General features: G+C 44.8%; 2 protein-coding genes across 2 annotated transcripts; one reads left to right on the top strand and one right to left on the bottom strand.

Annotated features, from left to right (window-relative positions):
• Positions 1 to 137,690: 137,690 nt before the first annotated feature.
• On the bottom strand, positions 137,691 to 389,081 carry ATP6V0A1 (ATPase H+ transporting V0 subunit a1). The gene is given in 24 exon segments (XM_030220840.1): positions 137,691 to 139,917; positions 194,063 to 194,234; positions 207,290 to 207,407; positions 255,907 to 256,014; positions 264,502 to 264,609; positions 267,696 to 267,912; positions 268,432 to 268,550; positions 269,599 to 269,689; positions 270,212 to 270,375; positions 271,255 to 271,394; positions 271,632 to 271,782; positions 273,531 to 273,743; positions 295,660 to 295,753; positions 305,887 to 305,969; positions 322,491 to 322,617; positions 333,709 to 333,791; positions 356,701 to 356,771; positions 356,774 to 356,816; positions 356,818 to 356,829; positions 359,514 to 359,599; positions 359,602 to 359,610; positions 360,707 to 360,785; positions 362,414 to 362,581; positions 388,990 to 389,081. Coding segments are annotated over 23 exon segments (2,499 nt in total). The 5' UTR covers positions 362,531 to 362,581; positions 388,990 to 389,081; the 3' UTR covers positions 137,691 to 139,823.
• Positions 389,082 to 471,116: 82,035 nt separating this feature from the next.
• On the top strand, positions 471,117 to 575,383 carry CAVIN1 (caveolae associated protein 1). Its single transcript, XM_030220392.1, has 2 exons — positions 471,117 to 471,784; positions 570,865 to 575,383. The coding sequence occupies exons 1-2, from the start codon at positions 471,353 to 471,355 to the stop codon at positions 571,519 to 571,521; spliced, it is 1,089 nt and encodes a 362-aa protein (XP_030076252.1). The 5' UTR covers positions 471,117 to 471,352; the 3' UTR covers positions 571,522 to 575,383.
• The last annotated feature ends 1,333 nt before the right edge of the window (positions 575,384 to 576,716 follow it).

Raw genomic sequence — 576,716 nt, 5'->3', positions numbered from 1 at the left:
TCCTCTGTCTGTTTTCCCATGTGGAAACAGCAGGCCCAGCAGAGGCTGGCAACTCCTGTGCTTGCTTCTACAAGAGCCTAAAGACTTACAGTGAAATTCTTTCTAAATCAGGCCTATATTTTCTGTCTAGGAATTAAATCCTCACCTTTACAATAAAGTCACCTTTGAACCTTACTGGACTATATGTTTAATAGGGAGTTAAAATACCAGTAGACTAGAAGGGATGAGATTTAGCTTACACATTTCAGTTGTAGCTCAAGGTGAGTTACATTCAGGTACACTATGTATTTCCCTGTCCCTGTAGAGGTTACAGACGCAGGGGCCCTTCTACTAAGCCACCTAGGCGCCTACGCATGCCCAACACGTGTTAATTTTGAGTTAACACTCGGCTACCGCGTGGCCCTTGTGGTAATTTCATTTTTGACGTGCGCCCGATATGCGCGCCGGAAAATATTTTTATTTTCTGGCGCATGGGCGGTAATATTACACGCATAGACCATTATCGCCCGGTACCGCGTGAGACCTTACTGCTAGGCTGGTGGTAAGGTCTCAGACCTAAAATGGACGTGCGGCAATTTTCATTTTGCTGCACATCCATTTTTGGCAAAACTAAACAAAGGAAACTTTTTACAGGTGCGCTGAAAAACAATTCTGCGAAAGCCCAAAACACGTGTCTACACGACCGCAGGCCCCTAAGGTTGTAGCTGAGGCAATGGAAGGTTATGCAATATGCCCAACAGAAGCATAGCCAAACCTGTCATTTCGGGTGGGCCCTGACTTAACCTGGGTGGGCCCTTCCAAACCACACCCCCTCCCCTTACACACATAGTTTTTTTTAAACCTTTCCCTCCACCCCTGCTTATCATCATCTCTCCTCCTCCCTCCCCAGTCTACCTCTAAGCCGTCATCAGCAGCAATTCAGGCTGCTTACAGTAGAGGAGTGTGGTAGCCGTGTTAGTCCACTTAAGGTTATCAATAGAAATCAAACAAAATAAAACATGGAAAAGAAAATAAGATGATACCTTTTTTATTGGACATAACTTAATACATTTCTTGATTAGCTTTCGAAGGTTGCCCTTCTTCGTCAGATCGGAAATAAGCAAATGTGCTAGCTGACAGTGTATATAAGTGAAAAACATTCAAGCATTGCTATGACAGTCTGACAGGGTGGGAGGATGGGGGTGGGTAGGAAGTATGCATGGGGACATCAAAGTATATCATTGGTATTCTAACAGGGTGGGTGTGGACAGGTGAGGGGAGGGTGATCAACAGAGACATACAGCTTTATGGTTTATAATGGGCTAGGAACCCCAGGTCCTTGTTAAGTCCTTTCTGTTGGGTGTTAAAATATTCAATCATTCTGACCTCAAAGGTCTTACGTTCTTGTATGGTTTTAAAGTTACCTTTGAGGATTCTCACTGTGAAGTCACTGGTGCAGTGTCCTGGTCCTGTGAAATGTTGCCCAACAGGCGTGGGAACCCTGCTGGCACCAGCATTGTTTATATGATGTCTATGTAAATTGAATCTTGTCTTAAGCATCTGGCCTGTTTCTCCAATATAGCAATATACCCTCCCCTCACCTGTCCACACCCACCCTGTTAGAATACCAATGATATACTTTGATGTCCCCATGCATACTTCCTACCCACCCCCATCCTCCCACCTTGTCAGACTGTCATAGCAATGCTTGAATGTTTTTCACTTATATACACTGTCAGCTAGCACATTTGCTTATTTCCGATCTGACGAAGAAGGGCAACCTTCGAAAGCTAATCAAGAAATGTATTAAGTTATGTCCAATAAAAAAGGTATCATCTTATTTTCTTTTCCATGTTTTATTTTGTTTGATTTCTATTGATAAGGCTGCTTACAGAAATCCCTCAGTAGCATCTCCACCAGTGAAGAAACAGGAAGTGATGTCATCGAGGGCGGGATGCAGTACAGAGAAGCCAACAGGGCTGCCGCAGGTCGCTTAAAGGAATTGCTGCAGACGACGGCTCAAAGATAGGCCAGGGGCGGGGGACAGAAAGAGACGAGCAGCTGCTGTGTGTGTGTGTGTGAGAGAGAGAGAGAGAGAGAGAGAGGGGGAGGAGTGAGGCACTGCAAATGAGGTGCTTTGGGGGCCAGTGTTCTGGGTAGGCCTGAGCCAAGAATAGATGGGCCTGTGTAGAGTTACCATATGGCTCCAGAAAAAGGAGGACAGATTGAGACACTCTGGGTTTTACTACCATTGGTTTCAATGGAAGCAAAACCCAGACTGGATCAATGTGTCCTCCTTTTTCTGGAGCTATATGGTAACCCTAGGCCTGTGCCCACCCAGGCCCACCCGTAGCTATGTCACTGGTGGTGCCCAAGACCTCAAGGAACCACTCCTGGATTTGAACCTGGCTTCCTAGCCCACAGCTCTAATGAGATAACAAGGATTTTGTCCTTTTGGGGGGACTTGGTACAATCAATAATTATTTTCAGACTTCTGGTGGCTGATGTATTACATTGTTACATCCCTTCTCGTCTCCACATGGGAGGCCATGTGTTCAAAGCAAACTCTCAGAAAGGAGGAGATGCAAGAGTGATAAGTGAACCTGCGCTTCTCTCCCTAAAAAGTTAACCCATCAAATTTTGTGTAAAAAAAATCTCTTCGACCCCCTACCTCCACCTCATCAAAATCTAAAGTGAATCTGCACATCTGCTTTAGATCTTAAAAAAAAAAAAACATTTCAAGTATATTTATATGACAATTTGTGGCACAACAGACAATTTCTTTTGAATTTCACCCCGATTTGCTGCTTCTGTAAGGGTAGGGGTGGGGTCAGAGGGCAGGGATGTGGACTAAAATTCAACTCATTTTGCTAACAGGTCTGGGTCAAATTGAATGTTTCTGCAAAAATGCAAACCAGGCTGAATTGGGTCCATCTGCACAAACCATTAATGGTTCTATTTCTCTCATTACGGTTTCCATATGCAAGAATGGGTGTGAAGTGAAGGGCCGGCATAAGGAGAACCATCAGCCGTTTGCTCCTAAATCCACCCCTCACCAACCTATCCTACCCATAGTCCAGCATCTCTCTTACTCCCTTCCCCTACCCTAGAAGTATCCAACATTTCTCCTTCCCTCCATCCAAGTGTCCAGAATTTATCTCCTTTCTTCTCCCACCCTACCCAAAGTGTCCACCACCTCCCCCTTTCTTCTCCTCTACCTGGCTGCACCACAGTTGCTGCTGCCTCTGCCAACACAGCTGATCCGGGAGCATAGCCTGCAGTACTGAACCTGGTGAAGTAGGCCTCAAAGCCTGGACATTTGGAGCAAGAGGCAGGCGGGGACGCTCACAGCTGGGCTGGGGAGGCTCAGCCTCCCCAAGCCTCTTATACGGGGCGCCTATGTTGACAAACTATTCAAAGTTGTCATAACACATGCGGATTGTGAAAAATTGCAGGAAGACCTTAGGAAACTATAGGGCTGGACATTCAAGTGGCAGATGAAATTTAATGTGAACAAATGCAAAGTGATGCACATTGGGAAGAATAATCCAATTCACAGTTACCTGATGCTGGGGTCCATTTTAGGAGTCAGCACTCAAGAAAAAGATCTAGGTGACATTGAAGACAATATGCCAAAATCTTCTGCCCAGTGTGTGGCAGCAGCCAAAAAAGCAAACAGGATGCTAGGAATTAATAGGAAAGGGATGCAAAATAAGACCAATAATATTATAATGCCTCTGTATCACTCCATGGGGCAACCTCACCTTGAGAATTGCGTTAAATTCTGGTCATCATATCTCAAAGAAGATAGAGTGGAATTAGAAAAGGTAGGCATACACAAAAAGTAGCACATATGAGTTTATCTTGTTGGGCAGATTGGATGGACCATGCAGGTCTTTTGCTGCCGTCATCTACTATGTTACTATATGTTACCATCAAGCTGTATGTCCTTCAGCTTTAAGCACGCTTAGAGGCCCCCTGTATCATAGGAGCCCAGTAGCCCTGTTTGTACCCCCTCAACTCCAGCCCTGGCCTCAGGGATCTGTGCTGGGACCAGTGTTGTTTAACGTATCCATTAACAATCAGAAAAAGGAGGCAATCAGTGAAATATTCAAATCAGTTAAACACAACATAAATATGTAACATGATATGAGTTTAATTGTCAGAATTATTGAAATATGTAGTAGAATTATTGATTTTGCTGGATCAGATACCAATATAAAAATACAGCTTTAAAAACTTATTGAGACAGAAGCAGATCAACTAGCCTGGCTTTCATCTCCCCCCCCCCCCCCCCCCCCCCCACCTTCCTCCCTCTGGAACAAAAGGCTATTCAAAAACAAATACAGGGACTGCTTCAAAAGGTTTTAAACTTCCTCCCTTCCTCTGATCAAAAGCCTGCCTGAGGGTGAATACCCTCCACTACAAAAGGATCAGAAACAACTGCAGACAGAAAAGCTGGAAAGGTGTGAAACTCCACACATCACAAAGACTGCAGTAACAAAAGACACTGATCACCGATAGAAATACAGCTGGCTACCTCAGACAAATCTTATCAGCTGTGTGTCTGCCACAGAGGTCCAAACAGGAAGCCTTTTGCTTCAATAGACCATTTGTCAGCAGAAGTCCAGACAGGAAATCTTATGATGTCATAAAACATGAGACCAGGTACCATGATTCTTTGCAACTACCCAGGGTCCAGTGCAAACCAGGAAGCAAATGATCCAGGACATGCGATCATGTTTCCCTGCAGACTAACATTATAAAAAGGCAGGAGCTGTTCCATACAGACAGACTCTGTCCTCTGCTGCAGCTCTACCCTTCTCTCCTGTGAGGACCTCTCCTCCTGCCACCATGTGCTCATCGCTCAGCTAAACAGGCAGGCATCTCCAGACAGACTTCTCTGCTCTTCTGCTGCACTTCTCTTCATCACTGACTGCAGAATCCCTGGGCTCCTCTTACCTCATGCTGCTCATCAATCAGCTGGACAACAACAAGGACTTTTTGTAAGTTAACCTTTGATTTAGACCTGTTACCTTGTGTTAAAGCACAAATTCTCTGTTCCAAGATCCTTTTTAAAAGACTACCTCTTGCTTGCAACCTTATTACATTAAAATAAATCTTTCTAAAGCTAAATGTATGGACTTTATGTTCTGGGCACATGCTTTTAAAACTTGCACTGCAGGATAATGTAAGGTCGTTTTTAAAACTTAGTGCCATGCTTTGAGCACAAGTTCCTAAATCTTATGCATTGCAGGTTAATGTGATTCAACAAAATATAATACCTAATCCCCTTTATTCTTGCAATTGTAAGTTTTATTACCTTAATAGGTAATTGATGGAGAAATAACATATCTTAAAACTTATAGATACAGCGAATGCTCTGAGCAATTTCCCCAAGTTAAATATTTTGTGTAACAAGTACATAAGCACATAAGTATTACCATACTGGGAAAGACCAAAGGTCCATCAAGCCCAGCATCCTGTTTCCAATAGTGGCCAATCCAGATCACATATACAACAACAACAACAACAACAACAACAAACAAACATTTCTAAAGCGCTACTAGGGTTACGCAGCGCTGTACAATTCAAACATAGAAGGACAGTCCCTGTTCAAAGAGCTTACAATCTAAAAGACAAGAGAACAATCTAAAGACAAGTGAACAATCTAGAGGACGAGTGAACAGTTAATCTGATAGGGTGGATGGATTGGGGCATTTTATATTTCTCGAGCGGTTAGGCGCCGAAGTCAGCATTGAAGAGGTGAGTTTTAAGCAGAGATTTGAAGATGGGTAGGGAGGGGGCATGGCGTATGGGTAAAGGAAGATTGTTCCAGGCATAGGGTGAGGAATGCGCGGAGCCTGGAGTTGGCAGTGGTGGAGAAGAGTACTGAGAGAAGGGCTTTGTCCTGTGAGCGGAGGTTGCGGGCGGGAACATAGGGGGAGATGAGGGTGGAGAGGTAGTGAGGAGCCGCAGACTGAGTGCATTTGTAGGTAAGTAGGAGGAGCTTGAATTGTATGCGATATCTGATCGGAAGCCAATGAAGTGATTTAAGGAGGGGGTGATATGAGTATATCGGTTTTGGCGGAATATAAGACGTGCAGCAGCGTTCTGAACAGATTGAAGGGGGGATAGATGGCCGAGTGGGAGGCCGATGAGGAGTAAGTTGCAGTAATCAAGGCGAGAGGTAATGAAAGCATGGACGAGAGTTCTGGTGGTATGCTCAGAGAGGAAAGGGCGAATTTTGCTGATGTTGAAGAGGAAGAAGCAACAGGTCTTGGCAGTCTGTTGGATATGCGCAGAGGAGAGGGAGGAGTCGAAGATGACTCCGAGGTTGCGGGCAGATGGGACGGGGAGGATGAGGGTGTTATCAACAGAGATAGAGAGTGGAGGAAGAGGAGAAGTGGGTTTAGGAGGAAAGACAAGGAGCTCGGTCTTGGACATGTTCAGCTTCAGGTGGCGGTTGGACATCCATGCCGCAATGTCAGATAAACAGGCCGATACCTTGGCCTGAGTCTCCGCGGTGATGTCAGGTGTGGAGAAGTATAGCTGGGTGTCATCAGCATAAAGATGATACTGAAAACCATGAGACGAGATCAGCGAGCCCAGGGAAGAGGTGTAGATTGAGAAGAGAAGGGGTCCAAGGACAGATCCCTGGGGAACTCCAACAGATAGTGGGATGGGAGTGGAGGAAGATCCATGGGAGTGTACCCTGAAGGTGCGGTGGGAGAGATAAGAGGAGAACCAGGAGAGGACAGGGCCTTGGAACCCAAAAGAGGACAGCGTGGCAAGAAGTAAATCATGATTGACAGTGTCAAATGCGGCGGAAAGATCGAGGAGGATGAGGATGGAGTAGTGACCTCTGGATTTGGCCAGGAGCAGGTCATTGCAAACTTTAGAGAGTGCCGTTTCAGTCGAGTGCAGAGGGCGAGAACCAGATTGAAGTGGATCGAGGATGGCATGAGAGGAGAGAAAATCAAGGCAGCGGCTATGAACAGCGCGCTCAAGTATTTTGGAAAGGAAGGGTAAAAGAGAGATGGGGCGGTAGTTGGAGGGGCAGGTAGGGTCAAGTGAAGGTTTTTTGAGGAGAGGTGTGACAACGGCGTGCTTGAAGGTGTCAGGGACAGTCGCGGAAATAGTCGGCCAGTGATTGAGGAGAGAGAGAAGGGGGAGTAGGAGTGGGGGGCACTTTTAGGAGGGAGTTAAGGGTGGTGAAGAGACGACGAGGGTTGGAGCTGAGAGAATTGGTCAATTGGGTGTAATAGTCCTGTTTTGCACGGAATAGGGAGGAGTGGAGGGAGGATACCATGAATTTGTAGTGGAGGAAGTCTGAAAGGGTACGAGATTTCCTCCAGAGGCGCTCAGCGGATTGGGTGCAGGAGCGAAGGTAACGGATGCAAGGAGTCAGCCAGGGCTGGGGATTGGTGCGTTTTGTGGGACGGGAGATCGATGGTGCGAGGGTATCCAAAGCAGAGGAGAGAGCGGTATTGTAAGCGGAGACCGCTTTGTCGACAGTTGCGGAGGACGTGATGGAGGGGAGGAGATTAGAGATAGTAGATGATAAGGTGGAGGGGTCAGTAGCCTGGAGGTTCCTGGAGGTGGTGGTTAAAGTTGGACGGGGTGGAGGGGGGGGGTGAAGAAGTGTGAATGTGATCAGGTGATGGTCAGAGAGAGGAAGAGCTGAGACGTGGAAATTGGAGGGTGAGCCGGAGGAGGAGAGGACGAGGTCAAGACAATGGCCGTCACAGTGAGTAGGGGTGGTGGAGCACAGCTGGAGGTTGAAGGAGGATGTTAGGGTGAGGAACTTAGAAGCATGGGGGGTCGGACAGGTCATCAGCATGTACGTTAAAGTCTCCGAGAATGAGGGACGGAGATGAGGGGTCAAGAAAGACAGAGAGCCAAGCATCAAAGTCGGTAAGGAAGGAAGGGAAGGATTTATCAGGGGGGCAGTAAATGACTGCCACTCTGAGTGGTAGTGGGTAGAATAGCCGGATGGAATGGGCTTCAAAGGATGAGAAGCAGTGAGACTGCGGAAGGTGGAGGGGTTGGAAACTACAGGAGGGTGAGAGTAGTAGCCCAACGCCTCCGCCGCAGCCAACTGGGCGGGGCGTGTGGGAGAAGAGATAGCCTCCATGGCAGAGGGCTGCAACTGAGGCAGAGTCTTCCGGGGAGATCCAGGTTTCGGTTAGGGCGAGCAGTTGAAGGGAGCGAGAGATAAAGAGATCGTGGGTGAGAGACAGTTTGTTGCAGACTGAGTGGGCATTCCACAAAGCGCATGAGAAGGGGAGGGAGGAGGGGGGAAGGAGGGGAATAGAGACGAGATTGGAGACGTCCCGGGATCGTTCGCAGGGATAGGACGGGGACAGGTGAGGGGGACCTGGATTAGGGTTAATGTCTCCCGCGGATAGCAGGAGGAGGAGCAAGAGAGTGCGGAGGAGGGTGGGGGAGGTCGGGCGACGAAGACGGGGTGTACTTAGGAGGAAAGGGGATGGGTTAATGGCAGGAAGGAAGTGCCGAAGGTTGAGAGCTAGGAAGGAGGAGGGGGACAAGAGGGATGGTGAGGTGAGGGATGGAGGTGAATAGGGTATTGCGGTGGCGGGCAGGGTGGGAGGGCAGCGGGTAGTTCTAATGGTAGACAGTGGGAGTGGGGGGGGGAAGAAGATTAGGAAGGGACAGGGCAAGGAAGAGAACATGGACAGGGGCCATAGGTGGTGACTGAGGTGTAACAGGTGACTGTATAGTGAATGAGGTGTTAAGCAGTTAACAAGTGTTAATGGGTGCCTATGTAATGATTGAGGTGTTAAGCAGATAGATAGGGCTTGACGATAGGTTTTGGGTTGGCGATTAGGTAAGTCAATGGCTGATAAGCTAGCAGGCAGGTATGTAAGTCAATGGCTGAGAGGCTCGCAAGCAGGCAGGCAGGTTACTCGATTTGTTAACAGGCAGATGGATTGGAGCAAGCCGGAACAAGCTGAAGCAAGCAGGAACAAGCCGGAACAGGCAGGAACAGATGGACAGGCTGGAACAAGCAGGAACAGATGAACTGTGTCAGGATTAGCAGACGGACGAGCTGGGATCAGGAAGACTGGAACGAGCTGGAACACGCTGGAGCAGAAGAATCGGAGTAAGCAAGGAGAGGCTGGGTCAGGCAGGCTGGAACACACTGGAGCCGATGGACAGCAGGGGGAAGGCTGGATCGGTGGCTGGAACTAGCTGGACACGCTGGATCCGGTGGACTGGGGCAAGACGGAAGAAGCTGAATCAGGCGGACTGGAACACACTGGAGCCGATAGACTGGAAGGATCAGGCGGGCTGGAACAAGCTGGGCTCAGGAGAACTGGAACGAGCTGGAACACGCTGGCTGGATCAGGCGGGCTGGAACACGCTGGAGCCGATGGACTGGAACAGGTGGGCTGGAACACGCTGGAGCCGATGGAGTGGAACAAGCGGGGGGAAGCTGGGTCAGGCGAACTGGAACAAACTGGGATCAGGAGGATTGGAACAAGCTTGAACACGCTGGAGCGGATTGACTGGAGCAAGCAGTGAGAAGCTGGATCAGGCGGACCGGGACACACTGGAGCCGATGGACTGGAACAGGCAGGGGGAAGGCTGGAACGGCGGACTGGAACAAGGTGGATCAGAAGCACTGGAATGAGCTGGATCCTGCTGGAGCCAGTGGACTGGAGCAAACACGGAGAAGCTGGAGCAGGCGGACTGGAACGAGCTGGAACATGCTGGAGCCAGTGGATTGCACCTTCCAAGGCCCAGGCTCCACCATGGAGGTATATAATGCCACGCTTCAGTGTCTTGTCACCTTTCTCCACAGGGTCAAAGATTCAGATTTCTACGCCATCAAAAACTGTATCCATTACCTTAACAGTTTTTTCACAGGATTCAGCATCCAGCTTATCTAAATACTGACAAATAAAATTCCAAACTCTCAGGTAATGGCTAAATCCAAAGTAGTGCAGAAGATTGCCTTGTGTTAGCTCCTGGAAGTTGCTCTGTTTGTAGGTTCTCTTCGATGCCTCTGTCGCCTCATCAAGCATGGGGAAACGGAGGGGAAAAGTGAAGGAACATCCCTCAGCTCCTGTGACTTCTTCAGCGATGAGGCAGACAACTTTGCAATTTTTCAGACAGCAACCAGGTCCTCAGGGCTTTTTGACCCCCTCTGCAACTCTCGGCGCTTCGGCGTCGATTGAGAATGGAAACGGGGCTTCCCTGAGCCCCGTGGAACGAGTTGTTCCACCCCAGCCTGGAGGGGAGTTGCTGGCAGCTGGCAAGATCCCAAAAAAGTACAAAACATTTTATACTATTTATCCCAGAAATAGTGGATTTTCCCCAAGTCCATTTAATAATGGTCTATGGACTTTTCCTTTAGGAAGACATCCAAACCTTTTTTGAACTCCGCTAAGCTAACCGCCTTTACCACATTCTCTGGCAACGAATTCCAGAGTTTAATTACATGTTGAGTGAAGAAAAATTTTCTCCGATTCGTTTTAAATTTACTACATTGTAGCTTCATTGCATGCCCCCAAGTCCTAGTATTTTTGGAAAGCGTGAACAGACACTTCACATCAACCCGTTCAACTCCACTCATTATTTTATAGACCTCTATCATATCTCCCCTCAGCTGCCTTTTCTCCAAGCTGAAGAGCCCTAGCCGCTTTAGCCTTTCCTCATAGGAAAGTTGTCCCATCCCCTTTATCATTTTCGTCGCCCTTCTCTGCACCTTTTCTAATTCCACTATATCATTTTTGAGATACGGCAACCAGAATTGAACACAATATTCGAGTTGCGGTCGCACCATGGAGCAACAGAAAGGCATTATAACATCCTCATTTTTGTTTTCCATTCCTTTCCTAATAATACCTAACATTCTATTTGCTTTCTTAGCCGCAGCATCACACTGAGCAGAAGGTTTCAATGTATCATCAATGACGACACCTAGATCCCTTTCTTGGTCCGTGACACCTAACGTGGAACCTTGAATGACGTAGCTATAATTTGGGTTCCTCTTTCCCACATGCATCACTTTGCACTTGCTGAAATTAAACGTCATCTGCCATTTAGCCGCCCAGTCTCCCAGTCTCGTAAGGTCCTCTTGTAATTTTTCACAATCCTCCCGCGATTTAACAACTTTGAATAACTTTGTTTCATCAGCAAATTTAAGTACCTCACTAGTTACTCCCATCTCTAGGTCATTTATAAATATGTTAAAAAGCAGCGGTCCAAGCACAGACCCCTGGGGAACCCCACTAACTACCCTTCTCCATTGAGAATACTGACCATTTAACCCTACTCTATTTTTAATCCACAATAGAACACTATCTCCTATCCCATCACTCTCCAATTTCCTCTGGAGTCTTTCATGAGGTACTTTGTCAAAAGCCTTCTGAAAATCCAGATACACAATTTCAACTGGCTCACCTTTATCCACATGTTTGTTCACTCCTTCAAAGAAATGTAGTAGATTGGTGAGGCAAGATTTCCCTTCACTAAATCCATGTTGACTTTGGCTCATTAATCCATGCTTTTGAATATGCACTGTAATTTTGTTCTTAATTATAGTCTCTACCATTTTGCCCGGCACCGACGTCAGACTCACCGGTCTATAATTTCCCGGATCTCCTCTGGAACCTTTTTTAAAAATCGGCGGTACATTGGCCACCCTCCAGTCTTCCTGTACCACACTCAATTTTAAGGATAAATTACATATTTCTAACAATAGCTCCGCAAGCTCATTTTTCAGTTCTATCAGTACTCTGGGATGAATACCATCCGGTCCAGGAGATTTGCTACTCTTCAGTTTGTAGAACTCCCCATTACATCCTCCAGGTTTACAGAGAATTCATTAAGTTTCTCCAACTCGAGAAACTCGTCAGCTTCAAATACCATTTCCAGCACCGGTATCACTGCCAAATCTTCCTTGGTGAAGACTGAAGCAAAGAATTAATTTAATCTCTCTGCTACGGCTTTGTCTTCCCTGATTGCCCCTTTTACTCCTCGGGCATCTAGCGGTCCAACCGATTCTTTTGCCGGCTTCCTGCTTTTAATATACCTAAAAAAGTTTTTACTATGTGTTTTTGCCTCCAACGCAATCTTTTTTTCGAAGTCCCTCTTAGCCTTCCTTATCAGTGCTTTGCATTTGATTTGACATTCCTTATGCCGTTTATTATTTTCAGTCGTTTCCTTCTTCCATTTTCTGAAGGATTTTCTTTTAGCTCTAATAGTTTCCTTCACCTCACTTCTTAACCACGCTGGCTGTCGTTTGGTCTTCCATCCTCCTTTTTTTAATACACGGAATATATTTGGCCTGGGCTTCCAGGATGGTGTTTTTGAACAGCATCCACACCTGATGTAAATTTTTGACCCTCGCAGTCGCTCCTCTAAGTTTTCTTTTCACCGTTCTTCTCATTTTATCAGTCTCCTTTTCTAAAGTTAAACGCTAACATATTTGATTTCCTATGTATACTTACTGCAAAGCTAATATCAAATCCAATCATATTATGATCACTTACCAAGCAGCCCCAGCACCAAGTAGACCGAGGAACTGCAGGAGGAACTACCAGACTGAAGAAGCAGAGGGGTCTAAATAGCAGAAGAATTGTAGGCTCCCCTTTTACCAGGCCGTGCTAAAAAGTATCAGCTTTAGGTGCAACATTTTTCTTTCCATGTAACTGCTATGCTACAGTTCAGGGAACACAATATATTTTCTCTGATTCTATAGAAATCAAACAAAATAAAACATGGAAAAGAAAATAAGATGATACCTTTTTTATTGGACATAACTTAATACATTTCTTGATTAGCTTTCGAAGGTTGCCAATCTTCCTCAGATCGGAAATAAGCAAATGTGCTAGCTGACAGTGTATATAAGTGAAAACATTCAAGCATTACTATGACAGTCTGACAGGGTGGGAGGAGGGGGGTGGGTAGGAAGTATGCATGGGGACATCAAAGCATATCATTGATATTCTAACAGGATGGGTGTGGATAGGTGAGGGGTGGGGTGATCAACAGAGAAATACAGCTTTATGGTTTATAATGGGCTAGGAACCCCAGGTCCTTGTTAAGTCCTTTCTGTTGGGTGTTAAAATATTCAATCATTCTGACTTCAAAGGTCTTATGTTCTTGTATGGTTTTAAAGTTACCTTTCAGGATTCTCACTGTGAAGTCACTGGTACAGTGTCCTGGTCCTGTAAAATGTTGACCAACAGGTGTGGGAACCCTACTGGCACCAGCATTGTTCATATGATGTCTCTGATTCTATGCAACTGAAGGAGCAGAGTAAATAATTGATGTCTTAGGTTGATTGGATCCAGTCTCAGTATGTTTAAGACTTGCTCTTAGAATTTCTTGTTTGGCTTTTATTTTCTTTGAATTTAAATTTGTCTCTTTCTCTCCCATAATGTGGCCTGTTTTATAAGATATGTTACTGATTATGATAATGTTTTTTTTGGGTACCTCTATATTGAGGTTAGTGTTTGGTTTCCATGTTTTCTTCATATTTATGAGAGAAATATAAAACTACTAAAACCAAGACTGAATATACTGAAATATAAATAAGGCTACCAGCATTTAAATATATCAGTTTTTTCTTTTTCTTACTTATATTAAAGAGCAACAAAACCTCTGTTTACAGCAATATATTTTTAATGTCAAGTGGACTAGCACTTCTTTCATCGGGTCACTCTTGTTTTTTTGTGTGCTATCCTATATAATAATTCTCACCTCCAACGTTCTAATGTGCCTGGTACCGTGGCTCCCTCGGAGGTGGTCTGCTAAGCAGTTTAGAATGCACTGACGTCAGTGATGTCACTGACAGCTGATTCCAAGGCAAGGGGTTCCCTACTCCTCCCCCTGCCTACCAATCAGCTCTCAGTGCCCCCCCCCCCCCAGCACAACACCCAAGTCCCTGCCCTGCAAAACAGCGAGCCAGGCAGGGGGAGGAGTAGGGAAACACATGGAGCGTGTTTCCCTACTCCTCCCCCTGCCTACCAATCAGCTCTCAGTGCCCCCCCCCCTCGGAGCAACACTCAAGCCCCTCCACCCCGGCGCAGCACCCAAGCCCTTACCCCCCCCCCCCCCCCGTCGATGCATCACCCAAGACCCTCCCCCCCGGCGCATCACCAAAGCCCCTACACCCCCCTGGGGCACATCAACTCCCTCGCCACCCGCAGCCGCCAATACTAACGCTGTCCGGCCGCTGCTGCTTTTCCTGTGGAGCAGCAGCAGCCGGTACAAAAAGAAAAAAGCCAAAAAAAGATTTTTAACCTGAAACGCGGCTCCGTAGACAGCCATCTGGCATTGGCTGTCGTCACTGCAGCCGCTCCTCCTCTCCCCTCCACGTCACTGCCCCTGCAGGAAGACCCCGGAGGAGCGCAGCGACGTCAGAGGGAAGAGGAGGAGCGGCTGCAGAGATGACAGCCAATGCCAGATGGCTGTCTACGGAGCTGTGTTTCAGGTTTAAAATCTTTTTTTGTTTTTTTTCTTTTTGTACCGGCCGCTGCTGCTCAACAGGAGACGCAGCAGTGGCCGGACAGCGTTAGTATTGGTGGCTGCGGGTGGCGAGGGGGTTGATGTGCCCGAGGGGGGGGGTAGGGGCTTGGGTGATGCACTGGGGGGGTAGGGGTTTGGGTGATGCGCCGAGGGGGAAGGGGAGAGTCGCTGGACTTGGGTGGCTGGAGGGGGGCAGGGGGAGAGGAGGGTCGCTGGACATGGATGGCTGCAGGGGGGGCAGGGAAGAGGGAGGTGGGGAGGGGGTCCTGAGACCAGATGGGTGGCTGCAGGGGAGAAAGGGAGACAGAAGGGACGCTGAAGGGGGGGCAGGGGAGAGGGTCACTGGACATGGGTGGCTGCAGGGGGGCAGGTGAGAGAGGTGGGTCGCTGGACATGGGTGGCTACAGGGGGGGCAAGGGGAAAGGAGAGGAGGGTCGTTGGACAGGGTGGCTGCAGGGGGGCAGGGGAGAGGAGGGTCGCTGGACATGGGTAGCTGCAGGGGGAGAGGGGAGAGGAGGGTCGCTGGACATGGGTAGCTGCAGGGGGAGAGGAGGGTTGCTGGACATGGGTGGCTGCAGGGGGGGCAGGGGGAGAGGAGAGTCACTGGACGGGTGGCTGCAGGGGGAGCAGGAGAGAGAGGAGGGCCACTGCACATGCGTGGCTGCAGGGGCAGAGGAGGGTTGGTGGGGAGGGGGTCCTGAGACCAGATGGGTGGCTGCAGGGGGGGGGGGCAGGGGAGACAGGAGGGACACTGCAGGGAGGGGATTACCTTGCTAGCGCCCGTTTCATTGCCTACCGAAACGGGCCTTTTATACTAGTAGCCTATAATATAGTGCTTGATCAAAATAACTCAAAACGTGACCTTATCTTTTAACGTTCTCTCCAAAATGCATTGTGATACTTAACTTGCTGCTTCACTCTTAGCCACCTCTATCTGTAACTGAATTTGGCTTCCCCTGGAAACGCCCGACTCCACGGGTTTCAACGAGTCTTTCATCAGGGACTTGGGTTAAAGCCGAACCAATGCTTAACGTGATGCCTTCTAGTTTCTCAAATTGAATGCGGACAGAGAAATATCCAGTGTACCTTGAGCTACTACTGAAAAAGGTGTGAGCAAAATCTAAATAAATTAATTAAATAAAATAAAGCTAAGAAGACAACTTCCAGGGGAGCCGGGAGGGATGTCAGAATGCATGTCTGCTGCCCTCAGAGAACACCTGCTACAGGTAAGTAACTTTGCTTTCTCTGAGGACAAACAGGCAACATATTCTCACACGTGGGACTCACTAGCTACCAGGCTCACAAATAGAATAATGAACCTGGTAACAAAGTGGAAAGTGAGTCTGGTGGGAAAACAAAAGGGCCAGAGGGGGGAGGAGATGACACCTAAGTAGTAGAAAGATTTTTGAGGACCTGCTTGTCCAAAACCAACTATCCCACCTAGAATATTGCTGCAGACAGTAGTGAGCAGTGAAGATATGGATAGAAGACCATGTTGCCACCTTACAATTTTTTCAATGGAGGCAGAACAGAAATGAGCTGCTGAAGCCACCATGGCTCTTACATTATGGGGCCCTTTTACTAAGCTGCAATAACTTTCTTTATGAGAGAAATAGGTCATATTTCAAAACACTAATAAAAAAAATGGCCTGCGCTATTTTTAGCGTGTTGATTTCCCACACACTGAGGCCACTTCTAGCGTGGAGGCAAATGGCCGCAATTTCTTTCTTTTTTTTTCTTTAAAGGCCTCATGCAAATTTCCCAATTAGCACGAAGCCATTAGTGCAGCAGCTCTTACCGCCATCTATTTATTAGGCAGTAAGGGTTCCTGCGCTACAACCGCGCTAAGCAATTTTCCGATTAGCACAGGGCACACCTACTCTCCGCCCCCAAACATGTCCTCCACACTGAAAAAATGTGTTATTTTTTTTAGTGTGGGATTGGTGCTCGCTGATCACAGAACTATCGCAGGATGCCTGAGCACGTCATGTGGTAGCGTACGTTAGTGTTTACCGCAGCTTAGTAAAATGCCCCGTAAGATGGACAACGGCACAGCAAGGCACATAAAGAAAAACAATCCTATCATAGGTGCATCATGTTGGGTTCCAGATTAGAAATGATTTGATTTGGGTTTAAGATCTTGGGTTTGATTCTCTTTTATTTTTGTTGGTAAATAATATATTTGAGAAAACGGGGGAATGGCGTCTTCAGCCACTCCCAGTACATCTTTTATATATTTCCTTAGCATATCTCTTGCAGTACTCACAAATTGTTTGGGGAAATTCAAAAAATGAAGATTGTTATTTCTTACAGAGTTTTCCAAGGATTCAGTTTTTCTTCTAAGGAATATTAAATCTTTACTCATAAATTCTTGATATGATTGTATCTTTTTAACCTCATTTTCATATTCTTTATTTTTATTCATTAAAGTTTCCATTTTAGTTTCAATATCTTTTGTCTTATGTTCCAAAATGGATAAATCTTGAGAAACTTTTTTTATCTGCGGACAAATTGTTTTCCCCAGCTCTACTATTAATGTCCATAGACTATCCAGCGTAATTTCACTTGGTTTGTCTGTCGATATAGGAAAAAAAGTCGCTGTTACCTCTATGTTAATGGAGGAGTGGCCTAGTGGTTAGGGTGGTGGACTTTGGTCCTGAGGAACTGAGTTCGATTCCCACTTCAGGCACAGGCAGCTCCTTGTGACTCTGGGCAAGTCACTTAACCCTCCATTGCCCCATGTAAGCCGCATTGAGCCTGCCATGAGTGGGAAAGCGCGGGGTACAAATGTTAAAAAAAAAAAAAACATGTTCCTCACTCACGGCTAGAGTCTCCTTTGCTGTTCCGGCAATAGCTGATATTACCCTTCCAATCTGGTTGTCCAATTCTCCCTCAGTCCGAATTTCTCCGGTTGTTCTTATCGCGTCCCCTCTCTCCTCTCCCGTACCATCGATGGGCAACGAGGAATAGCACGCCATCCGAGGAGTGCTGCAGCCAGAGGGCTGAGGGGGAGGAGTTCTTACGTCGAGGCTGAGCAAAAGCTCCAGCCCTGGGAACGCTGCAGGGTCTCCATCCACCCCAGAACGTGCTTCTTTGAAAAAAAGTTTGTATTGTTGCCAAACCAGAGGAAAGGTTTTGCCGCTGAGGAGCGGTGGAGGAGGGCCTACCCCTTCTTTTCAGCATCACCAAAAACTGAAAGAGAAGCCTCAGGTACGTCAGACTCATGCAGTGGCCATCTTGAACCCAAAATCTTAATGTTTCCGAAATTCTGGAAGCTTCTGATACTGAAACGGTAATACCGTCAACTTTGATTGCAACTGTGGCATTGTCTCCAGATAAAAAAGGTTAATTAGCCTATTCTTTCAAAATAGAGAAAAAGTTTTCTTGGATTAAAAATTTGTGTATTTCCTGATGTGACCAAAGATACTCAGAAGCGTAGACAACAATTTCTAATGATGAAGCCAGGGGTACTTCAGTTGGGGGCGACATTTTTTCTTAGATACCCTTGTAAGTATGCGTTCTTTGATCCACCTCAAATCGCTGCATTTCTAACTGCTAAAGGGTCCACAGTGAGAGGAGAAAGTTCTGTGAAATAATTGACTGACACCTTTTGGGAATCAGACTCAGCAAATTCCTGTTTTGTTTCTTTATATAAATGATTTAAATATCCATATATGAAACATCTTGAATCTCAGTTGTAGACTTGAGTATAATCTGCTGTAATAATATTCTTTATATTTTTTTCTAATATAGAATCTTTGATTTGATTTTATATAATTATATAATGGAACCAGATAACTTTCTGTACAAGTGATATGCTTGATTATAATTTAAAATTCAATACATAAAAAATTAAAAATAAAGAAATGATTTGATTTTATGTTTAAAAAATGTATTATGTTATCTTGGAATCACTGTTGATAATATGTTGAAATCCCCAGCTTGGGGTGCAGTGGAAATCAAAAGAGCAAATAGAATTATTCAGAAAAGAATAGAGAACACAGCGATGAACTTCATAAAGCCGCTGTGTAGAGCGATGGTCACACCCTGAGTATTGGATGAGGTGAACTGGGAAAGGTTATTTTCTTCTTCAGTGTTACCGGAAATAATTTAAATGTTCTTAATATCCATTAAAAATGTTACAAAATTGTCACAGTCCTAATATGATATTTAAGAACAAAGAGCAGGGGAATATTTTAAGAGCACTTGCTAAAATGTCTCCACCACTTACTACTACTACTACTACTTAACATTTCTAGAGCGCTACTAGGGTTACGCAGCGCTGTACAATTTAACAAAGAGAGACAGTCCCTGCTCAAAGAGCTTACAATCTAATAGACAAGTGAACGGTCGGTCCGATAGGGGCAGTCAAATTGGGGCAGTCTGGATTCACTGAACGGTAAGGGTTAGGTGCCGAACGCAGCATTGAAGAGGTGGGCTTTAAGCAAAGACTTGAAGACGGGCAGGGAGGGGGCTTGGCGTAAGGGTTCAGGAAGGTTGTTCCAAGCATAGGGTGAGGCGAGGCAGAATGAGCGGAGCCTGGAGTTGGCGGTGGTGGAGAAGGGTACTGAGAGGAGGGATTTATCCTGTGAACGGAGGTTACGGGCGGGAACGTAAGGGGAGATGAGGGTAGAGAGGTAGTGAGGGGCAGCAGACTGAATGCATTTGTAGGTAAGAAGGAGAAGCTTGAATTGAATGCGGTATCTGATTGGAAGCCAGTGAAGTGACCTGAGGAGAGGGGTGATATGAGTATATCGGTTCTGGCGGAATATGAGACGTGCAGCAGAGTTCTGAACAGACTGAAGGGGGGATAGATGGCTAAGTGGGAGGCCGGTGAGGAGTAAGTTGCAGTAGTCCAGGCGAGAGGTAATGAGAGCGTGGACGAGAGTTCGGGTGGTGTGTTCAGAGAGGAAAGGGCGAATTTTGCTGATGTTAAAGAGGAAGAAGCGACAGGTCTTGGCTATCTGCTGGATATGCGCAGAGAAGGAGAGAGAGGAGTCAAAGATGACTCCGAGGTTGCGGGCAGATGAGACGGGGAGGATGAGGGTGTTATCAACTGAGATAGAAAGTGGAGGAAGAGGAGAAGTGGGTTTTGGTGGAAAGACGATAAGCTCGGTCTTGGACATGTTCAGTTTCAGGTGGCGGTTGGACATCCAGGCAGCAATGTCGGATAAGCAGGCCGATACCTTTGCCTGGGTCTCCGCGGTGATGTCTGGTGTGGAGAGATACAGTTGGGTGTCATCAGCATAGGTAAGAATGATTTACAATTGCAAGAATACAAGGAATTAAATGCTATACGTTTGTAATTTCACTAGCAGGTACTGCAAGATTTAAAAGTATGTACTCAGAGTATAGCACTAAATTTTAAAAGTGACCATGTGCTATCAGTATAACTTTAAAAGATACCATATGCTCAGAACACAAAGAGACTATATTTTTAGCTTTAAAAGGGTTTATTTAATATAAATAATATTGCAAGCGAGAGATAGCTTTTTTAAAAGATCTTAGAACAGAGAATTTGTGCATAAAATAGAACAAAGTAACAGGCTTAACTCTTAAGGTTATAGGTTAACTTACAGGAGAGTCTTTGTCACAAGAATGCTGTGATGAGCCGCATGGTCAGGGATGTCTTCCCAGCAGGGAGACAAGAGGCAGGTCCCAAGAGGAAGAGCTGAGTCCTGGATATTGAAGCTTGCAGAGGATCTTTGCAAGAGGTCACATGCCATCAGCCCTTTGTCTTTACATGTGCTGAAGTCTTATCTGAAGGGGGGGAGCACTGAGTTCTCTGTGGCAAGTGGTTTATGGCTTCCTGTTTATTCTTTCATTCTGAGACTCTCTGTCTGCTGGTGGGGATATCTTGATGAGCCTTCAGGTACCCACCATAGTCAAGCTTTTGTTAAACAGTCCTTCAAGTGGGAGGGGGAGAGGAAGTTTGAAAACTTCTGAAGTAGTGCCTTTTGTCTCTGTTAAGTGTTTGTAATTGACTAGCCCTGCTATCAAAGCCAGTTTCTGCTGCAGTTTCAAATATATTTTTAAAGCTGTATTTTTGTATCTGATTCAGCATAATCAATATTATTCTACACATTTCAATAATTCTGCTGCATATTTAATTCTGACAATTGAACTGACATCATGTTACACTAGGACAAGGGGACACACTGTCACGAATACATGTGCCTCCAACAGGGACTTCATCCTCCTGCCAGATCTCCTCCTCCAGCGTTGTTCTCCCTGGTAGGACCCTTACAAGAAAGTCATTTCTTTCAACAACACAAGTCAGTTATTAAGGGGAATAGGAGGTCCCTTCTGGAGAATTTTATAATCCACTCCCAAGGAGTCCCGGATAGAGTTCCCAATAAAAGTAAAGTCCTAAGATCAAGTACAGCAGCAAACACAGCTTGGTCCCAAGGAGGTTTATTCCCCCCGCAGTACTCTCTTTAAAGTCTTCAAGTTCCATTCGGCAGGGCAGTGCCTGGAGTTTTGCCTTTCCTCACAGCCACTGCCCCCTTCCATAACCTTTCAAGAGTCCGTGTACTTTTGGGGAGTGGACTCCCCCCCCTCTCCCCTTTCAAGAGGCCTTCAGTCTCTGCTTCCTCTCTCCTTGATTCAAGGTTCCTCTTGAATACTCTCTCAACCAAAATATCATTATAGTTCCCTTGCAGTTGCTCAAATAAAAGTATAGCCAAAAAGAAAAATCCAGCCCTGGTTCATCTCTGCATCCACCAAGGCTAGTCAACCACCCAGTGGCGTTCCTAGCTTGGCTGACACCCGGGGCGGATCGCCGATGCACCCCCCCCCCCCCCCCACCGGGTGCAGGCCCCCCCCCCCGGCAAAACTACACCCCCCCCCCGGTGCATTTTTACCTGGGCTGGGGGGGTGCCGCGCGTCTGTTAGCTCCAAGTCCGCTCGTTCCCTCCCTGCAGCTCTCTCTGCCCCGGAACAGGAAGTAACCTGTTCCGCGCAGAGGGAACAGCAGGGAGGGAACGAGCAGACTCGGAGCCAACAGGCGCGCAGCACCCCCCCCCCCCCCCCAGCGGCATGCACCTGGGGCGGACCGCCCCCCCCCCCCCCTTGGTACGCCACTGCAACCACTTCCCTTGCAGTGTTTTACTTTCTCACACTAGCCCACCTGGTCCGCTGCTGCACATACCTTGGCTGGTGGGGCTTCCTAAACCTCGCTGCTGCACATACCTTGGCTGGCAACCCCCACTAGCTGAAGCCAGGGGCATAGCCAGACACCCAAGTTTGGGTGGGCCTGGACCCAAGGTGGGTGGGCAGAACTCTGCCTTGTCCTACAAGTGATTTGGTTTCTCCCTCTCTTGCCTGCATGCCATATGGTCTTTCAAACATCCCCTCTCCCCCATATACCTTTTAAATAGCAGATTTTCACCGGCAGCAAACAGTTGTTGGGAGTTTTGGGCTGGTGGAGCTAGGGGTCCCTGCCAGCCACATTATAGGTGTGCTGCTACTTGGTGGGCCTGAACCTAAAGTGGGTGGGCCTGGGCCCACCCCAGCCCACCCTTGGCTACGCCACTGGCTGAAGCATCGCCACCACACACACCTTGGCTGGTGGGGTGGTCCACAACCCCCGCCAGCTGAAACGTTTGTCCAGCACTGGTCTCCATCGCATTGCCTGCTCTGCTCTCTCTGTCCTGCACACTCATTTTAATGAAATTGAGCATGTGCGTTTCACCAAAACGAGCATGCAGTGACATGAGGGGTTAAAGCAGGGCAGGCAATGCAGTGGAGACCAGTGCTGGACAAACGCCTCAACTGGTGGGGGTTGGGGACCCCCACCAGCCAAACCAGGGGCCCACAGCCCAGGGGCGTAGCCAGACAGCAGATTTTGGGTGGGCCTAGGCAAGAAGTGGGTGGGCACCAAATGTTTTCTCCCCCACCCCCACATCAAAAAAATCTCTCAGCTGGTGGGAAAATGCTTCTCTGCAGTCTCCACCTTGGTAGTCTGCAGCAGGCATGCACTAAAAACTGAGCATGCGAAGGTGCCAGTATTGTGGAGAGCAGCATTTTCATTACCATGTGCTACTGTTGGATGGGCCTGAGCCCTAAGTGGGTGGGCCCCAGCCCACCTGTGGCTACGCCACTGCCACAGCCAATTGGGGGGCCAGGCCCCCGTGGCCCCCCTGTAGCTACGCCACTGCTCCAGGGACAGGGAAATACCCAGTGTACCTGAATGTAACTCACCTTGAGCTACTACTGAAAAAGGTGTAACCAAAGACAAATAATAAAACCTCAGAAGAGGATGCAATTACAAATCACCAAAGGTATTTTGAAACATTGAAATTTTCAAGGCTTTTCAAACAATGAGGTGGCCTCTGTTAACCATATCAGACAGAGAATTCCATAAGACACTCACCTATGAATATAAGATGTTATGTGTTCCAAACACAGAAAACTACAAAACCACCCTCACCAGGAAGTCAGTAGTTTGAGGCCAACACAGAAATTTCAGACATTGTTCTGTCTGTGCTGCCATCTAATGGGCCATGCAGGAAACACATTCAACCAGGAAAGAGCCTTGTAAACATTTAGCAGAATCTCAAATGTACACAACTCAAGACATGTAATGAAAACAAACACTGCAACCAGAGTACAAGTATGAAAAAAATGTGTTTTGCACACAGCTTACACCAAGTGTTACACAGCTGGCGCAGAAAAAATATGGCCACAGATAAAGCAAAATTACCTGTAGCAGCTGTTCTCAGAGGACAGCAGACATATGTGGGTGATGTTTTCCACAGAGCCTGTTTCGGACACTGCCATAGTGCACTGTCACTTTAAAACTTTGAGGGTCCAAGAAAGCACAAAGGCAGACGGTCTGCAAGCTCCAAGATGGAAAATAAACAAAGCAGATCGTTAAAAGGAAAACCGTGATACATTTTGCTATAACATCCTATATATCAGCTACTGAACTGTTGAAGAAATATTTCTCTGATATTTTGCAAATATCTTCTGATAGCCACCCTCTGGTGTATAAACAGGCTCATTTTCAAAGCACTTAGCCTCCCAAAGTTCCATAGAAACCTATGGAACTTAGCCTCCCAAAGTGCTTTGAAAATATGCCTCAAAGTGATTTATATTTCCCTTAAAATCTTCTTTATCAGAGAAAAGAGATGTGAACTTAACTGACATTTTGGAAAATTCAGAAATTACAGATAGAGCTATATTATTAGTGACTTTCGCCTTTGATTTAGATGTTTTTGAAATTGTATTTCCGACACATGGCTGATAGTTTTTTGGGTTCAAAGATGAATATATTTCCTGACATATCAAGGGAATCGCAGACTAGGAGGTGTGAACTCTTGGCTTTTAAGCCAGGAATCATTGCCCTAGGTGGGACCTTCCTAGTGCGATTCCCTGGTAAGTGTTTTATTTCCTTATTACTTATTTGTTGAACCTAAGAAATTACAAGAGTTTGTGGAGTTGAAAGAACAGATGAAGAACCCTCTGCAGCAACTTCCTTTAGTTACCACTGTACCGGCTGCAATTACCGATTAACCTTCCTCCCTCAGAAAATGTGAATTGTAAGATTAACCATTTTGAGTTTTTCTTAGAGATTGTTTTCCTGATCTTGGATCTCCCAATTGTGGACAATTATATAATATATATTGATTAGAGAAAATGTTTTCTTTTTCCTTTATATTAAATTTCTGTTTTTTCTTACATTTATGTGATAAATGTGAATGTAATAAGTAAAATGATAAAGAAAAAAAAAAAGAAAAAAAAGGAAAACCGTAGTTTATTGGTAAAAACTAATTAAAATATATGTACACAAACAGCCCGACACAGGCCGTGTTTCGCCCAACAGGGCTGCTTCAGGGGCTCCATAATAACTCTACTGTCACAGTATTATGGATATATGTTTTCCTGATACAAATGTATAGAAGATCACCATGAATATATGTTGAAAAAACAGCTTGATCAGAAATGCCAAAAAATAGAATACTGACATGAAGTCAATCTTCAGAAATACGAGAGTGTCGGATTGACTTCATGTCAGTATTCTATTTTTTGGCATTTCTGATCAAGCTGTTTTTTCAACATATATTTTTTAATTTTTTGTTACATTTGTACCCCACACTTTCCCACTCGTGGCAGGCTCAATGCAGCTTACATATTGTATACAGGTACTTATTTGTACCTGGGGCAATGGAGGGTTAAGTGACTTGCCCAGAGTCACAAGGAGCTGCCTGTGCCTGAAGTGGGAATTGAACTCAGTTCCTCAGGACCAAAGTCCACCACCCTAACCACTAGGCCACTCCTCCACGATGATCTTCTATACATTTGTATCAGGAAAACATATATCCATAATACTGTGACAGTAAAGAGTTATTGTGGAGCTTCCTGTGTACGTTACAGCGTTTTTTCAGCGACTTCAGAAATACGAGAGTGTCGGATTGACTTCATTTGTATCAGGAAAACATATATCCGTACTGTGACAGTAAAGAGTTATTGTGGAGCCCCTGAAGCAGCCCTGTTGGGTGAAACATGGCCTGTGTCGGGATGTTTGTGTACATATATTTTAATTAGTTTTTACCAATAAACTACGGTTTTCCTTTTAACGATGTACTTTAAAACTTTGAGACAGTGCCCCCCCCCCCCCCCCCCCGCCACTACACATACATGGGTGTCTTTCTGTCCAACGCTCGAGCATGGGACCAGCAGTATAACCCTGCTCCTTGTGATCTTGGGCAAGTCACTTAACCAGTGTTTTTTTTGTAGAAAAAAAGGTGCCGGTACTCATTATGGGCGGGGGTCACCACATATGGCTCCACCCCGTTTATAACAAATGAAATTTATCTAAATAGGAATCTAACTAATCTCAACTTCCTCCTACTATTAATTGTAAACAAATCAGGAAAGTATATATATGAATACAATATATCAAATAATCTTTATTGACAAAATCACATATATATATAATGTAATAATAATAATTCCTTACATATCAAAACACAACACATTAAAAATCATGCAGCCACCATTCATACTTCATTCATTCTCATATACTCTTCTCAAAATTCAAAGATTAAAATACAACATTTGAAATCGAAATGACCATCTGTAAATAAACCACATATATCTTTAAGTCCTTCTGTGAGGTTCTTCAGTCCGTTTGTGATATTGCACACCCTTCAGCCACCAATCTTTAATTGTTTTAATCCTTTACGCCAAGTTCAAAACCTAACAAACTTAACAGGCATAACAGACTCAACCCTATGGTCTTTCTTTCCCATTTTTCATCTCATCAAATCCACATCAAATAGCACATCCGAATTATGCCAAAGTTTTACATAGTTTAATACTTTTTGCTTTTTATTTTAGCTCTTCTCGGCTCGACACAACCACTTGTCCCGCACAATTGGCGTCCCAATCATGTGTTTCGCCACTCACTCGGCGTCATCAGGAGCTGTTAAACTGTGTAAAAGATATGCACCAAACACCACTACTATGAATATTATCCTCATAAACCCCTCAAAAAATATTCTCTATTATGCAAGCAACTTACCACAAGCAAATATCAATATTTATCAAGCCATTACTGGGGATCACAGAGTCAGACCAAATGCCTCATTATGTCCTCTCAGTCAGATATCGCTACAAAAGCAATGGGCCCCAATATATATAGGGCACCCATTAACCAATCAAGAGGGCTGAAGGAAGTGACGCATACGATCACACAATTATCTTACTAAATCCCATTCAATCTCACGATTGAGACCTATAGGTTCTAATGTATTGTATAATGTGAAAATGATCCTCCCCTCCGCCTGAGGGTCCTCGGGATCTCCCCTTCACCCTTGCTGCCCAACCTCCTGGTTCACTGCAGTCCACAGGGCAGGTCTCAAAGAAATCCACTTCAAAGCAAACTTAACAAGTTCTTTATTTTGCTTGGGATCCAACAGTCCAGCAGTGCAAAAAGACACAATACCTGAATCAACAAAAAAACCTCACAATTCTCCCTGTTGCTCCTCTCAGGGGTACAAACACAGCAAGAAAAAAAAACTTTTAACTCCCAGGCTTCCAGCACCCAGCTGGGCTCCTTTTAGACAGTTTTATCGCCCTGGGTCTTCTTTCTCCCCCCCTCTCCCTTGGGAGGGGCCAAAACACTGCAAGCAGTTTCAAAAAAAAGCAAACAAACACAGTTCTTGAGGCTTCAGCACACAGCTCAAACCCCTTCAGCTTCTTTTAGGCTTTTTAGCCACAGTTCACACTCCACCTTCTTCCTGCTGGGCTCAGCCCACTCCGGGAAAAATCTCTCGTCCCTCTTCAACCAGAACTCTTTAAACTCAAAGTTCATTCACAGCCTGAGCTCTGGAAAATGAAAAGGCCCCACCCATCTGGGTCACTCTCTCTAAGCACTGACCCATCATCCCACATGGCCTTTCCTCTTTCCTCTCTTAGCCCAGTTACCATACCATGAAGTTACCTGGTCCCTTAGTTTGTTACCTAAGGAGTGAGCCCAGGCTAAGAGGTCCATAGGCTCTTCCTCGCTCTCCTCTCTTTCTCTCTGCCCAGCTTCTTGATACTCCATGGGCTCCCCGTCCCACCCACTTTGCAGCTGTTCCTCTTTCCCTTGATTACCCTGCAGGGGCACCACCCTTTCCTTGTTAGAGTTCTCCCCCTGTTCCTGCTGGGGAAGGTAATCTCTGTACCAGGCTTTGCCCCGAGGTTGCTGGGAAATGTAGTCTCTTCCTCTCCTCCATTTTACAGGGGTCACGAACCTTTCTCTGCTCTCTCTCGGGGGATGCTGGGTAATGTAGTCTTTTTCCCTCCACCCTTTTCTAGGGGGCATTACTACTTCTCTCGCTCTCTGGGGATGGAATGGAGGCCAGGCTCTGTTCTGCCTATGTCTGCTCGTGAGCCGCCTCCCTTCTTCCTCTTCCACTTCCATCTTATCTACCCCCAGGTCCTCTCCTTCACATACCCCACCCCTTAAGAGACTGCCCCTCTCCTGACCCCTAGGTGCTGTATCCTCCTCTCCCATTCGGGATAAAGCATCGACATTGCTCAGGGCACTGCCCGGTCGATGCTCTACCGAATAGCGGAACGGCTGCAGAGCCAGGTACCACCGCATGAGGCGAGAGTTATTGTTCTTCATTTGATTAAGCCATTTTAAAGGCGCATGATCGGTGACCAACTTAAAGTCTCTTCCCTCCAAGTATACCTGACAGGTCTGGACTGCCCACCTAATGGCCAAACACTCTTTTTCAATTGTGGAGTAGTGAATTTCATGTGGGAAGAGCTTTCTACTCAGGTACAACACTGGATGCTCTTCCCCCCCATGATCCTGGGACAATACCGCTCCCAGCCCTACCCCGGAAGCATCAGTCTGCAGGATAAAGTTTTTCTTAAAATCTACTGCTGTTAACACAGGTTCCTGACACAGGGCCCTCCGGAGGGTTTCTATCGCCTGTACCCCATCCTCTTCCCACACTAACTGATTGGGCTTATTCCCCTTCAGCATGTCAGTAAGGGGTGCTGACAGGGTAGAAAAATGGGGGATAAACCGTCTATAATACCCTATGAGCCCTAGGAACCCCCTTAACTGTTTCTTAGTGCTAGGCCAGGGAAACTCCTGGACACTCTGGACCTTGTCAATCAGGGGCCTGACTTCGCCTTGCCCTACCATATACCCCAGGTATTTCACTCTCCTTTGGGCAAAGTGGCATTTTTCGGGATTCAGGGTTAGCCCGGCCTCTCGGAAGGCACTAAGCACCGCTCAGACTCGGGCCATATGAGTAGGCCAGTCCCTGCTGTGAATGACCACATCATCCATGTAGGCGGCAGCATAGTTTTGATGTGGTCGCAGCACCCTATCCAGCAGGCGTTGGCAGCTAGCCGATGCCGAATTCAACCCAAAAGGCAATCTCTTAAACTGGTACAGACCCTGGGGCGTCCGGAAGGCCGTCTTAAGACGGGCTTCTTCTGACAGGGGGATTTGCCAATACCCTTTGGTCAAGTCCAGCGTGGTGAGAAACTGGGCCGTTCCCAGCCTATCTAGCAATTCATCAATATGGGGCATGGGGTAGGCATCAGTCTGCGCAATGGTGTTCAGCTGACGAAAATCAATGCAGAACCGCCATGACCCATCTGGTTTAGGCACCAGCACCACCGGACTTGACCAGGGGCTATTGGACTCTTCGATCACCCCAAAGCCTAGCATCTCCTGAACCTGCCGCATGACCTCCTGCCTTTTTTGGGGGGACAGCCTGTAAGGCCTCTGTCTAACCACCTTCCCCTCCTCTGTTACAATCTCATGTTGCAACAGGTGCGTTTGCCCAGGACAGGGTGTAAGGTCATCTTTAAACTCCTTCAGGAGCTTTTGCATGTCCTTCTTCTGGGCCCAACTCAACTGGGCGTTAATGTCTAGTGGCCCGGGCCTGAAAATCTCATCTATCTGGGGCCCCAGGTCCTCCTCTGCCTCCTCTTTAGCCAGAGCCTGAAACCCTTGCCTCTCGATCCAGGGCTTCATCAAATTAACATGAAAGGTCTGCCTCTTCCCAGACCCTCGGGCTACTTCATATGTCAGGGGGCCCAGTCTCCTGCGCACCACCCAGGGACCTCTCCACCTGCTTTCAAATTTATGTGGAGCTTCGGACACTAATATGAGGACCTTATCCCCCTCCTGAAACTCCCTCTCCTTAGTGCCCTGATCATAATACTCCTTTTGTTTCCCTTGACTCTGTCTAAGCTGTTCTTGCGAGTATTCCTTTAGCCGTCCGAGCCTTCCTCTCAAGTCCTGTAGGAAGGTGTCCACTGATTCTTCCCCTGTCTCCGGGGCCACCCACTGTTCTCTCAGGATATCCAGGATCCCCCTTGGTGGTCTCCCGAACAGGAGTTCAAAGGGCGCTACCCCCAAGGAGGACGGAATAGATTCCCGGCATGCATACAGTACAAAGGGGAGCAGCTGATCCCAGTTCTCTAACTCGGTCCCCAGCCCTCTCTTCAGCATCCCCTTAAGGGTTCGGTTAAACCTCTCCACCAGCCCATTTGTTTGGGGGTGATATGCTGAAGTCCTCACATGGTGTATCTGAAAGGCCTCCCACACCCGCTGTAAGGTTCGGGACATGAAGTTAGATCCCCGGTCAGTCAGTACTTCCCTGGGAAACCCTACTTCGCAAAAGAGTTTAATTATCTCTGCCGCTATAACCTTAGCTGAGATATTCCTTAGAGGAATGGCCCAAGAGAATCGCGTAGCGACATCCATCACTACCAGTACATACTTATGGCCCCTTTTTGACTTAGTAACCGGGCCGATTATGTCCATAGCTATACAGGTTATGGGCTGACTCACCCGGGGCAAAGGACATAAGGGAGCCCGGGGGGGTAGGCGATCGGCCACCTTCTGGCAATTCGGACAGGATTTACTGTACCCTTCCACCTCCTTGTACACCCCAGGGCCAATAGAATCTCTCCAGTACCTGCTCCAATGTGGCTTGTGTCCCTTTATGCCCTCCCAGGGGATGATCGTGGGCCAGGCGAATTACCAGGGGCCTGAATGCTCGGGGCACCACCAACTGCTTCCCTCCTTCGGGATTCTCCCAGGTGGGCCTCACCCTATACAGCACCCCTTCTTCTACTATAAATCTTGGGACCTGGCTACCCTCCTCCCTACGGGCACTTTCCCAAGCATACTGTAGAGTAGGGTCCGACTCCTGCTCCCTAGGGAAATGGGGAAACTGCTCTTTGAGGCGGCCTACTTCTTGGGGTATATAAGCTTCCGTCTCGTCCTGGTCAAAGGCCTCTCTCCGTTCCCTTTTCTCCGCCCTTCTGTCTGCCCTCGCCTTGCGAGTCTTCCCGGGTTCACCCACCACCTCCCCCCTGAAAAGGGAAAATTTGGTCTAGATTGGGCTCTGATGCCTGGCGCTCTCGGGCCTGCGCACGAGTGGTCACCATAACCCTCTTATTCTCTATACAATCTGCGAACGGGGGCCAATCCCTGCCCAAAATCAACTCTTGGGGCAACCTGGGCAAAATCGCTATGGCTAGCTTAATCTTCCCCGTGGGACCCATAATGCTCACCTGGTGCAACCTATACGGGGTGCTGGCTCCATGGATACATTGGATCACAACCTGCCCGTCATAAGCCCCCCTATCAGGCCCTCTGGTCCCCCTTATCTTCTCCCACAGGGCTCTTGACATCATAGACTGATCTGCCCCGGAGTCCAACAGGGCCTTGACCGTGATGCCCTCCACCCCTACCTCCTGGGTATAACTAGACTGGGCACTGGGGGAGACTCGTGAGATCCAGCCCGCTCGACCCGGACACTGGCTTTGAAAATGCCCCGTCCCTCCACACTGATAGCAGCGGCGCTCTTTGGACAGCCCTGCCCCCTTAATGTCCCTTCCCTGAGGAAGAGGGCCTTTAGCCCGGGACAGCACAGGGCCTTCCCCTGGACCTCCCTTTTTGGTCAGGCAAGGAAGAACCCGGCCCTCGGGAGAGCTAACACTGGCTTTCCCTCCCCCCGGGTCTTTCCCTACCTTACCCCAGTGTTGGGCTTCTAAACAGCATTCTAGGCTCCCCACAGCTTCCTCCAGGGTACGACACCCCCTCCGTACCACCAATACCCTTACTTCCTCTGGTAAGGCTTGCAGAAATTGTTCTAACACTATTTCCTGTAGGATATCTCCCACCGTACGTCCCTCCGGCTCTAGCCACTTCTTCGCTAGGTCCATCAATTTTGTGGCTAGGCCCTTGGGAGACTCCCCTTTCCCCCAAGCTAGGGCCCTAAATTGCCTACGATAGGCCTGGGCACTAAGCCCATACCTATCCCGGATGGCCTCTTTCACCCTGTGGTAATTCCCCGCATCTATAGGCGATAGTCCACGGAAAGCCGCTAATGCCTCCCCTGATAGAGAGGGGGCTAGACGAATGGCCCATTGTTCTTGAGGCCATTTAGTGGCCACCGCCACCCTCTCGAAAGCACACAAAAAGTCATCTACATTGTCCTGCTCTGACAGTTTACCCCAGGTGAGCCAGTTCATGTGATAAGGGCCTACCATGCTTGTCCCGTCAACAGTCAAGTCCCGGTCTCTTGCCCCACTCACGGCTCCCGGGGCGTGTGCTCCCCTCTGCAGGAACTCCTGGAACATGTCCAGCACCGGCTGTTGCTGGGCTCAATTAGCCGCCAAGGAGTCCCCCATCATCTTTTCCGCCAATTCCTGCTGCTTTTGGAATTGCAGGGTCATCCAGGTGAAAACCTCCTTAGGATCCATCGTGGGTGCTGCTGCCGTCACCTACAAAGAGGGCACAAAAAAAAAACTCTCCAAGTGCAATAGCTTAACACCTGTGCCCCGCGGCCACTTCCCGCTCACCTCCACTCCACCCCTGCTCCCGTATGCGCTTACCGGAAGCAGAGATGAGTCTGCGCTGCTCTCAGTGTTGACCCCCTCGACGGGCTTCGGCTCCCCTTGGGTCCGTCTGCCTTCTGCGTGGACGTCCGCTGTGGATCCCACCACTGCCACCACTTGTGAAAATGATCCTCCCCTCCGCCTGAGGGTCCTCGGGATCTCCCCTTCACCCTTGCTGCCCAACCTCCTGGTTCACTGCAGTCCACAGGGCAGGTCTCAAAGAAATCCACTTCAAAGCAAACTTAATAAGTTCTTTATTTTGCTTGGGATCCAACAGTCAAGCAGTGCAAAAAGACACAATACCTGAATCAACAAAAAAACCTCACAATTCTCCCTGTTGCTCCTCTCAGGGGTACAAACACAGCAAGAAAAAAAAACTTTTAACTCCCAGGCTTCCAGCACCCAGCTGGGCTCCTTTTAGACAGTTTTATCGCCCTGGGTCTTCTTTCTCCCCCCCTCTCCCTTGGGAGGGGCCAAAACACTGCAAGCAGTTTCAAAAAAAAGCAAACAAACACAGTTCTTGAGGCTTCAGCACACAGCTCAAACCCCTTCAGCTTCTTTTAGGCTTTTTAGCCACAGTTCACACTCCACCTTCTTCCTGCTGGGCTCAGCCCACTCCGGGAAAAATCTCTCGTCCCTCTTCAACCAGAACTCTTTAAACTCAAAGTTCATTCACAGCCTGAGCTCTGGAAAATGAAAAGGCCCCACCCATCTGGGTCACTCTCTCTAAGCACTGACCCATCATCCCACATGGCCTTTCCTCTCTTAGCCCAGTTACCATACCATGAAGTTACCTGGTCCCTTAGTTTGTTACCTAAGGAGTGAGCCCAGGCTAAGAGGTCCATAGGCTCTTCCTCGCTCTCCTCTCTTTCTCTCTGCCCAGCTTCTTGATACTCCATGGGCTCCCCGTCCCACCCACTTTGCAGCTGTTCCTCTTTCCCTTGATTACCCTGCAGGGGCACCACCCTTTCCTTGTTAGAGTTCTCCCCCTGTTCCTGCTGGGGAAGGTAATCTCTGTACCAGGCTTTGCCCCGAGGTTGCTGGGAAATGTAGTCTCTTCCTCTCCTCCATTTTACAGGGGTCACGAACCTTTCTCTGCTCTCTCTCGGGGGATGCTGGGTAATGTAGTCTTTTTCCCTCCACCCTTTTCTAGGGGGCATTACTACTTCTCTCGCTCTCTGGGGATGGAATGGAGGCCAGGCTCTGTTCTGCCTATGTCTGCTCGTGAGCCGCCTCCCTTCTTCCTCTTCCACTTCCATCTTATCTACCCCCAGGTCCTCTCCTTCACATACCCCACCCCTTAAGAGACTGCCCCTCTCCTGACCCCTAGGTGCTGTATCCTCCTCTCCCATTCGGGATAAAGCATCGACATTGCTCAGGGCACTGCCCGGTCGATGCTCTACCGAATAGCGGAACGGCTGCAGAGCCAGGTACCACCGCATGAGGCGAGAGTTATTGTTCTTCATTTGATTAAGCCATTTTAAAGGCGCATGATCGGTGACCAACTTAAAGTCTCTTCCCTCCAAGTATACCTGACAGGTCTGGACTGCCCACCTAATGGCCAAACACTCTTTTTCAATTGTGGAGTAGTGAATTTCATGTGGGAAGAGCTTTCTACTCAGGTACAACACTGGATGCTCTTCCCCCCCCATGATCATGGGACAATACCGCTCCCAGCCCTACCCCGGAAGCATCAGTCTGCAGGATAAAGTTTTTCTTAAAATCTACTGCTGTTAACACAGGTTCCTGACACAGGGCCCTCCGGAGGGTTTCTATCGCCTGTACCCCATCCTCTTCCCACACTAACTGATTGGGCTTATTCCCCTTCAGCATGTCAGTAAGGGGTGCTGACAGGGTAGAAAAATGGGGGATAAACCGTCTATAATACCCTATGAGCCCTAGGAACCCCCTTAACTGTTTCTTAGTGCTAGGCCAGGGAAACTCCTGGACACTCTGGACCTTGTCAATCAGGGGCCTGACTTCGCCTTGCCCTACCATATACCCCAGGTATTTCACTCTCCTTTGGGCAAAGTGGCATTTTTCGGGATTCAGGGTTAGCCCGGCCTCTCGGAAGGCACTAAGCACCGCTCAGACTCGGGCCATATGAGTAGGCCAGTCCCTGCTGTGAATGACCACATCATCCATGTAGGCGGCAGCATAGTTTTGATGTGGTCGCAGCACCCTATCCAGCAGGCGTTGGCAGCTAGCCGATGCCGAATTCAACCCAAAAGGCAATCTCTTAAACTGGTACAGACCCTGGGGCGTCCGGAAGGCCGTCTTAAGACGGGCTTCTTCTGACAGGGGGATTTGCCAATACCCTTTGGTCAAGTCCAGCGTGGTGAGAAACTGGGCCGTTCCCAGCCTATCTAGCAATTCATCAATATGGGGCATGGGGTAGGCATCAGTCTGCGCAATGGTGTTCAGCTGACGAAAATCAATGCAGAACCGCCATGACCCATCTGGTTTAGGCACCAGCACCACCGGACTTGACCAGGGGCTATTGGACTCTTCGATCACCCCAAAGCCTAGCATCTCCTGAACCTGCCGCATGACCTCCTGCCTTTTTTGGGGGGACAGCCTGTAAGGCCTCTGTCTAACCACCTTCCCCTCCTCTGTTACAATCTCATGTTGCAACAGGTGCGTTTGCCCAGGACAGGGTGTAAGGTCATCTTTAAACTCCTTCAGGAGCTTTTGCATGTCCTTCTTCTGGGCCCAACTCAACTGGGCGTTAATGTCTAGTGGCCCGGGCCTGAAAATCTCATCTATCTGGGGCCCCAGGTCCTCCTCTGCCTCCTCTTTAGCCAGAGCCTGAAACCCTTGCCTCTCGATCCAGGGCTTCATCAAATTAACATGAAAGGTCTGCCTCTTCCCAGACCCTCGGGCTACTTCATATGTCAGGGGGCCCAGTCTCCTGCGCACCACCCAGGGACCTCTCCACCTGCTTTCAAATTTATGTGGAGCTTCGGACACTAATATGAGGACCTTATCCCCCTCCTGAAACTCCCTCTCCTTAGTGCCCTGATCATAATACTCCTTTTGTTTCCCTTGACTCTGTCTAAGCTGTTCTTGCGAGTATTCCTTTAGCCGTCCGAGCCTTCCTCTCAAGTCCTGTAGGAAGGTGTCCACTGATTCTTCCCCTGTCTCCGGGGCCACCCACTGTTCTCTCAGGATATCCAGGATCCCCCTTGGTGGTCTCCCGAACAGGAGTTCAAAGGGCGCTACCCCCAAGGAGGACGGAATAGATTCCCGGCATGCATACAGTACAAAGGGGAGCAGCTGATCCCAGTTCTCTAACTCGGTCCCCAGCCCTCTCTTCAGCATCCCCTTAAGGGTTCGGTTAAACCTCTCCACCAGCCCATTTGTTTGGGGGTGATATGCTGAAGTCCTCACATGGTGTATCTGAAAGGCCTCCCACACCCGCTGTAAGGTTCGGGACATGAAGTTAGATCCCCGGTCAGTCAGTACTTCCCTGGGAAACCCTACTTCGCAAAAGAGTTTAATTATCTCTGCCGCTATAACCTTAGCTGAGATATTCCTTAGAGGAATGGCCCAAGAGAATCGCGTAGCGACATCCATCACTACCAGTACATACTTATGGCCCCTTTTTGACTTAGTAACCGGGCCGATTATGTCCATAGCTATACAGGTTATGGGCTGACTCACCCGGGGCAAAGGACATAAGGGAGCCCGGGGGGGTAGGCGATCGGCCACCTTCTGGCAATTCGGACAGGATTTACTGTACCCTTCCACCTCCTTGTACACCCCGGGCCAATAGAATCTCTCCAGTACCTGCTCCAATGTGGCTTGTGTCCCTTTATGCCCTCCCAGGGGATGATCGTGGGCCAGGCGAATTACCAGGGGCCTGAATGCTCGGGGCACCACCAACTGCTTCCCTCCTTCGGGATTCTCCCAGGTGGGCCTCACCCTATACAGCACCCCTTCTTCTACTATAAATCTTGGGACCTGGCTACCCTCCTCCCTACGGGCACTTTCCCAAGCATACTGTAGAGTAGGGTCCGACTCCTGCTCCCTAGGGAAATGGGGAAACTGCTCTTTGAGGCGGCCTACTTCTTGGGGTATATAAGCTTCCGTCTCGTCCTGGTCAAAGGCCTCTCTCCGTTCCCTTTTCTCCGCCCTTCTGTCTGCCCTCGCCTTGCGAGTCTTCCCGGGTTCACCCACCACCTCCCCCCTGAAAAGGGAAAATTTGGTCTAGATTGGGCTCTGATGCCTGGCGCTCTCGGGCCTGCGCACGAGTGGTCACCATAACCCTCTTATTCTCTATACAATCTGCGAACGGGGGCCAATCCCTGCCCAAAATCAACTCTTGGGGCAACCTGGGCAAAATCGCTATGGCTAGCTTAATCTTCCCCGTGGGACCCATAATGCTCACCTGGTGCAACCTATACGGGGTGCTGGCTCCATGGATACATTGGATCACAACCTGCCCGTCATAAGCCCCCCTATCAGGCCCTCTGGTCCCCCTTATCTTCTCCCACAGGGCTCTTGACATCATAGACTGATCTGCCCCGGAGTCCAACAGGGCCTTGACCGTGATGCCCTCCACCCCTACCTCCTGGGTATAACTAGACTGGGCACTGGGGGAGACTCGTGAGATCCAGCCCGCTCGACCCGGACACTGGCTTTGAAAATGCCCCGTCCCTCCACACTGATAGCAGCGGCGCTCTTTGGACAGCCCTGCCCCCTTAATGTCCCTTCCCTGAGGAAGAGGGCCTTTAGCCCGGGACAGCACAGGGCCTTCCCCTGGACCTCCCTTTTTGGTCAGGCAAGGAAGAACCCGGCCCTCGGGAGAGCTAACACTGGCTTTCCCTCCCCCCGGGTCTTTCCCTACCTTACCCCAGTGTTGGGCTTCTAAACAGCATTCTAGGCTCCCCACAGCTTCCTCCAGGGTACGACACCCCCTCCGTACCACCAATACCCTTACTTCCTCTGGTAAGGCTTGCAGAAATTGTTCTAACACTATTTCCTGTAGGATATCTCCCACCGTACGTCCCTCCGGCTCTAGCCACTTCTTCGCTAGGTCCATCAATTTTGTGGCTAGGCCCTTGGGAGACTCCCCTTTCCCCCAAGCTAGGGCCCTAAATTGCCTACGATAGGCCTGGGCACTAAGCCCATACCTATCCCGGATGGCCTCTTTCACCCTGTGGTAATTCCCCGCATCTATAGGCGATAGTCCACGGAAAGCCGCTAATGCCTCCCCTGATAGAGAGGGGGCTAGACGAATGGCCCATTGTTCTTGAGGCCATTTAGTGGCCACCGCCACCCTCTCGAAAGCACACAAAAAGTCATCTACATTGTCCTGCTCTGACAGTTTACCCCAGGTGAGCCAGTTCATGTGATAAGGGCCTACCATGCTTGTCCCGTCAACAGTCAAGTCCCGGTCTCTTGCCCCACTCACGGCTCCCAGGGCGTGTGCTCCCCTCTGCAGGAACTCCTGGAACATGTCCAGCACCGGCTGTTGCTGGGCTCAATTAGCCGCCAAGGAGTCCCCCATCATCTTTTCCGCCAATTCCTGCTGCTTTTGGAATTGCAGGGTCATCCAGGTGAAAACCTCCTTAGGATCCATCGTGGGTGCTGCTGCCGTCACCTACAAAGAGGGCACAAAAAAAAAACTCTCCAAGTGCAATAGCTTAACACCTGTGCCCCGCGGCCACTTCCCGCTCACCTCCACTCCACCCCTGCTCCCGTATGCGCTTACCGGAAGCAGAGATGAATCTGCGCTGCTCTCAGTGTTGACCCCCTCGACGGGCTTCGGCTCCCCTTGGGTCCGTCTGCCTTCTGCGTGGACGTCCGCTGTGGATCCCACCACTGCCACCACTTGTGAAAATGATCCTCCCCTCCGCCTGAGGGTCCTCGGGATCTCCCCTTCACCCTTGCTGCCCAACCTCCTGGTTCACTGCAGTCCACAGGGCAGGTCTCAAAGAAATCCACTTCAAAGCAAACTTAATAAGTTCTTTATTTTGCTTGGGATCCAACAGTCAAGCAGTGCAAAAAGACACAATACCTGAATCAACAAAAAAAACCTCACAATTCTCCCTGTTGCTCCTCTCAGGGGTACAAACACAGCAAGAAAAAAAAACTTTTAACTCCCAGGCTTCCAGCACCCAGCTGGGCTCCTTTTAGACAGTTTTATCGCCCTGGGTCTTCTTTCTCCCCCCCTCTCCCTTGGGAGGGGCCAAAACACTGCAAGCAGTTTCAAAAAAAAGCAAACAAACACAGTTCTTGAGGCTTCAGCACACAGCTCAAACCCCTTCAGCTTCTTTTAGGCTTTTTAGCCACAGTTCACACTCCACCTTCTTCCTGCTGGGCTCAGCCCACTCCGGGAAAAATCTCTCGTCCCTCTTCAACCAGAACTCTTTAAACTCAAAGTTCATTCACAGCCTGAGCTCTGGAAAATGAAAAGGCCCCACCCATCTGGGTCACTCTCTCTAAGCACTGACCCATCATCCCACATGGCCTTTCCTCTTTCCTCTCTTAGCCCAGTTACCATACCATGAAGTTACCTGGTCCCTTAGTTTGTTACCTAAGGAGTGAGCCCAGGCTAAGAGGTCCATAGGCTCTTCCTCGCTCTCCTCTCTTTCTCTCTGCCCAGCTTCTTGATACTCCATGGGCTCCCCGTCCCACCCACTTTGCAGCTGTTCCTCTTTCCCTTGATTACCCTGCAGGGGCACCACCCTTTCCTTGTTAGAGTTCTCCCCCTGTTCCTGCTGGGGAAGGTAATCTCTGTACCAGGCTTTGCCCCGAGGTTGCTGGGAAATGTAGTCTCTTCCTCTCCTCCATTTTACAGGGGTCACGAACCTTTCTCTGCTCTCTCTCGGGGGATGCTGGGTAATGTAGTCTTTTTCCCTCCACCCTTTTCTAGGGGGCATTACTACTTCTCTCGCTCTCTGGGGATGGAATGGAGGCCAGGCTCTGTTCTGCCTATGTCTGCTCGTGAGCTGCCTCCCTTCTTCCTCTTCCACTTCCATCTTATCTACCCCCAGGTCCTCTCCTTCACAATAAGAAAATATATTTTTGTTCTAATCTGTGTAATTTCTGAGGTATATTACCCCCACAATTATTATGAAATTGATACAGAATAATGAATCTAAATTCTTCCAAATCATGTGCGGCTTCTATCCAGTGGGTTACAAGAGGAGCCTCCAATTTTCACAGTCTAATATTGCTTAAGTGTTCACCCACTCGCACCTTGATCTTTCTAATGGTGTACCCTATGTACCACCTGCCACAAGGGCAATTAATACCATATATTACTTTACTCGAACTGCAATCTGTACGACATCTCAGGAAGTGATGCCTACCATTTCCAAAAATGACACAATGAGTACACATGCTATATTTACAATAAGTACACTTTTCACATCCCGCGGGAAGTGGTGGAAACGAAAACGGTAACGGAATTCAAACATGCGTGGGATAAACATAAAGGAATTCTGCTCAGAAGGAATGGATCCTAAGGAGCTTAGACAAGATTGGGTGGCAAAGCCGGTGGCGGGAGATGGAGATGGTGCTGGGCAGACTTATACGGTCTGTGCCAGAGCCGATGGTGGGAGGCGGGACTGGTGGTTTGGAGGCGGGGATAGTGCTGGGCAGACTTATACGGTCTGTGCCAGAACCGGTGGTGGGAGGCGGGGCTGGTGGTTGGGAGGTGGGGATAGTGCTGGGCAGACATACACGGTCTGTGCCCTGAAAAGGACAGGTACAAATCAAGGTAAGTTATACACAAAAAGCAGCACATATGAGTTTATCTTGTTGGGCAGACTGGATGGACCGCGCAGGTCTTTTTCTGCCGTCATCTACTATGTTACTATGTTTCACATCTCGAATGCCCACCAATGCAAGGTCCCCCAGACGTACCATTCTTATTCCCAGATAGGAGCTCTCCAAGATTTCTGGCTCTTCTATATGATATTTGAGGGGGCTCCTTAAAAATGGAATGGGTACCCAAAATACCCCAATGTTTAACAAGTATATTACGTAACTGCATAGTTTGTTTCGAATATGGCAAAATACAAGAGATGCGATCATTCGCTTCTTTAACCTGCTCTGTGAGCAACCACTCTCTATGAACGTTCTTAGCTCGTTTGATAGCTTTTTTCATTACTGGCTTAGGATATTGTCTACACCTAAACCGATCAGAGACAATTGCTGCCTGCACTGTATAGTCATCATCATCAGAGCGTAGCCACACCCACACTAGCCACACCCCTTATACCAGCCATGGTGCATATAAACAGACATCCTTGAAAATATTATACTAGTATAGGAGAAAAAAATAATGTGTTTTTTTTTCATGATAAATAATCTCTGTAAGCTGTTACAGCTCCAGTATATCCAGTGCAAAATAAGGCAGCAGATGTAAATTCTCAAATTGGACATATTCCAAACACTAAAATGAAAATAAAATGATTTTTTCTACCTTTGTTGCAGTGGTGGAGCCAGAAGTCAATTTTTCGGTGGGCCAACAGGTTGGATGGGTGGGCACTAGACAGTGGTGTGCTGGTAAATGTTTAACAACAGGCTCTCTCCCCGGTTCACCTCTGCGCCCCCCCCCCCCCCCCATCCACCTGTACATCTCCCCTCAAAATTGCAGAGCTGGCTATAGCCGGGGAGAGAGCCTGGGGGTTGGGGGAGGCAATGCATTACTCTCTCCAGGAAAAAAAACATTAAATGATTCCAGGTTCCAATCTAATTCATGTTTAATGTGGGATAAAATGCCATAAATAAGTAAATAAATATAAACTTTTAATGTTGAGTACCTGATTCTCAAAGTGGACATGTTCCAATCATTATAATGAAAATAAAATTATTTTTTTCTACCTTTGCTGTCTGGTGACTTTGTTTTTCTGATCATACTGGCCCAGTATCTGATTCTACTGCTATCTGTCCTCTTTACTCCGTTTCCAGGGCTTCCTTTCCATTTATTTCTTTACTTTCCGCCTTTCTTCTTCATTTCTTGCTCTGGGTCCTCCGCAGACTTGACTGTCCAGTGGATCCAGCTTCTGCCTATTTTCTTCATCCATGTGCAATTTTCTCCTCTCTTCCTTTTCTCTCATCTCATCTCTTTCCTCACTCTTCCCTCCCCTCCATCCATGTCCAGCATTTCTTCTCTCTCCCTTCCTTCTCCTCCATCCATATCCAGCAGCCTCCTCTCTCCTGCCCTTCCCTCCATCCATCCATGTCCAGCAACCCTCCTCTGCCCCCTGCCCTCCCCTCCATCCACCCATGTCCAGCAACCTTCCTCTCCTCTTCCCTCCCCTCCATCCACCCATGTCCAGCAACTCTCCTCTCCCCTCCATCCATCCATACCCAGCAATTCTCTTCTCTCCCCTGCCCCTATCCATCCATCCCCAGCAATTCTGTTCTTGCCCCTGTCCCCTCCATCCATCCATTCCCAGCAATTCTTCTCTCTCCCCTGCCCCCCACCTCTATCCATCCATCCATCCCCAGAAATTCTCCTCTCTCCCCTGCCCCCCACCTCCATCCACCCCCAGCAATTCTCCTCTCTCCCCTACCCCCACCTCCATACATCCATCCATCATCCCTAGCAATTCTCCTCTCTCCCCTGCCCCCCACCTCCATCCATCATCCCCAGCAATTCTCCTCTCTCTCCCCTGCCCCCACCTCCATCCATCATCCCCAGCAATTCTCCTCTCTCCCCTGCCCCCCACCTCCATCCATCCATCCATCCCCAGAAATTCTCCTCTCTCCCTTGCCCCCACCTCCATCCATCCATCCATCATCCCCAGCAATTCTCCTCTCTCCCCTGACCCCCACCGCCATCCATCCATCTCCAGCAATTCTCCTCTCTCCCCTGACCCCCACCTCCATCCATCCATCCATCCCATGACTCTCCTCTCTCCCCTCCCACTCCCATCCATGTCCAGCAATTCTCCTTCACCCCCATGCATCCTTCCCTCCCATTCCACCTGCCCGACCTCTCTCTGACGGCAGCGCCTACCGCCACCACGATCTACCTCCTCCCTCTGTCTCACTCTCAACAGCAGCGGTAGTGTCGCGATTCAAACACGCTACCTCCTGCTTCTAACCCGGAAGTGTCTCCTCTGCCGTCAGAGAGAGGGCGGGCAGGTGGAATGGGAGGGAAGGATGCATGGGAAGCGCTGCCATCAGAGAGAAGGAGGCAGATGCAGGATCAGCGCTGCCTGCTCCCTCCGCTCCGCTGCTGGGTGGGCCTGAACCCAAACTGGGTGGGCCTAGGCCCATCCAGGCCCACCCGTGGCTACGCCCCTGCTTTGTTGTCTGGTCACTTTGTTTTTCTATCCATATTGGTCCGAGTCTCTGATTCTGCTGCTCTCTATCTGTTCTCTTAACTCCGTTTCCAGGGCTTCCTTTCCATTTATTTCTAACAGGATGGGTGTGGATAGGTGAGGGGTGGAGAGAAATACAGCTTTATGGTTTATAATGGGCTAGGAACCCCAGATCCTTGTTAGAACACCCATCCTGTTAGAATATCAACGATATGCTTTGATGTCCCCATGCATACTTCCTACCCACCCCCATTCTCCCACCCTGCCAGACTGTCATAGTAATGCTTGAATGTTTTCACTTATATACACTGTCAGCTAGCACATTTGCTTATTTCCGATCTGACGAAGAAGGGCAACCTTCGAAAGCTAATCAAGAAATGTATTAAGTTATGTTCAATAAAAAAGGTATCATCTTTTTTTCTTTTCCATGTTTTATTTTGTTTGATTTCTATTGATAACCTTAAGAGTGGACTAACACGGCTACCACACTCCTCTACTTATGGTAAGTAGAAAGGCCAGAGAAAGAATTACCACATTTTATAGGCTGAGACTGGGTGGTCAGCAGAGGGGACCACATAACGCCTGACTCCACTATAAACACACGTTAGCATTTTTAGCGCACCTACAATTAGCATGTGCGCTAAACATGTAGGTGCCTATAGAGATATTGGAGGCACGTACACGTTTAATGCACGTTAAAAACGCTAACACACTTATAATTGGCTTAGTAAACAGGGCCCTTAATTTTAATTTAATTTAGCATTTATAACTCAAAGCGGTGTACATTTAAATGTATGATATCTATAAAATTAATACTAATTAGTAGTAACTCATTAGTATTAACTTACAGTATAACTGTTGAGTATACAATAAACAATATTACACTACACCTTATTAACTAGCTAACATGGTTGAGCTATCCGCTAAGATTAAGTGAGAATGTTATGCTAACGTCTTAACTGTTTATACAAGATTAAATTGAGGGCCCTGTTTGCTAAGTCACGCTATAGGCGCACTAACGCGAACAACACCCGTGTCTTTCGCATTTAGCATGTGCTAGAAATGCTAGCGCACCTTAGTAAATGGGGCCCTAAGCATGAAGCATGCGCGTCTTTGGAACTCATAGGGGCCCTTTTACTAAGCCGTGGTAAAAAGCGGCCTGCGGTAGTGTAGGCGAGTGTATTGAGCACACGCCGGGCCAGTTTTTACCACATCTACAAAAAATGGCTTTTTTTAAATGGATAAACTATGCTGGCTTGTGTTCATCTATGCAATCTTCAAAATGTGCATCAAAGTAGACATATCTATACACCATTTCTACTTAAACTCTTGTATACAAATGTCTTTATCCTAACAGGAGGATAGGTGGTTTTCAGCAATCGTTGTCTAGGGATGGTCTCGGGTCCAGTTCACAGAGGCAGTAGGTTTGTAGAGGCAGTTGGGTCCAGTTCACAGAGGCAGTGAGTTCCTAAAGAATACACAATCCACACGGATTTGGATATATATATATATATATAAAGTATATTGTATTTGCATATAGGATCACAGCACTTAGTACAGGTAAATATTCTAATGCTGTATCTGTATGTGGGCTTAGAGAATCAAGGAGAGACAGGTAAGAATGGTGGGGGGGGGGGGCAGCGAAAGAGGGAAGCCTTGAGGTAGGGCTGGAGATGTGTGTGTGGAGAAAGAAGGAAAGAGCCTAAGAAAGCAGAGCCATGTGGTCTGGGACAGAAAACTTTGGGGGTAGAGCTGGGGAAGAAAGGGGGGCCAGAGCTGGGGCTCTGGTGGCTGGAGATGGGTGTGTGCAGACAGAAAGACAGAGAGAGAAGTGACCTGAGCAGAGCCGTGTGCTTCTGCTTTATACCTCAGGAACAGAAAGAGATTTAAAAAAAACTTATTTTCTTCCCAACCTTTGATTTCAGCTCTTTCCTTTACCAACTCCAGTTTACTTTCTGAAGTTAGGAAAGTGACCATTTTCACAGGTTCTCCTCTTTGAAGTCCCTAGTTCTGGAGCCTGTCTGGATTTCTTTTGTTCTCACCTGAGAGCACTGTTCTCAGATGCCCAGAGAGGACATAGGTATGCTAATCAGGAGTAATTAAGAAAACACAGGGCTAGCAGGCAGCTGAGCACCATTTGGTCCATTTGCTATCCTTAGTGATTCCTGAGGGAGGGGGGGTTCTCAGAAGTCAGAAGCTGGTTTAATATTAATCTAAGTATGTCAAGCTGGTTTCATATTAATCTAAGTATGTACAGCAATCCTGACAGTGGTCTCATAAATCACTGGGATCTGATGCTGAAGAGCATATCTCAAGTATTATTTATTTATTTATTTATTTATTGCATTTGTATCCCACATTTTCCCACCTCTTTGCAGGCTCAATGTGGCTTACAATACGTCATGAATGGTGGTCGTATATTAGAAAATAGACATTAAGTATTACAGAAGGATCTTGGGTAACATGATAGTAGTATTACAACAACTATTATAAGACAGTTCTGAATATATGTGAAGGAGTTGTGTATATTCACATTGGTTAATCTTTGTGGTATGCTTTGTTAAAGAGATGGGTCTTCAGTAGTTTGCGGAAGTCCATTAGTTCGTGAATCGTTTTTATGTTGCGCGGCAACGCATTCCATAACTGTGTGCTCAAGTAGGTAAAGTTTGATGCGTGCATTATTTTTTATTTTAGACCTTTGCAGTTAGGGAAGTGTAGATTCAGGAATGTGCGGGATGATCTTTTGACATTTCTGGGTGGTAGGTCTATCAGGTCTGACATGTAGGCTGGTGCAACTCCGTGAATGATTTTGTGAACTAGGGAGCATATTTTGAACGTAATGCGTTCTTTAAGTGGGAGCCAGTGTAGTTTCTCTCGTAGGGGTTGAGCACTTTCATATTTTGTCTTTCCGAATATTAGTCAATCCCTTTTTCTGTGATTGTGGATAATCATTGACCTCTACAGCCTCCCTCCTGCCTCGAATGTAGATTTAAATACCCTTCTTACTTTTTTGTTTTCATTTTGTACTTTTTATACATTTCTTTCAGTTTTACTTGTCATTTGACGTTTACAAAGCAACTAACAGTTTAGTTACCTCTCATCTATTATTGTTCCACCTATCTTTACAAGCTCAGCTGGTCCCAGGGTGTTGTGGCTTGGCTGTAGTATCTAAGGGGAGTTCCAGGGAAGAGCAGTGGCCCTAGCTGAGACCTTTACATCCTGTGTGATAAGAAGTCTCAAGCCTATGTCTCCAGGGATTCCAGGGTTGTGTGACTACAAGAGAGGTAACTGAAGACGGCCAAGGTAGGCTAATTATCCCTTGGCTACTGGAACTGTGTTTATGATAAAGAAAGTTATTGCAGATTGAAGAGTGTAGCCAGCCAGGGACAGGTTACTGAAATTGGGACTGTGTTTTGACGAGACTTTATTGGAAGTACCAATCCTATGAGGAAACAGGGTTGATTATTTCCCTTGTGTAAAGCCAGAAAAGATATTCCCCTACAATTAACCACCCCATTAAATTGTATCCAGGATCTTGATTTATCCAATAATTGCATCCATACAGATAGAGTTTGGAACAGCGCTTCTATTCCTGCTGGTATTCCAGTCCAACAACGCTTGCGTAAATACTCATAGTAACATAGTAAATGATGGCAGATAAACACCTGTACGGTCCAGTCAGTCTGCTCAACAACATAAAGTCATTTTATATGGTATGTGATACTTTATACCCGAGTTTGATTTGTCCTTGCCATTCTCAGAGCACAGACTGTAGAAGTCTGCCCAGCACTCTTCTTGTACTAAGGTCTGGAGCTAACGTCGAAGTCCCTTAAAATTTACACTCCAGCCCATCCCTATCTATTCAGTCACGATCAGGGCATAGACCGTAGAAGTCTGCCTAGTTCCCATTTTGTTTCCCATTTACCAGGGTCGCCACCCAATCTCCGCTAAGATTCCACAGAACCATTCCTACTAAACAGGATTCCTTTGTGTTTATCCCACACATGTTTTAATTACATTACCATTTTCATCTCCACCACCTCCCGTGGGAGGGCATTCCACATATCTACCACCCTCTCCGTGAAAAAATACTTCTTGTTCGGCAGATGTTGGCCCAGCAAATCTGATGTCTACGGCTCCTCCTCAGTTTATGCTGTTTTTGTATCAAGGACTTATGAAGAGGCTTGATAGAGGTCAATTTCCAAAGAAGAAGGGATTAATTATACTCACCCCGTCCCTAAAAATTCTTCATTGCAATCTAGTGTAGTTTCAAATTACAGAGCAGTGGCTCCAAAACTGAGTTGCAAAACCTACTTTGGGGGTTGTGACCTGGGCAGGCCTTCCATATGGTGTCATTGTCCCACACATCCAACGGGTCACATGCTTGCTGTCACCATGCACATGAAGCCACAGCCACAGAAACGTCAATAAGGCTATTAGAATAAGAAGGAATCCACGAAGGTGAAATTCACAATCTCCCAGCAGAGGGCAGCACCGCACTGTACGTTATTCCCTTAAGGCTTGTGGCATTTACAGTTTAAAACCTTTTTATTCAGCCAATTGTAGAGAACAGGGTCAAAATCATGCTGGTCAGTGGCCTACACATTAGGAAAGTGCATGCCAGAATTCAGATTCTTCCAGGAAAAATGTTAAGCCAAACCCCGAAAAGAAAGGAGTTAATCCTTTCTTTTGGGATAAACATAAAGGAATCCTCCTCAGAAGGAAGGGATCCCCAGAAGCTTAGCCGGTGGTGGGAGGCAGGGCTGGTGGTTGGGAGGTGGGGATAGTACTGGGCAGACTTATACGGTCTGTGCCAGAGCCGGTCGTGGGAGGCGGGGCTGGTGGTTGGGAGGCGGGGATAGTGCTGGGCAGACTTATACGGTCTGTGCTAGAGCAGGTGGTGGGTGGCGGGGTGGGTGGTTAGGAGGTGGGGATAGTGCTGGGCAGACTTATACGGTCTGTGCCCTGAAAAAGACAGCTACAAATCAAGGTAAGGTATACACAAAAAATGGCACATGTGAGTTTATCTTGTTGGGCAGACTGGGTGGACCGTGCAGGTCTTTTTCTGCCGTCATCTACTATGTTACTATGTTAATCCTTTTACACTATACCACTTGTTGTTGACCAAAGCGTAATGGGTTGTTTTGAAATGACCCTGCAAAACAATCACTAAAACATTAAGGGGTCCTTTTACTAAGGTGTGCCGAAAAATTGCCTGCACTGGTGTAAGACATGTGTATTGGACGCGTGCAGGTCCATTGTTCAGCGCATCAGCAAAAAAAGGCCTTTTTTTTTGCCGAAAATGGACATGCGGCAAAATGAAAATTGGCGCATGTCAATTTTGGGCCTGCGACCTTACCGCCACCCATTCACTTAGCGGTAAGGTCTCATGCGGCGCGAATCGTCAGCACATGTACTATGCCGATTACTGTCTGGTTAGCGCCGCACTCCAGAAACATTTTCCAGCACGTGTAGCGGATGTGCGTAAAAAATGAAATTACCACTCGGGCCACGCAGTAGCCAGGCGGTAGTTCAAAATTGATGCGTGTACGCACCTACGCAGTTTAGTAAAAGGGTCCCCGAGGGCCCAATATTCAAAGCCATTTATGTAGTTAATGGTGACATTGACGGCTTTAAAAAATAAATTATCTGCAGTTATACAAATAACTTTGACCCACAGAAACTGCAGGGTTAGGGCACACAGGGGGCCGGTGAAAAAGTTACACAAAGAATACCGAGATTCAGTTACTCATTGCATAAACAGGCGGTGACAGCTGTTAGGGGGAGGATTTCTTTGGAAGAAACTTGCTATACCCACCTTAACTAACAGATAGATCTAGTTGGCGGTGGACAGCAAAAACAGGACCATTAGAAAGAAAAGAAAGGCTAAGATGGGCAGGACCTACGTCAGAAATAAAGGGACAGTGGGGACCAGGGCCGCCCAGGGGGGGCAAAATTCCTCGGGCCAGGACCTCCAAGGGGGGCACGGCGCCGGGGTCAGGCCGCCAGCACTGCGGTCCCCTGTTTCACCTGCCTGCCTCCACGGCTCCGGGCCCCCTTCATTCAAAGCGGCAGTCGCAGATCGCGTCTCTTCTGGCCTTCCCTCCCTGTGTCCCGTCCTCGCGGAAACCGGAAGTTACATCAGATGAGGGCGGGACACAGGGAGGGAACGCCAGAAGAGACACGATCTGCGACTGCCGCTTTGAATGAAGGGGGCCTGGAGCCATGGAGGCAGGCTGGTGAGACCGTGGACTGTAGCAGTGGGAGGAGCGATGGGGGGGGGGGGGGCGGCCTTGCCCCGGGCCCGGCCTAGTCTCTCGACGGCCCTGGTGGGGACACTTGAACACAGCAGGGAAGGACCCCTTCACAGTGCTGCAGCTGCCTCCCACCCTCCCCCTCCCCCAGATACTTCTGTCACAGATGGCATTATATACACTGAATACACTCCAGATAACTATGTACCAACATAATTTAAAGAATGCAGCCCACATAATACAACATGTTAAACAGAATAGTATTTGCACTATTCTGGAAAGTACTTGGGGCTCCCTGAGGACAGGGTTAGACCAATGAACTGAGAATCAGGGAAGTCAGGGTTCAAATTTCATTGCTGCTCCTTGAAATCTTGGACAAGGGATTTAACCCACCATTGCCTCAGCCTCAGCTTCAGATTTAGACTGTAAGCCTTCCAGGGACAGGAAATTACCTACCGTACCTAAATGTAACTCACTTTAAGCTATTACTGAAAAGGTATGAGCTAAAGCCAAATCCAAAATCCAGTACCAGGCATACTGGGAAGTAATACAATCACCTCACAAATGTCATTTGGGGCCTATAGAGCAATTCATTATACCATAACAGCACTAACTTCCAGGAGTCACATAACAAGGGCCTACCTAGAAAAAGATAGCACTGTAAACACTGCAGTTGGCAAATCTCAACACACCTATGGAGAAAACTCAACAAGCCAGATTAGAACAGATTGAATCTACACAGACATTTAATGCTAACAGAATATCTAGCGTCTGCGTCTGTCACACATGGAAAGCAGACAGACTATCACCAAATATAGAATCAGTAACCATAAACTAAAAATAGAAATATGTTCAATCTGCACTTTGACTCCAAAGACCAGTGGAAAGTAGAAACATATATATTTTTAGTGTTCAACTTGCATTTGAAAGCGATGAACAACAGAGAACAACAGATGAAACTTTTACAAGCAAAAAGTTATATAAATCCAAATGTGTCTATTGATCATAAAAAGAACCTACAAAACTATAACCCACACATGTAGTGCCTAGCTCCTGTTGTATTGTTATCTTAAATTTTCTTATCAGCTTTTTTTTTTTTAATTTTCCTTTATTGAAAATTTTAAAAACATTACAAAACTATCAATATCACCAAGAAACTCAATTATACAACGGTATATCTGTCATCGAACAGCATCATCCTTCCCACCCACCCTCCCTACACCCCCCCCTAAACTCAGCTCTCCTTGAAAAGTACTGTAAATGGGGTACACTTCTACCGTGTGGGGGAAGGGAGCCTGCAGGCTCGCTGCTCCTGGATTTCTGGAACAAAACACTGCTGACACAGGAACTCAGGATCAAGAAAAATGTATTAGCAGGGGATTTCTAAAACCCCTAAACCATGTTATAGTGTTCACCAGGATAAGGCCCCCAGGCCTTATCCCATTGTTCAGAAAAATACAACAACAAAAAAAGAATAGGACAAAACAATCTTCAGGATATAGCTCCCATGAAAGAAAAACACAGTCCTTGGAATGCAGTCTTCCCCAAACACTCAGTATTAACCAGGCCCAAAATCCCTCAGCAAACATTCAGCTCCACCAGAGTCCAGGCCCCTTATGGGGTTTTAACTTTTCCTCTTTCAGAAGAGCAGTTCACCATCCCACAGTCCAGCCAGTCTCCCTTACCGCTCCATGGCTCAGAAAGCAGTACCTCATCATTAATAGTCTCTGCCCCAGGGGCATAGCCAGACACCCAATTTTGGGTGGGCCTGGGCCCAAGATGGGTGGGCAGAAGTACTCCGCAAGTGATTTGGTCTCTCCCTCTCTCACCTGCATGCCATATGGTCCTTCAAACATCAGCCCCTCCCCTGCATACCTTTTAAATAGCAGATTTTCACCGACAGCGAGCAGCAACTAATACACACTGCTCATGTTGGCCTCACAGCCTTCCCTCTGATGTAACTTCCTGTTTCCGCATAGGCAGGAATACATCAGCGGGAAGGCTGTGGGGCTGGTGCGAGCAGTATGTATCAGTCGCTGCTCACTGCAGGCATCTGGTATTTACAAGGTATGCAGGAGGGACAGTTGTTGGGAGTTTTCGGCTGGTGGGGCTTGGGGAATCCCTGCCAGCCACATCATAGATATGCTGCTACTGGGTGGGCCTGAGCCCAAAATGGGTGGGCCTGGGCCCACCCAAGCCCACCCTTGGCTACGCCACTGCTCTGCCCTTGTCAGCAATAGCCAGTCACCTGCCTTTCACCCAGTCTGGGATAACCCTAGGAGGAGTAGGGCTGGCAGTTTCTCCCCTACCTCTCTGGGCCTCTTCCCCAGGGCCTTCTCCGGTACCTTTAGGGACTGAGTAGGGCAACCTTTGCAGTCTCCCATTCCATGGAAGCTGGCTCTTCCTCCTTAGGCTGCTCTAGGGCCAGACTCCTGCCTTCCTCCACATACGCCATGGCATCTCTCCCTTCATCTGTCTCCTTTTTCTCCTGATGACCCAAAGCCTCCAGGAAATCTGTCTCTCCCTTCTCACAACTGGGGGGAATTATATATTGACGGTGAAGCCAGGGAAACTGAGCTTCATCCTTCCATCTCTCTCTAGTGGGGAAAGGAGTACCTAGCTCACCCGACCTCGAGCCCGGGCTCCCCCTGCTGGGAAGGGAGATCTTCTCCCTATTTTCCGGACCCCTCTCCTCTCTTCCTCTTGCAAGGACTTCTGGGACCCATAGTTCAGGGCTCAACTGCTTCTTTAGGGAATACAGAATGTCAGCCCTGTCATAGTACATAATTTCATACTTTGAAAGTCAAGGTAGAGTTTAACATAAAGCTTACAATTTTGTTAACAGCATAGCAATAGTAAAATAACCAAATATAAACATAAATACAATAAATGAGGAAAACCTGAAAATTGCAAATTGAAACCTAATAATAGGACTACCATGAAACTGGATAAAAAATATACACATTTAACAGCACTGAAATTCAAATAACAGCGATATAATATGATGTCAGCATAATACTAACGAAATATCTAATTCCAAATAACATTATAATGATGATACTAATGCTTTTCTACAATACTACTACTACTTATCATTTCTATAGCGCTACAAGACGTATGCAGCGCTGTACATTTGAACATGAAGAGAGTCCCTGCTCGAAAGAGCTTACAATCTAATTAGGACAGACAAACAGGCCAAACAAGAGAGAAGGGAATATTAAAGTGAGGATGATAAAATAAGGGTTCTGAACAAGTGAACAAGGGTTAGGAGTTAAAAGCAGCATCAAAAAGGTGGGCTGTTAGCTTAGATTTGAAGACGGTCAGAGATGGAGCTTGACATACCGGCTCAGGAAGTCTATTCCAGGCATATGGTGCAGCAAGATAAAAGGAACGGAGTCTGGAGTTAGCAGTGGAGGAGAAGGGTGCAAATAAGAGAGATTTACCCAGTGAACGGAGTTCCCAGGGAGGAATGTAGGGAGAGATGAGAGTGGAGAGGTACTGAGGAGCTGCAGAGTGAATGCACTTATAGGTCAATAAGAGGAGTTTGAACTGTTTGCAGAAACGGATAGGAAGCCAGTGAAGTGACTTGAGGAGAGGGCTAATATGAGTGTAACGACCCTGGCGGAATATTAGTCATGTAGCAGAATTTTGAACAGATTGAAGAGGAGAGAGATGGCTAAGTGGGAGATCTGTGAGAAGCAAGTTGCAATAGTCTAAGCGAGAGGTGATAAGAGCATGGATGAGGGTTCTGGTAGTGTGCTCAGAAAGGAAAGGGCAAATTTTGCTGATGGTTTTAGCAGTCAGTTGAATATGTGCAGAGAAGGAGAGGGAGGAGTCGAAGATGACCCCAAGGTTACGAGCTGATGAGACAGGAAAGATGAGAGTGTTATCCACAGAAATAGAGAATGGGGGAGGAGGAGAGGTTGGTTTAGGGGGAAAGATAAGAAGCTCAGTCTTGGTCATGTTTAGTTTCAGATGGAGCTCAGACATCCAGGCAGCAATGTCAGACAGGCAGGCTGATACTTTGGCCTGGATTACCATATGGCTGAGGGGCCAAGTGCAGATATATAGATGGAGCTAAGATGCATGATTGAAATGTTCACCTCCCCCACCTTCACCATTTTTGCAGACTTATCTCAGTCTTATTGATCTATCTGTGCTGGGCAAATATGGGAGCTGTTATGTCTCTTTATGAGTCTGCTGGTGAATCTGGGCTGGTTCATAAATAATGTTTCTGCTGAGAAACCTGGCGTGAAGCAGCTCAGGACCCCGATGTATACTTTTTGACTTGACTACAACAGACCAAGTGGATGAACTTGCAGCTTCACCAGAGTGCAGATATCATCACAAAAGGCCAATGTTCAAGCTGTTCTCAAGGGCAACCCCAGAGATATGATAGAGGTCTATAAGATAATGAGTAGAGTGGAGTAGAATGGGTAGACGTCAATTGATGTTTACTCTTTCCAAAAATAGTAGTAGTACAAAGTAGTAAATTTAAAACGAATCGGAGAAAATATTTTCTTCACTCAATGTGTAATTAAACTCTGGAATTCCTTGCCAGAGAATGTAGTAAAAGCAGTTACCTTAACGGGGTTTAAAACAGGTTTGGCTAGCTTCCTAAGGGAAAAGTCCATAGACCATTATTAAAATGGACTTGGAGAAAATCCACTGCTTATTTCTAGAATAAGCAGCATAAAATATATTGTACTGTTTTTGGGATCTTGTCAGGTACTTGTGACCTGGTTTGCCACTGTTGGAAATAGGATACTGAGCTTGATAGACCTTCGGTCTGTCTCAGTAAAGCAATACTTATGTACTTATTGGTCCAATCAGAAACCAATATACAAGCTTTCTGGACTGGAGGCTAAGTTTTACAAACCTCCCCCTTCCCCCAGAAACGTTCAGAGTTTTCATTCAGGGCCTACCCTACCACTGAGTGTGTTTTTTGCATATTGCCCCATATTTCAGCCTCCTGTGACTTATGCAAATTGAGGCCCCCATGAGTCTCTGCACACACCACCACATTCCTCTTCACCTCCCTTAAACTATCCCTGCTTTCAATACATATCCTTGTCAATCCTCAATTAGTCGTATTTTCAGGCAGGGCCGCCGAGACACTGGACCGGGCCCAGGACGCACCCGCCACTCCCCCCCCCTCCACCGGGCCAGGCCCCCTGCATTAAAATCGCGGCGTGTGTCTCTCACCTTCGTGTGAAAGCGCTGTAGGCAGCAGGGCAGCAGATCGCCTCCCTTCGGCCCTCCTTCCCTCTTTGTGTCCCGCCCTCGCAGAAGTTATGTCAGATGAGGGCGGGACACAGGGAGGGAAGGAGGCCCAAAGGGAGGCGATCTGCTGCCCTGCTGCCTGCAGCACTTTCACACGGAGGTGAGAGGCGCTGTGATTTCAATGCAGGGGGCTAGGCCCGGTGACAGACGGTCGACGACGGAGGGCGAGTGGGACTGCAGCGCCGGGCCCCCCTTGGAGGCACGGGGAATTTTGTCCCCCCTGCCCCCCCCCCCCCCATGGCGGCTATGGCCTCAGGATACTCCCAGAATTGGAAAATAGTCCTTCACAGCTTCTGAGAACTGGGCAGTCACAGGCCTAAACAGCAAACCCCTTTTCTCTTCAGGCTTATGTGGTGCCACCTCCCAGCTTAGCACCTAGAGTGGTCACCCACCCTCCTTGCCCAACCTTTACAGTGGCTGTGGTTGGCATCCTCCATCTTCTGACCAGTACATCTCTTATAGCCAGTGTGTTTTTTCTAGCAAAAAAGGTTCTGGTACTCAAATGCTAGGCCACACTTCAGGGTTGGGGTGATCACTGAGTGACCCACCCCACAATAGCCAGGCCCCTTGCAACCAGTCACAGAATCTATGACAAGGCAAAATTGGTGTGTAGAGCCTCAGCTCTTTCATTGGGGTCCATGGTTCAATTTTAGCAGACAATGGAAAAGGTGCCAGTACTCAGTACCCCCAAGTACCCCCTCAAAAACACCCTGCTTATAGTGTTCTCACCATTACTACTCCCCAGATAAACACACAATAGAGGCCCCCAAAGCTCTGGAGTTCTTGTGAACAATTTTAAGAAATATATCCTGGTGTCCAGATTAGAAGGCATTTGGCTCTGCGGATGCCATTTTAGCTAATAACAAAGCAGTTTTTTTCCACAAAACCTGGGGTTACAGCCTTTGCTTTTTCACCCTCTGTTATGTAAGGAAAATAAAAGTCAGAAAGAATGAGAATCCTTCTCTCCAACTCAGTTTTAAGGAGGAACCAGGAATTGATGGAGCTGCAATCTTTCCAGCATCCCTGAAAGAGCTGGGGGTGGGGGGGGGGGGGTGGCAGGGTGGCAGGGTGTTCCACCAGGCCTATCTCACACATTCCACCGTTTCAAATGTTCCAGAGAGAATGCCAAGGGAAGCCAGAGACTGGACAGAGCGCCAGGCTTCTCCTGGCCTCAATTACAGCACCAGCTGCTTTCCAAGGGGAGGGCTGGAGCAGGGAGAGCTGCAGACTGATGGGCCGATAGCTGGATACAGGATTTCACAGAGGGCTTTCCTTCCACACCCTGTTACTGAACCAACAAGCTTCTCAGGGGCCTAGTTTAAAGAGAGGGGTGAGGACATTTTCTTTATTCTCTGTATTATCGACCTGCACAGAACAGATTAGTCTAACTTTGGACTAGAGGGGGAACATAATACTAAACAGAGCAGGAAAAACAATATAAAACTACTCATATGTCCTAAGGAGACTGTACAGAATTTGATTTGGCCAGAATTGGCATTAAGGTGATTCAATTGGCCAGTGCCCTACATCAGTGGTCTCCAGCACGTGACCCTCACAGTCCATTTTTGAAGCCCTCATATCCAGCGACACCCTCCCCCCCCCCCCCCCACACTGCTACTGTACATAAGTACATAAGTAGTGCCACACTGGGACAGACCAAAGGTCCATCAAGCCCAGCATCCTGTTTCCAACTGTGGCCAATATAGGTTACAAGTACCTAGCAAGATCCCAACAAAGAAGAAAACATTTTATGCTGCTTATCCCAGAAATAAGCAGTGGATTTTCCCAAAGTCAATTTAACAATGGTCTATGGACTTTTTCTTTAGGAAGCCAACCAAACCTTTTTTCAAAACCCTGCTAAGCTAACTGCTTTTACTACATTCTCTGGCAACGAATTCCAGAGTTCAATTACATGTTGAGTGAAGAAAAACTTTCTCCAATTCGTATTAAATTTACTGCTTTGTAGCTTCATCGCATGCCCCCTAGTCCTAGTGTTTTTGGAAAGAGTAAACAAACGAGTCACGTCTACCTGTTCCACTCCACTCATTATTTTATAGACCTCTATCATATCTCCCCTCAGTCTCTTCTCCAAGCTGAAGCGCCCTAGATGCTTCAGCCTTTCCTCATAGGGAAGTCGTCTCATCCCCTTTATCATTATCATCGCCCTTCTCTGTACCTTTTCTAATGCCACTATATCTTTTTTGAGATGCGGTGACCAGACTTGAACATAATATTCGAGCTGCGGTGGCACCATGGACTGATACAAAGGCATTATAACGTCCTCACTTTTGCGCGGATAGAGAAAAGGCTTCGTGAAGCTCCACTGGGTCGTCTGTGCCTGTGGGGTCACATTGATGTGCATGCACACGCACACATGCTAATACTGGTCGCCTCGCCTCTCTCCATGAGTGTGTGTGTGTGCGCATGTCAATGTGACCCCACAGGCACATGCGACCCAACAGAGCTTCAGGAGGCCTTTTCTCTTTTTTTCTACCCACAGTAGTGGAAAAACCTTCCCAACGCTGCACCTGAGCTCCAGTAAACAAAGTATTAAGCATGAAGATTTGAAAATGCCATTGTGAACAAACATAATTGTGCCCCTGGGAGCACCTCTTATCAACTTGACTACAATCTTCAGACAACATTTTACCCATATAATTCACTTTGAAAACAGTGGCCTCCTGAAGGACTGATTGACTCTCACCCCAGTCTGCTCTGCTGCATTAACCTCTAGTATTAAGTCTGTATTTCATTCTTATTTAACAATTTCCACTTGTCCTTGACTTTTATATTGGATTTCTCCACCCAAACTGCAAGATACTACATTTGTACGACTCCCCTCCCCCCAGTACATTCTTTTCCTTTTATATCCAGAGGACTATTAAGGATAAAAATAATTTCTTTCCTTTGGGCTCATGTGGGATGAGGAGGATTAATAGTAACACAAAAACAGAGTCTCATTTATGGTTTTTGTAACTGTTACCAAACCAAAATAAAGTGATTTTTTTTTTTAACTTATATCCTTGCGGAATCAAAATTAGTATTTAACATTACATTTGTAAGCCTAAAATCTTTTGGTGGCCCCCGGAGTTTTCTCGTGTCCACTTTGCGGCCCTTTACATGGAAAAACTTGGAGACCACTGCCCTAGGTGAATCTTCAGCTACTCTAATCCACGGGATACCGTAATTTCCTGGATCTCTCAGCTTGACAATCCTCTTACAAGGAGAAACCAGGTTAGTCACTTATGCCTTCTCCCTCTTCTGGCCCAGGTGTCCGGTTTCCACTCCAATGGGCACACCTAGGCAACCGCCTAGGGCAGCAGCGAAGACACTAGATTTTCACTGGGGCTCCTCTAACCACCCCTTACCAGTTTCTGTCCACTGTGACTGCAGCTCCTCTAGCTGTCCGAGTCTCTCCGTGCTCTACAAAATTCACCCTAAATTCCATGGCAATAGCCCCCTTCAGCCATCTTTCTTTCCCCTTTCCCTTATGAGGAGTAGGGCACTTGTATCTCTGCCCCCCCCCCCCCCCCCCCACTCCTCAGGTCCTTTTTACCTTTTAGTATCATCAAAGTCCACCCTTGTCACAAACTCAGGTTAAACAGTTCATTTTCTTTCCCTTCTATTCCACAAGCACAGTCCTTGGGATACACAATGCAACTGGTTCAGTTTCAATCCTTTCTTCACTTCCCCCTCTTACAGCCTGGGAAATCAATAGAAATCAAACAAAATAAAACATGGAAAAGAAAATAAGATGATACTTTTTTTATTGGACATAACTTAATACATTTCTTGATTAGCTTTCGAAGGTTGCCCTTCTTCATCAGATCGGAAATAAGCAAATGTTGGTAGATGACAATATATATATATAAGTGAAACATCAAAGCATTTGATTTCTATTGATAACCTTAAGAGTGGACTAACACGGCTACCACACTCCTCTACTTAAGCCTGGGAAATGAAAGGGTCCCACCCATTCTTTGTCAGCTCCAACACCTGACAACCTCCCACTTGACCCAAGTTGAAACCTTTATTTACTGTTAAGAGTGCTACCGTAGCCACTTCCTCCCTCCTTTCATCAAGTCAGAGAACCAAGCCGCCATGAGCCCTTTCAACTGCTCCCCTTTGACTGGAGCCAGTGCAGAAATGTCCATGGGCTCTCTCTCTCTCTAACCATTCTCCACTCTCTCCTGCCTGCCAGTCCATGGGCTCCTCTCCCAGCTGTTTTGCATCCTCCTGATCAATCCCTCCCGGATCCTCTTCCTTTCCTTTAGAATTCTGGGACTGGTCGTGTGGGTAACACTTCCTGGCCCTACCTTGTGTCTCCCACCAGGGCTGCTAGGACTTGTAGTCTTTTGATTCTAATGACCTCTGTTTTTAGGCTGCTTGTATCCCCTTCCAAATTACCATAAACCAGCCATTCTCTACTGGAAGGAGTAAAAGAAACCAAAACTACAAGAATATGAGAAAGGCAATTCTTGTATTATTATTTACCAAGCGTAATTAACAATTACCAATGCTAGTTTCTCATGGGGAAGTGCAGGGGACCCAAACATGTGGTCTAACTCTGCATCTCCCCGACGTAATGGTCTGATACAGCGGTTTATATACCCTTTGTGTTAACCAAGACCTTAGAACTCATTCTGTTTTCCTATTCTCACCATGTATCCCCACGTCACTAAATCACACATACTTCTGTTCATCCATAATTGCACCTTTCCCAGGCCCGTTTGCACATAGGAATGTCTTATCAGATCATAAGTCCCTGGGCCTCACAATTTATAGCCTTTGCCGTTTTTGACTCTGCTCTAAAGTGGACAACAAAGTTTATAGTGTTTACTTAGGTGCTAGCAGACCATTCAGTAAAGGGGTCAACTAAAAGAGACACTCAAGGCCTGCTTTTACAGGTCTTAACCATGGTTCATATTTCATAGTTCATAACTAGCACTACAGAAATAAAAGTAGTGGTAATAGTAGTACCCATAATATACACCTCACTGGAAAAGGAGACCAGCTGCTCTCTCAGACCGGCCTGGATCTTTTGGTCCTGGACCTTCTGGCTCTGTACTCCCCTTCCTGCTCCCCCGGGATCCCAATCCAAGCTCCCTGACTGATCACACTATACACCTTTGTCAATCAACGTCAAGGCCTCTAGGTACCCCTGCTATTTTGATAAACACAACAATCACAGACCTGCCAAGTCTCCCACTTTCAGTGGACTCCCACTTTTGTGGACCATCTCCCATACTCCCACTGGGCAGCCAGGATCTTCCACTGAACAGCCTCCCTTTCCAGCGACAGCAGGAAATGCTTTCATAAAACGTCTTCTCCTGCCGCTGTTGCTCTTATGGGAGCAGGAAATGATGTTTTATGAAGGCGTCTCCTGCTGCCGCTGGACAGGGAGGCTACTTCTGGTGCTGCTGGCCGCGAATCGGCGTATGCCGGGGCGGAGCTATGGGCGGGGCTGTACAGAGCTATGGCTAGAGTGGGTGGAGCTATGGGCAGGCCCTAAATCTCCCACTCGGAAGGTTGGCCCCTTTGGCAGCTCTGCAATCACGATCACTACAATGCCACACCTCCCAGACCATTCCTCTAAAAATGCACAACTGGATATCATGTGTGTAAATATTAAATTTTCTTTAGCATATAACTGAGGGCAATTTTTTAAAGCCATTTACCTTCTTCCCCCCTCCCACACATGGTCCAGCATTTTACCTTTTCCCCATCACCACCCGCACCTCCATACATGGTCCAGCATTTAACCTTCTTCCCCTTCCATTCAAAGTCCAGTATTTTACCTTCTCCCCCTCACAAAGTGCAGCATTTACCTTCTCTTCCCCTCACAACCACAGAAATAGTCCAGCATATCTCCCTCCTGTCCCCGCTCCAGCTGGCGACCAGGCATCTCCCCTTGTCTCTATTAATTTCCCCTCCCCCCGTGTACCTTTTAAAAGTTTTCTTGTCTCTAGCAATTGCTGAATGAATCGCTGCTTCCTGCCACCAATTGCTAAAGACAAAATAACTTAGTCCATTCTGGCACAAATTAAGCTGGCCCAACTCCCACTGCACACCTGGGGAGCAGGAGGGCTGCCGAGAGACTGAAGCGGCCCCGGGGCAGGGCTGCTGTGGCCTCCCCCCTCAATCGTCGTCCGCTGATACCCCTCCCCCCCCAGATCGCTGTTGTAATTGAAATACCTTGGCTGGCAGGGATCCCGAGGCCCCGCCGGCAGAAGACGACTTCCTCCAAAGATGACTCTTCACTCTGCCGACTGCCTGACCCTGCGGCTGCTTTTTCACTCAGGGCATGCTCAGTTTCAAAACCGAGCATGTGCACCTGAGAGGAAAAGCAGCCACTCGGCAACGGGCAGAAGAGCAGTGCTGGAGGAAGACCTGCAGAGTCTTCCTAGGGTCCTCCCAAGCCTCAAAGAGGGGCCCCGGCATCGGAGTTTTTTCTCTCCCGCTCCTGTCGGGACGTGATCACTTGGGTCCCATCAGGAGCAGGAGAGCGAGACCCCAGCACAAGGCCCCCTTTGGAGGCCTGGGGAATTTTACCCCCCCCCCCCCCCCCCCCCCCCCGCTTGGCAGCCCAGGGGAGCAGCAGCAGCACACCAATGTGTCATGGCACACTGGTTGAAAAACGCTGTGTTAGAGTGTTGGAAGAGAGGATTTCTTATGATTCTTTCTGTAAAATCTGCCAGAAGGAAGCCCGTGCAAGCCCTCAAGCGCTGGTCGTGAGAAACAGCGGACCCAAGAGAAAGCACACATTGGCATCTGTTTCCTGCATCTAAATTTAAAGTGTCCATGCTATAAAAATTAAAAACGCTCAAAGTGAAAACACACATTGCAGTCTGTTTCCTGCATCAAAGCTAAAAAAAAAAAAATTGAAATGCTTATACTGCAGAAAATGGACGCCAATGTGCGCTTCATGTTCAGGTTTTTCCAGGCACGCACACACAGAAGCTGAGCTTACCGCAGAACTCTTCTGCGCATGCGCCAAAGCACAATCCTCCCGCCAAACTCCCTAATGCTGAAAGCTATGAGCGCACCTATGTTTGCATGTCATTAGCATTGAGCATTAGGGCATTGGTCTTCTGCACTGTTCTGACGGTATTTTTATGGCGCTATTTGGAACAGCACCAGAATTTTGAGCATCGGGGCCCCAATGAAGTGTCTAGGAAAAGGTTCATGGAATGGGACCAGCAACAGTTCGGAGGCCTTAGGGATTTACTCACTCACAAATAATCCACTGACCACGTTATGTGCTCCAAATCAGAGAGCTTCGCTGATAAAATCAATACCAAACAGTGACATAGCAGGAAAAAGATGAGAGCAATATAAAAAAACAAATCTTTATAATTAACACTTTCACGTCCTCAATGACTCTCCGCTACTGAAACAGAAGATTCACCAGACAATGCAGATTCATGCTTCTTGAGCTCTCACTGAAATGAAACTTGGGCCTCACTGTTCCCTTTGAGGTTCTGTCCTCTATCCTTTACCGCAGGGAAACTAAAGTTAGTGTAATCATTCAGTGACAATCCTTAAGACAGAGGCCTCCTTCTGGACCCATGTAATCACAATGGGCTCTAAATGCAACCACTAGTGTCGTCACTGAGCAATGAGCACGATTCCCTTCCATCGAGCACTGTGTGCAGCAGTGGTGTAGCCACAGGTGGGCCTGGGTGGGCCCTTAGGGCTCAGGCCCACCTAACAGTAGCACACGTTTAGCGTTAGCTAGTAGGGATCCCAAGCTCGGCCAGCTGAAGACTTCCCCCTGATGGTAACGGAAACGCTACTCTTGACGATACTAGCACGTGTGCATGCTCAGTTTTCAGCTCATGTTTGCTGCAGACTGCCAAGGTCGAAAGAAGCATGTTCCCACCAGCTGAGATTTTTTTTGGTGGTGGTTGGGGGGGGGGGGGGAGGGGAGGGGTGAAACACACTTGGTGCCCACCCACTTCTTGCCTAGGCCCACCCAAAATTTGTTGTCTGTCTACGCCCTGGTGTGCAGTGCTTCCACAGCATCCCAGATCTCAAGTGGCCAGGGGAACAGAGCACCAGACTAAAGAATTAGACCTAGATCATCTGCATAGAAGTGTATAACACACTTGGTGCCCACCCACTTCTTGCCTAGGCCCACCCAAAATTTGTTGTCTGTCTACGCCCTGGTGTGCAGTGCTTCCACAACATCCCAGATCTCAAGTGGCCAGGGGAACAGAGCACCAGACTAAAGAATTAGACCTAGATCATCTGCATAGAAGTGTATAACAGTGGCATTGAGCCACCTGGGTAGCCTTGCAATGCCTCGTCTTTGTGGCTCGTTTTGATTAAATCCGACCCTTAAAATGCAATTTCTTACAGCAATCCCAGGCCTAGTCCTCCGGAGGAGCAGGAAATTAAGCCCTGGTCTTGAACTGAGTAAAACAAAGTGCAAACCCTCTGGTTCGTCCACAATGATAATGTTCTTGGGTGAGATCTTGAAAAACAGCAGCTTTTCCCCTCCCATCACTCAGAGTACAAGAAGAGGTGCTTGTGAATGGGTCCCTTAGTGCTCTAACGGAACCGACCTCAATCAGTTCTACGGGTTAGGAGAACAATGGCAGCTTATGTTAGGGAAGTGAGTCATCTCTCACGGGAAAGGCCTCTAGGGCACATCATGTAAAAATTTTCACAGTAAGAGCAAGAGAATACCTTATAAGCCTTAAAAGCAAGACTCAGAAGTGTCACATGTATCCTGAATCCTGTTTCTGCCAAGCTTGTTTGGAAATCCTGAATCCTGCTTGTGAATCCTGAATCCTGTTCCAGTCAAGCCAAGCTTGTTCCAGTATCCGGTTCCAGTCCAGCCAAGCCCTTTCCAGCATTTGGTTCCAGTCCAGCCAAGCTTGTTCCAGTATCTGATTCTAGCCAAGACAAGTGCATCCCAATCCTGTCCAGTCTTGCTTGGGGGGTTTTGCCTCCTGCTGCCGCTCGACGACAGTAGGCCAAGGGCTCACGTTGTTCCAGAGATTGTGCCTGGTTGTTCAAAGCCTGGGATCGTGACAGCTTGGCTGTTCACCGAGTATTTACATTAACGTGTTAACCCATGTGATCAGAAACAAAACAAATGAAGCGTTGATGGATTCTGTTAGAGCAAAAAATTTGTAATACAATAGTCCAAACCTCATTCTTTCATGTGAAAATAAATAAAGTTACAGAAGTTCAAACCTGTAACTTTCGCAGACTGCTTATGGACCCAAGACATGACGAATCAGCCATTCTCAGTATTTCGGATCTGCTACTTTAATCACCTTTTCCCAGAGTCGGTCACATAATGTTAATGTTTAACTATCTATTTTATTATTGAGTGTAGTAAATTTAAAACAAATCGGAGAAAATGTTTCTTCACCCAACGCATAATTAAACTCTGGAATTCGTTGCCAGAGAACGTGGTGAAGGCGGTTAGCTTGGCAGAGTTTAAAAAGGGGTTAGACAAGTCCATAAACCACTACTAAATGGACTTGGGAAAAATCCACAATTCCAGGAATAACATGTATAGAATGTTTGGACATTTGGGAAGCTTGCCAGGTGCCCTTGGCCTGGATTGTCCGCTGTCGTGGACAGGATGCTGGGCTCGATGGACCCTTGGTCTTTTCCCAGTGTGGCATTACTTATGTACTTATGAGGTTGTGTTTTTTTCAGTTATTCAGTACTGCCTGGTTTTGACTACACTTAGATTTTTCTTTCTACTATCTGCTACAGTACAAAGAAAAAAAGCCACAGACAGAATCCCCCTTAGAGTGACATACAACCCAGAGCTGGAAAAATTAAAAAAAAAATCATAAAAGATCTACAGCCTCTACTCCAGGAGGATGAATTACTGAAAGAGATATTCCCATCCCCACCAGTGCTTGCTTTCCAACAGCCACCCAACTTAAAACACAAGCTAATTAGAAGTAAACTCCCAACACAGACTCAAAAAGAAGAGAATGGCACACATCCTTGCAATATATCCAGCTGCAAGCTATGCCAAAACATTTCACAGGACCCCACAGTCATTCACAAAGGAAAAATATTCAGCATAAAGGAATCTTTCACATGCTCATCTTCCAATGTGGTAAATATCATTCAGTGTAAAAAATGTAACGAAGGATGCTATATTGGAAAAACAGGCCAGATGCTTAAGACAAGTTTTAATTTACATAGACATAACATGAAGAAAGCTGGTGCCAGTCAGGTTCCCACCCCTCTGGGCCAGCACTTTACAAGACCAGAACACTGCACCAGTGATTTCACAGTAAGAATCCTGAAAGGTAACTATAAAACAATACAGGAACGTAATACCTTTGACGTCAGAATAATTGAATATTTTGACACCCAACAGACAGGACTTAACAAAGATCTGGGTTTTCTAGCTCATTATAAACCATAATGTTGTATTGCTCTGTTTGTCACCCTCTTCTCACCTATCCACCCCCATCCTGTTAGACTATCACTGAAATGCTTTGATGTTTCACTTATATATACTGTCATCTACCACATTTGCTTATTTCCGATCTGACGAAGGACAACCTTCGAAAGCTAATCAAGAAATGTATTGTTATGTCCAATAAAAAAAGGTATCATCTTATTTTCTTTTTCATGTTTTATTTTGTTTTATTTCTATTGTTTACCTTTAAAAGTGGACTAACACGGCTACCACACCTCTCTACTATCTGTATAAAATTAATATTTGTGATTGTAAACCGTTCTTGAGCTAATAGGTAGAGGTGTTATATAAATGCCCTGTTTATTACTATTATGATTAGAAGCAGCAAGAAGTCACTGGAGGAGGAAATGTCCTTTGCTCGAAAGCAGTGGCCCACAGTCTGATCCTAGAACCCTTAGCTAGTCTGAGTTTCAGGCAGATTTGCAAACAGTCAAGGCAATCATATATCATGTACTGTATGCTCATTGCAACCAACCTGAAAACCCAACTGGCAGAGTGGTGTCTGAGGTTAGGATTGAGATAAGGATTAATTTTCTCAGCAAAAGCAGAGGCTAGACAGTCACAGACAAGGGATTAACTGCTATAGAAATGATTAGTATTAGTTGTGATACAAAATTAAAAATTCCTCAGCGAAAGGGTGAACCAGGGCAGGGATCTAGTTGATCCTGGAGCAATCGGTCAGCTCTCTGCAGGTTCTGTCATCGTTTGCTGGACCAGTCAATGCCAGAATTATCTAAAGATGCAGGACTTTCAGAGACTGCATGGGCCTTTTCTTCAAATATACTTAAAGGTAATCAATAGAAATAAAATAAAACATAGAAAAGAAAATAAGATACATTTTTTCATTAGCTTTCAAAGGTAGCCCTTCTTCATCATATATACTCAAATATACTTGTTTTAAGTTCAACAGCTATTGGCATGCATTCATGTAGAGGTTATGTAACCAGAATCGACTCATGAAACTCAAAAGCCATGCCTCACTAATTTTCCATCACGTCACCACCCTCAAGTTCTAGATCTCCTCCTAACAAACCTCTTTCTCCCTTTTGCTTTCAACTAAACTGGGTGCAATCATAATCAAATTAGCTTAAGACTTTCATTGCTAAAGGGGCCCCAGTGGGTTTCTGCAATCTGTTTAATGCTTGAACTTTTCTCGACTTTGATTGCCTCACAAGAAGAAAAAGTGGATTTCTTTATAAGCATCATTTATTACAGCCTCATCCTAGACAGAACTGTTATCCCTAGAGAGAGCATCTCACCCTCTCCTCTTTCCCCTCCTTGGAAGATACTCACCATTGCAAAAACCTTATTTAAAAGACAGCTGAGGATCTTTCTCCAGGTACTGAACTAATGTATTTCCATGCAAAACAGCTGAAACCCTACAGCACATTTTCCGGAATGTTGTAAAATGTGCTTAAGTTCATTTCTGGAAGCTTAAAACCTGTGGCCTTGCCAACTAATTTCTCCCAACAGCCTTTAGGCCCTACGCTAAGGGCATGCATGGGGAAACCATACAGCTTTTTGGTTTTTATTTCACTTCTGCATTTTAGCATACATGCAACCATTTTAGTGCAGGCTAAAACACAACAATGAAATGACATTTTGTCTTTTTCTACGGTTTTAAATAAGCTCCAAAGTCTCTCTCAGGCATTGAGGTGGTGGTAAGGGCTCCAGCACTAACCCAGCAGTAACCGGGCAGCGCAGGACACTGCCGGCACTATAAAAAGAAATATATTTTAGTAGCGCTCGATACGACGGCCTGCTGGGGGTGGGAACTACCGCCGTGCTGCTGCAGTAGCCTGGTGGCAGCTCCTTTTTAGTAGGGTTACCATATTTTATCACCCCAAAAGGAGGACACATGCCCCGCCCACTTTCACACCCTCGCTCCACCCCCTGTCACATTGTCCCCTCCCCCCTCCCTTTACCTTACTACTGCCCTGGTGGTCTAGTGACCTCTTCAGGGCAGGAAAGAGCCCCCTCTTTCCTGCCCAGAGTGCTGCCCTGCATGCATCCTTCCTGTTGCTGATCTCAGCGCCAATTCAAAATGGCCACCGAGAGTTGAAATCTAGCGAGGTCACTTCAACTCTTGGCGGCCATGTTGAATCAGCACCAAGATCAGCAACAGGAAGGATGCATGCAGAGCAATACTCCGAGCAGGAAAGAGGGGGCTCTTTCCTGCCCCAAAGGCGGAAGAGGTCACTAGACCACCAGGGCACTAGTAAGTAAGGGGAGGGGAGGCTAGCAATCTGCCCGTTTGTCCGGATTTCTGGACAAACAGGCAGGCTGGTGGGCAGGCCGTCCTATAGGATAGCCCGCCCACCAGCCTGCCCGTTTGTTCAGAAATCTGGGCAAACGGGCAGATTAGCAAAACCCGCCCAGTTGCTCGGACATGTCCTCAAAAAGAGGACATGTCCGGGTAAATCCGGACATATGGTAACCCTACTTTTAGTGAGCAGTAAGTCTGCATTGGGCTTACTGCCGCTTTGTAAAAGGGGACCTAAGAGACCTTTTATATAATATCTACTGATATTTGCACGGTGTAATTTTCTTGCCACTTTATTCTAGGGGCATAGCCAGACAACAGATTTTGGGTGGGTCTAGACAAGAAGTAGGTGGGCACCAAGTGTTCTCCCCCCTGCACCACAAAAATATCCCAGCTGGTGGGAAAATGCTTCTTTCCACCTTGGCAGTCTGCAGCAGGCATACGCTGAAAACTGAGCATGCGCAGGTGCCGGTATCATGGAAAGTAGCGTTTTTGTTACTATCAGGGGGAAGTCTTCAGCTGGCAGAGCTTGGGATCCCCACCAGCTACCACTAAATGTGTGCTACTGTTGGGTGGACCTGAGCCCTAAGTGGGTAGACCCTGGCCCACCCAGGCCCGCCTGTGGCTAAGCCACTGCTTTATTCTTTGGCATTTGATACATATTTTATATCTACATTTGTTTTAAGGCATTACTTGCAACTACTTTGCTGATCCTTTTTTCTGCATGTTGTCAGAGAATTACAAACTAAGGCCTGGCCCTGACCCTGACCCAGCCCGCCTATGGAGGGTCTGTCTGTATTTTGGGTGAGACCCAGAGGCAGAATCCTGTTTGCATGTATATTCTGTATAAAACTCTATAGCGGTCCCACTTGGGACATTAGTAAAAGCCAGATTCCTCTTTGCAGTTTACCCAACCCCCAGTGGCTTTTGCAGTGGAAACCATAAGAACTGGCTTCTTTTTCTTCTCTGTGGTCCCTTATAGGAGCCAGATCTTCCATTTTCCCTGCTCCCAATACTGGATTAACTATTAAACAAAATTAGCATGTGCTTAGGGCACCAAGGGAAGGGGGCTTCATGGAGTTTTTTTCCCCCTAGCTATCGCCTTTTGATCCACACATACTGAAATGCTATGTATCTTCATGATTAGAAAGCAATGGAATAAAAGAAGTTTTATTTTATACAAAGAATGATATTGTTTTAATTTGTGGTCACTTATACTTGAAGAGGGAGTGCCTTTGTGACTGAAGCTAAAATGTCCAAGTAGGGATCTGTAGTCAGCGATGTACCGAAGGCAGGGCAGTGGGGGTTGTCCACCCCAGGTGCACGCTGCAGGAGGGGTGCAGGGAGCAGCCGCGAGGCTGTCAGCTCCGCAGGTTCCCTGCTCCTTCTGATGTCACGTCCTGTTCCAGGGCAGAGGGAGCAGGGAACCAGCAGAGCCGACAGCCGCACGGCTGCTCCCAGCACCCCAGGAGGTAACAACAATGCACCCGGGAAGGGGGCATTTGGAGGTGATGCGCTGGGGGGATGATGCTGCACCCAGGGGAGGTGCACAGCAGCGACCTGCCCTGGGTGGCAGCTGACCAGGCAACACCATTGTCTGTAGTAATCCAGCATGTTCAATTTTCCCACTTGGTATATGTTCTAATGCTCTCTGCAATATTCTTTGTGGTTTTTTCCTAGGTATGATCCTGTGTATGTTTTTGAAGTTGATGGTAGATTTGTTCTATAACATTGTTCGATCCTGATCATGATTAGATTGTATAAAAGATACAACTCCTAGCAGAGCGGTTTCCGTAGAGAAAGATGAGTGCATTTTACTAATATATTAACATTGTTTGTGTCTGCGATGCACTTGTAGTTCCAGAGAAGCAGAGTTAAAGGAAGCCTTTTCAATCATCTCGGACTGGAGTGAGGAACGATGACATTCCTATTAAAGCTGCAACCTCTGTTAGTTGAATTGTACATGAAAGTATTATAATCCTCAACCCGACTTTCTAAATAACGTTTTTGTTTTTTCAACAGTTATGTTGATTTTTTTCCCTCCCACAACCTACATAATCGCATCTGGCAGGACTCATTGTAGCCAAGTGCACAGTCAAACAAATGCGTCATTAAACTATGGCCAACACCTCGGAGCTGTTATTGTTGGCCCTGGAAGGCTGTTGCCCCTGAAAGAAAAGGTAAAACCCAGGATTGAGCAGTTCAGACACATTCTGACTCCTGCTCGAAAACTAAAAGGGTCAGGCTTTTTCCTGTGGAACACAAAGAGCTTGTACAGTAATGTTTCCCTTGGACAACGCTAGATATGGGCCAAAACTGATCCTAGCTTAGAAAGAAAAAAAGAGGAAGACTTGGTTTGTTTAGTATAATGTTGTTACTGGCCCCGTTCAGCATATGTGGGACCAGTGCAAGACGATCTGGGTAAACCTTCAACCTTCCATCTCTCTGTTAACTTTCAGGCCCTTACTGAAATCCCCCCCCCCCCCTAACAATTGATAATTAAACACAACATAGGGTTACCATATGTCCGGTTTTACCCGGATATGTCCTTTTTTTTTTTTTTTGAGGACACAGCCAGGCATCCGGACGGGTTTTGCCAGCCTGCCTGTTTGTCCGGATTTGCGGATGGGCAGGTGGGCCTCAGGGTGTCCTATCCTCTCTTCCCCTCCTTTACCTTAGTGTGGTCCCGTGGTGGTCCAGTGACCTCTTCAGGGCAGGAAAGAACCCCCCTCTTTCCTGCCAGCACATCTGCAGACTGTCTTGCTCCTAGTGCTGCTTCAAAATGGCTGCTGAGAGTTCAAGCAGCAGCCTTGCGAGACTTCTGCAGAAGACTTGCAAGGTTACTGCTTGAACTCTTGGCAGCCATTTTGAATCTGCACCAGGAGCAAGAGAGGTCTACAGCCGCGTTGGGCAGGAAAGAGGGGACTGTTTCCTGCCCCGAAAAAGCCACTACAATAAGGTACAGGAGGGGAGGGGTAGTGAATGGAGTCATGTGGGTGGAAGGAGGCTGGGAAACAAATAGTTAAGCTCTGGAACAGCAGTTAGCATACCTGAGTTTAAAAACGGTTTGGGCAAGTTCCTGGAGGAATAGTCTGCTATTGAGACAGACATGGGGAAGCAACTGCTTGCCCCAGGATTGGTAGCATGGAATGTTGATGTTAATTGGGTTTCTGCCCGATACTTGTGACCTGGCTTGGTTTGGAAACAGGATACTGGGCTAGATGGATCTTTGGTCTGACCTGGTATGGCTATTCTTATGTTCAACAGTGGCTGAACCATGTCATAGGGACTTGGCAGGATTGCAAAAAGCAGCCAGATTCCATGCTACTTAACCCCAGGTTTACCTTTACAATGGTTTATGGACTTTTCCTCCAGGAACTTGTCCACACCCCTGTATCTTTTCTTATTCTGCTATTTCTTCTTTGAGATGCTGTAGTTGTAGGCCCAGCTGTTAAAATGTATTGACCTGGAATTAGTCGTCTTTCGTTGGTTTGAGCCTTTTGTTAAATGGGGCAATTCCTGCTCAGCTCTTAGTTCTATCTTATGCAGAGTTTCCCATAGTTCAATATTACCCCAAACCCTTTTCAATATATACGAGCCCTTCATTTGAGATTTCCCACATGTAAACACTTGTTCCACTTTCCACTAAAACATAAAGGCACTGTGGAGAGCATTGGGGGGGGGGGGGGGGGGAGAGGAAGGGCATCAAACATCCCATGGAGCATCAGACCCAGAGGCTGTAATGTCCCTTCAGAACTGCTGTAGAGAAAAAAAAACACATAAGAAAAAGTGCCCTGAAGTTTTTAAGGGGAAATAGAAACATAAAAATAATAACAGTTGATAACAGCCATATGGCCCATCAAGTCTGCCCAACCATGTCATTTACTATCCCTTTCTCTACCTTAGAGATCCTATATGCTTGTCTCATAATTTCTTTAATTCGGGAGTGGCCTAGTGGTTAGGGTGGTGGACTTTGGTACTGAGGAACTGAGTTTGATTCCCCACACAGGCAGCTCCTTGTGACTCTGGGCAAGTCACTTAACCCTCCATTGCCTGCCGCATTGAGCCTGCCATGAGTGGGAAAGCGCGGGGTACAAATGTAACAAAAATAAAAAAAATATAGAGTTTTCGTCTTCACCACCTCCACTGAGAGGTCATTCCAGGAATTCACCACCTTTTAAATAAAGTAGTATTTCCTTAGATTACTCCTGAGTCCATCCCCTTTCACCTTCATCCTCTGCCCCCTCATTCCACAGCTTCCTTTCAATTGAAAAAGACTTTCCTACTGTGCATTTATGTCACAGAAGTATTTAAAACAACTCTATCATCTGCCCTCTCCTGCCTTTCTTCCAAAGTAAACATACTGAGATCTTTAAGTCTGTCCCTATACGCTTTATGGTGAGGATCACTGACCATTTTAATATCCACCCTCTGGACTGACTCCATCTTGTTTATCTTTTTGAAGGTGTGGTGTTCAGACTGCAAACTGTACTCCAAATCAGGTCTCACCACAGAAGGTTCTAGGTCAGTTCTCACCCACCAATCCTCATCTAGGACAATTCCCACCCATAACCCCCAAAATACAAAACACACTAAGATAAGTAATCTCTCTCCCTTTTCTCTTCCAGATCATTTGGGGGGAGGGGGCAGTACTCCCTCACCCCCCCCCCCCACACACACATCATTATGTTTTACACATCCCTTTCACCTTCCAGACATGTAGTTTGTATATGGGGGAGCAATGCCCCCCACACCCCACAAACTAGATGTCAACCTAATTCATGTTTAATCCAGGATCTAAATGTCATAAATAAGTAAATAAATAGATAAATACAAACTGCAGTTCATGTGGGGAGGCTATGCCCCCCCCCCCCCCCCCCCCACACACACCTCCCAAACTAGGTTTCAAACAAATTCAGCCCCTCAAAATGACACACTAATTACAATTTACAGTAAAACCTCGTTTTTTGTTGACTTTGGATTTTGCCAGTTTTGGTTATTGTCGATTTTTTTCGCAAAAATTTTGTCTCGGTTTTCGTCGATCGCCTCGGATTTAGTTGGTGTGACCACGCAGCTAATCTTGCATTCTCACGTGTCATTCTTCTGGGGCGTTGTTTCCAGTTGTGGGATCACACTGCTGCTGTTTTCGGACCCAAATTTTGTCGTTTTGCCACACTACTGCTGCTGCTGGTTGAGTGCCTGTATCAAAGTCCCTGCAGGTAATAGGACCCAAATTTCGTCATTTTGCCACACTACTGCTGCTGCTGGTTGAGTGCCTGTATCAAAGTCCCTGCAGGTATTAGGACCCAAATTTCGTCGTTTTGCCACACTACTGCTGCTGCTGGTTGAGTGCCTGTATCAAAGTCCCCGCAGGTATTAGGACCCAAATTTCGTCATTTTGCCACACTACTGCTGCTGCTGGTTGAGTGCCTGTATCAAAGTCCCTGCAGGTATTAGGACCCAAATTTCGTCATTTTGCCACACTACTGCTGCTGCTGGTTGAGTGCCTGTATCAAAGTCCCCGCAGGTATTAGGACCCAAATTTCATCATTTTGCCACACTACTGCTGCTGCTGGTTGAGTGCCTGTATCAAAGTCCCCGCAGATATTAGGACCCAAATTTTGTCATTTTGCCACACTACTGCTACTGCTGGTTGAGTGCCTGTATCAAAGTCCCCGCAGATATTAGGACCCAAATTTCGTCATTTTGTCACACTACTGCTGCTGCTGGTTGAGTGCCTGTATCAAAGTCCCTGCAGGTATTAGGACCCAAATTTCGTCGTTTTGCTAAACAATATAATCTCTGCTCCTCTCTCCATCTTCCATACACTAAGGAGAGTCTTCAGAAAGGTAAATGCCATGTTAAATGTTCATTTATTGTATACACTAGTCTTTTTTATTCATTTAAAAGAAAAATTGCTTGCTGCCTCGGTTTTCGCCGATAGTTTTCGGACAAATTATCGACGAAAACCAAGGTTTCACTGTATAACAAATTACTACTCTACCTATGAAAAGTTATTCCGTTATTATACGTTTTCTGTGTAAATCTATATGCTGCTCCAACCTCTGTGTTCCAGACGCCGTTCAAAAAAAAAAAAAACACCCGCCAGGACTTATGGGACCTGATACTAGAAAGAAGCTACGGTCGGTAAAAAGAAAGGCTAGGAAGGGTGGGAAATGACCGTGGAGGGGGGGGGGGAGTCCTTGGTGGGAATTGTCCTGGGGGGAATTGGTACTATCATCTACTTTTTCCTGCTGGCCATTCCTCTCCCTATACACCCAAGCATCCTCTCTGCCTCCCTTATGGGGACTATTTTCAGACTAAGAGTCAAAGTTTTATTGGCATGTCAAAATGGGTACTTCTTGCCAAAATAGTACACAAGGCAAGGAGAACGAAATATACAACAATAATTACACGGGCTGGGGAATAGGGTGTGCCACTGAGGCCAGGACCCAATTCAGAACCAACTCATTCAAAAGAGTCCAGGAGGAAGTTAGCATCCAACACAGCAGCAGAAACTTGAGAGCTGGTGGTTAGGACCAAAGATTGATTTGTTTGGCATAGTAACCAAAAAAGTGTTCCGTTGCCCATACCTTATTTATTTATTAGGATTTATTTACCGCCTTTTTGAAGGAATTCACTCAAGGCGATATACAGAAAGAATAAGTCAAGCATAAGCAATAGACAATTACAGCAGTAAAAATATTCAAATAACAATAGTATACTACTTCCAATGGGAGGCAGGGATAGTGCTGGGCAGACTTATACGGTCTGTGCCCTGAAGAACACAGGTACAGATCAAAGTAGGGTATATACAAAAATTAGCACATATGAGTTATCTTGTTGGGCAGACTGGATGGACCGGGCAGGTCTTTTTCTGCCGTCATCTACTATGTTACTATGTTACAATAAGTACATAAGTACATAAGTAGTGCCATACTGGGAAAGACCAAAGGTCCATCTAGCCCAGCATCCTGTCACCGACAGTGGCCAATCCAGGTCAAGGGCACCTGGCACGCTCCCCAAACGTAAAAACATTCCAGACAAGTTGTACCTAAAAATGAGGAATTTTTCCAGTCCATTTAATAGCGGTCTATGGACTTGTCCTTTAGGAATCTATCTAACCCCTTTTTAAACTCCGTCAAGCTAACCGCCCGTACCACGTTCTCCGGCAATGAATTCCAGAGTCTAATTACACGTTGGGTGAAGAAAAATTTTCTCCGATTCGTTTTAAATTTACCACACTGTAGCTTCAACTCATGCCCTCTAGTCCTAGTATTTTTGGATAGCGTGAACAGTCGCTTCACATCCACCCGATCCATTCCACTCATTATTTTATACACTTCTATCATATCTCCCCTCAGCCGTCTCTTCTCCAAGCTGAAAAGCCCTAGCCTTCTCAGCCTCTCTTCATAGGAAAGTCGTCCCATCCCCACTATCATTTTCGTCGCCCTTCGCTGTACCTTTTCCAATTCTACTATATCTTTTTTGAGATACGGAGACCAGTACTGAACACAATACTCCAGGTGCGGTCGCACCATGGAGCGATACAACGGCATTATAACATCCGCACACCTGGACTCCATACCCTTCTTAATAACACCCAACATTCTATTCGCTTTCCTAGCCGCAGCAGCACACTGAGCAGAAGGTTTCAGCGTATCATCGACGACGACACCCAGATCCCTTTCTTGATCCGTAACTCCTAACGCGGAACCTTGCAAGACGTAGCTATAATTCGGGTTCCTCTTACCCACATGCATCACTTTGCACTTGTCAACATTGAACTTCATCTGCCACTTGCACGCCCATTCTCCCAGTCTCGCAAGGTCCTCCTGTAATCGTTCACATTCCTCCTGCGACTTGACGACCCTGAATAATTTTGTGTCATCGGCGAATTTAATTACCTCACTAGTTATTCCCATCTCTAGGTCATTTATAAATACATTAAAAAGCAACGGACAATGCACAATAAAACATTTTATTAGAAAGCGTAGGGTATAAGCAAAGATGGAAGATATTTTTCCCATTAATAGCAGAGTTTTCATTTTTAATAGAATTAAAATAATAATTAATGATGATGCTTCTTGATGCACTAGTTATAAACAATTTCATAAGGTCTATCAATTTACACAGTGCAGTACAAGGAGCTTCAGTCAGGAGACTCATTTCAAATCTTTTGTGTAATGCTGAACATTACCAGGATCTGATGCTGTTCTTTACTAGCACTGGTCGTGGCATGCAGGGCTAGTGCCCCAGGACTATTAGCCGGTTCCTTACCGGAACAGCTGCCTTTCCTGTTCCGTTCTATCCCTCTTGTCCCAGGCAGCAGCCTATAGAAATATCAGGAGAGGAGAGGTAAGACTGCAGCAGACAGAATAGAGCACATAACTATTTTTCACTCATTGCTTCATTCTCCTGATCTTTAGTCAAATTCCTCCTTTGAGACTTCAGATTCTTTCTACCAATAACCTAGGTTAAATCTTGCTGCCACTCTTTAATGCAGAATATTGCTTGTTGTGGGATCAACACTTCCACATGGAATGCAAAGCCACCTCTGTATCACAGTTTAATTTAAACAGTCTAATTAAACAGTCTAATTAGAACAAGGAGCACATTCTCTCGTTCCAAAAATCTTCATCTCTCCTTCCCATAACCCCCCCCCCCCCCCCCCCCGATTCCTTATTTTGAATGAGCTAGAAAGCACTCCATGCTACCACTGCAGCTACAGCAGCAGGAGGAGTGGTTTTGAGCATTTTACCAGGCTGCTAGGAAGCAGCTGTGCCAGCAGATGGGGACTTTGATGATGTCACAGGCTCTCCAGACGGGGTCCTACAACTTGCTGCCCCCTCCAAAACAAGTATCCCTATTGTGATCCGAAAGTAAGATCATGTATGGAGGCATTTATACAACTGGTAACAGATGGGGACATTTTAGGCATCCCCTCCCCCCTCCCACACATTTATTCATGGCTATAGCCAGTGTTGTTTTTCTAGCAAAAAAGGTGCCGGTACTCAAATGCTAGGCCACCCTTCAGGAGTGGGGTAATCATTGAGGGACCCACCCCATAATAACCAGGCCACCTGCAACCAGTCATAGAATCTATGACAAGACAGAATTGGTGTGTAGAGCCTCAGTTCTTTCATTAAAACTTGGGTTCCATGGGTCAATTTTAGCAGACAATGGAAAAGGTGCCGGTACTCAGTACCCCCAAATACCCCCTCAAAAAAAGCCCTGGCTATAACACTGATTGCCATCTGGTTACAAATAACACTGCGCTGTTTAAATTGATGACAGGTATTCAGCCTAGTCACAGCTGCATTCTGTCTTCTAGGTGTTGTCAACTGCCTTAAGCCTTGTATGCTGAAGTTAAATCCTATCAAGTCATCAATAATCCCAGGCAGGCAGAAGAAAGAGAAAGTTCTCATATTTTCCGCACCGTGCTTAAACCTAAATAAATTGTTTGCAGCTTGAGAAAGTCCAGGTGGATTTCAAACTTTCTATGTAGCCAACGTCTCTTATGGTATCAGATCAATCTCTCTGTGTTACAATAGCTTAGGCAGCTCTGTCATTACTTGGCCACAAAAGGCTTAGCTCTTGTTCACACATTGATAGTGAGTAAAGCCGACTACTGCAATTCTTTACATCAAGGTAATCCACTCAGGTTTTCTACAATGCTTCCAGCTTCTCTACAACACAACAGTAAGATTGTTGACTGGAGCCAAAGCAAGAAACACAGAAAGTGACAGAAAAGCGTTTGCTTTGCAATTTCCCAATCCTAGGGGTTTAAGATCGAAAGTTATCTTTTCATTAAGACTTGATTACCAAACATCTCAGATATGGAACACGCTACCTAAACAAATTCAAATTATTACAGTATATTCTACATTTCATAAAATGCTGAAAGCTAATCTCTTTAAAATTCATCTATTAGATTAGTCCACTTTTCCCCTCTTAGCTTTCCAGGAACCTTCTTGCTTCTTGCTTTGTAATCTACTTGAAACTCTAGAGGATATAGCGGAACATAAGAAAATAGATATAGGGCACAAAGTCAATACAGCCTATCCAGTCTGCCCATCCATATTCACCAATAAGCTCTATAATCCTTTCTTCTCCCTTAAAGATCCTCAGCCCTTGACCCATGCTTTCTTCAATTCATATACAATCCTTGTCTCCACCACTTCTGCTGGGAGGCCATTCCATACATCCACCACCCTTTCCATAAAGAAATATTTCCTTGGGTTACTCCTGAGTCTATCCCCTTTCACCTTGATTATATGTCCCCTCATTCCTGAGCCTCTGTTCTTTGCATGTATGCCTACAGGTATTTAAATGCCTCTATTGTAGCTCCATCTTTCTTTCAAAGTGTATGTACTGACATCTTTCAGTCAGTCCCCATATGCTTTACATAAGAACGTAAGAGTAGCCATACTGGGTCAGACCAATGGTCTAGCTAGTTCAGTATCGTGTTTTCCAAACAGTGGCAAAGCCAGGTCACAAGTACCTGGCAGAAATGAAACCCAAATCGTGGCAACATTCCATGTAGAACCCCAAATAGCAGCAAGATTTTGGAATCCTAAAGAGTGACAAGATTCCATTCAGAATCTCAAAGAGTAGTAGCAACATTCCACGTAGAACCCCAAAGAATAGCAAGATTCTGGAATCCTAAAGAGGGACAAGATTCCATGCAGAATCTCAAAGAGTAGCAACATTCCATACTACAGATCCCAGGGCAAGCAATTGCTTCCCATGTCTGTCTCAATAGCAGACTATGGACTTTTCCTCCAGGAATTTGTCCAAACCTTTTTTAAACCCAGATATGCTAACCGCTGTTACCACCTCCTCCGGCAAAGAGTTCCAGTGCTTAACTATTCGTTGAGTGAAAAAAATATTTCCTCCTATTTGTTTTATAAGTATTTCCTTGTAACTTCCTCGAGTGTCCTTTAGTCTTTGTACTTTTGGAACGAGTAAAAAATCAATTTACTTCTACTCATTCACCACCACTCTCACCATTTCGATAACTGCTCAGAATGAGTTAAATTCAGATTTATTTGGTTAGTCCCTGTCTCCAGACAGATTGCAATATAATTTTATATCTGAGGTAATGGAAGTTAACTGACGTGCACAAGATCACAAGAAGCAGCAATAGGAACTCAATCTGACTTCCTTGGTTGTCAGCCTAGTGCTCTATCCACTAAGCTACTCCCTCACTCCACAGATCACTGACCATTTTAATAGCTGCCTTATGGACCAACTCCAACTTATTTGATACCTTTTTGAAGGTGCAGTCTTCAGAATTGTACATGGTACTCCAAATGAGATCTCACAAGATGCATTATTCTCTCCCTTTTCCTGCCAGCTATTCTTTTCCCTCTGCCATAGGAACTAATTTTTCAAAATGATTGGGGTGCTCAACTCAACACACATTACTATGTCATAAGTACATAAGTATTACCATACTGGGACAGACAGAAGGTCCATCAAGCCCAGCATCCTGTTTCCAACAGTGGTCAATGCAGGTCACAAGTACCTAGCAAGATCCTAAAAAAGTACAATACATTTTATGCTGCTTATCCTAGAAATAAGCAGTTGATTTTCCCCAAGTCCATTTTAATAATGTTCTATGGATGTTTCCTTTAGGAAGCCATCCAAACTTTTTTTTAAACCCAGCTAAGCTAACCACCTTTACCACATTCTCTGGCAATGAATTCCAGAGTCTATAAAAAGGAAAGCAAAGTACTGGCCAGGCCACCCATCTCTCTTCCTCTCCAACCTCAACTCATCCCTACCAATTTATTCCACCTCGTTTTTCTTCTCCTCCTTCCCCCCTCCAATCCACAGTCATATCCCTTCCAGTTGAGCCTGGCCTATCCATACCACCCACACTCAGGCAGGATTGTTGTATTTTTGTGAAAAAGGAACATGATGTTCCTCTCTATATCTCTTTCAATTTGACACTTTATTACAAAACATTTTCACATCATGCCATCACATACTGCCAAAACTCCCTTCACTGCCCCTTGTTCCTTCAGTAAAATAACTTGTATATCCTGGTGAGCAAAGAGGTGGAGGAGAATTGCTGGACATAGATGGATAGAAGGGAGGGAAGGAGACAGGAGAATTGCTAGACATGGATAAAGAGGAGACCAGGGGAGAGAGGACAATTGCTGGACATTGATGGAGGAGAGGGCAGGGGAGAGAGGACAATTGCTGGACAGAGGGGACATGGATGAATGGAGGGGAGGGGAGGGGAGAGAGGAGAATTAATGGACATGGATGGAGAGGGAGAGCAGAGGAGAAAGGAGAATTGCTGGACATAGATGGAGAGGGCGAGCAGAGGAGAAAGAAGAATTAATGGACATGGATCGAGAGGGAGAGCAGAGGAGAAAGAAGAATTGCTGGACATGGATGGAGAGGGAGAGCAGAGGAGAGAGGAGAATTGCTGGACATAGATAGATGGAAGGGATGGCAGGGGAGAGAGAAGAAATGCTGGACATGGATAGAGTAGAGGGAAGAGAGAAAGGAGAAATGCTGGACATGGACAGAGGGAGAGAGAGGAGAAATGATGGCTGTGGATGGAAGGGTGGAAAGAAAGAGGAAGTAGATGCACATGGATGGAGGGGAGGGGAAATGCTGGACATGGATGCAAAGGATGGGAGAAAGGAGAAATGCTGGACATGGATGGAGGGGAGGGAAAAGAACAGAAGTAGATGTACATGGATGGAGACAAGAGTAAGGGAAGAGAGAAGAAAAACTGCACATGGATGGAAAAAAACAGGCAAAAGCTGGATTCACTCTATACCTCCTCCAGTCAAGTATACGGAGGACCCAGCTTTTACTTATGGATGTAGGGCAAGAACTTGAAGAAGAAAGGAGGAAAGTAAAGAAATAAATGGACAGGAATCCCTGGAAACAGAGTTAAGAGAACAACTGAAAGACCTCATCAAAACACTTCCCAAACAAGTACAGCCACATCTGAAGAAACTCATACCAAACCATCCTTCTGTGGGCACATTTTACATGCTACCCAAAATCCACAAACCTGGAAACCCTGGCAGACCAATCATATCTGGTACTGGCACACTCATGGAGGAAATATCTGGACTTATAGAGGGGATTTTGAAACCTTTTGTGCACAAGACAAACAGCTTCATACAAGACACTGTACAGATCTTTATCTGCCGTCGTCATTTACTATATATATATATTCCCACAGACTTTCTGAATAAATTAAAAAATATCAAGCAGTTACCACCAGGTACCCTTTTGGTCACAATGGATGTAGAATCACTATTCAGCAGCATTCCCCATGCAGATGGCATAGCTGCATGTGGGAGGCTCCTAAAAACATCCACACTAGACCATCAATACTCACTGGAAACTATTACAAAATTAATCAAATTTATTCTAACTCACAACTATTTCCGCTTTAACAATATCTATCTACAAATAATGGGCACTGCGCCAGAAGGTGGTGGTTAATGGAATTCACTCAGAGGAGGGAAAGGTGAGTAGTAGAGTGCCTCAAGGATCGGTGCTGGGGCCAATTCTGTTCAATATATTTGTGAGTGACATTACCGAAGGGTTGGAAGGTAAAATTTGCCTATTTGCGGATGATACTAAGATTTGTAACAGAGTGGACACCCCGGAGGGAGTGGAAAACATGAAAAAGGATCTGCGGAAGCTAGAAGAATGGTCTAAGGTTTGGCAATTAAAATTCAATGCGAAAAAATGCAAAGTGATGCACTTAGGGAAGAGAAATCCACGGGAGACGTATGTGTTAAGCGGTGAGAGTCTGATAGGTACGGATGGGGAGAGGGATCTTGGGGTGATAGTATCTAAGGATCTGAAGGCAACGAAACAGTGTGACAAGGCGGTGGCCATAGCCAGAAGGTTGCTAGGCTGTATAGAGAGAGGTGTGACCAGCAGAAGAAAGGAGGTGTTGATGCCCCTGTACAAGTCGTTGGTGAGGCCCCACCTGGAGTATTGTGTTCAGTTTTGGAAGCCGTATATTGCAAAGGATGTAAAAAGAATTGAAGCGGTGCAAAGGAAAGCTACGAGAATGGTATGGGATTTGCGTTACAAGACGTATGAGGGGAGACTTGCGGACCTGAACATGTATACTCTGGAGGAAAGGAGAAACAGGGGTGATATGATACAGACATTCAAATATTTGAAAGGTATTAATCCGCAAACGAATCTTTTCCGGAGATGCGAAGGCGGTAGAACGAGAGGACATGAAATGAGATTGAAGGGGGGCAGACTCAGGAAAAATGTCAGGAAGTACTTTTTCACGGAGAGAGTGGTGCATACTTGGAATGCCCTCCCGCGGGAGGTGGTGGAGATGAAAACGGTAACAGAATTCAAACATGCGTGGGATAAACATAAAGGAATCCTGTTCAGAAGGAATGTATCCTTGGGAGCTTAGCCGAGTTTAGGTGGCAGAGCTGGTGGTGGGAGGTGGGGCTAGTGGTTGGGAGGCGGGGATAGTGCTGGGCAGACTTATACAGTCTGTGCCAGAGCCGGTGGTGGGAGGCGGGGCTGGTGGTTGGGAGGTGGAGATAGTGCTGGCCAGACTTATACGGTCTGTGCCCTGAAGAGGACATGTACAAATAAAAAGTAGCACATATGAATTTATCTTGTTGGGCAGACTGGATGGACCGTGCAGGTCTTTTTCTGCCATCATCTATTATGTTACTATGCGATGGGCACCAGGACAGCACCCCAATATGCCAACCTCTTTATGGCTGAGCTGGAAGAGACATTTCTGAATACATACCAGACCAAACCCCTAAAATACTACCAGTACATCGATGACATTTTTATGATTTGGACTGAGGGGGAAGAAACTCTGAAACAATTTTACAATTCCTTCAGTACATACCATCCTACAATCAGATTCAAAAGTGACTACTCCCCAGAAAAAGGTCAATTTTTTAGACACTACAGTCTCAATCAGCAATGGCTATATACAAACATCCATATACAAGAAACCCACAGACAAATGCAGCTACCTCCACAACTCCAGTATTCACAGCCAAGCCACAAGACACCACCGTATCTGCTCTGACCCAGGGGAGAGAGATAGACACCTCAAAATCCTGACTACATCCTTCAAACAAAAAGGCTACAACCCCAAAGTAATCTCCAAGAATATTGTCTCCTCCCTCAAAACATCCAGGGAAAATCTACTACAGTACAAGAAAAGAAAGCCACAGACAGAATCCCCCTTGTAAGTGACATACAACCCAGAGCTGGAAAGAAAAATTATAAAAGATCTACTGACACTACTCCAGCAGGATGAATTACTGAAAGAGATATTCCCAGCCCCACCAGTGCTGGCCTTCCGACAGCCACCCAACTTAACACACAAGTTAATTAGAAGTAAGCTCCCAACACAGACTCAAAAAGAAGAGAATGGCACACATCCTTGCAATATATCCAGCTGCAAACTACGCCAAAACATTTTACAGGACCCCACAGTTATTCACAAAGGAAAAATATTAAACATTAAGGAATCTTTCACGTGCTCATCTTCCAATGTGGTATATATTATTCAGTGTAAAAAATGCAACAAAGGCTGCGACAGTGGAGAAACAAGTCAGATGCTAAAGAAGAGATTTAATTTACATAGACACCATATGAAAAATGCTAGTACCAATCAGGATGTCACCTCTGTGGGGCAGCACTTTACAAAACCAGAACACTGTACCAGTGATTTCATGGTAAGAATCCTGAAAGGTAACTTTAAAACAATACAGGAACGTAAGACCTTTGAAGTCAGAATGATTAAATATTTTGACACCCACCAGACAGGACTTAACAAAGATCTGGGTTTTTAGCCCATTATAAACCATAAAATTGTACTGCTTTGTCACCCTCTTATCATCATGCATATCTCCCTTTCCCTCACCTAACCCACCCTCATCCTGTTAGACTGTCACTGAAATGCTTTGATGTTTCACTTATATATACTGTCATCTATCAACATTTGCTTATTTCTGATCTGATGAATAAGGGCTACCTTCGAAAGCTAATAAAAAATGTATTAAGTTAATCCAATAAAAAAAGGTATCATTTTATTTTCTTTCCCATGTTTTATTTTATTCTATTTCTATACAGAACAGATTGAAAGCAGCAGAATCAGAGACTTGAACTTACATGATCAGAAAAACAAAGTCACCAGACAACAAAGGTAGAAAAAAATCTTTTTATTTAAATTTTAGTGTTTAGAATATGTCCATTTTGAGAATTTACAGCTTATTTTGCACTGTATAGTAGTAGTATAGGAGGAAACATGTTTTTTTCCCGTTTGCTGGTAATGTGCTAGATGCAGAGTTTAGTTTCTTAGGATTTCAGGTTAATTTTTGAAGAATTTGAAGAGGGGCTATCTCTGTTCTGCATGTGTGACTGCAAAGCCAAGTGTCTGAATAGGGATCTGTTTCTTAGGTTCTGAGATTTTGATAACATATTGTGTTTCAGATTTGACAAGACTCTTCTCCTGATTCCTGGTCTGTGTGCTAATTTGGTTGGTGTAATTTTGGGTATACTGGAGCTGTAACAGCTTACAGAAATTATTTATAATGAAAAAAAACCCACAAATTATTTTATTTCTCCTGTACTGGTGTAATATTTTCATTGATGCCTGTTTATATGTGGCATGGCTGGTAAAAGGAGTGTGCTCACTGTGAATGTGTCTACCACAGGGGTGGAGCCATACAGTGGCGTTCCTAGGGTGGCTGACACCCGGGGCAGATCGCCGATGTGCCCACCCCCGGCGAAAGGCCACCTCCCCCCAGTGAAAGGACACACCTCCCTCCCCCTGGCGAGGACACCCTCCCCCGGGTGCATTTGTACCTGCTGGGGGGGTGCCGCGCGCCTGTCTGCTCCGCTCGTTCCATGCTCCCTCTGCCCCGGAACAGGAAGTAACCTATTCCGGGACAGAGGGAGCACGGAACGAGCGGAGCAGACAGGTGTGTGGCACCCCCCCAGTGGCGTGCACCAGGGGCAGACTGCCCCCACCTTGGTACGCCACTGGAGCCATAATGACCCCTCTCCTAAAGTTACCCATAATGAGTACCAGTACCTTTGTTCCCACAAAAAAAGCACTGATTGCTAAACATTATTGTTGCAACACATGTGGTGGAGGAGCAGCTTTTGGAGTGCAGTGGGCTTTGATCCTGGTGACCTTAGTTTGATTCCCACTGCAGCTTCTTGCCACTCTGGGCAAGTCAATTAACACTCCATTCCCCAGGTGCAAAATAAGTATATGAGAACTGCTTTGATTATAACTACAGAAAGGAGGCATATCAAGTCCCATCCTCTTTTCCATGTAAAGCTGTCATGAGTTATGTGACTCATCCTCATTTTTCAGGATCTATCTGTTGCCCCCCCCCCCCCCCCCCAGTCCATTGGCAGCTATAGACAGGAAGTGCCCTTATCCTTCTTATAGCAGCTCCCTCTTCCCCAATAGGCTATAAAACAGTTCTCTCTCTTCCTCCTGTAGCCTATTGGTCAGATATTACAGGCAATAGGCTACAGTGGGTGGCAGGAGCAGTATCTGGGATATAGTAACATAGTAGATGACGGCAGAAAAAAGACCTGCACGGTCCATCCAGTCTGCCCAACAAGACAACTCATGTGTGCTACTTTTTGTGTATACCCTACTTTGATTTGTACCTGTGCTGTTCAGGGCACAGACCGTATAAGTCTGCCCAGCACTATCCCCGCCTCCCAACCACCAGCCCCGCCTCCCAACCACCGGCTCTGGCACAGACCGTATAAGTCTGCCCAGCACTATCCCTACCTCCCAACCTCCAGTCCCGCCTCCCACCACCGGCTCTGGCACAGACAGTATGAGTCTGCCCAGCACTATCCCTGCCTCCCACCACAGGCTCTGGCACAGACCGTATAAGTCTGCCCAGCGCTATCCCTGCCTCCCAACCTCCAGTCCCGCCTCCCACCACTGGCTCTGGCACAGACCGTATAAGTCTGCCCAGCGCTATCCCCGCCTCCCAACCTCCAGCCCCACCTCCCACTACCGGCTCTGCTATCCAATCTCGGTTAAGCTCCTGAGGATCCTTTCCTTCTGAACAGGATTCCTTTATGTTTATCCCACGCATGTTTGAATTCCGTTACCGTTTTCATCTCCACCACCTCCCCGGGGAGGGCATTCCAAGCATCCACCACTCTCTCCGTGAAGAAATACTGCCTTTCTTTCCTGCACTGCAGCATGGTTTATGGATTATATCTCTTGCCTTTTGCAAACAATATGTCAAAGCAGTTTACAATACACATAAAATTAATATTAAAAGAAGGAAAGGAATGTCAGCAGTTAAAATAAAGAAAAGGAAATAGACTGAAGATAAAATAAACTGCTAGTACTCATATGGATGCAGCCACTCACCTCAGAGTCCAAAACATATACAACTATAGAAAAGCCTGCTCAAAAAGATAAAGTGTCCCTTTATCCCTTTGTATTTATTTATTCATACTTGTATCCCACAATTATCTAAAAACGAGTTTTGGTTCAATGTGGCTTACACTTAACATTTGTTAGAGATGACATTGATTCAGTTACATTTACAAGGTTGTATGATGCTGTGTTTTACAGTGGTTGGCAAAATAACTATTAGTGCTTATGGAATAGTAATTGGGTTTCTTGAGAAGATACGTCTTAGTTCATTTTTTAAATGAAAAGATGCTTTGCATTTAGAGGTTGTGTTATATATTGTTGTGCCAGAATGATTAGTGTATATTTTACTCATAGAATTTCCTGAAGAGGTAGGTCTTTAGGTCTTTTCTGACCTGGAGGCAGTTTGTGATGCTTCTTATGACTGGGGGAATTTAGTTCCACCATTTTGAGCCCAGGTAGCTAAATCCCACCTGGTAGGTGGACTTGTACAGCACGTTTTTCCCAGTTGGGAAGGTGAAGTAGTAGGTAACTACTGGTTCCTGGGTTTGCATTTCTTGGTGATAGTTTGATCATGTCTAGCATGTAATCCAGTGACATACCAAACAGTATTTTGAAGATGATTGTGCTGGTTTTGAAAAATAGTCTGACCTTGATGGGGAGCCAATGTAGCATTACAAGTACTGGGGTTGCTGTATCATATTTTGACTTTCTGAATATCAATCTCACTGCTTTGTTTTGGATGGTCTGCAGCAATCGTAGTAGGTATTCTCTGTAGCCTACATATGCTGCATTACAGTAGTCTAGTTGGGACAATATCAGCGTCTGTACTGTCTGGGGAAATAGTCTCCGATTCTTCTCAGTTTCTATAGTGTTTTGAAGCTTTTTGACGTGATTGCTGCAACTTGGTCTTCAAGAGTCAGATGTTTGTTGAGAATGATTCCTAGTATTTTTATTTGTGTTTCAATTATGTAAGACTGTTGATCTGTTATGAGATTTTGGTAAGTAGTGGGATGCCTGGATAAAACCAGGAGTTTGGTTTTGTCTCGGTTCACTTTAAGTTTGACAATTGTGGCCCAATTTTCCATGAGGTCGAGTCCTTTTATGGCCTTATCTAGTATCGCTGTGATGCTGTTGTTGAAAGGTATGTAGATGGCGACATCGTCTGCATATATGAATGGGTTTAAACCCATTTTTTCCAGCTTCTTGCCAAGTGAAGCCATCAGGACATTGAATAATAACCCTGAGGGACCCCCACATTCAGCGAGCCAGGAGGCTGAAAATTCATTGGACATCTTAACAAGGTAGGATCTAGTTCTTAGAAACCATTGAACCAGGCTGCTACTGCTCCAGTTATTCCTATGTTGTTGAGCAGCGTCAATTTGTATTGTGTGATCTACTAGGCTGAAGGAGCTTGACATATCAAATTGTAGTAGTAGTAGTAGTAGTATTGACTGGCCTTGGCTTATTATTATTCTGAATTTTGTGATCAGGGTGGTTATGACTGTTTCAGTGCTATAGCATGGTCTGAAGCCTGACTGAGAGCTGTGAAAGACTTAGTGTTAGGTATCCCATTAATTGTTGTGCTACTAGTCCTTCCATTGTTTTTGTCAGCAGTGGTATAGATGCCACTGGTCTGTAATTAGTGAGTTCCCTGATCTTTCTGGTGGCGTCGTTAGGGAAATGGCCTTTCCAGAACATGTATTCTATGTGTTCAGTTAAGTGTTACCAATCTAGTGGGTTTTCCATCATGTAGTTTGGGCAGCTGTCTAGTAGGCAATTGGCGTGTGCATATTTTGTGAATAGTGCTTTAATGGAGCTGGTTGTTGGTTTCTTAAGGGAGAACCAGATTCTGTCTGCCTTGATGTGGTCCTCATTGATTTCACATTCGTGTAGGAAATCTATGAGTGTTGTTTTTGTTGCAGCTAGGTTTGATCTTATTTTTATTATTTTTTTCTTTGAAATATTGTGTGAGGTTGTCTGCTGTTGGTGGTTTTTGTGTTTATCTCTTCTGGGCACACGTATGTGCTATAATATTCTGTTTTGGCTGTTTTTATAGTGTATTCGCTTGGGGCATTCCTCCATATGGTTTTGCTCATGTCTGATTTGTTTTTGGACCATTTTCTTTACAGGTTCCTGCACAGTTTTTTCATCTCTAATAGTTCCTCGTTGAACCAGGGGTGTGGTTCTCGTTTCCTCTTAGTTTTCATTTTGAGTGGTGCTATTTCGTTTAGTGTGTTTCCACTTAGTTTGTCCCAGTTTCTCATTAAGTGAATGTTAGTGGGTATTATGTTTGTTTGGTCATTCATCGCTATTGACCAGAAGCTATAGTTGTCCACTTTTCCTCTGGTTAGGGCAGTGAGTGGTGTCCTCAATTCTCTGTTTGTGCCATTCTCTCTCAGACAGCCTGAAAATTCTCGGAGTAACAATCGACCGAAACCTCTCACTAGAGACCCAAGTGAAATCCACCATTAAAAAAATGTTTTTCTCAATGTGGAAACTCAAACGCGTGAAACCATTCTTCCCGAGGGAAATATTTTGCAACCTAATCCAGTCAATGATACTAAGCCACGCAGACTACTGCAATGGAATCTATGCGGGATGCAAAGAACAAATCATAGAAACTTCAGACCACCCAAAACACACCAGCTAGGCTTATATTTGGAAAAAACACGTTTTGACAGCGCCAAACCGAGAAAAACTGCACTGGCTTCCAATTAAAGAACGTATCACTTTCAAAATCTGCACGATAGTTCATAAAATGATTTACGGCGAGGAACCGGGATACATGACAGACCTCATCGACCTGCCAACCAGAAACACCATATAATCAGCACGATCATACATAAACCTCCACTACCCAAGCAGCAAAGGACTCAAATACAAATCCATTTATGCATCCGCACTACCAAAAGCAGTAAAAACTACGCTCGACCACCCAAATTTCCGGAAAGCACTAAAAACAGATCTGTTCAGAAAAGCATACCCACCAACCCAACATAGAAAACATGGATACCAGCGACATAACGTAACCAAAGACCGTAACTGGACATATCTTAATCCTTCCTCTCTCTCTCTAAGTTCCCCCTAATGGTCTTTACCATACATGTACCTCAATATCACCTTATAACTGTTCATACCTTGTATTTGTTCATACCGAAATCGGCTAACGCCATTTACGGTACTATGTAAGCCACATTGAGCCTGCAAAAAGGTGGGAAAATGTGGGATACAAATGTAACAAATAAATAAATAAATAAAATAAATTCTCTTTCCATTGAAGTGTGAAGGTGAGCGTGTTATGGTCTGACCATGGCACCTCTGCCCAGTTATAATTCTCTATTATATGGTTATTTGCTAAGAGTCTGTAAGCTAGTACGTTTAATTGGTGACCTTTTACATGAGATGAGATGGCTGATGCCGTTTTGAAGTTCCATTAGTTCAGGAAGTTTGTTAGCAACCTGGTGTTGCCATCATATTGTTGGTCTAGGTATAGATTGATTCACCTAGTAGAAGGACAATTGAGAAATTTGTGTGTGTGTTTGATATGAAGTCCATGAAGTCGTCTTGGGCTTTGGACCATCTTCCAGGCAGGCGGTAGAAAAGTATACTGCATAATTGATCAGTTAATGTTGAGTCTGTGGTTTTTGCATGCCATGATTTCAGTCGCATGGGATATATGTTCAGCTATGGTTTCTACTGTAAAGAAGGATTTGTATATTAAGGCGACCCCGCCTCCTTTCTTTTTAGTTCTGTTGATGTGTGTTATTTTATATCTCGGTGGGCATAAGTCAAGCACTGCTGGGTCATCCCGCATTTGCAGCTACGTTTCTGTTATGAATAGTATACCTAATTGCTCGATTTCGATCCAGTCTCTAATTATGGTTGACTTGTTAACTGCTGATCTTGCACTTATGTAACCTATAGGAATTGGTGCATATGTATCATTGTTGATGTTGGTGTACTTAACAGTCTGTAAATGTCTGTGCATTGTATCTTTTTTGATGTTGTGGCCATTGTGACTATTATTTGTGGTATTGATCTATGGTGTTTTGGTTTTTATAGTTTGGTCTTTCCAGTTGGTGAGGGGGGTGTCTTTCTTGCTATAATAAGTACAGGAATTTTGCTCCATTCATTGATTGAGGTGGCTTGTAACCTTGTTATCTATACTATTATCATGCAGTAGAAAAAACATGATCTAATATGGGCCATAATGGGCCATAATGAGATGTTGTAGGACTTGTGTAGAGTGGTGGTAACTAGGGGTTAATTGCCAGAGCCAGCAGCAAAGTATTCCAAAGTAGAGGAGATGCACAAAAAAAAAAAAAAGACTGAATGCCAATTTGATTCGAGATGTGCTGCCCGAGGGATAGGAATTTGTAAGCGGCCATCATGTAATGATCTTAGTGCCCTTGATGAGGTGTGAAATGAAATAAAGGAGGCAAGATAGTCCGGAGTTTGAATATTTATTCAAACTGTGATATACCACTGTAGCTGACAGATCACAGCAGTTTACAAATAAAAACCAATTGCATAAAGAAAGGAAATATCAATCCAAATACAGGTTTGAACCTATTTAACGCATGCCCCAGACGACCTAGTCCCCATGGATTTTCTCATTGAACTTATCAAGATTGCTCTGTGTAACAACCATTTTTTGTACCTTCAAATATCAGGTATCACAATAGGGGCGTCATTTGCTCCCTCTATAGCAAACATATTCATGGGATACTTTGAGGACCGTTTTGTCTACTTGGCCTCCAGCTTTTCTCACGTCCAATTTTGGGGTAGTTACATCGATGATGTCTTTGTATTATGGCAAGGCACTCTTGATGATCTGTATGTATTTGTAGATTAATTAAATTCTTGTCATCCCACAATTAAGTTTGACTGCAATTATCATTTCAAATATATTAATTTTCTGGATGTTTTAGTAAGAATTGAACAGGGTGCATTTAGAACAGATGTATATGTTAAACCAACTGACAGAAATTCCTAGCTGTCTTACAATAGCATGCATCCCAAACATCTGAAAAATAATCTTCTGTTCTCCCAGTTTCTCCGGTACAGGAGAATTTGTGATACCACACAACAATACATTAAGTTCTGCAGGAAGGCTTAAAAGGAAACTTCAAGATAGGGGGTACCCTAAAAGTATCATTAACAAATCTTTTAAACGGGCATTATTTAATCATCGGGAAGGACTAATGGAGTCTAAACATGAAGAAGAAGTACAGTCCCAGGTGGTTCCCTGTATTTTGAAATTCTCTAATAGTTCATCAAAGATTGCGTCCACAATTAGAAAACACTAGAATATAATGCAGATTAACGAAATATATCAAGAGCAGCACCTTATGATTTCATTTGCCCGTGGCAGCAATCTACAGGACAGATTGAGCTCTCCTGAAGTGTGGTCAGATAGACAGTCCATTCAGGGGCAGCATGTTAAATGCGGTCACTGTTCGATATGTTCCATAACAATAGAGGGCTCTGTGTTAGCTCTAAAAAACGGGACCCACATCACATCATGCGAGTCAACTAATGTTATATACATTTTCCGATGTCCTTATGATTTGCTATATATATGGCATACTACACGCAGATTTAAGACGCGTGTAATAGAGCATCGTCATTGTATATCCCAAATGAAATTGGAAGCTCCGATGGCTAAACACTGTCAATATTTTAAGAACCAGTTTGACCAATTACGGTGCATGGTCATTGATCAGTTTATTTTGAGCAAAAGAGGGGAAGATACTAAAATGTTATTGTGGCGTAAAGAACAGCAATGGATTTATAGACTTGACAAGGTACATCCAAATGGACTGAACAGAACTATTGAGTGGAATGCTTATTTTTAACATCTTGGGGGCGGTGTGCACAGAAAACGCCCCTTTGTATTACATTGGTTTTGGCTGCTGTCCGGGGATTGGCCAGTGGGATGTTTGAGCTTTGTTTAAATTCTGGGCATCTCTTTTCCTTTCCACGCCATTTCGGGCATGACGTGACCATGTAGCAGTCTTGGTATATATACATTAATACATAAAGGAATCCTGTGGAGAAGGAATGGATCCTCAGAAGCTTAGCCGAAATTGGGTGGCGGAGCAGGTGGGGAGAAGAGGGGTTGGTGGTTGGGAGGCGAGGATAGTGGAGGGCAGACTTATACGGTCTGTGCCAGAGCCGGTGATGGGAGGCGGGACTGGTGGTTGGGAGGTGGGGAATCCTGCTGGGCAGACTTATACGGTCTGCACCCTGAAAAAGACAGGTACAAATCAAGGTAAGGTATACACATATGAATTTATCTTGTTGGGCAGATTGGATGGACCATGCAGGTCTTTTTCTGCCGTCATCTACTATGTTACTATGTTTACATTGATTTTTCCTTCCTGAAGCAGCATTACTGTGAGTGAAACGAGGCACTCTTGTTGAAGGACTTTATGGAATTAAACACGAGAAGCTTTCCTGATCTGCTCAACTTTGAAGGACATTAGGAAATAGACTGAGTACAAGAAGCTCCCTTGGAGTGGCGAGTGGTATAGGCACACAATAGAAGCACGAGGTGGAGATAAGCTCTGAGCTAAAGTTGGCAGCTAAGTTTCCTGCACGGATGGGACAAGCATGGAATTTAAGACAGATGACGGCAGAAAAAGACCTGCACGGTCCATCCAGTCTGCCCAACAAGATAAACTCATATGTGCTACTTTTTGTGTATACCCTACCTTGATTTGTACCTGTCCTCTTCAGGGCACAGACCGTACTGAAAATATCTACAGCTAAGTTTGGGTGTCCAGTTTGGGGAATTTGTCAACAGTATGGCTGTGGTTATTGGTGTGAAGTGGGACTTCGCGCGAAGTCGATTTTGTTTTTTCATCATTAGAGGGTGCAGCGCTGTCTGATATTCTTAGAGTCCTTGCAAATAGAGATTTTCAGCTGATCAGATGTTTAAGCAGTGTTCTCTTTGATTTAATGCATTTTGGCTAGGGTGTACCTTTAGATTTTGTTACTGTGACTGTGAGGAGAACTTCCTACCTGTCCCTTTTATTAAGTGGAATTGGGGGTTTTTTTGAACCACCCGGGTTTTCTCCCTGAAGTAGAGTTTTTGCGGGTGTTTATATTTTCCCCCTTCTCAATCAATTATCAGAACCTATGATATTGCCCTGTTCCTCTTGAAGAGTAGTGGATTTCTTGTTGCCTTTTGTTAGTTTCCCTACTGGGAAGTTTGAGGTTCTATTTGCTAAGTAATTTTGTACTAATTTCAGTTTGAAATTTGTGGGACTTAGTGGGAAATTCTACTCAGTGTTAAATAGGTTCAAACCTGTGCTTGGATTGATATTGATTATAATTGGTTTAAATCCCCTTCTTCTTTTTGATAATAAGAAAAGAAATACAATATACGATAGGAAAGAAAACATGCACACAACAGAATTACAGTGCTCTGTGTGCCAGAACAAGAAGCTTAAATTTTATATGGGATGATACTGGTAACCAATTAAATTTCATCAAAAGAGGAGTCGCATGATCATATCTTTTCGCCCAAGGTATCATTCTCACTGTGGTATTTTGCAAAGATTGAAGATGTTTAAGTAAATAACATGGGAGTCCTAAATAAACAATGGTGCAATAGTCCAATCCTGATGCAACCGATGCATTAAGCAAGATTTTCTGTGATGATTCAACTAAGTAGTCTTGTACCGATCGAAACTAAGTGTCCAAAAATATATATTTTTTAACTAAGGCTGAAATTTGTGGTCCAAAAGACAGGTTGTGATTGATGATCACTGCTAAATATTTTAATTCATCTACTATAGGAGATGAACCTAACATGGGAGTGGAAATGAGGAAAAGAGGCCTGTCCAAGAGACAAGATGCTAATGATTTGGATGGATTAAAAAAAAAAAAGAGAATTTTCAGAGACAGTCAATAATAGCGTCAACAGGTAGATCAGACGGAATAACACCACAAAATGTCATCAGGTACAAAGAGTATATCCAGCCACAGATGAAACCATAAGTCGGAGTCAAAGTAAGAGGAAGCAATGTTTATTCAAAAACCCGATATGGCCTGTGTTTCGACTATCACCTGTTATCAGGGGTCAGTCAGTACTATAGTATGAGACGTTGATAAAAAGTTTTACCCAACAAGAACAATATAAGATAACACTCAGAAGCTTCCACATGTAGCTACAGAAAGCAATGGCAGTTGCCTGTAACGTAAACCAAAGATACCTGAATCTACCACAGACAGCTGTTGCTCCGTCCATGAATGCACTAGTCCTTTATTGTTGCGCTCCTCACCTGCTACGCGTCTTGCCCGCTCCTCGCCCCTGCCTCTGTGAAGGAGAGCGTCGGCCTTGCTGGCTGAGCCGACGCTCTAACTCTGCACTCCTCGCCCTGCTAGTCAGCGCCGGCCGTCGTGGCAGCGTCAGCGGCGCGCTCTTGCCTACCGCTGTTCCCACAATTTGGCACGCGGGCGCTCCAAGGATAGTTCTTCTCTTCCGGGCACGGGGCCTGGGACCGTGGGAACTGTTGCCACGCCTCCGACAACCAGATTGGCCACTCACATCCAGGCTCCGCCTCCTCCTGCTGGCTGGCCAATCATTGTCTCCCTTGCCAACTGATTCCTTTGTAGTCCTGATGGTGGGGGCTATTTTAGGAGTGTCTGTCCTCCACTTCATTGCTTCGGCTTCTACTTCGGTGGACTATTGTTGGTGCTGCGGACCTATTTTCTAAAGCTGTTACCTCTTCGTTGCTGACCACTGCCTGAATCCTGACTACTCTCTGCATGCTACCTTGGATGCCCTGATCACCCTCTGCGTACGCATTGACATCCGCTTTCAGGAAAGATCACAGGAGCCTACCGCTCAACGCCTCCCTCCGAGGCCGGTCCCTCAGCCGGTACGGCCTAATTCACCAAGGGGCGCAATAAGTTCCCTAGCGGGAACCTCCGAGGAGGCAATGGTGATTGGGCGACAGCGTCTTTCCGAAGCAGCAAGACTCATCTTCGGAAAAACACAATTTCAAAGCGCAAAACCCCTCTGTGAAAACTACACTGGCTCCCAATCAAAGAATGCATTACCTTCAAAAACTGCACTATGGTTCACAAAATTATCAACGGTGAAGCACCAGAATACATGACAGACGATCGACCTACCAACTAGAAACACATCCAAATCGACACGAACGTACATAAAGCTCCACTACCCAAGCTGCAAAGGACTCAAATACAAATCAACTTACGCATCCAGTTTTTCCTACATCCAGGAGAATCTCCAGAAGGGGTTCATTTGACCCTGATCTTCTCCCGCGGGAGCCGGGTTTTTCTTTGCTATGGTATTAAGGATATTAGCCTAATATAAAAATGTCTTTTAGTTTATACTAGTAAAAAAGGCCCGGTTCTGTCAGAAATGAAACTGGCGCTAGCAAGGTTTTCCTCGGAGTGTATGTTTCAGAAAGAGTGTGTGTGAGAGATGGAGTGTGTGTGTCAGAGAGAGAGAGAGAGACAAAGAGATAGAGACTGTGTGTGTGTGACAGAGAGAGTGTGATAGAGTGTGTCAGAGAGAGTATGTGAGAAACAGAGAGTGAGTGACTGGTCTGAGGACCCCCCTCACCCCTCCCGCCCCCCTGCACCCACCCATGTGCAGTAACCCTCCTCTCCCCCTGTCCCCCCTGCAGTCACCCATGTCCAGCGACCCTCTTCTCCCCCTGCAGTCACGCATGTACAGCATCCCTCCTCGCTCCCCTGCCCCCCCTGCAGCCACCCATGTCCAGCGACCCTCCTCTTCTCCTGCAGCCACCCATGTCCACCAACCCTCCTCTCCCCCTGCAGCCACCCATGTCCAGCGACCCTCCACTCGCCTGCCCCCCCTGCAGCCACCCATGTCCAGCAACCCTCCTCTCCCTCTGCAGCGTCCCTCCTGTCTCCCCTGCCCCCCCTGCAGCCACCCATCTGGTCTCAGGACCCCCTCCCCACCAACCCTCCTCTCCCCCTGCAGCCATGCATGTGCAGCGGCCCTCCTCTCTCCCCTGCCCCCCCCCCGCAGCCACCCATGTCCAGCGACCCACCTCTCCTTTCCCCTTGCCCCCCCGTAGCCACCCATGTCCAGCGACCCTCCTCTCCCCCTGTCCCCCTGCAGCCACCCATGTCCAACAACCCTCCTCTCCTTTCCCCTTGCCCCCCCTGTAGCCACCCATGTCCACCGACCCACCTCTCTCCCCTGCCTCCCCCTGCAGCCACCCATGTCCAGCGACCCTCCTCTCCCCCTGCCCCCCCTGCAGCGTCCCTTCTGTCTCCCCTGCCCCCCCTGCAGCCACCCATCTGGTCTCAGGACCCCCTCCCCACCTCCCTCTTTCCTGCCCCCCCTGCAGCCATCCATGTCCAGCGACCCTCCCCTCCCGCCCCCCTGGGCGCATCACCCAAGCCCCTCCGCCCTGTCGCATCACCCAAGCCCCTCCCCCCTCGGGCACATCAACCCCCTTGCCACCCGCAGTTGCCAATACTAACACTGTCCAGCCAATGCTGCTTCTCCTGTTGAGCAGCAGCGGCTGGTACAAAAAGAAAAAAAAGCAAAAAAAAGATATTAAACCTGAAACACGGCTCCGTAGACAGCCATCTGGCATTGGCTGTCGTCTCTGCAGCCGCTCCTCTCCCCTCTGATGTTGCTGTGCTCCTCTGGGGTCTTCCTCCAGGGGCAGTGACGTGCATGAGAGAGGAGGAGCGGCTGCAGAGATGACAGCCAATGCCAGATGGCTGTCTACGGAGGCGCGTTTCAGGTTTAAAATCTTTTTTTTGCTTTTTTCTTTTTGTACCGGCCGCTACTGCTCAACAGGAGAAGCAGCAGCAGCCGGACAGCGTTAGTATTGGCGGCTGCGGGTGGCGAGCGGGTTGATGTGCCCGGGGGTGGGGGGGTAGGGGCTTGGGTGATGCGCCAGGGCAGAGGGGCTTGGGCGATCCGATTCAGTGAGTGTCAGTGCTCTGCCCTCGACGTCATCACGTTGTGACGCGAGGGCAGGGCAGACACTCATGGGGGAAAAAGCGATCTACACAACTACGTCTTCCGGTTTCAGGCTGCCTTCCAGCTTCATTAGAATGTTGGAGGTGCGTTTTATATAGAGAGATAGTACATTGTATGATTTATTTAGTGTTTCCTTCTTAGATGGTAATGAAATGTATTTAAAACTCTGTAAGAGCACTCCTTGCTTGTTACCCTAATTACAATAACTGACTATAAATGAAGAGTTGTCCTAGGGGTGAGCGGGAAGACTAAACTAGATCCTGTAGTGCCTGCTAGATTCTGTTAATGCTGTGGTACAAAGTTTTTAAAACTAAGTGGAAAAGACTATGGAGATTAGTTGATAAAATTTGCTTTTTATACTTTTATTTTGCCTATCAGTAACCTACAATTCCTCCTTTAAACCCCAATCTTTAAGTTCCCAAAGCACAAAGCAAAATAGTGTTCACTTACCAGAGAAATGTCCTCTTCTCTCGGAACTTCTCAGAAAGAAAGTTCAGTGGGACTTTTCCTCTTTACAAGATAAGAGTAACAGAAGTAAGAAAATAATGGACTAGTTAAAGAGAGTTGCAAATGAGGTCAGAAAGGCACTTGAACATTATCTTGGCTAGGGTAGGAGTGGATAAACATGTCCTGCTATAATATGTGCAGCCGGTGTCATTTACCTCCGTTAAAGGCCTGGTTGAAGAGCCAAGCTTTCACCTGCTTCCTGAAGTAGAGATAGTCTTACGTTAAGCGAAGCCTTTCAGGGAGTGCATTCCAAAACGCGGGGGCTACTCCAGAGAAGGCTCACTTAGGAGTATCACATCGTGTGATGACCTTTGGAGAGGGTGTGGTTAGGGAAACTCCTTGGAAGGACCTTAGTGACCTTGAAGGTGTGTCGAGGCAGATCATGTTCTTCAAGTACTCAGGGCCATTTCCTTTAAGGGCCTTGAAGGTCAGAGTTTTGAATTTGATTCTATGTTGTACTGGTAGCCAGTGAAGTTTATGCAAAAATTATGTGATGTGGTCACGTCGCTTACAACCTTCTATTAGTCTTACTGCAGCATTCTGAATCAATTGGAGCTGGTGCAAACCCTTTATAGTTAGACCAGTGTAGAGTGCATAATCCAGTCTTGACGTTATCACAGCATGCACAACTGTGACAAGGTTTGTCTTCTCAATGTAAGGAGACAGGCAGCATAGTTGTCGTAAGTGACAGAAGCTGCTCTTGAAGGTTGCTTGGATTTGGAGGATCAGAGTAAGTGTTGAATCAGGCTGTGTTCCAAGGTTCCTGACTTGTGATTTGAGGGGGGAGTTCATATTTCCCAAAAGAGAATTTGATGTCAGGTATGTCCCTACTTGTGTTAAGGACCCATAGAAGCTCAGTTTTATGGTCCTTATGGTATCCACAGGTCAGTGCTCATGGTGGTGATGAGTTGCTGCCGAACACTATGGACTGTTGCTTGTCTGATAGATAGGATCTGAACCAGGCAAGTACTGTTCCACTGATACCTGATTCTGCCAGTCATGTTAGCATAATATTGTGGTCTAGTGTCAAAAGCTGCTGAGAAATCCAGCAGTACTAACACCGAGGCAAGTCCCCTGTTTCGGTTTCTATGAAGATCATCTAGTAGAGATACAAGGACTGTTTCTGTTCCATAACCGGGTCTGAATCCAATCATTGATTTAATCACAGATTGTTTGTTCTATAAGTTTCCCTAAAAATGGGATGTTGGATACTGGCTGGTCATTTTCAAGTTTATCCTGGTCAAGGTTGTTGTTCTTTAGCAAAGGATGCACCACTGCCCTTTTTAATGCTGTTGGTAGTTGCCCATTAGAAACAGAGGAGTTCACGATTTTTGTGGCACCTTCTATGTGGCCCCTGTTTGCCTGCTGCACTTTTGATGGGCAGGGGTCGAGGGAGCAGGTAGTTGGTCAAAGTCGAGGGAGCAGGTAATTGTGAATAAACTAATAGATACTACACCAGTTACCACAGCTAGCATAGACACCCCATCAGCAGATCAACTTGCCAAATACTTCAATGAGAAAATTATAAAACTACGATCCACACTACCACTCAATACCACTGATCATGAAAAATTTCTGGAATGCCTGGACCCTATTCCCGGTGAATACCCAGCAGATCGAACTTGGAATGACTTCAAACTACTAACCAAAGAAACCATCACTCAAGCACTCAACAAATTCTCAAAAACCCACTCCAAACTGAATATTTGTCCCAGTAACCTAATTAGGTATGCCCCCAAATGCTTCATTACAGACCTTACATCACACTTGAACTACATGCTACAACACGGACTATTCCCCAAGGACAAAGGAAATATATTACTTACACCCATACCCAAAGACTTAAAGAATAAACTAAATGACATAACCAACTACCGACCAGTCGCATCCATCCCCCTGATAGTAAAACTAATGGAAAGTATGGTAACCAATCAACTCAACAATTACCTAAACAAATTCATAATACTACATGAATCACAGTCAGGAATTCGAACCAACCATAGCACTGAAACAGTGCTAACCAAATTTAAACAACTAATCGCAACTGGAAATAATGTGCTACTCTTACAATTTGATATGTCCAGTGCTTTCGACAAGGTCAGCCATCAAATACTCTTGAACATCCTAGACTACTTCGGGATCGGAGGAAACGTACTAAGATGGTTTAAAGGCTTCTTAACAGCAAGAACTTATCAAGTGATTTCAAACCAAAAAACGTCAACACCATGGAAACCTGAATGCGGAGTACCACAAGGATCACCGCTTTCACCAACCCTTTTTAACTTAATGATGACACCATTAGCCAAAACATTATCCAACCAAGGACTCAACCCGTACATCTATGCAGATGATGTCATGATATACATCCCGTTCAAACAGGACATAACCGAAATCACAAATGAAATCACACACAGCCTCCAAACAATGAGCTCATGGGCGGATACATTCCAATTAAAACTAAACGCAGAAAAGACACAATGTCTCATCCTGTCATCACAATACAACACAAACAAACAAAATACTATAAACACACCAGATTACACTCTTCCGGTCTCAGACAGCCTGAAAATTCTGGGAGTCACAATTGATCGGAACCTCACACTTGAAGACCATGCGAAAAATACAGCAAAGAAAATGTTCTACTCAATGTGGAAATTTAAAAGAATCAAACCTTTCTTCCCAAGGGAAGTATTCCGTAGCCTAGTACAATCAACGGTACTAAGTCATCTAGGCTATTGCAATGCCATTTATGCCGGATGCAAAGAACAAATCATCAAGAAGCTTCAAACTGCTCAAAACACAGCAGCCAGACTCATATTTGGGAAAACAAAATACGAAAGCGCCAAACCCCTAAGAGAAAAACTACACTGGTTACCATTAAAAGAATGAATTGCATTCAAAGTTTGTGCCCTGGTCCACAAAATCATCTACGGGGAAGCCCCGACCTACATGTCAGACCTCATAGACTTACCTACTAGAAATGCAAAGATATCGTCACGAACATACCTCAATCTCCACTATCCTAATTGCAAAGGGCTAAAATATAAATCCACATATGCAACCAGTTTCTCCTACATATCTGCACGCAGCTATGGAACGCACTACCGAAGGCCATAAAAACAATGCAAGACCTAACTATCTTCAGAAGGCTACTGAAAACAGATCTTTTTAAGAAGGCATACAATAAACATTCATCTTAAATACTAAATAATAACACTATACACGTTCTACATAAAACCGAAACCTTTTTCACATAACCAAAGATCAAGCACTACCTCATGTCAAATAGGCTCTTTTATAGTAGATGATCTAATGTATGTTACAATCCAATTCATAACTCAGAAAACTTCATGTAATACCTTATTGTATTCCTACCATGATCTACTCCATTTATGTTATGTTCCATTGTAAATTTCTTAACATGTATGTCCGCACACTAATGCAATACCATCTGTAATTCTATTACCTGGAAATGGCATCCGCCATTACGGCAAATGTAAGCCACATTGAGCCTGCAAATTGGTGGGAAAATGTGGGATACAAATGCTACAAATAAATCAAAGGTCTCTTAGGATTTTGTCAAGGCTGTCCTCTGTCATTGGGTTAAAAGTGTCCCATCTGTCTGTGTCAGGAGGGGGCAAGTTTGTTCACGCCCGGTTAACTGATTGGAGGCTGGGTGGGATTGCCTGTAAATCCTGGCGGAGACTTTTAATTTTGTTAGCAAAGTATGCAGCAAAGTCACTGCAGTTCAGTTGTGATTGGGCAGGCTGGTTCTGTTGTGGTGGTTGGAGTAGGCTGTTTACTATACTGAACAGGTGCTTGGTTGAAATCTGCATTTCTTGCACCTTTGAAGCATTTAAATAGGATTATAAATGAGTTCAATGCTAGGGTAAAACTGGAGCACTATTTGGTATCTTTGAGAAACTGCCTCAATGGTTTATAAAATGTTTGAGCCCCTTAAGTTTGCATTACCTTGGAATCACTGGTCAGAGCATTTGCTGAACACTTGAAAATTTATACCTAATACTTAAGCCTTCTCATAAGATGAAAAGAAAGAACAGTATCAAAGCCAGGAAAATCTTGACCTTGAAGTGCAACCTAATAAAACTGAAGAAACAAAGCAAAGCCAGCTACATTATCAAGTGGAAAATTCAAGTTTAGGAAAGGCATATCGGAGGAGCAAGATAAAAAAAAACTGGGCAGAGAAAGGGCGAATAAACAAGAGATCACACCTCATTTGTTCTGGTTGCCAAAGAACTATAAAGAGTTTCTGACATTAACCCTGAAGCTATATGAAAACTTTCAATCAAGAAAACACAATTTATTAGACTACTTGAGAAGTTTTTTTAAAGCACACCTTTATTGGACTAATTTTGATACATTTTGACAAACTTTCGGAGAACAAAACCTCCTTCCTCAGGTCAATACAGTATAGTGCTGTTACAGTATCCTATCCTGACCTGAGGAAGGGGGTTTTGTTCTCCGAAAGTTTGTCAAAATGTATCAAAATTAGTCCAATAAAAAGATTACCTTATTGACATGTTCTGTTTATAAACATTTATTAACACATCTACAATACTACTTTATCCTAAAGCAAAAACATAAAAATATATATTTTATTTACAGTTTGTCTCTGGTGTCTGCTTTCCTCATCTTCTTTTCACTGTTTTCCTTCCATCCAGTGTCTGCCCTCTCTCCCTGCCCCTTCCATCCACTGTCTGCCCTCTCTCTCCCTTCCATCCAAATCTGCCCTCTATCTCTGCCCCTTCTATCCACCATCTGCCCGTCTGCCCTCTCTCTCCCCCTTCCATCCACTGTCTGCCCTTTCTATCCCTTCCATCCACTGTCTGCCCTCCCTCTCACTCCCCCCTTCCATCCAGGGTCTGCCCTCCCTCTCGCGCCCCCTTCCATCCAGGGTCTGCCCTCCTTCTCGCTCCCCCTTCCATCCAGGGTCTGCCCTCCCTCTCGCTCCCCCTTCCATCCAGGGTCTGCCCTCCCTCTCGCTCCCCCTTCCATCCAGGATCTGTCCCCTCTCTCTTTCTGCCCCTTCTTTTCAGCCCCCAGTTCCAGCCCCACTATCCCACCAGTCCCCAGTTTCAGCCCCAGCCCTTTTCTCCCACCAGTCCCGAGCTTCTGCCCCCAGTTTCAAACCCAGCCCTTTTCTCCGACTAGTCCTGAGCTTCAGCCCCAGCCATGTCTCCCTGTCCCCTTTTTCAGCCTCCAGTCCCCACATTCAGCCCCTGCCCCTTTTCAGCCTCCAGTTCCAGTCCCCTTCATTCACATGCCTTGCATTAGGGCCCCCCTTTTCAGCCCCAGGCATGGCCCCATTCTCCCTCCTGCCCCCTTCTCAGACCCCAGTTCCAGGCCCCATCTCCCGTCTGAGCCCCCCTTCCAGTCCCCTTCTCCCATCTGAGCCCCTCCAGACCCAGTCCCCTTCTCCCATCTGACCCTCCCTCCTCCCCGACCCAATCCCTACCTGCCTACCAGCTCCGTCGACAGACAACCCTCTTCTCCTGCCACCCAGCCAGCACCCAGCCTTTAAAAAAAATCTGTGAAGCGCCTCGCGCCTCCTTTGCTGTAAAAGAAGCAAATCGGCTTGTCGCGTCGGCCCTACCCTGTGTCCCGCCCTCTGATGTAACTTCCTATTTCCGCAAGGGCGGGACACAGTGAGGGAAGGGCCGACGAGGCGATTTGCTTCTTTTACAGCAGAGCAGACGCGAGGCGCTTCACAGAATTTTTTTTAAAGGCTGGGTGCCGTCCAGGTGGTAGGAGGAGGGTCGTCTGTCGACGGAGCTGGTGGTAGGCAGGTAGGGACTGCGGCACCAGCGGAGCACCCCCCACCTGCTGACACCTGGGGTGGGCCGCCCCCAACCACCCCGCCCTTGGTACGCCACTGCTGCAACCGATGCAAACCTTACACCAGCTTGGAGGTGGCATTAGGGTTTGCTAGTGAGGAATGAACAAGGGAGACCCACTGAAGAGGTTTCACAGGTCTGGGATTTTCTCCCAGACCTGTCAAACCTAAGCTCACCCCCCCCCCCCCCCCAAAAAAAAAAAAACACAATACCTGGAGGTCAGGTGGACCTCCAGGCCCACTACCCCCAAAGCACAAAAACCTTGGTGGCCCAGTGGATTGCTATCTGCTCCCCTCTACCCCCAGCGGCCTACCTCTCTGTAGTGATGGTAGTGGTTGGAGGAGAGAGGGACCAGCACTCCCTCCCTCCTGTTCGGGTGCCTTCCCAAAGTGGCAGCGTCTCGCCCTACCTGGTGCATTCTGTGATGCGCTGGGTGGGGCTTAACCCATATATAGAAGTTAAGCCCCTCCCTGCGCATCCCAGAATACACCGGGCAGGGTGGGATGCCACCATTTTGGGAAGGCCCCTGAAGAGGAGAGAGGGAGTGCTAGTCCCTCCCTCCTCCAACTACTACCACTACTATGGAGAGGTAAGCAACTGGGGATGGAGAGGGGCAGATAGACAGCAGTCCCACTGGACCACCAGGGTGTTTTTGTGCGATGTGGTGGAGGGGTCTTGTGTTTGGGGGGGGGGGGGGGGGCGGGCTTAGGTTTGACAGCTCTGGGAGAAAATCCCGGACCCTCTTCTGCTGTTTAACAGATCCAGGTTTTTGACAGCCCAGACCTGTCAAACAACTTCTGCAGAAGGATTGTGCCTTGGGCACATGCCCAGGAACAGTCCACTTGCAGAAGTACCCTATGATTAGAGCTAATAGCACACATAAATTTGCATGCTATTAGCTTTGATTATGGGGCGTTATAGCCCTGCGCTGTTCCAGCGCTCTTTTTAGAGCTCTGCTTGGAACAGCATGGGGCTTCTGATCATCGGCCCAATATGTCTATATGTAAATGCCAGAAACCTAAGAAATAAAATGGGAGAGTTAGAATATATTGTATTAAATGAAAAAATAGATATAATAGGCATTTCTGAGACCAGGTAGAAAGAGGTTAACCAGTGGAACACTGTCATACCAGGATACAAATTATAGCACAATAATAGAGTTGATCGAATTGGTGGAGGGGTAGCATTGTATGTTAAGGAGGGCCTTGAATCAAATAAACTAAATATTCTGCAGGACATGAAACACATCTTGGAATCCCTATGGATTGAAATTCCATGTGTAAAGGGGAAAAGGATAGTGATAGGAGTGTACTACCGTCCACCAGGCCATGATGAACAGATGTAGAAATGTAATCAGAAATTAGGAAGGCTAACAAACTGGGGAACACGATAATAATGGGCGATTTCAACTACCCCAATATTGGCTGGATAAATGTAACATCAGTGCATGCTAGAGAGGTGAAATTCCTTGATGGAATCAAGGACTGCTTTATGGAGCAGCTGGTTCAGAAGCCAACAAGAGGAGGAACAATTCTAGACCTAGTCCTTAGTGGAGCAAATGATCTGGTGCAGGAGGTAATTGTGCTGGGGCCATTTGATAACAAGAATGTCAAGTCAGATGCAAATCGCTGATAAGAAAGGAAATGAGGGATTTTGAAAGAAAGATAGCATTAGAGGCAAAAATTTTTAGATACATTAAAAGCAGGAAACCGGCAAAAGAATCCCTGGATGACCAGGGTGTAAAAGGGGCGATCAAGGAAGACAAAGAAATAGCAGAAAAACTAAATGAGTTCTTTGCTTCGGTCTTCACCAAGGAAGATTTGGGTGGGATACCGGTGCCGGACAGGGTATTCGTAGCTGAAGAGTCGGAAAAACGAATTGAAATATCTGTAAATGGAGGGAGGTTGTGGATTCATATATGAGAAAGCTTTGTGACAAATGTGTTTAGCTATATGGGATGTATGTAAAGAAAAAAGTTAATAAAAAGAATTATAAAAAAAAAAAAGAAATATCTGTAAATCTGGAAGACATAATGGAGCAGTTCAGCAAACTGAAGAGTAGCAAATCTCCTTGACCAGATGGTATTCACTCTAGGGTACTGATAGAACTAAAAAATGAGCTGGCGGAGCTACTGTTATTGATTTGTAATTTATCCTTAAAATCGAGCGTGGCACCAGAAGATTGGAGGGTGGCCAATGTAACGCCAATATTTTAAAAAGGTTCCAGAGGAGACCCGGGAAATTATAGACCGGTGAGTCTGACGTTGGTGCCAGGCAAAATGGTAGAGACTTTAATCAAGAACAAAATTACAGAGCACATTCAAAAGCATGGACTAATGGGACAAAGTCAACATGGATTTAGTGAAGGGAAGTCTTGCCTCACAAATCTGCTGCATTTCTTTGAAGGGGTAAACAAACATGTGTACAAAGGTGAGCTGGTTGATATTGTGTATCTAGATTTTCAGAAGGCATTTGATAAGGTCCCTCATGAAAGACTACAGAGGAAATTAGAGGGACATGGGATCGGAGGTAGTGTCTTACTGTGGATTAAAAACTGGTTGAAAGATAGGAAACGGAGAGTAGGACTAAAAGGTCAATATTCGCAATGGAGAAGGGTTGTTAGCGGGGTCCCTCAGGGATCGGTGCTGGGACCTCTGCTTTTTAACATATTCATAAATGACCTAGAGATGGGGGTAACTAGTGAGGTAATCAAATTTGCAGATGACACAAAGTTATTCAAAGTATTCAAATCGCTGGAAGATTGTGAAAAACTACAAGAGGACCTTATGAGACTGGGAGACTGGACGTCTAAATGGCAGATGACGTTTAATGTGAACAAGTGCAAAGTGATGCATGTGGGGAAAAGGAACCCGAATTATAACTACGTCATGCAAGGTTCAACGTTGGGAGTCACTGACCGAGAAAGGGATCTAGGTGTCGTCGTTGATGATACGTTTAAAATTTCTGCTCAATGTGCTGCTGCGGCTAGGAAAGCAAATAGAATATTGGGTATCATTAGGAAAGGGATGGAAAAGAAAAATAAGGATATTATTCTGCTGTAGTATCACTCCATGGTGCGACCACACCTCGAGTATTGTGTTCAATTCTGGTCACCGCACCTGAAAAAAGACATAGTGGAATTGGAAAAGGTGCAGAGAAGGGCGACAAAGATGATGCAGGGGATGAGACGGCTTCCCTATCAGGATAGGCTGAAGAGGCTGGGGCTCTTCAGCTTGGAGAAAAGGCGGCTGAGGGGAGATATGATAGAGGTCTATAAGATAATGAGTGGAATGGAACGGGTCGTTGTGGAGCATCTGTTTACGCTTTCCAAAAATACTAGGACAAGGGGGCATGCGATGAAGCTGCAGTGTGGTAAATTTAAAACGAATCGGAGGATATTTTTCTTCACTCAACGCGTAGTTAAACTCTGGAATTTGCTGCTGGAAAAGGTGGTTACGGCTGTTAACTTAGCGGACTTCAAAAAAGGGTTGTACGGCTTCCTGGAGGAAAAAGTCATAGAATGTTATTGAATGGACGAGGAAATACAGTATTTCTAGGATGGGCGGGGCAAATTGCTTGTTCTTTTGACCGCTGTCGGTGACAGGGTGCAGGGCTCGATGGACCCTTGGTCTGTCCCAGCATAGCGATGCTTATGTACTTATAACATGATCAGATTTGATATAAACTCTGAAGTAAGTACACACAGGAAATCCAATGCTGTGGTAAAATTGGAAGAACGGTGAAAAAAAAAAAACTTAGGAGGAGCAGCTGCGAAGGTCAAAAATTTACATCAGGCTTGGATGCTGTTCAAAAATACTATCCTGGAAGCCCAGGCAAATATATTCCATGCATTAAAAAAGGAGGAAGGAAGACCAAATGACAGCCAGCTTGGTTAAAAAGTGAGGTGAAGGAAGCTATTAGAGCTAAAAGAAAATCCTTCAGAACATAGAAGGATCCAACTAAAAATAATAGAAAACTGCTTAAATAATGGCAGTCTAATACAAAGTGAGAATTTGAAAAGAAGATTGCATTAGAGGCAAAAACATATAGTAAAACCTTTTTTAGGTATATTAAAAGCAAGAAGCTGGCAAAAGAATTCATTGGACCCCTAGATGACCGAGGGGTAAAAGGGGTATTCAGGGAAGACAAGACCATAGCAGAGAGATTAAATGAATTCTTTGCTTCGGTCTTTACCGAGGAAGATGTGGGAGAGATACCAGTGCTAGAAATGGTATTCAATGCTGACGAGTCAGAGAAACTGAATTGAATCTCTGTAAACCTAGAAGAAGTTAAAAGGGCAATTTCACACATTGAAATCACCAGGACCAGATGGTATACATCCCAGAGTATTGATAGAATTGAAAAATGAACTTGCAGAACTATTGTTAATAATATGTAATTTATCTTTAAAATCAAGCATGGTACTAGAAGATTGGAGGGCAGTCAATGTAACGCCAATTTTTAAAAAAAGGTTCCAGAGGTGATCCAGGAAATTACAGACCAGTGAGCCTGACGTCGGTGCCGGGCAAAATGGTAGAGACTATTATAAAGAACAAAATTACAATGCATATTCAAAAGCATGGATTAATAAGACAAAGCCAACATGGATATAGTGAAGGGAAATCTTACCTCACCAATCTACTACATTTCTTTGAAGGGGTGAACAAACATGTGGATAAAGGTGAGCCAGTCGAACTTGTGTATCTGAATTTTCAAAAGGCATTTGACAACATACCTCATGAAAGACTCCAGAGGAAATTGGAAAGTCATGGGATAGGAGGTAGTGTTCTATTGTGGATTAAAAACTGGTTAAAGGATAGAAAACAGAGAGTAGGGATAAATGGCAAATGACAGCAGATAAAGACCTGTACGGTCCATCCAGTCTGCCCAACAAGATAAACTCATTTTGTGATACTCTATACCCGAGTTTGATTTCTCCTTGCCATTCTTAGGGCACAGACAATAGAAGTCTGCCCAGCACTGTTCTTGTACTAAGGTCTGATGCTAACATCAAAACCCCTTAAAATTTACACCCCAGCCCATCCATATCTATTCAGTCACGATCAGGGCGTAGACCATAGAAGTCTGCTCAGCACCGGTTTCACTTCCCAATTACTGGTGTTGCCACCTAATCTCCGCTAAGATTCCGTGGATCCATTCCTTCTAAACAGGATTCCTTTGTCTTTATCCCATGCATGTTTGAATTCCATTACCGTTTTCATCTCCACCACCTCCCGCGGGAGGGCATTCCACATATCCACCACCCTCTCCATGAAAAAATACTTCCTGACATTAGTCCTGAGTCTGTCCCACTTCAATGTCAATTCATGTCCTCTAGTTCTACTGCCTTCCCGTCTCCGAAAAAGGTTTGTTTGTGGATTAACACCTTTCAAATATTTGAACGTCTAATATCATGTCACCCCTGTTTCTCCTGTCCTCCAAGGTATACATGTTCAGGTCAGCAAGTCTCTCATACGATTTGCAACGCAAATCCCAAACCATATTTGTAGCTTTTCTTTGCACCACTTCCAATCTTTTTACATCTTTAGCAAGATACGGCCTCCAAAACTGAACACAATATTCCAAGTGGGGCCTCACCAATGACTTGTAGAGGGGCATCAACACCTCCTTTTTTTCTGTGCAGTCTAGCATCCTTCTGGCCATGGCCATCACCTTGTTTCTTCACCTTTATATCTTCAGACACCAACACCCCAAGGTCTCTCTCCTGAGTTGAGTTTACTAATCTCTCCCCTCCTATCCGGTATCTCTCTTTTGGGTTTCTGCACCCCAACTGTATCGCTCTACATTTCTGTTATGACTGGGGATGTGTGAGCCCTTGTGCCCCGACTGAGCACGGCAAAGATGGAGTGACACCGCACTCGGTCAGGCAGCCAGACAACCCCTAGCTTCACCTGCACTTAGCCACTGCCCCCAGGAGTTGAGCCCCTGGGTTTGAGTGGCCGGCAGGACTTCTGGAACCAGCAGGGTTGCACGACCACTGACCAGACAGGTGGGCAAACAAACACAGTCCAGAACCTATAAATGGCAGAACAAAGAATAGTCAGTAAACAGTCCAAGGTCAAGGCAGGCAGCAATACAATGCGTGGTCAGTAAGCAATCCAAGGTCAGGAACACAGGAACAGATGAAGACCACAACCTCTACGCGACTAGAAGCTGCTCAACTCCAAGATGGCTGCCACAAGCTGAGATGCCAACTCCAAGATGGCTGTCCTATCCTGGAGATACTACCTCCAAGATGGCCGCCGCATCCTTGAATGCCCATACCCTGCGCGAGCAGGCTGCACCTCTGGAGGAGTGTAACAACTTCTTGGCATTAAATTTTAACTCAATAATAAACTTAGGGTTCTAAAGTATTGCGAACTGGTATTTGATGTCTTGAACTATGATTCACAATTAATACCAGCATTCAAAATTATCAAAAAATTTATACCAAAATATTTTTTTTGTTTTTTTTTTAATATGCAGTGCTCAGTGTGTGTTGCTGTGCTGTTCACCATTAGTCACAGTAACTGTTGGTAACACGCCAACTTCAAACCATCATAGCACTGGACATGCCTTCCTTACCTCTTTCATTCGGTGCTGTTAAACAAGCTGTTTTTTTGATGACGTTAAGGTGAAATATGGCACTATGTTGGGAACGATATCAGTATTTACAGAATTGTTTTTAAAGCATTAATGCGCACAGACACAAAAGGATGAGAGTCACAGTAACAGAGCACACAACTACACAGGACTTGCCTCAATAAGCTACTCCGGATTTGTTTAAGTCAAGTGTTTTCATTATCTCAACATTGAATGTTCACATAAAAAAAACAGCTTAACAGCACCGAATGAAAGAGGTAGGGAAGGTATGTCCAGTGCTATGATGGTTTGAAGTTGGCGTGTTACCAACAGTTACTGTGACTAATGGTGAACAGCACAGCAACACAAACTGAACTGCATATTAAAAAAATGTTTTGGGTATAAATTTTGATAATTTACATGTCTGACCTCATAGACCTACCAACTCAATCAGATCATCACGCTCTTATTTAAGTCTCCGCCACCCTAGTTGTAAAGGACTCAAATACAAATCAGTTCATGGATCCAGCTTCTCATATATAAGTACACAACTTTGGAATGCACTCCCAAAGGCCATGAAAACTACGTGCGATCACCCCAACTTCTGGAAATCGCTAAAGACTTACCTGTTCGAAAAGGCATATCCTAATGACCCTGAATCCAGCAACTCAAAGAAACCCAAACTTGTTATGAACTTAATGAACTTTATATAACCTCCCTCTCTATGTTTCCCTAATGTGTCTGTACATATCTATTTCATTTAAAATAACATCACTCTATATTTGTTTCTTCACCGGAGGAGGCTTTCGCCCCAAGGCGCTCTGTAAGCCACATTGAGCCCGCAAATAGGTGGGAAAATGTGGGATACAAATGTAACAAATAAATAAATAAATAATTTTGAATTCTGGTATTAATTGTGAATCATAGTTCAAGTCATTAAATTTTAACTGCCAGACCCTCGACCATTCTTCTAACATTCAGAGATCCCTTCTCATCGTTTCTATTCACTCCAGGGTATCCACTCTATTGGCTATTTTAGTGTCATCCGCAAAAAGGTACACCTTTCCTTCCAACCCTTCAGCAATATCTCCCACAAATATATTAAACAGAATAGGCCCCAGCACCGACCCCTGAGGAACTCCACTGCTCACCTTCCTTTCCTCTGAACGGATTCCATTTATCACCACTATCAACCAGTTTCCTATCCAGTTCACCACTTTCAGTCCTAAGTTCAGCTTATTCATGAGTCTTCTATGGGGGACCGTATGAAAGACTTTGCTGAAATCCAAGTAGATTACATCTAGCGCACGTCCCTCATCCAGTTCTTTAGTCACCCAGTCAAAGAAGTCAATAAGATTCGTTTGACAGGATTTTCCTTTGGTAAAGCCATGTTGCCTTGGGTCCTGTAACCCATTGGCTTCACTATCCTTTCTTCCAGCAGCGACTCCATTATTTTTCCTACTACCAACTTGAGACTTACCGGTCTGTAGTTTCCCACTTCATCCCTGTCCACTTTTGTGGAGAGGGACCACATCTGCTTGTCTCCAATCTCACAGTACCTCCCCTGTCTCTAAAGATCTATTAAATACATTTAAAGAGGTCCCGCAAGGACCTTTCTGAGCTCCCTCAGTATCCAGCCCCATAGCTTTGTTCACCTTCAGATTCTCAAGCTGTTTATAAACTCTTTCTTCCATAAACAGTACAGTATTCACTCCATTCCCAGACTTTCCCTCGGCAGCCAACCGCGGTCCTTCTCCAGGATTTTCCTCCGTGAACACCGAAGAGAAATAATTGTTTAGCACGTTCGCTCTATCTTCATCACTCTCCACATAGCCATTCTCATTATCTTTCAGACTCGCAATTCCATTCCTATCTTTTCTCCTTTCTCCAACATATCTGAAAAAGGTCTTGTCACCTCTCTTTACATCTTTAGCAATTTTATCTTCCGCTTATGCTTTCACTGGCCGTATTTCCTCTTCGCTTCTTTGAGTTTAATCCTATAATCTTTTCCATGATCCTCTCGTTGCGTTCTTTTGTATTCCTTGAACAAAGCCTCTTTTGCTCTTATTTTTTCAGCTACTTGTTTGGAGAACCATATAGGCTTCCTGCTTCTCATGTTTTTATTTTCCTCACATAACGATCAGTCGCCATATTTATAGCAGCCTTTAGCTTGGACCACTGTTTTTCCACATCTCCTACGCCTTCCCACGCAAACAGCTCCTTCTTCAGGTATTTCCCCATTTTATCAAAATCAGTATGTCTGAAATCCAGTACTTTAGGTTTTGTGCGTACGCACTCTGCCTTTGCCCTTATATCAATGGTGTGATGATCACTATTACATACAAATGGTCAGTATTTTCAATGGAGAACGTTAGATAGTGGGGTTCCACAGGGGTCTATGTTGGGACCACTGCTTTTAAACATATTTCTAAACAATCTAGATATGGGAATAACTAGTGAGGTAATTAAATTTGTTAACGACACAAAGTTATTCAAAGTTGTTAAATCGCAACAGGATTTTGAAAAATTGCAAGACGACCTTACGAGACTAGGAGACAGATCATCTAAATGGCAGATGATGCTTAATGTGAGCAAGTGCAAAGTGATGCATGTGGGGAAAGAGGAACCCAAATTATTGCTACATGATGCAAGGTTCCGTGTTAGGAGTCACTGACCAGGAAAAGGATCTAGGAGTCATCGTTGATGATAGTTTGAAACCCTCTGCTCAGTGTGCTGCAGCGGCAAAGAAAGCAAATAGAATGTTAGGTATCATTAGGAAAGGAATGGAAAATAAAAACGAGAATATTATAATGCCTTTGTATCGCTCCATGGTGCAACCGCACCTTGAATAGTGCATGCTATTCTGGTCACCGCATCTCAAAAAAGATATAGTGGTATTAGAAAAGGTACAGAAAAGGGCAACGAAAATGATAAGGGGATGGGATGACTTCCCTATGAGGAAAGGTTAAAAGGCTAGGGCTCTTCAGCTTGGAGAAAAGACTTTTGAGGGGAGATATGATAGAGGTATATAAAATAATGAGTGGAATGGGTAGAAGTGAATTGCTTGTTTACTCTTTCCAAAAATACTAGGACTAGGAGGCACACAATGAAGCTAGAAAGTAATAAATTTAAAGCGAATCAGAGAAAATATTTCTTCTCTCAATGTGTAATTAAACTCTGGAATTTGTTGCCAGAGAATATGGCAAAAGCAGTTAGCTTAGTGTGGTTTAAAAAAAGGTTTGGATAGCTTCCTAAAAGAAAAGTCCATAAGCCATTATTAAAATGGACTTGGGAAAATTCGCTGCTTATCCTATATAATAAAAAGCACCGCCAACATTCTGAAGCTGACTCTGTGGCACTGTGGCAGTGTAGGGTTCGTAAGTCTGTAGTTCAGCGTTTCATTGGCTCTCACTGTCCCCGCCCTCACGTCGAGGAAACGGAATGCTGCATAGTTGCCAAGCAAACAAACACGACATCACAGGAATGAAGAACCAATCAGACAGAACAGAACTTGGAGGAGGGAAGTGGAGTGGATTGAATCTCTATACAGGGAGGTATGAACATCAGTGGAGGCAAGTGCACAGAACGGAAGGGAAGACAAACATTTAATCACTTTGTCACTCACTCACATCACACACACACAGACATCACACACACACACACTAAATCACTCTGTGTATCTCTCTCTTACACTGTCTGTAAAACACACTGTCACTCTGTCTCTCACATGGGCAACTGTATGTTGCATTCTCACGAGTAAGGAGCTCTTCTGATGTGATTGTTAAACTGATTGAAGGGCCTGAACAAGGAAAACTTTTACCACATTGTAACACAGTTTATACAAAAAATATTGTATATAAAGAAATCTTACACATTTAAAAACAATTACATTCAGAATACAACCATGGAAACATTAATGGCAGGAACTCATTACATTGCTAGCGCCCGTTTCATTGCGTTAAGAAACGGGCCTTTTTTACTAGTTTCTAGGATAAGTAGCATAAAATGTATTGTACTGTTTTGAGATCTTGCGAGGTACTTGTGACCTGCATTGGCCACTACTGGAAACTGGTTGCTGGGCTTGATGGACCTCTGTTCTGTTCTGTCCCAGTACGGCAACACATGCACTTATGTGCCGACAGGCTTGGATAGAGGCATTGTAGCAGCAATGCCAGTGCCAGAAAGAGTTGCTTGCCTTGCATATTCCTAAATCCAGGCCTACACACAGCCATTACAAGAGCAACATAAGCACTTGGGCAAAATTAGGTATGTCCTTTCTTTTATCTACATCAACAAACAATGAAAATGGCCAACACAGCAGCGTACAGCCAAAAAGGTCTTCATAACATTCAAAGAAAAGCATATTTCCACTAAAGGGACTTGACACAAGCTGTGTTTCATCTATATGCAGTGGCGTTCCTAGCCCGTTTGCCACCTGGGGCGGGTTGCCGATGCACCCCCCCCCCCCCCCCCCCCCCAGTGCATCACCCCTCAAAGCGCATCACCAGACCTTTCCTCCCAGCAAGGAAGCCCCAGAACAGGAAATAGAGCTGACAGCCACGCGCCTGCTTCATGCACCCAGAGCAGACCACCCTCAGCACTCCACCCTTGGTACACTACTGTCTATATGCATATTTGGATTTACTTTGGACTCCTGCTCCAGGCAGTATAGCCAAAACACAGCCAGTGTCAAATCCTTTTAGTGGAATTGTGCTCCTCTTTGAATGCTGCTCTTTTGGCCATCTCCACTATTTGTTGCTATGCTTTGAGGTGTGGAGATAGATGAAAGAAGAGGGAACAAAACCTACTCCCCAGTTTAGTCATTGCCAAACCTGTCGATATATCTCCTCCACTGTGAGCTACTGCCTCAGCTACTTGTTGCACTGCCAGTGACAGAGGGAGGTCCAGTTAAAGAGAAACAAGCAGTTTAGTCCATTTGGATATATCCATTTTCTTCATGTTTCTTGGCCTATCCATTTGATTTCTCTTCACAACCAGTAAAAATTCAGTGCATGGTACCATGGAATTTGTTGCCACAGAATGTAGTAAAGGTGGTTAGCATAGCAGGGTTTAAAAAAGGTTTGGATGGCTTCCTAAAACAAAAGTTTATAGACCATTATTAAAATGGACTTGGGAATAATCCACTGCTTATTTCTAAGATAAGTAGCATAAAATGTATTGTACTGTTTTGGGATCTTGCCAGGTACTTGTGACCTGAATTGGCCACTGTTGGAAACAGGATGCTGGGCTTCATGGACATTTGGTCTGTCCCAGCATGGCAATACTTATGTACAAAACACAACATGGAAAGATGGATACTCCATATGCTACTACCTGGCAGTACTTCCAAGGTAAAATGTAAGAAACTCATGAACTTTGCAATTACGTGAGATATTTGGTGAAAACCTGTACAACTGATACAAAGTCAAACGGCAGGGTAGTATATGGTATTGAAGGTGCAGTGCTTCTAGTACAAGTCTGAAATAAAGATCACAGGATACATCTTTATGTGGTTGCAGGCCTCCTTGAGATCCGGAAAAGACAAAGTTCCTTCTCGTAAACCGTGACCAGCAAAATCATCTTAAACTTTTTGCCTTTAACAGAATTTGTTCAAGGCGCATAGGTCTAGGAAGGTCTGAATCCTCCAGTCTTTTGGGAACTAAGATGATGGCATTGAAAACTCTTCTGGGGTGAAACAGATTCAACTATGCTGGTTTGCAAGAAAAAAATAGTTCCTAATTGTCCTGAATAGTTCCTAATTCTGGACAAAATGATACAGTCTTTTGGATGGGCAATTTGAAACAGATTGAAAAGAGATGCAATCTGTAACCCACTGTCCAAGGTTTTAGTGGGCTATGAGTTAGTGAAAGCTGTAAGCCTATTTCCCCTGGATCCAATATGGAGTATACTGGCACAGCAACCCCAATCCACCCTAACAAGAGCCTAGCTAAGGAACCCAGACAAGAGGGTGGCTACCAGAGAAGGGGGTTGAAAAGCCCATGAAGCAAGCTAGACTGATAGGAAGGAGCTCCAGATAATACATGAGGACTGTTTATGTGTTGTATTTGGCTTACTTGTGCTTGAATGAAGATGTATGTTCCACTCTGAGCTTAGCCTATATGTTGCCTCAAGCTGCATCACCCTGTCCCGCAACCCCAACTCCATCTGTTCCACTCTGAGCTTAGCCTATATGCTGCCTCAAGCTGCCTCACCCTGTCCTGCAACCCCAACTCCATCCCATCATGTCCAACTCCATATTTGACTGGGTGGCTGTATATGGCTTTGAACTCTTCTAAGTCAATAAAAGCAGAAGCAAAACACTCTGCAGACACACATGCAGCAAAACAAAGCAGAGGTAGTCCAGAGGAGGAGAAGATTCAAGGGTAACCACAAGTCAATTTATTGGAAATTGACCTGACTCAGCCAAGTCGCTGAGACGCTGACAGTTTAGCATGTATTTGATCTTGTATCAGTATCGGATGTATACATATTCGTGCCATTTATTTGTAAGCCAAGGAAGATTTTTAGTTTTGACCTCTGACGAAGGCTTGTATGCCGAAACTTGGCCAAGTCGGGTCAATTTCCAATCAATCGACTTGTGGTTACACTTGAATCTTCTCCTTCTCTGGACCACCTCTGCTTTGTTTCGCTGTGTTTGAACTCTTCTCAGCCTAGAAGAAAGATCTTGAGCCTGGCTGTCTCAGGCAAGAGAACCATTATCAGCTTTTCTCTGGAGAACAAGACTGCTTCTTCTGCAACACTGAGCAGATGTATTCTATTTTAAAAGGCCTTTTAACTTCTTGCTCTATTTTGAGGCACTTTTTCTTATGGCCAGCTTGATGGCAAATATCCAAAGTGCTAGGAAACACTCCAACTTGGACAATGGATAAAGGCAAACATCAGCTGAGTCTGGTCTTGAAAAAATATTTGCCTTCTTGAGGAATTCTACAGGTCCCCTGAGTGAATTTTTGTCAATCTGTAACATTCTTAAGATAATCTATGGATACTTGTCTGAGCTTTGTTATTCACAAGAATGGATGCAGTATAATTCCCAAGACAAAGGGAGAATTAGACGCTTGGCAAACAGTTTGATTTCCTCAGACTCAGCTATCCTGAAAGGGAGAAGACCGAGGAGAAACTACATAATCGAACTGGATTAGAAATAATCTCCTGCACATGGTCAAATTTTGAACAGTTGACAGAAACAGGCAGCCTTGGTGAACTAGTGGGTCTTCTGTGTTTTTTTAAGTAGCTTAGTGGTTAGAGCACTGGGCTTGACATCCAGAGGTGCCTGGTTCAAATCCCACTGCTGCTCTTTGTAATCTTCTCAATCCTCCATTGCCTCAGATACAAACTTAGGGGTCCTTTTTCTAAGGTGCACTGAAAAATGGCCTGCGGTAGTGTAGATGCATGTCTTGGGTGCATGCAGAATTATATTTCAGCGCACCTACCAAAAATTGCCGCGTGTCCATTTTGGTTCTGAGACCTTACCGTGAGCCATTGACCTAGTGGTAAGGTCTAACGCGGTAACTGGGTGGTAATGGTCTATGCACGTCAAATGCCACTTGACGTAGGTAGCTGCTGCACGCCATAAAATACAAAATATTTTTCGGGTGCGTGTAGCGGACATGTGCCAAATTTTAAATTACTGCAAGGGCCACGCGGTAATGGGCAGTAACTCCAATTTGGCACGCGTTGGGCACGCATAGGCGCCTATGCAGCTTAGTAAAAGGGCCCCTCTGATTATGAGCCCTCTAGGGACAGGGAAACAACTAACATACCTGAATGTAATTCACCTTGAGCTACTACTGAAAAAAGGTTTCAGCAAAATCTAAATGAATGAATTACGATATATGTGGGAACAAACACATATGGGGAAAGGGATGAAAAATGTGTTAAAGGCAGGCTACTACTTTGTCTTATTCTCTACAGCTAGGGAAACAGTGTGCTATCCTTCTTTTTACCATCAGGTTTCCATAACATAAATGTTTCTGCATTCCTCTGTTGAGGCCCAAGAGCACAGCATCAGAGCAGTGGAAAATGGGCAGCTCTATGACACATCAACAAACTGCTTTTAAATCCTCCTGTTATCAACACAATAGAGATCTGCAGGACTTGCACAGGCTTGCACCCACCTGCTTTAAACACTTGATTTTGCTCCACCTCCCTGAGACTTACTGGGGAAAACTATTACACAGAATTCAATTTATTCTTCTCAAGGACTGATTTAAAAGAAATTGAAGGAAGCCATCGACATTTAAAAAAAAACCCAGCAGATTTCTGGCAGGGCCTCTTGAACAAATATACCCGGTACTGTCTTCCTGTTAAGATTTTTAACAGATCCTTTCTTAATTAGAGTGATGCAATATATATTGTTCCAAAAATAGCAGAGAGAACTTTCCAGCTCCTGTTTACAATGTTGCATACAATAGGGTAATTCTCTAAAGGGGAAATTCTACTGCAGGGCTGCCGGACAGGAGGAAATCACGGGCCCCAGCATAGGGGATACTTATAAAATGGGGGGGGGGGGGGTCTAACAATGGGAACGCTTTCTTAAAACACCCTCTTGTGCTTCACTCCCACAAGCATTAATGGACCAAGTGTACTTTTTCATTCACTTCTGCTCTCTCGGTTTGGGAGAAGTGAGTAGGTACATCATGCAAAAAAAAAAAAAAAAAAATTGTTTCAATAAATTTAATAAACTTATCCATCATAGTTAGGACAAGCAATCAACTTTAAAAATTAATGTACATACATATCTGTCTATTCATCCATATTATACACACACACTTATTTCAGAAGGCCTACAGCGACCCACAAGTGATTAGGGTTGATGACCTGGGTAGGACTGACATTCCCTATATCCTTTTCTCTTTACTTTTATTGATTGGAGTTCATTTCTTCCTGTTTTTAATATGTACGGATCCTTTCCTACCTCTCCTCCTTTATTATTTTATTATTCACATGCCCTACGTCTACTACATGGCCTTTCTGAGAAGTTCTGAGAGAAGAGGACATTTCTCTGGTACGTGAATGCTATTTTGCTTTGCGCTTTGGGAACTTAAAGATTGGGGTTTAAATGAGGAATTGTAGGTTAGTGATAGGCAAAATAAAAATATAAAAAGCAAAATGTATCAACTAATCTCCATAGTCTTTTCCCTTAGTTTTAAAAACTTTGTACCACAGCATTAACAGATAGACACTAGCAGGCACTGCAGGATCTAGTTTAGTCTGCCCACCCCTAGGACAACTCTTCATTTATAGTAACAAGCAAGGAGTGCTCTTATAGAGTTTTAAATTCATTTCATTACCATCTAAGATGGAAACACTAAATAAATCATACAATAAACTATCCTGCTTATAATCGAACGAGAAAAACGCCCAAGTTCCGACCTAAATCGGGAGATGGACGTTTATCTCACAAAAACGAATAAAGCGGTATAATCGAAAGCCGATTTTTGGACGTTTTCAACTGCACTCCATCGCGGATGCGGACAAAGTTGATGGGGGCGTGTCAGAGGTGTGGCGAAGGCGGAACTGGGGCGTGGTTATCTGCCGAACAAAGATGGGCGCATTTCACCGATAATGGGAAAAAAGTATGCGTTTTTAGCTAGAATTTAGGACACTTTTCCTGGACCCTGTTTTTTCACGAATAAGGCCCCAAAAAGTGCCCTAAATGACCAGATGACCACTGGAGGGAACTTTTTATTTTCACCCTCAAATGTCATACCCACCTCCCTGGCAGCAGTATGCAGGTCACTGGAGGAGTTGTTAGGGGGTGCAGTGGACTTCAGGCAGGTGGACCCAGGCCCATCCCCCCCCTACCTGTTACAATTGTGCTGCTTAATGCTTATTAGTCGTCCAACCCCCCCAAACCCACTGTACCCACATGTAGGTGCCCCCCTTCACCCCTTAGGGCTATAGTAATGGTGTAGACTTGTGGGCAGTGGGTTTTGAGAGGGATTTGGGGGGCTCAACACACAAGGGAAGGGTGCTATGCACCTGGGAGCTCTTTTACCTTTTTTTTTGGTTTTGTAAAAGTGCCCCCTAGGGTGCCCGGTTGATGTCCTGGCATGTGAGGGGGACCAGTGCTCTACGAATCCTGGCCCCTCCCACGAACAAATGCCTTGGATTTATTCGTTTTTGAGCTGAGCGCTTTCATTTTCCATTATCGCTGAACAACAAAAATGCCCAGCTCACACATTGTTGAATAAAACATGGGCGTCTATTTTTTCCCAAAATACGGTTCGGTCCACCCCTTCACGGACCCGTTCTTGGAGATAAACGCCCATGGAGATAGGCGTTTTCGTTCAATTATGCCCCTCTATATAAACTAAAAGACATTTTTATATTAAACTAATATCCTTAATACTGTAGCAAGTTTTAAATTATTGAAAAACTCAAAAACACTAAGATGGAGACAGCAGTCCAGCAGCGAGAGGGGTGCTATCCAGTCTTTTGCACTGAGTGTCACATGTATGATTATCTCCCAGTTGGTGAGATGTCATATGTGTGTGCAGGATGCAAAGGGTTCCTAGCTCTCAGAGAAAGTGTCCGTTCCCTTGAGGATAGAGTAGCAGACTTGGTGGAGCTGAGGGAGACAGAGAGGTACATAGAAGAGACCTACAGGAATGTTGTAGAGAAGTCCCACCTCCAGTCTGGTAGCCCCTGTGCTGCCTTGGAGGAGGGAGGTCTCTTAGAAGGAAAGCATCACCCTGGTGAAGTAGGAACTACTCCTGTAGCCAGGACCTGCCCACCAGGGGATGTACTATCCTCTCACACTGAGGATATGTCTCCAAGTGCTGCCCGGGAGGGAAGAGTTAGGACAGCTGTTGTACTTGGTGATTCAATCATTAGGCATATAGATAGCTAGGTGGCTGGTGGACGTGAGAATCGCCTGGTGACTTGCCTGCCTGGTGCGAAGGTGGCGGACCTCACGAGTCACCTAGATAGGATTTTAGATCGTGCTAGGGAGGAGCTGGCTGTCTTGGTACATGTGGGTACCAATGACATAGGAAAATGTGGGAGAGAGGTTCTGGAAGTCAAATTTAGGCTCTTAAGTAGAAAGCTCAAATCCAGATCCTCTAGGGTAGCAGAGCCCAAGAGACAGGCAGAGTTCTGGAGCTCAGTGCGTGGATGAGACAATGGTGCAGGGAGGAGGGTTTTAGATTTGTTAGGAACTGGGCAACATTCTGGGGAAGGGGGAGCCTATTCTGAAAGGATGGGCTCCACCTTAACCAGGGTGGGACCAGGCTGCTGGCATTGGCATTTAAAAAGGAGATAGAGCAGCTTTTAAACTAGAAATGGGGGGAAGGCCAACAGTAACTCAAATGCGCATGGTTCGGGATAATGTATCTTTCAAAGATATCACCAAACCAGGGAAGACAGGGCATCCTGATAGTGAGGTTGCAAAACAGACCGTAGCAGATCAGGTATTCTTAAATAATAATAAAAATCAGACAAAAGATTGCAACTTAATACTGTCAAGTACTAAGCATGATGTAAACAGGAACAACAAACAGTTTGAAATGTCTATATGCGAATGCCAGGAGCCTAAGAAATAAGATGGGAGAGTTAGAATATATTGCACTAAATGAAAAATTAGACATAATAGGCATCTCTGAGACCTGGTAGAAGAAGGATAACCAGTGGGACACTGTCATACCGGGGTACAAATTATATCGTAGTGATAGGGTGGATTGAATTGGTGGAGGGGTAACATTGTATATTAACGAGAGCCTTGAATCAAATAGATTGAAAATTCTGCATGAAACTAAACAGTTCTTGGAATCACTGTGGATTGAAATTCCATGTGTAAAGGGGAAAACGATAGTGATAGGAGTGCACTACTGTCCGCCTGGCCAGGATGAACCGACGGATGCAGAAATGTTAAAGGAAATTAGGGATGCAAACAAACTGGGCAACACAATAATAATGGGTGATTTCAATTATGAGTGGAGGAGTGGCCTAGGGGTTAGGGTGGTGGACTTTGGTCCTGGGGAACTGAGTTCGATTCCCACTTCAGGCACAGGCAGCTCCTTGTGACTCTGGGCAAGTCACTTAACCCTCCACATTGCCCCATGTAAGCCGCATTGAGCCTGCCATGAGTGGGAAAGCGCGGGGTACAAATGTAACAAACCCCCCCCCCCCCCCGATATTGACTGGGTAAATGCAACATCGAGGCACGCTAGGGAGGTAAAATTCCATCATGAAATCAAGGACAGTTTTATGGAGCAGCTGGTACAGGAGCCAACAAGAGAAGGAAAAATTCTAGACCTAGTCCTTAGTGGAGCGCATGATCTGGTGCGGGAGGGTAATGGTGCTGGGGCCGCTTGATAATAGTGATCATAACACGATCAGATTTGATATAAGCTTTGAAGTAAGTATACATAGGAAATCAAATACGTTTAACTTTAACTTTAAAAAAGGAGACTATGATAAAATGAGAACGGTGAAAAAAAAAAACTTAGAGGAGCGACTGCGAGGGTCAAAAATTTACATCAGGCGTGGATGCTGTTCAAAAACACCATCCTGGAAGCCCAGGCCAAATATATTCCGTGTATTAAAAAAGGAGGATGGAAGACCAAACGACAGCCGGCGTGGTTAAAAAGTGAGGTGAAGGAAGCTATTAGAGCTAAAAGAAAATCCTTCAGAAAATGGAAGAAGGAACTGAATTAAACAGCATAAGGAATGTCAAGTCAAATGCAAAGCGCTGATAAGGAATGCTAAGAAGGACTTCGAAAAAAAGATTGCATTGGAGGCAAAAACAAATAGTAAAAATTTTTTTTAGGTATATTAAAAGCAGGAAGCCAGCAAAAGAATCGGTTGGACCGCTAGATCACTGAGGAGTAAAAGGAGCTATCAGGGAAGACAAAGCGGCACAAGCAAAACACTAAAGTGATACAGAAATTTAAACTTCTAAAAAGGCTTTAACAAAGCAATGAGTTTTCAATAATTTTGTAAACTGCTGTACACTTTCATAATGCCATAAATAACTAGGAAGACCATTCCAAAGAACAGGAGCAGCCATAGAAAAAGCACATTTCTGAGTATCCGCATAGAGGGGCATAATCGAACGGGGCGCCGGTTTTCCTGGGGCCGTCCTTGCAGGATGGCTCAGTGAAGGGGTGGGGAAACCCGTATTATCGAAACAAGATTGGCGTCCATCTTTCGTTTTGATAATACGGTCGGGGACGCCCAAATCTCAACATTTAGGTCGACCTTAGAGATGGTCATCCCTGGTTTTCGGCGATAATGGAAACCGAGGACGCCCATCTCAGAAACGACCAAATCCAAGCCATTTGGTCATGGGAGGAGCCAGCATTCATAGTGCACTGTCCCCCTGACATGCCAGGACATCAGCCGGGCAGTGCAGTGGACTTCATAAATTGTTCCCAGGTGCATAGCTCCCTTACCTTGGGTGATGAGCCCCCCCCCCACAACTGTACACCACTACCATAGCCCTAAGGGGTGAATGGGGGCACCTACATGTGGGTACAGTGAGTTTCTGGTGGGTTTTGAAGGGCTCACATTTACCACCACAAGTGTAACAGGTATGGGGGGATGGGCCTGGGTCCACCTGCATGAAGTGCACTGCACCCACTAAAACTGCTCCAGGGACCTGCATACTGCTGTGATGGAGCTGGGTATGACATTTGAGGCTGGCAAAAAAAAATTAAGTTTTTTTTTAGGGTGGGAGGGGGTTGGTAACCACGGGGGGAGTAAGGGGAGGTCACCCCCAATTCCCTCCGGTGGTCATCTGGTCAGTTCAGGCACCTTTTTGAGGCTTGATCGCAAGAAAAAATGGACCAAGTAAAGTCAGCCAAGTGCTCGTCTGGGACGCCCTTCTTTTTTCAATTATTGGCCGAGGACGCCCATCTCTTAAGCATGCCTCAGTCCCGCCTTTGCTACGCTGCTGACACGCCCCCGTGAACTTTGGTCATCCCCGCAATGGAAAGCAGTTGAGGGCGCCCAAAATTGGCTTTCGATTATGCTGATTTGGGTGACCCTGAGAGGACGCCCATCTCCCGATTTGTGTCAGAAGATGGGTACCCTTCTCTTTCGAAAATAAGCCTGTATGTGACATGCTTTAACTGATGGATCACACAAGTACTTGGCAGACTCTTGAGCACAATGCATGCCTTGGCATATACAATTTTGCTAGAGGTAAGTGAAGTGTGTGCTGCCATCACATCCTCAGCACCCCCACAAATTTTTCCCTCAAATTAAACTATCATCCAGCAGCATATGGCTACTACCAGTATGCAGCCCTAGGCTTTCTGCTGGGCTCACTTAATAGTATCTATGCTCCTGGTCCTTGATTTGTTTACAGAACAGTGAATCGCTATGGGCCTGATTTGCTAAGTTTTACTTTCTCAAACACAATTAAGGGGCACTACTCTGTCCTTTATCCAAATCCATAGCTATGTCTTATTATTTTAATGCATATTTTTGGATCCATTCCTTCTAATCCTGTTTAGAAGGAATGGATACAAAGAAGCTTAGCAGAGATTAAGTGGCAACACCTGGTAAATGGGAAGCAAAGCCAGTGCTGGCATACGTCTACAGTCTGTGCCCTGATCGTGGCTGGACAGATTCAGCTTCAGAAGTTGGAGAACAAGGCCAGTGCTGGGCAGACTTCTATGGTCTGTGCCCTGGTCATGGCTGAATAGATTTGGATGGGTTGCAATGGAGCTTTTCAGGGACTTCGATTACTTCAGAAGTTTTTGAACAAGGACAGTGCTGGGCAGACTGCTATGGTCTATGCCCTGAAAATGACAAGGATCAATCAAGATCAGGTATACATATGAAGTATCACATCATACCTTATGTAATGAGCTTACCTTGTTGGGCAGACTGGATGGATCGTACAGGTCTTTATCTGCCGTCATCTAATATGTTACTATGCTTTGAACAGCCATCTAGAAAGTCAAATCCAGAGCATAATAAAGTACTTTTCCTTTTCTGGTGAAAGACTGATGGGCAGCAGAACTAAGGATTACTTGTGTCTGAATACAAAATATTTACGCTGAGCTTTTTTCCTGCATCGGCAGTGGATTACAATTGTAGCAGAAGCCTTTCTTTCATTCTCTTTGAGCTTAATATTCGTATATTTATATATCACAAGACTCCTGAAGAAGGCGTCTGTAGCGCCGAAACACTACTGTGTTGAGTGTATAATTAAATAAAGAGATTGTTCCTATCTACGTCGCCTACTGGTGTTGTTCAAGAGCCTACTCCTCCTACTCCCCCTTTCCTCAGATTCTACTTTTCGTAGGAATTTGTGTACCTCCACCCTTGTGGTGGTTTGGCTTGCTTGCTACAAAATATTTACTACACTGCTCCTCAACCTAGGATATCCACAATGAATATGCATGAGCAATATCTGCATACCAAGGAGGCAGTGTATGCAAATCTCTCTCAAGCATATTCATTGTGGGTATCCCGAAACCCAACAGGTTGGGTGTGCCCCGAGAACTGGGTTGAGCAGCACTACTTTACTGAACCTCCAATAAAATGTCAATCTTGTAGTATGAACAAATCTAAAATAAATATATAAGCAAAGTACACAGCTTCTAATTCTAACAATTCTTTATTTTATTTATTTTTCAGTGGATTTAAACCAGCTCATCATTAGAATATATTTAACATTTATTTCACAAAACATCCTTGGACAGATCTGTAATAGCTGTTCCAGTGGGTGGAGAGAACGGCTTATACTTCCATTTTTGAACACGGTAAACCACACATGTAAACAAAGCTTCATTAGCAAACAATATTTTCACAATCACACTTCAGAAACACAATATGACAGTGACTAACCTGAACATTGGTTTTTCCCGGCATATGCTTTATAAAGAAAATCATAGGATACGTTTGAGGTCAAAATCATGCTCTAAATCTTTGTCACTTCAAATACACAGAAACAAACAAACAAAAAAATCATCACACCTGTTTTCATACAATTGCTTGTACAAATTCTCTGTCCATTACAAAAAGTGCTACAATTTTTAAGTTGCACAAAAAGCATTCAGTCATATTTAAAAGGGGAAAAGCAGATGTTGGTAATGAAAAACCCCCCAGTGTACCATACAATTTATATTTCTGTAGTGGAAGAGCCGGAGGACTGCATTCAAAGCCGCACTATTTGTGATACTGTGTGCAGTGTTAAAAGCATGTATAACTTATGATTTCATAAAGCGAAGTCACTCACCTGTAGCAGTTGTTCTCAAAGGACAGCAGGACATGTATTCTCATATGGGTGATGTCATCGAACAGAGGCCCGGTGCGGAAGCTACCCAGCATTCTATAGCTTTAAGAAGCCTTTGGTTGTGTCCCACTGTGCATGCACAAGTGCCTTCCCTCCCAGCGTGAGAGTGTGGGACCAGCAGTATAACATCAGAGCAAAAGAAAACAACTTTTAGGGGAGGTGGGTGGGGATGTGAGAATACATGTCCTGCTGCCCTCTGAGAACATCAGCTACATATTCCCCCCTCTGTTTTCCTATCTGTGAAATGTAGTTCCCTTCTATCTGTATTTAGTCTGTGAACTGCTTAGTTCTGGTTCGCAACTGTAGCGGGACAGTAATGTAAATAAAGAATAACTTCACTTTCTCTGATGATAGCAGGACATCATTTCTCATATATGGGAATCTCAAGCTACCGGGCTCACACAACTCAAGGACAACAGGGGCATGCAATAAAGGCTAAATCAGAACCAATTAACCTGAAACTACATACAGACTTGTGGAGTGTAGACCTGGAACAGAAGAAAAATGGATTTTAGATACCAAATAAAATCTGCAGGACTTTCTGACCAAACTGGCTGTCATGTCAGATATGCTGCTCAACTAATCAAAAATTGATCCCAGAATTAACTCCCTGGTAAAAATCATCAAATATCAAAGAATGGAACCAGAGGATAGTAAAGTGGAAACAAAATATAGAGGATTGACCCCACACTTAAAAAACAAATACATTTTTGAATAAATTTGGAGCGTTCTCAGAGTATTAACTCACCCAAGCGAAACTACACGCAAGTGATTTATATCTCTAAGGGTGGTTGAGCATCTCAATCATAGAACTTCTCCGTGGTTTATATTTTTATTTTTTTTACAAATCTTTCACAAAACCACAAAGTAGTGCTCTAATCACAAAATAGTAAATAACTAAATAAGGAATTTTCCAAAATAACCAAAAAGTGTAAAAGTCAATCACTTCTATCTATTGTTCCACTCAACCTCAATCTCAAATGTTTCAAAAGTATATATGACCTAAAAAAGGTCTAATAAACTTCTAATTCACAATGAGGCACTTATCGTATTATGTCGAATGACTCTCCTTCGAGATGTTCAAGGGTTGCTCTTATATTTTCATCCATCTTGCTTTCCACAAAAACACCGGGTCTTTATCACTTTGTTCTCAACTTTTTCACTGTGTATCCTGATCCTTGTAAGGGCTATCTATTAACCTCACAAAGGTACGCTTGTATTCTCTCCTTAGATCATAAAGAGTCCGACTCTGCAGGGTTTCGTGAAAAACTTCCTCAGGAACTCCAATATGATTTCTAATAACAAAAGGCCCATCTAGCCCAGTACCCTGTCTCCGACAGTGGCCAATCCAGGTCACAATCACCCGACAAGATCCACGGAGCAAAGCATTTTGTACTGCTTGTCCCAGGAATAGTGGATTTTACCTTACGTTCCTTTAATAATATTCTATGGCCTTTTCCTTCAGGAAGCCGTCCAAACTTTTCTTAAACTCTGCTAAGCTAACCGCCTTAACCAAATTCTACGGCAACAAATTCCAGAGTCAAATTACGTGCTGAGTAAAGAAAAATTTTCTCTTATTTGTTTTTAACCTACTGCACTCCAGCTTCATCGTATGCCCCCCCCCCCCCCCCGTCCTAGTATTTTTTGAAAGCGTAAACAGACACTCCATATCTATCTTTTCCACTCCACTCATTATTTTATATACCTCTATCATATCACCCCTCAGCCACCTTTTCTCCAAGCTGAAGAGCCCTAGCCACTTTAGCCTTTCCTCATAGGAAAGTCGTCCCATCCCCTAAATCATCTTTGTCACCCTTCTCTACACCTTTTCCAATTCCACTATATCTTTTTTGAGGTGCGGCGACCAGAATTGAACACAATACTCTAGGTGCGGTCACACCATGGACCGATACAGTGGCATTATAATATCCTCATTTTTGTTTCCCATCCCTTTCCTAATAATACCTAACATACTATTTGTTTTCTTAGCCGCAGCAGCACACTGAACAGAAGATTTCAACGTATCATCATGATGACTCCCAGGTCCCTTTCTCGTTCCGTGACTCCTAACGCTGAACCTTGCATGACGTAGCTATAGTTCGAGGTCCTCTTTCCCATCACTTTGCACTTGCTCACATTGAACATCATCTGCCATTTAGAAGCCCAGTCTCCTAGTCTCGCAATATCTTCTTGCAACTTTTCACAATCTTCCCGCGATCTGACAACCTTAAACAACTTTGTGTCATCAGCAAATTTGATAACCTTGCTAGTTACCTCCACCTCCAGGTCATTTATGAAAATGTTAAAAAGCAACGGTTCCAGCACAGATCCCTGAGGGACCCCACTAACTACCCTTCTCCATTGCGAATAGTGACCATTTAACTCTACTCTCTGTTTTCTATCTTTCAACCAGTTTTTAATCAATAACAATACACTACCTCCTATCCCATGACTCTCCAATTTCCTCTGGAGCCTTTCATGAGGGACTTTGTCAAACGCTTTCTGAAAATCCAGATACACAATATCCACCGGCTCACCTTTGTCGACATGTTTGTTTACCCCTTCAAAGAAATGCAGTAGATTGGTGAGGCAAGACTTCCCTTCACTAAATCCATGCTGACTTTGACTCATCAGTCCATGCTTTAGAATGTACTCTGCTATTTTGTTCTTAATGATAGTCTCTATCATTTTGCCCGGCACCGACATCAGACTCACCGGTCTATAATTCCCCGGATCTCCCCTGGAACCTTTCTTAAAAATCGTCGTTACATTAGCGACCCTCCAATCTTCCGGTACCAAGCTCGATTTTAAGGATAAATTACACATCAACAACAGTAGCTCCGCAAGCTCATTTTTTAGTTCCATCAGTACCCTGGGATGAATGCAAACTGGCCTAGATTTGCTACTCTTTAGTTTGCAGAACTGCCCCATTACATCCTCCAGGTTTACAGAGATTTCATTAAGTTTCTCCAACTCATCAGCCTCGAATACCCTGTCCGGCACCGGTATCCCAACCAAATCTTCCTCGGTGAAGACCGAGGCAAAGAAGTCATTTAATCTTTCCGCTATTTCTTTATCTTCCCTGAGTGCCCCTTTTACTCCACGGTCATCCAGTGGCCCAACTGATTCTTTTGCCGATTTTCTGCTTTTTATATACCTGAAAAACTTTTTACTATGTGTTTTTTTGCCTCTACCGCTATCTTCCTTTCAAAGTCCTTCTTAGCCTTTCTTATCAGCGCTTTGCATCTGATTTGACATTCCTTATGCCACTTTTTATTATCTTCAGTCAATTCTTTCTTCCATTTTCTGAAGGATTCTCTTTTTGTTCCAATAGCCTCCTTCACCTCTCTTTTTAACCACTCTGGTTGTCGTTTGGTCTTCTGCCCTCCTTTACTGATACATGGAATATATTTGGCCTGAGTCTCCAGGACGGTGTTTTTGAACAGCATCTACGCCTGTTGTAGGTTTTTTACCCTATCCTTCGCTCCTCTAAGTTCTTTTTTACTATTTTCCTCATTTTATCATAGCTCCCTTTTTTGAAGTTAAACACCAAAATATTTGACTTCCGTTGTCTACTTTTTTGCAAGCAGATTTCAAAGCTGATCACATTATGATCATTGTTATCAAGCGGCCCCCACACTGTTACCTCCCGTACCAGATCATGTGCTCCACAAATGACTAGATCTAGAATTTTTCCTTCTCTCATCGGCTCTTGTACCAGCTGCTCCATGAAGCAGTCCTTGATTTCATCAAGGAATTTTACCTCCTTGGCGTGCCCCGATGCTACATTAACCCAGTCTATATTGGGGTAATTGAAATCACTGATAGATCCCAAAGGGATAGTAGAATAATATCAATTCTTATAACAAAACAATTCTACTAAGAAATAGAAGACTAGTGAAGACTAGTGATTGAAGAACAGGAGTACTCGACAATTGAAAGGTGGTTTCCACATAAGGAGTATTCTCCAGGGTTTCTGAAGTTTTTTTTTCTCCACATTTCATATATACTAGCGATTGTACACCTCCAATACTCGGTTATATCTTAGTAGAATTGTTTTGTTATGGTAATTGAAATCACCCATTATTATCATGTTGCACATTTTATTAGTGTCCTCCTAGATAGAAGGCCAAGGCTTGCTTGCAGTCCAAGGTGTGCAATGCGCCTTCACCAGGATGGGCATGAGGTCTTGGAAAGAACACTGGCAGGATGACTGAGTGATTAAAATAGAACTCCAGCACCACCTTAGGAAGGAACATAGGGTGCATACGGAAAGGCTGGGATGGTGCTCGGTATGGAGGCATCCTGATAATACACTGGTGTTGAATTGGAAGCAGGGCCATAATCATGGTGAGACTGGCAAAGTGGCACTGCTATCAAAGAGGGGGAGTGCTCCTCCTGGCGCCAACACATCTCGGGTGCCAGCAATGCCAATGCCCTGGAAACTCTGGCACGGTGCCTTGAGGAATGCCAATGCTTCTTAGCCTTCGCCCGATGCATGACATCATGGTCCTTCAGTGCCAAAGACAAATGTTGAATCCATTTGTGTTGGTGTCAGCGATGCAGACCAGTCCCAGGGCCTACTACCAGCACTCGATGCCGAGACAGGTAGAGACCTCCTCAATGCTGATGCACTCTCAATGTTCAATACAGCTCCAGAGGCCATGGGGACCAATGCTTCTGATGCCAAAGTCAATGGACTGGACTTGGAGGGTCCAAGACATTTCTCCTGTTGGGCCCGCCTTGCTGAGTTCTTTTTTTGCATTTTTAGACAGAGAGAACAATCAGACGCATTATGATCAGGGCCCAGGCACCCAAACAGCAATTGTGGGGGTCCATGCTAGAAATGTTACACTTGACACATCATTTGAAGCCACTGGGGGTCTTCTGGGTCAATGTGGAAAAAATGAGGCAAAAATCAAAGGGCTCAATAGTGAGAGAAAAGAAACAACCTCACAGAAAACTCCTGGCTGGTACTAAGGCCTAAGTGGGCCTCAGCTGCAAAAACAAACTTAAAATTGCTACAAAACACTAATCCGGACAGGGGATGGAAACTAAAAGAAAAAAATGAGAAAAATAAATGGTACCCCCCCCCCCCCCCCCACTCTCAATAAAGACATTCAAAAGCAGAATGGAAAGATGCACTGAGAAGTGCGCTCTGCTCTGTGGAAAAAAAAAAAAGACATACAGAAGTATTGCCATACTGGGAGAGACCAAAGGTCCATCGAGCCCAGCATCCTGTTTCCAACAGTGGCCAATCCAGGTCACAAATACCCGACAAGATCCCAAAAATATACAAAACATTTTATACTGCTTATCCCAGAAATAGTGGATTTTTCCCAAGTACATTGGTCTATAGACTTTTCCTTTAGGAAGTCATCCAAACCTTTTTAAAACTCCGCTAAGCTAACCGCCTTTACCACATTCTCTGGCAACGAATTCCAGAGTTTAATTACACGTTGAGTAAAGAAAAATTTTCTCCGATTCGTTTTAAATTTACTACATTGTAGCTTCATCGCATGCCCCCTAGTCCTAGTATTTTTGGAAAGTGTGAACAGACTGCTGGTCCCGCGTGCTCACACTGGGTAGGAAGGCATTCGTGCATGTGCGGTGGTGCTACCAAATGTTTCTTAGAGCTATAGAAGATTGGGTAGAGTCCACACTAGGGCTCAGCTGAATGATGTCACTCATATGTGAGAAACGATGCCCTGCTTGTCCTCGGAGAAATGCTACTTTCTGTCTACTTTACTGTAGGACTTCTGGATTTTCAATTACAATAGGTAATTTTTACTTTTTTTTTTTTTTGGGGGGGGGGGGGGGTTTGTTTTTATACTGCAAAATGTGATCTCCTCTCTGTTCCTGATAATAAACTATACCAACCTTACAAAGTGAGAGCTTCATAAAGCCATTTTAACTGTGAAGAAGACAGTGAAAGAGAATATTTTCAAACTCTGGCTGTTTGCAAGTTCGAAGATAATTTGAAGTATTACATTTTTGACTATATTTCTAGCAACTGCCATTTTTGCGCCTATTTCAGAGTTATGACGTACAAGCATGAATCCAATATCATTTGTGAACACATAAAAAATTTGTTAGCTAGCAAATTTGGGATCCCTTTTACTAAACTGTGTTAGGTGCTCATACGCACCCAATATAGCGTTAACGGACTAACACAGGATGTGCTAAAGTGTCCTGAGTTAGTTTTGTTGTCTGACCATGCTCAGCTTGCAGTATCTATATTCTAAAAATTTTTTGGGAGGGGGCAGGGTGTGAATAAGAAATGGGCAGCATGTGGATGTGGAAACATAGAAACATGATGGCAGATAAACGCCAAATGGTCCATCCAGTCTGCCCATCCTCCGTAACACTTAACTCTTCCTTTTCCTAAGCGATCCCACATACTTGTCCCATGCTTTCTTAAACTCTGACACAGTCCTCGACTCCACAACCTCCACCAGGAGGCCATTCTATGTTTCCACAACCCTTTCCATAAAGGAATACTTTCTTAGATTCCTCCTAAGCTTAATTCCTCTTAACTTCATCGTATGCCCCCTCATTCCAGAGTTTTCCTTCATTTGAAAAAAGCTCTCTTCCTGTACATTAATGCCCCTGAGATATTTAAATGTTTCCATCATATCTCCTCTTTCTCTCCTCTCTTACAGCGTATACATGTTGAGATTCATAAGCCTGTCCTTATATGTTTTATGTCCAAGACCGCTTACTAATTTTGTTGCCGCCCTCTGGACCAACTCCATCCTGTTTATATCTTTCCATAGGTGTGGTCTCCAGAACTGCACACAGTACTCTAAATGGGGCCTCACCAGAGACTTATACAATGGCACTATCACCTCCTTTTTCCTGCTGGTCATTCCTCTTTTTATGCACTCAAGCATCCTTCTGGCTTTGACCGTCGCTTTTTCTACCTGTTTGGCCACTTTAAGGTCATCAGACACAATCACCCTCAAGTCCCGCTCTTTCTTTGTACACAGCAGTTCACCCCCTATATTGTACCATAACCTCTGATTCTTGCGACCCAAGTGCATGACCCTGCATTTTTTAGTGTTAAATCTTAGTTGCCAAATATTGGACCATTCCTTAAGCTTCGCTATGTCTTTCCTCATGTCATCCACACCCTTCGGGGTGTCCACCCTGTTGCAGAGTTTGGTATCATCTGCAAAGAGACAAACCTTACAGACAGCCCTTCCGCAATATCACTCACAAAAGAAATTAAAAAGAGCCGGCCCTAGAACCGATCCCTGTGGTACTCCACCGATAACATCCTTATCTTCAGAGAAAGCTCCATTTACCACTACCCTCTGTCTCCTTCCATTTAACCAATTTTTAACCCAGTCAGTTACTCTAGATACGATACCGAAGGAACTCGGTTTATTTATGAGTCGCCTGTGCGGAACCGTGCCAAAGGCCTTGCTGAAATCCAAACACATCAGATCCAGAGCCCCTCCCACATCCAACTGTTTGGTCACCCAGTCAAAGAAATCAGTCAGATTCGTCTGACACGACCTGCCTCTAGTGAAGCCATGCTGCCTTGGGTCCTGCATTCCATTCGATTCGACAAACCTCACAATTCTCCGCTTTAGAAGCGTTTCCATTAGTTTACTCACCACTGAGGTCAGACTGACAGGTCTGTAATTCCCAACCTCCTCCTTACTTCCACTCTTGTGCAAAGGGACCACATCCGCCCTTCTCCAGTCCTCCGGGACAACACCATAAGTACATAAGTAATGCCATACTGGGAAAAGACCAAAGACCCATCGAGCCCAGCATCCTGTCCCCGACAGCGGCCAATCCAGGTCCAGGGGCACCTGGCAAGCTACTCAAATGTACAAACATTTTATACAAGTTATTCCCAAAATTGTGGATTTTTCCCAAGTCCATTTAGTAGTGGTCTATGGACTTGTCCTTTAGGAAACCGTCCAACCCCTTTTAAAACTCTGCTAAGCTATCCACCGTCACTACGTTCTCTGGCAACGAATTCCAGAGTTTAATTATGCATTGGGTGAAGAAAGAGTTTTTCCTATTTGTTTTAAATTTACTAAACTGCAGTTTCATCGCATGCCCCCTAGTCCTAGTATTTTTAGAAAGCGTGAACAGACGTTTCACATCTACCTGTTCAACTCCACTGATTATTTTATATACCTCTATCATGTCTCCCCTCAGCCGTCTCTTCTCCAAGCTGAAAAGCCCTAGCCTCCTTAGTCTCTCTTCATAAGGAAGTCGTCCCATCCCCGCTATCATTTTTGTCGCCCTTTGCTGCATCTTTTCCAATTCTACTATATCTTTCTTGAGATGCGGCGACCAGAATTGAACACAATACTCAAGGTGCGGTCACACCATGGAGCGATACATTATAACATCCTCACATCTGTTCTCCATATCTTTCCTAATAATACCCAACATTCTATTTGCTTTCCTAGCTGCAGCAGCACACTGAGCAGAAGGTTTCAGTGTATTATCAACGATGACACCCAGATCCCTTTCTTGGTCCATAACTCCTAACGTGGAACCTTGCATGACGTAGCTATAATTCGGGTTCTTTTTTCCCCACATGCATCACCTTGCACTTGTTCACATTAAACGTCATCTGCCATTTAGCTGCCCAGTCTCCCAGTCTCGTAAGGTCCATCTATAATTTTTCACAATCTTGTCGCGAGTTAACAACTTTGAATAACTTTGTGTCATCAGCAAATTTAATTACCTTGCTGGTTACTCCCATCTCTAAATCATTTATAAATATATTAAAAAGCAGCGGTCCTAGCATTGACCCCTGAGGAACCCCACTAACTACCCTTCTCCACTGTGAATACTGCCCATTTAACCACACTCTCTGTTTCCTATCCTTCAACCAGTTTTTAATCCACAATAGGACATTTCCTCCAATCCCATGACCCTCCAATTTCCTCTGTAGCCTTTCATGAGGTACCTTATCAAACGCCTTTTGAAAATCCAGATACACAATATCAACCGGCTCCCCTTTGTCCACATGTTTGTTTACTCCTTCAAAGAATTGAAGTAACTTGGTCAGGCAAGATTTCCCCACACTAAAGCCGTGCTGACTTGGTCTCAGTAATCCATGTCCTTGGATGTGCTCTGTAACTTTGTTTTTAATAATAGCCTCTACCATTTTCCCCGGCACCGACGTCAGACTCACCGGTCTATAATTTCCCGTATCTCCCCTGGAACCTTTTTAAAAAATTGGCGTTACATTGGCCACCAGACTCTAAGGAAGCATTGAAGAGATCAGCGGATCCGTCAGAACTTCCCAGAGTTCCTTGAGCACCCTCGGATGTATCCCATCAGGCCCCATCACTTTGCCTACTTTTAGTTTGTCTAGCTCCTCACAAACACTGTCCTCTGAGAATGGGTGTTGGTCTATCATACATCTATCCCTTTTTGCATTTGTTTTCTGCAGTCCTACCCCCGGCCTTTCATCGGTGAACACAGAACAGAAATAATTGTTAAGCAGTTCAGCTTTATCCTTATCAGCTTCCATGAATTCCTCCCCTTCTGCTTTGAGGGGGTCTTTTACTAAAGCTTAGTAAAAAACATGGGCCCTACTGCAGATAACTCGAGCTAAGCTTTAGTAAAAGACTCCCTTGAGCCTCACAATGGTATTTTGGCATTTGCTCCTGTCGCTTACATATCTGAAAAACGTCTTATCCCACAATTTTACCATATTAGCTACCTTAGCGGTAACCAGTCTGCACATTAGTGCACAATAACTGGCTACTGCAGGGTTAACTCGAGTCCAAAATATGAGGCAAGAAGTGCTCCCACGGTAATGCTTTTCAATGGCCGTGCACTAATGGTAATGGTGCATGGTCTTTAATGAAATAGAGAACAGGCCATTTTATGGCTTTGCACATGGGAAAAACCTGTGTAAGGGCATGCTAAGGTCATTTGTTATCGCAGCTTGGTAAAAGGACCACTCAAGTAGCTGTAGATAACGTAAAAGTACACGTAACTGTGTATGTACTACCAGTAAACTCTTTCCCTGTAAATGTATAGTGAAGCCAATAGGTATGTGTTTTTTGAACCTTCACAATTTTAAGTTTTTTTGGAAAATAAAAAGAGGGGCACTTTAACTGAGGGGTATCTTGAGTGTGCGGATATGGTAAGGTTTCAATTATAGTAATTGAAGATCCAGGCATTTTCTTGATGTTTGTTTTATAAGTATCTCCTCAATTTCATTTTTGGATTCCCCCCTTACATTGTTCTACGTGGAGTAAGGAGGATAAATAAGAATGTTTTCTTTTTCTTCTAATTTTTCCTTTGTAACTTTTTGGGATAGATTCCTTATTATCTTTGTTAAATTGATTTAATGTAATGTATCATAATTTAAATTTTACAAATAAGTTAAAATATTTTTAAAAACCCCACTACCAGTATACTGTATTTAATTATATTTGTTTGGACACAGGACATAAGGAATGAGTGACAGTGAAAAATAAACCCATTCACTTTCATTCATTTCACTAAATTTATTCCCAAACTTGTAACCAAAAATGCACTGAAACAGAACAGTGACATACAAGCTGGAAGAGCAAAGGCAATTTCCAGGTTCTACCTTGCATCCTGCCTACACTGTAATTTTCTTCTTAATATGAGTAGGTCTCCAGGAATGCATTTCATCATCAATTTATCAACATTGCAGCCTCTGAATGGATTAGAAGCACACATAAAACAGGAGCCAGAGATGTCAGTGGCTAAATGCAGAAAGTGCCAGGCTATCATTAAACTACAACAGCTCTCATGATATATACCTGCTTTTGTTTTCACTGTGTGCAGATCCCAGACCTGTGCTAACTTTGACAAGCAATGGGTCAAGCTTAAAGCCCCACCTAAGATTTTAGAAGCCAGCCATGAAACATCAAGCATTATTCACATTACTAGACCTCCATATTTTTTACATGTTTCTGCTAAATTTTGTATGCATAGAAAATGTCAGATCAAGAGGCTCTGGAAAATGAAATCCTCCATCTATGCACAGGACAGAGAGGGGTCAGTGGCTATTGCAGTGTGCTGAGCACTGTTCCAGTCAATGTACTTCATTCTGATTCTACAAGAACCCAGTTTCTATATCTATCCAAACCTCTGTCCCTTTTGAATCTTTGCCAGGAAAACCAACATTTCTTACAGGTTATGAAGTTTTGGTCACTACAGACTTGGATCAGAACAAACGTAATGAGTTTTATACTTGTGCCACGCCAGTGTCAATCTTGTGACCTTAGTTGGCTTTGGAGATATTTCATTTAGACGAGCTGAGATATAAAATGGCAGCCCGTGTCCGAAAATTCTTAAAATGCTGCCAGAGAACAGTTGTAATCTCTCATGCATCCAACGTGTCTTACTGCTATTGTATTTTTCCCCACCTATTAATTTCTGGAGAAAAATCTAGCAAAGTTCATAAAGTTCTCTGGATTCACAGAACTTTTGCAGGCTGCCTCACTACAAGCTTTCCAACGAAGCTACATGATAAAAGGTATTGTCAGATTCTTCTTCACTGAGGAACTTTCAAAGGGACTTTCGGTGCACAATTTGTAACAAGAGCATAGAAAAATAAGATGCAAATCATCATCTGATAAAGCAGGGACATCATACAACAAGCTCCAAAAGTTCACACAAAACAAACTGTAAACATTTTTAATGAAAGCACAATGCAGGCATAGGGACTTGCGAGATCCTTAATCTGAAACCCTACTTTACAACAATGGGAAATCCAAAATAATCTGGTATGGCGTGGGCTTTATTCATGACCGAGGACTTATACTATCAGCACTAAGGGGCCCTTTTACTAAAGGGTTGCTGCGCGACAACCTGGAACTACAGCCGGCCCAGCGGCCGTTCTGCCTCAACCATGCGCCGTTTCTGGTGCTACAGAAAATAATTCTGTATTTTCTAGTGTGGCACTAACTCGGCCATGCGGGGGGAGCACTTACCACTACCTCAGTGGGTGGCAGTAAATGCTTCCCCAGCATGGCCACATTTTAAGAATAATCTTACTGCATAGGCAAGTCTTTTTTAGGGGCTTTTTACCCGCTGCAGTAAAAAGGGCCCCCCACCGCTACTGCTGGGGCCCCTTTTACTGCCACTTGGTAAAAGGACCCCTAAATGAGGTCAAAGCTCTTAACTCTTTAACCTGCATGTCCTCATGGGATGCTTCTTCAGCTCTGCCCCAGTCAAGAATACATTCAGTGAGGGGTCCTTTTACTAAGGTGTGCTGAAAAATGGCCTGCAGTAGTATAGGTGCATGTTTTGGGCGCGCAGGTCCATTTTTCAGCACGCCTGCAAAAAATGGCTTTTTAAAATTTTTTGCCAAAAATAGATGTGCAGAAAAATAAAAATCGCTGTGTGTCCAGTTTGGGTCTGAGACCTTACTGCCAGCCATCGGCTTAGCAGTAAGGTCTCTCATGTTAACCGTGCAGTAACCCCTACGAGCATCAAGTCAGAATTACTGCCCGATTTTCGCCGCGCACCAGAAAATAAAATATATTTTTGAAGCATGTAAAAAATGAAATTACCGCATGGGCCACACGGTAGCTGGGTGGGAACCCCAATTTTTATTTTTATTTGTTACATTTGTACCCCACATTTTCCCACCTTTTTGCAGGCTCAATGTGGCTTACATATAACCGTTAACGGTGTTAACTGATTACGGTTTGAACAAATACATAGTATGAATGAATACAAATTGATATTGGCGCATATTGGGCGTGCGCAGGCGCAAACGCAGCTTAGTAAAAGGGCCCCTGAGTAATCATTCCCACAAACCCAAATTAGAGCAGTATATAGTATTACTGGTGATGTTCAAAATATTTGTACATACTCAACTTATGCCACTCTATAACCCTGAATCACAGACACAAGGACAGTTATCTATGGAAGTCTACAAAATGAGTGCTGGAATACCAAAGTGACAGCTTTCAAAAATACTGCATTAGTTCACTTAGATACTTGGAAATAAAGGTCAACTATAAGATGCAGATAATACCTTTTTATTGGAATAAATTAGCACATGAATTTTAACTCTTGAAAGCTAAATACAAATGAACGCCAGACCAATAAAAAGTCACCACCTGCAACTTGTGTTGGTCACATCTTTAAAATAAGTTGAAAAGACAAAGGTGAATGTTTATTGTATTGGTCCTAATGGAGGACCAACTTATTTTAAAATGTCTGCAGATTGTGACAGGTCACCCAACAGCCATGAGACAAGGGCATCCCCTTTTACCCATATTTTTGGAAAGTTTGACTTTCATTTCCACAATCTTTAAATTGTAACTTGTGCTCGGTGGAACTCATATGCCCAAACAATTTTAATCTCTCCTTTGGTGTATGAACTGTTGAGCACTGCATTGCCTAAGACTAAGGGATATTGATGAAACCATTTGTAAAAGCAAATACAAGCGTTCATTTAGTGTCAATAACATTACCACCTAAAATATGTGGCCTGGAATGAGAAACCTATGTTCTGAGTGGCCAACACCAAATGTTATTTATTGCCATCCATGCCAACATTGGTCACTGATCATGATAGTTCTCGAAAGGACCTAAATTAAAAATGATTTGAACTGAAAATGTCTGGCAAAGAGCTTACATTAGCCTTTAATGTTCCCTGGTCTGCTATAAGATGAATCTTCCTCTCCCCTCCTTCGCTTCTATGACCCTTCCTACTCGCTGCTCTATAGCTTGTGCCTCCTTCTTATGTGATTTATTCCTTTCCTATCTATATTATAGTTCCTTTCTATTTATGAACCCTTAGTTTTGTAAACCGCTAAAGATCTGCAAGTTAGGTTCAGCGGTATAGTACATTCTAATAACCTATAAAAATTACCTTCAAAATTAAGTTAATGCACAGTTGGGTCAAATAATTTCAGCTTTGTCATGGAAATTCACACACAGGTGCTGTTCAAACTTTAGAACACCAGTGTCTTGGGGATGAGCTGATGGCTCTGTCGTTATGTGTAGCAGGCAAATGACCTGGGTTTGATTTTCAGGTCCGTGTTCACAGTCCATTAGGGATGGGAGGAAGAGACAGAAAAATCAATCATTGTGCAGTAGTGATGTCTACTAATCAGGGTTCTGGAAGGAACCCTCGTGCACGTCGCCAAGTTGGTTTGTTCCTGAAATTCCTGAGATACACAAATAAGGAAGAAATCTTAGATATGGGAAATAAAAGCTCATGGTGCCCGATCCCAGCCTTGGATCCAACTGAGCTGGAAGCCAAGAATGACACAAGAAACTGCCCCCCACCCCCCAAAAGTAAGATTATCAGTATCTTTTTCAAAACACTGCTACATACCTCACAGGCATACTTGGTTTGTGTATACCCCATTGAACTTAATTATAAGCAACTCTATTTTTTTCTGCATTTTATTCCTGCAGGGTTGAGGGAAAGGGGTACATTAACTTAATTTTTCATTTCACTAGGTTTACGCAAGGATCCCAAAATTTCTGGAAAGTTGCCAATTTTCAGTTTAGAATTGATAGAAAAACCAGACAGATTCTTTGTTTTTTGATAATTTAACCTTGCACAAAGCTCAAAGAGACACCTACTTTCTTGTCTTAACACAAGCCATTTACAGATTTACTTTGACAGATGTGGTATAACAGATAGAAAAGTGACAAAATTCACGAATTCAGCACATGAATGCAGATAGCGAAGGAAGGGAAGGAAACTGTGTGAGCCATGACACAAGACCTACAGCTCAGTAGGAGCAGAAGCAAATACTGGTAATGAGCTACAGGGCACAGTGGGCCCCTATTCTTCAAACCGTCCCTCTCGGATGCTGTCGAAGGAAAAAGGAATAAACTTGAACCCAACTCCGGTGTAGAATTTATTCTGGAATTCAACCCTGAGAGAGAGGAAAACAAGAAACAAAAGTATTAAAAATCAGACAAACAGAAGCAACTTAATGGCCCGTTCATTCTTGTACCCTAATGACAAAATCCACCACGTGATGCCCTGTGCAGTGCATTAAAATAAAATCACCCCCTCCCCTGTCCATCCCAGTCGATTCCTTAACCACTCCCCCCCCCCCTCTCATATGCTGTGAATGTTTAAATTCTGCATGGACTTTTCTAAGAGACAGAACAACAATGGAAAGGCTCTCCATTAATTTTTAAACATGTCAGTTCACACAAACTTATCTCAAGGAAAAATAAACAATTTATAAAATACATCAAAACCATACAAACAATATATACTGCAACCCTCAGAGATCCACTAAGAGAGATGTTAATGAAGAGAAACCTACAAATACAAGATGAAAGAAAAACACAACCCCCAAACACTAAGCAAGAGGAGGGACTACGATTCCATCCTTCCTCCTCCAAAGTAGGAGGGGATTGTGGGAGAGGGGGCTCTGCTGGGCCACCAGGAATAGACTAGTCTTCTGGGGTGGTGGGTCCTGGCTAGGGGTCTCACTGGACCACCAGGGTTTTTTTTGGGGGGGGGTCTGGGGTCTACTGGACCACCAAGCCCTTACGTGTGTGGGGGATGGGGGGGCTTTAGATCTGACAAGAGGTCAACCCCTCCCTGTGGCTTGGCATAACCATAACTGCTGCTCCGAGCTGGCGTTGGGTTTGCCATGGGAGGAACGCCCTTGTTTGGTGTGCTGCCTGCTGAACATTGGGGAGGAATGCATTTGCATGCTCATTGCGCTCACAGCCAGCAAGTTTGTTGTTTTACGTGCTTGTTGCCTAAGCATTTGGCATAAGCAAATGCGGGCGCTAGTGTAGCACTAATAGCCTCTAGTGTCCACATTTGCTTTTGAGTAACGAGCCCAAGGAAGCAGAAATGGATAAATAAAACAGGGCGGAGATCCCCTCAGCTCTGAAGTGCTGGGGAGAGGTAGATTTAGAATTAAATAGGTAACCCTCATATTGTAAGTTACTCTGCTCACTTAGCAGAGGAGTTTAAGAAATAGTTTTTCTTAGCACATAGAGTTTCTGTTACAGTTCCACAGGCTAGCATTTAAGGGAGCTATTTTACAGTTATTTAGTATCAGCATAAAGCACAGCTAATAGGGCACATAAGGCCTCTGTTTAGACTTTAATTCCCACCCACCCCAACTCCTTCCCACCCCTGGTCTGATCTACGAATTATAGGCCCTTGAACCAATTAGAAGGCTACAAATTTAATTAGGGCATCTCTATCAGCCAGTAATTGGTTCTTAGAAACACAGTCTAATTAAATCAATAGAAGGGGAACCTTCTAACATCATCATCATCACCACCATAATAATAATAATAAAATCTAAATATTAGCATAGCCTAGCATATAACTAGCAATCTTAGGGGACTTTAGTTTACATATTCCCAATCCATAGCAACTTAATAAATCATCAATAATAAGATGCAGGCAGCAGTCCAGCAGAGAGATGGGGGCTATCCAGTCTTTTGCACCGAGTGTCACATGTTTGATTATCTCCCAGTTGGTGAGAAGTCATACGTGCGTACTTGGTGCAAAGAGTTCCTAGCACTCAGGGAACAGGTTCGATTTCTGGAGGCTAGAATAGCAGACTTGGAGGAGCTGAGCCAGACAGAGTGGTTTATAGAGGCAGCCTACAGGGACATAGTAGAGAAGTCCCACCTTCAGTCTGGCACCCTCTGTGCTGCCATGGAGGAGAATATTATCCTGAAGGAAGAGCACCACTGTGAAGAAGCAGGAAGTGATTCTGTAGCCAGAACCTGCCCTCCAGGGGGATGCAATATCCACTCACACCAAGGCTGTATCTCCTGGGGCTTCTGCCAAGAAGGGTAGGGTTAGGATGGCCGTTGTAGTTGGAGATTCAAACATTAGGCATGTAGGTAGATGGGTGGCTAGTGGATGTGAGGATCGCTTGGTCACTTGCCTGCCTGGTGCGAAGGTAGAGGACCTCATGCGAAACCTGGATAAGATTTTAGACACAGAGGAATGCCAATGCTGGGCATCAGAGTTCAGGAAGAGGAGAAGAAGACTGCCTGGTGTATAGTTCTCTCTCTGAGGAGCTACAGTCTAATCTTTCCTAAACACCTGTGAACTGTGATTCCTTGTACTGAGAGCTGAGAAGGTCAAGTTCAGCCGCAGGCTGGTTGCTTCCCCAGAGACTGAGTAATCAGCTGCACAGAATAGAGACTTTGAACTAAACACCTGATCTACACGGGTGCACAGGAAATCTGCTGGAGCCTGAACAGAAGGAGCCAAGTCATTACCACCCCCCCCCCCCCTTTGGACTCTGAACATATGGGACCTCAAGGATGAGATTCAGGACTTTTTCTTCTTATGGCTCAGGGTTTAGTTAACTCTGGACTTTGCCTGTACCTGACTGGTTACAACAGGACTGGTGGTAATCTTTTCTCAGGATATTATAGTTGTAGAATCTCTTATATATATATATATATATATTCATATATCTATATATATCTATATATCTATATCTATATATATTCATATATCTATTGGTGGAATAATCAGTATATTTTGGTAGTGTACAGAGTTTTGTAACTTGCTTTGCATTTTTCCATATTGTTATTTTAATATCTATAATAAATAATATATTTCCATTTTGGCATTATTCCTTTCATTACTGCAGCCTGTCAGCAGAGCCTAAGGACCAATTAGGCACTCTCATATCCTTAGAAAATGAACCCAGAGTATTAATGTATAAGTAATTTTCTGTCCACCTATGTACCTCTACAGTGGCCAATGTAATACCAATTTTTATAAAGGGTTCCAGAGATGATCCAGGAAATTATAGTCCGGTGAGCCTGACATCAGTGCTGGGCAAAATGGTAGAGACCGTTATAAAGAACAAAATTACAGAACATATACTTAACCATGGATCAGTGGCGTAGTCAGACCTCGATGGGGGTGGGTGGGCATATTTTGCCCCCTCCACTGCCTCATCATCATACCTTGGCTGGCAGGGGTATGCGTTTGTCCCGCATTGCTGCCCTGCTCTTCTCAGTTGCACCGTGCATGCTCGTTTTAATGAAACTAGGGTTACCATATGGCTCCAGAAAGAGGATACATTGATTCAGTCCGGGTTTTGCTTCCATTGAAAAGCAATGGAAGTAAAACCTAGACTGGCTCAATCTGTCCTCCTTTTTTTGTATCTTAATCCTAATAGGGGATATATATATAATAGGAGGTACCTAAAACATCAACAACAAACAGTACTCCTGTTCTATATAAATTACAAAATCTTTATTAGTGAAAACACGTCAGTGCATTAAAAGAATCTCTCTATATAAAAGGCAACACCAACGTTCTATGAAGCCTCCAGACGGAAGTGTGAAGGGGGAGAGATATCCGGTTTCCCCATGAGTGTCTGCCCCGCCCTCTCTGTAACACAGTCAGTCAGTGAAGGAAAACAGCAGAGCACGAAATCAAATCGCTGGCTCTGTAACAGTGAAGGACTCAGAGGGGGGGGGGAGGGGAGAGAGGACAGGGACACACACACTCCCACATGCACACAGAAGAAAACCTTGCTAGCCCCCCGTTTCATTTGCATCAGAAATGGGGCTTTTTTACTAGTTACTAAATAATATCCCTGGAACTCACTCACACTGCCATCCACACCAAACTTATACCCTGATCACATATGTAAATCCCACAAAGAACATTAAACATAAACCCTAAATTGCAGTTTCTTCAGTCTCTGTGTATCATCAGAGCACAGTCTCAATAAAGATCAGTCAATGAGCCCTAAACAAACAGGGGCACACTAATGTTTAGACACTTGAAGCTTGTTAACTTGAAGCTTCAATGTCTTGGAGTATAACCTTGGCACACCAGAACACACCTGAAGTCTCTATTATTTTTTGAAATGTTTTTATTGCATAAACAAGGGTAATTTACTCACAGTCAGACGTTCAGAGGTATGGCCCCAGGTCACAGAGACTCCTTAGTGCTGAGGGATGTATCAGTGGTTGGAGATAGAGGTACGAGAGAAGGCAGTTCTATTGCAGAGGTGAGAGATGGTTGAGGTCAGGTAGAAATAGCTCAGAGCTGGGTGACTGGAATGTGCAATATCTCATTAGGGAGGAGATATATTCAAGGTAAAAACCCAAGTTTGTTCCAGGGAGTCGGGAGCAGGACAAGTACTGGTCAGAGACAAGATGATGACATGCCTCGTAGCCAGAGAGGCAGGGGGGTCAAGAAGGCTCACAAGCCTGGGGTGGAGGAGTTAAAGACCAATCAGGACAGAGCCTGACGCAGGGTGGCAAGGGTGGTCCAAGAGGACAGCCCTCGATTGGGGAGAAAGGTCATGCCTAGCTGACCTCTCAGAACAGAGTTAGTAAGAATGATCAGGAAATGACAGCAGTTAGACAAAGAGGGGCCAAGCTTGGCTGGGACAGAGAAGAGGTCTAGGCAGGGACCCAAACCAATAGTAACAGTCCTTATACAAGTAGGCAAGTGTGCTGCGTATATCACACAATGCATTGCTCACGTAACTTTGCAGTGAGAACTGCGACCATGAAAGTCCTTAGACATGAGAATAACAGTAAATGCATTAAACACATTTTAGGATTACATTACGAACTAGTGTAAGGCTGTCAAAGGACAGAACAACTAAACCCAGTTCTTAATAATTGTAGCAAATGTTGAACCTTTTAAGTTAAAGGCAGCCAAAGAATGCTTCAGGTAAGTGGGAGGCTTCCAGGAAGCATTCTTTGGCTGCCTTTAACTTAAAGGTTTGATCCTATGCAGGAGGATCACAGAAGATTTGTGTGACTTTGCAATTCCCAGTGTTTCTCTGTGGATTTTTTTTTATCACAGGGATAAGAACAGTGGCTTTATATTGCAGTGGAGTTTTTTCCTTTCTTCACTTGAGAACTTGTTGGATACAAAGATCAGCAATGTTCAACATTTGCTACAATTATTAAGAACTGGATTTAGTGTGCCCCTGTTTGTTAGGGCTCATTGACTGATCTTTATTGAGACTGTGCTCTGATGATACACAGAGACTGAAGAAACTGCAATTTAGGGTTTATGTTTAATGTTCTTTGTGGGATTTACATGTGTGATTGGGGTATAAGTTTGGTGTGGATGGCAGTGTGAGTGAGTTGCAGGGATATTATTTAGCAGCTAGTAAAAAAGGCCCGTTTCTGACACAAATGAAACGGGCGCTAGCAAGGTTTTCCTCGGAGTGTGTATGTTTGAGAGAGTGTGTGTGAGAGTGACTGTGAGAGAGAGAGAGTGAATGTGCCGAGTGTGTGTGTGTGACAGAGAGAGTGAGACTGGGTGCGAGTGTGACTGTGAGAGAGAGTGTGTGTGTGAGAATGAGAGTGTGTGCCAGGGGCCCTCCCTCCTCCTTCCTTCCCCCCCTCCCTCCCAGTTCCAGGGTCGTCCCCCACCTCCCTCCCTCCCAGTTCCAGGGTCATTCCCTCCCTCCTTCCGACTTTCAGGGTCGTCCCCTCCCTCCCGAGGAGTCGTGGCGGCTGCCCACACACCCTCCCATGGGGTCCGGAGGGGCAGCCGCGGCCTGCTTTCCTCCTCTGCAGTGCCGCTCTGACTCCTGAGGTTCCCCCCCCCCCCCGCGCAGGAACGCGCGAGCGCACCGGCTCGACAGCAGCATGCTCTCCTTGGCTCTGCCCCCTCCGCTCACGCCCGGACTACGACCTTTCTTTCCCTGCCATTGGTGGTGACACTCTCGGCTACTCCACCCCTCAACGCTTCTGTTTCTCTTTCAAGCTCCGCCTCTGTGCCCTGCCCCTTTCGCCCCTCCTCCAGCTCTGGCGTTCTAAATGACGTCAGCCTGATCTACGGAGCCTAGCAGACCAACTCCGAAGAAAGCCACGGACACAAGCAGCAAGACACATAGGATGTTGGAGGTTAGAATTATTATATAGGATTCTTTTAATGCACTGACTTGTTTTCACTAATAAAGACTTTGTAATTTATATAGAACAGGAGTACTCCTTTTTTTTGTAGCCATACAGTAACCCTAACTAAAACGAGCGTGCATGGCATGACTGAGAATAGCAGGGCAGGCAATGCAGAGAGACCAGCGCAGGACGCTTCAGCTGGAGGGTTTGGGAACCTTCGCCAGCCAAAGCAGGGGCACCAGAGCCAATTTGAGGGAAACACACCCCGTAGCTATTCCACTAGCATGGAATAATAAGCCAACACGAATTTAGTAAAGGGAAATCTTGCCTCATCAATCTACTGCACTTTTTCGAAGGGGTGAATAAACATGTAGATAAAGGTGAGTCAGTCGATACTGTGCATCTGGATTTTCAAAAGGCATTTGACAAAGTAACTCATAAAAGATTCCTGAGGAAATTACCTCCTATGCCATGACTCTCTAATGTCCTACTATGGATTAAAAACTGGTCAAAAAATAAATGGTCAGCATTCTCAGTGGAGAAGAGTAAATACTGGGCTCCCCAGGGTCTGTGCTGGGACTGCTGCTTTTCAACATATTTATAAATGATCTAGAGATGGAAATAACTATTGAGGTAATTAAATTTGCTGATGACACACAGTTATTCAAAGTTGTTAAACCACAAGAGGATTGTAAAAAATCAAAGAGGACCTTATGAGATTGGGCATCTGAATGGCAGACGACATTTATCCCCTATTTACTAAGCCAAGCTAGCAGCTGCCACTCAGCAATGCTGACACAGCCCATTCAAAATGAATGGGCTGTGTCGGCATTAGCGTACGGCAGCCACTAGCGCAGCTTAGTAAACAGGAGGGTTAATGTGAGCAAGTGGAAAGTGATGTATGTGGGAAAGAGGAACCCAAGCTACAGCTACGTGATGCAAGGTTCCACATTAGGAGACAACGACCAGGAAAAGGATCTAGGTGTCATCGATGATATGCTGAATCTCTCTGCTCAGTGTGCTGTGGAGACTAAGAAAGCAAATAGAATGTTAGGAATTAGTAGGAAAGGAATGGAAACCAAAAATGTAAATATTATAATGCCTTTGTATCGCTCCATGGTGCAAATGCACCTTGAATACTGTGTGCAATTCTGGTCACCGCATCTCAAAAAAGATATGCAGAATTAGAAAAGGTACAGAGAAGGGCAACCAAAATGATAAAGGGAATGGGACGACTTCCCTATGAGGAAAGGCTAAAGCGGCTAGAGCTCTTCAGCTTGGAGAAGAGAGGGCTGAAGGGGAGATATGATAGAGGTCTATAAAATAATGAGTTGTGTGGAACAGGTTTACTCTTTCCAAAAATACTAGGACTTGGGGGCAAACAATGAAGCTACTAAGTAGTAAATTTAAAACAAACTGGAGAAAATATTTCTTCACTCGACATGCAATTAAACTCTGGATTTCGTTGCCAGAGAAAGTGGTAAAAGCAGTTAGTTTAGCAGGGTTTTAAAAAGGTTTGGATCATTTCCTATAAGAAAAGTCCATAAGCCATTATTAAGAAAAAGTTGGGAAAATCCACTGCTTATTTTTAGGATAAGCAGCATAACATCTGTTTTAATGTTCTAGGATCTTGCCAGGTACTTGTGACCTAGATTGGACACTGTTGTAAACAGGATACTGAGCTTGATGAACCTTTGGTCTGTCCCAATATAGTAACACTAATGTTCTTATGCACCCACCTTTGTTTATAAAATAGCTCCTCATTAGGTGCCTTCTTACCCTCAGATCCTAAAGACCCTGTTATAAAATTACCCTCATGAAGGGCAATTGTGTATGTAAATGTTTAGAATAAAGGTAAATAAGCACATAAAGCAAACATTCTGCCTAAGTGCTAACCTGCAAATACTCACTTAGCTTCCATATTGCTTATTTGCAAGGGGGCATACATAGGGGTGGAGCATGGGCAGGACATAGGCAGAGCTCTCAGTTACACATGTAACTGACAGAATACTGTAAGTTAAGCAGGTACTTGCCACATTCAGGTGCTCCTCGTACTTATGGCAGCTCTATGGCTCGCATAAATGCGGGCGCCTACGTTAGGCACATTGATACTGGATTATGCTCTGGAATGAGGAGGTATAGGATGAAAGTGAAAGGAGACAGACTCAGGAGTAACCTGAGGAAATACTTCTTCATGGAAAGAGTGATGAATTCATGGAACAGCCTCCTGGTGAAGATGGAGATAAAGACTGTATCTGAATTCAAGAAAGCTTGGGATAACTTTGAGAGAGCAAAAGGGATGGTAGATCGGATAGGCCATATGTTTTTTATCTGCCTTCACTTTTCTGTTGTTTCTATGCTAGTATTCTATAATAGAATCTTGATGCCTAGGTTCCTTTATAGAATAGGCTCTCACCATGCACCTTGAGGTAACTCAACAGAGGTGCCCAGTTATAGAACTGACCCCTATATGTGGAAAGGTTAGGCAGACTTGCAAGACAGACACGTATTGCATGTTACAAAGTACACGGGAATCTGCACCAACTTAGGCAGGCTATTTAAACATGCTTCAGAGCAAGTGTAAATTTCTGCACCTACTTTCCAGTGGGGTAAATTTAGAAAGGCACAACATAGGCACCTTGAGTATTGTATTCAATTCTGGTCACCGCATCTCAAGAAAAATATAGAAGAATTGGAAAAGGTGCAGCGAAGGGCGACTAAAATGATAGCAGGGATGGGACGACTTCCCTATGAAGAAAGACTAAGAAGGTTATGGCTTTTCAGCTTGGAGAAGAGACGGCTGAGAGGAGACATGATAGAGGTATATAAAATATTGAGTGGAGTGGAACAGGTGGATGCGAAGCGTCTGTTCACGCTTTCCAAAAATACTAGGACTAGGGGGCATGCGATGAAACTACAGTGTAGTAAATTTAAAACAAATCGGAGAAAATGTTTCTTCACCCAATGCATAATTAAACTCTGGAATTCGTTGCCGGAGAACGTGAAGGCGGTTAGCTTAGCAGAGTTTAAAAAGGGGTTAGACAGTTTCCTGGGAAAAATCCACAATTCCAGGAATAACTTGTATAGAATGTTTGTACGTTTGGGAAGCTCGCCAGGTGCCCTTGGCCTGGATTGGCCACTGTTGTGGACAGGATGCTGGGCTCGATGGACCTTTGGTCTTTTTCCAGTGCGGCATTACTTATGTACTTATGTAGGCATACAAAAATAAGACTAGCCATACTGGGTCAGACCAATGGTCCATCTAGCCTAGTATCCCATTTCCAACAGTGGCCAATCCAGGTCACAAGTACCTGGCAGAAACCCAATTACTAGCACCGTTCCATGCTACCAATCCCAGGGCAAGCAGTGGCTTCCCCTATGTCCATCTCAATAACAGAGTATGAACTTTTCTTCCACAAACTTGTCCAAACCTTTTTAAAACCCAGATACGCTAACCGCTGTTACTACATCCTCCAACAAAAAGTTCTAGTGCTTAATTATTTGCAGAGTGAAAAAATATTTCCTCCTATTTTTTAAAAAGTATTTCTATGTAATTTCATTGAGTGTCCCCTAGTTTTTGTACTTTTTAAGAGGTAAAAAAAAAAAATAGTCACTTCTACTCATTCTACACCACTCAGGATTTTATAGACCTCAATCATGTCCCTCCTCAGCCGTTTCTTTTCCAAGCTGAAGAGCCCTAACCATTTTAGCCTTTCTTCATACAAGAGGAGTTCCATATCATTTTGGTCACTCTTCTTTCAACCTTTTCTAATTATGCTATATCTTTTTTGAGATACTGTGACCAGAACTGAATGCAATATTGCACCATGGAGTGATACAGAGGGATTATAGTATTCTCGGTCTTATTTACCATCCCTTTCCTAATAATTCTTGGACAGAAAATTTCAGCGTATTTACACCACCACCTAGATCTTTTTCTTGGGTCCTGACCCCCAAGGTGGACCCCAGCATCAGGTAACTATGATTTGGATTATTCTTCCCAATATGCATCACTTTGCATTTGTCCACATGTGCCTTAATATTCTAAACACTGTGTCATAAAACAACTTTTCCTATGTAACACAACATTTAGCCAGATACTTAAGGGCAAAATGTATTGACTTCCACCATTCCTGCACTATGCCTTAATTAAAACTTCTTCCATCTGGTTAGATTCTGATCTTGGTGCCCATAAACTTTTAATCTATAGAAGAAAAGAATAAATGCCCAATTACATTTTTGTCAGTCTTCAGGACCAGGGGAACAAAGAGAGAAGACCCCCACAGTAACCACTGACATTTCAAGCTCTTGAGTTAGATGACATTTGTAAAGGAGAAGAGGCTTTAGTTACATAAGCAGCCTTAATTATAGACAGCAAAACACCACAACAGAAGCAGACATTGAACCAAATCACTTTTGAATAAATGCAGCTGAGAAACATTACTAATGTATGGAGAGTTTTGATGGTGTGCCAGATTCTGAAGAGTTTCCTTTCTTCTAGAAGTGAATACGCTATATCTTCAGCCACTGATTCCTTCAAGGAATCACAGCACTGGCATTAGCAAGAAATTAAGCAGTACCCTGTGTTTCAAGCTTGTCCTGAGTGGACTGCTCATTTCCCAATATATCTTTCAAAGATCCTGTCTGGCTTAACCAAACAGATAAGTTACAGTCTTTGCGGGGATGTCCTCTGGACCTAACTTGGATAAAACTGGACTCTCCAACAAACATCGTATTGAGGAGCAACAGAGCCAGACTATTTCTCTGATGCAACAGTTCAGAGAATGTTAGTGTGTAGCCAAACAATCAAATCCAGGCTTCTGCTATTGTGGATGTGATTTTGCTGCAGCTCCTTCACTGCAGCGTTCAAATTGCCACTGGCTGCCACCTCTCTAATATTAAAAGTCAAGGTTCTCACTACTTGCTTTATCAGCAGGATAGACCAATATGTCCAGAGTCCAATTACGACATCCTCCGAGAGGAAGACCTGGGGTGTACATTTATTTATTTTTGTTACATTTGTACCCCGCACTTTCCCACTCATGGCAGGCTCAATGCGGCTTACATGGAGCAATGGAGGGTTAAGTGACTTGCCCAGAGTCACAAGGAGCTGCCTGTGCCGGGAATCGAACTCACTTCCTCAGTTCCCCAGGACCAAAGTCCACCACCCTGGCCACTCCTCCACTCACTACCCCCGGATTGTATAAATGGTGCCCAAATTTACATGCGATCTAGAGATCCACACTCAAATAAATTAGACACAAACCTTTAACAATCAATTATTGACATTGATCGGCACTGAATTGAATTTGTGCATGGATCTGGCTGCATAAAGATCTGCTCCCAAATCCTTTTGAGCATAATCCAAAAGGCGCCTGGCCATGGGAGGAGCATTCAGAAAAGATGTGCATAGTGTTACAGAATTCCAGGGATCTGCACCCAACTTGAACACCAGGATTTACTGCAGCTTTCAGTTGGTGTATGTCCTTGCACTCAAAGTTGGCTGCGTGAATCCCCCGCTAGGTGGCATTCTATAATAAAGGGTGCTCACCCTGGAATGCCTTTATTGAACATCACTGAGCACTGATTTTTCCCAGTGCCTATTTTTGGGCACCATTTACTGAATCTGGCCCTTTTATCTAGGAAATGAAAAAGTCATAGAGAAAATAAATAAAGCGCAAAGATTCCACCTGGTAAAGACTCCCTTGAGCAGGCAACTTGCATTGAGCATCTGAGTACCATAAAGGGTAAAGGGTAATGGATTTGATATATCACCTTTCTATAATATGCAGGTGCCTTTTTTCTGTCTCTAGTGGGCTCACAATTTCAGTTTGTACCTGGGGCAATGGCAGGTTAAGTGACTTGCCCAGGGTCACAAGGAGCTGCAGTGGGAATCGAATTCAGTTCCTCAGATTCTCAGCCCACTGCACTAAACCATTAGGCTATTCCTCCTTTCCATCTACCACTTAAATGTTTTTAAAAATATCTTTGACCATACACATACTTTCTTACACACAGGTATCTTGCCTTACAGTAGATTTATCTGGTTTCCTCATCCAAACCTTTTGAAATTATAGATTGCTCCCATGAATTAGGCTGTACAAATGTCACATCACAAATGTGAATATGTCACACACATGCAGTTTCATAACCATATTGTGGTGTCAATATACACAGCTCTGGATAAGATGATCACATGGTTTATAAGATTTCTGTCTGTAAATATTTGCACCTATCTGAGGACTGCTGATAAAGTTTGCAAAAATGTCTGGATTGTGTAAAAATTCTCTGAGGGACAGGGTCAAAATTTGTACCTCCCTGCTCCCAACAAAGCAAGAATAAACTCTTTCCAACAGGAGAAAAAAATGCCACAAGGCATGCACCTCAAGAAATTTTGGCCATTTATGGATTTTTGTTGAACTGAGGCCAGGAAGTTGCACATGGAGGAGGTCGTGAATCTACATCTTAGGATCTAGAGCTCTTAAGAACTGCACAATGTCAGATTCCCCCAGGAAAAAAGAAACACTTACAAAGATTATTAAGTATGTCCTTCTTTGCTCCTAAATTTGCTGCCTTTGTACAGCTTGTGTTTCTGATACAAATAGAAGCAGCACCAATTCCATTACACTATCAGTTTTCAGAAAGACTCTCACCCCAACATTCCAGACCTCTTCTTCCTCCAGCTCAATCCCAAAATTCTTTGGACCTTGAAGAACACAAATCAATGCAATCTAAAGTCCCTAAGGATCCCAAGCTGTTCAGCAGATGCCTCAATAAGCTTCTTGTCAAAATCAAAAATAAGACTGTCCAATTGGAAAGTTAGTGACCAATTTAATTTAAAGGGCTAATTTTATAACACAACACCTAGTCAAATTTGGGAAAAGGCACCAATTATAAGTCTATTTAAAATAAAGGCAACACAAGCTTCAATGTGCCTCTATAAACGTAGGCACCCTGATACTCCAATAATATTAGCACAACTGTTCTCGTACAAATATACACCTGCTCTAAAGGTGCATGTACTCTAAATGTAAATTTGTGCTTGTACTCTATTCACATACAGTGGGGGAAATAAGTATTTGATCCCTTGCTGATTTTGTAAGTTTGCCCACTGACAAAGACATGAGCAGCCCATAATTGAAGGGTAGGTTATTGGTAACAGTGAGAGATAGCACATCACAAATTAAATCCGGAAAATCACATTGTGGAAAGTATATGAATTTATTTGCATTCTGCAGAGGGAAATAAGTATTTAATCCCTCTGGCAAACAAGACCTAATACTTGGTGGCAAAACCCTTGTTGGCAAGCACAGCGGTCAGACGTCTTCTGTAGTTGATGATGAGGTTTGCACACATGTCAGGAGGAATTTTGGTCCACTCCTCTTTGCAGATCATCTCTAAATCATTAAGAGTTCTGGGCTGTCGCTTGGCAACTCGCAGCTTCAGCTCCCTCCATAAGTTTTCAATGGGATTAAGGTCTGGTGACTGGCTAGGCCACTCCATGACCCTAATGTGCTTCTTCCTGAGCCACTCCTTTGTTGCCTTGGCTGTATGTTTTGGGTCATTGTCGTGCTGGAAGACCCAGCCACGACCCATTTTTAAGGCCCTGGCGGAGGGAAGGAGGTTGTCACTCAGAATTGTACGGTACATGGCCCCATCCATTCTCCCATTGTTGCGGTGAAGTAGTCCTGTGCCCTTAGCAGAGAAACTCCCCCAAAACATAACATTTCCACCTCCATGCTTGACAGTGGGGACGGTGTTCTTTGGGTCATAGGCAGCATTTCTCTTCCTCCAAACACGGCGAGTTGAGTTCATGCCAAAGAGCTCAATTTTTGTCTCATCTGACCACAGCACCTTCTCCCAATCACTCTCGGCATCATCCAGGTGTTCACTGGCAAACTTCAGATGGGCCGTCACATGTGCCTTCCGGAGCAGGGGGACCTTGCGGGCACTGCAGGATTGCAATCCGTTATGTCGTAATGTGTTACCAATGGTTTTCGTGGTGACAGTGGTCCCAGCTGCCTTGAGATCATTGACAAGTTCCCCCCTTGTAGTTGTAGGCTGATTTCTAACCTTCCTCATGATCAAGGATACCCCACGAGGTGAGATTTTGCGTGGAGCCCCAGATCTTTGTCGATTGACAGTCATTTTGTACTTCTTCCATTTTCTTACTATGGCACCAACAGTTGTCTCCTTCTCGCCCAGCGTCTTACTGATGGTTTTGTAGCCCATTCCAGCCTTGTGCAGGTGTATGATCTTGTCCCTGACATCCTTAGACAGCTCCTTGCTCTTGGCCATTTTGTAGAGGTTAGAGTCTGACTGATTCACTGAGTCTGTGGACAGGTGTCTTTCATACAGGTGACCATTGCCGACAGCTGTCTGTCATGCAGGTAACGAGTTGATTTGGAGCATCTACCTGGTCTGTAGGGGCCAGATCTCTTACTGGTTGGTGGGGGATCAAATACTTATTTCCCTCTGCAGAATGCAAATAAATTCATATACTTTCCACAATGTGATTTTCCGGATTTAATTTGTGATGTGCTATCTCTCACTGTTACCAATAACCTACCCTTCAATTATGGGCTGCTCATGTCTTTGTCAGTGGGCAAACTTACAAAATCAGCAAGGGATCAAATACTTATTTCCCCCACTGTACCTATGTATGTTTACAATATAAATCTACACTGCAATTCCACCTCTACCCAAACTACACTCCTAAGAACATCTACATGCAGATCATAGAAAAATAAGAACAATTCTTTCCATGTGCCTAATTTCTGCATTTGGATAGCCTTGCACAAATTTATAAGAATCCCTTCCTGCGTGTAAAAAGCAAAGATACTTACCTGTAGCAGGTATTCTCTGAGGACAGCAGGCCTTATATTCTCATATGTGGGTAATATAATCCATGTTGTCCGGTCTGGAGCTTGTGACAAGTTTTTACAGAGCTCTTTGGAGCAAGAGCCACACTCCACCAAGTGCACGCGAGTGCTTTCAGACCCAGCGTGAGAGCGCGAGACCTTAAGTACAATACTTGAGCATAAAAGAAAAGAGACAACTCCAAGGGGAGGTGGGAGGGTATGTGAGAATATAAGGCCTACTGTCCTTGGAGAATACCTTCTACAGGTAAGTATCTTTGCTTTCTCTGAGGACAAGTAGGTCTATGATTCTCACATGTGGGACTCCCTAGCTACCAGGCTCACTGAAAATAATAACCACTGGACTGCGCAACAGCAAGGTCAAACACAGATTAACCTGAAACTATATACAATCTGAGTGAGAGTGCAGCCTGGAACAGAATAAAACAGACCTAGGAAGGTGGAGTTGGATTCTAGATCCCAAACAAATTCTGCAGGACTGTCTGTCCAAATAGACTGTCACATCGGGGTTGAGCCTGCTGAGGCTGGCGAAAAGAAGTGGTGTACCTAAGCCTCAGAATAGTAAGTATTCCTCTTCAACTTGCCGAAAAACCTCCTAGATGAGGAGATAGTTGCGGAAGGCACCCAATGGGAGAGAGCATTGATGGAATCAGTGTGCTTCTTGATGAGGTCAGCGACCTCCTCCACCTTCTCTCCAAAAAAGATTATTCCCCTAATACATAGCATCCATCAACCTCGACTGGACCGCTGGGTCCAAGTCAGAGACATGCAATCATGACAGTCTGCGCATTGCTATACTCTGAGAAGAGATCCTGGACGTTACATCAAAAGTGTCATAGGCACCCCTGGCCAAGAACTTATGACACACCTTCTGCTGCCTGACTAGCTGGTGAACAGATTTAGCCTTCTCCGTTGGGAGAATATCTGCTAAATCAGACATACTATGCGCCAAGGACCGCAAGTATAGGCTTATGTAGAGCTGATATGACTGGATACGGGAGATGAGCATAGATGCCTGATACATCAAATCCAGGGTTCTACCTTCTTTGCCAGGGGGTGCCGAAGCATAGTCTTTAGAACCCCTGGCCCTTTTGAGCGTGGATTCCACCACTAGGGAATGATGAGGCAACTGAGGCTTATCAAACCTAGGAGAAGATTGAATCCAGTACATAGTGCCAATCTTCTTGGGAAGGACTGGGACCGACAGAGGGGACTGTCAGTTCTTCACGCGAATGTTCCGTAAGATCTCATGAAGACTGTCACATCCTGGGCTCATCCTCCACTTCCAAAGGAATTGAAATGGCATTCGCATTTCCTTAAAAAAAAGATGGGAAGGAAAAGCTCTCTGGTGGAGACTTTTTCCTTTCCTGTGGAGCGGCGGGATCAGACAGGATGCCATAAGACTCCTCCGACTCCAATCAGCACTTTCATCAGTGTCAGCCAGGAACTCCTCATGGAAGGGCTAAGACTGAGCCTGCCTCAACGAAGAGGAATCATGTCTCCGAGAGGGGTGTTGAGGTGTTGGCTGCAGCCTCATTTCCAGCAAAGCTTCTTCAATGGCAGTTGACGCAGAGGTTGCAAGTGGTGCCGACGTCGAAGACCTCATCGCAGGCTGATAGCCATGTGAGACAGCAGCAAGAGACATGGACGGCGCAAGGACCCCGGACGCTGATGCACTCTGCTGTATAAACCCCACCAAAAGCTCAGGGAGTAAGGCCCAGAGGCACTCATCAAGGGTCGATATCGGGAAAAGCTGTGGTATCGATGTAGAAGCAGGCTGCTGAATATGTGGGGTCAAAGAGGGGGTCTAGTCCTGGCTGCCTGGAGACCCAAGCATTGGCACCTCCTGTATAGAAGGGGAGTGGTCCTTCCAGCGCCGATGCTTTTCGGATGCTAGGGAATCCCCTCAGTGTCCCGGAGTTCCCGGCACCATGCATCAAGGATGATCGATGCTGATGCTTCTTCCGATGCTTGGCATCGATGCTACTCAGTGTTGAGGATGATGTTGAGTCCTCACGTCGCATCAGGGTCGGGTCTGACGCAGATCAGTCCCAGGGGGGCCTGCATAGCGGCCGTTGTCGGCAGGTGGAGACCCACTCGGTGCAGTCACTTGCAGTGTCTAAGGGTCTCAGCCATATGGACCGACGCACCCAATGCAGATGATGACACCAATGTTGATGTTTCAGACCTGGCTCAAAAAAGTTTCTCTCTTTGAGCCTCTCTGGCTAACTGTGTTCTTTTCTTCATATAAGTCGTCGGTGAGGCCCCACCTGGAGTATTGTGTTCAGTTCTGGAGGCCGTATCTTGTTAAGGATGTAAAAAGAATTGAGGCGGTGCAAAGAAAAGCTACGAGAATGGTATGGGATTTGCGTTACAAGACGTATGAGGGGAGACTTGCGGACCTGAACATGTATACTCTGGAGGAAAGGAGAAACAGGGGTGATATGATACAGACATTCAAATATTTGAAAGGTATTAATCTGCAAACTAACCTTTTACGGAGATGCGAAGGCAGTAGAACGAGAGGACATGAAATGAGATTGAAGGGGGGCAGACTCAAGAAAAATGTCAGGAAGTATTTTTTCACAGAGAGAGTAGTGGATGCTTGGAATGCCCTCCCGCGGGAGGTGGTGGAAACGAAAACGGTAACGGAATTGAAACACGCGTGGGATAAACATAAAGGAATCCTGCTCAGAAGACATGGATCCTAAAGAGCTTAGACAAGATTGGGTGGCAAAGCCGGTGGCGGGAGATGGAGATGGTGCTGGGCAGACTTATACGGTCTGTGCCAGAGCCGGTGGTGGGAGGCGGGACTGGTGGTTTGGAGGCGGAGATAGTGCTGGGCAGACATATACGGTCTGTGCCCTGAAAAGGACAGGTACAAATCAAGGTAAGGTATACACAAAAAGTAGCACATGTGAGTTTATCTTGTTGGGCAGACTGGATGGACCGTGCAGGTCTTTTTCTGCCGTCATCTACTATGTTACTATGTTACTATATGAAGACACAAAAGACAGTTAGAAGGGGCATGCTCAGGCCTCAAACACTGGAGACACCAAGAATAGTGTGTTTGCCAGAGATGGTCCTACTGCATCGGGTACAGCGCTTAAAGCCACTGGGAATCTTAGATGATATGGAAGGAAAAACAGCTGTGGCTAATTCAAAAGACTCAATGGTGCTGAAAAAGGGGCAAAGCACCAGAGAGAAATGAAGGGAAGAACCTGGCCGAAGCTCAGGCCCAAATATAGCCTACTGAGCGTGGTAAAATAAAGGAAACCTTAAAAAAAAAAGTGGCAAAATAAACTAAAAACATAAGGGAAATGGAGGAAGAATACCCCAAATGAGGTACAGAATAAAACAAACTAAAAGAGAAACCAGGCATAAAAAGAAGCTCTGTTAGAAAACTGAACCGGCAGCTGTGAGGAGAGAAGAGAAAAACGCGTCCACTCCTCACCGTGGGAAAAACAGAACTGATGGTCTCGCACTCTCACGGCGGGCAGGAAGGCACTCACACATGCGCTGCAGTGCACGACTTGCACACCAAAGAGTTCTGTAAAAGCTTGTCACAAGCTCCGGACCGGGCAACACGGATCGTGTTATCCACATGTGAGAATCATAGGCCCGCTTGTCCTCAGAGAACATCCTTTACATGTGGAAAAGGCTTTATAAATTTATCCCCTAAATTAGCAACTTGGGATTGCTTAACTTATCACACCCTAGTGGTTAACATCAAGTGCAGCATGTTGCCTAGATGGTAGCATTATACTCCAGGGGAGACGAACAGCCTCCTGAATCAGTTCCCATATGATCACTGCTCAAACACACATCGGGAAAGACACACACACAGTAGGTTCTCTCATTCTTGGGCATGAGAAATAATGTTTAGAGCACCCATCCCTCTAGCTGTACAGAAGTTAATGTAACATGTATAAATTCAGGCAGGGTAGGAGCTCCACAAAGTACATTCATCTGGTAAATATCTTGCTAATGAACTTGGTTCTTTGTACAGATTTAATGTTGAAAACGCCCTTGGATTGCTGCCCAGATATCAGTCAATAGAACCTAATATGGTGCATGGGAAAATATCATGATTCATAATATAAACAAGAGAGAAAGAGGGCAGTTTGTTTCTCTGTGGTCTGTGAGAATCTTTCCATCCAGCTACCCCTTGCAGTCTTGGAACTGATGACTCATGAATTGGAGACAGGTAAACAGTTTATCTTATAGGACTCAACCAAACACCTTGTCTCCACTCCACTAATATTTCTAATGGTCTATTATATTTTAAATGTGGTCTGTTAACCTGCACATTAGATTTCGTTTTCTTTCAAATGAGAAGAAACACAGCCTAGGAAGACATATCTTGTAGATTTTCTTCATACAGTTTATCAGTTTCTGCCAAGAATGTTTGACAGTGGATCTCTCTGTTCTGGCATGTATCCCATTTGTAGTTATTGGCTGCATGCTACATGACCATACAGTTCCAGGAGTTGGGGTACTGACTCATTATGAATCCTGACAATTTTGGAAATGTGGGAAGCCAAGGTGGCTGGGGCTACATTTGCATGGGAAGGCAACAGTAATATCACTGATGAGAGGAATTCTTTGTTCTTACCAGAACTCTGGAGAGAGTTTATAGTCTATTGTGTAATAAGAGTGGCTTCCATCCAGGCGGTGGGAGGGGGGGTGGGGGGACTTTTTTTTGGCCAAAATACTGCTTTGAGAGCCATGACTGGACTGTTGCATTGGGAAGCCAGTAGTCTGTGGTTTGAGTTGGAGTCAAGGTTTAACATTCCATATGTGCCCTGATTAGCTCCCCTTTTCACTGCATTATAATCCTCTTGCAATTGAACCTTATTTGCAGTAATCTCAATTCTTTCAATCCCTGGAAGACAATGGCAACACTTTGGTATTTATCCTGCTGGAGCAAAGAAGGGAAGAGGAAGAGAAAATAAGGAGGTCTTTTCAATCAGAAGTCACTTTCACCTTTAAGAAAGATCTCTAAATAATTCTAAATGCTTTTCACTGGTGTTCAATTTAACAGTAATCCTACCATGATTATTTTACTCGCATTGTATGAGAAATTAGGCTCCTTCTGCCTAAGAGTATTTATAAAGTGCTTAATTTCCAGCTAAATAAGGGTTCTGTGTTTTCATGGTACAGGTATTATACACATTTTGGCAGCTGAAGTGCTGTCAGCATTAAAAATGTACAAACAGAGTGAAGGATCCAAAGCAGCTAAGGGGTAGGGTGAGAGAGTACTAGGGGAACTGGGGGTTTTCCTATATTTTGCACAAAAGGCATTTTATTGGTATTTGTTGGAAAATCCAAAGCCCTAGTTATATTTTAGCTCCCCGTCTTCTTTTTCCTGCACATTTTTGAAGTTCCTTTTAAGGACTGATTTAGGCACACCCCAACTATGTACGTGCATGCAGAATTTATAGTGCATGCATAATCACGTAAAATTACATCATCCCCCAACTGCCTCTGCAACTGAATAGAAAATGCAGTCCTGGAGAGACTAGAGCTTCTGGAGTTCTCCTACCCAGAACCAAACCTGGTACTTGTTTCACCACAGGGCGCAAGGGTGATGGAGCCTCAAAAATCACTGCCTTTCCATTCTCTCCCATGCGATGACCACAGCGTTGGGGGGGGGGGGGGGGGGAGGGGAAGGAGAGTCAACGCCAGCCCAGGATGCTCCTGCTTGGGAATGCCTGAGTAGCCTAATGATTAGAGTAGCAGGCTAAAAATCAGGGAAGCCGGGTTCAAAACCCACCGCTATTCCTTGTGATTTTGGGCAAGTTATCAAACTCTCTATTGCCTTAGGTACAAACCTAGTTTTTTTTTTATAATCTAGGGACAGGAAATACCAACTGTACCTGAATGTAACGTGCCTTTAACTACTGAGAAAATCATGAGCTAAATCCAAATCCACCTCTCCCATTTCTTATGTTTCATCCCAAGAATATTCTATTTACATTGGAATGATATATACAGGTTAATACTTCCACAACACTTTAAGAAGGAATTCCTTAGATTATCCCCTTTCATTTTCATCCTAAGTCACCTTAATCAAGAGTTTCCTTTCAACTGACTCCCATTTAAATGTATCATATCTCCGCTTTGGCACCTTTCTTCCAAAAGTATACATATTGAGATCTTTACATCTTTCCTCATAAGCATTGCCATATTGGACAGATCGAAAGTCCACCAAGCCTAGTATCCTGTTTCCAATAATGGCCAATCCAAGTCACAAGTACCTGGCAAGATCCCAAAGAGTAAAACCAATTATGTGCAGCTTATCCTAGAAATAAGCAGTAGATTTTCCCAAGTACATCTTAAAGGCTTTTCTGTCAGGAAATTATCCAAACCTTTTTTAAACCCTGCTAAGCTGACTGCTTTTATCACATTTTCTGTCAATTAATTCCAGAGTTTAATTACCTGTTGAATAAAAAATATTTTCTCTGACTTGTTTTAAATTTACTACTCAGTAGCTTCATTGCGTGACCCTTAGTTCTAGTATTTTTGGAAAGAGTAAACAAGTGATTCATGTCTACCAGTTCCACTCCACTCAGTATTTTATAGATCTCTATCATATCTCTCCTCAGCTGTCTCTTCTCCAAGCTGAAGAGCCCTAGTCGCTTTAGACTTTTCCCATACGAAAGTCATATCCCATCCAGTGCTCAGTTTCACTTAAAGGAACATGCACAGGACGTCAGGAGGAAGAAAGCACAGGGCAGCAAACGCGGTGCGCTGGAGACCAGCGCTGAAGAAAGCTTCGGCTGGCGAGGGTTGGGGACCCCTGCCAGCAAAGGTATTTGGTGATGTGGGGTGCGGCGGGGGGGGGGGCAAGGAGACCATCGCCAAAGAAGGCTTTTGGCTGGCAGGGGTTGGGGCCCCCCGCCAGTAAAGGTATTTGCTGCTGTGGGGTGCAGCGAGGCGGTGGCAAAGCAGTGGGGTGGCAGACTAAAATGTGCCCCCCCCACCTCAGGCTCTGGCCCCCCTGGTCTAGTCTCACCTCTATGGGCAATCAGTAAAGTTTTACGAACTATTGGGATATCCTGTCATATTTTCACAATGAGAAAATCAAACGGCTTCTTGCTTCTAATAAACCTAAAAACGTTTTTATTGTGTGTTTTTGCCTCCAACGTAATCATCTTCTCAAAGTCTCTTTGTCTTGCTTATATCTTTTTGAAGATACAGTCTCCAGAATTGAACATAGTACTCTAAAAGAGGTCACACCAGAGACTTACACAGAGGCACTATCACCTCCTTTTTCCCTGCTGGCCATTCCTGTCTCTATGCACCCAAGCATCATTCTGGCTTTTGCCATCACCTTTTCTACCTGGTTGGCCACCTTAAGATCATTGGATACAATCCACCCTCATGTCCTGCTCTTCTTTCATACACATAAGTACTTTCTCCCCTAGGACTATACTGTTCCCTCAAGTTTTTGCAGTCTAAATTCATTAGACTGCATTTTGATTAGCATTAAATCTTACCAGCCAAAATCTAGACCATTCTTTGCTAGATCCTTTTTCATGTTATTTACACCATCAAGAGTGTCTATCCTATTGTAGATTTTGGTATCACCTGCAAAGAGGCAAACCTTGCCTGTCTGCCCTTCCATGATATAGCTCACAAAATGTTAACTGCATAATTACACAATAAGTTGAATAATTTTAAATTTTTTTCAGCACATAATTTTAAAATGTTGGCAAGTTCCCTGGAGTAAGTCATAGAGGAGAGAGTGCCTTGAAAGGTAAACTACAGTACTACAATTAGCAGTGGCAACAGAGATAGTGTACTGGTGATGATTCATCTTGTATCTTGCTATAGAGGTCAAGTTTCATCTGTCAGTATACTGCTTCCTGGGGGTTTCTTCATCTGGAATGAGAGGCACTACTTTTCAGGGCCAGCAGGTGACTAATCTATGAATGTCTAGAGCAGAAATTTTCAACCTAGTCCTCATGGCATACCCAACTAGGATTACCATATGTCCGGTTTTACCTGGACATGTCCTCTTTTTGAGGACACGGTCGGGTATCCAAGCGGGTTTTGCCAGCCTGCCTGTTTGTCCGGATTTGCAAACGAATGGGTGGGCCGGTGGGTGGCTGGTGTCCTACCCTTCCCTCCCCTCCTTTACCTTAGTGTGGTGCTCTGGTGGTCTAATAACCTCTTCGGGGCAGGAAAGAGCCCCCTCTTTCCTGTCTGGCATGTTTGCAGACTGTCTTGCTCCTGGCACCACTTCAAAATGGCTGCAGAGAGTTCAAGCGGTGGCTTTGCGAGACTTCCACTGAAGTCTTGCAAGGCCACTGCTCCAACTCTCGGCAGCCATTTTGAATTGACAGTGAGAGAAAGAGAGGTCTACAGCCGCGCTGGGAAGGAAAGAGGGGCTCTTTCCTGCCTCGAAGAGGCCATTAGACCACCAGGGTACTATAATAAGGTACAGGAGGGGGGTGGTGGTAAGTGGAGTGATGTGGATGAAGAGAAGCTGGAAAATTTGGGAGGAGATATACCTGGGGGGAGAGAGGGAATCTTGCTTTCATTGGGGGGGGGGGGGGGGGGAGGGGAGGTCAAAGTGACAGGGGGCAGGGTGGGGTGTGACAAGGGGCAGCGCATGTGTCCTCTTTTTCCATAGGACAAATATGGTAACCCTACACTCAACCAGTCAGGGTTTTCAGGATAGCCCCATTGAGGTAAGTTTGAGATAAGGTGGAATGCCCCTGGGTGTACGGAGCTGTCATTAACATAGTGCCATATATCCATACTTGCCGGGCATTCTCAGGTAGTGTGGCCATTGGCTATCTGGGACGGGGGAGGGAGTCCTTCCTACTTCAGCCAGCGATATCTGCAAGGGACTTTAAATCCATTTGTATCGCCTGATGTGGTCCTTTGTGCCACTGAGGTTTCAGGAAACATGAGCAGTGGGATCCAACCAGTGATTCCTGCAGCAGCCACTATCTCATGTATACCAGCCTGTTTCAGCATGCATCCCAGGCAGCAGTTAATGGAGGTATTCAACACACTGTGAACTGAGTTGTGTTTCACTGTATTTTTCCTCCCACTTTGCTCCCAAGTGGAAGCCCTGCTGCAGCAGCTATTAAAGTCCACTGGCTCCTTGCCATGTGAATGCTGCATTCCTAATGCCCTATGCAGTGTCAGCCCCACTCCCCGGTACAATTTTCAGTGGGAGAGAAATTCCTTGGGAGTAACCGTAAATCATATTTGGGCATCCAGCCTTCAGCTCAGCAACAACCTTCCTTGTGGCTGATTTCCCTGTGCCTGCGCCATCCATCCTCTTCTGTCCAGGATTCTGCAAATCCTGAAGTAGCAGACAACTTGTGCTGAAACTGGCAGCTGTATCTCACATGTTGACTGGTTGAAGGGCAGCCATCTTGGGACTGGAAAAGTGTGGTACTGAAGAGAATCAACTGTGCCTGCCAACTGCTGGCCATCTTGTGATTAACAGACAGTGCCCTGTGAACTAAGGAATTACTTGGGGCATATGTTCCTGGTACCTAACCTGCATCCTGTACCCATGGACATCAAACCTTGCTTCTATTTCTGGGGTGCTGACACTGGAACTACCCCCTCTATCCCTTTTGAGGGGCTCTTGAAAAGCATCGAGAGCCACCAATCCACAGTCAGGGAAGCTTTGCCCAAAGTGGGCAAGGCAACAACTGGAGGACACAAAGTAGAGGCACCCAGCAAACAGGATAAATTAGGACTTACCTGCTGTTCTTTCCTTTAGCCCCATCAGACCAGTTCAGAACTTGTAGGTTGTCGTGCCCGTCAACCAGGAGATGGAGACATAGTAACATAATATAGTAAATGATGACAGAAAAAGACCTGTACGGTCCATGTGTTTTTCCATTTTGATTGAGTTGTTGTACTAATACCCATTATATCATATTGCTGGAAACCCCCCCCCCCCCAATTTGCTTCATTTCTTTGAAGGTGTAAACAAACATGTGGATAAAGGTGAGCCAACTGATAGTGCATCTAGATTTTCAGAAAGCTTTTGACAAAGTTCCTCTTGAGAGACTCCTGAGAAAATTAAGGAGTCAAGGGATAGGAGGCAATGTCCTTCTGTGGATTAGGAATTGGTTATTTGACAGAAAACAGTTGGTAGGATTAAATGGCCATCTTTCTCAATGTAGGAGTGCAGCAGGGATCTTGTACTGGGACCGGTTCTATCTAACTTATTTATACATGATCTAGAAAAGCAGATGACAAGTGAAGTGATTAAATTTGCATTTGACATAAAACTACTCAAAGGAAGACCACAGGAAACTGGAAGACTTGGTATTCAAATGGTGGATGAAATTTAATATGGTCAAATGCAAAGTGATGTACACTAGAAAGAATAATCCGAATCGTTACCTGATACTAAGGTCCACCTTATTATTATTATCATTTATTGCATTTGTACCCCACATTTTCCCACCTATTTGCAGGCTCAATGTGGCTTACAGAGTGTTGTAATGACAAAGTCATGATAGGATATTGGAAACAATCAAAAGTAAACAGAGGATAGATGAGGAATTAGAGAGGAATTAGGAGTCAGAACTCAAGAAAAATATCTAAGTGTCATTGTAGACAATACACTGAAATCTTCTGACTAGTATGTGGTGGAGGCGGCCAAAATGGCAAACAGGATGCTAGGAATTATTAGGAAGGGGATGCAAAATAAGACCAAGAATGTTATAATACCTCTGTATTGCTCCATAGTGCAACCTCACCTTGATGCTAAAGAGGTTAGGGCTCTTCGGTTTGGAAAACAGATGGCTGAGGTCTATAATATCCTGAGTGGTGTAGAATGGGTAGAAGTGAATCAATTTTTCATGCTCACAAAAAGTACAAAGACCAAGGGACACTCAATGAAATTAGAGGGAAATACTTTTAAAACAAATAGGAGGAAATATTTTTCACTGAAAGAATAGTTAAGCTCTAGAACTCGTGCCAGAGGATGTGGTAACAGTGGTTAGCATTTCTGGGTTTAAAAAAGGTATGGACAAGTTCCTGGAGGAAAAGTCCATAGTCTGTTATTGAAATGGACATGAGGGAAGCCACTGCTTGTCCTGGGATTAGTATCATAGAATGTTGCTACTAATTGGGTTTCTACCAGGTACTTGTGACCTGGATTGGCCAAAGTTGGAAGAAGGATACTGGGCTAGATAGACCCACTGGTCTGACCCAGTATGGTTATTCTTATGTTCTAGGGCCTCTAAACTGGTCTGACAGGACTAAAGGGAAGAAAATTAGTATGCAAGATCTAATTTCTCCTTCCTTAGCATCCTCACCAGACCAGTCCAAACCATGTGGGATGTATCAAACCAGGTCTCCAGATGGGTGGGACTTCAAAATCTCTGCCCAAATAATTTTGGTCATAAACAGAGTATAAAGTCATGCTTCTATCTGAAGCCAACTGCGCTTTGTGAATGTAAGAAGGAATAACTAGATCACTGGTCTTTAACTATAAATCAGAAGTACTGCTCACAATTCTGCCCTTTTGAAATTAAATATATATGCCAACGATGTATAACCTGAGCTATTGGGCAATGATAGTCTTAGAAACTGGTTCACCTTACCTGAAATCTGCAAGGAGAAAAATCAACCTGCCTAACTTTGGAAACTGGTTGGTCACTTCAATGTCATTCTAAAGTACACAACAGTCTTGGAGCAAAAGTAAAGATTTGATCTACTTGAAATGTCGCCAACTTTCCTGCTTCTGTGAACTGGAGAAAGGGATCTGTGCATATTATAACTTTGCCTCTAACCCAAGCTACCTCAGTACTAGCCAAGCAAAAGAAATCATCTCCATGCTCCCAACAATATGCATGTATAGTCCCACCTGTTTCTGCTAACCACTAGTGTAGCCTGGAACAAATGCTTTAGAGCTCTTCTGATGTCTTGAGGTGAAAAAGCAACTTCTCATTCAATTATTTAAATTCCTTTCATGGGAGGAAGGAAAAACAGCGGTGAATAAGGGAGAGGAAGAAGAAAGGCTTCCGAGTGTATCTCTGCTGCAGATCAAATTTTTTTATATTTCTTTTTTGTTTTGGAGCTTAAAACCCCAAGTGACGTACCCGCTAACCAACTGAAATCCAGTTCTTCAAATGGGTAAGCAAGCAGTCCAGGAGTTGTATAGTCTGCCCATCACCATCTGCTGGAGTCACTGAAATACTAAGTAAGGCTGCAAGGAGGCATATTTTCAAAGCACTTAGCCTTCCAAAGTTCCATAGAAACCTATGGAACTTTGGAAGGCTAAGTGCTTTGAAAATATGCCTCTATGTGTCCTTATTGGGTGAAGCATACAGGATTTTTTTTTTCCTCTGGTCTCTGTTGTTTTTTCTCTTTCTCCATCTGTTGATTGACAGGCACAATCTATAGATTCTGGAGTGGGGTCTGGTGAGTATACTAAGGAAGCTGACATGTGACTCATTTTGTGATGTGAATTTGTTTCACTTCATATTTTAAACAGATCCTAAAGTACATCTGCATAATGCCAGCAACTTTAATTTGTGTTGCACAAATATCTCTGGTAAGAATATCCCCCCACCAAGCAGAAATCTTCTAGGAGCAAGAACGAAAACATGCTGAGCTTCATTGGATTGAAGAGATTATTGCCAAGTACACAAGTGTTGCCATAGTGGGACAGACAAAAGGTCCATCAAGCCCAGTATCCTGTTTCCAACAGTGGCCAATCCAGGTCACAAGTACATGGCAAGTTCCCAAAACTGTAAAACAGATTTTATGTTGCTTATCCTAGAAATGAGCAGAGGGTTTCGACAAGTCCACCTAAACAATGGTTTATAGGCTTTTTTTTTTTTTAGGAAATTATCCAAACCTTTTTAAACCCTGCTAAACTAACTGCTTTTACCACATTTTCTGGCAATGAATTCAAGAGTTTAATTACACACTGAGTGAAGAAATATTTTCTCCAATTTGTTTTAAATTTACTACTAAGGAACTACACTGCTTGCTCCCTACTCCCTAGTCCTTGTATTTTTGGAAAGAGTAAACAAGCAATTCAAGTGAACCAGGAAATCCTAACAGAAAATTAAGGCCTAGGGCCAACACTCTAGGCCTAAGTGCCTGTAATTCCTGGCATCTCTTCTGTGTCATCATTGCTAAATTAGGAAATATTAAAACATTTGAGCCTCCCCCCCTCCCCCCCAAAAAACAAAAACAAATGCCCCCATAATAAGCAAATATAAATGCAAAACTATGATATAAGAACATAATAGCCATACTGGGTCAGACCAATGGTCCATTTAGTCCAGTATCCTGCTTCCCAAAGTGGCCAAGCCAGATCACAACTACCTGGCAGAAACTCAAACAGTAGTGAGTAACATTCCATGCTACCAATCCCAGGGAAAGCAGTGGCTTTCCCTATGTCTCTCTCAATAGCAGTCTATGGACCTTTCCTCCATGAACTGGTCCAAACCTTTTTTAAACCCAGATATGCTAAATGCTGTTACCATATCCACTGGCAATGAGTTCCAGAGCTTAACTATTCATTGAGTGAAAAAATATTTCCTCCTATTTGTTTTAAAAGTATTTCCATGTAATTTCACTGACTGTCCCCTAGTCTTTGTACTTTTTGAAAGAGTGAAAAATTGATTTACTTTTACCCGTTCTACACCACTAAGGATTTTGTAGACCTCAATCATATCTCAGCCATCTGTTTTCCAAGCTGATGAGCCTTAACCTCCTTAACATCAAGGTGAGGTCGCACCATGGAGCAATACAGAGGCATTATAACAATTCCTGATCTTATTTTCCATCCCGTTCCTAATAATTTCTAGCATCCTGTTTGCTTTTTTGCCAACATCTGCGTAAGGAGTTTGTGATTTACTGCTCTATAATGTGAGCAAACACAGAGAGAAAATGAGGGCCACTGAGGTCAGACAAGAGTATGCATTGGAGCAGAAAGCTGAAATCCTGATTTTTAATCCTGTGAAGCATTCCTAATTACAACTCCAGGGCTCTGTCCTCTCCTGGTTCTCCTCTTATCTCTCCCATCGTACCTTCAGAGTACACTCTCATGGCTCTTCCTCCACCCCTATCCCGCTCTCTGTTGGAGTCCCTCAGGGTTCTGTCCTTGGACCCCTTCTTTTCTCTATCTACACCTCTTCCCTGGGCTCCCTGATCTCGTCTCATGTCTTCCAGTATCATCTTTATGCTGACGACACCCAGCTTTATCTCTCCACACCTGACATCACTGCGGAAACCCAGGCCAAAGTATCGGCCTGCTTATCTGACATTGCTGCCTGGATGTCCAACCGCCACCTGAAACTGAACATGGCCAAGACCGAACTTCTTGTCTTCCCACCCAAACCCACTTCTCCTCTACCTCCACTCTCTATCTCAGTTGATAACACCCTCATCGTCCCAGTCTCATCTGCCCCCAACTTCGGTGTCATCTTCGACTCCTCCCTCTCCTTCTCTGCGCACATCCAGCAGATAGCCAAGACCTGTCGCTTCTTCCTCTATAACATTAGCAAAATCCGCCCTTTCCTCTCTGAGCACACCACCCGAACTCTCATCCACTCTCTCGTTACCTCTCACCTTGACTACTGCAACCTACTCCTCACTGGTCTCCCATTTAGCCACCTATCCCCCCTTCAGTCCGTTCAGAACTCTGCTGCACGTCTTATCTTCCGCCTGAACCGATACACTCACATCACCCCTCTCCTCAAGTCACTTCATTGGCTTCCGATCAGGTACCACATTCAATTCAAGCTTCTGCTACTAACCTACAAATGTACTCGATCTGCAGCCCCTCCTTACCTCTCAACCCTCATCTCCCCTTACGTTCCTACCCGTAACCTCCGCTCTCAAGACAAATCCCTCCTTTCAGTACCCTTCTCCACCACCGCCAACTCCAGGCTCCGCCCTTTCTGCCTCGCCTCACCCCACGCATGGAACAAACTCCCCGAGCCCATACGTCAGGCCCCATCCCTCCCCATCTTCAAATCTCTGCTTAAAGCCCACCTCTTCAATGTCGCCTTCGGCACCTAACCTCTACACCTCTACCCAGGAAATATAGACTGCCCAACTTGACATTTCGTTCTTTAGATTGTAAGCTCATTTGAGCAGGGATCATCCTTCTTTGTTTATTTTGTACAGCGCTGCGTAACCCTAGTAGCACTCTAGAAATGTTAAGTAGTAGTAGTAACTCAAATCTAAAAACCAACATAAGTTAAAAAAAAATTCCTTGCAGCATGCACACCACTCTACTGATAATACAGTTTACACTGTGAAAAGTAAGATATTAATCCTTTTACACTGGACTGACAACCCAACAGATCTGGGAAAAAAAACACCAAGTTTAAGCTTGGATCAAAAATTATACTACTGGTTCACAAGTATGCTATTAATAACATAAGCCAATGAAAAGATGGATCCACTCTGAACCCACCCAAAGAAAATGTTCAACCTCCTGGAAGAATACTGCTAAGCAACTCAATCAAGTAATCTAATATTTTGGGATCAATTAATGTTCATTAGCATTTCTGCTTAGCCGCCCAAAAGTCATTTGTGTTGAAACAAATCTCTACCAATGCATAAATATCATTAACAGTGTTATACACACACCAAATATAAACAAGACTAGCCGTTGAGCCCGTAAAAATGGGCTAGTATAGGAAAGGGGGGGGGGTTGAAAGCCCCCCCCCGCCGCCGAGCTTGCCCCCCCCCCCCCCCCCCGAGTAGCCGCCACCCCTCCATCCGGCCCGGGCCCTCGCTCCGCTATTGAAACAGCAAGAGAACGCAGCACACAGTTCTGCTCTGCTGAGCTGCCGTCGGCCTTCCTTCTTCTTCTCTGCCTGTGTCCTGCCCTCATGTGATGTAACGTCGTCGAGGGCGGGACACAGGCAGAGAAGAAGGAAGGACGGCAGCTCAGCAGAGCTGTGTGCTGCGTTCCCTCACTGTTTCAATAGCGGAGCGAGGGCCCAGTCGGGTGGAGGGTGGGGGGAGCATTAGCGACGGCGGTTTCGTCCCTCGCAAATGCGCAGTACAGACCCTCTCTGTTCTGCCCCCATCATCACGTATTGACGCGGGGGCGGGGCAGAGAGGGTCTCTACTGTGCATTTGTGAGTGAGTACGACACACGCCATTTATATGTTTGATATTTGCATCACTAATGTCTGGACTTCTGCATGTGATAGGCAAGACAAGAACTCAAGTCACTGCTGTGTTCAATAAGTACATCGCTCACACCACATTAACTGTATCCACCAAGCGACTAGGTCAAAGGTAGGCAATTATGGTTTTTGAGAGCTATAAGCAAGTCAAGTTTTCAGGATATCCACAATGAATATGCATTTACAAATAATGGAAGCAGTGCATGCAAATTCATTGTGGATATCTTGAAAATATGGCCGGCTTGTGGCATCTGAGGACCCAAGATGCCTCTGGCCTACAGCACCACTAAAAGATACTACAGCTTTTGATACAAGCTACCAGACAATGAAAGGATACATAAAATGAAGCGCACACACACACATACGTACAGACTCAAACTTAATCACTACCCCCTGCCCCGCCAATAGTCTGGGTATGTGCTGGCAGTGAATACTATATGTCTGAAGGACAGGGCTGGCGCAACCCGGTAAGCATGGCAAGGGGGTGACGATCTCTGAAGGATACCACAAGCCATGCTTACCGCCGCCGGGAGACTCACAGTTTCTGCAGGCAGTTCTCGGTCCTCACCTGCCCACCCTCAGCTTCCCACAACAGCCCTCCTTTCCTTCCTGCCGCCCTGCGTTTAAAACTTTTATTTTACTTCAAGTTGCAGCGGCGGCAGCAGCTGTGAAAGCAGCAGGCTCGCCTCCAGCCTTCTCTTCCTTCTCTGTGTCCCGTCCTCACGGAAAGAGGAAATTATGTCAGAGGAGGGCGGGACACTGAAAGGGAAGGGAAGGGAAGGCTGGAGGCGAGCCTGCTGCTTTCACTGCCGCTGCTGCGACTTGAGGTAAAATAAAAGTTTTAAACGCAGGGTGGCAGGAAGGAAAGGAGGGCTGTTGTGGGAAGAAGAGGGTGGGGGCAGGTGAAGGCTGGGGTTGGAACTGGAACTCGGGGGCTGAAAAGGGGGGCAGGTAGGGGCTGGGGCGGGAGGGCACAGGAGAATCGCTGGACATGGATGGGAGGGGAGGGAAGGGGAGAGAGGAGAAATTGCTTGACATGGATGGGAGGGAAGAGCAGAGGAGAATCGCTGGACATGGATGGAAGGGGAGGGGCAGAGGCGAATTGCTGGACATGGATGGGAGGATAGGGGAGAGATGAGAAATCGCTGGGCATGCAGAGGAGGGCAGGGGAGAGAGGAGAATTGCTGAACATGGATGGATGGAGGGGAGGGCAGGAGAAATGCTGGACATGGATGGAGGAGAGGGAGGACAGGAAGTAGATGCACATGGATGGAGGAGAGAAGCGAAATGCTGGACATGGCTGGAGGGGAGAGAAGACAGGAAGTAGATGCACATGGATGGAGCAGAGAAGCGAAATGCTGGACATGGCTGGAGGGGAGAGAAGACAGAGGAGGAGACGGACATGGATGGAGGGGAGAGAGGAGAAATTCTGGACATGGAAGGAAGACAGAGGAAGGAAATGCGCATGGAGGGAAGACAGAGGAAGGAAATGTGCATGGATGGAGGGGAAGGGAGAGAGGAGAAATGCTGGACATGGAGGGTAGGAAAGACAGAGGAAGCAGATGCACATGGATGGACGGCTGAGAGGAAAAATGCTGGACATGGATGGAGGGGAGGGAAAGAGGAGGAGATGCACATGGATGAAGGGGAGAGAGGAGAAATTCTGGACATGGATGGAGGGAAAGGAAGACAGAGGAAGGAGATGCACATGGATGGAAGGGAGAAAGGAGAAATGCTGGACATGGATGGAGGGGAGGTAAGAGAGAGGAAGTGAGATGAACATGGATGGAGGGGAGGAGAGAGAGGAAGTGAGATGAACATGGATGGAGGAGAGAGAGGAGAATGCTGGACATGGATAGAGGAGAGGGAAGAAAGAGGAAGGAGATGCATACTGAACAGAGATGAGGGAAAGGGAAAAGAGGAGAAAAACTATACATGGATGGAGAAAATAGGCAAAAGCTGGATCCACTCTATACCATCTCCAGTCAAGTCTGTGGATGACCCAACTTTTACCTATGGATGTAGGGCAAGAAATGAAGAAGAGAGGAGGAAAGTAAAGAAATAAATGGAAAGGAAGCCCTGGAAACGGAGTTAAGAGAACATATAGAGAGCAGCAGAATCGGAGACTGGGACCAACATGATTAGAAAAACAAAGTCACCAAAGGTAGAAAAAATCATTTTATTTTCATTTTAGTGTTTGGAATATGTCCAACTTGAGAATTTACATCTGCTGTCTTATTTTGCAATGTAGAGCATGCAGCACAATACTAGAAAAATTGTGCTACATGCAGAGTCTAGCTTCTTCGGATTTCACTTTAAAATTTAAAGAGGGGCTATCTCTGTTCTGCATGTGTGACTGCAAGGCCAAGTGTCTGAACAGGGACCTGTTTGTTAGGTTCTGAGATTTTGATAACACATTGTTCTCCTAAATCCTGGTCTGTATGCTAATTTGGTTTGTGTCATTTTGGGTATACTGGAGAAATTATTTATAATGAAAAAAAATAAACAAGTTATTTTTCTTCTCCTATACTGGTGTAATATTTTCAATGATGCCTGTTTATATGCGCCATGGCCTGTAAAAGAGGTGTGGCTACTGTAGGGGCAGAGCCATAGTGATCCTGCCCCTGGATGGGTAGGGGCCGCTGATTAATAGGCTGCAGGAGGGTGAAAGAAACCCTAGCACCGGCCCTGCTGACGGAACTATAGTTGGAAGTATTTTAACTTTGATAGGAAATATTTTAGTGATTTTTCAAATAGGAGTAGTTAACAAAAATATTTTCAAGTGTTAAACTAGTAAATCAGGACATTTCTAGGGAACATTTGTATTCATTTGGGTTAAGACCCCTTCCCCCTCAGAAAATGTAAAAAGAGAGTAGAAAAATACCTTATTAGTTGGAGGGGGCCAAACAAACCAACCACTGCCCTTTCCCCCCTATGTTCCCTAGTTGGCAACTTTTTGAGGCAAAAACCCCATTTCCCTGCCTATATATAACATTTGTTAAATTGCTTAAAATCTCCGGATATACATTATTTATTTATTTACTTATGCATGCATGCATTCTTATATCCCACTTACCCCAAAACAAGTTTTGGTTCAAAGTGGTCTTACAATTTACATTCTGGTCTAAATTACAATGATTGTTTACAATTGTCTTGAGGTGGAATCTGCAAACTGATTTACATTTAGGCAGGGCCGCTGAAAGGGGGGGGGGGGGGGGGATAGGAGGGACAAAATTCCCTGGGCCTCCAAGGGGGGCCCGGCACCTGGGTCTCTCTCCTTCTCCTGATCCCAGGCCGCCGGCACCACAGTCCCCAGTCTTTCCTGTTTTGGTAATATCTTTGAAAGATACCTTATCCCGAACCATATGCTTTTGAGCGACTGTCGGCCTTCCTCCAGTTTTTAGTTTAAAAGCTGCTCTATCTCCTTTTTAAATGCCGATGCCAGCAGCCTGGTCCCACCCTCGTTAAGGTGGAGCCCATCATTTCGGAATAGGCTCCCCCCTTCCTCAGAATGTTGCCCAGTTCCTAACAAATCTAAAACTCTCTTCCCTGCACCATCGTCTCATCCACGCATCGAGACTCCGGAGCTCTGCCTGTCTCTTGGGCCCTGCCCATGGAACAGGTAGCACTTCAGAAAATGCTACCCTAGTTCTGGATTTGAGCTTTCTACCTTAGGAAAATGTGGGAGAGAGATTCTGGAAACCAAATTTAGGCTCTATGTCACTGGTACCCACATGTACTAGGACAGCCGGCTCCTCCTCAGCACTATCTAAAATCCTATCTAGATGGTTTGGATATTGTTGGTTTCACATTCTTGGAGGAAGTCAGTGCTTGATGTCTGAGGTATCATGAGGTTGGTTCTTGTTTTTTGCTCAAAATATTGTGCAAGCTCATTTGCATTAGGTGGGGTTTCAGTTACTGTCTGTATGTCCTGGGTATTCAGTAGATTGTTCATGATTTTTTTTTTCATATTAATTTGTTTTGAGTTTGCATATTTGTTGTAGTATTCTAATTTAGCTTTCTTTATACTGTGTTTGTAGGTTCTTATAGCTCTCCTCCTTATGTCTTTGTTTCGTTCTGTTTTGGGCCCATGTTCTTTCTAGTTTTCTGCATAGGTTTTTCATAGCTAGTTGCTCATCATTTAACCATTCTTTTTTATTTCTTGTTTTCGTTTTTAGTGGTGCTATTTTGTTCAGTATATTTTCACTTGTTTCATCCCATTGTTTCATGAAGTGGATGTCGTTTGTTGCCAGGTTTGCTCTGCTCGTTCCTCTGTTTCCCAGAAGGTGTGGTTATCCACCTTTCCTCTAATTGTATATTTGTGTGGTGGTGTTGTATTCTATTACTTCCATTCTCTTTCCATTTTAGCGTGAAGTTGAGCTTGTTGTGGTCTGACCATACCACCTTTTCCCAATTGTAGTTTTCTAATGTGTGATTGTTGTTTGCTAAGAGTCTGTGTGTTACTATGTCCTCATTGTGGCTGAACAGTTTCAGAAGCTCAAAAACACAGCCCGTGCTGGGCAGACTTCTACTGTCTCTGCCCTTATTGTGGTTGGACAGATTTGGATGGGTGGAGTGGGGCTTCGATGAGAACTTCAGAAGTTGGAGAACAAGTAGGATGATAGATAAGGACAGTGCCGGGCAGACTTCTATTGTCTATGCCCTCAAAATGGCAAAGACTAATCAAGATCAGGTATACCTATGTAGTATCACACTCTGTACTATGAGCTTATCTTGTTGGGCAGACTGGATGGACTGTACAGGTCTTTATATGCCGTCATCTACTATGTGCCACTGAAAATTAGCAGTTAGCCCTGAACAGGCAATTTAATTGGCCAGGAGCCATTTCTGACTGGTTAAATCGCTTTGAATATCGACCCCTTGCTTTTTTCCTTTCTGAGAGGTAGTTACAACAGCTACTTAGTACCTCCCTTAGAAAGGGATGAAATGGGGCAAGGGGAGACGACAAACTGACTACTTATTATACAGATTATTTTGACAAAACATTATAATTTAAAGTAATCAAGCATACTATACACTGCAGCTGGCCATGGATTTACAGCAAGACATTTTATAATAGTTAAGATTTTGAAATCTCTCCTGCCTTTACCTGCTCACTATGTTTTGATCTGATGAAAACTAGTCAAAAAGAAGGCAATTTTATAACAGAGTGTCTAGGCAGGAAAGACAGATATGCCTACATGCTTTTACAAAATAGGCTGTTCAGAGGCAGGAGTAACTGTGTACTAATATGCCAGTAGGAATCCAAGAATGTGCATTTTCTAAAACAGTAACATAGACGTTGATCTTAGAAATATCCAAGCTATGTTTCTCGAGTACCTACTTTTATGTGAATATAATCCTGAGCAAATTTTACAAGCGCCCACTTCAGCATGTAAAACATGGTTCTACATGCTCAAGCTGCTTGTTACTAAAAAAAAAAAAATACATCACCTTTAGTTAAACTATATGTCAGCTTGCTTTAACATTTATCAACACAACTGACTTGAGCTGACCACGTTCTGGGTAAAATTCTATACAGGACTCAGCGCTGTTATCCTTATACTGCCAAGCAGAGGAATCCTGAGCTTCTTTAATGCCTGACCTTTGAGCAAGAGCTTGTGGGTGGAGATAAGAGAACAGAACTCAATGCCACTACACCCACGGACTCTCAAGTTCAGTACAACATGCCTTTAGAATACCTGCAGGATAGAATGAAATGGATATCCACCCCCTCCCCTCCCACTAAGGAATGAGGAGTTTTATCTCAGCAAACATGTCCTGAGGCTGGTTCTTCACAGCAACATGCAGACAACAGCTACTAGCACAGCTAGACAATTTCACACATTTATTGGGTAAGGGAGTGAGTCAAATTCTGAAAATTAATTTTACTGCATTCACAAACTCTCAAGGAAATCACTAAAAACTAATTTATTCAAAAAGGCATACCCTAACGACCCAACCTAAACCTCGACCCTGCAACACAACGAAACTAATACTCAATCTGGTCACACCTCAACCCTTACCCCTTATTCCCTGATGTGTCCATCATTCACAAATCTTCTACAATGTCACTATGCATCTGTTATACCAGAATTGGCGATTGCCATCACGGTTACTATGTAAGCCACATTGAGCCTGCAAATAGGTGCGAAAATGTGGGATACAAATGCAATAAATAAATAATTTGCTCATTTCTGATCCGAAGAAAGTATTGCGCCTTTGAAAACTAATCAAAAAATGCATTACGTTAGTCCAATAAAAAAGGTATCTTTATTACCTAATAATATTCTAAAACAGAACACCTCTTTTGCCTGAAATTCCTATGGCCCTGAGTTCTGTTTACATTTTTAGTAGTTGTTCTTGGGCTACTCCTTGGCCTGGTCTCTCACAAAATAGCACCCTACTAGGGCCATTCTGGGATAAAAAGGAATTCTGGGTGATCTAAATGCAGGGCTGCTACTTCCACTAGGTGAACCATTGTAGAGTGCAAAGATACAGGGACAGCAAAAGGCAAAACACCCTCCCTCCCAGTTCCCACTCTCCTAGAGGTCCTAATGGAGTGCTTCCCCTAGTGACTCAGCCCCATAGCTGGCATGAAGGAGAGTACTATACAGTGCAAAGTCCACTTCAATGCAGGGGCAGATTCCCTAATACTCTGCTCATACCGCAAGACTGGCCCCATTGGTAGAGGAAGCTGGTGTGCTATTAAGCACCCTTCTTCCTGCCAGCCACAGGGGTTAAGCAGCTCAACGGAGTAGGTAGGTAGATAGGCTGGACATAGGGGGAGGCCAGGAGCCAGGGAGCAAGGTTAAAAGTTTGCCTAGGGCACCTTATATTCTTGCACTGGCCCTGTTTGACTGGTGGCCATGGTCAGGGTGACGATGACAGCCACACAGGAGATGACCTCGTTTGCTAGACTGACTGGGGCAATATGATGTGCTAGCACTAATGGCAAGTGGGTATCTTGTCTACCCCTGACCGCTTTCCCTCATATATACCACATGACCTAAATGCATACCACTGAAATTTACAAAAAAAATTAAAATCTTTCAGTTAAACAAGGATGGGTATCGCAGGTAAGCTATTGACCAGTCCAGCACAGCAGCCACCTTCCACTTTTGTTCAACATGTGTTTTGCACAATTCACTGCTGAATATTTAGAATAGATTTCACAAATCCCTATATCAGCAGGATTCTAGCAGCCTAGAAAAAAAACTTACGTAGTTTCAGCAGCTAATGCACACTGCCCTCTCTAGAAAGTTCTGATGTTGATTCAAACAAAAGCATTACAATTGACAAAGGATTATTTAGCTGTGTAAGCTCCCCTGAAAAAGGTAGGCTAAAAAGTGCTCCATTCTGCTGTAATATCTATAAAGCATAAAAATCTAAACAATTAACATTCACAGCTAAATAAAGCTGTCAAAAATAAACAAAATAACTCTGTAGGAGCCAGTATTCCTCCCTGTTCTTGTACTTTATCTTTCTAATCTTCCCTCCATAGGCGTAGACTGGGGGGGGCGAGGGGGGGCAATGCCCCCCCAAACGACGCGAGGCGCCGCCACGCCATTAGTTAAAAAAAAAAAAAAAAAAAACCCACATGCAGGCACGCGCTCCTCGCCATCCGCTTGGCTTCCCTGCCCTCTCTATCTGCGTCCCGCCTTCCTCTGACGTCATTTCCATTCGGGCGGGACGCAGACAGAGAGGGCAGGGAAGCCAAGCGGACGGAGAGGAGCGTGTCCGTCTACTCCCCTCTCTTCCTCCCTCCCTCCGGCGCAGGCAGCAGTCTTTTCCAGCGTTCCTGGCAGCGGTAGCGTTGTACACGCTGCCTTTGGCTCTGCCCCGAAGCCTTCTCTTCAAGTTCCTGTTCCCGCATAGGTGGGAACAGGAACTTGAAGAGAAGGCTTCCGGGGCAGACCGAAGGCAGCGTGTACATCGCTACCGCTGCCAGGAACGCTGGAAAAGCTGAAGACTGTTGCCTGCGCCGGAGGGAGGGAGGAAGAGAGGGGGTAAACGGAGTCATGATCTTGGACCTCGCGGGGGGGGGGGGGGCAGTAGAAGATGGATGGGACTGGGAGGGGTGGGAAGCAGAGGGAAGGAGCAGGAGATGAATGGGACTGGGAGGGGTGGGAAGCAGAGGGAAGGAGCAGGAGATGAATGGGAGGGGTGGGAAGCAGAGGGAAGGAGCAGGAGATGAATGGGACTGGGAGGGGTGGGAAGCAGAGGGAAGGAGCAGGAGATGAATGGGAGGGGTGGGAAGCAGAGGGAAGGAGCAAGAGATGGATGGGACTGGGAGGGGTGGGAAGCAGAGGGAAGGAGCAAGAGATGGATGGGACTGGGAGGGGTGGGAAGCAGAGGGAAGGAGCAAGAGATGGATGGGACTGGGAGGGGTGGGAAGCAGAGGGAAGGAGCAAGAAATGAATGGGCCTGGGAGGGGTGGGAAGCAGAGGGAAGGAGCAGGAGATGAATGGGACTGGGAGGGGTGGGAAGCAGAGGGAAGGAGCAGGAGATGAATGGGAGGGGTGGGAAGCAGAGGGAAGGAGCAAGAGATGGATAGGACTGGGAGGGGTGGGAAGCAGAGGGAAGGAGCAAGAGATGGATGGGACTGGGAGGGGTGGGAAGCAGAGGGAAGGAGCAAGAGATGGATGGGACTGGGAGGGGTGGGAAGCAGAGGGAAGGAGCAAGAAATGAATGGGCCTGGGAGGGGTGGGAAGCAGAGGGAAGGAGCAGGAGATGAATGGGACTGGGAGGGGTGGGAAGCAGAGGGAAGGAGCAGGAGATGAATGGGAGGGGTGGGAAGCAGAGGGAAGGAGCAAGAGATGGATGGGACTGGGAGGGGTGGGAAGCAGAGGGAAGGAGCAAGAGATGGATGGGACTGGGAGGGGTGGGAAACAGAGGGAAGGAGCAAGAGATGGATGGGACTGGGAGGGGTGGGAAGCAGAGGGAAGGAGCAGGAAATGAATGGGACTGGGAGGGGTGGGAAGCAGAGGGTAGGAGCAAGAGATGGATGGGACTGGGAGGGGTGGGAAGCAGAGGAAAGGAGCAGGAGATGAATGGGAGGGGTGGGAAGCAGAGGGAAGGAGCAAGAAATGAATGGGACTGGGAGGGGTGGGAAGCAGAGGGAAGGAGCAAGAGATGGATGGGACTGGGAGGGATGGGACTGGGAGGGGTGGGAAGCAGAGGGAAGGAGCAAGAAATGAATAGGACTGGGAGGGGTGGGAAGCAGAGGGAAGGAGCAAGAAATGAATGGGACTGGGAGGGGTGGGAAGCAGAGGGAAGGAGCAAGAAATGAATGGGACTGGGAGGGGTGGGAAGCAGAGGAAAGGAGCAAGAGATGGATGGGACTGGGAGGGGTGGGAAGCAGAGGGAAGGAGCAAGAAATGAATGGGACTGGGAGGGGTGGGAAGCAGAGGGAAGGAGCAGGAGATGAATGGGACTGGGAGGGGTGGGAAGCAGAGGGAAGGAGCAAGAGATGGATGGGACTGGGAGGGATGGGACTGGGAGGGGTGGGAAGCAGAGGGAAGGAGCAGGAGATGAATGGGACTGGGAGGGGTGGGAAGCAGAGGGAAGGAGCAAGAGATGGATGGGACTGGGAGGGGTGGGAAGCAGAGGGAAGGAGCAGGAAATGAATGGGACTGGGAGGGTTGGGGAGCAGAGGGAAGGAGCAAGAGATGGATGGGACTGGGAGGGTGGGGAGCAGAGGGAAGCCTACTGGAAAGAAGACACTGCATAAAACAGAAGACACTGGGATCAAAGCGAATAGAAAAACTAAATGATCAGACAACAAAGGTAAATAAAAGTATTTTATTCATAATTTATTAATTGAAATGTGTCAGCTTTTTGAAATGTGCATCTGTGATATTTTGCCTGTAAATTTCATTTCCTTCCTCCATATTAGCATATTCATTTGCATATGTATATATGCAAATGATATGCTAATATGCTCCGCCCATTCTTTGCCCCCCCAAATGAAACAGTCAAACTACGCCTATGCTTCCCTCCCTTTAATAAACAACCAAGCCAAGGCTATCTATGGATGCAGAGACAGATTCCTCTTTGTGCAGTCTGTTTGGTTAGACAAATGCGAATGAAGCTGTTTTAGTACAAGACTACAGCACCTGCAAAGCAAACACTTCCAAAGTTGCTTGTGTGAAAACTTCCAGGCTGAATGCTAGGAGACATGTAAGCAATCGACAGCCATTTTCAGCAGCTAACAAGACACTCCAGAGCTTCATTTCCAGGCTTCTTCAAGATGGATACACCTAAGAATTCCTTGTACAAATCACCGTTTCATGCTTTAATCTTTGAGAAAGCTGTAGCTATACATTAAAACGTTACACCTGCAGTTCCTAATTATGTCTTTTGGAGGTGTAAGAAGATCTAGATTTCTTCTTGAGTCCAGCTTTCCCTTTAAAGCCCTCAATCCAAATGTGAACATATCTAAAACATACAAAATCAGTGAAGACCACACACATGCTTTATATTACAAACATCCTAAGCTGTTCACTAGCTTCCTAATTCAGACTATTTCCCATTTGTGCTCCTCTTGAGCTATTGTTAACCACTTAGCTGACAGAAGTGTTGATGCCCCTGTACAAGTCGTTGATGAGGCCCCACCTGGAGTATTGTGTTCAGTTTTGGAGGCCGTACCTTGCGAAGGATGTTAAAAAAATGGAAGCGGTGCAAAGAAAAGCTACGAGAATGGTATGGGATTTGCGTTCCAAGACGTATGACCAAAGACTTGCTGACCTGAACATGTATACCCTGGAGGAAAGGAGGAACAGGGGTGATATGATACAGACGTTCAAATACTTGAAAGGTATTAATCCGCAAAATAATCTTTTCCGGAGATGGGAAGGCGGTAGAACGAGAGGACATGAAATGAGATTGAAGGGGGGCAGACTCAAAAAAGATGTCAGGAAGTATTTTTTCACGGAGAGGGTGGTGGATGCTTGGAATGCCCTCCCGCGGGAGGTGGTGGAGATGAAAACGGTAATGGAATTCAAACATGCGTGGGATATGCATAAAGGAATCCTGTGCAGCAGGAATGGATCCTCAGAAGCTTAGCTGAAATTGGGTGGCGGAGCAGGTGGGGGGAAGAGGGGTTGGTGGTTGGGAGGCTAGGATAGGGGAGGGCAGACTTATACGGTCTGTACCAGAGCCGGTGATGGGAGACGGGACTGGTGGTTGGGAGGCGGGAAATACTGCTGGGCAGACTTATACGGTCTGTGCCCTGAAAGACAGGTACAAATTCAAGATATGAGTCTATCTTGGGCAGACTAGATGGACCATGCAGGTTTTTTTCTGCCGTCATCTACTATGTATATGGCGATTAGCGGTATATCAAATGAAACAAAATGAAATAAATAAATCACAGAGCAAAAGATTAGTGCACATAATATCCAGGTGCAAGAGTTCCTAGGTTTTGTTTATAAACTACTCATAGTTCCAGCTTTGCTTACACAGTAGAATTTTCATCCTTAGATAACTTATTTTCTCTTCTCCTACAATTTCATTAAAAATGCTCAAATTCCTCTCATCTATCTTTTAGATTCTCAAGTTTTGGGAGAACTCTTCCAACTCTGTCATTTATCCCTTGAACATATAAATACTTCCAACATTTAAAAAAAGATTTCTGCAACTTCTTTAGATTTTGAACTTTAAAACATAAAAACAAAATCAGGACTAGTAATAGAAAATTTTAAAAGGCAACACTGCTAAAGAGGTCAGTGGTCCTCAACCCAGTCCTCGGAGCATACCCAGCCAGTCGGGTTTTTGGGATATCCACAACAAAACCCCAACAGGCTAGGTGCACCCTGAAGACTGGGTTGAGAACCACTGATATAGATGGTTTCAAGGGTTTTCGCTTGAGGTATCTTTTGTATTTGTTCATTAGTTCAGGCTTGTTTTATGCTTCACATGCCATCTGAGCTGTGGTTAGTTATGATTAGAAACTGTGTTCACTTATGCCCTCATTTGTGGAATTCACTTTCAGAAGAGATATTATTTGAAAACTGGTGCACTGATTTTTGAGCAAGGTCTTGCCAGTCTTGTCTAAACATGACACTATTTTCATAACAAATTGAGTTTAACTTCCATAAGAAATTTGTACTGGGTTATGACGACATGCACATCCAATTTAATTGTTAGGCACACTTGGCAGTTTCATAGGGTGGCAGCTGCAGGTCTTGAGAGTGGCACAAACTCAAAGAACCATCAGTGCATACTTTTAAATGCAGGGAAGGTGAGCACATTTTCAAATGGCCCATTTAACTGGGTAAAATGATTCTAGAAAATTGCCTTTGTGGGGGTAATTTCATAACACGGCATATAATTTTCTTTTAATGTGCCTATCTTTTTATAAATGTGCAATATACAAATCAAATAATATATATATATATATATATATATATATATATACACACACAGTGGCGTTCCGACCCTAGCTGACACCCGGGGCGGATCGCCGATGCGTCCCCCCCCCCTGGCGAAATGACCCCTCTTCCCCCCCCCGGGCGAAATGACCCCCCCCCCCCCCGGGTGCACGCCGCTGGGGGGGTGCCGCGGCGCGCGCCTGTTGCCCTGTCTCAGTCCGATTTCGCAATTCGCATGTGTTCACTGCTCCCTCTGAGTCTGCCCTGGAACAGGAAGTAACCTGTTCCGGGGCAGACTCAGAGGGAGCAGTGAACACAAGCGAATTGCGAAATCAGACTGAGACAGGGCAACAGGCGCGCGCCGCAGCACCCCCCCAGCGGCGTGCATATATATATATATACATACATACATACACACACATACATACAAACTTTCAATCCATATGCTTCTCTGAACTGAATAAGGACCATCAGCAAAACAACGCTCTAAAATCCTTCATTGGTCCACTGTCAAGTATCCACAAACAAGTAACATTCAACATTTATGCAATTTATGTAAGTGCAATAAATCAAAAGTTTTTAAAAATTCTCTGAATAAAGAATACAAATTGGAAGTTTGTCATTATATTTACAACTATATTTGACTTCAATGTTTTATAAACCAGACTCCGAACACACAAATGCTTTTCCGCAAATTTACATTTGCTCTAACAAAAAAGGAACTGGGGGGGGGGGGGGGGGGGAGAGTTGGCTTCTCCTGCAAACCAAGAAACTGCTAAACTTATTAAAACAAAAAGCACCCCTGAACATCCAACAAGTCCTCAGAGCCCCCTCTCAGCCCGTAACAGCAGGAGGTAATCAATAGAAATAAAACAAAATAAAAAATGGGAAAAAATAAGATGATATTTTCTTATTGGACATAAAACTTAATACATTTTTTGATTAGCTTTCGAAGGTAGCCCTTCGTCAGATCGGAAATAAGCAAATGTTGGTAGATGATAGTATATGTAAGTGAAACATCAAAGCATTTCAGTGACAGTCTAAGAGGATGAGGGAGAGCTGAGTGGATGAGGGACAGGGAGATATGCATGGAGATATATGTCCATGCTGGCCAAGGGACATTTAGGAGATGTAGCCAAAATATATCCAAATAGCAATGATTTTTGCTACTATTCAGATAAAATTTTATCTGTTTAGCAAAGGCACCTAAATAGAAGTCTTAAAATAGATAAGTTGTCTGGTTAAGTTTAGGACTGCATAGACAACAGTCCTACCTGAATGATACTGAACATTGGGCATAAAGTTATGCAGATAAGATCACTCTCTTATCTCTATGCAATTGCCATGGCTTTTGATTCTGACCCCCATGCTGTTAATAAATCACCAGTAAAGGAACTGTAAAAAATAGGTTGAGTTTTTAAAATCATGAGTACATGGAGTAACTGCGACGTATTATGTGAAAGAAGGAAATAACTAGGGGGGAGATGCATCAAACTTACCAGGCCAGCAATGTGCTTTCTTGACTGGTTCCAGCGGTTTAGCGAGCACGTTATTCAGCGGGAGATGCAGCAGACAACATGAACGATATGCAAAGCTTAGCATTCAACTGTGCATTCTGAACAAAAGTCTAAAACTGACAGTTTAAAAGCTAAAAAATTAAGAAACAAAGCCAAACCAATATTGAAAACCACGATGATATCTTGCGACAATATTCAAAAAAGGCATCTCAGTTAAAAGACACATGTAAAGGAACTAAAATGCATCAAAGGATAACAGTGTTGATGAGATCAAGCAAGGAGACAAACGGGCATTTTCGAAAAAGAAGGACGCCCATCTTCCGACACAAATTGGAAGAAGGGCGTCCTTCTCTCAGGGTCGCCCAAATCGGCATAATCGAAAGCCGATTTTGGCCGTCCTCAACTGCTTTCCGTTGCAGGGACAACCAAAGTTCACGGGGGGGGGGGGGGGGGGGGGGGGGTGTCGGCAGTGTACCAAAGGTGGGACGGGGTGTGGTTAAAGAGATGGGCATCCTCGGCCAATAATGGAAAAAAGAAGGGCGTCCCTCACGAGCATTTGGCCGACTTTACTTGGTCCCGTTTATTTTCACAACAAAGCCTCAAAAAGGTGCCCGAACTGACCAGATGACCACCGGAGGGAATCGGGGATGACCTTCCCTTACTCCCCCAGTGGTCACCAACCCCCTCCCACCCTAAAAAAAATATTTAAAAACATTTTTTTTTCAGCTGTTATGCCAGCCTCAAATGTCATATACCCAGCTCCATCACAGCAGTATGCAGGTCCCTAGAGCAGTTTTTAGTGGGTGCAGTGCACTTCAGGCAGGCGGACCCAGGCACATCCCCCCCCCCACCTGTTACACTTGTGGTGGTAAATGGGAGCCCTCCAAAATCCACCCGAAACCCACTGTACCCACATGTAGGTGCCCCCCTTCATCCTTAAGGGCTATGGTAGTGGTGAGTGGGTTTTGGGGGGGCTCAGCACCCAAGGTAAGGGAGCTATGCACCTGGGAACAATTTGTGAAGTCCACTGCAGTGCTCCCTAGGGTGCCCGGTTGGTGTCCTGGCATGTGAGGGGGACCAATGCACTACAAATGCTGGCTCTTCCCTCGACCAAATGCCTTGGATTTGGTCGTTTTTGAGATGGTCGTCCTCGGTTTCCATTATCGCCGAAAACCGTGGACGACCATCTCTAAGGTCGACCATCTCAACATTTAGGTTAACCATCTCTAAGGTCGACCTAAATGTTGAGATTTGTGCATCCCCGACCGTATTATCGAAACTAAAGATGGATGTCCATCTTGTTTCGATAATACGGGTTGCCCTGCCCCTTCGTTGGCATGTCCTTAGAGATGGACGCCCTTAGAGATGGTCGTCCCAGTTCGATTATGCCCCTCAAAGTCTTCCTGAAAAGATAACAGGGGAGAAAGAAAAAAACAAAAAGAAGAACAGAAGCCTTTTGAAGCCACATTGAACTTGAGTCTATTTCAGGCTAATGTGGGGTATAAAAGACATGAATAAATAAATATAACCGAAGTTTTCAATATCGATTTGGCTTTCAGTTTTTTAGCTTTTAAATAATGATGTTAGTTCTAGACTTTTGTTTTTATTTATCTATTTTTTAAGGGAAGCAGCTGTTGCATTTGCCTTTGACCCAAAGAGTTCTAGATTATGTTATCCTAGTGCCATATGTTTTTCAAGCAGAGTGCATTCATTTATCACAATTTTGATGCCACTGTGAGACTTTCAATCAATATTTCCTGTTCATCATTTTAATAAATATGTTTTTGCAGTTTCTTGAGGAGCCCGATTGTTTTATACAACCCTGATGGTAGCTGTCATGTTGTTAGTTGCTGCAAGTGTTCAATAGTCCCAATTAGAACATGGATGATATAGCAGTCTCTGATTTTGGAGCTTTTCCTTATTATTACCTTGTATTTGTTTTATAAATGCTGTTATGACAATTTGAACATGAGAATACACAACTTGCTGATTTGAAAGGTATGCTTGCACTATTTGAAGTCCCTTTCTTTTAGTTGTCTGTATTTTAGATATTTTCATTGATAACAGCTCAAAAAACTTTATGTCTGTTAGGTTAACATTTTATTTGCACTTATTTATTTTTTTGCAATTCATTTATTTATTTTTATCATCTGTTTTTATTAAGAGTCCTCTGACGAAGACTGTTTGTCAAAACACAGCCCGTGTTGGGTCATTCTATCAACATATTTGATTGGCAGAATAAATTTTTGTCACCCTGAACATTGTGGTTGATTTTCTTCATTTCTTTGGTTTGATTCCTGTGATTGTGTGGACTTCAGCAGTGCCTTTCTGTTTTTTGTTTTTAATTGATTACAGCATGCTGTGATTTTTTATTTATTTATTTTTGCAGTATATTGGAGTAGAGCTGCAGCTGTACTGTGAGGCTTGCACATCTGTCCCCGTGTAATAGAGAAAGCATCCTTTGGGAATACTTGGGGAGTGAATAAGAGGATGAATGAGTGTGACTTTGGTTTGTTCTGAATGATTGTCTGCATGGGATTTGGTGGGGGAGAGTGCGTAAACTAAAAATGCATCACAGAACTCTTCAACTGTTCTCTTTTCTTTCATGGAAACTTTTTTAGTGATTGGCTGAAGTCGCTCTTATCTTGACTGTTAATTATCATGCCACCTGGAAGTTCTAACTGTTCATTTAGTACTATATGACTGAGCTGTTGAGCTGTTTTCTTTTTCACTATATTGTTTGGATTAACTGCCCTGTTTTTTTTCTTTACATTTTATATGCAATTTAAATAAATAAATACTTAAAAGAAATGAGAAACACAGTGAAGATTCTGGCATTCCCATCATCTTGACTACCTGATCTCTCTACAAGGAGAGTTCTGACCAGCTGTTAGCCAGTCTTACTCTATTGTTGCAAGGGTAATTTAAGCAGAATCTTACTTCCTGAATATAAATTCTTCCAGAGATCCACAAAGTATGCATACATCTAAATTTCTGTACAGACGTACACTATTATCTGATTGTCATTATAATAGAATATTATTCAATTTGAGTGACTTTCTGGTTTATTTGGCATGGTTAACCATTCACATAATAATTGTCTTCAAACTGGTAAAACAAAGTTGCTCACCATAAGCAGGTGCTCTGCGAGGAAAGCAGGACACTGCCACATATGGATGATGTCATCTGAGGGAGCCTAACATGGACACTACCCAGTGTTCCAGTAATTTCTGAAGCCTTTGGCAGTGCTATACCACATATGCATGGGTGTCTTCCCACCCGGTGTAAATATATGGGACCAGCAGTATAATGAAAAAGCTTAAGGAATATAACTCCTAGGTGAGGAAGAAGGATATGTGGCAATGTGTGTCCTGCTGTCCTCAAAGAACACTTACTATAGGTAAGCAACTTTGCGTTCTCCGAGGACAAGCAGGACATCATTTGCGACATATGGGAATCCCTAGGTAACAGGTTCATAAAAAAGAATAAACAATGGTCAACAAGGTCTTGCAATAGGCAAAACCAACAACGAACCAATTCATCTACAAAAAAATACATTCTTGTTGTGTAGATGCAGCCTGGAACAGAACAAAAATGGGCCTAGGAGGGTAGAACTGGATTCTAGACTCCAAACAAATTCTGCAGAACTGTCTGACTGAACCGACTATCACGTCGGGAATTCTGCTCAAGGCAGTAGTGAGAGGTGGATGTGTGGACTGAAGATCATGTTACAGCTTGGTAAAGCTCCTCAGTGGAGGCCGACCTTAAGTCGGCTACTGATGCAGCCATGGCTCTAACACTGAGCTATGAAATGACCCTCTAGAGTCAGCCCAGCCTGGGCATAAGTAAAAGAAATACAATCTGCTAGCCAACTGGAAATCCAACATCACCTTCAGAAGGTACAGAGTGGTTCTTCACACGCATCCTATGATGAAACTTTGTACAAGTTGGATCAGCTACTAGGGCCTGAAGGTTGCTATTCCTGCATGTTGAAGTGACTGCCATCAGGAACAAAACCTTCTGGATAAAGAATGTCAGGTGACAAGCATCTAGTGGTTCAAACAGAGCTTTCATCAGCTAAGGGTAAAGATGAAGTTGAGGTCCCATGACACAGTGGGAGGTTTGATTGGGGATTTTGCTGGAAGCAAATCTCTCATGAATCAAAGAACAAGAGGCTGTACAGAGGAAGGCTTACCTTCCACACAGTGATGGTAAGCGCCAATTGTACTGAGGTGAACCTCTTCCACTTGAAATTGTATGACCTTACTGAAATCTTTTCTGGAAGCAAGCAGAATGCAGGAGACACCTTCATGCAGCTGGAGGGATGCTAGCTCTAAGCTCTCAACATCCAAGCTGTGAGGGCTAGGGATTGGAGGTCAGGATGCAAGAGAGACCTCTCATTATGAGTGACAAGGGTTGGAAAGCACTCCAGTCTCCATGGGTCTTCTGAGCCTAACTCCAGAAGTAGAGGGAACCAGATCTGCCTTGGCCAGTAGGGCATGAGAATTGTGATTCCCCACTCCTGCTTAATTTTCAGCAGTCTTCCCCACAAGAAGTATCCGAGGATTTGTATACAGGCAGGGCTGTGCCTAGGGTCTCTGGCGCCCCCTGGAGATAATCAAGTTGGCGTGCGCGTCCCAATTCCCCGGCGCTTTAAATTTACCTCTCTCCACCTCCAACATCTGCGCAGCGTCAGTGAAAGCGCTGCCTGTCTGACGTCTCTCCACCAGCCTTCCCTTCGCTCGTTCGTTCCTACTGTGTCCTGCCTTCTTCTGATGTCATTTCCTTGAGGGCAGGACACAGAGGGAACGAACGAGCGAAGGGAAGGCTGGTGGAGAGACGTCAGACAGGCAGCGCTTTCACTGATGCTGCGCAGACGTCGGAGGCGGAGCGAGGTAAATTTAAAGCGCCGAGAAATCGGGGATGGAGCGGAAGAGTACGTTTAAAAAAAAAATACAACTATGGTGCGGCGCCCCCCTGCGGCACTTACCGCGCTTACCGTGTTGGCACGGCCCTGGATACAGGCGGCCTGTCCTTCAAAAGAGGAGGAAGGCATTCAGATTAGTCTGCCATGTGACTGCAGCCTGAAGCAGAACCGAGGGATCTTTGTTGTTGGAGTGAGTGGCAAAGAGATCCATCATGGGGGTGCCCCACTCTTGGAACATCTGCTGGGCAACACCCATGTTGAGAGACTACTCATGCAGTTAAATCATCCTGCCTGCCATGCTGTTGTCTTTTCCTGCCAGATATGTGGCTCTGAGCACTATGCCATGGCTGTAGACACAATGTCACATCCTAACCATTTCCTCACACAAGAGGTATGAACATAGTACATTGCAACCTGATTGGATGAAAACAATTTTGTTCAGTGGCTGATCTCTGAAAGCCTTTAGAGCATTCCAAATGGCCCTCAGCACCAGGAGACTGATGTGAACCTGGGATCCATGGAGGCTCTCTGAAATCCAGATGTGCCAAGGGTGTTACATGCACCATGGAGGCCAAGTGGCCCAAAACCTAAATATATGCCAAGCAGTGATCTGCTGGCTCTGGTGATCAATGCCTTGGCCCTGGCTTCCAGGAGGAAGGCTCATGCCTGAGTCATGTCTAACAGGGTTCCAATGAATTCCAATTGCTGAACAGGAAGGAGGAGGGACTTTGAGTAGTTTATAACAAACCCTAGTAGCTCCAACACTTAAATGGTTCTCTGCATTGATCCCTGAAGTTCCTTCTTTGGACATGCTCTTGACCAGCCAACTGTCCGGGAACACATGCACCCCAGCTTGCATAGATATGCTGCAACTATAGCAAGGCATCTGGTAAAATCTTGGGGAGTGGACAAGAGGCCAAAGGGCAGGTCATGGTAATGGTAGTGTTTCTCCACTTGAAATCCGAAATACAGATACATCCCTGTCACAGGAAGTATGTTAAGTGTAAGTATCCTTTAAGTCCAGAGAGCATAGCCAATTGTTTACCAGAATCATGGCAAGTAGGTTGTCCAGGAATACCATCATGAACTTTTCTCTTATCAGATATTTGTTCAGTGCCCTCAGGTCTAGGATGCAATAAAATTCCCCTGTCTTTTTGAGAACAAGGAAATACATGTGATAGAATCACTTCCTTCTTCCACGGTGGTATGGGCTTGACCATGTGGGCCTGTAAAAGGGAGGAGAGTTCCTCTTGCAAGCACAACCTGGTGCAGAGATCTAAATTTTGAAGCCTCTAGTGGGCAATTTGGAAGAAGTTGTCAATTTAGGGCACAAACCACCTCCCCTCCCCAGACTATTTGAAAAACCCAGCATTCAGAGGTTATAAGGGGCCATCTAGTTTGAAAAAATAAAATTCAGTCCCCCCCCCCCACTGGTAGGCTGTCTGGGACAGTCATTTTTATTGCAGCTATGCTCTCTTGAAGCCCGTCAAAAGCTCGTCCCTTGCATTGACTGGAGATCTGGCTGGGCCTTCTGGAGCTGCTGCAGCTGCCTATGTCTGCAGCAAGATCTCCAGGACTGCTGCGAAGAAAAAGCAGGAGAAGTATACCTACGCAGCTGAGAGCAGCAGGATCTCCTCTGGGCACCAACTGAAAACCTCTATACCGCAGAGAAGTGGCCGAGAGAGGGACTTCATGGTATCAACTCTTTTCTTGATGAGGTGAGCATCCTCCTACACTTTGTCCCCCAAACGTTTGTCATCTTAGCAAGGGATATCCACCAGATTTTCCTAAATTCCTGGTTCTAGGTCTGTAACATACAGCAAGATGAGTCTGCACATGCCAATACCTAAATTGGAAACCCTGGATGCCACATAAGTGATGCTTATTCTTTTGGGTTCCTGGTTTGTTTGTTTATTATTAATTTAATTTAAATCTTGTTTTCTTAGGTTTGTGTGATATCTTTCCTATTCTAATGGAATTCCTCTTCTGTTTCTTTTTTTATCTATATTTTAGCTTTTTGTAAACTGTCCTGACCTGCTCGTTATATAAGGCAGTATAACAAATCTTAGTAAACATAAACATCAAAAGCATCACAGCTTGTCCAGGATAATGCTTTTTACACTCCTTCTGTTTGGCTACTAATGCACATAGTTCTGCAGACTTGTCTAAGGGCAGAGAGTGGAGGAGTAGCCTAGTGGTTACTGCAGTGGACTTTGATCCTGGGGAACTGAGTTCGATTCCCACTGCAGCTCCTTGTGACTCTGGGCAAGTCACTTAATCCTCCATTGCCCCGGTACAAAATAAGTACCTGAATATATGTAAACCACTTTGAATGTAGTTGCAAAAACCTCAGAAAGGCGGTATATCAAGTCCAATTTCCCTTTCCTAAACTCTGCTATCCTGAGAACTATGTTCCATATATAAATGTTCATGTAGAGCTGACAGGACTGAATACAGGACACAAGCATAGAGCCCTGATAAACCATCCTTCCAAAAGACTCAAAAGTCCTAGCACCTTGCTCCAGCACTGCCAAGGTGTGGGTCCTAGTTCTCTTGAGAGTGGATTCAACCACCGTGGAATGGTGTGGCATCTATTGCTTTTCAAATCCGGGACCTTTTGGACTGTATACATTGAGTCCACTTTCTGAGGTACAGGCTACAAAGTGAGAGCTCAATTCCTCATCTGTGTTGAATGAAGGCTGATGGGTATGGGAACTGTCACAGTTTCCCTAGGAGGTCTTAGCCATTTTCATGAAAAAAAAACTGGCAAAGGAGAGCTCCTCTAGCCAGGACTTTCCTGAGGTGGGGAGGGGTCAGATGTCAGACCAAGGAAGCCCTCTTCTGAGACCTCTGGTTCAACCTCAGACTCCCTGGAGCAGTTTGAGTCAGGCTCAGCAAAATACTCCTCCGGAGTGGGCTAAGTCTGCATCAGTCAACTGGTCTTACATCCAGATTCAGAGCAAGAGAGATGAGGGACAGGTTCTTTTCCTGGACACCAGGTTGGGGTCTTCCTCCCCCAATAGGCTGGAAAGGAGCACCGCCTCTTCAGATGTCGCCATCGGCTGTCAAGGCACCAGCATCGGCGAACAGAAAACGGACAGCATATAGGCCTCAAGGATGGGCTGTAGCAGAGACATAGTCAGCATCGACGCCCTCGAAGATTGATCCACTCCTCCTGCAACAGGGCCTGGAGCTGCTCCTCAAAGGCATGCATCGGCAAAGGTGGGGCTGGGGTCTGTACAGGGACAGCCTGCGAAGGTGATAGAGATGACTTGGAAGGCTGGTCCTGGCATCTAGGAGACTGGCGCATCAACACCAACTCCACTGCTTCTTTGCCTTTGCTTGGTGCAGGGCATTGGACTCTCTCGGTGCCAATGAGGATGATGTTGAATCCTGATATGTGCTCTGTGCTGAATCCAATGCAGGTTGATCCGACGGGAACCTACCAGCACCCAATGTCAAGGCAAGGGAAGATCTCTTCGATGCCAGCGCACCCCCAGTTCTGATTCAGCTCTGCCAACCATGGACACCAATGCTTCCAATGCCGAAGTTGATGGACTGGACTTGGAAGCACCAAAAATTTTCTTGTGCTGGACCTCAAGACTTTTTTGTGTTCTTTTCAGCAATTTAGAACAGAGAAGACAATTAGAGGCCTTGTGGTCAGGTCCTAAGAATGGCAAGCACCAATTGTGAGAGTCAGTCACAGAGATGACCTCGCCACACTGAGAACACTTCTTAAAACTACTGGGAGTTCTAAGAGACGTTAGGGCAAAAATAGCCAAAGCAAAAATCAAATGGCTCAAAATTTTTTTTTTCGGTTGGAGGGGGGGGGGGGGGAGGAATATAAAAGATATCTGATTAGGCGCTCAGACTTATGAGGGCCGAAGGAGCCATGCAAAAATAAAGAAAACTTACACAAACTGACAAACTAAGAAAATAAAAAGGAGTACCACAAGGGAGGCACAAAAAAATCATGGAAACAGACATGCTCAGGAGAGCTTTGCCAAAATATGACTTCTCTGCGGAAAGCCAGACTGCTGGACTCGCGCACTCATGTTGGGCAGGAAGGCACCCTAGCATGTACAAAGTTGCCAAAGGCTTCAGAAATTACTGGAACACTAGGTAGCATCCATGCCGTGCTTCATCAGATGACATCACCCATAGGCGGCAAATTATGTCCTGCTTGTCCTCAAAGAACTGAATTACACCAACACATTTTCATAAAGGGATATCTCCAGAACTTAAAGTGGTTTATCACTCTTTAGTCTGCTGACACAGTTACAGGGATTATTTAGCAAAACAGAACAACAAATTTAGATTTCATAAGACTCTTACCAGTGTAAACGCAGAGCATGAAGGAATGCAGACAAGCCTTCCATGACTAGCAGGATTGCAATTGTAAGGGCTGCAAATATAGCAAACATGAAGAACAAGCCAAATCCTCCACCCAGACTTCTCACATGGAGACCAATGTGGATGACCATGGTCCATAGCACTTCTGAAAGCTCTGCCCAGAAAGATCAGAAAAGTTGTTAACAGCATTAATGGATTAGTTTTATTTTCAAAAGTGAATTGTCTCAAGGTCAAAGGCAAGTGATTCCTGTTCTCGATTAGCAAGGCTACTGCAATCAAAGCAACAGTAAAGATTAGGACGAGTGTGGGTTGGGAAGGGGACTAAGAGGATGCCTACATTTACAAAAAAAAAAAAAAAGCTCTTTTATGCCTATTTTATAAAAAAATAACATATGTACCTATATGTCTTTATAAGATAGACTGCCAGTCCCAGCCATGTACTAGTGCTCTCACATAAATGTATACCTCCTGAGGCTTTATTGTAAGCCACATTGAGCCTGCAAAAAGGTGGGATAATGTGGGATACAAATGTAATAATAATAATAATTTATGGGTATATGGATGTACTTTACAAAGTAAGTATACGTGTTGTCACAACTCCACCTCAGCTGCACCCAAACCCCACACTCGGGAATGTCGACACACAGATTGTACACAAACGGGCAAATCTTTTCTGGGGCATGCACATTCTGCAACAATCATTTCCTGTGTATAAAACATGATTTTAAACATGGAAAATTATCACTCTAGCTCATAGTGTGCTACTATACTCACAAAAATGCTTTTGAAAAATTTATCTTCCCTGAGGATCATCATTCTCCAAGCTATTTTTGTACTTAAAACCCGTAGCTTATCCATGGGAGCGGCCTGTTTTAAAATTGCCCAATTTTATGTGGGCAAAAGTATGCTGGTAATGCCATTCTGCACATATTTTTTGTGATGAATAAAGCTGTTCCTGGGAGCAGATTTTGGACAGACACATACTTCTATATTCTCAAAAGCATGTGCACACTTTCCTTGAAAATTCTGAGGGTACTACACAGCATGCAAAAATGCGTGTAGGTATGTTGATGGGATAATTTTCAAAGGGGGAAGTATGCACATACTTTCCCTTTGAGAACCGATGTCGCTCATGTAGCCTTATGGCTATTAGAAGGCTTAAAATACCGTCATTTATCAAGACATTCAATAATGTAAAACCAGGGGGAAAAAACAAAGCAAATAAATGGGGGAGGAAAACAAAAAGAAAAATAAAAAATAAAAGCCACAAAGAAAAAGAAGGGCTGTAATGTGGATGCCCCCCCCCCCCCTTCTCCCTCTTACGCTGCACTGAAAAATATCTGTCCCAAAAGCCTAGGAAGAGAAGTAATCCTTTAAGCCTGACTTAAACCTAGGCAAGAATGACTCAACTCAGACATATTTTGGAACTGTATTCCATACAAACATATCATATTGCACACGTTAATCAGCCCGTTACAAAATTACCTTCTTAATTCAGTGAAACCATCCATTGCAGATGAGCTTCACAACCAAAGGACAATGTAATTACTTAATACAGTGGCAGAAGGCAGCAAAAGCACTTCTGTCATAACATGTAGGTCACTATAAGAAAAAGGAAGGAACTTAAAACTATAAATCACTTTTTATTTATAAATAAATTCTCTCTGAACTGTAGCCATCTGTAACAGACTGATTGAAATGGGAACATTTCCAGTTAATGTAAATTGTAAACAAATGGTCAGAGGATTTGCAAACTCGAAAGCAATATTAACTTTCTTGAAAATATCAGTTACTTTTTTTTTGGGGGGGGGGGGTTCTGCTCTCTCTCTCTTTCTTTTCAGCTTTGCCAATTATCATTAAAATTACTGATAGTAATTTGTAAAAATGAGAGTATGAATTGAGCAGTCAGCAACTTTGTTACAGAGTACAAATGAGTGACTCTTGGAATATAAAGGCCAGATATACTTAAAGGAGCTACATAGTAACATAGTAAATGACGGCAAATAAAGACCTGCATGGTCCATCCAGTTTGCCCAACAGTCACGTTAATAGTTATTGAACCAACAGTCTAATAGTATGATTACAATACATGACTCGTTAAGCTCCACTAACGAATTTGGGTGTTTTTTTATATTTACATGACCTTTCCCTCTTCCATCATGTTTATTCTGGGGGTGACTTTCTGAAATCACGTTTCCTTTTGTCACCCCCACCCTCTTTAAACTAGAGGGTGGGGGTGACAAAAAAATGGGATTTCGGAAAGTCACCCCCAGAATTAATATGATGGCAGAGGGAAAGGTCATGTAAATATAAAAAAACACCCAAACTCACTAAGCACATGGAAAGCTATGTGCACAAATGCTCGTAGTCTAAGAAAAAAGGTTCAAGCCTTGCAAGCCCTGATGTTTGAAGAAAACTTAGATACTGTTGCTAATACGGAGACGTGGTTAAACAATTCTCATGAATGGGATGTGACCGTACCGGGCTATAATCTATTTAGGAAGGATAGAGAGAGCTGAATGGGTGGAGGAGTGGCTCTGTATGTGAGAGACAATATCAAAGCGGCTGAAATGCGGGGAACCTGGGGAAAAGAAGAAGTTTTATGGATCATCCTGGAAAGAGAAGATGGAACCTGTATCCACATGGGGTTATCTACGGACCTCCTGCGCAAACGGAGAAGTTAGACAAGGATCTGATAGAAGATTGGAATGAAAGGGGAGGTGCTATTGTTGGGAGATTTCAATTTGTCTGACATGGATTGGAACGTCCCATCTGCGAAATCGGAAAGAACCAGGGAGATTGTGGATACCTGTCAGTGCCTTGCTCAGACAAATGGTGACGGAACCCACGAAGGAAGGGTCGATGCTGGATCTAGTGCTTACTAATGGAGGTAGTGTTTCCGATATCCGGGTGGGTGCCCACCTATATAATAGTGATCATCACACCGTATGGTTTGATATAAGGGTGAAGGCGGAGTGCGGATGCACAAAACTCAAAGTACAGGATTTTGATAAAATGGGGGAATACCTGAAGAAGGAGCTGTTGGTGTGGGAAGGCGTAGGAGAAGTGGAAAAACAGTGGTTCAAGCTAAAAGCTGCTATAAATATGGCGACTGATCTTTCTGTGAGGAAAGTAAACAAAAACAAGAGAAGCAGGAAGCCTAAATGGTTCTCCAAACAAGTAGCTGAAAAAATAAGAGCAAAAGAGGCTCTGTTCAAGAAATACAAAAGAACGCAACGAGAGGATCACGGAAAAGATTATCGGATTAAACTCAAAGAAGCGAAGAGGGAAATTCGGCTAGCGAAAGCACAAGCGGAAGAAAAAATGGCTAAAGATGTAAAGAGAGGTGACAAGACCTTTTTCAGATATACCGGAGAAAGGAGAAGAGATAGGTATGGAATTGCGAGACTGAAAGATAATGAGAATGGCTATGTGGAGAGTGATGAAGATAAAGCGAACGTGCTAAACAATTATTTCTCTTCAGTGTTCACGGAGGAAAATCCTGGAAAAGGACCACCGTTGGCTGTTGAGGGAACATCTGGGAATGGAGTGAATACTGCGCCATTTACGGAAGAAACAGTTTATAAACAGCTGGATAATCTGAAGGTGGACAAAGCTATGGGGCTGGATGGGATACATACCAGGATACTGAAGGAGCTCAGAGAAGTCCTGGCAGGACCTCTTAAAGATTTATTTAATAGATCTTTAGAGATGGGAGAGGTTCCGCGAGATTGGAGATGAGCAGATGTGGTCCACAAAAGTGGAGACAGGGAAGAAGTGGGAAACTACAGACCAGTAAGTCTCACGTCAGTGGTAGGAAAAATAATGGAGTTGCTGCTGAAAGAAAGGATAGTTAGCTTTCTAGAAGCCGATGGGTTACAGGACCCGAGGCAACATGGCTTTACCAAAGGAAAATCCTGCCAAACGAATCTCATACTTTTTTGACTGGGTGACCAAAGAACTGGATGAGGGACATAGATGTAATCTACTTGGACTTCAGCAAAGTCTTTGATACTGTCCCCCACAGAAGATTCGTGAATGAGCTGAAAGGGTTGAACTTAGGACCGAAAGTGGTGAACTGGATAAGAAACTGGTTGACCGACAGGTGGCAGAGGATGGGGGTAAATGGAATCTGCTCGGAGGAAATTAAGGTGAGCAGTGGAGTTCCTCAGGGGTCGGTGCTGGGACCTATTCTGTTTAATATATTTGTGGGAGATATTGCTGAAGGGTTGGAAGGAAAGGTGTGCCTTTTTGCGGATGACACGAAAATAGCCAATAGAGTGGATACCCTGGAGGGAGTAGAAACGATGAGAAGGGATCTCCGAACGTTAGAAGAATGGTCAAGGGTCTGGTAGTTAAAATTTAATGTTACCAATTTGGGTGCCTATGTTTCTGCTATCTGGTATATAAAATTTCAATAAGATGTTCAAGTATTACCAGAATCAATTACAACTATCTTAACAAAATATGTACAGTGGGGGAAATAAGTATTTGATCCCTTGCTGATTTTGTAAGTTTGCCCACTGACAAAGACATGAGCAGCCCATAATTGAAGGGTAGGTTATTGGTAACAGTGAGAGATAGCACATCACAAATTAAATCCGGAAAATCACATTGTGGAAAGTATATGAATTTATTTGCATTCTGCAGAGGGAAATAAGTATTTAATCCCTCTGGCAAACAAGACCTAATACTTGGTGGCAAAACTCTTGTTGGCAAGCACAGCGGTCAGACGTCTTCTGTAGTTGATGATGAGGTTTGCACACATGTCAGGAGGAATTTTGGTCCACTCCTCTTTGCAGATCATCTCTAAATCATTAAGAGTTCTGGGCTGTCGCTTGGCAACTCGCAGCTTCAGCTCCCTCCATAAGTTTTCAATGGGATTAAGGTCTGGTGACTGGCTAGGCCACTCCATGACCCTAATGTGCTTCTTCCTGAGCCACTCCTTTGTTGCCTTGGCTGTATGTTTTGGGTCATTGTCGTGCTGGAAGACCCAGCCACGACCCATTTTTAAGGCCCTGGCGGAGGGAAGGAGGTTGTCACTCAGAATTGTACGGTACATGGCCCCATCCATTCTCCCATTGATGCGGTGAAGTAGTCCTGTGCCCTTAGCAGAGAAACACCCCCAAAACATAACATTTCCACCTCCATGCTTGACAGTGGGGACGGTGTTCTTTGGGTCATAGGCAGCATTTCTCTTCCTCCAAACACGGCGAGTTGAGTTCATGCCAAAGAGCTCAATTTTTGTCTCATCTGACCACAGCACCTTCTCCCAATCACTCTCGGCATCATCCAGGTGTTCACTGGCAAACTTCAGACGGGCCGTCACATGTGCCTTCCGGAGCAGGGGGACCTTGCGGGCACTGCAGGATTGCAATCCGTTATGTCGTAATGTGTTACCAATGGTTTTCGTGGTGACAGTGGTCCCAGCTGCCTTGAGATCATTGACAAGTTCCCCCCTTGTAGTTGTAGGCTGATTTCTAACCTTCCTCATGATCAAGGATACCCCACGAGGTGAGATTTTGCGTGGAGCCCCAGATCTTTGTCGATTGACAGTCATTTTGTACTTCTTCCATTTTCTTACTATGGCACCAACAGTTGTCTCCTTCTCGCCCAGCGTCTTACTGATGGTTTTGTAGCCCATTCCAGCCTTGTGCAGGTATATGATCTTGTCCCTGACATCCTTAGACAGCTCCTTGCTCTTGGCCATTTTGTAGAGGTTAGAGTCTGACTGATTCACTGAGTCTGTGGACAGGTGTCTTTCATACAGGTGACCATTGCCGACAGCTGTCTGTCATGCAGGTAACGAGTTGATTTGGAGCATCTACCTGGTCTGTAGGGGCCAGATCTCTTACTGGTTGGTGGGGGATCAAATACTTATTTCCCTCTGCAGAATGCAAATAAATTCATATACTTTCCACAATGTGATTTTCCGGATTTAATTTGTGATGTGCTATCTCTCACTGTTACCAATAACCTACCCTTCAATTATGGGCTGCTCATGTCTTTGTCAGTGGGCAAACTTACAAAATCAGCAAGGGATCAAATACTTATTTCCCCCACTGTATATCATATAATTTTTTAATTTTTAATTTGCAGTGCTCAGTATGTGTTGTTGTGCTAATCTCATTTGTCACGGTAACGAATCAGCACTTCAACTGAAAAACATCACAGCACTTGCCAACCTCCCTACTCCACCCTAATAAGCAGTTATAACTTATAACATAAAGGAACTGATTGTATAGTCCACTTATCTCAAATCCATGAGGCTTTAGGTGCAGTAGAGGTGACCGATAGAGCCCTCATAGTGTTGTGCTGCTGCTAACTGTGACACTCAATCATAGTGTCTGTGCTCAGTGACACAATGCGACAACATGCTTTTGATTGCGGGGCTAAGCTTGTGGAGTACCCACCTGTAGCAAGCCGATATTTAAATCTGAAGACAAAAGTTTGTAAGAGTATGGAACACTCACTCCCCTGAAGACACCAGTAACGGTGAAATGTGGTCTCACGTTGGGAAAGACGCTCGCTCTTCAGAATTGCTTTTCATGCCAAGAAGTGTAGAGTGATGCACTTGGGGTTGCGGAAACGCAAAAGAGAGATACCGGATAGGAGGGATTTGTAAGCTCGACTCAGGAGAGAGACCTTGGGGTGTTGGTGTCCGAGGATCTGAAGGTGAAGAAACAATGCGACAAGGCGACGGCCATCGCCAGAAGGATGCTAGGCTGTATAGAGAGGGGCATAACCAGCAGAAGAAAGGAGGTGTTGAGGCCCCACTTGGAATATTGTGTTCAGTTTTGGAGGCTGTATCTTGCTAAAGATGTAAAAAGACTGGAAGCAGTGCAAAGAAAAGCTACAAAAATGGTATGGGATTTGCATTGCTAACCGTACGAGGAGAGACTTGCTGACCTGAACATGTATACCTTGGAGGAAAGGAAAAACAGGGGTGACATGATACAGACGTTCAAATATTTGAAAGGTATTAATCCGCAAATGAATCTTTTCCAGAGACGGGAAGGCGATAGAACTAGAGGACATGAATTGAGGTTGAAGGGGGGTAGACTCAGGACTAATGTCAGGAAGTATTTTTTCATGGAGAGGGTGGTGGATATGTGGAATGCCCTCCCGCGGGAGGCGGTGGAGATGAAAACGATAATGGAATTCAAACATGCATGAGACTTTTGGGAGTGCACCTGGATTCACATCTCCAGCTGGTTGATCATGTACACTTGGTCTCCAAAAAAATGTTCCAGGCCATGTGGAGGCTTCGACGTATCAGATACCTCCTTCCCAGAGACTTGTTCCGTACCCTTGTCCACTGGCTTGTCCTATCCCACCTGGACTATTGTAGTGGTATCTATGTGGGTTGCCAGGCCTCCTTACTGAAAACTTTCCAAACGGCTCAGAACACCGCGGCGAGGCTCATCCTAAACGAGCGGCGTTTTGCACACGCTGACCCCCTACGCTTTAAACTTCATTGGCTACCTGTACAGGAGCGCATTGCTTTTAAGATCTGCTCCCTAACACATAAAGAGGGGCATAATCGACCAGAAACGCCTATCTCCATGGGCGTTAATCTCCGAGAACGGGTCCGTGAAGGGGCGGAGTGAACCGTATTTTTTAAAAAAATAGACGCCCATGCTTTATTCGCCAAGGTGTGAGCTGGGCGTTTTTGCTTTTCACCGATAATGGAAAATGAAATCGCCCAGCTCAAAAACGAATAAATGCAAGGCATTTGTTCGTGGGAGGGGCCAGGATTCATAGTGCACTGGTCCCCCTCACATGCCAGGACACCAACCGGGCACCCTAGGGGGCACTTTTACAAAAACAAAAAAAAAGGTAAAAGAGCTCCCAGGTGCATAGCACCCTTCCCTTGGGTGTTGAGCCCCCCAAATCCCCCTCAAAACCCACTGCCCACAAGTCTACACCAGTACTATAGCCCTAAGCGGTGAAGGGGGGCACCTACATGTGGGTACAGGGGGTTTGGGGGGGGGTTGGACGACTAGTAGCATTAAGCAGCACAATTGTAACAGGTAGGGGGGGGATGGGCCTGGGTCCACCTGCCTGACGTCCACTGCACCCCCTAACAACTGTTCCAGGGACCTGCATACTGCTGCTTGGGAGGAGGGTATGACATTTGAGGGTGAAAGTAAAAAGTTGTGAAACATCATTTGTTGTGGTGGGAGGGGGTTAGTGACCACTGGGGGAGTCAGGGGAGGTCATCCCCGACTCCCTCTGGGGGTCATCTGGTCATTTAGGGCACTTTTTGGGGCCTTATTCGTCAAAAAACAGGGTCCAGGAAAAGTGCCCTAAATTCTAGCTACAAACGCATCCATTATCGGCGAAGGGCGCCCATCTCTGTTTGGGTGATAACCACGCCCCAGTTCCGCCTTCACCACGCCTCCGACACTCCCCCGTCAACTTTGTCCGCATCCGCGACGGAGTGCAGTTGAAAGCGTCCAAAGTTCGGCTTTCGATTATGCCGCTTTATTTGTTTTTGTGAGAAGAACGCCCATCTCCCGATTTAGGTCGGAACTTGGGCGTTATTCTCGTTCGATTATAAGCAGGAAAATCATCTATGGGGTTGCCCCGGAATACATGTTCCCCTTGATTGACCTTCCGCCTAGAAATGCCAACCCTGCTGCTCGGTCCTATCTTCACCTCCATTTCCCGAATTGTAAGGGAGTCAAGTATAAGAAAATCTTCGCCTCGTCTTTCCGTTACTGGAGTCCCAAATACTGGAACACGTTACCTCGCCACCTTAAAACTCAAGTGGACCATGCCCTTTTTAAGAAGTTGTTAAAGACATTCCTCTTTGCTAAGACTTATCCCTCAATTTACCATGTTGATTAAAACATCCCTTGTCCCTCACCCTACTTAGTTCACTTTGTTAGTTTCTTCCCCCATGTTTACTTCTTTATGCTTGCCTAAGCTGTTAAGTTTGTACTCTTATGTAATTCTCTGTAAGCCACATTGCGCCTGCATGTGTGGGAAAATGTGGGATATAAGTAACAAATAAATAAATAAATAAATAAACACAAAGGAATCCTGTTTAGAAGGAATGGTTCCGTGGAATCTTAGCGGAGATTGGGTGGTGACGCCAGTAATTGAGAAACAAAACGGGAGCTGGGCAGACTTCTATGGTCTACGCCCTGATCGTGACTGGATAGGGATGGGCTGGAGTATAAATTTTAAGGGGCTTCGATGTTAGCTTCAGAACTTAGTACAAGAACAGTACTGGGCAAACTTCTATGGTCTTTGCCCTGAGAAAGGCAAGGACAAATCAAACTCGGGTATACATATAAAGTATCACATACCATGTAAAATGAGTTTATCTTGTTGGGCAGACTGGATGGACCATACAGGTCTTTATCTGCTGTCATTTATTATGTTACTATACAATGTCTTCCGCTCCCCCACCGAGATATACAGGACCTGCACTCATAACGTATGACTGTTAAAAAAAAATAAAGCCTGCCCTGCACTTAAAATTAACCCTTGTGGGACTTTTAATTGTCTCCACTTTCATACTTGCTTTTCTGCTCAAGTTACCCTTAACTAAGACTTAAATTCAACATACTGTTGTTTAAGTTTTGATTTCCTTACATGATAGAGGAATCAGTTACACGAACCAACAATTCCCTTCAGATTTTTGACTGATTACTCATAGCTTTAGGACTTGTCTTCCTGCTTATTTTCCTTTTTGGTATTTTACTATTTGCTGTTTAGAATATTCTTCCTTTCCTACAGATTACAGCTGTATGAACAGAGCCTACACGAGACCCGTTTTGGCATGGGATCCAGGCACGGATGATAACCTGGCCTGGGATGCTCTTACCAGGTTTTGCAAATTGTGTGCACCCTTAATAGATTCCTGGACGACAGGGCCAGGAACAACAATCATATTAGAAGAAGAACTGTGGATTTGCTAGAATAAGAGTAGAGCAAGGGAGTATCCCACTACCCGGACCTAATACAGGGGAGCAGGTGACGTTTTGGCTCATTACTTATGCGGTATTGGAAAGAGATTGGCAACCTTGGTACTTTTTCAGACAGGTTGGGGACAGGATTCCCGAGCTGTTTGGGTTTGTTAATCTTGTAGGACCATCTTCCTCTACCATAGGAGCCATAACCATCCCTTTCCCGTAAACATTAATTGAGCTATCTATTGGACAATTGCTAACGCAAACTTTTGAACTACCATACTAACAAATATGTATATTACACATTTCTTAGCCCTTGGCCTTATCGCCATAATTGACTTCACTCACACACGAGATTTTGAGATCACCGACCACAATATTTTGGTGGTCTATCATCAACAAAAAAGTCGACTGGATTAATTACATTTATTACAACCAACAGCGGTTCATAAATTACACTAGAGATGCTGTTGTAGGTATTGCTGATCAATTAGATGGCACAAGCCTGATAGCTTGGGAAAACCGCATGGCTTTTGACTGGATTCTTGCAAAAGAAGGCGGAGTCTATGTGATGCTAGGAACCTAATGCTGTACATTCATCCCTAACAACACCGCCCCAGACGGCACAATTACTAAAGCTTTAAAGGGCCTTTCCACTTTAGCTGATGAACTTGTGGAGAATTCTGGAGTTGATACTTCCTGGACTGGATGGTTGGATAGTGCCTTTGGAAAATGGAAAAAATTTTTTGTCTCTACAGCAACTACTATTATTATAGTAATTGCTGTATTTGTATTTGTGGGATGTTGTATAATCCCTTGTGTTAGAGGTCTGGTGCAATGTTTGATTGAAACTGCTTTAACTGAAACAGATCCCACAGTGGCTGCCTATGCACTGTATGAACCATTACAAGCTGAAGTACATAACGCTTATGATACCATGTCTGCACGCATGCAAGTTATCCCTGTAGATGGTACCATATATGTTAACATGCGCCTCTCTCCCTCTGTCTCCTATATTGCAGATATAGAAGATTTTTTTTTTTTTAGAGTATGTTTTATTTTATACCCTGCAACCATTTTTCATTCTTCCCTGGAATCACTCAGTTATCAACCATAATAGTAGCCTGCCACTTTGATACCATGCCATCCTGTTGCCCTCCTTTTTGGACCATACCTTTGGTATACCCTTGCTCACATGGGTTCCCTCCCCCATAAGTGTCTCTCTTATGTTATAGCCACCTCTTAGTACTCATGCGATTGTATGGCCATGACGGGTATGTAAGGCCCGGAACTCCCAACCTGCTTAGGGATTCTAGGATGCCTGCAACCTAAGACAGCCTACAATCAGAGCACTAACCATGTCCTTTTTGAGCTTATGGTAATAAAGAACTAGCTCAAGATTTGATTTTGAGGTGAAAGCAAACACCTAGGTACAGGACTAGGTTACTTGCAAGGAGAACTAGCAATTCCCATATTTTGTGACGGTCTTACCCTCGAAGACCTTCAAAGGGGCAGATGTCTATTATCATTACAGCCATGAGCTTTGGTTCAAGGCCTGACTTTGGTTCAGGATCTAAAAATGACAGAGAAGCTTACAGGCCTGTACCTCTAATCTGAACTTTAGAGTTACAGTAGAACTCATGAGCTGTTGTGACACCGTCATGCAGCAAAATGAGGAAGGGGCTAGGGTGCAAAAACCTCAATAACAGGATGGTGCGGCCTACCAACAGGGCAGAGTCAGTTACACTCAAGAAGATATGGTCAGAATGCAGAACTGAGTGGTCTCACAGGGAGAAGGCCAAGCTTTCTAACTAATGCTAAAAACATCCAAGCACGTACAGTAGAATTCTAAGAAATATTAACCATTACCATAGATCCAATAAGGTGTAATTACTGTCATATTACCTGTATCCTGAATGGACATATAAAAATAAGTGTACTTCCTACTTCAATGGAGACAGTCACAGCCAGTACCTTTGTGCAAGCAGGGCTGCTCTCCCATGAGAAAATAATCAATTGTATCTGCATTGACAAGTAATAATAAAATAATTGTTTTTCTTATAAGGAATAAATCCTATTGCTTTCTCATATGTAGCCATGGGTCTTTTATCTCTGCAAATTGGCTTTGGCTGTACTCTCATGAGAAATTACTATTTGTTATCTATGCTTGGTAAGTAACAAACAATTGCATTTCTCATACCTACGTAGCCTTGGTTTATTTATTCCACCTATTAGGGGGTGGCTGGTCCATACTACTCTAGTAAGGGATACATAAACCTAAATAATTCACTTGGCATACACGGGACACAGACTGTAGAAGTCTGTCTAGCATTGGCTTTCCCCACTGCTGGAGCTGCTAATCTGTTTTCATGCACCTGGATCCATTTGAAAACTGTCCTCCCTGTGGGTAATTTTATAATAGGGGGATGGGTTTTGATAAACTGTCTTTCTGTGGTTACAATCAAAGCAGTTTACACATTATACACAGGTACTTACTTTGTACCTGGGGAAATGGAGGTTCTCGGGCTGCTGCACTAACCATTAGGCTACTCATCCATTTTCTGTGTGTAAAGCATCCACCCCTAGGAACATTTTCTCAACTAGACATTCCTGGAGGCATACTCTGGGCAGAGATAGGATGGAGTTGCAATGTATGTATTTTATAAACTTGCACATTTACACCTCTGAAGTGTAAATTTGTGCAACAGCTAATGTTCACCTCTGGGGGGGGGTCACTGTAAATGCCTGTGTTTACACCTGGGGGGATTTTGTGCAACGCAGAATTTGCGCAGAATTCCCCACACCTCTGCACAACACATAGAATTCTGTGACCTGTACAGGTCTTCGTACTGCTCCATGGTTCAAACAGCTGGACCTTAGCTGGCATAAGAGGAAGTAGCCCAACGTATAGACCTTCACTTCTTCTTTCTCTTGCTGAACAATCTGTGCAGGGGAGGGGGAGAGAGCATGAGCAGAGCAGCTGCTGCTTGTGCCTGCACCAAATCCTGCAAAGCAAGGGCAGAATTCTGTGAATTATGCAGATGGGGAAATCTGTGCAAATTGTGCATTCCACAGTTGTGCAGAATTCCAAGAGTAAAATGTATGCCGTGATATGCAGCAGACAATAAGAGAGACACAGTGAACCAGGAGAAGGGTGGAACAAGTGGACTCTGAAGTCCTCCTCCACCTTGCTTCCTCCTCAGTGAGCAAGTCGATCCAGTCCTGGTTAGCCCCACATCATCCATTTCACGAGCACCCTGCAATTTATAAATTAAAAAATGCTTACGTGCATGAGCTAAGCTTAGAGCCCACAGTCGTAGGTAGGAAGCAGTATTAGAAATGCAGCCCAGGCAGTATTCTATGGTATGTATGGCCTGATGAACAACAGTGTCTCCAAAATCAAACTGCAAGAAAATAAATATTAAGAGGAAAATTAAACTCGATGTGAAATGGAATTCTGATCAGTTACAAATCTGATGTCCAGCTGAAACATACTGTGGGGAGACATTTGCTTTTCCTAGTCTTTCAGTTTCGGAGAAAAGGAAAGGATGAAATCAAAGTAACATAGTATATGATAAAAAGAAAAAGATTTTCTGGCCCATCTGGTCTGCCTGTCTACACTGATAAGAACACATTTCAGCTGTCTGCTACAGAGTGACCACTCGCAAGTTTCTTCCTGATCCAGGATAGGTGTGGGTCTTCCTCCTTTCTATTTCACCATCTTGGTTAGAAGAGCATACAAGATCCTCATTTAGTTTCCTTCAGCTCCCACCTTTCCTGTTAACTAAGCACAAGACCCTGTAATACAAATAACCAATACCACCAGTATGGCTATTATACAAGCATCTGGCTTTTTATGTCCCTTTGTAGTTTGCTCTACAGAGCTGGCGATTTGAGCAGCTGCATTTCCATTAAGACTTTTAAAGGGCAACTTTGTAACTTGGCATGTGTAAGGGATACAATAATAAAAGTAACGTGTGTAAGTGCTAAGCACTATTCTATAACATACATGCCAAAGTCACTTAGCATTTAACAGCATGAGAGCCTACATGGGGGCAAAGCTTGAGATTATAAAAATACTATCAGTTCTGTGTGTTACATGGTGCACTAAGGTGCGTCAACTTAAGCCAGATGTTGACCTGTCTTAAGTGTGCCAACATGACTTTGGGCTAGTATTCAATAACGGCTTAGCTACGCCCTGAAGCCAATACAGAACTGGCACTAAGTGGACCCATTATGACATCTACATCTTGGTGTCAAGTTATAGAATTGCCCTGTTAATTAGAAAACTTGCAGCCTGCCAGACCAACCCCATTGTTAGTTTGGTTTTGCTGTCACAGTATGATCTAAATAGCTACCATTTTTAGTGAGCCTCCCAGATCAGTCATGCAGCATGCCAGACAGACCCAGCTACAAGAGAAATTCCATTTAAATTAGGATTTGTGCTAATTATGGAACATGCCACCTAGCAGACTGATCCACAGTCACTGTTTGATTCTGCCATTCCAGTCCTGTAAGACAATTTGTCTATGTGGCTACCTGTGTAACTGCTATGACCTCTAAGTTCTAGCATAACTTCTAGTCATACAGAGCAGAGGCGTTCTCTGTTAATAGGTGAATGCAACCATGCTTCATGGTGATGACATTTGAGGCATATTTTCAAAGCACTTAGCCTTTGAAGCTCCATAGAAACCTATGGAACTTTGGAAGGCTAAGTGCTTTGAAAATATGCCTCAATATTGTCTGTGTCACTGCTCTAGAGCTCCCTTCCTGTTTTGGCCTCGCTGAGTCTATGTGGGGATTTCTGTGCTACCAACAGTCCCTCCTGTTGACCAGTCTAGATTATCTAGCTAGCAACATTGCACATGGATTACTGTGGGTTTGTTTGTACATAGTGAAGTTACAAAATAAAACTAATAACAGATGAATGTATTGTTGTCTTTTTTCTCTCTCTTCCCACTGGTGAGAGGAGACTTTGGAGGATCTGAGAGACATCTTGGTACAAGGGTTACTCGTAGGGTTCTGGAGACCACTTTCTGTGGTGGGAGAGTGGCAGTGACTGAAGTGGGTGTGATTGTCAGTGGGCAGTGTGAGGTTACACTGGATGTGAACTTGTTAAAGGGAAGAACAAAAAAGGAGGTAAAAACCCTCACGAAACCGTGGGATATGAAACAAAAAGTGAGGAGAGTGGATGAGGATACCAACAATTATGTATTTATTCACTTGTAAAATAAAAGATTAAAAAATTAAAAAATGACAATGTACATAAAAATGACCCGACACGGCCGTGTTTCGGCCCAATGGCCTGCCTCAGGGGTCTTTGTAACCTCAGAAGATGTAACATAGAATATGTACTCCAGGGGAAGTAACGAAACACAATCCTCTCAGGTCTCCTCTCTTCAAAAAGATATATATAAAATATATGTTGAAAAACAGAACGGACTTGCAATACTCCTCTCCGAAGAGATGTCTACAATTGTAAAATATAATTGTTGGTATCCTCATCCACTCTCCTCACTTTTTGTTTCATAACTTGTTAAAGGGGTCAGATCCAGAGGATTCTAAGAGGGCAGCACTGTCCTGCACAAATAGCCTCAGTAGCTGAATGCCAGTGTTCTGATAGCTAGTGAAGAAAGGTTGGGGAAGGGGGAGCCATAGAAGGCTCTGGAAACAGAAGAGACTTGATCCTGGTGGAACTCTGTTCTCTTTGTTGTTTTGCAGGTACTCTCCCCTCCTTACTGGGGATTTGTGTAGTTTTCCTCCCTCCGCCTCCTCCGAATGTAGGAGGATTTCTAATCAGGATCTTTCTTTCTAGTATTGTGTCCTGTCTACCGTGTCTCCCTGCAGTCTGCCTGAGACGGACAGCCTTGTGGAAGAAAGATTTCTGCTTAACTTTACTGCATTCTACAGAGGAGGATTTCTTTTTTTAGGCTCACAGCTGGGCAGGCACTGAATTAAGACCCCACAAATAGGGGTGGGAGGGAGCACAGAAGTGGTCCTGGTGCTGTGCAGCCTGTGCTCTTTGGGTTCCTGCCGCTGGTGGTAAGTGAACTGCTTCTTGGTGTATGGCTAAAGTCATTGATATTTCCACAATGCTGCTGTAGTGGGCCTAGGGGATTTCAGGAAGGAAAAAAAAAGACATCCACTGGTATCATGGCAATAAGGAGAGAGATGGATTGCTGTAGTGACAGAGTACAATTTAGTTTCATATTTCCTTTTCTCTGGCTGTTTTGGAAATTGTTTAGACTTCTAATCTTTTACATTGTCCTTTTTGCTTGCTTGCTTGCTTTTTTCTTTTCTTTCTTTAAAGAAAAGGCTTTCTGTGGGAGAGGAGGAGAACTGTATCTGCAGTGGGCTGCAGTCAAAGGAAGGGACTACTGGTAGTGTGGGATGCCTGGTGCAGGCTAAGAGATGCCTAGAAAGATGGCTTTAACGCGCTGCTTCAATCAGTGACACCGCCAAGAAATGTCTGCATTCCCCTGCTGGTCTGCAAAGAAATGCTGAGAGCCCACCAAACCACCACTGAACCAGTTGTGTACAGTGCATCTCCAGTTTGTGCTTGCTGCTTTCTTCACTTGTAGCAACTAAGGATCCTTTGCGCTTATTCCATTCCCTCTTAGAAAGTAATTTTATAACAAGTCACCTAGGTGATGAGGCCAGGTAGGTGCCTATTTTGGACACATGGATATGTATTTTCAAAGCACTTAGACTTACCAAGTTCCATAGGTTACTATGGAACTTGGTAAGTCTAAGTGCTTTGAAAATGAGCCCTTTGTGCACCTAAGTATCTTTACAAAACAGTACACAAAAGCAGCCAAAATGCAGCCATGTACATTTATACCTGCTCAGGAGCTGGTGTAAATGTATGTAGGTGAACAATTCTTATTTTATAAACTACATGTACTTCAGGACTTTGCCTACACCCCTACACTCAGATCACTAAAAGCATATGCCTTCTTATTAGAGCACACTTGTATGCCTGTATCTTTGTGGTAATTAAGAGGCAAATTCCCAAACCTAATGTTAATGAGTTCATACCAGAATCTACCTTTATACATAGCCACAGGGTGAGTGAAATTTGCACTAAAAGACATTTATTCATAATGCATATGACAGTCAGTGAATCAAAATAAAGACAGTTTTTTGTACTAAACAGGTTTAGGAACTCCAATTGAATAAGAGGGATTTTATGCATGTAAAACAGCATTTACGCACAAAAAGTCTATTACTGTTTTAGCTGCCACCATCTAGCTCATGACAATGTTTAAGCTTTCCCATGAAAAAGCGCTTCCCGATGTTTTCTCTTCACCCCCTCAAATCTTCAAACTATGATCCCTTATTCTAAAACATTCTTCTCACTGAAAAAAGTTTGCTTCTATCCTATCACCTCTTATCTTCTCTCTCCTCTTCCAGTAGCCTATGAAATCTGGATACTTAAGGAGTCAAACTGCAAACAGGTGGCATTCAGCCTAGTGTAAGATAAACCATTAGATTAGTTTTTATCAGTGCACTTGGAGAAAATTGGTAGAAATTCAAAAAAATCCCAAGTTGCTCTGCAGTGCCATGAAATCCCATTTATAATTCTTCAGAAAAGTTCAATGAGTCTTTAAAATTGTCAAATTGCTTGAGAAATTTGCTATTCTCTATGGGAGGCCCAACTTCCAATCCTACCATTGTCATGTCCCCTACCTTAACACAAGCAGCGTCCTCGGGCTGCGCGGAGTTACGTTGACACGCACACTTGACTGGCACAGCCCTGAGCCATGTGTGTGTAGCTCTTCTCTGGGTTTGTTCAGAGAGACAGTAGTTGCTGGCTCCTTGATTGCTTTGCTTCCACGCACCTGTATCTGCTCTCCCTCTGCCTGGCTTCCCTCCTATTGGTCCTCCGGTTCCTCCTCCCCCTGCTCTTGTCCTATGACTGTGCTCCTTCTCCCTGCTGGTTCCTGCTGATGTCAGATGCCAGCACTTTATCAGCTGAGCTCTTCCTGGACTCCATGCTTCGGCTTCTACTTTGGTAGTTGTTACTTGCTCAGTAGTTTGCTTCTTCTCTACTTTGTCCTTCATTGCTGACTCTGCCTATACCTGGATTACTCTCTCGCCTGCTGCCTGCCTACTGACTTTACCTGTGCTTGGATTACTCTCTTGCCTACTGCCTGCTTACTGACTTGCCTGTACCAGGATTACTCTCTTGACCTGCTGCCTGCCTACTGACTTTGCCTGTACCTGGATTATTATCTTGACCTGTTGTTTGCCTATTGACTTTGCCTGTACCTGGATTATTATCTTGACCTGTTGTTTGCCTATTGACTTTGCCTGTACCTAGATTATTATCTTGACCTGTTGTTTGCCTATTGACTTTGCCTGTACCTGGATTATTATCTTGACCTGTTGTTTGCCTATTGACTTTGCCTGTACCTGGATCACTCTCTTGCCTGTTGCCTGCCTGGCTGATACGTTTTCCACCCCGCTTCCAGCTCCATCTCATAAGTCCTGTAGGCCGCCCGCACCTAGGGGCTCAACCTCTGGGGAACGGCGGTCAGCACAGGTGAAACCCGTGAAGCCATGAGTTCGCCGGACAAACCCGACCTGTCTTGAGTTGGCCCAGGTTCTTCAGCAGCAACAGGCCCAGCTAAACCATCTGTCCGGAGTTCTACAGGATGTGTGTTCCCAGATGTCAACCCTTCAATACCAACGCGTCCGGATCCATGTTACCTACTTCCAGAGTTGCAGCTTCCTGAGCCTCCCCGGTTCAACGGCACCCCTTCTGCTTGCCGAGGATTCCTCAACCAATATCTTATGCTGTTTGAAATGCAACAGGCAGCCTTTTCTACGGATAGACTCAAGATAACCTATATCATCTCTCTACTCTCCGGATCCACCTTGGCTTGGGCCTCTGCTCTCTGGGAGCAACAGGATCCTATACTCACTGATCTTGGAGAATTTCTTTGCTGCTTCCGGTTAGTTATCGATGTGCCAGGACAGCCCTCCTCTGCAGCTGCAGAACTTCTACGAATTCAACAAGGCAATTGTTCTGTTGGTGCCTATGCTGTTCGCTTTCGAACCCTAGCTACAGAGGTAAGATGGACATAACTTAACTCTTCCTTCCTACGATTCCCTAACGTGTCTGTTACACATGAACTTTATTCTACCACAACATCACTTTGTATTTGTTCATACCGGAATTGGCGAACGCCTTTACGGTACTATGTAAGCCACATTGAGCCTGCAAATAGGTGGGAAAATGTGGGATACAAATGTAACAAATAATAAATAATAATAATGGTATAGCACTGCTCAGTGATCTTACACACAAATGTACAGACTATAAGTTCCAGAATGCATTGGACAAACAGTCAAAAGCACTAGGCTTGGCTGCTCTTGCAGGACAAGATGGGCTATCTAAAAATCAGACCTATATGATTCTACTGACCCAGAGCTGGCCCTGCCACTATGTGGACTAGGCACCCCATGAGCAGCAACGAAGCTCCAGTGCACAAGAACTTCCCTCTGCCAGGCCTGCCACTGCTGCCCCCTACCTTTTCTGGCACTGGCCCAGCATAAACAAGATTGAACACTCTGTGGGCCCTTTAAGCATAGGCCTGCACTCAAGTGTTGCCTTGTTCCATGTTCCTCCAAGGTAGATTCCCTGTCGGAGGGAGGTGGGACATAGCAGCACTTCAGAAAAGGTTCAAAGAAGAGCAACCAAAATGATAAAGGTATGGAACTCCTCTCATATGAGGAAAGGATAAAGAACTTAGGGCTCTTCAGCTTGGAAAAGAGACGGCTGAGGGGGGATATGATTGAGGTCTACAAAATCCTGAGTTGTGTATAATGAGTACAAAGACTAGGGGACACAATGAATTACACAGAAATACTTTTAAAACAAATATGAGGAAATATTTTTTTCACTCAAAGAATAGTTAAGGTCTGGAACTTGTTGCTGAACGATGTGGTAATGGTGGTTAGTGTATCTGGGTTAAAAAAAAAGTTTTGGACAAGTTCCTAAAGGAAAAGTCCATAGTTTGTTATTGAGATGGACATGGGGGAAGGCTCGGCTTGTCCCGGAATTGATAGCATGGAACGTTGCTACTAATTGGGCTTCTGTCAGATAGTTGTGACCTGCATTGGTCACTGCTGGAAGCAGGTGACCCACTATGGCTATTCTTATGTTCATATGTTCAGTGTAGGTCTGTACTTACAAGATCCATGCAGGACTCAATCTTCTTTAAACTCTGGGCCGGCCCAGGAGGAGGTAGGGATGGCAACGTCAGCAGCAGCCCAGAAACTGAAAGTGAAGGGGGGAGGGGAGAGGAGATACTGGACATGGGATGGGGGTGGGGAAGCGGAGATGCTGAACTATGGGTAGGGCCTTGAACCACCCTGAGATAGGGTGGGAATCTGCCTAAACAGTACAGAATACTAACCATTGAATACCACTTCTATGATTATTAATTTTCATTCATAAAAATCTGTTAAATACCAGACAATACTTTAAATGTTAAAGAATCTTGGGTAAAAACAGGAGACAACCCCTCCCCCCTAAAGTCTAACTCACTTGGCTGATCAAAATTTGATTTGGACATGCAAAGCAATGAATAAAATATGGACCAAAACAGACAGGCAAAGAATGTGAACTGTGGGTACTTACTGGAGAAACTGTTACCATATCAACTTCACTGTCAACCTTTTCCATTTCTACAATAGGGCTTACAACTATATTTTCTCTTCTCTGAAGGAGCGAGGCATATAGGAAAAAAGAATAAAATGGCAGAAGGAAGAACCAAAAGACAAAAACTTCACTGGTAAAGTGTTCCCATGTACTGTGGTAACTACATACATGTAAGGATGGCATGCTTATGAGATGTAGCAGCTGATGCAGCATGTAAGGCTATCATGCAGCTCTTTGAAATTAGAAATGGTATGTACAAAGCATTCTTGGGGTGGGCATAAGGGATTACAAGTCACTACGTATAACCTTCAGGTCACCTTGGTAAAGGGTCATTTACCTACAGAGGCTAGGATCTTGTTCGAGTTGTCCTGTCTGCTGTACTAGATTCTCAATGGTGAGTGCCCAGTCTATTTATTGGCCCATTTAGAATTTTTGCCCAATAATAGAGTTAGAAGGTCCTGTCATAGTTCATTTTTGCCTTGCCCTCTATTAAGGGAACAAAAAGACTTATTTAAATTATATAACAGAGACTTTAAGCAGTACAAGCACCAAAATTATGGAAAAGTTTGTATCCTTGTTTTAATTATCAGTTGAATTTTCTCTTATTCAAGAGAAATCTAAAGACTATACTTTTCAGAAGATTTGTATAATGTAACTTCCCAAGGGATTGACTTGTTTTTTTTAAAGATGTAAACTGGTTTACATTTATAACAAACCTTTATTAATGTGACCAATACCAAAATTACACAAAATAAGATAGATGCACAGTGGTTCCTTCAGTGCATCCATCTAGTGCAAACACACCCTAACTGCTACAATCTAATACTCCCCTCCCCCACCCCCCAAAAGACAACTACCGAGCCAAATCAAATATAACTCATAATCCTGGAACTCCATAGGACTTTTTCTAACTTATTTTTAGATAGCCCAGTGCCTAGCAAAGGAGCATACCCGAAAGTGGCAAAGTGCCATAAGGCGGTACAAAGTATACCAATGTCCAGTTTTCGTACCACCCGAGAAAGGCAGGGAACTTGAGACACTTTCCAGGTGGTGGCAATCACCACCCTTGTCGCCATTAGTCCAAGTCTCCGCAGCAAATCCTCACTCTCCAACAGGTGAGCCATCGGCATGTTCAAAAAAGCCAGTTCCATGCTGGGCTCCAAGTCATCCTGCAAAATCTGATAGAACATGGAGAACACATGCTCCCAAAAAGGTTGGACCATAGGGCATCCCCATCACATATGACCATATGTCCCCCGTTGCTCACACCCCTACCAACACAAATCTGATTAGCCAAGTCCCATTTTAGCCATCCTAACCGGGGTATAGTACCACCGCAACAGGACCTTATAAACATTCTCCATTATAACAGTTGACAAACCAAATTTAGCTATTCTCTGGCAGACTCCCACCCCAAGCCTGTGTCAGTCTCTCATTGGTCCATATACTTATGTGGAAAAGACCCGCTGTGGTTCAGACAGTGATAAATCTGGGAGAAGCCCCTTCAGCACCACAAGTCCCAGTTGCCCCTCAAACTCTCCCTTACCCCATCTCAAATCTGCCTAGACCTGGGGCCCTGTGAGATAATGCTTCACTTGCAAATAGGGAAACACATCCCTAGACAAAAGCCCATATTGCAGCTCTCCAAAGGTCCTCACTTTCCCTGTAACCGGGTCAAAATAATTGGCTCATACATACTAGACCCTGCCGCTCCCAGCGGCGAAACAGGGCTTGTCCTCTCCCCGGAGTAAACTCCACATTCTACCTCAATGGTGTGTACCAGGAATAACAATCCCACCCTAACCGCCTCCCACATCTTCAAAGTTAACGCTCTGTAGGGTCTTCCCCTCCCCCCACCCCTCCCAGAACAATCACCTGAAGGTAATCAAGGGAGATGTATCAAAGGGACATCATCCTTCCTTCCTGCTCCAATTCTACCCACTGCTTGACCTCCTGTGCTTGCCACACCAATAGCACCCTCAGCTGGGCAGCATAATAATATCTATGAACATTAGGCACCGTCAATCCCCCATCCAACCAGAGTATATGCCGGGCCACTCTGGAGCACCAACCCGCCCATATAAGTAGTTGAAAGAGATACTGAATGTGTTCCAGCTCCTAAAACGGGATCAAAACCAGAAGCATCACAAACAAATGTAACAATAGAGGCAAAATCATAATCTTCAATACTTTAATGCAACCCAATAGGATAGTCAGTTTGGCCCAGCTATCTAAATCCTGCACTATCTGTCCCAGCATCGGCTTATACTTGAAATCATAGAATCAAGTCCCCTCCTGGTCCAAATAGATACACAAATAACGCGAGGAGTGTGCCCAGTGAAAAGGAAACCATGATCGCAATGCTATCTCCTGGGCAGGGGGATGCTAACATTAAGCACCCCCAATTTCACCATGTTAACCTGAAAACCCCCTATAAGCCCCCACCAAAACTCCCCGTAGGGAGACCTCAGGTCTCATCAATGTTAAAAGAACATTGTCTGCAAAGAGATTGATTTTGTGCTGTTTCCCGTTCACCCAGACACCAGAGATAGAAGATCGAACCCTTGCCACGAGTGGCTCGATAACCAGAGAAAAAAGTAACAGAGAGAAGGGGAGTGGAGGCGCAGCCTAATGGTTAGTGCAGCAGGCTTTTTGAGCCTGGTAACCTGGGTTCGATTCCCACAGCAGTTCCCTGTGACCCTCCATTGCCCCAGGTACAAAATACTCAGATTGTGAGCCCCCTAGGTATAGAGAAAGTACTTGTATATAATGTATACAGTGCCACCAACTATCCCAGAACTGAGGGCAAAAAAAAAAAGCTCATGAATCCACATCATCATGGCTACATTGTACATACGAAGATCAGGGAGATGCACCCTGCCAAATTCCTATCCAGGGCCAATTTAGAAACGCTAACGCGTGGCCATTTACCATGCCAAATAAAGGAACTGATAATAGACTTATACAGACGTTCCTTCGGCAGCCTAACCCATACCGGGAGCATCTGAAGAGGGTAAAATAGTTTCAGCAGAATGACCATTTTTGTCAAGGCCACCCAACCAAGAAGATTCACAGGAAGATCCCTCCACCTGAAGCACAACTGAAGAATGGACTCTTTATCACATATGTTCTTCTTGTATAACCAAGCATGATTTGCGCTGAGGAAAACACCTAAATATTTAATCCCTATCCCCGCCCATGAAAGAGGAAAATTCTGCATTTCGGCGCACTGACAAGGGCAAAAAATAGGCAGGACCTCAGGTTTAGCAAAGTTGATCTTTAAGCCCGCAAAAGTCCCAACATCACAAATAAGCTGTATAACTCTGGGTAGGTTAGTGGTTGCCTTATCAATGAGAAGAAGTGTATCATCCGCAAACAGATTGATGTGATATTCAGAAGTGCCCTGCAAGTCTGAGGCTTGGCGTATTTTAGTAGCCAAAGGTTCCAATGATAGTTCAAAAAGAAGTGGGGACAGAGGGCAGCCCTGACGAGTGCCTCTACCCAAATGAAGTACTGGAGACAAGGCATCATTAATAATAATCTGCGCAGAGGGGTTCGTATACAGAGCTCATACCCACTCCATGAATACCAAAATGCTCAAGAACCCAGAACAAATAATCCAAGATCACATTGTCAAATGCTTTTTCCGCATCCAGGCTGGCCAAGATGGCATCCCCAGGAACAGTCAGGCCCTCATAAAGGATTCGAAGGACTTATTAGCGGACGCAAATTGACCGGGGACAAAGCCCATCTGGTCTGAGTGAAGTAGCTGGGGGAAAAACCTGTTCAACCTGGTTGCCAGTAGAGAGGCTAGGATGTTGACATCCCGAGTAAAGAAATAGGACGGTAAGATCCCACCTGCTCTACATCCTTCTCCGGCTTTGGGAGAATCGTGACAAAGACATGATTCATAACAGAGCTCATGTCTTGAGCATCTTGCAGTGAGTCACACATTGCAAGAAAAGACTGTATGAGCAAATCCTGCAGTATCTTATAGAACTCAGTGCTAAGCCCATCTGGGCCTGGGGTCTTAGCCAACTTCAGCCCCTTAATAACCACCTGCACCTCCCTACCAGTAAAAGGGGCATTAAGCGCTTGCAATTGCTCCTCAGATAGACAGAGAAGGTTCAAGTAGTGAAAAAAACGACGTGTAGGCTGAGACATCAAATTGGCTCCCATCATACAGAGACTCGTAGAAATGGACAAATTTGAGGGCAGTGTCCTCTTGTTTGGTCAGAAGTGCTCCAGCCCCACCTCGTATCCGGCTAACATAAACTTCTGCCTGAGTGTTGTTTCACCAAGGAGACCAATAATTTCCCCATTCGATGTAGCTTATACTTGTACAATCGAAAGCTATGATTTGCACGCTGGTCTAAAGCGGCCTGCAGTTGGTGCTTTGCTATCATATAGTCATGATAAGTTTGATCACTCGAGAAGGCTAGAAATGTCAAGCGTCTCTCAACCGCTGGGCCAATTCTACAATAGCATGGGCCCGAGCCTTGCTCAGATTAGCCATGTAGGCTATGATATTTCCTCCGAGGACAGCTTTTGCAGCCTCCCAATAAACCCTAGGCCCCACCTCCACCATAACATTTTCCAATAGGTAGTCTTGCCAAACCTGTCACAAATATGTGCAGAATTCCTCTTGTAGATACAATATAGGACAAGAAGGTCCACTCACAGAGCCCAGGCAAATGGTGATCCCCACAAAAGAGTGGTCTGAAAGAGCTGCATCCTCTATATAGGCTGTCCGTACCTTACCAAAGGAGGTCTGAGAGAGAAGGATGTAATCATGTCTAAAATGAACCCGGTGCGGGTGGGAGTAAAAAATATAATCCTTTCAATCCGTATGTAACACGCGCCACACGTCAATAACTCCTAAGGAATTGATAAGCAAATTTACCCCTCTGGCTTTTTGGTCCCTAGTTGGTTTCTTAGGAGGCCTGCAATCAATGGTGGGGTCACTTGTGGAATTAAAGTCACTCCTATAACAAGTTGATAATCATCAAGAGGGGAGAGGCATGCTAATAACGGGGCAAAAAAAACCCCGATGAGAATGCACATTGGGTACATGTATACTACAAAAAGCTATCCACTCCCTGAAGCTCTCCAGTCACCAATACACATCTGCACTCCGGATCCTGATAAAGGGTATGTAGGACAAACATCAGCCTCTTATACAGCAGTATAGCTGTGTCCTGCTGCCTGTTATGAAAGACAGCATAATAAAGCTCACCTACCCAATTCCCTCTTGAGTTTCAAATGTTCTGATTTGTTCAAGTGTGTTTCCTGCAGCAAAGCAACACCCACATGATCCTTCTTAAGGGATTGCAGGATGTGGGTTCTTTTCACAGGGGAATGTATGCCACCTACATTTAAGGTGACAAACTTTAACTCAGGTGATGCCAGTAGGAAATTCAAACAGAGCTGATCCAAGTGTACCATGTCTAACCAGAATACTACCAGATAGGCCTCCCAGCTAAGCCCACCCAGTAGCAGCAAACCACCTATGTTGTGCTCCCATCTCCCTCAAGAGCCCGCAAGTATAAAGGGGTACCCCTGCCATCAGCCCCCAGCCACACACAACACCCCATCCAGCAACGAACACACTCCAATCAGAACACATTCCCCCTTTCTTCACCCTCTTAACCCTACAGAAATATCATTGTCCCTCCCTCCCCCATTCCCCCCTCCCGATACAAGTATGCATGACCATAAACAATAAACCAAGCTACAAAGATTGGTGCTCTAACAAGATAACAAAGAACAACCTCCATAGGCACCAAAAAAACAAGTATAAATTTTCATAGAACCTGGAGCATGGCACAAGGAGGGGAAACCCCCTTACGTAAATAAAAAACACAGATAGAGGAAAATAAAAGGGAGAAACCCCTAGAAAAACAGTAAAATAACATCAATAACAGGCAAGCACTGGCAGTGTTCTGAGAAGCCAGGAATGCATATCATCAGGATCCTGTGGTGTGCCAGAAAGGAAAAGCACTAGAAGCAATAACTGACTCCTCAAATAGGCACAGCCAGGGAATGGACAGCTAATAAACCCACTCCACAAGCGAGACCAGTTTGCATTAATGAGTTAATTGGGGTGCTGTTCCAAAAACACCTTCAGGGCCTCAGGGGGCTCCAGTGTAAGAGACTTTTTCTCATGGGTGATTCGGACCCTGGCAGGATACTGCAGGGCAAAACAAATGACTCGTTGGAACAACTGCATGTAGTAAGGGGACAACAGTCTCCATTGCTCACTGACGTAAGCAGAGAAGTCCTGAAAAATCAATAACTTGGTGCCCTTGTAGAGTAACTCCCGCTTGGATTTATAGTGAGACATCAGCTGGGACTTCAGCATAATTAAAGATCCGGGCAATGACAGGCTGGGGTTTCTCTCTATCCTCCTGAAAAACACTGATGTGAAGCACTAATTCCGCCCTCAGGTACGTGGCGTTGAGTTCCAGGCCCAGTTCCTGGGGAAGCCACAATTCAAACAGATCTCTGTATTTCACTGACTCAGAGATCCCTATGAGGTGGATGTTATTGCAGCGGCTCCTGTTTTCTTGATCCTCAACTTGGTCTCCGAGGCTTTACATTGCCCGTCCAGCTCCAGGACCCTGCCATCAAGCCCCTGAACATAATCCTCCTGGCAGGAGATTCTTTCCTCAGCCTGTTTGAGTCGACCTGCCTGAGCATTAATGCAGCCCTTGATATCCTTAATTGCCGCATGCAATCTCAAAAGACGATCATCTAGTATCCCCGTCATGTATCGCATAATTTCTTTAACAGCTGCTTCCTGAATCTCCATGATCAGCATGGGCCCAGGTACAGGAGACAGCACGGGGTCCACCACCATCTTACCCGCCATAGACTTGATGCAATCCTTCTGTAACCATGGTGTACTGACCTCCACCTGCCAATCCCCATAAAAACACCTGCTAAGAGGTCCAGGCGATGCAGGGAACACCATTCGGTAGAGGAGAAGCAAAGCAGATGTGCAGCAGGGTAAAATTAGCAGGTTTTAGGGGATGAGGAGAGCAGAAGCGAGGAATCCGTTCAGGAAGCGTCCATCACGTGACCTTGAGGGTCTTCTAAAAGACTATCATTAAGCCACCAATATCGCTGACCTCCCATTACAGGAGCCATAGACAGCTCCACCCATACTAGAACATGGTCCAACTACAATATCTGTTCTATAACTGAGTGCTTATGAACAGAATATAAGCCCTTAGCCAAAAAGATGTATGTACTTCTAGAGTAGCTCAAGTACACAGAGGAGAAGACTGTACAGTCCCTGTCTTGAGTTACGAGTCTCCCACCACCTGTCCACTAAATCCAATATAATCAAAAACTTTTGGAACCTTTTTCTATCTCCTCGGGTGTACTGCTTACCCTTCTGCCCCGTATTCTCTAACCGAGAGACTAGTGTTAAATTAACGTCTCCCCCCACTATCAACTCGCTATCTTGATCGCCCAAAATCTCCTTCAGGCAATGGTCCAAAAACTGCCCCTTCCCCACACTGGGGCCATAGATTTTAACTAAAGTATACACCTGAATAGCCAGGGTGACACTGGCCAGCAGAAAGCATCCCCCAGGATCCCTTTTGGTCAATTTAACTTCAACCTTCAGCGCTTTAGAGAAAAGAATACCCACTCCCACCTTCCTAGATTCTTGAATATTAGTAGCCCAAAGCCGGAGGGGATAAGGTATGAAAGGAACTAACCCTTCATGAATACACCGAGATGAATCTCCTGGATAAAACAAATATCCCCCCTCAGGCATCCCAGTTCTCTAAACATTAGACTACGCTTTGCAGGCAAGTTCAAGCCTTTAACATTATAAGAAATAATTTTTACAACAGATTTCCCTATCCAACACCCCATAACACTCCCCAGCCTCACAACAGCCTACAACACCCCCACCCAACCTGCCCCCTTCCCCAAATCCTTGGCAGGACCAGTCCCATATCCTGCCTCTCCACCCTAGGAACTCTAGAGTTATTGTCCCATAGCTCAATTACCCCTCCATAACCTCTTCCCCCTCCCTCAAAATTAACCACATTTCAACTCACATCCTTGCTGCACAAACCCACCAACCCTCAGCATAAGACTCCGTCAACTCCCACTTATCCATACAGAACCATCCACATTACTTCCCAAGTCCTGAAATCAGGCCATGAATCAGTCAAGGGTGGCCCTCCAGGGCCAGGTCACCATCCTGTCTCTAATGGCCCCCAGCTCCCTGCCAGCTGTAACCCACCAGCCACCGCTGATCTCCTCCTGATATTGGTCTGGTGCAGGCCGCTGTATCCCCATCTTCTGGAATGCATCCCATGCCACAGCCACTGAAGTAAACTTTGTTGGCACTCCATTGAGGTTCGCCAACAAACCAAAGGGGAAGGTCCAATGATAGCAGATCCGTGCCTTCAGCAGTGACTGGGTGACCTCCCAGGAGCGGTGTATAGCCAGCATGACCGCCGCCAAATCCTGGAACAACTCCACTTCTGCCTGCTTCCACTGCAGCCGGCCCTGCTCTTGCATATCATGGCATCCTTATCAGTGAAGCATAGGAAACAGGTCACAATATCACAGGGCTTGCCTTCCACCCATGGTCCCAACACTCTGTGTGCCCATTCAATAGGTGGAAGCTCCACCTGGTCCCCTTCATCAGGAGACATCAGCCATGTACATAACTGCTGAACAGTGGTGGTCAAATCTTTAAACTTCACGGTTTCCAGGATTCCCCGCAATCGCACATTGTTGCATTGGGTGCAGTTCTCCAGATCTTCAGTCTTATACAAAAGGTCCTGATGCTCCTTTTGGAGGTCCACCACTGACCTCTGGGCTGCCAACACGCTGTTTTCACAGTGATCTACCTGTTCCTCTACTTGGTCAATAAAGGAGCCCAGACTTGCGAGGTCAGACTTAATTTCATGCGTCGCTTCATCTGTGGTTTTGACAGCAGCTATATCAGTTTCTAACTCCCCAAACCCAGAAATGAAAGTCCGCTACAGTCACCTCGGCAAGAGTCATGTCTCCAATGAGGAGCATGCTACCAGTAGCCTCTGGCACTGCCCCCTGTGTGAACTCTCTAATGCACTCAGCCTGTGTCGAGGAACCCCCTTGGCCCACACGCCGCTCCCTTTTCTCCCAACTTAGCTGGAGTTCGCCATTCGTCGTTTCGATTTTTCAACACCATCAGTACTCTTACAACCCTGCTAGACACTTTGCAGGGACACCAAAAGGGGAACTATGCTGCAATGGGGGAGGGAAAAGTGCTGCGACTCAGCAGGAGCCCCAAAATCAAGAGGCCATCACTCTAGTGACATCACTTCCTCTCATTTACATTTATTATATGCAGATACTTTTCTGTCCCTGGTGGACTCACAATGTAAGTTTTTGTAACTGGGGCAATGGAAGGTTAACTTGCCAGGATAACAAGGAGCTGTAGTGGGAATCAAACTTCCCCAGTTTCTTAGCTTATTAAACTAACCATTAGGCTACTCCTCCACAAGCTGTATGATTCCCACCGATGTGCCATGACTGCTCCCAAAGTGTGCTGCGGAATCCACGGGGATCCTATCCCTTTGCCACCCCAAAATTCCCCCCGTCAGTCTGGCATTGCTTCCTTACCTCTCTTTCCTTTGTTCCCTCCTATGGGTCCAGCATAGTTTTCCTACTTCCCTCTGCTCTCATGAGCCTCCATATTTTCAACGTTAGCTGGCACTGCCAGCAGTGATTACAGCAGGCTCTCTCTCCAGCCAGCCCTGGGGTTCTTCCCTCTGTTGCAACTTCTTGTTGCCATGTAGGAAGGATGTGGCAGACAGAAATGCTTCAGACCAGCCGAACTAGATGTAATCAGTGCTGACAGTGCCAGCTAACGTTGAAAATATAGAGGCTCATGAGAGCAGAGGAAGGTAGGAAAACTAGGCCTGTGGGGAGGGGAGGGGGAAGTGGGAGGTAGGAAGGCATGGCAGATATATAGGGGGGGCACACAGAAGGGAAGTGGGGATCCACATGGACAGAAGGAAAAAGCGTGTGTGGAGGGGGGGAGGAATGTACATGGATGGAAGGGGAGAGGAAAATGCTGCAAATAGATAGCAGGGAAGGGAGAGGGAAAATGCACATGGATGGGATGGAAGGGAAGGGAAGGGAGAATGGAAAATGCACATGGATGGAAGGGAAGAGGAGAGGAAAAAAATGCTGCAAATTGATAGAAGTGTATGTGTGTGTGTGGGGGGGGGGGGGGGCATACCTGTAGAAAGGAAGGCAGAGAGGGAAATGCACATGGATAGAAGGGGAGAGAGGAAAATACTGCCCATGGATAGAGAGGTGTGGTGCCGTGTTAGTCCACTTTTAAAGGTAATCAATAGAAAGAAAACAAAATAAAACATGGAAAAGAAAATAAGATGATACCTTTTTTTATTGGACATAACTTAATACATTTCTTGATTAGCTTTCGAAGGTTGCCCTTCTTCGTCAGATCGGAAATAAGCAAATGTTGGTAGATGACAGTTTATATAAGTGAAACATCAAAGCATTTCAGTGGCAGTCTAACAGGATGGGGGTGGATAGGTGAGAGACAGGGAGATATGCATGGAGACAGGAGGGTGACAAACAAAGCAGTACATTTCTATGGTTTATAATGGGCTAGAAAACCCAAATCTTTGTTAAGTCCTGTCTGGTGGGTGTCAAAATATTTAATCATTCTGACTTCAAAGGTCTTACGTTCCTGTATTGTTTTAAAGTTACCTTTCAGGATTCTTACTATGAAATCACTGGTACAGTGTTCTGGTCTTGTAAATTGTTGCCCCACAGGCGTGGCATCCTGGCTGGCACTAGCATTTTGCATGTGATGTCTATGTAAATTAAATCTTGTCTTTAACATTTGTCTTGTTTCTCCAATATAGCATCCTTTGTCACATTTTTCACACTGAATGATGTATACCACATTGGAAGACGAACATGTAAAGGATTCCTTTATGTTGAATATTTTCCCTTTGTGAATGACTGTGGGGTCCTGTGAAATTGGGGTGCTGTACTGGTGCCCATCGCAGTGCCCATTATTTGTAGATAGATAACATTGTTAAAGCGGAAGTAGTTGTGAGTTAAAATAAATTTGATTAATTTTGTAATAGTTTCTGGTGAGTATTGATGGTCCAGAGGTGCACAAAACAAACAGCTTCATACAAGACACCACAGACTTTCTGAATAAATTGAAAAATATCAAGCAATTACCACCAAGCACCCTTCTGGTCAGGATAGATGTAGAATCACTATACAGCAACATTCCCCATGCAGATGGCATAGCTGCATGTGGGAGGCTCCTAAAAACATCCACAATGGACCATCAATACTCACCAGAAACTATTACAAAATTAATCAAATTTATTTTAACTCACAACTACTTCCGCTTTAACGATATCTATCTACAAATAATGGGCACTGCGATTGGCACCAGGACAGCACCCCAATATGCCAACCTCTTTATGGCTGAGCTGGAAGAGACATTTCTGAATACATACCAAACCCCTAAAATATTACCGGTACATCGATGACATTTTTATGATTTGGACTGAGGGGGAAGAAACACTGAAACAATTTTACAGTTCCTTCAATACACACCATCCTACAATCAGATTCAAAATTGACTACTCTCCAGAAAAAGTCAATTTTTTGGACACCACAGTCTCAATCAGCGATGGCTATATACAAACATCTATATACAAGAAACCCACAGACAGGTGCAGCTACCTCTACAACTCCAGCTTCCACCCTTCACATACAAAAAGATCCATCATTTACAGCCAAGCCACAAGATACCACCGTATCTGCTCTGACCCAGGGGACAGAGACAGACACCTTGAAATTCTGACTGCATCCTTTGAACAGAAAGGCTACAACCCCAAAATAATCTCCAAGAATATTGCCTCCTCCCTCAAAACACTCAGGGAAAATCTGCTACAGTACAAAGAAAAAAAAGCCACAGACAAAATCCCCCTTATAGTGACATACAACCCAGAGCTGGAAAAATTAAAAAAAAATCATAAAAGATCTACAGCCTCTACTCCATGAGGATTAATTACTGAAAGAGATATTCCCATCCCCACGAGTGCTGGCTTTCCGATAGCCACCCAACTTAAAACACAAGCTAATTAGAAGTAAGCTCCCAACACAGACTCAAAAAGAAGAGAATGGCACACATCCTTGCAATATATCCAGCTGCAAACTATGCCAAAACATTTCACAGGACCCCACAGTCATTCACAAAGGAAAAATATTCAACATAAAGGAATCCTTTACATGCTCATCTTCCAATGTGGTATACATCGTTCAGTGTAAAAAATGTGACGAAGGGTGCTATATTGGAGAAACAAGCCAGATGCTAAAGACAAGATTTAATTTACATAGACATATAAAAAATACTAGTGCTAGCCAGGATATCACGCCTGTGGGGCGGCACTTTACAAAACCAGAAACACTGTACCAGTGATTTCACAGTAAGAATCCTGAAAGGTAACTTTAAAACAATACAGGAACGTAAGACCTTTGAAGTCAGAATGATCTGTGTTTTCTAGCCCATTATAAACCATAGAAATGTACTGCTTTGTTTGTCACCCTCCTGTCTCCATGCATATCTCCCTGTCTCTCTCCTATCCACCCCCATCCTGTTAGACTGCCACTGAAATGCTTTGATGTTTCACTTATATATACTGTCATCTACCAACATTTGCTTATTTCCGATCTGACGAAGAAGGGCAACCTTCGAAAGCTAATCAAGAAATGTATTAAGTTATGCCCTATAAAAAAGGTATCATCTTATTTTCTTTTCCATGTTTTATTTTGTTTTATTTCTATTGATTGCCCATGGATAGAAAGGAAGAGAGGGGGAAATGCACATGGAAGAAAAGAGGAGAGGAGAAAATGCTACACATGGATAGAAGGGAAGTATTTAAGGGAGGTGAAGTGCACATGTATAAAAGGGAAGGGAGAAAGGGAAATGCTACAAATGGATAGCAGGGAAGGGAGAGGGGAAATGTAAATGGATGAAGGGAAGGAAGAGGAGAAAGTGCTGCACATGGATACAGGGAAGTGAGGGCAAGAACACACATGCATAGAAGCAAGGGGGGGGCGGGGTGAAATGCACATGGATGGAAGGGGAGAGAATGCTGCACATGGATGGAATAGAAGGGTAGAGATGGAAAACTAGATTTGAGAAGGAGGCAGAAAATGGAAAAAAAGATGATTGGGAAAGATCAGTGCTAAAGATGGATGTAGGGCAGGAAATGATGAAAGGAGGAGAGAAAAATAGCAAATGGGCAGGAGGTCCTGAAAACAGAACTAAGCTCACAAAAAAAGGGAAGCAGAACCAGAGACTAGGAACAAGATGATTAGTAAAATAAAATCTCTGGACAAAGATATGAAAAATGATTTTATTTTGTTTAGTTTTTGAATTATGTCAATTTTGAGAAACTGCATTTGCCAGTGTTATTTTGCACTATACAGGAGGCCATGCATTTCTTTCTGGAGGAGTGGCTTAGTGGTTAGAGCACTGGTCTTGATATCCAGAGTGCTCCTTGTGATCTTGGGCAAGTCACAACCTTCCACTGCCTCAGGTACAAACATTGATTGTGAGCCCTCCTGGGACAGAGAAATATCCAGAGTACCTGAATGTAACTCACCTTGAGCTACTACTGAAAAAGGTGTGAGCAAAATCCAAATAAATAAAATATATATTTCTCTGGTGTTGCATGACATGCAGTCTGGTATCTCTGTTTCAGATTTTGCCTGCATGTTTTTTTGTGGTTCCCTGCTTTGTATCAGGTGAGAGTCATGTTCTGCATCTGCAACGGAAATTAAGGATTCTGCTGGCATGTGGTGTCTGTGTAGGAATCTAACAGTCCATCTTGTTCCAGTTTCCCAGTAGCAGGTATATTGGTGCTCTAATGTATTTCAGTAACATAATTAAATAGAAACATAGAAACATGACTGCAGATAAAGGCCAAATGGCCCATCCAGTCTGCCCATCCTCTGTAACCTCTAACTCTTCCTTTTCCTAAGCGATCCCACATGCTTATCCCATGCCTTCTTAAATTCTGACATAGTCCTCGTCTCCACAACCTCCACCGGGAGGCTATTCCATGCTTCCACCACCCTTTCTGTTAAATAATACTTTCTTAGATTATTCCTAAGCCTATTCCCTCTTAACTTCATCGTATGCCCCCTCGTTCCAGAACTTTCCTTCAGTTGAAAGAGGCTCACTTCCTGTACATTAATGCCCTAGAGATATTTAAATGTCTTTATCATATCTCCTCTCTCCCTCCTCTCTTCCAGCATATATATATGTTGAGGTTCATAAGCCAGGCACTATATGTTTTGTGTTCAAGACCGCTTAACCCTTACTTAACCCTCCATTGCCCCTGGTACAAAATAAGTACCTGAATATATGTAAACTGCTTTGAAGGTAGTTGCAAAAACCTCAGAAAGGCGGTACATCAAGTCCCATTTTCCTTACCAATTTTGTAGCTGCCTTCTGGACCAACTCCGTCCTGTTTATATCTTTTCGTAGGTGCGGTCTCCAGAACTGCACACAGTACTCTAAATGGGGCCTCACCAGAGACTTATACAATGGCACTATCACCTCCTTTTTCCTGCTGGTCATTCCTCTTTTTATGCACCCAAGCATCCTTAAAGCTGGTAGTATGCTGTCTAGTATGTAGAAGATCTAACCTTGTAATATAATCTGTAAATCATAGGCCTACTACAAATTCTAAAAGCTTAGCAAGCCACGAAATGCTTGCCACCAGTCTGTAATTCTCAACCTTAAAAAGATCTGCCCCAACTGACTTTAGATCCAAACAGCTCAAGTCTAAGAATTGTCCAGAAAATGAATCATTCTAAATGCACATTCAAATCACCTAATATTAGCATATTCTTAAAAAAAACAGTAGCATGGCAAGAATTCCAAATAATTTCTGTTTAATTAAGTACCACGTCCTGGGGGGGGGGGGTGTCTATAAATTAATATAATTCCTAATTTGTCCCTCTTTGCCGAATTTAATAGTTGACATACCATCACTTCCAAACCAGGTACCTGGTTCAATCAACTTCTTTGCCAAAAGCGCACAAGACGAAGAGAACGCAACAAATCACAAGAAGCCTTCTGAATTGGGTGGATCAAAAGGATTTATTCACATTGGACCTGACAGACCATTTTTCAGCACATGCCTGCATCAGGGGTTACGAGAGAAGGACTCGTGGTCCTTCTCTTTTTTCTTCAAAACAGCAGCATCGGTTGCACACTGAAATCTGCACTCTTCCTCCAGGTAGATGCCAAACAGTGTTAAATAACTACTTCTGAAGGTTGCAGGTACAGGTGGGGACTGAATGGATCTTAGTGGGGATGGGCGGGTATGGGTTAGATTCCAGTGGTATGTGCCTTGACAATTTTTGCGTCCTGCAAGTGTGCCACGAGAGACAAAAAAGGTTGAAAATCACTATTAAGGAAATAGCCTCATTTAGAACAGTGCATTTTTTCTTTAAATTTCCTGTACTCACAGCTAAGCTTGCTTTGAGAAACTTCAGGGTTGATATTTAGCAATATAGCAACCAAAGATATACAGAGATATCCAAAATGTGGAATCCAGATTTGCCTTGGCCTGCTTCTTAGATACTACATAAAAAGATACAAAATGATGGCATATAAGACCATATGGCTTATCAAATCTACCCATCATACCAAATTAATAAGCTCTACAACCTCTTCCTCCCAGAGATCCTTTGTGCTTGTCCTATGATTTCTTGATTTCAGCTACAGTCCTCTTCTCCACCACCTACCATTTTGATGCATCTACTACCCTGTCCATAAAAAAAATATTTCCTAAGATTACTCCTGAGTTTATCCCCTTCACAACCCCATCCTATATCCCTCATTCCAGAGATTCCTTTCAATTGAAAGACTTGCCTTCTGTGTAATTATACCCTTGGAGGTAATTAAATGTCTCCCCCTCTCCCATCTTTCTTCCAAAGCATACAGATTGAAATCAGAAAGTCTGTCTCGTGTGTATTAAGAAGAAGACCACCAAACCTTTTAGCAGCCACACTTTGTACCGACTCCATTCAATTTCTTTCTGAAGCTGCAGTCTTCAAAATTGTATACTGTACTCTAAATAAGATCTGACCAAAGACTTATACAGAAGCACTATCACCTTTATCATGCTGACCATTCCTCTCCCTATGAACCCAAGCATCCTTCTAGCTTTTAGAACTGCCTTTTCAACTTATTTGGATACATTAATATCATCAGATACAATCACCCCAGGCCCTGCTCTTTACATTCACAGAAGAACTTCACCCCTTGGGTTTTTGTAGGCCAAATGCATGACCCTGAATTTTCCAGCATTAAATCTTAGCTTCAAACTATTTTAATGTTCTCCGCTGTGTCCAGGCAAACTCAAATGAGACGTTAAGGCCTTTCCTCCGCTTAAATCTAAGGTTTTAGTGGCTGGCGGTACTTTTTCTTAAAGTTTCCCTGCAAATGTCTGGTTACAAAGGGTAACAGCTCATATTTTTTTTAGATCCTATGCATTTAGAGCACCTCATATTTTTATTTTTAGATCCTATGCATTTAGAGCACTTTATTGCAGATAAAATGGTCTAATGTGTTTGAAGGTGTTAAATTGGAGTCTAATAATTTGATTTCTTGCACATTCCTGCATTGTTTTTACTTTAGCTTTTATTAGTTAAGTTGCTTCAGTTGACTCTTCGTGATGTGGGCTAGTGGGGATCAATGTGGATTTTAGTTTCCTTTGACATTTTGGATTTCCTGCTCTTTTTCTTAATGTTATATATTAACAATTTTGAAAATTCTCAATTAAAAAAAAAAACCTTAGCTTCCAAATTCTACACTGTTCTTCAAATTTCACTAGATCCCTCCTCATTTTTTATCCATACCTTCCAGGGTGTTTACCCTAATCGCAGACTTTAGTATCATCCACAAAGGGACAAACCTTACCCAACAACCCTTCCACAAAATGTTAAAAAGATCCAGACAAAGGCTGATGGCCGTGGCACAGTGCTGGTTAACACCCTTATCTTCAGAATGAACCCACTTACCACTACCTTTTGTTGCTTTCCACTCAACCAGCTTCTAACCCATTCAGTTACTTTAGGGCCCATACCAATAACACCCAATCAAACCTATAAATGGCAAGTGACCGACTCACCTGCAAATGCGCAGTAGAGACTTCCCTCTCTGTCCCGCCCCCGCGTCAAGACGTGATGACGGGGGGCGGGACAGAGAGGGAAACTGCGCGGAAGGGGAGGGAGGGAATCGCTGACGTCGCTACCACTCCCCCCCCAAGGTAGCCACTACCCCCCCCCCCCCCCCGGAGTCGCCACCACCCCCCCTTCACCCGGCCTGGGCCCTCTCTTCGTTATTCAACTTACAGCAGCGCCGAAACAGCAGCAAGCAGCTCAGCTTCAGCTCCCATCGGCCTTCCTTCCCTGCCTGTGCCTCGCCCTCGCCGATGTGACGTCACACGAGGGCGAGGCACAGGCAGTGAAGGAAGGCCAACGGGAGCTGCTGCTGTTTTGGCGCTGCTGTAAGTTGAATAACGAAGAGAGGGCCCGGGCCGGGTGAAGGGGGGGCGGGGGCGACTCCGGGGTGGGGGGGGGGGCGGTAGCGGCTACCTTGGGGGGGGGAGGGGACATGGGAGGTCTCAGAAGGAGGGGGGGCCTTGGAGCTGGGAGGGCTGGACTGAAGGGGGCCTTCCAGCTGGCTGGGAAGAAGGCACGGGGGGGGGGGGGCAGGGGGCCTTGGAACTGGGAGGGCAGGGGGGCCCTTACAGTTGTGAGGGAATGGGGCCCCTTACAGTTGTGAGGGAGAGCAGGGGGCCTTGGAACTGGGAGGGAGGGAAGGGGGCCTTGGGAGCTGGGGGGGAGGGCCTGGTGTCTTGGAACTGAGAGGGAGGGAGGGCGGGCAGGGGGCCTTGCAGCTGGGAAGGGGGGAGGACTGGAGCCTTGGAGCTGGGAGGGACAGAGGGGGCCTTGGAGCTGGCAGGGAAGGAGGATGGCAGGGGGCCTTGCAGCTGCAACGGGAGGGGGGCCTTGGGAAAAAAAAACATTCCAATACGCGCCCGTTTTAACGGGCTTAACGGCTAGTTTATTGATAAGTCACTTATGGAGAACAGTCAAAGGCATTGCTGAAATCTAAGTACACCAGATCTAGCACTATGGTAACCCAGTAAAAAAAAAATTTCATATTCATCTGATAAGACCTACCTCTAGTAACACCTTACTTCCTCAGATCTTGCAATTCCAAAAATTGCACTACCCTCTGTTTTAGCAGTGTTTCCAACAATATACATACCACAGAGGTCAGAATAACCAGCATATAGCTCCCAACCTCATCCTGATTTTGTGGAGAATGAATTTCCTGTACTCTGAAACCACTCCTAACTCTACTGAAGTATCGAAAAGGTTAGACAGCAAGGCCATCCTTGAGTTTTGATATCTTTTAATGTACATTATATGATTTTGTGTATCACTGTATACATATATTTTTGTGTACTTGTTTTATGCTATTTACATATATTTTAAGTACTAAATTTTAATTATATTGTACCCGAGTTTTGTCAAGCCTTCCTCTGTTCCCCTTTTTTTTGTGTATTGTAGACAGCAAGGCCAACAGAAGTTCCTTCAACACCGTTGGAAAATGAGAAGAACATAAAAGTCATGCTGAATCAGACCAAGATCTATCGATCCCAGCATCCTGTGTGAGATAGTGGCCAGTCTGGGGAATGCCAATGTTCATCCCTGAAAAGTAGCTATGAGAAACAGATCTACTTTTTGGGATTTACTAGTACTCATGAACCAATCTATTTGGCTATTTTTTTTTAATGGATTTTTCCTACAGGAACCTATCCAATCCTCTTTTGAATCCCATTATGTTGGTCACCTTAACCACATCCTTTGGCAACCGATTTCACAGTCTAATTACGCACTACATTAAAAACAATTCCACGATTTGTTCTCAATTAAGTGCAAACTAAAATTTCCTTGTGAGAGAAGCAAAGCCAATGGTAAGAAAAAAAATTCAATTGGACAGCATGACCACCCTGAAGCTGACTCGAGACTGACAAAGAAGAAATAAAACCAATGACATGTCATAAATCTTAACTATCAATGGATTCCATCTCTATCATATGTGAAAGCAGGAGAGGTATCTTTACAATATATGACCTAGCCCTGATGCAACTTTCTCATCAGAGCAAAACATGGCCCATGTCAGAACTGGTCCTCTTTTTTTTAAGTAAAAAAGTTTATTTGTAACAATAATAAATTTCTGTCTAAATAAGTGAAAACTATGACGATTAAGATGAGCCACTGAGTTGGCATCCTACATGTGAAGTGAGTCATACGTGGGATTTCCCTCCTCCCTTTCCTATCCAAGATAATTGAACGTGCTGTTCACCACCGTTGCCTTGACTTTCTTTCATCTCAAGCTATTCTTGATCCACTTCAATCAGGCTTTCGCCCCCTTCATTTAACTGAAACAGCGCTTGCTAAAGTCTCCAATGATCTGTTCCAGGTCAGATCCAAAGGTCTCTATTCTATCCTCATCCTTCTCGATCTTTCTGCTGCTTTTGACACTGTTGGTCACAGCCTACTCCTTGATACGCTGTCCTCACTTGGATTTCAGGGCTCTGTTCTTTCCTGGTTTTCTTCTTATCTCTCCCAGCGTACCTTTAGTGTATGCTCTAGTGGATCCTCCTCTACTTCTATCCCATTGTCAGTCGGTGTACCTCAGGGATCTGTCCTGGGACCTCTTCTTTTCTCCATTTATACTTCTTCCCTTGGTATTTTGATCTCATCCCATAGTTTTCAGTATCATCTTTACGCTGATGACTCCCAGATCTACCTCTCCACACCAGAAATCTCAGCCGAAATCCAGGCCAAAGTATCAGCCTGCCTGTCTGACATTGTTGTCCGATGTCTCAGCGCCATCTGAAACTAAACATGACCAAGACTGAGCTTCTCATCTTTCCCCCTAAACCAACCTCTCCTCCTCCCCCATTCTCTATTTCTGTGGATAACACTCTCATCCTTCCTGTCTCATCAGCTCGTAACCTTGGGGTCATCTTCGACTCCTCCCTATCCTTCTCTGTACATATTCATCAGACTGCTAAAACCTGTCGTTTCTTTCTCTATAATATCAGCAAAATTCACCCTTTCCTTTCTGAGCACACTACCAGAACCCTCATCCACACTCTTATCACCTCTCGCTTAGACTATTGCAAATTGCTTCTCACAGGTCTCCCATTTAGCCATCTCTCTCCTCTTCAATCTGTTCAAAATTCTGCTGCATGACTAATATTCCGCCAGTGTCGTTATGCTCATATTAGCCCTCTCCTCAAGTCACTTCACTGGCTTCCTATCCGTTTCCGCATACAGTTCAAACTCCTCTTATTGACCTATAAGTGCATTCACTCTGCAGCTCCTCAGTACCTCTCCACTCTCATCTCTCCCTACATTCCTCCCCGGGAACTCCGTTCACTCTCTTATCTGCACCCTTCTCCTCCACTGCTAACTCCAGACTCCGTTCCTTTTATCTTGCTGCACCATATGCCTGGAATAGACTTCCTGAGCCAGTTCATCAAGCTCCATCTCTGGCCGTCTTCAAATCTAAGCTACAAGCCCACCTTTTTGATGCTGCTTTTAACTCCTAACCCTTATTTTATCATCCTCACTTTAATATTCCCTTATCTGTTATTTGTCCTGTCTGTCCTAATTAGATTGTAAGCTCTGTCGAGCAGGGACTGCCTCTTCATGTTCAAATGTACAGCGCTGCGTACGTAGTGCTTTAGAAATAAGTAGTAGTAGTCACCTCTGAGGTTTCTGAAGAGAATCGTACAGATTGATATGTGGGTGTATGTATATTAAGAAATGTAATTAATTAATAACATGTTATGATATGTCCATGTTGGGATATTATAATTTATAAACCTTAACTAGGGCAACATTTGGGACTTTTCTAGCAGAAAATCCAGGACAGAAAAAAAAACTTCTGAAGTTCAGGGAGGCTGAAAAAGAGAACTGCATTTCGTGTTTTGGCAGACAAAAAAGGACAAAGGAACTGTGGGCCCGATGCAATATGAAGACTGCAGCACACTACGCCTGAAAAGATTCTGGCTTTCTGGAAAGTCCTGGAAAGTTTGGCATCCTGCACAGCCACATGTTCCACTTTTGTGATTCAATTAAACTCTTGGTCCTTCAGTGAAATTAAGCTCATTTTATGAGTAGAGCTTTAAGGCGCTCTTCTTTTCCTATGTGATATTATGTTAAACTCATACACAAGGATATGATCCTTTATTATGAAAATAACATAGGCCTCATCATTATTCTCAAGGAAAACACTTTTTCTAATATTTTTATGGTAAATACTGTAACACTAAAACATGAATTACTGTTGCTGTTCATTCTTGAGAGTCCAGAATCCTTCGAGATATACTTGGGAGTTAATTTCACCCTCAGATTTCTTCTCTTGTCATTTGTAATTGCCCGTGAGTTTGAAGATCCTCTTTATATCAATCACACTAAACAGCCATGGTAAAGTATCTTCCAAACTCTTTAGACAATGCTACAGTTCATACATGATAAAGCAACATTTTATTAAATTAATTTATCTGGTTTATTTTTTTGCTAATTAATTACATCATGACATTAACACAACAGAAGCATCTAAATGCCACACTATAGTGCAGCTAAACTAAACATCACAATTACATCATGTCAAAACATAACACAAGTAAATACAATCAGCAACACTACAGATCACTGAACATGCAACTACCACAAAGGACACCCAACCCACCATACAGCAAAACCCAAGCAAACAATACAATCAATAAAACTACACAACAGGACCTAAAACTCAACCCAATATAATACACATAACCACCACAAATGTGAAAGTACAATGAAAGAGTGATAATGAATTTTAAGGTGAAAATGGATGGGTTTGTTGGGGTTTTTTTTCCTTGTGTCATCATCTTCTATGTAACAGTGGACATTATTTTAGAAAGGCTTTCTATGTATAAAACTGCAAACAGCTGTTCCTAAATTAATATGCTAGATACACATATAAAATATGTGTAGGCAATAATCCAAGGCATACTTTTTAAACATTTTTAAAGTGTGTGTCTCCTGGGGAAGAGCTGGGAGGAATTTAGGGTTTAGACATATAATTTGCAGCAGGTCCTAAAACTGCCTCCACATTACATCATTTTTACCTTATTCACCGAGTGTACACCTAAATCTCTGAAAAAGCAAGGTAACACAAACCTCTCAAATTGTTTCAATTTACTTCCTCATTACAGAGGAGGTGTCAATGTGTTGTACATTTATGCCAAGTTTGTGCTTCCTGTGGTTCCACTGGCAGTCTGTTATTTAGTTTGTGCTAAATGCCATTTTAATGACAGAATTATCACTATTTGAAGAGACGAATGGGTGTGAATAACGCCAACATAAGAGAATTCTCAACTTTCCGACATAGGACACAAATATGATAATGTCGAAGTGAGAATTTTTTTTGAAGAGAAATTATCTTGTAAAAAAAAATGGTTTTTATATATATTTTTTTATATAAACGATAATGGACACTTTTACACCAAAATATGGACAAATGCTTACATCATGCTGAATGGCTTACTTTCTTAAGTATTTTAGCCTGAACATGTTGAAGTCCTTATAAGTATTATGGACTCCTTTTACAAAGCCGTGCTCACGATTCTGGCAAGGCAAATGCGACAAAGTCCATTCAATTCTTATTGGCTTTGTCACATTTGCTGCACAGGAATTGCTAGCGCAACTTTGTAAAAGGAGCCCCATTTGTGTAAGATTTATACAACTTTAAAATATATATTTTTTAACTGTATAATTGTATTTCATGCACTGTAGCCTTTTCTACAGATATGTGTAAGCCACATTGAGCCTGCAATTGGTGGGAAAATGTGGGGTATAAATGTATTAAATACATAAATAAAATAAATACATTTTTTTAGTCTTCCTGGTTGGACATTTTGTTATCTGGCTAAATATGAATGGAGTAGTATCTACTGTTCATTTTTAAGTAATTTTGATGAGTGCAACTGCATACTGTCCTTTTTTTCATATCCTGCTATTCAATATATGGATTTTTTTTTTTTTTTTTTTGCAAAAACCAGTACATATGTAGTCACACAGATATGCTATTCTATACTAGAATGCATACCAGAAAAAACACAAAAACCATAACAGTGTCTGTTACTGTTTTATATTTAATGTATATTAACAGTGATTTTCTGTTCCCCCCCCCCCCCCCCTGTTTTTTTTGTTTGTTTGTTTTTTTGTGATACAATAGCGGTTAAGACATTCAGTCTGAATGTGATAGCTTCTGCAGTCTGGAGGAGTAACCAGTAGGTAAAGGTGTTAGGGGCCAACCAAGTTGCTGCCCTACAAAATCACTTATCAGTGTCTCTCGGAGGTTCACTATAGTTGTTGCTACCTTCTGAATATGGCAAGCATGAGTCATATTCGTAAGGCTCATCCCCGCTAGTTTAAAACAAAGATATGCATCTTGATATCCATGTCAATAAAGTTCTTTTCATTACTGGATTCCCTGGTTTATTAGGGTTATATGACACAAATAGCCAGGAAGTTTTCCTTGACAACTTTGTTAATTCCAGAAAAATTTGGCGTGCTTATATTCAGTCCAAGGACAGGGAAAGAAAGAAGATAATATGCTGGACTGGGTAATGTGAAAAGGCAGAGTTACTTTAGGTAGAAATATTGGACATGTTTGGAAGGAGCACTTTATTTTGTCTGAACTGTGTGTAGGGTGGTTTGTCTACTAGTGCCTACAAATCACCGCATCACCTTGCTGAAATGATGGCTAGCGGGAAGCATGTTTTCCAGGAGATATACTCAAGGCAGTGATCCTGCAAAGTAAAGAAGCTGGTGGCATGCTTCACCCGCCGACACTGGTACTTATTCATATGCCCAGTTCAGCAGCATGCACAGAGTCGAGCATCGGAGGCTGAAGCTCAGGCAATACGGGCATGGTCTTCTTCAGCTAAACTAAATCAAAGGTAGGCCCCTCCAAACTATTGGGGGGGGGGGGGAGAAATGCTGAATCGAGGGTTGGGTGATGGGAGGGAGGTAAGAGAGGGAGAGACATTGGACCCAGTTTGGGGAGGGGAGGGGACAGACCCAAGATGCTGGACAATGGGAGAGGGCTGGCGGGAGGACAGGTAAGATTCACGGGGGGGGGGGGGGGGATAGGATCAGAAGATAGATCAATCCACACTCTTATCACCTCTTGCTTAGACTATTGCAACTTGCTTCTCACAGGTCTCCCACTTAGCCATCTCTCTCCTCTTCAATCTGTTCAAAATTCTGCTGCACAACTAATATTCCGCAAGTGTCGTTATGCTCATATTAGCCCTCTCCTCGAGTCACTTCACTGGCTTCCTATCCGTTTCCGCATACAGTTCAAACTCTTATTGACTTATAAGTGCATTCACTCTGCAGCTCCTCAGTACCTCTCCAATCTCATCTCTCCCTACATTCTTCCCAGGGAACTCCGTTCACTGGGTAAATCTCTCTTATCTGCACGCTTCTCCTCCACTGCTAACTCCAGACTCCGTTCCTTTTATCTTGCTGCACCATATGCCTGGAATAGACTTCCTGAGCCGGTACGTCAAGCTCCATCTCTGGTCATCTTCAAATCTAAGCTAAAAGCCCACCTTTTTGATGCTGCTTTTAACTCCTAACCCTTATTCACTTTTTCAGAACTCTTATTTTATCATCCTCACTTTAATATTCCCTTATCTTTTGTTTGTCCTGTTTGTCTGTCCTAATTAGATTGTAAGCTCTGTCGAGCAGGGACTGTTTCTTCATGTTCAAGTGTACAGCGCTGTGTACATCTAGTAGCGCTTTACAAATTCTAAGTAGTAGTAGTAGTAGTAGATGGAATTTTGTGGAGGGGCTCCTCGGTGTATGAAAAAATATTTTAGGGGTTCTGCCATTGTAAAAAGTTTGGGCATTACTGACTTAAGGGCTGCTGTCTGCATAGGCTCGAAACGGCCTTGCATCAGTTGATGCAGCAACAAAGCTAAGATCCCACGTCAGAACTGGCAGTATTACAGGTGGGCAAATATTGTTGAGTCCTTTCATGAAGCAGGCAACAAAAGGGCATAATGAAATTATGACTCTATCTACAAGACCATGGTAGGCTGAAATAGTGCCAAGATGTAGTTGAACAGAGTTTGTTTTTAATCCAGTACTGGAGAAGTGTAGTAGAGATTAAAGGAGTAGAGAAAATGTGCAAATGAACAGACTGCCGTTCTTGTTTTGGCATCATATGGAAATTCTTCTCCATTTGAAGTTGGGGAGGGTCATCTGGAAGCAAGTATAAGTTGTTGAATCTTGTGGACAACTGGTGTGGCTCAATTATAACACTTTCAACATCTACACTATGAGTTGAAGAACTTCCATGCTAGGGTGGAGTAGAAAACCCTTGTTCTGTGTGATTAGGTATAATCGGAGAGGGAGAGTGCACTGCCTTGCTGGTGGCTAGTGGTATCAGATTTGACATGGCCAAGCATTGAGCTATAAAAATTATTTAAGCTGCATCCTGTTTTATCTTTTGCAGTCCCCAATGTATTGCAAAAGCATCCACTACTAGTCGATTGAGGGCACCATTTGCTCTCTACTCTGGCAAGTAGATCTATTGTTCGTTTGCCCCATTGTTGAAACAAGGTTTGAATTATCAGGGTATTTAGTGAACACTTGTGCAGTCTAATTTTCAGCTGAGGTTGTCTGCTAGTATATTTTACTCTCCCGATAGTGATGTTTCTTTTATGAGAGAGTGTGTGGAGAGAGTAAATTTCCATATGTTATAAGTCTCAATACATTGGTTTACAGAACCTGTTCTTTCCTGCCATTTGATTGGCAGAGAAGTACCTTGTTGGCTAACCAAGAGCGGACTGCTTTTTCAGTGCATAATGAATTACTTTGAGCTCCAAGAGATTGATGTGCTCCTTCTCATTTGGAGTCCAAAGAGCTAGTGTCTGAAGATGCAGGTCCTGAGCTTTTTGGAGGCATCTGCCATTAGAACTAATTGATGCTGTGGTTGCTTGAATAGTGTCCCCTGTAATAGACTGGAATGATCCATCCACCACTGCAGGTAATCTCAGTGTGTACATAACTGGTATTTTCATGCTTAGGGGCTGTGTATACTGGTTTCAGTTTAATCACGGACACCACTAAATAGGATGCATGAACAGCTTTGCAAATGAGACACACAGGGGCTCATTTTCAAAGCACTTAGATTTAGCAAGTTCCATAGGTTACTATGGTACTTTGTAAGTCTAAGAGCTTTGAAAATACGCAGCACAGTGCCACCACCATGTGATCAAAGGAAGCATAAAATGCTCCTAGCTGTTGTGGTATTTTTCAACTGTACAAAAAGTGTATTACTGTCTGAATAGCTTGAGTTTCTGGCAGTGGCATAGCTAGGGTAGTTGACACCCGGGGCCGGTCATTTTTTAACACCCCCCTCCAAAATCCAGTACTAGGCATACTGAGAATACAAAACACTCAGGACCTATAGAGCAGTTCTACCATACCATAAGCAGTAATTTCTATGAGTCACACAAGGAAAAGGAAAGCATCTTAAACACTACAGTGAGCACTAGAACATCAATTCACCTATTGTAAAACGTAACCAGACAGAATAGTTTAGATCGTCGATCCTGCACAGTCAATGCCAACTGAAAGCCATGTCTTTTTCACAAACACAGATACACCCTAATCCACTATAGAATAAGTAATCAAACTTTCTATTTAGACAAAAATTAAACTGAACCCCCAAAGAGGCCAGGCTGAGCATACAATGCAACACCACAGAAACAGAAAATAAAATAATACCATTTTATTGGACTAATACATTCAGCTTTCAGAGGCCAAAACCTCCTTCCTCAGATCAGTATAGTGCTTTTACAATATCCTATCCTGACCTGAGGAAGGGGGTTTTGTTCTCCGAAAGTTAGTCAAAATATATTAAAATTAGTCCAATAAAGATTACCTTATTTACATGTTCTATTTATAAACATTTATTAACACAGCTACAATACTATATCCTAAAGCAAAATAATAAAAATATATATTTACAGTTTATTGTCTCTGGTTTCTGCTTTCCTCATCTTCTTTTCACTGTCTTCCTCCCATCCAGCATCTGCCGTCTCTCTCTCTCCCTGCCATCCAGTGTCTGCCCTCTCTCTCCTGTCCCCTCCATCCAATGTCTTCCCTCTCTCCCTGCCCCTTCCATCTAGGATCTGCCCTCTCTCCATGTGCATCTCCTTCCTTTGTCTTTCCTTCCCCTCCATCCTTGTCCAACATTTCTCCTCTCTTCCATCCATGTGCATTTCCTTCCTGACTTTCCTCCCCTCCATCCATCCATGTCCAACAACTCTCCATTCTCCCCTGCCGTCTCCTCCATCCACCCATATCCTGAAAATTTCCTCTCTCCCCTGCCCCCATTCATTCATCCATGTCCAGCAATTCTCCTCTCCTCTGCCCTCTCCTCCATCCATCTCCAGCAAATTTCCTCTCTCCCCTGCCCTCCCCTCCAGCGATCTCTTCTCTCCCCTTCTCTGCATGTCCAGCAATCTGTTCTCTCCCCTGCCCTCCCCTCCCATCCATGTCCAGCGATTCTCCCTGCCCTCCCTCAGCTCCCCGGCAGCCCTCCTCTCCGTCCGTTCCTTCCTGCCCTCCCCTCCATCCATCCACCCACCCACGTCCAGCAATTCTCTTCTCTCCCCCATGCCCTCCCCTTCTCACCATGTCCAGCAATCTGTTCTCTCCCCCTGCCCTCCCCTCCCAACCATGTCCAGCGATTCTCCCTGCCCTCCCTCAGCTCCCCACAGCCCTCCTCTCCGTTCCTTCCTGCCCCTTTCCCCTCCATCCATGTCCAAATTCTCCTCTCTCCCCTGCCCTCTCTGTTCCTTCCTTCCTATCACCTGACAGCTGCCCCCACAAAACGCAGGGCTAGCGCTGCAGCAAAGCAGCTCTGCTCTCTTTAACGGTCTCTGTCCCTCTGAGTCCTTCCTTCCCGCCCAGGGCAGCCCTCCTCCTCCTCTCTGCACCCCCCCCCCCCCCGGGTCATAACCCTTTTACTTCCCGTGGTGGCAGCGACGTCAGTTACTTTACGAAGAAGACACCAAAAGCTCCCCTCCGGCTCCAGCTTCTCCCTTCGCTAGTTCGCTCTGCACACAGTGAGTGCCCCGCCTTCGCAATGATTCATTTCCTGTTTCCGCGAAGGCGGGACACTCACTGTGTGCAGAGCGAACTAACGAAGGGAGAAGCTGGAGCCGGAGGGGAGCTTTTGGTGTCTTCTTCATAAAGTAACTGACGTCGCTGCCACCACGGGAAGTAAAAGGGTTATGACACGGGGGGGGGGGGATGCGGAGAGGAGGAGGAGGGCTGCCCTGGGCAGGAAGGAAGGACTGTTATACGAGGCGCCTATGGGGGGGATTTTGGGTGCGGGGGTGCCTGGGAGCGGCGGATCACCCCCCCTTGTGCCGACACCCGGGGCGTGCCGCCCCCGCCCCCTTGCTACGCCACTGGTTTCTGGTAACACAGCCAAGGAAGATGTAATAATATGAGCCCCTGTGAAATGTAATGGTTGCAGAGGGGTAAAATGTGATTTCCTTTTTTCAGCTATGAACCTCAAGTTCTGATGTAGTGTTTCCTTGTCGTCATCAACCTGCTATGAGCCTGTCATCTAGGAATGGGAATACTTTTTTCCCATTTTTGCATAAGTAGGCTGCCACGGCTGCTATACACTTAGTGAACACTTGTGGCACTGAAGAGAGTAAAAACGGTAGTACACATTACTGATAATAACAGTCCAATATGAAGAAGCAGAGGAATTTTCTATTAGCTGGATGAATAGGGATGTGGAAGTATGTCTTTTAGGTCTATAGATACCAGCCAATTGTCAGCCCAATCAATATAGAATTCCAAAGGGATTTATTAGGAATTTCCTCCTCCTCCTGAGATCTATAATCAGACACATTCCCCCTATTTTCTTGGGGATGAGGAAGTATCTGGAGTAGAATCTCTTCTGAACGTTTGATAGTGGTACAACTTTGACAGCTTTTGATGATAGTGCATGTATCTCATTCATCAACAGCTGAGTTTGTTCTCATGGAATTTTGTGTTGCAGAGATGGATGAAATGGTAGCAAGAAACTGAATTGGATTCTATAACCTTTGGAAACAATTTTCATTATTCAGTTATTGGTGGTAACTGTTTTCCATTCCTGAGTAAGATGTTTGCTCCTACCTTATTTTGGATATGTAGTAGAATGTTGCAAATTGGGATGGCCACTACCAACCTTTTCATTTCTGGGGTCTGGTTGGTTACTGGGCATCAGTCCTAGTGTATTTGTTAAGTTTTGCAAAAATTTCAGGTAGGTTAAATCCTCTGGTGGAGATTTTTTTTTTTTTTTTGTAGAGGAGGGGATGGTTATAAATGAAAACCAGGAGATAGAGATCTGGTTGGGCTGGTAGGGAGTGAATATTTTTCCATCGACCAAGTGCTGGTCCATGACAAGATTGAGTCATGATTACTATCACAAAAAAATAGGCTCTGGGGAGTCACTGAGCTGAAGCAACTGCAAGGCTGTAAATGATGATGGCGTAGCCGCCATTTCATTGTCACCACTTCAAGATTTGGAGTGCTGTGTTGTTTAGCCTGTGTATAGAGTGTTGACAGGGTGACATGCTGCTGCATGAATTTCTCTTCCATAACTCTAGTATTATGGATGGTGGTGTGGTTCTGGCTGCCTCTGTCTGAGATATTAAGCTAGGAGAAAGTGGTGTGGTACTAAGCAGTGAGGCATTAAAAGTAGTGTCCATTTGGACAGCTGCTGTCCTTCTGGATCCATCTGGGGACTCAGCATAGACAGCTTTTATTTTCTTGGTAGTGAGGCTGAAGTAGAGCAGTGTTTAAGAGTACTGACAATTTGGTGAGTTTGCTCAGCATTGTGCTTTTTGCTTCCGATAGCTGTGCTGTCAGTGTTTAGATTTTGTTTGGAGATATGGTTACTTTCAGTAGTGGTATGATGACTGGAGACGTAGTCATTGCTAACATAGTAAATGATGGCAGATAAAGACCTGAACAGTCCATCCAGTCTGTCCAATAAGATAAACTCATTTTACATGGTATGTGATACTTTATATGTATACCCACCTTCATAGGAGCCGGCTCTGTGGGTGCTTGAGCACCCCCAATAATGAGAAAATTCCTTGTATATGATCAGGGAGGGGTTATTTCCACTAGACTTAGCATCCCCAATAGTTTTGAAAAGTTAGCTTCCATGCCCGAGTTTGATTTGTCCTTGCCATTCTCAGGGCACAGACCGTAGAAGTCTGCCCAGCACTCTTCTTCTACTAAAAGTTCTGAAGCTAACGTCGAAGCCCCTTAAAATTTACACTCCAGCCATTCCATAACTATTCAGTTATGTCAGGGCATAGACTGTAGAAGTCTGCCCAGCACCGGTTTTGTTTCTCAATTACCAGTGTTGCCACCCAATCTCTGCTAATATTCCTTAGATCCATTCCTTCTAAACAGGATTCCTTTGTGTTTATCCCTTGCATGTTTAAATTCCATTACCGTTTTCATCTCCACCACCTCCCACGGGAGGGCATTCCACGTATCTACCACCCTCTCCGTGAAAAAATACGTCCTGACATTACTCCTGAGTCTGCCCCCCTTCAACCTCAATTCATGTCTTCTAGTTATACCACTTTCCCGCCTCCGGAAAAGGTTTGTGGATTAATACCTTTCAAATATTTAAACGTCTATATCATGTCACCCCTGTTTCTCCTTTCCTCCAAGGTATACATATTCAGGTCAGCAAGTCTCTCCTCATACAGTTTGTAATGCAAATCCCATATCATTTTTGTAGCTTTTCTTTGCACCGCTTCCAATCTTTTTACATCTTTAGCAAGATACAGCTTCCAAAACTGAACACAATACTCCAAGTGGGGTCTCACCAACGACTTGTAGAGGGAGCTGTTGCTACGCTAACATTTATGGGGTGTGGCTTGTCCCTGCACCAAGTGAGAGTGAGAGGGCATGGCCACTTCTGCCATTTAAATAGAGATGCTGCACAGAGTCAGGGTTTTTCTCACTTGCTGATGGCACTGATGTCGGACTGGGGGGGGGGGGGGGGGGAGCCTGAGCAAGTAATTCCAAGTCAAGAGAACTTTGTCTCACAATCATTCCACTGCTACAAATTGCATACCCCCCCCCTCCCAAAGCATCAGACAAACTGATCATGTCTGTTATACTGTTATATTTGGGGGGGGGGGGGGGTTTGAAACATTTTGGGTACTTTTTGACCCCAGTTCTGGGTCCTCAGGAGGATGGAGAATAAATGTCTAATTTCTCTCATTTGTGCATCAGTCTGGTTGATCATATTTCCACTGCATTTTCTTATTTGAAACAAGGGCTTTTTTTTGTTTTATTTTCACAAAAAAAAAAAAAAAATCCACACACACAGAATTGACATGTAAGAGGAGCTAGTAACAACTTGCTAATGGCTGGACAAATGAAATAGACTGCAGAGATAAGAACAGAAGCATGAAGGTGGGAGATTTCATGTCTATTCAAAAATCTAATTGTTCACTAAGGGCCTCTTTTACAAAGCCAAACTGCTGAGTTTCGGTGTGGTAAATGAGAGAGGAAGACCATCCAATTCCTATGGGCTTCCTCTCATTTGCCATGTGGGAATTGCTAGTGCGGCTTTGTAAAAGAAGCCCTAAGAGTACCCTGACCAAACTCTCAGCTTCATAAAATACTTACCAAGAAACATTCCTCCCGCTTAGAGACGAACCTGTTAAATCCATTCCACCAGGGGAAAGAGGGCATGGATTTTATTCCAAATATTTTCTGGTCACAAACCCCCTCAATATTCAAAACTATTTAACCAGCCAGGTACAGCTCCTGGAAGGTTAAATAGCATTTAAGTGCCTAACCAGCTATGATGAGCAGTCAAAGATAGGCCACTTAAAAGTTAATCAGTTAGTGCTGAACATCAGCATAGCTGGTTAACTTTTTAGAGGCTAAGATAAACCCAGATATTCAATGCCAGTCACCAAAAACGGCCTAGCATTGAATATACAGGTTTAACGCTGGTGGTGGACAGCAAACGCACTGCCCACCGGTGGCTGAATATCAGGGCCAAAGAAAACACAGGAATTCTGTCCTAGAACTAACAGCCTTGAACAGGTTTGAGTAAAATTCAAGAGAAAAGTAACCAGGGAAAAACTATGTTCTCTGGACTTAAAAGGAAGCTACTTTTTGGAATTTGCCAGGTAATTGTGACCCAGCCTGGCCACTGTTGCAGACAGAATACTGGGCTCAGTGGGCCATGGCCTGACTCAGCATTGCTTTTATCCATGTAGAGTCACAGAAACTATGTTGTGTCTGTAATACAGAAACACTGCTGAAGTGTCAAATATTGTAGCAGCCATTTGGCTCTGCCCCAAGTTCTTCTGGCTAGACTGGATGTGGCTTTTTGACCTTTATGATGACCTGTTTTTGTCCTCATTTTGCCATTTAATGCACTAAACTGAGCTTTTGCATATACGAGTGGAAGAAACATCAAGGAAATCATTGCACTTTCAGCCTTACCGTTTCATAATTTAATGGGAAATCAGATGTGGGTTTGATACTGTAGCAAGTGACAGATGTAGCAGCATAAAAAGAAGCACATCAGACTCTCGGGGGAGGGGGAGCTGGTTTGATAACGCATGAAGGTGCTGTCCCCAGCCTTCCCCTGATAGCCTCTGAATGAATGTACTGATTGCCAGTTTACATACCTTGGTATGATAAAGTGTCCCTGTAACTGTATTATCTTTTCTACAGCTGTCTCCTCTTTTCTGTACTGAGAAAGAATTTCTGCATTTAATTTTATATAAATGTGTGGTGAGTAAGATTACTGAATAAAGGATATTTACTGGATAAGCGAGTCTTCAGTCTCTGAAGGGATACCGTGAGTGATTTGTGAGAGAAGGGAAATGAGTGCTACAGGGATTGGGTCTGTGAGGTACGGTGGGGTTTAGGAGCGAGGCTCAGGACCCCCAGCCTGATTTCTGACTCACACAAGGTCAAGTGCACAACAAAAAAAATTCTGAAAATACAGGAATACACACCCAACATGGTAAAGTAAAGTAAAACACACCCAACCTGGTAAAACTGTAGACATAAAACCTTACATCACACTTAGGTCTAGATTTACTATTTCGCACTAACGCATGTTAATTAGCATTTAGCACATGTTAATACGCTCCACTGATAATGGGGCTTGCATTAAATAATGCACATTAATACAAAATGTTTGCCCTTTCACGTCTGAGATTTAACACAAACCAGTTCAGTCATTCTTGTGTTTTACAGCAAGAGAACACCTTCATGCATCCTTTACTGGATAAAAGTGAAAATGTTTGGTGGCTTGACCCTTCCTGGTCTATAAATACCTAACACTAACACTTTTGATAAATTGTTACAGAGCAGTGTGGCGCTCCCAGGAGGTGTTACTGTTCTAGACTTGTTATTCCAGGACCATTCTTCTGGTCTGAAGCCACTAGCTACAGAATACACACATTCTGATGTAGACACTCCGCTTGCTCTGTGCAGCAATTGTGTGCACAAAATAATGAACTATTGATGGGGCCAAACAGAAGCTAAACGTCCCAGAAGTAACTGTATACAGGCAACCTGAAGGTGACCATATGTTACAAGTATAGCCTGCTCATTTTCTACTTATGTGAAGGCAGATAAAACTTTCCACAGGCTTTCGTTCAGCTAGAATTCAGAAAAGGGGAAAAGTTGCTATTTTTTGAAGGTATTAATTATCTCTTCCCAATCAGCAGCAAATGACTAAATTCCTGACAAAGCAAGCCACAGTACTACAGCACAAAGCTTACTAATGTGATTATGTCAACACAGCCACGTGATCTCAATTGAATGATGGCGATGGAAAATCTGAGGCTCAAGAAATACACATGCAAAACCAGCTTTAAATCTTACCACTTCATCCTCGGCAGGCTTGAAAACAAATTTATATTTAATGCAAAACGTCAAACCAAATCATGCTGTAAGTCATGCAAACATTTGAAATAAATGCCATAGTATTACAACTGTACACCAAAATGATGCCAGCATGCTCATGTTCCATCAATGCTTAGAACAGAAGATTTTTTTGTTGTTGTTGGAGTTTTAAGGGAAAATTACGTTTCTTACCTGATAATTTTCTTTCCTTTAATCATACCAGACTAGTCCAGACCAATAGATTATGTCCATCCACCAGCAGAAAGAGACAGAGAAAAAAATTGCTCCAAGCACTTTGCCCCTTAAGTATATCGTGCAGCCTGGAATGTTCAGTATTTTGAATAGCCAAGCAATGGTGCTTTCAACTATAACAAAACAAGAAAACAGGAAACCAGAGCTTGCCAGAACTCCAATAACGCCCAGATGGGGGACCTTCCACGCTCTTCTGCGACCAAGGGCAGCCAAACCACTCATCGAAGAGGAAAGAGGGCCATCACTCACTCTTTCCTTCCGTCAAGCAGATGCACCCTGAAGCAGGAGAAACGGCTCATCATGGAAGGATAATTGAGCGCCGTATAGAGTTGGCATCGCAAAGTGGCATGGAGAGTAAGGTTGGAGCCCATCCTCTGGAAATGTCCTCCGCTTCTAGAAGTCGAAAATAGACCCAAGCACAGAAACAGAGGAGTCGAGCTCTAGAAGCAGCAACAAGGAAGCAAACCAGGAAAAAAAACAGACAGGGTGGGCATCTGGACTGGTCTGGTATGATTAAAGGAAAGAAAATTATCAGGTAAGAAACATAATTTTCCCTTCCTTGTCATCAATACCAGACCAATGGGATGTAACAAAGCAGTCATAGCATTAGGGCGGGAAAAGAACATCTTGAAGACAGGAAAGGCAATGCTCCAAAAGGAAAAAGCAAATGTCTGTGAGGACACCAAAACAGCATCCTAAATAGAACCTGCACCAGGCGGAGACCTCTTACAATCTCCAACTGCAGGAAGAAATAGAGTCCTTGAAATGAAAGGCTGAAGAACCTGGAAGGAAGCCAGTGCTCAGAGACCCAGAGGAGCTCGAAAAAGGAGCCTAAGGAATTTCTGAAGGCAGAGAACAATGAATGGAACCCCCTACAACAGACTGAAGGAAAAGCATGGGTTCCCAAGTCCACCTGTGAAGAGTCCCGCAGAGAAATGGACTCATAAGGGCACCAACGACAACAGCAGCCAAAGACAAAGGCACAGAGGGGGGAGGTAGCAACTTACAAGAGAGATGCCTTGTCAATCCACCGCTGGAATCATAGATAGGGAGTCTCGAGCCAGAGCCTAAAGGAGCTGGAAATCTGACTGGCAAACCAAAGGAGCCACGTCCCACCCGGACAAACTGAGGGAGATACTACTAACCAAAACAGATGTAAACACCGCCAACTTGAACTCTGCCAATCCAAGAAAGAATCCCCTAAGAAAGAGAACCTGGCTACAACCCAGCAGCCAACATACTGCACCCTCCAAGGAGAACGGAGACCCACTCATTCCGAGGCAGAGGCAAGGTGCCATCAGGAAGACTGAACTAACCAGGTACTGCAACACCATCAAAAGATGGAATCACCTCGACTCCCTAAGGCGGACAACTGCCCATAGGCGAGGAGGAGAGCTACTCGCCCGACAAAGATGAAACCCAGGAATTAAGCAGCAGCAAAGGTCTTTTCTACACAGGAACAGACCCCCTGGCCAAGAGACAGAAACATAGGTCTGTTGCCTGTCCAGATGCCAGGACTGACACCTCTGTCTAAAATGGACCACATACCATCTACAGGGATGGCATCCTGGTATATAAGCCCACCCCCAGGAACGAAGACACGTTGAATCTCCACAGAGAAAAAAACTCACCGCCAGGAAAAAAAATGGAAAGAAAGTTCCAAGACACATTCAGGAATAGAGTCCTGCTCAAGCTTCCAAAAGGAAGCCTTGAGCAGACACCAAACAACTATGAGAGAGAGATGTGTTTCACGTGTAAGAAGGGAGCCTAACTTGCAAGGTAGAGCCATAATGAGGATCAATCCTCCAAGGCTCAACAACCAGTCGGAGGCCAGGCTCTCTGTCCAGAGACGGATCGAGGTCTGCTGTGGAGTGACGAGAAAATAAAGGCTAAAGAGTTGGTGTTCCTGAAATACACAAAAACTCAAGAAGCCGAACACGGAGAGGAATACCGGAGGAAACTGAAAGAAGCCAAGAGAGAGATACGTCTGGCGAAAGCGCAAGCAGAAGAAAAATGGCTAGAAATGTAAGGAGGGGAGACAAAAATTTCTTCAGGTATATTAGTGAAAGGAGGAAGACAAATAAGGGAATTGTGAGACTGAAAGACGCTGCGAACCGCGATGTAGATAAAGATGAAGAAAAAGCAAATTTGCTAAATAGATACTTTTGTTCTGTTTTCACAGAAGGAAATCCTGGAGAAGGACCACGATGGACTGGCAAAAGTACAAATGAAAATGGAGTAGATATAGCACCGTTCACGGAAGAGAGTGTGTATAAACAACTTGAAAAGCTAAAGATGGACAAAGCCATGGGACCGGATGGGATCCACCCCAGGATATTAAAGGAGCTCAGAGAGGTTCTGGCGTTCTGGTGGGTCCTCTTAAAGATTTGTTTAATAAATCATTGGAAACAGGAGAGGTTCCGTGGGATTGGACAGCGGCGGATGTGGTCCCTCTTCACAAAAGTGGTGATAGGGAAGAAGCTGGAAACTACAGGCCAGTAAGCCTCACTTCAATTATTGGAAAAGTAATGGAAGCGATGCTGAAGGAAAGGATAGTGAATTTCCTGGAAGACAATAAGTTGCAAGATCCGAGACAACATGGTTTTACCAAAGGTAAATCATGCCAAACGAATCTCATTGAATTCTTTGACTGGGTGACTAGAGAATTAAATCAGGGATGTGCTATAGACTTAATCTACCTAGATTTCAGCAAAGCTTTTGACATGGTTCCCCACAGGAGACTCTTGAACAAACTGAACGGGCTGAAGATAGGACCTGAAGTGAACTGGATTAGGAACTGGTTGACGGACAGACGACAGAGGGTGGTGGTAAATGGAATTAGCTCGGAGGAGGGAAAGGTGAGTAGTGGAGTGCCTCAGGGATCGGTACTGGGACCGATTCTGTTCAATATATTTGTGAATGACATTGCTGAAGGGTTAGAAGGTAAAGTTTGCCTTTTTGCGGATGATACTAAGATTTGTAACAGAGTGGACATCCGGGAGGGAGTGGAAAACATGAAAAAGGATCTGAGGAAGCTAGAAGAATGGTCTAAGGTTTGGCAATTAAAATTCAATGCGAAGAATTGCAAAGTGATGCACTTAGGGTGTAGAAATCCACGGGAGACGTATGTGTTAGGCGGTGAGAGTCTGATAGGTACCGATGGGGAGAGGGATCTTGGGGTGATAGTATCTGAGGATCTGAAGGCGACGAAACAGTGTGACAAGGCGGTGGCCGTAAGTAGAAGGTTGCTAGGCTGTATAGAGAGGGGAGTGACCAGCAGAAGAAAAGAGGTTTTAATGCCCCTGTATAAGTCGTTGGTGAGGCCTCACCTGGAGTATTGTGTTCAGTCCTGGAGGCCGTATCTTGCTAAGGATGTAAAAAGAATTGAAGCGGTGCAAAGAAAAGCTACGAGAATGGTATGGGATTTGCGTTACAAGACGTATGAGAAGAGACTTGAGGACCTGAACATGTATACCCTGGAGGAAAGGAGAAACAGGGGTGACATGATACAGACGTTCAAATATCTGAAAGGTATTAATCCGCAAACTAACCTTTTCCGGAGATGGTAAGGTGGTAGAACTAGAGGGCATGATATGAGATTGAAGGGGGGCAGACTCAAGAAAAATGTCAGGAAGTATTTTTTCACGGAGAGCGTGGTGGATGCTTGGAATGCTCTCCCACGGGAGGTGGTGGAGAGGAAAATGGTAACGGAATTCAAACATGCGTGGGATAAACATAAAGGAATCCTGTTCCGAGGGAATAGATCCTCAGAAGCTTAGCCGAGATTGGGTGGCAGAGCCGGTGGTTGGAGGGGGAGCTGGTTGGTAGGCGGGGATAGTGCTGGGCAGACTTATACGGTCTGTGCCAGAGCCGGTGGTTGGGAGGCAGGGATAGTGCTGGGCAGACTTATACGGTCTGTGCCCTGAAAATGACAGATACAAATCAAGGTAAGGTATACACAAAAAGTAGCACATACGAGTTTATCTTGTTGGGCAGACTGGATGGACCGTGCAGGTCTTTTTCTGCCGTCATCTACTATGTTACTATGTTATGACAGTCCGAGAAACGCTGCTGTGAGATCCAGCTCATTCTAACCAACTGAGAAGAAGCCAGGCCTGACCTCTAGAAATACAGCAATTATGGACATCCAATGAAGGATGACGCCCAGAGGCCCAGATCTCCAGAGAGGGAGGTAGGCCCAGACCAGACAACCAGAGACAGGACCAAGGCTGAACTAACAGAGCTGTGGCCATGGGGAACTTGCCACGCTCTGAATGCCACAAAGAAGCACTGCTCGACACACCATTACGGAGCTAAGCCTGGCCTGCAGAGAGAAGTCAACAGTCACCAGACAGAAAATGAAGCAAAGACCCTAGGAGAAAGGAAGCCCTGCTCACCACACTGAGAGGAAGCCCTGCTCGACGTGCAGAAAAGGCACAACGCTCAAGCAACAACAGACTTATTTAAGCTGAATCCATGCATCCCTTCTAAAATGGATCCAACCACTCATCCAGGGACATGCAGCAAAGGGCCGAAAACCCAGAAAACCATTGAAGTGGCCCAGAAGAAACTGCACTGCGGTGCACAAGCAGAAAAGTAGGAATGGTTAGCAACACGCAAGGGTTTACAAAAAGAAGCCCCTCAGCCTCCACCTGCACCCCAAGGGGATCGAGAAAAATAGAGCTGCAGTCCCCCCAAAAAAGAGACAGCACCCTGCCTTAGGGAGGTTAGCATACTGTACCCTCCAAAAGAGAAGTGCGCCACCCAGACCAAGGAGAATAAATTCACTAGGTAGGTCAGAACTGCCAGCCTGAGAGAAATAGGGCGCTACAGCCCACAAGGTCCACGAGACAGAAAAAGCCAGAAAATGGGACAAAATCCAAAGGGAGCGAACTCCGCACCCTCCCACGAAAAGAGGCAGGCAGGCAGGAAGAAGCAGAGGCGCACTCAGCCAAAGAACTCAAGCTCAAAGAAGAAACCGAGCTACAGATCCAAGAACTGGAGTATCTCACAGAGATAAGATAGAAAAAAAACAGCCATGGGCCCGAGATTAGAAGGACCAGCGCCTGGCTTGCAGAGAAAGGATATCCTCGGCGGCAGCCACAGAGGCATTCCAAAGCCACTGGCTAACACTCTGACCCACATCCAACACCGGGAGGAAAGAGAAGAGCTGAAAAACTGAAGACCTCATGCAGAGCACCAGCGCCCAGAAGCAATGCCAAACCAGCCATAATCCATCAAGAAAAAAAGGAAGAGACTGCCCGCCCGAAGGTGGAACAGCAGACCCAAAAAATGGAAAGCGGGAAGCTCCACGCAGTAGGACCCAGCCGAAAAAACAGACCTCCTGTACTGGTGAAGAGAACCAACTCCCATGACCACTGACACTCCCCCCTCTAGTGAAGCCAGTGGGAAGTAAATGTACGTCAGCGGAACACTTTCTCATGAAGAAATACCCAGGAAGGCGCGGGAAGAAGAACTGAAAGAAGTGCACTGTCAACAAACAAAGACCCGCTATCACAAATGGTGGCAACAGAAGGAGAGCGCAACTTGGTCACAAATAGCCATAAAGAGGCTTCCAGCCAAAAATAAAACAACTCGAGTCCAAAAGCGGAGCATAAAAGTGCTGCAGATTTCTTGTTTTTGTTTTTAAACCTGTAGACTCTGAAGGGAAAGAAAAGAAAAAGAATAATTTACCTAACCGTGCCAACAAAGGAAGGAAACATACTTACCCAGCAGGAAAAGTAAGAAGAAGCATGCCACATCCAAGCCTGCCAAGCTTCAAAGGCTCCAGGCTAGAGAGGGGAGGAGACGGACCCAGTACCACTAGGTATCTCCTAGCTTGGCAGATGAAGGATCCAGTACCACTGAGTGTAATCTTAAAAAAACCCAAATTCGGGTACCAGCATACCCCTTGCTCAATCATCCCCAGCAAAGCTGGGACAGGAGCTAGCTAGCCATCACCAGTAGGAGCTGCACATTTGTCCACCATCTGCTAGGAGACAGAGAAAAATACTGAGCATTCCAAGATACACGATACACTTAAGGGGCAAAGTGCTTGGAACTATTTTTTTTCTCTGTCTCCTTTCACTGGTGGATGGACATAACCCATTGGACTGGACTGGTCTGGTATTGATGACAAGGAAGTAGGTTTACTCCAATTTAGATCCATCCCTCTCAACTTAGTGCAGCCACTGCATCAACAGTTTGTGGTCATAGACCACAAAGTGTACCTCCCTCCAGAACTTGACCACCAAGAATCACTGCTGAGTGATGACCAAGATGCTATTTCTCCCCAAAAAAGTCTCCTCAGGGGCTGTGAACACTGTCTCCACAGCTTCACTAACCCAACAAACTGAATCAGGAATTGAACCAGGTTATCTATATGGCAGGATGCCATTAACAAACGTTCAAAAAAAAGGGGGGGGGGGAACCTCATGAGATATATTAGCATATTATGTTTCATCACAGTCATAAGACAGCTAATATTACTGTGGGAAAGTTATCCTTTAAAAACCAATTACATATACGTCTGCTAGAAAGCATCTGTTATTGACTAAATTTAGATTAACTTCAGCATCTAAAAAAGGATCAAAACCTTGAGGGACAACCAGAATCAGGATGGATGTTATTTAACCTTTAGTAGCTACTTCCCAACTACCACAACAAATTTAGGTTTTGCCTCCTAAATGCTGCTTGAACTCCAGAGAAGTAATAAATCTCAGTAGTTGCAAAAAGCATAAATTGTAACATTAAACAGAGCCCTGTCCATAGCAGAAACACTTTCTAGTAAAGGAAACCGCCTGCTGGAAACTCACCTCTTCTCCCTCTTCTGAATGCAGGGACAGCTGGTCGTGCTGAATGATCTCAGCATCTTCTTCAGTTGGCCCATTCCCTACCCTGATACCACCAAAATTGTGCGTACCCTAAACAAGAAAAAAAAATGTGAGACAGTTTTTCATAGTATTTAAGAAAAAAATTAACTCTATATGTAAATGATTTTAGTGTTTTGGCCGTACACCCCATTCTAAGCTCTAGGTGAAATAACAGAATGTGGTACAGTAAAGGCACAGGAATGGAAGAATAGCCTAATGGTTAGAGAAGAGGGATGACAACCAGAGAAGCCAGGATACAAATCCTACTGATGCTTCTTGCGATCTTCAGCAAGTCACTTAACCCTTCGTTGCCTCAGATACAAACTTACTGGTCAATATTTTTGAAACACCACCATGCCCAGATCTGAAACCAGATATTCAGTACCGGCACATATCTGGGCCACTGGTGGCTCCTGGAAGCTACCAGGAAGTGCCAATATTCAGTGCTGGTATCTGGAGAAATCAGAACTGCTCTGTATGGAGTCCTACTTGCTTGGCTAGTTATCCAGGCACTGGCACTGATGGGCTGATGATCAGAAGCAAACGCAGGCGCTAGAGGATATTAGCGTCATACTGTCTGCATTTGCTACCGCCCCATGATCAGATCCCCCGAGCACATGAAACAACGCACTCACGGGCTCCGACTGCAACTAGCATGTAAATGCATGCTAAACAGGGCTCTTAGTGCAAGTTGCATGCAAATGCACGCTAAGCATTTTCCTCCCCAACGATCACCGGGAGGTGCGCTAAACATTAGCGCGCTGTCCGCAGAAAACCCTACGCCAGCTCGGAGCTGGCGTTAGGGTTTGTAGACCACTGGGGAAGAATGGTGAGCCCTGTCCAGCATGCATTTGCATGCTAGTAGACCCCCCCCCCATTAACCCTAACACAGCCCCCCCCCCCCCCCCCCCGCAGGAGCAGAAACCCCAACCACCCCCCAAGCCAGCAACACGGGGGCTAGAGGTCTGGGGAACATCCAGTCCCCCAAACCCCCCAAAACAAGTTCAAGGGGGGCTGGAGATTCCCCTAAACCCCCCCTCGCATCACCCCCAAAAAGCCCTGGTGACCCAGTGGGCTTCTTCCCCACCCCCGTCATACCTTTGTTAGAGGAGGGAGGTAGGACACTCCCAGTGCCGCCTTGAAAATAGCAGCACCCAGCCCTACCCAGTACATATTGGGATGCGCTGGGCAGGGCGCCGCTATTTGAAGGCGGCACTGTAAGAAGAGGGAGTATACTACCTCCCTCCTCCAACAAAGGTACAGGGTGGGCAGGGAAGAGGGCCGCTAGACCACCAGGTTGGGGGGGGGGCTTGATTTGCGGCCCACTGGGACACCAGGGATTTTGGGGGGATGCGAGGGGGGATTAGGGATCAACCCCTTATGAACTTGTGTCGGGGGGGGGGGGGGGTTAGAGGAACTGGAGGTCTGCTGGACCTCCAGCCCCCATGTCGTTGACTTGGGGTGGAGGTTTGGTGGGGGCAATAGGCCACCAAGGCCTTGCTGTGTGGGGTCTGGTGGTCCCACAGACCTCCAGCCCCTGTGTTTGACAGGTCTAGGCTTTTTACAGCCCGGACCTGTCAAACAAGTGCAGGAGGACTGTGCCTGAGTGAATGCTCAGGCACAACTATGATCAGAGATAATAGCGACATAAATTTGCATGCTATTATCTCTGATCATAGGGGTGGGTAAAGCCCCGTGCTGTTCCAGAGAGGGTATGATACATACCTGTAGCAGTTGTTCTCCGAGGACAGCAGGCTGATTGTTCTCACGACTGGGTTGACGTCCGCGGCAGCCCCCACCAACCGGAAGAAGCTTCGCGGGACGGTCGGCACGCAGGGCACGCCCACCGCGCATGCGCGGCCGTCTTCCCGCCCGTGCGCGACCGCTCCCGCCAGTTGAATGACTAGCAAAAGATGAAACACACAACTCCAAAGGGGAGGAGGGAGGGTAGGTGAGAACAATCAGCCTGCTGTCCTCGGAGAACAACTGCTACAGGTATGTATCATACCCTTTCTCCGAGGACAAGCAGGCTGCTTGTTCTCACGACTGGGGTATCCCTAGCTCTCAGGCTCACTCAAAACAAGAACCCAGGTCAATTGAACCTCGCAACGGCGAGGGAACAACAGAAATTGACCTACGAAGAACAACTAACTGAGAGTGCAGCCTGACCAGAATAAATTCGGGTCCTGGAGGGTGGAGTTGGATTTACACCCCAAACAGATTCTGCAGCACCGACTGCCCGAACCGACTGTCGCGTCGGGTATCCTGCTGGAGGCAGTAATGAGATGTGAATGTGTGGACAGATGACCACGTCGCAGCCTTGCAGATCTCTTCAATAGTGGCTGACTTCAAGTGGGCCACCGACGCTGCCATGGCTCTGACACTATGAGCCGTGACATGACCCTCAAGAGTCAGCCCAGCCTGGGCGTAAGTGAAGGAAATGCAGTCTGCTAGCCAATTGGAGATGGTGCGTTTCCCGACAGCGACCCCTAGCCTGTTAGGGTCGAAAGAAATAAACAATTGGGCGGACTGTCTGTTGGGCTGTGTCCGCTCCAAGTAGAAGGCCAATGCTCTCTTGCAGTCCAATGTGTGCAACTGACGTTCAGCAGGGCGGGTATGCGGCCTGGGGAAGAATGTTGGCAAGACAATTGACTGGTTAAGATGGAACTCCGACACCACCTTCGGCAGGAACTTTGGGTGGGTGCGGAGCACTACTCTGTTGTGATGAAATTTGGTATATGGAGCATGAGCTACCAGGGCTTGAAGCTCACTGACCCTACGAGCTGAAGTAACTGCCACCAAGAAAATGACCTTCCAGGTCAAGTACTTCAGATGGCAGGTATTCAGTGGCTCAAAAGGAGGTTTCATCAGCTGGGTGAGGACGACGTTGAGATCCCATGACACAGTAGGAGGCTTGATAGGGGGCTTTGACAAAAGCAAACCTCTCATGAATCGAACGACTAAAGGCTCTCCAGAGATGGCTTTACCTTCCACACGATAATGGTAAGCACTAATCGCACTAAGGTGATTCCTTACTGAGTTGGTCTTGAGGCCAGACTCTGATAAGTGCAGAAGGTATTCAAGCAGGTTCTGTGCAGGGCAAGAACGAGGTTCTAGGGCCTTGCTCTCACACCAAACGACAAACCTCCTCCACTTGAAAAAGTAACTCTTTTTAGTGGAATCCTTCCTAGAGGCAAGCAAGACCCGGGAGACACCCTCAGACAGACCCAACGCAGCGAAGTCTACGCCCTCAACATCCAGGCCGTGAGAGCCAGGGATTGAAGGTTGGGGTGCAGCAACGCTCCGTCGTTCTGCGAAATGAGAGTCGGAAAACACTCCAATCTCCACGGTTCTTCGGAGGACAACTCCAGAAGAAGAGGGAACCAGATCTGACGGGGCCAAAAGGGCGCTATCAGAATCATGGTGCCGCGGTCTTGCTTGAGCTTCAGTAAGGTCTTCCCCACCAAAGGTATGGGAGGATAGGCATACAGGAGGCCGGTCCCCCAATGAAGGAGAAAGGCATCTGACGCTAGCCTGCCGTGTGTCTGAAGCCTGGAACAGAACAGAGGCAGCTTGTGGTTGGTCTGAGAGGCGAAAAGATCCACCGAGGGGGTGCCCCACTCTCGGAAGATCTTGCGTACCACTCTGGAATGGAGCGACCACTCGTGCGGTTGCATGACTCTGCTCAGTCTGTCGGCCAGACTGTTGTTTACGCCTGCCAGGTACGTGGCTTGGAGAAGCATGCCGAAGCGACACGCCCAACGCCACATACCGACGGCTTCCTGACACAGGGGGCGAGATCCGGTGCCCCCCTGCTTGTTGACGTAATACATTGCAACCTGATTGTCTGTCCGAATTTGGATAATTTGGCAGGACAGCCGATCTCTGAAAGCCTTCAGTGCGTTCCAGATCGCTCGGAGCTCCAGGAGGTTGATCTGCAGATCCTTTTCCTGGAGGGACCACAGACCCTGGGTGTGAAGCCCATCGACATGGGCTCCCCACCCCAGGCGGGATGCATCCGTCGTCAGCACTTTCGTGGGCTGCGGAATTTGGAATGGACGTCCCAGGGTCAAATTGGTCCGTATGGTCCACCAGAGCAGTGAAGTGCGGCAACTGGTGGAGAGGCGGATGACATCCTCTAGATTCCCGGTGGCTTGGAACCACTGGGAAGCTAGGGTCCATTGAGCAGATCTCATGTGAAGACGAGCCATGGGAGTCACATGAACTGTGGAGGCCATATGACCCAGAAGTCTCAACATCTGCCGAGCTGTGATCTGCTGAGACGCTCTGGTCTGCGAAGCCAGGGCCAAGAGATTGGTGGCCCTCGCTTCGGGAAGGTAGGCCTGAACCGTCTGGGAATTCAGCAGCGCTCCTATGAATTCCAGAGACTGAGTTGGCTGGAGATGGGACTTTGGGTAATTTATCACAAACCCCAGCAGCTCCAGAAGTTGAATAGTGCACTGCATGGACCGGAGGGCTCCTGCCTTCGAGGTGTTCTTGACCAGCCAATCGTCGAGATATGGGAACACGTGCACTCCCAGCTTGCGTAGGTAGGCCGCTACCACCACGAGGCACTTTGTAAACACTCGTGGGGCAGAGGCGAGCCCAAAGGGCAGCACACAATACTGAAAGTGCCGTGCGCCCAGGCGGAATCTGAGATACTGTCTGTGAGCTGGCAGTATCGGGATGTGAGTGTATGCGTCCTTTAAATCCAGGGAACATAGCCAATCGTTTTTCTGAATCATTGGCAGAAGGGTGCCCAAGGAAAGCATCCTGAACTTTTCTTTGACCAGGAATTTGTTCAGGCCTCTCAGGTCTAGGGTGGGACGCATCCCCCCTGTTTTCTTTTCCACAAGGAAGTACCTGGAATAGAATCCCTGCCCTTCCTGCCCGGGTGGTACGGGCTCGACCGCATTGGCGCTGAGAAGGGCGGAGAGTTCCTCTGCAAGTACCTGCTTGTGATGGGAGCTGAAAGACTGAGCTCCCGGAGGACAATTTGGAGGCAGGGAGGTCAAATTCAGGGCGTATCCGCACCGCACTATTTGGAGAACCCACTGGTCGGAGGTTATGAGAGGCCACCTTTGGTGAAGAATTTTAACCTCCCTCCGACCGGCAGGTCGTCCGGTACGGACACTTGTAGGGCGGCTATGTTCCCGTGGATCCAGTCAAAAGCCCGTCCCCGGCTTTTGCTGTGGAGGCGCAGGGGGCTGCTTAGGCGCACGCTGTTGACGGGAACGAGCGCGCTGGGGCTGTCCCTGTGCCTGACGAGGCCTTCGGGCCGGCTGGTTGTACCTACGCTTCGCAAAAGAATAGGGTGCAGCCTGCCGAGCCCGGGAAAAACGCCCGCCCGCGGGGGCGGGTGCTGAAGGCGCCCGGTGGGAGAGCTTGTCGAGAGCGGTTTCCCGCTGATGCAGTTGGTCAACCATCTGCTCGACCTTCTCGCCAAAAATATTATCCCCCCGGCAAGGGACGTCAGCCAGTCTCTGCTGGGTGCGGTTGTCCAGGTCAGAGGCACGCAGCCATGAGAGCCTGCGCATCACTATACCTTGGGCCGCAGCACGAGATGCCACGTCACAGGTGTCAAAAATCCCCCTGGACAGGAACTTTCTGCACGCCTTCAGCTGCCTGACCACCTCCTGATATGGCCTGGACTGCTCCGGCGGGAGCTTATCGACCAGGTCCGCCAGCTGTTGCACATTGGTCCGCATGTGGATGCTCATATAGAGCAGGTAAGATTGGATGCGGGTCACGAGCATGGAGGATTGGTAGGCCTTCCTCCCAAATGAGTCCAGAGTGCGAGACTCCTGCCCCGGGGGCGCCGAGGCGGTATCCCTCGAACTCCGTGCCCTCTTGAGAGCAGAATCCACGACCGCTGAGTCATGGGGCAACTGGGGCCGCATGAGCTCTGGGTCAGAGTGGATCCTGTACTGGGACTCTGCTTTCTTGGGAATGGTGGGGTTAGTTAGTGGTCGCACCCAGTTCCGAAGCAGCGTCTCCTTCAGGACATTGTGCAGCGGTACCGTGGAGGACTCTCTAGGTGGTGATGGATAGTCGAGGACCTCGAGCATCTCGGCCCTCGGCTCTTCCACAGAGACCACGGGAAAGGGAATGCTTATAGACATATCCCGCACAAAGGAGGCAAAGGAGAGACTCTCAGGAGGTGAGAGCTTCCTCTCCGGTGACGGCGTGGGGTCCGAGGGAAGGCCCGTAGACTCCTCTGAGGAGAAATATCTCGGGTCTTCCTCTTCCCCCCACGAGTCCTCATCCTCGGTATCGGACATTAGCTCATGTAGCTGAGTCCGGTACCGGGCCCGGCTCGACGTCGAGGCACCGAGGTCTCGGTGTCGTCGAGCGGTGGACTCCCGCGCCGGCGGGGACGGAGCTCCCTCCATCGACGTCGACGGGGACTCCACCTGCGTGGCGGTCGAGACCGGCACCGCAAGCGGCGGCGGTGTCGACAGCCCCGGCGCCGGGCTAGAGCTCGCCGGCGCCACAGTCATCGGCGCCGGGGGCGCAAGCACCCCCGACGCCGGCACAGCCTGGCGCATCAGCCCTTCCAGGATCCCCGGAAGGATGGCTCTGAGGCACTCGTCCAGGCCCGCTGCCGGGAAAGGCGGTGGGGCCGGTAAGGGTGTCGGTGCCAGAAGCTGCTGGGGGCCAGGAGACGGCACCGAGGTGCCGGAACCCCGACGCGTCGGTACCTCCACCACCGACGGAGATCTCTCCTCTCTGCGATGACGCTTCGGCGTCGACTCCCCTTCAGGGTGCACCGAGGGCTCCCGGTGACGGCGCTTCTTATCTTTTTTCCGGTGCACGTCACCGGCGCCGGAGGGCATGGAGGAGGAGGAGGTCGATCCCCCTCGGTCTCGAGGTACCGGGTCCGACAGGGTTCGGTCCCGTGGCTCACGAGCTGAGGGAGTGACCGGGGCCGACAGCCCACGCGGCCTCTCAACCCCACTCTCACCGGCAGACCGGCGGGCCGACGGGACCTGTTCTCCTGGGGTCGCTGCCATCGGTGCCGATGTCTCGGGCATCGATACCGGTACCGAAGATCCGGCCTTCGATACCGATGCCGTCGAGGTCGACGTCGAGGGGCCGGCGCAAGTTCCAAAAAGACGGTCCCGCAGAACTTGCCTCGCAACCTGAGTCCGTTTCCGGAGACCGAGACACAGCGCGCACGACTTGAGATTGTGCTCCGGCCCGAGGCACTGGAGGCACCAAGCGTGGGTGTCGGTCTGCGAGATCGGCCGGCCGCAGCGACCACACTTTTTAAATCCACTCGGGACCTTCGAGGACATCGACGGAAAAATCGCGTCGGCGAAGTCAAAGTCGGCAATGGTGGCTAAAATCACACCACGAAAAAACTAGCCGACCGAGCGGCCACTAGGCCGCAATGAGGCGTCCCCGCTGGAAGCGAGGGAAAAGGGGAGCGCGTGCTCCACACGCGCGAAAATCTTTTTTTTTTTTTTTTTTTACAATACGAAGAAAGAAAGAGGAACCGAACGGGTCAAAGCAACGATCCGCGTAAATGCGGTCGAAAAATCCGGCGGCTGAACGGAGAGAGAGGCAATTGCACAACTCTCTCCAGTCGCGGAAAAAAAGTAACTGGCGGGAGCGGTCGCGCACGGGCGGGAAGACGGCCGCGCATGCGCGGTGGGCGTGCCCTGCGTGCCGACCGTCCCGCGAAGCTTCTTCCGGTTGGTGGGGGCTGCCGCGGACGTCAACCCAGTCGTGAGAACAAGCAGCCTGCTTGTCCTCGGAGAACTATTTCTACAGTGCGGTTTGGAATAGCAGGGGCTTTTGATCATCTGGGTTTGAATACTGGCAGTGTCCATATAGCTTCAGGCTCTGCTTCAGCACTGACTGGATAGTGTCGTGGCAGTCACACATGACACTGAGAAGCACTATTTACTTAAGTGTCACTGAATATCGTGTTTGGAGCTGGTGAATGCAATTTAACCAGGCAGGAGCCTCCTGTGCCTGTTTAAATAACAGTGCATAACTAACTCCTCAGACTAAGCTCTCTAGGGCAGGAAATACCTCATGTACCTGAATATAATGCATCTTGGGCTACAAGTGAAAAAGGCGGGAAGTAAATCTAATACATATGTCAATAAGGGCTCTGGGGATGGGATGCTAGAATGAGGGACAGCCAGGACTATTTTCACTCAGAGCTGTGAGGTAAAAAGCTGAGGATAGAGTGAGGGCTCTTAGAAAAAGAATCCCATAGGATTTCCCATCCTTACAGCTACACAGGAAGAGGGTACTATGAAGCAGGGTGCATAAGAATTGGTCACTTGAAAAAAATTTAGATATTTTAAACGTCAAATTGGATTTTAGCGTCATCTTAAAACGTTTGCAAAAACATCTGGATAATTTTATTCACGGTTACTAACATTGCATCCGAGGTGAGTCACAAATCTTAACAACATGAAAACACAACATTGAGAAGAACCACCACCATAATCTAAAACCTGGGAGCCAAATCAAAGCTCATTACTAGCACCCTTCATTAGTAGCATAAAACCAACCACTCACCAAATGCTTTCTCCTTAAATACTGGTGGCGCAGGACAAGGGGTTTGACAACAAGCATCCATGGAACACAAAGCAGCGCACAAATAACTAGGAAACTCTGAAGTCCTATCTGTGGAGCAAGTGAAATGCAGGGAATTACTGCTGGTTGAACTTGGTATAGTGGATGCAATATTATTACTATCTTTAATCCTCTCTATTCCATTTTACCACTCCAGGCCACAGATGAAATGGAAGCCTCCTCTGAGCCTGGGCCATGCGCTGCCAGCAGTGGGACTACATTTTCCTTTTTCTTCATTCACGGCTATCTTAGGGAGTCCTTTTACCATGCTACGTTATGAAATGGGTTTGGCGCACCCTTCCATGGGCTCTTCCTGCACGCTAAGCCCAATTCTAGCATGGCCATCATAAAGGGCCTTTTTCTATTTGTTACATTTCTGGCAGGGCACTAACGTTAGTATTAGCGCACAGCTATTTAAAAAGTTATCGCGGGAGCACTTACTGCCTCCTATTTAGGAGGCGCTAAGGGTTCCCATGATGATAGCGCACTAACTGATAAGCGCATCCATGCCCCTGCCAAAGAAGGGGGCAAAAGTACTACACACACACAGCACTTTAGCACGTCCTGCGTTAGACACGTGTTAACACGTAATGCAGCTTAGTAAAAGGACCCCTTATTTATTTAACTTAAAGTTTATATACCATTTTACTGACAAAATATCATTCAAAATGGTTTCTATAGCCATGAAAACAAAAGAAACAAGAAACAAAATCAAAGATCTGAATTAAGATCTATACAACATGAAATTATATTGTAGACTTAAATTCCTAAACATTACCTTGTCTCAGTCTGGCTCTTTTCCCTCATTTTGCATCACCTCCTGTCTAGCTCAGACCAGAGTAATAGTAAGTAGTAAAAGGGAAGTGGGAAGTGGACCAATGACTTCAGGGAAATGGGATACTGATGTATAAGGTATCACTTTATTCACAGACTCGACACAGTACTGTGTTTCGGCCACAGGCCTGCCTCAGGAGTCTAAACAATTTATCAAAAAAATAATAATAATTAGTTAAAAAATATATCTAAAATATACAGAGAGATATTCTAAATCATATACAGAAACCTCAAATATTTTTAAGGAAAATGCTAAAATGTTTTTCAAATAAAAACAAAAACATGAGCACACAGAATATATATACATATATAAGGACTCATAATTTGTAAATGCATATAAAAGATCTAAAATATACATAATAATAATATGGAGATCAACAGATATACATGTAAAATAATCTAAAACCTATATAGTGAGTATCTAAGACAAGAGCAACTCTATGTATGCACCGGAGAAATTACTTTTGAATTTCAAACATACAGAGTAGGTGCATTTAAATATACATGTAAAATAATGCAACACATAGTAATAATAAAGAAATGGCAATATGTGTACCAAAAAAATTATACGTCTATATATTCTGTGTGCTCATATTTTTGTTTTCATTTGAAAAACATTTTAGCATTTTCCTTAAAATTATTTTAGAGGTTTCTGTGTGTGATTTAGAATATCTCTCTGTATGTTTTAGATATATTTTTTAACTAATTATTTTTTTTTTTGACAAATTGTTTAGACTCCTGAGGCAGGCCTGTGGCCGAAACACAGTACTGTGTCGAGTCTGTGAATAAAGTGGTACCTTATACATCAGTATCCCGTTTCCCTGGAGTCATTGGTCCACTTCCCACTTCCTTTTTACTGTTGTGTTTTCGTGGGAGTTAGTGTTCATCCACCTCGGTGGATTACCTCCTCCTTAGCTCAGACCAGAGACATTGCCGGCAGACACTGATTGCAGCTCCTTACAGAATCAAGAACAACAAAGAAGAAAAGAAAACCTTTGCAAGGTATAAACAAAACAGTACAACAGCAAAGGCGACAAAAAGGAGTCCCAGGATCAATTGTAGCGATGTAAAGTACTTTTATTGTGTTGAAAGATTACACTAATTCGTGTTTCGGCAAAAGGGCCTTCACCAGGAGTCTGATCTCGCAACTTCATCTCACAATAAAATGATGATACTGAAACATGCGACTACACCTTCAAGAACATACGACCAATTAATAATAAACAAATTCCTATGATGAAAATACTCGGGCTTCTCACAAAAAACACAATCCTGCAATCGCTGTTATCAGATATCAATACTGATACCAGCGATTGAAGGATTGTATTTTTCTGTGAGAAACCCGAGTGTTTTTGCCACAGGAATTTGTTTATTATTAACTGGCCATATCTTTATGAAGATGTTTTCCATGTTTCAATAGCATTGTGAAATGAAGTTTCAAGATCAGACTCCTGATGAAGGCCCTTTTGCCGAAACACACATTCGTGTAGAGTCTTTCTTTCAACAAAATAAAAGTATTTTACCTCGCTATGATTGATCCTTGGACTCTTTTTTGTCACCTTTGCTGTTGTACTGTTTCGTTAGCTCCTTACAGAAACCAGCAATGGTGTACCCTGAGTTGAGCCAGTAGGAAGGGAGTCATTTTATAACAGCCACCCAAAATTAAGCAATGAATACCTAAATAACATAATATGCACATAATTTCCTTTTGAAAGTTATCTCACAGGCAGTATCTGCACACATTTAAGCCTGCTATTTAGTGTTTACAAATTTTCTAGCTTATATTATGTGAGCATTTTATAAACTGTGTGTGTAAATACTAACTCCCCACCACCACCACATACTCACACACCTGCTGCAGGAAAATGTGTGCACTCAGTTCATGCAAACAAAGATACATATAATGATACAGGTGCATAAGTATAGGACCACTTTATACAAATGAAAAGGCATGAGAGAAATATAAATAAATGAGTCTGTTTCAGTGTGTAAAAAAGTCTTATCTGCAGAAATGCCTTTTAAAAATAACCCTATATGGGTCAGTGTTGAATGGTTGCTAGGTCTCTCTCCCACTAACAGAGGCAGTAACCACTGCCTCAGAGACATCCTCCTATCCTGGCACAACCAGAGTGCAGAAACTGGACTTGGAATTCAAGCCTGGGTCTCCCGTGCAGTAGTGGCAGTGTATCATATCAAGCCAGCTCCAACCTTAGCTCAGTTAAGAGGAGATGGAACTTTCTGCACCTAAAGTTTTCTTTCAGTCTATCCAAGTACATAAGATAACTTTACAGAGCTCTAAGTACCTGTCCTCTATACATTGCTTTGAAATTTGGATCATTGTAGCCGAAGAGGCACATAGTGATGAAATGGATTAAGAGACTTGGGGCTTCCTTTGACGTTGCAGCATCGTACGCACACCATTTGTAGAGAATCAGGATAACCAGGTAACCGAACAATGACAGCATGAAAATCATTTCAGGAATAAAACCCAGATAAATGTTCAGTGGCTTCTTGAAATATCTAAAAATAAAATAACATATTTGTTACTTCTGCTCATTTCCCATTGCTCCTTGCCCTTCAAGGAGACTGACATTTTCTTTTTAAAGGAAAGCTTGCAAGGTCTTATAGTGAGCTTTTTCAGCTTTCCATCTATAACCTCCAAACTTCCAACCCCTGATCCACAATCAATTTAAGTTTTGAGTTTGAAAGGGCTTCAGAGGTGAGCCCTCACACAACAGGAATCACCAATTTGTAGAAAGGATACAGAAGGATTTAACCTTCTTTTATAACTGATCTTCCCAGTCATAGAAAACTGGGTACTAGGAAGAATTTCCAATTAACTTTGGGCTCGTTACCACCATAACCTTGCTCCTATTAATTATTTTTGGAGACTCCTGTACTCAGTGGGTTTAAATCCTGGGATTCCCTCTGTGCTTTGAGAACTCTAAACAAATATCAGCTCAGATCTGGCAAGTTATAGCGCTTAGTGCCAACGTTCTTAATTTCATGTAAAGCAAAGCCATAAAAGAAGGTGCTCACATGTGGTTGAAAAGACTTAAGGATACCCCAAAGAGCATATGTATGACACCCAGGACCACAGACATCTTCATTTTGAAGGAGTTGAGAAAAGTGAGTTTGTTGGTAGCAATATTCCAAATCTGTCACAAATGTTAAAAAATCAACAATTAGAATCACTGCTTTCAAAACAACTTTAAACAACAAAATACGAAAAGGCATGAATGTTAAACTCCAACCATATCTTCTTGGGATTTGATCTTGTGTCAGATATCAAGAACAATCAGGGGTGGATCAGGCTGTCATACCTTCCAGATCAACTATTTCATGCACCAAGTACTCACACTTGCTAGGGCTATGCTCTTACACACACTCTCCAGTGTGCCCCATTATGGCACCAGATCATACTGGTCTTCCCTAAACCCCACACACATGGTTCAGACATACATCCTTTGTGCAATCTTGAAATATACTCTATGCCCCTCATTCTTTAAATTGACACCTACATTTCCACGCTCAGTGACTGTGACTGTTACAGCTACACACATATGTGTTAGATCAGGGGTTCCCAAACTGTTTCGGCTCACGGAACCCTTGGTGTCCAAACAATTTTTTGCAGCCCCCACCCCCTGGCCAAATGGGTCTCCACGCAACCCCCCCCCCCCCCCCCCCCGGCCAAATGGTGTAAGTGGGCGTGTCTAAACGTAGGCTCATAGATACCGACTTACACTAGTGTTCTATAATGGAATCTGGGCGCCCAGCATGGTGTAAATAGGCATGTCTAAATATGGGCTTATAGATCCCAACTTATGCTGGTGTTCTATAATGGAATCTAGGCACACTGAATCTAAAAGCATCAAAACTTTGATGCCCAGTTATACAATTGCCCCTTATGCCTTAAACACTAATCTATCCAAAAAAACACATACCTAGCCGTAATTATTTCTTCTCCACCCCAATCAATTATGTAACGTACCATTTTCTAGGTATACTTGCCACTTTGGGGGGGGGGGGATGCCAATAGTACCACACTACTAATATACCCTTGAAATATCAGAAATTAGCGGATGCAAGATGCTACATAAATACAACACAGTTCTATAAACAACTGGGTAGAAGTACTTGCTTTTTAGTATATATGTGTAAGGACAATAATTGAGTTGACAATAACAGGAGCATATGAATTCTTACTGGGTCAATACCAAAAGGATATGGTCCCCCAAACACCCCAGGAACATTCGGATCCATTTGGAGTAAAGTATTTGTGTGGACGATATTATCCCTGTTTGGCAAAAAAAACAGAAAATTATATCTTTGCAGACGCCAATATTAGCAACACAGATTCACAGGAACAGAAGCACAAGATAAAAAAAAGGAATTACCAGCAGTAACTGTAGTCTAAAGGAAAACGTTCACCGTATAATATTATCAAGTACACAAGACAACTGGGAGACAAATTTCTCTGTATGTCAAGCACAGGGCACTAAAATTCATAAAGTGTACTTGGCACACAGCAGCTAAAGAAAATACAATCCCTTCTCTAGCACATACATACTTTTATGAAAATGCTAAAGGAAAAGAGCTCTTATTCCCCACAGTAGAATGATCCACCCACTGCACAAAGAGATACTGCACCAGGAAAAATATATATATCAATCTTCGGAGTAGACCTTTCACGTTGGGAAATTTTGGGCAATACTTTTAATGATGGATCGAAAATGTGTTTTATCAGTATTGACTCATCAGTACTTCTTGAAAGCAAAACAATTACATTGCTATGTCCACATTTCTAAAGAGAACTTACGTCCAGTTTCCAAGTGGAGGGTTGAACATAGGACGGACGCTCCATGACGAGCCAAATAAATTAAGTGCTTTGGAAAAGCAGTCATTGTAGATGAGACCGGTATAAACTGAGAAAAGCCCCATCAGAAGAATGATATAACGGCCACTGAAGACTGTATTAAATAACTGGAAGTATAAAAGCAAAGTCCAGAGAATAAGCACTTAACAGCCATCAGATTCTGAAAAATGTAACACCCTACAGATTAGTTTAATAGCATTTTATATCTTTAAGCAGACAGGTGAAGGCATGGAACACGAATGCAATTAAGGCACAGAAATCAGAGCAAAAAAATAAAATAGACAAAACAAAACCCACCACCAAAGAGCTCTCTTCCTTAGTTTCTATGGTAGGTGCTCTACATTAAGTGTCCCCACTTCCAAAATCGTAGGAGTGTTTCTTAATTTGAGTTAATATGCAAGCTGTGTGGCCTCACTATGCTTTCATCTTTAGTTTTCTCCTAGCCACCATTATTTATTTACCATAAATTCAAGACCTTATATTGGGAACACCACTACAAACTCATAAGAGGAAGTAAGTTAGGAGATGCCGCGGAGGCAATGTTCATAGCCCTGGGGGACTGAAGAGGCAAGTTAATCCTTGTGCCATAATCACACTATTGCAGGGTTCCAGAAGTTTGGATCCCAAAGTGATTTTCACTGCACTAAACTAACTTGGAAGGGAATAACAACAAAATTTAAAAAAAGAATTAAAGAAAGAGGAGAAACATATTCCTAGTTAGTTGTAAATGAAGGCTCATGGAACCAGTTCCCAACATTGATTTCTAATTGTAGGTCTAAAGGAGCAGAAGACAACTATCAGGTCAAAAGGGAGCGAACAGATTCTTTAAAGCAGAAACACAGGACACGGGTAGAGTTTTACATATTCTTTTATGATATTTTTATCCATTTCATTTGGTCCTTACAATTTTGCCATACATAAAGCTCAAGTGATAGCTCACTAACTACACCTTTAAAAGTTCTGAAAAAGGTTCAGAAGACCTTTACCTCATTATCACTCTTTTGTGATAGAATGCGGCTCTCCCGCAGCACCATCCAAATTGCAAACAATGTCATCAGGATCCCATGGCCAAGATCACCAAACATCACCGCAAACAGGAAAGGAAAAGTGATAATAGTGTATGGCGCTAGAGAGACGGAAAAAATGTGACACGTGAAAACACATTTACACATCTTAATACAAGATCAACTGTATTTTATTTCACAAATCCATTAGTAAAAGATTCTTTGATATCCAAATATACACACGATGCTCTGATTTATGGAACCAGAAGATTGCTTGTATAGTAACACCTATTTCCTTCCATTGCAGCAAGCACAAGCTGTTTTCAGGAACGTTTTGCGTCATCTTCTCAGCTGGTTACCTGGATTAATTTCTCTGTAGGTTCCAATGCCATAGGCATCAACCAGATTCTGAAAGCCATAGGTGAACTTGTTTGTTTTATTGTAGGTTGGTGGTGTTTGGCTGGTTTGCATTCTGTTTAGGATAGATGGAACTGTTGACCCACTGTGTTCCTATTTGAAAGAAAACAATAAGAAAAATCAAACCAGACCTTTGAAAGTCCAGAGTAGGCCACACTTTTGAAGTATTGGCTTTGTTTGCCCATGATGGGCAGGACCAAGCCTCAAAGGATGACTAAACAGCTCAGTGAGTTTGCTAGTCATCAGCTCAGATAAAGTATGGCCGAAAATAATTACCATCTAATAGCTGTGAGCATCTGCACATGAAATAAGTTTATAGCCTTAGGGCTTGATGCACAAAGCTTGCCATTAAATACAGAAGCTATTGGTGAAGTTATCAAGTGGTAAACGGCAACCGATGCACAAAGGGGATGGCATGCAAATTTGTCCGCTCACAGGACATATTTCCCTCCTCTCAGTACCCTTCTCCACCACCACCAACTCCAGGCTCCGCCCATTCTGCCTTGCCTCACCCTATGCTTGGAATAAACTTCCTGAGCCCTTACGCCAAGCCCCCTCCCTACCCATCTTCAAATCCTTACTCAAAGCCCACCTCTTCAATGTTGCTTTCGGCACCTAACCTTTATACCTTTTCAGGAAATCTTGACTGTCCCAATTTGACGGCCCCTACTTGACTGACTGTACATTTGTCCTTTAGATTGTAAGCTCTTCAAGCAGGGACTGTCCTTCTATATTAAATTGTACAGCGCTGCGTAACCCTAGTAGCGCTTTAGAAATGTTAAATAGTAGTAGTAGTAGTAGATGCATCAATTGTTGTTTGTGACTCAAAGCTGTCAAATCAACTGACACTAGATCATCACGGAGTTATTTGAGTTGCGTGGAGGGGGGGGGGGCTTGAGAAGGACCCCCACTTAAGCCATCCCCACACAACTCTGTTTCTGGAAAATCCCTGGTGGTCCAGTATTCCAGACCCACAACCCCCCCCCCCCCCCCCCCAAAAAAAAAATAAATTCCCTAGTGATCCAGTGGCCTCCTCGTCCCCTGAGGATATCATTGGTGGATTTCCCCCCCCCCCCCCCCCCCCCCCCCCCCCCCCCCCCCAGTGGCCAATAATAGCCCTGGTAGTCTAGCAGGATTCCCCTCCATCCCCAAAGTCCCTTCTTCTTACCTTGACATAGGAAGCAGGGGAACACCTCCTCCCTCAGACCCACCCACTTCCAAAATGATGGTGCCTAGCCTCTGCCCAGTGTATCCTTGGATGCACTGGGAGGGGCCTAAGCATTTTAATACTAATGAGTTCATTGTAATGCATTTGCATAGGGTTGTCGGTAGCTGCTATGGGGAACAGTAAAAAGGAATGCAGAACCTCTTTCTGCATTAGACGCTAAATAATGTTTGCTTTAGACAGGCTACAACCTGTGTAAAGCAAATGTTGCAAGCACAGTAAGCTTTGAGCCTACTAGGCAAGAAGAAATTTAAATAAGTCACAATTTGTGCCTTAAGATGGTCATCTCAGCCAACTAATGAACAGCCATCTTGATATAGCAACACCTCTAACAGAGCAAAGAAGAGCACAGGGCTGTGCGAGTAAAGTTTCTCCTACTGAAACTGGTTTTGTACCAGCTATGAACATTAATAAAGGCTTTCAACAGAACCTGGCCAGTCTTAAATCTTTTGGTATTTATTTATTTTTATTTTTTTATTATGACATTTCTACCCCGTATTTTTCCAAGAAAGCTCAGGTTCAATGCGGCTTACAAAAAAAAAAAAAAACAACCTAGGAGCAAAAAGTTGCTAAATTGGGAAAAAAAAAAAAAAAGACAAGAAGGATAAATGCTCACTGTGCCCCTTCTGAGAGCAAACTGAATTGAATCCAGGTCAGTCACCGGGCACCAAACTTCAGCAATCAGACACTTCTGGGTAACATCAATGTTGCAGAGGTTAAGAGTGTGGTATATGGCTTTCATTTTTCGTACTTTGATGAACCACACACGAATATTTTTTGCAGCAGCCTGCAGAACCCTTTGGCGGTGGTCCTCTGTTTGATCAAGCACCTTTAAGAGAAGAACAGGAGAGAGAGAACACAGACATTGTAAAATAGGAGGCTGGTTTAATCCTAAATGATAGTACAGATGATCAGCAAAAGAAAAGCGAGTAATTTATTTCTTTACAGCTCACAGAGTTACAAACAATTATGAACTTGCCAAAGCTCTGGCGATTGTGACCTTTCTGTGCTGGGCCAACTCCACAAGATCATGGCTAGAGACTTGAAAGTAACAGATGAGATCACGCAATGTGATGCAAACTCATTTACACTTCATATTTCCCACAGAGGTTTTAAAAAATGAACTCATTGTGACCCTTTTTTCAATAAAGCAACAGTTTTGCTTTTAGAATGTGAAATTGTTTTAATTTGGGAACAAAACAAAGCCCAACCTGCAACAATAACCTGTCACATAGCCCCTGCTATCATAATCTGCATTTCTGCACAGATTTCCAGACATAGTAACTCTTCTGTCATCAGCTACAACAGTGGTAAGCTCCATACAGCTACTCTTGTGTAAAGGTCCTGATAGGACATTTCTGGTAGAATGGCTGCATGAAAAACCCTTCAGTGACAATAAAAAATCAAATTATTCCAACATAATTTGTTACAAGTCTACATTAAAGGGAGTAATTTTATAAGCATTTATACTTGTTAACAAATGTTTTGCGGGCGGCAGCAACATCGAACCGTGGGTGAACCTCTGGTAACGCTGTGTTTAAACCCATTCCTCCTGGAGTATTTTCTTACTAAAACTTTTACCTCCAAGTTTGCTGCGATGCCACATACCAAGAGGAAGGGTCTCGTGAAAACCGGAGCCCAGCTGGTTTTAACTTCTACTCCAACACAGCCTACCATTGAGGGATTCCTCTCGAGAACCCCTGTAACGACGCCGGGAAGCCCCGCTGAGCTCGTAGCCCGAGGAAGAGCCGAGCTCTTGGTGCAGGACGTCTCGTTGTCCCCCCCGGCGCGCCCACCACCACCGCAACCGGCTGTGCTCAATGATGGAGGTATAGCCCCAAACCGCGAAGACGGGAGAAGAGAGCTACACCTGGGTCCCCACCTCGATGCCGCAACCCAGGCCTCTAAAACAACGACGGCTGAGAGTAAGGCACAGAGACTAGGAACAGCTCAGATCTCCTCGCCTGCGGTGACGCTTGAAGCAATATGGGAAACTCTGCAGACGGTGATGATATCAACGAGCAAAATTGAACCATTAGTGAGTAATGTAAAGGAACTAACTAATGCATTTTCCTCTATGAAAGAAGAGGTTTCTGAAAAGATTAAGATTTTGTCAAATGAAAATTCTAAATTGAAGGAAACCTCAGTTAAATTAATACAAGATAATATGCTGATTCATAACAAGTTGGAATACTTTGAAAACTATAATAGGAGGCTAAATTTACGTTTTTTGAATTTTCCACGGACTTCAATATCTACACCACTGGAAACCTTTAAAAGGTATTTGGTGGAAAACAAACTTTTCCCTGGAAAATGTGCCTCCAGTGAATAAAATTTATTATCTTCCTATAAAGAAAGCTGGGCAAAGGCTGGATCAACCGGAACTAAATGTTTCAGAATTGTTGGAAACCTCATTGTCCGATGTAACTGAGCGACAAACTTTGTTGGTCTCATTTGTATTTTCCCAAGATTTAGGAAGATGGCCTTGAAGAATATACAAAATCTATTCTATGGAGGGAAAATCTGGGTATTCCCAGATGTTACTAAATTAACCCAAACTAGGAGGAAAGACTTCTTAACACTTCGAGCAGAAACTTTGTCTTTAGGAGCCTCGTTCCACTTGAACTATCCATGCAAATGCAACGTAAAATACTTGGGGGTGAAATATGTTTTCTTTTTGCCTGAACATTTAAAACAATTTATTTCTCAGAAAAAATTATTATAGTGCTTGTTGAATTTAAACCGTTATGCTCTGCCTCAAGATTTGGATATTGGGAATTTTGATTATGATTTTGGGGGGTTATAATAATCTGCTATTCCTTTATTGCATCTAGTGATTTGTTTTTGTTAAAATACTTCTTCCTACGTTAAGGTAAAATTATGTATAATCATACCTGATAATTTTCTTTCCATTAATCATAGCTGATCAATCCATAGACTGGTGGGTTGTGTCCATCTACCAGCAGGTGGAGATAGAGAGCAAACTTTTGCCTCCCTATATGTGGTCATGTGCTGCCGGAAACTCCTCAGTATGTCGATATCAAAGCTCCATCCGCAGGACTCAGCACTTAGAGAATTACACCCACGAAGGGACACTCTGCCCAGCTCACCACCGCCGAAACGGGGGAGGGGAATTAACCCAGCTCATCCCCACACAAGTGGGGGAGGGGAATCCGTCCAGCTCATCCCCGCGGAGCGGGGGAGGGACACCACACCCGCCGATGCGGGGGGATCTGGCTTATCCTGCAACCGCAACCGCGGGAGGAGCTGACTGACCCGAACACCGCCGAAGCGGGAGGGGTACAAAACTGCCCTACAGCCGCACGAAGCGGGAGGGAGTGCCGGCAGAATTATAAGTCTCAATCCAGCCCCGTAAAACGGAGGGGAGAGGAATGCAGCAGCTCACTGTAACACAAACTCGTCTTAACTCTTGAAGAATCCAAGTGAAAAAACTTGAACACGAAGTCTTTCTGAAGTAACTGAAGAGTAAACTTGAACCTGAAATGCAACCAGAATAAAACAATACAGATATCTGGGAGGGGCTATGGATTGATCAGCTATGATTAATGGAAAGAAAATTATCAGGTATGATTATACATAATTTTACCTTCCATATCATCAAGCTGATCAATCCATAGACTGGTGGGATGTACCGAAGCAGTACTCACCCAGGGCGGGACATAGAAATCCCTGACCGCAACACTGAAGCTCCAAACCGGGCCTCCGCCCGAGCAGCCACAGTCAAGCGGTAATGCTTGGAGAATGTATGGGCCGAAGCCCAAGTTGCCGCCTTGCATATCTCTTCCAAGGAGACGGAACCGGCCTCTGCCATCGAGGCCGCCTGAGCTCTTGTGGAGTGAGCCTTCAGCTGGATAGGCGGCACCTTCCCTGCGGCCACATAAGCCGCTGCAATGGCTTCCTTGACCCATCTTGCCACTGTAGGCTTAGCAGCCTGCAGACCCCTACGAGGACCTGCAAACAGGACAAACAGATGATCCGATTTCCGGAAATCATTGGTCACTTCCAAGTATCTGATGATGACTCGTCTCACATCCAGATATTTAAGAGCAGAGTACTCCTCTGGGTAGTCCTCCCTACGAAAGGAAGGGAGACAGAGCTGCTGATTCACATGGAAGCGAGAAACAATCTTGGGCAGAAAGGAAGGCACTGTGCGAATAGTCACTCCTGCCTCAGTGAACTGCAGAAAAGGCTCTCGACATGAGAGCGCCTGGAGCTCGGAAACTCTTCTGGCTGAAGTGATAGCCACCAAAAAGACTGCTTTCAACGTCAGGTCTTTCAGAGATGCCCTCGACAAGGGTTCAAACGGCGGCTTCTGCAATGCTCTTAGCACCAGGTTGAGATTCCACGCAGGCACCACTGAGTGCAGAGGAGGGCGCAGGTGATTAACTCCCTTGAGAAAGCGCACCACATCTGGCTGGGAAGCCAGGGAAGCACCCTTCAGGCGGCCCCTGAAGCAAGCCAGAGCCGCTACCTGGACCTTAAGGGAACTGAGCGACAGGCCTTTGTCCAGACCTTCTTGCAGGAACGCCAACACTGAAGAAATTGGAGCAGTGAAGGGAGAAAGTGAGCCTGCATCACACCACGCTGCAAAGATACGCCAAACCCTGGCGTAAGCAGTAGAAGTAGAGCGTTTCCTCGCTCTCAGCATAGTGGCGATGACCTTGTCTGAGAAGCCCTTCTTCCTCAGACGCTGCCGCTCAATAGCCAGGCCGTAAGACCAAAGGGGGAGGGATCCTCCATCACCACGGGACCCTGATGTAACAGGCCCTGCTCCACTGGCAGCCGCAGAGGATCGTCGATTGAGAGCCTGATCAAGTCCGCATACCAGGGACGTCTGGGCCAATCCGGACCCACCAGGATTATCCTGCCGGGATGTCTTGCCACCCGGTCTAGGACCCTGCCCAACATGGGCCAGGGTGGGAACACATAGAGAAGCTCTTGTGTCGGCCATTGTTGGAGAAGAGCATCTACTCCCAGGGATCGAGGGTCCCGTCCTCTGCTGAAGAAGCGCGGCACTTGGCAATTGGCCGATGACGCCATCAGATCTAGGCTCGGCTGGCCCCAGCGCTTCGTGATGTCCAAGAACGCCTGAGCAGATAGCTGCCACTCTCCGGGCTCCAAGGTATGGCGACTGAGAAAGTCCGCCTTGACATTCATGACTCCGGCAATGTGGGCCGCTGACAGCTGTTCCAGGTTCGCTTCCGCCCACTGGCATAGACTCATAGCCTCCTTGGCTAGAGGGGCGCTCTTGGTACCTCCCTGGCGGTTGACATAGGCCACAGCCGTGGCATTGTCCGACAGTACCCGTACAGGCTTCAGCACCAGTACCGGGATGAACTCCAAAAGCGCCAACCGAATGGCTCTGAGTTCCAGGAGGTTGATAGACCACTTCGCCTCTGCAGGAGACCAGAGCCCCTGCGCTGTCCTTCCCAAGCAGTGGGCTCCCCAGCCCGACAATGAGGCGTCCGTCGTGACGACAATCCACTCTGGGGTCACCAGAGGCATTCCTGCAGACAACTTGTCTGCCTGCATCCACCAGCTCAGCGCCTTGCGCACTGCTGGATCCAAGGGAAGACGCACCGCATAATCCTCCGACATCGGAGTCCAGCGCTGCAGCAGAGAGTGTTGTAGTGGTCTCATATGAGCCCTGGCCCAGGGCACTACTTCCATCGTGGCCGTCATAGAGCCCAACAGCTGCACATAGTCCCAAGCCCGAAGAGGAGAGGCTACCAGGAACTGGTCCACCTGAGCCTGAAGTTTGACAATCCGATTGTCTGGCAGGAACACTCTGCCCACTTGGGTGTCGAATCGAACTCCCAGATACTCCAGGGACTGAGTCGGGCGCAGCTGGCTCTTCTCCCAGTTGATGATCCATCCCAGGGAGCTCAAAAGAGCAACTACCCGGTCCACAGCTTTGCCGCACTCTGCATAAGAGGGGGCTCGGATCAACCAGTCGTCCAGATAAGGATGGACTTGTACTCCTTCCTTTCGCAGGAAGGCCGCTATGACCACCATTACTTTGGAAAAGGTCCGCGGAGCAGTAGCCAACCCGAACGGGAGGGCTCTGAACTGGAAGTGTCGGCCCAGGACTGCAAAACGCAGAAAGCGTTGATGAGGAGGCCAGATGGGAATATGCAGGTACGCTTCCTTGATGTCCAAGGAAGCCAGGTACTCCCCTGCCTTCACTGCCGCTATAACAGAGCGGAGAGTCTCCATGCGAAAGTGCCGCACTTTCAAGGCCCGATTGACCCCTTTGAGGTCGAGGATAGGCCGGACAGAACCTCCTTTCTTTGGTACCACAAAGTAAATGGAGTAACGCCCCTTGCCAAGCTGACTTTCTGGCACCGGAACGACCGCACCCAGGCGGATCAGATTGTCCAAAGTCTGCTGCACTGCCACAGCTTTGACCGGAGACTTGCAGGGAGAGAGTACAAACCCGTCTCTTAAGGGTCGGCAGAACTCTAGCTTGTAGCCGTCTCTGATGACTTCCAGCACCCAAGCGTCTGAAGTTATTGTGGTCCACTCGCCCAGAAACGAGGACAGCCGTCCTCCAATCTGCACTGGGGCGTGGACCAAGACCCCGTCATTGGGTACGAGACCCTGGGGGAGGACCGGAGGGAGCACCTCCGGGACGGCGGTCTCTGCGAAAGGAACGCTGCTTGGGGGAGAAATGCCTCTTAAAGGAAGAGGGGGCAGAAGAACCCGACCTGCCCGGGCGGTACCGACGGGCTTCCTGAAACCGTCCTCTGGAGGTACCGGGACGAGCACTAGCCCGAGCCCTGACCTCTGGTAACTTCTTGCCCTTAGATGTGCCGAGATCGGTCACGATTTTGTCCAGCTCGACCCCAAAGAGCAGCTTGCCTTTAAAAGGCAACCTAGCCAGGCGGGATTTAGAGGCGTGGTCAGCAGACCAATGTTTCAGCCAAAGCCACCGCCGCGCAGAGACTGTCTGAGCCATGCCTTTAGCTGAGGCTCTCAAGACATCATACAGCAAGTCTGCCACATAGGCTAAGCCCGATTCCAGGGCTGGCCAATCATCCCTCAAGGAATGATCCGAGGGGGAAGCCCGCTGCACCATAGTCAGGCACGCCCTGGCCACATAGGAGCCGCAAACTGAGGCCTGCAAACTTAAAGCAGCCGCCTCAAAGGACGACCTTAAGGCCGCCTCCAATCTCCTGTCTTGGGCGTCCTTTAGGGCCGTGCCACCTTCCACCGGCAATGCCGTTTTCTTAGTCACCGCAGTGATTAAAGAATCCACGGTAGGCCACAGATAGGCCTCACGTTCACTCACAGCCAAAGGATAGAGGCGGGACATAGCCCTAGCCACTTTAAGGCTCGCTTCTGGGACATCCCATTGAGCCGAAATTAAGGTGTGCATGGCATCATGCACGTGGAAGGTTCTAGGCGGGCGCTTCGTCCCCAGCATAATGGCAGAGCCAACAGGGGCTGAGGGAGAGACTTCCTCCGGAGAGGAAATCTTCAAAGTGTCCATGGCCTGTAACAACAGGTTGGGCAAATCCTCTGGGCGAAAAAGCCGCGCTGCAGAGGGGTCATCCGCTCCATCCGAGCGGGGATCCGTCTCCTCCAAGGAATCCGCAAAGGACCGTTGGGAGACCTCAGACACGCTGCCCTCATCTACATCGGAGGAGACAAATTCCTCCAAGGCCTGGGAATCAACCCGAGGGCGTTTACCTCTGGGAACCTCAACCTCTTTACCAGACGAGGGAGCGGGGGCAGCGTTGTGCATGAGGAAGGCCTGATGCAGCAGCAAAACAAACTCGGGGGAGAAACCCCCCAGACTGTGCACTTCCGCAGCCTGGGCAACAGCCCTAGGCGCACTCTCAACCGGCGCTCGCAACAGCGGGGGAGAGGCCTGCTGCGCATCCAAAATGGCGTCCGGCGCGAAACTCCGCGAAGGAGCCGCGCGGGAAGAACGGCTCTTAACTTTAGCCGCTTCTGTGCCGTCGCCCAAATTAAGGGCGTTCATGGCATTAATGTCTCCAACCTCAAGGGCGGCCCAAGAAGAAGCCGTCCGAGCCGCGTGGCCGGCCAAAATGGCGGAGGCGAGGAGCGGGGGATGGGCGTTTATGGCGGGAAAAACCGCCACGCCGGAGGAAGGACCGGGACATTCATCGGTCACGAAACTGCCACCCAACAAGGGCGAATCAGGCTTTAAGACCCCCGCATCCCCTCTAGAAGCGCTCAAGCGACCCGGGGAGCGACCCTTTGCGCCCTCGCCCTCCGACGCCATGTGCCACGAGGAGAAGAATCGGGGAACCCCCGCCCGCTATAAAAGGTAAAATTACCTGCTGTCCGCTCCGAGTTGTAACGACCTGGTGTCCCAGTGAGTAGCTGCAATAGACGCTTAAATAAACGTCGAAATAAACGCCTTTAAAGACGTTTAAAATTTTTTTTTTTTTTTTTTTTTTTTTTTTTTTTTAACGGAGCCAGCGGGAGGGGGGAGAAAAGGAGGGACCTGGCACCACCAGGTTTGCACTTGCTCAAAAGAGCCCTCAACCCCAGGCACTCAACAAAACCTAAAAATTAGGCTTGGAGGCCTAGCCAGAGCTGCTGCTGCTGTGTGTGACCACCACCTGCTGAGATAGAGAACATACTGAGGAGTTTCCGGCAGCACATGACCACATATAGGGAGGCAAAAGTTTGCTCTCTATCTCCACCTGCTGGTAGATGGACACAACCCACCAGTCTATGGATTGATCAGCTTGATGATATGGAACGGCTCTTAGCCCCTAAATTTGGTGGTCTAAAACAAGTTTATAATAATTTCTTGGATTTGTTTAATTTGATGTTTTCCTAACTGTTTTTCCTACTCAAGTAGTAATGCTTGTAAAAAATTGTGAAAATTGAATTAAAAAAAAAATGTTTTGCATATATAACGAAAAATTATGTCTTACCTTATAATTTTCTTTCCTTTAGTCACAGCAGATGAATCCAGAGGGAGACTCGGGTTGTGACCATGTACCAGCAGGAGGAGATAGAAAGCGCTGCGCTGAACTGTCTTATAGGACAGAATGCTCCTTGGTTAGTCAGTATTTCTCATAACAAAGCAGAAGGAAACCAAATTATAACATTTCTCCTTCCTCACAGGGAAAAGTGATAAACCAAGAACTGCAAACACATAAACCAATTACAAGAGTCCATCTAAAATGTAAAAATACAGCAACACAACATATAACTCGATTACAACAGTCTATCTAAACTACAGCAACACAGTCCAACAGAGAACTAACAGATAGGAACTTCCGGAAAAAACAGGGTGGGCCTCTGGATTCATTTGCTGTGACTAAAGGCAAGGAAATTATCAGGTAAGACATAATTTTTCATTCCTTAGCGTCAACTGCAGATGAATCCAGAGACTCATAGGAGGTAGCAAAACAATTCTTAAGTAGGGTGGGAACCTGAAGCTTCTGCAGATAGCATCAATACTCCACAAGATGCATCCAACCGAGCGAAGACATCCAAACAGTAGTGTCTGAAGAAGGTATGCATGGAAGACTATGTCGCTGTCCTACATATTTCCTCCAGGGAGAACAGGTGGGCTTCTGCCCAAGAAGTTGCAACAACTAAGATAGAATGTGCCCAGAATCCAGCCAGAAGTGGTTTAGCCACAAGTAAATACACGGATGCGATAGCCTCTCAAGTAATCGTGGCTTTGGAAACTGCATTACCTTTTTGAGGTCCCGAGCAAAGCACAAACAAATAATCTGACAAACGGAACTCATTGGTCACTTCCAAGCAGTGCAGGAGTACAAGACAAACATCAAGCAAGTGGGAAGGAACAATGGTTGATCGAAATGAAAGATAGAAAACCACCTTAGGAAGAAAAGACAAGCCTGTGCACACCATCACCCCTTCAGGAGAAATCCAGAGGATCTCGACAGGACAAAGCCTGGAGTTCCAAAATCCTGCTTGGGCTGACACCTGGATCTCTGACTAAAACTAGGCTATACCGGATGATAGCACCTGGTATCTTTATGTTGAAACAATTTTTTATTGATGACATCACAAAATCCAATAATACATTCTTACACAATTTCTAGCAAACACCAGCAAATCCAACGTGATAACATCAAACTTTTACCAGTAAAAGTCCATTAATACTTCCTCATCATCAAATTTTCTCCCTGTTCCCTTCTCCCCTCCCCCCTCCCAGATCCCCCCCCCCCCCCCCCCACACACACACACAAAAATTGTGATCTTATCCCGACCATATTGCGAATATCAACATGGTTGTAGAATTCTGAGATGTAGGCCTGACCTTTGCCCTTCAGGTCTCAACCTACCCTTATATGATATGTACCCTCTCCCCTGTTCCCTACCACCCTAACCCTATCCTATGATGCCTGGTCCTCCTTACCCAGCCACCCTCAATGGCCCAGTGAGAATCTATTCAGAATTTGACTTTGAGCTACAGGTGCGATTTTGTTCAAATAGGCCTCCCAAATCGCAAGAAACCTCTGCTGCCTCTTCGGTGACAAGTGGGCTCCCTATGATTCCCATATCATGTGTTGGTGCAGCTTATTTCTCCAGTACCAGATAGAGGGGGGGGGGGGGGATGATCCAGAATCCAATGATTGAGAATGCATTTCTTTTCCAAAATACAGGCCTTGCAAGAAACAACTTTTCTCCCAGATTCCCAGGACCCCACCAGCCCAAAGTGCAGAAAATCGCTTTTTCAAATGTGAGGGAAACCCGGTGCTCAAGCACTAAGTAAAGAAACCCTGCCATTGCTGACCAAAATGATCTTATGTATCTACACTGCCACATACCGTGAAACAAAGAGGCATCTGTCAACCCACATTTCAAACATTGTCCCGTATCCACTACCCCAGCATGACAGGCCTGCTTAGGAGAGAAATATGCTCTATGTACTGTACGAAAATGGCGTTCTTGTAATTCAGCACTGTGTACTACTCGCGAGCCCCTTTAAGAGTTGCCAACAGAGACTGTGCATTAATTGGCGGACCCACTTCCCGTCCCCACCGATCTACAACCACTTGCAGACTCCTCGTTGGAAAGCATTTTCCAAGTTCTTTACAAAACCAAGATACCGAAACTTGGCCCAGGGCATCCCCTTCTAGAAGCCCCCACAGCTGTTGCCCGAAAACTACTAACAGGCTGCCCGCCAGCAAGGGGCTCAAATAATGAGGCAGCTGGAGATGAGCGAGAACCACCGCAGGGTCCTGTGCCTCATGAGTAAAGAGTTCTTGAAAAGACAAAATGGTCCCATCCACCCTAACTACATCTTCCACCAATAACACCCCCGTCTCTCCCAATCTTCGCAAAATTCGGTTCTCACTGCCTGGTGAAAAGTCTGCATTCCCCCACCCCCCCAAAAGGAAAAAATACACTGCAGGTAGACTCCTGTACCCACAAGGAAAGCAATGAGCACCAGAGAGACCACAGAGGCCGCAACAATACACTCCCATAGATCTCCAAGGGTAGTCTCCCTCGGGGAGCATGAAGTAAGTAATTCAAATGCCAGGGGTGGAAATATGCTCGCTCTAATTCCATATCAGTATATACGTTAGTACCCAAGAGCCAATCTTGTAGGTGCCTCCGTAGGCAAGCCTGATTATACCTACCCAGGTCCTGGATCCCCAACCCTCCTTGATTCTGAGCACCCACTAAAAGTCTCCATTGCATTTTGGGCTTCCCCTCCCCCCCCCCCCCCCCCCCAACAGCAGAACTTCATCAACATTTTCCGTAAGGACTCCAAATCCCAACACAAGACTCGAATAGGGAGCGACTGCAACACAGACATCTTGGAAAAATTATCATGCGATAGAGCTGTATTCATCCCATAAGAGTTAGTGGAAGCGTTGACCAAAGTGCCAGCCGCTGCCTTGTATCCCCAAGCAGTTTGGTAATATTAAGATCATATAAAAGCTTTGGATTCATAAAAGCTTTGGATTCATTGGCAACTGTATACCCAAGTAACAAAACGAGTCCTGGGCCCATCGTAATGAGAAGGTATTACTCCAGGACTGCCTGACCTTCTCTGAACTGCCCAATGCCTCTGACTTGGTTAAGTTAAGTTTGAAGTCACAGTACTCCTCCAGGCTTTCCATTAGGTGAGGTAAAGAGAATTTCGGGTCTGAGATAAGCAAAAGGAGATCATCAGCGAAGCTGCTGATTTGAAGATCTGCTCTCCAATCCGCACTCCCCGAATCCCTACATTGCCTTGAATCTCCCCTAAGTAACGGGTCCAAGGATAATACAAATAAAAGCGGAGACAAGGAGCAGCCCTGCCTGGTTCCCCTTGTAATTGGAAACCAGTCTGAAAAAAACTCCATATCCGAGTACTCGCGCCCTGGGATCTGTATACAATGTTTGAATGGCCTGTATGAAGAAACCGCTGATACCATATGCTTTCAACACTTCAAAGAGATATCCCCACTCCACCCGACCAAAGGCCTTTTCGGCATCAAAGCTAATCAGAAGAGCGGGTATATCCTCAGAACGTACCCTTTCCAGGGCTGCCAAAATACGCCTCATATTCTTCACCACCACTCTCCCACAAGTGAACCCTACCTGGGGCTCCAAAACCAGCGACGGTAGCCCCCTCGCCAATCTATTGGCCAAAATCTTGGCCAAGTACTTAGCTTCCGTATTTAACAAGGATATAAGACAGTAAGAGTCTGCATGATCAAGCAGCTTACCAGGCTTAGGGAGGGCAATAATTCGGGCCTTATTAAGGTGACTAGACAACTGTCCTTGCTGTATTGATTCGTTGAACACATCCGCCAGAAGCATTCCTATTTCAGGATGTAAAAGTTTATAAAACTCATTACACCATCCATCAGGCCCTGGTGCCTTGCCTAAAGGATTCTGACGAATCACCCACTCCACCTCCTCCACGGTAATAGGCGCACTGAGCTCTACCAAACCTTGGGCCACCTCTCCCGTCCAAAGGCGATGACGTCTGTGGCCCATAAAGGCGACCAAAAAACTCCTTCAATACTGCATTTTTTTTGGGTTACATTTGTACCCCGCGCTTTCCCACTCATGGCAGGCTCAATGCGGCTTACATGGGGCAATGGAGGATTAAGTGACTTGCCCAGAGTCACAAGGAGCTGCCTGTGCCGGGAATCGAACTCAGTTCCCCAGGACCAAAGTCCACCACCCTAACCACTAGGCCACTCCTCCGCCCATTAATACTGTCGTCACTATGTGCCATGTCTCCCAAAGCATCTCGCGATGTCAGGGCCGGTCTTAGGCCGAGGCGACCAAGGCGGCTGCATAGGGCCCCGCACTTAAGGGGGCGCGGCGCGCCTCAACTCTGCCTTCTCCGCTGACCGCTGCATCCCGCTCCGCTCCCGCACCGGTGCCGCCCACTCCCCCATAGCCCTCGTTTGCTTCCCGTCACCCTGCCTTTAAATATTGTATTTTTCCTCGAGTCGTGGTGCCGACATTTGAAAGTAGCAGGCTCCAGCTTTCCCTTCCCTCGCATGGTTCCACCCTGGCAGAAACAGGAAATACATCAGAAGAGGGTGGAACCATGCGACGGAAGGGAAAGCTGGAGCCTGCTACTTTCAAATGCCGGCGCCGCAACTCGAGGAAAATGGACGATTGGGGCCTTCCTCAGCCTTACAAGTGACCAGCGCCTGTGAAGGGAAGATCGAGGGAGGTACCTTGCTGGCATCTAGTGATTGGTGGAGCTGCCCTCCTGCTTGTTGGTGTGTGGGAGGAGAGTGGAGATCTTCGCTGCATTCCTGGTGCTTGCTTTCCATCAGACACCAAGGTAGAAGCCCCTGACATCAACGGGGCTTTCCGTAGCCTTACAGGTGATTGGCGCCTTTGCAGCACTCGGCCGCAGGGTGTGGTCAAAAGGGCATGCCGAAAGGGGCTCCTCACCCTGCTTCTTTGGAGCACCAAGGAGCCCCTAGGGGGTGTTTTATTTACTTTGTTGCTCGCTTTATTTCTGATAATGGGGAAGCATGAAAGAACTGTTAAACCAAAGTTCTCCACTTCCACAGCAAGTGGCCTGCTGGACAAACATCTGATCCTGGTGGGTCAAAGGACATCACTGGACCTAAGGTACTTTCCCTGGTAGATGTTTCGCTCAGCCCCCCTAATATGACTTCCCCTCTTCTTGTTTTATCTCTGTTAGCTGGGGATTCCCAGGAGGTTCCCCTGTCTCTAATGGGGTCCCAAGAGAAAATTGCTCCTATTCAAACTCTTACATTTGTGAAAATCCTGATTTGAATCAGGTAACCACCTTCCTTAGGAAATATTTTAGGGAGGTTCTTGGTCTAACTCTGATACCATTCAGTTGAGTAACTATTATTATTTACCATCTAAGAAGAAGCTCTCAGTGAACCAGCGGGAGGTGGATCAATTAGTTTCTGAAGTGGATCTCACAGCATTTCTGGAAGTTTCACAAGATATTATTATATCTAGATCCATCCTTCTGGTTACTTTCATTAATGAGAATGATAAATCACTTCTCTTGAAAAATTTTTCCCTGAAGATGTAAGCTTTTATGGTATAAAGGTTAATGTTTTTCTTGATGTTTCCAGGGCTACTCAGCTTCGGCATAAGGTTTTTATGGGCCTGAAGCCTAAAGCAGTGGCCCTAGGAGCAATTTTAAAGTTTCCATGTAAATATATCATCACTGATTAGGGGAAGAAGTTTGTGTTCTGGAAAACTTTGCAATTGGAAGATTTTATTAAAGGTCATGAGAAATTATTGGTCTGGTTAGGAACCGTATGTGTATGATGCTAATGGATAAGCATACATCCCCTAATTTGATTTTTCTTGGTTAGAATTATGTATTTTGTAGTCTCCCTCCTTGACGTGGGCTTGAAGGCAATTGGTCTTGAAATGTATTCTTCATTGATGGGTTTCTGTAATTTATGTCTTTTTCTTTTTGTTTAGAATTCTAATTTTAAAAAAGTACATGGACGTCAAATGTTTGTGCAAAAAAAGTGACTACAGTGATACATGAGGGGTGTAGAAATTCAAAGGAACAGTACACAACTGGGAAAAAGAGAAGGACTGGGGAACATGATGATATTGGTGTGCAATTGGGCACATGAGAATTGTGATATTATGATCCCTTGTTTCATATTGTTGACGGTCTGCATTTTCCGTATGGGTGGTATATTGGTGTATTAGGTTCTGCCCAGTGTAATATTTATGGTACAGTAAGGTTCTGAGTGTGTTTTTGCACAAAGTTGTGCATAGTGTTTTGCAGTTGAGCGATTGTGGTTAGTATATGCTTTGAGCAACCACTTTATTCTTTGTCATATGATACATATCTAATATCTAAATTTAATTAAAAGGTATTAATTGTGACTATTTTATTTTTACTTTTTTTTTCTGTGTGTTGTCAGACAATTATGGATGTGAGCTCCACCCCTGGAATTACTAATTGTAGTGGACTTGAACTGAATAATTTCTGGGGAGGGGGGGTTTCATGTTAACATTGTGCTTATTATTTCAATCAATTTTTCTGTATAAGTTTAGCTTCATTTGTCTTTATTTGAAATTTCATAAACAAAAAATGTTCTAAAAATTGAATAATCTTGTCAATGGGGTGGAGCTAGGGTGGGGGTGGGGCCCCACCAAATTGGTCTGCACAGGGCCCCGCACTTGCTAAGACCAGCCCTGCGCAATGTGGCTATCTTAACTGGCACAGAGCTCCTATGGACCATCTTTGCCAGAACCCTACCACTCTTGTTCGCAAATCTTTAAAGTTTATATTTGTAATGCGCTTGGGACTTCTTCGCTCTCCTATGCAGCAATTCATTTAAAGCCTGTTGGCCCTCCAAAAATTGTTTTCTAACCCCCACGGAGTGGCTCCTCCCATATTGATGATGCAACACCTCGCGATGCCAGGCCTTCCGCTGAAAACAAAAGAAATCACCCCCCCCCAGCCGTCTGTTGCATCTCAATACTCCAAATGATCCTGTCCACTTGTTGAGAACATAGAATCAAGCAAGCCATGTCCAGAGAACTATATAGAGTGCCCCCTGGGTTCAGTCCTAGGCAACTCACATCCGAAACTTCTAGTATGCTGCCTGTAACTCATCCACATATGGCCGTGCTTCAGCAACTGCAGCAAACAAGTGAACTTGCCCATTGTCCACTATCTTAAGCTTCACTGGGTAGAGAAGACTAAATCAAATTTTCATGTCAAACAAATTGGAGCACAGCAGGGCAAATGCTTTGCATGCAACCGATACTTTGGCGGAGTAATCTTGAAAACACAATACTCAAGCACCTTGGTATTCCAATTGCACTCCCACCCACAAGGCCTGTAATATCGCCATTTTATGTACATAATTTAACATTTTAAAGCCACTTGGGGTCTGTCAGCTCCCTCTTTTCATTGCCCCAATCTATGGGCTCTCTCCACCCAAAGGGTGCCAGCCCAGTCTGCCAGCATTAACACTTGTGGGAGCCATGATTCCAGGAACTTGCAGAGGTCTCTCTCAGGGAGCGTTTCTGGCAAACCAACCGTGAGGATTGTTGCGGCGGGACCTGTTCTCTAGGTCCTCTACTTTCAATTCCAAGTCCACAATATGTGCTATGAACCGAGGCTGCTCTGCCGCTGCCTGTTGCAAGGTGTCTTCGATGTTCCCAACCCGCTGCTGGACCGTCTGAAGCTCTGCCGTCAAAGTTGTGTTTACGCTATTCTATTCCGTCCAATTTATCCAAAATTAATTGTAACTTCCTACCAAGTGTTTATTCCACAGCCTTTTTCACCTCTGCTGAGATTTCAGCTGTCCATTGTGAGCATGGTGTCGGCGAAGGCGGCATGCCTATATCTGCCATTTTTGTCTCGTGCACAAGACTTTTCTCCTTAGTTTCTCTCCTCGCAACCTTGGATGCCATCCGTGCTTCGGACCCGGTACAGTAATCAAACTGGTACAACCCACTCTCTCCTGGTAGCTTTTCTTTCTCAGTTCTAGGGGGGAGGGAAAGGCTTTCTAAAGCAGATTATAGCGGTTACTCAGGAGCAGTGATTCCACGCTACCTCACTACTCCATGACCCAACCGGAAGTCAGCACCTGGTAGCCTGACCTGACCAAAAAGAACGTTTAGACTTGTCCTCAGGAAGATGCAGAGTCTTTGAGTCACCCTGATCTTTCACTAACTTTGGTAAGTTCTCATCAAACAACAGCTTGCCCTTAAAAAGGAGCTTAACCCGCTGCCAGTGGTGCAACCACAGCAAACAACGGGCTATGACCACCAAAGATGTCTGCTTGGCTGACGCACGAATCAAGTCATACAAGGAATCCACTAAATATGCCACGTCCATCAATTCAGTAGAAGGCTGCCCATCTGACTCCTAGAAGGAATCCAAAATCTGGTGCACCCAGCTAAGGCATGCTCTAGCAGAATACAAACTGCAGATAGCCATCTGCAAAGAGAGCACTTCTGAACTGACAGACGAAGGCTGCACTGAATCCACAAGTTGAGGCTGAGTTTGGCTTGGGGGGATCAAAAGAGATGAAGACGAACAGCTGAGAAGGGAGTGCTGAAGTGGTCTGATATGGAATCTGGCCCACGGAAAAATATCCAAGAGAGGCCATTGCACCCAGAACGTGAACATATTCTGAGACCCAGGGACATGGTAGGGAAGTAGAACCTGATTTTGCGTGAATCTTTTGCTGATGAGCAACAGGAAGAAATGTCTTATGCCTATGTCAAATATCACTCCCAGATTTGTGTTGGAAACAAATGACTCTTGGTAAAATTGAATACCAATCCTAAGGACTCAAGAAAAGTAGCTATCTTGCAGACTCTCTTGATAGACAGAGGTGTAAATCAGCCAATCTAATTGAGATGGACATGGGGGAGGCTACTGCTTGCCCCAGGATTGGTAGCACAGAATGATGCTACTAACTGGGTTTCTGCCAGGTACTTGCGATATTGATTGGCCGCTGTTGGAAGCAGGATACTGGGCTAGATGGACCATTGGTCTGACCAAGTATGGCTATTCTTATGCTCTTAATCGTCGAGGTATAGATGAACCTGGAAACCATCCTTGCAAAGAAAGGCTGCCCCTACTACCATGACCTTGAAGTGTCCTTTGTGACGTGGAGACTGAATGGTATGGTCATAAATTGAAAATGTTCTCCAAGGATTGCAAATCACAAATGTTCTGTGAGGTGGTGAAATGGGAATATGAAAGTGTGCTTCATTGAGATCCAGGGAGATTAGAAATTCTCCCTGCTGGACTGAAACTATTACAGACTGCAATGTTCCCAATATGAAATGTTGAGCATTTAACACTCTGTTGACTCTTTTGAAGTCGAAACCTAGGTATTGTGTTCAATTCTGGTCGCCGCATCTCAAGAAAGATATAGTAGAATTGGAAAAGGTGCAGCGAAGGGCGACTAAAATGATAGCGGGGATGGGACGACTTCCCTATGAAGAAAGACTAAGGAGGCTAGGGCTATTCAGCTTGGAGAAGAGACGGCTGAGGGGAGACATGATAGTGGTATATAAAATAATGAGTGGAGTGGAACAGGTGGATGTGAAGCGTCTGTTCACTCTTTCCAAAAATACTAGGACTAGGGGGCATGCGATGAAACTACAGTGTAGTAAATTTAAAACAAATCGGAGAAACTTTTTCTTCACCCAACGTGTAATTAAACTCTGGAATTCGTTGCCGGAGAAAGTGGTGAAGGCGGTTAGCTTAGCAGAGTTTAAAAAGGGGTTGGACGGTTTCCTAAAGGACAAGTCCATAAACCGCTACTAAACGGACTTGGAAAAATCCAAAATTCTAGGAATAACATGTATAGAATGTTTGTTCGTTTGGGAAGCTTGCCAGGTGCCCTTGGCCTGGATTGGCCGCTGTCGTGGACAGGATGCTGGGCTCGATGGACCCTTGGTCTTTTCCCAGTATGGCATTACTTATGTACTTATGTACTAGAAGGAATTCTCCTTCTTTGGAACTGCAAAGTACATGGAATAATTTCCCATTCCCCAGTCACAACTAGGGACAGTCTCTGTGCCTAAATAAAAAAGTGTTTGCAAGGTGACTTGAGCTGCTTGACATTTGGGCTGGAGCTTGCATGGAGATTCCAAGAAAAAAATCTGCAGTGGAATGGGAGAATTCCAGTTTGTAACCCTACTTTATTATTTCCACGACACATTGGTCTGAGATAATTTTGGTCCATTCCTCACGGAACCTGGAGAGGTGCTCTGCTATTATGAAACCTGACGACTGAACCAAGACCCCATCATTGGGAGGTGCGGGAGGCCTTGGTAGACCTGGAGCTTGAAGTTGAGTTCTTTCTGTCAGCATGAAAGTAGGCTTGTATTTGTTGAAATGGAAACTCTGAAAGTTAGATTTGCCTGGTCTGTAGCACTTGGCCTTTAAACCTCAGATGAGATTTAAAAGAATCTTTAGGCCTGTCCTCTGGCAAAGCTCTAAGACTTGGAGTCACAACTTCACTAGATCTTCTGCAAACAAAAGTTTACCTCTAAAAAGGTAACTTGGTAAATATGACTTAGAAGCCACATCAGCTTACCAATGCCTAAGCCAGAGATATCTTCTTGCTGAGAGTGTCACGAATTGGCTGGTGTGGCTGTGCACTAGAACTGACTGGCATGGCTGCACACTGGAGCTAACTAGTGTGGCTGAGAGCAAGAGCTAGATGGCGTAGCAGAATATAGCTGTTTGTAGCCTTGTGCACTATTGATGACAAGCTGCAGTTCAACTTGAACCAGCAAATTCTAGATCTCTGTGCTCACTCTCAGCTAGTTGCTTTAACCATTAAGCTATTCCTCTACTGTTGCATCCCTACCTTGTTCTTCTGGCAGCAGCCATATTGGCAGGATCATCTGAGGAGCAGCCATCTTAGGTAGCTCTTACCACTAGCCAGATCAGTGGCTGCCCAACCCCGTCCGGATCCCGAAGTCCTGGTGGCCACCTGCACCAGGTGGCTCAACTCCTGGGGAACGGTGGTCGCTTCCCAGGTGAAGTTAGGGGTTGTCCGGTTGCCTGACCAAGTGCGGCGCTGCTCTTCATCCACCGTGCTCAGTTGTGGTACAAGGGCTCTCTACCCAGTCCTAGCATCTACAGTGAAGTAGCTCTGTAATACCGTTAGCTGTCCAATACAATGAAAAGGTGCAAAAGAGCAATAGAAGCATGTAGACAAACTACAACATACAGCTAGTGGTGCTGCTGATACAGTGGCGGCTGGCGCTGGAATGCAATAGTTTTGGTCAGTGTCAATGCGCAATACCAGAAAGCAGAGCTGCTGTGGAAAACCAACACAGCTAACCTTTAGCACTGTAGCATAGTGTTAGCTGTTCAGCCATGCAATGAACTGCTTCTCAAGGTAAACAACAAGGGAGAGTGAAGTAAAATATGCCCCATTTGAAATACAACTCAGTTCCACAGCTTCTAATATTATGCACAAACCAGCCTTGAACCTGTGACCTTCAGGTTGAAAGCCAGACACCTTCCAGAATAAACTATTCTGCTTCTCAAAGCACTAACACTGCACCTGGAGAAAATTCCAGCATAGCAACACATCCCCACTCTTCCTTGGTTACCATGGAGACCAGGAGAAAAATGGGAAGAGTACACTAGCCTAAAAAAAATTAAAAAAAAACCTCCAGTTGTAAAACTTCTCACAGAAACAGAAAGCCGAAAGCACTAAGCTTGACTCTATACTAAACACATCTGTAAAGATGCTGGAAAAAAGGAATGCCTGTACAGCCAATATAAATATACTTCTAGTAACAAAAAAAGTTCCACAAATGAAGTGAGGGAAACTTTCAGGGTGTGTGTGGTTTTTTTTTTTAAGTAACTACCCTCTGTCAAACTGAGGGGACTCAGAACTCTCTAAATGCAAGGTATATAAGAATATAAAAACACTAAATAGGCCCTCTCAGAGGACCTAACACACATGCCCCGCTGCTGCTCATTGGCTCCCACACTAGGAAAAGCATTTAACCAACTCTGAAACTACAAGCAAAATCTTAACTCGCCATAGGTAGCATGGACTTTTTTTGGTGACTGCTGCCACCAACTAATCCACTTTAGGCAAACGAAGCTTTTCCATATCAGGCATGGAAATGGGGTACAGATGCGACATAGCCTTCGCCACCCAAAGGGTAGCACCCGGAGTGACCCATTGAGCAGTGATAATTCCTCCATAGCCTCATGTACTGGAAAACACTTAGGCAGTCTTCTAGTGCTCGCCATTTTAGGATTAGCAGATGCAAGTATAGCAAGATCAGAAGCAGAAATATTAAGAAACTGGAAAGCCTTAGGTATAAAGGAAGGAAACTCTTCCTTATGAAACACCTGCACCACAGTAGGATCATCAGATTCCTCTGTAAACAGCTCCTCCTCCTTCACTTCCTCCTAAGTCTGTGCAGAAAGGGACTGCCCTGACATGACTGTCAGATTGACAGGGAGACAGGGAAGCAATAGACCATACATCTGAGCTAGAGTGCAAACATCTCCTCTTCAGGGCAGAGTTCATCAGGGGAGACTGAGGCAGGAAACAAGCATGAAATCTCCAAAGGCTGAGCTAAAAAGGAACTGTCAGTTCCTCTACCAGAGCTCAACTTATAGGCATTATGGAGCCGCAGAATTAACTCGTTGTGGAGGGGGGGCGGTCAGAAGACCACCACCATACCCCCTTTTAAAAAGGAGATAGAGCAGCTTTTACACTAGAATGGGGTGGGGGGAGAGCCAACAGTCGCCCAGGAGCTCATGGTTTAGAGTGGAGTATCCTTGAAGGGTAATATTCAAACAGGACACTCAGGGAATCCAGTAGAGAAGTTTCAACAATGCCGAAAGAAAGCCACGTGTGTTTAAGGAGAAAGCAGGGTAAAGTATATACATTATCACCGTCAAATTCAAAGCAGCTTGTAGAATGCAAGGAAAAAAAAAAGACACTGTAATGGGACAAAGTCAGCATGGGTTCACACACGATAGCTGGCCATTTTTCTTTACAGTAAACTGCCTTGATGCCCTGTGGTTCGAGGGGCAGTATAGTAAATGCTATAAACAAGGTGCCTGGGCTTGGCAGGAACATAGGAGCATTTTAATATGAAAATGAAATATGGATGGAAGTGTTTGCAGTGATTCATGAATATGGGGTATAAATTTCCCCAGCAGCTTTATTGATATCTTTAATGGGTTTGCCTGTTGGGTTGGACATTTGTTATGTTATAAAGGCAACTTATGTGCCTATATACCTTTAGAAAATAGCCTTTCCAAGAGCTCCCACACAGTTGCACATTTTGCAAGGCAGTTTAGTTGCTTATGCAAGTATTTTATAAGACTTCTGCTCAAACTCCACCCTTTCTTTTCCATGGAACATTGGGCAGATTTTAAAACTGAAAATGTCATGAGTTACCCATGTTACAATATCTTGAGAGTCCTTCAAAAAGGCAAATATATTTAGACCAACTATGGTAATCATTTTAAGAAACCCAACTTCATTTACATTCTCACATCGTCATCTTGTTGTTAAATTACAGACTTCAAAATTTCCAGTCAAAGATCTTTAGTCCAACTGGTTATTTTCACCTCGGTCCCTGCATTACCTAAATATAGCTAGTTAAGCTAACGCATAGGACAATAAGCCACCTTGGCCAAAGATGCACTAATAATCAGAACCCAAGAATGGCCCACTGTTTTAATTGTTGCTTTCTTAACATAAATGAGAGCCTGTTTGGATTATATTAAATAACAATGAATAATAGTTTTTCAGTTATACCATCTGAAGATCATCAATCCTGGTGGCGACTCCAGATGCCATTTCTTTTCTCTCCTGAGGTGTTTCAGGACAGGGATAGAGGGAGGCACGGAACCTGAAAGATATAGCATTTGAGAAAGATCTTAGAGTTAAGCTAAGTCATCCACGAATGATAGATAGATAGATAGATAGATAGATAGATAGATAGATAGATAGATAGATAGATAGATAGATAGATAGATAGATAGATAGATAGATAGATAGATAGATAGATAGATAGATAGATAGATAGATAGATAGATAGATAAACATACAGTTGTCGATATCCATTTTTTTTTTGTCTGGCAGTTTCCTCCTCCTCTATGAGTTTCCAACTTAACAAATCAGTACCTTCTGGGTTACAGCACCATAAGTCACCATTTTCAACCACAGACAGTGGAGGGACACCAACCCCTACAAACAACAGGAACAGTCTAATGGAGTAGGCCAAAAAGGATGGCACTTCCAATAATCCAAAGGAGTCAAAAACCTCTTTGCACACAATGTTTATTCTAATAAATAAACCTTGAAGACTCGACACTGAATAGTGTTTCAGCACTGAGCACCTGTTTCAGAAGTCTATGATGTATGATGTATGAAGAAAGGTCTATTAGGACACTGTATCTGGTTAGTCTTCAAATATGCAATGCTGATTGTGGTCGTGCAACAACTAAGTTCTTCATAAGAACGTTTTTTTAATGAAGAGCTTAGTTGTTGTTGCACAAAGCTTTTGATTCCCTTATGTTATTGGAAGTGCCATCCTTTTTACCCTACTCCATTAGGCTGTTACTGTGGCTAGGCATTCATCTAGTGTGGCAGTATTTCAGTGGAGTGGCAGTGCAGAAGTAGGAGAGCATCGCTCTCATTTCCTCACTTTTCCCTTCCACCCGCTGCTGCCTCTGCCATCCCTCTTTCTGGGCAGAAGAGGCAAGGGGATTCAGCGACGGCACGGAACCTTTAAGTACAGCCTGCACTCAAGTGCTGCTGCATTCCGCACCTCAGACAGGAAGTCCTCTGTCGGAAGGAACAGAACACTGCAGTGATTGAGTATGGCACAGCGCTGGTGCTGAATCTCCTTGCCATTTCTGCTAAGTGGCAGCAGTAGCAGCAAGAGACTAGTAGGAGGAAAGAAGAAGGGGAGATCCTAGGTGCTGGAAACTAGAGAGAGAAGGGAAAGAAAGTGGAGATGCTGGACTATAGGAGAAGTAAGGCTTTGAGCTGCCCTGACGTTGGGGGTTGTGCACATTACCAGGGGCAGCCCTATAATTAGGTAAACTTAGGCAGCGGATTCAGGCGGTACTTTTGAGGGAATGGCATTTTGCCACTGGGAGGCCTACTTGTCCTCCAAGTCCCTCTCTCCAGAGCTTCACTGCCGCCTCTCTCTTCAGCATCTCTCCTTTCATCTCCCCCCCCCCCCCCCCCTCCGGCCAACACTGCCTGGCCACCGGCCCTGCCATCTTCTCTCTGTTGTGGCCTGACTCTGAGGAAATAGGATGTTACATTAGAGCAGGTGGGCTGCAGTAGACACTGCGCCCAACAGCCAGGCAGCGTATGTGAATCACCAGCAGCAGCAACTTTTGTAAACAAATAAAGGTAGACTCAGGAAAAGGGGGTTGAGGAAGGAAGGGGTAGATGGCAGACTGTGGCCAAGTGAGGGGGGGTGGGGGAAAGAGAGAGTGTGAGTGAGTGAGTGATGCTGCAGCTGGACAACAGGAAACAGAAGTGAGAGATGTAGGGAGTGTTGGGAGGAAGAGATGTTGGACTTGAGGATAGGGTAACAGAAGAGAGAGAGAGAGATATCCGATTCAAGGGAGGGGCAGGATAGGGAGGGAGAGATGGATCACTGAAAACTGCTCTGAAAGCTATCTTAAGGGCAATATATCAAACCAAGTTTCCAAGTTTATTACACAGTTTATCACGCTCTATGATTCTGCCATCAAGACAGTTTACACTCTAAAAGTAATAAAAATAATAAAAGAAGGGAAGTGAAGTGAAGGAATAATACAACATAGTAAGGGAAAAAGGAGGCCGAACTACAATGTGTAACAAAAAAGCAGGGGGACGGATACACACAAGGTAACTTCAGTGCTTCGCAGAATTTGCATCTAGGCTAGCGCCTCAAGTATAAGCATCTAAGAAGAGATAACTTTTCAAATCTATTTTAAATTGAGTCAAGGATGTCTGCAAATGCAAATGGGAAGGAAGCGAAGATACTTACCTGTAGTAGATATTTTCCGAGGATAGTGGGCTGATTATTCTCACATTTGGGTCAGCGATCAGCGCCGGACTGGGAACAGGCATTCAAAATAGCAAAAAAGTTTGCTGCAGCCTTCTAGTACACAGAGTGTCTGACTGCGCATGCACCGAGTGCCTTCCTGCCTGCTGCGCAGCCAAGCTCCTCAGTTCAGTCAACAGTAAAAGATAGATAGAGAAGACAACTCCAAGGGGAGGTGGACGGGTTTGGGAGAATAATCAGCCTGTTGTCCTCGGAGAATACCTGCTGCAGGTAAGTATCTTCGCTTTCTCCAAGGACAAGCAGGCTGTATTATTCTCACATTTGGGGTATCCCTAGTATCCAGGCTCACCCAAAACAATAAACACTGGCCAACTGGGCCTTGCAACAGCGAGGAAGTAACAAAGATTCACCTGAAGACTATATACAAACTAGCTGAGAGTGCAGCCTGGAACAGAACAAAACGGGCCTAGGGGGGTGGAGTTGCATTCTAAACCCCAAAGAGATTCTGAAGCACTGACTGCCCAAACTGACTGTCGTCGGGTGTCCTGATCAAGGCAGTAGAGTGTGATGTGAACGTGTAGACTTTGTCCGCTCCATGTAAAAGGCCAATGCTCTCTTGCAGTCCAAGGTGTGCAAGCTGCTTTCACCAGGGTGGGCATGAGGACGGGGAAAAAATGTTGGCAAGACAATCGACTGGTTCAAATGGAACTTCGACACCACCTGTGGCAGGAACTCTGTTGTGATGAAACTTAGTATAAGGTGCATCCACTACTAGGGCCTGAAGCTCACTAACCCTACAATCTGAATTAACAGCCACCAAGAAAATGACCTTCCAGGTCAAGTACTTCAGATGGCAGGAATTCAGTGGCTCAAAAGGAGCTTTCATCAGCTGGGTGAGAATGACGCTGAGGTCCCATGACACTGGTGGAGGTTTGACTGGGGGCTTTGACAAAAGCAAACCCCTCGTGAAACGAACTAAAGGCTGCCCAGACATAGGCTTACCTTCTACACGTTGATAATAAGCACTAATTGCACCAAGGTAAACCCTTATGGAGTTAGTCTTCAGACCAGACTCTGATAAGTGTAGAAGGTATTCAAGCAGGCCTTGCTGTCACACCAGATTGCAAACCTCCTCCATTTGAAACAGCAACTCCTCTTAGTCCCGGGAGACACCCTCCAAAAGACCTAAGAAAACAAAATTCTCGGCTCTCAACATCCAGGCTGTGAAAGCCAGAGATTGGAGGTTGGGATGTAGAAACGATCCCTCGTTCTGTGTGATGAGGGTCGGGAAACACTCCAATCTCCAGGGTTGTTCGGAAGACAACTCTAGAAGAAGAGGGAACCAGATCTGTCACGGCCAGTATGGCACAATCAGGATCATTGTTCCATGGTCTTGCTTGAGTTTCAGCAAAGTTTTCCCCACCAGAAGTATGAGAGGATACGCATACAAAAGGCCTGTTCCTAAATGCAGGAGAAAGGCATCCAATGCTAGTCTGTCGTGGGCCTAAAGTTTGGAACAGAACTGAGGGACCTTGTGATTGAGCTGAGTGGCAAAAAGGTCCACTGAGGGGGTGCCCCACACTTGGAAGATCTCACAGGCTACCCTCATATTCAGTGACCATTCGTGAGGTTACATAATCCTGCTCAACCTGTCGGCCAGACTGTAGTTTACGCCTGCCACATAAGTGGCTTGGAGAAACATGCCGTGACGGCATGCCCAAAGCCACATCTGGATGGCTTCCTCACACAGAGGGTGAGATCTGGTGCCTCCCTGCTTGTTGGTGTAGTTCAGTGCAACCTGATTGTTTCAATCAAGATAATTTGGCTGGATAGCCAATCTCTGAAAGCCTTCAGTGCGTTCCAAATCGCTCGGAGCTCCAGGAGGTTGATGAAGAGCTGTCTTCTGAGGGGACCAGGCTCCCTGAGTGAGAAGCCCATCTACATGAACCCCCCCACCCCAGGAGCGATGCATCCGTCATCAGCACCTTTCGTGGCTGAGGAATTTGGAATGGGTGTCCCATAGTCAAATTGGATCGAATCGTCCACCACTGAAGAGAAAGTGCAAAGTTGGTGAACACCTGGATGACATCTTCTAGGTTCCCCGTGGCCTGAAGCCACTGATAAGCTAGGGTCCATTGAGCAGATCTCATGTGCCCCAAGAGTCTCAACATCTGCCGAGCTGTGATTTGCTGAGACATTCGAACCTTGGACACTAGGGACAGAAGGTTGTCAGCCTGGGTCTCAGGAAGATAGGCTTGAACTGTTCTCGTGTTGAGCAATGCTCCAATGAATTCCAATTTTTGAACGGGAGTGACATGGGACTTGGGGTAATTTATTACGAATCCTAAAAGTTCCAGCACCTGAACAGTCATCCATATGGACTCTAGAGCACCGGCCTCCAAACTGCTCTTCACTAGCCAATCGTCGAGATAAGGAAACACGTGCACTCCCAGCCTGCGTAGCGACACAGCAACTACTGCTAGGTATTTTGTGAATACTCTGGAAGCTGACTCTAGACCAAAGGGCAGCACGTGGTACTGGAAGTTCTGCATTCCCAGCCAAAATCGAAGATACTTTCTGTGAACTGAAGGTATCAGGATACGAGTATAAGCACCCTTTAAGTCCAGAGAACATAGCCAATCCTTTTCCTGAATCATGGGGAGAAGGGTGCCCAGGGAAACCATCCTGAACTTTTCTCGAACTAGGAATTTCAGGGGCTCTTAGGTCTAGGATGAGACTCATCCCCCCTGTTTTCTTCTGCACAAGGAAGTACCTGGAATAGAATCTGGTGGAACGGGTTTGACCGAATGGGCCTGTAGAAGGATGGAGAGTTCCTCTGCAAGGACCTGCCTGAGCTTAGCCGAGATTGGGTGGCAGAACCGGTGGCGGGAGGCAGGGATGGTGCTGGGCAGACTTACACGGTCTGTGCCAGAGCCGGTGGTGGGAGGCGGGACTGGTGGTTGGGAGGTGGGGATGGTGCTGGGCAGACTTATACGGTCTGTGCCAGAACCGGTGGTGGGAGGTGGGGCTGGTGGTTGGGAGGCAGGGATAGTGCTGGGCAGACTTGTACGGTCTGTGCCCTGAAGGGGACGGGTACAAATCAAGGTAAGGTATACACAAAAAGTAGCACATACAGTGGTGGAAATAAGTATTTGATCCCTTGCTGATTTTGTAAGTTTGCCCACTGACAAAGACATGAGCAGCCCATAATTGAAGGGTAGGTTATTGGTAACAGTGAGAGATAGCACATCACAAATTAAATCCGGAAAATCACATTGTGGAAAGTATATGAATTTATTTGCATTCTGCAGAGGGAAATAAGTATTTGATCCCCCACCAACCAGTAAGAGATCTGGCCCCTACAGACCAGGTAGATGCTCCAAATCAACTCGTTACCTGCATGACAGACAGCTGTCGGCAATGGTCACCTGTATGAAAGACACCTGTCCACAGACTCAGTGAATCAGTCAGACTCTAACCTCTACAAAATGGCCAAGAGCAAGGAGCTGTCTAAGGATGTCAGGGACAAGATCATACACCTGCACAAGGCTGGAATGGGCTACAAAACCATCAGTAAGACGCTGGGCGAGAAGGAGACAACTGTTGGTGCCATAGTAAGAAAATGGAAGAAGTACAAAATGACTGTCAATCGACAAAGATCTGGGGCTCCACGCAAAATCTCACCTCGTGGGGTATCCTTGATCATGAGGAAGGTTAGAAATCAGCCTACAACTACAAGGGGGGAACTTGTCAATGATCTCAAGGCAGCTGGGACCACTGTCACCACATAAACCATTGGTAACACATTACGACATAACGGATTGCAATCCTGCAGTGCCCGCAAGGTCCCCCTGCTCCGGAAGGCACATGTGACGGCCCGTCTGAAGTTTGCCAGTGAACACCTGGATGATGCCGAGAGTGATTGGGAGAAGGTGCTGTGGTCAGATGAGACAAAATTGAGCTCTTTGGCATGAACTCAACTCGCCGTGTTTGGAGGAAGAGAAATGCTGCCTATGACCCAAAGAACACCGTCCCCACTGTCAAGCATGGATGTGGAAATGTTATGTTTTGGGGGTGTTTCTCTGCTAAGGGCACAGGACTACTTCACCGCATCAATGGGAGAATGGATGGGGCCATGTACCGTACAATTCTGAGTGACAACCTCCTTCCCTCCGCCAGGGCCTTAAAAATGGGTCGTGGCTGGGTCTTCCAGCACGACAATGACCCAAAACATACAGCCAAGGCAACAAAGGAGTGGCTCAGGAAGAAGCACATTAGGGTCATGGAGTGGCCTAGCCAGTCACCAGACCTTAATCCCATTGAAAACTTATGGAGGGAGCTGAAGCTGCGAGTTGCCAAGCGACAGCCCAGAACTCTTAATGATTTAGAGATGATCTGCAAAGAGGAGTGGACCAAAATTCCTCCTGACATGTGTGCAAACCTCATCATCAACTACAGAAGACGTCTGACCGCTGTGCTTGCCAACAAGGGTTTTGCCACCAAGTATTAGGTCTTGTTTGCCAGAGGGATTAAATACTTATTTCCCTCTGCAGAATGCAAATAAATTCATATACTTTCCACAATGTGATTTTCCGGATTTAATTTGTGATGTGCTATCTCTCACTGTTACCAATAACCTACCCTTCAATTATGGGCTGCTCATGTCTTTGTCAGTGGGCAAACTTACAAAATCAGCAAGGGATCAAATACTTATTTCCACCACTGTATGAGTTTATCTTGTTGGGCAGACTGGATAGACCGTGCAGGTCTTTTTCTGCCGTCATCTACTATGGTACTATGTTACTATGAATGAGCTCTTGGTGGGCAATTTGGCGGTCTGGACAGCAAATTGAGGGTGTATCCTAGCCGGACTATTTGAAGAACCCACCGGTCAGAGGTTATGAGAGGCCATTTTTGGTGAAAAAACATTAACTTCCCCCCAAACCGGCAAGTCAACCAGCATGGACACTTTTATGGTGGCTATGCTCTGCTGCAGCCAGTCAAAAACCCATCTCTGGTTTTTGCTGGGGAGCAGCAAGGACCTTGAGCGCATGCTGTTGACAAGAATGAGCGCGCTGGGGCTGAGCCTGAGTAGGCTGGCGAGACGCTGGAGTGTACCTACGCCTAGAATAGGCATAGGAACCACTCCGGGACCCACCAAAACACCTCCTAGTTGAGGCCGTAGCAGAAGGCACCCAGCGGGAGAGAGAAGCCATAGCATCAGTATGCTTCTTGATCTGGTCAACCAAATCTGCCACCTTCTCTCCAAAAAGATTATCCCCCGGCAAGGAACATCTGCAATCCTCTGCTGGACCAAATGGTCCAGGTCAGAAACATGCAGCCATGAGAGTCTATGCATTGCCATACCTTGACCCAAGATCCTAGATGCAACATCACAAGTGTCGTAAGTGCCCCCGGCCAAGAATTTATGACACGTCTTCTGCTGCTTGACCAGCTGGTGAAAGGGTTCGGTCTCCTCTGGAGGGAGGACATCAACCAAAGTAGACAGCTGCTGCATCGAGTTCGCAAGTGGATGATCGTGAAGAGCTGGTATGACTGAATACGGGCAGCGAGCATGGCGGCCTGATACATCTTTCTCCCAAAAGAATCCAAGGTCCTAGCTTCTCTGGGGGCGCCAAAGAATAGTCCCTAGCACTCTTGGCTCTCTTGAGAGCGGAGTCCACCTCCATGGAGTTGTGGGGTAACTGAAACTTCATCAACCCAGGCTCCCCATGGATCCGGTACTGGGAATCTGTCTTCAGGACAACGGGGAGAGACAGAGGGGACGCCCAGTTTCACATAAGGACTTCCCTGAGTACCTTATGCAAAGCAGCAGTCACTGCCTGTCTAGGTGGAGAGGTGTAGTCCAGGACCTCAAGCATCTCAGCCCTGGGCTCATCCTCCACGTCCACGAGGAATGGAATGGCCTGAGCCATTTCCCGAACAAAAGATGAAAAGGAGAGGCTCTCAGGAGACAATCTCCTTTCAGATGGAGGGGAAGGTTCTGAGGGAATCCCAAAGGACTCATCTGAGGAGAAGTATCTGGGATCTTCCTCTGATTCTTAAAAGCGTTCCTCTTCCGTGTCGGAGAGCACTTCACTCACTGACTTCTGAGACCGAACCCGCCTCAATACAGATTGACGCAGCATTCCTTCCAGAAGCTCTGGAAGCAAGGCCCGAATGCGCTTTGTCGAGAGCCACCATCGGAAAAGGCTGCGGAGCCAGTGGAGAAGCCGATGACAGAGTCGCCTGGGGCTAGGGAGCAGGAACCGGGCTGCTGAGAGACCAACACGTCGGCATTTCTTGTATGAAGGGGGAGCGGTCCTCCCAGAGTCGACACTTCTTGGGTGCCGATTCCCTCGATGCCCTGGAGCTCCCGGCACCATGCATCGAGGGAGGGGAGATGTTAGGAATGGTGGATCCACGTAGGAGAGGCTATGGGAGGGTTGTCAAGGAGATGAGTGAGAAGAGGATAGAAACATGGTAATGGGGAGTGGATGAAAGATAAAAGGGAAAAAGGAGGCTGGGAAATGAACGAGATGGAAATGTGAGAGCTAGGGGACAAGAGAAAGAGACAAAGTTGATGTACATGAAAAGTTAAAAGAAGTAGAGCAAGAGGGTGAATTTGAGTGGACAGAGGTAGAAAAGAAAACAAATAGAGGACAGCACTTAACAAGAGACAGGTGTAGTGAGGGAATCAAACAAGACAGTAGGAGAAAGTAAAAAACAACGAATGGAGAGCAGCTGCTGGAAACAAAATTAGCAGAAGACAGTGAAGCAGAAAAGAAACTGGGCACAATGTGATGGAAAAATAAAATGCCCAGACAGGTAGAAAAAAGTTATTTATTTTGAATTTATAAACTGGAATATGCTAGCACTCAAAGCAGATCTGTGACTGTTCCAAGTATTAAAATTGCGTGCACTTCGGATTTTTTTTGCAGCGGGGTGTGAGGTGGTAGTAACTGTGTGTTTTTCTTTTCACCCTTAGAAGCAGCCCTGCCACCAAGACCCTGAAGCAGCAACGTGAAACACTGGCCACCGTGGGCTTGGGGCAAGGGGGTGAAGAAAGCTTGGTATAGCACATGATCTCCCAGTGCTGACAACAGATAGTGCCAACATAGAAAGGTTAAGTGTCTGCAGGATACTACCATTCTTATTGATGGGTATCATTGTAGTCCCCCTTTGGTTTCCTATGTCATTTAGACAAGCGCTATTTGAGCGGAATCAATGCAAAAATGCTTTATTAAGCAAAAGTAAGTGAGAATAAGCAAACAAAAGGGAATAAAAAAATTAAAAATTATCAGAATTGTAGGAAGTATTTCACAATTGGAAGTTTTTTTCTGGCCAATGATGAAGAGAAGATCATTTTGATCTGGTTAGCTCTGGCAGATTTTTACGATCTAAGAGCTCTTTGGGGCCTTTTTCCTTCCGTTTTGGAGCTACATCATTCATACATGTTGGGACTATTACTGGTATACATATAAGCTAACTAGGGCATTTTCAGTTTGTGGAAATATTTTGTATTCTGTATTCAAGCGATTTTACATTTCCACACCCAACTTGATTTAGGCTTTAGTGGATACTATCAGTATATAAATCACAATAATGATAATATAGTACCCATGTTCACGTGATAATATAGTACCCATGAACCTTTTAGAAAAATCAGAGTTACACTGGCCACCCTCCAATCTTCAGGAACCATGCTTGATTTTAAAGATAAATTACATATTACTAACAATAGTTCCATAAGTTCATTTTTCAATTCTATCAGTTCTTGAAAATGAATATCATCTGGTCCAGGAGATTACTACTCTTCAATTTGTCAAATTGAGCAATTACATCTTCAGATTGCAATTTGTAACTATTCCTTCAGTTTCAAATCAAATGAGTACATTTACGCAGTTTTGAGAAGAGCCTTTATAAAACAGCAGATGCATATTATAAGAGGGTGTCACTCAGTGTTTTCTTACCCCTCACAGATCTTCTTAACTCTGTTCTTCAGCTGGTCTCCTTGGAAGAATATAATAAATACTGATTTGTGCACATAGTCACCCTGAAAAGAAAAAAAAAAAAAGTCCAAAGTACGTCATATCAGGGGGCTAGTGAATATATGTTCAAGATAACTGTAAATCATCTCCTCATTTGAAAAAGCTGCTTGGCAGAGCAAACCCTTCCACCTACCTGTCTTGGAGTGCTATAAACAAAACTTTCAGACCATATTCTCTCCATTTACTATTACAGCCCAGTTCTAAAAAGAAATAGTTGTGCCAATCCACTGGTTCAATTATAAGTACTATGTGCTGCAATTCAGATCAATTGGGTTTAATTCTTGGGCCAGCTGGGAATGCTGTCAAAGCTGCATTAATAGCACTTGGGAGCAAGAGGTCCCAGTTACCAGGCAAAAGTGACACTCACAATGATGTGAAAAAGCTTTAACCCCCTTCCGATTTCTCCTATTTTTCCATATATGTTACACTGAATGATTTGCAATCTTTAAATAAAATGTAAATATTTGACAAAGGGAACCTGAGTAAACACATAACATAGCTTTTATATTATAACCTTCATTTAAGGAACACAGTTATCCAAACATATTACCCACCTGAAAAAGTGTCTCCTAAACTTAGTAACTGGTTATACCACCTTTAGCAACAATATATGCAACCAAATGCTTCCTGTAATTTGATATGTCTTTCACATCATTGATGAGGAATCTTTTTTATTTTTTTTTATATGCACAATACAAAATGTAATCACAGTTAATACATTTTGTATTACAGCCAATGAACAATATTACAGGATTTAAAGACAAGAACCATAATCAAAACTCCATATATAAAGTACATTCTGCATTGAGTTTTCGTTATACTCCTTCCAGTTCAGGACTGCACGCCCACATTGGAAGAGCATTCTCAGTGAGGAAATACAGATCCCATTCCAATCAAACAGTTGTCAGACCAAGAAAAGGGTCAAGGATTCTACTCCAGGTATTTCCCCATCCACAAAAAAATCAGGTCTAATGTCCATCCCAAACTTAAAGGTTCATCAAAAAAGAAAAGATCAAAACAAACACTAGGAGCCATCCTACCACTCTCCTGTCTGAACAGCTGGCTAGCTTTCCTAGACCTCAAGACACACATACCCACATTCCAATGCACCCTCTTCATTGGAAATCCCTCTGTTTTACATTCCAGAATCACCACTACTAATATGAGATCCTATCCTTCCTACTCCTACTGATGTGCAGTCTTCAGAAATGCCTGCTGGTAGTAGCAACCCAGGAAATTTGACATCTTTCTCTTTCCCTATTTAGCTGACTAACTTGTCTCTGCACAGATGCCACAAGAAGATATATCCTTCCTTTCAAACATCAAGCTTTGGACTTCTTCAATGAGGGGAAATCCACTCTGGTCCCAAGCAAAACACTAGAATTCACTGGGGCATACTTGGTCCCCCTCAAGACAAAGCTTTCCTACTGGATGCCTGCCTTCAGACATTTCAGCACACATAGGCTGTGCAGTCCTTAAATCCTAAAAACTCACAATCTAAGTTTGGATGGTTAAATGACTTGGCCAAGTAGCCACTCTGTGGACTGACTCTATCCTGTTTATCTTTTTGACGGTGTGGTCTCCAGAATTGTACACAGTACTCTAAATGGGGCCTCACCAGATACAGAGGCACTATCACCTCTTTTTTCCCTGCCAGCCATTCTCCCTATGCATCCAAGAATCCTTCTGACTTTTGCTGTTGCCTTTTCTACCTGTCTGGCTACTTTAAGATCATCAGATACAATCACCTCAAAGTTCCGTTCTTCTTTTGTGCACAGAAGTAATTCATCCCCTATACACTATCATTTTCTTGATTTTGTGCAGCTCAAATGCACAACCCTGCATTTTTATTTTAGCATTAAATAATTTTAGAACATTCTTCAAGCTTTGCTAGATGTCTTTTCATGTTGTTCATACCTCTAGGAGTATCCACCCTATTGCAGATTTTGGTATCATTTTAAAAAAGGAAACCTTAGTTTAGTTTATTCACATATTTGATATGCCGCTAGGCTTAAACAGTGTACAATTACAAAACTTAAAAACAACTTAAAGGAATGCCAGTATAAAATAGAAAAGACCTAAGCACATGCTCAAGGCCACAATCAAAATTCCCTCCACCCCCATTACCCTAATTAAACAACTTTTTACGAACACCTTTTAAGACACCCTTAAAATGCCTTGAGGAATGAAAACAACCACCAGCCTCAGACAGCGAGATCCCAAAATCTCAAACAAAAAATAAGTCTTTAACAGTTTCTTAAAATTATTATGGAAGCATTCCATTCAAATCTGGCTCCGTAGTTTGTTCTATAAATTAAATGCACACCAAAAAAAGCACACACACACCCCCCGGGCAATCTACCATTGCGCACTAGTCACTGATAGAAGAATCATATGGCAAATCATTTTCAGATTACCAGACAGCCCTTCCACAATATCCCTTAGAAAATATTAGAAAGAACCAAACCAAGAACTGATGCTTAAGGAACACACACACACTAATCTATATTTAATGACCCAGGATCTGAGCACAGACGACTGTCGGCTCTACCAAGTAGCTATTTTTCAAAAGGGCCCAAGGAGCACCAGAGCCAAAAATATCTTTGTGTTTCCCTGTAGGCACTGGGCAGAGGACATGCTATTCAATGTTAAAGAGTAGTTTAATCAAAATAATTCAATACAAGGAAGGAACAAGCTTAATTTTAAACAACGCACTACCAGCTTTATCTTGGGGCACATACTGGCCATTAAATTGACATCTCCTTTGATCATCAGCTGGGTCAAAACACGCCTTCTTCTGCTGGTTTCTTTAACTAGCCTAAATTCCATAAATGCTTAAAACTCTTTCTGTGAAGCATGTACAAAAGGTCTTCTGCCATGTGCAGAATAAGCATTTCCACCGGTTGGCTCTTCTCTAATCTGAGACAAATATGTCATCCTGGCATCATTTAGCTAGTGTGTTACACCTCCAATTTTTATATATTATTTCTTATTTAGATTGAACTCACACCTTTTCAATAGTAGCTCAAGGTGAGTTACATTCAAGTACACTAGCAGCCTTATTTTCAAAAGTGATGGGTGCCCATATTTTGACCCAAATTGGGAGATGGGCGCCCATCTCGCAAAGGCGCCCAAATCGGTATAATCGAAAGCCAATTTTGAGCGTTTTCAACTGCACTCCGTCGCGGGAACGAACAAAGTTGACGGGGTGTGTCAGAGGCGTGGTGAAGGCTGGACTGGGGCGTGTTTATCGGCCGAGGAGAGATGGGCGCCTTCAGCCAATAATCGAAAAAAAAGGGCGGCAGAAGCAAGAATTTGGGTCGTTTTTGCTGGACCCTTTTTTTTCACAATCCAAGTCCCAAAAAAGTGCCCCAACTGGCCAGATGACCACCGGAGGAAATCGGAGATGACCTCCCCTGACTCCTCCTGTGGTCACTAACCCCCTCCCACCACAAAAAATAACTTTAAAAACTTTTTTTGACAGCCTGTATGCGAGCCTCAAATGTCATACCCAGCTCCCTGACAGCAGTATGCAGGTCCCTTGGAGCAGTTGTTAGTGGGTGCAGTGGACATCAGGCAGGCGGACCCATGCCCACCCCCCCCCCCCCACCTGTTCCCACTTGTGCTGGTTAATGTTGAGCCCTCCAAAAAAACCCAAAACCCACTGTACCCACATGTAGGTGCCCCCCTGCACCCCTTAGGGCTATGGTAATGGTGTAGACTTGTGGGCAGTGGGTTTTTGGGGGCTCAGCACACAAGAGAAGGGTGCTATGCACCTGGGAGCTATTTTAATTTTTTTTTTTTTAATTTGTAAAAGTGCCCCCTAGGGTGCCCAGTTGGTGTCCTGGCATGTGAGGGGGACCAGTGCACTACGAATCCTGGCCCCTCCCATGACCCAATGCCTTGGATGTTTGTTTTTGAGCTGGGCGCCTTGTCCCCGCCCCTTCGCACGGAGATGGCACTTTCGATTATGCTCCTCTAGGTATTTTCTCCATCTCTAGAGGACTTATATCTAATTTTTTTGTACTGGAGGTAATGGAGGGTTAAGTAACTTGGCCAAGATAACAAGCAGTAACAGCACAATTTAAACTTGGCTCCACTATCAGATTGGTGCTTTAACCACTAGGCTACTCCTCCATTTAACTTACTTATCTAAGGTTATGCAGCTGTTTGAAGCCTAATATTAAAAAACAGTTCTTTTAACATTTGGAAGACCTTTGATCTTCAAGGTACCTAGCAGGGAAGAGGGCATGAATATTGAACTCGCATGTGTTTATGCTTTCTCCAGAGCAGGTGTAAATATACATGTGCCTTCTACCACTGGTGGAACGTATGACCAGCAACAGGCACATGTGCCTGCATGGAACCTGTGAAGTACATAGCAAGAAATTTCAATTTAAATGTTTTGGTTTTTGCACGGTTAAAATTACAGACTTCTTTAAAATGTGCTGCAATCTTGTGGGCTTAAGTGGCTGGTATCTCTCAGAGTCATTTAACTTACTAGAAGTGGCAGCATTCCGCTACCCTAGAATCTTCCTCATTGCATCAACAAAAATTACATCTCTAGCCAAAACCAAGGTGGTCCCTGTCTTAAATTTAGCTCCCTATTTAAACTGTTTTGCTATAAATCCGCAACAGTTTTACATTCATTACAATTGGCTCAGAACGCTGCAGCACATCTGGTTACAGGATATGATCTCCTAGCATATTTGACAGTTCTGTCAGATCTGCATGGGTTGCCTATAGCACAGAGGTTGGAATGTAAGATCTGTACTTTAATTTTTAAGGTCCTTCAGGATCAATTAGTACCTTATTTACCAAACCGAAGATCATAGCACTTTGAAGTTGCTGAATATCCCTTCTTTTAAAGGAATTCATTTCGTATTAGAAAATCTACTTTTTAATGGCAGGTCCTATGTTATGGAATTCATTGCTGAAAAGACAAGGATTATGTATGATTTCAGAAGCTCTTCAAAGTCTGGCTGTGTGCTCAAGCTTTTGATAGTTGAGAACATTTAGAGTTGGTAAAGAACCTAGATCCTGTACAATCTGGGTTTCACATAGGGAAGGAATCAAAATAGTGGGAGTTGGACTTTGGCTTCCACAGGACAAACGACGAGAACTCCAAAATGTATGAATAGAGAATTTATTGATAAAAGGTGGACTCAACACAGCACTGTGTTTCAGCTGCAAGGCCTGCCTCAGAAGTCTGAGAACTGTATCCCAGCACAGATCCCTGGGGAACTCCACTATCTACCCTTCTCCATAGAGAATACTGACCATTTAACCCTACTCTCTGTTTTCTATCTTTTAACCAGTTTTTAATCCACAATTGGACACTACCTCCTGTCCCATGACTCTCCAAATTCCTCTGGAGTCTTTCATGAGGTACTTTGTCAAACGCCTTTTGAAAACCCAGATATACAATATCGACCGGCTCACCTTTATCCACGTTTATTCACCCCTTCAAAGAAATGTAATAGATTGGTGAGGCAAGATTTCCCTTCATAGGGGAACATAAGAAGTGGGAACAAGAGCAGAAGGCATGGAATCTTAGGCAGAGAACTAGATTTAAAAAAAAAAAAAAGCAATGGATTTGAAGTATACTCTGACACTACTACAGGAAGCAAAGGAAGAGCTCAGAGTGCTGAAATTGAAGAAAGTGAATTTTAAGATGTTAAAGGCAAAACAAATATACTTCAGAATTAGTTAATATGGTCTCAAGGCCACTGGTGCACAAGGGGGCTCATTTTCAAGCACTCAGAATTACAAAATTCCATAGGTTACTATCAGGCTCATTTTCGAAAGAGATGGACATCCAAAAAGTGACATAAAATCGGCACTTGGACGTCCTTCTCACAGAGACATCCAAATCTGTATAATTGAAACCGCATTTTGGATGTCTTTGTCAGAAGTCTGTCGCAAGGACATCCAAATCTCAAGGGAGCGTATCGGAGGTGTGTTTGAGGCGGGACTTGGGTGTTCCTAAGACTTGGATATCTTTGAGCCATAATGGAACAAAGCAAAGACATCCAGGACTAAAATTTGGACGTTTTCACCCAGACCTGTTTTTATTACGAATAAGGCACAAAAGGTGCCCGAAATAACCAGATGACCTCCCCTTACTCCCCAGTGGTCACTAATGCCCTCCCATCCTCAAAAAACATGATTAAAAATATTACTTGCCAGCCTCACATGTCATACTCAGATCCATGACAGCGCATGCAGGTCCCTGGAGTAGTTTAGTAGTAGGTGCAGTGCACTTCAGACAGGTGGACCCAGGCCCATACCCCCCCCCCCCTACCTGTTACATTTGTGGAAGAAACAGCGAACCCTCCAAAACCCACCAGAAACCCTCTGTACCCACGTATAGGTGCCCCCCATTCACCTGTAAGGGCTATGGTAGTGGTGTACAGTTGGGGGTAGTGGGTTTTGGGGGGCTCAACACACAAGGTAAGGGAGCTGTACACCTGGGAGCATTTTATGAAGTTCACTGCAGTGCTCCTTAGGGTGCCCGATTGCTGTCCTGGTATGCCAGGGGAACCAGTCTACTAAAAATGCTGGCTCCTCCCATGTCCAAATGGCTTGAATTTGGATGTTTTAGACAGACGTTTTTGTTTTCGAAAATGGCCAAAAATCAAAGACGTCCAAATCCAAGGATGTCCATGGAATTTTCGAACACAAAAATGGACGTCAATCTTTTTTGAAAATGACCTTTTCCCCGCCTCTGAATTTGGACGTTTTACAAAGACGTCCAAATTCCAACTTAGACGTTTCTTTCGAAAATGCCCCTCTATGTAACTTTGCAAGTCTAAGTGATTTGAAAATACGGCTCAAGGTAAAAAGGCTGCAGATCCAGAATTAGATGTTGAAGCTTAGAGACAAGAATGGGGAGGTTCTCTGCAGCAATAAGCAAATTAAGGAGTGCTTTTTGCAGTTTTACAAAGAATTATATAAGCCAGAATATGAGATGTCAGGCAAGTGTATTGAGGCTTACTCCTGAGGCTATCAGAAGAAAAGAAGAGAGTGGTCAGCAGGCCAATTTCGACCCTTGAAATGGTGGCTACAATCGAAATGTTAGCCTTGGGAAAGGTGCCTAGAATTGATGGGTTTTCAGCCAAATTTTATGACGTATTTGTGGGGGTCCTAGAGAGCCACTAATCTATCTAAGTTAGTGGGCTAACTGTCATAACTAAGGAGGGGAAGAACCCTACCAGCTGTGATTAGTACTGACCCATTTCCCTGTTGAGAGTTCATTAATAGGATCTGTGCTAAGATTGTAGCACATATAACATAGTACCAAAAGACTTGTATGGTCCATGTCTGCCCAGTAAGAAAAATTCATTGCATATGGTATTAAGTGATATATCATATGTATACCTGATCTTGATTTATCCTTGCCATTTTTAAGGCATATAGAAGTCTGAATGGCAGTGGCCTTATTCTAAAATTTCTGAAGTTGTTGTCAAAGCCCCAGAATAGCTCCACTCCAGCCCATCCAAATCTATTCAGCTCGATCAAGCCACAGACCGTAGAAGTCTGCCCAGCACCGGCTTTCCTATTTAATCTCCGCTAAGCTTCTCTGGATGTGATCTTTCTAAACAGGATTCCTTTGTGCTTGTCCCACGCATTTTTGAATTCCATTACAGTTTCCATCTTTATCATCTCCCGTGGGAGGACATTCCAGGTACCTATCACCTCTCAGTGAAAAAATACGTCCTGACATTATTCCCGAGTCAGCCCCCTTTGAACTTCAATTCACAACCTCTGGGTTCTACCACCTTCCCGTCTCGCAAAAGGTTTGTTTCTGGATTAATACCTTTCCAATATTTGAACGTCTGCATCATATCACCCATTTCTCCTTTTCTCCACGGTATACATGTTTATGTCAATAAGTCTCTCCACGTACATCTTGCTACATAAACCCCCTACCATTTCAGTCACTTTTCTCGGAACCGCTTCAAGTCTTTTTACATCCTTAGAGAGATAAGACTTCCAAAACTGAACACAATACTCCAAGTGGGGCCTCAACAACTTGTAGAGGGGCATCAACACATCCTTTCTTCTGCTGGTTATACCTCTCTCTATGCAGCATAGCTTCATTCTGGCCGCGATCACCACCTTGTCACACTGTTTTGTCACCTTGAGATCTTCAGATGCCATCACCCCAAAGTCCCACTCCTGAGCCGAGCTTACCAATCTCTCCCCTACTATCTGGTACGTCTCTTTTGTATTTCTGCACCCTAAGTGTATCACTCTGCATTTCTTGGTATTAAATTTTAACTTTTTTTAAAATCTAAATTCAGCAAATTTATGTTTGATTCAAATATAATCAATAGAAATAAAACAAAGAGGTCACGTGACGCCATGGTGCAGGGCTGACACTGGAAAGCTAGGCTCCGCGCACATTCACCCGAAAATCTGATAAGTTGACGTACCCAAGGTGCGAAACGCCACAGCCTTGCTCATATAAGGTGAGAGAACGATTAGGGATCAAAGATCAAGCAGAGAACAACAGAATGGCAGCGAAATCGGTGAGGAGAGAGCGAGATAAATCGAAACTGCCAGATAACAAGATGGCCGACCAGCGAGATCCCGGAGAACTAGCGGTGGGATCCGCATGGCTGACGGAGATTACGGCCGAGGTAACAGCAGCGGTCGAGGCGGCGTTGGATAAGAAACTCCAGCAATTGTTTGACAGAACGGAGGAGGCTCATGAGCGTATTGATAGTATGAATCTGGAGTTAGATGAAGGTTTACAGCGGATTTCAGAGATGGAGGAGACTGTGGGAGCGCAGAAGGAGATTAATAAGAAATTAGAGCGGCGGGTGCAGGATTTGGAGACAAAGCTCGATGATTTGGAGAACAGGGGCAGGCGAAATAACCTGCGTCTGGTTGGACTTCCAGAATCGCTTTTGGATAAAGATCTGCCTACCTTTTTAGAGGAATGGCTGCCGCAGTCTTTACACATCGAGGACAAATTACAGAGTTTCTGTGTTGAACGGGCTCATAGAGTTGGGCCTCCGCGACAGCCAGTGACCAGGCCGCGAGTGGTCATATTAAAATCTCTGAACTTTCGTCATAAACAACATATTCTGGACGCGATAAGAGGAGGTAGTACCCTCACTTACCAAGATAAGAAGATCCTTTGTTTTCAGGATTATTCTCAGCAGGTGCAAATGAGGAGGAAGTCCTTCGCGCCTTTATGTACGGATCTTTCAACAAAAAAATAAAATTTGCGCTTCTATATCCGGCTAAGCTGCGCCTCACGATCAATGGAGTCACAAAATTTTTTGACACAGTTGAAGCAGCTAAAGCATATATTCAACAACATGGGGGTGAATAGACCCTCCAGGAAGAAGGATATAACTAAAGAAGCATATAGTGGATAAACTCAGGACAGTGGATTATTTGAGACTATCTTAACATGGAGAGTTACCCTAGGGGAGCTGCCATAAGTTTCCAAGTCTAGAGTACTGAAGGATGGAGATGTAACAATGTATGATATGAACAGAGCTTGAAGAAAGGGGATCTTACGGACGAGACAATACATAATTTGACAACAGGGGAAACAGCTATGGACCGAGGAATACAATATTGAATTTCTGCAGATTTATGGGCATGGCGGGGCGAACTGCAGAATACGATTGATTGATCACATGGAACTGAGACCCAGCTTTGAATTGTTGAACTATTTCCTGGCCGTTGCAAAAGAAGATGATTAAAGACTGGTATATGAGAAGTGACCTGTAAAATTGTGAATGGTTAGGATGCGGGGCCTGGAAAGGGTTGGATGGGTAAAAGGTATCTGCAGGGTGAGTGCAGGTGTTAATAAGTGACTAGTTCTTTGAACAGGAGGGAGGGAGGATTTAAAGGATGGGAGATAGGGGGGTGGGAGGTTGGGGGAAATGTAGGGTTTGGTTAACAGAATTTCAATTAGGTATATGGGGTCAGAAGAGATATGTGAGTGAGTTGAATGATGAGTGGCTGATGAAAAGAATAGTAGGAGTGGTGCTGCTGGGACATCATGCCTGCACTCTTATAGATGTGGAACACATGTTGATGCAAGAGCGGGATATAGGAGATTGATGGGACTAAAAGTATACTCCTGGAATGTGGGAGGTATTTCATCCCCCATTAAGCGAAAGAAAATACTTCATAGTCTTAAAAAGAAAAGAGCAGATATAGCACTCCTCCAGGAGACACATTTATCGTCTCAGGAGCATGACAAACTCAAAACCTGGTGGGTGGGGACAGTGTTGGAGGCCCCAGCGGTGGGGAAGAAGGCCGGGGTGGTGATATTGTTCCACAAATCCCTTCAGGTCGAGGTGGGGCAGATGTGTGTTGATCCTGACGGGAGATACATTTTGGCACAGGTCAAGGTGAATGACACTACATACCTGATCAGTAATATTTATGCCCCTAATGTGTACTGTAGGAAATTCTTCCATACACTCATCAGTAAGATACAGCATCTTAATGTTCGGCAGAAGATAATAGGGGGGGACTTCAATGTGGTAGCGGATTCCACCAATGGTAAATCACATAATGTAGCAGGTGTGATAGGGGAGATGGATAAAGGCATCAATCTGCTGTGTGGAGCTTTGGGAGTGGTTGATGTGTGGAGGGTTCTTAACCCAAATACTAAAGATTACACGCACTACTCTAGAGCCCACCACACGCAATCACGAATAGATTACCTACTGATAGATGAAGACAGTTTTGCAGGCATCTCAGAGGCTGCAATTGATCCTACGATTATATCGGATCATGCGGCAATATTTATTGAATTTAAAGATCAGAATTCACAAAGTAGACAGTTTAGATGGATATTTCCCATGGATCTGTATTATGATCAGGACTTTTGGACATATATTAGGGGGAAGTGGGAAGAATATACACTACATAATGCATCTCATGTGGATACACCGATACTGTTCTGGGAGGCTGGGAAGGCTGTTTTACGGGGTGAGATTATAGCGTACAGTGTCAGAAAGAAAAAACAGAGAGATCGAGAGATCATCAGATTGGGGGAACAGTTGGTGCAATTGAGGAGGTCGTATGGACAAAGGTCCGCAAATCATACCCGAGAGCAATTGTTAGCCACTCAGGTAGCCCTAAATGAGCTGTTGCATCAGTGAGCCAGTAAATCTGCTGAATATTATAGATATCAACTATATAGGTTCGGCAACAAACCAGGGAAGTTGATGGCAGGTCTAGTGAGGAAGGCGAAGGGGCAGAGGAGAGTGTTGGTGGTTAAGACACAGAGGGGAGGCCTGGTACATGATGACATAGAGATACGAGATGTGTTTAGGGATTACTATGCTAGGCTATATGCTAAAAATGATGATGATGACTTAGATCCTGATATATACCTAGAGAATGTCAATAAGCCAAAGATCTCAGAGCAACAGAAGAGGGAGCTAAATAAACCGATTGAGACTGAGGAGGTCCTTAGAGAAAAAAGTCAGTGCATTACATAAGGCTGCGGGGCCAGATGGATTTAGGGCTGAATTGTATAAAATCTTAATGCAGGACATAGGAGACCCCTTGACTAAGGCCTTCAATAGATCAGTTGAATTAGGGGAACTTCCGCAGTCTTTGCGACTTGCGGACATAATGGTCTTTCCGAAACCTGAGAGAGATCCGATCTTACCAGATTCTTATAGACCAATCTCTCTGATTAGTTATGAGGCCAAGCTGTTGGCAAAAATTTTGGCCTCAAGATTGGCAAAAGTCTTACCGAGCATAGTTGCGACCCCTCAGGTAGGATTTGTACAAGGGAGACAGAGTGGGAAAAATATTAGGTTGATATTGGCATCAATGGAGAGTGTGCGCAGGAAAGGGGGGGATTCCCTCTTGATCAGTTTCGATGCCGAAAAGGCGTTTGATCGGGTTGAGTGGGAGTTCCTGTTTGCATCATTAAGGGCGTATGGCTTTGAAGGCTATTTCACACAAGCAATCTCTATTTTATATAAGAACCCTATGGCGAGAGTGTTGGTCAACGGAGCGTACTCTCGAAGTTTGTAATTAATAGAGGAACCAGACAGGGATGCCCTCTGTCCCCTTTACTTTTTGCTATCACGTTAGACCCTTTGGTCAGAGAAATTATGGGTAACACTGAGATTGAAGGTATAAAATTGGGAACCAGAGAATTCAAGATCTCGGCGTTTGCCGATGACATTTTGGTTCATCTAGCTAGACCGGAGAGATCGCTGCCGGTGTTGATGGAGGTTTTTGAAGAATATGGGGCCTTCTCGGGATTTAAATTGAATTTTCAAAAATCAGAGGGATTGCCCACAACTAATACGGTAAGGGAGCAATGGAAGGGAAAGTTTCCACTAAGAAGGGCGAATAAGGAGTTTAAATACCTAGGCATAACACTAACCGGAGATCTGAGTAGATTATATAGACAGAATGTTGATAAGTTACTGCAGTATACGCGACATAAATTAGCAGTATGGGAGGGGCTACCTATAACATTAAGTGGGCGAGTTGGTTTGTATGCAATGATGCTCTTTCCAAAATGGCTGTATGTACTAAGACAGCTGCCCATAGTATTACAGACTAAAGATATAAAGAAGCTTCGAGGAATGTTGTCTAGGTTCTGTTGGAGTGGGAAAAAGGCTAAAGTTAAATTGGACTATCTTTATGGGAAAAGGACAGAGGGAGGTTTGGGGTTGCCTGATATTAAACAATATAATTGGGCCTGTTTGGCTCGGCACCTAGCGGATTGGGTGTTGGAAACAGAAGAGCATACGGCATGGAATATTGAGTGTGCTTTGTTTAGACCATATCATCCTTATTATATGTTACATGTTGAGGGTAAACTGGTACCTAAGGAATGGCGCCATCATATTTTATTACACCCAATGCGAAGTGTATGGCAGTACATATTGAGGAGACTAAATAAGAACCCACGGTGCACGGATCTCCTCCCACTAGTTGGGAATGGAGCATTTGAACCAGGGAATGCGCACCCGAAATTTATCAAGTGGGCACAGGAAGGAGTGGTATTAGTGGCAGATGTCATGCAAGAAACGGGGAAGGCTATATCCAGGGAGGCTTTAGAGGATATGGTGGGAGTAGAGAATGTGACATGGTATGATTATTATCAGCTTCATAGCTATATTGAGCACTTACATAGAGGAAAATGTGATAAAGGGATGTATGAGCTACTGGTGAATTTGTTTCTGCCTCAGGGAAGAGAACAGACTACGGTGTCCACACTGTATAAACAGTTAAGTATGATTGGCCCGCACCGTAGCTATGAGGCAGTGGCTAGACGATGGTCTGAGGATTTGAGGGTAGAGATTAGCAGTGGATATATAGTCCAGTCATTGAAGGAGATTGTACATAAAGTGACTAGTGCTAGACATAGGGAGATACAATTTAGAATAATTCTGAGAGCATACTTCTCTCCAATACAGGCTTATTATGCAGGTAAACTGCAAGAAACACATTGCAGTAAATGTAATTTTCAGAGAGCAACACTGTATCACATGTTTTGGGGATGTTCTGTTATTAAAAAGTTTTGGGGTCCAGTGCTGGAATATTGCGAGGCTCTGCTGCATAAGAGGCTTGGGCTTACGCCTAAAACTGTTGTGCTAGGACTGAGGGGAACTGGGTCAATTATGCGATACAAAGAAAGTTTATTTATATATAAGGCACTTATTATTGGGAAACAATGTATTTTACAATACTGGACACAAGAAATAGGACCATCCTTCTGGCAGTGGAGGAGTTTGCTTCATTCCCTGGTGCGGATGGAAGCACGTGCTATGAACAGTAGTCCTAGAAGTAAACACCGCTTCTGGGAAGTCTGGGGACCGTATGTGCAGGCTCTATCAGGCACAGCTCGCAGCCTATTGGTGAACACACTCACTGGGGGGGGAGGAATGGAAAGTTGAAATGATATGTATGCCTATTGGAATTATGTTGATGTGACAACATTAAGGCAAGGGTATAGGGGGGAAGGGGGGTGGGGAAAGGGAAGAAAACTAACTAAAAGTTTGATGACACTTCAGTTAAAGGTTTTGATAAAGAAGACAGAGATTTGTATTAAGTATATGTTTATTGATCTATGTATGTTGTAAACTGTGACATCAATAAAACAGTTTAAACATAGAAATAAAACAAAATAAAACATTGAAAAGAAAATAAGATATCATCTTTTTTATTGGACATAACTTAATACTTTTCTTGATTAGCTTTCGAAGGTTGCCCTTCTTCATCAGATCGGAAATAAGCAAATGTTGGTAGATGACAGTATATATGAGCGAAACATCAAAGCATTTCAGTGACAGTCTAACAGGATGGGGGTGGATAGGTGAGAGTCAGAGAGACAGGAGAGCAATACAATTTTATGCTTTGTAATGGGCTAGAAAATCCAGGACAGCACCCCAACATGCCAACCTCTTTATGGCTGAGCTGGAAGAGACATTTCTGAAAACATACCAGACCAAACCCCTACTACCGGTACATCAATGACATTTTTATGATTTGGACTGGGGGGGGGAGAAACTCTGAAACAATTTTACAATTCATTCAATACAGGTAATTGCAGAAACAGGAAATGAGGGCGGTACCAGAGGCAGAGCTGAGAGAAGGGAAGGCAGGCTGAAGCGCCGAGCCTGCTCGCCTTTCACTGCTGCCACTGAACCCCGAGGTAAGAACTTCTCAATTCTGGGCAGCACGCAGGAAGAAGAGGAGCAGACAAAGGACTGGGAGAAGAGGGCGGGCAGCGCAGGTCGGGCTGGCTGTGAACTTCTGTTCCAGGACTTCGGGCGGGACAAATATTGGGGGTGCTGGAGCACCCACGGAGTTGGAGCCTATGCCTCCATGTCCAGCAATTCTTCCCTCCCCTGCCCTGCCATCCGTGTCCTGCGATTCTCCACTCTACTGTCCTCCCAACCCATCCATTCACCTCTGCCCTGCCCTCCCCTCCCCCCTCCCTTCGCGATTCTCTTCTCCCCTCAATTTGTACCTGAACTTTCTCTGCCTGGCTGGCGCTGGCTTCCCTTCCCTCTCACTGTTCCATCCTCTGATGTCATTACGTTTTGACGCGAGGGTGGGGCAATGATTGCTTATGGATGTTATGAACCCAGGCATCCAGATGTAGAACATTGGAGGTGCAAATTATTATATAGGATAATAGGGAATAGACCCAAGACCTGGAACGCATTACCTAACTTTGTAAAATCAGTCAGCAGCTATTATTCTATAGATGCCAACTGAAAACTAGGTTGTTTCATCAATATCTAAGTTGGGGGGTTTACTACACCCTTGGATGACTGAAGATTTTTAGAAAGGGCAACAGGAAATGCTTGCATATGTGTGGGCAGCAAAGCACCTTTAAGTATGTTTGGTGGATGTGTGAAAAGAGATTTTGCGATAAAATTAAGCAGCATTAGGAGCAAGTATTGCAAGGTCTGTCAAAATGCATACGAGTCTTTTTGTTGAACTGGATTATGCCGGAGATAGGAATAAACAGGGCTTGTATAGTGTGTTGTATGAGTACTGCTGCCCAGATGACCATAACAGAGTACCAGTATAAAGCTGAAGCACCCCCTTTTGAAAGAGTCTTAACAAAAGTAGGATTTGCATAGGACGGTGAAGTTAACAGTTTTGGGCCATGATATGATAGGGAAAGTGAGGAACTTAAGGACACTGTTTTGAAAGGGCCAAAGCAAAGAGCAGCCCTCACTGGAATTTATTTGAAATGAACGCAAAACCAGTTTCAGCCCAAGTTTTAATACATTTTCTTGATGGCTAAAGACATTTTGCTTTGCATTTCAAAATCTTTTTTGGGCATTGGTTATCCAGTTTATTGGGTAAAAAAGTTAAATAAGATCCTATTGTAAAACATCTTAAAAGGATAACACAAAAAACTGGCATATTTCATCATTAATACAGGATATGCTTTTCTTTGTATTTGTTTTGCTAAATGTACAGTCATAAGCCAGTGTAGGTAATGGCCCCTATTTTTGGAGCACCTATATGTGCAAATAGTGATTTCATAAAGCTGCTATTTTTGTGTGTATTGTACCCTGCAAGCTGAGATTCAAAGGAAGCATGCTAGGGGGATAGTTTGAGTGTTCCAAAAAGCTGTTAAATGGAAAGCCCATGTCTAATGAGAAGCCAGATCTTTATTAAAAACAAATATATCAATATCAGCTTTTGCGCCCGCTCCAAGGCATTTGCAGCTTGAAGGGGCAGGCATAAAGGCTGATTAAATCCCCTCCCCTAAACTCAAGGGACACCCTGCCCATCACAGCACCAAGGCTCCCAACATCTTCTAAGCTCCACCCCCACCCCCTTAATGGCTCTTATCAGGGGTCTCACTAGTGTAGACTTCAGGGTAGAAGCTATCTCCGGTCATTCTTGCTCTGCTGGGTGCCTGGGTTGAAAACGGCACCTCTGACCCTTAGTGGTAGTCTCACAATACTATCACTAGGGGTGTGCGCCAATTCCATCTGTTTCATCAAATGTCTTAATATAAAACAAACACCGACTTCCTTTCTTACCGTTACTGGGTCTTCCAGAGGGTTTTCAATTTCAGCCTGACGAAGAAACACATTCCCTCGACATACTCGCCACAACATCCGTTCAAAGGTAGGGATCCTTTCTCGGTTTATCACACCGGCCACAAAACTGCAGCAGAAGAAAAGAAAGGGTAATACTGCCCTGGAGAAATATAAACCAAAGGGCTCTGAAATACTAACAGCAGGCTCATGCCAAAAGTCACAATTCTGGCTCAAAATCACAAACATTACACACACACTAAAAAAAAAAAAAAAAAAGGGTCATTTCCTGATAGAATGAGGTTGTGGCAAAAATATATATATATTAAAAACGACACAGATTGAGCTGTGGACACTTGGCTATATTTGCACAAATAAGACTGCATCAACATAATTTTAAAATTTTAGGGGAATTCTTAGTGCTACTGGAAAATTCCTTATGAAGACGGCTGTAGAACATTACTCAGAAACTAGAGGGCTCTTTGGGCCAAGCGGCTGAAGTGCAACAGGAACTAATAGATATTAAGAATAGAGTCAAACCAGCTGAAGACAAAATTGATGTATTTCAAAGTACTGGGAAGACCTGATGAAAGACTCACAGTACAGAGTTGCACAGGGACAGAAATCTTACCCATAATCACTGGAATCTTACTCATCCTCGCCCGTCTCCGCTGGAATCTTACCTGTCTCTGCTGGAATCTTACCCATCCCCACAAGAATACCTGTCCCCACCCAGTCATGCGAGAATTTAATGGTACATTAAAACAAATTGTGGTCAACTCTGTCTCTCTCTGGGTTCAAGCTGAAGCACTGCAGAAAAGGAAGGAACAGAACTTGGAACACTCTGGTGTGCACATGTATTGTCTCTGATTCACTGGACCCTGAAGCAGCATAGCTCACTGGAGTATGAGCGAAATGCTGGCCATCGTCGGTCTGGGGGTTAGAATGCTTTTTTTTTTTTTTTTTTACATTTGTACCCCGCGCTTTCCCACTCATGGCAGGCTCAGTGCGGCTTACATGGGACAATGGAGGGTTAAGTGACTTGCCCAGAGTCACAAGGAGCTGCCTGTGCCTGAAGTCTGAAGCAGGAGATAAAAGCATACACAGTTGAACAACCATATGAGAGCTAAGAGACACTCTTACCTATTTTTCAGTTATGTGGTTTTGACACCAGTAGTGCTTAGCAGCAACCAGTGCCATTATTTTGGTATTAAGCTCATTGTTTCTATGTGGACTAGAAGGGAGTTTTCCCATCACTTAATATTTAAGATATTGGAAAGGATTTTTGCCTATGATAAGGATAGGATCCTTCTGAGACCGCAAGATAGGTCTATAGGATCAGCAGCAGCCCTGTAGATCTATTGATCAAGAGCTCTTTGAGGCTTTTTCCTCCCATTAACCTTATAATATTTCACTTTTCCTGGCTATTTGGAGTGGAGGGTTTTGATGTTGGTATATGCTATAGGAAATTTTACCTCCACCACCACCATTTTTTCTATTTAGAGGTTTCATAACTTTGGTAGCATTTTTCAGACACCGTTTATTATATCATTTGTCTAATGCTGGCTTTTTCACTTCCATCACTGAAATTGCACTGTCTTAATGTCACACATGCTAACTACAGCACTAGTTTGAACTCAATTTTTATTTTGTCTCTATGCATATGGCACTCTTGCAAATTATCTTCACTTGGTATGTCACTTCTGTTGTAACAATCCAAGTCCTCTCCTACCTTTCATTCTCTTTTCCTTCTTCATATTTTGGAATTCTTCCATAGTTATATGTTCTTTCATACTTTTAACATTTTTAGTTTATATGCTTTCCATATTTTTTATATATATTTATTCCTTTATGTTTTTTCGAGGACCTGTAAGGAAGGCCTAATTGCTGAAACACAGCCCATGTTGGGTCTATTATATTTGCCTGTTATACACCAGATCACCAGATGTCCATCACTTTGAATAAAGGCTCTGGTTTGTCATCCCAGTCCATCTTTTTTTATGGTCATTTCCACTCTTTGTGTTCTGTTGATTTACTTGTGGGAGTGGACTGGTTGCTCTTTGGATTATCTAAATCAGCCATTCTCAATATGTTGGATCTGCTACTTTAGTCACCTTTTCCCAGAGACAGTCACATATTGTACCCGTCAGTCTCCTGCTGGCTGGATTTTAAAAGGGAAACCAACCCATACAACAAAGTTACTTACTTGTAGAAGGTATTCTCCGAGGGCAGCAGGGTACATAGTCTCCCATGTGGGGTGACAAACATTTTGCAACTTGATACAATCAACGGCACTAAGCCATGTAGACTACTGTAATGGAATTTATGCGGGATGCAAAGAACAAATTATAAAGAAACTTCAGACCGCTCAAAACACGGCAGCCAGGCTTATCTTTGGAAAAACGCAATTCGAAAGCACCAAACCCCTCCGAGAAAAACTGCACTGGCTCCCAAAGAACATATTGCTTTCAAAATCTGCACCCTGGTTCATAAAATTATCTACGGCGAAGCCCCGGGATACATGACAGACCTCACAAACCTACCAACCAGAAACACAACAGGATCAACACGAACATACCTAAATCTCCACTACCCAAGCTACAAAGGACTCAAATACAAATCAACTTATGCATCCAGCTTTTCCTACATAAGCACACAACTATGAAACGCATTACCAAAAGCCGTGAAAACAACGTATGATCACCTAAACTTCCGGAAATCATTAAAAACTAACCTGTTCAAAAAGGCATACCCTACCAACCCAACTTAAATGCCTGTACCCTGCAACACAACGAACCCAAAGCTCGTAATGGACATATAATAACTCTTCCTCCCTATGATTCTCTTCCTCTCTACAATTCCCTAACGTGTCTGTTACACATGAACCTTATTCTACCACATTACTGTATTTGTTCATACCGGAATTGACGAACGCCTTTACGGTACTATGTAAGCCACATTGAGCCTGCAAATAGGTGGGAAAATATGGGATACAAATGTAACAAATAAATAAATAAATGTGGGGACTGCTCTCCAGCTTCTTTAGTCAAAGCTTTTAGTGATGCACCTCTGCCTTCCCATCTGCCACTGTCCACTTTCTAGCTTATAGAATATAACTCGAAGGGGGTGGAGGGAGGGTAGGTGAGGCTATGTATCCTGATGTCCTCAGAGAACACTTGCTACAGGTAATAACTGTTTTCTCTGAGGATAAGCAGACTATCAGTCTCACATCTGAGACTCCCTAGCTACAGACTGCCTTCAACATAAAGGGGGTTAATAAATTGATAGCCTTATAATAGGCAAGGCTTAAGAATGAGGCAGTTAACTTTATGAGGTTTTTTGTGGGGGGTTTTTTTTTGGAAGGCAGCCTAGAACAGAAAGAAATGAGCCTAAAAGGGTGGAGTTGAATTCTAAACCCCAATAAATTCTGAAGAACTGTCTGGCCAAACCTTAGGCATCCTGATGCAACCAATAATATGAAGTGAATGTGTGAACCAAAGACCATGTCACAGCTCTGAAAATCTCTTCTATGGAGGCTGATCTCGTGGGCTACTGATGCAGCCATAACTCCGACTTAGCTGTAACATGACCCTCCAGATTCAGATCAGCCTGGGCGCACGTAAAGAAATTGCTTTCTGCTAGAATATTCAAAACAACATGATTGCCAATGCCAGCCCCATCATGTTTGGGTCTAAACAAACAAAAAAGCTAGGTGGACTCTCTATGGGCTTTAATCTGCTCCAGGTACACCAAAGCTCTCCTGTCATCCAAAGTGTGTAGTGCACTCTCACCTATGTGGGCATGAGCTTTTAGGAAAAATGTTGCTATAATAAATGACTAGTTAAAAAGGAATTCCAACACTACCTTAAGGAACTCATGAGTGAGCAAACAGGACCACTCCGTTGTGGAACTTTGTAAAAGGATTTCCAATTTCTGCCCTGGGTTCCTCCATCTCTAAAAGGAAATAGAATCGCCTTCCCCGTCTCCCTGATGAACTCGGTGAATGAGAGTTCCTCTGGTGGAGATTTATGTCTCTCATGTGGTAGGGAGGGATCTCAGTGAACTCTTCCTCTGGCTCTTCTTCAAATGATCCACACTGCTCTGGGTTTAGACTCAGATTCTTAAGCAAGGGACATCCGAGTCTCTGCCTGACTCAAACTGACCTCTTGGTCAGACCTAGGCTGATGATGTCGAGATACCAAGGACCGCAGGGAAGCTCCCTCTCCCAATACACTGGAGATAGACATCAGCGAATTGGCATCGAGTCCGATCCCCTTTGTGGCCTTGGAGTCGATGTGTCTCCTGCAGGCAGCAAATGGGCTTCGAGTTATCTGCTCAACCTGTTCAAGTCTCAGTATCAATGCCATCGAATGAGCAGTTTTGCTTCAAGACCAGAAATGCTGCAAGAAAACCTCAAACTCTATCAAAAGCTACTCCTTGAAGGATGTCATCGACAAAGGTGGGGGCTTTACAGCAACACTGGCTTCCCATCTATGCTTGCATCTATTATAAAATTCTTGCTCTTACCCACAAGGTCCTCTTCCATCATTCCCTATTCTCTGAACAGAGCGCTCTGTTCCCTTAATGGTAGCCATTTACAGATTCCATCCCTGAAGAAAGGCTTCAACTAGAGAACATGCCTTCTTTTGGCAAGTTTTTATTTATTTATAGCATTTATACCCCGCTCTTTCCCGCTCGATAGCAGGTTCAGTTCCATAACTGTCTTGAGCATTCTTACACCAAATTTAAAATATTACTAAAGACGTATTTGAAAAAGCCTATGCTGTTCAATTGGGATCTTGATGGTCTCCAAGGGGCTCTAACTACTCCACAATTTTGTCTAACAGCATCTCCTCTCATTCCTGCTTTCCTCTCTATCTTTTCACAATTTTGATGGTGTTAATTTCTGATTCCTCTACTTTATTGATATACATCGCCTTGTTCTCACTGAGGAAAAGCAATTCAATAAGTTCTAATAAACCATTCGATGTCTCATAGAATAAGCGATCCTCTCTTCAGGGGCACTTCCAGGACACCAGTGTTCTCAATGCCTTTGTGCGCTCGGCGCTATGCTCTGAAGGGGCTCAATGTCAGTGCACCCTGGTCTATGCTTGACATCCAGCATCCCTGTCTCTCAGCACTGAGGATAAGGATGAATTCTTCCTCTTTCTCAGGACAGGATCAGAGAATAACCAATTCCAATAGCCTCTATCAATGGTCAAAGTCATTGCTGATTGAGTTACTCTCAATGTCGATGCATTCCCAGTGTTCAATGCAGCTCCAAGACCCATGAAGAGCAGTACTTCTGATGCCAATGTCAATGATCTGGACTCATCGGCTCCAAAATTCATTCATGCTGTTTATCTCGACCATAGATTCTTTCCAAACAAAGTAGTCATTGAGGGGGATTCATGATCGAGTCCCAGGCATTGCAGGCACCAATTATGAATATCTATTACGGATATGGTTCCATTGTCCCAGAAAGTTTTCCCAGTGGCTTTAAGTGTCTCTTGTATGTGACCATAAAAAGAACTGCAATGAAATCAAATGACTTGAGGATGAAAAGTACTCGACCAATTGCCCTAAGCCTGTCAAGGCCAGGAGTAGGCTAACAGAAAAGAAAGGAAACAAACAAACCTAAAAAAAGCCTAACTAAACTAAATAAGCAAAAATTTGACACAATATGCTGAAAAAGCTGACTTTGATTTGAGCTAAGGAGAAGCAGGGCCGGCCCAAGGCAAGATACCACCTGAGGCAGAGCTAAGATGCCTCCGCCCCCCAGGCCGAGATGCCGCTCCCCACCCTATGCAGACATGCCTCTCCCTCCCTACAGTCCGTTCGCAGCGTTTACCTGTTTCATCACGTTCCAAACCCAGCTTCGATTCCCATACGCTGCCCTGCCACCAGCACCCGCCTCTTCCCTTTACTGCGGCTGCCTCTGGCTCAGGCAGCTGCACTAAAGGGAAGAGGCAGGTGTCGGCGGCAAGGCAGCGTATGGAAATCGCTGCCAGGATTGGAACATGACCAGGTAAATGCCATGAAGGGGGAGATGCCGCTCCTGAAGAGTGCCGCCTGAGGCACCCGCTTCAGGTGGCCTAATGGTCGAGCCGCCCCTGAGGGGAAGCACTAGAATAGTGCAACTATTACTACTCTGCAGAAAAACGATGACAGGCTAGGTCTCACATGACAGCAGCGGGGAGGAAGGTGTGCATATGCATGGTGAATCACTCTCAAAGCTTTGAGTAACAAAACTGGAGAGCAGTTCCTGTGCGAGGGCTCCATCAGATGATGTCATGCACATGCTAAACTATGATACCCTGCTTGCCTTGGAGAAATGGATTTACCTCTTTGTATGTTTTGTATGCCTAGAGGTATGGTAAACACCAAGGCCTACTTAAAAACTGTATCATTTTGCATAGTGTAAGCATTACTTCTTTTGTAGTTAAAGGAAATGATTGGTAAAATGTTCTGCTATTCATGGAGACAAGTTGTTTATTTTTTATATGTATATGTTGGACATTGTTATATCAGATTGCATTGCATGTAACAGTATACATTGCTTGTGCCTTTAAGAAAGGCAGGAAGTGTCCTTTGGATTACAAATATTAGTCTTCCTGCAGTGCTCTATGATAAGCTTTTCCTGAGCACATGTCCCAGTTCCCTATGCCTTGTGGAAATTTTCTTATTGGCTGTCTTTGTCCCTATGTGGGCTGGAGCCAGTCCTTCTTCTCTCCTTTTGGGGTTTGACTGTAGCATGGTTTTCTAAGGACTGTAAGCTAACTTTGCTGTCTGCTGCATATGCCCCCTTTTTCAAGCTACTGTAAATTTCCAGGCTTTTACCATTTAAAAGTATTGATCGTATCTACTCATCAGAAAGTGCTGAGATTTCCTGGCTTTCCTGGTGAGAACAAACTCCCAGTCTGCAAAGCAGAAACTCTTGTTTTGCACATCCAACTGTAAGTCATATTTTCTTTGTTTGATTTGCATTAAAGAAGATTTGGTTCAAGAGTTCTGAGTCTTCACAGTGATGTTCTATACTTTGGATAACTACATGCTAATCTCCTGAGTAGACAGAGCTTATCAGGAGAGAGCAGAGCATAAAGAAAGCCCCTCTTCAATGCTGCTCCTCACTTATAGAACTTCCTTCTGAAGGAAACTTGTCTAGATGATCTGATTTTTAGTGTTTAGGAACTGGTTGCCTCAGCATGTATTAGATGGGAGACAGCAGGGCTTAGCAACAGGTAGGCCCACCCAGCAGCAGTGTCCCAAAAGTGCTTCTGCTGGTCACAGGCTTGCAGAAATTCCCACATTCTGCCTGCCGTTCACGATCTCCTTGCAGCCACTAAGCGCTAACCTGGAAGCCTCTACTCTGCCGTAACTTCCGGTTTCTGCCCAGTCAAGATGCAGCAGAGAAGAGTCTTCCAGGTTAGCACTTAGCGGCTGCAAGGAGATCATTGAGTGGCAGGCATTGTGTAGAAATCGCGCCGGCAACCTATAGAAACACTAGGAGAGTTGTGGGTGGGATAGGAAAAAGAAAGGAAGGGGCCGAAAGATGCTGCACGGGGGTGAGGGAACTGATGGGGGGAAGAAGGCAGATATGCAGCAAAGGGATGCAGGAGTGAGAAAGGGAGAAATCTTGCATAGGAGGTGGAGGGGAGAGAGAAATGCATAGAGAGGAGATAGGTGGCAAGAGAGAGGAAAATGTTGAACATAGGGGTGGCAAGGAGGGAGAAATGGTACATGGGGAGGAAAGGAGAAATGTTGGACATAGGGATGGAGGGAAGGGAGAAACGCTGGACATAGATAGTGGAGGGGAGGGATAAATGTTGGAGATGATGGTAGAGGAGAAGAGGGGAGAGATGCTGCATGGGAAGGGGAGAGAGATGCTGGACCCAGAACACAAGGAATGGGGAGAGAGAGATGGTGGACAGTGGGAATGATAGGGGGATATGTTGGGCATGGGGGTGGATACGGAGGGAGAGGTACACAGGAGGGCATGAGGGAAGAAAAAGGGGAAAATGCTAGACCATGGGGGAGAGGGCAGAAGGGAAGGGAGACGGGACAGGAAAATGTCAGGCTACGAGGGTGAGGTGGGGAGGGGAAGAAGAGGAATTAGATGCTAGCTAGAAAGGTGGAGAGAGGAAGACGATGGGAATGGTGGAAAGCTGTGGGAGAGGACAGGAGGGGGTGGCAAGGAAATGAATGAGAGGATAGTGATTACAATGGTCATGGAGAGTACATTAAAGATGAAAGAGAATGTATGGCTGGGGAAGGAGTGAGATGGGGAATGAGAGAGCTAGTGGGTGAAAGAAGATAGAAAGTTGATAGGTAGTTGAAAAGTAAAAAGCAGCAGAAAAAGAGAGAGAGAGGCAGAAAAGAGCTAAAAAGGAATGATAATATGTCAGAGGCAGGAGTAGTGAGGGAACAGACAGAAGAGAGGAGAAAAGACAAATGGACCGCAGCCGCTTGAAGAAGAATTAACAAGCAACAGACAGGAAAGTAGAAAAGAGACATTGGAACCAGCAAGATGGAAAAATAAAATGTCCAGACAACAAAGGTAGAAACAAAGCATTTATTTTGAACTAGTAAAAAAAGGCCCATTTCTGGAAGAAATGAAATGGGCGCTAGCAAGGTTTTCCTCGGAGTGTGTATGTTTGAGAGAGTGTGTGTGAGAGTGACTGTGTGAGAGAGTGACTGTGAATATGCGAGTATGTGTGTATGACAGAGTGAGACTGGGTGCAAGTGTGTCTGTGTGACAGAGTGTGTGTGCCAGGGGCGTCCCCTCCCTCCCTCCGAGTTTCAGGGTTCATCCCTCCCTCCGAGTTTCAGGGTCCCCCCCCTCCATCCCAGTTCCAGGGTCCCCCCCCCCCCCCCCCCGTCCCTCCCAGTTCCAGGTTCGTCGTCCCTCCCTCCCAGTTCCAGGCCCCCTCCCTACGAATTTTAAAAGTCATCTTCACTTACCTCGTTGGGGTTACGTCAGCCGCCAGAAGCGGTAAAAGGCGTACATGCTCGGGCCTTCTCTCTCTCTCAGCTGCGGTCCCGCCCTCATTTCCTGTTTCCGCAAGGGTGGGACCACAGCTGAGAGAGAGAGAGAAGGGCCGAGCCTGCACGCCTTTTACCGCTGCTGCCGTCTGCCGTAACCCTGACTTGGTAAGTGAAGATGACTTTTAAAAAATCGGGAGGGAGGGGGCCTGGAACTGAAAGGGCAGGAGGAAGGGAGGGATGCCGACACCCTCATGCGTGTGACGTCGCATATGACAAACCAGGAAGTACGCTGTCACAACAGGAGATGGATACGTTACAGCCAGCACGAAACCTTCAAACCCTTCACTGCCACGGAGTCAGCTTCAGAACGTTGGAGGTGCTTTTTTATTATAGTAGATGTTTTAAAATGGATTATGTTAGCTTTTGGAAATGTGCATAGCAAATGTCTTTGTATTGTGTTCAGTAGAAAAGGAAATGAATTTCTGTTTTATGTCTCCAGTGTTGCAGTAATGCTAAGTTTAACTTCTTGGAGTTCCCATTCAATTTTTGTCTAATATTTTTCTTTCTAATTTGTGATCCCTTGTTCTGTATTTGGTAAGGGTCTGTTGGTGTGAGGTAGGATGGAGCAATAGATAGAACTGTTTGATTCAGACACTTTTTTACTATTTTCATATCAGGTTATTAACCAGTTGGTATAAAGAGCACGGGTGTGCGGTTTTGCTCACATAATTAAATATGAATCATGGAGAAGTTCTATGATTGAGAAGCTTGTCCACCCTTAGAGACATAAATCATTTCAGTGTAGTCTTGCTTGGGTGAGTTTATACTCTGAGAACTCTCCATTACCATAAATTATATACTATATATTATAGACATTTATTTAATGAGATTGGTAGTGTCTGGTCAAGATTCTATCTATAAATTGACTCCTCCTTTTTGTACTCTGGTTCTTGGATAATTTACATTTACATCTTTACCAGGGATTTGTTTTGAGATTGTTATTTTTTGTTAGCTGGTGTGATAGTAATGGCAGGTAGGAAATCGGAGGGGAAGCAGAGAGGAGAGGGAATTGGGGAGGGGGGGGCCCTCTTATTTCTGACCTGGACCAAGCAGGTCTAACACCAGTCCTGACCCTTGCTGTATAGCTGGTGAGGATCCCCAAGCATCCACAGTTAAGGACCGCCTACAAAGACGGCCAGAACTCCCTTCTACCAAGCTCTGCAGTTGGCAACAGCATCCTTGAACCATCGACAACTAAGTATGTGTGGGGTGCCAGCATCAGTGTCTTAGGGTCATTGCTGCTGCCTGCCAAGCTTGGTAAAAAAGAGTTCTGGCCACCTTCAGAGAAAGTCTTCAGCTGAGAGAGCTTGGGGATCCTCATTAACTAAAGTATTTATATTTTGAGGTGGGGGTAGGGCGGGGCAGAGAAAATTTTGTGTCCACCCGCTTTGGGATCAAGCCCACCCAAAACTGGCTGTGGCTACGCCACTGGGAGACAGTATAGAAATATCTAATAAACCTAAACAATTTCTCTATTATCTGACACTGCTAGAACTCTGCTCTGTCTTGCAAAGTAGCTGGGTTCGAATCCCAACTCAAGTGTTCTATTTTCTGGACCAGATGGAAATGTTGCGGAGGCAGAGTTCACAATTTCTGGAGAGAGAGAGAGATAATCCCAGTCACTGTGTAATAATATCTTGAGAACAAATATAGGACCCATAATTGGCAATGCTGCCTTTAAAATTGCTGGGGTAAGGGAAATAAAAGGGGATTAAGAAATAAGGGGAAAATTCCTAAGATAGTTGGAATGAAGATTTAGGATACTAGATCACAGATCACCAATTCTTTCTGAGCAGGAACTGTGAAGAAGGACAAACTTGCTACTCTCTTCTCTTAACTATAACATCCAGGGTACTAATTATTTTAATTTCTCAGACCACTATATTTAAAATCGGGGGTATATGAACTTGCAACCCTCAAGAGTTCTCTCAACTCACTAGTCAATTTACAGTAATGTTCTTTCTCTTCGCCATGCCCCTGCTACTGTGGGAAATACCAGAATAAAAGGTGAGGAAAAAGGAAAGGCCTAGTATTAATAAACACAAAGCAGCATGAATGCAGAAAAAGTTAGGAATAATCAAACGCATTATGTTTATTAAAATTTGATGAATCACTTTTCTTAATGCATAAATCGAAGCGATGTATAATATAAAAAACTTTTTAAAAAATTAGTTACCCAAGTCGTAAGGGGGCCCCTCTGCCCATCTCGCTTGGCTCCAGCAGCGATGAGGACTCTTCCAACAGGTCAGGATCCGCCATCTGCTGATGATGATGCAATTCAGCCTGAATTTACAAACCAATTAATATCTAATCAAGCTAGTTAGTGGCATGCAGGGATGGAGGAACCAGGAGACAAGAGAGGTGAAGGCAGAGATAAGGGGGAAGAGGAAAAAGTCAAAAGAAGGCCAAACAAAAAGGGCACAGCAATACTGGAACCAAGGGTAACATAAGAAACATGCCAATTACAAGAAGGCAGCAAATAAGTGAAGACTGGGGGAAAGAAGTGACGGTACAAAAACTGATGGAGGATTTTCAACTTATGCTCCCAAAGAGTATGACTGTATTTTGAAATATGTTTTTGATTTGTTTTGTTACTGCTGTTTTAATTTAGAATTATTATGAAGACATCTGCATCTGAATAATTAGCACACGTGTACAGGCATTCAGCTAAAGGAATGTGCACAAGCTCAATGCATGCACACATAAAAAGTTCTCTTTCTATTATAGGCAGAGACAAGTGTGACATTTCAGTTTTAATCATCCTGTGTGAATTTAATTAACGTGATGTCCACAGAAGTCCTTGATTTTAAGGCAACTTTCCAGAAAGAGGTGAAAAGCAAATTGTAGGAACCTCCGGTTGCAATTAAAAGCGGGCAGTGTCTTTTTCCTCACTCTCAGAAAAGCTTTTTGACTTCCTTTCAATTGCTTTTTTACTCAGGATTTGATTTCCTCATTTGATTCCATTAAGGTCTGAAGCTAAGGTATGGTAAAACTTGAGAAGTCAGGTTTCAAATCCCATAGATGCTCCTTGTGATTTTGGGCTAGTCACTTAATCCTCTATTGCCTCAATTACAAACGGACTGGAAGCCCTCCAGGGACTAAAATCTGCAATAAATTAGACATCCCAAGCAAGCAGCAGAATGAGATACGATCATGTGATAGCAGTAAAGATTCATCATGCAAAGAAGTGCAAAATCCTACTCTGCTGTTCAGAAATCTAAGGAAGCAGTAAAGGATGGGTAGAGGGGGAGATGATGTGGCAGAGTGGTTTTCGGGTGGTTCATGTCTAATAATCTCCAGATAGCATAACAGTGTGATAAAGCAGTAGTCAGAGGGATGCTCAGATGCATAAATAGTAAAGAAAAAGGAGGACCTGAAGGCATTGCCAAACTAGGCCTGTAACTAGGACCTAAACATTTAGGGGTACACTATCGGATGCACCTTAATCCTGGTTGTCAAAAGCTGTGCGCCAGGTTGCCATGACAACTTGAAAATGTATCTATGGCATAGAGGGGACAGCAGACAGGCTGACTGACTGACTAATGGTATAAGCATTGGAAGCACTGGTGCAGTTTGCATGCTAACCTTGGGAGAAAGAACAAAGAATAAGAAAGTCAGTGGGGAGTGGGGGACCAATTTATCATTAGCACAAACATTTGAGGGGCACAGCTCCCATATATTCACTCCCAACTATGCCTATGGAGCTCTGCATGAAACGCAGCAGGCAGGAAGGCCTATGGAGGTGGAGGGAGGGGTGGAAGGAAGAGGGGCTGCTGTCAGATGTGGAGTATTGTTCCCTTCATCCCAAACATGCATCACTGATCAGGCCAGAAGTAAACAGGGTAAATAAAAGACTGCTTGGAGACAGACTGCATGGAAATGGGGGCGAGTTGAGAGGAGATTGCTTGGATGGGCATAGGATTTGAGATAAGGAGATTGCTTGGGTGGTGTTCTAAGGCCATCCTGCTTTGCAATTATTGGCAGGGCTAATGTGTTTCAAAATTTACTTCCATACAAATTCAATTTTTTAATTAACATTACACAATTAACTGTACTAGTAAATGTACTAGTATTTCCCTGTTTGTGGGGGGTTTAAGTGTTACCTATAGCGTGGGGTGAGGCACAATGCATGTGTGTTTGCTTGGGGTTACTAAAGCATAAACCCTGCCCTGGTGATAATGCTTCTATACAGAGTTAAGGTGAGCCTTACCTAGACCTCCACTTCTGCAGGTCTTATCACTGACAAGATATATATACAGGCAAGAAGTAATCTCAAGAAAAGCAACGAAATGGTGCCAAGTCTACACCAACAAGAAATGTAATCACCTATATAAGTACAACTTATTGTTCCTAAACCTGTCCTGAGGGACTCCCAGCCAGCTGGGTTTTCAGGATATTCACAATAAATATGTATTAGTAACTTAGTATACCTTACCTTGATTTGTACTTGCCTTTTTCAGGGCACAGGACCGTACAAGTCTGCCCAACAGTATTTCCCGCCTCCCATCACCGGCTCTGGCACGGACCGCATAGTCTGCCCTCCACTATCCTCGCCTCACAACCACCAACCTCTCTTCCCCCACCTGCTCCGCCACCCAATTTTGGCTAAGCTTCTGAGGATCCATTCCTGCTGCACAGGATTCCTTTATGCATATCCCACGCATGTTGAATTCCGTTACCGTTTTCATCTCCACCACCTCCCGCGGGAGGGCATTCCAAGCATCCACCACCCTCTCCGTGGAAAAAATACTTCCTGACATCTTTTTTGAGTCTGCCCCCCTTCAATCTCATTTCATGTCCTCTCGTTCTACCGCCTTCCCATCTCTGGAAAAGATTCGTTTGCGGATTAATACCTTTCAAATATTTGAACGTCTGTATCATATCACCCCTGTTCCTCCTTCCTCCAGGGTATACATGTTCAGGTCAGCAAGTCTTTGGTCATACGTCTTGGAACGCAAATCCCATACCATATTATATGCAGAGACATCTGCATATAATAGAGGCAATGCAACTAAATGAATCTCATACAGGGGGTAATTTTATTACAGGATACCTACGTGAGAAGCTCAAAGGGGCAACTGTTTTATAAAGGCAACATAGGCTTGCAGAACCGGCATGGAATAGCAAAAACACACCACAGACTGACAACTGCTCTGAAACAATGTAAACCTGTGCATAAACGTTCAATGCAATCTTCTTTCGTGCTGTTCTTTTTGGTTTAGGTTCTCTGCTCTGCCTGGTCTCACCTCATCGTGTGCCCTGTCCATCTTTCCGCTCCTAGAGGTGACATCATTATAGCTCTACATTTAAAATTCTTCTTGATTTTTGTGGAGCATCCAAGACAAATTGAAGCAGGTTTGTCATGCTCCTTAGTGCACCTGTGTGTGCGCTTCATGAGGGTGCATATTGGGCCAATATGTTTTATAAATTTACTTTTCATTTTTCCTCTTTTCTTGGCTGTGCAAACGTCTCTCTGTTCTCAGATTCTAGCACTATGGGGATTACCAAAACAGTGTTGCAGTCGGCCTCACCTGCTAGTCTTTGTTCAGGCAGCCGCACTGAAGTAATACGCTATGCCACTGTTCTTCAATGCAAGGCAGCCTATAAGCCATTGGCATAGAGCTGCTGGATTTGGGGTGAGAGAGAGAGATTGGTGGCATAAGAGTAGTTAAGAAGGGCATTTGAAGAAGATAGAGTGATGGGAATAGATGTCATTGGGACAAATAGGTTGGTGTTGTGGCCCCACGTGGGATCAAAGCTGCCAAACATAATATGTCAGGTAAGTGTGGCAGGACGCTGATGTCTGGGGGCACATGCTTACCTGCATTCTGGTACTGCGTATTCTGCCCCTTCCGATAAGAAGTCAATAGTGGAACATGGCAGCACTGGCATGAAGGCCTATTGAGGGAGGCTGTGTCAATACTACAGTGGTAGACCCCCCTCCACAGGGAGAGAGGGAGACGGTGCCACATAGGCACCCCGTATAAGAGGCTTAGGGAGGCTAAGCCTCCCCAGCCAGCCGCCCTCTCGCGTGAGTCTTGCACCCAGGGCCGGCCCCAACAACATGGTAAGCATGGCAGGAGGGCGCCGCCACGCCATGCTTACCTCGTCCTCCCGCTCCCATGTCCCAACTGCCCGCCCTCTTCTCTCCCCCAAGATCCCTTTCCTTTTTTTTTTTCTTTTAAATGTTACCTCCGAGTCCGGCAGCGCAGTGACAATGTCAGTGAAAGCGCTCCCAGTGAAAGCACTTCCCTTCACTCAGTGTCCCGCCTTCTTCTGATGTCATGACGTCAGAAGAAGGCGGGACACTGAGCAAAGGGAAGTGCTTTCACTGGGAGCGCTTTCACTGACACTATCGCAGCGCTGCCGGACTCGGAGGTAAAATTTAAAAGAAAAAAAGGAAAGGGGGGGAGAGGAGGGTGGGCAGTTGGGGCAGAGGAGAGAGGGACATGGATGGGATGGCAGGGCTCAGGGAGAGAGGGGAATTGCTGGATATGGGTGAATGGAGGGGGGCAGGGGAGAGAGGAGCATGGATGAACATGGATGGGAGGGCAGGGATCAAGGAGAGAGGGGAACTGCTGGATATGGGTGAATACAGGGGGGCAGGGGAGAGAGGAGCATGGATGGGAGGGCAGGGCTCAGGGAGAGAGGGGAATTGCTGGATATGGATGAGTGGAGGGGGCAGGGGAGAGAGGAGCATGGATGGGAGGGCTGGGCCCAGGGAGAGAGGAGAAATTGCTGGACATAGAGGGGAAGGGAGGGAAGAGAGAGGAAGGAGATGAGATGAGGGAAGAGGAAGGAGATGAGATGAGGGAAAAGGAAAGAGAGGAGAAAAACTGCACATGAATGGAGAAAATAGGCAAAAGCTGGATCCACTGGACCAGGGCCGGTCTTAGCAAGTGCAGGGCCCTATGCAGACCAATTTGGTGGGGCCCCATCCTAGCCCCGCCCCCACCCTAGCTCCACCCCATTGATAAGATTATTCCATTTTTAGAACATTTTTTTATTTATGAAATTTCAAATAAAGACAAATGAATCTAAACTTGTACAAAATACTGATTGAAATAATAGGCACAATGCTATCATGAAACCTCCCCTCCCCAGAAATTATTCAGTTCAAGTCCACTACAATTAGTAGTTCCAATTCTCATAACAAAGGAGAAAATAAGGAAAAATATTAAGAAAAGATTCAGTACTTTCAAATTCCCCTATTACTCTGTAACCCATATATGCAATAAATAAAAATGAAATGAAAAGATATACAATAAAATAAAGTGATGTGTGAAATATAATGTACAATATAAAAACATATAGACCACCAAGGTATTAAAATTGTTTTAAATATATACCACAGCTCTCTGACTCACGAAGACTCTGACTCTGTCTGTCATCCATAATTGTCTGACAACACAGAAAAAAATAAGTAAAAACAAATTGTCACAATTAATACCTTATACACCAATATACCAGCCATACGGAAAATGCAGACCGTCAACAATATGAAGGTAGCAAGGGATCATAATATCACAATTCTCATGTAGAGCCACAAACACCCTTTTAGAGGTAGTGTGTCATGATTTAGGCTCTACACCCTTTCTGATGTTTGGTGCCACCTTAGTAAGGCCAACACACAATCTCTCCACTGCAAAACACTATATACAAACTTGTGCAAAAACACACTCATAACCTTAACAAACCATAAACAGCACTAATTCCAAGGACCAGAACGAGCTACAACCTTATGCGTGGCATGGAAAGGCAACTGTAATTACACCTGGCTCTAAAACACCAGTGCACAACCTAGTGAAAAAAAACAAACAAAAAGGGATTCAAACTATACGCTAGCAGAATACTGCACCTTCCTTGATCACACCTGAAAAACACATGAAGGCAGAATACTGAACTGGAAAGTTACCTCAAGAAGTCAGACTCAGCATGCAGCAATACTACAAAACTTAAATGAAAAATGACAGATGCACATTTCCAAAAACTGACATATTCCAATTAATAAATCCTCAATAAATAGTTTTTCTACCTTTGTTGTCTGGTGACTTTGTTTTTCTGATCATGCTGGCTCAGTATCCGATTGTGCTGCTATCTGTCCTCTTAATTCCGTTTCCAGGGCTTCCTTTCCATTTATTTCTTTACTTTCCGCCTTTCTTCTTCATTTCTTGCCCCTACATCCATAAGTAAAAGCTGGGTCCTCCGCAGACTTGACTGTCCAGTGGATCCAGCTTCTGCCTATTTTCTATATCCATGTGCACTTTTTCTCCTCTCTTCCTCTTTCCCTCACCTCATCTCCTTCCTCACTCTTCCCTCGCCTCCATCCATGTCCAGAATTTCATCTCTCTCGTCCATCCACCCATGTCCAGCGACTCTCCTGTCCCCCCTGCCATCACCCATGTCCAGCGACCCTCCTGTCCTCCCTGCCATCCACCTATGTCCAGAATCCCCCTCCCCTGCATCCACCTACGTCCAGAAAACCCCCCCTCCCCTCCATCCACCCATGTCCAGCGACCCTCCTTGTCCTCCCTGCCCTCCCCTGCAATCCACCTATGTCCAGAAACCCCCTCCCCGCCATCCACCCATGTCCAGCGGACCCTCCTGTCCTCCCTGCCCTCCCCTGCCATCCACCCATGTCCAGAAACCCCCCTCCCCTGCCATCCACCCATGTCCAGCGACACTCCTGTCCTCCTTGCCCTGCACCATGTTCAGAAACCCCCCTCCCCTCCATCCACCCATGTCCAGCGACCCTCCTGTCCTCCCTGCCCTCCCCAGCCATCCACCTATGTCCAGTAACCCCCCCTGCCCTCTACCCATGTCCAGCGACTCTCCTCGTTCCCCTGCTCCCCCTCCCTCCAGCAACCTGAGCCCCCCTCCCGTCTGAGCCCCCTACCCTCCCCAACCCGCCAAACGACCCTCTTCTGCCACCCAACCCAGCCGGCACCTGACCCAGCATTTTTTTTTTAATCTACAAGCAGTGGTGCCTCACGCGTCAGAGTACAAGAAGAAAAATGCTTCGTCCGTCAGCCAGCTCTCATGTCCCGCCCTTGTGGAAGTTACATCAGAGGGCGGGACATGAGAGAAGGCCGGCCGATGGACGAAGCGATTTTTTTTTCTTTTATTCTCAAACGCAAGGTACCACCGTTTGTAGATTTTTTTTTTTAATGCTGGGTCGGGTGCCGGCCAGGTCGGGTGGCAGAGAAGAGGGTCGTTTGGTGGGTCGGGGGGGGGGGGGGGGACTCAGGTGGCTGGAGGGGGGGGGGGCAGGGGAACGAGGAGAGTTGCATTGCTGGACATGGGTGGAGGGCAGGCAAGCAGCGGCGGTCCGGCGGCAGAGGACGGGAGAGGCGAGGCAGAGTTGAGGCGCGCCGTGCGGGGCCCTATGCGGCCGCCTCAGTCGCCTCTGCCTAAGACCAGCCCTGCACTGGACAGTCAAGTCTGCGGAGGACCCAGCTTTACTTACAGATGTAGGACAAGAAATGAAGAAGAAAGGCGAAAAGTAAAGAAATAAATGGAAAGGAAGCCCTGAAAACGGAGTTAAGAGGACAGATAGCAGCAGAATCGGATACTGGACCAGCATGATCAGAAAACAAAGTCACCAGACCACAAAGGTAGAAAAGATCATTTTATTTTCATTATAGTGTTTGGAATATGTCCACTTTGAGAATCAGGTGCTCAACATTAAAAGTTTTATATTTACTTATTTATGGCATTTTATCCCATATTAAACATGAATTAGGGTGTTTTGTGGCTGTACATGAGAACTGTTATATAATGATCCCTTGTTCATATTGTTGACGGTCTGCATTTTTCGTATGGGTGGTAAATTGGTGTATTAGGTTCTGCACAGTGTAATATTTATGGTACAGTAAGGTTCTGAGTGTGTTTTTGCACAAAGTTGTGCATAGTGTTCTGCTGTTGAGCGACTGTGATTAGTATATGCTTTGAGCAACCACTTTATTCTTTGACATTTCTAATATCTAAATTTAATAAAAGGTATTAATTGTGACATTTTTTTTCTGTGTGTTATCAATTATGGATTTAAGCTCCACCCCTGGCCCCACCCCAACCCCGCCCCCTTTAGCCTCCCCAAACAGTTGGGCCACCGACCGCCTAAGGGTGCCAGCAATCCTAGATGTATGTGTAAGAAGATATTTCTCAGCTCTCCTTTAGTTCTTTTGGCCATGACTTAAAAATTAGTGTAGACCATAGCACTATACAGTGAAAAAAATATCCTACTCCTCGTATTATCAGAGTCTACACCTTTTAAAGAAATAAACAATTGTGACATTCGGGGTGATGTTGAAATAAGGGGTGATGTTGAAATAAAACTCATTCTGTAAATAAGAACATAGGAATAGCCATACTGGGTCAGACCAATGGTCCATCTAGCCCGGTATCCTGCTTCCACCAGTGGCCAATCCAAGTCACAAGTACCTGGCAGAATCCAATTAGTAGCAACATTCCATGCTACCATCCCAGGGCAAGCAATGGCTTCCCTCATGTCCATCTCGATAACAGACTATGGACATCTTACTCCAGGAACTTCTCCAAACCTTTTTAAACCCAGATATGCTAACGAGTTCCAGAGCTTAAGCTATTTTTTGACTGGAAAAAATATTCCTCCTACATGTATTTCTGTGTAATTTCATTGAATGTCCCCTGGTCTTTACTCATTCTACACCACTCAGAATTTTGTAAACGAACCATATCCCCCCCTCAGCCATCTCTTTTCCAAGCTGAACAGCCCTAACCTCTTTAGCCTTTCCTCATATAGGACTTCCACCCCTTTTATGATTCTGGTGGCTCTTCTTTGCACCTGTTCTAATTCCGCTATATCTTTGAGATACAGCAACCAGAACTGAATGCAATACTGAAGGTGAGGTTGCACCACGGAGCAATACAGAGGCATTATAATATTCTGGTCTTATTTTGCATCCCTTACCTAATAATTCCTAGTATCCAGTGGCTTTTTTGGCCACCGCCACCCACTGGCTAGAAGATTTCAATGTATTGTCCATAATGACACCTAGATCTTTTTCTTGAGTGCTGACACCTAAGGTGAATCCCAGCATCAGGTAACTATGATTTGGATTATTCTTTCCAACGTGCATCACTTCACATTTGTCCAAATTAAATTTCATCTGCCATTTGAATGCCCAGTCTTCCATTTCTTAAGGTCTTCCTGAAATTTTTCAAAATCCACATGTGTTTTGACAACTTTGAAGGAGTTCTGCGACAGCTGCAAATTTAATCACCTCACTCGTCTTTCTGATTTCCATCGTTTCCAGTACAGATCCCTGCAGAACTCCACTATTCAGCTTTATTCATTGAGAAAAATGGCCATTTAACCCTACCCTCTGTTTTCTGTCCAATAAACAATTCCTAATCTACTGAAGGACATTGCCTACTATCACATGACTTTTTAATTTTCTCAGGAGTCTCTTGTGAGGAACTTTGTCAAAAGCTTTCTGAAAAACTGGCTCACATTTATCCACGCCTTCAAAGAAATGAAGTAGATTGATGAGGCAAGACTTTCCTTGGCTGACTTTGTCCCATGCACCATGTTTGTCTATCTGTGTGTCCCGTAATTTTATTCTTTATAATAGTTTCCACTATTTTGCCCAGCACTGAAGTCAGGCTTACTGATTTGTAATTTCCCGGATCACCCCTGGAACCCTTTTTAAAAATCGGCATTACGTTGGCCACCCTCTAATCTTCAGGCACTACAGATTATTTTAACAACAAGTTACAGATACTAACAGCAGATCAGCAATTTCATGTTTAAGTTCTTTCAGTACCCCTGGTCAGGGGATCCGGAGAGAGTCTGGGAAACTGAAGGCATGTCCTGGGAGTGTTGACAGGGATGTTATGAGGGTGGGGGTAATCGAGGGATTGTCAGAAAGATGTCTTGGGGATTGACGAGGGTTGCCCAGGGAGGGCTGCCATTGGCTCATAGGCCTTCTTGGCATTGAAGAACAGTGGCATAGCGTTATTACTGCAGTGGGGCTGCCTGAACAAAGATCAGCTGTAAGGTAGTATGTCATAGACATGCCTACTCAGTTAGTGGTAGAGACTCTTAGTCATCTGGGAAAGGATGCAAATTCTGTTATGTCTTATTGCTTATGCCCACTTGAACAGCATTCTTGACAAAAAAAAACTCATATTACTCTCAAAATAACTTCTAGCAATACAGTTTGTCAAAGAAAAATAAGCACATCAAAGACAAACAAGTATATCAAAGGATATTGTTCTAAGACGGCAAAAGAAATAAAACGAGTGTATTCTAGGAGTGTACTACCGTCCGCCTGGCCAGGATGAACAGACGGATGCAGAAATGTTAAAGGAAATTAGGGACGCAAACAAACTAGGCAACACAATAATAATGGGTGATTTCAATTACCCCGATATTGACTGGGTAAATTTAACATCGGGACACGCTAGAGAGGTAAAATTTGTTAACAAAATCAAGGACAGCTTTATGGAACAGCTGGTACAGGAGCTGATGAGAGAAGGAAAAATTCTAGACCTAGTCCTTAATGGAGCGCCATGATCTGGTGTGGGAGGTAATGGTACTGGGGCCACTTGATAACAGTGATCATAATATGATCAGATTTGATATTAGCTTTGAAGTATACATAGGAAATCAGTTAGCATTTAACTTCAAAAAAGGAGACTATGATAAATGAGAAGAATGGTGAAAAAAAAACAACAACTTAGAGGAGCGACTGCAAGGGTCAAAAATTTACATCAGGTGTGGATGCTGTTCAAACACACCATCCTGGAAGCCCAGGCCAAATATATTCCGCGTATTAAAAAAGTAGGACGGAAGACCAAACGACAGCCAGCATGGTTAAAAGTGAGTTGAAGGAAGCTATTAGAGCTAAAGAAAATCCTTCAGAAAATGGAATAAGGAACCGACTGAAAATAATAAGAAACAGCATAAGGAATGTCATGTCAAGTCAAATGCAAAGCGCTGATAAGAAAGGCTAAGAGGGACTTCGAAAAAAAGATTGCATTGGAGGCAAAAACACATAGCAAATTTTTTTTTTTGGTATATTAAAAGCAGGAAGCCGGCAAAAGAATCAGTTGGACCGCTAGATGACCGAGTAAAAGGGGTGATCAAGGAAGACAAAGCCGTAGCGGAGAGATTAAATGAATTCTTACTTCGGTCTTCACCAAGGAAGATTTGAGCAGGATACCGGTGCCAGAAATGGTATTCGAAGCTGACAAGTTGGAGAAACTTAATAAATTCTCTGTAAACCTGGAGGATGTAATGGGGCAGGATGCTGGGCTTGATGGACCTTTGGTCTTTCCAGTATGGCAATACTTATGTACTTATGGAATACAGTTTAACTCAGCAAATATTAAAATTAAATCAGTTGACAAGTATAAAAAGGTCAATCAATATGTCACATGCTGTCTCTCTCAAGAGCAAGTACACGTCAAGAATCCTCACCACAGATTTATTTTTCGAGACTTCAAGAGTGCAGTCACTAAATTCTGGTTGCTGAATGTATCAACCTTTTCCCCCAAAATATTCACTTAACGGTTCCTTCATCTAAAGGTAGCCATGTTTAACATCTTTAATAATCAACCACCACTGCTAGCTGAATTGGCTTCAAATTTTCTCAATTTCTGGAGGTACCTTAAAATGAAAACTTGTGGTCACTTATAGCTCATCTCTATGATTCTTTGGTTTATAGATTCTGCCACCTTGGAGACAAACTGTAAATGGTAAAATTAGGTCTTACCTGCTAATTTTCTTTCCTTAGTCACAAAGATCAGTCCAGAACTTGCAAGTTATGCCTATCTACCAGCAAGTGGAGAGAGAGCAAGCACAAATTGAGTTGTGACAAAATAGGTGCTGTGCAGCTGCTCCAAAAGCAGTGAAGCTTAGAAGAAATAAACATATATCTCCTGCCTCTTTAGAAGATATAAACGACCAAGAACATCAAAAAGAAAAAGCATTTAAGTCTCTCTTTTTTTTTTTTTTTTTAATTTTAGTCTGAGGAAAACAAAAGCCAATCAGCAAGCCTTCGGACAAGAAGATTTAACAGTTCAAACCAAAACTGTACACAGTTGGGCTCATTTTCGAAAGAGAAGGGCGCCCATCTTTCGACACAAATCGGGAGATGGGCGTCCTTCTCCCAGGGTCGCCCAAATCAGCAAAATCGAAAGCCAATTTTGGGCATCCTCAACTGCTTTCCGTCGCGGGGAAGACCAAAGTTCACGGGGGCGTGTCGGAAGCATAGCGAAGGCGGGACTGGGGCGTGCTTAACACATGGGCATCCCCGGCCGATAATGGAAAAAAGAAGGGCGTCCCTGACGAACACCTCGGCTGACTTTACTTGGTCCTTTTTTTTTACAACCAAGCCACAAAAATGTGCCCTAAATGACCAGAAGACCACCGGAGAGAATCGGGGATGACCTCCCTCTACTCCCCCCAGTGGTTATTAACCCCCACCCACCCTTAAAAAAATTTTTATTTTTTTTCCAGCCTCTATGCCAGCCTCAAATATCATACCCAGCTCCATGACAGCAATATGCAGGTCCCTGGCGCAGTTTTATTGGGTACTGCAGTGCACTTCAGACAGGCGGACCCAGGGCCATCCCCCCCACCTGTTAAATTTGTGGTTGCTAAATGTGAGCCCTCCAAAACCCACCACAACCCACTGTACCCACATCTAGCTGCCCCCTTCATCCCTAAGGGCTATGGTAGTGGTGTACAGTTGTGGGGAGTGGGTTTTTTTTGGGGGGGGGGGGCTCAGCACACAAGGTAAGGGAGCTATGCACCTGGGAGCTTTTTCTGAAGTCCACCGCAGTGCCCCCTAGGGTGCCCGGTTGGTGTCCTGGTATGTCAGGGCGACCAGTGCACTACGAATGCTGGCTCCTCCCACGACTAAAGGGCTTGGTCATTTCTGAGATGGGCGTCCTTGGTTTCCATTATCGCTGAAAATGGGAACGACCATCTCTAAGGTCGACCTAAATGTTGAGATTTGGGGGTCCCCGACCGTATTATCGGAACGAAAGATGGCCACCCATCTTGTTTCGATAATATGGGTTTCCCCGCCCCTTTGCGGGACGTCCTGCGAGGATGCCCTCAGGAAATCTTGGGCGCCCCATTCGATTATGCCCCTCAGTGTGTCTAAAATGGGCTTCTGGACTGATCTCCTGAACTAAAGAAAGAAAATTAGCAAGACCAAATTTTTACCTTCCTTAGCAGCATCAACAGATCAGTCCAGAACCTGCAGAATGTAGCAAAACAATCAAGCTGGGATGGATTCAGAAGCCCCCACTAAATCGAAATGATAGAGCTTTGAAAAAGTATGACAAGAAGACCAGATCACCAACTTGCAAATGTCTTCAACAGAGAGCGCTCAAGACTCTGCCAAGAAATGACAATACCCCTGGTTGAATGATCACCAATGTCTAATGGTGGATGTTTGCTCACCAGAAGAAATGTAATCCTTCAGCCAATGAGTAATGGTAGCTTTAGAAGCTGGTGTAACCATCAGGCCTGTAAAAAGGATAAAAAGATGATCAGACCAACTACCTAAGTAGTACTCTATGCACATCCAGTGACCTCATGGAAGAATACTCCTTTTATAATCCTTTTGCCTAAAAGAAGGAAGATGTATGGGCTGAGTCAAATGGAAGATGGCCATCCTAATAGTTACCCTTGCTTCAGAAAAAAAAAAAAACAAAGGAAGAGGTCCCTGCAGGAGAGCACCTGAAGTTCAGATACCCTTCTAGCTGATATCATGGCTACCAAAAATAGTCTGAAATGTTAGATCTTTTAAAATAGCCTCTTTTTTTTTAAGGTTCAAATGGAGCTTTTTGGAGAGCTTTAAGAACTAAGTTAAGGCTCCATTAAAGACAAAAGGTTTTAAGTGAGTGAAGCCCTTGAGGAAATGGCCACATCCAGATGAGCGCTAGGGAGGAGTTCTGTAGACAACCTGATACTGCCACCTGAATCTTCAGAAATGTAATACAAGGCCTTTCTTAAACTGTCCTGAGATTTTTTTTTTTTTAAAGAGAGATTTCTCAGAGAGCCCCATGCTTCAAAAGTTCTCCAGACTTAACTTCTGGTTACCAGTGATGGCTCCAGTGACCTGATGCTGAAGAAGCTATCTGCAGCCCCAACCACTCCCCCCCCCCCCCCCAAGGATACAAAACAGTGAGCCATGGTGTTAGGTGACATGGAGATTAATGATCAATGATTGATCAAGATGCCTAAACAACTTTGAGAGAAATCAGTGCTCACCGTTAAAAGATGTGTATGCAAGCCAATCCACTCAGGCCAGTAAGGGAAGGCAGGAAGCTGGATTCCAGAATCGCAGCTGGTGTGCCTTACTGCCGGCCCTTCAGAGCTCCCTGAAGGGTCAAGAGGAGAGACCGATGAGCTATTGACTGCTAAATTCTATGAAAGGCAAAATTCTGCAAGAATTTAGAGAGGCTAAAATGGAGATCACAGAGTTTGTAGCAGCAAAGCTGAAGAAAACATTGACACGTTCTCTGTGCAGCTGGACAGTTGAGGTGCGAGTCCTTTTGCTGGAGAAGGTGGGGGGGGAGGCAAGCAGAACAGCCGTATACAGCAGATATTGCAGAAAATGCAAGTACGGCTGCTAGAGGATTATGAAAACCGAAACTGGAGATCCAGCTTGCGCATACTAGGCGTTCAGAGGGACGTGAAAGTGCCTATCCAGTAGCTTATGAACAGAAATTGCTGCAGTCATGTTTTCCATTAACAGTGGCTAATCTACCCTCCGAGGTTCAGAGTGCTCATCAGGAACTTAGGCCTAAGCCTGACTTAAATATGCCGCTGTGAGTACAGATAGTAAAGCTGAAGTGGTGTTAACTGAATCTGGTCCTCAAAAATCTAAGAAAGACAAACTTTGCATATATAATAATTTAAAATTATGAATCTTTCCAGATTTCAGTATGGATACAGTGCGCAAGTGCAGAGAATTCTGGCCTTACAAGAAAGCGCTGCAGGAGAAAGGGTTTCAAGTGGGAATGTGGTTGCTCGGCTCAACTGACAGTGATGATTAATGGGAAACACTAATTCTTAATTCACCAAAAGATGTAAAAAAAACTTTATTAAGGCACTATCTACTACATTATTGAAACTGGTGAAACCAAGAGAAGGAACTGGTAAGAAAGACCTGCAGTTTCCCTGCAAAAGTTCAGAGAGATGGAGTTCAGACCCTGAGCTCAAGGACATCAATGGAGAATAACGGTAGTGGTGATGTTCTCTTTCTGCCGAAGGTGAGACTGTTAGAGCAACATCATTAATCTGAACTAGCACAGTAATAACAGTGAGCGATGGCACAGAGTCACTAAGACGCACAAAACTCTACTTCATGATGAGTGCCCTTCTAATAGTGTGCTGCTATATGAGAGCATGATGCTGCCAGTCCAATCGCCATCTTGACAGACAGTGGTTATCAGCACATACAGTTTTTGTAATGAAAAGTATGAGAAGGAAGGGGAGTTGCAGATGCAAGTATATGGGAGGAGTTTAGGAAGGTCATGGGGATGGTATGAGAATGTTTGGGTCATTGAATTGTATGTGTTGGGGCTTGTGCAGGAATTCTGTGGGCAGGTACATATGTGTGTGAAGAAGTGGGGTGGGGTAGAGTGGTGGGTAGGATTTAGTTTGAGGTGGGGGAGAAGAGTGTGAGCACACATTCTAAGAGGGTGCTCTCTAATGCACTGGGACCTGAAAACCTGACTGGATGGAGAGCCCCCAGGACAGATTTGGTAACCACCAATGGGATAACAGATTGTAAGGCGCTCCTTGTATATGATTCTTTAATCTCTCTGCAGCAGTTTACAGAACCTGACTTCCTCTAACATTCCATTTTATCAATATTTCTAGTTGTGGAATTTACTCCAGAAGCTGGATGCTAAGGGCAGTTAGCACAGGAAATTCAACAGGGTAACGCGTCTCTCAAAAATGTATCGTGCATTGGAGGAGTACTCTCACCTGCTGGACAAAGTGGTTGGTAGGTCAGAGGGGAGATTATTGGGCAAAGGTGTTTAGCAGTTACATCCTATAAGCAGATGCAGTATATGCTGACCACAAGGCAGTACTGGACGCCAGATAGGCAGACATAGGAAGAGGGAAGGGGTGGCTAAGGAAAACAGATTGCCTAACAAAAGTGGGCAAATAGCTGACTTCAAAATACCTTTTGGAATACTGCTAGACTCATCACTTACTCTGATCCCACAAATTCAAACAACCTTTAAAAACTGTCTCTATCACCTACGGCAGCTACGAAACTATATATACAAGTATTTATTTTTGTTCCTGGGGCAATACAGGGTTAAGTGACTTGCCCAGAGTCACAAGGAGCTGCAGTGGGAATCAAACCCAGTTCCCCAGGATCAAAGTCCCCTGCACTAACCACTAAGCTACTCCTCCCACTCTCCACCTGATTATTCAGAACCACTGCAATATGAGCTGCCGAAAACAATGGTATATGCTTCTCAGCCCACTGAAAAAGCAGATGAGCCTCCAAGGCCAGTGCTGCACTCTTTGCTTCTCCTTACCTGTTGATGTAAGATACTACTGTTGAATGTCAGAGAGAAATCCTCACAGGCTTGCATTGAACCCACTGATGAAAGCCAGTGAGAACTCTGTGGCTCACTCTGAACTCCAGGCAATTGATCACCAGAACACTTCTGCCAGGGACCGAGTCATTGGGAGATGTGATGAGAACAATGAGCCCTCCGTCTGGTCAAGCTGGCCAACAGTGGTCACCAGTATCCAATCCAGGTAGTGAGATAGATACCTCTCTGAAGGTTCGAGGACCGGAGCCACCACTGGTCTTGTCCCAGTGTGGCAATAATGTACTTATTCTTAGATGTTAAGAAAGCTGTTAGTTGGGCAGGTTCAAAGAAGACGTATTTCATCGATTGATATTTTACCACACATTTACAAGGGAATCTCAGGAAAACGTAGCCCCTAACTGAAGGACACCAGGTTTCATCAAAGAAACTGTTGACGTCTTTTTTTGTGTTTCTTTTGCAAGGTCCGGAAAAATTTGTATTTTTTTGTCCATAAACAATTTTCCTTTATTTTTGAAGAACAATGTCATTATCCAATTTTTATCTGGGGCCAAAGCGACTGTTGCAATTAATGTCGATGGAATAATCAAATCAGTGTCTGATGATTCCAAAATTACTGAGAGATTTAGGTCTTGATTACCATGATCTACTGAGTTTTGAAGGCAAATAATAAATCTGTGAGAACGGAGGTATAGCTTCTTCAGCTACTCCCAAAGTTTCCTTTACGTATCTCCTCAGCATTTCTCTTGGAGTTACCGTCAATTGCTTTGGGAAATTCAAAAACCGTAAGTTGTTACTCCTAATTGAGTTTTCGAAAGGTTCTGCCTTTCTTCATAGAAAAGTTAAATCTTTAATCGATATTTCCTGTACATCTTGCAATTTTTTAATTTCTCCTTCATGATCCTTAGTTTGTTGTTTCACCAATTCTATTTTCGAGTCTAGTGCTTTTGTATTTGTTCTAACACCACAAAATCCTGCGACAGTTTTTGTATTTGAGGATTTAATGCCTTGCCAAGGTCCACAATTAAAGACCATAAGGAATCTAATGTAACTTCCTTAGGTTTAGACATTGTAATAGGAAATTGTGTGGACTGTACCTCCGTCATTGCCGTCTGCTCTGTCTGCTCCATACATACAGCGTCCTTCTCCTTCGGTTCTCCAGCGGCCGCTAAAAGCTCCATCTGGGATGTCTGTTCCTCAACCGCACGGACTACTCCCGTTGTTTGTACCACTTCCCACCTCTTCTCATCCCCCCTATTGGGGAAAGTGATATCGAAGGCGCCAGCAGTGGAGTGCTACAGCTCGAAGGTTGTGGGGGAGTACTCTTACTTCGGGGCTGAGCGAAAGCTCTAGCCCTGGAGATGCACCGGGGTCTCCATTCACTCCGGTGCGACTCAACGGGCTTTCCACCGAAGAAGTTGGAACCGACGGTCTCTGGAGGTATGACTGAATTCCTCCAGTAGAGAGGGTATGTCGCTGAGGGGCAGTGGAAGCAGGACGGCCTCTTCTCTTCGGCATATCCGCAAAAAGGTAAACTACAAAGAGCTAACAAACAGGTCATGCTATAGCCACGGCCATCTTGAATCATCCCCTCGATGTACAAGTTTTGCATGAAAACAAATTGCAAAATAATGATAAGTCGATTCTGTAGCAGCACCAAGGTCAAAGATTTAAATCCCTGCTGTTCATTTCCATGAATAGATCCTGTGTCTCTGTCTTGAGCAAACAGCATCAAGAATAAAGCCTTCAGCTATTCTGCTAGGAAAGGAGTATTATGAGCACACGACCATCAAGCCCCTTCCAGAAACAAACACTTCTAAATTTCACAAACAAATTAAAAGGATCACAACTAATTTCTACATCTGTTCTTAAGACCAGAAATTATACATGCAGGATAAGAAGGGTCTGTGGAGGAGGAGGCAGAGGAGAGGGAAAGGTAGAGCATATTCAGAGAAGAGAAAAACAGAAGCGGAAACTGCATGCCATTAACTGTTTCTTTTCCAGCCTTCGTTAGGGAGGTCTTTTACTAAGCAGCGCTAGTGTTTTTAGTTCGCAGTAAAAATCAGCTGGCGGTAAACGCTGAGACACCCATTATATTTCTATGGGCATCTCAGCGTTTACTGTCAGCTGATTTTTACCGCGAGCTTAAAACGCTAGCGTGGCTTTGTAAAAAGGCCCTCGATATTTTATATGATAGGGAGCTAAGGGTTGGAGATTTCTTTGAATCTCTAATCAAAGTCAGCCTATCATAATCAATTAAAAAAAAAGAAGACTGAGAAAAGGATACCACAAATTAAAATTGCTCATAGTATAGTACAAAATTGGCTAAGCCTAGGGTTACCATATTTGCTGTGACAAAATAAATAAATAAATAAATAAATAAATAAAAATGACACAAAATATAATTCAGTCACAGTCCCCTGTCGCACCCCTGCCCTGTCCCCGTCACACCCCGCCCCACCACACCCCTGCACCGCAGTGTCACCTTGACCCCCCCCCCCCCAAGAAAGACAGATTCCCTCTCTCGCCCATGTCCCCTCCCCAATCTTTTTTCCAGCCTCCCTCCACCCACTTTTTTTTTTTTTTTTTTTTTTAACAGTTCCTCCCTCCACCCTCATGACTCCATTCACATCTCCTCCCCTCCGCTACCTTATCATCATGCCCTTGTGGTCTAGTGGCCTCTTCAGGGAAGGAAACAGCCACTTGAACTCTCGGCAGCCATCCTGAAGTGGCGCCAGGCACCAGACAGAAAAAAGGGGTCTCTTCTTTGCCCCAAAGAGGCCACTAGACCACCAGAGCACAACAATAAGGCACAGGAGGGGAGGGGAGGACACCCTGAGGCCCATCCACCTGACAGTCTGCCTGTATGTCCGCAAACCTGGACAAACAGGCAGGCTAGCAAAACCCACCTGGACACCCTGCAGTGTCCTCAAAAAGAGGACATGTCTGGGTAAAACCGGGTATATGGTAACCCTAAGCCATGACCATTCTTCTTTATTACAGTACATACATCATTTCCACAAATGAATCAGAAAGAAAAGAAATACACCAATATTCATCTCTCATTTCTATGAACTGAAACCAATATAAACCAAATCTTTCAGGTGTTTAAAAGAGCTACATCATTCCAATATACCACTAATGTATTCTTACATAGTGATCACAAATCTACTCAATGAGAACTGATCAAAGGCTGTCAGAAATGCATGAGTACAGAATTACCCCTCTACAGCAAAGGATATAGGTTCAATCCTCTTCCGAATGGACTGAACTGTTAGTAGCAGGTGTTGGGGGGGAGGGGGGAAGAGTTCTTTTATTATTGCTGCCATATTATAGTAGTTTTGTAGATAAACAGAAAATTAGTGTACGTGCTGTTGATTAATGATAACACTCCACTAATACCTGTTTTCCTACCAGTGGTGGAACAAAAATTAAACTTACCAATTTCTATACTTTGAACAAAGGGAGCACCTCATCGTGATCACCAGCTTTGGGGACAGTATATGCTGGGTTTGATTTTCAGGTCAGATCTTCTTCTCCCTAGATTGGCCAAGGCTAGAAGCAGGGCTCACAGCCTTCAGCCATGGGGGGAGGGGGGCCAGAGTCCCAGTCATCCTATAATGGAAAATTTGAAACGTAGCATGCATTAAAGGCCATTTTCCGACGACGCTAGCAGCTAACGAAAATGGAATGCAAACGAGAAACTACCATTGCAATGTGGACAATTTGGAATGCACTAACCATACCGACAATTGCAACGAATCATTTTCCGTGAGAAATTTAACATCAGCTCAGACCTGTCGTTAAGGCCTGAGCTGTCATCTCCCTGCTTCCCCCTGCACTATGAAAATCCAAGCTGGCATGTTTAAAAACAAAAGTGAGATTAAAAAAACACTTGGCTCCCCGCTTCCCTCTGCATAAAATAAAAATGAACACAAAATCGAAAAAGGATCGGGAGGGGGCAGAGGCGCTCATCAGAAGCGTCCAGTATGGACGGCCTTGCCCCCCCCCCCCCCCCCGAGGTCGCCGGTGCTCCCCGCTTCCGCTCGTATAAATAAAAAATTAAAACAAAACTAAAGTTTAGCAGCCCCGGTCCCCCTCCCTTCCTGTCTCTCTGTACTCCTCCCATAGCTCTGCCTTCCGGCATCCTCCGTCCCCGTTCCCCCGCCCTTCTGAGCTTGTCGCCGCCGCTCACCCCCTCTACGTCAGAGGAGGGCGGGCCCAGGAAGAACAGAGACAGACGTCGGAGGAGGCAGCAGTCATCGCCGATCAGCTGTTCCATCCCGTACAGCGCCTTCACACAGAGGTGAGAGGCGCTGCGCGGGTCGGTAAAGCGGGGGGGGGGTTGGGTAGAGGGGGGAGCGGCGGCGACAAGCTCAGAAGGGCAGGGAACGGGGACGGAAGATGCCGGGAGGCGGAGCTATGAGAGGAGTACAGAGAGACAGGAAGGGAGGGGGACCGGGGCTGCTAAACTTTAGTTTGTTTTAATTTTTATTTTATACGAGCGGAAGCGGGGAGCACTGGCGAGCTCGGGGGGGGGGGGGGCAAGGCCGTCCATACTGGACGCTTCTGACGAGCGCCTCTGCCCCCTCCAGATCCTTTTTCGATTTTGTGTTCATTTTTTATTTTATGCAGAGGGAAGCGGGGAGCCAAGTGTTTTTTATCTCACTTTTGTTTTTAAACATGCCAGCTTGGATTTTCATAGTGCAGGGGGAAGCAGGGAGATGACAGCTCAGGCCTTAACGACAGGTCTGAGCTGACGTTAAATTTCTCACGGAAAATGATTCGTTGCAATCGTCGGTATGGTTAGTGCATTCCAAATTGTCCACATTTCAATGGTAGTTTCTCGTTTGCATTCCATTTTCGTTAGCTGCTAGCGTCGTCGGAAAATGGCCTTTAATGCATGCTACGTTTCAAATTTTCCTCGTTAGAGGGTCGTTAAAGTTTTGTGCATCTGGGCCCTAGTTTCCCGGATTCTCAGGCTGCTGTACTAAGCTTAAGGCTACTCCTCCTCCACATGGTGACAGATTCATATCTTGCCACAGTGTAAGTGGAATACAGATGCAAGTATTGAGATGGATTATAATGATTTCTTGGCAAGTGTGCTTGGGGTGAGTTATATTTTAAGTTTATGTACCTTGTATATGCACCCTAAGTGAGAATGTAGGGCAGGGCTGATGAAGTTGGGAATGTGCCCCAAATGTGGTCAGGATGAAGGCTCGTTTATACATTAGGTCTGGTCCTGTCCATGAATAGCCTCATTCTGCGAAGGTATAATGGATCAAGTAGGAAGTATATTAGGGACACATGTGGAGAAGAATGTGGAGGTGTGTCTGTTGAATAAAACGGATGAGGTGCCTTTGGAGATTCAGGTAGAGCCTTCTTTTGTTCAGAAGGCATATGATAATAGTGAATGAAATGAAATGTATAATGATGAGATGGATCAAGGATTTTCTCCTACTCCAGATCAATAGAGGAGGCAGATAGATATGCCATCACAAATGGAAAAATTGATAACTATGGGGAAAAGGTGTCAAAAGAATATCAGTGCTTGGAAGTATGGATCCCATTTATTAATAGTTTTTCACTTCAGCTTAAAGTGACATTCTTACACAACTGAAAGGGTGACGTGGCCAAGACAGGTTGAGGGACAGAGGAGATGCTGTTGGAGTGGAGAGAGGCTGCGGCTGTGGGATGCTTGTGGTTGCTCCTGGGAATGGAAAATGGGAGGGGGAGGGGGTAAAATTCTGAACCATTATTTCATTGTTAGGGCTGGACAAGTTTGCATAAATTGATGCATTTCATGTGCTATGTATAAAAAAAAACAAAATTCTCGGATGGGGTATAAAACAGCTAGTTCTTACCCTCAAATAATGGGAATAACCAACATTGCTACAGTTTTTTATGCCATCTTCAACAACAGAGCCATGAAAAGCAAAATGATTTCCTGCTAATATGCATTATTCACAGTCCTGAGAGAAAAATGAGTGTACCAGCCAGCTTGCAACAGCAACACCCTGTTGGCCAACAACAGGGCACTTGTGTTGGGTTCTGGAAGAAACCACAGTCCATGTTGTAACAGCTAAACTCAGCAAGGCAGATGAGAACAGGAATATTGCGAGATTCATCTCAAGGCACCAGAGCACCAACAAAGGCCAGCTCAGATTGAACTGAAAAGCCCAAATCAGGGCAAGAAAAGGGTGGGACAACAACAAAAAATGCAACCATTTATAAAATCAGAATGTAGAGAAATGGGAATGCTTTGTAAGACCCAGATTCTTATCTGCTGATGCAACACGATAAGGAGCTGAGCTGAACCAAAAGGGGTCACTTTTTTCCTTTTTTTCTGTGTTTGGTTTAAATATTTTTAAATCAATCACAACCTACATTGATACAAGAAACCATGGACATACTCCTTATAAACTGTAGCCATGGATGTATCTGCATGAAAAAAAAAGCTTTGCAAAAGAAAATGGTTTTCGAGCATTGCTTATAATGAAAACAAAATTGACAAGTTATGACAACTGAAACAAAACAGAGCTGTATGCATTTTGCAGACAAAGGTTTAGTGAAAAATGATATTCTGACACTCACTGAAGAATTGTTGAGTTGTGCGCAGAATAAATTTTAACTCTGTCAGCTCCAAGAAGTTCCTTTTAGGGCTTCCTGGTTTGTATTTATCTCTTTCAGTTCATTTTCTATCTTCCTCAAAATTTGCCTAGAAAAAAAATTTGCAAATGCAGTAAACACTGGACACAGTTAAGATCTCATAGGTCAGAATTAAAACAAAAATAAACTCGAGCACATCTATTCAGCCACCTCGGGATAGATGACATGGCAGAATACGTCTGGTACCTGAAATTAGAGCTGTAACAGAATATCATATTTTAGTATTCGGCCTAATACTGAATACGAATAATGGGCATTGAGCTTTAAACAAATAATAAAAGAAGCAACGTGAAATCAGAGATCAAGTGTTCATTTCAGTAGAATTTAGCACAGTAGAGCTCCAGATTATTTGTATTTGAATTTAAATTGCTATTCGAGTCGAATACAAATAATGTATTCGGGGCCAAATCTAATACAGATATTCATATTTGGTATAGCCCTACTTGGTACAGCCCTACTATGTATGTAATTTGATCTTATTTTATGAATGTGAGTTATAAATCTGCCTAGAAGTTTTAGAGAGCGTAGAATATAAAATCTTTAAAATAAATAATTTAATTTGAGAGAACGTGAAAAAAAGGACCATATACTAATTATTATCAAATATAGTTGTATAAGCAAGGAACTGGGTTGCTAAAGTCATCTGCCCCAGTAAGCACTGCAGTGGAGTAGCCAGAAGGCAATTTTTCAGTGGGCCAACAGGCTGGATGGGAGGGCACTAGAGAAACACCTGCCACCTGATGCAACCGTGTCCTGCCCCTACCCCACTCCCAATAACTTCAATGAGGGTAGCAATGCAGGCTTCAGTGGCTCAAAGCCAAGTTGAGGGCTAGGGGAAGTAGAAAGGTGTGCCCTCTTCATCCTCCATTGAGCCACAGTCCTCCAACAAACATACACTTCCCCCAAATATTCTGCATCCACAGCCCAGCCCTCCCCAACAGTGGAGCTAAGACATTTCCCCATAAAACTCACCAAACATTTTCTTTCTAGTGTTATCTCAATAACAGACATATTGAAAAGTAATACAAAATCTAGAAAAACAAACAACAAGTCACCACCAAAACCTAGAACAAATCTACCATGCCAGCGCTAATGTCCAAAACAAGAATCCTATCTATATTGCCCTGTCCAGCTTCTACCCTCTCACTTCCCCCATCTGGTTTGCTTGCCCGTCCGCCTGCCCTCCCCTCCCTCTGTGAGTTCAGAATTTGATTTCCTCTTCCTTCATGCCGTTGGCCTGGCATCTCTTTCTCTTTCCACTCCTGCTGTTCCAGCCCCTAACCTTCCTTCCACAGGTCCAGTAGCTCTCTCTCCCTTCCTCCCACCCCCCTCCTCTTCCTCCCCACAAGTCCAGTAGGCCTCTCTCCTTCCCTCCAGCCCCTCCTCCTCCCTCCCACAAGTCCAGCACACTTCTCTCTTCCCTCCAGTCCTCCTCCTTTCACAAGTCCAGCACCTGCCTATCCCTAAATCCAACATCCCTTGCTATCATGGCCTTTTCTTTCCCCCCTCCCCTGCCACTACCGTAGTGCTTGCAGCTTACATGTTTGGGCTGTCGCTGGCAGCGATTCACACTGGCAATTCAGGGCCTTCCTTCTGCCACGTCCGGCCCTCTCTGATGCAACTTCCTATTTATGCGCGAGCTGGACAAAGCAGAGGGAAGACCCTGAAGTGCCTGTGTAAAAACATAAGCTGAAAGCACTGCGGCAGTGGTGGGGGGAGAAGGAAGAGGCAGTGATCCTGGACCTGAAGGAGGGAAGGCAGCGAGGGATGCTGGATTGTGGGTGGATAGGATGCACTACTTCTGGGTGGGACTAGGATAACCTAGGTCATGCCCCTGCAGCACAGGTGAACTCTGAGCTCAGGCATTAACCCATCTCACAGTTCAATGTTCCAGCATCAGATGATACCAATATATTGCACCAAACTTTGCATCATTCATAATATCATAGCCTGTTGTCTTTATAATTTAAAAACTATGACATCACAAACAACTTGGTGGACGGGGGTGCAGCATTGCAAATTTACATCTGCTCTTTCCAAAAGTAAAATAGGATTTTATAATTAAATTGCTGTGGATGAGAAAAAGAGGGGACAGGGAGAGGGGGAGTAGGAGGATAAATAAATAAAAATTGAAAGTTTGGTGACTGTTTTGTTACTATGGAACAAGTTGCTATGCAGTTTTTGAAGTTATGGATTGTTCTGCAAGTATAGTAGTTATAGTCATCAATAAAAGATTAAACAAAATTAAATTTCTGCATTACATACAAGGAAAAACCAGTATACTTCTTCAACTGGTAAAGCATTCCTACAAAACCCTGCCAATCTGGAGATCCTGAGCAACATTCTGAAGCTAAATACATTATATATGGATTAAAAAAACAAGCAAAATTAATAGCAAGGGGTATCTTTTAGATCTATGATTGAGCTAAGCTTTAGCACTGTGAAATCATGTGCAAATTGCTCTGTAGCACTAACATCTTTTTCTACTTACACAGTGTTTCTGTCTTTATAGCGTTTTGGATTTTAGGATAACTCTTAAAAGCACCATCATTCTGTTTGATATTGCTGAATTATTTCTTGGGGCTTTAATTGTGATTGCATTAATCATGGTCATCACGCATCACTGTTTGTTGTTTGCATTTTCTCTGTATTACTTAATAAAAACATATTTCACATAAAAGCACCATTACAGAAGCATTATCAACCTTATATCCGAAAGCAAGCTGAGATTACCTCCAAATCAATCATGTCTCGTGGAAAAGGCACCTCCGGGTTCTCACCAGTGTCCATAATTGGGATATTCGCTTTTTTAATCTCTTTTCAACAAACCCTAAGATAAGAAAGGCAAATTCAGGAAACAGATAATTACCAGAGAACACTGCCCCCAACCAGCCTCTAGTACAGGTTCCAGCTCATATTTATACCAGCTAACAACATAGGGGCCCTTTTACTAAGCCACATAGGCGCCTTTGTGCGCCCAATGCGCGTCAATTTTGAGTTACAGCCCGGCTACCGCATGGTCCTTGCGGTAATTTCATTTTTGACGTGCATCTGCTAGGCTCGACAGAAAATATTTTTATTTTCTGGCGCGCGAGCAGTAATCGTCATTCTATGCGCGTAGACCATTACCACCCAGTTACCGCGTGAGACCTTATCACTAGGTCAATGGCTGGCGGTAAGGTCTCAGACCCAAAATGGACATGCAGCAATTTTTATTTTGCCGGACATCCATTTTAAAAAGGCATTTTTTTACAAGTGCGCTGAAAAATGATTCAGCGCACGCCCAAAACACGCATCTACACTACCGCAGGCCCATTTTTCAGCATGCCTTTGTAAAAGAGCCTCACAATTTGCATGAAAGAGAGTTATTTGCATTTAGACTATACCCAGCCAAAATTTCTTATAACTCAAATTGCTACTGGAATGGGTTTATGCTGCTTCTGCACTGGCACTTTTTAAAAGGGCTCTATTTTATGTTGTCTCCCAACCTCAATTAAAATTTCCTCAATATTCCCCACCTAGGGCCTGATACTTGAAGGATTTATGCTTCAAGTTATGCTCCTAAATTAGATTCTCTGAAAACTTAGGAGCATAAAAACTGGAGGCAACAGGGACGGATTTAGAGTGGGGGAAAAAGGAGCCTAGCACTGATTTTGGGCACTAGAGACTCATATTAGGCTCATGTATGTAGGCAAATGAATGGCAATCCTAAATAAGCATAACTTTGAAGCCCCTAAATTAAGATGAATTTTCAGCTGAAAACAGGCTCCTAAGTTGCACCCAAAGTAGAGCACAAATTTAGGAGGTTTTGAGGCATATTTTCAAGGCACTTAGCCTTCCAAAGTTCCATAGAAGCCTAAGGGCTTTGAAAATGAGCCCCACTGTATTCCATAACAGAAAGAGTGCATAGCCCAGTTAATACGTACTGAGTTTTCGATCCATCTCTTCACACCTCCTGACTTCATTAACAAATTTACGTTGAAACACATTCACATCTGGATTTAACTGGAGAGAGAGAGAGAGAGATTTATAACTCTAGTGTTAAAATCTGAAGACATTAAAATGCTGAACCACTCTCCCTTCCCAGTCTCAGTACTCTCAAGCACACAGCTCATGTCAAGTTACATAAACCACTCCAGAATCAATTCCATCACTATTTACTCGTTTCAAATATGCCAGTATTAAAAGTCAAAGAAATCTCTAATGACAGGGCTCAACAAATTGTGAGCGCCAGAACCCAAAAATGTTGCCATTCTGCCGAGATTTTCATGTCTCAATTTGCTTAGTGACACTACTGCTACCATTCCTTAGCCAACTGGAACAGCAATTATGTCCTGTTGGCACCAAGTGGTTCTTAGCAAGTTTGAGGCACAAAGCATCCAAATTCCTATATTTTCTCATGTGTCTTATGAGATTCAAGACCAGTGTAAGAGTTCAGGCACCACATTGAGAACAATATGGTGCCGATTGCAAGAATAGCTGTTCTAGAGCCAGGTGCACTAAAACCCCCGCAAAAAGCTCTTACCTTAGCGATCCTCGTTGCTGCGAACCAATTCTGAAAAAGCCAGGCATGCATGAAGGAAATTGCATGCAAATGAGCTGCTTGTGTTAGCTCATTTGAATGCGATTTCCTTCTTTGGGGGGGAAGCCAATCGCTAAGCAGTGTCAACAAAAGAGGGGGGGGGGGGACTGAGGCGAACAGTAACTACCTAGAGTCTACAAATGCTTCTTGCTGCAAGAGAGGAAGGGTTCAACACAGCACTTAGTTTCACTTTAATGAAACAAATCACCATACTTCCTCCCACCCCATAGACACAGAATGGAAAATGGGGTAGTAATAAGGCCCTAAGTAGTTACAGAAGACCTCGGAGCAAGATCCCTTCCTTGCCACTTAAGTTTATTTGCCAACTTCTATATCCAAAAATGTTTTTACAAAGCCTACTCCAAGAAACACAGAAATCACTTCAGCTGTCAGCTCATGAAAACTGGTGGCCAAATGAATGGCTACTAGCTTTCTTCTCACAGTGACTGTTTTGAGTGGAGGAGTAGCCTAATGGTTAGTGCAGCGAGCTTTGATCCTGGAGCCACTACAGCTCCTTGTGACCTTGTCACTTAACCCTCCATTGCCCCAGGTACAAAACTTAGATTGTGAGCCCTCTAGGAACAGAGAAAGTACCTGCATATAATGTGTACAGCGCTGCTTACATCTAGTAGCGCTATACAAATGATTAGTAGTAGTAGTAAATGTAAATGAGTCCTTTTACATAGTAAATGAAATGACGGCAGAAAAAGACCTGCACGGTCCATCCAGTCTGCCCAACAAGATAAACTCATATGTGCTACTTTTTGTGTATACCTTACCTTGATTTGTACCTGTCCTTTTCAGGGCACAGACCGTATAAGTCTGCCCAACACTATCCCCACCTCCTAACCACCGGCTCTGGCACAGACTGTATAAGTCTGCCCAGCACTATCCCCGCCTCTCAACCACCAGCCCCGCCTCCCACCACCAGCTCTGGCACAGACCGTATAAGTCTGCCCAGCACTATCCCCCGCCTCCCGCCACCGCTCTGCCACCCAATCTCAGCTAAGCTTTGACAAAGTAGTTTTGACAAAGGAGTTCACGTACTTACATCACGGAACTGAACCTTTCCCAGTTCCCCCAACTCACTGACACAGCAGTATGCAGCTTCTGACTGGAGGAACAGCTGTGCCAAGGTCATCTCTTCACTCCTAAATAGCTCCCCCATTGTGACGGAAATGTGCCTGCCAAGTCAGGCACAATATTTCTCAACCTTTTCCTGAGAAATGTAAAATAATTAAATAAATATTCAATCCATTAGAGAACACACACAATCTCATCTTATGCCAAACTGTTCAAACTTTTCTGTCAGCATGTAAAACACAAGATGAATATTTCTATGTAAACCCACAGAGAAAATTGACATTACAATATCAGATTGACTGTTCCTTGACTTGGTCTCTTTCACCTCATCTCCTTGGTTTATCACCAACTGTTTTACTCCTAAGGCTTTCTTTAACAGTGGCTCAGAAAAGAAATGCATACATTTTATTCTTTCCAACTACATTTATTTATTTTAAAAATGTATACCAGGTAATTGTGACTTGGCTTGGCCACTGTTTGGAAAAGAGGACACTGGGCTAGATGGACCATTGGTCTGACCCAATATGGCTAATCTTATATTCTATAACCTAGGTGGTTTCCATACAACACACATAAAATGACTGAAAACAGAATAGGACAATCAAGCAAATCACAATATACTTAAAGTACAAAAAACAGTCAGGTAGTGCAAAATTCAGACAAATATTGCCACAAAAAGCTGTGGCTTGAAGAATTTCTGAAACTGGAAAATATTACCACACAAGTGTTATTGTCCTGGAAGTGCATTCCATAACAGAATTCATGACAGTATTATTTATTTATTATAACTCCAACTGATGGATACAAGAATCTCTAGTTGATGCACTAATACCATATATTATCATAAATCCAGATGCTCTCCTATTCAATGTTTTTAATACTACATAACTATAGTTCTTCTCTTGTTTATAAGGGGGTAAAAGACCTCAATGGCTCACGGCCTATATGCAAGGTACCTTGAAAAAGCTTTACAAATATACCATCATCACTGGTCTTAAAAAAAGAAAAAAAAAAAAACTTTAAAAATGTTTATAAACAGAGCCATCCGTTTCGCCTGCTTTCGTCGGGAGTCATTGCAGTGCTGCTAATATCTGAACATCCATTATTTACTCCACTATGTAACTGTTAAAAGCGGAGGCTTCTAATTTACTTTGTTATCCTAAAAAAATGAAATATCATAAATAATCATAGTGAGAACAAATATCCGTGATGCCCAAGCACCCACCTATAAAAATACATATTTCTACATACCATACTGAGCAGCTCTCTTTTCTTACTCCCTGATGCTGATGCTAAATTGCTTTAAAAAAAAAAAAAAAGGCTGTTAGCCCGGAAGTATATACTATCTTCTTTAACTGTGATAATTCCTGCTGACGTGAAGGGGCATAATTGAAAGGCACGCCCAAGTTTTGCTGAGTATGTCCTCGCAAAATGTCCCGATGGAGGGGCGGGGAAACCCGTATTATTGAAAGATGGACGTCCATCTTTCATTTCGATAATACGGTCGGGGATGCCCAAATCTTGAAATTTAGGTCATCCCTACACTTGGTCGTTTCTGATTTTCGGCGATAATGGAAACCAAGGACGCCCATCTCAGAAACGACCAAATGCACAAGCCCTTTGTTCATGGGAGGAGCCAGCATTCATAATGCACTGGTCCCCCTGACATGCCAGGACACCAACCGGCACCCTAGGGGCACTGCAGAGGACTTCATAAAAGCTCCCAGGTATATAGCTCCCTTACCTTATGGGTGAAGGGTGAGTACAGTGGGTTTCTGGTGGGTTTTGAAGGGCTCACATTTACCACCACAAGTGTAACGGGGGGGGGGGGGGATGGGCCTGGGTCCACCTACCTGAAGTGTACTGCACCCACTAAAAGTGCCCAGGGACCTGCATACTGCTGTGATGGACCTGCATATGACACTTGAGACTGGTATAGAGGCTGGCACAAAATATTTTTAAAGATGTTTTCTGAGGGTGGGAGGGGGTTAGTGACCAGTGGGGGGAGGGGAGTAAGAGGAGGTCATCCCCAATTCTCTCCGGTGGTCATCTGGTCAATTTGGGCACCTTTGTGTGCCTTGGTCCTAAGAAAAACAGGACCAGGTAAAGTCGTCCAAGTGCTCGTCAGGGTCGCCCTTTTTTTTTTCCATTATGGGTTGAGGATGTCCATGTGTTAGGCACACCCAAGTGCCGCCTTCGCTACGCCTCTGACACACCCCCGTGAACTTTGGTCGTCCCTGCGACGGAAAGCAGTTGGGGTCTTCCAAAATCGGCTTTCGATTATACCAATTTGGGCGACCCTGTGAGAAGGACGCCCATCTTCCAATTTGTGTCGAAAGATGGGCGTCCTTCTCTTTCGAAAATAAGCCTGCAAGTATTACTCTATATTTTGTAGTTAGATATACTAAAGATAACCTTAAAATTATAGAAATGCTTTCCATTCTATAGCTCAATTTAACCCACATGGATCTACTGACTGATCTATTCATCCATCTCTGCTCCAATTGTAACAAAATTATTTCCCCGATCCCCTCCCCTAATATGTTCTTTTACCCTGTCAACTGCAAAACATTTTACATCTATTATAGAATGTTTTAGAGTCACAAAAAGAGAAACTATAGGTGCCTGCATCTTGACACTTTAGACAAAATTTGAGTTCAATCATTATAGCTTTTAATGATCTAGTTGTTTTTCCTATGCAAATGTTCTGGCATGGACATATATATATATATATATATATATATACACACACACACACACACACACAATGATACTGTTAGTCAGTCAGCATAATCACTGATACAGTTAGTCAAATGTCAACTTATATCTCTAAATCCACTAGATTAATAAAGCAAAGACTGTAGAAGATGTTCTCTGAGGGCAGCAGGCCTAATATTCTCACATGTGGGCAACACAGTCTGCACTGCCCAGTCCGGTGCAAGCTTTACAGAGCTCGAGACGTGCTCCACTGCACATGCACGAGTGCCTTCCCGCCCAGCATGAGAATGCGGGACCAACAGTGCAATACCAGAACATAAAAGAAAAGAGGAGATAAACTCCAAGGGGAGGTAGGAGGGTATGTGAGAATATAAGGCCTGCTGTCCTCAGAAAATATCAGCTACAGGTAAGTATTTTCACCAAGGACAAGCAGGCCTATAATTCTCACACATGAGAATCCCTAGCTACCAGACTCACTGAAAACAACCACCATTAGTCAACTAGATCTCGCAACGGCAAAATACCTGAAACTATATAGAAACTGTGTGAGTGGAGCCTGGAACAGAATAAAACGGGCCTGGGGGATAGCGTTTGAATCTAGACACCAAACAAATTCTGCAGAACTGTCTGTCCAAATCGTTGGGTATCCTGCTCAAGGCAGTAAAGAGATGTGACTGTGTGGACTGAAGACCACGTTGCAGTCTTACAAATTTCTTCAATGAAGGCTGACCTCAAATGGGCTACTGATGCAGCCATGGCTCTGATGTGAGGACAAGGCCTTGGTTCCTATTTCCTGCCCTACACAGACCCTGCTGGAATACCTTCTACAGCTTTCCAAGTCTGGCCTCGAGACAACTCAAATTTCTTCAATGGAGACTGACCCTCAAGGGTCAGCCCAGTTTGGGTGTAAGTGAAAGAAATACAATTTGCCAGCCAATTACAGATTGTGTGCTTCCCAATAGCGACTCCCATCCTGTTGGGTTCAAAAGAAACAAAAAGCTGAGTGGACTGTCTGTAGGGCCTAGTCCATTCCAAGTAAAAGGCCAATTCTTGCTTGCAGTCCAAGGTGTGCAGTGCACTCTCAGGTCAGGGAAAAAAAATGTTGGCAAGACAAATCGATTGGTTCAGATGGAACTCCGAAACAACCTTAGGTAGGAACAAGGTGAGTACAGAGGACTACTCTGTCGTGATGAAATTTAAGCGTGTCCACCACTAGGGCCTGAAGCTCACTGAACCTGCGAGCTGAAGCAACAGTCACCAAAAATACAACCTTACAGGTCAAGTATTTCAGTTTAAAAGAATCAAGCAGTTCAAAAGGAGTTTTCATTAGGTGGGTGAGAACGACGTTAAAGGTCCCATGACACTGGTGGAGGTTTGATAGGGGGATTTTCAATAGCAAACCTCAAATGAAGTGAACAACTAGAAACTGTCCAGAGATGGGCTTACCATCAGTGATCTCCTCCACCTTGTCTCCAAAAAGATTCTTTCCCTGGGACATGGCATCCACCAACCTCTGCTGGACCACAGGGTCAAAGTCAGAGACATGCAGAGACATGGGAATCTGGGCAGAGATCTTGGATGCCACATCAAAAGTATCACAGGTGCCCCAGCCAAGAACTTTCTACATACCTTCCACTGCTTGACCAACTGGCAAAGAGATTCAACCTCCTCCTGTGGGACAGAATCCGCCAAATCAGACATACTGCCACCAAGTTCCACAAACATAGGCTTGTGCAGAACTGATAAGATTGAATATGGGAAATGAGCATAGAGGCCCGATACATCTTCTGCCCAATAGAATCCAGGGTCCTAGCATTTAAGCCAGGTGGCACTGAAGCATAGACCCTAGAACTCCTGGCTCATTTAAGCACGGATTGCACCAACAAGGAATGAGGAGGCAACTGAGGTTTGTCGAACTCTGGATCAGATACATGGTGTATCTTCTTTGGCATGACAGGGACTAACAGAGGGGACTCCCAGTCCTTCACCTAAACATCTTTCAGGAATCAGTGAAGGGGGACCGTCACAGCCTCTCTAGGAGGAGATTCATAGTCCAGGACCATGTATCAGCACCTCCTATATGGAGGGGAAGCAGTCCTCTCAGTGCTGACGCTTCTCAGGGACTGAATCCCTCAGTGCTCCGGAGCTCCTGGCACCGTGCATCAAGGGGGAAATTGATGCCAATGCTTCTTGGCCTTCACCCGATACAGTCAGCATTGCTCCTTGGTGCCGATGAGGATGATGTCGAATCCCCATGTCACCTTAGTGTCGGGCTCGATGCTGACTGGTCCCAGAGGCCCTGCACAGCGGTCAGTATTGAGGCAGGTGGAGACCTACTTGACGCATGACCAATCCCCAGTATCCAAGAGAAGCCTCTCAGCCATATGGGCCGATGCTAATACCTACACCGAGGTTTCGGACCAAGCTCCCCCAAATTTTTTTTCTTTCAGCCTCTCTGATCAGTTGGGTTGTTTTCTTCATACGAAGGCAAAGAAAACAGCTGGAAGGGGTATGTTCAGGTCTCAAACACTGAAGACACCACGAACTAGTGTCTTTGTCAGAGATTATCCTATTGCACCAGCTACAGAGCTTAAAGCTACTGGGAACCTTTGATGACATGGAAGGGAAAACAGGCGTGGCCAAATCAAATGGCTCGATAGTGACGGAAAAAACGGCCAGAAAAACAGAGCCCAATTGGAGCTCAGGCCTAAGTGGGCCTACAGAGCATGCTAAAAACAAAGAAAACTTAAAAGTGGGGGAAAACCACACAGACTATATGGTAAGGGAGAGGAAATTTTTTTCTAAAGAAAAAACAAAAAAAAAATCAAGGCAAAAACCCCCAAAGGGAGGCACAAAATGAAAAGAAAAACAAATGCTCACGCACCAGACACTGTGAGGAGCACGGGACAATCGCGTTCTCTCCTCAGTGCAGATGAGGAGACAGATGGTCCTGCACTCTCGCAGTAGTTGGGAAGGCACTCACACATGCGCAGTGGGGAAACTGAACGTGCTCTTAAAGCTGTACTAGCTTGTTAAGCTCCTCGTTGGGCAACGTGGATGATGTCACCCATATGTGAGAATATGAGAATTGACTTTTTTCAGGGAGTGGAGTGGAGGAGTGGCCTAGTGGTTAGGGTGATGGACTCTGGTCCTGGGGAACTGAGTTCAATTCCCATTTCAGGCACAGGCAGCTCCTTGTGACTCTGGGCAAGTCACTTAACCCTCCATTGCCCCAGGTACAAATAAGTACCTGTATACAATATGTAAGCCGCATTAAGCCTGCCATGAGTGGGAAAGCGCGGGGTACAAATGTAACAAAAAACAAAAATAAAAATAATGAAACAAAATAAAAACATCCCAATTTTTGCACTAGATGTTTTAATCTGGACTGCTTCAAATCACAACAAATTCATAAAAAGGTGCTTTAACTGACCAGTTGACCCCCCCCTGACCCCCCTCCCACCCCCAAAGATGTGGCATTGACAGTACATACCAGGCTCTGTACAGCTTTCTATTAGAGCAGCAAGCTGGTCCCAGGACTAGGCTAGTGGTCAGTGCAGTGAACTGTGGGTACATATCTCACTCTAATTAGTAGGTGTGGAAATTGTGATCCCTCCAAAACCCACAAAATACCAAGTGTACCTCCAGACCCGAGGGCTTTTGTAGTGGTGTACAGTTAGGTACAGTAGATTTTTTAGGTGTTCCTAGAGGGCTCACAATACAAAATAAGGGTGCTAAGGTGGGATTTGTACCTGAATCTCTTTACATGAAGTCCACTGCCCTGACTACTAGGCTGCCCCTCTGCTGTGCCTGGATGTCTGTGTGGCCTGTTTACTAGGAATGGTGCCACACAGACATCCCTATGGCTTGTTTTTGTGCGTTTTCCTCTAGGACTTTTTTTTAATGGTACTTAAAGAAATGCATACTAAACTTCTGACTCTAACAATTGTAATTCTGTTTTATTATGTAAGGTGCATTGTACCTGCTTTTGTGGGAAAGTGCGGGGTATAAATGAAATAAACAAACATAAAAACATCTGGAAAACAGCAATTTTTGAAACAAAAAAATACACATTTTTCCAATTTGAAAATTGCTATGTTCAGGATGAGAATTTTAGATGTTTTAGCAATGAGGCAGTGAGCAAAAGAAATTGAATAATTCTGAGAAATCATATGAAGGGTTAATTTTGTTTAAAGGTGCTCAGATATTATTTTAAATTCTCAGTTCTGCTAGCAAGTGAAGGAATGTTATCTGGTTTAGGTTATTTACGTTTGCCGGGCTGGGTTAGAAAGGTCAGAGACAGGAATTTCTTTCAACCTTGTGAGTGATGGATTGCTAAGCAAACACATGTATTCTATTATGAGCCGGTATATAGCAGGCTGTTTGTTTAGGATTAGTTTAAAATGCTTAGAAGAAATACTGTTTAGAGAGAGGCAATAGATTAGTATTTACAAGTTTTTGATATTTAGAATATGTCTTATAAGAAATACTGATTCTGTGTAGTTAAATGTAGAATACCTTTTTAAATCTAATGTTACTCTCTGCTGTATTTGCAAGGACTGCAGTGAAGAGGTCAAACATGTGTTTTGACTTATCTGCAGTTCTGGCTGGTTCAATGTATAAGCTGATAGGTGAACGAGGTCAGGGCTAGTTAGCTCTCTTCTCCTTGATTAATTATAAGCTAAGTGTAGGACTGGCCTCCTGAAAGAAATAACAGACCATAGCCGTATGCTATTAAATAAGATTAACTTTTGACCCCTTTAATGAATGCCAGAGTCCAGTAAGCAATTTAAGCTATAGATGAGAAATCAATCATGATGAGAAGATAAGAGTTCTAGTGCCATATTGTTTGGCTTGAGGGGCCCCAGGTTAGAGGTCAGTTTGAAGAATACCAAACCTATGTAACTGATATTTCAAAAGTAATGATTGGTTGAGGCAAGGTGACCAATCTATTCCTTAACCAATTGGGAGTAAAGGGGGCTAGGCTAGGAGGAGGGCTTAGGACCCTATTTAAGTAGGAGCAGAAGCAGCTTATGTCAGAAGGAGCTCAGAAGAAAGAGAAGGACAGAAGGAACAGATAGAAGAAGGAGAAGACACAGAGAGCTGAGAGAAAGACACAGAGAGCTGAGAGAAAGACACAGAGAGCTGAGAGAAAGAGAAGAAGAGACTTAATGCTGATGTCCTGCTTTGTTTGCTGGCAAATAAAGAAGATTTCTCTCTCATTCTGGTGTGTGCTGTCTGACTCCTGAAGTATCACAAATTCCTATCTCAATTCCTGCAACAGCAAAACGTTTACATTTCGACTTTGATGTCATATCAAAAATGCCCCTCGTACTCTACAACAATACAATTTTTATTACATATTCCTTTTTTTCTAGCTGATGGTTCTCAACTGCTCCTTTTTCTCTCCGTTTGAATGCTGCATATTTTTCAATCCCCTCCCAAGGATATGTTTAGCATGGTCATTAAAACAAGTATCCCTGGCCATGGCCCATGAAGCCTAGCTCCTTTTGAAAGCTTACAACCATAGACCCAAATACACAGGCATTACTCCTATGCAATGACCACAATGGTGAGCCATCGAATTCACAACATCCCCAGCCATGATAAGTCAGGACACAAAAACAACCAGGGACTTTTTGCATAGTATTGAGCAACATTTAGCATCTGAGACACCAAGCTGATTCCACATATTTCATTTTCTAACTGCAATGTTTGCATATAAAAAGGAATTTAAACAAAATAAGCTACTAGCTTAGAACAGCCTTAATTAAGCAACCCAAAGGTTTAAGACTAAGGACCAGATGCACAAAGTACTATTAATGTTTGCTTTAGACTGGTTCTAGCTAGTCTAAAGAAAGCGGTTATTTAGGTAGTATTGCACAAAGGCTTTTTCCGTGGCTTTAATGTGTGCCATCAGTAGCCACCGAGAACCCCGTGCAAATGTATTACAATGAGCTCATTAGTATTCTAATGAGTATTCCGGGGAATGCACAGCTCAAGAACAGCCCTAATTTAACGAGCTGTAGGAGAGGAAGGAAGCAAAAGCAGGCAAATGCAAAGGCTGACTGCTTGTGCTTCCTACCTCTCCCCTAGCCTAGTGGAACCCCCCCCCCCCCCCCCCAATTTTTTTTTTTAATTTCCCTGGTGGTTCAATGGACCCCAACACCTCCCCACAAATCCTTTTGTTTTTTAATTTTCCCTGGTGGTCCAGTGGACCCCAACCCCCCCCCTCTCACGGCTCTCCCCACAGCCCCCCCTAGTGATGTTTAGTCCCTCCCAGTGCATCCCAGAATGCACTGGACAGGGGCTGAGCACAGCCATTTTGAAAGTGGCAGTGCTGAGGGAGGAGCTGTTGTTCCTGCCCACTTTTTTTTTTAAAGTACCTGGATGTGAAAGGGGGGGGTCACTAGACCACCAAAGAATTTTGTCGGGGGGGGGGTCAGGAGTCCGATGCATCGAAGCTGTCAAATGCATTTGACAGCTCGGACTTGTAAACAGCAAGCGATGCACAAAGGGGATCCATGCAGCTCATTTGCATGTGATCCCCTTTGTGCATCGCTCGCTGTTTGCTAAATTTTACTGAGCCTTTGTGCATCAGGCCCTAATAAAGTAGCTTATCATGATAGGACATATGTAGAAATTAATACATCTTTATTGAGAGAGAAAAAAAGATGCATTTGGCAAAAATGGCCTCATGATGCTTCTGTATGTTTAAAAATAGTGTTTTAATCAATCAAGAACACAAGACATCTCAGAATATGTCAGTTACTGACCTTGAAGGCCTTTGAAAGCAGCATGAGAATGTGTATCAAATGACTTTTCACACTAACAAGCAGCCTGATCCCCCCCCCCCCCCCCTGACAAAATTTGCTCTTTCATGCATTTCCCAATGACTGAAAAGACTCATTTTCTGTTACCGCAAGGGCGTGACCAGAGCTGAGAGAGAAGGGAAGGCTGAAGCACTGAGCCTGCTCGCCTTTCACTGCTGCCGCCGGGACCCCGAGGTAAGATGAGTTTTAAAATTCTGGGTGGCACGCAGGAAGGCGAGGACGGACCGGCGGAGGACTGTTGTGGGAGAAGAGGTCAGACTGGGGTTGGGACTGGCACTCGGAGGAGAGGGGGGCCTGGAACTTGGAGGAGGGGGGAGGGAGGGGGCGGGGGAATGCACCACCTGTTAAAAAAAAATTCAGCGCCCCCAATCATTTTGAAAAGTTGGCTCCTATGTTCAGCTGTATATAAAAGACAACTTTTTTGTGATTAAATGGCAGTCTCCCACGTGTATTCCATGTGTTACAGGGCTGCAGTAAGGTTCAGCAAACAGGAACAGTGCCCCACCAAGAGAACAGTTTCATCCCAACTGCCTTTGAGGTAGGAAAAGTGCTTTTTCAAATTGTTAAACACATCTCATAAGAGCCTTACACAATCTTTCAAGGCTACCAGAGTTCCTTCTTTAAATATATTTTTTATACTACCATTTAAATCTTGGGTTCAGTTTCACCCAAGAGACTCAAAAAGGAATCGTATCTAGAGAATCTCAACGGCCAGGCACATCAAGTCAGACGGATTTCCCTTTATGTAAATTTCCATGTCCTGTGTCTCAGGTATTTATAGGCGGGATGAGACACCCAACTGACTCACTCTGGCTTTTCTGGTTTCTAAAGAATTAATATAGAATAGAAGCAAAATATGAACTATGCCAAAGAGAAGGGAAACCCAGTCAAATATATGAAATAAACAATGGACAAAAAAAAAAAACATTTAGAGAAACAAAACCAAAAGGTACACATTATACCATTAGAAACAATATCCTGGAGGGGTCAGTTTCCTTCTTGCTTAAATTAAGGTTTTTAGTTGCAGCGGTCATTTTGTCCCCTGTGACATCACTGAAACACAAAGGTGGAACGCATGGTGGGGGGGGGGGGGGGGGGGTTAGCATATTTAACTTAATCCATTTATCAACTCCAATGTCATTTGGTAATTTTTTTTTGTTCTTGTACAGGAGGTGTAGCAGTTACCCAAAACATTCAATTGGTGGTGTGTGTGTAGTCACTGTTGGAAGCAGGATGCTGGGCTTGATGGACCTTTGGTCTTTCCCAGTATGGCAATACTTATGTAGTTATGACAACTACATAAGTATTGCCATACTGGGAAAGACCAAAGGTCCATCAAGCTCAGCATCCTGCTTCCAACAGTGGGCCAATCCAGGTCACAAGTACCTGGCAAGATCCCAAAACAATACACAGTGGCGTAGCTAGGGTACTTGACACCCGGGGCCGGTCATTTTTTAACACCCCCCCCCCCCCCCCCCAAATCCAGTACTAGGCATACCGAGAATACAAAACACTCAGGACCTATAGCGCAATTCTACCATACCATAAGCAGTCATTTCTATGAGTCACACAAGGAAAAGGAAAGCATCTTAAACACTACAGTGAGCACTAGAACATCAATTCACCTATTGTAAAACGAAACCAGACAGAATAGTACAGATCGTCGATCCTGCACAGTCAATGCCAACCGAAAGCCATGTCTTTTTTACAAACACAGATACACCCTAATCCACTATAGAATAAGTAATCAAACTTTCTATTTAGACAAAAATTAAACTGAACCCCCGATGCCAGACTCTGCATACAATGCAACACCACAGAAACAGAAAATGTCCCCTAGTACTGTGCAAAATATAAAATTTGAAAAAACTAACAAATCTGATCACTTTACAAATTAACAAATAGAAATAAAACAAATATAGAAAATAAAATACCATTTTATTGGACTAATACATTTAGCTTTCAGAGGCCAAAACCTCCTTCCTCAGGTCAATACAGTATAGTGCTGTTATAGTATCCTATCCTGACCTGAGGAAGGGGGTTTTGTTCTCTGAAAGTTAAGTCAAAATGTATTAAAAATTAGTCCAATAAAATGATTGCCTTATTTATATGTTCTATTTATAAACATTTATTAACACAAACACAGATACAATACTATACCCTAAAGCAAAAAAATTAAAAAAATATATTTTATTTACAGTTTGTCGTCTCTGGTTTCTGCTTTCCTCATCTTCTTTTCACTGTCTTCCTTCCATCCAGCATCTGTCTTCGCTCTTTCTCTGAAATCCAGTGTCTGCCCTCTCTAATGTCCCTTCCATCCACCATCTGCCCTCTTTCTCTCTCCCCCTTCCACCCACCATCTGCCCTTTCTCTCTGCCCCTTCGATCCGTCTGCCCTCCCTCTCCCATCCATCCAGGGTCTGCCCTCCCTCTCCCATCCATCCAGGGTCTGCCCTCCCTCACGCTCCCCCCCCCCCTTCAATCCAGGGTCTGTCCCCTCTCTCTGCCCCCTCTTTCCACCTGCACCTAGTTCCAGTTCCAGCCCACATCTCCCACCTGCCACCCTTTTCAGCCCCACTATCCCACCAGTCCCCAGCCCTTTTCTCCCATCAGTCCTGGGCTTCAGCCCCCAGCCACTACTCCCTGTCCCCTTTTCAGCCCCTAGTTTCAACCCCAGCCCTTTTCTCTCACCAGTCCCGAGCTTCAGCCCCATCCACTTCTCCCTGTCCCCTTTAAAGCCCCAGTCCCCACAGTTTCAGCCCCTGCCCCTTTTCAGCCCCCAGTTTCAGACCCCTTCTCCCATGAGCACTTCCCTCCCCCCTCCCCTTATCCCCTCTGAGCACCCCCACCCCTCCCCAATCCCCTTCTCACCTCTGAGCATCCCTCCTCTGAACTCCCCCACCCCTCCCCAATCCCCTTCTCACCTCTGAGTACCCTTCTGAGCTCCCCCACCCTCCCCAATCCCCGCTGAGCACCCTCACCCTCTCCAATCCCCTTCTCCCCTCTGAGCACCCCTCCTCTGAACTCCCCCACCCCCTCTCCAATCCCCATTCTCCCCTCTGAGCACCCCCCCTCTGAACTCCCCCACCCCCTCTCCAATCTCCATTCTCCCCTCTGAGCACCCCCACCCTCTCCAATCCCCATTCTCCCCTCTGAACTCCCCCACCCCCTCTCCAATCCCCTCTGAACTCCCCCCCTGACCTAGTCCCGTCCCCCCTCCATTAAAGCCACGGAGCCCTCTTCTCCTGCCACCGCCTGCCTTTTTCTTTTTTTTTTTTTTTAAATCCGTGCAGCCACGCAGGCAGCGCTTCGGCTCTGCCCTGTGTGTGCTGCTGTGAAAGAAGTAAATCGTCAGCGCTGGCTTCGGGCCTTCCCTCGATGTCCCGCCCTCTTGTGAAGTAACTTCCTATTTCCTCGAGGGCGGGACATCGAGGGAAGCCCCGAAGCCAGCGCTGACGATTTACTTCTTTCACAGCACACGCAGGGCAGACGCGAAGCGCTGCCTGCGTGGCTGCACGGATTTTTAAAAAAAAAGGCAGGCAGGCAGTAGCAGGAGAGAGACGCGACGGAGCACCCCCCACCCGCGGACACCCGGGGCGGGACACCCCCACCGCCCCGCCCTTGCTACGCCACTGACAGTACAGTACATTTTATGCTGCTTATCCCAGAAATAAGCAATGGATTTTCCCCAAGTCCATTTTAATAATGGTCTATGGACTTTTCCTTTAGGAAGCCGTCCAAGCCTTTTTTAAACCCTGCTAAGCTAACCACCTTTACCACATTCTCTGGCAATGAATTCCAGAATTTAATTACACGTTGAGTGAAGAAACATTTTCTCTGATTCATATTAAATTAGTAGCTTCATCGTATTCCCCCTAGTCCTAGTATTTTTGGAAAGAGTAAACAGACACTTCACATTTACCCGTTCCACTCCACTCATTATTTTACAGACCTCCATCATATCTCCCCTCAGCCGTCTTTTCTCCAAGCTGAAGAGCCCTAGCCATGTAGTCTATGGATTACATTAACTCTTAACTCTATTCCAGTATTGACTATGGTAAAGTGAAAGGTTCACACCATAAGGGTATGTTGCGTGCCTTATCCTGGTCCCCACTCATATTTTGATGTTTGCCAATATAGTCTGTCATGCTTTTGGAGATGACTAGCTATTCATAGTTGCTATTTGATATAATTATTTTTTACGATCTGATATCAATCTTGTTGTTTATATATCTGTGTTATGGTTCTATTATGATTTTGTGATACTATTTATGGTTCTATTTGTTTTAACAGTAAAGTTTTGCCCCAAAAGCAGCCCTAGTCTTGTAAACATGGCCATGTTAGGCTTGATTTTATATTTGATTCTCCAATAAAGTATCTTTTATCCTTCATTAACCGTTTGTTTATACGACTACCATCCTTTTGGGACTAGAGGACCACTTCTTTACTTCTTTCGGAGGGCAGTTTCAAAGCCATTTATGCCACTAAATTGACTGGGATGAAAACTACCTTCTTTTGTATACTTATAGGTTACCTTGTATTTTTAGCCACATTAAAAAGAAGGTGAGTTTACACATATGCTTGATTTTCAATTAGTATAACATTATTTTATTAACAAATTCAACCACACAAACAGTACCTGCAAAATACACATACTCTTTGTAAGTCTGGAGATTATATTAGCTAAGTTTCTAAGAGAAATGACGTTTTACCACAAAGTACATGTTTTTAATGTGTGAGCGTACATTACAACCAGGTGGCCTATTTGTTTCATTCAACTTTTTCTTATAATAACCAAGATTACCCTGGGCTGGACAGAGCACTGTATATTTTAAAACAAGAGTCTCAGGGTCTTTTTGAAAAATTTGGTCTCAATACTTCCCTGATGCACATATATTGAAACACTGGCCATCATCAGAAGTTTTTTTGAAATGGACCACCTGCAGTGCAAAGATTAGCGTTTTACTTTAGATACAATGTGGTTTATAAAATTTCACTTTTTTTTTTCCAATGATAAATATTTTTTGAGAACTTAAAGGAAGGTTTTTTAGCTTATGATAAGTACTGAGCAGTGCCAGTTAAATGCTTGGTCAAGGCTCTGAGGCTTTTTCTTTCCAGTAAGATATTCATTTGGTTGGATTTATTTCTTGAAAAGATATTAGTTGGTGTATTTATTTTTGGTTATCAGTTTATGTAAACCCAACTTACCTTTTTTGGTTTAGCACTTTTCTTCTGCCAGTTCCTGCAGGCCCTGCACTTGCAGTCACCAGGTATCTTGCACAGCCCATGGGACCCCGTCAATAGAAGCGAGTTCCTCCCCCCCCCCCCTTTCCCCTTGGGCCCATGCTCCACAACTCACGGTGCCAGGGTACTGATCTTTGGAGCTGCCTCTCTCCTGCCAGTGCCTGCCCTTTGCCCTAAGCAGCACCACTAACTATTTTGCCATGTTCTTTTTTTCCCTTGTTCAACCTTATTCCCTCAATAGCCAGCAACAGCCAATTAACCTTTTTTTTTTTCTATGCAGGGGCTCTCTGGGATAGGGAGGGAAGGGGAGTGAGAACTCACCCTCCTGCTGATAAGGGCCCACAGGGACCTGTTTCAGCATGTCTCACCAAGCAAAAGCCTGTGAGTTAATACTTGGGGCTACAGAGAGTTGGACCCTTCTGGGCTCAACACGGGGAAGGATCATGGTCCAAAATCCAGGACCAATACCACAAGAGCCACAGGTCGTGGACTGTGCACCAGTGAGTTAAGTCAAGCCTAGAAAAAGCAGATCAGCTGCACCAACAGACATCATCAGCTGGAGGTAAAGAGATACAGAAAGAGTCCCAGGCTATATCAGTCCTTATACCAGTAATGTCACTGGAAGACTTCCAGTTTCTCTACCTACATCTGTTGGTAAGGGGACACAACCCTTTGGTCTTGACTGGTCTAGCAGGATGAAAAAGAATGCCCACTTATCCCACACCATGACTGGCTGGGGGAGGGGGGTCTGCGAGTACACACTGGTCAAGGACTCAATCCCGAAGGTTCACAGGCTGTGGACTAGGCCCTGTGGAATCAGGCCTAAAGAATCCTGCCGCTCTAGTCCAACCTGCGCCATCTGCTAGAGGCAGAAAAATACCGAGTATTTTCCGGCTGCACCACTCCTTATTTTGGCAATCTCACTGGAAGGGTTCAGTTTCTCTGCTTACATCTGCTAATAGGGGAACAACTCATTGGTCTGGATTAGTCTAATAGGATTGACAAGGAAGTAGTGTTTCACTGCTGGGGAAATCTTTTATTAGCATCTTGCCACCAGACCAATAAGAGATTATTCAAAACTAGGGCTGCATGTTAACTGCCATTAAATGCATTATTAGTCACAAAAAAAAAATAAAAATCAGGTCTAGTCCTTCCACCTCCAGGGCCCAATGTCGCATCTCTTCCCCCCCTCCCCATACACAATCCAGCATCTCCCTTCTCTTAATTCCACCCCCGGGTCTACCTTAAAACTGGTCTTCCAAAGGTATCTGCAGTTGTAGGAATATGCTGCATACCACCTACTCCAGAGCTTTACTTCTGTCCAATCCTGCCCATGCAAAAACAAGTTGTGTCAGAGGGAAAGCTTCAAGGCTGCAGGCAAAGTATGAGTATCGCTGCTGTTGCTGAGGACCTCTAGAAGATCATTTTTAAGGTAGATTGGGAAGGGGGAAGGAGATGAGATGCTGAACCGCAAGCAGAGAGAAGGGAGCAATGCTGGAAGGGAGGGAGGAAAGAGAAAGGGAGAGATGTTGAACCTGGGGATGGGCAGAAAGAACATATTGGTCCTTTAACTGTAGGATTAATCATAATTAAAGAGTTTAATCAAAATGCAGCCCTACTCATAACACATTTATAAACACTCAGTGTGAATGGTGTCCAAGGCATTCATCAGGTTTTTGGCTATGGAACGCATTTGCTCTTTGTATATCTGTGTGTGGTGTTAATTTTAGCTTTTATCTGTATTTAGTTTAGAATGGTTGTGGTTTTTGTATACAACTTACCAAGTACTAGCTTTGGCATTTATAATGCTTGATCTTTGCATATGCTGAAGATTCTGTATGGCTATTATCTATTTCTGATGAAACGGCATACACTGTCGCAAAAAACTCCCAAGTCCTTTTTTTATTTATTTATAAATTTGCAATACTTTTTTATAAGATTGCTCTTGATAAAGAAATGTAGAAAGAAATAAGTTTAAGAAACAAAGGGGTTCATTTTCAAAGCACTTCTGACTTAAAAATTCCATAGGTTACTATGCAATTTTGTAAGTTTAAGTGCTTTGAAAATACGCCTCACAGTCAACAAGCAATTTGACAAGATTTTAATCAGTAAATTTATTAACTCCTAACTATTTATTTTGGAGGGTTATTTTAACTAAGGTTGGTTTTGTTTACTTATATGGCAGAAGTATATGCTTTACTGTATTATTTATGTTTAACTATGTTACTAGTAAGCCTCCAAGAAACTTTCTGGATTGTGTGGGGGTAGTAAATAATGTAAATAATTCTTCCTTAGACCACAATATAAAGAAGAGGGGAGAGGCCTAGAAAAAAAAAGTCAGGAGAAATTGCAATGCAACAAAGAAAGGCCATTAACACTTCCATCCTTCAGGTATAAACTATAAATGCAAACACAAGAAAGTTCAAAAGAAATTTTAAACTATCTTCAGACCCAAAAAGAAACACAACTGTTCAGGAACAATTAAAACTTAGGGCCCTGTTTACAAAGGCATGTTAGCATTCGTTAGCGCACACTGTGTAGGCGCCCACAGGAATATTATGGGTGCCTACACAGTTAGCGTGCGCTAATGCTAGTGTACCTTAGTAAACAGGGCCCATAATTTGCTTGGCCATATCCAATCCTACATTTACTCAGATTAAGCAAGGAGAATAATTGCCTCCAAATTTTTCACTTCCCGACGCATAACAAGAAAAGCCCTACGTCTCTCACGAGTAATATTAGCTACATCTGGGTATATCCACAACCTTTTGCCATTCCAAGTCCTAAGGATTTGCTACAATTATGTTTCTCTCTTTATTAAAAGATGTTACATCTGTTTCTCTTCAATAAACAAATATAAAATATTCTCAGAATAATTTTAAATACAGTTCATTTAATAAAACAGGAAGAACTATCAAGCTTTGAACTCCTGTGTTATCAATCAGGGCTCTGCTGGACTAAATAATCATCAACCTTTGCTTACTTATCTTGAAGAGATTTGAAATTGACCTCCATTTGTTTACTCTGTTGACGAAAACAGGAAACCAGTTAAGGAAAATGCTGTTCAATGATTATTTGCAGACACTCAGAGAAAACAGGTTTGCAACAATGTTAAAAAATAAAGGAGTGGTTCTTTCAAATGCATAATGAAATGAGTCAAGCAATGAGCTGTAAGATTTAAGCATCAGTTAATGCATTTTTTAAAATTCTTTTTAATGTATTTTCATTCTGTTTTCTTAAATAATATGTAGTTCCCCTGTTAATGAATTCATCCGATACCCTTACTATTTATTTCCGATTTAGAACTGCGTAGAGGATGGGTGCATAGTTTATTTAATATTTGAAAGCACTTCCTATCATGACACAACCAAAACAAACTAAAATACTACTTGTCACTGCAAAGACATGATTATATCACCATGCTGACAGACTAAATGGATCAAAATAGAATCTACAGCTGAACTGAAATTTCAGGAAAACAGAAACCACTGTATGAAAAAACTTCTCATTCTAAATGAAGAAAATATTTTCTAGGAAGTGGATGTTACAGAAAAATGAAAAAGAGAATGGCAGAGTCGCCAACCACAGGTGGAACTGATGTTGTAACATAGGGTTCATTCCGCATATGAAGCGGTAAGCTGATCTGTACAGTAATCATACTCCTCAGGCTTATCAACCTTCACAAGTGTCACGGCACAGTTAACACCCTTTCAGTCTTAATGTCAGGAAGAACCACCCACAGAACAAAGTTACATTACATAGCTGGTTAGACTGAAAGATGACTAGCTATTCATGAATCAATTTTTATTACAGATTTTGTGATAAAAAATTGATAACTCACTGTATTCCATAGAGGCCACAGACCTACCTGCAAATGTCTAAAAGCCAACATTAGATATCCACTCCTATCTTGGCTGAGATAATATTCAAGCACCTTTCTGACCTCACGTGCAGCTTTCTTTAAATTAGTCCCCTTGTTACTCTGTCTTATCTATATGTTCCTTATTTGCTTATATCCTATGCTGTCCAAAATGTTTTACTGCATATTGTCTTGACATAATGTAGCATGCTATGCCATACCTCATATTGTTATTTTAATATTTTTACTGCTGTAATTGTCTACTGCTTATGTTTGACTTATTCTTGCTGTACACCACCTTGAGTGAATGACTTCGAAAAGGCAGTAAATAAATCCAAATAAACAATTAAACAACTAATTTGAAAGGAGACAAGTGAAAATGAGAGTCAAACAAGTTGAAACTCAGTAAAAGCGACATTAACAACTATAGACTAGTAGTGTCAATCCCTTTAATAGCCAAGCTCAAAGAAGGGATTGTTGCAGAACAATTAATGGAACACCTAATCAAACACAATTCTACATGAGTCACAATCAGGATTCAGACTTCAGCACTGAAACAGTTCCGATAACACTGAAGGCAAATTTAAGGAAGGAGATAAGCAAATTCGACCTGTCCTCAGCATCTGACACGATTGACCACCAAACTCTACTCAGACTTCTAGATGAAATTGGAATCGGAGGTGAAATGCTCAATTGGTTCCAGAGTTTCCTAACGGCCAGAACATACCAAGTGAAGATGAACCAAAAATTGTCAGCATCCTAGAAAGCAACCTGCGGGGTCCCACAAGGATCCACCAAAAAAACCCAAAGGGTAAAGTAGATTAAAGTTTTCAATTAATGGGTGTAGCCCTCAGAGACCAAGGATAAACCGAGGCCTGACCTGCCAGACTCCAATATCTACATAGGATGGTGGTGTCTGCGGTCCTATCTCATTCATGGGGCCGTTATATACCCATAAAGGCCTCGGTTTATCCTTGGTCTCTGAGGGCTACACCCATTAATTGAAAACTTTAATCTACTTTACCCTTTGGGTTTTTTTGGCTGTTCACTAGTTTTTATTTGTATTAGATTACGGAAATAGGGGGAACAGCCCATACTGCTTTTTTCATTTATACGTCCCACAAGAATCCCCCATCTCACCAACACTCTTCAACACAATGACGACCCCCCAATGGCAAAACTCCTAATGAAAGGTTTTCACCCCTTCATCTACGCAGATGATGTGTCCGTTTATATTCCCTTTGAAAATAACCCGAACGAAATAAAGGAAAAAAGTCAGCCAAGCGATCACATTGCTGGAAGCCTGGGCAACCGCCTTCAAACTAAAAATGAACAAAGGAAAAGCACAGTTTCTACTGCTCTCCTCTCCATACTGCAAGATACTGCAGCATTGAGATCGACAAAACCAATTACCCAATCTCAAGTACACTAAAGATTCCAGGGGTCACGTTAGATCAAAAGCTCACCTTCGAAACTCAGACAGCAAATGTAACAACCAGGATGTTTCAAATTCTCTGGAAATTTAGAAGGCTAAGGAACTGCTTTTCCAGAGACATTTTTCACATGCTAGTACAGTCAAAGGTCCTAAACACAGATGGACTACTGCGATACTACTTACCATTTTACCTAATGCTTTTCACCTATACCAGTGGTTCCCAAACCTGATCCTTGAGGTACTCCAGCCAGTCAGGTTTTCAGGATACCCACAATAAATATTCATGAGAGAGATTTGCATGCACTGCCTCCATGAATATTCATTGTGGATATACTGAAATCCTGACTGGCTGGGGTGCCTCCAGGACCAGGTTTGAGAACCACTGGAATATACACTGGCTGAAAAGCAGAAATCCTGAAAAAAACTTCAAACAGCACAGAACATAGCAGCAAGATTAATACTAAGAAAATCACACTACGCTAAGGCAGGACCATTATTTCAAAAGCTTCACTGGCTCACAATTATGGAGCGCAGCTCTTTCAAAATTTACACCCCGATCTACCAAATAAGCTATGGTATGGCCCCGACCTGTATGAGTGACCTGATTGACCTTCCACTCCGAAAACGTAAAAACAGGAGCCCACACATACCTGAACCTCCACTACCCAAAATGCCAGAAACTACAAGACCATTCACTCAGCAGACTTCTCTTGAGATAAGGGCCTCCAAAACTGAATGCAGTACTCCAAGTGAGGAGGCTCACCAATGATCTGTAACAGCAGCATTATCACAACCTCCTTTCTGAAAGTTATGCCTTTCTCTAGGCTGTCTTATCATCTTTCTGGCTTTAGGCCCTCCTTGTCAAATTGTTTTTTCCACCTTGAGATCTTCTGACACTATTATCTCAGGTCTCTCTCTTGGTTTATGTGCATAAATCTTTCATCTGCTATCATTTGTAAGCCACATTGAGCCTGCAAAGAGGTGGGAAAATGTGGGATACAAATGCAACAAATAAAATACCAAGGCACAAAACTATGGCACATCCTACCAAAAAAATTAAGATGAATAGGTCAATACCTTAACTTTCGCAAACACCTCAAAGTATTTTTCTTCAGAAAACTATAATCTCATGTTAACTCAGATCAATCGTTGTTCTCTCAATACCCGTCGTATACATTAACATTTGACCGTTATGCCCTATCCTTAGAAGTTACACTAGGATCATTTAGTAACCCTCACTGCATATACTCTGTATTATCTGTATGTAAATCAATTTCATGCATATTCATTGTGAATATCCTGAAAACCTGACTGGCAAAGGAGTACTCCAGGACCAACTTGGGAAACACTGGCCTAGAGGCTGGGAACCAGGGAAGCCAGGGTTCAAATCCTGTTGTTACTTATTTGTGACCCTGGAAGAGTCAGTCACTTAACCCTCAACCGTCTCAGGTACAAAAAGGTAGATTGCAAAGCCCTCCAGGGACACAGAAATACTGAGCATAATTGAACATAACTCTCCCGAGCTTCCACAAATAAGTAACATGAATTAAATCCAGAAGAATAATAAATCAAAGCAGTAAACAGTTTCTAATGCAGCAGAGGACACATCACCAAATAATACACACTAGAAGGTACCAAAAGGAAATGAAGCAAGAGAATTTGTTTAAAAAGAGGAAAAAAAAACTCTTCAAGGAATTAGATCAACAAATATGTAAAAACAAGTGGCAAATACATAAGTATAGCAGGACATGCAAAGTGCCACCAGCAGCTATTTATTGATCAAATCCGGACATATGAATGGTTACGAAGTGACCTGAAACCTAAGGAACGACGACTGATAGCTGCAGTCCAGGACAGCAGCTTAGAAATGAGAGGGTTTACAGCATGAATAGAAAACATTCGAACAAGACATCTGTAGATTTTATAAGAAAGGAGTTGAAAATGGTCCCATCTCATAGATGGCTGTGAAGTTCTGATGACAAACGATTTTTATATAGGAAGGCACAAGCTGGCACATCTCATCCATTGGAAACTTTGTAAACACTACAAAAAAAAAAAAAAAAAAGAACTGGGATCCTGCTCCTAAGAGAATTATAGAAAAGAAGAGGTTATGATGACCCAGACATCCCCATTTCAAAAGAAAAAAAGCTAGATACAAGGAAACTGGACATAGTGGAAAAGAGAGAAACACCACAATGGCATCAATCATTGAGATATGCGATTACTCTGTGAATCGTGTAGAGTAAAAAGACCCTCAGGTACCAAATACACAGTCTGAAACCAGAAGGACACAATTATTTCCCATCATTTTGGTGCCACAGGCCTGAATAAAAGGAATTTTCAAGCACACCTAGATAAGAAGTCTGTATGTGTTACATCTTAAGAACTCTAGGAGGGAGTAAATACTACAAGTGAGCATTAGCAGTGAGTTTGAGAGACAGAGATCATATTCCACATACCCTGGCTTAGGAGTGAGATTCATTACCACCATGGTATGCTCAGCACTAACCCATTTGGAAACATTGCCCCCTACAAGTACTCCCTCCCAGTTTCATTCCAGAAACGCCCCCTACAAGAACTCCCTCCCAGTTTCATTCCAGAAATGTAAACAGTATATAAATAGAAAGCATAATATAAAATGTCAATAATAAAAGCAACTGGCAGCATCACAGTAAATATCCAAAACATTAAATTTCACCCTACCCATCCTAACCACCATCAAGCTCCAATCATTCCCCTTAGGTTTGCCTCTCAGAATGGCCTACCCCACCACAGGCCTAGAGGTTTGAGCAGCAAAAAGCTGCCTAAGTTCACTGAATTCTCTTTTCCTAAAACAGAAAATAACTGGATTAAATATTGGGTCCCAAGGGCACAGTTGGGAATAAAACGGTTGTACTCATCTGGCTACATCAGCCAAAAAAGTTTAAAAACTGAAAATTATGTAAAAGTAATTGCTATAATGAAATACTGTTCTAATAAATGTATCGTGTAATGGAACATTCTTAGAAAAAAAAACGTATACAGATCTTTTTACATAAAAAAAAATGCAATAAGGCTTTTATAATTCCAATGAACAAAGAATGCTTCTGGGAACAAATACTTCAGGACTCTCATACCCTGTTCATCTCTCACATGCATATGAAAACACACACATTCGCATGCGGCTGCCATAAAGATTCTTGTGTTACAGCCAGTGAAATTAAGTAGCATGGAATAAGCTGGTCCTAGTCTTTTCGACAACAAGACAAACAGTTAGGTACTAACTTGTTTAAAGTGTCTTGAATCAATTTGTTCTACTGTATGAACGTCACCTAGAATAAGAAATGTGTCCTCCGTTAGGTGCAACACTACGGCTAATGATGGCGATAGCAACAGTGCAGATCCTTTCAGTGAACATAACACTGCTTGGAAAAGCTATAAGCCAGGGAGACCCAAATATGTACTGGTGGAACCCTAGACAGTCAGGTTTTCAGGATATCCATAATGAATATGCATGACAGATTTGCATACTCAGGAGGCACTGTATGCAAATCACTCACAAATATTCATTGTGGATATCCTGAAAATCTGACTGGCTGTGGCCAGTGCAGCAAGTGGTCAACCATAATTAATTTAAACAATTAAGCAGTTTAGGTGGGCCGGAAAAATAAAAAGGAGATATTTTACTGCTATGTTTATGTTGCAATCCCAACATTTAAATCAATAAGGTTAAGAGCACACTAAAAAACCTAAGGTGGCTCTCTTTGGCAAAAGTATTTGTTTATTTAGATTTTACTTAAACCTTTTTCAGTAGTAGCTCAAGGTGAGTTACATTCAGGTACATTGGATATTTCTCTGTCCCAGGAGGGCTCACAATCTTTGTACCTGAGGCAATGGAGGGTTAAGTGACTTGCCCAAGATCACAAGGAGCAGCAGTGGGATTTGAACTGGCCACCTCTGGATTGCAAGACCAGTGCTCCACCAATAATTAACGTGAAATACTAAAATCATTACCTATGTGTGAATGAGGCTCATTCTTATCCATTTAGTTTAAAAAAAAAATGTTTAAACTATCAAGGTTTCTTCCTTCCTAACTGATCGTAAAACAGGACTGAGTTTCAAATCAAAGAATAAAACAATTCCCTGAAAAATACTGAAACATTTTAGTCTGATCTTAAACATTTGTTTCTTTTCAGAAACATAAAAGATACAAAAGAGAAAGTGTAATGAAACACTCAAGTCACACCATTTCTATGCTTGAATCCGAGTCACAGTATTTTCCCTTTCAGTAGAACATAAACACCTTAGCCTACACTCTCTCTTTACTTCGACTTACCATTTTACCTAATGCTTTCACCTTATTCCCAGGTTTTGCTGACAAAAAAAAAAAAAAACCAGCAGCCAGCTTTGTTTTATAAGTCTATGGGGCTCACTTTCAAAGCACTTAGGATCCTGTTTACTAAGGTGCATTAGTGTTTTTAGCATGCCAACGCTTAGCGCATGTGCTAACCATGTAGGCGCCTATAGGGATACTGTAGGCATGTACATGGTTAACGCGCGTTAAAAATGTTAACGTACCTATAACACTGCTTAGTAATCAGGGACCTTAGACTTACAAAGTTCCATAGGTTAGTATGGGCTCGTTTTCACAGCAGCATTTGGATGAATTTCTTCTCAAAACGTCCAATTCACTACTTTCAAAACCTATTTTGCAGACATCCTATCTCTGCATTTCGTCTACAGTGCAAGCGGGTGTGTTGGAGGCATTTCAAAAATAATGGGACAAAAAAACTTCAATGTTTTGGACTAGACCTGTTTTCCTAACAAGACACAAAAAGGTGCCCTAAATGACCAGATGACCACTGCAATGTTCGCTGACCCCCTCCAACCACCAAAATATGTGAACAAAAATAGTACTGGACAGCCTCCAATGTTATACTCAGGTCCATTAGAGCAGCATGCAGGTCCCTGGAGTAGTGTAGCAGTGGGTGGAGTGCACTGTAGATAGGTGGACCCAGGCCCATACCTCCCCCCTACCTGTTACACTTGTGATGGAAGCTGTGAGCCCTCCAAAACTCACCAGAAACCCACTGTACCCACATATAGGTGCCTCCTTTCTCCAATAAAGGCTATTGTAGTGGTGTACAGTTGGGGGTGGTGAATTCTGGAGGACTCAGCAGACAAATAAGGGGGCAACCAGGAGATGTGGAGATGCGTACCTAGGCGCATTTTATATGCAGTACGCAGCAGTGGCCACTAGGGTACCTCACTGCTCTCCTGGGATGTCTGGGGGAGCAGTCTGCTAAAAACACTGTCCCCTCCTACATCCTAATGTCTTGATTTTGTGGGGGGGGGGGGGGGGGGTCCCCGAAAATAACCTAAAACGATAAACACATAGCATTGTTCAAAATTGTATTTTGAAAAAAAAAAAAAAAAGACTTTTTTTCAAAAATAGGTATATTTCCTATTCAGATTTTGAACATTTAGTGCAGTCTGACAGACGCACTATTGAAAATGTCCCGCCACATAACTTTGTAAGGTTAAGTGCTTTGAAAATATGCATCATTATGCCTCTTATTCTGAACAAAGCCTCTACCAAGCTTAAAAAGAGACACCTGCATATCATTCTCCTTCCACATTATTTCCCAGGTCTCTCACTAATGTGGAAAGATCTACCCATTATGACAAACGACACTGCTTTCACAATGAAGTTTTGCTGTAAGATGCATCCTAGACCACCAAAGGTGCTTATTCAGAACTAATTTTTAAATCTACCTTCTGCATTACCCAAGTAGCCCTATCTTCATTACCATTCCCATCAGATCCTGCGAAAGCAATAAATTAAAAATGGCACATATATGAGGACACAATAGTATCAAAAGCCCAAGAAATTAACATCCTTAGATTTTGTTCTCTCACAGAACTGGGTTCAGACAATGTGTCATTTTTTCAAGCAGAAAACCATGTGTTCCATATTTGAAAATATATAGTATTTACGGCTTAAACAAAATAAAAACGTGTGTTTAAAAACGAGAAAGCACATTAAGAAATCAATGGCTGTCTGTGCGAGTGCTTTGCGCTCATTTCAGTATTTTTTCTTGCTTGGTTTTTACCATATCATCCTATGAAGGTTAGCTGGACACCACTTCTGCCATTAGAAAACTGGCATTTAAATACAGTGAAAATAACATTTAGCCACAGGGATTGAAATGTAACAATCCTCCGCGTAGGGAAAGAGTAGGGCGCGGGTGCCCGGTGCCCCTTATTGCCCACCAGGGCGAAAGCAAAGGCCCCGAACCCGAGACCGTATCACATCTCCAAAGGGACAACACCTCCCGAGACTATTACAGGGCAAATACATAATACAGCGTAAGAGATAAATGGAGGAAAGAAATTAATTCCTTCCCCGGCCGCCGCATGTCAAACTAATTACCTACAAATGAACAAAATGACAAAACCACCTAGAAACCCTTTTACCTGTCGCTGTTCCCAGCACACGACCACCACAATCAGCAGCTACCCACCTCCTCCCGGCGCTCGCTCGGCCCAGGTGACGTCACCAATGACGCGCAGCAACGAGATGGGGGCGGAGACGTACGTACGCGTGCGCAACTCTTGGGTGCGGAGATCGAATGTGTCCTAGTGTCGTCGTGGGCACGTGATATGCTCTTCGCTGTTCCCGCCCTTCCGTCGTCGACATTTTTACAGTTATTATAGAAGTATTTTTGCCGCATAAATGAGGAGATGGGCAAGGGAAGGCTGACCTCTAGTCACACCGCATTATTCTTTGCGAGAGGCTCAGGTCTGTGGTGTACAAATGGCTTTTTCCATTTCGTGTCATAGATTCGTTTCAGAAGCAGCTGGCAACGAAGGAGCTGAACTGGCAAATGCTTAAGCAGATGCCAACACACAGGATTCTGCAGTAAAACTCAATGCAAGGTTATAGGTGGCAACTTTTCAAAATGATTGATGGTGCTAAACACAACACGTATGCCTTTCTGGACACAGTGAAAGGGGTTACTCGTTAGTGGGGGTGTTCAGCACACACAGAGAGCGGTGGGTGGCTCAGCTGGGTGAGGTCGGAGCGTGGCCTGGGTACTTTAATTGTCTGACAACATGCAGAAAGAAAGGTTGGTAAAATAGTTGCAGATAATAAAAATAGCCATACTGGATCAGCCCAATGGTCCATCTAGCCCAGTATCCTGTTTCCAACAGTGGCCAATCCAGCAGTGGCGTTCCTAGGGCGGCTGACACCCGGGGCGGATCGCCGATGCGCCCCCCCCGGCAAAACGACCCCCCCAGGTGCATTTTTACCTGCAGGGGGGGTGCTGCGCGCCCCGTAACAGGAAGTAACCTGTTCCGGGGCAGAGGGAGCAAGGAACGAGCGGCGCTGACAGGCGCTTGGCGACCCCCCAGCAGCGTGCACCCGGGGCGGACTTCCCCCACCGCCCCCCCCTAGGAACGCCACTGCAATCCAGTTATCAAGAGCCTGACAGAAACCCAAATAGCAGCAACATTCCATGCTACCGATCCCAGGATAAGCAGTGGCATCCCCATGACTGTCTTTAATAGCAGACTATGAACTTTTCCTACAAGGAACTTGTCCAAACCTTTCTTAAAACCCAGATACACTAACCGCTGGTGGTACCACATCCTCCAGCTACCAGTTCCAAAGCTTAACTATTCTTTGAGTGAAAAAATATTTCCTCCTATTTGTTTTCAAAGTTCCATGTACTTTCATTGAGTCTCCCCTAGTCTTTGTACTTTTGGAAAGAGTTAAAATATTGATTCACTTCTATATATCTTAATATCCAATGGGGATTTAGAAAAGATTATAGCACAGAAATGATTTAGTAGCTGTAGAAGATTCTGTTCTGAGACATCTGGGCAAAGGAGACAAAGTGGTATCGATCCTTTTGGACATCTTGGCAACCTTTGATCTTGTTCTGCATACCAGATTCATGCTGATGTTGGCCTGGTTGGGGGTAGGGTAGTATTGAAATAGGTTACTTCTTTTTTGTTCGATAGAAAGGTTATGGTTGAGTTACAGCATGATACTTCTGCCATAGGGGTGTTTCAAGGATCTGCTGCACTCTCATCAATGCTGTTTAATATCTTTTTACAGCCTTTAGGAGGCTTTATTAGATAGCTTGATTGAGAGTGTCATATTTATGCAGATGATTGATGTATAGTTGAGTATTCCACTGAAACATCCTGGTACTTTGCTGTAACATCAGATTGATATAGGGTTAGAGAGCATCTTCGACTGGTTTAAGTCAAATGGTCTAGCTATGAATGGGGATAAAACAGATGTGTTGAGGATAAACAAATATGCGTCCCTTCAAAAATTTAATCTGAATTTATCTGGAACATATATTTCCACAAATGTAGAGAATATGAGAAATTTTGATGTCTGAAACTCTCTTAGTTTGATTTTCTAACACATTCAGCAACTAGTTAATATAGCATATGGGAAGTTGCGATAGCTAAGAGGGTTGAAACCCTCATTCGTTACAGGCTATAACTAGTGTGGTTGTTTCATTTATACTGTCTTCACTGGATTACTGTAATGCTATATTGTTAGGGCTTCCTAAAATGTCAGATGGCCATAACGTAGAGACTGTTCCCCAAGGGCAAAGGAAATATACTTCTTACCCCTATACCCAAAGACCTAAAGAAAAAATTAAACGACACAACCAACTGTCGACCAGTAGCATCAATCCCCCTGGTAGTCAAACTAATGGAAAGTATGGTAACCAAACAACTTATCAACTACCTAAACAAATTCAATATACTACATGAATCACAGTCAGGATTTCGATCCAACCATAGCACTGAAACAGTTCTAACCACTCTCATAACCAAATTTAAACAATTAATTGCAACTGGAAACAATGTACTCCTCCTACAATTTGACATGTCCAGCACGTTCGACATGGTCAGCCACCAAATACTCTCGAACATCCTAGACTACTTCGGGATTGGAGGAAACGTACTTAGATGGTTCTAAGGCTTCTTAGCGGTGATCCTTGTGGTACTCCACATTCAGGTTTCCATGGTGCTGACGTTTTTGAGTTTGATATCACTTAGGTTCTTGCTGTTAAGAAGCCTTCGAATCACCAACTCTTTTCAACTTAATGATGATACCATTAGCCAAATCGTTAGCCAACCAAGGACTCAACCTGTACATCTATGCAGACGATGTCACAATATACATCCCGTTCAAACAAGCTATAACCGAAATCACAAATGAAATCACACATAGCCTCCAAATAATGAACTCATGGGCGGACGCATTCCAACTAAAGTTAAACGCAGAAAAAACACAATGAGGTGTATTTTCAAAGCACTTAGCCTTACAAAGTTCCATAGAAACCTATGGAACTTAGCCTCCTAAAGTGCTTTGAAAATATGCCTCAATGTCTTATCCCGTCCTCACAATACAATACAAACAAACCCAATACCATAAATACCCCAGACTACACCCTTCCGGTCTCAGACAGCCTGGGAAAATTCTGGGAGTCACAATTGACCGAAATCTCACACTTGAAGCCCATGCGAAAAACACAGCAAAGAAAATGTTCTACTCAATGTGGAAACTTAAAAGGATCAAACCTTTATTCCCAAGGGAAATATTCCGCAGCCTAGTACAATCAATGGTGCTAAGCCATCTAGACTACTGCAACGCCATTTATGCCGGACGCAAAGAACAAATCATTAAGAAGCTTCAAACAGCCCAAAACACAGCAGCCAGACTCATATTTGGGAAAGCGAAATACAAAAGCACCAAACCCCTAAGAGAAAAACTACACTGGCTCCCACTAAAAGAACAAATTACGTTCAAAGTTTGCACCCTAGTCCACAAAATCGTTCACGGGAGAGCCCCGACCTATATGTCAGACCTTATAGACTTGCCTACTAGAAATGTAAAAAGATCAGCACGCACATTCCCCAATTTCCACTACCCTAACTGCAAAGGGCTAAAATATAAATCCACATACACGACCAGTTTCTCCTACATTTGCACGCAGCTATGGAACGCACTACCGAAGGTCATAAAAACAACGCAAGACCTAACTATCTACCGAAGGCTACTGAAAACAGATCTGTTCAAGAAAGCATACCATAAACAGCCATCTTAAATACTAAATAATAAGACTATACACGACCTAGACATAGCCAAAATCTTATCATTTGACTAATTAAGCTCTTTGCTATTAATGAACAAGCATTACCACTTTAATCCTTATGTCGAATATGTTCTCTCCATATTCGATGACCTAATGTATGTTACAATCCAATTCATTACTCAGGAACCTTCATGCACTACCATAACGTATTCTTCTTTACCATGTATGTATGCACATGGTATATATATATACCATGATCTATTCCATGTAATGTTCATATATGTTACCATGTATGTATGCACCTTAATGCAATACCATCTGTACTTTTGTTACCCAGAAAGGGCAACCACCACCACGGCAAATGTAAGCCACATAGAGCCTGCAAATTGGTGGGAAAATGTGGGATACAAATGCTACAAGTAAATAAAAATTAAATGAATTCTTTATTTTGGTCTTCACCGAGGAAGATGTGGGAGAGATATCTGTAACAAAACGAACAGGAAAAAATGTCTTCCACAAGGATATCAACATAACACAAGAATGGTTAGGGTGGTGGACTTTGGTCCTGGGGAACTGAGGAACTGAGTTCGATTCCCGGCACAGGCAGCTCCTTGTGACTCTGGGCAAGTCACTTAACCCTCCATTGCCCGCCGCATTGAGCCTGCCATGAGTGGGAAAGCGCGGGGCACAAATATAACAAAAATAAAAATAAATGGAAGAAGTCAGTGAACCCAGTTTGTCAACATTGGGAAACATTCCGTCTTTCAACTTTGGGTGAATAAACGACTTTGTGATCCACTTGAGGATTGTGTTTTGCTTCTTCCACTCTTGTGTTTTGTTGGAGAGATACTTGTGCCAGAAATGGTATTCAATGCTGATGAGTCAGTGAAACTGAATCAAATCTCTGTAAACCTGGAAGATGTAATGGGGCAATTTGACAAATTGAAGAGTAGCAAATTGCCTGGACTGGATGGTGTACCTCCCAGAGAACTGATAGAATTGAAAAATGAACTTGCAGAACTGTTGTTAGTAATATGCAATTTATCTTTAAAATCAAGCATGGTACTGGAAGATTGGAGGGTGGCCAATATAACGCTGATTTTTCAAAAGGGTTCCAAAGGTGATCTGGGAAATTACAGACCGGTGAGCCTGATGTAGGTGCCGGGCAAAATGGTAGAGACTGTTATAAAACAAAATTACAGAGCATATACGTAAGCATGAATTAATGTTACAAAGCCAACATGAATTTAGTGAAGAGAAATCTTGCCCCACCAATCTACTACACTTCTTTGAAGGGGTGAACAAACATGGATAAAGATGAGCAGGTCAATATTGTGTATCTGGATTTTCAAAGCGCTTGACAAAGTACCTCATGAAAGACTCCAGAGGAAACTGGAAAGTCATGGGATAGGAGGTAGTGTTCTATTGTGGATTAAAAAACTGGTTAAAAAATAGAAAACAGAGAGTAGGATTAACTGGTCAGTATTCTCAATGGAGAAGGGTTGATGGGTTTTGCAGGGTTATGTGCTGGGACCGCTGCTTTTTAACATATTGCTAAATGATCTAGATATGGGAATAGCCAGTGAGGTAATTAAATTTGCTGATAACACAAAGTGTTAAATTGCAAGAGAATTGTGAAAAATTGCAAGAGGATCTTACGAGACTGTCAATCCAAATGGCAGATGACGTTTAATGTGAGTAAGTGCAAAGTGATGGATGTGGGAAAGAGGAACCCAAACTATAGCTTTGTTCTTTCCTGGATCTCCTCCTACCTCTCGCTCCGCACCTTTAATGTACACTCTGGTGGATCCTCTTCCACTTCTATCCCACTACCAATCGGTGTACCTCAGGGTTCTGTTCTCGGTCCTCTCCTGTTCTCCATCTATACTTCTTCCCTTGGCTCTCTGATATCATCCCATGGCTTTCAATACCATCTCTATGCTGACAGCTCCCAGATCTACCTCTCTACCCCCAAAATCTCAACCAGCATCCAGACCAATGTATCAGCCTGCCTATCTGATATCGCTGCCTGGATGTCTCAACGTCATCTAAAACTTAACATGGCCAAAACCGAGCTTCTCATCTTTCCCCCTAAACCCACCTCTCCTCTCCCCCCTTTTTTCTATTTCTGTGGATGGCATTCTTATACTCCCTGTCTCATCAGCTCATAACCTTGGGGTTATCTTCAACTCCTCTCTCTCCTTCTCTGCTCACATTCAGCAGATTGCCAAAACCTGCCGTTTCTTTCTCTATAACATCAGCAAACTCCGTCCTTTCCTCTCTGAGCACGCTATCAGAACCCTTATCCACACTCTTATCACCTCTCGCCTAGATTATTGTAACCTGCTTCTCACCGGCCTCCCACTTAGCCATCTCTCTCCTCTTCAATCAGTCCAAAACTGTGCTGCGCGACTCATTTTCCGCCTGAGTCGCTATGCTCACATCAGCCCTCTCCTCAAGTCACTTCACTGGCTCCCTATCCGTTTCTGCATTCAATTCAAACTTGTCTTACTGACCTATAAGTGCATTCACTCTACTGCTCCCCAGTACCTCTCCACTCTTGTCTCTCCCTACGCCCCCCCTCAAGTACTCCGTTCTGTGGATAAATCTCTCATCTGTCCCCATCTCCTCTACTGCTAATTCCAGACTCCGTTCCTTTTATCTCGCTGCACCTCACGCCTGGAATAGACTTCCCGAGCCTGTATGTCTAGCCCCATCTTTGGCCGTTTTCAAATCCAGGCTAAAAGCCCACCTCTTTAATGCTGCTTTTGACTCAACCACTACTCACTTGCCCTGTACCCTTTATCCCCACCTCTTTAATTCCCTCACCTCTTAGTTGTTCTGTCTGTTTGCCTGTCCTATTTAGATTGTGAGCTCTTTGAGCAGGGACTGTCTTTTCATGTATGGTGTACAGTGCTGCGTCTGCCTTGTAGCGCTATAGAAGTGATAAGTAGTAGTAGTATAGCCACGTGATACAAAATTCCAGATTAGCAGTCAACAACCAGGAAAAGGATCTAGGTGTCATCTTTGACATTATGTTGAAACCCACTGTTCAGTGTGTAGTGGCGGCTGTGGAAAAAGCAAATAGAATGTTAGGTATTATTAGGAAAGGAATGGAAAACAAAAATGAGGATGTTATGTCTTTGTAATGCGCCATGATGCGACCACACCTTAAATACTGTGTGCGATTCTGGTCACCACATCTCAAAAAAGATATAATGGAATTGGAAAAAGTATAAAGGAGGGCAATGAAAATGATAAAGAAGATGGGATGACTTCCCTTTGAGGAAAAGCTGAAGCAGCTAGGGCTCTTCAGCTTACAGAAAAGACGGCTGAGGGGAGATATGATAGAGGTATATAAAATAATAAGTGGAGTTGAACGGGTAGACGTGAATTGCTTGTTTACTCTTTCCAAAAATGCTAGGACTAGGGGGCATGCAATAAAGCTACAAAGTAGTAAATTTGAAACAAATCTGAGAAAATATTTCTTCACTCACCTTGTAATTAAACTATGGAATTTGTTGCCAGAGAATGTGGTAAAAGCAGTTAGCTCAGTGGGTTTAAAAAAGGTTGGGATAACTTCCTAAAAGAAAAGTCCATAAGCCATTATTAAGATGGATTTGGAAAAATCCACTGCTTATTTCTAGGATAAGCAACATAAAATGTACTATTTTGGGATCTTGCCAGGTACTTGTGACATGGATTGGCTACTGTTGGAAACAGGATACTGGGCTTGATGGACTTTCGGTCTGTCCCAGTATGGCAACGCTTAATGTAGCAGCCAGATTAATTCTGGGTAGCCTAAGACATGAGTATATCCCCTCTTTTGAGGGAACTTCATTGGCTCCCAGTTTTACCAAGAGTCAAGTTTAAAATGTTGACGTAAAGCCCTGAAAAAAATGCAATCCCAAGCTGGTTCTAGGTCAGTTCCCACCAGACAGTTCCTACCCACCAATTCCCATCTGGACAATTCCCATCTAGGTCAATTCCCACTGAACCAATTCCTAGCACACCAAGGAGGACAATTCCCACCCATAACCCAAAAAATACAAAACACACTAGGACAAATAATGTCCCTCCTTTTTTGTCTTCCCCATTGTTTTGGGGGGGAAGTACCCTCTCACACACCCCCAACATCTTTTACACATCCCTTTCCCCTTCCAGACATACAGTTTATTTATTTATTTTGTATTTATTGCATTTGTATCCCACATTCACCCACCTATTTGCAGGCTCAATGTGGCTTACATAGATTTGTTGACATTATCATAAGATATCAGATACAATTAGTAATGTGTAGCGATCAGGTAGGGAGGAGGGAAGAAGGAAGGGAGTGATTAGGATAGTTGTATAAGGTGAGCTTTCATAATTGAGTGGGTTGGTGAGGTGACTTAGTGAGATTATAGGTGATCATTGTAGGCCTTGTTGAAGAAGAATGTTTTCAGAGATTTTCAAAAGATAGTTGTTTCGTTGATTGCTTTCAAGTCTGCAGGTAATGCATTCCATAACTGCGTGCCGTGTACGAGAAGGTAGTGGCATGCATCAGTTTGTACTTCAGTCCTTTGCAGCTGGGGTAGTGCAGGTTGAGAAATTTGCGAGATGATCTTGTGGCGTTTCTGGGAGGTAGGTCCACGAGGTTTAGCATGTAGATTAGGGCGTCTGCATTAATGATTTTATGTACAATTGTGCAGATCTTGAACGCAATGCGTTCCTTAATTGGGAGCCAGTGAAGTTTCTCTCGTAGTGGTTTTGCACTTTCATATTTAGTTTTTCCAAATATGAGTCTGGCGGCCATATTCTGGGCAGTTTGGAGTTTTTTGATTGTCTGTTCTTTGCACCCGGCGTACAGTGCATTGCAGTAGTCCAGATGACTTATTACCATTGACTGTACCAGGGTACGGAAGATGTATCTCGGGAAGAAAGGTTTTACTCTTTTAAGTTTCCACATGGTGTAGAACATCTTTTTGGTCGTGTTTTTCACGTGCGTGTCGAGAGTGAGGTTTCGATCAATGGTGACTCCAAGAATTTTCAAGTTTTATGAGACCGTAAGGGAACAATATGGTGTGGTTATGGAGTTGAAGTTTTTTGTGTTATGTTGTGAGGTGAGTACAAGGCATTGTGTTTTTTCTGTGTTAAGTTTTAATTGGAATGCATCTGCCCAGGTGTGCATTATTTGGAGGCTTTGGTTGATCTCGTTGGTGATTTCATTTAGATCATGTTTGAATGGAATGTAAATTGTGATGTCATCTGCATAAATGTAGGGGTTGAGGTTTTGATTGGCTAGTAGTTTGGCTAGAGGTATCATCATTAGGTTGAATAGTGTTGGTGAGAGAGGGGATCCCTGGGGGACTCCACACTCAGGTATCCATGGTGGTGATCTGTCCTCGTTCGTTGTTACTTGGTATGATCTTGTGGTCAGGAATCCTTTGAACCATTTGAGAACAGTGCCTCCTACTCCGAAGTATTCTAGTATATGTATTAATATATCATGGTTAACCATGTCAAAGGCACTGGACATGTCGAATTGCAGGAGGAGGATGTTGTTACCAGTCGCAATTGCTTGTTTGAATGCGTTCATTGCGGACACTAGTACAGTTTTGGTGCTGTGATTCATCCGAAATCCTGATTGGGACTCGTGTAGAATTGAGTATTTATTTAGGTATTCAGTCAATTGTTTCGTCACTATGCCTTCCATGAGTTTGGTCATGAGTGGAATGGATGCTACTGGTCTGTAGTTGGTTAGGTCCATTGTGCTTTTTTTTAGCATCTTTCGGTAATGGAGTGAGTAGGATGTTTCCTTTACCCGTAGAAAAGAGTCCATTTTGGAGCCTGTAATTTATGTGGTTGGTGAGTTCTGTTTTGAATTGTTTGGGTGCAGATCTTATTAGACTGTTAGGGCAGGTGTCTAATTTGCATTGTGATTTGGCGTATTTTCCTAGCCAATATGAGATTTCTTTTGATGAGATCGTGTCAAAGTCGGTCCATGATCGATCTGCTGGGTATTCTCTGGGATTTGGGTCTAGACATTCAAGGATATTTGTGTAGTCCATTGTGTTAGTGGGTATCATGAGTCAGAGTTTTATGATATTTTCATTGAAGTAGTTCCCAAGGTTGGTTGCTGATGGAGTATCTGCGTTGTTAGAGGTGACCTTGGTAGTATTTAGAAGATTGTTTACAAGTGAGAAGAGTTTGTGTGTATCCTTATAGTTTGGTCCTATTTTGGTTTTGTAATAGGTCCTTTTAGTTTGTCTGATCATGTATTTGTATTTTCTTTGTAGTTGTTTCCAGTCTTTGTGTGTTTTTTCGTCTTTTTTCTTGCTCCATGCTCTTTCCAATCTTCTGACTTGTGTTTTTAGTTCTTTCAATTCTTCATTAAACCATGGAATTGAGTTTTTTCTATGTGAGGTTCTGGTTTGAAGTGGTGCTATATTGTCTAGCGTTGTTCTGCATCTGTTATCCCAATCTTGGAGAAATTGGGGTGAGTCTGTAGGTATTGTCCATTCGTCCTTATAGAATTGTTGCCAGAATGTTAGTGGGTCAATTTTGCCTCTCGTAGTATACGTTTGTTGTTTTTGTTTTTGTTGTATCTTTTTTGTTCTCCAGTGGAGGGAGAGGTTTGCACTGTGGTCGGACCATGGCCTGGCTGTCCATTTTGTGTCTATTAGTGTGATAATTGGTTCTGGTGAGAATTTGTGGGTGATGATGTCTAGTGTGTGTCCTTTGTTATGGGTGGGTTGTGTGTTTGGCCAGTGGCGTTCCCATAGTTGCAGGAAGTCTTTGCATTCGCGTACATTGCTTGAGTTATTGTCTTCAAGGTGAAGATTGATGTCTCCTGCTATGAGGAGGTTCTGGGTGGTAACACAGGTGTTTGATATAAAGTCCAGAAAGTGTATTTGTGAGTCTTGCCAATTGCCCGGGGGTCTGTAAAATACGATTAGGTTTAGGTGATCACGTAGGTTGGGGTGGTTGATTCTGACTGAGGCTATTTCGAGTTGGGGAAGAATAGACTCTGCTGCTGTTGTGACTGTGAATTGAGATTTATAGATTATTGCTATTCCTCCTCCTCTTTTTCCCAATGGGTAATTTTGTATCCTGGGGGGGCAGAGCTCTAGTATTATTGGATCTTTGGGGTCATGGATCCAAGTTTCGCTGATAAGTAGGAAGTCGAGATGATCAGTTGTGATCTAGTCGGTTAGTATCGTGGTTTTATTGACTGCCGATCTGGCATTGATGTATCCTATTTGTATTTGTTGGTAGTGGTGTTCAGTTGAGTTTGAGGTAGTGTTAATTTTTATCAGCTGTCTGTCTTCTTGGTGTGTAAGTTTGTTGCGTCTTTTCGTTTCTTTCTGTTGATGATGATCATGACTGGCAGGTTTTCCTTGCCATTGTTTAATTTTTTTAATATGCATATTGTGTATTATTTGTGTGAGTAGTTTGTGTGTTGTGGGAGTCATGTTGTCTGTATTTGGGGTTGTGAATGAGTAGTAGTAGTTCATGTGATTTTCCGGATTTAATTTGTGATGTGCTATCTCTCACTGTTACCAATAACCTACCCTTCAATTATGGGCTGCTCATGTCTTTGTCAGTGGGCAAACTTACAAAATCAGCAAGGGATCAAATACTTATTTCCCCCACTGTAAGTACTATGTGAAAATATCAATGGGTCAGCTGAGAATGTTTTACATAATTTCCAGAGTTTGTTCTGTATCAGTAATTGGGGTTTTTTTTTAGTATATAAAGGACTGTTTTGGGTCTAATTATAACTGGAGTTTTTTTATGACTGATGATTATAGTGAGCTACCTACATAATGAAAGCTTGCCTTACAATTAGGTGTCTCTCCTTTTCTACTGAGGTCTTTTTTCTCCACTTTATAGTTTTAAGGCAATCCTTCTGATACAGAATATCATTGTAGACTAGTAAAAAAAGGCCCATTTCTGACACATATGAAACGGGCGCTAGCAAGGTTTTCCTCGGAGTGTGTATGTTTGGGAGAGTGTATGTGAGAGTGACCGTGTGTGTGTGAGAGAGTGAAAATGCGAGTGTGTGTGTGTGTGAGAGAGAGAGAGTCTGGGTGTGAGTGTGTCTGTGAGAGAGTGTATGTGTGAGAATGAGAGTGTGTGCAAGTGTATATGTGAGGCACAGTGTGAGAGAGAGTGTGTTTCACACAGATTCAGTGTGTGCGAGAGAGAGAGTGTGTGTGATACACAGATGCTCTGTGAGACTGAGTGTATGAAACCAAGCGAGTGTGTGAGTGATTGTGTGACACAGAGAGTGAATGTGATACACTGTGAGACATAGAGTGTGTGAGAGTGACAGACAGAAAGACATTGACTGTGAGAGAGAGAGTGTGTGAGAGAGTGTGTGTGTGACAGAGATACCACCCTCCCTCTCTCTCTCTGGTGTCAGGCCCCCCTCTCTCTCTGGTGCCTGAGATTCCCGCCACTGCACCCAAGCAATTGGTGTGCAAGAGTGAGTGTGTGTGGGGGGGGGGGGGTAGGTGGGGTTCAGGAAGCGCTGCCAGATGAGAGAGAGAGTGTGTGTGTTGGGGGGGTGTTGGGTGGTTCAGCTTTGAAGAAGAGGGGGGGGGGTTCAGGAAGCGCTGCCAGATGAGTGAGTGTGTGTGTTGGGGGGGGGGCGGTTTATCAAGCGTTGCCAGATGAGTGTGTGTGTGTTTGGTGCATGGGTTCAGGAAGCACTTGCAGAAGAGAGAGTGAGTGTGGGGGGGGGGAGGGTTGAGGTAACGGGGCCAAATGAGAGTGAGTGAGTAGGTGTGTGGGGGGGGAGTTTAGGAACGGCTGCCAGATTAGTGAGTGAGTGTGGGGGGGGGCAGGGGTTTCAGGAAGCGCTGCCAGATGAGAGAGAGTGAGTGTGTGTGTGTACGGGGTTTCAGGAAGCGCTGCCAGATGAGAGAGAGTGAGTGGGGGGGGGGGGGTTCAGGAAGCGCTGCCAGTGAGAGAGAGAGTGTGTGTGTGTTGGAGAGGTGTGGGGGGTGTGTGTTGGGGTTTCAGCAGGGAAGAAGAGGGGTGTGGAGGGGGGTTATGGAAGCGCTGCCAGTTGAGTGAGTGAGTGAGTGTGTGGGGGGGGGGATTATTGAGCGTTTCCACATGAGAGTGAGTGTGTGTGTGGGGGGGGGGTTCAGTAAGCGCTGCCAGATGGGAGAGTGAGTGTGTGTGTGTGTGTGTGTGGTGGGGGGGGGGGTTCAGGAAGTGTGGCCAAATGAGAGTAAGTGTGTGTGGGGGGGTTCAGGAATCACTGCCATATGAGTGAGTGAGTGAGTGAGTGTGTGTGTGGGGCGCAGTGGTTTCAGGAAGCGCTGCCAGATGAGAGAGTGAGTGTGTGTGTGTGTTGGGGGGGTGGGGGCGTTGAGGAAGTGTGGCCAAATGAGAGTGAGTGAGTAAGTGTGTGTTTGGGGGGTGGGGCAGGAACGGCTGCTAGATGAGTGAGTGAGTGAGTGTGTGGGGGGGCAGGGGTTTCAGGAAGCGCTGGCAGATGAGAGAGTGAGTGTGTGTGTGTGTGTGTGTGTGTGTGTGGTGATGGGGGATTACCAGATGAGTGAGTGAGTGAGTGAGTGTGTGGGGGGGGGCAGGGATTTAAGGAAGTGCTGCCAGATGAGAGAGTGAGTGTGTGTGGTGGGGGGGGCATTGAGGAAGTGTGGCCAATTGAGAGTGAGTAAGTGTTTGTGCATGTTTGGGGGGGGGGTTCAGGAACCGCTGCCAGATGAGTGAGTGAGTGTGTTTGGGGGGGGGGGGGGGGGCAGGGGTTTCAGGAAGCGCTGCCAGTTGAGAGAGTGTGTGTGTGTGTTGTATAGTTCAGTTGGGGGGGGGATTGTACTTTGAAGAAGAACAAAGGAAGCGCAGGCTGATTTCAGGGGTGTTTCTTGTGTGCCGTCACCGCCTCCTCCGCGCGATGCACCCGCCACCGCCGCGCGATGCATCCCCCCTCCCACCACCATCCCACCCTACCGTTGCGTAGTTTTGCTGGCGGGGGACCCAAAATCCCGCCAGCAGAAGTCCTCTGTTGTGTGCTGTGCTGACTCCAGCGTGACCTTCAGCATTGCTAGCCTGTGCAGGGCGGGGTGCAGGGCGTCTGACGTCCTGCACGTGCTTGGTTGCGATTCGTTCGTTGACTTTTTTGTATGTTTTCCGCCCTCGACGTCATGACGTTTGAAGCGAGGGCGGGGCACAGAGTCATAGTCAGTGGGATGGCTTCACCACCATGAACTTACGAACCCTTTATCGTTGTGCTGTGAGTTCAGAACCTTTGCCCTCAGAACGTTCAGGGTGCGTTTTATTATAGTAGTAAATACAGTCGGGGACGCCCCAATCTTGAAATTTAGGTTGTCCTTGGAGATGGTCGTCCTTAGACTTGGTCGTTTCTGATTTTTGGCGATAACGGAAACCAAGGACGCCCATCTCAGAATGGTCATAAGAGGAGCCAGCATTTCTAGTGCACTGGTCCCCCTGACATGCCAGGACACCAACCAGGCACCCTAAGGGGCACTGCAGTGGACTTCATAAAATACTCCCAGGAAAATAGCTCCCTTACCTTGTGTGCTGAGCTCCCCCCAAACCCCCCATAAAACCAACTACCCACAACTGTACACCACTACTATAGCCCTTACGGGTGAAGTGGGGCACCTAGATGTGGGTACAGTGGGTTTCGGGTGGGTTTTGGAGGACTCGCTGTTTCCTCCACAACAGGTAGGGAGGGGGATAGGCCTGGGTCCGCCTGCCTGAAGTGCAGTGCACCCACTAAAACTGCTCCAGGGACCTGCATACTGCTGTGATGGAGCTGAGTATGACATCTGAGGCTGGCAATCAATATTTTTAAAGATGTTTTTTTAGGGTGGGAGGGGGTTAGTGACCACTGGGGGAGTAAGGGGAGGTCATCCCCAATTCTCTCCGATGGTCATCTGGTCATTTTGGCCACCTCTTTGTGCCTTGGTCGTAAGAAAACAGGACCAGGTAAAGTCATCCAAGTGCTTGGCAGGGACGCCCTTTTTTTCCATTATGGGTCGAGGATGTCTATGTGTTAGGCACGCCCAAGTCACACATTCGCTACGCCTCCGATAGGCCCCCTTGAACTTTGGCCGTCCCTGCGACGGAAAGCAGTTGGGTTCATCCAAAATCGGCTTTCCATTATACCGATTTGGATGACCCTGTGAGAAGGACGCCCATCTTCCAATTTGTGTCGAAAGATGGGCGTCCTTCTCTTTCAAAAATGAGCCTGATAGTGTCCCACTGATTGTCCTATTTCCATCAAGAGTCTGAGATGCCTATTATATCTACCTCATTATTTAGTGCTATATACTCTAACTCTCCCATCTTATTTGTTAGGCTTCTAGCACTTGTATACAGGCACTTCAAATTGTGTTTTTTCCTTTGATCTACAAGATGCTTAGAGGTTACTGGCTTACTGTCAGCATTGTTGAAACTTCTCTATTGGGATTCCCTAAATGTCATGTTTCAATAGTATCCTTCACAGCAAATCATGCGCTCCTGGGCGACTGTCGGCTTTCCTAACTTTTAAAAGCTGCTCTATCTCCTTTTAAAAGTTAACGCCAGCAGCCTGGTTCCATCCCCGTTAAGGTGGAGCCCATCCTTTCAGAACAGTCTCCCCCTTTCCCAGAATGTTGCCCAGTTCCTAACAAATCTAAATCCCTCATCCCTGCACCATCGTCTCAGCCACACATTGAAACTTCAGAACGCTGCCATCCTTTTGGGTCCTGCACGTGAAAAAGGGAGCATCTCTGAAAATGCTACCTTGTAGGATCTGGACTTCATCTTTCTACCTAAGAACTAAATTTGGGTTCCATTCTCCTATGTCATTGGTACCCACATGTACCAAGAAGCCAACTCCTCCCACACTATCTAAGATCCGTCTAGATGACGTGTGAGGTCCGCCACATTCACAACAGGCAAGCAAGTGACCAGCAGTCCTCACAGCCACCAGCCACTCAGCTATCTACATGCCTAATGATCACCAACTACAACAGCTGTCCTAACCCTTCCCACCTAGGCAGAAATTCTTTGAGACATATCCTCAGTGCGAGAGGATAGTGCATCCTCTGGTGGGCAGGTTCTGGCTACAGGAGTAGCTGAGGGAGACAGCGAGGTACATATAGGAGACCTACAGGGATGTTGTAGAGAAGTTCCACGTCCAGTCTGGCAGCCCCTGTGCTGCCTTGGAGGAGGGAGGTCTCCTAGGAGATCATCACCTAGATAGGGGCTGCCAGACTGGAGGTGGGACTTCTCTACAACATCCCTGTAGGTCTCTATGTTCCTCGCTGTCTTCCTCAGCAAATCCAAGTCTGCTACTCTAGCCTAAAGAGAATGAACCCATTTTCTAGGAGCTCTTTGCATCAGGCACACACGTATAACCTCTCACCAACTTGGATGTAATCATACATATGACACTCAATGCAAAAGACCGGATAGCTCCCCTCTTGCTGCTGGACTGCTGTCTGCATCTTAGTATTTTTTAGTTTTTCAATAATTTAAAACTTGCTCCGTTATTAAGGATATTAGTCTAATATAAAAAAAAGTCTTTATCTTATATTGTATATTTTGTGCTTTATTTAGTGTTTTCTTCTTAGAATGTAATGAAATGTAATTAAAACTCTGTAAGAGCACTCCTCTCTTGTTATCCTAATTAGAGTAACTGACTATAAATGAAGAGTTGTGCTAGAGGTGGGCGGACGTTGGGGACGGTGAGTGGGATTGAAGACTAAACTAGATCCTTCTGTGCCTGATAGAGGCTATCTGTAATCCAGGTACAGGCTAAGTCAGCAACGAAGAACAAAGTAGAGGAGAAGCACACTACTGAGCAAGTAACACCTACCAAAGTAGAAGCCGAAGCAAGGAGTCTAGGGAGAGCTCAGCTGATAAAGTGCTGGCGTCTGACATCAGCAGGGAGAAGGGGCACAGCCATAGGACAAGAGCAGGGGAAGGAGGAACCGGAAGACCAATAGGAGAGAAGCAAGGGAAGCCAGGCAGAGGAAGAGCAGACCCAGGTGGGTGGAAGCAAAGCGATCAAGGAGCCTGGGAGCCATGCAGAGAGAGAGCAGAGCCAGGTGCATGGAAGCAAAGCAATCAAGGAGCATGCAGCCAGAGAAGAACTACACACACATGGTTCAGGGCTGTGCCAGTCAAATGTGCGTGTCGACGGGACCCTGCACAGCCCAAGGAGGCGGCTTGTGTTGAGGTAGGGGACATGACAATACCATCTACATAGACATAGACAATCATGGTTTAATGGGACAGAGTCAGCATGGGTTCAGCCAATTTGCTTCATTTCTTTGAAGGTGTGAATAAACATGTGGATGAAGGTGAGCCGTTGATGTAGTGTATCTAGATTTTCAGAAAGCTTTTAATAAAGTTCCTCATGAGAGACTCCTAAGAAAATTAAAGAGTCATGGAATTGGAGGCAAGGTTCTGGCATGGATTAGGAATTGGTTATTGGACAGAAAACAGAGGGTAGGATTAAATAGTAATTTCTCTCAATGGAGGAGGGTGAACAGTGGAGTGCCGCAGGGATCTGTACTGGGACCGGTGCTATTTAACATATTTATAAATTATATCGAAATCAGGATGACGAGTGAGGTGATCAGATTTGCAGATGATGCAAAACTATTCAAGGTTGTTAAAACATGTGCAGACTGTGAAATATTACAGGAAGACCTTAGGAAATTGGAAGACTGGGCAGCCAAATGGCAGATGAAATTCTGCACCTTGAGTATTGCGTTCAGTTCTGGTTGCCGTATCTCAAAAAAGATGTAGTGGAATTAGAAAATATTCAAAGAAGAGTGATCAAAATAATAAAGGGGTTGGAACTCCTCTCGAATGAGAAAAGGCTAAAGAAATTAGGGCTCTTCAGTTTGGAAAAGGGCCACGTGAGGGGAGATATGATTGAGGTCTACAAAATTCTGAGTGATGTAGAAGTTAATCGATTTTTTTTACTCATTCCAAAAGTACAAAGACTAGGGGACACTCAAAGAAGTTACATGGAAATACTTTTAAAACAAATAGGAGGAAATATTTTTTTCACTCAACGAATAGTTAAGCTCTGGAACTCTTTGCCGGAGGATGTGGTAACAACGGCCCATCGGTCTGACACAGTATGTTCTCCCGGTGAGTGCCTTCTGCACCCTCCTGTGAAGTTGTTGGTCAAGTCGAAGAGAGGTCCCTACTACTCTCAATGATGTAGGTACACTCCTCGCTGCACTCAGTAAATTCAGCCCCAGCACGCTTGTTCTTGTCAACAGCGTGTGCCTAAGGCCCAGCCAGTGAAAACAAGGGGCGAGTTTTTCACTTGCTCCAGCAGAGCATATCCACAGTCAAAGTAACTGAGCTGGACAACCTACAGGTAAGAGAGAGGCTGAGTTTTTTCCAAGAAAGGTGACCCCTTGTAACCTCCGACCGATGGGTTCTTCGAATAGTCCATCTAGATTATGCCCTACATTGGAAACAACGACCACCAAATTGCCCCCATACAGCAGGTTTCTTCTGCTGTCTTCACAGGAAATTACTCGCAGAGGATCTTTCCGCCCTTCTGAAGGCCCATGCAGTCAAACCAGTTTCTACCAGGGGAAGAAGAGAAGGGATTCTATTTCTGGTACTTCCTTGTGCCAAATAAAACAGGGGGGATGCATCCCATCCTAGACATCAGGGCCCTGAACAAATTCCTGATCAAAGAAAAGTTTGGGATGGTTTCCCTGGGTACCCTTCTCCCAATGATTCAGGAACAAGATTGGCTATGCTTTCTGGACTTAAAGGAAGCCTACAAGCATATCCGAATGGAAGTATCTCAGATTTCGGGTGGGATTACATCACGTCTAGTACTGCATCCTCTCTTTGGCTCCCAGGGTTTTCACAAAATGTATAACAGTAGTTGCAGCATCGTTATGCACACTGGGAGTCCATGTGTTTTTATAGCTGGACGATTGGTTGGTGAAGAGCACATTAAAGGAAGGTGCTCAGGGGTTTATGTGAAGAACTGTTCGGGTGCTAGAGCTAATAGGGTTCATTTAAAACTACCTCAAGTCCCATCTGCTCCGTGTTCAACAACTGGATTTCATTGGAACCTTGTTCAATACACAGCAGGTGCAAGCTTTTCTCCCTGTGCCAAAAGTGGATGCTCTAGTTGCTCTTGCCTCTCTGTTTCTTGCCAGCAAGTCACAGCTCAGCATATGTTGAGGTTACTAGGCCACGTGGCCACCACTGTACATGTCACTCCCTTTTTTTTGTTTGTTTGTTACATTTGTACCCCGCGCATTCCCACTCATGGCAGGCTCAATGTGGCTTACATGGGGCAATGGAGGGTTAAGTGACTTGCCCAGAGTCACAAAGAACTGCCTGTGTCTGAAGTGGGAATCAAACTCAGTTCCCCAGGACCAAAGTCCACCACCCTAACCACTAGGCCACTCCTTCATATGAGTGAGAACTACCATAGCTTCCCAGTGGTCTCAATCTTTGAGGAACCTAGCGGATGTATCCAAGTGACTCCAGAGTTAGTTCAATCACTCTGGTGGACAGTTCAATCCAATTTGACAATGGGACTTCCATTCCAAATTTCTCAGCCCCAGAGGGTGCTGACAATGGATACATCCCACCTGGGGTAGGGAGCTCACTTGGTTGGACCTCACACTCAGGTGCTTGGTCATCTTAGGAGATGGATCTTCACATCAACTTTCTGGAACTCTAAAGGCTTTCAGAGATAGGCTGTTCAACCAAATTATGCTCATTCAAACTGACAATCATGTTGCAATGTATTACACCAACAAGCGGGGGGGGGGGGGGGGGTACCAGGTCAATCCTCTATGTCAGGAGGCTGTCTGGAACAGGATATTTCTCAGAGCCACATACCTGGCAGGAAAATCCAACAGCCTGCTGACAGACTGAGTAGGGTCATGCAACCGCATGAGTGGTCAGTCAGCATGGGTGTTGCCCATGAGAGTTTCTGAGAGTGGGGCACCCCCTAAGTGGACAAAGTCCCTCAGTACTGCTCCAGGATCGGGCATGACTGGGGAACCATGTGTCACGGCCATGGCCATGCTCCAGCTTACTTGCTTCCTTTGGGGGGGTGTCGGGGTCGGGCTGTGTGGCTCCTCTCAAGACTTCAACCTGGTTCTTTGGTGTGGCAGGAAATCCATGCCATCATTTTGTTCTTGAACAAATCACAGGGTTGCACAGTATCCAGCAAATGGATCCAGCTTTTTTCTTTAAAACTGAGCCCTTGAACAAATGCTCACTTTCAAAGAGCAATGCTGGATCTATCTGCTGGATACTGTGCAACCCTGTGGTTTAAATGCAGAACTAGAATGATGGTCATTAATCTGACAAACAGCTGATTATTTGGATTGACGCAGGAGTGTGGACCTATCAGTATGCTTTTTTGCCAGTCATCTGTTTCACAAAATTTGCTTAACAGCACTTTGAAGACACCAGTGCCATATTGGCTGCTTACTAAGGAGTGTAACTGTGTATTCCGTGAGTACTGAAAGTTTGCTTTGAAAATGTGCCACGTGCTTTTGCAGAACCTGTGGAAAGGCTACTTTGGCACTCAAAGAAGTAAATTGTGCTCTTAGTATGCCATGTATTCTGAGGATGCCTCAAAAATTATTTAAAAAAATTAAAGTTTGAAAGATTTAAGCGACACACTTCATGATTGATATTTGTGAGCACTGCTGGAATTGTTATGTAGTTTATATGAGAGACCCTGCTGTGTGAAGATTTGTCCTATTTATATTGCCAAATATTTGGCACCCAGGTTATAATTCAAAGTTGGTATATTCAGCAATAGTTAATTTATCAAATTCATGAAAAGTGGAGGAATGCATTCATTCTGACTCTGTAATATGTTGAGCAGGGGAGTATATCTTGTAACCTTATGAAGACTGGTACTGTCTGGCATCTCTTAAATTACTTGGAAAGGTACTGTTAAAATGAGGATTATCATGGGAATTGTAAAGAGGTGAGGAGAAAGAGAGTGAGAGAAGGCTTGCCATCTACTAGAGGTAGGAACATTCACAAAGGGGAGACTAGTAAATAGACAAGACTGAGAGACTAATTCTACAGGGCCAGCGCAAGGGTGTCTGGTGCCCCCTGCAAACCTATAAATTGGTGCCCTCAGAAGATCATAGAGAATGACATGGGGATGAAGTTTGTCCCCGTCCCTGTGAGCTCTGACCCCATCTGCACAAGCCTCAAAAAATTAATGTAGTATAGAAAGAGCTGCATTTATTCCTGTATTGTGAACAAATATAAAGATGGCACATGCCAGGGATGGTGTTAGGGAAGTGTGACTAGAGCAACTACCCTTGGCCCCTGACCAGGGACAGCCCCAAGCCTGCTGTAAGCTGAAGAAAGTGCAGCCTGGTAGTGGGCTTTGGGTCCCCCGCCCAAAAAAAAAATTCTGCCCTGGGTCCCAGCCATGTCTGACACTAACTGTGGCAAAATGTACGTTTAAAATCTGATATACTCTAATCACAAAAATAAAAAATATTTTTTCTGCCTTTTGTTGTCTGGTCATTTTATTTTTTAAATCATGTTGGTCTCGGCTCTGGTTTCTGCTTCCCTCTGTTTTCTCTTAACTCACATCTCTCTCCATGTTACCTCCCTGTGGCTTCCCTTTGTTTTCTCTTAATTCACATCTCTTCTCTCCATGTTACTTCCCTGTGTCCAGCTTCTATCCCTCTCTTCCCCCACCCCTTCCAGCATCTGGCTCACCTACCTGCCCTCTTTCCCTTTCTTCTTCCCAATGTGGGTTTAGTATTTGACTCCCTTTTTCTTCATCCCCTTGGTCTAGCATTTCTTTCCGTTCCCTCTAGGCCACCTCCTCCTCCTCCTCCCATGGATCCAGCCAGCACCTCTCTCCTTTCACTCCAGCCACCCCTCCTCCTCCTCACATGGGTCTAGCCAGCACTGCTCTCATTTCCCTCCAGCAGCCCCCCTCCTCCTCCCCCCATGGGTCCAGCCAACACCTCTCTTCTTTCCCTCCAGCCCACCCCTCCTCCTCCCCCTCCCTGGGCCGAGCCAGCACCTCCCCTATCCCCTCCTCCCATGGGTCGTCCAGCCCACCACCACCTCTCCTTTCTCTCCCATGAGTCCAGCCGTCATTTTTCTTACCTCCTTTCCTCCTCCCCGCGGGTCTCACAGGTTCCTGCAGCTGGTAGCCATTCTTAATTGGCGGCCCCATAGGAACAGTAAAAGTTTTTTTCCTGCAGTAAAAAATCCTTTCCTCCCTTCCCATCTTCCTCCCTGCAGGTCTCATGTACAGGATCCTGCAGCCAGCAGCTATTCACAATAAGAGACTGTCACCATGGCCTTCCTTCTGCCGCATCCCGCTCTCTCTACTGGTCATTTGTTAGATGTTTTTGTGCTCAGTGCATCTATCTTTTAAGGACCATTTTTCAAGGAAAAATACACAGAAACAAACCATTAGGATCTATTGGGGGGGGCCACACAGACATCCCAGCAAAGCAGTAGGGTACCCTAGGGGACACTGCAGTGTATTCCACATAAAAGGTCCCAGGTACACATCTCACTGTTACCCCCATATATTGTATGGTGAGCCCACCAAAAACCTACTGTACACCACTACAGTAGCCCTTAAGCCTGCAGTGTCACCTATATGTAGGTATAGTAGGTTTTTGGTGAGTTTTGGACGGCTCACACTTTCTATCATAAGTGTACCAATTAGACTGGGATATGGGCCTGGGCTCCCTTCTCTACAGTCCACTACACTGACCACTAGGTTATTTCAGGGACCTGCTTGCTGCTGTAATAGGACTGGCCATAACATCTGAAGCTGTCATAGAAGCTGGTATGTACTGTTTCTTTAAAATATTTGGGGGTGAGAGGTTGTCAGTGACCGCTGGGGAGTAAGGGGGGGATCATGCCTTAATCCCTCCAGTAGTCTTCTCACCATTTAGGGCACCTTTTTGTGACTTATGCGTGATTGAAACAGGTCTAGATCACAATGTTTTTTAGCCCTGGACATTTTTACTGTGTTCCTTTATAGCAGAAAAACGAACAAATTTTAGGAATGTCCAAATCCTGCCCCAAATGCCCCCTTGTGATTTGGATGCAACTGCAGAGAACAACATCTCAAATCAAGTTTTGAAAATCGCAAGTTGGATGTTTTTTTAACAAAACCATCCAAATGCCACTTTTTGCTGTTTTTGAGAAGTTTTTCTCTTTTGAAAATGAGTTCCTAAATGTTCCACAAGTAGTTGCACCATTCAGTTTAATTTCCTGGCAAAATTCAGTAAAGCGAGATTAAATGATTTACCTGTGTTTGAACTTTAGGCTACTTGTACTAAGAGGCCTCTCCCATTTTCTGCCCATGTAAAAAATGCTTTGCATACCTAACACTACAAGCAGTGAAGAAGACAGGATCAGAATTTAGGTGTTAAGCTTTCCCAGCCTTATTCATTTCATTAATGCCTTTAGGATGATACATTGTAATCTTGAGCATAGTTCATTTCACTTGTCATAAGGTCATTCTAGAGCAGTAAGACACTAAAACCAAACACTGCCTGAATGAATCCATTGCACAGAGTAATGCAAGCCTGACATGGGCCGTGCTTTGAAAACAAATCTTATTCTCATTTCAGGAGTTCAAATGCACAAAAGACTGCATTCTCAAATGCTTTTCAGACTGACATTTTGTAACCTGCACTGTAGTGTGTACTAACAGGTTAAGGAAAGTCTATATAGGAATGGAAAAGAAAGGCCCCTATAAAAGAAATACAAGTGTAACTGTCGTTTTCTTCTTAGGCTGTGGTGGATATTTTAGTAGCCCTGAACAACCAGAAAAAGAAAGTATAGATTTTAGGTCACTTCAAGGAGTCTTCACACTTTGAGGACACCGATGGATGATGTGGAGGGGCAATTTCGATAGTGCATCTAAGTCGGACTTTGGACATTTTGCGCTAAACGTACCAAATCCAAATAGAAAATATATCCATTTTCAACAAAAGAAAAACATCTATCTTCTTTTTTTTAAATACTGTTTTGAACAAGGTTTTGTGCTTTGTGGGTTTATCTTTTTAGGCCATTTTTTAAAGAAAAAAAAACACACAAGTTAAAAATGCATAAAATCAAGCTATTGGGATGTAGGAAGGGCCAGCACTTTTAGCAAACTGGTCCCCCACCCAGACATCCGAAGAGTGCAATGGGACACCCTAGGGGCCACTGCTGTGGACTGCATATTAATACTCCCAGGTACAAATCTCACTGTTGCTCCCTTATCTTGTCTGCTGAGCCTTCCAGAACCCACCACCCCCTATTGTGCACCACTACAATAGCCTTATGGGTGAAGAGGGGCACCTATATGTACAGTGGGTTTCTAGCGAGTTTTGGAGAGCTCACAATTTTCCACCACAAGTGTAACAGTTGGGGGGAGGTATGGGTCTGGGTCCACCTGTTTACAGTGCACTGCACCCACCACTGCATTATTCCTCTAAGGATCTGGCTATAACATCTGATGCTGTCATACAGGCTGATGAGTACTATTTTTATTCACATTTTGGGGGTTGGAAGGGGGTCAGTGACTACTGAGGGAATAAGGGGGATCATCCCTAAATCTGACCAATAGTCACCTAGTCGTTTAGGGCACTTATATGTGTCTTATTAGTTAGAAAAACAGGCCTACACCAAAACATTGACATTTTTGCCCTAGACGTTTTGGTTTTGTTCCATTATGGCTATAAAACATCCATGTGTTAGGCATGCCATAATCTCGCCTTTGAAACGCCCCCAATACACCCCTTTGTGATTTGTACACAGTGCAGACAAAATGCAAAAACAGGCTTCGAAAATACAGATTTGGACATTCTCCAAGGACAAGCAGGCATATGTATTCTCATAGATGGGTAACGTGATCCCTCGTCGCCTGGTCCAGAGCTTATGACAAGCTGAAAAGAGATCTGTGGAGTGCGAGACATGCTCCACTGTGCATGCGCAAGTGGCTTCCCGCCCGCCGCGAGAGCAGGGTAACCACAGTTCTTTTTTTACCGCGGTGAGGAGTGGCTCGTCTTGTAGCTGATGTTCACAGCACGATTCGAAAACAGCTTTTTTGTGGTGATTTTTTTTAGCAATTTTTGTGCACCCATATTCGTGTTTCCTTTTCCCTCTTCCCTTATTGTTTAGTTTCATTTATTTCCCAATTTTAAGTTTCCTTTGTTTTCCACATCATCAGGCCGCTTTAGGCCTTGACTTCGGCTGGGTTGTCCCGTTCTTTTTTTCTCTGGTGCCTTGCCCCTTTTTGTGGCACCATCACTTTGTTTCATTTATCTGCGGAGGATTTTCCGTCCATGTCCACTCAAGTTCCTAGTCGGTTCAAGTGGTGGAAGTATGTTGGGCAGTTTTCTATTGTTTCCATTCCACTGCTTTGGTATCGTTCATACTGAGGTTCAGCTGGCTGCACAGGTCCACATATAGCAAACTCGGAGGTTCTCTCTATCTCCACCTGCTGGTAGAGGAACACAACCCAAAAGTCTCTGGATTGATCTGTTGGGACTAATGGAAAGAAAATTATCAGGTAAGAATTCATTTTTCCATTGGGATTGTGACTGCCTCCATGAGAACATAAGTAATATCCACGCAGGGCAACCTTCCTGTAGAGGGAAAGGCTCAGTTTTGTTTTGTTTTGTTTTTTTTGCAAACCACTGGCCTCATAATCTCTGAGCTCTCAAAACCTTCTATGTAGGATGCTGCCTCTATTTGATGCATCACCAAATTGCCCACCAAGAACATCTTGGTGAAGCTCTCTACATCAGGAAATATTTACCAATATCTCTTTCCTCTTAGAGTCCAACACAGTCAAACCCTTTCCATCAAGGGAAAGAGAGCAGGGATTTTACTCCCAAGTATTACCAGATATAAAGAAGATGGGAGGGGGGATTCCTCCCATCCTAGACCTAAGGGTCCTGAACAAATATCTAGCCCAAAAAAGGTTCAGTTTGGTTTCCCTAGGCACCTTAATTCCCTACCTCCAAAAGGAGTCTGGTTATGTTCTCTGGACTTAAAGGATGCTTATATCCATATTAAGATACATCCTCATCAAAAGAAGTATCTCAGATTTGTAGTAGCAAAACACCATTACCAGTACTGTGTTATGCTCCTTGGCCTTATGTCAGCTTCTTGGGTATTAATTCACAAAGAGCCTTGCTGTAGTAGAAGCGTATCAAAGTAGACTGGAATTGCGCACGTAGATGATTGGCTCAAAGATCCATGTGCACCATTTAGGTTTTGGAGTTACTAGGGTTCATCATAAATTACCCCAATTCCTGTCAACCCCAATTTGTATTTGTAGGAATTCTGCTAGACATAACTCTGGCAAAACTTACCTTCCACAACAAAGGATCACTACTCCCATGTCTGTATAGTGTTTAATTGGACCTCTTTTAGACCCCTTCTGGACTCTTCCAAATGGGGGGGGAAACATCTCAAGTTCATCCAAAAGGTTCTTTACAGTTTCCCTCCAATCCCAGGGGGGTTGGTTTTGGGGAGGCATCAGGAGCCGTAATTCAAAACTGATTCCCATGACCACTGCTTTCTGGCTTTCTGGATCTAGGTATATCCTGGGCCATTTATGTTCCCACATATATTCAGTGAGTGTGGCTTATTTGTGTATAGCAGATAATAAGGAGAGAGTACATATAATATAGTATGTAGCAATAAAGACAAAGATAGTTTTCAGGAATAAGATCTTGTTTATTCTTACCAAGAGAAAGTCTTCAATTCAATACATACATCAGGGTTCAAATGCACAGAGCTCTGCTGTCGGTCAAGTGTTGAAGAAGCTTCTAACTTTTCTGTCTGAATGTTTGCTCTTTTATAGGCATAGATCTCAATAGATGCTTATGGCAGTACCTATTTCTTCATCTTATTGGCCAATATCTCTGTACCAATTTTTTCCCTTTTCCGGCAGATGTTGATTTCTACTCTTTGTATCATCTTGTACCAACTCTTTCCTGTTCTAGTTATTTTGAAACATCTCTTTTCCGGGCCAGGTGTCCATCTATTTGTACCCAACTGTCTTTTCCGGTAAACATCTCTTGCTTGTGCTATTTCAAAACTTCATATCATATCCGTCACCCTGAACATCTAGTTTTTTTTTCTTTTATAGAAACATCCAGTTTCACAATCTATTTTTATATAATCTTATGACCTGTGTGCCATGTTATAGAAATACAAGCTAGATTTTACAAACCATTTTTATCTATTCTTCTATCATCATATATGCAATATTAAATTTGTAATTTGTTTCAGGTTTTATTAAGACTTCATCATATAGTCCTGCGTTTGCAGGTTCTCAACTGTTATGCCATTAGTGGGTTATCAGGCCTAGTCAAGGCTTCTCTGCTGACCTAAGTCCTGTAACCTGGCTTACCACCATTCCAGTGGATACTCTAGCTCCAATCCATATTAACAATAGGAGTAAATTCAAAAGAGCCAGTAGACAGCATGCTCAACAGTACATGTAACACCATTAGCTTATCTCAAAATGAGATGAGGTCTATGGACCTTGAGCACACAGTAGACTCGGGCCACTCACAGATGTCGCTCTGTACCCCTCTGGAACATTCTGTTCTGGTGAATGATACAATCCAGTCTGGCAAGAGGTATTCAGGTCTACCCAGCAGAAACTTCATCAAATAAATTTCCTGGAATTGAGAGCAGTTTGGAATACTTTGAAGGCTTTCAGAAATCAGCAAACAAAATTATACTGATATAGACTGATAATTGGGTTGTAATGTCATCAACAAACGGAAGAACAGAATCCTATCTCCTGTGTTAAGAAACTGCCAGGATGTGGAACTGGGCTGTCTCTAACAGAATGACCCTAAGAACCACCCACCTGGTAGGTCAGGCGAATGCCCTGGCAGACAGACTGTTGTTTACTTCGTGTGGCGGTGGCTCAGAAGATATTTTGAGAATGGGACACCTCAATGTATCTGTTCACTACTCCTCAAATGGGAAAGTTCTTCATTTCTGTTTGAGGATGAGGACATACAGCAAACTAACCTTGGATACCTTCTTCATGGATTGGGAAGGAGTAGCCTAATGGATTGTTACTGTAGTGGCCTGAGGAACAGGGTTTGATTCCCACTGTAGCTCCTTGTGACTCTGGGCAAGTCACTTACTGTAACCTTCCATTGCCCCAGGTACAAAATAAGTACCTTTATATAATATGTAAACCGCTTTGATTGTAACCCACAGAAAGGTGGTATATCAAATTCCATCCCCTTCTGTATGGGTATCTCCCAATCCATCAGGTAGTCAAAACTCTTGAAATTCAGACAAGAACAGGGAACCATGATTCTCATAGCCCCCTTTTGACAAAGGCAGGTGTGGTTTCCTTTTCTTCAGGAAGTTTTCACAAGAGCCATGAAACTGGGAAATTCTCCAGCACCAATCACACAGGCTCTGGGGATTCTGCTGCACATCAACATCAAGTCCCTTGCCCTGACAGCTTGGATGTTAAGAGGTTAACCTTGGCTTCCCTGAATCCGCCAGTGTATCTCCGGTTATTCCAGCTTCCAGATGAGATTCTACTAGATGAACTTACAATTTTAAATGGAGGAGGTTTACTGTTTGGTGTGACAGAAAGACCCTAGATCCCTTTCCCTGTCCCAAAACTGCTTGAATACCTTCTACATCTTTCAGAGTCAGGTCTGAAAACCAACTCCATCAGAGTATGCCTTAGTGCAACTGGCACATATCTCTATTATGTAGAAGGTAAGACCATTTCTGCACAACCTTTAGTTGTTCAGTTCCCACTAACAACTGTTTGGGGAAGCTGAAGCTGAGGAGGAAAGAGGGTAGGCAGCCCTAAGGTTGCACAGAATTTCTCTCTCTGTTCCCCCTCCCACTTAGGCCCTTCAGACACTGTTTTCTGTGATGAAGGGCATATTCTGACTGCTTAAGTTAGTAGTGCACCTGAAAATGTGCTTCTGCTACAGTCTCACAAGACTGCCCCAACTTCCTGTGTAGCATGGCTCAAGTATCTGCAGAGCCCAGCTGTGCAGGGGAAGACAAAGACTTTGAAGCAGTGAGGAAAGAGAAAAGAAATCTGAAGCCTGAGCCCAACTGTAAAGGTAAATGGGGGGGGGGGGGAGTGAGACAAACTGGGTGATCTTCTTAGGTAGTGTTTCGGTGCTGACCTGCTGTGCAGTGGTGTTGTAACAGGATTCTCGGCTAGTAAATCAGGAGACAAGAGGCAACCGGTTCCAAAGGCAAGACAGCTTTTATTGCTAGCAATGTACAGTACTGAGTTCAGTCTCAGGATACTGTGTGTCAGAAATCAGCTGACACTTACATTTATACCTCCCCTGTGGGCCTGCGCATTAGGCCCCTTATACATCACAGTTGGCATGCACAGTAAACATTTGTAGTTCTTGTAGTTCTTACAGTACATACACACGTCATAACACTGAAATGATACTGGCGAAGAAAACGAAACTTATCGCCCTGTTTTAGCACACACACACATAATCACACAATGCTTCTTTCACAGAGTTGATAAGGCTCAATGGAGCTTAAGGCTCAGAGATGCAGGGTGGGGGTGGCGACACTCCCAGACTATCTTTTATTAATGTAGCGTCTACGTGCAGGTTGATTTTGTGTGCAAGCCTTGGCTACTAAATGTTACAAGCGGTTATCTACTGCACCTGCATCCTGTCTCAAACAGTTATTCCAGCATCTTTGGTATCTTGCAAGCAGGAGCCGACAGTTTGTAGCTAAGGCACAGTACAAGAGAATATAAAGTTCTGTAAAAGTTCTGGTTTGGAACGTGGTATAAAGAAGCCAAAGTCCCTGATTAAATATGCACAAGTCTTGAAGTAGTCCCATCAGTCCTGATCCGGCACCGATGCAGGCCAGATCCGGCCGCCACTCCTACAATTCCCCCCTTTTGATACTTGAAACCCGCTTCGGTGGAAAGTATCACCTTCAAGAGTGCTGCAAAAGAGAGAGAGACAAGGAGCGTTAGTATGAGGAGGCAATAAGAGGGCCCTAGGCCCTTGCGCAGCCGTTGGTTGCTTCGCCAGGGTTGAGACGGAGGGTCCCTATGGGAGCCCCCCCCCCCCTTTGTAGCCGGACTTTTGCTGTCACAAGGGAGTTGGTCCTTAGGTCTCCTCAGAGGAAGAAATGTCTGCTTCATCCAAGTCGGTCACCGAGATGGGGGAGTACATCTGTAGGGCCATGATATGGGCAGCAGCACGGCGGTCAGCAATGGTCTCCATGGTGGAACGAAGGCACCTGAAAATGAAGGGAAGAGATAAGGGAATTAGTAAACAGGACAAGAAGAATAGGCCCACCATGACAAGGATGCCCTTTAGTCCTCCTGAACTGAGCAGCCAGTCGGTGAGGGAAGACGTCCAGTCTCAGGCACTGTTCCAGGTTTGTACCGGGACATGGGCCAGCTTTACCATGCGGTCGGTGATCTCTTTGATGACCTGACTTTGATCGTCTATCTGCAGGCAGCAGTTACTGAGGTTAAATTTCCCGCATACACCCCCTTCCTGTGCCAGCAGGTAATCAAGGGCTAGGCAGTTCTGGTAAACTGCAGTAATCAGTTTGGTGTTCTGTTTAGCTAAGATGTTAAGTGCCATAGCAGAATCATTCGTGAGCATTTCGAGCACTGCTTGCAAGCGAATGATACGGTTCAGCATATAGATGGGGGTGCGGTATCCATATGTTCCATCCTCAGCCCAGGTGGCTGGCCCGTAGTAGTGGACAATGCGTTCAGGCGGCCATTTGGTGTCCTTCCAATCGCCTATCTAGACCTTGGGTTCTCGGGCAAACTGCTTCTTTCTACTCCTATACCCCTGTTCGACATAGAGGGGGATTCCTAACGTTTCACCCACCCGGAGGGGTAGGAGGAAGAAGCTGGGTCGTACTGTGCCCATGAGGCAGGTACCAAACCAGCGGGCAGGGAGCTGTTCGTAGGCCCTGCGACCGCATATATAATAGTACCCTTCTGGGGCTATCCATCTAATGGAGGTGTTACCCCCACGTGTCCATGTGTTGTTCAAGGTAGGTTCAGTCCATAAGGGTGTCGGCATAGACTGGTTGTCTGTATGCCACCAGGTGGTTGAGCTACCGTTGTATAGGATAACTCCAGTGCAGGCCGAGTCACCAACCGGGACGGAGTATCATTTACCAGGGGCTCGGCTGGCACACAGGGTACCTATAATGTTCGTTCTCAGCGCCCACTCATATGTGCGGGGTCGGAGAGGAAAGGTGATATTGGTGAAATTAAGGGCATTCCACATGTGCTGGGTGATCTCCTTGGCTTCCCACGGCCACTGCTCTCCCATATCAGTGCCACCGCAGACAAAACAGTTAGTAATTCCGAGGGAGAGGGCTATGTTCTCGGCCAGGTTCAGGAACATGTTCCGGGCTTCGGGTGAAACAGGGAACTGGGTGGCCACGTGCTCAGCGTGGGCGATCTCATCATACACCTCCTGGAATCCCACGACAGTGGTTTGGTAATGTGTGGGAGGCTTAGCATCGAGGCTCTGGCATATGGTGATGTAAGTAAGCGGATCCATTCCGGCCCCGTCGATGCCGAGGGCCCAGGTTTCTCTCCAGGGGGCCCCATGTTCTCTGATAGGCCAGTCCAGGAGGACAGTGTTGCCGGGACCTCTGCAAAATTCACCCAGACCAGTACATCCGGGATATCCTCCCCCCGTATAAGCGCATACCCTTTCCCATCCTGAGGTCCGGGTGTCTGCTGCACAAGGTAGCCAAGACCAAGGAGAACCATATCTTCCATCTAGAGTAAGGGGGCAAACATACTTGTGATCATTTGCATAGGCCTTGCGCCAAGCTTGGCTTCCACACTTGTGGGACAAGGGGTGTTTGTCCATAGCAACGCAGACGTCAAAGGTGAGGGTGGCCACAGTTTGAACACCACCTGCAAGAACGAGGGTAGAGTTTACGTAATACAAGATGCCATCTCCCTGGACTCCCATAGACATGACGTACTGGGGAAGCCCCACACTAAGGGTGACATTGTAATATCTTGGCTTGACCGAGCTGTGGCAGATAGTGAGGTTTTTCTGGAGGCACCGGTGAAGTTGCATAGGGCCATCCGGTGTGGTGATAACGCAGGAAGCGATGGGGTTGCAGCCCTTCTCCGGGGGAAGGGACTGGTGGATGAGTGTGGTGGTAAGGTTGTATCCTTCAGCCGTTCGGTGACGCACCAGTCGCAGACACTCGGAACAGTTTGAGCTAAGGGTAGTCATCTCCACCAGGACTGGGCAGGAGTTGAGGACGAAGAGCAGGGTGAGCATTATGGTTGAGAGAGGAGGTATCTGAGTTGTTGCAGCAGGAAGAGGACGAGGCTTAGGATGACCGCTCCGATAAACAGTGAGCCTAGAGCACAGAATGTCCAGGGGCTGAGCTCTTGGCTAGGCATGGAAGTAGTTCACCGCCTCGTCAGGGTTAGCCACAGCGGAGCGTCTGGGTGGCTATAGGCTGTCCACCTTCCGGGTGGGCTGTCAGTTCTTGCAGCTGGCTTCAGCCTGGTCCAGTGTATCCAAGCTGGACTTCCTGCAATTTTAACAGCGGTCGGGGTGGTTAGGAGGACAAGGAAGGGCCCCTTCCACTTGGGCTTCAAGCAGTCAGACTCGTCCCATTCTTTCACCCACACTTCATCTCCCACCCAAAACTGGTGTGTAGGGCTAGTAAGGACTAAGGGGCCTACACTCTCAGTGTACTGTTGGATGTCCTGCACTACATCGCGTAAGGCCTTCAGCTGTTTTACTAGGGAACTTTCACCCTGTATCTGCAAGGAGTCGGGAAAGGAAGGCAGAGGTGGTGGCCTGGCGTACATAATTTCATAAGGGGTGAGACCAGTAGCTTTGGGCGTGCACCTAAGGTGCAGCAATGCTAGTGGGAGCAGGTCGGGCCATTTGGCTTTGGCTTCTTGGCATAGTTTAGCTAGCTGGTTCTTCAGGGATCGGTTGGCTCTCTCCACTGCCCCACTGCTCTGGGGTCTCCAGGCGCAATGCAGCTTCCAATTGAGGCCCAATCTAGTACTGAGTTGCTGGGTCACCTCACTGGCAAATGCAGGCCCGTTATCAGAGTTGATCTGTTTGGGGAGGCCGTATCTCGGCAGGATGTGGTGAATAAGTAAGGAAGTAACTTCTTAGCCATCTCCGTCCTGGTGGGTATGGCTTCAATCCATCCGGTGTACGTACACACTGCCACGAGGATAGCTTTGTAGCCCCGGGCCGGGGGCATGTGCGTGAAGACAGACTTGGAATGGGCTGGTGCCTCGGAGGATGTTACCGGGAGCAGGACCTAGTCCTGTCCGTGGGTTGTTCCGGGCACAAGTTGTGCACCTACTGGAAGCATTCTTGGTCCAGAGGGATAGTTTGTTGATGTAGTAGGTCTTCTCGAGCAGGCGTCCCAAGGCGTCTCTGCCCAGGTGGGTGCGGTTGTGGGCTTCCCTGACCACTGTCCAGGCCAGGGCTTCGGGTATCCATATTCGGCCATCCTGTAGTAGCCACCACCCATTGCGCGATTCCAGGCCCTCCTGCCGGGCCCATTCGGTTTCTTGCGGGGCATAGATGGGGGCCTCTGTGGGGAGATGGATGAAAAGCACGGGGTCAGAGGAATGAGGGAGTTGACTCGCCTTTTTGGCTGCATCATCCGCCCGCTGATTTCCCCGGGCAATGGGGTCCGTCCGGCCTGTATAAGCCCTGCAGTGCATCACAGCTACCTTCTTTGGCTTCCATACAGCCTCGAGTAATTGGCAGATCTCAGCGGCGTTTGCGAGCCCCTTTCCCTCGGCTGTCAAAAATCCTCTCTCTTTGTACAAGGCCCCGTGTACCTGGAGGGTGAGGAAGGCGTATTTGGAGTCGGTGTAAATGTTCACAATTTTTCCTTCTGCCCACAGGAGGGCCCTGGTGAGGGCGATCAGTTCGGCCTTCTGGGCTGATGTCCCGGGTTTCGGAAGGTTCTTCAGCGTCCGACCCTGGGGCAGAGGCCTCGACAGTACGCTGGCCCTCGGTCAAGTCTGCAAGGTTGGGGTATAGCGGACTGTAAGGGGGTGGTGCTGGGTCCTCCTCATAGGCCTCTGCCGTACTTAGTATAGGGGCCTTCTGATCCTTTTCAGGGTTCTGGGGGCTCTGGGCCTTATTTCGGATATCCTTTGGGGGTCTTGGGAGGGTACTACTGGGTGTGGTTTCAGTGTTGGGAGTGTTTTCTACGGCCTTCGCAACGGCAAGCGTCGCCGGGGATTTAAAGGTCTTGGGCGTGGGTTGGGCCTTCAACTTGGTCTTGTGACCCTTCCTCTGGCTTATTACCATAAGTGCGGCCTTTTCCACCTTATGCTGGGCCCATGGCGGCAGGTTCCGGACCACGTTAAGCCACCCTTCCACATATGGAATATCCTCGGGACAGCCTGGGTTTCCCTCGACTATGACAACGTTCATGACTGCAGCTACTTTCTCATATTCGAATGAACCTTCCGGTGGCCAATCGACAAATCTCCCTAGACCGGGCCACATGAATTGACATCGCTGTATCATCCCGGCTCTACTGCATTGTTCCTGGTCGAACACTTCGCTAAAGTGTTCAGTCATTAAATCTAACGGAGTAGACCCACCCCCGCACATCCTAACCTGAGTGCCAAAGGATAGCAGACAGACAGAGGGGGAAAAGGATGGTGGAGGAGGTAAGGGGTCTCGTTCCACTGGACACAAAAGGGTCAACAGTCAGCCTGACCGGAGTGCGGTCACCCGATCCGGAACTGCAGGCCCACTCACTCAACTTTCACACGTCACAAGAAACCCTCCCGTTCGGTTTCTTCCCGGAGCCTAGTGGGTTTCGGGACCTAGTCCGTACTCGGCACTGGCTAAGAGGGAGATCAAGCCTCTCTTCGACCCTTTACCGGGTCAGTCAACTACCCAGAGTATACTCGCCTGTCCACTGTCTTCGGATGTGGCCTGCCGGCGCGCTCTTCTCCGGAGTTCAGGAAAGGTGTCTTGCCGGAACCACACAGCCCCACCGCCAGCCAGCCGGTGTCTATCAGCCCTCCTTCGGCGGTGGACACTGAACTCAGCGGTGGCCACTCACCACCCGCTCGGGGGGGGGGGGCGATCACCCGGCCCGACCGTGCAGTGGGGGAGGGGAAAGAATATAATCCATTTCCCTCTATGTACTCCTGGCTGGCTCACCAAAATGTAACAGGATTCTCGGCTAGTAAATCAGGAGACAAGAGGCAACCGGTTCCAAAGGCAAGACAGCTTTTATTGCTAGCAATGTACAGTACTGAGTTCAGTCTCAGGATACTGTGTGTCAGAAATCAGCTGACACATTTATACCTCCCCTGTGGGCCTGCGCATTAGGCCCCTTATACATCACAGTTGGCATGCGCAGTAAACATTTATAGTTCTTGTAGTTCTTACAGTACATACACACGTCATAACACTGAAATGATACTGGCGAAGAAAACGAAACTTATCGCCCTGTTTTAGCACACACACACATAATCACACAATGCTTCTTTCACAGAGTTGATAAGGCTCAATGGAGCTTAAGGCTCAGAGATGCAGGGTGGGGGTGGCGACACTCCCAGACTATCTTTTATTAATGTAGCGTCTACGTGCAGGTTGATTTTGTGTGCAAGCCTTGGCTACTAAATGTTACAAGCGGTTATCTACTGCACCTGCATCCTGTCTCAAACAGTTATTCCAGCATCTTTGGTATCTTGCAAGCAGGAGCCGACAGTTTGTAGCTAAGGCACAGTACAAGAGAATATAAAGTTCTGTAAAAGTTCTGGTTTGGAACGTGGTATAAAGAAGCCAAAGTCCCTGATTAAATATGCACAAGTCTTGAAGTAGTCCCATCAGTCCTGATCCGGCACCGATGCAGGCCAGATCCGGCCGCCACTCCTACAGTGTGGGGTGATGATGTAGCCATGGAAATTAATGGGAAAATCTCCTTCCTTTCTCCGACAGAAGGCAAGCCTGCATAGCTTTGGGGAAAGGATGCCTTTAGGAGGGAGCATGTTTTCACATGCAGAGATTGGGATTGTGCCTGTTTTAGAGGTAAATGCTGGGGGAGGGGAGGAGAAACTGGGTGAAGGCTGGGGAAGCTCAAACAATGAATAAAAAAAAAATCCACAAAGGTTAAAAAACTTAAATGGGTTACAACAATGTCTGAAAAAATTGTTTTGTGCCACTGTTTTTAGTTTAGTATTACATTTTGTTTGAAACATTATTTTTTACAGCCTAAAATGCATACCCCACGTGATTTCAGTTTTTAATCATTGCCCACCCCTATAAAAAAGCATTTGCTAAATATTTCAGGAGAAAGTTAAGATAAGGAGAGAACTGCCACCAATCTGGAACCAGTTGTTATGCTTATAATCAGGCCAGTGTGGAGTTTCAGCTGCCTTTGTGGGAGGGACCTATCTCAACTCAATGATATGGGCCACACAGTAGCAGAAGTACTAGAAACTTTCCGTTTTCTTGTCTGTGCTCACCTCGCCCCCTGGTGGCCAGAACCGGTGGCTGCTATGAACTGTCACACGTTCCAGACTTCAGCCTAGTCCGGTCCGGATCTTCCGAGCTGCCAGACTTGCTTCTCTTGTTTGTGCCTGAACAGCACCCGTAGCTGCCTTGTGATTCCTGCAGCTGAACTTCAGCAGCTGAGGGGCTTAATTAATCACCTGGAAACTTCTGTGTTTGCCTTTGCATCGTCTAAGGTCCCTGGTTTGTTGGTGCTTTGTTGCACTTCTGCCTAGTCTGGTTTTTTGTTTGAATTTCTTGTCCGGTTCTAGTTAGTCTGTGTGTAGTTTAGCTTAGGTTTGTTGCTTATTTCTTAGTCTTGTTTCTGGTTTGTATTCCTGGTCTAGTTTCTGTTTGTCTGTGTCTCTAGCTTAGTGGCTGCTCTGCAGCTTTCAGTCCTGACTCTTGTCTGTTAGTTTTTGTACCCTATTGCAGTGGCTGCTTGGCAGCTTTCAGTTCCTGTCCTTTAGCTTGTTCTTTTTCCTGCCTTGTGTAGTATTGTCTGTCTGTGCATCCTAGCCCAGTTTCCTACCTTGCTGCCCATGTATATTCCTTTCCCCTCTGACCCTCAGTCCCTGTTCAGCCTAGTTGGTATCCAGTTCCTGCCCTGTCCGGTAAGTCCTGCCGGCCGCCTGCACCCAGGGGCTCAACTCCTGAGAAACGGCGGTCAAGTGCAGGTGAAATCTAGCTGTTCCTGTCAGAGTTCTGCCTTGTCTCTGGTGTGGGGTGGTTTGTCTGCAACTGCTGCTGCACGGCAATGGCCCAAGGGCTCACGAACCTAGTTTCTGCCTTGAAAGCCTGACAAAAATTGTACTGATATTATAGCAGCAGCATGTAGAAATATGAGCACAAGTTATGCATTATGAAATGGGTTAAAAGGTCAGAGATTGGTGAGTCTGTGTGACTTTGGAATCTATCAGAGATTGAGAAGCCTGTAATTTATTAAAGAACATGAGCCTGTGTAAACTCAGGCGGAGGGAAGAGGGGTTGGTGGTTGAGAGGCTAGGATAAAGGAGGGCAGACTTATACGGGGTCTGTGCCGGAGTCGGTGATAGGAGGCGGGACTGGTGGTTGAGAGGCGGGAAATACTGCTGGACAGACTTATACGGTCTGTGCCCTGAAAAAGACAGGTACAAATCAAGGTAAGGTATACACATATGAGTTTTTTCATGGGCAGACTAGATGGACCGTGCAGGTCTTTTTCTGCTGTTATCTACTATGTTACTATGTTATGATACCTTTAGGGGGCAGGCAAGCGGGCCTGGGAAGAAGACCAATGTAAACAGCAAAAGAATGTTGTTTTAATAGCGTAAGAAAACCAGATGTTGGTTATTCTGTGAGAAGGACATTTTATAGAAAGAGAGTCATGTAAATCATTGTTTGAAACAAACTATATAAGCTGCCCTCTCAGAATAATATTTCAGAGATGCAGACAGAAAAACATCTTGTTATGTTACTGAATTGATCTCTCATGAGAAACTATAGTGAATAAAATTATACTTTCTCACATGCCCTTAGCATTGGTTTCTTTTACCTCTCCTAGTTGAGAATGGGTGGTTTATGCTAATCTGGGAAGGGATACAAGCAGCCTAAAAACAAGCAATATGGAGATCTAGTACCTCAACCCCAGAGCTGTTAAGTAACCCGTTCTAGGAGGGAGACTTTTTGGCTGTTCCTGGTTTTAAACTTAAATCCGAAAGCAGTGTAGTATTTGTAGTTCAGGATTCTATCCATTGAAATCAGTGTTGCATGTCCTATAACACACCATGATGAGGTTGACAGAAATCCAGAACTGGGCAAAAAGACTCCCTCCTGGAATGAGTACCTTGACAGCTCTGCAACCCCTGAACAAGATGCCTCAGTACCATGGGCAGTTTTCTGTCTTTCCTACATTTACAAATGACCCTAACTAGAATCTTACAAACTATTTTTAAAAATATATATAAAATCACCTAAAACTCTCCAAACTCGTATAATCAATCAAACAGGCAGAGTCAGTTCTCGTTTCTACTAGTACTATTTAGCATTTCTATAGCGCTACAAGGCATACGCAGCGCTGCACAAACATAGAAGAAAGACAGTCCCTGCTCAAAGAGCTTACAATCTAATAGACAAAAAATAAATAAAGTAAGCAAATCAAATCAATTAATGTGAACGGGAAGGAAGAGAGGAGGGTAGGTGGAGGCGAGTGGTTACAAGTGGTTACGAGTCAAAAGCAATGTTAAAGAGGTGGGCTTTCAGTCTAGATTTAAAGGTGGCCAAGGATGGGGCAAGACATAGGGGCTCAGGAAGTTTATTCCAGGCGTAGGGTGCAGTGAGACAGAAGGCGCGAAGTCTGGAGTTGGCAGTAGTGGAGAAGGGAACAGATAAGAAGGATTTATCCATGGAGCGGAGTGCACGGGAAGGGGTGTAGGGAAGGACGAGTGTGGAGAGATACTGGGGAGCAGCAGAGTGAATACATTTATAGGTTAGTAGAAGAAGTTTGAACAGGATGCGAAAACGGATAGGGAGCCAGTGAAGGGTCTTGAGGAGAGGGGTAGTATGAGTAAAGCGACCCTGGCGGAAGATGAGACGGGCAGCAGAGTTTTGAACCGACTGGAGAGGGGAGAGGTGACTAAGTGGGAGGCCAGCAAGAAGCAGATTGCAGTAGTCTAAACGAGAGGTGACAAGGGTGTGGATGAGGGTTTTGGTAGAGTGCTCGGAAAGAAAGGGGCGGATTTTACGGATGTTGTAAAGGGTACGCTAAGGCCATTTTTTGCTGCAGCTTTGTAAAAGGGCCCCAACGTGATTAATACAGCTGTTTTAAATGTATAAAGATTTTGTACAAATTCATGTTAGTCAGTCTGTTGACTAGAGAAAATGACACCAAAGAGGTTAAAGATTTTCAGAAGGAAAATCAAATGCAAATTTAAGAAATCTAATTTTCTTCTTTGCAACATCAATTAGCAGGTAATATGATAGGAGCTGTGGGGTCAGGATATGAACTGGGTATGCTACACATTTATACTTGAACAATGCAGTGCCTATTCTTCACATACTAATGTGTGCTAGACTCATTCAATATGCGGGTTATAAATTACAGGATTAAAACACCATCATTAAGATCTTCTTTGCCAGTGTACCTGGAGGACAGGAGCTTGTTATGGAGAACAATTAACACCTCCAAGAGTATTTCTTACTTATAGAAAATGATTGTTTAATGATTCTGATGATTAGCATGCTTCTTAATATGAGTGCCGGTAGCAATTTTGATATTTTTTGTCATTTTTCTCCATATTTTTCCATTTGACAATGACTTTCCTCAACACCATGCCAGAGCAATATACCAGCCTGAGGTGAGGATTAGAAAGGTCCGTGCTCCATGGTTCAGGGGCTACAGTGATAATGACAACTGCCTTTCTGCCATCAGTGCAGTGCTCCCAGACATGAATTGGTTCCCAATGGATGAGAGATCAGAGCCCAGATTTCCCAAACTACAGAACCAGTCTAGTGTTAGCATTTTTTTTTTTTCAAAGTTTCAAATTATACAATTCCATAAAGAATCAAGAATTTGTAAAAAAAAAAAAAAAAAAAAAAAAAAAAAACACACACACACATTAGTGGGAACAAACAGCAAATTTCTTTAAAAAAAGTGAATAGAAGTAAATCAGATATTAGATAAACTAAACTGTAGTCAATTTCTTTATCAATCAGAAATTTTTCAAGCTTGTTTGGATCAAAGTAGCTATATTGAACATCCTCAATTTTAATCAAATATTTAAAAGGAAACTTCAGGGGAAAAAAAGGAACTTCCAATTGCTATCTCTGATCTTCAATTTCAGAAATTCCTACCAATGTAGCTGAGTGGCTCATGATACATCAAGAAATATCTTCATGGGTTGGCCACAGAATTGGAGATCCTTTTTACGAAAATAAGCTTTATCTAAATTAGGGGTCCTTTTACTAAGTTGTGCTAAAAAGTGGTCAGCACAGCTGTCAGTGAGTGGGTTTACCACACACTGTGGCCACTTTTAGTGCAGCAGTAAAATGGCTACATTTGCTATATCCTCAATTAATGGCCACACATTAATTTCCTAATTAACAAGTGACCATTACTGCAAGAACCCTTACTGCCACCTATTGGCAGTAAGGGCACCAATGCTACTCCCACCATAATTGGGCAGCACGCAGCAATATGTCCACACTACCTGGTTAGCACAGGCCACATCTACTCTGCCCATGGGCACGCTTCCTGCACTGAAAAATAAAAAATATTTTCAGCACAAGATTAGCGCATGCTTGAACGGTGCATTAGCATGGGATGCCTCAACATGTCCTGTAGTAGTGCTTTTTAGCGCTCAGCCATGCAGTGATGCTACCGCAGCTTAGTAAAGGGGCCCCTTAATCTTTTACTGTTCAGTAGAGAGAGTAGGACATAAGGAGTAGCCATACTGGGTCAGACCAATGGTCCATCTAGCCCAGTATCCTGTTTCCAACAGTGGCCAAGCCAGGTCACAAGTACCTGGCAGAAACCCAAATCATGGCAACATTCCATGCTACAAATCTCAGGGCAAGCAGTTGCTTCCCCATGTCTATCTCAATAGCACACTATGGACGTTTCCTCCAGTAACTTGTCCAAACCTTTTTTTAAACCCAGATACGCTAACCACTCTTACCACATCCTCCGGCAGAGAGTTCCTGTCATGGTTGTGGCCGTGCCCTTATGTCCAGACCTTCTGTTTCTCTGTATCTAGCTTTGTGATCTCTCCAGTCTGCCTTTTTTCCTGTTGTTCTTCTTGTTAGCCAAGCCTCGCTTTGATGTCCCTGAAGCTAAGCCTCGCTTTGGTCGCCCTGCTTCTGCTTCATTTCCTACTTGTGACATCATCAGCCTACTCCTTTATAAGGACCCAGGGAGCTTTCCTGCGTTGCCTTTGCAACAGGTCTATTTTCCCTTTTCTTGTTGTACTGTTGTTTGATTCTGAGGGAACTGGTCTTCTTGTTAAGCTGTGCCTCTGTTAAGCTGTGAGCCCTTTGTGTGTGGTTTTGTTTTGAACCTGTATGGATTACTTTCCTGTTAGGTTTGCTCTCAAGCAAAGCCCTCTTCTGTTTCCCTGTGTGTGTGTGGTTCTGGTTTAAACCTGTATGGATTACTTGCCTGTTAGCTTTGCTTCCAAGCAAAGCCCTATTCTGTTTTTCTGTATGTGTGGTTTTGGGTTGAACCTGAATGGATTACTTCCTTGTTATCTAGGCTGTCCAGGTAAGCCTGTTCTGTTTCCTTATGTGGTTTCCCTTGTTACCTTTCACTGTTCAGAGAGCCAGTTATTGCCAACCCAGTTGCTTTCCTAGATTACCTTTCTTCCCCAGCCCAGCTGCTTTCCATGATTACTTTGCATCTGTGCAGCTGTGTGTGCTCTGTCTCTGCCTGCCTTTCTTCCCTACCCAGCTGTGTGCTGGCTGAGTTCTAAGAACATTGTTTGTTTTTCCCTTTGCTTTAAACTGTTGACTGCAGTGTAAGCCCTGCTTTTTTCTGACTTGTGTATTAGAAGCAGCCCTTCCCTTTAGCCTGCTTTAACTCTTTGCTGTGTTTGTCTCCTGATTCTTGTGAGCATTGCACCTTATCTGATTTGTGTATGTAAAGGCAGCTTTCCCTTTTTGCTTGCTTTTCCCTTTGTCTCTTGTGTCTGTTATTTGACTCTGTGGCACTGCTTTGTGTATTCATATAAGTGGCTTCACTTTACCCTTGAGTGCTGTGTGGCCAGCCTTGTGTATTCGTATGAGTGGATTCCCTTTTTCCTTGTGTGCTGAGTGGCCAGCCTTGTGTATTCTTACTACTACTACCACTTATCATTTCTAAAGCGCTACTAGACGTACGCAGTTCTGTACACTTGAACATGAAGAGACAGTCTCTACTCGACAGAGCTTACAATCTAATTAGGACAGACAGACAGAACAAACAAGAGATAAGGGAATTTTAAAGTGAGGATGATAAAATAAGGGTTCTGAACAAAGTGAATAAGGGTTAGGAGTTAAAAGCAGCATAAAAAAGGTGGGCTTTTAGCTTAGATTTGAAGACGACCATGGATGGAGTTTGACGTACCGGCTCAGGAAGTCTATTCCAGGCATATGGTGCAGCAAGATAAAAGGAACGGAGTCTGGAGTTAGCAGTGGAGGAGAAGGGTGCAGATAAGAGAGATTTACCCAGTGAACGGCGTTCCCGGGAGGAATGTAGGGAGAGATGAGAGTGGAGAGGTACTGAGGAGCTGCAGAGTGAATGCACTTATAGGTCAATAAGAGGAGTTTGAACTGTATGCGGAAACGGATAGGAAGCCAATGAAGTGACTTGAAGAGAGGGCTAATATGAGCATAACGACACTGGCAGAATATTAGTTGTGCAGCAGAATTTTGAACAGATTGAAGAGGAGAGAGATGGCTAAGTGGGAGACCTGTAAGAAGCAAGTTGCAATAGTTGAAGCGAGAGGTGATAAGAGTGTGGATGAGGGTTCTGGTAGTGTGCTCAGAAAGGAAAGGGTGAATTTTGCTGATATTATAGAGAAAAAAACAACAGTTTTTAGCAGTCTGATGAATATGTGCAGAGAAGGAGAGGGAGGAGTCGAAGATGACCCCAAGTTTATGAGCTGATGAGACAGGAAAGATGAGAGTGTTATCCACAGAAATAGAGAATGGGGGAGGAGGAGAGGTTGGTTTAGGGGGAAAGATAAGAAGCTCAGTCTTGGTCGTGTTTAGTTTCAGATGGCGCTGAGACATCCAGGCAGCAATGTCAGACAGGCAGGCTGATACTTTGGCCTGGATTCCTGCTGAGATTTCTGGTGTGGAGAGGTAGATCTGGGAGTCATCAGCGTAAAGATGATACTGAAAACCATGGGATGAGATCAGAGTACCAAGGGAAGAAGTATAGATGGAGAAAAGAAGAGGTCCCAGGACAGATCCCTGAGGTACACCAACTGACAGTGGGATAGAAGTAGAGGAGGATCCACTAGAGTATATGCTAATGGTACCCTGGGATAGATAAGAAGAAAACCAGGAAAGAACAGAGCCCTGAAATCCAAGTGAAGACAGCGTATCAAGGAGTAGGCTGTGATCAACAGTGTCAAAAGCAGCAGATAGATCGAGAAGGATGAGTATAGAATAGAGACCTTTGGATTTGGCCAGGAACAGGTAATTGGAGACTTTAGCAAGCGCTGTTTCAGTTGAATGAAGGGGGCGAAAGCCAGATTGAAGTGGATCAAGAATAGCTTCAGATGACCTCAAAGCGCATGAAACATCAAGCGGACAAACACCAGAGAATGGGGCCCCAGTTCCAGCCAGGCGATCTGGTTTGGTTGTCCACTTGCAATCTGCGCTTGAAAACCCCTTCAACCCGATTTGCGCCTCGCTTTGTGGGTCCTTACCCTATTCTTCGGCGAATTAATCCAGTGTGTTACCAGCTGAAACTTCCATCCACTCTTCAGGTGCATAGCTCATTTCATGTTTCTCTGCTAAACCGGTGGTTCTTCGAAAAGGATCTTTGCCCACTCTACACTCCTCCCCTGTGATCTCTTGCTCTCAGGAGGAATATGAGGTCCAAAGGATTCTGGATGCCAGGCGCGTCAGGAGCCACCTCCAGTACCTGATTGCTTGGAAGGGCTTCAGTTCTGCAGAGAATTCCTGGGAAGATGCTGGTCATGTACATACCCCTGTGCTGGTGAATCAGTTTCACCGTCTCTATCCTTATAAGCCGAGACCCCGAGGCCAAGGGAGGGGGAGGCCCCTGAGGGGGAGGTGATGTTATGTTTCTGCTAGCAGGCTGGGGAGGGGTGGGAATGTCTCTGCTAGAGTAGCTGGGAGGAACTTACCTGCCATTGGTCAACTCGAGGTGTAGCTGACGTTTGCAGTGCTGACGTCAGTATCCAGGGTCTATTTGTTACCTGCTAGCCCAGGGTACGGTGCTTTGGCGTTTGAGTTATGTGCTTGCCTTTAGCCTGGTAGATTTCTGTGTTTGTGAGCTTGTGCTGTGGAGGAGGGGTATTCCGTGTTGCCCTTTCTCTCTCTGTTTTGTGTTCCCTTGCTGTGTGTCTGTGCTGGGTTTAGTTTCTCTTCCTTCCCCTTCTCTGGTTGTTTTCCTGGGGAGGGAACAGCTGAGTGTAGTTTTGGGTTTCAGAGCGTTTGTCTTCCTGGGTATTTTCTCTTCTCCCTGCTGTGGCCCCTCCCCTTTCCTGTAGCTGGTGTGTGTTAACCCTTTGGTCTCTGGTTCTGAGTGTGTTTGTGTGCTGTAGCCAGTAGCTTGCCTCTGGCTTGTATTTCTTGGTTTAGTTCTGGGTACTGCCTGCCCAGATCTGATTCTCAGTGGGGTTCAGTTTCTCCTAGTGCTGCTGCTGGTTCGGGAGTCCCTAAGCCCTGCTGGCTGACTGCAGGTAAGGGCTCAACTGTTACTGAATGTTAGCTAAATGCAGGTGAAGACGGTTAGCTGCCCTAGTTTCACTGTGCCTGCTGTTCCGTGGGGAGTGCCGGTTGCGACCGGCTGGTTCCTGTGTCCTCTACCTGTGAGAAAGCCTGTTCCTCTCCTTGAAGCTGGTGTCCTTGGTGAGTACACTGAAGGTGGGCTCTTGCTACTGTGGTTCAGTCTACCCTGGGCTCCCCTTGACTTCCTTACTATTGGGGGAGGGGGAGAGGGGTCTGGGCTCAAGGGCTCACGAGCGGGGTTGGAGTACAGCGGACAGATAACATAGGAGAGATAGTGTTAAGTAGATGGGTGGGAATAGGATCAGAGGAACAGGTAGTTGGTTTCGAGGAGGAAATAAGATGTGTAGTTTCCTCTTCAGTGATTTCGGAAAAGGAAGAAAAGGAGGCAGGGGTTGGAGGGTTGAGAGAATGGACTAAGGGGAGGTGGAGGTGACCTGGTTGAGAATTCAAGTTTAATCTTGTGAACCTTATCATGAAAGAACTCACCCAGAGTCTGGGGGGAAAGTGAAGGGGGGTTGGAGGTGAAGGCACTTTGAGGAGAGAGTTAGGTGTGGCAAAGAGACATCGAGGGTTTGAACCAAGAGAATTAGTCAACTGGATGTAATAGTCCTGTTTGGCAATTAAAAGAGCAGACTGGAAGGAGGTCAGCAAGAATTTGAAATGTATGGTCAGCATGGGCACGGGATTTCAGCCAAAGGCGTTCGGCAAAGCGGGCACAGGAACGTAGGTAGAGGATTCTAGAGGTCAGCCAAGGCTGGGGTTTGGTACGTTTTACAGAACGGGGAATGGGAGGAGCAAGAGTATCCAGAGCAGAGGAGAGAATAGTATTATAGGAAGAGACAGCCTCATTGACAGACTTAGATAACATAGTGGTAGAGAAGAGATTAGAAACATTGGAGGACAGAGTAGAAGGGTTAATAGCCTGAAGATTCCTAAATGTATTGGTTAAGATTGGACGGGACTGGGGAGGAGGGTGGATTCCCTTTACCCTTGTGTGCTGAGTGGCCAACCTTGTGTGTTCTTATGAGTGGCTTCCCTTTACCCTTGAGTGCTGTGTGGCCAGCCTTGTGTATTCTTATGAGTGGCTTCCCTTTACCCTTGAGTGCTGTGTGGCCAGCCTTGTGTATTCTTATTTTTTAAAGTTATTTTTATTGAAAATTCTGTAAAGCCATACAAAACAGAGCTGAAAAAAATGTACAATCATATAGAAGCTAATACACTTAGTCATCTAGTTCCCCCCCCCCCCCCTCTTCCCTTGGGCATCATGGTGGTGCTGACAACTGTGCTTTCGACTGTTTGTAGGTCTGCCAAAATTTTTAAAAAGTCACCGTGGCCTCTTCTCATTGCAGTAAGATTCGACATTTGGTATAGGTAATCCACTTTATGCAGTATAAGTTGCATGGAAGGTAGATACTGTTGTTTCCAAGCCCTTGCCAATGACAGCTTTGCAGCAACAAAAAAACTGAGTTGCAAGTCTATGGTGGGAGACGCAAATCTCTGGAGGTTTAAAATGTAGCAGGCAATATTCCACTTTGCAAGGATAGTGTTGTTGCAACACTTGATGAACCATCTGGAGCACTTGTTTCCAGTAAGTCTGGGCCATTGGGCACTCCCACCATATATGTAAGAAGGAGCCCTGAGAACCACAGTTATGCCAGCAGTCTGCAGATACCTTAGAATACATTTGCTGTAATCAATCAGGGGTGTAATACCACCAGTACAACATCTTAAAAACGTTTTCTACCTTAGTTTGAGCTAAAGATGGCTTGAGCAAGAATCTATATCCCCTCGACCAGGTTTCCCTCGGGTAGGTGCTCAGTAATGCTACCTCCCATCGTTCATTATAATACAATTGGGTGTTAGTGTAGAATAGTAGAGCTAAATATAAACGAGATGCACTTCCTTCCCCCCCCCCCCCCCCCATCCCATAGGGCCTTCTCTAACGCTGTTTCAGTTAGGTCCAATTCCTCCCATGCTCATCTGTGGATATAGTTTCTTAAGCAGCTATAGTAAAGGAGGTCACTGTCACCCAAACCATATTCCTCTTGGAGTTCTTCAAAGTTAACAATCCTCCCATTAGCCCACACCCATCCCAGAGTATACAAACCCGCCTGGGGCCACCATTCATATACCAGTTCTGAGGAGCCCAAAAGAAAACCCGGGGCCCTCCGTATATCTCTCTGTAGATAATATTTCCGATCTGGAAAAAATTGTTTCCGTATATGGTACCATGGTTGGGAGGCGGGGCTGGTGGTTGGGAGGCGGGGCAAGTGCAGGGCAGACTTATACGGTCTGTGCCCTGAAAAAGACAGATACAAATCAAGGTAAGGTATACACAAAAAGTAGCACATATGAATTATATTGTTGGGCAGACTGGATGGACCGTGCAGGTCTTTTTCTGCCGTCATCTACTATGTTACTATGTGGATAGCAAGTTGCCCACCCCCAACAGTACTCTCCTTATTACAGCCAATAAATCACTTCCCGGTAGCCACATAACATCTCCCAAGGATCGGGTCCCCAGCCAGGCTTGCTCCCAGTGGAGCCATTTCTTAGTAATGGCCGGGGTCCAATCCGCTAATACTTTCAGCTGGGCCACTTGATAGTACAGATCAGTGACGTAGCCACAGGTGGGCCTGGGTGGGCCAGGGCCCACCCACTTAGAGCTCAGGCTCACCCAACAGTAGCACACATTTAGCGATAGCTGGTGGTGATCCCAAGCTCTGCCAGTTGAAAACTTCCCCCTGATGGTAATGAAAACGCTGCTCTCCATGATACCGGCACCTGCGCATACTCAGTTTTCAATGCATGCCTGCTGAAGACTGCCAAAGTGGAAAGAAGCGTTTTCCCACCAGCTGAGATATTTTTTTGGTGGTGGGGGGAGTGGGGGGGAGAGAACACTTGGTACAGATAGAAATTGGGAACTCCCAAACCCCCTCTATCATGTGTCACATCATGGCCCAACGCACCCGAGGTGGGCGCTTCCGCCAGATGTAAGCAAACATTTTGCGTTTAAGTTGAGAAAAAAAACTGCAAGGAATTGGGATCGGGAGAGCCAGAAATAGATATAATAGTTTAGGGAGAAACATCATTTCGATTGCATGAATACGCCCTGTCCATGATATTGTCAATCCCTCCCACCTATTGAGCCCTACAAAACGTTCTGCCTTCTGAGGGTAGTTAGCTGAAAATAAGCCCTCCACAGTGGGAGTTATGTTTATCCCCAAGTATTTAATAGATTTAGCGGCCCAGACAAACGGGAAGGCAGCTTTTAACTGAGGAATCTCCTGTGAGGGAACCGTGAGATTAAGAATTTCCGATTTGGTAATGTTGATCTTAAACCCTGATAATTGCCCATATTGTGTAATAGTTTCTATGGCCTGTTGTACAGAGGACTCCGGGCGGGGCAAGGTCAGGAGCACATCATCTGCAAATAACATTATTTTGTGTTCTCTTCGTCCCCTGACCAGGCCCTTAATCCCAGGGTTCCCCCTAATCAAGCTAGCAAGCGGTTCGATGGACAAAGTGAATAGTAGTGGAGAAACTGCACAGCCCTGTCTGGTTCCCCTATGAAGCTCCAAGGGCTTAGTATATGTACCATTTATTTTTGAAGTTGCTTGCTTACAGCAATTTAAGCCATGCCATGTACCGCCCCCCCCCCCCCATCCCTACATGATTCAGGACCGCGGACAAGAATGCCCAGTTCACCCCATTGAATGCTTTTTCAGCAACAATCGAGAGTAACAGCGCTGGTGTCCTATCATCTCTGGCTTGTTGAATTATGTGTAGCAAGCATCTAATGTTATCATGAGTCTGGTGACCCGTTATAAACCCTGCCTGGTCCTCGTGACAGTGGCGTAACCAGAAGGCAATTTTTGGGTGGGCCAACAGGTTGGATGGATGGGCACTAGAGAAACACCTGCCACCTGATATGCCCTGCCCACGCCCCTACTCCTACCATACACCTACCCCACTCCCAATAACTTCAATGGGAGTAGCAGTGCTGGTCTCAGTGGCTGTAGGCCACATTGAGAGCTAGGGGAAATATAAGAGGGTGCACTCTTCATCCTCCACTGAGCCACGGTCTGCCAACACACATATGCTTCCCCCAAATATGCCCTAAATATTACAGTGGGGCCCTAAAATATCAATACATCAAGAAAACTGAACAAGCCAAAGTACTATAGAATACTACATAGAACATTAATGCTAACAGAATATTTTGGTCACACACACAGAACACAAATGTCAAATACAGAATAAGTGATCACAAACCATAAATAAATTAAATCAAAGGAGTCACGTGATGCCATAGAGAGAGAGAGATGTGTTCTCCTGCTCTCTGGGGCCCTGAAACCTATTATTCGATTTAAAACCCCGAAATAATTTACAGTCAGGAGCTAAAAACCTTGCAACACACGACGGTGTATGGATAAGTTCCTGGAAACTCAGGCGAAAACTATGGCAAGCCATGCAACGAAGAAAGATAAAGTGCGGGCTGGAGAGGGGACCGCTGACGTGAAGCCGATGTCGGTGGGAACAGTTTTCATGGCAGACCAACTAACTCAGTTGACGACGGCGGTAGAGAAAGCACTAGAAGCGAAATGGGATCGATTAACAACCCAGATTGCCAACATTGAAACGCTTCTCGGTGAAACCACGCAGCGAATGACTGAGCTGGAGCAACGAGTCTCGGCAGTGGAAGAGAAAATGAACCCAGTGGCGCAAAAAATGAAAAAAATGGCCTCCACAATCTCGGCACTATCGGAGAAGATCGACGACCTAGAAAATAGGTCTCGGAGGGCCAATCTACGCATAGTAGGAATACCGGAGACGGTAGGAGACAGCATCCTGGGCTCTGTATTAGAAAAATGGCTTAAGGCCGAGTTCGCTTTGTTGGACCACGCGGGGCCTCTGTGTTTGGAGAGGGTGCACCGCGTGGGACGGAGACAAGATGGCCGACAGACGCCCAGAACAGTAATATTAAAAGTCCACAATTACCTACACAAAATGGAGATCCTGAGAGGTTACAGAACGAAGAGAGAGTGTCAGATTTGACGGGCAGCAGGTCCGCATTTACCAGGATTACTCGGCGCAACTGCAGGACAAAAGAAAGCAGTTTACCCCAGTATGCCGGCATTTACACAAGATGAAGATGCAGTTCATGCTAATTTATCCGGCAGTACTTAAGATTAAGCATAAGGGCAGCTGGAAAGCGTATGATAAGCTGGCTGAGGTGTCGTCTTTTCTGACAGAATTGGAAAATACCGGAAATACCAACAGCCCTGAAAGTCCGGGCAGCTGAAGTCAGACCCCAGAGGTGGACAAGGTCGTATCAATATGAGAAGGGGTAAAGTGCTTCTTAAAAAGTCTTCTGTTTTAGGGGTAATATAGAATGTTTGGTGTGTTTGTGCAGCATAAGGGAAGTGGATGGGCCCCAAGCACGGGGGTGACTCAACCATCCAGTAGCATGGGTTGGAGGAATAGAGAGGGAAGGGGACGGGAAGGGAAGGGAGGGGGAGAGGAGAGAGAAAGGGGGGAAGGGAGGGGGGAGGGGGATAGCGGGTATCTGGAAAGGGGAATGAGTTGGGAAGTTGGAAGACGATTAGACAAAGGAAATAAAGTGAGAGGCAGGATAAAGGATTGTGTAGGCAGAGTGGTCCATCCACCTCCCTTATGCTGCCGCGTCCATCTGGCCCTACATAAACAGGAAGTGAGTGCATCAGAGAGGGCCTGATGGACGCGGCAAAGGGGAGCGGAGCTGCCTTTGTGAATGGCAGTGCTGCGCGATGGGCGAAAAAGAGAATGCAGGGACCGATGCAGCGAAGCCTGGGAAGAAGAATTATTTCAGGGCAGGCAGGCATGCAGGCAACGCTGAACGCTGCCTCCCGGACGGCTGTACCCGGAGCCGTGGGAGAAAAAGCAGCGACAGCGAGCGAAGGATGTTGGATGGGTGGGCCTGCAGGGAAAGTGGCTGGGCCTGGGCCCGTCCAGGCCCGCCTGTGGCTACACCCCTGCCTCATGAATCAACCTAGGCAATCTGAAGTCTGCGTGCTAGGATCTTTGTAAAGATTTTGTAGCCTGTATTTAGGAGGGAGATTGGTCTATAGGAACCACACTGCTGGGGATCTTTCCCCAGCTTCAACAGCAAGATAACTGCTGCCAGTCTCCAGGAGTGGGGCAGTTCCTGTACAGTGTCAAAGAGGGCAAATACTCTCAGCAATATGGGAGCCAATCGCTTAGCAAATAGTTTATAAAACCTGGTGGGAAAGCCGTCTGGGCCAGGGGCCTTATTATGGGGAAGGTCTGAAATCGCCCATTCAATATAATGGGTGCAGATAGCAAAGCCATCTCTCCCGTCAATAGCTGCGGAAGGTATGTTTCTATGACCGATGGAGATGGAGTTACTTCAGGTGAATAGAGCTCTGTATAGTAATCATAGAAAACCTCCTGTATTTGCTCCGAATGCACTGTGTCCCCAAAGTGTTTTTAATGGTAAAGATATGATTGCGTTGGGCTTGTTTCTTCAATTTACAAGCTAATAGCCTACTAACTTTGTCGCCAAATTCAAAGTGCTCCTGCTGCACCCGTTGCAGTTGATAGGAAAGCTCAGCCATTTAGCTTTAATCTGAGCTGATGCAATGTTTCAGCTCTCTTGAGATCAGAGGGATCTGCTTTGTGCAGCTTCTCCAACTGTGCTATATTGCCTCTAGAATCTTGTTCTTGAACCACCCGTGTTTTGGTAAGATGAGCTTGTAATGCTATCAGGTGTCCACGAAGGACTGCTTTTAAGCCTTCCCATAAAATAGGTGGTTGTTTCTCACCTAGGTCATTGAATTCTAGATATTCCACAATGTATTTTTCCACAGTAGATATGTTCTGCCGGTCTTGCATTAAGTCGCCAAAATCTGAGGCTCTTAAATGTACTTCTTGTTCCCAGTGTCAGTACCACCGGGGAGTGATCAGACCATGAGCGGGGTTTAATAGTTACAGTGTGCAGATTATGTGCTATAGCCCCATCCCCCAGCCAGAGGTCTATCCTGGAGTATGTATTATACTTTGGGGAGAAGTATGTGTAATCCCTCTCTTGCCCATGATTCCCACGCCAGAGGTCAACCAACCCCCAGTGCGCCAAAAAGCTTTTAAATATGGTTCTGTCCCGCTTAGCATAATATACCTGTCCCATTGAATTGTCTAGTGGCGGGTCTATTGTAAGATTGAAGTCACCCCCTATTACTAATTGTCCCTGCGTGTGGCGTTGCAACACCCTCTCCACATCTGCTATAAAGGACCCTTGCCCTTCATTAGGTGCATAAATTGACAACATGGTATATTGGATGTTGTATAGGGATGCCGAAATTACAAGATATGTGCCTTCTTTATCAGATACAGTATTATGTATTTGCTATGGGAGAGCAGCTGACAAAGCTATAAGAACCCCTTTTGTTTTTTGATTAGTTGTATTGGAGGCAAATACAACAGTGGGAAACCACTTATGATTAACTAATTTTTTCATGCTGTCGTTTCAAACGGGGCTCCTGAATAAATATCACATCTGCCTTCAGGCGCAGCATTTCTTTAAACATTAATTTACGTTTCATAGGCAAGTTAAGACCACGGACATTCAAAGTAACACACTTAAAACATATTCATAAGCCCCCTATCATTCAGCAAGCCTAGTCAGCCTTGACAAAGACGTAGCGGAGAGATTGAATTAATTCTTTGCTTTGGTCTTCACCGAGGAAGATTTGGGTGGGATACCGATGTTGGAAATGGTATTTCAAGCAGACGAATCAGAGAAACTTATTGAATTCACAGTAAACCTGGAGGACGTAATGGGGCAGTTCAGCAAACTGAAGAGTAGCAAATCTCCTGGACCGGATGGTATACATCCTAGAGTACATCCTAGAGAACAGGGCAAACAATTATGTTTATATTGAACAGTGGAACAAAGCAATATCAGATAACTGAAATAAGGATCAATCATAACACTAACTAAACACTTGCATACTTCCTAGAGGAGATCAGGGCATAAAAGGCGGTAAATAAATCCTAATAATAATAATATCTGTTCACAGAGCTTCAGCAAAAGAGATCTCTCTCTCCTTCTCCCAGGCTGAAAACTGAAGCAACAGCCAGCATCTGCTGGGTAATTTCAAAACTCCAGGCCAATCAGAGCCCAGACAAGTCAAGTTTCAAATAAAAAACTGGTTACATCACTAAGAGGCTTATTTTCAAAGCACTTAGCCTCCCAAAGTTCCATAGAAACATATGGAACTTAGCCTCCCAAAGTGCTTTGAAAATATGCCTCTAAAGGCACTTCATATTATGTATATGCCAAATAAAAGAAAGAGAAGTCAGTCCTCTGTAATAGGTTTAAGCATAAACATGCACCATCTGCTGGCTAAACAGGAAAAATACATTTGACATATTTAAGACAGGAAAATATCCAATACATTTTACAGGCTTAAAACACACTGTTTCTTAACAGATGGCCACACTGGTTCTTCACAAGCAGGGTGGGGCGCATTACTTCCAGGGCCCTCCTGTAAGGGAAACATTTTAGACAATCCAATTGAATTCACCAGTGCATTTTGTGCTGGCACTCAAATGTGAGGCCATCCTGTAGAGGTGGGATAACTGAGAGACTCACCTCACAACCTTACAATAGCAAGGCCCCCTTCAACCAACCAAAGAATCTATGAAAAGCCAAAATTGATGTACAGAGCCTGAGTTGTTCATTAATATTTGGGGACCATAGGTCAATTGTAGCAATGAAAAGGATGCTAGTCTAGTACCCAGTACCCCTCTGAAAAAACCTCCCTGAATATCACAAATAGATCTTAACACACTGGATTTTTATGTTCACAAGGATTTGTTCTCAGTTGAAAGCAGATAGCAAATAAGTTTGTAGAACAGGATATAGAGTACCTGGACCTGGCAGCTCTTACAAAACAGTACAGAAACATGTCATTCCCTACGTCTAGATGTTCCTAAGGTAGACCCTTTTTGAGTCTTTGTGTAACAGTCTTTCTGACCCAGGAATTGTGTATGTTTTCCATTCTATTCATTGCCCACACAGGCACCATTCCCAGTAATCTGAGAGGGAGTCCTCCACTTACAGTCCTGCCAGTGGGGGCTGCTATTTCACTATCACAGTATTGAAACACCACCCCTACTGGCAACAATGCAGTTGGAGGACTCCCGCTCAACTGGATGAGAACAAACCTGTCTTTAGACCCATTTGTGATTTTGCTGAGTTGGAGAATGGAGAGCTGGAAGTGGTCATTTGTGGAAAAAAAGTGGAGAGTTGCTCTTTGTTACCTTTGTCTGTTTGCCCCAGTCTGAACCTTCTTACGTTTACATTTCCTGACTTGCGACCTCTGTATCTCGCCTCCTCAGATCCTTGCCCAAACCTGCAGCCACACCTATCCCTTCTTCCGTGTCTGGCCCACTTCCCCCCTCACTGTCCCCAAACCTACACGTCTCCCATTCAATTTCCCTACCTGCTTGTCCTCTATTATTGTTGCTCTGTATGTCCAATCCCAGTTTGTCGCTGTGCTCTGTGCAGCTTGTCACACTCACCACGTGGATCTCGGCATCAAACGCGCTGCATGCGACCGCAATGCCGTTGGCCCAGGGAAACGCAGGAAGTGGTAGGCTCTGGCTCTTAGGTGCAGTCAGCGCATTCGGCTTCTCCTCGTGGTGGCTCCATCATGCAGGGTGCGGGTTTTGGGCAGGGAGCTGACTGAGCCGGCATTGATGCATTCTCTCCGCCCTTTCTGAATGCTGGTCGGCCCTTCCGCCGTGCAGCAGGGGGCGGATCCTTCCTTGGGGCGGATCTTTGCCTTGACGCTGACACCCGGGGTTCCCTGACGTCAGACGCCTGCAGCACTAAAAGAGTTGGAAGTTGCCTCTAATGCCTCAGCTACAACTCTGGTTGAAGTCCAGGTGCATTTGCGTTTGCTGTTACATTCATCCTGCCCGAACCTGTAGCCTGAACCTGACTCTGGATAGCTGCCTGCCTGAACTTGTAAGCCTGAACCTGACTCTGACTGTGGATAGCCACCTACCTGAACCTGTAAGCCTGAACCTGACTCCGACTCTAGATAGCCACTTATGTGAACTTGTAAGCCTGAACCTGACTCTGGATAGCCGCCTGTCCGAACCTGTAAGCCTAAACCTGGATAGCTGCCTGCCTTACCTTATCGACCCTCTTTAACATCATTCTTGGGCGATGGTCATTGTTTTATCCTGTTCCTTCTCTGCTGGGATCTGCTGCTCATCCTTAGTACCATTCCCAGGTGTCTCGTCTCACCCGGATCCTTCTCAAATCCTGTCGGCCGCCAGCACCCAGTGGCTCAACCGCTGGGGAATGGCGGTCATCGCAGGTGAAGCACTAAGCTTTCCAACTACTGTTTCTGAAACGAAACAGAACCCCCGCCTTCTGTCCAGGTACCACTGATCCCGTAACAGCACAAGGGCTCGCTACCGGTGACTGTCATAGTGACTCTCGTGACTGACCATGACACTGCTGCTGCTGTGTGTGAGGACTGTTTGTTGTTGCTGGGAGAGTGACTGCTTTGTGGTGTAGCTGTGTTTGTCTGTATTGTTTGTCGGTGGTGGTAGAGTGCGTTCTTTGGGCAGCTGATGTGTGTCTCATGACTGTGAGCTGGTGCAGGGGCTGTTGCTGGGTTTCACAAGGTGCTGTAAGTGGTGGTGTGCACAGTGGTGTTCCTGGGGTCAGTGAATTTCATCTGTGGTGGTGGAACACTTGCATGCCAATTGTGGATACACTGAATGCTGAGGTGGAGGGGAGAAGATATCCCTATCACAGAGTCTTCAGGCCCTCCACCCACTTCCTAGATCTCACTGACCAAATTGCCTGAGTAGGTATTGGTTTGACAGGGCTGCCATACAGCACCTCTGACCAGCTACAACCCCTCCTCCAGCCCAGTTACTGCATATAAGGGACTGAGGGACCCTTTTACTAAAGGGCTGGCACACGGCAACCCAGAACTACCGCCAGGCTACCACAGGAGCCTGGAGGTAGTTCCCACCCCCAGCTCGTGTCATTTCCAGTACTACATAAATATTTTCTATTTTTGTAGTGCCGGTGCTTACCCGGCGGTAATCGGTTACCACCGGGTTAGCGCAGGGCCCTTATTGACACCTGAATGGGTGGTGGTAAGTGCTCCCCCCTTCCCTGAAATTACCTCATGGAAGTGGTTCACTTACTGCATAGCCATTTCTTTTCCAGAAAAAAAAGCCCTTTACCTGCTTGCCATAAAAGGGGGGCCTGCACTAGCGTCAGCATGTGTTTCTGACGCACGCTGATTCCTCCTTTTACTGCATTTGTATTTGTAAACCACTGTGCTCTGTTCTTCAGCTACAGCGGTATATTAAGTCTTGAATAAATAAATTAAGAAGCTCATGGGAATTGATAGATATTCAAATTCAGTACGCTAAAGGAGCCCTAAGTTTTAAAACATTTGCTTCCAATCTAATAACTCTGGGAAGTCCAGTCCATAGAGTGGGAGCTAGAGCTACCCCCAAAAAATGCCCTCTCTTGGGTTATCTCCCAACATGCTTTTGCTACATGAGGCACCACCGTCCTGTAATCCTGCATCCTCAGGAGTCACAAGATTTATTGGCCCAGTATTGATCCAGCCAAAACTTGGAGCTTCCAGGGCTACTGTGGAGAGACTTTGAAGGTAGTTAGGTCTACACACTGGCCCCAGCTGGTCCTGGAGGTTCTGTACTAATCAGTGTCCAGACATTTTTTTCCCATACACAAGATTTCCCTAGATGCCCTATTCTATAACCCTATGCTCCTAAAGCCCCCAAAACTGGCCTGCAGCAGCGTGGACGCGTGTTTTTGGAGAGCACCAGACCCTTATTATACCGCATCTGGAAAAAAGGGATTTTTTTTTTTACTGGGCCGGAAAATAGATGTGCAACAAACTGAAAACCAGCGCACGTCCATTTTCGGCCTTAGGCCTTACCGCCACCCGTTGACTTAGCGGTAAGGTCTCACGTGCTACCCAGGCGGTCAGCATGCAGGGCGTGTCAACTGCTGTTTACCATCAGGTAAGTGCTTTCTGTGCTCACCAAATTTGGAATTACTGCCCAGAGCACATGGTAGCCGGGCGGTAATGCCGATTTGGCACATGCTGGACGCGTGTAGGCCTTTACGCACCTTTGTAAAAGAGCCCCCTAGTGTGAATATTTAGGCCACGTGTATCGGACGAGCAACAAAAGTGAAATTACCGCAAGAGCCCCGTGGTAGCCGTGCAGTAACTCCATTATGGCGCGCATTGGACACACGTAGACAGTTACGTGGCTTAGTAAAAGGGCCCCTGGGAGTCTTCAGCTGGCGGGGTCTGGGAATCCCCGCCAGACACAAACCAGCTGTGCCGCTGCTGGGGGGGGGGGGGGGGGGGGGGCTGAGCTCAAGTGAGTGGTCCTGGCCCATCTGTGCTTCAAAATCAATGCAGTGCATTGTATACAGATAAGCACAGCTGGGAGTTTGGGGGGTCTTGACCAGGCATGCAGATGGAGGTTTGGGAATTCAGACTCCCAGGTGGAATCTCTCCAAACATTTGCATGATAAATAGCACTAAAATATTATTCAAAGAAGATGAAAATTATCACTTTCAGAAGAAAGATTAAAAATCTACTTGTATTCATGATTTATGAAAATTATCTGATCTTTTGTAGCCTGTGAATGATTTACTATAGTAAATGCTCCATATGGCTTGAAACCTTGGCTCACTGACCCTCTTTCACAGACCTCCCAGACTGGTTGAAAATTTGCATGGAATAACATTTAAATACTATTGCAGAAAGAAAAATATGAACTTTTCAGAAAATAAGCAGAAAATAAACTAATTCATTTTCAGTCTCACAATTTTTTAAAACCTTTTTTCAGCTTTAGAGCATGCTTACTGCAGTATCTCTATATGGCTTGAAAATTTGGCTCCTGCTTCCCCAGATTTTCCTTGCTGTGCTTCTGTGATTGTATACAAAATAAAAGTTATCATTAGTACATTCTTGCAGTTCAGAATTTCCTCAAACTATGAGAAAAAAATTAATCAGTAAAAACCTGAAGGATGTGTTGCAGAAATTTAACAAAGCTTGTTTTCAGTCTGTGGGTGGTCATAACGTGCTTTTCAGGAAGCTATATAAAAACCGATTAAGATAATTTTTCCACACACACTTAGTAATTATTGTTATGTATGTTGAAAGAAGGTTTCTGGGCTTTTTTTTTTTTTATTTAATCAGCTGTGGATCAAAACAAAATGTTCCCTTTTTTTGCTAACATCCTCTCTCTAAGGAGGGGTATGTTTACTAAAGCGCACTATAGGAGCGTTAGTGTTTTTAACATGTTAATGGTTGACATGTGTTAAATGCTAATGCGCCCATAGGAATGTACTGGTATGTTAGCGTTTAATGCACCCTTAACTTTAAACACGTGTTAAAAATGATAACATGCCTTAGTAAACATACCTCTAAATGTTTCTATATTGGAATAAAATTCTTATCAAGTTTATGGTTTATTTCAGGGTTTCAAAGCAAGAGAAGTTGTTTGTTCAGGCATAGGTACAACTCAAGTTTCAACCAAGGAGGTTAGATTGAGAACAGGAGATGGTATGAGCCTATGTAGCTCATTATATAGGCTGAAGCCAGTAGGCGGAGCTTGTCACCATTTTCGCTCACCCAAAAAATAAGATTATTAGAAATAACGGCCTGCCTATGCATGGTTCATCAGTAAAAAGTCAAAAGCTGTTCCAGTTGGATAGGCAGTGCCTTAAAAGGTGGAGGAATTTTTTTTTTTATTATTTGACAGCTTTTTAATTTATTTGAAAGCTTCTCATATGTAGATATAAATATCATGAATTATGAGTTTAAAGCAGCTTAAAATTATTGTAACTGGTAACAACAGCTGTTATAAACTCTGTATTTTGTGCTCATTTTTCTACACTGTTCTATACAATACAGATGGCCAAATTTCAGTGAGGATTTCCTATTTCCTGATTGGTTCATCTTAACTGTTGTAATCTGCCTTTGGCAGCCTGGTGTTATAAAGATGGAATATATTTAAATTAAATGGAAGTAAAATTAAATTCTCATTTCAATGGGGTACTGTCACGTGACCACCCTCACACTTACCTTATTTCTGGGGGTCAGCTTCTAAACTGACTTCTGCCTATCCTTTCTGGAGTAGTTTTCCTTCTGTGTGCTGGCTGCTTCCAGCATGGCTCTAATTATTCCACTCTACTGCACCCGGGGGTGCTGCCTGAGTTAGCTCTACCTCTGTCTCCAGCCTGGCTCTGTTTGCTCCTCTGTGCTGCACCTAGGTATTCTAAGTCTCTCTATGTTCTGTGTGCGCTCTGCCTGCTCCTTGATTTGTGCTCCTCTCACCCGCTGGTGGCCAGAGCCAGTGGCTGCTATAGTTTGTCTTGCTGTTCCTACCCGTTCCAGACTTTAGCCAAGTCCAGTCCAGTTCTTCCAGGCTGCCGGACTTGTCTCTCTTGTTTGTGCCTGGGCAGCCTCCATAGTTACTTACTGATGGCTGCAACTGCTCCTCAGGTGTTGAAGGGCTTTATTAATCACTTAGAGACTGCAGCCTTGGCCTTTGCATCGTCTAAGGTCCATGGTATGTTAGAGTGCTCTGTGCACTGCTACCTTGTCTAGTTGAGTGTGAGGTTCTAGCTTGTTACTAGTAGCTTGGGCATAGCTTTTCTTGTTGGCTTGTGTACAGCTTTACTAGTTCTCCTGTGTGTTGTGTTGTGTGAGTTCCTAGCGTGTGACTAGATAGCTTGGGCTTAGCTTTGCTTGTTAGCTTGTGTACAGCTTTACTAGTTCTCCTGTGTTTTGCTTAGTGTGAGTTTCTAGCTTGTGACTAGTTAGCTTGGGTTTAGCTTTCTTGTTAGCTTGTGTACAGCTTTACTAGTTTTCTTGGGTTTAGCTTTCTGGTTTTCCCGTGTGTGTTTTCCTTTGCTTCGGGAGCTTCAGCCCTGTTGGATTATTTGTAGTAAATAATTAGCAGATTTTAGTACACACAGCTTCAGCTTTAGAAATGTTAATTTCTTTCTTCATCTCTCTCTCATTCACCCCTGAATAATTCACTGCTGAGTCACTTTAAAGTTGAAGTAACAAAACATCTGTTTACTCACAGTTTGTAGTTAGATTATAATCAGACAGGCTTATATATACATATTACTATACATTTGTATTATCAGCTCCTTCCATGTGCTTAGATGGTAATGGATGCTCACACCACCATAGATCCTCTCAGGTTAGGAGAGATCATGAGCTCCATGTGCTCCATGTGCTGCATCTGCTGTGTCTGACCCCCACAGGAAGTTGCATAGCTGTGTGACCTCTCTAAGTAATTCACATCAGAGGTCACAGAGTAATCACAGAGAAATAATAGGTGACAGGCAATGCATGTAAAAATACAATTACATTCCAACAAACCCCTTCTCATGCATAACTGTCATGCAATTATTTATTCATACAAAGTCCAAGCTTTATACGCAGATTCACAAAATGTTCTCTGGATAACGGTTTGGTCATGATGTCAGCTGTCATCTCACTGGTGTGACAATAGTGTAGACTGATGACCCCTTCTTTCGCCAACTCTCGCACGTTGTGGTATTTCGTTGCGATGTGCTTGGTACGTGACTGAACCTTGTCATTCTGTGACAGTCTGATGCAGCTCTGATTATCTTCCATTATCTGGATTGGTCTCTTTTCAGCTATTCCAAAATCCAGCAAAAGTTTTTCAATCCACATCAGTTCTCTGCACGCTTCCGATACTGCCACATATTCAGCTTCTGTAGAAGACAAACTCACAATACTTTGTTTATGACTGGCCCATGAAATTTGTACATTTCCATACATAAACACATATCCACTTGTGGATTTATAATTAGAATGATCCCCTGCCCAATCTGAATCACAGTAACATATTAGTTTTGGATTACTATTGGCTGAAATCTTTAATTTACAATCAATGGTACCCTTTAAATACCTTACCATCCTTTTAACTGCAGTCCAATCTGATTTGGTAGGTGAGCTGACCCTTCTGCTCAAAATTCCTACTGCATTTGCTATATCAGCCCTGTATGTGGTAGCTAGATATAAAAGCTTACCTATGGCTGATCTATATTGGATGTTATCTGGTAAAGGTTCTCTTACTGTTTCATCCTTCAGAAAATCAGTGATCATGGGAGTGCTTACAACTTGGGCATCTTGCATACCTAAACTTTCAATAAGCTCATTTATTTTCTGCTTCTGGCTTAGAAGATAAGAACCATCATTTTGTTTCTCAATTTCTATACCAAGATAGTATGACACATTACCCAGTTCTTTTATCTCAACATTGAGGTTTAAACACTTTACAATGTCCTTGTACTCTTGCTCACTTTTGCTTGCAATGAGCAGATCATCAACAAAAGCTAAAATGTATGCATATTGTCCATTTGTGCACCTAGTGTACAAGCATTTATCTGCTTCACCTTGCTTAAATCCTAAATTTGTCAATATTTCATGCAATTTATCATTCCAACATTTTGCACTTTGCTTTAATCCATAAAGACCTTTGTTTAATTTACACACTAGCTGTCTTTGTTTTGTATTTATGAAACCTGTTGGCTGTTCCATGTACAAGTCTTCAGTTATATCTCCGTGAAGAAACGCTGTTTTCACATCAATGTGGTTGACTTGCATGCCTTTTGAGACTGCAATGCTCAGAAGTGTTCTGATTGTCGTGTGTTTCACTACAGGTGCAAACACTTCATCAAAATCTTCTCCATAATTTTGAAGATATCCCTTTGCCACTAATCTGGCTTTATACCTTTCCACTTTTCCTTGTGCATTCCTTTTTAACTTGAATACCCATTTGCATCCTATAGCTTTCTTGCCAGGAGGTAATTTTGTAAGAATCCAAGTATTATTTTTATCCAATGCATCAATTTCTTCTTGTGCAGCTTTATGCCATTCAGCAGCTTCTTCTGCTGACATTTTCTCAATCTCATCCCATGTTAAGGGCTCTTGAGCTTCTGCTGACTTTGTTAGGTAAGACAGTCTTGGGGGTGGAACACCTTTGTTTTCCCTGGATGAGCGTCTGACTACAGGTTGGTCTGACCTTTCCGCATCCTCTAAATCTGAGAGTCCTTCTCCAATTGATTCCCCTTCTCCAACTGTACTGTCTTCTTCAATGATCCTTTCTGTGTCTGCTTCCTCTGCCTGTTCCTCGTTAGGTACAGATGAGTTGCTTTCAGACATCTGCCTTGGTATGGCATTTATATACACTGGCATGTCTATTATGGTTCTAGTTTCATATTCTGGATGATAAGGCTCATCTGGGATAATCCAGCCTTTATCAACCCTTTTGTTTTCATCAAAATATGTAACATGTCTTATGCCAACAATGCCAGTTTTCAGATTCAAAATTCTATATCCTTTGTGTCCTGGAGTATAGCCAACTAAAATGCCCCTTTCTGTTGTGGAATCCAGCTTATGCCTTCTTTGCTTTGGTATATGAGCATATGCTGTACTTCCAAATGTTCTTATGTGTGACAGGTTTGGCTTCCTACCATGCCATGTCTCATGTGGTGTGCGCTCAGCGCCTTTAGTTGGCATTCTGTTTTGTAGGTACACTGCTGTGAGAATGGCTTCCCCCCATAGTCTTTTAGGGAGATTGCTATCTGACAGCATACATCTGGTCATTTCCACAAGTGACCTAAATTTTCTCTCTGCAACAGAATTTTGCTCTGGTGTATAAGCTACTGTTGTGATATGTTGAATGCCTTCTTGTTCTATAAATGTGCGCATGCTTTGTGAAGTGAACTCACCACCATTGTCGGTCTGAAGAACCTTTGGTTTTCTTTCAAATTTATTGCTCACCATGGCTACGTATTTCTTCAGCATGTCTGTGACTTGACTTTTTTCTTTCAGCAAATAGGCCACACAGTATCTAGAGAAATCATCCAAGAATATTAGCACAAATCTGTTATTTCCCAATGATGGGATATTAAACGGTCCACATAAGTCACTGTGTATTAAGTCCAGCACTTTATTACTCCTATTTCCTGTGTATGCAGGAAATGAGGGTCTCACACCTTTTTGAGTAACACAGTCTATGCATTTCTCCATTTTACCAGCATCTGCACTTATCTGAATGCCGGTGGCCAGTTGCTTACTGTAAAGATCCTGGATCACCTTAGAATCACGATGTCCCAGGCGGCGGTGCCAGATTTCCAGACTACATTTACCATCATTCTTCCTTACTTGCGCCATATGTGAGGCTTCACCTGAAATGCTCAGTTTATAAACATCATTATGCATAAAAGCTTCAGCATACACTTCATCATTTTTAGAGATTGTGCACTTACTGTTTTCAAAATGAATCGCAAATCCCTTCTTATCTAATGTAGATACACTAAGCATATTGCAAACTGCTTGGGGAATATACAAGACATCACTTACAGGAATTTCTTTAACTTCATTAGACACTTTGCATTTTAAGAATCCAATACCTTTTGCTTGGATCTTAGCAGTCCCTGCGTTTGCAGTTTTAAGAATACCTTCCTCTGGACACATTTCCTGAAAGAAATCCTTACAATTGGTTAAATGGCATGTGCTCCCTGAATCCAAAATCCAAGTACTTTCATTTGAATTATTATTTACCATAGTCAAAGATTTTTCTGCCATTAGAAAGCCCTTGTGTTTATCTTTGTCCTTCATACATTTCCTGGTTTGAAAATTCTTTAGTTCCATTGGCTTAGGTGAGCTAGAGGGAGTGTTTTGTGTTTCCTTACACCATTTAGATACATGTCCCTCCTTTCCACATGAGTAGCAAATCAGCTTGCCCTTGGGTGGAGTTTTCCCATAGCTCCGCCTTCCTCTGTTCTTTGCCAAGAAATTTGTTTCATTTCTCTCTGACTTGCTTTGAGAACACATCTCCTCAGAATCATTTATTATGCATTCCTGCCTTAGTTTTGATGTTGTCTGTTCAAAAGATTGCCCTTCAATGGCCTCATTTACAGACCTAAAAACATCAAACTTCTTTGATAGTGAGGTAAAAAGAAATGCTCTTTTCAATGCATCACACATGGGAATTCCAGAAAGTTCTAACTTTTGAAATGAAGACATAAGATGCATAATGTGATCATTACATTTACTTTTATCCCTTAATTTGGTTTCATTCAACTCTGCTAGCCAAATTGGTTGCTGCTTTGCATATGTAGTTGCATACATAGTTCTCAGCTTATATAAAATGTCCTTTGGTGTATCTTTTCCCTCCACTAATATGGCTTGTTTCTCTGAGAGAGCTTCCAAAAGCATGCACTTCACATAATAGTTTGCATTGTCCCATTCAGCCATATTTTCAGCTGTTCTGTCTTGGTCTAAGCATATATTTAATCCTTTTGCTCGAAGGAGACATATGAATCTTAGTTCCCACTGCTGATAATTAAACTCAGTTAATCTAGGCACCTTGAGAGAATAGAACAATGGTGAATTTCTTCCCTCAGCCATTTTCTTAGCCTTCTGTCTGCTGTGTGGGGGGAGAGAGAGACAGACTGAATCTTTCCTTTAAAACTTAAGAGAAAAATGTGGCCTTTTTTTCTGCCTGGTAATATTTCTCTTCTTTTTCAATTCCTGGACCTGGGCCCATAACCCTTTTGTTGGATTATTTGTAGTAAATAATTAGCAGATTTTAGTACACACAGCTTCAGCTTTAGAAATGTTAATTTCTTTCTTCATCTCTCTCTCATTCACCCCTGAATAATTCACTGCTGAGTCACTTTAAAGTTGAAGTAACAAAACATCTGTTTACTCACAGTTTGTAGTTAGATTATAATCAGACAGGCTTATATATACATATTACTATACATTTGTATTATCAGCTCCTTCCATGTGCTTAGATGGTAATGGATGCTCACACCACCATAGATCCTCTCAGGTTAGGAGAGATCATGAGCTCCATGTGCTCCATGTGCTGCATCTGCTGTGTCTGACCCCCACAGGAAGTTGCATAGCTGTGTGACCTCTCTAAGTAATTCACATCAGAGGTCACAGAGTAATCACAGAGAAATAATAGGTGACAGGCAATGCATGTAAAAATACAATTACATTCCAACAAGCCCTAGTCCTGTCCGCTGCCAGTTCTTGCTGCTGGAGCTCCAGCCATAGTCTTGCTACTTGACCTGACCATTGCGTGAATCTGACTACTCTCTGCCTGAACCACGATACTTGCTGCCTGCTGCCTGACCCGACTACTGCCTGAACCCGGATATTCTCTGCCTGTGGCCAGACCTGACTGTTGCCGGAACCCGGACATTCCCTGCCTGTCTGCCTTGCTTTCGCCTAGGTGCCTGGGGGCACTTCTGTATCCTGATTCCTGTTGTTCCGGTTTTCCTGTAAGCCCTGCCAGCTGCCCGAACCTGAGGGCTCAACCCTTGGGAAACGGTGGCTAAGCGTAGGTGAAGCCTAGGTCCAAGGTGTTTCTGTCCAGCAGGTTCCGATCCCGTGTGTTCCAGTCCAGTGCGCACCCGTCCGGTGTGTTCCAGTCCTGTGTATTCCAGTGCAGAACTCCAGTCCGGGGTTCCAGTCCAGCCTTGCCTCGTCTCTGCTTTGAAGGTGACCTTGCCTGCCACTGCCGCTCCACGGTAGTGGTCCAAGGGCTCACAAAACCAGTGCTTCCAGGGAAGAAGCCTGACAGGTACATGGAATCGCATCTTCACTTCACCTGTTTTGTAGAAGTTTACATTTTAGATACACAAATTGATTATTCTGTTTTGAGCATGTTTCAGGGACAAGTGATTTTATAAGTCAAAATAAAAATAAATATTTTTTAATGCCGATCTCTTTTGTTTAAACATAACTAAATGGGCTTTAAACCCCTAATACAGTCTATTGGTTTTCTTATATTTTGTTTTATTGTGCCAAAACTGAAAACTCTTATCTCTTCTATCTGGTTGATAATAAAAGGAGCTAATTGTGAACACTATCCACCTTAAAAGGCTATTATATGACTGTACATGATGAATTGTGATGTTGAACAAATAAATATATGTTTTTGTTTCTAGTCATGCATCCAAAGGTTATTTAATGCTTTCAAGAAAGCCAATTAATCATTTATTAGTGGAACATAACCAAAGAGGGATGGTATGGTCACATTTTCAATATGGTAATGCCCAGCTAATGAACAGGCTATTTTGAGTTAGTCTTCGCTGGACCAAACTTGCTTTCCTTGTGCCATCACCATCCAGCTGGATAGGCACTAGGCAGTGTCTTAAAAGGTGGAGGATAAAGGATTATTTTTTTTTTTACATTTATATCCCACATTAACCCAAGCAAACTCAGGTTCAATGTGGCTTATGTTGGAAAATACAGTGAGACAGAATAATAGAATTCAGTTATATCACTACTACTACTACTACTACTTAGCATTTCTGTAGCACTGCCAGGGTTACGCATGTATCATGGGAGCAAGTACATGGATATGTCTGAAATATTTAACAAAGTTGAGATTAGCATATACACTCAACTTGGCATTTAAAGGTCTGTCCTTTAACAATGCCATGATCAGAAATCATAGCCATAAGTATAGTTATGCAAACATTATCACATGCACACACCAGAACAGGCATCCCTACACATATTGCAAAAGTAAACAACTTTTACATAGTACATCCAAACCTTAGGGCACTGTTTACTAAGTCACACTGTACACCATAGGAATATAATGTGTGTCTCTATTGTTAGCGTGTGCTAAATTTTTAGCATGCACTAAAAAGGTAGTGTGCCTACAGCACAGCTTAGTAAACAGGGCCCTTCATTTTTATTTTCTCATCTCCATCTTCCTAAATTCTAGACAGCAGATGTACAGAACAGTAGGTCCCAAAGCAGTCCACAACAAGTAAAGTCAGAAACAACAGTTTGTACCTAATTGTTCAACCACCCTTGGGCTTCATCTTTGGGTTTAAAAAGCAAAACCATGTGCATGTAAGGACCGGATAAACAAAGTTTAAAGCAAATGCCCTTAACATGTAACACTTGGTAGCAATCATGAAACAGTGATGGAATATTCACATAGCAAGCAACCTGAGCCAACAGATTTATTTTCCATTTAACTTAGGGGCCCTTTTACTAAGCCGCAGCCAAACGTGGCTTGTGGCAGTGTGAGCAAAATTTTTGGGTGCACGCCAGACCACTTTTTACCACGTCCTGGAAAAAGACCATTTTTAAGGGGCCGGAAAATGGACGTGCTGCAAAATAAAAACCAGCGCACGTCCATTTTCGGCCTGATACCTTACTGCCACCCATTGACTTAGCAGTAAGGTCTCATGCTATACTTGGGCAGTAGGCATGCAGCGCACACCCACTGACGTTTACCGCCAGGTAAGCGCCACATGTTAGAAAATAGAAAATATTTTCTACTGTGTGTATTTAGAATTACCACCCAGGGCACACGGTAGCCGGTCAGTATTGCCAATCTGGCACATGCTGGACACATGTAGACCCTTACGTGCCTTTGTAAAAGGGCTCCATAATTAACTTTGTATGAACTTAGCAGCTAATAGTGTGCTGAACTGGACAATTGTGGTACATTTAGACCGACTCTGGACAGAACTTCTGCATGAAGAAAGCTCTTCCCTCTTATTCAATACTCCCCCCCCCCTGTGAAAGGCCTTTTTTGCAGGTGCACTGAAAAATGGACTGTGCGCACCCAATACATGGGTCTACACCAGCACAGGCCACTTTATGGTTCACCTTAGTAAAAGGACCCCCAAGAGCTTCACTATTCATTGAGTAAACAAATATTTCCTCCTATTTTTTTTAAGTATTTCTGTGTAACTTCCTTGAGCGTCCCTTAGTCTTTGTACTTTTGGAACGAGTAAAAAAAATTTTTTTTGATTTACTTCTACTCGTTCTACACCACTGAGGATTTTGTAGACCTCAATCATATCTCCCCTCATCCGTACTTCCTCTGTGTAAATCCGTATGCTGCACAAGCTGGCATGTTTGAAAATATAAGTGAAATCAAATAAAAATGACAATGTGGATAGAGCACTCATAAGTTTGCCTTCTTTGTTTTGGGTGAATGGGGATGACAGCTATATGGAGGAGAGGGAAAGGGAGATTAACCTAATTGGCTTCAGCTTTTTGATGTCATGCCATCTCCTGTTCTCAATCTAATCTCCTGGGTATCAACCAGGGTTGCCAGATGGGCGGTTTTCCCGCCCAATTGGGCGGTTTTCCGCAACCCGCCGCAGGAAATTTTTGCCCGCGGCGGGTTGCGGTTTTTTGGGCTGCTTTTTGGGCTTCAGGGCGGTTTTTTGGGCGGCTTTTTCTGCCGCGGGGGGCGGGGTTAGTGACGTGTTTGGGCGGGGTTAGTGACGTTTTGGGCGGGGCCGATGACGGGGGAGGCGGGGCCGGTGACAGCGGGGGCGGGGTTGATGACGGCGGGGGCGGGGGTGATGACGCGGGGGTGGGGGTGTCAGGGGCGGGGTTTGAGTTTGGGCGGGTTTTGGGCGGGTTTTATGCCGGATTGGGTGGGAAAAAAATTTTCCACCTGGCAACACTGGTATCAACACATCTAATAATTGTCAGGTATACTGCCAGTTGTCAAATGCAGCTTAAGCAAGGCTACCATCAAGAGTTTTAAAAAGTCAATTCACAAATACAAAAAGCAACTGGTGCACCACCAAACCCAACTTCGTTGTCGCAGACCTGCCAAGTCTCCTGCATTTAGTGGGAGACTCCCGCTTTGGGGAGTCATCTCCCGCCAAAGCGGGAAAGTCTCCCGCTGAGACACCGGGTCAGGTGATTGCAGTGGTGTGCTGGAGCCAGCTCGCACGAGCCGGTTGTTACATTTTCTTCGGACTTGCGAGCCGGTTGTTAAAAAGTATGAGCCGGCTCTCCTCCCTCCCTCCGGATCCGGTCCCTCATGGACCTGACACCTGCCTTGTCCTTCAAATTCTTCGGGGCAGGCAGCCTCGTGAGCCATTTTGAAGCACAATCCGGCAGCGAGGGAGAGTCAGTGCTAGCAGCTGGCAGGTAAGACTGCCTGCTCCGAAGAAGTCGAAGGCCAAGGCAGGGTGACTCAGAGTCAGGTCGGTGAGAGACCAGATCCAGAGGGAGGAGAATTCGCTGAACAACTTGGGAGGGGGTAACAGGGGAGAGAAGGGAGTCGCTGGGCATGGGTGGATGGATGGAGGGGAGAGAAGGGTCGCTGGGTATGGGTGCATGCAGGGCAGGGGAGAGGAGAGTCACTGGACATGGGTGGATGGAGGGGAGGGGAGAGAGAAGAAATGCTGGACATGGATGGAGGGTAGGGAAGAGTGAGAGAGATGAGGGAAAAGGAAGAGAGGAGAAAACCTGCACATGGATGAAGAAAATAGGCAGAAGCTGAGGACCAGAAATGAAGAAGAAAGGAGGAAAGGAAATAAATAAATGGAAAGGAAGCCCTGGAAACGGAGTTAAGAGGACAGATAGCAGCAGAATCGGATACTGGGCCAGCATGATCAGAAAAACAGTCACCAGACAACAAAGGTAGAAAAAAATCATTTTATTTTCATTATAGTGTTTGGAATATGTTCACTTTGAGAATCAGGTGCTCAACGTTAAAAGTTTATATTTATTTACTTATTTATGGCATTTTATCACACATTAAACATGAATTAGATTGGAACCTGGGATCATTTAATGTTTTTTCCTGGAGTAATGCATTGCCACCCCCCCCCCCCCCAGGGTCTCTCCCCGGCTATAGCCAGCTCTGCAATTGGGGGGGGGGGGGGCGCAGAGGGGGACCGGGGAGAGAGCCTGTTGTTAAACATTTACCAGCACACCACTGGGTGATTGCCATTCTGCCACCACTGCTGCTGCTTCTTCCAATGAGCAGCTTCGGCGGCAAAACAACTCCTGCCTCCCGCTCCCCCTTCTACTCGGTATCCATTTCCTGGCCACTGCTGCTTCTCTTGTTGGGCAGAAGTGGCCACAACAACAAAAAAAACTAACAAAAAAGCAAGCGCAGGGCCACAGTAAACTTCAGGCATAAGCTGTCGGCTCTGCCGGTCCTCTGCCCCCGGAGCAGGAAGTTGATGTCAGCAGGAGGCAGAGGACCGGCAGAGCTGACACGCATGCTTTTTTGTTTGTTTAGTTTGTTTTGGGGGTTTTTTTGTCACAGGCGGTGCTGTCCAACAGAAGCTGCAGTAGCCAGGAAACGGATACCGGGTGGAAAGGGGAGCGGGAAGCAGGAGGTGCTGAATGGAAAGAGTGGGGAGGAAATGATAGAGTGAAGATACTGGATGGAAGAGGGTTACAGAGAGAGAGATGAGTGTAAAGATGGGGAGAGAAAGAGGGGAAATGGAAAAGGGCTGGAGAGAGAGAGAAGCTGCTGAAAAGAATGATGGGGAGAAAGGAGAGAGCCTGTCTGGACAGATGGTGAGAGAAAGAGGGGAGACACTGGATGAAAGGAGGAAGAGAAAGGGGGTTAGACGCTGGAAGGATGGGAGCAGAAAGAGGGAAGACGCTGGAAGGAAGGGTAGGGAGAGAAACAGGAGAGACACTGGAAGGATGGGGAGAGAGAGAGGGGATATGATGAATGGAAAAGGGTAGAGAGAGAGACACTGGATGGAAAGAAGGGGAGAGAGAGAGAGACACTGGATGGAAGGATCGGAAGAGGGGGGTAAACGGATGGAAGGATGAAAGAGGGAAGACGGATGGAAGGATGAGGAGAGAGAGGGAAGACACTGGATGGCAGGATGGGGAGAGAAAGAGGGAAGATGCTAGATAGAAGGATAGCGAGAGAAAGGGGAGATGGGTGAAAGGATGCAGAGTGAAAGAGGGAGACACTGGAAGGATGTGGAGAGAGAAAGGGGGCATACTGAACAGAAAAGGATAGAGAGACACTGGATAGAAGGAAAGAGGAGAGAGAGGGAGACACTGGATAGAAGGATCTGGAGAAAGGGTAGATGGAAGGATGGGGAGAGAAAGGGAAGACACAGGATGGAAGGGTAGGGACAGAAAGAGAGGAGATGCTGGATGGAAGGATACAGAAAAAAAGAGGGAAGACACTGGAAGGATGGGGAGAGATGGAGGGAAGACGCTGGGGGACACTGGAAGCTTGGGAAGAGAAAGAGGGGAGCTGCTGGATGGAAAGGGGGACAGGATAAAGACTGAAGAATAAGAGGAAGGGGCATGGGGAAAACAAGGGTGAAGAAAAGATGAAAAACCATAGGTAGATGAAGTAAAAATAGGGAAATTAAAGACTGGATGGTAAGAATGAATTAAATCAGGACAGAGAGGCAGAAAAATACATTAAAGAAAAAAAAAGAAAAAGGAGAGAAAAATTACAAATGGACAGGAAACTCTGGCAAGAGAGTTAAGAGAAGATGAAGGAAAGCAGAATCAAGAGACTGGGAGCAACACAATTAGAAAAAGTAAATGGCCAGACAACAAAGGTACAGACAATAATTTTATTTTTAATTTAGGATAAAGTAATGTGGTAGCTATGATAATAAAGGTTAATAAATGCAAATAAAACACTAAATAGAAAATAAGGTGATACCTTTATATTGGACTGATTTTAATACATTTTTGATTAGCTTTCAGAGACCAACATTTCTTTCCTCAGGTCAGAAGAGGATACCATAACAGCAGTATACTGTTCTGACCTGACCTGAAGCAGGGGGTTTTGGCCTCTGAAAGCTAATTGAAAAAGGTATTAGGCTAGTCCAATAAAAAGGTATCATCTTATTTTCCATTTTCAAGTGCCTGAACTGAGCATATGAGGTAGAGGAGAGGTGAGTTTAGGAGTGTGAGTCTATAGGATGCTGCCGCTTCCCCATAATAACACTCCCTCTCAGGCCCTCCTAGGAGGAAGTGACATGGGAGGGGCACAGCCAGGAGGATGTGGTTCAGGAAATATAAAAGCCAAGGGCACAGCCAGGTTAAGGAGGCCCAGAGGGAAGCACCAACGACTGACTGCGTATTCCTCCACCATATATGTGTGAACTACAACCACAACAGTCAGGCCAAATTCAAATTGGAACCTTGCAGACTTATTTCTTTGACCCAGCTGGATGCAGGCCAGCCAGCCTATGTTAATTGCTAAAGATTGTACTGGTAACAGGGAAACCAGACTAGAGCCAAGCAGAGTATGCTGCCTTGCTGAGAGACAGGAATGCACACTGTGGCCCTGCGAGAACAGGCCATGGGAGGGCATTCTTACATCTAAGGGCTAGTTTTGTGTTTACTTTCTCCCTTACCTGTGAACTGAACAGGCCCCTAGCTGAACCCTTTAATAAATATTATTTTTGTTCAACTTAACCCACTGTGTCGCTCCATTTTATCTGGACTCCGGGCTCACCATTGTTCATGTTACCACAAGGAGGAAAGATAACAAGCTCATTCTTGTCCATGTTCAGATTCAAAGGAAGGTGAGATATCCAAGTAGCAATGTGAGACAAGCAGGCTGACACTTGGGCCTGGATTTCTTGTGAAGGTTCTGCAGTGTAGAGGTAGATTTGGGAGTCATTAGCATAAGGATGGTATGGAAAACCATGGGAGGAGATCAGAGCACCAAGGGAATAAATATAGAGAGAAAAGAAAGGCGATTCTATGACAAAGCCTTTGAGGTACACTGACTGATAGTGGGATAAGTGGAGGGGGATCCACCAGAGCTAAAGGTTCAATGGGAGAGAGAAGAAGAAAACCAAGACCAAACAGAGCCTTGAAATCCAAGTGAGTAACGTGTATCAAGGAGTGGGTGATGATCAACAGCATCAAAAGTAACAGATAGGTCAAGAAGGATGAGGATTGAAAAAAGGCCATTGGAACTGGTCAATAACAAGTCACTGGAGATTTTGGCAAAGGCAGTTTCTGTAGAATGTAGAGGGCAAAAACCAGAGAGTAGTGGATCAAGAATAGCTTGATGAAAATAGTCAAGACAACAGCGGTGAGCAACACATTCAAGTACCTTCAATAAGAAAGGGAGGAGATAGTTGGAAAGATAGGTAGGATCTAGTGAAGATTTTTTGAGGAGTGGTGTAACCAGGGCTTTTTTTGAGGGGGTACCGAGTACCTGCACATTTTCTATTGTCTGCTAAAATTGACCCCTGGTCCCCAAGTTTTAATGAAAGAGCTCAGGCCCTACAAACCAATTCTGCCTTGCCATAGATTCCGTGACTGGTTGCAAGGGGCCTGGCTATTGTTGGGTGGGTCCCTCAGTGATCACCCCACCCTTGAAGGGTGGCCTGACATTTGAGTACCGGCACCTTTTTCGCTAGAAAAAATGCACTGGGTGTAACCACAGCATGTTAAAGGCATCAGTTGCAGTGGAAAGTGAGAGACTGAGTATATGATAGAAGCAATTATAGTAGGGCTGAGTAGATGGATGGGAATGGGATCAGAGGAACAAGCAGTGAGTTTGGGGGAGGAGAAAAGATGTGCAGTTTCCTCTGTGATTTTACAAAAAGAATAAAGGGTGGCAGGGTTTGAAGAAAGGTTGTGAAAATGAAATGGAAGAAGGTGGGAAGAGAGGTGATGTGGCAGAGAACTCAAGATTAATCTTGTGTACCTTGTCACGGATGTACTCAGCTATAATCTGGACAGAAAGTTAAGGGGGGTTGGAGGTGGGAGGACTTAAGGAGTGAGTTTACTGTAGCAGAAAGGTGGCACGAGTTGGAGGAAAGAGAGTTTGTCAAATGGATATAGTAGTTTTGTTTGGCAGATGCAAGAACATACTGAAAGGAGGATAGAAAGAATTTGAAATGTATGAAGTCAGGTGTGGGATTTTAGCCAGAGGCACTCAGCACAGTGTGTACAGGAACATGGGTAACAGATTCTGGAGGTCAGCCAAGGCTGGAGTTTAGTGTGCCTCACAGAACGGGAAATGGGAGAAGCAAGAGTATTCAGAGCAGAGTGAAGACTAGTACTATAGGAGGAGATGGCCTCATTGACAAACTTGGATAATGTAATGGATGACAGGAGCAGAGAAACAGTGATGGAGAGAGTGCAAGGTCTATAGACTGAAGATTCCTAAATGTCTTGGTGGTGATTGGATGAGGGTGAGAAGTAGGTGATATAAGTGTGAAAGTTATCAGATGATGGTGAGAGGGGAAGAACAGAGGTGGAGAAATTGGAGAAGGAAGTAGCAGAAGGCGGGAGGAGTCAAGATGGCGGTCTGACTTGTTTGGCGTCTGTTTGGAGAGAATTCGAGGATCATTCCTCTTACCTGTTCTTAAATACTTTTTACTATATGCCACACACTAAGAGGAAAGGGGCGGTGAAAGGTCAACTGCCGCTGACCAGAACTTCGTCCCCGATCCAACAAACCCTCCACCAATATGCAGCGTCTTCCATCAGATACCGAATTGTTGAGCCCTGTTGTTAGAGCCGACGGAGGAGCGACGGCACTACTAGGGACTGAAACATCTCTTTCTCCACCGGATCTTAATCCACCACCATGTCCTGCGGCGAATCTGAGAGGTTTAGAGGAAGGCCTAGAGGAATCGGAAGTCGGTGTCCTGGAAGCCTTGGTCGGCAGATCTCTACCCCAGACCGCAGAGGAGGTGAACGTGGAGTCAAACACTCCCGTGGTGGCTACATTACAGTCTATTTGGGCAGCGATATAAGCATTGATTACAACAGTTACTAAGGCAGCTCAAGATACGTCTTCTTGTGAGTAAAGCTGAACTTTTAACTTCGACTATAGATAAAGTTAAACAAGAATCATTTAAACAAGTTTCACAATTGCAACTAGAGGTTTCAAACTTAAAATCAACCTCCGAAACCTTGGTTAAAGACAAAATCATTACATCTCGAAAAATTGAACAGAAAACTTTAACAGACGTTTAAATTTAAGAATCTTGAATTTTCCGATGACAGAAGGAATGAATGCAACTGATTTTTAAAAAAAATATTTAGTAAATATTCTTCGCTATTCCTCCATTAAACAACATTTATTATCTACCATTAACTTCACAAGCAGGAAAGTAAACTTGAGGATTTGCCTTTAGCTAATGTTCCTCAATTGGGAATTCAAGATATCTCAGCTTTACTTGAAGAATCAATATCGGAAGTGAAAATACTTTGAGCCTGCAAATTGGTGGGAAAATGTGGGATACAAATGCTACAAATAAATAAATAAATAAATAAATATTTGAACACGATTTAAACGCAGTTTTGAAGTTATACTTTAAGAACTCATCAAAGATCTTTTGTGGTTCCAGAATATGGATATACTCGGAAGATACTAAGATAACACAAGATAGAAGGAAAATGTTTCTGGCTCTTAGGGAAGAGACTAAAGCACTAGGAGTGTCATTCTTATTAGCATACCCATGTAAATGTCTTATAAGATACATGGGTAATAAACATGTTTTTTTCAAGCCAGAACAACTTCGAATTTTTCTTGAGATGAAAAAAGTGACCAAATAGACTCTATTTGGGGGCTGGTGGTTGGGAGGCGGGGATAGTGCTGGGCAGATGTACACGGCCTGTGCCCTGAAAAGGACAGGAACAAATCAAGGTAAGGTATACACAAAAAGTAGCACATTTGAGTTTATCTTGTTGGGCAGACTGGATGGACCCTGCAGGTCTTTTTCTGCCATCATCTACTATGTTACTATGTAGCTACATAGCGAGTGAATAGGAAGATGGAGTGGATATCAAAGAAAAAAAGCAGTGAGACTGAGATACAAGAAAAAGTTGAAACCTACAAAAAGGGAAGAGTAGCAGTCAACACCACCACTGCGGCCAACTGTGCAAGGTGTATGGGAGAAAGGGTAGCTTCCATGATACAAGACAGCAATTGAAGCAGAGAGTCAGGGAAAAGTCAGACAGAGCAAGAAGATGCAGAGCATGAGAGATAAAGAGATGAATGTAGGCAGAGCAGACATTCCACAGGGCACATAAGAAAGAGGGAGGAAGAGGCATAAGATTAGAGAGATTGAGATTTGATTTTGAGGGCCAAGATTCGGACTGATACCCTCAGCAGAGAGGACGAGGAGCAAGAGAGTAGGGGAGGCAAGAGCACTGTTTCCTCTAAGCTGACAGAGAGAGAGTTCTCCACTTACCGTCCTGCCAGTGGGGACTGCTGTTTCACTATCACTACTACTACTACTTATCATTTCTAAAACGCTATTAGATGTACACAGTGCTGTACACAACATGAAGAGAAAATCCCTGTTTGACAGAGCTTACAAACAGGAGAAATAAGGGAATTACTATGGGAATGATAAAACAGACGTGGGTACTAAACAAGTGAATAGGGTTAGGAGTTAAAAGCAGCATCAAAAAGGTGGGCTTTTAGCTTAGATTTGAAGATGGCCAGGGATGGAGCTTGACATAGTGGCTTAGAAAGTCTATTCTAGGCATATGGTGCAGCTAGATAAAAGGAATGGAGTCTGGAGTTAGCGGTGGGGGAGAAGGGTACAGATAAGAGAGATTTACCCAATGAATGGAGTTCCCAGGGAGGAGTATAGGGAGAAATAAGAGTGGAGAGGAACTGAGGAGCTGCAGAGTGAATGCACTGTTTGAATTGTATGTGGAAACGGATAGGGAGCCAATGAAGTGACTTGAGGAGAGGGCTAATACGAGCATAGCCACACTGGCAGAATATGTCATGCAGCAGAATTTTGAACAGATTGAAGGGGAGAGAGATGGCTAAGTGGAAGACCGGTGAGAAGCAAGTTTCAGTAGTCAGTAGCAATGAACAGGCTAGCTCTGCAGGACTCCAGGGAACCTGCCTGTCTCTAGTGATTGGAAACACAATATTGAAGCACCACCCCCTACTGGCAGCAATACTGTTGGAGAACTCCCGCTCAGCTTAGAGGGAACCGTGGAGGTAAGACAATAGTGACAAGTTCCTGGAGGAAACGTCCATAAACTGCTATTTACAGTATTTATGTATTTGTTACATTTGTATTCCACATTTTCCCACCTATTTGCAGGCTCAATGTGGCTTACAATAGTACCGTAGGGGCGTTCCCCAATTCCGGTATAAACAGTTACACAGTGATGTTATTGTAGAATAGGGTTCATGTGGAACAAACAAACATATTAGGGAATCATATAGAGGAAGAGTTGAGTTATGTCCATTACGTTCTTTGGTTTTGTCGTGCTGCTGGGTTCAGGTATTTAAGTAGGGTTGGTAGGGTATGCCTTTTTGAACAGGTAAGTTTTTAGTGATGTCCGGAAGTTTAGGTGATTATATGTTGTTTTCACGGCTTTTGGTAGTGCGTTCCATAGTTGTGTGCTTATGTAGGAAAAGCTGGATGCATAAGTTGATTTGTATTTCAGCCCTTTGCATCTTGGGTAGTGGAGGTTTAGAAATGTTCGTGTTGATCCGATTGTATTTCTGATTGGTAGGTCGATGAGGTCTGTCATGTATCCCAGGGCCTCACCGTAGATAATCTTATGAACCAGGGTGCAGATTTTGAAAGCAATATGTTCTTTGATTGGGAGCCAGTGCAATTTTTCTCGGAGGGGTTTGGCACTTTCGAATCACATTTTTCCAAATATAAGCCTGGCTGCCGTGTTTTGAGCGGTCTGAAGTTTCTTTTTGAGATGTTCTTTGCATCCAGCATAAATTCCATTGCAGTTATCTAGGTGGCTTAGTACCATTGATTGTATCAGGTTCCGGAATGTTTCCCTTGGGAAGAATGGTTTCACGCGTTTGAGTTTCCACATTGAGTGGAACATTTTCTTAGTTGTGGATTTCACTTCTCTCTCTAGTGTTAGGTTGGTGTCGATTGTAACGCCGAGGAGTTTCAGGCTGTCTGAGATGGAGAGGGTGTAGTCGGGGTTGTTTATATTTATGGGGTTATTCACGTTGTATTGGGATGAGAGGATGAGGCAGTGTGTTTTTTCTGTATTGAGTTTTAGTTGAAATGCATTTGCCCATGAGTCCATGATGTTCAAGCCGAGCTTAATTTTGTTGGTGATTTATGTCGGATCGTGTTTGTAAGGAATGTTTATTGTGACATCGTCCGCATAGATGAAAGGTTAAGACCTTGGTTGAATAAGGACTTGGCTAGTGGGGTCATCATTAGATTGAAGAGGATCGGTGATAGTCTTCTTTCCACAGTGATATGTTTGAATTTGATTTCACTTGATATGTTCTAGTGGTTAGGAAACCCTTGATCCAACTGAGTGTGTTTCCTCCGACCACGAAGTAGTCTAGGAGTATTAGTAGTATATTATGGTTTACCATGTCGAATGCACTGGACATGTCGAATTGCAGGAGAAGTATGCTTTTTCCTGTTGCTATTTCTTGCTTGAATTTCGCTAAGAGAGTAATTAGTACTGTTTCAGTGCTACGAAGGGGGCGAAATCCTGATTGTGATTCATGTAATATTGAGAATTTGTTTAGATAATCAGTAAGTTGCTTGGTTACCATACTTTCCATCAATTTGATTACCAGTGGGATTGATGCTACTGGTTGGTAGTTGGCGATTTCGTTTGTATTTTTCTTGGTAGACATGGAGAAAGCTGAGGTCGACAGCATGGAATCTTGCTACTCGGGATTCTGCCACGTAATTGTGACCTGGCCTGGCCACTGTTGGAAGCAGGATATTTGGATAGATAGACCTTCGGTCTGACCCAGTATGGCATGTTCTTATGCTCTTAAGATGAAATGTGCTCAGACTGGAGATGTTGAGTGAAAGGAAGAAAACATTGAATGTACTGTTGGCAATCTTCTTCCCAGATGGTTGGCTGCACTGCAGTGATACAGACTGCATCATGCTGGACATGCTCACAGAGCTCTTATTCACATTTTGGCATGCTGGTCAATGGCTGTCTAAGAAACAGTGGGGCTAGCGGCCAGGATAACACAAAGTGCCGACACTGGAAAAATAGGGTAAAAACTCAAAATTCACCAAAATCCTTAATCTGACCACTGAATAAGCCTCATGCTGGGCATCCTCGTTACGTATGCCAGGCTCTTGTTTAAACCTCAGATGCAGGTTTTCTAGCCAGTCCTGAGGGGGAACATTATCTCCAGGGCCCTCCAGTGAGGGTAACAGTCCGGCTGACATTATAAATAAAGCAAAACAACTTGAACTGTATTGTTCCAAGGATTTGTTCCCTTCAGCTGAAGGCTGAACTTAGAACTACTTAAGAGTTCTTTTTGCTCCTTAGTGGAGACAAAGGCTGTTTTATCAGTCTGGGAACAAAATTGTAATGCATATATTATTTAGATAGAAGATTGGTCCTTCCTCTCCTCCAACTCAGTGTTCAATTGCTTCAGTGTTAATTGTTTCTTACGCAGCAGGTTTCTATCCTCAGTCCACCACTTGACTGCCACAGAATATACCTTCTCACATGTAGCTTACAATTCCAATTCTGGATAAGTGTAGGTGCTGGAAACTCACATTGCAGCATTTGAACCCTTAGCATCACTCTCTTCTTCATGGGCTGATGATCAGAAGCAAACACAGGTGCTACAGGCTGTTAGCGCCATACTAGCACCTGTGTTTGCTACCGCCCTATGAACAGAGCCCCCCGAGCACGTGAAACAATGTGCTTGTGGGCTCTGAACACAACTACTACTACTACACATTTTAGAGCGCTACTAGGGTTACGCAGCGCTGTTCAAATTCACAAAGAAGGACGGTCCCTGCTCAAAGGAGCTTACAATCTAAAGGACGAAATGTCAAGTTGGGGCAGTCTAAATTTCCTGAGAAGAGGTGTAGTGGTTAGGTGCCGAAAGCGACATTGAAGAGGTGGGCTTTGAGCAAGGACTTGAAGATGGGCAGGGAGGGGGCCTGGTGTATGGGCTCAGGGAGTTTGTTCCAAGCATGGGGTGAGGCGAGGCAGAAACGGCGGAGCCTGGAGTTGGCAGTGGTGGAGAAGGGTACTGAAAGGAGGGATTTGTCTTGGGAGCGGAGGTTACGGGTAGGAACATAGGGGGAGATGAGGGTAGAGAGGTAAGGAGGGGCTGCAAATCGAGTGCATTTGTAGGTTACTAAGAGAAGCTTGAACTGTATGCGGTATCTGATCGGAAGCCAGTGAAGTGACTTGAGGAGAGGGGTGATATGAGTATATTGGTCCAGGCGGAAGATAAGACATGCAGCAGAGTTCTGAACGGACTGAAGGGGGGATAGATGGCTAAGTGGGAGGCCAGTGAGGAGTAGGTTGCAGTAGTCAAGGCACTAGCGTGCAAATGCATGAAAAACAAGGCTCTTAGCACAAGTAGCAAGCAAATGCATGCTAAATGTATTCCTATTAATGATCAGCAAACTAAAAAATAGTACGCTGTCTGCAGCAAACCCTACGCCAGCTCGGAGCTGGCATTACGGTTTGCAGACCATTGGGAAGGAATGGTGAACCCTGTCCAGCATGCATTTGCATGCTAGCAGGTCCCACATTCCCCCCAATGCAGCAGTCCCCCCTCCCACAGGAGCATGAATCCCGACCCAAGCCCCCCCAGTCACAGTGTCTCCAGTCCCCCTGACCCCCATTCAGCGGGAGCTGGAGCTCTGGTGGGTCTCCATCCCCCCCTTAACCCCCCTAGCATCCCCTCAAATAGCCCTGGTGGCCCATTGGGCTGCGAGTCAACCTCCCTGACCTGGTGGTCTAGTGGCCCTCTTCCCCACCCCTTACCTTCATTGAAGGAGGGAGGTGGCCTCCCTCCTCTTCCATTGGCACCCAGGATGGCTGTGTGTCACCATTTTCATGGTGGCGCCAATGGAAGAGGAGGGAGGCCACCTCTCTCCTCCAACGAAGTTAGTGGGTGGGGAAGAGGGCCGCTAGACCACCAGGTTGGGGGGGGGGTTGACTCACGGCACACTGGGCCACCAGAGCTATTTAAGGGGATGCTAGGGGGGGGTAAATGGGGCTGGAGACCCACTGGATCTCCAGCACGGGGGGGAGGTTGACTCGCAGCACCCTGAGCCACTAGGGCTCTATTTGAGGGGATGCTGGGGGGGGGGGGTTAGGGGGCTGGGATCTCCAGCCTCCCCCCCCACCGAACTTGTGTCAGTGGGGTCGGGGGGGGGGGGACTGTGGCTCAGGGTGGGGGTTTTAGGCCACCAGGGCCATGAATGCAGGAGGACTGCGCTCAACAATCCTCCTGCACTTTACCCTATGAGCAGAGATAATAGTGTGCTTAAATTTGCATGCTATTATCTTTGATCATAGGGGCGGTAAAGCTCTGCGCTGTTCCAGCGCTATTTTAACAGAAGTGTTTGGCACAGAGCGGGACTTTGGCACAGAGCGGGACTTTCGATCATCTGCCCATCAGTGTTCCAAAAAGTTGTTACCACTGCCAGTGCTCACAAGACTCTCTTGAAAAGGATCCAACACCTTCTGACTTTCTCTGGATCACACTTCAGTTCCCTCTTTCCTATAGCAGGAGAAGAATTAAGCTGTTTTGCATCTTTACTGAGCAAAACAAGAGACTGTGTTTCTCTTGCAGAGAATACTTAGTCTGCGATTACCTTTCTCTTACCAGTGAGGATGGGTTGAATCCTGACTTTTTTTTTCTTGAGTCTCCACACCCTCTACTGGCAAAACACTCCTACTCTTTGGATGAAAGATTTGTTTCCTTTATGAGTTTGTAACTGCATATTCTTCTGAAAATGGGCTCACTGTAGAAAAAGCAGGTCTGCTCCCTTTATTGCTAAGCACCTCAGAAGCAATTTTTTGATAACCCCCTAAATACTGGAGAGGTCCAGATGCCTTTATTGCATCCTGCTGTCCTATAAAACATTCAGTAGTATGGACTGTACAGCAGGAGGAGGATTATTTTCTATTCTGAAACAGAGTCTTCTGTCCAGAGAAATGAACTGAAAAAAAAAAAGGCAGAACTGAATAACATTAGGTTAGAGGTTGGAATTTGTTGTAATACTTTAAGAGGTACAGCCTGTCCTATGAGTAGACACTCATGGGCCGATGACCAGAAGCAAACGCAGGCGCTAGAGCCTATTAGCTTGGGGGGGGGAGCTAGGGGGGTTAGGGGTGTTGGAGACCCACCAAATCTCCAGCCACCCTGAACTCGTATTGGGGGGGGGGGGAGGGGGTCAGGAGGACTGGACCTCCAGCCCCCGTGTCACTGGCTCGGGGGCACTAGGCCATTGAGGTCTGGTGGTCCCATGGACCTCCAGCCCTAGTGACAGGCCAGACCTGTCAAACAAGTGCGGGAGGCTTAGGCACAATCCTCCTGCACTTCTACCCCATGATCTGAGAGAATTGCGCTGTTCCAGCCCTATTTTTAGAGGCTGTTTGGAACAGCGCTGGGGCTTTTGATCATCTGCCCGTCAGTGCAGGGCTGACTGCTGGGGAGCAAAAGGTATAACCTGTGGCTGTGTAAACTATAATCCAGTCACAGAAGATCAAGAACAAGCAATATCTTTTGTCTCTTTTGCAGCAGACACCCTTGAGCTCTGTTCTTCCATCTGACTGCCCTTTTTTTTTTCTTTTTTCACTCCCTCCCCCTCCGCACATTCCTCAACCAGCAATGCCCGGCCTGCATGTCCTCGCCTGCCTCCCACCGAGCCCACAGCTATTTGAATCTCATCTGAGAGAAAGGGTGGGATCAAGGCACTTTTTTGGCAAGAGCTGCTCTTCCCTAGTCGAGGTGGAGTCAGCCAATGGTCTACGGAGCTGGGGCAAGTTTTGCAGGACAGCTCCGTGTAAAGCAGAGCCACAGACAGCACGGACAACTCGGACTGCAGCTCCAGCCTCGGTTCTTTCCCCCGATCCTCCGCGACCATGACGGACACCACCCTGCACATCGTCGAGCAGCCGGCGCCTTCGGAGACCTCGGAGGAGCAAGTCGTGATCCCCGAGCCGGAGGAGCCCATCAAACCGGACCAGATCAACGGCGTGATGGTGCTGACCCTGCTGGACAAGATCATCGGTGCCGTAGACCAGATCCAGCTCACCCAGAGCCAGCTGGAGGACAGGCAGCAGGAGATGGAAAGCGCGGTGAGCGGCATCCAGGGCGAGCTGAGCAAACTGAGCAAAGCCCACACCACCACCAGCAACACGGTGAACAAACTGCTGGAAAAAGTGCGCAAGGTCAGCGTGAACGTCAAGACGGTCCGCCAGAACCTGGAGAAGCAGGCGGGCCAGATCAAGAAGCTGGAAGTCAACGAGTCGGAGCTGTTGAAGCGCAGGAACTTCAAAGTCATGATTTACCAGGTGAGACTGCGTTGCCTTGGCGTTGCTCGCTCGCTTGCAGACTTTAGTTATATATAGCGCAGCCCTGCTGCCTGGGGCTCCCTTTGGGGGAACTTGTTTATTAACCTCTGGCTATTATTATATGGGCAAAAATGTGCAGACACCGGCTTGCATTTTCAAAGTAATGTCTAAGGTGCAGTCTTTGTATGGGGGGGGGGGGGGACGTGTAATAGCTGCTCCCCTTCACTGTGTGCAATGGAGTCGCTGCTGCTTTGTAAGACAGTCTCTCTCGTTATATAAGGAGTGGAAGGTTCAGATTGCTGCACTTTCAAGCTTACAGCCATAGCTGGCCTTTGATGTAAATCAACGATGAAAACCTTTACACGGTCTTAAGAACCGCCTCGTTATAGTAGTGTGTTCTGCTTTCTGCGGGTGGTTTGGTTCAAATAGGCGGGTATATTGGACGGATATATTCTAGCAGACGCACAAACAGGGATAGTTGAATTAACTCCGGTTTAGCAGTAGTACGTTTGATCATTTTAACACAATCCCTACCCGTTGCGTGACTTATCTGTACTGGATTGTACCCTGCGTGTTTCAGATCGAAACTCTGTTAACGATTCTGCGAAAGAAAACGATCCGTGTCAGGTGCAGGTAGGATCCGCCTCTCCCGTGTAGACAGAGAATACGAAGCAAAAGAAGTGAAAAAAGCCATATGGCGTGGACAGGAGTTTCACTCTCTTCCTCCTTAACTTGGAAAGGAGATACCCCGATGGTGTTAGCCTGAGGAATTTAACAGGCCGAGGCACTAATTTAGTTCAGTGCTTCAGGGGCCAAACATTTACGGTTCTAGCACGCCACGCCAACGAGGCAGAAAAATGTATGAGAACAACTCCACGATCACAACCATCTGCACGATTCTAGATTTCCCTATTAAGACACCATTGGATTTTGCCCCAGATTCCTGGCTGTGCGTTAATTACTCTCTGCCACAATGTAAACCAATCCCTACCACAGAAGACACTTAATTTACAGTAATAGCTGGGCCCACTGCAGCCCCTTCCCGTTTGATCGTGGCCACCGGTGGCACTGTGGTTACTGGGGCTGTCCCTGGACACGCCCGATGGCCGCCTGCCACGTTTTTTTTTTTAATTTTGAAGCGATTCAGTCTACTGTATATGGAAGAAATTCCCCTGCTATGGAGCATTCTTCTATCAGAACGTCTTTTCATCATCCCCGCCCATTTCTTCCAAACTTAATACTTATTTATGGGAACTTTTTGAAAGTGTTGTTATTACATACTGCTCCAGCACAAAAGGATCCTGAAAGATTCCTATCCGTTGGCTTGTGATCACAGTAAAAGCCACCCCTGAGTGAATTCCTGAATTAGGGGAGAGAGAGAAGGTGGCAGACCTTTCTAGGAGCTGACCTTAGAAGAGAAGGCACTGAGGGAGCCTTGGACCAAAGGCTGTTAAGCAGTATTTTGCCTGTTTGATTGTGTGTGTGCAGTAAGTGTGGGTGTTAACTATTTTTGAAAAATATTTTTGAGGGGCGTGGCATGGGTGGAGAGGGCATTGAGGGTTAGCACATTTGCATTAGAGTGCACTAACTAAATACTTCAGGGTTAACATGGGAGCATTTAGCGTCTCCTAAATAAGAGTAAATGCTTCCATAGTATTATTTTTGTGTTTTTTTTGCAGGTGCCATGTACTAATGACAGTTTTAAAACATGACCTGCAAAAATAAGAAAAGACAATGCCTAACCTTTGTGATGTGGTAAATCTGGGCTTTTTGCACTAGAAAGTCCAGCACTAGAATATGTCTGCATTTCATCACACCTCCCCCCGTGGAGTCATTAACTCAGAATGTGGACATACAAGACTGTATATCAGATATGGACGTCCATTTCACGTGTACTTTAGAACAGGATCTGCTGATATACAACCTGTTCTAAAATACATGAGAAATGGCTACACCCAGCATGAACTTCCATTTTGAAAACTGAAAGGTTCAAATGATGAAGTGGACCTCTTTGTGGCAGCATAAGAAACTCCACATTATACGATGGCCTCAGCCTCACTGCTACCCATGCATAGGAGTAGCCTAGAGGTTAGAGCAGCATGTAGAGAATCAGGACACAGATCCAAAGGTTGTCGGTTTAAGTCCCACAGCTGCTTTTTGTAATTTTTTTTTGTGTGTGTGTAAATTGTGAACCCCCAAAGCAGTGAGTAGCTACGTGGGGCCATGGGGGCCTGGACCCCTGTAGATTTGGCCCTGGACCCCCCTGCCGACGACCGAGGTCCTCTTCTTCTGGTGCAAGGCTTCGTTCTGTTTCTGTGAGTCTGACGTCCTGCACATACTGTGGGTTGGTGGCGGGAGGGGGGTCGGGGGGGGGTTGGCAATGGCGAGGGGGGGTTAAAATGTGCCCCTCACCTTGGGCTCTGGACCCCCCCCTTCCGCCGAAATCTGGCTACGCCCCTGCCCCAAAGGACAGGGAACTATCTACTGTGACTTCCCTTACTCCGTTTAGTAGAGAATTGTTTAACCGGATCACCTTTCTGTAATGTGGACATGCCAAGCATTCAGGTCAAAATACAGGCATCTGCCTTTTGGAACATAGACGTCCCTTCCCCATCTGCATTCGGAGCTGGACATCTTTCCTTTGTCTCATCCAAAATACACCCAGTAAAGGCAACCAAATTTTGGTTTTAGTTTCAGATTTGGCACCAAAACTGGACCAAGATTTGGATTTGTGCTGAAAATGCCAATGCGTTTTTGGCTGAAACCATAACTCCCCCCCCCCCCCCCCCCCAAACCATGATCACTCTCGGGCCACCCAACCACCCACAGGCCCTCCCCAGGTCTACATTTAAATTCCTTGCTGGTCTAGTGGCCAAAAAACACTGATGTTGCCTCCCTTGAGAAAACCAGTGGGTGAAACGGGTCACCGTCGGGAGTATCGGCACTCTGTGTTCAACGGCCTGGCAAATTTTGAAAGCTAAGTGACCCTTAAATTGAATTTTGAGCACATAAAGTGATTTATTTTCCGTATGAGCACGATGAAGCAGGCATTAAAAAAGTAAAAAGACTACAAAATGAAAATTGTGGTTTGGGAAGAGCACAGAAGTGCAAAGTTTGGAGCAGGTTTTGCTTTAAAGATTTTGACTGAAAATTGAGTCTCAGCGCCCGGGTGTTTTTGAGGTCTTTCCTCCTGACAGTGGTGGCTTTTCTTTGAGGGTCTGCCTTATCTGCTCCAGTCAAGGCCTGTTTCAAGGGCACCTGTCTCAGAGCACGTGATACCTACTATAGGTTTGGGATCCTATTTTAATCCTATTCTATCAGGGGCGTAGCTATGGGGGCCTGGGCCCCCGCAAATTTCATCTGGGCCCCTGGTGTGGCTGGTGGGGGTCCCCAACCCCCGCCAGCTGAAGCCTTCTTCAGCGCGGTCTCTGGCGCAGCTGCGTTCGCTGCCTGCCCCATGCTCTTTCTTCTTGTTCCTCTTGTGCACGCTGACGCTGAGTGGTCTCCGGCGCAGCCGTGTTCGCTGCCTGCCCCTGATTGTCTTTCTTCTTGCTCCTCCTGTGCACGCTGATGCCAAGAAGAAAGAAGAGCAGGGGCAGGCAGCAAACGCGGCTGCGCAGGAGAACACGCTGAAGAAGGCTTCGGCTGGTGGGGGTTGGGGACCCCCATCAGCAAAGGTATTTGTGAGGGGGTGAGGTGAGGCGGTGGGGGAGGTGAGGAGGTGTGGGGGGGTGGCACTCAAAATGTGCCCCCAACCTCGGGCTCTGGCCCCCTCCCATCGTGAGGTCTTACACCCCTGTATTCTATAAAAACAAATAGGCACCTACTTTCTTTAGAGAGCACTAGCACAAGTGGTCAAAGCCAGCCCTCTAGCTGGGGTACGTGCCCGCGCCTAGATGACTGAATTGTATATTTTACATGTACACCCATGCACGTCATCCTCTGGCCAAACCCCACCCATGTGCACGCTCACCAACAAAGCGTACACTATCAACTCACAGCGCTTAACTTTCCGCTAGTTGGTGTTCTATTAAAAGTCATTTACGCATGTAAATGGCCACAATATCACCATTTAGGCACCTTCCTACCACCGAAAACTAGAAGTGCCCTCTTTGGAGTAAATTCTATAAATGGGGCGGACACTATTGTATATAAAGTGCCCTGAGTTCAGTGCCATGCTTAGAGATGAGTTCTGTTCACAAAGTTGGACGCTGGCATGCCAACTAAAACATGGTTTAATTGCCGGTGCCAAACTCTTGGCATTTGAGCATGTAAATTGCGCTTTTCTATAATAACATACACCATTTTTTTTTTAAATGCCCCTGGCCACGCCCCTTTTGAATTGCACACTAGTGGATTTGAGTGGCCAGTGTTAACAGAATAGTGCAGAGGAAGACAGACATGTAGATTCTAATTACTGCCAATTAACTGCAATAATTGTTAACATCAATTGATTGCAAGTTACTGGCTTGTTAATTTGTGTGTGCATCGTCGATCCACGTGCAAATTTAGGTGCACATTTTTCAGTGCCATATATAGAATCCTGGATTTCATTTTCTTGTCTGTGATTTTCCAGTGATTTTTGCCACCTGAAGGGAAGAGGTTTAAGGGCAGAAGCTGAAACCTTATTATCTTTCTTACAGCAGAATCTGATTATTTTACCTTGTGCAACCCCCCACACACACTTTTTTGTTTAAACCTTTATTCAGTTAGAAAGAAGAAGATCCTTTTCAGGGTCATTTTGTAAGGACATGGATAGATGTGGCAGCAGGAACTTAACTGCTGAACTGAGAAGAAAACAGGGTTTCTCAGTCAGCCGAAAGGAAGAAAAAGAAATGAATACAGAGATTCAATTCTGTATTTAGCACTTTGCATATACACTGATTATATACCTACCACAAGTTTGCAGAAAGAAATGCTTTTGAAAATTACCATCAAAACTGTTTTAATTCTGTGGTTAAAATAGTCCTTTACCTAGAATGAGTGGCGGTCTCCCGGGGAAGGGGTTTGCATTTACATGCATGCTTTTTTGAAGGTTCAGTTGTGTGCATGCAAATTAACCCAGAAAATGTTGTGTATGCTGAAGAGCAGGAATTCATGAGGTGATTTTTCAAAGCAAACGTACGCACATACCATACTTTGGAAATTCAGAAAAGTCTGCACAAAGAGAAGTGGAAACAAAATATATTTATTTACAACATTTACATTCTCACTAATTACAGCATTTCAAAACAGATTACTACTCAGAATAAGAACTAATAAATCATAAAACAAAATACAGTACGCATATGTGGAGGGGCGTTTTTGATGTGACATTTAAATCCGATCCAGTAGCGAACATAGCCATTTTCAAACCGGAAAAACGTCCAACTTTTTGTTTTGAAAATGGCCATTTGCTAGATGGTTTTGTGCTCAGTGTGTCTATCTTTTAGGACCATTTTTGGAAAAAAATAAAGTCCAAGGAAAGAATGCACAAAAACAAGCCATTGGGATGTATTGGGGGGGGGGGGGGGGGTCAGCATTCTTAGTAGGCCTGGTCACACAGACATCCCAGTAGAGCAGTGGGTCACCCTAGGGGGCAACTGCAGTAGACTTCACATAAAAGCTTCCAGGTGCACATCTCACCGTTATCCCCTTATACTGTATGGTGAGCCCTTTGAAATCCACCAAAAACCTACTGTACCCAACTGTACATCACTACAATAGCCCTTGAGCCTGCAGGTGTCACATATATTTAGGTACAGTAGGTATTTCTTTTTTTATGGAGGGCTCACATGTTCCACCACAAGTGTACCAGCTAGAGTGAGATATGGGCCTGAGTCCTGTCCTCTATAGGCCACTGCGCTGACCACTAGGCTACTCCAGGGGCCTGCTTCCTGCTGTAATAGGAATGACCATCATATCTGAAGCTGTCATAGAGCCTGGTATGTACTGTCACTCACACATCTTAGGGGGCTGGGAGGGGGTCAGTGACCACCGAAGGAGCAAGTATAGTTATGCCTTAATCCTTTAAGTGGTCTTTTAGGGCACTTTTTGATCACTTAGTCATGATTGAAACAGGTCTAGCCAAACATGTCATAATTTTGGCCCTAGACGTTTTCATTTTGTTCCATTATTGCAGAAAAATGTCCCTCTTTTGGTGCCGCCCCCTTGGAATTTGGACGAACAAAACATCCAAAATCAAGGTGTTGAAAATTGCGACTTGGATGTTTTTGAGAGAAAAATGTCCTGCTACCTTATGATGTTTTTTGGGAATTTTTTTTTTGTTTTGAAAATGATCCCCAAACTTCTACCCCTAGTGCTTCCCATCTACTCACCCCATAGACCTAGAACCTACCTCCCTCCCACCTACTTCTCATTAAACCCAAAGCCATCTCCTACTTACTTCGCTGTCTGTATCCACCTTGTTTTAACCAGGAAGATCCAGAGTAAATATAACTTTGGAAGTAATTTTACGACTGTCAGAAACGTTGATAGATAAGGAGGATATAAACGCACAGCATAATGAATAATGACTCTTTGATAGTGACAGGTGGTATCAATGGTGCCCCCTCCCCTTTTCCAGAGAGAGGAGGGCAGGTTGCATCAGCAGGGGGCCACACCATTACACAGTATTTTGTGTTTGCATGTTCTCCAGAGGTGGGTTGGGTCGATGGGAGACTGTGTGGCATACCTGGTTTGCACACACACTTGGGACTCCCTCTGGTCGTCTGGGTAACCACCCTGCCCATCCTAAAACCAGGAAAAAAAAGGGAGCAAAAGAATCTGGGTTTTAAAAAGGTTTGGACAAGTTCCTGGAGGAAAAGTCCATAGTCTGCTATTGAGAGAGACATGGGGAAGCAACTGCTTCCAAGTAGTAGCCCGGTATCCTACGTCTGGGCTAGATGGACCATTGGTCTGACTGACCCAGTATGGCTACTCTTATGTTCTTATGTAATCTGGTTTTCTTCAGGCCAACTGCAAAAATTCCAAGTTACCCAGTTCCAGGCTGGAGACCTTTTGGCCAGTCCTGGTTTTGAACTTATATCCCATTTTTCTCTGTTTCTATATTCAAGAGAGCTTGGGACAAGTACATAGGATCTCTAATGGAGTGATAGGGAGATTAGATAGCATGGATGGGCCGTATGGTGTTTGTCTACATTTTTTCTATGTAAAGCAGTGTGGGATTTGTAGTGCCTGATCTTGCCCATTGAAATCAGTGCTGGAAGTCCCATCTCCAGCCTGGAACTGGGTACCTTGGCATCTCTGTAACTGCTAGAACACGGAACTAATAAAATAACATGATAAAAGCTGCATTGTTAGGAGCGTACAGAGCTAAACTGCATGAGTTATCTGCACAGGTTACCTCTTCTCCTTGCTCCCTATGGTGGTCTGCTCATCCTGCTCACCCAAAAACCACCCTGGTGAAAATGCATGTACAGCAAATAAATTTAAATATAGCCTGGGATCTATAGTCAGTTTTACCATGGCTACACCATATCCAGTGTGATTATTTGCCCTGAGAGACCAGGGGAGGGGGAAAATAAGTTAGATGCACATTTCGTCTGTTGGAAAACCTAGGAATGAGAGAACCTATAATGCAGATAGGAGCTTTCTTCAGCCTAGCAACATGATGGTGCTTAGCAGGTCTATGTGTAGCCCATGTATAGGTATATGGGCTATTATTCACATTTTAACATGTAGGGCCAGCCAGTGGATGAGCTAAAATGTTTTCCTATTCTTAGTGTCAGTGGCGTAGCCAAGGGTGGGCCCAGGCCCATCCACTTTGGACTGAGGCCCACCCAGTAGCTGCACACCTCTGATGTGGCTGGCAGGGATCCCCAAGCCCCACCAGCCGAAAACTCCCAAACAACTGTCCCTCCTGCATACCTTGTAAATAGAAGATCTTCGCCTGCAGCGAGCAGCAACTGATACATACTGTCCACACCGGCCTTACAGCCTTCCCTCTGACGTATTCCTGCCCATGTGGAAACAGGAAGATGCATCAGAGGGAAGGCTGTGGGGCCAACATGAGCAGTGCGTATTAGTTGCTGTTTGCTGCTGGTGAAAATCTGCTATTTAAAAGGTATGCGGGAGAGGGGGGATGTTTGAGAGACCATATGGCATGCAGGCGAGAGAGGGAGGGACTGAATCACTTGTGGGACAAGGTGGAGTTCTGCCTACCCATCTTGGGCCCAGGCCCACCCAAAATTGGATGTCTGGCTACACCCCTGCTTAGTGTATGTGAAGATTGCTTAGTATATCAGCAAGTGTTTTCCATTATTCAACATGGTGGCCAGCAGGTAGCAGTGTATCTTACTGCAGGGTTTCCAAAAACTGCCCTGGTGACCTAGTCCTGCTTGTACTATTAACCCATTTGTATAATGGTACAAGGTGTACACAGAGCTTTACAGACACACGGAAAATACGGTTACTTGATAAACCCAGAGGACAGACGGACAGTAAGGAGAAAACATGAATCCCGAAGTGTAGTCAGGGTGTTAACTGACTGAGAAAGTAAATGCTGCATTTAGCTCTGTACTCTCCTAACAACACATCCTCCAAGGTTTTCAGGTTATCCACAATGTTCTGAAAACTCAACTGACTGAGAAAGTAAAAGCTGCTGTTCGGAGTTTTCAGAACATTGTGGATAACCTGAAATCCTTGGAGGATGTGTTGTTAGGAGAGTACAGAGCTAAATGGCGTCTATCTATGTCAAAGTTATCACACAGGATCTGGAAACGTGTCTCCTTGCTCTCATGTCAGATGTTTTAATGGTGTCTTTGGTGTGATAATAGTACCAGACTCCCACTAGTGTTGACACTGTGTAATAGCACAGTTCAGGAATGCAACAGTGCCTGCAATATTGTCATATTGGAGGTTTCCTTAGTACACGCAGCAGATGAATCCAGTAACTGGTGGGTTGTGTCCAGCAGGTGGAGATAGAGATAACTTAAACTGAAGTGAGTGATGCTGGACGACCAGCCCCTTCGGTAGCCAGTATATCTCTGTCTCCAGCAGGTGGTGGACGACTCCTCATCAGCTCCTGGGTTCTTCTTCTGGGCTGCTGGCCAGTTGAGAGTTGGGGGTGTTTGGACTTTGTTGGTTCTCTTTGGAAGCTCAGATTCTTTGCACTGAATCCTAGAGGGGGTGAAAGTGGATTAGAATTTTAGACTTGTAGCACAGTCTGTTTTGCTGCTCCAACTAGATTGTTGCAATTCTTCATATAGTGGCATCTCGATTAAATAGATTACACACTTGTCTAAAGTACATCCGCAAGGCTGATCTGTGAGTAAAATTTAGAAGGGGAGGGCAGATAAATGTGAATGTACCATTGGGGAGGGGGGAGCAGACAAAAGTGAGTGTGTCGTTGGGGAGGGTGGGGGGAAAGCTGGAGCTTGAAGAGGGAACTAGGAGAAAATTTTGGGCCTTAGAATGGGGTAATTCTGTTCAAAAACTCTACAAATAAACCGCAGAATTTTCGAAAATTTTGCACAGAATTTCCCCCAGGAGTAGCACATTACATTAATCACAGAAATATGAAAACAACACCAATGCATTACAGGAAAGAGGAAAAGGAAGAAGCGCTGATAGAGAGAGCTCTTACAGGAAGGAGGGAAGGGCTTTAATAGCAAAATTGTGGTATCAGTTACCTGCCGGTGCATGCTTAACCTCCTAATCTTTCGCCAAAGGCCTCTGTAGATCTAGGCACACCCACCTATGCTTGCCAGTGACTTGCTATAAGCACAGGTGCGCCTCCTTTTTGGCATGCCAATGTGGGTTTGTATTCTGTAACAGCATCATGGTGTCCTGATAGACTTGGCGCTGCCTGGGCTGTGTTGGGGGTTCCTAAAAGGAGGTGCCAATTTGCAGACTTGGCCACCTGAGGGGCCCTTTTGCAAAGGTACGGGAGGGCCTACGCGCGGACAGCGCATAACCATATCGGCACTACCGCCCAGCTAGCGCGTGAGCCGGGTGGTAGTTCTGAATTTGGTGCGCGGCGAATCCTGCGGTAGAAAATAATTTTCTACCGTGGGCCTTTTACCCGGCGCTAATCGGCAGTTGGCGGGCGCTGCATGCTTTCCGCATGGGTAGCACATGAGACCTTACTGCTAGAAATGGAGGCGCGCCGGTTTCAATGTTAGCGCACGTCCATTTTCTGGCACCTTAAAAGAAGGCCCTTTCTCCTTGCCGTGGTAAAAAATGGCCCAGCGCACGCCTAAAAGACGCCTTTGCACTACCATAGGCCACTTTTTACCGCGGTTAGTAAATGGACCCCTAAATGGATTATTGAGGGTGAGGATTGTACGCTTGAGGTAGACCACACGCTTTATAAGGAATTTAAGATGAACTTCAGTGCCGGGGAAAATAGAGGAAACTAATATAAAGAATAAAATTACGGAATATGTAAATAAACGTGGTTTAATGGGACAGATCAGCATGGATCCAGCCAAAAGAAGCCTTGCCTCACCAGTTTGCATCATTTCTTTGAAGGCGAAAATAAACATGTGGATAAAGGCAAGCTGGTTGATGTAGTGTATCTAGATTTTCAGAAAGCTTTTGACAAAGTTCCTCATGAGAAACTCCTTAGAAAATGAAAGAGTCACAGGATAGGAGGCAATGTCCTTCTGTGGATTAGAAATTGATTATTGGACAGAAAACAGAGGGTATGGTTAAATGGCCATTTTTCTCAGTGGAGTGCCACAATGCTATTTAACATATTTATAATTGATCTGGAAAGTGGAACGATAAGTGAGGTGATTAAATTTGCAGATCCCACAAAACTTTTCAAAGTTGTTAAAACACATGCGGATTGTGAAAAATTGCAGGAAGACCTTAGCAAACTGGAAGACTGGGCATCCAAATGGCAGATGAAATTTAATGTAGACCAATGCAAAGTGATGCAGATTGTGAAGAATAATCCAAATCATAGTTACCTGCTGCTAGAGTCCACCTTAGGAGTCAGCACTCAAGAAAAAGATCTAAGTGTCACTGTAGACAGTATGCTGAAATCTTGTGGCGGCGGCCAAAAAAAACCCAACAGGTTGCTTGGAATTATTAGGAAAAGGATGCAAAATAAGACCAAGGATGATATATTGCCTCTGTATCGCTCTATGGTGCAACCTCACCTTGAGTATTTGGTTAAATTCTGGTCGTCGTATCTCAAAAAAGATATAGCGGAATTATAGCGACCAAAATGATAAAGGGGATGGAACTAGAGAATGACACGGGAGCGGGGACACGTGGTGAACCGCGGTTAAACCGTGGGAATGTAAGAAAGTTTCTAAGTTTTACTGCGGGTACGGTAATAACCCCTGCAACCACAGTAAAATGGAAGCCTACCTTTTTTCTGTCCGTTCTGCAGTGTTCATTCATTGCTGCTTGTTGGCTGCTTGCTCCGCCTCCTCCAGGCTGCTTTAGCGGCAGGGCAGGCAAGACAGCTCCTACTAGTGTGACATCATCTCTAAGAGGATCCCTGAGTGGCCTCTCTTGAGTCACTTCAAATTTGTTTACAATTCCCATTGGTGCAGGTCAGAGATGTCATCAAAGGAAAGGACTGCCTCTCCTGTGTGGACTCGCTGCACGTGCACTGCAGGCAGGAGGTTCAGTGTGCTCACCTGGCGTCAGGGCAAGGAAGGCTCACTTCCATTCCTGTCTATTAAACTATCTAGTCCTCACACACTGTAAGCAACAAGGAAGCCAGTTAGTTAGGTTAATCTCTGTTTCTACTCCACACAGCCGTCATCCAATATACTCAAAACAAAACAAGGCAAGCACACCTATGACCTGCTGTGACGAGGAGGTTTAATAGACAGGAGTGGAAAGTGAGCCTATGTAGTCCACTGTAAGCAAGGAAGCCAATTTGTTCAATCTCTGTTTCCACTCCCCCATGCAGCCGTCATCCAGTACACTCAAAACAAACCAAGCAAATCTGTTGTCATTTTTTTATTGTTGGTCCATCTGTAACAAATCTAAAGCTGTTTTAGTTGGATAGGCAGTGCCTTAAAAGGTGGAGGACACAAGATTTTTTTTAACTTATAGGGAGTGCTTCATATTTGCTGAATGGAAGCAGGGAAGGGTGTTTCTTCTAGTGGGTCAGGGAGGGAATGTAGGGGAGGGGATCAATTGGTGAAAGCAGGGGGGAGGGAGAGAAGATGGGGGGATGTATCTTCTATTTTTGCTTTATTATTCATTTTTATACTGTAATAAAAAGATTTAAATATAAAATCAACTGGAGGCTTCTATGGATGGGGACAGAGTTCACGGGGACGGGGTAGGGATGGGGACAGAGTTCGCGGGACGGGGACAGAGTTCGGCGTCATTCTCTATATGGAACTCCTCTCATGTGAGGAAAGGTTAAAGAGATGAGGGCTCTTCAGTTTGGAAAAGAGAAAGCTGGGGGGGGGGGGATATGATTGAAGTCTATTAAATCCTGAGTGATGTACAACGGGTAGAAGTGAATCAATTTTTCACTGTTTCAAAAGGTACAGAGACCAGGGGACACTCAATGAAATTACATGGAAATACTTTTAAAACAAATAGGAGGAATTATTTTTTCACTCAAAGAATAAGTTCTGGAATTCACTGCTGGAACATGTGGTAACAGTGGTTAACATATCTGGGTTTAAAAAAGGTTTGGAGAAGTTCCTGGAGGAAAAGTCCATAGTCTGTTATTGAGATGGACATGGGGAAGCCACTGCTCGCCCAGGATTGGTAGCAAGGAATGTTGCTAGTAATTGGGTTTCTGCTAGGTACTTGTGACCTGAATTGGCCACTGTTAGAAACAGCATGCTGGGCTAGATGGACCATTGGTCTGACCCAGTATAGGTATTCTTATGTTCTAACAACTGGTAAAATTTTCTAATATTTTGCTCATGGAAGTAGTAAAGGCTAGAGCGTTCAATTGCTTGAGGAATTAATTGAAAGGACCAGTCAGTGTCACATGAAGGATCTTGTTTCGATTCCCAGGACAAGTCTTCCAGTCATCAAGCATAGGGAGACCCAGCCATTGTGCAAGAGTGGCATCTAGTGGCCAGATTTAGGGTGCACGATTGTAAGGCTATGAAAGGAGTTCATGGTTCATAGTCTTCAGCTGAGGATCATCACTGCAATGATGGAACCAAGATAGGAGAAAAATCTGGTAATTATGAATGAAGGATCATAGCACAAGATCCCAGCCAGAGTTCTGACTGAGCTAAAAGTACGAGGGAGCAAGAAAAAAATTGCATTGTTGTATGTCAGTATCTTTCCTCTAGTCCATTTTTGTCTTTATTGAAAGGAAAGAGTGGGATCCAGTATAGAAGAGATGAAAAAAACATGTTAATGAAAAGGTAGACAAGTGTTACTGAACACATGGGATGTGGATTTTAGGTCACTTGTCTGTAAGCGGGAGGTATTTTGAATCGGGCACTGAGCAGATGGACCAGTGCTCCAGGCATCGTCCGCCTATGTCAGTCTCCTGTTCTGTTTTCAGTCAGCCTTAGCATAGAGAAAGCACCGCTAGGACAAGCGGACCAGACAGCTTCATAACCAGAGGATGAGCTGAGCCAGTCCTGATTCTATCCCACTGCATGCAAATAGATGTTCTTTCTCTGTTAGGGAACCCAGGGGGTGATACAGAAAGCCTGCGTTAGAGGTGTGCATTGATGTCTTAGCTCAGAGATTCCTGTTTGATTGTTATGTTGCTATGGAAATCCCTTCCAATCCTAAGTGTCTCAGGGGTCCTTTTAGAAAGGAGTGCTGAAAAATGGCCTGCACTAGTGTGGACATGTGTTTTGGGCACATGCAGAATAATTTTTCAGCGCCCTTATAAAAAAATGCCTTTTTAAAATTTTTGCAAAATGAAAATGACCCCGTGTCCATTTTGAGTCTGAGACCTTACCATTAGCCATTGACCTAGCGGTAAGGTGTCACGCGGTAACTGGGCAGTAATGGTCTACGCGTGTAGAATGATGATTACCGCCCGCGTGCCATAAAATAAAAATATTTTCCAGCACACCTAGCGGACGCACGTCAAAAATAAAATTACCGCAAGGTCCATGCTGTAGCCAGGCGGTAACTCAAAATTGACATGCGTTGGCTGCTTGTAGTCGCCTACGTGGCTTAGTAAAAAGGCCCCTCAATAATGTACCATATGTTTAATGCATTTTGCAATAAGACTCTAGGTCAAACTTAATTTTAGTTATATTTGAAGGCATGTTTCTTTTCATCATCACAAATATTCCCAAAGTAGTCATGAAAATTCCACTCTGCAAATACATAATATATTTAAAGTACAAAATATTTCCGTTAAATGTAAGTTAGGCTCTTTGAGGCCCTTTTATTAAGCCGCGTAAGCGTTTACGTGTGCCCAAAGCCCACCAAAATGGAGTTACCGCCCGACTACCGCGTGGCTCTTACGGTAATTTCATTTTTGGTGCGTGTCTGATACGAGCATCTGAAAAATACTTTTCATTTTCGGGCACGTGCCAAGCGGCATTTGAACGCTCGTAGGTCATTACCGCCCTGATTCTTTACTGCTAGGTCAATGGCTGGCGGTAAGGTCTCAGACGCAAAATGGATGCACGGCAATTTTGATTTTGCCGCACATCCATTTTTGGCAAAAAAGGCCTTTTTTTAAGCAGGCGCGCTAAAAAATGGATCGGTGTGCACCCAAAACCCATGCCTACTACTATTACTTATTTCTAAAGCCCTACTAGATGTATGCAGCGCTGTACACTTGAATAAGAAGAGACAGTCCCTGCTCGACAGAGCTTACAATCTAATTAGGACAGACAAACAGGACAAACAAAAGATAAGGGAATATTAAAGTGAGGATGATAAATAAGAGTTCTGAAAAAGTGAATAAGGGTTAGGAGTTAAAAGCAGCATCAAAAAGGTGGGCTTTTAGCTTAGATTTGAAGACGGCCAGAGATGGAGCTTGACGTACCGGCTCAGGAAGTCTATTCCAGACATATGGTGTAGCAAGATAAAAGGAACGGAGTCTGGAGTTAGCAGTGGAGGAGAAGCGTGCAGATAAGAGAGATTTACCCAGTGAACGGAGTTCCCGGGGAGGAATGTAGGGAGAGATGAGAGTGGAGAGGTACTGAGGAGCTGCAGAGTGAATGCACTTATAGGTCAATAAGAGGAGTTTGAACTGTATGCGGAAACGGATAGGAAGCCAGTGAAGTGACTTGAGGAGAGGGCTAATATGAGCATAACGACACTGGCAGAATATTAGTCGTGCAGCAGAATTTTGCACAGATTGAAGAGGAGAGAGATGGCTAAGTGGAAGACCTGTGAGAAGCAAGTTGCAATAGTCTAAGTGAGAGGTGATAAGAGTGTGGATGAGGGTTCTGGTAGTGTGCTCAGAAAGGAAAGGGTGAATTTTGCTGATATTATACAGATTTTAGCAGTCTGATGAATATGTGCAGAGAAGGAGAGGGAGGAATCGAAGATGACCCCAAGGTTACGAGCTGATGAGACAGGAAGGATGAGAGTGTTATCCACAGAAATAGAGAATGGAGGAGGAGGAGAGGTTGGTTTAGGGGGAAAGATGAGAAGCTCAGTCTTGGTCATGTTTAGTTTCAGATGGCGCTGAGACATCCAGGCAGCAATGTGGCAGGCTGATACTTTGGCCTGGATTTCGGCTGAGATTTCTGGTGTGGAGAGGTAGATCTGGGAGTCATCAGCGTAAAGATGATACTGAAAACCATGGGATGAGATCAGAGTACCAAGGGAAGAAGTATAAATGGAGAAAAGAAGAGGTCCCAGGACAGATCCCTGAGGTACACCAACTGACAGTGGGATAGAAGTAGAGGAGGATCCACTAGATTCTCCGAGGACAAGCAGGCTGCTTGTTCTCACGACTGGGTGACGTCCGCGGCAGCCCCCACCAACCGGAAAAGGCTTCGCGGGACGGTCGGCACGCAGGGCACGCCCACCGCGCATGCGCGGCCGTCTTCCCGCCCGTGCGCGACCGCTCCCGCCAGTTCCTTTTTTTCCGCGTCTGGAGAGAGTCGTGCCCCGCCACTCTCTCTGATTCAGCCGCCGGATTTTCGATCGCGTTTACGCCGATCGTGCTTTTTCTTTGTTTATTTAGGTTTAGTTACCGTCCGGTTTCTTTTTGAAAAAAAAAAAAAAAAAAAGAAACCCTGCGCGTGTGGAGCACGCGCTCCCCTTTTTCCCTCGCTTCCAGCGGGGACGCTGCGTTGCGGCCTAGTGGCCGCACGGTCGTTTTCCTTTTCGTGGTGTGATTTCAGCCACCATTGACGACTTTGACTTCGCCGACGCGATTTTTCCGTCGATGTCCTCGAAGGTCCCGAGTGGATTTAAAAAGTGTGGTCGCTGCGGCCGGCCGATCTCGCAGACCGACACCCACGCTTGGTGCCTCCAGTGCCTCGGGCCGGAGCACAATATCAAGTCGTGTTCTCTGTGTCTCGGTCTCCGGAAACGGACTCAGGTTGCGAGGCAAGTTCTGCGGGACCGTCTTTTTGGAACTTGCGCCGGCCCCTCGACGTCGACCTCGAAGGCATCAGTATCGACGCCCGGCCCTTCGGTACCGGTATCGATGCCCGAGACATCGGCACCGATGGCAGCGACCCCAGGAGAACAGGTCCTGTCGGCCCGCCGGTCCTCCGGTGAGAGTGGGGGTGAGAGGCCGCGTGGGCAGTCGGCCCCGGTCACTCCCTCAGCTCGTGGGCCACGGGACCGAACCCTGTCTGACCCGGTACCTCGAGACCGAGGGGGATCGACCTCCTCCTCCTCCATGCCTTCCGGCGCCGGTGACGGGCATCGTAAGAAAGATAAGAAGCGTCGTCACCGGTCGCCCTCGGTGCATCCGGATATCGGAGAGGAGGCGACGCCGAAGCGTCACCGTCGAGAGGAGAGGTCTCCGTCGGTTGTGGAGGTACCGACGCGTTGGGGTTCCGGCACCTCGGTGCCGTCTCCTGGCCCCCAGCAGCTTCTGGCGCCGACACCCCTACCGGCCCCACCGCCTTTCCCGGCAGCGGGCCTGGACGAGTGCCTCAGAGCCATCCTTCCGGGGATCCTGGAAGGGCTGATGCGCCAGGCTGTGCCCCTCGGCGCCGATGACTGTGGCGCCGGCGAGCTCTAGCCCGGCGCCGGGGCCGTCGACACCGCCGCTGCTTGCGGTGCCGGTCTCGACCGCCACGCAGGTGGAGTCCCCGTCGACGTCGATGGAGGGAGCTCTGTCCCCGCCGGCGCGGGAGTCCACCGCTCGACGACACCGAGACCTTGGTGCCTCGACGTCGAGCCGGGCCCGGTTCAGGACTCAGCTACATGAGCTTATGTCCGACACCGAGGATGAGGACTCGTGGGGGGAAGAGGAGGACCCTAGATATTTCTCCTCAGAGGAGTCTACGGGCCTTCCCTCGGACCCCACGCCTTCACCGGAGAGGAAACTCTCACCTCCCGAGAGTCTCTCCTTTGCCTCCTTTGTGCGGGATATGTCTATTAGCATTCCCTTCCCCGTGGTCTCTGTGGAAGAGCCGAGGGCCGAGATGCTCGAGGTCCTCGACTATCCATCACCACCTAGAGAGTCCTCCACGGTGCCGCTGCACAATGTCCTGAAGGAGACGCTGCTTCGGAACTGGGTGCGACCATTAACTAACCCCACCATTCCCAAGAAAGCAGAGTCCCAGTACAGGATCCACTCTGACCCAGAGCTAATGCGGCCACAATTGCCCCATGACTCAGCGGTCGTGGATTCTGCTCTCAAGAGGGCACGGAGTTCGAGGGATACCGCCTCGGCGCCCCCGGGGCGGGAGTCTCGCACTCTGGACTCGTTTGGGAGGAAGGCCTACCAATCCTCCATGCTCGTGACCCGCATCCAATCATACCTGCTCTATATGAGCATTCACATGCGGACCTATGTGCAGCAACTGGCGGACCTGGTCGAGAAGCTCCCGCCGGAGCAGTCCAGGCCTTATCAGGAGGTGGTCAGGCAGCTGAAGGCGTGCAGAAAGTTCCTGTCCAGGGGTATCTATGACACCTGTGACGTGGCATCTCGTGCTGCGGCCCAAGGTATAGTGATGCGCAGGCTCTCATGGCTGCGTGCCTCTGACCTGGACAACCGCACCCAGCAGAGACTGGCCGACGTCCCTTGCCGGGGGGATAACATTTTTGGTGAGAAGGTCGAGCAGATGGTAGACCAACTGCATCAGCGGGAAACCGCTCTCGACAAGCTCTCCCACCGGGCGCCTTCAGCATCCACCTCAGCAGGTGGACGTTTTTCCCGGGCCCGGCAGGCTGCACCCTATTCTTTTGCAAAGCGTAGGTACAACCAGCCGGCCCGAAGGCCTCGTCAGGCACAGGGACAGCCCCAGCGCGCTCGTTCCCGTCAACAGCGTGCGCCTAAGCAGCCCCCTGCGCCTCCACAGCAAAAGCCAGGGACGGGCTTTTGACTGGATCCACGGGAACATAGCCGCCCTCAAAGTGTCCGTACCGGACGATCTACCGGTCGGGGGGAGGTTAAAATTTTTTCACCAAAGGTGGCCTCTCATAACCTCCGACCAGTGGGTTCTCCAAATAGTGCGGTGCGGATACGCCCTGAATTTGGCCTCCCTGCCTCCAAATTGTCCTCCGGGAGCTCAATCCTTCAGCTCCCATCACAAGCAGGTACTTGCAGAGGAACTCTCCGCCCTTCTCAGCGCCAATGCGGTCGAGCCCGTACCACCCGGGCAGGAAGGGCAGGGATTCTATTCCAGGTACTTCCTTGTGGAAAAGAAAACAGGGGGGATGCGTCCCATCCTAGACCTGAGAGGCCTGAACAAATTCCTGGTCAAAGAAAAGTTCAGGATGCTTTCCTTGGGCACCCTTCTGCCAATGATTCAGAAAAACGACTGGCTATGTTCCCTGGATTTAAAGGATGCATATACTCACATCCCGATACTGCCAGCTCACAGACAGTATCTCAGATTCCGCCTGGGCGCACGACACTTTCAGTACTGTGTGCTGCCCTTTGGGCTCGCCTCCGCTCCACGAGTGTTTACAAAGTGCCTCGTGGTGGTGGCGGCGTACCTACGCAGGCTGGGAGTGCACGTGTTCCCATATCTCGACGATTGGCTGGTCAAGAACACCTCGGAGGCAGGAGCCCTCCGGTCCATGCAGTGCACTATTCAACTCCTGGAGTTGCTGGGATTTGTGATAAATTACCCAAAGTCCCATCTCCAGCCCACCCAGTCTCTGGAATTCATAGGAGCTCTGCTGAATACCCAGACGGCTCAGGCCTTCCTTCCCGAAGCGAGGGCCAACAACCTCCTGTCCCTCGCTTCGCAGACCAGAGCGTCTCAGCAGGTCACAGCTCGGCAGATGTTGAGACTTCTGGGTCATATGGCCTCCACAGTTCATGTGACTCCCATGGCTCGTCTTCACATGAGATCTGCTCAATGGACCCTAGCTTCCCAGTGGTTCCAAGCCACCGGGAATCTAGAAGATGTCATCCGCCTCCCCACCAGTTACCGCACTTCACTGCTCTGGTGGACCATCCGGACCAATTTGACCCTGGGACGTCCATTCCAAATTCCGCAGCCCACGAAAGTGCTGACGACGGATGCATCTCGCCTGGGGTGGGGAGCTCATGTCGATGGGCTTCACACCCAGGGTTTGTGGTCCCTCCAGGAAAAGGATCTGCAGATCAACCTCCTGGAGCTCCGAGCGATCTGGAACGCACTGAAGGCTTTCAGAGATCGGCTGTCCTACCAAATTATCCAAATTCGGACAGACAATCAGGTTGCAATGTTTTACGTCAACAAGCAGGGGGGCACCGGATCTCGCCCCCTGTGTCAGGAAGCCGTCGGGATGTGGCGTTGGGCGTGCCGGTTTGGCATGCTCCTCCAAGCCACGTACCTGGCAGGCGTAAACAACAGTCTGGCCGACAGACTGAGCAGAGTCATGCAACCGCACGAGTGGTCGCTCCATTCCAGAGTGGTACGCAAGATCTTCCGAGAGTGGGGCACCCCCTCGGTGGACCTTTTCGCCTCTCAGACCAACCACAAGCTGCCTCTGTTCTGTTCCAGACTTCAGACACACGGCAGGCTAGCGTCAGATGCCTTTCTTCTTCATTGGGGGACCGGCCTCCTGTATGCTTATCCTCCCATACCTTTGGTGGGGAAGACCTTACTGAAGCTCAAGCAAGACCGCGGCACCATGATTCTGATAGCGCCCTTTTGGCCCCGTCAGATCTGGTTCCCTCTTCTTCTGGAGTTGTCCTCAGAAGAACCGTGGAGATTGGAGTGTTTTCCGACTCTCATTTCGCAGAACGACGTAGCGTTGCTGCACCCCAACCTTCAATCCCTGGCTCTCACGGCCTGGATGTTGAGGGCGTAGACTTCGCTGCGTTGGGTCTGTCTGAGGGTGTCTCCCGGGTCTTGCTTGCCTCTAGGAAGGATTCCACTAAAAAGAGTTACTTTTTTAAGTGGAGGAGGTTTGTCGTTTGGTGTGAGAGCAAGGCCCTAGAACCTCGTTCTTGCCCTGCACAGAACCTGCTTGAATACCTTCTGCACTTATCAGAGTCTGGCCTCAAGACCAACTCAGTAAGGAATCACCTTAGTGCGATTAGTGCTTACCATTATCGTGTGGAAGGTAAAGCCATCTCTGGAGAGCCTTTAGTCGTTCGATTCATGAGAGGCTTGCTGTTGTCAAAGCCCCCTATCAAGCCTCCTACAGTGTCATGGGATCTCAACGTCGTCCTCACCCAGCTGATGAAACCTCCTTTTGAGCCACTGAATTCCTGCCATCTGAAGTACTTGACCTGGAAGGTCATTTTCTTGGTGGCAGTTACTTCAGCTCGTAGGGTCAGTGAGCTTCAAGCCCTGGTAGCTCATGCTCCGTATACCAAATTTCATCACAACAGAGTAGTGCTCCGCACCCACCCAAAGTTCCTGCCGAAGGTGGTGTCGGAGTTCCATCTTAACCAGTCAATTGTCTTGCCAACATTCTTCCCCAGGCCGCATACCCGCCCTGCTGAACGTCAGTTGCACACATTGGACTGCAAGAGAGCATTGGCCTTCTACTTGGAGCGGACACAGCCCCACAGACAGTCCGCCCAATTGTTTGTTTCTTTCGACCCTAACAGGCTAGGGGTCGCTGTCGGGAAACGCACCATCTCCAATTGGCTAGCAGATTGCATTTCCTTCACTTACGCCCAGGCTGGGCTGGCTCTTGAGGGTCATGTCACGGCTCATAGTGTCAGAGCCATGGCAGCGTCAGTGGCCCACTTGAAGTCAGCCACTATTGAAGAGATTTGCAAGGCTGCGACGTGGTCTTCTGTCCACACATTCACATCACATTACTGCCTCCAGCAGGATACCCGACGCGACAGTCGGTTCGGGCAGTCGGTGCTGCAGAATCTGTTTGGGGTGTAAATCCAACTCCACCCTCCAGGACCCGAATTTATTCTGGTCAGGCTGCACTCTCAGTTAGTTGTTCTTCGTAGGTCAATTTCTGTTGTACCCTCGCCGTTGCGAGGTTCAATTGACCTGGGTTCTTGTTTTGAGTGAGCCTGAAAGCTAGGGATACCCCAGTCGTGAGAACAAGCAGCCTGCTTGTCCTCGGAGAAAGTGAATGATACATACCTGTAGCAGGTGTTCTCCGAGGACAGCAGGCTGATTGTTCTCACCTACCCTCCCTCCTCCCCTTTGGAGTTGTGTTTCATATTTTATTGCTTGTCATTCAACTGGCGGGAGCGGTCGCGCACGGGCGGGAAGATGGCCGCGCATGCGCGGTGGGCGTGCCCTGCGTGCCGACCGTCCCGCGAAGCCTTTTCCGGTTGGTGGGGGCTGCCGCGGACGTCACCCAGTCGTGAGAACAATCAGCCTGCTGTCCTCGGAGAACACCTGCTACAGGTATGTATCATTCACTGTATACACTAAAGGTACGCTGGGAGAGATAAGAAGAAAACCAGGAAAGAACATAGCCCTGAAATCCAAGTGAGGACAGCGTATCAAGGAGTAGGCTGTGATCAACAGTGTCAAAAGCAGCAGATAGATTGAGAAGGATGAGGATAGAATAGAGACCTTTGGATCTGGTCAGGAACAGATCATTGGAGACTTTAGCAAGCACTGTTTCAGTTGAATGAAGGGGGCGAAAGCCAGATTGCAGTGGATCAAGAATAGCTTGAGATGAAAGTCAAGGCAACGGCGGTGAGCAGCACATTCATGTATCTTGGATAGAAAAGGGAGGAGGGAGATGGGGCGATAGTTGGAAGGGCAGGTAGGATCCAATTAAGGTTTTTTTTAAGGAGTGGTGTGACTACGGCATGTTTGAAGACATCAGGAACAGTCGCAGTGGACAGTGAAAGATTGAGGATATGACAGATAAAAGGGTTGACAGTAGGAGAGATAGTGTTAAGTAGATGGGCGGGAATAGGATCAGAGGAACAGGTAGTTAGTTTTGAGGAGGAAATAAGATGTGTAGTTTCCTCTTCAGTGATTTCAGAAAAGGAAGAAGAAAAGGAGGCAGGGGTTGGAGGGTTGAGAGAATGGACTAAGGGAAGCAGAGGTGGTGGTGACCTGGTTGAGAATTCAAGTTTAATCTTGTGAACCTTATCATGAAAGAACTGCCAGAGTCTGGGGGGAAAGTGAAGGGGGGCTGGAGATGAAAAATGGCCTGCGGTAGTGTAGGCCAAACAGGACTATTACATCCAGTTGACAAATTCTCTTGGCTCAAACCCTCGACGTCTCTTTGCCACACTGAACTCTCTCCAGAGTTCAGTGTGGCAAAGAGACGTCGAGGGTTTGAGCCAAGAGAATTTGTCAACTGGATGTAATAGTCCTGTTTGGCCTACACTACCGCAGGCCATTTTTCAGAGCACCTTAGTAAAAGGACTCCTTTGTTTCTCTGCAAAGATGTGTATGTAGAGTGATGCACATGAGGTGTATGTTCTAGGAGGTGAAAAGCTGATAAGCACAGACCAGGAGAGGGACCTTGGGGTGATAGTGTTGGAGGATCTTAAGGCAGCAAAACAATGTGACAAGGCAATAGCTGTAGCTAGAAGAATGCTAGACTGCATAGAAAGGGGTATTCAGTAGAAGAAAGTTGGTGTTCATGCCTTTGTACAAGTCGTTGGTGAGGTCTTGCTCAAAACATCTTAGTTTTTAGTCCTGGACGTTTTGGTTTTGTTCCATTATAGCAGAAAAGCGTCCAAGTGTTACGAGCACCTTAATCCCACCCCCAACCCACCTCTGATACGACCCCTTGTGATTTGAACGTACTGCAGACGAAATGCATAGATAAATGTCTGCAAACTTGGCTTTGAAAGTAGCGATTTGAACGTTTTGGCAAGCAAAACGTCCAAATTCTGCTTTATACCACCTTTTAGATATTTTTCTCTTTCAAAAATGAACCCCAGAGGATCATTATGTAGAAATAGGATGGAATCCAATTAAAGCAAAACTTAGATGACCTCATAACTAGAGTGAGCTCTGATGGCAGCTTCAGAGGTTGGGGAGTAAGACCAATGTCAGGCAGACTTCTACGGTCTGGGCCCTTTAAATGGCAAAACCAGATCAGGATGAAGACTGGAGTGGGCTTCAATGGCAGCTTCAGTAATTGGGAAGTGGGACTGGTGCCAGGCAGTCTTCTATGGCCTGTGCCCCAAAATTGGCAGGGAGAGACAGAGATAAAGGGGTCCTTTTACTAAGGTGTGCTGAAAAATGGCCTGCGGTAGTGTAGGCGCGGGTTTTGGACATGCGCAGAATCATTTTTCAGCGCACCTGTAAAAAAAGGCCCTGTTAGAAATTTTTGCTGAAAATGGACGTGCGGTAAAATCTCAGGTGGTAATAACCTACGCGCATCAAATGCCACTTGGCGCACGTCCGATATGTGCGGCTGAAAATAAAAATTATTCAGACGCGTGTATCGGACGTGCGGCAAAAACAAAATTACCGCAAGAGTCACGTGGTAGCCGTGCGGTAACTCCAGTTTGTTGCACGTTGGGCATGCGTAGATGCTATTCGGCTTAGTAAGGGGCCCCTAAGTATACCAGTGTTAAATCATGAAGTTGTGGAACTTGGCCACCTTGTTGGGCAGGCTGGATGGACCGTGCAGGGTTTTATCTACTGACATACTTTGTTACTAATGCAAGCATAAGCCTAATTTTTGCTCGCTGATACCGTAAACAAATTACATGCAAATAGGACCTGCATAGAATTTGTGCGCTAACCAGGGAGAGTGCACTGGATTCATGAGCACGAGGTTCTGCGCTAAGGGCAGCTAGTGCTGTGCGCAGATCTGAGCAGGAAAATGTATCGGCACACATCTCAATGCAAACTAGACATATGCCCTAATAACCTTATAAAACTTGCACCTCAACAATTTACACACGACCTCACGATGCATCTGAACTATATGCTACAAAATGGTCTCTTCCCAAAAGATAAAGGAAACATTCTACTCACCCCTATACTTAAGGACCCTCAGAAAAGTACAAGTGACTTAACCAACTATCGCCCAGTAGCATCTATCCCTCTGGTAACCAAATTAATGGAAAGTATGGTGATTCTTCATGAATCACAATCAGGATTCCGGGCCAACCATAGCACCGAAACAGTTCTAACTACTCTACTCACCAAATTTAAACAAATAATTGCAACAGGAAACAACATACTTCTACTGCAATTCGACATGTCCAATGCATTCGACATGGTTAGCCACAAAATATTACTAAATATCCTAGAATACTTCGGAGTTGGAGGTAACGTGCTCACAAGGCCGTGCCTAGGGTCTCTGGTGCCCCCCTGCAGACTATCAGTTGGTGCCCCCCCCCCCCCCCCCCCCCCGTGTGGCACAAGATGCAAAGGAAATAGGAGCTGAAAGATGGAGTGCATCTTTGTTGGATTGCTGAACAGATAGAGGGTTTACAGCCACTTAGCTTTTCGTGCTTTCATGTTCACAAAATTAGTAATTAAATCTTTGATATCTAACTGGGCACATATATCATTCTCAATAGCAATCATGACAAGGCTTACAAGCCTTTCTTGCGAAATACTTGATCGTAAAAATTTTGTTATGATTTTTAACCTTGAAAATGATCGCTCACCACTTGCCACACTGACAGGAATTTCAACTAAAACTTAATGCAGAAAAAACACAATGTCTCATACTCACATCTCAACATAACACAAGTAAATTCACCACTATAACCACACTGAAGTTCTTCCTTCCTGTGTCAGACACCCTGAAAATTCTTGGAGTCACCTTTGACCGGAATCTCACACTTGAAAACCATGTGAAAAACACAACAAGGAAGATGTTCCACTCTATGTGGAAACTAAAAAGAGTAAAACCCTTCTTCCCAAGAAACATCTTTCGTAACCTGGTACAGTCAATGGTACTAAGTCACCTAGACTACTGCAATGCACTATATGTTGGCTGTAAAGAACAACTCATCAAGAAACGTCAAACAGCCTAAAACACAGCTGCCAGACTCATATTTGGTAAAACAAAATATGAAAGTGCCAAACCCCTAAGAGAAAAGTTACACTGGCTTCCACTCAGAGAACGTATTACGTTCAAAGTCTGTACCCTGGTTCACAAAATCATCCACGGAGATGCTCCGGCCTATATGATAGACCTTATAGACTTGCCAGCCAGAAATGCTAAAAGATCAGCACGCACATTCCTAAATCTTCACTTCCCCAGTTGCAGAGGACTAAAATACAAACTTAACACATGCATCTAGCTTCTCATATATGAGCACACAGCTGTGGAATACATTGCCAATAGACTTGAAAAAAATTTACAATCCAATTAACTTTCGCAAATCACTGAAGACCTATCTCTTCAACAAGGCATACCACAATGACCCATAACAGGAACATCACCTGTTACTGATATACAAAATGTCTTCTCACTATGCTTATCGCTTAATTTTTGTAGATCATCTATATTCTCTGTAGTACACAAATTGCATCTATACTCTGAAATGATGTACTATTAATCTATCTAGTTAATCGACCAGATCATCATTGTTCTTTAGGTAATACTAATCGCCTCTTTTACTCTGTAATGACGATCCATTATGTTAGTCACTTAATCTATAATGTAAACCATGCTCTCTATGTAATAACAACTGTACCTTTTTACTCCGGAGTGGCAAATACCACAAAGGAACATTGTAAGCTACATTGAGCCTGCAAATAGGTGGGAAAATGTGGGATACAAATGCAGCAAATAAATAAATAAATATTTAAGTCTTTGCATTGCTGACATTTATGCAAAGAATAGACTTCTACAAGGCTTAATTAAATCAATCCAGTGCAATATCACTTTATATTCCCACTGTAAAACACCAGAATGTATCTTATAACTACTATATCTGGTCACCACATCTCAGAAAAGGTATAGTGGACATAGAAAAGATACAGAGAAGGGAAAGGGAAGGGAAATGGGACTTGATATACCGCCTTTCTGTGGTATTTTGCAACTAAATTCAAAGCGGTTTACATATATTCAGGTACTTATTTTGTACCTGGGGCAGTGGAGGGTTAAGTGACTTGCCCAGAGTCGCAAGGAGCTGCAGTGGGAATCCAAGTCAGTTCACCAGGATCAAAGTCCACTGCACTAACCACTAGGCTACTCCTCCACAGAAGGGCAATGAAAATGATAAAGGGGATGGGATGACTTCCCTATGAGGAAAGGCTGAAGCGTCTAGAGCTCTTCAGCTTGGAGAAGAGACGGCTGAGGGCAGATTAGATAGAGGTCTATAAAATAACGAGTGGAGTGGAACAGGTAGATGTGAATCATTTCTTTACTCTTTCCAAAAATACCAGGACTAGAGGGAACGCAATGAAGCTGCAAAGTAGTAAATTTAAAACAAATCGGTGAAAATATTTCTTCACTCAATGTGTAATTAAACTCTGGAATTCGTTGCCAGAGAATGTAGTAATGAATATGCGTGTCATAGATTTGCATGCACTGCCTCGTTGGTATGTAAATCTATCTCAAGCATATTCATTGTGGATATCCCGAAAACCGTTTGGTAGATGTTAGTTGTTCTTACAGTGCCACCTAGTGCCCAATCAGAGTAGCATGTGCAATATCTCTAAAGCTGCATTCCTGCAAGGGAAAAGTTTATGGGAGGTATAAATTAAGCTTCATAATATTAAAGGTTGTGCACCGAGTTTATAATAAAAAGCATAAAAAAAGTAGAGCTTTAAAAAAATGAATATTCCCCCCCCCCCCCCAAGAACATTTGATCTTAAGCAACAGACTACATCTGCTTTAAGTTTATTTTAAGTCCACATTATTTTTTAAACTTTGAGTTCTGCAGGACAAGGTTTTTACTTGAGTGCCAGAAATCAAGCAAAGTGAAATGTTTTGAAGTGTTGTAGCAACTGGAGCTGTGTGTATGTGAATGTGTGGCTCACCAAATATGGCAGGAAGTCAGTGACTCACCAGAAGGGAACGCCAACTTAGAAAAAGAGGTTTTCTCTACTAAGTTACTGAGTTCCTACTGAGATTCTGTGCTCTGTGCATGAGTGTCTGCAGGCAAGTGCCATGTAAATTGGTTAAACCTTGTGCATTTCAGAGTTATGCAGTATTATATGGACAAGGTAGTCATTGTGAAGACTTTAGAACAGGGGTAGGGACTGGGTAGATTTCATTTATCAGGTTTTTAAACCTCCTTCTCTGCCTTAAACCGTTGCTGAAAGTGGTGTATTTAAAGAAATAAAGGTCCCAGAAAACAACAAGGCAGACGATCTGCAAAATCCAACGTGGAGAACAAACTAGCAGATCAGTATAATATCCAAAAAACTTTATTGAAGATACCGTATGTAAGACAATTGCCCATCATTTTAAAGAAATAAAGGAAACCGCACTTTAAAACAGTAGGTAATCAATGCCACCTCTGTTCTCACCAGTTCAAAAGCCATCTATACATTATCAATCCCTTCCAAACTTCTTTCTCAGGAAATTCCTACTATGAAGAAAGACTAAGGAGGCTAGGGCTTTTCAGCTTGGAGAAGAGACGGCTGAGGGGAGACATGATAGAGGAATATAAAATAATGAGTGGAGTGGAACAGGTGGAAGTGAAGCGTCTGTTCACGCTTTCCAAAAATACTAGGACTAGGGGGCATGCGATGAAACTACAGTGTAGTACATTTAAAACAAATAGGAGAAAATTTTTCTTCACCCAACACCTAGTTAAACTCTGGAGTTCATTGCCGGAGAATGTGGTGATTGCAGTAGCTTGTCAGAGTTTAAAAAGGGTTTGGACGGTTTCCTAAAGGACAAGTCCATAGACCGCTACTAAATTGGGAAAAATCCACAATTTCGGGAATAACATGTATAGAATGTTTGTACGTTTGGGAAGCTGGATTGGCCACTGTCGGGGACAGGATGTTATGCTTGATGGGCCTTTGGTATTTCCCCAGTATGGCATTACTTATGTACTACTGAAATGGTTTCTGCTCCAGCCAAATCTGTACTTGCATTCTGTTCCTGAAATTAGGAACCACGATTGAAAAAAGTCCCATGCTTTCATTTGTGCCCCACAAATGTTCTCCAGCAGTATCTGCTGGCCTGATCGCAGCCTACCTTTAACCATGAGATAAAGGGGACCATGTACCCTAATCACCCAAAATACATATGACAACACCTTAAACTGTAGAGGTGGACTGGGAGCTGATTTTACAAGTGCAGACCCGACGCCAGCAAAGAACACTGCATTCTGAGCAATCTGTAGGCCGCTCAAGGTGATCAATGTGTAGGCCATGACAGTAGTTCAGCTGTGATATCACCAAAGAGCGGGCTTCTGTCTGAAAAGATTTTTGACCTAAAACTTTCATATTACTCTTTTAAAAAATAATTCATAATCATCCTTAAACTGCCTGATTCTGTAAAGGTTGCCAAAAATAGTGTGCCCAAATTTAGGAGTGTTCCCAATTTGCGCATGCAATTTAATTAAATAAGCCAATTAATGCCAATTGGCTTTTTAACAAGCAATTATTGGCACTAATTAGGTTTAATTGGGTGTTACGTGTGTAAAGTTCGGTGCAGGATCCGTGCCTAAACTTTATGTGCATCCCAAAAAAGGCGGTGTGGAAAGGGGGCGTCATGGGCTTTTTTTGGAGTGGAATGGGGTTGTGGCTTAGAAACATGATGGCAGATAAGGGCCGTATGGCTCATCCAGTCTGCCTATCCTCAGTAACCACTAACTCCTCCAACCTAAGGGATCCCACATGCTTGTCCCACGCCTTCTTAAACTCTGACAGTCTTCGTCTCCACGACCTCCACCGGGAGGCCATTCCACACATCCACCACCCTTTCCGTGAAAGAGTATTTCCTCAGATTCGTCCTAAACCTATTTCCTCTTAACTTCATCTTATGCCTTCTCGTTCCAGAGGTTTCCTTCATTTGGAAAAGGCTCACCTCTGTACATTAATTCCACTGAGGTATTTGAACGTCTCTATCGTATCCCGTCTCTCCTGCATTTCTTCCAGCGTATACATGTTGACGTTCATCAGCCTGTCCTTATATGTTTTATGACCGAGACCGCTAATCAGTTTTGTAGCCGCCCTCTGGACAGACTTCTTTCTGTTTATATCTTTCTGTAAGTGCGGTCTTTGAGTTACACACATAATTACAGAATAATGGTGCTCCGCGTGTAAATTTAGGTGCACGCATTTGCATCACGTTTTCATTGGTGCAAATGGGTGCACCTACATTTACACACAACCATGATGCTTAAGCATTATTCTATAAACAACACTGAACTTTAGGTGCAGCTTATAGTATAAAACTTAAGCGTTTTTTTTCCCGGCACTGATTTTTTTTTTTTAGGCGCCATTTACTGAATCTACCTCAAAATGTAGGACTCTGAAGCAGTCCAGCTGGACTCTCAAACAAGCTTTTAACTACCCAAGTGGCCCTTTTATGAAGTTGCTTTTGATGCTAATATGCACCTAATGCAGCAAAAAAAATGGACTGTCACGGACACACTACAGCACGTACAAAATAATTTTTTGTATTTTTTTGAAGGGGGCGGAAAGCAGACGTTCCTGCACTAACCAGTTAGCCATAGACGGTCAGTAGCCCAACTGTTTGGGGAGGCTAAAGGGGGCGGAGCTTACCTCCATACGCTCCGTGGCAGCGACGTCAATGAAGAAAAAGACTACAGGCTCGCCGCCAGCTTCTCCCTTCTCTCTGCACACAGTGTCCCGCCTTCTGCGGTGATGCATTTCCTGTTTCCGCGAGAGCGGGACACTGTGTGCAGAGAGAAGGGAGAAGCTGGCGGCGAGCCTGTAGTCTTTTTCTTCATTGACGTCGCTGCCACGGAGATAAAAGATGAGAATGCGCGGGGCGGGAGGGTGGGCTGCACCACAAGCGGAAGTCGACGATTGGGCTGGGGAGGCTTAGCCTCCCCAAGCCTCTTATACGGGGCGCCTATGCAGTTAGTGTATTTACATCACCGCACAAAATAGGTGTTGGTAAGTGCTCTTGTGGTAATTTTTAAAAATAGCCACGTGCTAATGGCAACATTAGTGTGTGTTAAAAAAAAACATATATCCGGACGTACAGTTCAAAAAGAATGTTTATTATTCAAACAGAACCCGACATGGTCCACGTTTCACCCTATCCAAGGGCTGCTTCAGGGGTACAATAACCAAAACCTAATTTAATCATAAATACACAACAAGGTTTGATATATAATGTTGTTTGATTTGTAGCCCTGTTGAGCTGGGACGAAAGAGATTATTGATCCCAGTCTTGGGTATATTATTTTTACGCAAGTATTTATGATTAAATTATGCTGGGTTATTGTTTTAGTACTGTATCCCCGAAGCAGCCCTTGGGTAGGGCGAAGTGTGGACCACGTCGGGTTCTGTTCGAATAAAAAAAAAAGCATTCTTTTTGGACTGTACGTCTGGATCTGCGTTTTTTGCGGGGGGGGGGGGGGGGGGGTTTAGATCACTACTGGTGCAGATTGGAAGTGCCTCTCAAGTGTTTCGTGAACATTAGTGTGTGGCCATTAATGCAAAACATAGAACAGCAGGGTTTTTATGGTCATGGCAAAATAGCCTTTGCATGCAGGAAAGACTCATGTAAGGGAGCACTAACCCTATTTTTACTGCAGCTTAGTAAAAGGACCCCTCCCCTCCCCTCCCCTCCCCCAGAGACTCCAACACAACTTGATTCTACATGAGCAGCAAGGGGGCTTTGTACAGATCGTGGTTCTTAATAACATTTTCTGGGAATTTAAAACCAATTGCTCCTAAAGAAGCAGGGTCTGTCCACAGTACCTGAAGATGGGAAGGTGGCCAATGTAATGCCGATTTAGGTTCCAGGGGTGATCCGGAAAACTACAGACTGGTGAGCCTGACATTAGTGCTGGGCAACATGGTAGGAACCATTATAAAGTCAAAATGACTGAACACATAGGTAAACATGGTGTAATGGAACAAAGTCAACATGGATTCAGCCAAGGGAAATTTTGCCTCATTAATTTGCTACATTTCTTATGTTTCAACTTTTTATTGAAGATACAACAGGCTTAATAACACAGTAATAGATACATCTGCATACATTTCCCCCCATTTTCTCCCCCTCCCCCAATTCTCCTGGGTCACAGCAAATTCTGATCCAAATATTGAAACAACCTCTCCCCCCACATAATAAACAGTTTACAAAATTGGACTATCCTCCTCCAAAGTCAACAACAACTTGTCTCGCATGGTCTTAGCACTTGTGACATAAAAATTAAATATGTAACAGCATGCAGCCTTTTATCTCATGACACCTAGGAACAATTGAACCTTATCATCCCCAGCATGTACCACTTCTTCCTTCCTCCCTACCTCCCCCCAACCCCCCTTAATACCGGTTAGGGCACATTGCCAACACTTATCCAACTCCCCCTATTTATTGATTGATTACCAGACTGCACCCTTTAGGGGTCAAAATCTGCAAATAAGGCAATCAAATTTGGGTGAACAATTTCCTTCGTTTAGGGGAAATCCTCGCCTCCCTAGCCTCCCAAGCTGCCTGAAGATGCACCTGATTCCACTAATGCCAGTAAGCTGGCGGCTCCAAGGAAGTCCAGTATTGCAAAACAGATTTTCGGGCCACCAGACTCAATTTCCGACAGAAAAGGCTGGGGTAGCGGCCTAAAGAAGCAAAAGCTCCGGGTTGATGCAGCAAGAACTGTCCCTCAGTCCCCTGAATTGTTCCCCCCAACAGCCCAATCAAAAAGATTCTCACCTGCGTCCAAAAATTCTGTATTGCCGGACACGACCAAATTACGTCCACATTTGGAGCAGGCCGAATCCCTCCCACTCCCAATGTGTGCCAATTCAGCCTTGGTCATATAAGCTCGCAATATCACCCGATATCCACACTCGCGCAATCTCTCATCTGTTGTAAGCACTCGTATATTTTTCAGTGTAGCTGCCACATCCCAGGACTGAAGCGAAACCCCCATGTCTTCTCATCTATCCTTTACTTCTGCATAAGCTGTACCAGGGGCTCGTTTGATCAACAGTTTATGAATTCCCGAAACTGAGGGATGCTCTTCCATGCTTTCTTCAAAAAAGTCCCGGATCTGTGCCCCAGGTGGAATCTCAGAGATGGTTTGTCTAGGGAGCTTACATAGTGTTTGACTTGTGCGTATGCAAAACGATTCCCCCATGTGGGACCCACCCGTTCCTGTAAATCCTCAAACGTAATCAATTCCCCCTTCAACAAATGCTCAAGTGTTCAGAGACCTTTCCTCTCCCAAGTAAGAAAAGTCGGGTTATCCATTCCGGCCTCAAAGGCAATATTAACTCTAATGGATATTTGATCGGAGACCACCGGGCTGCCCCCCAGGTGCTGCACCCATCATTGCCAGGCCTCCCTGCAAATGTCTCGGTAGTTGCCTAGATGCGAGATGTAGCAATGAGACAAAATTGTATGGAGCAAAATATTTCTTTTCTAAGTCTGTCGGAACCAATCCCCCAGATGTCTGAGGAGACATGCCTGGTTATAAAGAAGCAAGTTGGGAAACCCAACCCCCCCCCCCCCCTGATTCCAGCTGCCGTTCATTACCTCTTGAGCGATTTTTGGCGTTTTGCAGGCCCAGCAAAAATGACTAAATAGCCTGTTCACCAATTTCAAATCCTTCTTCAGTAGCTGAAGGGGTAACATCTGTAGAACATATAGCCATCTGGGGAATACAACCATCTTTATTAAATTTACCCTGCTCCCCAACGTCAAAGGGAGGCCCATCCAACCATACAGTTATTTTTTTTGTATCCTCTAACAGGGCCGAGACATTAAGTCGATACAGGGATGAGGTTTTCATTGTGAGCCAAATACCCAAATATTTGAAAGAGGCATTTGCCCATCGTAGAGGGAAGTCTGGGCCCCAAGCAATGCCAGAGGCTGATGGTGAGGCCAACGCTTCTGATTTAGTCAAGTTGAGATGAAAACCCACGTAATATCCATATTCCCGAAACACTTGTAGAGGGGCCTCTAAAGATTCTCTAGGGTCCGTAAGATGTACCAACAGGTCATACGTAAACACTGCAACCTTAAAACTATCTGAGCCTATCTGGAACCCTTGTTCAAGGGGTTACCCATAATGTCTCTAATGAGAGGGTCCAGAGACAGTATAAAAAGGAATGGCGAGAGGGGACAACCTTGTTGTGTTCCTCGTAAAATAGGAAAACTCCGAGATTCCATCCCATTAACCAATATTGTTGCACTGGGATTCGAATATAGCACCTGGATAGCTGATATAAATCTTCCCAAAAACCAATAGCTCTCCAACACAGCATAAAGGAAATCCCAGTGCACCTGATCAAAGGCCTTTTCTGCTTCAAAACTTTAACGACGGTAACCCATATTGGTGACCAAATTCCAGGGTGGTCAATATCTTTTGTAAGTTCTTTGCCGCCAATCTGCCACCCACAAAACCCACCTGAGACTCATGTATCAGCCTCGGTAGCACTCACTCCAGTCATTTGCTAAATTTTTTTTTAAGGTGTGAATAAATATGTGGATAAAGTTGATCCAGTTGATATAGAAGGGCATTTTCAATATGACGTCTAAGTTCGACTTTGAATGTTTTGCAAAAAACGTCCAAAACCTGAATAGAAAAGAAGGTCATTTTCAAATAAGAAAAACGTCTATCTTTTTTTCTGAAAATACTGTTTTCAACAAGGTTTTGTGATTTGGACATTTTGTTTTTTGGTCCATTTAAAAAAAAAAAACGTCCAAGTGCAAAATGCACAAAATCAAGGCATTGGGGCGTAGGAGGAGCCAACATTTTTAGTAGACTGGTCTCCCAGACATCCCAGAAAATAAATGGGGCACCCTAGGGGGCACTTCAGTGGATTTCATAAACATGCTCCCAGATACACATCTCACCGTTGCTCCCTTGTTTTGTCTACTGAGCCCCCCCCCAAAACCCACTGCCCACAACTGTATGCCACTACAATAGCCTTACAGGTGAAGAGGACACCTATATGTGGGTACAGTGGGTTTCTGGTGAGTTTTGGAGGGCTCACAGTTTCCACCACAAATGTGACAGGTAGAGGGAGATAGGGACCAGAGTCCTCCACGCCATGGTGCACTGCACTGACCACTACACTACTCCAGGGACCTGCATGCTGCTGTAATAGACCTGGCTCTAACATCTGAGGCTGTCATAGAGGCTGCTAAATCATAGTTGTGGAAGGGGGTCAGTGACCACTGGGGGGTATTGGTGGGTCACCCCTGATTCCCTCCAGTGGTCATCTGGGCATTTAGAGCACGCTTTTGTTCCTTATTTGTTACAAAAACAGGTCTAGCATAAAACGTTTTAGCTTTAGTCCTGGATGGTTTTGTTTTGTTCCATTATGGCTGTAAAACATTTAGCACATCCTAATTATGAGCGCATGCTAAAAATGCTAGCGTGCCTTAGTAAAAGACCCCCATAGTAACATAGTAGATGACAGCAGGTAAAGACCAGTATGGTCCATCCAATCTGCCCAACAAGATAAACTTACAACATATGGCAGCGTTTTCCAAAGTGTGTGCCGCAGCACCCCAGTGCTCCGCGGCAAATTCACAGGGGTGCCACGGGGCAGATAGGAGTTCATATGCCGAGCGCCGGAACAAAGATTGCTACGGTGCCTTTCATCTTCCTCTCTCCACCACCCATCTGCCCGCTGCAGGCTGCCAGCAGCGATGTAAGTGCTGCCTTTGGCCTGCCCCTGAAGCCTTCTTTGTACAGCATCCTGCCTAAGCAGGAACAGGAAGTGCTTGTACAAAGAAAGCTTCCGGGGCAGGCTGAAGGCAGCGCACACACATTGATGCTGATGGCCTGGAAGTTTGGAGGCCTATTCCCGCCCCGGGACCTTGGCTGCTCATTACTCATCTGTCAGGGAGGGAGGCCTGGGCTGTGGGTCATTATGTTGCCTTCCTCCTGTGCTTAGCTCTGGGCTCTTCTTCATCTTCTCTCCAGGAACTAGGTAAAAATGGATTATAATGGATTACAAGGGGGCATGGGTTTGAAGGGGGGAGATGGTGCATGGGGAAGAGAGGGAGAAATATTGGACATGATGTGTGGGGGGGGGGGGTGCCACAAAAAATGCTCAGGCACTATAAGGGTGCTGTGTGGCCGGGGGGGGGGGGGGGGGGGGGGTTGCCGTGAACCAAAAACGTTTGGGAACCACTGACATATGGTATGAAGTGATCCATCATATCTACACCTGATCTTGATTTATCCTTGCCTTTTTTTACGGCATAGACTGTAGAAGTCTGCCCGGCACTGGCCTTGTTCTGAAATTTCTGAACTTGTTGTCATAGCCCCTGAAAAGGTTCAGTCCAACTCATCCAAGTCTATTCAACCTGGTGTGAGCAAAACTTTAAAGGATGTTTGCATCTAAGGCCTACGTTTAAGGTTCAACTCTAGTCTTGCAGTGTTCACTATCTGAGCTTTTGCTTGTGTAATTGTTTTCTGGGTTCTTATCCTTGGAATGAGTGAACTCCCCGACTCAGCTGATAAATTTGGTGAGATTCTGGATGTAGGCGCCTGCTTGAAAATAGTGAATGCTTTCACTTCATTTTGTCCTGTAGGAAAAAAAAGTCACATTAACTGATACTTCCTGAAAATGCTGAAGGAATTGGAGCTGCCAGATGTGTTTAAAAGGATATTTCCTTTATTTGGATTATTTTCTTCCTGAAGTAGCAGGTGGCTAACAGTCCATTAAGACAAACCACCAGAAAACTGGCAGGTGATACATCTGAGTGAAGACGTGGCCTGTGCAATGTGTTAAACCCCAGGGAAGCCAGCCTTCAAATTCTACTTCTCACTTCCTCCTCTGTTGCTTCAGGTACAGTCCCAGATGATAAACTCTTTGGGGTAGGGAATTACTTATATAGCTGAGCTCAAAGCAATTGAATCTTAGAGCCTTAATAATACTGTAGGCAATAAATATGAACTTAAAGCATTGGAAAAAACCAACAAGGCCCGTAAGACGTTATCTATATGGAAACCTTAACGCTATTTAGAACTTAGAGTATAAATATTCCTCACTGGACTTTCATTTTCCTTGTTCCTATCCTGTTCTATCTCATGTCTCTACATATATGCAATATACTGTTATTTAATTGCTTGTTCTGTCCTGGATGGGAATTTACTGTTATTATCTCGATTGCATTGGCTGTTTCAGCCCTTGTTATTTGTATTTGAAAATTCAATAAAATTGTTTGAACTAAATAATAATAATAACACTGTAGAGAAAGATGCAGATAGGGTAACCCAGAGATACCAAGTTAGCCACTTCCAGGCTAGAGACATTTTGCCCATTTCTGGGTTTGAATTTATATCCCAAAGCAATGTGGGATATGTAGTTACAGTGCTGCAAGTTCCATGATGCACCAGGATGGGGGTGGTCAGAAATCCAGGACTGCCCAAAATCTCCAGCCTGGAACTAGGTAACTTGGCATCTATCAGCCATTCTCAACCCAGCACTCAGGGCACACCTAGTCCTATCGGGTTTTCAGGATATCCACAGTGAATATGCATGAGATCGATTTGCATGTACTGTCTCAATTGCATGCAACTCTAACTCATGAATATTCATTATGGATATTCTGAAAACCCAGTGGAACTAGGTATGCCCCAAGGACTGGGTTAGGAATGGTTGGCATCACTAGTAACATCTATAATCAGTGTTTCCCAACTCCATTCCTGGAGTTCCCCTTGCCAGTCAGGTTTTCAGGATATCCATGATGAATATGCATGGACTTGATTTGCATATACTGCCCAATTATATGCAGATCTCTTTCATGCATATTCATTGTGGATATCCTGAAAATGTGACTGGCAAGAGATACTCCAGGACCGGACTTGGGAAACACTACTGTATATATCTTTAGGATTGCTACTAGACTCCATTTTATTTCCTGACAGGGTGGTCCATTCCTGGTTTTACTCCCCACTGCTTCATGGAATCATGGTTCCTGCATTTCTTAGTGATCTTTGAGGCCACTTTTGAAACAAGAACTGCATTGGTTGCTTTCTCATATAGACTCTCAAGATGCCTCACTTGTTGCTGCTGGCCCCTCTGATTTAATTCAGAAACAACTCCCCATGCATATGTTTTCTTCATAACACAGTATATGACAGCACGATCCATTCATCCTGCCCAACAAGGCAGCCACCACTCGTGCACATTATAGTCAGTTATTCATAATTAAACACTACCATCATGCCAACCGCATATAGGCAGCTAAATATGATGCAGTGTTGGAATAATATTTGTTAAAACTAGGGCCGCATTCCGATAAAATTCAAATCGTGATTAATCATGCGATTAATTGCTTGGTTAAAGGCTTGCTTGTTTTCCCCACTGCAGCTCCTTGTGACTGTGGGCAATGCCAACAGCAGAAGCAGGGGCTGCCCAATTAGGTTTGTCTGTAAAGCGCCATACAGATGATAATAATAACAACATTCAACCCGTGTCTTTGTAATGGGATTGGGGAACTGAAAAAACCTGATAAAAAAAATGGCTCCAGCTAACAGCTTTAGCAGGAGAGTAGATACATTATCCAGAACAGAAAGGATGCACATTACAACTCCCCCCCCCCCCCCCCCCCCCCCCCCCCCCCCCCCGCCTTCCAAACTCTACAACATGAAAGAAGAGGAAATTGCACAGTCAGGCTTAGCCTTCCTGCATGGTAGGGGAGTATACACAACCCAAATTGCACGTCCTGCTATTCACAGCTGCAGGGATCTGACCTGTCTCGAGCACTGTGACTTAATCTTTCATGGAAGCTTCTGTAGGGTTCCAGATTCCATCCATAGGGGCACCTCAGAAGGTTAATACTTTTTTTTTACCAACTTTCAAAAAACTTGCTGAGTTTTTCTCCCTTGTTTTTTCAACTCTTGGTCCCCTATTTGCTCAGTGATTAGCTCCAGCAGCAGGAGGTGATGCACTTAAGCACTTCTCCAGCTGCTAGGGTCCTTTTAGGTTGTAAGCTCCTTTGAGCAGGGACTGTCCTTCTCTGTTAAACTGTACAGCGCTGCGTAACCCTAGTAGCACTCTAGAAATGTTAAGTAGTAGTAGGTTGGTTATGATAGTTAGCGCTGGCTTGACCACTGGGAAAATGAGGTGATTGCCTAGAGCAGCAGCTTCAAGGAGACAGCAAAAGCAAAACAATAGGTCCTAATAGCCACACAAACTCATGGGTCGGTGCTCAGAAGTTCCGCGGTAAGCCAACAGTGCAGAAACCTAGCTCATCAATGCTCAAAGGAAATGCTATTCAACTTTTATTTATTTATTTGGATTTTGCTCACACCTTTTTTAGTAGTAACCCAAGGTGAGTTATATTCAAGTACTCTGGGCATTTCTCTGTCCCTGGAGGGCTCACAATCTAATTTGCGCTGTAAAAGCGAAAGCAAGGGGGGATGTGCTTGGTGCTTGTACAGAAAAAATTTTGCGGTAAGCTCAGCTCCTGTTCGTATGCGCCTGGCAAACCCAAAAGTGAAGCACACATTGTTGTCTGTTCACTGCACCGTTAAATTTAAGCGTTTCAATTTTGTTGTTTTTACTTGAAGGTTTATATTTAAGTGCAGGAAACAGACTCCAATGTGTGCTTCCACTTTTGGGTTTGCACACATTTGCCTTTCACTGTCAGTGCTTAGGGGCTTCCATGGGCTTCCTTCTGCTTCCAAATTATATAAAACTGGAAGATTTTAAAGAAAAGGTGTTTGAAGAGAGGATTTCTCATGATTCTAAAGCCTGCTCCGAGCTGGCGTTATTTTTTCAGCGGTAAGGGCGGCTTCGTTTTGTGAACTGTTCTTTGAGCATTAGGAGGGAATAGGAAATGACCTCATTAACATCCATTTGACTACATTAGCATGCTATTTGCGCTAATCTTTGGCGTGCATGTTTTCTCCCGCTCTAGAGCCTCTGATCATTCTGCACTTACTAATGCGGGCGCTAGTCCACCACTAATCACCTTCAGTACTGTCAAGGCCTTTTAAAGCTTAATCTGTGAAGCCTTAATGTCCTAGAAGTATAACCTCGGCACACCAGCACGCACCTGAAGCCTCATCATTTTTTGAAAAAAAAAATTTTTTTTTTGTTACATTTGTACCCCGCGCTTTCCCACTCATGGCAGGCTCAATGCGGCTTACATGGGGCAATGGAGGGTTAAGTGACTTGCCCAGAGTCACAAGGAGCTGCCTGTGCCTGGAATCGAACTCAGTTCCTCAGGACCAAAGTCCACCACCCTAACCACTAGGGCCACTCCTCCACTTTCTTTATTGAATAAATATAAATAGTTTACTCACAGCCGGATGTTTAGAAGTATTGCTGTATCAGTGGTTGAAGACAGAAATCTGAAGGGAAGGAGCTTTATTGCAGAGGTGGAGAATAGTTAAACAGATGCTAGCAGAGCTGGGTGGCTGGAATATGCAATATCTTATGAGAAAGAATGATTGATGTAAAAAAAATTGGTTCATTACAAAGGGGATTAGCAGGACAAGTGCTGTCTGAAGCAAGATGGAGAATGTCTCTTGGAGAAGGAGAGGTCAAGAAGGGGCTCGCACAAGCCCAGGGAGGAGGAGGAAAGGTACCAATAGGGACAGAGCCTGCCATCAGGACAAGGTGGGGGGCAGGATGCAATTCTAATAGGATTACCTGAGAGATTACAATTTAAATATGATGTACATTGGTGCAGAATGGCTTTATATATAAGTACATAAATGTTGCCATACTGGAACAAACCAAAGCTCCATCAAACCCAGTATCCTATTTCCAGCAGTGGCCAATCCAGTTCACAAGTACCTGGCAAGATCCCAAAACAGTACAATACATTTTCCCAAATCCATTTTAATAATGGTTTATGGACTTTTCTTTAAGGAAGCTATCCAAACCTTTTTTAAACCCTGTTAAGCTAACTGCGGGGTCTAAAATTTTAAATTAAACTCAGATGTTTAATTTCTTATACTTGTGTACAAGGAAATCCATCACCACAAGAGTTTGAGTAACGTAGTACACTTGAAATGTCCCTTCTCTCTCTCTCTCTCTCTCGGGGTCTGCATTTTCCATCTTGCCGGTGCAGATAAAACCATCCAAGTTCTAATTGTGTGGCCTGCTTTGGGAAGGAATGAAAGCATTACAGCCTTTAATTAAGCTCTTTCTCTGCTCACCAGTTATGTGGTAGATTGTGCCGGCCCATTCCTGCAGAGGGGTTTCTTTGATCTCCAAAGTAAATTTAAAGCTGATGGCAAGGAAAGCAATACAGATGAAGTCTTGGTTTTCCAAAGCTTCTAACTTGGCCTCCTCTTTGGGTCGAGCAGGGGAATGTAGGTATGTGCTGTAGTAAATGTGATATGTCCGTACCCTGTATATCCAGTGAAGGCCCGCTGAGGCGGAGGAACACTGAGATCCCACAATAAAATGACAAACAACAAAAGGAAGGTGGGAAATAGACCAGGCTGGCCAGGAACAAACGTCTTTCTTAAGATCAATCTTCAAGATCTGTTTATATCAAAGTTTATTTTCCATTTTATGGTTTTACATATGTTTTATAAATATTCCTGAAGCAGACTTACTGCCTAAATATGGCGCTGTGTCGAGTCTTCACTAATAAACGTTTGATCAGCATTTGAAGTCTCCTGGTTTGTTCTTGGTCAGCCTGGTCTATTTCCCACCTTCCTTTTATTGCGTGCCCTGTATGTCACCAGTGAGGGGATGCTATCATCACAGTATTATGTCAAGTCACAGCCCCCAAGTCTATTTTACAGGAACCGCCTGCAGTTTCAGGCCTTCAGCTCAGAATCAGAACCGAGGATGGAATCTAACAACTTAAACCTTTATTTGCAGCTACCCATCTCAACCCACTTAACCCAGTTGTTTGGTTATGTGTGCTCTAAGCCTGGCCAGTAGGTGTCACTATTAGTGCCCCTTTCCCTCTTCAGACGCCTGTTCTACAGCATCTCTAGCCTGACATTCAGAGAAGATGACCTAAGTGGAATTGAGTCTAGGTCCCTCTGCATGGTAACATTCAACACGACACATTCTGTATAGTTCCATAGTCCCAAGAAGCAACAAGGCAGACAATCTGCAAACTCCAATGTGGAAATAAAGCAGTAAATCCAAACAACTTTTTATTGCAGATTCTCGATCTAATAAAAAGTCCGACACAGCCATGTTTTGTCCAAAAGGGCTGCATCAGGGGCTATACTGAAGTAACTAACTGGTGCATTCAATAGTTTCCACCATGGGAGCCAATTGAGTATGGTACCAGGGCAGATAAAAACCAGCACAATCTCTATTTCAAAGTGAAAGGTGCTCTCCAAAAAATGGCAGATTACAGTATAGCCCCTGATGCAGCCCTTTTGGGCGAAACACGGCCTGTGTTGGGATTTTTATTAGTTCCATAGTCTCCAACATTTCAGTCTTTCTGCATTTTGTAGTTTTCTGGTGCCTCCAGGCATATTCAAACCCTGATTTTAGCATTTTGCGGTGGCCTAGTGGTTAGGGTGGTGGACTTTGGTCCTGGAGAACTGAAGAACTGAGTTCGATTCCCACTTCAGGCACAGGCAGCTCCTTGTGACTCTGGGCAAGTCACTTAACCCTCCATTGCCCCATGTAAGCCGCATTGAGCCTGCCATGAGTGGGAAAGCGCAGGGTACAAATGTAACAAAAAAAAATGATCCAGTTTAGCAGGTAAGGTCTAATTTCTCCTTCGGCCTGTGGATTTTTGAAACAGCATGTTTTCTATCCCAGAATTTGGGTTACAACAAGACCACGTACGAGGGGATTTTATAAAGGGCGCTCAAATTTGCGTGCCAAATTTGGGCGCAGTCCTGTGGATGCGTTCACAACTAAATCGGGTAACGAGTCGATTTAACATCAATAATTGGGTGTTAACAATGATTTATGTTGGCACCAATTTGGATTTGCGCCCGCATTTTGCTGTATGTTATTCTATAAAGCTGCTCACCCCAATTCCCATGGCGCACAACCCAAAAGAGGACGTGGCCATGGAAGGGGCATGGGTGGGTCAGGGGTGTTCTGGAAATTTATGCGCAGTGTTGTAGTATACCGCAGATGTGTACCCAAATTGGGTGCCAGAAATTACACTGGTTTTAGCAGGCTTAAGTCCTGGTTCCCAGGGCCACCAAGAGGCAGAGCCGGTCCTGGGACAGGGCTGCCGCAGCCGCCCCCCTCTCCCACTTGGGCCGCAGCCCCACATTCGGGCCCCCGTCGCCCCCTACCTTCCTGCATTTGCTCCTCCCTCAGTCTGTCACTCTCCTGCTCCTGTGTGCCAGAACTGGGTTATCAAGTTAACTCAATCACCTGGGTCCTGACACACAGGAGCAGGACAGAGATGGCCATCACTCCATGAGAACCCAAAAATCATACCAGTGCCAGGAATGCAATCAAGTTAAAGGGCAAAAACAGGTAGAGCCTAACCTCCATGTGCCACTCAGTACGTCTACTGCTTAAGCACTGGTCTTCTCCTACTTGCATTTCAATCCACCAAAAGTAACCAAAGAAAAACTTCAGTATGCTTAGAAGTATCAAAACTTGCATGGAATGAGGGGTAGAAACATGTGTTTTACATTAGAAATAAAAACAAAACAATGTATCTTGTTTGAATCCCATTACAGAACCCTCATTAGGGCAGTGCAAGGCTGTTAGACCACCTTGGAGGCCGGGCCCGGAGAATCTTGCCTCCCTTCCCCCACCCCCCCTCTCCCGGCGGCCTTGCTGGCACCCACATTTGGGCACTGGAATCGGCAATATTCGATAAAGAGTGCTGAGTCTGGAGCCCCTCTGTATGGAATGACCTAACAAACTTCCGAAAATCAGTAAAAACCAACCTGTTCAAAAAGGCATACCACAATGATCCATCCTAAATACCAGACAACGAAACTTATACCAACAAAACTAAACTCTATACTTGACTGCTTCATATACTTTGTCACTAATGAACTTTAATGCAATACCACTTTGTATTTCTCATTCCGGAAATGGCGATCGTCATTACGGCATAATATAAGCCACATTGAGCATGCAAATAGGTGGGAAAATGTGGGATACAAATACAATAAACAAATAAATAGCACTGGGCCCCAATTTTTTCTGGCACCCTTAGGTGCCATTTGCTGAATCTGTTATTTCCAAAATTTGGCAAGACATTGAATTTGAGAATAGACATAAACATAATAGTGACAAAAGTGTTACCTATCGTAGATATTTTAAGTCGTATTAACATTATTAACAAACATTTGCTTGCTTCTGTTAACATTAATGTATATTCACATTAGTCATGAGATGTGAAATTATGCAGCATATCACACGAAATACCTTAAAACGTGCAAAATTTCACACAAATCAACTAATGCAAACAGTGAACTGCACCCAGCTCCTGTATCAGATATGTTACTTCACATCTTGTTGACATCTCAACATATATGTTAAAAATATGTTAATGTGTATTAACAACAGTTCTTAACACTTCAGTAGACAGGCCCCAAAGTCAACATTGTGACCCCCCCCCCCCCAAATAAAGAGGAAGGGTGTTTTGAGGGGATGGGGAACAGTATTTCACAGCTGACTGTTATGACAGATCCTAGATCCCTTGGGAGGGAAAGGGAAATGGGACTTGATATACCGCCTTTCTGAGGTTTTTACAACTACATTCAAAGCAGTTTACATATATTCAGGTACATATTTTGTACAAGGGGCAATGGAGGGTTAAGTGACTTGCCCAGAGTCACAAGGAGCTGCAGTGGGAATTAAACTCAGTTCCCCAGGATCAAAGTCCACTGCACTAACCATCACTATCATGTATTCCATTACCATGCAACCCAAATTCCTTCTGTAACACCAAATGTCTATTCTCTTCTCATTTCCACTATCCATGATGTATTGTAAGCTATATTGAGCCTGCAAAGAGGTGGGAAAATGTGGGATACAAATGCAATAAATAAATAAAATAAATAAATAAACCACTAAGCTACTCCAGAGGCCAAGGTGGTGGGACATATTTTGGTCTGCTGCCACACCTCGGCATCCCCCTCCGCCCTGCTGCTCCCCACTCACAGCAGCAGCAAATACCTTGGCTGACGGGTGTCACCAACCCCCACCAGCTGGTTTCCAGTGCCACTGTGTTGGCTGCCCTGCTCTGTCTTCCCTCTCATGTCCTGCACGCTCTTTTTAGTGAATTTGAGCATGCTCAGTTTCATTAAAAAGAGCATGCCGTACGTGAGGGGAAGACAGAATAAGGCAGGCAATGTGGCGCTTCAGCTGGCTGGGGTTGGGGACCCCTGCCAGCAAAACTAGGGGCACAGAGGAATTTTATTTTGGGGGGGGGACCAGGCCCCTGTGGCCCCACATAGCTACACCACTACCAACATCTCCAGTTTCTCTCTTTAGATCTTCCTGCTAGTCTTTTATAGCAGGGGTACTCAAAGGGGTCCACAGGCCAGTTGGGTTTTCAGGGTATCTCTAATGAATAGGCATGAGAGAGATTTGCATGCCTGTCACCTCTATTATATGCAAATCTCTCGCATGCCTGTTCATTAAGGATATCCTGAAACTGGCCTGTGGACCCCTAGGACAGGTTTCAGTACTTCTCTTACATAGTGTCCAGGGCTGACCTAACCATTAGTCAAACATGGTGACAGATTCTGGCGGCAGCTGCCAATGAAAGCAAAAGAACAGCTCCTTCTAGCCAGACAACTGACAGCAGGTACTTGTCCCCAGAAATGGGGGGGGGGGGGGGGGGCTAATTTTCAAATAACCATTTGCCCATATAAATGGCTTTTAGATGCTGTCCTCATTATATATAAACTTACAAAACAAGGTTTAATATTTACAAACGTGATGTTCACCTATGCATTGTTACAGGATCGTTCTGGCATGAGTGATGTGCGGATAATCGTGATTGTTGAGTTTAATTATGAAAAGCTCAGGGGGACCCTAGAGGCATGATAGATAATTGGGGAAGAGGGGGGTCACAAGGCTGAAGGTTCACCTAGATGGTCTAACACCCTTGCACTGCTCTGAGGGTTGTGTAATGGGATTTAAACAAGATAAATTGTTTTGTTTTTATTTCTAATGTAAAACACACGTTTTTCATCCCTTATTCCATGCAAGTATTGAAGCTTCTAAGCATACCAAAGTTTTTCTTTGGTTACTTTTGGTGCATAAGTACATAAGTATTGCCTTACTGGGACAGACCAAAGGTCCATCAAAGCCCAGCATCGTCCATCAAGCCCAGCATCCTGTTTCTAACAGTGGCCAATCCAGGTCACAAGTACCTTGCAAGATCCCAAATACATTTTATTTATTTATTTATTTATTTATTGCATTTGTATCCCACATTTCCCACCTATTTGCGGGCTCAGTGTGGCTTACAATACATTGTGAATGATGGAAATACAATTTGTTACAATTCGATTATGGGTTACATTGTGAAGGGTTATGGGAAGACAAAGTCAAAATATCATTGGGGGAATAGAACAGTGGAATGTAACAATGGGAAAATGATAGGGCGATAGGACAATAGTAAGAAACATTCGGGTATAACAATTTTATCCTTGGGTAGAGTTTTAAGTGTGGTGAAAATATGGGGGAAGAGAATTCAGAAGAGAGTGTATTGATGCATTTCTATTAGTGTGTATGGACTTCATGTGTTTTGATCCTTGCAATAAGTTTTATCAAAGAGAGATGCTGCTTATCCTAGAAATAAGTAGTGGATTTTCCCCGTCCATTTAATAATGGTCTATGGACTTTTCCTTTAGGAAGCCAGCCAACCCTTTTTTCAAACCCCGCTAAGCTAACCGCTTTTACTACATTCTCTGGCAACGAATTCCAGAGTTTAATTACACGTTGCATGAAGAAATATTTTCTCCAATTCGTTTTAAATTTACTACTTTGTAGCTTCATCATGTGCCCCCTAGTCCTGGTATTTTTGGAAAGAGTAAACAAGCGATTCACGTCTACCTATGGTAGATTGAAATGCAAGTAGGAGAAGACCAGTGGTTATGTAGTAGACATACTGAGTGACACATGGAAGTTGGGTCTATCTTTTTTTTGCTCTTTAGCTCGGTTGCATGCCTGGCACAAGTGTGATTTTTGGGTTCTCATGGAGTGATGGCCATCTCTGTTGTCAGGCTATGGCAGACTTCCAGCTCCAGCTGTACCAGTCTTTCTTGAGAGAAAGGGGCACCTTTTGTTCTTGTTAATTATGTTGATTGAGGGGAAGGAAGTTGCTTGAAGTTCCTCTTCCCTGGTTATTGTAGCTGGGAAGTTTGGGAACAATCTCCGGCAGCCACAGACTGTAAGGAAACAAAGAGAATTTGGCAGGGAAGTACTGACCTCAACACTTGAGCTGTAAAATATAAAGCAGGGTACTTTGCCCTTATGCCAGAATCCTTATGAAGGTGAGGATGAATCAAGGCTTCCAAATGTTACATTATCTTCCTGCTACGTTGCTTATCATATGCAAGAGGTATTGCTTCCCATCATACCATATTCTTGGATAATTCTTAGGCTTTGACTAGCGGCCATCTCTCCGCCCTGTTTTTTTTTTTCGCTCGTATCTTCCCATCTATTTTCAAACCACTACACTTTCTCTACATGGTGGCTTGAGCTTCTGCTCCTTCAAGGTCAAGTTGGTCATTCAGTGTGTTGAAGAGCACAGGGTACTGATGGCATAAAACTCCTTGATTCTTTGCATCTCTTTCACAGGCCCCTTCTCAACTGCTGATTTCTGGGCTATTAGATGCTTCCAAAATAGTACAATACATTTTATGCTGCTTATTCTAGAAATAAGCAGTGGATTTTCCCCAAGTTCATTTTAATAATGGTCTATGGACTTTTCCTTTAGGAAGCCATCCAGACCTTTTTTAAACCCCGCTAAGCTAACTGTTTTTTTACTACAGTCTGTGGCAACGAATTCCAGAGTTTAATTACACGTTGAGTGAAGAAATATTTTCTCCGATTTGTTTTAAATTTACTACTTTGTAACTTTATCGCGTGCCCTCTAGTCCGTGAATTGGGTGTGTATACCTGGCCATGATATCTAGAAAGGATATTTGTCTTAGGAAACTGTTGCAGGGACATAAGTACTAATAGATACACAGGAACAAGAAATCATTTGCTTTGAAAGCTCTGAGGGGCTGTTGCACAAGTTAGTGCAGGTAGACTCACACAGTTAACAAAATGACTGTGTTTTTATGGCCACACGTTGAAGAGAAGTGGTTCACGTAGAAGACAATGCTGCATAAATCTATGTATAGGACACTGGCGCACAGTATATTAAAATGAGTAGTAATGAGGCTATTGGCTGTTCAGCCCCAATGCAGAGAAGTGCACAGAAGACTTTAAGGTGAGCACAATGCTAGGATTTAAACACTAGGTCTGAGGGGCGTGGATGGGTTCTACTGCAGTGGGGTTGGAGAAGACTTAACACCAGTTTTTTCTTGCTTAACACCAGTTTTGCTGCGAGCATAGCAGTACCCATAATTTTTAAGACCGAATGGGAGGTGATGGTTCTGCGCACAGGTCCAAGCAGAAAAAAATATTATATCTGTGTATGTTCTGGAATGTTGTTCTGTGCATAAATATTGGCATCGCACAAATTTTATGTGTAAAAGCAAGGTTAGCGTTTATCCACAGATTCCTTAGCATCAGCAGCAGATGAATCCAGAGACTGGGGGTTGTGTCTGTCTACCAGTAGGTGGAAATAGAGGGTTCTGGATTGCACTGTGCCTAATAGGATGCAATGCTCCCTGGCTAGTCAGTATTCTCTATCTCCAGCGGGTGGATGGCTGTGTTCCACTGGCTCCTGGCTTCTGCTTAGCTCCTGTCCTGGCTTTGCTGGTTCAGTAGAGCTGGAGGAGTTCTGGCTGAGTGGCGCCAGCTTTAGGGGTTACACCTGGTCACCCCAGGTCCCTCCCCCACCCATCTCTTCTCCCTGGCTTTCCACCAGCCCTTCCTTCCTCACAGATTTGCCTCTTTAATGCAAATTAAAAAAAAAAGAGGGCTTTTGTGTGGTGGACTTGCATTGTTGCAATGCCTGTTAGCGGTCTGGAAGAGTGAGTTCGGCTCTAGCTTTCCTCCTTTGAGGCCTTCGGGCGTTTCCTCTGCAGCTGGGTGAGTGTGATTTTTTTCTGCTTGCATTGTCTCTTTCGGGTTTTGTTATGGCAGCAGAATTAGTGAAGCATTGCTCCCACTGTGGAAAGTGGAGAGCAGTGTCAGGCCTTTGCCCTGGAGGGTGTTCAGGCCCTGACACCCTAGATGTCTTCGGCAGAGATGTGGAGGCCAGGCCTTCCCGTGCATGTGAATTGCTTTATCCTTGTCTGATGGAGGAGCTGGCGGCCATTTTAAATGCGCCCTCTGCTGTTACTGCAGCACCATGTTTTTCTCTGTAGATGGCTATTCCCGCTCCTGCAGTCAGTGAAGGTAGCGAGTGGAGGACACAGATATTCCCTTTTCCCCGGAGTTTGTTTTATTGCTCCATCGTGCTTTCTTGCTAAAGCGCTCTGCTTCTAGAGCTGGGGGTTACCTGACATGGCTGCTCTTGTCAGTCCTCCTTTAGCCCATGAGGCCTCTGCCTCAATATCAGTCTCAAATGTGGAATTGGAACCCCCAGTTTCTCTTGGCCCCTCTGTTACAGGAGGGGCTCCTTCTCTCGCTGCGGCGGACCTGGAGAACTTAGATGAGACAGAGCCTCTGTGTCTGAGGCAGACTGTCCCTCAGCTGTGAGGGTCTTTCACAGAGAGGAACTGCCCGCATTTATTTCTGAGGCTTTAAATATCTCTTCTCCAGATGCACAATCACCGGCTTCAGCGAACCCCAAGATGGCTAGCAATAAGAGGCCACCTAGAGCCTTTCCTATTCATAAGGCCATGCATGATCTTATCTCTGCTCAGTGGTCTACCCCTGATTCGGGGATCCAGGTGGTGAAGGCAATGGTTCGCCTATACCCGTTTGCGCAAGATAAATTTGAGCACTTACACTGCCTAAGGTGGATGTCTTAGTGGCAGCAGTCACTAAAAAGACTAGTGTTGCCCTTAAGGATGTGCAGGACCGCAAGCTTGAATCTTAACGTTTCTTGGCGTTGCAGGCGGCATTCTGCTTTTCTTATGCGGCTTGCGCTTCCCTTTCTTGGGTGTAGTAGGCGGCTGATTCTTTGTTAGACTTGGGTCTCAGCCTTCCTCTGAGTTTTCTGATGTGGTGTCTGGGTTAGCATACCTGGCAGACACCTTGTATGATCTAGTAAGAGCGTCAGCCAAGCAGATGGCTTTTGCCATCACAGTCCATCGGCTGTTGTATTTGCACCACTGGGCCACGGATGCGGCTTCCAAACAACGTTTGGTTTGGCTGCCCTTTAAAGGTCAACTTTTGTTCAGAGAGGATTTGGAGAAGTTGGTCAAAGTCTCAGTGTTTACCGGAGGAAAAGCCTTGACCTTCTAAAGGGATTCAGCAGAGGTCAAAAATTTTGGGATTGTAAGAGGTAACGGCCGGGCCGTCACTCTTATTTGCCTAAGACCTGGTTTCAGCAGAAGCAGTCCTTTCGGACAGATGAGTGCCCTTCCAGGAGCACTGGCAGGCCCTCTGCTGCTCGCCACACCTCACAATGATGAGTTCCCGTGCGCCGCTTCTGTAAAGCGGAAAGCAGTTCGTGCTACCCTGTTACAACTGGAATGCCTTGGAGCCCTTTGCAGAACGCGGTCGGGGGCACTACTCCATCTACTTCATGGAGTCCAGGAAGGAAGGCTTTTTTCGCCCTATCCTGGACCTCAGACAGGTAAATCAATCGCTCCGAGTTCACCACTTTCACATGGAAACAGTGTGTTCAATCATTGCATCCCTGGATCTCAAAGAGGCCTATTAGCATATTCCCAATAGGCCTCATCAGAGGTTTAGGTCAGCACTTTCAGTTTCAAGCATTGCCCTTTGGCCTTGCCACAGCTCCATGTACCTTTTTGATATGGTGGTGGTGACCTCGCGCAACAAGGCATTCAGATTCATCCCAATTTGGACGACTGGCTTACCAGGGCTTCTTCAGTCCTTGGGCTGGGTAATCAGTGTAACCAAGAGTCATCTGTTTCCTTCCCAGATGCTGGAATATTTAGAAGTGCTCTTCAACACTGCGCACGGTGCAGTCTGACTTGGTGGCTACAGTCCAGCAGTTTGCTTCGAGGAGTTTCTGTAAAGATTCCCGCGTGGACGGTGCTGATCACCGATGTCAGTCTTTCGGGCGGGGGGAGGGGGCATAAGTACATAAGTACATAAGTAGTGCCATACTGGGAAAGACCAAAGGTCCATCTAGCCCAGCATCCTGTCACCGACAGTGGCCAATCCAGGTCAAGGGCACCTGGCACGCTCCCCAAACGTAAAAACATTCCAGACAAGTTATACCTAAAAATGAGGAATTTTTCCAGTCCTTTTAATAGCGGTCTATGGACTTGTCCTTTAGGAATCTATCTAACCCCTTTTTAAACTCCGTCAAGCTAACCGCCTGTACCACGTTCTCCGGCAATGAATTCCAGAGTCTAATTACACGTTGGGTGAAGAAAAATTTTCTCCGATTCGTTTTAAATTTACCACACTGTAGCTTCAACTCATGCCCTCTAGTCCTAGTATTTTTGGATAGCGTGAACAGTCGCTTCACATCCACCCGATCCATTCCACTCATTATTTTATACACTTCTATCATATCTCCCCTCAGCCGTCTCTTCTCCAAGCTGAAAAGCCCTAGCCTTCTCAGCCTCTCTTCATAGGAAAGTCGTCCCATCCCCACTATCATTTTCGTCGCCCTTCGCTGTACCTTTTCCAATTCTACTATATCTTTTTTGAGATACGGAGACCAGTACTGAACACAATACTCCAGGTGCGGTCGCACCATGGAGCGATACAACGGCATTATAACATCCGCACACCTGGACTCCATACCCTTCTTAATAACACCCAACATTCTATTCGCTTTCCTAGCCGCAGCAGCACACTGAGCAGAAGGTTTCAGCGTATCATCGACGACGACACCCAGATCCCTTTCTTGATCCGTAACTCCTAACGCGGAACCTTGCAAGACGTAGCTATAATTCGGGTTCCTCTTACCCACATGCATCACTTTGCACTTGTCAACATTGAACTTCATCTGCCACTTGCACGCCCATTCTCCCAGTCTCGCAAGGTCCTCCTGTAATCGTTCACATTCCTCCTGCGACTTGACGACCCTGAATAATTTTGTGTCATCGGCGAATTTAATTACCTCACTAGTTATTCCCATCTCTAGGTCATTTATAAATACATTAAAAAGCAACGGACCCAGCACAGACCCCTGCGGGACCCCACTAACTACCCTCCTCCACTGAGAATACTGGCCACGCAATCCTACTCTCTGCTTCCTATCTTTCAACCAGTTCTTAATCCATAATAATACCCTACCTCCGATTCCATGACTCTGCAATTTCTTCAGGAGTCTTTCGTGCGGCACTTTGTCAAACGCCTTCTGAAAATCCAGATATACAATATCAACCGGCTCCCCATTGTCCACATGTTTGCTTACCCCCTCAAAAAAATGCATTAGATTGGTGAGGCAAGACTTCCCTTCACTAAATCCGTGCTGACTTTGTCTCATCAGTCCATGTTTTTGTATATGCTCTGCAATTTTATTCTTAATATAGCCTCCACCATCTTGCCCGGCACCGACGTCAGACTCACCGGTCTATAATTTCCCGGATCTCCTCTGGAACCTTTCTTAAAAATCGGAGTAACATTGGCTACCCTCCAGTCTTCCGGTATTACACTCGATTTTAGGGACAGATTGCATATTTCTAACAGTAGCTCCGCAAGTTCATTTTTTAGTTCTATTAATACTCTGGGATGAATACCATCAGGTCCCGGTGATTTACTACTCTTCAGCTTGCTGAACTGACCCATTACATCCTCCAAGGTTACAGAGAATTTGTTTAGTTTCTCCGACTCCCCCCGCTTCAAATATTCTTTCCGGCACCGGTGTCCCCCCCAAATCCTCCTCGGTGAAGACCGAAGCAAAGAATTCATTTAATTTCTCCGCTACGGCTTTGTCCTCCTTGATCGCCCCTTTAACACCATTTTCGTCCAGCGGCCCAACCGACTCTTTGGCCGGTTTCCTGCTTTTAATGTATCTAAAAAAGTTTTTACTATGTATTTTTGCTTCCAACGCTAATTTCTTCTCAAAGTCCTTTTTTGCCCTCCTTATCTCCGCTTTGCATTTGGCTTGGCATTCCTTATGATCTATCCTGTTACTTTCAGTTGGTTCTCTTCTCCACTTTCTGAAGGATTGTTTTTTGGCTCTAATGATTTCCTTTATCTTACTGTTTAGCCACGCCGGTGTTTAGCCAGTCTCTGTTGGAGGCTCAATAGCCCATCAGTCATTTAGAGCTTCAGGCTGTGTGCAATGCTCTGATAGCATTTATGTTTCTGCTACTGGGGAAACTAGTACGTAAGAGTCCTCTCTGACAACATGACAGTGGTAACCGTTATTTATTTATTTATTTGTTTCGTTTGTATCCCACATTTTCCCACCTAATTGCAGGCTCAATGTGGCTTACATAGTACCGGAGAGGCATTTGCAGACTCTGGTATGAACAAATACAAAGTAATGTTATGGTAAGATAAAGTTCATGTGGCACAGCCACATTTGGGAGTCGTTCAACAGTAGAGTTGTGTTATGTCTGTCACATAATTAGGTTTTGTTGTGTTGCCTGGATCTGTCTAAGTTGGATCGGTAGGGTATGCCTTTTTAAACAGGTATTTAAGTCCTTTGCAGCTTGGGTAGTGCAGGTTTAGATATGTTCGTGTTGAATCGGATATGTTTCTGGTTGGTAAGTCGATCAAATCTGTCATGTATCCATTTCAGTAGATGGCACCCTCATCCTCCCTGACTCATCTGCTCGCAACCTAGGAGTCATCTTTGATTCCTCCCTCTTCTTTTCCGCTAACATCCAGCAGAAGGCCAAAACCTGTCGCTTCTTTGTCTACAACATTAGCAAAATTTGCCCCTTCCTCTCTGAATACGCTACCAGAACCCTTATCCAAACCCTTGTCACCTCTCGCTTGGATTATTGCAATTTGCTTCTCACTGGTCTTCCGCTCAGCCATCTCTCTCCTCTCCAGTCTCTCCAAAATTCTGCGGCACGACTTCTTTTCGCCAAAATCGTTTTACCCACACTAGCCCACTCCTCAAGTCACTTCACTGGCTCCCTGTCCGCTTCCGCGTACAGTTCAAACTCCTCTTATTGACCTATAAGTGCATTCACTCTGCAGCTCCTCCGTACCCCTCCACTCTCATCTCTCCCAACATTCCTCCCCGTAATCTCCGCTCGCTGGACAAATCTCTCTTGTCGTCCCCCTTCTCCTCCACTGCTAATTCCAGACCGTTCCTTTTCCCTCGCGGCACCTTATGCCTGGAATGGACTTCCTGAGCCTGTACGCCTAGCTCCATCTCTACCTGTTTTCAAATCTATGCTGAAAACCCACCTTTTCACCACTGCTTTTGGCTCCTAGCCACTACTCAATTCCCCTATCCTTGTTCCTTCTCACCCAGTACTTTCCTCGCCCTTAATTATTATTATTATTATTATTATTGTTACATTTGTACCCCGCGCTTTCCCACTCATGGCAGGCTCAATGCGGCTTACATATTGTATACAGGTACTTATTAGTACCTGGGGCAATGGAGGGTTAAGTGACTTGCCCAGAGTCGCAAGGCACTGCCTGTGCCTGAAGTGGGAATCGAACTCAGTTCCCCAGGACCAAAGTCCACCACCCTAACCACTAGGCCACTCCTCCTTAATTGTCTTGTCTGTCTGTATTTTTAGATTGTAAGCTCTATCGAGCAGGGACTGTCTCTCTGTGTCAGGTGTTCAGCGCTGCGTGCGTCTGGTAGCGCTATACAAATGTTAATAATAATAATGTATCCCGAGGCTTCGTCGTAGATGATTTTGTGGACCAGGGTGCAGATTTTGAAAGCAATGCGTTCTTTGATTGGGAGCCAGTGTAGTTTTTTGCGAAGGGGTTTTGCACTTTCAAATTGCGTTTTTCCGAAGATAAGCCTAGCTGCCGTGTTTTGAGCGGTCTGAAGTTTCTTTAAGGTTTGTTCTTTGCATCCTGCGTAAATTCCGTTGCAGTAGTCTATATGGCTTAATACCATTGATTGTACCAGGTTGCGAAATGTTTCCTCGGGAAGAACAGTTTATGTAAACCCAACTTACCTTTTTTGGTTTAGCACTTTTCTTCTGCCAGTTCCTGCAGGCCCTGCACTTGCAATCACCAGGTATCTTGCACAGCCCATGGGACCCTGTCAATAAAAGCGAGTTCCTCCCTTCCTCCCCTTTCCCCTTGGGCCCATGCTCCACAGCTCATGGTGCCAGGGTACTGATCTTTGGGGCTGCCTCTCTCCTGCCAGTGCCTGCCCTTTGCCCTAAGCAGCACCACTGACTATTTCGTCATGTTCTTTTTTTTCCCTTGTACAACCTTATTCCCTCAATAGCCAGCTAGGGGAATAAAGTTTAACAGGCCAATTAACCTTTTTTTTGTTCTATGCAGGGGCTCACAGGGATAGGGAGGGAGGGGGAGGGAGAACTCACCCCCCTGCTGACAAGGGCCCACAGGGACCTGTTTCAGTATGTCTCACCAAATAAAAGCCTGCGAGTTAATGCTTGGGGCTACAGAGAGTTGGACCCTTCTGGGCTCAACACGAGGAAGAATCATTGTCCAAAATCCAGGATCAATACCACAAGAGCCACAGGTCGTGGACTGTGCACCAGTGTGTTGTCAAGCCTAGAAAAAGCAGATCTGCTGCACCAGACCAACCGACACCATCAGCTGGAGATAGAGAGATACAGAAAGAGTTCCAGGCTGTATCAGTCCTTATACCAGTAATGTCACTGGAAGACTTCCAGTTTCTCTACCTACATCTGTTGGTAAGGGGACACAACCCTTTGGTCTTGACTGGTCTAGCAGGATGAAAAAGAATGCCCACATCCCACACCATGACTGGCTGGGGGGGGGGGGGGGGGTCTGAGTACACACTGGTCAAGAACTCATTCCGAAGGTCACAAGCTGTGGACTAGGCCCTGTGGAATCAGGCCTAAAGAATCCAGCTGCTCCAGTCCAACCTGCGCCATCTGCTGGAGGCAGAGAAATACCGACTATTTTCCGGCTGCACCACTCCTTATTTTGGCAATCTCACTGGAAGGGTTCAGTTTCTCTGCTTACATCTGCTAATAGGGGAACAACTCATTGGTCTGGATTAGTCTAACAAGATTGACAAGGAAGTAGTGTTTCACTGCTGGGGAAATCTTTTATTAGCATTTTGCCACCAGACCAATAAGAGATTATTCAAAACTAGGGCTGCATGTTAACTGCCATTAAATGCATTATTAGTCACACAAAAAAACAAACATTAATCGTGTCTAGTCCTTCCACCTCCAGGGCCCAATGTCACATCTCCCCCCCCCCCCCCCCTCCCCATACACAATCCAGCATCTCCCCTCTCTTAATTCCACCCCGGGTCTACCTTAAAACTGGTCTTCCAAAGGTCTCTGCAGTGGTAGGAATATGCTGCATACCACCTGCTCCAGAGCTTTACCTCTGTCCAATCCTGCCCATGCAAAAACAAGTTGTGTCAGAGGGAAAGCTTCAAGGCAGCAGGTAAAGTACGTGTACGTGTATTGCTGCTGTTGCTGAGGACCTCTAGAAGACAAATTTTAAGGTAGATTGGAAAGGGAGAAGGTGATGAGATGCCGAACTGCAAGCAGAGAAAACGGAGCAATGCTAGAAGGGAGGGAGGAAAGAGAAAGGGAGAGATGTTGAACCTGGGGATAGGCAGAAAAAAACATATCAGATTCTCATGTTAACTTTAGGGCTCTCCATGAGTATTTGACTTCTGATGTCATTCCTAATGTTCCATCACAAACTGTGCAATCACTTGCTGGTCATCAGCTGGTGATCCCTTTGCCAGCCATTGCCCATCAGTATGAGTGCATTTTTTTTTCTTATCACATTTAATCTTCCTTTTTATTTGGATTTTGCTCACACCTTATTTAGTAGTAGCTCAGGGTGAGTTACGTTCAGATACATTGGCTATTTCCCAGTCCCTGGAAGGCTCACAATCTAATTTTATACCTGAGCCAATGGAGGATTAAGGGACCCTTTTACTAAGGTGCACTCAAAAATGACTTGTGGTAGTGTAGGCACGGGTTTTGGGCGCGCGCCGATCCATTTTCAGCGTGTCTGTAAAAAAGGCCTTTTGCACGTCCATTTTGGTCTGTGACCTTACCGCCAGCCATTGACCTAGTGGTCAAGTCTCACGCGGTAACTGGGCGGTAATGACCTACATGCGTGAAATGCTACTTGGTGCGCGTCCGAAAATAAAAATTATTTTTCAGCTGCGCGTATTGGACGCATGCCATTACCGCAATAGCCACACGGTAACTGGGCGGTAAGTCCATTTTGGCGCACATTGGGCGTGCGTAGATGCTTACTCTGCTTAGTAAAAGGGCCCCTACATGCCCAAGATCACAAGGAGCAACAGTTGGAGTTTAACGGGGCCCCTCTGGATGACAAGAGCAGTTCTCTAACCACTAGGCCACTCCTCCACTCCACTCATTTTAAAACAGCACTAAGACATGTCTTTCAATTAGCTTTTGAGGAGTTGGTCACTGGACCATAGGGTTGGTAGGTTACCTGCTTTGTTTCCTTTCCTTTATCTCTGTGACAAATAATTTCTGCTTGTCTTTCTTGTTACTCGTAATCTTCTAACCTCCTTTGTGTGTCTGTTAGGTTTCCTGTTTTAGTTGTACTTCTTTTCCTGTTTTCTTCATGTTGTGTTTATTGTAAATCACTTTGATCTGTGTGCCAGCAAAGGCAATATATCAAGAACAAATCAACGAAATTAAACTCAACCTAGTATACTCTTAAGTTGCACACATAAATGTAAGCCTTGCCACCCAGTCAGAACACTGGTAAAAAAAAAAGATTTTCTACAAATTAAGGGCCCTGTTTACTAAGCAGCGCTAAGGGCGTGTTAGCGTTTCTTAGCGTGCGCTAATGATTAGCACGCGCAAAATGCTAAGTCGGCCATAAGTGATTGATTATTTTAGCTGGTGTGAATTGTGTCTTCTTTGAACCAGATCAGTTAGAAAGACTTTTATTAGATAGGGAAGTTACGTAAAGAGAAGGGAACAGGGACCCGCAGTAACCGAGGGGACAGGGACAGATCCCACGGGGATGGGGACAGAGCCTGTGAGGACAGGGACAAACTTTGTCCCTGTGTCACTTTCTACTTTGATGCCCGTTAATGAACTGGACTGTTGTTTATGTTTGATGCAGACTTCAGTAAATGACATCATTCATCCACAGATTTAAAAAATCATAACAGTGCTTCATAGGGCATATTTCTCCTCTCTAGGCATACAGAACAGGTTGTATTTTGTACCTCTGGACATTTTAATAGGGTGAATTAGGATTCCTTGGGGTAGTGGAAGTCAGCTATTTTGGGGGTTGGAAGGGTAGAGGATGGCGGTGGTGGGGTTATTATAGTTGCTCGTTGTTATTGTTTTCTATTTGTGATTTATAAACAACAGTTGCACAGCATATTGTTCCTTTTTAAACTTTAATAAAAAGATTTAAATATAAAATCATAAGTGTTTAAGGCTTCTGTAGATGAGAACAGGGCCTGCGGGGACGGGGTGGGGATGGGGACAAATGTTATCCCCGTGTCATTCTCTAGCTACGAGTGGCTTATTTTTGTTATGGCTATAGGTAGAGCTCCGGATAGGTAGAAATGCATTTTCTATTGCTCTTTTGATTTCTTTTGGTTTAATTTTCTGATGAAACTACTCTGCTTTTTCTCCTGTGATGTGGGCTATTGGTTGCTTGCTTGTAAATAATGCTATGCATTTATTTTGTGATCATTTCAATTAATTAAAAAAATGATGCACATTATAGTTGAGTTGGTTGTAGTGAATTTATGATTTTGTATGTCCTGTTTTAAATATTAATTTTTGTTTGGATTATGGATGTTAATTTTGTAAACCGCTTAGTACTGTGGATAATGTGGTATAAATGTGTAAATAAATAAATACCTGTAAAATACAGGCTATGGAAGATATGGGCGTATTTATAGAACAGTGCACAGGTTGATATCCTTGATGTATGCCTGTGTGTGCACAGTGTTCCAAATATTTGTGCACATAACTAGTGTGTAAATGTTAACATCTGCTTTATAGAATCACCCCCCCCCCCCCCCCCAAATGCACTTGTCTGCTCTGTCACAAGCCACCCAGCTCGCCAGCAGCACAGCACAGGAGCACATTCCTGGCATGGAAAGTTAAGGGGTGAATCTCACTCACAGCTGTGCCTCTTCATCCAGAGGCAGTCTATTTCCAGCCTCCATTGAGAAGAAGTGATTCCCTTCTGAGTACATGAAGCTGTGTTCCGCCCAAGCCCCAAACCATGGCTCACCTTGTACAGAGATAACCAGAAGGCAATGAGAGCACCTTCAACTGATAACTGGACCTTTTCTGCCAGTCTCTACTATCTTACTATGATAAGAGGGCTTCACAGCACCCATCAACATACTAGAGATTATGAGGGATTGAAAATGTCATTCTGGATGTCTGGCACTACCAAGCCTGAAGGTCACTTGAAATGAGAATGATTAGCTGGAGACACTCAGAGAAACAAGCTGTCCCTTGATAAGAAGCAGGTTGACTTAATCAGTTTGTTATGTCCTATTGAGGCATATTTTCAAAGCACGTAGACTTACAGAGTTCCATAGTTAACCAATGGAACTTTGTGTAAGTCTAAGTGCTTTGAAAATGAGCCCCATAGTCTCACATCATCTGTCATAGTTACACTCTGGTCTCTAGGTTTCAGAGCAGCCAGTTTACCCAGTTCCAGGAGGGAAATTTTAGGCCATTTCAGGCTTTCTGACAACTCTATCGTGATGCATTATGAGACTTGGGTAGAATCAGGGACTACAAATCCCATGCTGCTTTGGGAGGCTGGAACCCTTCTGGTCTCCCTCTTGGAACCGGGAAACCTGGGAACTCTGCGGTTTGGTAGATTAAGCCCTTCCTGTCCTGGATTCAGTGGGGTAGGGGAGAGGAAGAGAGTCTTGATGCATTGGAATATTGCCCATGTTTTACATCCCATCTCATTTCTGTATTGTCTGTAAATGAACAAGCATCTGCTCCTGGAACACATCGTCTTTGAAGGTTTCAGAAACATACTCCCACATGTTATTACAAGAACACAGCCCCCTTTGTGTATCACATCCGAGAGGCGGTTAGAAATCTCGGCAGCAATTACAGTGGAGTCACTCCTTTTGATCTTGTTTCCACTGGCGTCTTAGGGTTGCCAGCTGGTTTTTTTTTTTTCTGGAGAAACTAAACCAGTCCTGCTTTTCTGGGGGAAATCCAAAGAGTTAATGCATATATGCAGCAGTGGAGATAAAACCATGACTAAAGTAGCCTGACCTGATGAAGCTAATTGCCCGCCCTTGAAATTGTGGTGCATTTTGCTTCCATGTTTTCCAGATGCCATCTCTTGACGTAGCCTGTCAATAGCTACACTTCTCCACAATTTCCAGCACTGCTGAGCTATTGCTGGAGAAAGATGCCATTTTTTCTGGAGACTCCCTACATGATATGAGGTCTTGGTTGGTGAAATGCTGAAGGCAGACACTGAGTGTTGTTACTCATAATGTACCTTTAGAGCTGTTGGGATGAGATTGTATTTTGCAGGGATCTTTCATAGTAATGAAGCTACATCAGTGAAGGTTTGTTACAGACAAACAATATTTTACATATATGTTCTGTATGAAGCATTTGATGATGGGATGTGTATATTAGAGAATGTCACGGGGATAAACTTTGTACCCGTCCCCACAGGCCCTGTCTCCATCCCCGTTCTGTCCCCATCCCCATGGGCTCTATTCTCATCTGCAGAAGCCTCGAACACTTATGATTTTATATGTAAATCTTTTTATTAAAGCATAAAAAGGAACAATATGCTGTGCAATTGTTGTGTATAAATTATAAACAGAAAACAATAATAAAAACCTCCTACCACCATCACCACCACCCTCTACCCTTCCAACCCCAACCTTAAATGACTTCTATTACCCCAAGAAATCCTAATCCACCCTGTTAAAATGTCCAGGGATACAAAATGCGACCTGTTCTGTATGCCCTACAGTTGAGAAATAAGCTCTATGAAGCACTGTTATGATTTTTAATCTGTGGATAAATAAGAAGTCATCAACAATCTCAGGATTCAGTCTAGTTTTCCTGTCTTCCACAGTTCCTCCTGCAATAGAAGATGTCTTCTCAGAAGATGTGCTGGTAGCAAGATGTACAGGATCCCCCATGCAAATTTTGCTAGCTGCGGCCAGCATATTTGCTTGTTCTTCCAAAAAATAAAAATATTGTCATCTCCATCAATCAAACATAAATAACAGTCCAGTTCATTAACAGACTTCAAAGTAGAAAGTGACACAGGGACAAAGTTTGTCCCCATCCCCGCCCCATCCTCGTGGGCTCTGTCCTCATCCCCGCGGTTACTGCGGGTCCTTGTCCCCGTGTCATTCTCTAGTGTGTATGTGATTAGGATTCGTAAATTGTTGAAAGCATTCTTATTTAGTGAATTCCTTGCCATTGTTGATGATAGTTATTCTTTTAGTTAACTTGTTATTTCAAAATGAGTCATCTTGTTCTGTATTGTCGTTATAGTTCTGTTATTGTAATTTGCTTTCAAAGTTTGATGTAAGCCACATTGAACCCGAACAGGGTACCAAATGCCATAAAAAAATAAATAAGGGAAGCCGTGTATTTTACCTCATAACATGAGTTACAGGGCACCTATTTGGACAGGAGGAGTAGCCTAGTGGTTTGTGCAGTGGACTTTGATCCTGGCGAACTGGGTTCAATTCCCACTGCAGCTCCTTGTGACTCTGGGCAAGTCACTTAACCCTCCATTTCCCCTGGTACAAATAAGTACCTGTATATAATGTAAACCGCTTTGAATGTAGTTGGAAAAACCACAGAAAGGCAGTATATTAAGCCCCATGCCCCTCCCCCCCTATTTATGCGAATTTTCAATAAATGTGGAGATGTGTTGAAAGGCAATTACAGCCCACATTGTCCCAGAGCAAACACCCAAGCATGAAATGTGTACCCTGTTGTCTTATTGGTTCCGATCACTCATTGATCAAGTTCATGCCACGTAGTCACGATGTGATCATAGAGTTCATCACTGTTTCTTGTCTTTGTCTTGTACACCTTTTCCCGCATTACCATCCAGACTTTGTAGTCCAGTTGGGTGACCAGAGTGTCAACGGAATGAAGTCCAGTGCTAGTTGAGTCAGTAACTGCACTGTTTCTTGAGCTGGGTGGGCCGGCGCACTGTCTTGCTGAAAGATAATATAATCGGACAGCTTACGATATCTGGATGCAAGTTCTGCATCAGTAGCATGTGTTGGTAATATTTGCTCTCTACTTTTACATCCAGTTCAATAAAATGGATGGACATTCTACCAAGCACCAACACTCCAGAAGACACCATGAGTGAACTATAGTAATAATTGCTGAGCAACTGAGAAAAACAGCTAATTTCCAAAGTCAGGAAACAATGGCTAACAGACAGAACTCACCTAGTATAGCAATTATCTGGACTCGGACTAGAGGTGGCACTACAGAACCAAGCAGGATTCTTTTTCCAATTGATAATAACCAATGAAGTAATATACCAAAGTGGAAGATATATAATAATAATAAGTGAAATAGCAAGCAAACACACAAAATAAATACCACTAGGATTACAGCAAATACATATATCAATCACTAAGAATAACACAACAATTGAAATCTGTAAATGTATATATATAATCTGTTACAGTGCTAAGAATTATACCTGAGAATACCAAAAGCCAAATATCTTTCATCTAATAAACCATGCTCATGATCTAACACAGCCTATGGGAACTAGAAATGATAACTGTCTGTTCCCCAAACTGTAGGAATGAACCCCAGCTTCTCACCATAAGACACTTGTTTCTTAGCTGATCTCTGGCAGAGGCAGGGTTCTGTATTCCAGCTCGTTCTGTTTGCACAGCCAGCTTACTAGTGCATCTACTCAGTATAGAGACATAACAGTTATAGCTTAGTCAACCCAGGCAGCTGTGGCCAGTACAAGGTCAGCAGCCATAATTATTAGCTTGCTTCTATGAATTGAGGGTGCAGGGAGGCTGAGGACCGTGGGCACTAAGAGACAGTTTCTCTCCAGAGCGCTCAGAGGTGCAACCGCTCTGGTTCAGTGCCAAAACTCTTCTCCTTTGTCTTCCAAAAATCCAGTTTAGCTCTGTCTACTGTCGTCAGGTGACTGTTTTGGCCAAATCAGATCACACATTTCTCCTGTCCAGCAGATGAAATGCAGACCTGGATAATGATCATGTCCAGCGTTGATAGATTTCCCCGTGAGAACTGATGCCAACCAAGGGGCCCACAAGTCTTATCACATACTTGTATCAGTGTAAATCTGACTTCACCCCCTAAGATGGAGTTCAGATGTTCTCTGTGTTGTCGGTGTCCTTGGGCTGGCTGAGATGCAAGAAATGTTCAGGCAGCCATGTTAGTGTTGCTCAGAAAAGATGGATCCTGGACTAGTCAGGATTCTGATGGGTGACACACTGGGGACACTGCTACAGAACTGTTGACAACAAGCAACTGGCTGGAATGTATTTCTTTGACATACTGGCATAAACTCAATCATTTTGGCTTTTTGTCAGAGGAGTAATGGTGGATATTTTTTCATCTGTGAAGAGGCCTGGTGGAAAACATTTCAGGAGTATCTTTGACCGCTGCAGCCTTGCTTGCTTCGCCTCTGTTAACTCAGTTGCTTGGTGCTTTTTGTGAGGTCGTGGCAAACAATTGTAGTCACAGTCTGACAAAATTCCAAGATTTCATGTAATTTCCTGCCGAGCAGTGTGAGTCCGTGGCTTGTCTTCCTGACTCAACACAAGATCATAAATGTGATCTTTATTTGCGACCGTGCAAGTGGTTCCTGGCTGACCACCAACTTTCCAGTGTTCTATTGTGCCAGTTTCATCAATCTTTTTCAGATGCTTATTTAAGCCCCCTAATTTCCAATTATGTTTTGAAAATTCAGCAATAAGTCGTTTTGGACCGTATTGTTTAGTTTGTTGTAAAAACTTGATAACAGCTCTGTCTTCTTCAGTAAACACCATTCTCAGTTAATATGAACAATGACATCACACTAATGTCACTTTTGCACAGTAGAAAAAGAAAGTAGGCAGTGAGTTTCAGTGGTCAATTATGCAAAGTGTTTCTTGATGTTTATTTTGGTACAAATTACCCAAATTTGCTTAAATTATGCTGTTAAACAACAGTTAGATGACAAAATCTAGAGGTTCCCTTTTGTTCCAGTTTATACTATTACAGGAGAATGTATCTTGTCAGTTCTGTTGTCTTTGGTTGTGTTGGACCTCTGTCCATTACAGATGTCAGTCCTGCCAGGTTCTAGAGTTCTAGGTTCCATATCACTCTGGACCTTAAACTGTTCCACTTAAGCAATGGGTCCTCCTTGCTGGTTTGATGAATTACAGCAGAGTACTGACATGTTCAGGCTTTTAATCTTGCCTTTCTTTTGGCCGCAGAAGAGTCCCAGGAATGTCTTGTGACTCAGCACCGGAATGTGTGGGAAGAAGCAGGATCTTGAAAGATTGTGTCAAAGCATTGTTATAATTCCAGAGGGATGTTCAGTAACGTGAAGCCTGTAGGAGCCAGAATTACTCAGGTATCCCGGGCCACTATCAAGACGATTAAAGGGAAGAAAAGCTAGCTTGTCAAACTGAATAGCTCTTTCTTATTTATTGAAAAGATAAGCCAGATTAAAATGAATACACAAACAAAGGGAGACAAACCGCCTGACATTCAAAAGGGTTAAACCCCGCTGAGCGACCCAGCACATGAAATTTAGTGGCACTTAACCAGTTAGTTCCACTGAATATCGCCACTAACCAGCCATCTCCTAACCAGTTAGGTTTGGAGTGGGCTAGGGGCAGAGTACCTACTTAGCAGGTTAGTGGTGATTTTCACTCTGCTAACCGGCTAAGTAACAGCATAAATTAGGACAACAAAAAGGCTATCCTAACCTATAGAAACATGACAGCAGGTAAGGGCTGAATGGCTCATCTAGTCTGCCCATCCTCAGTAACCACTAGCTCCTTCTTTTCCTAAGGGATCCCGCATGCTTGTCCCATGCCTTCTTAAACTCTGACATAGTCTTCTTCTCTACGACCTCCACCGGGAGGCCATTCCACGCATCCACCACCATTTCTGTGAAGGAGTGTTTTCTTAGATTACTCCTAAGTGTATTTCCTCGCAACTTCTTCCTGTGCTCTCTCCTTCATTTGAAAAAGGTTCACGTCCTGTACATTGATGCTGCTGAGGCATTTATGGTTCACATCTCTTTGTTAAATGTCACAACATACACAATGCAAGAGATAAGGATCAACAAAATTATACATATCCCGTCCTCACTGCCCAACCCTACCTACCTTCCCTCTCCCCCCTCAACATCATCTTTCACAGTATTAGAACGTTGTCGCTAGTAAGAACATTAGCAATGATTACATATTTAACAATAGTCCTTTTGCAGCAGGAGTAAGTCATCCAGAAAGGAGACCATCTGCACTGAAAGAGTAGATCTTTAATGGTTGATTTGTTATCCACTGCCAATCTTTCCAATCTCATCAATTGTATCATTTGGCACCGCCATTGCTGGAATGATGGAGTGCAATTGGAGATCCACTCCGATAGTATCACTTTCTTGGCTATAATGATAGTTTGTAAAGCAAAATCTTGAAATTCCGGTGACACCGGTGGACCCAGGCGGGGTTGCCCGAGCAACAGCAAAGGATCATAATGCCATCCGGTTGTCCATATTCTCGAAATCTGTTTTAGGAGGGTTTTCCAAAAGATAGATATTTTCAGGCAAGACCAGAACATATGACCCAATAGTGCACCCTGCGCGCCACACTTCATAATGCTCTGTCCGGCGATATTCCCATATGGAAGGCCCACCATGGGGAAATGAAAATGCGCAAAGTAAACTTATATTGGAGTTCCCAATGGGCCGTTATCATGGAAGTTCTGCGCAAAGATAACACATGGGCCTTGAACATTCCCATTGAACGAGATATCCCCAGATCTGCACTCCATAATTGGGCAAACCTAAGAAAGTCTGATTCAGGTGCAGTATCCCTTATATGCCTGTGATGTACGGATAATGGCACTTTCTGTTGTGCACCCAGGGAAAACGCTGAAGCCAGTTCCTCTTGCACATCCTCCGCCAAGGACTCCCAGGGCAAGCTGACAACATAATGTTTTAATTGGTGATAGTGAAAGTTATGTCAGTGGCAGCGAAAATTCCTTCTGCAATTCTGCAAACGGCTTAAGCCGTCCCTCCTCCGTCAAGACGTGTCAAGTAAACCAATCCCTTCCAATGCCATCTGCGAAATGTTTTGCACAGTACTCCAGGGGGGAAAGCTGTATAATCAGAAATAGTTAAATATGGAGTAGTCCTTGCTGAAAAATGATGGTGTCTGCAAATCCATCGCCATACTGCCTTAGCTGTTGGAAAAATTGAAGTAGATTGCAGCACTGGAGGTATGCTCCTGCTTCCGGGATGTAATAAACAGCTAAAATGAATATTTTGAGTTAGTGCCGTTTGAAACCAATCTGTGATGTGCCTCATACCACTGGCTATAGTAAGATGACGTAGACTTAAAAGGCCCAATCCTCTATATTCAGTTGGTACTTGTAAAATGCTTAGAGGCAGTCTCGCTTTCTTCCCCCGCCATAGAAAGCATTGTAAGTGTTTGTTTAATTTTATTTCATCTTTTTGTTTGAGATATAATAGTAAAGTTTGAAAACCATATAACCATTTGGGAATAGTCAACATGTTGTATAAATCTATTCTGCCCAACAATGGATATTCCTGCCACACTTTTAACCTATTGCAGGTATCTGTAAGCAATTTGGAAACATTATTTACATATAATTGAGTCAGATCTCATTGCAGGTATACCCCCAAATACTTAAGGGTGTCTCCCGCCCAAGACAAGGGGAAACCTCCCCTCCAACAACCATTCCCGCCTTGCTAAACTGAAAGAGCTTGAGATTTTTGAAGGTTTAATGTAAATCCTGAAAATTGACTAAAATTGTCAATTATCTCCAGCAAACAAACTAGTGAGTGTTCAGGATTTTTTGTTATCACCATCAAATCATCTCCAAATTCCAAAGCCTTCACCATCTCCCTGCCCAGCTGCACTCCAGCAATCTCCCCTGCTAGTTTCAGGGCCCGCAATAGAGACTCCACCGAGTTAACAAATAACAAGGGAGATAGTGGGTAGTCCTAACATGTGCCTCACCATATTGGGAACGGGGCTGCACGCACTCCATTTATCAGTATTGAAGCCTCGGGGTCCGTATACAAGATCTGATTTGCATTATAAAACCATCCCTGAAATCCCATAAAGCGAAGTGTACCAAATAAATAACCCCAGCCCACTTTGTCAAAAACTTTTTCTGCTTCCAGGCTAATTAACAGGGCTGGTGTTTTGGCTTGTTGGCAATGTGCCATGGCTAATAACAAGCGGCGAACGTTCCCCACTGCCTGATGTGACTTGACAAAGCCCACCTGTTCTACTCCTATCAACCTAGGAAGCAGCCTAGATAGACGATTTGCTAAGATTTTTGCTAGGATCTTAAGATCTACATTTAAAAGTGAGATGGGACGATAAGAGTTTGCCTGATCCTCTGGACGCCCCAGTTTTGGTATTAATGGTATTAAGGCGGCATTTGAGTAAGGGGGAAACTTGCCATCTGTAATAACTTGCTCATATTGCTCATGGAGAGGTCCCAAAAAAGAGGGGGGGGGGGGGGGCAACATCTTGTAAAACTCTTCAGTATACCCGTCTGGTCCAGGTGCTGAAAATAAAGGTAGGGACTGGATCACAACCTACAATTCTTTCCCCTTTATGAGATCCTCTAAATCCTCTATTTCTTGAGGGGTTAACTGTGGAAGTCCTACTCGGTTCAAATAGTTACTTAAAGAAGCAAGGTCTTGAGCTTTATGGGGGTCATCCAGCTTAGCAAAGAATTGTGTAAAAATCTTCGCTATCGCCTCACTTTTATTGTGCACGCAGCCTCTATGATCTCTAATGGCCGTTATCACTTTATGTGGCCCCCATGACTTTGCTAACCGCATTAATAGAGGTCCCAACCTGTGTCCAAATCTCTGAAGTCTATATTTACAATAGAATAGGGATTGAGTTGCCTTCTCATGGAGGAGTGAATTAAGTGTCACCTGCGTAGCGTGCAGTTGTTCTCGAGTCACAGCATTTGGATTCCACATGTACCTCGCCTTGGCCTTTTTTAACTTCGATTCTAAATGGACTATAGCTGCAGAGTTTTTCTTATTACGCGCATGGACATAAGCTATCACATCCCCTCGTATTACTGCTTTTGCTGCTGGCCAAAATAGGGTTGGCTGTTCTAAATGCCTCTTATTAAACTGTACAAAATCATCCCACTTTTGGCAAAGGTATTTATTAAAGTCTGTATTATGATATAAATAGGCCGGGAACCGCCACACAGCTTTAGTCTGAAAGAAATCCGGGGTTTCTATATCAATCCACAATAAAGCATGATCAGAAACTTCCTCAGGACCAATTTCAGCTGAGAGTACCCAGGGAAAAACTCTTTGGTCCGCTAATACATAATCTATACGTGAGAAGGTTCCATGAGCTCGGGAAAGATGAGTAAAGTCTCGTTCTCCAGGGTGGAGGGTACGCCACGTGTCAATAAGATTGTGATCGCTTGAAAAGGGAAAGAGCACGAGAACAAGGCCCTGCCCGATGAGCTGCTCTAGGGACCAAGCAGTCTTGCACTGGGTCAGAAACTAAATTAAAGTCTCCCCAAAACCAGTAACTTAAGAGATTCGTATGGATAGCAAATTTGTGTCAATGTTTGGTCAAATTCAGGGTCATATTTATTGGGGCCATATAGACCTAGTATGAGAAACTATCTGCTATGGAGCCAAAGATGGAGCAATGCATAGTGTGAGAAGGGAGAGGCTGTCCTACCCTGGTTAGGCCCCTAGAGGGCGCTGTTCCCCTAAAATGTCCAGGGAGAAGGGCTGGGTGAGTCGCTGAAGGGAGCCAGTAAGGGGAGGTATAGCTGGAGGTCGCTAGGACCGGGGAGAGTCCTGGAGGTGGAAACAGGTGCAGCAGGTTATGGGCTGGGTCCTGTTTGGCCATTAAACACTTAATACCCCACCTGAGTGGTGAGGGGGAGAGGAGAGCTAGCAGCGGAAGAAGAGAGCTGGTAGCTGAAGCAGGAGGTCCCCATGTGAAGTATTGGCTGAGCCCTTTGGACTGGTGGTGAACTGTGTGCAAAGCAAGGAAGCTGGCTGGGGTAAGAAGGCCCTAGAGTGCCAGGTATAAGAACTGTGTGTTACAAGGACGGACTGAGTGTCCGGGTTACAAGGAAGGACTGTGTGTCCAGGTGTTTAAGCTGGAGGATTGAACTGAGTGAAAGAGGGACCTGGGATCCTGAGGTGGGAGCTTCATCTTCACAGTAGCCTCATCTTCACAATAGTTGCCTTGAGGGTCTTTCACTATCAGCTCTGCCCTGGACGCCAACCCCATTTTAATTAGAATAGCTACACCCCCTTTACATTCTGATGAAGAGGAGGGAAAAAACCTCCCCTACCCATGTATGTTTCAATTTCTGGTGTTCCCCCTCTGATAAGACACGTTTCTTGTATATATGCAATATCTGCCTTATGCCTTTGTAACGCAGATAGAACCTTCACCCGTTTCACTGGAGTAGTAATTCCCCCCACATTTCATGTGTTGAAGCGTGCAGATTTAACTCCCACCGCTTGCTATTATGTGTCTGGGATCCCTAAAGTTAAGACAAATGTTTATGATCTCGGGCGCCCAGCCTCCGCTTCCCATCATTTAAAGACATCAAATATAAATCGACTCTTGTAGCTGGTTTTTCCTATATCAATACCAAAATCTGGAACACACTTCCAAAGGACCTAAAATTGAAAGACAACTATTTAACCTTCCGAAAACACCTAAAGGCCCAACTATTCAGAAAACACATCCTTGCTGAGCCAACCTAACCAATCAACTGGACCAATCAGATTTACCCATAAATTTGACAGATGGAACGAAAAAGGCACAAGCTCACAGCATCCAACCTGGACCCAAACACTTATCTTAACTCACCAATCTTACATCCCTACTCACAACTACTGGCTGACCAATAAGTCAACCCAATTCGACTTGTTGTGATCCTATTTTGACTCTCTTCGCAATTCTCCAACAATGAATCATGCAAACCAAACTGAAGCTCCTAAGGCCATTGCCTAACCTGTTACTTCTACGAGAGACCTCTGTAATCTCTCGCTGTACCTATCGAATTGTGAACCCCACCCGACAATTGTTAACCCCACTTGTTACCTTGTAACTGTCCCCATTGTTCCATGTAAGCCACATTGAACCTAGCAATAGGTGGGAAAAGGCGGGATACAAATGTAATAAATAAAATATATAGGCATCTAGAGAGCACCTGGTAGGCACATATTCTACAAAGGAAAATGGGCACCTCCTTTCCTCTATAGAATGCTGGCTTATGTATGTGCTTAGTTACGAGCACTAACTTACACCACCCATCCTCCTCACGTAAAATATGCTCTACGTAAGATATGCACATATTGGATTAAACAGAGGCGGAGATGTGCAGTGCTAAAATCAGCAGAAAGAACAGCAGGCCACCAAAAGAAGATTAGAGAACTACAAGGCTTTCATGGAAGTGCACCATGGAATGCAATGCCCGACAGGGCCACGTTTCGCCTACGAGGCAGCATTAGGGGCAATAACTAGAGGGGAATGGGCAAACACATGTTTCCCTTTAGAGCTGCAATCATAGGGAATTAGCCTGAAAGCTATCGAAGCAGTGTACATTCAGGTACAATAAGTAATTTGCCAGTAATCTAATATGACACATATTTAGTATAGAAATGTTAGCACCTTAGTACCTGTAAGAAATTGTAAACCGCTTAGGTGGTATATAAATACTTAAATAAAACTAATACATTTTTATAATTACCCTCTATCCCCCGGAATCTGCATATGGTGCCAAAAATTGTGCATGCAGATTTGGGCATGCGCCTAATTTGCGTTCGTAATTGAATTGAATAATGAGCTGATAACCTACAATAATCGGACGCTAACAACCAATTGTTGCAGTTCATTGGCTCCAGTTAGGATTTGCGCACGCATCTTGTTAAGCGCTATCTATAAAGATGCGCATACAAATTTTTTAGCATGCAGCTGAAAAGGGGATGTGGCCATGAAAGGGGCAGTCACTTAATATGTGCGCAGTATTACAGAATTCAGGGAATCTGCACCTAACTTACTTGCAAGGACTTATGCCAGGTTTCAGTTGGTGCAAATCCTCATGCCCAAAGTTGGATCCTGGCACTCTGCGCAATTCTACAAACAGTGCCCAACTCAGAGCGTCGTTTATAGCTCTCAGCACACATTTGGGCACCATTTACTGAATCTTTGTGTCCAGTGACATTTCAGACACTGATGCAGGGGTGGACTGAGACTACTCTGCCCCCCCCCCCCCCCGCCATGCTGCTTCCGCCACCAGTACCCTCACCCTCGCCGTACTGCCTCACTCCCACTGTGTTGTCACTGTCCCCCCCCTCACCCCTTACTAAGAAGGGCCCTAGTGTGGCTATGGCTTCTTTGGGGGCAGGAAATAAATTCTCTCTTTCCTGACCACCCTCTACTTTGCCCGGCACAGCACCATGTTTACAAAATGACTACCGTGGGAGTCTTGGTAGCCATTTTGTAAACACAGCGGTGCAACCAGGGAGAATAGCAGCAGTGGCCACTAGACCATCAGGGCCCCTTGGGGGCTGTAGTGTGCGGTGGCGGGCAACCGAGCAGAGCCTCTGGGCCCTCGGGCACTGCCCGGTTGCCTGAATAGTCAGTCTGCTCATGCACTGAGGAAATTCTCAGTAACCCTTATGCGCATTCAGTCAGCCCCATTGCCTGTGCCCACTGGGGCCCATCCGTTCCTTGCCCTTACAACTGGCCTCTATCTCTGTGTATCCCACACATTTTTCCAGTGATTATAGCCACACCAGCATCCAGGTTAACATTTCAGCTGGTCTTCCCTCTCCTCCTAATCCTGGCCTGCTTTCGCAGGGCCAGAGAGTGCCTGGGCTTGGTGCCAATGGTGGAATGGAAACTTAGCATCAGGGGGGAAAATGGAAGATGAGAGCAAAAGCTGATTGTTCCAGCACAGCTGAAAAACAATGGGAAAATTCTGCCTGTACAGAGAGCCGCTGGCAGGAGCAGATGTGGGCTCAATTAACTCCAAAGGGTCAAGCTTATTGTTTTATTTCTCTTTCCTTTCCTTTTTGTGTGGAATTTTAGCTAATGTCAGATGACTGGGAAAAAAAGTCTCTTGTATGGCAAACATTAGCTCATGCCTTTAGCATATGGAGGATAAGGGGTGGAGGGTGGGTGACAAAAAGCCCATGCTGTATACAGAGTTGGAAATCTCTGCTAAATTCAGGTTGTACTAAACACTTCCATTTATCAATGGTATAGCTACAGGTGGGCCTGGGTTGGCACAGGTCCACCTTGTATGGCCCACCAAAAAAATTCAGTAGCAGCCATCTTGCTGTCCTCTCTCCCACCCCCACATTTGGCAGCCTCTCAGATCTACCTTAGCATCTTCACTGGCACAGCAGTAACGCACCTCCACTCTCTGCGTCGGCCCCACAGGCTTCTCTTTGCTGCATCCTGTGCTCACTTACATCACTTCCTGTTTCTTCTCTGTGTGCGAGGCTGGCATAGGCAGCAGAGGTGCGTCGTTGCTGCGCTGGTGAAGATGCTGAGGTAGACTGGGGGGGGGGGGGGGGGGGTTGTTGAGCCACAAGCAGGGGGCAAATGCCACACCCAGGGTCGGAAGAGAAGGAGAGATATGCAAGACAAAGGGGAGGGAAGGAGTTTTGGATGGTTCATCCATCTTAACTGTGGGTCCACCCAAAATGATAGGTCTGGCTACACCACTGGTAATACTGTCATTGACCTTTGGAAGTTGATTCAATTTTCGTTCCCCACTCTCACCCCACAAAGAATACTGTCACACTGCATGCTGAGTCTGGTCAACCACAGTTCTCGAGGTCCATAACCCAGTTTGGTTTTCAAGATTTCCACAAAGAATATTCATGAGATTGGTTTGCATGTACTGCTTCCACTGTATGCAGATAGATCTCATGCATATTCATTGAGGAAATCTTGAAAATCCGACTGGGTTGTGGCCCTTGAGGACTGTGGTTGCCCACCCCTGATATAGTACATTTAAGAGAGCATGCACAGCATAACAGTTTACAATCATAAAAACAAAAGAGAGAACAGGAAGGGGGAGGGCACAGCTATAAGGGGAGACAAGGTAAGGGACTCGAGAGAGGGAGAGAACCAGAAGGGAAAAGGGGGTGAGAGGGTAAAACCTAGGGAAAGAACCAGGATGTAGAGGGATGAGGTTTATGAAAAACTTTGCTGGTTTGGCTATATGGTTTAGGTGGTAATAGCAGCTGCATTTCAACTTTCAGAAGCTTTACATAGTCTTAGGGGTCTAAGGGAGTCCAGGTTGCAAGAAGCATTATCAAAATGCAAAAGGCTTGCGATTTGAGGCTGATTTCAAATCTGCTTTTAAGGTATTCTGGGACATGTAATTCTGCTTTCCTCTTTAAAACATCATATCAACACATTAAGCTGAAAATCATCTCTTCTTTAAATGCAGTGCAATGCTGAGTAGACCCAGAACTAAAAAAAAAATGTAAATCCATATTTTTAAGATTCTTGTACGTTGGAATTGCCAGCAGTTCTCTGCTATGAGGGTTAGGTTAATCTAGGTTTAGCTTTAGCCGAGTGCATCCCTGCACTTGTAGTTCTGAGCTAATCAGCGCCATCTGAAACTAAACATGACCAAGACTGAGCTTCTTATCTTCCCCCTAAACCAACCTCCTCCCCCAGTCTCTATTTCTGTGGATAGCAGTCTCATCCTTCCTGTCTCATCAGCTCATAACCTTGGGGTCATCTTCGACTCCTCCCTCTCCTTCTCGGCACATATTCAACAGACTGCTAACTTTCTCTATAATATCACCAAAATTCGCCCTTTCCTTTCTGAGCACACTACCAGAACCCTCATCCACACTCTTATCACCTCTCGCTTAGACTACTGCAACTTGCTTCTCACAGGTCTCCCACTTAGCCATCTCTCTCCTCTTCAATCTGTTCAAAATTCTGCTGCACGACTAATATTCTGCCAGTGTCGTTATGCTCATATTAGCCCTCTCCTCAAGTCACTTCACTGGCTTCCTATCCGTTTCCGCATACAGTTCAAACTCCTCTTATTGACCTATAAGTGCATTCACTCTGCAGCTCCTCAGTACCTCTCCACTCTCATCTCTCCCTACATTCCTCCCCAGGAACTCCTTTCACTTGGTAAATCTCTCTTATCTGCACCCTTCTCCTCCACTGCTAACTCCAGACTCTGTTCCTTTTATCTTGCTGCACCTTATGCCTGGAATAGACTTCCTGAGCTGGTACGTCAAGCTCCATCTCTGGCTGTCTTCAAATCTAAGCTAAAAGCCCATCTTTTTGATGCTGCTTTTAACTCCTAACTCTTGTTCACTTGTTCAGAACCCTTATTTTATCATCCTCACTTTAATATTCCCTTATCTCTTGTTTGGCCTGTTTGTCTGTCCTAATTAGATTGTAAGCTCTTTCGAGGAGGGACTGTCTGTTCATGTTCAAGTGTACAGCGCTGCGTACGTCTAGTAGCGCTATAGAAATGATAAGTAGAAGTAGTAGTAGTAGTGCTCAGACATACAAATAATAAGTCTAGAAAAATCCCCAAAAGGTCTTTTCATGGTTTGTAGACTTAGGAGTAACAATAGGAAGTACTTTTTTCACAGAGAGAGTGGTAGATGTCCAGAGGAGGTGGTGGAAACAAAACCAGTGAAGGAATTCAAAAATGTGGGTGATAAACAAAGGATTCCTCAGCCCTGGATTAACCATTAAACAAAATAAGCATTTGCTTAGAGCACCAAGGGAAAGGGGGCACCACAGAGTTTTTTTCCCCTATCATGCCCTTAACCGTTTCAATGCCGTCTGCCACACCCATTATCCAAGATGAATTTCAGTGTTTTTCTAATCATTATAAATATATATGATGTTTTGTTTTGTACAGTAATGATATTTCTCAGCACTTATTGAGTCTTAATGTCTTGGCAGTTAAGCACCAAGGGGAACCACTATTGGGCTGTGCTTAGGCATCTGTTGGAAATAATCCAGAGGATGGAATCAAAGCAAAGCTTAAATGAACTTAGCACTTTAAACAAGGCACAGAGGGGATGAGACGATAAAGGGGACAGGGTGCTGGGGAGGAGACGGCTGTCTTGGTACATGTGGGTACTAATGACATAGGAAAATGTGGGAGAGAGGTTCTGGAAGCAAAATTTAGGCTCTTAGGTAGAAAGCTGAAATCCAGATCCTCCAGGGTAGCATTTTCTGAAATGCTACCTGTGCCACGCGCAGGGCCCAAGAGACAGGCAGAGCTCCAGAGTCTCAATGCGTGGATGAGACGATGGTGCAGGGAGGAGGGCTTTAGATTTGTTAGGAACTGGGCAACATTCTGCGGAAGGGGGAGCCTATTCCGAAAGGATGGGCTCCATCTTAACCAGAGTGGGACCAGGCTGCTGGCATCGGCGTTTAAGAAGGAGATAGAGCAGCTTTTAAACTAGAAATGGGGGGAAGGCCGACAGTCGCTCAAAAGAGCATGGTTCGGGATAAGGTATCTTTCAAAGATATCACCATAACAGGGAAGATAGAGTATCCTGATAGTGAGGTTGCAAAAGAGATTGTAGTAGATCGAGTATCTTTAAATAACAATAAAAATCAGACAAAAGATTGCCAATTAATACTGTCAAGTACTAAGCATGATGTACTTAGGAACAACAAACATAGTTTGAAATGTCTATATGCGAATGCCAGGAGCCTAAGAAATAAGATGGGGGAGTTGGAATATATTGCACTAAATGAAAAATTAGATATAATAGGCATCTCTGAGACCTGGTGGAAGGAGGATAACCAGTGGGACACTGTCATACCGGGGTACAAATTATATCGTAGTGATAGGGTGAATCGGATTGGTGGAGGGGTAGCATTGTATATTAACGAGAGCCTTGAATCAAATAGATTGAAAATTCTGCAGGAAACAAAACACTCCTTGGAATCACTGTGGATTGAAATTCCATGTGCAAAGGGGAAAAGGATAGTGATAGGAGTGTACTACCGTCCGCCTGGCCAGGACGAACAGACGGATGCGGAAATGTTAAAGGAAATCAGGGACGCAAACAAACTGGGCAACACAATAATAATGGGGGATTTCAATTACCCGCATATAGACTGGGTTAATGTAACATCTGTACACGCAAGGGACATAGGATTTCTTGATGAAATCAAGGACAGCTTCATGGAACAGCTAGTTCAGGAGCCTACAAGAGAAGGAAAAATACTAGACTTAGTCCTTAGTGGTGCTCATGATCTAGTGCAGGGGGTAACGATACGAGGGCCGCTTGATAACAGTGATCATAATATGATCGGTTTTGATATTGGCATTGAAGGAAGTGAAACTAGGAAATCAAGTACGCTAGCGTTTAACTATAGAAAAGGTGATTACGACAAAATGAGAAAAATGGTGAAAAAAAGACTGAAAGGAGCAGCTCGCAGAGTAAAAAACTTGCATCAGGCGTGGATGCTGTTTAAAAACACCATCCTGGAGGTTCAGGACAAATATATTCCACGTATTAGAAAAAAGGGAAAAAAGACTAAACGTCAGCCGGCGTGGCTAAACAGTAAGATAAAGGAAATCATTAGAGCCAAAAAACAATCCTTCAGAAAGTGGAGAAGAGAACCAACTGAAAGTAACAGGATAGATCATAAGGAATGCCAAGCCAAATGCAAAGCGGAGATAAGGAGGGCAAAAAAGGACTTTGAGAAGAAATTAGCGTTGGAAGCAAAAATACATAGTAAAAAATTTTTTAGATACATTAAAAGCAGGAAACCGGCCAAAGAGTCGGTTGGGCCGCTGGACGAAAATGGTGTTAAAGGGGCGATCAAGGAGGACAAAGCCGTAGCGGAGAAATTAAATGAATTCTTTGCTTCGGTCTTCACCGAGGAGGATTTGGGGGGGACACCGGTGCCGGAAAGAATATTTGAAGCGGGGGAGTCGGAGAAACTAAACAAATTCTCTGTAACCTTGGAGGATGTAATGGGTCAGTTCAGCAAGCTGAAGAGTAGTAAATCACCGGGACCTGATGGTATTCATCCCAGAGTATTAATAGAACTAAAAAATGAACTTGCGGAGCTACTGTTAGAAATATGCAATCTGTCCCTAAAATCGAGTGTAGTACCGGAAGACTGGAGGGTAGCCAATGTTACTCCGATTTTTAAGAAGGGTTCCAGAGGAGATCCGGGAAATTATAGACCGGTGAGTCTGACGTCGGTGCCGGGCAAGATGGTGGAGGCTATTATTAAGAATAAAATTGCAGAGCATATACAAAAACATGGACTGATGAGACAAAGTCAGCACGGATTTAGTGAAGGGAAGTCTTGCCTCACCAATCTAATGCATTTTTTTGAGGGGGTAAGCAAACATGTGGACAATGGGGAGCCGGTTGATATTGTATATCTGGATTTTCAGAAGGCGTTTGACAAAGTGCCGCACGAAAGACTCCTGAAGAAATTGCAGAGTCATGGAATCGGAGGTAGGGTATTATTATGGATTAAGAACTGGTTGAAAGATAGGAAGCAGAGAGTAGGATTGCGTGGCCAGTATTCTCAGTGGAGGAGGGTAGTTAGTGGGGTCCCGCAGGGGTCTGTGCTGGGTCCGTTGCTTTTTTTTTAGTTTCAACAGTTTTTATTAATGAAGCACAAAAATGGTGTTTACATAATGTAAATGTCTCTACAATGAATCAACACACTCCAAGTACTGAAATTGTACGATATTACTCATCTCCATTAATCATTTAACTTTATCCCCCCCCCCCCTTTGTACTATTAACTAACATTTAATCAACAAGATCTATTAACATCAGTTCCCCAACAGCCCTTCCCCCCCATCTTTCCCTTCTACCAATTGACACCGTATGTTCAAATGCTTGACCCCCAAAATATAACCTCTTTCAGGTGTCAGCTGTGCATTCACAACGCCTTGAATTAAGATCAAACCATAATGTGTGAATTTACTCCCCTCCGTAAGAGAGCCAGGGGGCCTGTGGTCTGATGGCCCTCCTACCCCTCCCCGGAGGATGTCCCTATCATGCTGGGGGAGGGTTAATATAACTTCAAGTAGACTTCCCCCCCCTAATACCCCCCCTCCTAAACCCTCCCTCCCCCCCCCCTCCCGCCTTGGTCTGCTCTACTGTCTTTCCAATTCCTAAACGGTGGTAGAGAAAGGACTCTATTCCCATTTAGTGTCCATTAGTTGCCGAGGGAAGCTTAGACAATGCTCCGAGTTTATTAATAATATGACTCCTCGCCCTTTGGGACAAAGTGTTAATATATTCTTCCCAGGTAAGGAAAAAATTGCTTTGCGTCTGAGGGTTAAGCAAAGAATCCTGGAGTTCCATCGTAAGTAAGTCATGTAAGCGATTCCTCCATTGCCAAAAGGAGGGGTTCAGTTCTTGTATCCAGTTAACAAGTATGCACTTCATGCCCACCAAAAAAGCCTTATGGGCCATTATATTCTGGTATCTCGTACCCCCCTCTACTGGAGCGTGACAACCCAACAGAATACTCGTAGGCTGCTGATTAACCGTTTTCCTTCCTATTCTTTCTAAATATTTAACTATCCTGGTCCAGAAGGCTGTTATAGCTGAGCACTTCCAAAAAGCATGGTAGAAGTTATTGTCCGGCGCCCCACAGCGTCTACATTGGGCAGATTCTATGTATCCCATCTGACACAGTCGAGACTGAGAGGTATATGCCCTATATATCACTCTGACCTGGCATTCTCGAAGGTTTGCGTTTTGCGTCCATTTCAGGACTCCTCTCCAACCCTTCAACAACTCTCCCGGGGTGATCCCTCTTTGTGTGTCTGCTGACCACTTTGCTGCCACTCGTGTGAGATCTCCCTGTGGCCTAGCCAGTAACAGCCTTTTATGTAATATAGATATCGAGATAGGATCCTCTGATATCATCTCAAATAGGTCCCCCATCTTAGTGGTCAAATCAACACCAAGTGCAGCTCGGGGGAGTGAAGCTATATAATGTTTAAGCTGTTCGTATGCAAAACATACCCCCCAATCTGCTATGTCTAGGTTTAATTCAGCCATTGTTTTAAGATTACCACTGGGCTCCAACCAATAGTGTATAAGTACATTATCCCCTTCTCCCCAGGATCTCACTATAGGATTTTCATCCCCTGGACGGAACGCCTCATTCCCTAGGAGGGGTAGTAATCTACTACATCTAGGGTCAAAGGACCACAGCCTAGCCAAGTCCTTCCATATGGCCTTTAAGGGCCACACCAACACACTAGTCCTCAACCTTGTAGGTAGGTCCTTCAATGCCCCATGTATGACATACATCAAGTTTAAGGGGCTACACCTTGCTTTTTCTATCTCCAATGGGGTATAATCCTCCCTCTGCAGATACCAGTCCCCCAAGTGACGCAGTAAACATGCTACGTTATAGCGTTTAATGTCCGGCATTCCCATCCCCCCGTTTCTCCAAGGCCTCACCAGTTGTGAAAATCGTATCTGGGGTCGTTTCCCAGCCCACAAAAATTTTGAAAGCAGTTTTTGTAAAGATTTCACTTCCTGGTGTTTGAGATACAATGGGATTGTCTGTAAAAAGTATAGCCACTTAGGGAAAAGCACCATATTAAACAAGGAGATGCGGCCCACCAACGATATCGGTAGCCCTGCCCATCTTCCCAGTGTTCTCTTGGTGTCTTCTAGCAAGTATTCTACATTAGCGCTATATAACAGCTTGGGGTCCCTGGTGAGCTGGATCCCTAGATATTTAAACGCATCCCCCACTCTTTTAAGAGGACAACATAGACTTTCCCACTGCTCCTCTCTCATGTGAAGTGTCATAACCTCAGATTTATCTAAATTGAGACGAAAGCCAGAGTAATCCCCATATTCAGCAAAAAATGTCCAGTAGGGACGGTAGGGACACCTGGGGGTCCTGTATTATAGTCAAGAGGTCATCTGCAAAGGCCGAGATCTTAAAGGAAGTTTGCTGTATCTGTACCCCTCTCACCTCCCTCACATTCTGGATTTCTCTTATAAGAGGATCAAGCACCAACACAAAAAGAAGGGGCGAGAGGGGACATCCCTGTCGGGTACCCCTGGCGATCTTGAATGTTTCAGAAGCCTGCCCGTTTACCCACACCTCCGCAACAGGTCCTTGGTACAGCGTTTCTATGGCATGTAGGAAAAACCCTTCCATCCCAAATGCCCTCAGGGAGGCAAACATGAAATCCCATCTAACCCGATCAAATGCCTTTTCGGCATCAAAACTAATTATTAAGGCCGGGGTTGATGATTCATGTAGGCTTTCCAACGCTCCTAAAATCTGTCTCATATTTCGAGCTACTGATCTTTCTCGTACAAAGCCCACCTGGGACTCCTCCACTATCTCCGGCAGGATCCGTGCCAGTCTGTTTGCCAGAATCTTTGCTAGTAATTTTGTTTCAAAAGGAAGCAAAGAGATAGGTCTATATGAACTGGCTAAGAGTGGGTCACGGCCTGGTTTTAACAAGACTATGATTTGTGCCTTCTTTAGAGACTCTGGTAGACCCCCCATCTCTATACATTTATTGAAAACCTCTGTCAGGCAGGGTACAATATCCGAGCTAAGGAGCTTATAAAACTCAGAGGAGAGACCATCCACTCCTGGAGACTTATGCAATGGGCTAGCACGTATACCCCAGCTCACCTCGTCCGCTGTTATTAATCTATTAAGACTACTTTGTTGTAGCTCTGTGATCTGGGGCAGTGATTGTCCTGCTAAATAACACTCGGCTTGGAGTCCCTGATCTTCTGGAGGGGAATATAAAGCCTCATAAAACTGCCGGAATACTTCATTCACCCCCTCCAGAGTATGCTGAGTACCCCCCTGTGTATCTCTGATTTGTGACACATATCTGGAGCCACCCACTTGCTGTAACAGTCGTGTCATCAATTTCCCTTGCTTATTTGCATGTTTGTATAACTGATAACGATAATAAAGATTTGATTTTTTAGCTTTGGCATGTATTAGCTGGTTCAAAGATGACTGAGCCTCTAGTAGTCTTGATTTATTTAAGGGCGTTGGGTTAGTTCCAAATCTCTGACGTGCCTGCCCCACTACCTTCCCTATCCTGACTATCTCTGCCTCTCTAGATCTTTTCTTATAGGAATAATATGAAATTATGGCTCCTCTCAGCACAGCCTTGGCCGCTTCCCAAAATAGTATCGGGTCTAAATGATAACTATTCTCATTGAACTCTGAGTATTCTTTCCACTGTGATTGTATGTAGGAGGCAAATTGTGGATCGTAGAACAGTTCTGTGGGAAATCGCCACCTAGGCCTCTGGGTTCTATCCCCATCGCACCCAATTGTGATCCACACAAAAGCGTGGTCTGAGACCTGTGTTGGCCCTATCTCTGCCTGTTGTAACCAAGGAATCCTATTTGCCGAAACCAGGATATAATCAATTCGGGATAGTGTATCATGTGCCCTAGATAAATGGGTATAATCCCTCTCTCCCGGATGGTACAGGCGCCATGCATCAACTAGATCTATCATGGGTCCGTTGCTTTTTAATGTATTTATAAATGACCTAGAGATGGGAATAACTAGTGAGGTAATTAAATTCGCCGATGACACAAAATTATTCAGGGTCGTCAAGTCGCAGGAGGAATGTGAACGATTACAGGAGGACCTTGCGAGACTGGGAGAATGGGCGTGCAAGTGGCAGATGAAGTACAATGTTGACAAGTGCAAAGTGATGCATGTGGGTAAGAGGAACCCGAATTATAGCTACGTCTTGCAAGGTTCCGCGTTAGGAGTTACGGATCAAGAAAGGGATCTGGGTGTCGTCGTCGATGATACGCTGAAACCTTCTGCTCAGTGTGCTGCTGCGGCTAGGAAAGCGAATAGAATGTTGGGTGTTATTAGGAAGGGTATGGAGTCCAGGTGTGCGGATGTTATAATGCCGTTGTATCGCTCCATGGTGCGACCGCACCTGGAGTATTGTGTTCAGTACTGGTCTCCGTATCTCAAAAAAGATATGGTAGAATTGGAAAAGGTACAGCGAAGGGCGACGAAAATGATAGTGGGGATGGGACGACTTTCCTATGAAGAGAGGCTGAGAAGGTTAGGGCTTTTCAGCTTGGAGAAGAGACGGCTGAGGGGAGATATGATAGAAGTGTATAAAATAATGAGTGGAATGGATCGGGTGGATGTGAAGCGACTGTTCACGCTATCCAAAAATACTAGGACTAGAGGGCATGAGTTGAAGCTACAGTGTGGTAAATTTAAAACGAATCGGAGAAAATTTTTCTTCACCCAACGTGTAATTAGACTCTGGAATTCGTTGCCGGAGAACGTGGTACGGGCGGTTAGCTTGACGGAGTTTAAAAAGGGGTTAGATAGATTCCTAAAGGACAAGTCCATAGACCGCTATTAAATGGACTTGGAAAAATTCCGCATTTTTAGGTATAACTTGTCTGGAATGTTTTTACGTTTGGGGAGCGTGCCAGGTGCCCTTGACCTGGATTGGCCACTGTCGGTGACAGGATGCTGGGCTAGATGGACCTTTGGTCTTTCCCAGTATGGCACTACTTATGTACTTATGTAAAGGCTAAAGCGGCTAGGGCTCTTCAGCTTGGAAAAAAGACGATTGAGGGGAAATATGATAGAGGTCTATAAAATAATGAGTGGAATGGAACGGGTATACATGAATTGCTTGTTTTCTGTTTCCAAAAATACTAGGCCTAGGGGGCATGCAATGAAGCTACAAAATAGTACATTTAAAACGAATCAGAGAAAATATTTCTTCATTCAACGTTATCAATAGAAATCAAACAAAATAAAACATGGAAAAGAAAATAAGATGATACCTTTATTATTGGACATAACTTAATACATTTCTTGATTAGCTTTCGAAGGTTGCCCGTCTTCCTCAGATCGGAAATAAGCAAATGAGGTAGCAGATAGTATACAGTGGTGGAAATAAGTATTTGATCCCTTGCTGATTTTGTAAGTTTGCCCACTGACAAAGACATGAGCAGCCCATAATTGAAGGGTAGGTTATTGGTAACAGTGAGAGATAGCACATCACAAATTAAATCCGGAAAATCACATTGTGGAAAGTATATGAATTTATTTGCATTCTGCAGAGGGAAATAAGTATTTAATCCCTCTGGCAAACAAGACCTAATACTTGGTGGCAAAACCCTTGTTGGCAAGCACAGCGGTCAGACGTCTTCTGTAGTTGATGATGAGGTTTGCACACATGTCAGGAGGAATTTTGGTCCACTCCTCTTTGCAGATCATCTCTAAATCATTAAGAGTTCTGGGCTGTCGCTTGGCAACTCGCAGCTTCAGCTCCCTCCATAAGTTTTCAATGGGATTAAGGTCTGGTGACTGGCTAGGCCACTCCATGACCCTAATGTGCTTCTTCCTGAGCCACTCCTTTGTTGCCTTGGCTGTATGTTTTGGGTCATTGTCGTGCTGGAAGACCCAGCCACGACCCATTTTAAGGCCCTGGCAGAGGGAAGGAGGTTGTCACTCAGAATTGTACGGTACATGGCCCCATCCATTCTCCCATTGATGCGGTGAAGTAGTCCTGTGCCCTTAGCAGAGAAACACCCCCAAAACATAACATTTCCACCTCCATGCTTGACAGTGGGGACGGTGTTCTTTGGGTCATAGGCAGCATTTCTCTTCCTCCAAACACGGCGAGTTGAGTTCATGCCAAAGAGCTCAATTTTTGTCTCATCTGACCACAGCACCTTCTCCCAATCACTCTCGGCATCATCCAGGTGTTCACTGGCAAACTTCAGACGGGCCGTCACATGTGCCTTCCGGAGCAGGGGGACCTTGCGGGCACTGCAGGATTGCAATCCGTTATGTCGTAATGTGTTACCAATGGTTTTCGTGGTGACAGTGGTCCCAGCTGCCTTGAGATCATTGACAAGTTCCCCCCTTGTAGTTGTAGGCTGATTTCTAACCTTCCTCATGATCAAGGATACCCCACGAGGTGAGATTTTGCGTGGAGCCCCAGATCTTTGTCGATTGACAGTCATTTTGTACTTCTTCCATTTTCTTACTATGGCACCAACAGTTGTCTCCTTCTCGCCCAGCGTCTTACTGATGGTTTTGTAGCCCATTCCAGCCTTGTGCAGGTGTATGATCTTGTCCCTGACATCCTTAGACAGCTCCTTGCTCTTGGCCATTTTGTAGAGGTTAGAGTCTGACTGATTCACTGAGTCTGTGGACAGGTGTCTTTCATACAGGTGACCATTGCCGACAGCTGTCTGTCATGCAGGTAACGAGTTGATTTGGAGCATCTACCTGGTCTGTAGGGGCCAGATCTCTTACTGGTTGGTGGGGGATCAAATACTTATTTCCCTCTGCAGAATGCAAATAAATTCATATACTTTCCACAATGTGATTTTCCGGATTTAATTTGTGATGTGCTATCTCTCACTGTTACCAATAACCTACCCTTCAATTATGGGCTGCTTATGTCTTTGTCAGTGGGCAAACTTACAAAATCAGCAAGGGATCAAATACTTATTTCCACCACTGTATATGAGAGAACACTACACCAGTGATTTCACAGTAAGAATACTGAAAGGTAATTTTGAAACAATACAGGAACGTAAGACCTTTGAAATAAGAATGATTGAATATTTTAACACCCAACAAACAGGACTTAATAAGGATCTGGGTTTTCTAACTCATTATAAAACATAAAGCTGTATTTCTCTGTTTATTACCCTCCTCTCACCAACCAACACCCATCCTGTTAGAATATCAATGAAATGCTTTGATGTCCCCATGCATACCCCCACCCTCCCACTCTGTCAGACAAAGTAATGCTTTGATGTTTCTCTCATATATACTATCTGCTACCTCATTTGCTTATTTCCGATCTGAGGAAGAAGGGCAACCTTCGAAAGCTAATCAAGAAATGTATTAAGTTATGTCCAATAAAAAAGGTATCATCTTATTTTCTTTTTCATGTTTTATTTTGATTTCTATTGATAACCTTTAAGAGTGGACTAACACAGCTACCACACTTCTCTACTTCATTCAACGTGTAATTAAACTCTGGAATTCATAGCCAGAGAATGTGGTAAAAGCAGTTAGCTTAGCAAGGTTTGGGTATCTTCCTAAAAAAAAGTCCATAAGCCATTATTAAGATGGACTTGGGGAAAATCCACCTCATATTTCTAAGATAATCATAAAATGTATTGTAGTGATTTAGGATCTTGCTAGGTACTTGTGACCTGGATCGGCCACTGTTGGAAACGGGATGCTGGGCTTGATGGACATTTGGTCTGTCCCAGTATGGCAATGCTTATGTTCTTACGGTGCAAGCTACATGGAGTGTCAGGTACAATTCTGACCACCTTGTTGGGCAGATTGGATGAATGATACAGATCTCTATCTGCCTTCATTTACTATGTTACTATGATGAAACAGGCAGTGTGGAGCAGACCCAGAATACACATGTAAATATAATGCCTGCCAGAGAATACTGAGTGGCCTACAGCCATATATTTTAGAGCTCAGATCAGTAGATATACACATGCCTATTTCTGTACTGTCTGTGTCCAGAGTGCAGCTGTTGGAGTTGTTAACAACCTGAAAGCACTTGCAGGCAGTTCCCTTTGCCGTGAAAGCAGTATTTTTGCACCCCCTGCAGGCCACACGCGGCAATTCACCCATTTAGTTCTGCTCAAACCATTGCAGTGGCTTTATTGATTTATCTTTAGGGGGGTCCTTACCAGGTAGATGTAGATGTGGAGATGAGAGTAGAGAACTCCTAGGAAATGACAGACCCAATTGGATGTATGAGAGAGAGCTCTACCTGTCGTGGTGAGTTTGGTCTGAGGAATGTGGGGTTCAGTTTCAGCAGGAAGATTTTTGAATTTGCACAGTGACCACTGAGTAATGAACTCAAGTGCATGGGCCAGTCCCACATTTCTCCCATGAAGGCACAGTCCCTTGTGTGCTCAGGACCATTTTAACATTCATAGCAAGGAAACAGGTTTGAAATGTAGTCCAAGTATTCGGGCACAAGCTCGGTCTTGCTGCTCTGCATCTGTCACAAGTCTTCCCATACCTGTCCCAAGAGGACCTCACAGCTGGTCAGGGTTTCAGGATATCTACAAGAATATGCACAAGATCAATTGACATCAGGAGTTCTCAACCCAGTCCTCGGGACACACCGTGACCTAGCCAGTCAGGTTTTCAGGTTATCTATAACGAATTTGCATGAGATAAGTTTGTATGTGCTACCTACGTGGTATGCTAACCTATCGCATGCATATTCGTTGCGGGTGTCCTGAAAACTAGACTGGCTAGGTGTGTCTTGAGGACTGGATTGAGAACCAGTGATTTACATGCATTGAAGACTCAATAAAGTGGTTCCCAAACCTGGTCCTGGAGGCCCCCCAGCCGTTCAAGTTTTCAGGATATCCACAATGACTATTCATGAGAGAGATTTGCATGCACTGCCTGCAAATCTATCTCATGAATAGTCATTGTGGATATCCTGAAACCCTGATTGGCTGGGGTGCCTCCAGGACCAGGATTGAGAACCACTGACTCAATATATGCAAATAAGTACCATACCATATTCATTGTTGATATCCCCAAAACCTGGCAGGCTGTGGCAGTGCTTCTCCACCACACCCAGTGCTTCCAGGCTATCCACAATGAATATGAATGAAATAGATCAGCATCAGGGGTAGACAATTCCCATCCTCGAAAGTCCCAGGCACGTCAGGTTTTCAGGATATCCACAATGAATATGCAGGAGATAGATATGCAAGGCTGCCTCTTTATCTTATGTATATTAATTGTGGATATCCTGAAAACCTTACCTGCTTGGGGCTCTCGAGGACTGGATTTGCATACAGTTCTTCCTTAGTATGCAAATCTCTCATGCATATTCATTGTGGATATCCTGAAAACCCAACAGGCTACAAGGACTGGGTTGACAACCTCACATTTTTTTCAGGAAGCGTTTGATGCTGATTTTTAATTTTTCTACCGTTGTTTGCACTGCTGGGATTATGAGCCAGGGTCTGAAGACACAATGGCTTCTGTTCTGTGTTCACGGGAGAAAAGCCTGGCGACCAGAGAATTGGACCAAGGACGTGCGCTAGGTGTAATCTACTGGGATTTCAGCAAAGCCTTTGATATGGTCCCTCATAGAAGGCTCTAAAATAAACTTGAAAGGCTGAAGTTAGGACCCATAATGGTGAATTGGATTAGAAACTGGTTGACAGATGGATGCCAGAGGGTGGTGGTTAATGGAATTCACTGGAAGGAAGGAAAGGTGAGTAATGGAGTGCCTGAGGCATTGGTGCTGGGGCCAATTCAGTTCAATTTGTGAGTGACATTGCCGAAGGATTAAAAGGTAATAGTAAGGTTTGCCTTTTTGCAGATGATACCAAGATTTGAAATAGAGTGGACACCCCAGAGGGAGTGGAAAACATGAAAATGGATCTGCAAAAGTTAGAAGAATGGTCTAACATTTGGCAATTAAAATGTAAAGCACAAAAGTTCAAAGTGATGCATTTGGGGAGTAGAAACCCAAGGGAGGTGAGAGGCTGATATGCACAGAGGGGGAGAGGGACCTTGGGGTGATGGGGTCCAAGGACCTTAAAGTGAAAAAACAGTGTGACAAATCGGTGGCCATAGCCAGAAGGATTCTAGGCTGCATTGAGAGAGGAGTAACCAGCAGGAGAAAGGAGGTACTGATGCCCCTGTACAAGTCACTGGTGAGGCCCCACCTGGACTATTGTGTTCAGTTTTGGAGGCCTTATCGTGCTAAGGATATAAAAAGACTAGAAGCCGGCCAAAGGAAGGCGACAAAAATGATATGGGGCCTGCGCCATAAGACAAATGAGAAGAGGCTAGAAGACCTGAATATGTATAGCCTAGAAGAAAGAAGGGACAGGGGGAGATATGATACAGATGTTTAAATACTTGAAAGATATTAATATAGAAACAAATCTTTTCCAGAGAAGGGGAAATGTTAAAGTAGAGGACAAGAGCCGAGGTTTAGGGGTGGTAGACTGGCAAGAGGTACTCCAGGACCAGACCTGGGAAACACTGCCTTAGGACGTTAAGATGTATTACTCTTCACCAATCTTCCCCCAGAACAACTAGAACAGATAAGGTGTTAAGTTGAGGGGGGGGGGGAGGGGGCAATGGGCAAAAGATGGATCAAATGGCCTTTATCTGCCAAATTGTACTATATTTTGTCTTTATCTAATCTGTCTGTGGAAGTATTTCCCATGCACAGAGTGCTGATTAAGAATATTTGTGCCTGGTCTGTATTATATTCTTACACAGGTTTTTTGAGAAGGCAGCCACTGAGAGCAGAAGAGGTCTTTGAAAAGCCACTTGACTGCAAGAATAGTTAAGCTTCATTTTTTGCTTGCATTGCTCTATATGTACACCAGGGGGCGCTGTTCCACTTGCTCAGAATTCTGCATCCTTAAATTCGTTTGTAAAATCCTTAACGTCTCTCTCACCCAGGGGCTTTTTTCTTAAGTTTGGCAAATTTTTAAAATTAGTTCTGATAATCTTTAATGTTTTTGTTGAATGTGACTTTTTTTGCCTTAGGTCTGTTGCTTTCCCCTTCTTCAGGAAACGCTGAACAATAGAATATATTTAAGATTTTTGCCTTTTAGTGTTCATTGTGAAAAGGGAGACTAGAGAAACGCAGACATCTTTGAAAAGTTATGATGTTCAGTATTTAGAAAAGAAGGGGAAAAGACAGTAATAAGGCAGAAAATGACTTTGGGCGGGGGACTCGTCTATTTGGAAGGAAGGAGAGAGGAAGGAACTAAGTGTGAGCTGTGCCTGATCGGGGTGGGGGGGAGGGAGGGGAGTCAGTGAGAACTCTGCCAGTTCACAGCAGGGGTGTAGCCAGACTTCAGCGGGGGGGGGGGTCCAGAGCCCTCCCCCGCGCCGCTGACCCCCCCCCCCGCCGCCGCCACCACCACCAACTTTGACCCCCCCCCCCCCTCACCAACGACCCTCTCAACCTCCCCTCCCGCCGCCGCCATCGCCTACCTTTGCTGGCAGGGGACCCCAACCCCCACCAGCCGAGGTCCTCTTCTTCCGGCACAAGGCTTCGTTCTGAGTCTGACGTCCTGCATGTTGTACGTGCAGGACGTCAGACTCACAGAAACAGAACAAAGGAAGAAGAGGACCTCGGCTGGCGGGGGTTGGGGTCCCCCGCCAGCAAAGGTAGGCGACGGCGGGTTGGCGGCGGGAGGGGGGTCGAGAGGGTCGTCGGCAGGGGGGTCCAGGGCCAAATCTATGGGGGCCAAGGCTCCCGTGGCCCCACATAGCTATGCCACTGGTTCAGAGGGGTGGCATTAGCAGTGACAGAGGAGGGACACTACAGGGAGGGAGGGAATGGGAGGAATTCCGGACATCACAGGTAGGATAGACTAGGGAGGGAGGGAAATGCCAGACACCACAGGGGAGAGAAGGAATAATCGAAGGGAAGGAATGCTTTATATTCGAGTTAACATTTTCTCCTAAAAAGGGGGGGGGGAATATTATCCGAGCTAGGGAAACCCAACCAGCTCAGGTATTCATTGAATTTTGGGTCATTTGGGGGGGGGGGGGGCAAATAGTGTGTGCCCACTTTGGGCTCAGGCCCACCTGGCTACACCCCTTGCTTTGTATCATCTGAAAAAAGACAAACTTTCCGTCTAAACCTATCACAAGATCTCTCACACAGAACGAATCCCAGAACCGTTCCCTGAGGAACTCCGCTAATCGCTTTTCTTTTCTCAAAATGAATTCCATTTACCGCTACCCACTGAGACCTATCACTCAACCAGATTCTAATATAGTTTGCCACCTTGGTAACCATCTCCAGGCTGCTCAGTTTATTTTATGAGCCTCAAAAGCTTTGCTGAAATCCAAGTAGATCACATCCAGCACACATCCTTAATTTAATTCTGTGGTCACCCAGTTGGAAAAAAATCAAATCTGATTTGTTTGACGTAGAGGGGCAGGACGTCCCTGCGAAGGGGTGGGGAAACCCTTATTATCGAAACAAGATGGGCGTCCATCTTTCGTTTTGATAATACGGTCGGGGACACCCAAATCTCAACATTTAGGTCGACCTTAGATGCTCATCCACGGTTTTCGGCAATAATGGAAACAGACGACGCCCATCTCAAAAACGACCAAATCCAACTCATTTGGTTATGGGAGGAGCCAGCATTCGTAGTGCACTGGTCCCTCTGACATGCCAGGACACCTAGGGGGCACTGCAGTGGACTAACTGAACGGATAAAGCCCTTCCCTTACCAATCCCTTAGCGATTCGGAAAGGAACGGGCATGCATGAAGGAAATTGCATGCAAATGAGCTGCTCGCTGTTAGCTCATTTGCACACGATTTCCTTCCTAAGGAGGGGAAGCCAGTGCAGAGCAGCCAAGCATTATGCGTGGCTGCTCTGCGCATGCCAAAGCCATCTACAACCTTAAATAAATTGCCATCTACAACCTTAGAAAAATACAAGACCAGGTGAAAACGTCCAAGTGCTCTTCAGGGACGTCTTTTTTTTTTTTTTTTTAGAGTTGGATGAAGGACGTCCTACGCCTCCGTCCCTGTGATGGCAGTTGAGGATGTCCAAAATGTGTCTGTTTCTGTGAGAAGGACATCCATGCCTCCCCCTTTATTTATTTGGATTTATCACAAGTAGCAGCAGTGGAATTTGAACTGGCCACCTCTGGATTGCAAGACCAATGCTCTAACCACTAGGCCACTCCTCTCCCTTGAAATTTGGCTGTCCCTGTGGGGGGGGGGGGGGGGGGGCAGTTCAGGACCTCCAAAATGTTTGAAAGAAGGACATCCACGCCTTCGCTATGCCTCCGCTGACACAAACACATACCTCTCCTCCTCGGGACCTGCATACTGCTGCGATGGACCTGAGTATGACATTTCAGGCTGGCAAAAAAAGTTTTTAAAGTTGTTTTTTTTCAGGGTGGGAGGGGGTTAGTCACCACTGGGGTAGTCAGGGGAGGTCATCCCTGATTCCCTCCGGTTTTCATCTGGTCAGTTCACACACCTTTTTGAGGTTTGGTCGTAAGAAAAAATGGACCAAGTAAAGTCGCCCAAGTGCTCGTTAGGGACGCCCTTCTTTTTTCCATTATCGCTCGAGGTCGCCCATCTGTTAGGCACGCCCCAGTCCTGCCTTCGCTACGCTTCCGACACGCCCTCGGGAACTTTGGTCATCCTCGCGACGGGAAGCAGTTGGGGACGATTATGCCAATTTAGGCGACCCTGAGAGAAGGACGCCCATCTCCCGATTTGTGTCGTAAGATGGGCGCCCTTCTCTTTCGAAAATAAGCCTGGTAATCTCCCACTGGCAAATCCATGCTGGTTTGGATCCTGCAAGTCACTTCTTCACTGTCTTTTCCCTCCATTAGTTTCCTACCATTGAGGTGAGAGAAACCAGCCTGTTCTTTCCATTAACTTTCTCTTGGTTATCACTTTTATGAATACATACAACCTCCATCCTTCTCCAGTTACATAGAACGATTCCCACCTCCAACAGCCTCTCAGCAAACTCACCAGAACCTGTCTAAGCTGCCTTAATATCTTTGGGTGGATCCCATCTGGCTCCTTGGCATTGTCTGATTGCCTCAGGCTTACTTGTTCCATCCAAATACTCCCATCGGTAAATAGTGTCGTATAGCATGATATACTGCCTCTCTGTGGTACAACTAATGCACTTTGCATATTACATACAAGTATTTTCTATGTCCCTAGTGGGCTTGCAATCTAATTTTTTGTACCTGGGGCAATGGAGGGTTAAGTGACTTGCCCAGGGCCACTAGGAGCCACAAATTAAACCCCGTTCCCTTGGTTCTCAGCCCACTCCACTAACCATTAGGCTACTCCTCCACTTTACCTTACTCCCATATGTACCCTTGCCAGCCAACACTGGTTTTTCTTTACACCTTTCTTTAGTGAATACTGAACAGAAGTATTTGTTTAACATTTCCATTTTTTTTTCTTTCCTGTATGCATTTTTATTCTTTTGCTTTCAGTCTTATAATTCAATCTTTGGTCTTCCTCCTTTCAAGTGACACAAAAAAATTTGACCCAGTAATGACTCGGCAGATTGTGGGGTATGTGACTTTAGGGACAGGATCTACAGGGCTTGTGATAGCTGGTACTTTTAAAGAAGCTTGTGTCATTCAGAGTATTCAGAAGCAGTGTTCCCAGTCCATTCTTTTACGGCCAAAATATTTTATTTCTCTGTGCCCTCTCGTACTCCCCTCAAAGTTCCATTAATTCATGTATTGGACAATTAAAATATTTCCCTTTGTACTCTCCCACCCACCATTTCTTTCACAACAGGTTTCAAATGTTGGCTCGCTTACACTTGGCCGGGTGACTCAGCTGTGACTGTTAGAGAAGTCTGTGAAAACCCCTTTGAAAAGTGAGATCACGCTTGTTGGGGATGAGAAGCTGAAAGAAAACGTGATGATCTCAGGAAGGAGAGAGGAAAGGACTAGTCCCTTGCTTCACAATTGAAAATGTGTCTTTCTTTCAACCAAAGCTCCCTGGGACTATGTCCGAACTAGGTGTCAGGTACAGAAGTCCCCTTTGCAAGACTGCTTTGGTATAACATTGCAGCGTGAGCAAAAGCCTGACTATGTAAGTCTTACATTTTGAGTACCTCAGGGACTGGCTGAATGAAGATAAGTAGTATTTGCTTAGTTTGTTAATTCAAAATGTCTTTCTACATTTAGGGTGATTTACTTATTAACAGTGGATTAGTATGGTTATCCTGTGGTTCTCTTTGCTAATGACATCATCAGTTAATGGTCCGTGCATTGTGATGTCATCACATGGAGACCAAAGATTAAATAGAGCAGTCCATTATTATCATGTTGCAAACAGGATAACATGCTTTTGACTTGCTTTGTAGAACAGTTGTACCACCTGTAGCTATGGCACTACTTCAGAAGCTTGGATATTGCAAAAGAGAGGGAACGAAGTACAAACTAAAGTCCAAACAAAAAAACAGCACCACGGGCCTTTAAAAATGGAACACAGTTCTTTAATGAATAAGCCTTGACAAAAAGACCCGACACGGGCCGTGTTTCGGTGACTAGCACCTGCGTCAGGGGTCACAGTGATGACGTAGAAAACTCGGGGAATAACTCGAAAATATTCCTCTACAATATATTATTCCTTACCCCACATCTCATATAGTAAAGGCTACAAAGCAACAAGGCACTTTCACGGATTAAAAGCAGAGCCTTTTCAGATCACATCTTTTTGTCTGTTAGGATACAGAAAGTGAAAGTTCTGGTCGCCGTATCTCAAAAAAGATATAGCGGAATTAGAAAAGATAAAGGGGATGGAACTCCTCTCGTATGAGGAAAGCCTGAAGAGATTAGGGCTCTTCAGCTTAGAAAAGAGACAGATGAGGGGAGATAGGATTGAGGTCTACAAAATCCTGAGTGGTGTAGAACGAGTAGAAGTAAATCGATTTTTTTTTTACTTGTTCCAAAAGTACAAAGACTAGGGGACACTCAAGGAAGTCACATGGAAATACTTTTAAAACAAATAGGAGGAAATATTTTTTCACTCAACAAATAGTTAAGCTCTGGAACTCTTTGCCGGATGATGTGGTAACAGCGGTTAGTGTATCTGGGTTTAAAAAAGGTTTGGTCAAATTCCTGGAGGAAAAGTCCATAGTCTGCTATTGAGACAGACATGGGAAGCAACTGCTTGCCCTGGGATTTGTAGTATGGAGTGTTGCCACGATTTGGGTTTCTGCCAAGTACTTGTGACCTGGCTTGGCCACTGTTTGGAAAACAGGTTACTGGGCTAGATGGACCACTGGTTTGACCCAATATGGCTACTCATGTACTTCTTGGCCAAGTTCCCCTTCTTCCTCTCAGCCATCCCCAAGACAGTTTTCACCAACCTCTGCTGTGTCTTGACCCTATGAAATGTTGGAAACCAGAGAACTGGAGCTTCATGAATAACCAAATAAAAGCCAAGGATAAAATTTGTAAAAATACAATCTCAATTTAAAAAAAACCCAACGTGGTCATGTTTTGCGTCAAAGGTATGAATTACAGAGGCTGTCTTTCAACTGAATACGGACCCACCATCCGTTAGCGCCTTCAAAAAGGCGTGTAGAATGTCACCACCTTCTCCTTCATTCTCTTGGGATACCATTTTTGGAGGAGCCTCTGAGGGTGACCGAAGGAGGAGGAGGTGACACTGCATCCCAGTAAAGAAGCTGTTAGTTTTTGGATACCTTTATGATTGTTAAGACATTAATATTTAGTGTGTCTGTATTCAGTTGAGAGGCAGTGTCTTTTTTAGAAAGCCCCTGAGTACGTTTGCCCTGTGATTACAGCGGGGGCTTAGCCCAAGAGATCAGGAAATGCCGTCCCTCTTCTTTCAGAAGACTGTATGAGATGAGGTTTGAATAGCAACAGGGAATGGGAGGTTGCAGGGGAAGTGACATTCTTGGGAGGTTCAGTTTAGAAGCCTTAGCTGTAAAAACAAGGAGACAGCTGCACAGCAGCTGCTCTACAGAGTGGGAATCCCCAGACAGAAATCAAGAAGCTTGGTGGAGGTGGAAGGACAGGAAATGCAAGGGGCCTGAGACGCTGGGCCCAGGCAGAGATTTGGAAGTTTCTGAGAAACTGAAACCATCCTGAGTGCTCTTGGGAGCATATGACCGTGGAATGGGTCAGAACTGTGCATCTCCCACCATTTTCACTGGCAATAGATTCCATGGGGCAGTGAGATCAAACCTAAGGCCATTAGGGAGAAATTCTATACATGGCGTTAAAATTTTGGTGGACATGTACTAAAACAAATGAAATTATATCAAATATAATTATAAATTGTGCTCAGTTTTTTTGGTGCCTTACATCAACCCAAAAGCTGCAAATGTATAAAGACACCATTCCAGCATCATTGCACACCCTACCTCCATTCCAAAGTAATCAAAAAAAAAATATGGTTATTTAGCTTGTGAAGTTGTAAGAAAAACCAATCTGGTACAGTCTATCAGGAATGTTCATAGTTCTCAGTCGTAGGATGGTATCAGATGCAAAAACCACAGCGAGCCCCGGGGCAATGTAATGCTTATATATTGCAAAATATTCCGTGATATATTAAACAATCTTCGTTGCATTTTCTTTAGTTCCCTACATAGGCCATGTTTCGCCAAAGTATTAGCGTCTTCAGGGGAACTAATCTGAAAAGATATTAAAACATCGATATAAAATCCATTAAAACATCGATATAAAATCCAAAAAATCAAACATAATAACAAACTCCTGTGTTCAAAAATATTTTAGAGTTGAACAAGCAACTCTAAGTATGTCAAAAATTACAGTTTTTCACTTACGATTCAGCAACCGTGGGAAGGAGCAACTCCCATCAGAGTTTAACTGCAAAAGAATGCCCACGCATGCGTACTATATACAAGCTAAAACAGCTGATACTCTGAGCGCGGGAAAAATTTCAAATTAAAGAATGCCACTCTATTTCTTTGTTCAGACCAGCAGGGGTCACTGTGTCCCAGCGATAGATGAATTCTTGTTCTTTTCTCAATAGAATCTGTGGAACATCACCACCATAAGGTAAACAAATCTGGATGAGAACAACAAATTTTAAGTCTTCAATCACATGATGTTCCTGTGTCCAATGGTCCACTAAGGGTGCCTCATTTCTGTGGTTCCTCAAATTACTGAGATGTTCTCCAATACGTTGTTTAATTCTTAAGAAATCAGGCAGTATGGGATTTGGGTGCCATGCCAAATTTTATTTGCTGAGATATAGACATGGAAAACAGTCCAGTCAATGGGTAGACGTGAATCGTTTGTTTACTGTTTCCAAAAATACTAGCACTAGGGGGCACGCAGTGAAGCTACAAAGTAGTAAATTTAAAACAAATCAGAGAAAATATTTCTTCACTCAACGTGTAATTAAACTCTGGAATTTGTTGCCAGAGAATGAGGTAAAGGCGGTTAGCTTAGCAGGGTTTAAAAAACGGTTGGACAGCTTCCTAAAGGAAAAGTCCATAGACCATTATTAAAATGGCTTGGGGAAAACCCACTGCTTATTTCTAGGATAAGCAGCATAAAATGTATTGAACTTTTTTGGGATCTTGCTGGGTACTTGTGACCTGGATTGGCCACTGTTGGAAACAGGATGCTGGGCTTGATGGACCTTTGGTCTGTCCCAGTATAGCAATACTTATGTACTATGTAAAAGCTGTTCAGGATGGTAAGAGCGTAGCTTACATGTCTGGATAAGAAATGACAGGTTTGCATTACCTGGGGGAGGCCCTGTGACTGCTCCTGCTGTGTGCATCCATTAACTTGTTTGTTTTGTATGTCACCTATTACTGGAAATTTGTTTCTCACACAGAGGACTGGTTACCATGGCACGCAGCGTATTTTGCTCCAGTATTTTAATGGTTTTCTCCGTTTACATACTCTGTAAAGCTGATTTTTTTTTAACCATCTTGACCCCTGAGGAAGGCATTGTGCCGAAACATGGCCCGTAGTAGGGTCTTTTGGGTCAGTTTACTTTGGCAAGTAAACCTTTAGATTCTCTTACTTCTTGTTTGCCTTGGTCATTTTTGGAACTTACCTCACTTTCACCTTTGTTGTTTCTACTGGAAATGTATGTGCCACCCACTATTTCTGATTGACTGTGCATCGTGCTCAATCATGGAGAACTAAAGATTAGACTAGCATAAGCCAAGGGGCATCTAATTATATAAACTCATCTGTGATGGCAGAATTTTATGTAGGATGCCTAATATATATTTAAAATTTCAGTGAACTGCTTTGCTTATGTTATCGTTTCAGATTAGAACATAAGAGTAGCCATACTGGGTCAGACCAATGGTCCATCTAGCCCACTATCCTGTTTTCCAAACAGTGGCCAAGCCAGGTCACAAGTACCTGGCAGAAACCCAAATCGTGGCAACACTCCATACTACAAATCCCAGGGCAAACAATTGCTTCCCATATCTGTCTCAATACCAGACTATGGACTTGTCCTCCAGGAATTTGTCCAAACCTTTTTAAAACCCAGATACGCTAACCGCTGTTACCACATCCTCCGGGAAAGAGTTCCAGACCTTAACTATTCGTTGAGTGAAAAAATATTTCCTCCTATTTGTTTTAAAAGTATTTCCATTGGCTTAGTGGCTCAGCAGCAGTACTCTGCTCTTCCACGTGGAAGGTCCCTGAGTCGGCTGGGGCTGGGGGGAGCCATGGTGACCACCTGATGGTGGATACAAGGAATGAGCTCTGGTGCTTAGCCCCCAGTTTCAAACTGTCACTTTGAGGGGCATAATTGAACAGCGCCGGCCATCTTCGGGCCGGCTCTGCAAAGGGGCGGTGCCAACCGTATTATCGAAAAAGATGGCCGGCTATCTTTTCTTTCGATAATATGGTTGGGGCCAGCTAAATCTCAACATTTAGGTCAAATGTTGAGATCGCCGGTGCTCTAACCACTTGGCCACAGCTCCACTTACTTGGATGTCCCTCCCTTTTGATTATGCCCCTTCAGGTCTCTCTCAGCTAATCACAGACATCTAAATGCGCTGTGATTGGCTGAGAGAGACCCCTGTCTGTCAAGGCCGGCTTTCTTTTTTCCATTATCGGGCGAAGCCGGCCATCTCATGAGCACGCCCCCGTCCTGCCTTCACTACCCTACCGACATGCCCCCTTGAAATTTCGCCGGCTCCACGACGGAAAGCAGTTGAAGCCCGCCAAAATCGGCATTCAATTATACCGGTTTGGCCGGTTTCAGGAGATCACCGGCCATCTTCCGATTTGTGTCGGGAGATCGCCGGCGATCTCTTTCGAAAATGAGCTGGCTGAGTGACTACGTTAGGTTGTGTTTGGGGACAGAGCGAAACAAAATAGAGGCAAGTGGTACCAGGATCCAAGCCCTGGAAGCTCAAAGGAGCAGAAAAGAACTGCCAAGACAAAAAAAGTTCTGTTTCCCACTAGGACATCAACTGGAACACTAACTTTCTCACTTAGCACAGTGAAATTAGACAATTCTCCCTTATAAAACTAGGACGGGAATAAGTGTGAGATGTTGGAATGGCCCAGGTGGAACCAACAGGGGCCCTTTTACTAAAACATGCTACAATATAGGCTTAGCTCATTTTAACACAAGACTTTACTGAGTTCTAAGCCTGCATTTTACGTGGCAGTGTATTAAGAATTTGTCTTTTTTTTTAGGTCCTACACTAAGTTTTCCATTTGCACACAGGATTTGTCAAAACAATAATGCAGGAACACTGATCACTTCCTATTTATCAGGCCCAGAGTTTTTGTAAAGTATGACCCAGTTTTAAATATTGTTTAAATGTTATATTTGTCTGTATTTGCTGGAAGCCACTGAGAACTTTGATTCCCTTATTCCTGATTAGATTGTAAGCTCTGTCGAGCAGGGACTGTCTCTTACTGTCCAGTGTACAGCATTGTGTACATCTAGTAGAGCTATAGAAATTATAAGTAATAGTAGCAGTAGTAGTCATTGGGATTCTGGAATCTTGCTACTCTTTGTCCTTATCCCTTATTTGTCCTGTTTTTCTGTCCTGATTAGATTGTAAGCTCTGTCGAGCAGGAACTGTCTCTTCATGTCCAGTGTACAGCGCTGTGTACATCTAGCAGTAGTAGTAGTGCTCCCGCCTTAAGTCCGTGTTTTCCAGTTAGCAAGTGCTAATCAGAATGCACTAGCTGGATAATGCTTCCATGCCCCAAATAATTAAAAAAAAATAGAACATGATTAGCACACTCTTTGTGTTTTGTGGTAAGCCTTTTCCCCTCATGTTAAGCGTGCATTAGTGATTAACAGGGTGGTGATGGTTGGACAGACTAAGTGGACCCTGTGGTCCTTAGCTACCGTCCTATCCTATGATTCTGCAGCAGAGATAATAACCCTGTTGGTAAATGAGTAGCACTGATAGACTCAATTTCATAGGGAGGGGAGTAGAAGGAAGCGAGGGTAAAATATATGCAGCACTAGAACTTTATTGAAATGTTCAGAAAATGATTTTGATTACTTGACTTTCGTGACCTGAATGTCATCCTTGTTTACGCTAATGTTTCATTTTGTGTCTTTTAGGATGAAGTGAAGCTTCCCTCAAAGCTGAGTGTGAGCAAATCCTTGAAAGAGACGGAGAAGCATGAGGAAGAAGGAGATGCCAATGTGGAAGAGGATCATGCGGAAGAGGAACGGATCCAGCTGTCTTCTGATGAGGAGGTGGAGATAGAAGAGATCATTGAAGAGTCCAAGGCTGCACGCATCAAAAGAAGTGGCCTGAGGAGAGTGGACGATTTCAAGAAGGCCTTCTCCAAGGAGAAAATGGAGAAAACCAAAGTGAAAACCAAAGAGAATCTGGAGAAAACCAGGCAGAACCTGGAGAAAACCAAGCACAACATTGAAAAGAAGATGAATAAGCTAGGTACCAAAATAGTGACTTCTGAAAGGAGAGAGAAGATAAAGAGTTCCCGGGAGAAACTGAAGAAGTCTTTCACCCCAGACCACCCAATGTATGCCAGGTCCAAGACCGCAGTCTACAAGGTCCCCCCGTTCACATTCTACGTGAAGAAGATAAGAGAAGGTGAGGTGGAAGTTCAGGCCACTGAGATGGTGGAGGTAGGAGGAGAGGAAGGTGAGAATGCAGACCTTCTGAGAGGAGAGAGCCCCGAAGGGAACAGCCTGCTAGAGATCACAGAGGACACAGATGCTGTTTTAGCGGAAAAGAGCGATAGTGATTAGAAGGAAGACAAACCAAAGGATTGTTCCCTTGGGACAGCTGAATTTTTGTAACCATTACACATTTCAAGTAATCTTTCTTTGCACCAGCAAGCAAATGAAAAAGTGTATAATGCAATCAATGTATGATTCTGAAAATGGCTAAAGCAAATTCTGTGTATTTTAAAGCAGGTTCATTTACATTTGCTTTAGCACCTGGAAAATTCAAGACGAGTATAATCAAATGCTATGTTGCTTTTCTTAAATGGTGAAATAATGGAGATCATTCCTTTTTTTGGTTGTTTGAAACATTAACTTGCGCATTCACGCACCCAATAATCTTCCAAGTGGCAAAGCAGAAGTAAATGAATGACTTGCTCTTAAAAGAAGTAGGAACCTGATGTCAAAATCGTTTTTTGTTTTGGCCATTTGAACGTGAAGTAGATGTTGCCAACTGAGAGCCACTGGTCTAGGACATAGGGCTAAAGACCAGCATGGAAAGAACAGTTTGGGGTCAGTCAGAGGAGACACGACATTAGCTCCTCCATCTTTGCATTACAGACTTCTCTTGAACCTTTCATAAAAGGGGCAGTATTATGCAACCTGGTGGAGTCTGGGCTAGAGGGCATTCCCTGAAGCTTGAATAATATCAATTTTAGAGAAAGGGCACCATGCGATAGAAACACACACCGTGCATGTATTCAGAATGGTGTTGGACACGTTTTAAAAGGCAATACAGAAAGCTGCCTATCCTAGAGATGGCCAACATGTCTACTCAACCCAATGGGTAGGAAGAAAAGGCTTATGTTGTTACCCTTTTCCCCTCCTTAGTATGGTAGTCTTACCTAAAACGTGTGCACCTGTGAAACCTTTAAATGATTCAAGGCACAGGCTGGTTTCCTTCACGTGATGGGATGATGCAAATAAGTTGACTTCTCATGGCTGCCTAGTCACAACATGGCAACGGAATGTGACTTACAGTTGATGTCACAGGACCTAAATCATGTCAGTCATGTTCAGGTTTGGGGCCTGAAATATTTTTTAATACATTTTAGCTGACCGAGGACCATTTCTCTCCTCCTATACCACATTTAATTTTACGTTGTTCCTGTATCTACAGTGCTTGCAGCACTTCCTGCGATGGTGGCAATGTGAAGTCTGATGTAGGCTGGAACATATTAGTAAACCATCAAGTGCAGGGTCTGAAACATAAGCAAAAATGATTCACCTGCAGAGGGCTTTTTTAAAATTTAAATTTAGTTTGTGTTATACATCTATTGCTTAAAATGTTAAAGAAGAAATACAGAGGGGATGTGCCTCGTAAACTATGATTTCAGAGGGGATGCTCATAAATTTTTGAGGTTTAAATGTATTGAGGGGTTGCTTGAGTGTCTGATAAGTTACTTTGGAGGGGTCCAGAATCATGTTTGAGCAGGTCTTGTGGCTGCTGATTTTGGAGAGAAAGGGAATCCCAGTCCCTCCTCCCATCCTGTCCCAATGTAATTACGGTCTCCATTTCAGGAGATGACGGAAGGTTTTGATTTTGCAGCATCAACAAAAGGATTAGATTCATGTTGGTCAGGCAGGAAAAGCCTCGTTATGTTAAGTGCATAGAGGACAAGGCTGGAGAAAAAGGAAGTGGGAGTGAATGGTAAGCTTGAGCAGAAGAGACTAAAAGGATGGCTTTCGCCAATCAGAAAGCAATTTTGACATCGGTATGTTCCACTCCCCTCCCCCAAGTAATTGCTTTATGTATAAACAAGCTTTTGTATTCTGTATGCAAGCATAAGAGAATATATTATGTGTTTCTACTTGTCTAGCAAGTACTAGAGATGCAGGAGACATAGCTCCTTGAGTTGAAGGCTAAACTTTTATGTATGTGCGCACTGCCGGTGGTTCCAGCCCGTCACTGCTGTTGGTAGGGAATTAAGAGTTAGATGTTTTGAGCATTGGCCCCATTATTATCTACACAGACAACGAAGAGTTGAAGTACAGAGGCTGCCATTAAGCTTGGACCCCACGACTTCTCCATGCCCCAGTCTAAAAAGGATCCAGGCTCATACAAATCTTTTCTTAATTTTTATTATTTTGAGGCCAGTAGTTCCTTTGGGCTTCCAGCTCAACAGGAACTGGCCTCCCTCCTTGAGGTTTCATTTGCAACTACTGGTGTTTTTCCCATATTTTTGTAAAACTTCTCCCCCCCCCCCCCCCCCCCTCTTGGCTCAACCATTGCAGTGGCTGCAGCCTCCTCCAGAATCCCATATGCATGGCCTATAGGTGTCACCCTTGAGCAATGATTGAAATATGCTGCTCTGGGACTTTGAGCACTGGTTCCACATCGTTCCCAGCCCAGGGAATGGAGGATCAGACGTGTGAATCAAGCCTAAGCCTGCACATGCCACTGAGCCACATGGTTAGTCCCCAATAAATATAAATTTTATACATACAGAATTCAGTAATTGGACATTTTAAATCTGTAGCTGTTAGCTATGACAATATGGATTGCCACCAAGTTGCAAACAAGAAAAGTAAGAGCTCAGATGAAGAATAGAGATCAGTAGACTCTCCATTTGGCGTATAGTTTTCTACAATGCTATCAAAGTGGGAATCTGTATTTGATAACATGTTTTCATCGTTATTGTTCATATCTACTGTAGTATGGGAATGGTACCATTGCTCATTTGTCTGATATTAAAGACTTACTCTGAACTCAAGGGTTCATTCATACGTCCAGATGCTGTCGTTGAAGAAGTACCTTTTAATAATCCACATTTTTTATGCAGCATTCAAGTGCCACTAGCCTCCGAAGCTCTTCACAGAACAGACTTTTTCCCCTCCACAAGTAGGAACACAGACCAATGGCTTTGTTACAGCTGTAAATGAGTAAAGAGCAGGCGAAGAGAGAGAGAGAGGGAGAATATTCCTGGAGATTTTATCCCCAGTTCTTAAGCAAATGGAACAAAAGTTCTTTACCCCAGTTCTTGTGGCATCCATGGCTGCCTTACCTGTTTGTGTGTAAAATGATGACGTGGATCCTAGAGGCAGAGCAGAAAAGCCCAGAAGCTGTAGCTGGCATGGGGGAGAACTTGCTGCACCCCTGAGGAATCCAAAGGCAGTGAGCAACCTCTAGGCATTACAAAATCTCCTGGCACTGTTAGGGAAAACTGTATACAATGCTATGCCAGTCGTCCTCTTTGGTGGCATTCTGCGTCCACTGAGACTGCAGCCTCCCTCACAGCCCCAGTGTCAAGTAAATGAAATCACAACACACACCGAGGGCTATAACATGCCTTGTGTTGTTTCCTGCATCAAGGTGGCCTAATAACTGACTAACCAATTTCAAATTCCTTCAAAAGGGGAAGGGAGTTTTATACCGTACAACCTTCTGCCCAATTAAAACTAGGTACCCTGCATTAATAATAACTCACTACATTGCAAAAGCAAGGGAAAAACACTCAAGGTCTTTTACTAAGCCGTGCTAGCATTTTATCTTGCAGTAGAAAGCTTGTGGTAAACGCCGAGATGCTCATAGGAGTATAATGAGCGTCTCGGCGTTTACCGCCAGCTGATTTCTACAGCGAGCTAAAAATGCTGCCGTGGCTTTAGTAAAAGACCCCCTCAGTGAGGAAGGGTGCCCCCTGACAAGAGATGCTGCTTAATTTCAACTGAGGAAACTATGCTGAAAGGTTGCTGTGTCTTCTATGAATTTCACAGGGTCCATCCTTTTTTCTTTTCAATGTACATGAGGATGTTTTGAAAGGAAGGCGATTAGAGACTATATAATTTTTTTAAAGGGGGGAAACCACTTCGGGTATTGCATTGGCAACAGCACAAGAACAGAACAGTTTTCGAGAGGTTTAGCATTGTTTTATAATCCAAAACAAAAATGGAAACGTGTGTCAGAAAGCAGTGGAGGGGATCGTCTTAGCCTGAAAAGATTAGGAGGCAGCGTGTGGCAGAAAATGCTATTAGGGTGGTCAGCCTCTTCTACAGAAGAAGGCCGGAAGGATTTTCACTTTATATGACTGTATCCTGGTGATCAGCACTCAAAATAAAGTCTCTTGTAAAAAGAATGTGTCTGGCGTGTCTCAGGGCACTACCAGGGGTAAGTGGTCACTACGGGGAGAATTTCATGATAGCGTACCTATTATTAAAGTCTTTATTAGAAAGAAACATGTATAACTGTGTTACTTGAATATACATATCAACAGCCCAATAATGTTCCACAAATTAGCTAGGAAAACGAAAAAAAAAAAAAAAAATACAACCAAGAACAGTCTGAGCCGGTACTCTTAGGCCCTAGACTGAGACAATGTCGTTTTGCTCCTTCCTCCCCCTCCCGGCAGCACCCTCCCCCTAAACCTCAAAAAACTCAAGGCTCATGAAGGCGACCCTAATGGGGAAAAGAAAATCGATTAAGAACTTGAATACAGAATGCTGGAGATACCTTCTGTAAATATGCTCCCCCAGATGGATAAGAATCTCTTCTGGCGTCGTAGAGAAAGGTGAGACCCAAATGATTCCCACAACATCAAGGAATAAAGTTTATTCCTCCAATACTAGATGGAAGGTGGGTAATGTAATAACCAGTGATTTAGAATACATTTCTTCCCTAAAATACAAGATTTACTAACAAATTTATCTAAAATGTATCAAATACTTTATCTAAAAATCCTTAGACAAACAAATCTCAAATACCACAAAGAAAATGTTCCAAACAATGTGGAAACTAAAACACATTTAAAAAACTACTAGTGAGATGTATACCGCTCACTAGTCCAATCCATGGTCCTTGCCCATGCTGACTACTGTAACGGAATTTATGCTGGATGCAGGGAACAATCACTAAAGAGACCGCAAACAGCACCACACACAAACACAGCAGCAAGACTTATCTTCAGAAAAAAATGATTTGAAAGTGCAAAACCACTACTCCAAAACCTACACTGGCTACCTGTTAAAGCACTTATATCCTTCAAGATATGCTCTCTTGCCTACAGAATAATCTTCGGACTAGCACCAGAATACATGACAAACTTAATAGAACTAACGATACACAATGCAACCAGAGGTGCCAGAACCTATCTCACTATACACTTTTCCAAATGTCAAAGCTTGGTATATAAATCTTCATACTCAACTAACTTCACATACATCTGCCTCAAGATAGGGAACACAATACCTAAAACCCTCAAATGCATAAACAACTACTTGACATT

This window comes from Microcaecilia unicolor, chromosome 12, assembly GCF_901765095.1.
Source record: "Microcaecilia unicolor chromosome 12, aMicUni1.1, whole genome shotgun sequence".
NCBI lineage: Eukaryota > Metazoa > Chordata > Amphibia > Gymnophiona > Siphonopidae > Microcaecilia > Microcaecilia unicolor.
Note: the sequence above shows the minus strand (reverse complement) of the source record. Positions and strands in the feature narration are given on the sequence as shown.

Coding starts and splice junctions, on each gene's coding strand:
- CAVIN1 (XM_030220392.1), top strand. CDS start 471,353: ATGACGGACACCACCCTGCACATCGTCGAGCAGCCGGCGCCTTCGGAG. Junction 471,785..570,864: donor TCAAAGTCATGATTTACCAG/GTGAGACTGCGT, acceptor TGTGTCTTTTAG/GATGAAGTGAAGCTTCCCTC.